General features: G+C 40.8%; 6 protein-coding genes and 3 long non-coding RNA genes across 16 annotated transcripts; 3 read left to right on the top strand and 6 right to left on the bottom strand.

Annotated features, from left to right (window-relative positions):
* Positions 1-473: 473 nt before the first annotated feature.
* Positions 474-63,371, bottom strand: USP53 (ubiquitin specific peptidase 53). Its single transcript, XM_074950795.1, has 16 exons — positions 63,086-63,371; positions 42,649-43,397; positions 40,714-40,806; positions 37,611-37,745; positions 33,899-34,012; positions 33,732-33,814; positions 30,126-30,231; positions 29,111-29,257; positions 28,179-28,328; positions 27,475-27,646; positions 25,956-26,105; positions 23,498-23,644; positions 22,443-23,163; positions 18,827-18,903; positions 5,199-5,298; positions 474-4,216 (listed from the first exon to the last, which is right to left on the bottom strand). Exons 2-16 carry the CDS (start codon positions 42,790-42,792, stop codon positions 3,217-3,219), a joined length of 3,339 nt encoding a protein of 1,112 aa, XP_074806896.1. The 5' UTR covers positions 42,793-43,397; positions 63,086-63,371; the 3' UTR covers positions 474-3,216.
* Positions 63,103-83,471, top strand: LOC141986370 (uncharacterized). Its single transcript, XR_012639262.1, has 3 exons — positions 63,103-63,506; positions 81,704-81,782; positions 83,427-83,471. It is a non-coding gene; the product is annotated as an uncharacterized LOC141986370 (long non-coding RNA).
* Positions 75,264-106,545, bottom strand: MYOZ2 (myozenin 2). Of its 3 annotated transcripts, none has more exons than XM_074950799.1 (6): positions 106,366-106,545; positions 105,684-105,786; positions 94,412-94,581; positions 89,531-89,660; positions 87,343-87,526; positions 75,264-78,634 (listed from the first exon to the last, which is right to left on the bottom strand). In XM_074950799.1, exons 2-6 carry the CDS (start codon positions 105,757-105,759, stop codon positions 78,403-78,405), a joined length of 792 nt encoding a protein of 263 aa, XP_074806900.1. In that variant the 5' UTR covers positions 105,760-105,786; positions 106,366-106,545; the 3' UTR covers positions 75,264-78,402. The 3 variants fall into 3 exon arrangements, with proteins under 3 accessions (XP_074806900.1, XP_074806901.1, XP_074806902.1); XM_074950800.1 differs by lacking the exon at positions 75,264-78,634 and adding an exon at positions 86,218-86,242 and having other exon boundaries at positions 106,366-106,544; XM_074950801.1 differs by lacking the exon at positions 75,264-78,634 and adding an exon at positions 86,665-86,686 and having other exon boundaries at positions 106,366-106,544.
* LOC141986369 (uncharacterized) lies at positions 90,854-209,636 on the top strand. 2 transcript variants are annotated; one of them, XR_012639260.1, is made up of 4 exons: positions 90,854-90,948; positions 122,020-122,120; positions 122,789-122,829; positions 209,426-209,636. It is a non-coding gene; the product is annotated as an uncharacterized LOC141986369 (long non-coding RNA). The 2 variants fall into 2 exon arrangements; XR_012639261.1 differs by lacking the exon at positions 90,854-90,948 and adding an exon at positions 93,113-93,156.
* Positions 152,152-273,622, bottom strand: SYNPO2 (synaptopodin 2). The gene is made up of 5 exons (XM_074950794.1): positions 273,363-273,622; positions 186,265-186,416; positions 181,326-182,137; positions 175,686-177,880; positions 152,152-154,265 (listed from the first exon to the last, which is right to left on the bottom strand). Exons 1-5 carry the CDS (start codon positions 273,465-273,467, stop codon positions 153,693-153,695), a joined length of 3,837 nt encoding a protein of 1,278 aa, XP_074806895.1. The 5' UTR covers positions 273,468-273,622; the 3' UTR covers positions 152,152-153,692.
* LOC141986052 (uncharacterized) lies at positions 242,857-244,739 on the bottom strand. The gene is made up of 2 exons (XM_074950218.1): positions 243,978-244,739; positions 242,857-243,398 (listed from the first exon to the last, which is right to left on the bottom strand). Exons 1-2 carry the CDS (start codon positions 244,558-244,560, stop codon positions 242,857-242,859), a joined length of 1,125 nt encoding a protein of 374 aa, XP_074806319.1. The 5' UTR covers positions 244,561-244,739.
* A 26,285-nt stretch (positions 273,623-299,907) lies between the features above and the next one.
* Positions 299,908-393,749, top strand: SEC24D (SEC24 homolog D, COPII coat complex component). 2 transcript variants are annotated; one of them, XM_074950797.1, is made up of 23 exons: positions 299,908-300,055; positions 305,022-305,215; positions 308,194-308,320; positions 316,607-316,755; positions 320,699-320,974; positions 321,619-321,740; positions 327,350-327,461; positions 331,138-331,265; positions 359,234-359,372; positions 362,083-362,198; positions 368,838-368,962; positions 373,376-373,567; positions 374,268-374,361; positions 379,377-379,493; positions 381,083-381,253; positions 382,239-382,335; positions 383,116-383,261; positions 386,258-386,396; positions 386,772-386,890; positions 389,009-389,188; positions 390,606-390,797; positions 392,638-392,727; positions 393,581-393,749. In XM_074950797.1, the coding sequence occupies exons 2-23, from the start codon at positions 305,065-305,067 to the stop codon at positions 393,719-393,721; spliced, it is 3,123 nt and encodes a 1,040-aa protein (XP_074806898.1). In that variant the 5' UTR covers positions 299,908-300,055; positions 305,022-305,064; the 3' UTR covers positions 393,722-393,749. The 2 variants fall into 2 exon arrangements, with proteins under 2 accessions (XP_074806898.1, XP_074806899.1); XM_074950798.1 differs by lacking the exon at positions 299,908-300,055 and having other exon boundaries at positions 305,122-305,215; positions 308,179-308,320.
* A 13,146-nt stretch (positions 393,750-406,895) lies between these two features.
* Positions 406,896-445,357, bottom strand: METTL14 (methyltransferase 14, N6-adenosine-methyltransferase non-catalytic subunit). Of its 4 annotated transcripts, XR_012639259.1 has the most exons (12): positions 445,237-445,357; positions 444,636-444,724; positions 443,496-443,583; positions 440,500-440,691; positions 439,728-439,815; positions 430,553-430,643; positions 427,647-427,788; positions 420,304-420,396; positions 418,619-418,735; positions 415,317-415,527; positions 414,583-414,666; positions 411,748-411,871 (listed from the first exon to the last, which is right to left on the bottom strand). XR_012639259.1 is itself a non-coding variant. In XM_074950791.1 (11 exons), the coding sequence occupies exons 1-11, from the start codon at positions 445,306-445,308 to the stop codon at positions 411,558-411,560; spliced, it is 1,497 nt and encodes a 498-aa protein (XP_074806892.1). In that variant the 5' UTR covers positions 445,309-445,357; the 3' UTR covers positions 406,896-411,557. The 4 variants fall into 4 exon arrangements, 3 of the variants coding, with proteins under 3 accessions (XP_074806892.1, XP_074806893.1, XP_074806894.1); XM_074950791.1 differs by lacking the exon at positions 414,583-414,666 and having other exon boundaries at positions 406,896-411,871; XM_074950792.1 differs by lacking the exon at positions 414,583-414,666 and having other exon boundaries at positions 406,896-411,871; positions 440,500-440,580.
* A 15,488-nt stretch (positions 445,358-460,845) lies between these two features.
* On the bottom strand, positions 460,846-468,836 carry LOC141986361 (uncharacterized). Its single transcript, XR_012639256.1, has 3 exons — positions 468,712-468,836; positions 463,136-463,254; positions 460,846-462,642 (listed from the first exon to the last, which is right to left on the bottom strand). It is a non-coding gene; the product is annotated as an uncharacterized LOC141986361 (long non-coding RNA).
* Between the last annotated feature and the right edge of the window lie 4,545 nt (positions 468,837-473,381).

Genomic DNA, 473,381 nt, shown 5'->3' with positions numbered 1-473,381 from the left:
ATTGTTAAGAGCCAAGGGTTTGGGTCTGTGGTCACCTATGCAAATTGGTGAGGATTTTTACCAAACCTTCCTCAGGAAGTGGGGTGCAAAGGTTGGGAGGATTTTGGGGGGGAAAAACATTTCCAAACAACTCTTTCCCAGTAACCGATTAAACGTTTGGTGGCAGCAGCGAAAGTCCAAGGGCAAAGAGTAAAATAGTTTGTACCTTGGAAGTTTTAACCTAAGCTGGTAAAAGTAAGCTGCGGAAGTTTTTATGCAAGTCGCCCCCAGGTCTAGGTCTGTACCCTAGAGTTCAGAGTGGGGAAGGAACCTTGACACAAGTTCTCTTTTTTTAAACACTGTTTGTGGCTAATATGTTTTAGTGAAGATGTATCATCACTGTTCAAATTAGATAGGTGTTCCAGCATTTTGTTTCACCACTTTTAAATCACCTGTTTAAAATAATACAGAGACTAGAGGTAGCAGCCACCATAGTAGTTAGATTTTTATCTAATAGTCTGAACAAGCAGAAAAATGCAACTTGGCATGAAAATAAAATTCTAAAGACTGAAAAATATTAGTTACAATACCAGTTAAATGCATTAACACATTACAAAATGTCTGTTCTTATACAAATCTATAACCAGGACATTTATAAAAAATAAATAGGCACTCTAGCTAAATCAATGTTAGATCACACATTAGTTAAATATTACATAGGACCTGTAGAGTAAATATAAAAACTGAAGGTGTCAATAAAATAGTGCACATATAACTTATCTGGTAAACAGGTCATATACAAAAGATTTTGCCTGGGAAGACTGCTTCAAGGAAAGACTAATGTTCATCTAAATGACTTCAATGAAGAATGTTGCATTTCAGAATTCCAGAAGAACCTAAGAAGCTATTCTTGAATTAAATCCCCAATTATGCTCACTAGCTTTCCAGAAACCGAATTCACTTGTGTTAGTAATAGGCATTCACTTTGTTCCTTTGTATATAAGTATGAATGTTTGCTATGCACATTTAAGAACATTAAGTTTGCTCTTATATAGTATTCAGTGTTGTTCTGTTCATATGTTAAATTACTGCAATTTCAAATAAAAGATTTCTGGAAAAGCTTGACAAGTTCTAGTACTGTTTTTAAAAGATGACATTTTAATTAAGTAGCTGTGTACATTAAGTAATGCCTATCTGATATGGGTTAAAAATTTGTCAGCTATTTTTAACAAAACAACAACGGTGGGAATCTTCCATGCTTTCACACATCCAAGTGTTCTTAAATCAAGTTCTTTCTCCCCATCCAGAATGTAAGGATTTTCAGTAGGTTCAATTTCACTTGCATTCATATCTATACATGTTGAATGTATTTGCTTTAGATATAACAGTATCAATTCCAGAATTCATTCTTTCAGATGCTACTGGGTGATTGAAAAGTGTAAAGAGGCTGGCTTGAGATATTTAGTCTGCAGCATATCATGGTAGCATATTAAAAATGACATCTTAGATTGAATTCATGGTAGGACATTGGCAAAGTAAGCACAGCTTCTGTTTTATATTTTGGATAACTTAAAATACACGACTGTCACCATTTGGCTGAAGCACTAATTCACATAATGTACAAAAACATTTAAACCTGTCTGACCACAGGACAAGTATAACATACATATGTAGCATTAAACTCAGAACTAAAAGGCATTTTACACTTAACTGTAATCAGTACCACCCAATTTTAAAAATTTAAGCACCTTTGTTTACATTTAAGAAAGCCATGAGCTTCAACTACTCATTTTACACAGTCCTGATTTGATAGTATTCATAACAAGTTACATTAGTTATTTCAGTGGCCAACAAATGGTACAAAGCATGAATGGATTACCGTGAAGCTGAATTATGAACCTCCCTAAAGCTTATCCAAAGGGGATGTAGATTTGTTTAGCCATTCATTGAAAATACAGTCTAGAAGTGTTTTGGAGTGGGAGACTGCTAGCTGGGGACAAAAAGTTCTGTAACAGTAAGTCTGACTGACTGACCCTATAAATTTGCTCAGGTTTATGTGAACCACAGTGATGTATTTTCAATAGGGAAGGGGAAAAGACAGACAGGTAGGTACACAGTAGGGATGAGTTTGCATACAGCTGCTAAATCAATCTGACCTGAAGACTAAGGTCTTGAATGTAAATGTACTGCTTCTTAAATTAATCTGGTGTAGATACATGTGACAACTTTATATCCTAAAATATATTTGTTTCTACAGCACATTGCAGACTATATTAATTTGTAGCTTACATAGCTAAATTAAATTTCAGTAATAAGTTAAGGTATCACAGCTTTGCTTGTGGAACACTGACTAGAATTTAAGTTAAAGGAGCAAACAGTTGGATAAAAATGTACAAATATGGAACTGGAGTTTTAGGATAATTAAAAAATTCTAATTCCCTTGTAAATTCCTGTCTCCAGTCCATGCAGACTAGACCAATTTGTAAAATCACTCATTAAGGCAGCATTTGGAGTACTAAAAATCCAATTCTCTGGGTAAACTTGCATTAAAAAAGACACTTAAGGATAAAGGAAATTAAGTTAGACTTTCACAGAAGTCAGATGATGAAATAGGGAACATTGTTACTCATTAGGAAAAATGGTTCCATAAAGCAGATGTTCTGTATGTACCATGCTATGTATGGTACTGTACTTATTAGCACATCACTAGCTAGTTTAAAGGATTACAGGTTAATTTACACCTTTTCTCACTCTGTGGCACTAAGCCACAAGTGTATTAAGTTCTCCAGTAAAATGAACAATTTATTAAGTTAATCTCGTATGTGACTGATCTATCTTGGTATTAATTAAAAGCACACACTTAAGGGGACCATTTGTAAGAGACTTACAAACTTATTCAGCATCACCACATGGAGGTAAACATAGTTAAGGCAAGAAAGAAAGAGACAAATCCATGAACATAGGGCCAAAACTTTAGCACCTTTTCCCCTGCTCACCCAGATTTGCAGAATCATTTAAACAGTCATATCTCTTAAAAGCATGGCTGACAGGATACTTAAGTATGCAGTGTTGTAGCTGTGTCCATCCTAGGATATTAGAGACACAAAGTGGGTGAGGTAATATCTTTTATTGGACCAACTTCTGTTGGTAAGAGACAAGCTTTTGAGCTCTGGATACCTGTCACCAAACATTGAGAAGTCCACGCAAAATGCATAAGGAGGACATAGATTTGAAAATTTACCTGTTGCAATGTATGCCTTCTATACTAGGTTTGTATCTCTGTTCAGATGTGGGATGACTGGAATCAAGAGTACCATGGTATACAATGCCCAGATCTAGTCCAGTTGGTGGTAGATGCTTATCTTTGTGGAAGCCACCACTGTTGGCAAAATACAGCTTGGGTCTCTGATGGTATTTCATCCTGTATGTATCTGTCATGCAACTATCTACTGAAAAATAGGTTGTTAGACATACACTATCATTTGCATCAGGAGAGCTAGCACTTGGTCCTGTGTGCTGAGATCCTTTATTAAAAATACTGCCAGATACAGTCTGACAGTCATTAACTGATGAGCTAGGTGCGGAATCCAGTTTGTGAATGGTGTGCTCATTCCCTTGAAATGTTTCTTTAAATCTTTCTTCATTTGTAAATGCACCTTCTGATGCAGTTTTTGAAGCAATAGCTGTTTGCCTTCCAAAATTTGAAGAGTTACTCTGCAACGCTTCTGGCAATTTTAAATCAGCTGTGGATTCATTTTTGGATCCCAGCGAAACATTCAGAGTATATTTCTTTGGAGGTAAAGGAGGTGGAAGATTTTGGTAAATTACTTCTGGACTCTGAAGATTATTAGTCCTACCAAATGACTGAACAGCACATTCACCAGATAAGGACACCTCTGTGTGGGACTGTTCTAACAGATTCTGTTGTACTAACGATGCAAGCTCTGACTTTGATCCAAGAGTTCTTGTATGAGGAGACAACAGCTGAGATGATGAGAGAAATTCACTGTTTTTCATTCTCTTTCCACACACAACTAAGAGTTCAGTGTTACAAGGGTGGGCTGAGCTCTCAGCACTGTAAACTGGCATACTGATTGTCTCAAGTTTACCTGGATTAAGCCACTCTGAAGAGCTCTGTTCATTTAACTTGCCGATCTTTGTTTCTCTCTTAACGTGGTCCTTAAAATTTGGCTGTAGAGTCGATGAAGGGAATATTTTCCTGTGTGGCATCTCTACTCTAAAATATAAACGTGCACAGGTATTTTGGAACCAGTCACAAGAGATTTCTTCACAAACATTTACACATGCAGTTTTTTTAAAGCATACCCCACACCCATAAATCCTAAGTACTGTGAATATGTATTTTTTTTATAATGGTGTTCTTGGAGACATTTAAATATCCTTTACCCTGATCTGACTGGAGGATTCAGAGACCTTATTTAACAAATATTCATTTAGCTCCAAGGTATATCAAATCACTGCAGATTTTCTTTCATAAGAAATTTGAAGGATTAACAAAGCTCTGCAAAAGATTCATAGATTCACCTCCAATAAGGAAAGAGGAATCTTGCTAAACGGAATGGAGTCAGGTCTGGATTCTTTTCCTATTCCTACCACACTGACTTTTGGACAAGTCAGGTATGTCAAAAATTTGAAAAAATGTCCACTACTTTTGGTTGCTCAATTTTACACTCCAGGTCCTGATTTTCAGAGATGCTAAGCACCTGCAGCTCCCACTGACTTTAGTTGGAGCTGTCAGTACACATCACTTCAGAAAGGCAGATCTAGGTGGTAGGTAACTGGCTACCCCATTTTTAACTACAGTTTTCAGAAGACAGTTTGACCAATCATTATTTGTTGTATGAATGTACAAAATACATCACTTTAAACTCCTGACCTAGTTAAGATGGTTAAATATCAGATAAAGGGCCAGATTGTTAGATGCCTAAATCCCTTTAAAAATCTGGCCTAAAATTTGGTTCTCTGTTGGCTGATCCTTATAAACATCAGTCAGGTTTCCTTGCGTTTTCAAGAGGCAAATTTGTCAGCCAAGTCATTTTTGACACACTAGGTACAATATTAAAATAATGTCTGAAGACTAGGTTTGAAATGCATTTGGATATATTATAGATTCTCTTTCAGTCAACAAATGGAGCTCCACATGGACATTGTATTTCAGAGGGAAAAGTTTCACAGTAAGAAACACAAAAGTTAATTACCTCTTCAGTGGAGGACTGTGCATCTGCAATTGAGATTCTGAAGGAAAGTTAGTGTGTGGTCTGTAATTAGCTTCCATATTCATTTGGTTTTTCCTCAAGTCTGGAAAAAAATAGCCCAGTTTTACTTTACAATAAGTAAAATGCTTCCTCTTTCTTAAGGGTTCATTACAAGTTACTTACACTAACAAACCTCCACTAAACAGGATACTGTTCGTTATTTTCAACATTACAATGAAAAGAATATGGGTCAACAAAACCACTTCCAGTAAAAAACCTTCTACACTGTTTTTCACAAGTTTGATTTGTTACACTTCAAAAAGGGGCTTTTTAATAAGACCGACCTAATAAAATATCTACATACTGAAGAGCTTAATTACTAAAAATATACCTCTGATTTCTCTGTTAATATCACATGCTTAAACACCTAGCAAGTGATGGACACAGTTCATTTCTAAGATTTCTAAATGCTGTGGGTCCATGCAGGCACAAGGTTAAAGGTTAACTTCAACTCCCAGAAAAGTATATAGAACAGGTACTTAATCGTGTAGTATCTGTGTTCAAGATATATTTACTATATATGCTATTGGTATCCATGTCCCCCATGTGCATAAGGTCAGATTCTTTTCACCAGCAATGTCCACTGGGACCATGCCTGTGCCCTAGATGTTCTCATGTCCCCACCATCCAAGTGCATAAAAGGGGCAGAACAGGCCCAATTACCCTTAGTTACTTCACCAATATAGAATCACAGAAAGGTGGACACCATAGTAGCAGAGAACGAAGAGTCGTTGAATCCACATGGACAACACATTTTGAAGAATCACAATTACTTTAAGTAAGTAACCATTCTTCTGAGCAATTGTTTACATGGATTCCACTCTTGGTAACTAACCAGCAGTTGCCTGTTTGCTTGGAGGTAGATACTAGAGTTCTTACTTAAACAATGACTGCAGGACAGCCCTACCAAAATGGGCATCCCATCTGGAAGTCTCTACACCAAGGCGCAGTGTCTTCTAAAGGGTAGGCCAAACTCCACACACCTGCACCCCAGATTGCAGGGAGAGGGACATTCTTCAAAAAGACAACAGAGGATGCATGATTTCCAGTAGAATGAGGTCTAATGTAGCAAGGTGAATTTAACTTGGTTAACTTGTAACATGTTCTTATATAGCTGGAGACCCACTTACATAACCTCTGTGATGGTATACATTGCCCCTTAACTATCAGCAAAGGCCATGACTAGATTGAGCATGTTCTTGAATGATTTTGCCTTGTTGATGTAGGAAGACAGTTATCCTTACTACACTAATTGTGTGTGAAGTTTAGCTTCTCCCAGGGTTGAATGAGGTTTGAGACAGAAAACTAGGAAGCAAACAGATTGGGTCATATGGAACTCAAACCACCTTGAAACTTCAGTGATGCCTAAGAGAGACCTTGTATTTATGAAATCCTGTATAAGGGGAACCTGACATGAAAGCATAAGTTTCCCCTACCCTTCTAGTTAATGTACCAGCCACTAAAAAAGCAACTGAAAAACAGCAACCTATTCCCTGTACCAAAGGTTAGGGTGCGAAAAATCAATCCTGCTAATACCATATTGAGGCCTTTAAGGAATCTTGGCACAGTAGTGAGAGAAAATGTAGTATGGCCCTGCATAGGAGGGTAATGCACAGATATTGCTCCTAAATGGACCCGGACCCTGACCCTTATGGACCTGATAAAGTTCAGATTGTTTCACAGCTAACAGTCTAATACTGCTGAAACTGGGGATGTCAAGAGAGGCAGCTGGTGCTGAGATGCCCTAATGGAAACCCTCTTCCATTTTGCTTGTAATAATTTTGCTGTGTAGTCTGGTTGAAGGTTTCCTTCTTTGGAACAGACTGTTCTGAACTTCAGTTGAACAGCTTTTTTCGGTAGATGTCAGCCAGCCAGTATCCAGGCTGTCAGATGTAATGAAGCTGTGTTCAGGTATAGGATTAAGCATTGTTCTGAACACCACCACTGAGCAGGGCCAGTAGACCAATGGGGGGAATGGGGGAGGACAGGCTGTGTTGAAAGGTTCATCAGTTGTGAATACAGGAACTGCCTATCCTATGCTAGGGCTATCATAAATGCTCTGTCCTATGTCTTGATTCGCCCTCCTCAGAACCCTTGGTATCACAATGAATCAGCAGAAAGGCATACATCAGTCCTGGCATCCAGGAGATGAGAAGGGCATCTGTCAAGGGGCCTGGGCTCGAAACGCCCCCTGGAACAAAATATCTGACACTTGTTGGCCTCATCTGTGGCATACATATGTTTCTAGGAATCCTCACTTGCAAAAGTTATTCTGTAATACTGAATATTTAAACAGACCACTCCTGGTTGTCTGAGAGCTTCCAGCTGAGTTGATCAGCTAAGGTGTTCTAAAGGCTGGGAAGGTGCTGATTCACTAGGTGTATTCTGAATAAGATCCTACAATTCCAAAGCTGCATAGCCTCCAAACAGAATGGGGATGATCTTGTTCTTCCCTGCCCGTTGACATGCACAGGTGTGAAGTTGTCTGTTGGCACTTGTACTGTCGAATCCTGAAGAGGCAGGAATATTTGCATGCCAGGCAGATGGCTCTGAGCTCTAGGACATTTATATGGAGACAGGCTTCTTGAGGAGACCATAAGGCCCTAAATCCAAAGGTGATCGAGAAGATGAGGAAGAGGTTACTGAACAGAGGAATCAGAGAAGCAGCCGTGTTAGTCTGTATTCGCAAAAAGAAAAGGAGTACTTGTGGCACCCTAGAGATTAACAAATTTATTTGAGCATAAACTTTCGTGAGCTACAGCTCACTTTATCGGAATGCATCCAATGAAGTGAGCTGTAGCTCAAGAAAGCTTATGCTCAAATAAATTTGTTAGTGAATAGAGGAATGTCACCCAAGTCTTGGTAAGCAGAGGGTAGAGAAAAGTACTTTCTTGCAGACCTGAAGAGGATCAGTCTTTCCACCAGTTTAATGAGATTACTTCTTGTGGGACCATGATCATCACATGCACATGGTGTCTACTGTAGATATACTGATTTGAACACTTGAATAGAGCATAGGTGAAGTCTGGCAAACTGTGTCATACAGGAGCTTGAAGCCATGTGTCCAAGAAGTCAAGCATGTTTTCACTGATTTTCTTGGGTGATCTTGAAGTTGGTTGGTAAGATCTATTATTATTTGGAATCTTTCCTGTGGAAGGTAAACTGTTGACCTAGAGTCCACTGCTCCTGCTCCAATGAAAGCTATGCTCTCGCTGTAGTGGATTTCTGTTGACTGAGATCCAGGAAGGCAAAAAGCTTTAGGGTTACCTGAATTCAGTTGTTCACCTGGTTGGGGTCATCTTCCTTGAATTAGTTAAAGTATGGATGGACCTGGATTCCTGCCTTTTTCAGATGAGCTGCCACAATTGCCAAGTGCTTGATGAACACCCTTGGTGGTGTGGAAAGACTAAAAGGCAGGACCCTGTATTGGTAGTGTAGCGAGGCAGAGTGGTTCCCTGCCGCCCCAGAGTGGGATGAGCCCTTCTCCACACCAGAGTGAGCACAGCCAGCGAGTCCCACGCCCGCCCCCCAGAGGTCAAGGCACAGGACAGGAAGTATAAAAGCCCAACCCCAGAGCTCACTCAGGAAGCAGCTGCTGGAGAGGCCAGACACCACCGGCCTAGCTCCCAGTTGGGAGACCCCGGCGACCTACGGCGGACCCGAGGACTGGCCTGACCTGCCAATGCCTGACACCGACCAGAGCCTGGAGGAGCTGCCCAGCCTGCTCCTTGCCAGTTACCCAGAGGACCCCATGGTGCTTGACCTCACAGAGGACATGCACCGGACCCAGGTATCTCCAGAGGGGGAGTTCAGAAGTAGCCCGGGGGCAGCCAACCCTACTCTGGCTGCAGCACTGCCAGAGTTTATGTCAGTGTGTTGCGGCCAGGATCTCCACTGACTCCGCAGCAAGCCTTCTGCCAAGATTTCTTAAAATAAGAGGTGGTTGCCATCAGGAGGCCAAGACATTAAAAATATTTCTCAGGCTTTTGACAGTGGCATCAAATTTGTTGTCTGGTGAAAGCCCCAGACTGAAGAGCAAAAGAGGAAACAGAATAGGATTGTCTATAGTGGAATCTCTCTCTCCTTCAGCTGATCTGAGGTCCTCTTTTGTCTGATAGTAATACTTGGCAGAGGAGTGCTGTCTGAAAGATGGCTACTGGCATTTGCACTTTCTTCTTGAAGCACGAACCATAGGTCCAAAGAGCAGAAGTCAGGAAAAAAGGTTGCTTTATCTTAAGAACCTCATACTCAAAGCCGTTCTGCGAAAAATGTCTTAAAATGTTGTTCAATAGAAAAAAAGTAGACATTTTGTCTTGAATTCCTTAAGATTTTCTCCCCCGCCCCCCTTATTATATTTTCAGGTCAATACATTAAGTTTAGATCCAAAATTAGGATGTGGGCATGGAGGAAGTTTAACTTTTTAAAATAAAAAAAATAAGCTAACAAATACATTTTAGCCTAACAGTTGCTACTATGTTTTCTGTAATTATACGTAAGCTTTTAACATGCAAACTCTAAATTTATATCTTACATATAAATCATTTGGTTCTTATTTTTATCTAGTTATGTTTTACACACAATTGCTCCTTACTCCCCATAAAATGACAAATGTGAACGGCGGTTCCTAGCTAATCAATTCAGTTAATGATTTTACTGAATTTTGTTTCAAGAGCTGTGAAGTCCCTCGGTTGGACACAAGGAGGCAGCAGCGATTTGCAAGCAATCAATAGAATGTCACTGGGGCAGGCGTTCAATCGCAGCCGCTCTCAGACACTGGGAGGTTTGTGCATTTGGAATTCCAGCTAATTTAAAAATAGCTGTGCTATTTTTCTCTTCTGCTGACATGGAGATCCATGCATGGTTAAAAGGCTGGGGGGGGGGGGGGGGAAGAGAAGAGGAGAGAAAATCTATAGGGAATTTTGGCTCCAGGTTCTTTGCAAACCTAAATACAGTATGGCAGATGTTACCATACTGCACAGCAGAAGCCTCAACACCATCATAAAAAACTCAAACAATAAATTAAAGATAATTTTGGCATTTCTCAAATACAAGCCAGTCAGATTTTTGGGATTCACCTTCTCACTTAAATATCTGAATAGATAGCCTTGTTTTTAAAAGATAACAGCCATTCTTCTATCCACCGAGTAATCTAACTTCACCACCACCACACCGCCCCAAAAAGGTGAAGATTGTATTTCCACATGCTTTAGAAAATAAATATTTTCTATTGTATTGTCAAAATATTGCAAATAAAAAATACCCAATTTTAGTAAACAAAAGGAACTTCACTTCTTTATGAATGAATGTGTCCAGCAGTTCAGATTTGATTATATATATATTAGAGTAGATGTAGAACTATTAGTAAGAAGTCAAAGTATAATGACTGACAGTATTTTCTGTGTGACAAATTTTTTTTTTTTTAAGGTTATATTTGAAGAATTTACAGAGGGATTTAAATTTGGGACTGAACCTTGGAAAAACTAGACTATAGTATTACTGTCATGGATGTTTTAATAATAGAAATGAAATGAAGGACCTTTGTAATTAACAGACATCCACTCTTGTTATATACCCTCCCTTCACTTGGACATGCACATCGCACTTGCTTATGTACTTTCAGAAGTCATTGTTTAAAAAAAGATCTGATAAGGCTTAATTTGGTTGTCAGAATTAGTTTCATCTTGATCCATGTTAGGTTTCACAGTGCTTTCACTCTACTCAACCCCCAATTAAAAAGCTCAAAGTATTCTTAATTTTACAAGTAATCCATCCGCACACATTTCATGACTTCTCAGAAACCTGCAAATTAAACATTTCCTTACCTCCACTGCATATACACATTGATTGAATAACTAGAATTGCCAGCAATGATTTCTACCCTCCCGCACCACTTTCTCCAGTGGGCACCAACTAGTGGGCAGCTTCTCCCCCCATGCTACAAAATTAAGCACAAATTTTATTTGGGTATTTATTAATTGTTCCTTCCAAGTTAAAAAGAATAAAAAAAGATCTTTAAAAAATGGAGGGCCTGAGTTTTAAACTGGCTATTGAGAGTGCGATTTTAAAAGCCCCCTAAATAATTACAATCCAGAACTTTCCCATATTAGATTAAAATAGTTCCTCTTCATTTGGGGGAGGGCAGGGGAAGGGATGGAGGAGAGGTAGGCTCTATCACTTCTCTCTCCTGGGGCAAGCACCATGTTCCACTTTTCTCCGCCTCCCATAGGAGAAGGAAGAAAGGGGAGCACTGGGCCTCATTCCATCCAGCTTTTCCTCCCTACAGAGGAAGACTACATTGCTTCTTTACACCCCGATTTACATACTCCTGAATGGTTTAATCTCCTCCTTTTCAAGGAAAGTCCAGTATGTGGCAGCGGGCCCTAGGTTTTGTCCCTAGGGTTCATGCAAACTTTGTGTGTGGGTTTCAAATAGCAGCCGGGCTGAAAGAAGGGTCAGGACCAAAATAAGAAATTAAAGCACACATGTAGACAGAACAATGGATCAGATGTGTGTGGAGGGGTGTCTTGCAATAACTTTAAAAACTGGATTTAAATTGGTGTTTCTTGTAAATATTACCAGATTTTTTTTTGTGTGGGGCATGGGGAGAAAGATTAAAGTCTTGTGCTCTTGTTATTTAAAATTAGAGATTGGGATGTCATTTCACACTTACTTGCACTGATGTAATTGTTATAAAAACAGGCTTTTAAAAGAATCACATTTGTCATCACAAGACATATTTTATCCTCTAACTATATTTGACTAGAAGGAAGACTTTAGACAATTAAATATGGAGTAAGTCACAACTAAAGCCACTCTAAACAAATATCCTTGTTATAGTTCATGTTTCACATTATGCAAATTAAATAGCTGTACACTTCAGTACACAGATCTGTGAATATAAAACAAGAGAGACTGTCATACGTTTACTGTGCCTTTAAAGGCAGTGACTGGATTTTGTTAAAGAAGCAAAGATTAATATGTGAAGTTCATTTGGACAAAATTTAAAAGACATATTCCTATTTTTTCCTTTGTAAATTTATGCTTTGAATTTTCAGTAGGGGAATGAGACATCACATCTCTCCTGAGTAAAAAGTATCCTTACACTACATCTCTTTCTTCCCCCGTTTTTACTCAGGTAGAGATGTGACGTGACACCTATCCTCAAATGAACTGAAACAATTTGAGCCTTGTGTTTGAATTCATTGGTTTTTTCCCCAGTTATTAATTCAAAAAGATTTCAAACGAACAGTTGGTTGTCTGATGCTGTTAAAACAATTGTGTTTACAACAGATGAGACACTGTATTAGCAGGATGATAGAGCTAACATTTTATTTAAAAAGCACTGCAGGCTTTAGTAATGCAAGGAATTAGTTGTTAATTTCTAAAGAGAAGAGAATTTGGAGCCGAGGACTAAAGATCTGTATTATCAGTTTTACCCTTAACTCACTTCACTCATTTGTAGAATGTGCAGCATTTCCCTTCAAGATCCTTGAATAAGAAGGTGCTATGTAGATGCGGAAGTAGCCATGGGGAGCAGAGGAAGCTCAGATGCCCAGAGGTGCCAAAGAATAGGAGAAGGAAGTAGGACAGAGCCCAGGAAAATAGCAATCAGGTCTTGGAGTAAGTAGACCATAGCTGCAGAGCACAGGGTCCCTGTGTGGGAACACGGAGTACAGGGTGGGCCTGGATTCTCCTACCAGCTACTGGGGAAGCTGCACCGTCTTAGACATAGAATGGAGGACTGCCAGGAAGGGCAGGGGGACAGTTAGTCTGGAGGGATTTTGACAGACCTCAGAAGAGAAGGTATTGTGATCCAGCTAGAGGGCCAAATCATGAAGATGGAGCAGCCAGAGTCCCAAAGACGACGGCTACCCTGAGTCCTGGAGGGTAAGACTGCGACAACAGCTGAGTGACCACAGGAAGGGGAGCTACTGGTGACCAGTGGTGAGCTATTCCCCAGGTGAACCATGAGGAGGCACGCCAGCAGAGAGTAATGAACCCTGTTACAGCCACAAAACCCCATTCTAAGGAGAGCAGCCTGAAGGGTGACAGGGTAATTCCACTCTCCTTCAGTCCCTAGCATCTGCAGTTGTTTTGTGAACACTTAGCCACCAGGATTCAGGTGAAGACTCAACTCCTTCTACATGTCACTAAAAACTTTATGATGAGAAAGGCTTTAGTTATTATGGAGCTTCACTAGCTACAAACATCCACAATACTCTCAAAATATTCCATAACCCTTTATCAATTCTCTAAAGTCCTAAAATCCCTACATATTGATGACTAACAGAGGCCAAAGAGAAGTGTCTGAATATTTCCACATCACTGCATTTAAATGGATAGTTAACTTTCTATATAGAGACTGATTTCCAGTTCACCTTTTCCATCCCATTCATCAGGCTGAAAAGATATAACAAGAGTTGTTTTAATGAGTCATTCGTACATGACCATGGCAAAATAAATTTGACTGAAATACTGTAATTGATATTTATAAATTTTGCTTATAATCCTCTTGCTTAGTAGATAAGTATGGAGTTTGAGACACATTTATAGAAATTTTACTGCCTCTGTCAGAAGATATAGAATGGATCTAAGGTCAATGGAGAATAACCATATTCAGTTTGGAAATAAATAATTATGATAACATATGATTCAACAAAAATGTGATAAAGCAGGCAGAGAAAAATCCCAATACAATATGTAGACCTACCGCATTATGTCAGAGAGGGAGTCATCATGAGTCAATTAATAAGTGCTCTCTGCATTAATTAGCATGGACAGGCATCCACATTGCAAGAAATTCCATTAAATAGGCTTAAGTAACAGGCTGTCCGTAAGCAAAAGATGGGAGATGAAAGTAAACTTTCCTCTCACCCACGAAGGAGGTCCCTTCAGCTTAGAAGTTTGAGAAACACTGGCAGGGACAGCTGGAAAGCTTGCATTGCCACTGCTTATGCCATCTCTCCCTTCTAAAATAAAAGGAGTTCAGTCTCTTGGGCAGTCAAGCTGGCAGCTTTCATGAACACTAAATTCACTAATAAATATGAATGACTATGCAAGTGTTGTATCAAAACTGATCAGAGTGAACAGCTGAGTCCAGGGTGGGATTTTCAAAAGTACTCAGCACTTTCTAACTGTACAGTAATTGATAGCAGAATTAAAACAAAGTTAATTCCATGATAAAGATGGAGGGGAGGGGGAAGGGGAAACAAGACAAAACCTGATTTGCCCAAAATCAAATAAGTAGCCAGTGAGAGCTGGAATCTGAACTAGACTGAATTCCGTTTTTCTGTTCAGGATATGTGTAACTTTCTAAAGTAATATTTCTTGTACACCCCATCCCTAAGAGGTTAGTATAATAGCTGGTTGGGGACTTTGGTTGGTTTAGTTTGACTACTTATTTCCTTAACTTAATTCAAAGGCACATGAAGTGCCAGACAGACATCTTTTTTGTATATTTTAGACGAATCAAAATAGAATCTTTGGCCCAATGCAAACTTAAAATTTACAAGTTTCTTTAAAAAGACAAAAGCATCTCTATTTCCCTCTGCCTCCAATAAGGTTTGTGGTTACACCTATGTATCTGAGCATATGTCAACCTGATTTGTTCCTTTAACTGCCCTTTATCCCAACGTTACTCCCCCAAGTGAACTGTTAGAATGCACTATACCCATTACTTACAATTTACACTAATTACACTTGCTTTAAAAAGGAAAAAAATTGTTGCAACTTGTAAATACCCATTTTGATCTGGAAGACTACATAGATTCTGAATAGTTTAACAGTAAATATTGAGTTACTGAAGTGGAATATTTAGGATTCTGTATACAAAACATCAGCATCATTTGGAACTTATGCATTTTTGAGGAAATATTTGCCATACAAATAATATTTTTAAATGTAGTATTTGAACACAGTTTATTCAGTAACCTCTGAATACCTCAGCAACTGAAAATTTCAAATACTGTTTGGTTACATCTAATTTGCATTAGGTACTGAAGGTATCCTTTGATACATTGTCACTAACTTATTCCTACTGCCAGTGAAGACCAGTGTCCATTCTCCCACTGATACACAGAGACAATACAACAATTTGTAGTAGCATAAATGTAAAGGGCAAATATATTCTAGGTAATCCACACAATATCTGGCAATTTAAGTTATTCACTTCATGTGACAAGGAAATCAGATTGAAAAAGAAGTCCTGTATATCCAATAAAGAATTAGAATAATGGCAGAGAAAATATACTGTAGATTTGGATTTAAGGTTAAAAAACCCCCAAAAAACCAAACTACACGAGTCGAACAGAGGAGTAAAAAAAACAGCTAGGTAATTATAAAATCAAGTGTCTCCTTAGCAAGTGGCCTAATGTTCATTGCCAACAGCTGACAGATTGCTTTGTACAATTACAGAAAATGTAATTGTTTCACAGACATGAGGTCATGATTTTGGCTGACCTCATACTATTTCCTGTAATATTTATATGCTGAGGCACTTACCAACCTTATAAAAATCCAGACATTTTAATATGTAAAGGAAGTTGATTTCCTTATTGTAAGTATTTCCTCCTAATATTGCTACATATAGGATGAAAACGAAAAGCTTCTGACTGACGTGTACAGCTATTTAAGATCTGACTTAGTACTGAGTTTATACCCAGCAGAAGATCTATAGTTCTGGAGAAGAAAATTCCTGAAGGGCACCCAAGGAATTTAAAAAGGCTTAACAAAAAAAAGTTATACATTCTCATCCTCATAATAGAAAGATACTTATAATGGCTGTCGATTGTTGGCAAGCAGTAAAAATGGAGATTTCAATTTAACAAGTGTTAGAGAAAAAGTTTTGAAAGGCGGACAGAGGAGATGGAACTCTGGGACTATTTCGAATAAGGGTATATAGGCTAGGTTTGGAAGGACTAGATTTTTATTGGTAAATGTTGATTTCACCTTTGTGACCCAGAGACCTCTTGGTGCCAACTGGCAGGGACAACAGGAGTGCATAAGGGCTACAGGGATCCCTTGGTTCTGGCATTTACTTTGCTAGTTCACCAAAGTATATTATGTAAAGTTTCTAATGAAAGCTAGTGTCATACGAGTCCTCAATGATTGTGAAATGATGGATAGCATGCAAGGAGTTATGCATATATGATACTGAAGATTATGGTCTTACGTTCTCTGATTTGGGACTGGTCACCAGTAAAGGGGTGAGAGAGGTTTATGTTTATCCATCTGTCTACACATAAATTGCGTAACGTAAGGTTCACAATGGACAACCCACTTACAATCTGAGCAGAATGCTAATCAAGTGATTGCGAAGGTTCCAGAGGAGAAAAAAAAGTACATGCAATGAAGGTTATCCTGTCTGCAAGTGCAGACAATGAACTATAACTTTAGGGACAGGAAAAAAAAACCCTCTGAATTTTTCCACTGAGAAGGCACAACAGCATGCTTGTTTGGTAAAGGAAGATCACAGCCAAGCCTGGCTGTAATACCATGGAAGGATTTTAGGTGAGCTTTTGTTTTGTCTTATGAACATATCTTTTTAGTTAAGTTTAGCCTCTACTATGCATGTTATGATTTTACTTTATATGTAATCCTTGACTTCCAGTATTTCTGCATGCTATCATTTGACTCAGTTCTATGTTACATAAACTTGCTTTCTTTACAAACAAAGCAAAGTGCTGTGTGTTAAGTGGAGCCGTCTTCTATGATATAACTGGTAAACTGTGATGTACTGTTCCTTTGGATCTGGGAATTCTGTGAGTGTCCAGTGGATCAGGGGCTAGGCACTCCAGGCAGATACTTGGAAGACTTGTGGGTTGGACTGTGCCTATCATTAACCTGTAAAGAAAGAGTAAGGCCTGGAAGGCAGTTCTTGTATTGCCAGAGGCTGGTGGTGTTGGGAAACTGATCCACAGCAGGCACAGACAAGGCGTCGTCTTGCTAAGGGCAGGCAGTAGCAAGGTTCCTCACAACCCTGGGTAACCCCAGGAAACATGCCCCCCCCCCCCAAATATTTCCATCAATAACAACTGAAATTTACAGATAGGCAAAGAAAGAAAGACGCTGTTTGAGAATGTAAGAGTTTGATTTAAGGATATTTCGTTTGAATATTTTGATATGTGATGTTGACAATTTGTTTTAACAGCTATGAAGCTTTAACTTTTTGAATCTCTATGTCTAATGTCATTGGATAATCACTGTTCAACCTCCACATTGTCTCCCCTCCCTCCCACCGCATGATTTCCCACAATTATGAACATTTAAATCTATAAAAAGTGAAAAGCTCAAAATTATTAAAAAAAGTTGAATTCTGCCATGCCTATGTATAGCATACATAAGGAAGGATAAGTTGTTTGTGTGACCTACTGATTAGAGCACTGCACTGAGACTCAGGAGACCTGGGATCTATTTCCAGCTCTGCCACTGGTCTGCAAGGTGACCTTCTACAAGTCACTTCCACTCTCTGTACCTCAGTTTCCCCATCTATAAAAAAAGTGCTTGGAGATCTACCAATGGAAAGCACTGTATGAGAGCTAAGTAAACTGTAGAAACAAAGGCAGTCTAAGTCAGCGTGCTGAAAGACAGGGGTAACCAAAAAATTGCACTAGCACACTGCAATCTGAATTACGTAACAGTCAACTCAGCTTTACAATGAAACATGATTTAAATGATAATTCAAGGATTCAACAAATATCAGTTAACTAACAGAGAGGATCTTCTAATACATGGGTACGTGACAGTCTGATGAGCCTCATGACCAGATTGGGGTCATAGGGTCTCCCAAGCTTTTCTCTGTTGCAGCCAAGGGTAACAGTATGGAGAAGACAAGAACTACTGTTCCAACATACTTGAGTGGTTGGTTGGTTGTTTTTAAAATCACTTGGTGTGGTTTCTTAACAAATGAGGCTGCCTAATAAAGGAGCTCTCTCATACAGATTTATTAAAAGTTATAAGTGTTCCTAGAACATGTAACGTGGTTACCGAAATACCAAACAGCATCAGTTTAGCCTGGGTTACCAAGCTGTGATGTGAAAAACTCAAATTATTAAGATTAGTCAGAACACTGAGTAATGGAACAGTATTTGAAGAATAAATCAAAATATCAGTATTCATTGTGGAGAAAGAGAGCCAGCTTGCCACCAGGAAGACAGGAGAAGGCTATAAACACATAGGACATGTACAGAATGGAAGCAATGCATCTCTCCATGGGAAAGTGGTGGCCCAGTGGGACATATTCCCAGTACTATATAGATTCTGTTCAGATTCACCCCAATACAAATTAACTTCACATGTGAACTTGCCCATTTTGCCAATGCAAATCTAAGACTTGGTCATCTAGTACTAAGCAGCAACAGTTGGCATAGTAAGAGAAGGAGAAGTTCACTTTTATTGGGTTGTCAACTCTGCAAATTTGAACTACCAGTAACTATGCTAAGTCTATCTGGAACCTTTCAACTTTTTACACAGTATTAAAATTTAGTAATTGTTAAAATAGCAATTTTGGACAACAGCACATCTAGAGTTTCTTTAGAAAACTTTGTAGTAAATATGCAAGTTAAAATTCTCACCATCAAAATAATTTCTGTTCTGCTGGGAGGTAGACTGCAACACACTTTCAGCATATTTGATCGACAGATTCTGGTCACTGAAAAATAAAACAGACCTTGTAGTTTAAAATTTAAATATTAGTGCACAATTACAGTTGCCCGTATATGTAAGTGTACACACAAAGAATTGCATGTTTTATAGTATAAAACATTAATTTGGCTGTACAAACATTAATTTAGGACCTAATCCTCTCCTTACAAAATTTACAAGTCTTATGGTTTAAGCAGTATACTCTGCAGGTGAGCAGAATATATATAGTTGGTTCTCAAAGTTATCAGTGATTGAAAAATGATGTGCCGGATGTGAAAGGTGACTGACAACTTACATTAGTTGGGAACAAAAATTACTTGAAAACTTGTCCTTAATAAAGGCCTGGGAAAAGGCAGGATATAGTTTTGAAAATTTCCCCTTAAATGATAAATATTCCAAAGCATAAATGGGAGTTAGGTGCCCAATTCCCATTTTGCCTTTAAAAATCTTCCTCTCAGTTACCAGAGTGAGAAAAAGCACACCTTTTAAAGAAAGGACAAGCTCTCAACTCCAAATATTGATGAAATTTCCAAATGGGCACATGCAAAAAAATGTGGTCTTAAATATTTAACTTTTCAATTCCTCCTCTCCAGAAAGTTGTTTTTATATTATATACAAACATACATACCCAAGCACACAGACACACAAAATTTTTATAGAGTGGTAGCTGTGTTAGTCTGTATCAGCAAAAACGAGGAGTCCGGTGGGTTTTAGCCCACGAAAGCTTATGCCCAAATAAATGTGTTGGTCTCTAAGGTGCCACAAGGACAACTCACTGTACTTACACAATTTCATGTTGTTGCCATTTTCTTCAAAGTTTTTTTAATTTTACCATGCAGTTAGAACTTTCCTTATGCACTAAAACTTAGTTTAATACCTTCAAGGCAGAAAAACATTACCATGTCAAAGTTAGATTGTCTGAAACAAGCAAATTGGTCAAATACAATCAAATGTGGTGTTACAGAGCCAGAATCACATTCCCACCCCCTGCCCCTGTGTAAGCCTTAATGGAAAAATAGCACTTCATTTTGATTTGAGCATCCTGAAAAAGATTTCAGTAATACATACTATTGATTCAGCTTCAAAGATGAATCTTGTAAAAGTACATGAACATCCAGCTACAAAGAGTAGAAGAGTTACTCTTCCTCCCTCTCTCCCACAATTGTCAATTGCTCAACAGACTAATAATCTAAAACTCTTTTCAGCGCTGTACAAGCTATAGAAGGAGAAAACAGCTCTGCCCCAAAGGACTTTTAACCAATACATGGGAAAATAATGGATCAGACAGAATCTGTGGACCAGATAACATCAAAACTCAAAGCAATTAAACTGGAAGTTTGCTTAATTTTTGTTTAAATATTACCACCTACTGTAATGTTCTTCTTTGGAAATCTTTAAAGAAAAAGTCTGTTTTGAAGAGAGATCTCAGTGAAGAGAAGAATGGTCTTATGTTGGGCTATAGACTGTTTTATTATGCACTTTTCAGATTTACATTATTAGATCTGTGCTTATGCTATGGTAAACAATGGATAGATTTACCAAGGCAGTTGCCACACAAAAACTTTGGTTAAACTCATCCTCAAAATACTACTTCTGGCAGAGATTTTCAACAAGGGTACTTGGCTTTGGAATTTGCTTCCTTCCTTATTTCAGAATATGGAAATTTTCAGGTCATGCTGTAAGACCCATCTGTTTACCTCTTGGGGAAGAAGGGGGTTGATTGTGCAGAGTGAACAATTAATGGGACCATAATCTGGGGAAATATTGCATATCATTTTCCTTGAATGAAATATGGGCCCAAGTGAATGTTCCATGTCACTTTTACATAAAACTATTCCAGAAAAACCATTAAAATAAGTATGGCTTAATTTTTGTCATTCTTGGCACAGGAGAAATGGATTTTATGATTTTTCATTCCAAAAGAGTTATATTTTGACAGATATTTACCATCACATCCACCTAGATACAAACAACTGAAAATATATCAAAGTGTTACAAGTTTAAACCCTAAAATGTTTGGGGGTTAACACAGCAGAGCCTTGCGCTGACCACTAACCACTGACCAGCTAAAATATTTTTTAAAAGCATAAAACCTGTTTACACTAGGCATAACACATTTTAACACAACCTATTTTCCTAGTCTAGACATGCATTTACTCATTAACATCTTGTTTGTATCAATATTAAAACTGAACGAGGAGTACTTGTGGCACCTTAGAGACTAACATTTATTTGAGCATAAGCTTTTGTGGGCTAAAACCCACTTCATCAGATGCATGCAGTGGAAAATACAGTAGGAAGATATATATACACACCTACACACACACCCCATGAAAAAATGGGTGTTGCCATACCCACTATAACACGAGTGATCAGTTAAGGTGAGTTATCAGCAGGAGAGAAAAAAACATTTTGTAGTGATAATCAGGATGGCCCATTTCCAACAGTTGACAAGAAGGTGTGAGTAACAGTAGGGGGAAAAATAAGCATGGGGAAACAGTTTTCCTTTGTGTAATGGGTCATAAAAGTAAAACTTTTGTCTGTCAGGGGTGTGAAAAAACACTTCCGACTGACAAAAGTTTTACCAATAAAAAGCACCGTTGTGGGCAGTGCTTTGTCAGCGGGAGACTCTTTCCCACCGACAAAGTTACCGCCCCTCATTGGGGGTGGTTTTATTTTGTTGGCAGGAGAGCTCTATATACATATAAAAAATAGTATAAGCAACTTGCCACTGAAATTCAGTTATTTATCTGCAGTATTTCTACTACCAAAAATAGTCATTGGCTAGGAAAGTAAGGACCATTTTAAGTGGCAGAGCTTGGTGCTTTAAAAAACAAACAAAAAAAAAAACAAAAAAAACACCCCACCATGGTTCAGAGGAAGAGAAAATTTAGATTCCCAGCAGGTAGAACCCACTACTCAAGGTCTTCAGTATTAGAGAGCCATGAAAATAAGCTGTTGAAGGTTTATATCATCTAATGTTAATTGTTTCAGTATATTACAGTTTGCAAAAAGTTTAACAGTGCTTAGGATTTGTTGAACTGGTGTGTTATAAGCTCTTTGAGGCACAGATTTATTTGGCACACTTTACCCACTGAACTGCAAGATGTACATCTAAAGTTCTATATAAATTAAATGTTTCATTCTAGATTACATGCAACAGTGCTTTCACACCATTCTCACCGATTTGTCCGTCAGCCTTCTCATAAATTCTACTCGCTACGGTACATATAAGGGCTGCAGAATTGGTCCAAGTCTCATATAAGAGTTAATGAGAGTTTTGAATGGTGAAAATGTTGGGCCATGGTGATTATACAGAATTCATAACTAGTCTAAGAGTTTGACTTTGCACTGGTTTCCTACACAACCTCCCCCACTCTCTAGGGCCCAATTTCAGCCTTTCCTAGTTTTCCACAACTGTTTCCTACAATAAAAGATGGAACGTTTCAGACAGTTAACTTTACCCACAATCCAGAAAACACCATATGGCACTAAAACAATTCACACTTGGTTAAGACTCTTATTTAGAGTATTTGTTAGCATTACCTGCAGGAAAGAGTTTCTTTAATACCCTTGATGTCCAGTGGGCTAGTTCCTTCAACAATAGGCGAATCCAGATTGGCAGATTCATTGCTGATATGATCACTACTTTCATATCCAGACTCAGTCCTTTGCATCTGCCAACTGTCAGCATGGATTTTTCTCTCTGTAAATCCTTTAATTTTCTCAGTATTTCCTTTTCCTTCTGAATCCAAGGAACTCCGACTTCCTGTCTCCTGTTTTGTTTCGTCTTCATAAATAGTCATTAACCCTTTCTGGGTTTGGTTCTCTTTTGGCCAATTGTTAAAGCTCTGCTCCTTTTCGTGTTTAGGTTTACTGCTTGGATTTGCCTTATGCTGTGGGCTATGCTGCTTCTTCTCAGTCTCACGGAAAATGCTGTCCACATTTAGTGTCTCTCGCATAGGTTTCCAACCTCTGTTTCTGCTTCTGCTGATACTTCCTTTGTCCCTAGAGTCTTGGCTGCTGTCTGTATCATAGCCAGTGGCACTGTCAGCTCTAGCCCTGCTCATCATCATTTTCTCCCCAGCAGGAAAAATGTCTCTTTTATTTGACCCTAAGACCTGGGCAGCAGGCCTGGGTTGGTTTGGTACTCTTTCATGGTTGTAAGGTCTTCTTCCCTGGCTACCATATAGGCGCTGATCAGTGTAGTGTGTAAATCCATTTCCAGCAGGAGGTGATCCGGACTTAAAATGAGAGCGGTCTTCCCCTATTAGATTTTGTAAAATGAAAGAAAGAGAGAAAGAGAGAGAGAAAAAGCTCTATTGAAGTTCTCCTTCAAGTACATTCTTTTCATAAAAATCTTCCCTGTCTGACGTTGTGCATCAGACAGCTATTTATTCCTGCTATGCCATCACAATTTAAAGAAAAAAAACAAACCACCTCAAATGGCACAAATTTTAAAAACATCTGTAAGAGCGGAGACTTTAATCTTGGGATTTTTTTTCCTTTAACTCAAGTAGCAAATTTAGCATATATCAATTTGTCTAGATTAAAAATGTTATTTTAGCCATTTGTTTCTAAAGTTTGATTTTTAAATGTACCTCTTTGTCTCCCAGAGTCTCTTCTTGGTCCTCTATCTGCAGCTTTTCTTAGGTAGGATGAAAAGTTTCTCATATCAACTGCCTTCTGGGCACACTCTTTGGAGATGTCCTTTAATTTGTCCTTCTGATCACTGTGCCCTAACTTAACTGCAAAAATATTCATTATTGCATCTTATCTAAATAGCCATGGCAAAAAGCATGTACAATTATGCTTACTATACCTTCACTTTCAAGTTAATGTTAATAGAATTACTTAAAAAAAAAAAAAAGACCACATAACCACCTTTTATCTACCTCAAATTTTAAAAATCCCAAACAGTCTGCACATAGCAAAATCCATTAAGGTTAATATAATAATATATAATACTTACCTTAAAGGGATCCTTACAAATATAAAAAGTTATAAATTTGACAAAATATGTACACTAACTGTGCTTCATGTAATCAAGATTTAATTTTAGCTATTGAACATACAGTAACTCCTCACTTAAAGTCGTCCTGATTAACGTCGTTTCGTTGTTACTTTGGTGATCAGAGAACATGCTTGTTTAAAGTTGTGCAACGCTCCCTTATACTGTCGTTTGGCAGCCACTTGCTTTGTCCACTGCTTGCAGGAAGAGAAGCCCGTTGGAGCTAGCTGGTGGGGGCTTGGAACCAGGGTGGACCAGCAGCCCCCTATCAGCTCCCTTAAGTTCCCTGTGCGGCAGCCACCCAGCAGGCTATCAATTGCCAGCGGTTCAGCTGTCCCTCCCCCGACTGCCATGTGCTGCTCCTGCCCTCTGCCTTGGAGCTGCTCCCCGGAGCCGCCTCCTTGCTGTGCAGGGGGGGAAGGTGGGGGCTAATGTCAGGGTGTCCCTGTCCCCCCTGCGCCACGTTTACCCCATTTCCATAGAGCGGGGTGGGGGGGGTGAGAAGATACGACAGGGCTCAGGACGGTGGTAGCTTCCCGGCAACAGCGTCTGTCTCAACTTGCTGATCTATTTAGCGTGGGGTCAGTATACTTAAAGGGGCAATGCACATCCATCTCGCTCTCTCACACACACACACACACACACACACAGAGTGTGTGTGTCTCTGTCTTTGTCTACCATGCTGCCTCCCCTCCCTCCATTCATGCTGCCTTGTAGAGTGTGAGGCTTCCTTAACAACGAGTTAACCCTTGAGGGCTCAGCTGATTGCTAGTTCATCATTTAGCAGTAAGGCATTCCCTGGGAAATATCCCACCCTCTCTGACTTCACCACCTCAACCAAGCTCCAGAATCATCATTGCTGTGTACCAGTATTAAATATAGTTTGTTTAAAACTTTATATACATATACACATACACACAGAGTATAATATAGCCTTTGTCTGGTGAAAAAAATTTCCCTGGAACCTAACCCCGTCTATTTACATTAATTCTTATGGGGAAATTGGATTTGCTTAACATCGTTTTGCTTTAAGTTGCATTTTTCAGGAATATAACTACAACGTTAAGCGAGAAGTTACTGTATTTGATCTGAATGAAAATCAACCTTTAGGGCTCATACTAAAACAAAGCAGAGAGTTAATACTTATTACTGCATCAAAAGCAAAGCTTTGTTTTTGAGAATATAGTAGAGTTTCAAGTAAATAATCTGTAATCTGTTTTATTTAAATTGATATTTCCTAGTCAGTGAGCAGTGTCCAATTTTGGGTCACCCTGGGTTCCAAGTGAGTTAATAGCAAGTTGAACGTCTTAAAAATTTACAATGAAAGAAAAAAGTACTTTAGCCATCAAGTCTGGTTTCAAATTGTAAGAAAAAAGTAATTTTAGCTAACATCTAGACACTGGGAGACAGGTGGGGTAATTAACAGAGAAAAGAAATAAATCTCTTAATTAAGCAGAACCAGTTTCTTTTGGTTAGGTCCTTCATTCCTTCTCTCTTACTGGTCTTTAAGGTGTAAAGCACATTGGCAACCCAACGAAGGGGGGCGGGGGTGTGGAAGTGAGGGCAAGCTGTGCCTTTCCTGCATCAGCATCACTCAACTGTGATATCCTGATAGGAGTATTTTGTAGTTTGTCAACTTGAAAATCTGATTTACACAAAAATGGACTGATGTTTCAACAAATATAGTAGAAACCCACCATAAAAAGGAAGTGATTACTGCCACTTATGCTTTCCAAACATATGACAAGGAAAGATCAAATAAAAAGCAAAGAATTACATTAAATGACTACAGCCCAATATTATTACAATAGTGGATTTTTATTGGGGCAGGAGGGCAGTGGAGACTTATGTGTCTGTATAGTCATATAGTGGCTAAGTTCAAATATAGTTTTTCACGCCATTTAATCATTCTCCATGGTAGGTGGACTGAAAGTTCAGTATCAATGATGTAACTATTTCAGAACAAGCTTTGCAGCTTAAGAAAATGGATCTAAAGTAACAGTGCTGTGAAAAAAGTTAGGAAACTACATATTTAAGAAGGTACTTACCTGGCCCCCTACCACCACTTGCTTGAATAGGGCTTCTACTGAATGCTGAATTGTCTGTCTGAAATTTTTTAATGCCCTTCTGACTAGCACATTCTCCAAATCCATTCTCTTTTGTGAGATCTGACTTTGGAATGGATGACTTCTCAAATCCTATAACATTAAACATCATTAATCTTCAGAAATGAAATTCTTGCTCATTTAGATCTTCACCACATTTATTTTTAATTCCAAGAATTAGGAAGTATAGTTTTGGATTACTTTAAGTTTTACTTAATAGTTTACTTAATAGTTTGTGGCATACAAGAAGATTTTTGTAATATTTTACATATTATGCAATTTGCCAAAATAAATATGGGGATGGCATTCAATTCTGATTTTCTTCCTTGAGATGGTCACCATCAGGCAACAGTGCACAAAGTGAATGGGAACAGGCCAAATCCAATTTTCCTTTCGTCATCACTTTCAAATTTTATAACACAGATAGGACCACTAGAAAACAACAGCCAAACACTACAGAGTCGAAGGGCTAGATTCTGACCAGGCACAGAGACTACGCTGCCCTTCCATAATGAATCCCTAAATAAGATGTTTCCTGCAACCTCAAGGCTTCAAGGTTCTGAACTGTTATCACTTGCTCACAGTTTTTCCTCAAAACATTTTTTTCAGTTTTATATTATTTTGGGGGTATCAAAAAAAAACCAATACAAATATACTGTCACCTATCTACTCTCATGCAGACAAAACATGCCATGACTACATATTAAATACTATTTACCAAATAAATACAATTAGTTATACTATTTAGTCACAAACAAAACAACCCCACACAATAGAAAAATCAAAGTTCTCTCTTTCTTGGTTAAGTGAGATCACTTGGTCAACATAAGACCATAACAGCAGCCATACTGGGTCAGACCAATGGCCATCTAGACCAGTATCCTGTCTTCCGACAGTGGCCAATGCCAGGTGCTTCAGAAGGAATGAACAGAACAGGTAATCATCAAGTGATCCATCCCCTGTCGCCCATTCCCAGCTTCTGCCATACAAAGGCTAGGGACACTTCAGAGCGTGGTTTTACATCCCTGCCCATCCTGGCTAATAGCCATTGATGGACCTATCCTCCATGAGGTTATCTAGTTCTTTTTTAAACCCCATTATAATCTTGGCCTTCACAACATCCTCCAGCAAAGAGTTCTGCAGGTTGACTGTACCAACTTAGAGAAGTAAGATTTACTATATTCTTCCACTGTGTAACTTTAGTTTTTTAGCCATGTGAATTTTTACAGTTAAAGAACGTTTCTAGTTAGGAATCCTTTAACTGTGTCTCAATCCACATTTTTACATTTGCAACAAAACATTATTTTTGATAGTTCTAATGTTAAGTATACACACACCAAATGCTATCAGGACATTTAGATAATTATTGATAAAGGCACTTAAGATCAGGACAGCTAATCAATTACCCCCCAGATATTGGTCATATTCTATTAAAAATGGTATTAGTCAAAACTTTTATTACCCAAGTCATCTCCATGTCCTGCAGCTGCTTTGTAATGAGACCAGTGAATGATATGCTTAGGAGCATCTTCCGTCGATACAGCTGTACCATCTGGGTTAGCATAAAATAGCAGCAATGGCTGAAAGTGACATCGAATGCACTTGGAGACCACATCTTTCCATTTTGTTCCAACCTAATAAGAAAATGCCCATATTTTTGCAAATATAAAACTAACTGGTACTTAAACCCAAATTTCAGCATACCTTTATAAACCAAAGACATTTTACATGAATTGAATGTCTGATCCTGAAAACACAGAACAACTGCAGCTGTACTATTCATTTTAAATTTATGCAAGTTAGGGCAGAAAAGCAAACATTTGCATATGAGTCAGCATAACATCAACACATTACAGATACCAGCCAGAGTTTATCATATTCATTACTTATTAAACCTATATTTTTAAGAAAAATCGCACTAACATCTACTATCCAATTATTGCACATTTTAAGAACAGTGAAGTTGTGCATTTTTTTTTTTTTTTTAAAAATACTTAAAACTGACTTGTCAAACTACTTTTCATGAAAATGAGGACATTTGTTTGAATTTTAAGTCTGGTGTCAAAAGAATAAGTTATGTTTTAATGCAGAAAAAATATTTGGGGCACAACGTACCATTAAAAAAATAAAGGTCATTAAATCTAGCAGCAATAATACAAAGCCTACCTCTTTCACATTTGCATCATCGAACAGCACCCACTTGCAACTCTTGGTATGAAAGGCAAAGGCACAGTAATGTCGACTCGTGTAGCAAATCATACCCACAAGAAAAAGTTCACTATTTTTGGCCTGTTCATCTGTAACCCTATAGAACAGCTGTAAAAATGATTATGTATAGATTAAAGAAAAAGCATGTCTGAGATTGTAAAGTTAGATTAAGTCAAGGCTGCATGCATGTCTTCTTGTGTGTCTATAAGCATTATGACAGGAGTTACATGAGCATGTAATTTCTAAAGTATCCCTGCCTCATTCTGTGTACAAGATGACTGATGCTCAGAGAACTAATCCATTGTGTGATGAAGGACATGTATGTTTTTAGGACTTTTGCTTCATTTACTGCAGAAATGTGAAGGTATACAGTGAATGAGGTGAGGACTGCAGGAAAAGAAAGGATGGTCTCATGGTTAAGGCAGTTGAATGTCACCATAGAGAACTGATACTTTGGAATCACTTAAACCAAGTTTTCCACAAGTGGCCACTCACTAGGTGTTCATTTTCTGGGTACTCAATGTCTATTAGACCTGTGCCTTGAACATGTAAAACACTATAAAAATGCCATGAAGTCTGAAAATCAGGCCCTAGCCATCTCAAGTTAGCAGACACTTGACAATTTTGCCATTACTCTCGATGCTTCAGTTCCCCAACCGTAAAATGGTGTTATCATCACTTTACCACAGATGTGTTGTGAAGATTAATATTAGTTCACACAAAATATACTCCCTGATCTATTTTTTAAATGTTAATTGTAATTCCAAAGTTAGGTATATATCAACTTATTTTAAGAGGAAAAAAAGATATGAGGAAAGGCATGAGCATGATGCATCAGCTGTTAGGACTGAAATTTTAAAAATAAGATAGATTAGTTTTAATTCAGATACCCCAGGAAGATAAAGTTGTGTTGCCAGATTCCGCATGACATCTTCTGTCAGGTCAGAATGTTCCGAATCCCAGACTAAACCGATTGTCACAATCTCAGGGCAGTTCATGAGAACACGACGGATTTTTATTTTTTGACCGCAGTTACTCTAGAAGAAAAAAAAGTGACACACAAAAGAGTGAACATGCCAACAACTTAGAAAATGAGAACGTTATTGGATGACCAGAGTAAAAATAAAGAAGTTCCACACTTCCTTCCTAGCCTCAAGTTTAAATTTATTACCTCTAAATTGTCAGTAGTAACCATGAAGACATGTAATCTCATACTGTTATAAAATATTGGACACACATCCTGATCATGTCATCTTCAACGTTAGCTAGGTTTCATTCCCCCCAACCGCTTATGGCAAACTTATGAGATGGAGGACACTGACTTTATTATTATTTTCTTCTCTTTGATCACTGTTTAGTATTTTTCTGGAATATTTCTCTATGGCCCTGAAACAAAACAGTACTAGAACACAGCGGCAGACAATTATATGAGAGACAGAGACAGAGTGAGAGGAAGGCAGGCACAAGCAAGAAAGAGGAGACTTGAGATGAACCAAATGGAAGACAGTCTGTTTTATCAAGCCATATCACTACCAAAAAAACAGCCTAAAGGAAACTGCATTTAGTCAGCATTTATCATTCAGGTTCATCAAGTACAGCCACGTAAGTGGTCTGTTAGTAAGTGAAGAGTTTCAACTAACAAAACATGGACTTAAGTACCTCATTTTCACAATGGCCATTTGTGTGTCAACAACTTTCTATGTGCAAACCCTCATACACAGATGATAGCTGCATGCATAGGTAAGTACTGAAACTGTCGCTCAAAGAGTAGATGCAAGCGTTTGCATGTTTAAAGTTGAGCTGCACTCAAATGCAGTCCAAAATATTACTGAATCTGAATCCTAGGAAATTATTTCCTGTGTCTAAACCACAGAAATGTAAGAATTGTTTATTCTGTCTACTTACAGGGCACTTCCTGAAGTCATCAGTAGTATTTGCTGCCTGTAGCAATTCTGCAAACATTTCTGGCTTGAGACGCTCATGCCTTTCCATCATTCTGTCAACTTCATTGCTGTAAACATGAAATAAAAACATATTTCATTAGAAATCATTCACCTTAATAGTAAACAGATTTAAACTACCTCAGTAATGCTTCAAAAATTTAGTGTGGCAATGTATACCTAAGAATTAATGCAAGATTGACCTTTTCTTAATGATATTTGCCAATATTTTTTCTTTAGTGAATTTATTTCTCCTGAAATTGTAGATTAATCAGCCCCGAAGTCCTCTGTCAAGATAGGAGGATTATAATGTGGACTGCAGACAAGCACGTTTCCCTACAATTGCACTGCAGTGTGTCTTAAACCTGACCTGATTATGTTTCAAGTGAGAGGGTAGTCCACTAGGAACTATGCCATAAAATTAGTTGATCTTAGTAAAGAGTCTGCTGAACAGCAGAATTTTTGTATGGAATAAGTTAACTTTAATCTCTTACTGAAATAATCAGCTTGAAAAAGTTTACAATTGATGGAAGCAAAAGGTGACGCATTAGAGGTTAACTCTAATGTATAGTAATTGTTTTCAACCATAGGAACAGAAACACTTGGTCAGACCAAATGTCATCTGACAGTGGCCAATGCCAGGTGCTTCAGAGGGAATAAACAGAACAGGTACTCATCAAGTGATCCATACCCTGTCGCCCATTCCCAGCTTCTGGCAAACAGAGGCTAGGGACACCATCCCTGCCCATCCTGGCTAATAAATTCATGGAGGATAGGTCCACCAATGGCTTATCTAGTTCTTTTTTGAACCCTGTTATAATCTTGGCCTTCACAACATCCTCTGGCAAGGAGTTCCACAGATTGACTGTGTTGTGTGAAAAAATACTTCCTTTTGTTTGTTTTAAACTGCTGCCTATTAATTTCATTTGGTGACCCCTAGTTTGTTTTATGGAGGAGTAAATAACACTTCCTTATTTACTTTTTCCACACTGGTCATGATTTTATAGACCTCTATCATATCTATCCAAGCTGAAATGTCCCAGTCTTATTAATCTCTCCTCATATGGCAGCCATTCCATACCCCTAATAATTTTTGTTGCCCTTTTCCTAACCTTTTCCAATTCCAACATATCTGAGATGGGGCGACCATATCTGCAATCAATATTAAAGATGAATTTATATAGAATTTATATAGAGGCAATATATTTTCTGTCTTATTATCTATCCCTTTCTTAATGACTCCCAACATTCTGTGTTAGCTTTTTTGATTGCCACTGTGGGGACACCACTATTTACCTCTCTCCATTCTGAAAACTGACCATTTATTTCTAACCCTTTGTTTCCTATCTTTTAACCAGTGACCAATCCATAAGAGGACCTTCCCTCTTATCCCATGACTGCTTACTTTGCTTAAGAGCCTTTGGTCAGGGACCTTGTCAAAGGCTTTCTGAAAATCTAAATACACTATATCCACTGGGTCCCCCTTGTCCACATGCTTGTTGGCCCCCCCTCAAAGAATTCTAGTAGATTGGCGAGGCATGAGTTCCCTTTACAAAAACCATGTTGACTCTTCCCCCAACAAATTATGTTCATCTATGTGTCTGACAATTTTGTTCTTTATTATAGTTTCAATCATTTGCCTGGTACTTAAGTCAGGCTTACTGGCCTGTAATTGCTGGGGTCACCTCTGGAGCCCATTATAAAAATTGGTGTCACGTAAGCTATCCTCCAGTCATTTGGTACAGAAGCTGATTTAAATGATAGGCTACAAACTACAGTTAGTAGTCCTGCAATTTCACATTTGAGTTCCTTCAGATCTCTTGAGTGCATACCATCTGGTCCTTGTGACTCATTACTGTTTAGTTTATCAATTTGTTCCAAAATCTCATCTAATGACACCTCAATCTGGGACAGTTCCTCAGATGTGTCACCTAAAAAGAATGGCTCAGGTTTGTGACTCTCCCTCACATCCTCAACCGTGAAGACCGATGGAAAGAATTCATTTACTTTCTCTGCAACGCCCCTATCGTCCTTGAGTACTCTTTTGATCATCCAGTGGCCCCACTGGTTGTTTAGCAGGCTTCCTGCTTCTGATGTACTCAAAAAAATGTTTTGTTATTACTTTGAGTCTTTGGCTACCTGTTCTTCAAATTCTTTTTTGGCCTTCCTAGTTATAGTTTTACTCTTCATTTGTCAGAGAGAGTTTATGCTTCTTTCTATTTTCCTCACTAGGATTTAAACTTCCACTTTTTGAAGGATGCCTTCAAAACCCATGAAAGGAAGATAATATCCATCAGGCAGGGAGTTTGCCCATCAGTTTTCATCTCACTTCCATACAAGAGTTCCCAGTACACCAAGAGAACATTTTAAAAAAATATTATGTGCCCTTCTCTATGCTGTTTTATGGATATATAAAGAAGGCCTGAAGAGTTTATTTCCAGTGTTTGTGGAGGGATTTCTTATATTATAAAAACCTCCACACGACCCTCTCTATTTAAAAATCAAACAGCTCCACTTTTAGGTAACGCACAAAGTTCACAAAACACACAGACACACTGGAGACACTCCTGCAAAACCAGAGGAGACCGGACATGATGACATTAGATTAAAAAAGATTTAAAAAAGCTCTCATACCTCAAGGAAAAGCAACAACAAAAATTAAGAATCCTTTGCATGTCACCGTTAACTATTTTAGGAATATTCAAAGAGTTTTTCTAATAAGAGAAAATTTAAGACAAGCATTTGAATTGGCATGCAAACCATAAAAAAAAAAATCACAATTTAATTTAAGATTCCACCATCTTTCTTGTCACCTGGGCTCATGACCTTGTCATTTTTCACTCTTTTCTTTCACACTACTAAATCCTGTTATTTTTCCAATCTATAACTTCTCAAAAATCCATCATTTCCTCTCCATTATCACAACTTAAACCTTGTCTGGTCACTGCTCATCTCACTCTTCAACTACTGAAACATATTTCTCTCATGCCACCTTCCTGCCTTTTACCCCAGCGTATATCCATATTACTGCCAGTAGTAGACCAGCTTGTCTGTTGTTCCAAGAAATATACAGAAGTGTTTCTACAAATATAAATAAGGAATCTGAAAAAGATACAGTAGTGGGCAGTAGGGGAGAGGGATTTTTTGCATTACTACTCGTATTTTAGTGACCATAAATTTTCCATCCTTCTCAGAATGCTAGCTCCAGTAGGTGTTTGATCCTCCTGCAGCAGTCAATGACACAGGTGAAATAAGCACTGCATGAAGTATTTTTTTATTACTTCAAATTAAAGAGCAGTCAATTTAGAGCACTTCCTTGTTCAGTGACAGGTTAAACAGAAGGGAAAGCTAGTTTTGTACCATATCCTTGATTCTGAATACCTCAATCAAGTCCTCTCCACCCTCTTATTTACTATCTAAATTTTATTTTTTGGATCATTTATCATATGTCAATTTCAGCAAAGAAAAAACATACAAAATATTAACATTTATAGGACTAATTTGCATGGGATTTTGCATTTTGCGGGGGAGGGAGGAGTTGGACAGGGGAATGTGGAGAAAAGGAACTTACCACAGGGCTGTTGTAGAAATGTAGCGCACAAATTCTGTAAAAGGCAAGGGATCTGATGATGCCCCACAACTTCGGCATACACACTACAAGTAAACAGGATGTTTTTACTTTCACAAATTCATAAAATTGGAAATAAAACAGATAAAGTTGTAACACAAAGATCTTACCTGTTCATATAGTGTCATAGCAAACTTCTGATGAGTGATGCAGGATTTAGAAGTGCACATGTCTGTTTCACAGCTTGGCACGATGTGGAAATGAATTCTCTCAAGTATATTTTCCTAAATGAAATGATGACATTGTAAATAGCTGGATTTTTATCTCTTATCAATTCACTTTCTGTGAACATTACCAGTAGTGTGTTATTCCGGCCACCGCTCCTGTTAGCTCCAGCAAATTTACCTCCTAACCGTTGGCAGGCAATTTGCATTGATCACTATCCTGGTTCATGACAGCCTATACCCAGTCAAAGTTTCTAGCATTAAGAAAACAGAACTGCAAAATAAAATTAGTGTTACCTGAGTGGCCTTCCAAACTTCGGTCTCCTTTGTAAAAAGTCAATTTATAGGCTGGGACCAAAGTTCTCCTTTCTGCAAGAAGTACCTTAAGGGTATGCCTACACTGCAACATAAGCCCGGGCTCAGACTCAGGCTTTAGCCCAAACCTCCATTCCATCTACACACAAATTGCTCAGACTCAGCTCAAGAGTCCTAGGGCCCTGCAGAGGTGGTAGGTCTGAGCCAGAGTCAAGCCAGGATCCAGGATTCGAACTCTATTGCTATGCAGTGTAGATGAAGCCCACCAAAAGTATCCCACAACCATAGAAATGTAGGACTGGAAGGGACCTTGAGAAATCATCAAGTCAGCTGTGACAAGGACGAAGTAAACCTAGACCACCCTGACTGGTGTTTGTCCAACTTGTTTTTAAAAGCCTCGAACAATGGGGACTCCATCTCCATCCCTGGAAGCCTATTCCAGAGCTTAATTACCCTTATACTGTAGTTAGAAAACTTTTCCTAACAGCTAATCTAAATCTCCCTTGCTGCAGATTAAGCCTATGACTTCTTGTCCTACCTTCAGTGGACATGGAAAACAACTGATCACCATCCTCTTTCTAATCCCTTGGGCCAACTGCCTTTGTCTTCTCTATCCCAAGAATTTCCAATTGACTCCAGAGAAATGAAAGCAACCCCCCACTAGTGTAGTTCACCAGTTTGGTGAGTCTGCGTTTAAACCATTGTCACCTACACCTGTGAGCAGAGTAAAAGAGGGAAAAAATATGATGTGAGGCCACTCTGACCCCACTACACACTTCTCCAGGTCTCTGCCTCAGTTCCAGCTCCTCCTATGCTGGACGAGGCCATGCATTCAAAGGGACGGGGTCATGTTTCTTGGGGTTTCCCTGGCTTCTCACGGCAGGGTGAAGGTCCCACACAGCAGGTAACAAATACCTCAACCACAGATGTTTTTAATACCAGGTATGCCTTGATGAAAAGTGTTGTTGCTTCATAGTGATGCTCTCTTCCAGTAAGGAGCAGCAGCTAATCAGCTGTAAAGTATCTAGAACAGAGATGGGCAAACAACGGTCCAAGGGCCACATCCGGCCCATGGGACTGTCCTGCCTGGCCCTTGAGCTCCCGGCCAGGGAGGCTAGCCGCCGGTTCCTCCCCTGCTGTCCCCCTCCCCCACAGCCACGCCGCCGTGCGATCAGCGCAGCTTGCGCCCTCCCACCCACCTCCCAGGCCTTCCAATAAGCCAGTACTGCTGCTGTGAGCAGCATGGTAAAGTGGCGGGGAGCGGGGGGTAAATAAGGGGCAGGAGGTCCCAGGGGGAGTCAGGGGACGGGGAGCAGGGGGCAGTTGGATGGGTGGTCGGGGGGGGGGGGTTAGGATGGGGCAGGACAGTCGGGACAGGGAGCAGGGGGGTTGGATTGGTCAGGGGCGGTCAGGGTATGGGGAACGGGGGGGTTGGATAGGCGTGGGAGTCCCGGGGGGCCTGTCAGGGGGTGGAGGTGTGGACAGGGGTCGGGGTAGTCAGGGGACGGGGGGAGGGGTTGGATGGGTCGCGGGTTCTGAGGGGGCGCAGTCAGCGGGCGGGAAGTGGGAGACGGCGGACAGGGGTGGGGGCCAGGCTGCAGAGGCCCTCCATACAGTTTCACAGTTTGGCCCTTGGGCCAAAAAGTTTGCCCACCCCGATCTAGAAACTGAGGATACACCACAAACTGCAGCAAGAAGGGTCAGTGCTAGGTCAGCACAAGTTGTCGAACAGCTAGGGGGTGGAGCTAATCAAGCTAGAAGAACCAAGAGGAACAGTGACCCAGTTGCAGACTGGGAGTGCTCCTTGCAGAAAATTAATCTAATTATAGTAGGCTATAACATGAATCAAAATGAAATACTATTAAGCTTGATATCAATCTTGTTAATCGATACAAACAGCACCTCAGTAACCAATTACTGTAATTAGTTACTAGATCACTTCCATGCAATCAGGTATCAAATCAGTGCATTACAAACAAGAAAGTTTTTCTATGCAATCTTTTCGTTGCTTTTCAGAGTACGAGAAACAGGGCCAAGTCCTCAGAATTCAATGGAGATGTGCCAATTTACACCAGTAAAGAACTTGGCTCACGTTGTTTCAAAATGTCTTGTACCATCAGTTTCATTATGAAATATGAAGGAGAGTAGTAATAAATGAAGCAAGCAGTAATTTTTTTATAAAGCTGCTCTGAAAATCTTAAGTAAACATTCCGTCTGTCCCAATATGGTTAACAGTCATGTAGCACTACATGGACACAAGGTGATTTATTTTCACTAAGGAGCTTACAATCTAGATCAATTTACAAAAAAAGGAGAGAAAGTGTGTCAGCCATCCCAAATTTGTGCATGGAAAACAAGAGTTGAAATACAATAAAGATACAAGTCATTCATTGAGTCTACAAGCCATTAGAAACAATTTGAAGCTACTGGTACAATAGTGTGCCCCATCAGGGATGACAGGATCTGTATGAAAACTTAAGACTATCTCTACATCAACATTTTTTCAGGGATCTCCCACCAATGCAATGAGCAACTTTAGATGACAGCATGGTAAAAAAAGTTTATCTTTGTCTACATTAGCATTCCCACCACTGGTTCTAGTACCACTCTGGTGCTAAACAATAGGAGGATTTCAGATAAATGCTCATGTAGGCAAATCTTAAGACAGATATATAACCTCATACCTCAAATCTATGATCAGCAAGCACCATTTCATGTTATGTAATATTTGAAGTAATTACCTTTTGTGGACAACCCTCACATTAAATGAGCTAAACACCAGGCAACTGACTAGTCTACATGGCCAGTGAAATATTTCTTAGATGTGTGAGCTATGTTTTAGTACATGAAATACAAACAGAAATGGCTATGTCACACTTATTTAATCTAATGAAAATGTGAGTTTCTTTCACTGTGTTAAGCACATCTCATTGATCAAGAGTATACTGTATTTCATTACATTAAAATGGCAACTCAGTTGGGTAATCTGAAGAGCAGAGTTCAAGTCTTAGAACTGCTGACTGGGTTCAATGCTCTTTCTGTACTGAACAGCTTATTTTGAAAATTTTTGTACAAGATGGTACTTTCAACTGGAGAGGAGAAAAATCACTGGTAAATGCATAATATCCACTTGGTAAAAAATAATCAAACACTGTGTTGTACAAGGGCCTTAATAAACAAATACAATAAATCCTTCAGGACCTATTCCACTACTCTGCAAGAGTAAACTGTCAGAGTTTAATGCAAGGAGCCAATTTGGCAACGTACCAAAACAACACACAAAAAAACCCCAAGAAAAAAAACTCTTAACAAGAAACAAATTAACACCATTGTAAATACTCACAAAGCATTCCGCTGCATCATCCATTAAGCCAAGCTGAAAACGCTGTTCATCTTTAAAGCTTTCAGCCAAGGCATGCCTCATATTATCTGATGGTAGTGCCTTTTCTCGACTGTGTTGAAACTGTGCAAATATTGTCTGGAAGTAAGTGAAATGATTGATAACTTCACTGACATTTCTTTTTCATATTATATCAGAACAGGCCAACAATTCATAAATAAATGTTACTGCTGAAAGGAAATTATGCCACTGCATTTAATACAAAATTCTGTTTAAGTAAAAAAATCCCATTAGCTTTCTTTACCTATCCAATATTAAATGGATATAAAAACATACAATGTAGTAACTGTACGTTTTGAAATTGATCGATCGTTTCCTTCCGAATCAATCTCATTTCTGTGTTTTTGCTGAGATGTGATCTATTATACACTTTAAGCTGAGCCATATCATTATAGAGCAGGCAAGCAGATTTTACACTTGGCCTATTAAAATCATAAAAATGTATAGAACTGTGATTAATACTTATTCACAGCTTTTATACTGTCCATATTTATAAGCTTACTTTATATCTTAGTCACTAAAATAGTTAGCAAGCCATGTGTTATCTATCAGTTTAGCTTTACAGCTGGTGTGCATTCCACATGGATGAAATGTTAGAGTAACCTGAGCATTATTTAAAGAATGACTGATTTTGTAAAAATAATGTAAATAGGTAGATTATAAAGATACACCTCTCTCTAAAATGGTAAAGAAATATGCAAAATACTTGTTTAGAAATTACACACTTCCCCCGTTAGGGATGGCTACGATCAGCACCCCATTTGTTTTGTTTTTTTAACGAGAAGTGTGTATAGGGATACTGAAAAATACTATAACTATGTCAGTTAACTGCAGAACCAGTGAAGGTTATAAGAAGCTGGGTCAGCTGACGCTAGAGTTAAGTATATTGTGGGTGCGTGCTTGAAATAACTATGGAACAGACTTACTGAAGGTTACATAAAGACTAAATAACTTTAGCCCAGCAGAGGTATTTGTATGCACTGATCTAGTTATTCAAAGCTAAAAAATTGAGGGGACATGAAGTTAAGCAGTTAAAATAATTTGAGACATTAAACAACAGGCAAAAACTAAGGTGGTAGGTGAAGTCCATTCCCAGGAATTAGTTTTAGGTTTCAAATTCTTAGTCTTATAAGGAAAGTCATATCAACTCTAAATTCTCCACTTCTTTGGAGTCCACAAGTGACTATGGGTGCTCTGTCCAACAGATCTTCAGATACAACAGTTAAGCTAGTCTCGGATGTTCATGAAACAAGGTGATGCTACAAACCATATTCCAGTTAATATCAAAATGGCAGTACAATATCTAACTTCTCCCCTGCCCCCCCAAAACACCAGTTACGATGTTATTACTTTGATAAAAATTACAAGCAAGGCCTCCAGAAAATGGAGGTTAACATTTATAAAATCAAACATTCAGTTCACTTTGATTTGTAAATATTTATCATGTGCCACCTCTCTGCTCTGCCCGCTGGTTCAGTTTTTGGATCCATCAGAGTATTAAACTTAAGAATCTTGAGATCCTGTATGAGAACAGGATTTTTTAATAATTTAAATGCCTTGCCACCTCCAAGAAACACAAGTAGTAGGCAGGGCTGTATAGATAGTCACACTCATGAACCAAAACAAAGATTTTTAGGTCCACCTTCAAGCCTACAAGCCTTTACAAAAGAACCGTTGAATAAATTCTGAACAGAAGAAATACAGAAAACCTTTGGGGATTTCTCCCCAAACCCCAACATGTAGGACAAAGTGTGTTCTTCCTATTCTCTTATTTTTACCCCTCCCATTTTGTTTTATTTTAATCACCCTCTATACCTCGAAATCCAAATCTTCTCGTCTGATTTCCTTTCAACTCCCTTTCATTCAGTCTTCACTTGCACCATTCTAGTCCAGTTGTGCTGCACAGCATGTAATACTACTTGTTCAGAGGCACTTTGAAACCCACACAGCCCAAAGGAAATGCAGCTGACAACCAAGCTGTTCTGCTCCTTATCTGTGTGCTGTACACACACCTCGGACCACAAATTTCAGGCAGTACAACAGATAGATGTACTCCCAAAAAGCAGGGCTGTACTTACATACAAAGTAAATGTACCACAGGCAGAAAAGTATCTCTTCATTGAACGTATTTTTCCCCATATTCCATGTTGTATCAGCTACTCTTAAGTTCTGCATATCACTACCCATTCCACATGATCATATTAGAATCTCAAAGATGTGTTTACTGTGGAATTTCAGTTAGCCAAGAACACACAAAGGAACAAAAATCCACGCAAAGCGTGTGAGGTTTCCCCTTACCCCCTTAATCTTACTTATTTGACTATTTCACATTTACAGATATTTCCCCCAATGTTAAACATAGGCAATCAAATACTACAATAAAGAAGGCAGCATAAAAACATGGACTAGAACAGAACATTTGTTTATGAACTTCAAGGAAATTCTGATGCAGTTTTAGATGTAAATGCGTCAGACAACAGTTGAAATATGCAGATTTGATGCCGATATACAAACATGTAGCACTTACGAGCTTTATTTTAATTATCCAGTAACTATAACAACTGCTCACTGCTTTCAAATGGGAAAAAATAACCCAAATACACTTAAAGTCGATTATTCAGTTACAAACGTCTTAGAACTTATAAAACAGGGTTACCTTTTGATAAGATATGGTCAACACACTTAAAACACAAGATTTCAAGACAGCAAACTGTATCATGCTAATTATTAACTTTCGAACAGTTTAAGTCATCTATACAAGGGACAACAGTTGGAATTCACATTTTGTTTAAAATATAAATGTGCCTCTGCTACATAGATGTGAACAAAATTTTTGAAACATTGGCTGCAATTTACATACATCTAGAGATCAACTCCTCATTAGTAAGGTCTCTCTCCACAGCAGACTGAACACGTGTACCAATGGTTAGTGTCTGAAAAGTACTACTTTATTCTGATGAAAATTAGTCTCCTCATTTCATGAAATAGATAGAAAAACTGGAAGTACAATTTGATTTAACTTCCATTTGAAATATTCAGTATTTACCTTTAAAGCACAAAATATGCAAGCATCTCCCTGACAGATATGTCCAGTTAGACCTCTTAAACTCCGTCGGAATATGTCAAGCTGCCATAAAACCTACAGGAAAAATAAAGTGGAACAGAAAATAAGGATTCTAGTCCAAGGACTTCTTACCTAAAAATGTAAGATTCATTTAACCACATTTATTAGACTTTTTTTTAATTTTATGTGGCATGTACAATATTAGCATAATAATTACTACAAGAAATAAAGATAGATGCTAAAATGAATAAAGTACATTTGAAAAAGTCAGAGTACAAAATACTTTTAAAGGTGGGAGGAAGGGGAAAGGGACAGAAAAAACAACACACTCCTCCTTATAAAAGGACATTGTTGCCAATTATCTCTCCTCCGAATCCTCTGTTAACATCTGTGGATTGGTGGGTGGTAGGACTGTCTAAAACTATAACTAAAAAATGGACTTTGGGTTTAATTTTAGGGCACCCTAAGGGAAAAGCAAAACTAAACTGAACATAGGTCAGGTTGTTCCCGTTAAAATGAATGTAAAGCAGCATATTCATTCTGCTGTATCCATATCATTCCATGTTGGTTTGAATAAAAATACAGCCAGACAATTTAAAAATAGTAACATTTTGACAGCTGGCATAGATCCATTGATGCTGCAAACTCTTTGTCAAAGGACAAAACTGCCACCATAATCTAAAAAGAGTACTGTAACGTAGTTACACTGGTATGATCTAAAAGGCTACACATTGTTCGTATGTTTTAGCTTTTTACATGAAACTGTTTTACAATAGATTTCACTAAAGTGTAGTACAACAAGAGACCGATGTTCCCCTTCATCCTTTTTAAAGATAGTGTAAATATCAAGAATAGAAAAGATGCCCTACAGCAGGATAACGAAGGATAAACAGAAAACACAGCAATATGCATGTTAAAAATTGAATTTCACTAAAGATTTTGTTTGACATCAAAACCTTTTGAGATCCAACACTACTCAGACTGATTTTTGTTGGTATTCTGCCCACTGGCAACATGGGAAAGGTTATCATATATTGTGGAACTAGGTTTTCTCCCATGCTAACAAGGGGTTTTTATTGGGCTGGCATCACAGTTAGGAGAATAATATGCATTTGTGGGACTAACCTACAGAACATAAAAAATAGCTCTATATTTAGGCACAAAATAGCTGCCCTCTGAAAGGAAGTTTATCACCACATAGCATCCCAGGAGAATGCCTTTAAGCTTTATTTATGGTAAATTTTGAAACCTACGATGGTATTTAGAACATGTTGATAGATGAACTACAGTTCTAACAAACCATGCAGTATGTAGCAAGACATACACATGTAAGAAGTAGCTTTTTAAAATATATGCTTTTATACAGCAAAAGCAAATCTATGTTTTATTTCCTTGATAAGAAGGGAACATGGAACAAGTTTCTGATCATAGATACTATATAGATTTGTTGCTATATATACACATGCCTGAGATTAGAATCAGGTCTTTGACCAAAAAAAGGATAAAATAGAATTCATTCCAAGGTACCAACAAAAACAATTTGGATTAAGCAGCATAGATTTATACACTAAATTCTCAAGTGATAGTAGTTTAGGTAAAAAAGAAAAACCCTAGTCCAATTAAGAAAGTTGTCTGGTACACTTTGTGAATTAATATGATTACAAGCATATCCTGCCCAACATAAATTCAGTATGGATCGTTATCAACAGATTAAGAAAAGCATGATCACAGTCAAAACCATAAATGAAACTTACTGTACTTCTACAGTGCAAGAAACATATACATTACACAAAAGCTTTAAGAGCCTTTCAAAAAGAACAGATATGTATTCATAACACAATTTTCTGTAAACATCAACTTGTTTACCAAAAAAAAAAAAAAAAAACACGTGTAAAAGTGGTGACAATCTTTTCTTACCTGTACAGCACTGTTAAGAAAGCAACTGTTTTGTCCTGGCTCATTTAACAAGCCTTTGGTAGGGGCCAAGGACAACATACTTCCAGGCTGATACACTTTTCCAAGGTTACCCGCAGGTTTCCGCAAGAACTTCGCCCACGCCATTCTTTTTTAAAAATGTATATAAAATCAAGCTAGTTGCACTTTTAATATTTTTAAGGATATGACGAGTGCAAGGCAAAGAAGGACGACTTATGAGAAGTGCCTTAAAGTCATGGCATTCTGTTCAGATAGCACAATGGCATCCACGTAAAGAATTTGTCTTCTGCAACTGTTGGCTATTTATCAGGAACAGTCTGTCAACTGAACTTGTAATCCCACAAAAAGTTTTGGAGCTTTGGAGACTAAAAAAGAATGAAAAACCCATAAAACTGATGATGTCCTGTTAAGATTAAAATATTTTGAACGTCCACCTTTGTTAGAATGAAAGTTCTTGCTGAGCATGCCACGCAGTATCTGACCTTTCCTTCTAGGGATGTCTTTGTTTCAAAGTATTACTGCAAAACACGAGTTGGAAGAGAATTCTTAAACACTATGGCCTTAATATATTACAAAAATAGAAAATTCTTGTCTGGTTTTATATTGCTGTTCTCTCATTTCCTTAAATCTTCCTTTTCCTTCTAACAGCATACGGTCTCTCCCCACTGGTCCATGAAATATATTCCAGTAGAGAAAACTCCGTATTTTATTTCATTATTTTCCCAGTAAATCTGTAACAGAGAAAAAAAAAAAGTTTTAAAGTACGTCCTTTAGAACAGTATGTTAAGAGAATAAAACCAGGTAACAATTAAAGGTAAATGGAGTTTCATAGAGAGAGGAGTTAAAGACTATTAAATGGAAAAAGTGTTAAGATGGAAAAGGTCAATTTGATGTGGTTCGGTATTCATCATAGTCCAGATATTGTTTATTCTATTAAGACCATAATCAGATTAGTTTGGGTGTTGACTTCTGAAACCATACAGCACAGTTGCATGAAATCTGTTTTTTCTCACTTAGGACCTCAAAGTTGAATTAATATTGGGTTGCCTTTGATAAGCTGTACATCATCATGTCAGGGTTCCCTCCCCACTCTGAACTCTAGGGTACAGACATGGGGACCCTGACATGGTGGCAGCACAGTGGGATCATTTTGAACGAGAAGCACAGACCTTAGGATTTTAAAAAGAAAATATTTTTTCTTTTGGATGCTTGAAGTCAGGGAGGTGTTTTTTTGTTTTGTTTTTAACTGAGAGCAGCTGGAGGGTTTTTTTTTTTTTCTTCTTCTTCTCTACCTCAGGGCTGAGTAGTTAAGCTACAGCAAGGTAATTCACAAGCTGGGTTTTGTTTTGGTTTTTTTTTTTTTTCTCTCTTTTTCTTTCCAGCTCTCAGATTAGGCTAGATTAAGCGCAGGGAGGCTAGGATGACAGAAAGTGATGTCCAAAAGAAACTAGATTTAGCCAAATTGGAAGCTGAAGGAAGAACGAACGAACGAACATGAAAGACAACTAGAATTAGAACAGATGGTGATCGATGCACAAGTGGCCAGAGAAAAGCTGCTAGGGAGGAGAGGGAAAGAGAGAGGCAGCATGCTGAGAAGGAGAGAGAAAAAAAGAGGAAACATGAACTGGAGGTGATAGCGTGGAAATGACAGAACCCTTCAGCCGCTGGCTCCACCTCCCCAAAAATCCACAAATGGGAGTGACTATGTCCACAGTATGATGAATCCAGTGATACTGCTGAATATTTCATCACCTTTGAGAGACTGTGCACCCTCCATGCAATTCCTGAAGATCACAAGATGACCACACTGGTAGCAAAATTGACTGGAAGAGCTCTGGACATATTCAACAAGATGCCTATTGAGGATGCTTCTGACTATGGTAAATTTAAGGATTTGGTTTTGAAGCAATTTCAAATTACACCTGAAACTTACAGAGTAAAATTTAGAGCCCTTAAGAGAGGGGCTGGACTAAGTAATATGGCTTATGTAAACCAGATGAAGGATTTGTTAGATAAATGGGTCAAAGGAAGGGGTGTAACTAGCTTTAAAGGAATGTGTGATTTGGTTGTCCATGAGCAGTTCCTGACTATGACCAATGATGATGTAAAACAGTGTTTATGGGATAAGAAAATGGACTCAGCAGAAAGTCTTGCTTCTTATGCTGATCAATACGAGCAGTCCCAGACTGCCAGAGAGGCAGGGCAAATGGGAACAAAACGGGTGGAGGTAGCAGAGAGGAACAACCCTGGTCGCAGTTTGGGGGGATACCAGAAGGGGCACCCCAAGACCACCCCATACTACCGGGGGCAGCCCCAGGCCCCAGCTACACCCCAAGGAAAACCCCAGATACCTTATCCCACCACACCATTCTCCAGCAACCCACCTCGCCCCAGTGACCAGTCAGCTGGGCGATGTTTTAAATGTAACGAGCTGGGGCATGTAAAGGCCAACTGCCCCAAGAACCCCAACAGATTGTAGTTCATTGCACTGGGGTCACACCAAAAGTCCTCAGGCCCAGATGCCTCCCAGATATCCTCAGAGCGAAGGGAAACTGAGTGTGGGCGGGAAGGTGGTTATCGCGTGGAGGGACACTGGAGCACAGGTGTCAGCTATCCACCAATCCCTAGTGGACCCCAAATTAATCAACCCAGAGGCCCAAGTGACGATTCAACCCTTCAAGTCAACCTCTTTTGACTTGCCTATAGCCAAGTTGCCTGTCCAGTACAAGGGCAGGTCAGGAATGTGGACTTTTGCAGTCTATCATGATTATCCCATTCCCATGCTGCTGGGGGAAGAGTTGGCCAACCATGTGAAGCTAGCCAAGAGGGTGGGAATGGTCACTCTCAGCCAGGCTAAGCAAGTCTTCACACTTAGCTCTGTTCCTGAGCCTTCTACAAGAGCCCAGTCTGTGTTACCAGAAACCCAGACTGAGGTGTTGGAACCGGACCCCATGCCAACGTCTGCAACAGCAGTAGTGGATCCAGTTGCAGAGACCCAGCCCCAGAACTGGAACTGGCAGAGCAACCAGCAGCAGAATCATTGCCAGCACTGAATCCAGCGCTTGCAGCCTCATCGGCAACTCCAACACAGAGGGCACCACCAAGCCCGCACTGGCAGCAGCAGCTAAACCTGCGCAAGAGGCTCAACCGGAGCCTGAAACACAACATAGTGCACCAGCGGACAGTGGTTCACAGTCAACAGAAACAGTCCCATCACCTACATCGCTTTCAGAGGGACCAAGCCCAAGTCCACAAATCAGTGAGGAAGCCGAGCAGGAAGCAGATGAAAGCCTCCAGGGAGCTTGGATGGCAGCATGGAACAACCCACTGCCTCTCAGCTCGTCTAATCAATCGCAGTTTGTTGTAGAAAGAGGACTTTTATACAAGGAAACTCTTTCTGGTGGGCACCAGGAAGACTAGCATCCTCAAAGACAGTTGGTAGTTCCAACTAAGTACTAAGTAAAGCTCTTGAGCTTAGCCCACGATCATCCTAGTGGCCATGCTGGGGTGAACAGGACCAAAGACTGTTTTGGGAAGTCCTTTCACTGGGAGGGAATGGGCAAGGACGTTTCTACCTATGTCCGGTCTGGTGAGGTGTGCCAAAATGTGGGAAAACCGAGACCAGGTCAAAGCCCCTCTCCAGACACTCCCCATAATTGAGGTTCCATTTCAGCAAGTAGCTGTGGATAATCTGGGTCCTTTTCTAAAAAAAGACACCCAGAGGAAAGCAGCACATACTGACTTTCATGGATTTTGCCACTCGATGGCTGGAAGCAGTAGCTCTAAGCAACACCAGGACTAAAAGTGTGTGCCAGGCAACAACAGACATTTTTGCCAGGGTACGTTGGCCCTCCAACATCCTTACGGATTTGGGAACTAATTTCCTGGCAGAAACCATGAAAAGCCTTTGGGAAGCTCATGGGGTGAACCACTTGTTGTTACTCCTTACCACCATCAAACAAATGGCCTGGTGGTGAAGTTTAATGGATCATTGGGGGGTCATAACACGTAAATGAGCACTCCAGTGATTGGGACCTAGTGTTGCAGCAGTTGCTCTTTGCCTACAGAGCTGTACCACATCCCAGTTTAGGGTTTGCACCATTTGAACTTGTGTATGGCCGCGAGGTTAAGGGGCCATTACAGTTGGTGAAGCAGCAATGGGAGGGGTTTACGCCTTCTTCAGGAACTAACATTCTGAACTTTGTAAACAACCTACAAAGCACCCTCCGAACCTCTTTAGCCCTTGCTAGAGAAAAGCCTAAATCATGCCCAGGAAGAGCAAAAAGCCTGGTATGATAAACATGCCAGAGAACATTCCTTCAAAGTAGGGACCAGGTCATGGTCTTGAAGGCACTCCAGGCCAATAAGATGGAAGCGTTGTGGGAAGGGCCATTCACAGTCCAAGAGCGCCTGCGTGCTGTTAACTATCTCATAGCATCCCCCACCTCAAACCTAAAGCCTGAAGTGTACCATGTTAATTCTCTAAAGCCCTCTTATTCCAGAGAATTAGAAGTTTGTCAGTTTACAGCCCAGGGAGGTGAGGACGCTGAGTGATCTGAAGGTGTCTACTACATAGGAAAAAGTGACGGTGGCATGGAAGAGTTGAACCTCTCAATGACGCTCTGACATATGGAGCGACAGCAGATCAAGGAGCTGTGCACTAGCTTCATGCCAGTGTTCTCAGCCATCCTAGGACAGACCAAACGGGCATACCACTCCATTGACACAGGTAATACTCGCCCAATTAGAGCCCAACCTTACCGGGTGTCTCCTCAAGCCAAAGCTGCTGTAGAACGGGAGATCCAGGACATGCTACAGATGGGTGTAATCCGCCCCTCTGACAGTGCATGGGCATCTCTAGTGGTTCTAGTTCCCAAACCAGATGGGGAGATACGCTTTTGCGTGGACTACCGTAAGCTAAATGTTGTAACTCGCCCAGACAATTATCCAATGCCACGCACAAATAAGCTATTGGAGAAACTGGGATGTGCCCAGTTCATCTCTACCTTAGACTTAACCAAGAGGTACTGGAAAGTACTGCTGGATGAATCCTCCAAGGAAAGGTCAGCCTTCATCACCCATGTAGGGCTGTATGAATTTAATGTGCTCCCTTTCGGGCTACGAAATGCACCCGCCACCTTCCAAAAATTTGTAGATGGTCTCCTAGCAGGATTGGGAGAATCTGCAGTCGCCTACCTTGATGTGGCCATCTATTTTGATTCATGTGCAGAACACCTGGAGCATCTACAAAAAGTCTTTGAGCGCATAAGAGAGGCAGGACTAACTGTTAAGGCTAAGAAGTGTCAAATAGGCTTAAACAGAGTGACTTACCTTGAACACCAGGTGGGTCAAGGAACTATCAACCCCCTACAGGTTAAAGTGAATGCTATCCAAAAGTGGCCTGTCCCAAAGTCAAAGAAACAGGTCCAATCCTTCTTAGGCTTGGCTGGTTATTATAGGCGATTTGTACCGCAATACAGCCAAATCGCTGCCCCACTGACAGACCTAACCAAAAAGAAACAGCCAAATGCAGTTCAGTGGACCGAAGAGTGTCAGAAGGCCTTGAACCCGCTTAAAGCGACACTCATGTCTGACCCTGTGCTAAGGGCCCCAGACTTTGACAAACCTTTCCTAGTAACCACAGATGTGTCCAAGCGTGGTGTGGGAGCAGTTTTAATGCAGGAAGGACCGGATCAAGAATTCCATCCTGTCATGTTTCTCAGCAAAAAACTGTCCGAGAAGGAAAGCCACTGGCCAATCAGTGAAAAGGAATGTTACGCCATTGTGTACACGCTGGAAAAGCTACGCCCATACGTTTGGGGACAGTGTTTCCACCTGCAAACCAACCATGCTGCGCTGAAGTGGCTTCATACCATCAAGGACAGTAACAAAAAACTTCTTTGGTGGAGTTTAACTCTCCAAAATCAAAATTTTGAAATACAACACATTTCAGGAGCTTCTAACAAAGTGGCTGATGCCCTCTCCTGTGACAGTTTCCCAGAATCAACTGGTTAAAATCATCCTTGAAATGTGAAAAATATTGTTAGTTTTTACATAATCAGTAGTATATCTAGAGGTGCATGTGTCTTACTAATTCTGTTTTCTCCTAGAGCTCCAGGAAGAAGTCACAGCCAGTGTGGAGCAGGGTGTCCAACACCATCTGTGATTTGGGGGGGGGGAGGGGGGGAGGGTGTCGTAAGCATACAGCTAAGGGTAGCATAAAATCCCTCCTTTACCTGTAAAGCGTTAATCAGTTCCATTAACCTAGTTGGCACCTGACCAGAAGGACCAATGGGGAAAGAAGATACTTTCAAATCGGGGAAGGGGAAATTTTTTGTTTGTGCTCTTTGTTGTTCTCTCCAAGACAAAGAGAGAGACCAAGCAAGTAATCCAGCTCCTACTGAATGATACTATTTCTTTAAGTAATAGCAAGGAAATGCATTAGAGTATCTTTTGTTTTAGCTTGTGAATTTCCCCTATGCTAAGAGGGGAATCCTCTGTGTTTTAAATCTTATTACCCTGTAAAATTACCTTCCACCCTAATTTTACAGAGGTGATTCTTTTACTTTTTTTCTTTATTATAAAGTTCTGTTTTTAAGAATCTGATTGGGGTTTTAGTGTCCTAAAAACCCAAGGGTCTGGTCTGTGCTCACCTTGTTTACTCTCAAGCCTCCCCAGGAAAGGGAGTGAAGGGGTTTGGGGGGATATTTTTGGGAAACAGGAACTCCAAGTGGTCCTTGTCCTAAATCTTTGTGGTGGCAGCGATACCGTCCAAGGACAAGGAAGAATTTGTGCCTTGGGGGAAGTTTTTAACCTAAGCTGATAGAAATAAGCTGAGGGGGTCTTTCATGTGGGTCCCCACATCTGTACCCTAGAGTTCAGAGTGGGGAGGGAACCCTGACATCACTACTCAGTAAAGGTTTTGATTTGATAATCCTAACGTTTCTTTGTGTGAAATATCTACTGAAATATTTCTCTTTTTTTTAAAAAAAAAAACAAACTAAACAGATGATAGGGATGGATTTACTTGATACCAGGTTATAATGTATTCTCATTATTTCATATTATTGTCTATGAATGTTTTGAAAAACATTTCTTTAATAATATGGCAATTGGGTTAGCTGAATTCTCCTACATTTTGTACCAATATCAATTGAACTGGCCACCTGAGTACTCTGTTGTCACACCTCGTGAATCTTTGCATCAGTTCTGGCTTCTCAACATACAGCCACAAAAGTTGTTACTCTTGTATATGCATTATATGACAGCAAGAAGGTTATCATCGTTACATATTCAAAGCCAACATTTTAAACTCAAAATACTGGATTATCCATTTAGGTCTGCATCACAAAAGTCACTGGCATACCATAACTTACTTATTTCAGAGAGTAGCCCAAAACAAACCCAAGGATTAGCTGCTAGGCAAGAAGAATTAAAAGTCATGTGTACAGAAAAGAGAAAAGGAACCAGGGATAAAAGTTCTTGATGGCAGCGAGGCCAGGAAGCCAGAATTTCACCCCAGATCTTAAAGTGCACATAAATAGCTACTAAAAATAATATATTAACGGTTTTGAAAGCGCAACTTCATCCCTATAATCATCTTTTCCCCCATACTGTGGCAACCTTAAACGTCATTTAAGTGCCAATTAAGGATTACAGTTTTTGTTTAGAATGCTGTACAGAACAGATAATTGTTTCATCCAACTATGTAGTCCCAACAAACATTTTTATGGCTAAACAATTCAACATCTTTTAAACTGTAAAGAAAACGAGACTGCATATAGAACCAAAAATATTTGCCTTTCAAAAACATCCCTAATGAGAAAAAACTTTGCACCCCTAAAATTATCTCCCTTTTTATTCCTAGATTTCCTCCCATCTGGATGTCTCATCTTTAAAGGGCATATTGGAACTCCGTGTTAGTAAGAATCAATAACTGGAACTTCACCAAAAGTCTGTGTTGACTAGTGCATAACCCCATGATTTTGGTTTACTGTTTTACTGTATCTCAACCATAAGTAATTTGATCTTAAAAATGCAGGAAACAAGAAGCACGATCTACAACTGCATTGAGCAAAGAATTTAAGAGATTTCAATATAAAATTTAAATCTCTATTTAAAACCGACCTCAAAGTCCATGGTAATAGGTTATTACCAAAATGTGATGATTTCATTTTCCTTAAGATTATTTAAATATACCCAGAAGAAAAAAAGCTACAATTTAATAAAAATTGTGAATGCAAACCAGTTTAAGAAAACATCTTAAATAACCTTAAAATTATTAAAAACAAAACACTTGAAAGTGAGAAAATTCTAAGGGGAGAGTCTTATAGTGAAAGTGTCCTTCGTTACGTAACTGCCATTCTTCCAAAAAGGAGCAAATGCAATTTAAGCAAAGGAAGACAGAGGTGAAGGTAACTGCATAGTACTGATCAACATGAAAAAGGACTTCTGAAGTCAAGGCAAGCAGAAGTGAAAACAGATATGCAAAGTATTGTTGTTACAGTTGGAAGCTTTACTGTGAAATATAAATAGATAATAATGGAACACTGCACTAAGGAGGAGTTCAGAGAGGACGTAAGGAGAGCGGTGCTGCAGAGGCCAGTGTCACTACTCAAGGAATCAGCACTTCAAGGGCTTTCCTAGCATACTGAAGCAGCAGTGCTACTGAAGACCCGTGGTGCACCAATACCTCAGCCCAGAGAGAGAGATACAAACTGACACACTATTCCCACAATTTTCAGAGTAACAGCCGTGTTAGTCTGTATTCACAAAAAGAAAAGGAGGACTTGTGGCACCTTAGAGACTAGCCAATTTATTTGAGCATGAGCTTTCGTGAGCTACAGCTCACTTCATCGGATGCATACTGTGGAAATTGCAGAAGACATTATATACACAGACACCATGAAACAATACCTCCTCCCATCCCACTCTCCTGCTGGTAATAGCTTATCTAAAGTGATCATCAAGTTGGGCCATTTCCAGTGCTATTCCCATAGCACTGCTGCCTCTGTATGGTAGAGAGCTGATGCAACAGTGCCAGGGAATTCAGATCAGAATCCAGAACTACTTTTATTGAAGGAAAAGCTGAAATAAAACTACAGTCTTTTCAGTTAGTGTAAATCTAAACAACATTCTTCCTTTTCCCCCTCACAGCTATCAAAAGTCTTTGTATATTTCTGGGTATAAGATTTGTGTGCGCATACTGGAAAAATATACCTAGCTTGTGATTGGACTGGAAAGAAATAAGTACATACATTGTTTCTAAAACAAAGTTATGCCAAAGAATTTTCAAAATAAAGGAGTGTTTAATTCCAAAAACCTTATAGATTTGTGTATAGCGTTTTACAGATAGCCTAGAAACAAAAATCTTCCAAGATGTATGTATTCCTTTTCCCTAAATTTGATCCAACAACTACAAAGACTCACTGCAAGAGCTTCATCAAAACAAATTCTACACTCACTGTCATGGCAATTCACAATTCTCACTCTAAGACTCCACAGAAATTAAATAAAATGAATTTGATCAAAATAATCACATCAATGACATGCATGTTACATTTCACAATGCTCTAATGAAATTCCAAAGTAAATTTACTGTCCTGTTTCAATAATTTTTTCTGCAAAGTCAGGGATTGACCCATGAGACATAGTGATACTATGTTCACATCTAAATTACTACTACTACTACCTCCAAGGGGGAATCTAAATAAGATTCCTAGGTCACATAAAATCTATAAACCTGTCATCGTAACACTGCAATGATAAATCTGGAGAACTGTCTCTTAAACCACCACATTTATATAACAATATGCTCAAATTACTGTTTCTCCGAATACAAATGAGCAAATTGGCATCTGTTATATTAATTCTTTAAGTTGTTTGTGTCAACCTAAGAAAGAAGCCAAACAAGTTGATATTTAACTGCATATCAAACATTTTAAAGGTCCAAGAACAGAATGCCATAAGACTTAACTGACTGTGCAATCCTCACGATCACGCACCTTAAAAGATGCTCCCACAATTCTTCCCCAGGCAAAAAAGTCTGTTCACTTGGAGCTGCACCTCCCTCCAATTGAGCATACAAGCCCATCACCAGCTAGATAGAGGTCTAGTAGAATTTTGAATCTATTACCCTACCTCTCCCACCTTCGCTAGCATGCTAGAGTCACCGAGAACCAGCTCAACACAAGGGGTAGGAAGAACCTGAATGCCCTGAGAAGGAAGCCTTAGTTCTATCCCTATTTAACAATCTGACCAATGAAACCAGTCATCAGTGGTGTGGAGTGCCTAGAGTCACCTCTTTCCTGTCCACAATAACACCCCATTGTTATTATTCTATATTATATAAATTCTGGTTACACAGGACTTGGTTTAGAGGGAAGTAAAGGCAGCTGTAAAAAACAAACAAATGGAAGAAAGGGGAAATTTATATTAGTGAATATAAATCAGAAGTTAGGAACTGAAGAAAACTGGTAAGCGAAGCAAAGGGACAGAAAAATCTATGGCTAGCAGAGATAAAGGACACTAAAAAGCAATTTTAAAAATATATTAGGAACAAAAAAGATCCGGACAACGATAATTGTTCATTACCAGATGGAAAATGGTACAATTAATAATAAATAAAATATTTTCATTCTGTATTTGAGGGAAGCCAGATGACAGTCTCATCATATGGTGATATTCTTTGCATTCCACTGGTATCTCTGGATTATGTTAAACAGAACAGAAACCACTAAAGTCAGGCATTTTTAAATCAGCAGGTCCAAATAACTTGCATCCAAGAGTTTTTAAAGAGCTGGCTCAGAAGCTCCCTGGACCATTAATGTTGATTTTCAATAACTCTTGGAGCCCTGGTAAAATTCCAAGATGGGAAGAAAGCTATTGTTATGCCAATTTTTTAAAAGAATAAAAAAGGACGACCACACCAGCTTGACCATTGATTGAGCGAGTTAACGGAGCAGCTGATATGGACTCTATTAATAAAGAATTAAAGAAGGGGCAAATAATTAATGGCAATCAACATGGGGTTTAGGAAAATAGATGTCAAACTAACTTGATATTGTCTGTTGATGAGATTACAAATTTGGTTGATAAAGGTAACAGTGCTAACTTACAGACTTCTGTAAGGCATTCGACTTGGTACTACACAACATTTTGATTCAAAAACTAGAATATAAAATTAACATGGCACACACTAATAGATTAAAAACTGGCTATCGGATAGGCCTCAAAATGTAACTAAATAGGGACAGTCATTGAACAGGTGCGTTTCCAATGGGGTCCCACATGGATCCGTTCTTGGCCCTATGCTGTTTCACATTTTTATCAATGACCTAGAAGAAAACAAAATCATCACTAATAAGGTCTGCATATGATAACCATTAAGGGAAAGGTAAATAAGAGAGGGAACAAGCAGATCGTTCTGAATCAGTGACATCACTTGGTAAACTGGTCACAAGCAAACAATATGCATTTTAATACGGCTAAATGGATATATCTATGAACAAAGAATGTAGGCCATAACTTATAGAATGGGAGGCTCGATCCCAGAAAGCAGTGACTGACAAAAATTTGGGGGTCATGGTGGATAATCAGCTGAACATGAGCTCCCAATGTTATTCTGTGGACAAAAGAGCTAATGTGATCCTAGTATGCATAAACAGGGGAATCTCGAATTGGAGTAGAGAGATTATTTACCTCTGTATTTGGCACTGGTGTGCCCACTGCTAGAATACCATGTCCAGTTCTGGCATACACAATTCAAGAAGGATGTTGATGAGGTTCAGAAAACATGCCTCAAAGGGTATGTCTACTCTGCAATGAAACACCTGTGGTTCGTCATGTCATCTGACTCAGACTTGCGGGGCTATAACATTTCAGTTTAGACATTCAGGTGTGGGCTAGAGCCCAGACATCTACAATGCAATTTTTATAGCCCCACAAGTCTAAGTCAGTGGACATGGGTCAGGTACACGTGTTTTATTGCAATGTACACATAAGCTGAACAGACTGTGCTCTTTGGGTATCCAAGAGGTTAAGGGTGACTTGATGATAGTCTAAGTATCTATACGGGAACAGATATTTAATAATGTGCTCTTCCTGTCTCTGCTAGACTGAACACCACACTCCAACAACTGGAAGTTAAAGTCAGACAAATTCAGACTGGAAATATGGTATACACTTTTGACAGAGAAGGTAATTAGTTGCTGGAACAATCTACCTAGGGACATGGTGAATTCTCCATCACTGAATTTTTAAATCAAGATTATGTGTTTTCCTGAAAGATACCCTTTAGGAATTATTTTGGGGAAGCTCTATGACTTCTGTTATACAAGGGGTCAGACTAGATGATCACAGCAGTTCTTTCTGCTCTTAGAATCTATAAATCTTACACTGTGTGCAACCACTATCGTGAGGACGACATTAAGCAATATGACTACCATCTGTCACGTTTGTTCTCTCATCCTTTCCACAGCATACACACAGTGAAGTAGGGGATGGGGGGATTTTTTATTTTATTTATATATAGAGAGAGACAGAGAGAAAGACATGTTACTATGTTTGTTAGAGAAGGCAAGGTCAAGGAAAAGAGCCTTGCACTTCAGAAGGTGGTGCAGTCTGTGATGGTTCTTAATTCCTGTGGGCATTGATTCCAGAGTCATTGGCCAGCCTCTGAGAAAGCTCTGTCTCCTGCAGAGATGAGTTCACTCTTACTGTAGAAAGTTGCACTGTGCCAGAGGAGCAAAGTTGTCAACCACAGTCTTCATTCCAGAGCTTTTGGCAGTCTTTCGGATACCCTGAGCCCAGGTAATTGAGCACCTTAAAGAAAAGGACCAAAACCTTGTACTTGACCTGATATTCTACAGTAAGCCAGTGTTTGGATTGGAGAACTGGACTGATGTGTTTGCAGTAAGCCAGTAATACTGAGGAGACAATGCTGCAGCATTCTATACCAGCTGAGTTTCCTAAGCACTGAAAGGTCCATGCAAAGATATGCTACATTGCTGTAGTACAGTCAAGATGATGAAGGCATGAACAACTGAGGCCAGGTCATCGTTCTCCAGGAAGGGATGGAATCTCCTAGCCAACCAAAGGTGGTAGGATGTTGCTAGGCGACAGCTTTGCATCAGTGAAGAATCCAGGAGTACTCCTGAACTACAAACTAATTTGACAAATTGTGAGCAAGTACCTTCAACCAATGGAGACTGCATTGCGGCTGCAAACTCTTCAGAATGCTTTTCTTATCCCATTAGAATAGAATAGCAGCAATGTAGCACTCAGGGACCTGGGCTTCAGCCTCATGCGGTGGGGCTTCAGCTTTCTGCCCTGGGCCCCAGCGAGTCTAATGCTGGCCCTGCTTGGAGGCCTCCCTGAAACTTCCTTGAGGCCCCCTAGGGGGCCCCAGATCCCTGGTTGGGAACTACTGATCTAATCCATCTCCCCTTGAGCAGGCAGAGTTAAGTATACCTAGACAATTCCTGACAGGTATTAGTTTAACCTGTTCTTAAAAACCGTCTCCATCTGAAGCCTCAGCAATGCTCAGTAGAAAACAGCAATGTATCTCCCTGTGTCTTACATGCAACATTCCTGTGAATATAGAATAACACTGGTCCTTTCTTTCTCTCTCTCTTTTTCTCGGCACAACAGAACATTCAATTTGTGATCCACTACAACCTCCCGATTTTTTTCAGCCATACTACTGTCCAGCCAGGTATTTCTCATTTTGTAATTGTGCATTTGATTTTTCCTTCTTAAGTGTAGTACTTTGCACTTGTCTATTGAATTTAATCTTATTTATTTCAGGCCAATTCTCCAATTTATCAAGATCATTTTGAATTCTAATCCTGTCCTCCAAAGAGCATTCAACCCCTCCCACATCGGTGTCCCCTGCAAATTTTATATGCATACTCTCCACTCCATCACCCAAATAGTACCAGACCCAAGGCAGGCCCCTCTGGGACCTCAGTTGACATGCCCTCACAGTTTGAAAGAGAAATATTAATAACTACTCTTTGTGTACAGTCTTTCAATCAGTTGTGTACCCACTTTATAGTAATGGTCTAAATGAAGAATTTCCCTAGTCTGCTTATGGGACTGTGTCAAAAGCTTTACTAAAGTCCAGATATGTCATGTTTACTGCTCCGCCCCCACCTGCAAATGCACTATAGGACGCTTTGGCAGGATTTGTTCCCGATCAAATCAATGCTGGCTAATACCTATGACCTTATCATCATCATCATCCAGGTTTGAACAAACTTTTATAATTTTGTTCCAGTATTTCTCCGGGAATCAAAGTTAGCCTAACTGGTCTATAATTGCCTAGTTCCTTCTTAGTCCCCTTCTTGAAGAGGACTAAGAGCTATGCTTTCTGCTCACTCCAGTCCTCTGGGACCTCACCTATCCTCCATGAGTTCTTGAAGATAAACACTAATGGTTGCTTTGGCTAGTTCCTTAAATACTGTAGGGTCAATTTAATCTAATTTACATATTCTTTAACCTGTTCCCCTATTCTGGCCCAAGAGCCTTCACCCTTGTTAATATTGCGTTAAGCATTAATTGAGTTAAACATTAATCACCTTTTTAGTGAATACCCTGTATGTTGCTTGGGTTCAGCTTCAATTAACTATTCTTCATCCACAAGCTAATCTTTTCCCAGCACTGGACCATCCTAGTGGTAGTGGTACGGTCACACATAGCAAAGAGTAAGTCATCTGATTAGTGCTAGCACTTTCCTTTGCAGTGTCCAGAATTTTGTGATGCATGAATGCACTGCACTCCAGAAATGCAGGTGAGCATAGGTGGAGGAAGCTTGTGATGAGGTCACAATGAAGCCTCTTGTCTATAACAGAAAAGTTGTGCCACTAACTAAATTAATTTAGAAACAGATTTAATTAATTCAATACACCCACTTGTGTACTCATTTCAGTTTAACAGTGACTAGTATCAATTTAGCTTTTATCAACTTAAGCTAAATTGAAAAGACAGAAAAAAAAATGAGTGTCAACACAAGAGGGTGCACTATATCAGCTGCTAAACTGATTCAGTTCAATAAGTCCATGTTTGAAGATCTAAAATGAGAAGAAATAAGAAGCGGCAATAACCAAATGCATTGTTAGGGAAAGAGTAGAAGAGGAAAGAAATTAAATGGGTTTAATTTGGAGTGGGGAAATCAGACTGGAATTTTGGCTAGTGATTTAACAAGATCATTACAGATATGGTCACTTTTTCTGCTAGAAGCAAATGACAAATCCTGCAATCAAGACAGGCTAAATTTCAGTGTTCTCTGCAGCATTTAAACGGATATTTAAAAATAAATAAATAAATAAATTCTAGTCCTGGTTATTTGGTCTTCCTAGTGTAGTGTAGTGTAGTGTCTCAAGGCCCCAATCTAATCTCTTTCCAAATGTGAAACAATTGAGTGATGCCTCCTCTTGAAACTACAGAATGAGACACCATTTACTCTGGAGGTGTGAACCTCATTCATCTCAATAGGATCGTAACTCAAAAGTCAATTGAGAACAGTGACCAAAAGATTTAAGTTTCATTTCAAGTGCAGATCCAGTCTGCTTTGAACTGCATTAAGTTTGTCATAACAACTGGTCTATTTTGTAACAGTAATAATATCCAAATATTCTACTTTAGTGCAGTCACCTGCCGGATCTGCGGGTAGTGATTGATTTATCGTGTCTCGTTTAGACGTGATAAATCCATCCCCGAATCGACGCCTGTACTCCACCTCGGCAGGAGGTGTAAGTGGAGTCGACAGGGGACCGCCGCGGTCGACTTGCCGCTGTGAGGATGGCCAGGTAAGTCGAACTAATATACTTTGACTTCAGCTACGCGAATAGTGTAGCTGAATTTGTGTATCTTATTTCAAAACCCACCCCCAGTGTAGCCCAGGCCTAAAGGTATGTCTACAGCAGGGAGATAGGTTTTCCAGCTCAAGTAGACATACACTTACTAGTTCGGCTCAAACTAGCACCTAAGAATAGCAGTGTGGCTGAGGCAGCATGGATGGTAGCTTGGCTAGCCACCTGAGTGCATACCCTGGGGGTCAGGTGGGATGATTGATTGTATACTGGCGGCTAATCCAAGCTCCCGCCCTTGCTGCTGCCACCACACAACTATTCTTAAGCACTAGCTCAAACAGTTAGTGCATGTATGTGTACCTGAATTGCGAATCCCATCTCCCAGCTGCTGTGTAGACACACCCTACAAAAGTTGTCACTCTTATGTTAGCTTTGAATAGGAAACCACACACTTTTAAGCTTTTGAGCAAAATATTGGCTTAGAATACCAATTCCGTTCCCCAAGTCCCTACCTATGCAAAACAAAACTACCATTGAAACAGGAAATCAATAGCATATTTAATCTATTTAAAGTACAGTTATTCTCACATAGAAGTTCCAATGTTCTACCCTAAACTGATAATGTAATGCCAATTTTCCATTTGTTTACTTTGAACAGAAATGAAGAATGCAGTTATATGGTTTACAAAGTAGCCTAACACATTTCATTAGGACTCCACTTTAGAAATACCCATCATTGCAATGCTGAGCAAAATTTCCCCAAAGCAACAGGTCATCTTTGGATTTTGTCATAAAGAGACAAATTTCCACTTAAATAAAAGTATCAGCATACAGTTTAGTACAACAGCTTTCACCAAAGTCTCTTAACAACCTCTTTCTGTTCAAGTCTCAGAACTGGTATTCTTTGCCTGCCTTGTGTATTCAACACAGTTAATCATGCTCTCATTTGAAATTTTCTCCTGCCTGGGCTCTTATTCTATCTTCCTGCCTCTCTAATCATTCAGCATTTTGGTTTGAGGATCCTTCTCATCCCCATTCCAGCTTTCAGTGCAGGTTTAACAGGCTCAGTTCTTGGCCCCCTCCTCTTTTCATACCACAACCTCTTTTGCAGATCTCATTCGAAGACATGCCTTTATAACTACAATCTTTACACTAATGATTCACAAGCTTATCTAAAATATTGGCTGGGCATCCACAAGGGTAGTCACAGGCCATCAGATTACACTCAACACAACCAAAACGGAGCTCTTTATCTTCCCCCTACAAGCACTCCCCACTTACACCATCATTATCCCTCAAGTCTGTAATCTGGGAATCCATCTTTGACTCGGACCATTTTCTCAACACGTGGAAGGTATCTAAGTCTTGCCACTTCTTCCTGCACAACATATTTAAGATGCAGCCTTTCCTCTGTCCATACAGCTAGAACTCTGGTCCAGATTCTCATTTTACAGCTTCAGTACTATAACATCCCCCTTTTGATCCTCACAAAAGCTACCTTACTCCCCATCCATTCAAACACAGCTGCAAAAAACTGCACCCACCCCACACACACTTCATGTATTTCCACTGAATCCCCATCTCTACTACATCAAGTACAAACTACTTGTCTTCACTGTATAACCATACATCGCTTTTCCCCGCTGTACATATTATTTATATTGTACAAAGCCACCAAAACCACCCTCTGTTCCACAATACCAGCCTTTGTTCTCCTTTAGTGAAGTTTTCCAACAAGCACCTTCTGCATTCTCCCATGCCACCCCATATACACAGGCAGTTCCCTGTAGTAATCCTCAAAGCCACTGCCGTAGCCTCCTTAAAACTCACTTATACTCACAAACATTTGGCATGACTAACCAGTTTGCTGCTTATTACACTAATCAGGATAGCGTCACTGCTATTTTGTGGTACCCCTGGCTGTTTGTGATATCCACCTGTTGTCTGTTATCATATTCTTTGGAGCAGGGAATCCTCTTTTCATTACATGTTTGTACAATGCCTTGCTCAATGAAATCCCTATCTAGGACCCTCTAGGCACTACCACAAGTAATAAAATAACCCTGAAATGAGTACATCAAGAGTTTCTTAGACTGAGATGGCTTCATTGGAACAATGTTGCACTATCAACACAATCTAATTTAAAGTGACATTATTGATCTCATATCTATAAATGAAGTTTGCTCTAATATATTTTGGATGGAAATCACTGACCTCTACTGTACATGCACAGATGCATGATCCATTTCCTCTCTGAAGAGAAATTTTTAAAACATTACTTTTATGTAAAAGTAGCTAAATATTTAATCAAATGAAGCTGTTTAATCATGTTTAGTAGGAGGACTCTTGAGAAATGTGTTATCTGCTCATGGTGCCATACAACCTTTAGAAGGCAGGTGCTACTTAGCTATACCTTAACAATTTCTGTTAAAGCATCATTAGTTAATACATTTACTATACATAAAAAAATAGAGGGCACATTGACAAATATCTGTAAGAACAGGCTTCAGTGTCTAAGGCTAAAAGTTCCACTCCCCACACTATTATGCACTAGTTACTCAGCTACCATTCTCCAAGTCACAGAGATTTGTACATATCACAGTGAAATATACTTTGTAATGTATTTTGAGATTTTAAGGGGAAAAAGAGATATTTTTGCAAGATTAGTTGAACTATGTTTCCTCAATCAGACATTAGTACAAACAATTTATCATTTCCATAAGTAACATTGCAAAAGATTCTTCTGCACCAGGTATCATCAGTTGTTGTGAAGCTTGAGATGCTTCATATGAATACTAATGCAGTCTTTGCATTTATTAATACTGACTATATACACACACACTTCTGAGGAGGCTTTCTACAGAATTCTGTTAAAAATGTTAATATATTTCATACATGTTGAAAAACTGTGTATGACTCTGATTCAGTGAAGTATATCCTTAGAAGGATTTTTATTCTCTACAATACACATTTATAAACAAAAAATAGTTGATACAAATGTTGTGACTTTAATAATAATATTGCTTACTTTTGTTATAAAAAACTTTATTGGTAACAAACAGCACCACTTTGGTTAATCAAGCTGCAAAACTTTACTTTTCAAAATATAGTATGAACTCTCACCCTTTTAATACCTCAAATTATGCCTTCATTCCATAAGAACAGGATAGTAAAACAGAAATGAGTCAACCATGTTTAGATTCACAAATGTACAGTAATTTCAATACATAATCCAAAGTAGCCTCTGGGGACCTAATCATGGAAAAGATTTATGCTTAATTTTTGGCACTCTGAATGGTCCCATTGACTTCAAAGTTAAGTAAGTGCGTAAGTCTTTATATGATTAGGATGCAAGTAAATATATTTAGCAGATGCTGCATGTTTTCTTTTATGAAGCACACCAGGAAAAAAATGGTTTACAGAGAGAATGGACAATACAACTACATTTCTCCATGTTTGTTCTTAAAGGTCTGAAAAGCTTGTCAGACAATGAAAGTGCACAGAAAACCAAATATGTAAATTTATTCCTTAATTGGACATAACTTCCACATTTCAGGCCCTGAGCGTGCAGTTCACACATAGTTTCTGAAACATTCTTCATATAAAATATCTATCTATCTATCTAGGAGCTGTACATTATGCTACAAGTGATCAAATTTCAAGCAGTGGAAATCCACTCCATTATACCTGTACTTGCATTTCCTGTTTTCAAAGAATGTTGACAACAGGTCCATAAGATACTACTTAATGTTTAACCTAGCTGTCACATGCCTCAATAAAACCTTTGCATTATACATAAATATGAGCTTGCATTGATTTAATATTACAGTCCCATTAGGAGGGGACTAAATCAATAAGTTTGTTTATAGGAGTTGTAGTAACATGTAAAGTATTAATATCTTTTTTGAAATACGTTTTAATGTAAACACACCACTGTTCTCAATTTAGAGGGCAGAGTAGCATTTAATCCCTCGTTGCAACACCAATTTAACCACACTATCCCCCCCCCCCCTCTTCCGCCATATATGCCGTTTAACAAAACGGCCACTTGAAAACCAACGAATAACCAGAAGCATCGTCTGGAGGAGAGAGGCAAAATAGTTAGCCCGAGACGTTCGCATCTATTTAGAGCCGGGGCGGCACTAGCGACTTAAAGACATTTTAACGACTGATCACGCCGCGGTGGGAGAAGGGGATGGGTGGGAGGAAGCCTGAAGCCAAAGGGGGTTAGGGAACAGGTGGGGAGGTGCGCTCAGGCTCCGCGAGGCTGGTGAGCACCAAGACAGCCAGGGCCATGTCACTGTAAAGTCCCCCCACCCCGACACAGCCCCCGCCGCAGGGCAGAGCGGGGGCAGCGGCTGCGCTCGGGAGGTCCCCTCTCCCCGCGGGCGGGCGCGCACAGCGACAGGGCGAGTCCCCGGGGCAGGCGGACCGACCCCCCGCGCCAGGGCTGATCCCTGCCGACGCCGCCGCCCTGCCCTTCCGCCGCGCTGCCCCACCCCGCAGCTCCGGCCGCCGCAGCCTGGCCCCGGGACCCCCCGCCTGGAGCGGCGAAGTTGCCGCTCGCCCACGCTCCGGCTGCAGACCCGCGGCTCCAGCGGTCTCACCTCCAGCCCCGGACAGCCCCGCACGCAGCACCCGTTTCTCCCGGCCCGGCCGCGACTCCGCTCCGGCTCCGCCCTTAGCTGGTAACTTTCTTCCAATGCTCCCCGGCTGGCGCGTGACCTCTTAGGTGGTTTGGCGGCGCGCGCCCGAGAGCCGGCGGCGCAAGGGGAGGCGGGGGGATGGTGGAGCGCGTCTCAATAGCCCGGATCGTCAACAACCACAGCGACCTCCGGCGCGCACCGCACGTGAGGAAGACGCGGTCTTCACAACCAGGGCGAGGAGGGGAGTTGAAAGCACCCTGACGGCGATTGGAAGAGCAGGGGAGTGACGTATACTGCGCCAAACCAATTAAAAAGTCGTGTCCCGCCTTAACCAGAGAGCGCCTGACGCGGGTGTCGATCAGCGGGGAGCAGCGCATGCGTGGTTAGTACTTGTGACTAAAAATGTACTAAATACTGTAGTGTGAAAATGGCAAGATTTGGCCACATTCCCTCTCCTGCCCCCTATATGTTTAGGCAGGTGGGGTCCAGAGGGTGGACTCTGCCCCCACCATCCGGGCAAAGGACTCTGTTTGGCTTGGAGAGGGCTTTGTTACTTATTAATACCACGGTAAAAGAGTCACTCACGATGGAGTGGCAGCGAAGGCAGACGTCCCTGCGGCCCCCCCCCCCCCCGCAGTCTGTCTAGACCAGAGCTGGTGATCCAGCCTTAAATCATTGATTGTCAATTAATTTGAGTTAACTAACACACTTGTAAATTCAAGCCTGGGCAAACCCTGTCTGTGTTCAAACGGGATCACAACTCTCCTCTACGTATAGCCACAAAGGCCTTCGTTGAGAAAGTTTTAATGGGTTTTACAGGTAATAACTCAGGTGATTGGAAGCACTTTACACCTCTCGGCTGTTGTTTCAAGGTATCTGCATACTTGATCTTCTCTTTAAAAGAAAAGGAGTTCTTGTGGCACCTTAGAGACTAACCAATTTATTTGAGCATAAGCTTTCGTGAGCTACAGCATCCGATGAAGTGAGCTGTAGCTCACGAAAGCTCACGCTCAAATAAATTGGTTAGTCTCTAAGGTGCCACAAGTCCTCCTCTTCTTTTTGCGAATACAGACTAACACGGCTGCCACTCTGAAACCTCTCTGAAAGCATGTATTCTTCTCAATTAGGGGTTGATACAAAATCCCATTGAAATGAAGGGGGATCTTTCCATTGACTGCAATGGAATTTAGTTCAAACGTTTAGTCACTAACTATCCTATACCTGTGGGATACCCAGAAATAATCACAATATCCCACGTGCAGTCAAATGAACAGCTTTTACTCTGATCCATAATGGATTGTTCAAAATACATGGGACAAAATAGCACTAGACTTGATTGCCTCCATATTGCAGAGTTAGCTCCTTTCTAATTTGCTGTCCAACAGGGTTCCTAGCTCTCTCTTAGCATTACTGCTTTCCCATTTTGTTCCCTTCCATTGGATATCTATGGTTTGGATTATTTCCCCACAGATAATTTTGTTATCTGTTCATATTTCTAGTTGCTATATTTTTCTGTCCTTGCTAGTATTTGGAACATCTCCTAGTTTAAGTATCATATGCATATTTAATTAGCATACCTTTTACTCCATCTTCTAGATCATTAATGAATATTTTAAATATTACCACACCCAACATCAATCCCTTAGAGTATACTATTAGACACTAAGTTGGTACATTATTCATTTTTCCATTATAAACTTTCATTCTGTATAACATTGTTCTCTTCCACACTAATCTGAATTAATTTTATGAGCAGTGTTAAAGAGGTACTGTCTCAAATACTTCACTATAATCCATAAATATTGCATCTACTATGTCTTATTTATCCATTTTGTTTATTTTATATAAAATAAAATCATTAAGCTTGTTTGCAAAATTCATTATTTATAAACCCACTCTACCTGTTGCTTTCCTTGGCGGTGATTATTTTATCTTAATATTTGTTCTGTTATTTTACTAGCGACAGAAGTAGAGCTGCTGGAAGTTTTCCAAATTTTAAGCTTTTTTACAATTTTTTAAATCCATTTTTGAACCAAATAATTTTTTGATGAAAACTTTCACCAACATTTTTCAGGTTTTTTGACTTCATCATAATTTCAAAATTTGGACGTGTTTAAAAACAGTAAAAAAAAAAAAAATCCACAACATTTTTACTAAATAGATAGAATTAGACACTATGATTAGAGCACCTTTAGATAGAAATTAGAATTACACCCAGTAACTACCAGCTTCACTATTCTTTCTTTTTATGATTAGTGCTACATTTGCTTTTCTTTAGTCTTCCAGTGTTTTCCCAGCTTTCTATGACTTTTCAAAATAATTGGAAAATTCAACAGCTAATTCCCTTAATATCTTAATATGCATATCATATTGGCAAGATTACTTATCTGTGTATTCCTTTACCAGCTGTTTCCTAATAGCTGCTTTTAGTTCCTATTTATCCAAGCTTATTTTCTTTATTTTTCTTGTTGAAGACAGATTTTAAAACAGAGTTCAACATCTCACCTTTTTTAAAACTCATTGTTAATTACATCTCTGCCATTACTTATTAATGTATCTAATATTGCTTTAGCACTTCTTTTTTCCTTTGATATATTTGTAAAAACCCTTCTTATTCCAGCTACCCCTTTGGCTAGCATCAATTTAGTGCTCAATTCCGCATTACTTCACTAGGATGCCACAAAGATTTGTGGATCCTAAAGCAGGATTAGGGAGGTTATTCTGAGTTTTTGCTTATCTTTTCCCTTTTCTCTGTGTATTCTTATTTTGTTGCTTCTTACTTTTTCCAGTACAAATTTGTTTTTAACTTCTGATCTTTGAGCTGTCCCTCATGAAGCCATATTGGCTTATACCCATTTCTTCTAGTCTTTCTTCACAGAGGAAATCTAGTCTGTTGCGTATTAATTATGGTATATTTTAAGATTCCCTGCCATTTTTCAGTCTGGAGAATTTTAATACAACTGTTGCACTATTCAGACTGAGAATGACACAAGTGGCATAGGAACCCTGAAAGGAACTAAAAAGAGAGGTTTTTTTAAAACTAGAATAAGTGGTAAAAACTCATAACAGTACTATAGGGATTAAAAGATTTTCTGCTGTAGTCGTTGTCAAGACATGAGCTGTAGCATATGTAATCAAGGGCTGTGGAAGAATGTGATCATGTTATTAGAATTGATGTTCATTTCTATAGAGTATAGGGATATTCACATCCTAGCAGAATGTTTAAAACAGTCGCAAAGTGATTGTTTTGTTCAAAGGGAAAGTTAAAATAGGAGGTATAGTTCCAAACTGGATGACTATGGGGAGCAATTAATTATGGCCCCAGTCTGGCAGGACATCCACACCATGTTTTCTTGGGAATTACGAGAGTAGATGGGATCTTAGAAATTAACAGCGGGGGGGGGGGGGGAAGAAGTAAGACACAGGGCCCAATACAAGTGTGGGGAGACCCTTAACATGTCGGAGGGTCTTTTCCCATATATTGGATGTTCAGAGAAGACCTGTTCAATCAAGGGCCATTCAAGTTTGGAAAAGATGTGTACCAAAAAGAGACCCCTGCCCTGGAAAGTTAGGGAGATACCAGGAGTCATTGCTATGTCTATTTCAATAGTGCCGATATCTTATTGCAAAAAAGTTTTTTGTTCAACTATTCAAATGGGTGTTTCTGTGCCTTTATATTCCCTCCAACATTATGCAGCTTACACAGTGGATGCACAAAACATTTTTCCATGATGAAGACATATTGGCCAGGTTTTAACAGGAACTGGGCTAGATCTTCTAAAATTCAATAAGCCAAGCATGCCTTTCAATTACTACTTGTTTTTATTTAACCTCCAATAGGCAATTTTTTAAACATCCTTTTTTCTTATGAAAATAGATACAAATAAACAATAACCAAAGTAGCTACAAATCTTTCCCCCTTTTCTATTGTGTAGAAGCCCTCTTGTGACAGAATTAATGCATTTCTTCTGAGGTGGGAGGGGATAAAGGAAAGAGCAGGATTTAAGGGGGCTGTGCAGTGCGGGAGAAATACCTACATGGCACAGAGACCAAGTCCCAGTGATCTTCCTGTGTGCTGCCACACCACATCTACTGTGTATATTCCAAATTGCATAGTGGAGATTACAGTGGCTGTGGAGTAGCTGGGGAGACTCTTCTCCATTTCCCACTGCATATTTCCCCAGTACAGTTAATGTACCATCACACTCAAAATTGCTGGTAAACCACTATGAAAGATAGTTTCAAATGAGTAGCCACAATGTGTTAGCCATAAACAATGTTTGAAGTATGTCAGGGTCTTCCGAAGCTGGGCCACTGTAAGCCATGAAGGATCACAGGCGTTATCTCATTAGGGGAGCTTTCACAGAGCATAAACACTCACCCCTTTTTTTCTTCTTCCTCACTTCACTCTAGACATAACAGCAAACACAAGGTAAACTTTGCTTTTCCTTTATTTGTTTCATCTACACTAAACATTGTTAATGTTTCTCCAGTTTATTTATCAACAGTGCTATAACTTCTCTGAAAATGCTAAGTGTAGTGCCAGGAGCAGTTTCCCTGAAGTCATCTAAAGTTTATTTATTTCCTATTTTCAAAGATGGATCCCTAAAGTTGGAGTCCTAAATCCATATTTGGGCCCCTAAATAAATGACTTGATTTTCATAAGTTCTGAGCAACCAGCTGTACCCATTGACTGCTGAGTGCACATCAGCCCCTTGTTTAGAAACTGAAATATAGAGTTGACAATCAAACCCTAGGGACCCATTCTTGAAAATCTTGGCCATGGGGTTTTCTGCAGGAAAATTTCACTGTTCAGTTTTGTTTCAATAACCTGTGGTGAAATGCATGCACCCACTTATGGACACCAAATATACACTCACAGACCTAATCTCAAACTGATGTCAGATCTAGGAACGGTTGATAGATACTGTATACTGTGCTATAAGAAGAGGATATGAGTGCTGTTGCCTTGTAGTACGCAAAGGTTGCCAAACTTACAGCAAGTTCTGGATGATTTGTGTTCCCTCCTATCAGAGAAACACACTGGTATCTGGCCTGGGGCAATTTCCTCCTGCTTATGTTTTCATTCTCAAACCAAAACTATGCTCCTTTTTCTATCCTGCTGCTTTCCACCTTCCTTCCCATGCTGTTTCTGCCCTCACCATTGTTATTGTTCACAAAAGACTATCTGGCAGAATGATAGACTGAAGTACCATGAAACATGATGAGCCTGTGATTTTTTCCTCAGACTCTTTGTGTTTTCCCTCACATTCTGGCTTCAGCATTGCTTTCTCCCCAGCCATCCCCCAATCAGTCAAATATATTTCAAACATTGCAGAGCTATAGCACAGAATAAGCACGTTCCAGTTTAGTTCAGAAATGAACACCTGCTGTAAGTGGTCAGCTTGCCCACCTTCTGCCTATTTGAACTAAATATTCTTGTTTATGTTTCCCTGAAAATATCTAAAGTGTTCTGATTAAGAACTCAAGGAATGACTCAGTGCTGGAATTTAGCTGTTAGAGTTACTGAAGGGGAAAAACACTTTCATTTAGTCTGACCTCCCGTAATGAGATAACACCTGTGATCCTTCATGGCTTACAGTGGCCCAACTTCAGAAGACCCTGACATACTTCAAACATTGTTTAGATGGCTTACACATTATTTCTGCTCATTTGAAACTGTCTTTCATAGTGGTTTACCAGTAATCTTGAGTGTGATGGTACTTGAACTGTATTGGGGAAATTGGCAGTGGGAAATGGAGAAGAGCCTCCCCAGCTACTCCACAGGCACTGGAATCTGCACTATGGGATTTGGAAGGGATGAATATAAACAGATGTGGTGTGGTAGCACACAGGGAGATCTCTGGGACCTGGTCTCTGTGCCATGTAGGGATTTCTCACTCCCTTCACAACCCCCTTAAAACCTGCTCATTCTTTTTCCCTCTCCCACCTCAAAGGAAATGCACTAATTCTGTTGCAAGAAGGCCTCTACACCCATAGAAAAGGGGGAAAGATTTGTAGCTACTTTGGTTATTGTTTATTTGTATCTATTTTCATAAGAAAAAAGAATGTTTAAAATATTGACTGTTGGAGGCTAAATAAAAACAAGTAACTTTTAGAAAATGCATTAAATTCTGTCTTTCAGAGACAGCAGTGTGAAAAAATTCCTGCATTAATAAGTCTGCTGGTACAATCATCTCCCAACTTGGCAGAGTTCAGAATGTTCTTTTTGCAACCCTTATTGAACATTTTGATCTCTACTTATTTTTGCAAGAATAACTGGCTCACTTCATTCTCTGCTACTTATACACTTACCGTGATTTAGGGATCTCAGAGCCTTTCACAAATATTATTGAATTTAGTCTCACAATATCCTTATGAGTTAGGGAAATATTATTATCCCAATATTACTAATGGGGGAATTGAGGCACAAACAGATTAAATGTCTTGCCCAAAATCAGCCTGTGACAGAGCCTGGGTTTCCTGACTCCAAACCTTATCCTTTAGTAACACAAGAACAGCCTTTCTCCTGTTATCCATTTTCTGTAAACTTTGTGTAGTAAGTGTAACTTTCATTTCAGGAAATAATGCCTGTGACTCATATGAGCTGATTTCTAACTTGATTTCTGTAGTATATAGTCATTAGGTATGGACATTGAGAGTGAAATCCTATCCCATTTTAGTCAATGGGGGTGCTATTCACAAAGATACTTAGGTGCCTAAGTCCCATTTTTAGGCAACACTGCAGTCCAAAAAACTGCTCAGATGCCACCTAATCCTGTAGGTGCCTTAACTCATTTGGTGCCCAAGTTTTTGCAGTAAAAGTTCCCTAGGCACTTATGTGAATGCCTCTGAGAATGCACTCTGGTGCCTCACTCTAGATGTCTGGACACGTATGTCCTGCCTAAACCCCAGAGCAATTCACAAACCAGGGAAGATAGGCATTCAGCCAGTAGTATGCAGGGGCCCAGTCAAGTTGGTGTGCTCAGAGAGACTACCTACCACATTTTACCCCGCTGGTAAGGTCATACAAAACAGATAGGAGTGGGGAGGGAAGGAGAACCTCCTTTATCACATTTGACCTAGAGCACAGATTACTCACTCAGAATGTGGAAACCTTCCAATTCAAGTTATCCTCCCCTCCACCTGATGAGAAGTGATTTGATGAGGGATCTTCACCTCACAGGTGAGTGCTGTAGCCATTAGGCAATGGAATAGTCTGATGTGGGTCTCCCTCAATCTCTCCTATTAAAGTTGTTCCACTTTAATTAAACAATTAAATATCAATTTGGCCAAAGAAAGTGTTAGAATGACTCTATAGCCTCGTGGTTAGGGCACTCATCTGAGAGGTTGCTGCTCCCTGTTCAAGTACTTTCTCCCCTCAAAAAAGAAAAAAGAAAAGGAGTACTTGTGGCACCTTAGAGACTAACCAGTTTATTTGAGCATGAGCTTTCGTGAGCTACAGCTCACTTCATCGGATGCATAGCATATCGTGGAAACTGCAGAAGACATTATATACACACATATATGTGTATAATATATGTATAATATGTATTATATATGTATACATATACATATACATTATATATGTATATTATGTATATGTATATGTATATTATGTACATGTATATTATGTACATGTATATGTATATTATACATATGTATATTACATATACATGTATACATATACATGTATATGTAATACATACATATACATGTGTATATATATATACATACATATATATGTATGTATATATATATGTATGTATTATATATGTATACATATATATGTATGTATATATGTATTATATATGTATAATATACATTATTATCTAATAAACGATGGTCACATCAACACCACCCTATACCAGAAACCTACTGACCGCTATTCCTACCTACATGCCTCCAGCTTTCACCCTGACCACACCACACGATCCATCGTCTACAGCCAAGCTCTGCGATACAACCGCATTTGCTCCAACCCCTCAGACAGAGACAAACACCTACAAGATCTCTATCAAGCATTCTTACAACTACAGTACCCACCTGCGGAAGTGAAGAAACAGATTGATAGAGCCAGAAGAGTTCCCAGAAGTCACCTACTACAGGACAGGCCTAACAAAGAAAATAACAGAACGCCACTAGCCGTCACCTTCAGCCCCCAACTAAAACCCCTCCAACGCGTTATTAAGGATCTACAACCTATCCTGAAGGATGACCCAACACTCTCACAAATCTTGGGAGAAAGGCCAGTCCTTGCCTACAGACAGCCCCCCAACCTGAAGCGAATACTCACCAACAACCACATACCACACAACAGAACCACTAACCCAGGAACCTATCCTTGCAACAAAGCCCGTTGCCAACTGTGCCCACATATCTATTCAAGGAACACCATCACAGGGCCTAACAACATCAGCCACACTATCAGAGGCTCGTTCACCTGCACATCCACCAATGTGATATATGCCATCATGTGCCAGCAATGCCCCTCTGCCATGTACATTGGTCAAACTGGACAGTCTCTACGTAAAAGAATAAATGGACACAAATCAGATGTTAAGAATTATAACATTCATAAACCAGTCGGAGAACACTTCAATCTCTCTGGTCACGCAATCACAGACATGAGGGTCGCTATCTTAAAGCAAAAAAACTTCAAATCCAGACTCCAGCGAGAAACTGCTGAATTGGAATTCATTTGCAAATTGGATACTATTAATTTGGGCTTGAATAGAGACTGGGAGTGGCTAAGTCATTATGCAAGGTAGCCTATCTCCCCTTGGTTTTTTCCTACAAACCCCCGCCCCCCCAAGACGTTCTGGTTAAACTTGGATTATTGCTGTGCACATTGTAAGATGAGCTATTGCCAGCAGGAGAGTGAGTTTGTGTGTGTGGTTTTTGGAGGGGGGTGTGTGTGTGTGGGGGGGTGGTGGTGAGAAAACCTGGATTAGTGCTGGAAATGACCCACCTTGATTATCATGCGCATTATAAAGAGAGGTTTCAAAGAGGGATGGGCTATTACCAGCAGGAGAGTGAGTTTGTATGTGTGTGTGTGGGGGGGGGGGAAGGGTGAGAACCTGGATTTGTGCTGGAAATGGCCCTCCTTGATGATCACTTTAGATAAGCTGTTACCAGCAGGACAGTGGGGTGGGAGGAAGTTTTGTTTCATGGTCTCTGTGTGTATATAATGTCTTCTGCAGTTTCCACGATATGCTATGCATCCGATGAAGTGAGCTGTAGCTCACGAAAGCTCATGCTCAAATAAACTGGTTAGTCTCTAAGGTGCCACAAGTACTCCTTTTCTTTTTTCTTTTTACGAATACAGACTAACACGGCTGTTACTCTGAAACCTTTCTCCCCTCAGGAGAAGGAGGGACTTGAACAGAGGGTTGCCCACATCCTGGGTTAGTACCCTACCCACTAGGCTAAAGTTCACCCTCCTTTTTCTCTGGCTGTTTTGTTTCAGCCCCACAAATGACTGAAATGCCTGTCATCCGTTGGTTCATGGATCAAAAACAGAAATAGGCACCTCCCTGCAGCCCAGACTTAGGTAGTTATCTTTGTGAGAGCTATGGGACTTAGCACACATCCTTCTGGTCAGCATCTTCCATTGGCTAGTTTTGGCAGCCCCTGCCTAGTATGCTGGCTTTGTGGATTGCATTCTAATGTGCCTATCTCTCCCCATTCATGGTATAGGAGTCTAGGCACCTTACTCAGGCTTTGTGGATTGCAGTATTGTTTCTGTGATTTTTTTCTAGATGCCTAAAAGGTAGGTGCTGCAATGCTCAGGGTTGCAATGCCTACATCCCTTTGTGGATCCTACCCTGGGAGTTTTGCTGCTGACATTTTATGTGGGTTAGAATCCCATCCATAATGTAGAAGGGTCCTTAATACTATGTCCAAATTTCACATCTGGATGCTCATAGTCACACTTAGCTGTATAAGTTTATAATGTACATTCCTAAGTACCCTCATCCAAATGAGGGATGTGGCTGTCTTATGGAGGAGTCCCCAATTGAAAATTGGACTTCTGATGTGTATTTCTTATGTGAGTTTGGTATAACAGCGTCTCTGATGTTAACAGCATTTAATTGACTGACCCATAACATTTTAACACCATGTTTCTCAAACTTTATCAGTGTTGCGTACATTTTAATACAGAAATTATCTTCTGGAGCATCTTCTGTCTCCCTCACAATATAATATCTCTGTGCCAACTACAACAACTACAGACATGGAAAATAATATTAGGAAATAATTTAACGTATAATGCCTTTCAACAAAATGTAGCCTCTGGAAATAATGAGGAGGAGCCAGCACCATGTGACCAGCCAACTTTCTGGGAACCACCAATAAGTGCTTCACAGGACTGCTTGTGATCTCTGGACCACAATTTGAGTAGCTCTGCCTTAACTTATATAGTATTTCATTTTCCATATACGTCTTTTATTATCCCTTTTCAAGGATAGTTTATCTTCATGTCCTAGGTATGTCTCAGAACACTTTGTGCAGGTTACTATGATGTGTCAGGAACGGCAGCAGCTGGTCATTAGGTTTTAGGCCGTACAAGAGCTGAGCTGGAAAAAAGTTCTTAGGTACCAAGAAATTTCCATACTGGTTCAGACCCATTGTCCATCTAATCCATAGTTCTGTCTCTGACAGTGGCTAGTACTGGCTGCTTTGGAGGAAGATGCAAAAAACACAAAAGTGAACAGTTATGGAATAACCTGCCTATTAAGAGAATTTCTTCCTCACCTCTGTTGGTGAATTTGTCCTTGTCATAACATATTCCTCTTTTTGTTGAATAATTCTGTTTTTTATTGTAGTTTCAATCAATCTACCTGAATTTTGGAGGAAGAATCAGGACAGTTTCCATCTTTACCAATGTACTCAGTCCAACTTCCTATATGGTTAGCCCTATTCCTTTATTCTCACAACATTAATTCTGCTCTTGGGCACATATTGGATTAAATAGTGGCATAAACTTCACTTACAAATATTGTTTGACATACTTGGTGATCTGATAGAAATAAACTACATGTAGAGTGAAATCCTGGCTCCACTGAAATCCATGGCAAAATTCCACTTGCCTTTAGTGGGGCCAGGAGTTCAATCCTTCATGTTTTGTTCTATCTTCAGATTAACCAGGTAATTTCTGCCTCTGAGATTTGCTCAAAATAAAATCCTATTAAATAAATTAAAGCACACATTATTGGGGTTAATATAATCTGGATTTATTTCCAAAAGAGTGAGATATTTGGATTATGAAGAAGAAGAACAATCAGACAGATTGACACAATCAGGACCTCTGAGAAGTGTATATGTAATTAGGGAACTTTACATCAAAGTACAGGATAAACATGAGAACTTCTTCAGTATAACATTTCTTTCTAAAGGCAGATACTTGGTAACCTAAGACTGTAATATGGGAGGCACATTCTCATTTCCTGGAACCAGCTATCAAAGACACTCTTTATGCAGCAACTAGAAGAACAAATTGGCTAAAGATCTTGTTGAAACAGGGAGGAAGACCACATGGATTTAAGGCTAGCTTTCTTTCCAACACATAGATGCTGCCATCTCCAACTCCACCTCTGTACAAACAACATCATAGTTACAGCTGATACCTGCATATCCTCAGCCTTATATAGCTATTGGAGGCCATGAACCGTGACTTTTCTTGACATTTGTTCTGGATAAATAGGAGTACATTGCATTTATCTTTTGAGGACTTTTACTCTATGGAGTTTCTCATCCATGTACTCCCCTTCCACTTGATTTTGCTTACTCTAGTAGGAGGAGAATATCACACAAAATATATTGCATAATTTGAAAAATTGAGGACCTAGTTTTCATTTATACTAAGGCTCCTTTACACATTCTGGCAATGGAAATGTTTACCGGAGCAGTGTAAAGGTGCCCTTCGTAAATGAGAACAAAGCACAGAAAATTTTAGGGACAAGAAATGACCTTCTAGCTCAATATACATATAAAGGACTTCTGGCCTTTTCAAAATGTGCCCTGACTTTCTCTACCTTCGTGCATTTTTATCATACCCTACTATCCTCTTCTTTACTGGAAACAAATATAAGTGTCTCATGGACTCATTTGTACTCTGCTTCAGTCACCTTTGCTGGTAAATTATTCCTTAAGGTTGTTTACCTATGCATAAAACAGCTGTACCTCAGTTTCCCATTTAATCCATTTTCTCAGTCATGTTTCTTAGTTTTAGAAGAACCAATGTTTTAAAAAAAAAAAGTTTCTCTTGACTTTGCCAGTCCCTGGAAACTTTTATTCTGTCACGTCAAGGCCATCTTTTTATCAGCAAGGATAAACCCAAATCCTTACTCTTGAATCATGAATTAGACTGTTCAGCATTGCCCTTCTCTACATATCCAAAGACAATAATATATTTCCAGTGGTATTGTAACTGCATGGAGTATCCCAATGGCATCTTGCAAGTGCCTCACAAAGTAAATGCCCAATCCAAAACCCATTGAGGTCAATGGAAAGGCCCTAAATTTCCAATCCTGCAAATTGAAGCTCCCTGAGTGGACCTTTACACAGGTACAGAGTTTTGTGTACTTTAGTGGAACTCTGCATAGTAAAGGTGGATCAAGCAGATCATCTTGCACATTTGAGACCTAGCATAGTATGATTTGGAGTGGGAGGGGTCTGCTGCCTCACTGTAGTGCTTAATGAAGACTCTACCTATGCCAATGGGAGAGCTTCTTCCATCAGCGTAGGTACTCCAACTCTATGGGAGGTGGTAGCTATGTCAACAGGAGAAGCCACTGGCAGTTAGGTCAGTATACATCACTCAGGGCTGTGGATAGTTATACCAACATAAATTTGTAGTGTAGTCTAATCTGCAAATCCTTTTCTTGATTAAAATGCTGGATTATTCTGTTATTTATCTCATATTCCCCTGACTTGATCCATGCTCACAGAGTAGTTTTTTGCAATTTGATGCATTGAAATGTTTGTCATCTGCTGGCTCAATCATGAAACAATTCTGATCCCTTTGAATCTGGCTGTAAAGCTCCTCATTATTTACTTTACCTCTAGTCTTTTTGTGACACCTGCAGAATTGGGGAGCTCCTATTTAGTATCATTACCCATATCATTTTATATGTTAACAACAATAAATATCCTAAAACTGACTCCTGTGCTGGATGGGGTTAAATTTTGAAAAGCGCTAAGGCCCAACCTCTGTTTCGTAGGTGCAATTGACACCTGTACAATTTATGTTCAATCTTGTGCTCCAAAATCAATTGCAGGTGAGAAATCAGAGAATTTGTGCCACTAACTACCTGACTTGAACCACAATTCAATTGCCTGTGCAATTTTTGCAGGTACAAATTACAACCACAAAAGTGGAGGGTAGGCTTCAACTCATTTGGAAATGTACCTCCATGACCTCCTTCCAGTGTTAAAACTATTCACCTATGATTACTGTTTAACTCTCTTAAGCCTTTCGATCTCCCCATTTTACTTCTTATTCTATGACTCTTTACCTCAGTCACATCTGATCCTTGCTGAATCACTCACTTTTCTAGCTGAACCCATTATGGATCAATACCATCAGTTAGAGAAATGCCTTTGAAAAAGTAGTGTCTTGATGCATTTCATTTGTCTAGCCATTGTTACGTCATATAGGCTATGGCTACACTACAGCTTATGTCAACAAAACTTATGTTGCTCAGGGGTGTGTATTAGCCACCCCCTTGAGAGGCATAACTGACTTAAGCGCTGGTGTGGACAGTGCTATGTTGGCGGAAGAGCTTCTCTGCTTGCGGGGACTAGGGTAATTAAGCTGATGGGAGAGCTCTCTCCTGTTGGCTTAGAGTGGCTACACTGGAGAGGTTACAGCAGAGTAGCAGCATAGGAGCAGCTGTAAACTCTCTATTTTAGCCATAGCTGTAGGGTGGGGTTTAATTGTGATCTAAAGTTTGGGATTGCATTTAGTTGTGGATCTTGTAAAACTTTATACACCTCCGCTCGTTTCACAAGAAAAACAGGCATATGAATGTGTATATTTGTGATCAGAAAGTTAACGTGAGTCACATGCATCATGAGCCCCTTAAGAATGGATTCAGTACACATTAAAAGAGAGCTTTCACAGCCTATTCCCCCAAACTAACATTCTTCATTCAAAATGTAATGTTACCATATTGTGTATTTAAAAATATAACATGCAAATGTTGTATCCTTCCCAAACAAACGATAAAATTAATGAAAAATCAGTTATTACTTTGATGTCTTGCCTCTTATTAAAAATGTGGTTGTAATCTGAAAGACACTGTAAAAATGGCACCTTCTTATTTAGTTTATCAGCTTCTGTTCAGCCTAATCCTTCACTTTCCTAATACAGCGGGGCTTACTACTGTACAACATGCAAGAAAATTCTGTAGTAAGCCCCAATTCTAGTCTGTAATCTGGACAGAAGAAAAACCACTTATGCAAATATACGTTATGGCTATTGAAGGGCTAGGGAAGCATTGCTCAAGCAGGGTACTCATTTGATATAATGACCTATCTCATTTTATTAGTACTTGTTTGGCATAAGTACTTCACTCATTCAGGTCTTTGCAGTTGTGAATAACAGAGCCACCTCAAACTCATGTAGATATAACCTTTGTACCTCACCATACCATTCTATAGTCTCTCTTTCTTATAACTATATCTACTGTATACTTTCTACACGCGTCTAGCTAAACTTACTATTGGTGGTGATACAAGAGTCAGCAAAAACATAAGTGATAAGCCTGCTCTCATTGAAGAGCTTTAACCTCATAGGGAACAAGATTGGAACCCAATCTTCATTTCCAAATCCCAGGATAAGCAGGCAGTACTGACAGTATATTGAACAAATCTGACATGGTATCGAGAGGATCTGCTAGGACCAGAATAGAAATGGAATGCCATGATGTCAGTCATTTTTTCCTCATCACAACTGCTCTTAATGTGGCAATGCAAAGGTTTGAAACAACATTAAGGTTTCATTAAAGAATAAAAGTGAAAAAAGTAAAATGTATAGACAGACAAAAGTCAAAAGTGTGTCAGTGAATAGTTGCCAAATTATTTTATTTATATTAGGTCTGTAGATGAAATTAAACTCATGAAAAGGGATACTGTATCAGAAGTTATTAGTTAAACTCCAGCTACCAAGGGAGGTTGTTGCAAGGAGCATCTATTAAAAGTCAAAATAATTACACGTTGATTTTTATGGTCAACTTTCAGCATTTTGTATCAAATATAAAACAGCTTCCTTTTCACAGGTCATCCGTTTCTGGAACAGTGTTGGAATCCGAAGGCTGGATGAACACTATGGGAATATTCTCAGACGTCCATCCCTTAGGAGTCCTGTTGAAGGACCTCCTGGTAGAAAGAGGGTTAGCGAGGATCATGAACCTGGGATCATTTAGCAGCAGTAGATTAAAATCTGGTACCTTGAATTTAACCAGCTTTGATGCTCTCTCAAAACCACCAAATGGAGTGGCAACTCTGTAAAGATGGGGGGGGGGGGCGGAAGAAATAAAAGTGAAATGTGATTTTAACAATACCCATTTTTCTTTTGCCCCAAGAGCTGAAAAAGAATAATCATCTGTTTTTTGTTTTGATTTGGTTTGATTTGTTATGACATTTTTTCAGTACAGTAATATGATTCCTAGCTTTCTGAGATCTCTTGAAAAACTTTTGGAAAAGCCATATGTTGATTATTTTTCTGGCAAATTCTCTTCAATGCCCTTCTTTTGTTCCCTTTTACATACATGTTTTTATTCTCGGCCTCTCTCATAGTCATAGTTACCCAATATTTGGATGGAAAAATGATTGAACAATTGGTTGTAACAAAGTGAGTGCCTGATGATTGCTGATTTAGTCACTGAAGGTATTTTGTGAATGATAGGCCTGGTATATGCTCCAGCCTCTTTCCCTCCTATTTTGAGAGTCAGAACATATTGTCTTCTAGACATATTAAGGACCAGGTTCTACTGTCTTGTGCACTACAGACCTCAAGAAGGTGAATTAAAGAAGTAAGGGCCTGATTCTGATCTAACACCACTATAAATCAGAGGTAATGAAGTTGAAGTCAGTGGATTGACAACGTACGACCATATCTGCTCACAAGTGTTGTATTGATTTAACTAAATTGGTTTAGAAACTGGCTTAGTTAAATTGGTGAAAAAAAATGTTGTAATTGAAACCTACTCTCTGAAGAAGACTTTATGCCTCAAGGGCCCCACCTGGGTTATTTTTTTTGTAGAGGCTTGCAGAAACCCAGGCCGAATCTAGCCCATTATCTGCTGCCAGTATTTTTAATATTATTTAAAGGTACCGGTAAATGTTCCTGAGGTGATTAGCTTAACAAATCAAAAGATAAGAAACACTTAGCAAGCATATACAGTTAAATGAATTTGCAAATTCATTTAAAACAATATTTCCACATACAATTTGTGATTCTTTTTACTTGCAGACTCTTGGGCTGAGAGTTTTCTCTTAGCTGTTCCAGAACCCCATGTGTAAACAAACCTGACCAAACAGAAATAAATTGTACCAAATGTGGCCATACCTGTTGGTCAATCAAATAGTTTTCCTGGGATATATCTAGATTATGGCTAGTAAAGAAGCAATTTGTTAGCTGGACCTTGATTCTTGGTTGCCAGAAAACCATATAAGTAGTGGCACAGCCAAGTGAATTCCAGCTGAAAACAGAGACCTTTCAGTTGGCCCACTTGGTTTTCTGGGTTTGATACAGAGTAATAGATCCGTTGGTCTAGAGTTCCTGGGGCTACTGGTCCTCCAGTGCAGACCAAAACAAATAATTGAACACCAGCAGAAACCAAAAGAGAACAATTGAAGATTTTACTGGAATGTTAGCAGGCTATACATGGTAAAACAATACCCACTGCGAGATGAGCAAACTCCAAGATTCAACAAAAAAAAACCATAGGGAAGTATCTACTATAGACCAGACTGCTCTATGTGGTGCATAGAGATTGCTCACTAAAATTTTGCAGTTCAGTACATAGAATCCTTGAACTGGAAGGGACCTTGAGAGGTCATCTAGTCCAGTCCCCTGCACTCGTGGCAGGACTTAGTATTATCTAGACCAGTCCTGACAGGTGTTTGTCTAACCTGCTCTTAAATATCTCCAAAGATTCCTAGGCAATTTATTCCAGTGCTTAACCACCCTGACAGTTAGGAAATTTTTCCTAATGTCCAACCTAAACCTCCCTTGCTGCAATTTAAGCCCATTCCATATCCTCAGAAGTTAAGAAGAACAATTTTTCTCCCTCCTCCTTGTAACAACCTTTTATGTACTTGAAAACTGGTATCATGTCCCCTCAGTCTTCTCTTTTTCCAGACTAAACAAACCCAGTTATTTCAATCTTTCCTTAGAGGTCATGTTTTCTAGACCTTTAATCATTTTTGTTGCTCTTCTCTGGACTTTTTCCAATTTGTCCACATCCTTCCTGAAATATGGCACCCAGAATGGGACACAATACTCCAGTTGAGGCCTAATCAGCGTGGAGTAGAGCAGAAGAATTACTTTTCGTGTTCTTGCTTACAATGCTCCTGCTAATAAAGCCCAGAAGGATGTTCACTTTTTTTGCAACAGCTTTACACTGTTGACTCATATTTAGCTTGTGGTCCACTTTGACCCCTAGATCCCTTTCCACAGTACTCCTTCCTAGGCAGTCATTTCCCCATTTTATATGTGTACAACTGATTGTTCCTTCCTAAATGGAGTACTTTGCATTTGTCCTTTTTTACTTCAGACCATTTCTCCAGTTTGTCCAGATCATTTTGAATTTTAATCTTATCCTCCAAAGCACTTGCAACCCCTTCCAGCTTGGTATCATCCGCAAACTTTAAGTGTACTCTGTGGGCCATTATCTAAATCATTGATGAAGATATTGAACATAACTAGACTGAGAACTGATCCCTGCAGGACCCCACTCATTATGCCCTTCCAGCATGACTGTAAACCCTGATAACTAGTTTCTGGAGATGGTTTTCCAACTGGTTTTTGCACCCATCTTATAGTAGCTCCATCTACATTGCATTTCTCTAGTTTGTTTATGAGAAGGTCATGCAAGACCATATCAGAAGCTTTACTAAAGTCAAGATATACCATGTTTACCACTTTCCCCCCATCCACAATGCTTGTTACCCTGTCAAAGAAAGCTATCGGGTTGGTTTGACACGATTTGTTTTTGACAAATCCATGCTGACTGTTATTTATCACCTTATTATCTTCTAGATGTTTGCAAATTGATTGCTTAATTATTTGCTCCATTATCTTTCCGGGTACAGAAGTTAAGCTGACTGGTCTGTAATTCCCTGGGTTGTCCTTATTCCCCTTTTTATCAATTGGCACTATATTTGCCCTTTTCTAGTCTGCTGGAATCTCTCCCGTCTTCCATGACTTTACAAAGATAATCAATAATGGCTTAAATATCTCCTCAGTCAGCTCCTTGAGTATTCTAGGATGCATTTAATCAGGCCGTGGTGACTTGAAGACATCTAATTTGTCCAAGTAATTTTTAACTTGTTGTTTTCCTATTTTAGCCTTTTCTGATTCTACCTCATTTTCACATCATTCCAAGAAGAGCCAACTCTGGTTCCAAAAATTGATCCTGGCAAGGTGGTAAGTGCCTCATAAAAGGTTCTGATCACCCACACTCCATGGGAATGGAGGGTGGTTTTTGGATCAGGCTCCAAAGCTACATCTTCTGACACATAAAGGACCAGATTTTGTAGCAGCAGCCGCTTAACGCACCAGATTCTCTTTGAAATCAATGGGAGTTCTTCACACAGTGACTGTCTAAGTGAGCCTGGAAATTTTTCTTCCAGGTTACACATGACAAATTCTATACTGTACCTTACTGATTAAAAATAATTACTTTATAATCAGCACAGAGTGAGTGCAGTGACCTACATGTTATTGGAAAATAACGATCATTTTAATTGCTGCTCTAATTAAGATGTCTATTCTCGTGGTAGTGTTCATGTAATCTTTAATGTTTATGGATTTGTAAGTTAACAAAAGGATAATCAACGTTAATTTTTGTGTTTGTGTTTCAATATTATTATTATAGTATTTTATATCATGAAATAATTGTTTCCCTGTATAATTCTGTCTATATGTAGACCACATAGGAATAGATAACACATTCAAATTTAAAGGAGTACTTGTGGCACCTTAGAGGCTAACCAATTTATTTGAGCATAAGCTTTCGTGAGCAACAGCTCACTTCATCGGATGCATACTGTGGAAAGTACAGAAGATCTTTTTATACACACAGAGCATGAAAAAATGGGTGTTTACCACTACAAAAGGTTTTCTCTCCCCCCACCCCACTCTCCTGCTGGTAATAGCTTATCTAAAGTGATCACTCTCCTTACAATGTGTATGATAATCAAGTTGGGCCATTTCCAGCACAAATCCAGGTTTTTCCCCCCCTCCTCCCCACAAACCCACTCTCCTGACATTCAAATTTGTATGTTTTATGAAAATCCACTAAATATCTTTTGAACTTACAAAAAAAGAATAACTGCTATACAAAAGCTGGCCTCGCTGGCTTATGCATTAACACATACCTGTGTGCTATGCAGAAATACACGATGCACTGCATGAAAGAGAGTGCAGTAATCAGCTAATAAATGTTAATTCATCCTTCATGGCATCAGTACATTTTCCTGTGAGAAATAACTTGGATGACGACAAGGTGCTGTAATACCCTGCACTGTTTGGAAACTAAGCAAATAATCTGAGCTCTGATTCATGGTCTGTAACCCAAAACCAGTGCCTAAAAAATTCCGAATAGTCATTGCACAATATAGGAGAAAGAATGATGGTTCCAGGTACTGGCAGCAGGAAGTCTAGGGGGTGGTTTAATATTCACTTTGCATATTCCTAAAAAGTTGATGCATGATTTAAAAACATCATGGCACATACGCGTATTTTTTAGCCCCGGCTCTATATGTGCACACTATTTTTTTCCTCATTTTTAAAATCATTATTAAATTGTCCCTATAAAGGAGAGAATTTTTATCTGAAATTTTTGGAGGTTAACAGATTGAGAGAGAAAGTTTTTAACTATACTGGTTTAGCTGCTATAGTTATATAATTAAAGTAGTAAAAAAAAAAATCTTCATTTGCCAAGAGTTCTTTAAAAATGTGAATAACATTTCCTAAACATTCTGCTAAGAGCTGTGCAGAGACCTGCCCCTGACACACCCACACACTCTGGAGAAAGTAGGACTCAAGTGATATCGCCTCACCCACCAGGATGCCTTGGGGAAAAACTGAAGAGGATTGGAACCATGCGGAGACACCATTGGGTAGGACCATCTGAAGAAGCGGCCAAAGCAGGAACCTTTGGACATTTCTAGAGACCTTTCTACAGTTTCCACTGGACTTTCTCTTGCATGTGCTGATTGGCTGTTTCTTCCAACCCTCTCCTTCCCCTCCCTCACAGTCTCTTCACCTCAGCTTCATTCCCTCTTACCTTCTTCTCCCAGTCCCTATGCTCTCCCCCTCGCCTCCTTCTCTTCAATGTCCCCACTCCCTTTACTTTCCTTTTAATTTAACCGTTTCCCTCCTAACTAAACCCAGTCATAAAAAATATATAAATCATGGCACTAACAAAATGTTTGCTGCTGTCTGCTTGTGTGTTATACACTTTCCCCTGTCCTATGTCTATCTTGTCTATTTAGATTGTAAGCAATTTTGGGACACAGACTGCCTGCTAGACTGCGCTAAGACAGTGCCTGCCTCTTGCAAGTTGAGGGCACTCGACACTTGGCAGGAGACACTTAGCATTTTGTAGGATCGGATCCAGGGTTTGTAAATCAATAAAGCAAAGCACTAGCCAGCTAGACTGGATTCCTTAGTGTTTTGGAAGCAATAGATTGGGACGGGAGAGGCCTGAGCAAGGACTGATCTAGTTGGAGAGGAAGAACCAGTCAAACCTGCTTGTTGTCAGATGCAGGCATGCTGCAGTGCTTTATTTGTCACCTATAATTCTATTTTTGACATTTTTCTCCACTGGAAAGAGAGTGGAAGGAAGGGATTACATTAATTTCCTATTATAAACTAATTAGCAAAAAGAATTCACACTGGCTTTTCCATACTGATTCTTGGATAGATTCTTCCAGGCTGACATTCTTACTTTTGTGCCAGTTAATTTTCCTTGTGCCCCCTGGGACACATCTCTAAAGGAAAGCAAGTGGTTTTGCCATTTCCTATAATGTGTCCATTAGAGTAGGGTACCTCTAATTTTCACCAGGAGCTCCCCAGGTTCCTTACCAGCAGAGTCTGCTCAAGGTATTCTCTGAGCCAGTGTATTCTGGTCACCCTGACCATGCAGTCTACTCCATACCACAAATATTTTAGATTGCACTGACGATCTGTAAGCCCTTTGCAGGGAGGCAGGCGACTTCAGCTGCTTTTTGCTGCCACAACCTCCTCCTTGGTGGATTTACCAGTGCTGCCAGGCTCCTGTTGTGTAAACCCAACCCCAAATCAGACCATTAGCTGTATTAATTCCTGAGATCTGATCCTGCTCCCATTAGAGTCAATGGTTAAACTCCCATTGATGTGTGGTCAAGATTGAGCCCTCTATTGCTGGAAGGGGCAAATGACACATTTCCGCACAAAAAAGTTCTGAATCCTTTTCTAGCTTCAGTACACCTCTAAAATAATCCTGATTTAAAGTCATCTATGTCTGAGTCTTATTCAACAAACCTAACTCACTTCTTAGTCAGGAAAAACTTCTGGTGAAGTCACATTGATTTCATTAGTAGTGGTGCTTGAACAAGCAGATCTGAAAGGATCCTAAATTTGGTCTCTAAAATCAAAGAATGTCATTTTAACAAATATAGCTGAATGTACTAAGAACAATTTGAACACTATGTTTGGAGTTCCATGCCAGGCATGCCATCAATCCTATTCCTTCTGCTGATTAATGGTGAATGTACCTATGCGTTGCACTGTACATGGGTTGCACTGTACATTACCAAATCCTGAAAGTGGTTCTTCCTGGTGTGACACAGTGGGATTGGAAACCCTGACTGATACTAGCTAACACAGTGATGTCACTATGACATCACAATTCATCTATTAAATATTTTATCAACTGCATGTTCCCAGGATTGTAATTAAAGAAACCAATTAGCTAGACACTTTCTGCACTAATAGTGACTAGAGGTCATAAATATAAAGGTATCATACACATCAAACAGCCACTCTAGGCCTGGCATAGTTTGGTGCTTTTTTCCAGATAAGACAAGGTATGTTTTTATTTAAAATATGAAGGATTACATCATTCTGCCTTGCATTTTGAATTTACCATTTCCACTGTTTAAAACTTTCTGGATCAAATATAAGACCAAAACCTGAATTTCAGTGGCAGGTTTCAATTTGTTATAACAGTTAGCAGGGATGGTATTGACCCTTCCCATGTACAAATGCACAAAAGAGGAATATGTATCCCAAAAGATGCAGTTACACCACATCATCCTTGTGGAAAAATAAGACTGGTAGCGATGAGAAATGTGCAGTGGACAAAATCTTATCTCCCTGAGAAGCTGAAAATCTACAGAAGACAGCATTGGATATCAGCCAGACCTCAGATCACATGTTTATAGCAATTCTGCTTCAGTGCAGCCCCCTAGTTCTTCCCTTTTCCAGCAACGGCAGCATGTATCTGACTCAGTTGCTATCTATAAGTGACTGTCAGGTTTTCTGTAGTGCTAGTAATCATAATAGCTAAACTGTGCTGCTGTTGTTCCCATGGTGGCAGTTGTGGTCACATGAGCTCTCCAGTCAGTATCTGTCATATCATTTTCTGAGGGGAACATGGCAGATTTAGGGGAGGCTATGCAGTGCCATGATGTGATAGCTGTATTTCCCCTCCTCACCCCCATACTTTAGGTCCACCTGCTTACCTCCATGCTCCTGAATGTAGATGTTGGTCTTGACAATTTCCTACAGATCTACATTCCCACTGTCTCTCGTTTTCTATGGAAGCAGATTGCCACACAGCTGGGTTGGTTTGTTTGTTTTTATTTTTTGGCTGGTTTTTTGGTTTGGCTTAGTGGGAGCTAAACAGAAGCCATTTAAGAAAAAAAAGTTTGTGATTTTAATAAAAGAAGATATTGTGCACAATATGAATAAAAGTGGGAGGCACAGTCTAGATGTTTTTTAAAGCTCCCAAAAATAGTTCCAAGTTCCCAACCAATGTCAACATAACACGAGGTTCTAATGAAAACCACAGTACACCAGCTACCGTGTAAATAACTTCTCTTTCAGCTCTCTGCTGGCTCCACACTCAGTACCTTGTTTTGGGTGCCTAGTTTTTGTGACCATATTTTGCAGATTTAAAATTGAAATCTCTTCGTTTAAGATGTCGACAGAGATTGCAATGGCCTGTTAAACATGATGGAGGGTCTGATACTTCAGGTGATTGAACAGCTCCTGTGAGGGCTGAATGCTCTCAGCTTCTCCAGGCTTTTAAGGGCAGCAGGTGAGAGTTGAGGGATCAGACCCTAAAACACAAATCTGTTGACTATGGATTGTAACATAAAGAAACAAAAATTGATATTTCCTGTTATAGTGCTTACGAACCAAACTCTAACCAGAACTCTCCTATGCACAGTGCTCACTTAGCACCTGATCCAGTGCCCACTGAAGTCATTGGAAAGATCAAATAAGCTTTGGATCATGCCCTTGCTGTGTCGTATTTATTCCATCAAGTCAGGCATGCTAGAACAATTTGTATAGTAGGGGTGTTGAAAGCCATTGAACCAAACTGTAAACCCTGTATAGGACGGAAACCACTTCAAGCTAGGGGGTGTGGTAACACCCCCCAGCATCCCTAGTTCTAGCACCTATGCATCAAATTCCTCATTTCATTGGATATTGTGTTCTTCTCTTACTTTTCCTTCTTTATTTAATTATTTCTTAGTCTTTTACTATGACCTTCCTCTTGTGTTGTTTATGCTAGAGCTTATTTTAGAATCCATTCTTTAGATTTAGACTAATTGTGCTTTCCCCTCTAAAGTCTTTGGTGTATGTGCATGCACGCATGTGTGTGTGCGTGCGTATGAACCAGTTTCTTTCCCTATAGTTTGGTTAAAAAAAAATTCCACTTCACATAACTGTTTCTACTGTCCTGTAAAATTCGTCTTCCTTCCTAAATTACCTGTTGAAGCTCCTGTAGTCAGGCAGATCTGGCTTTGCTTCAGGCTTAAACAGTCTAGGGTATAAAGCCTCCAACAGCTCTGGGTCATTGCTGATGGCTTCTATCCAGGGCGACTGATAATATTTTGGCACGGAAGTAGTGTTGAACCTCTCAGGAGGAATTTCCTTTAGTGGTCCAGAATATCCTTCATGGAAATAAATCAAGGATAAATAATTATAATCATACATTGCATTTTGTAGCACTTTTCACCCAAGTATCTCAACGGCCAATTACACATATTTATTACCCTTAATTCTCACTACAGTCCTATGTAGTAGTTAAGAATTATTATATACGCATTTAACAGAAGGGTAAGCTGAATAACAGAGTGTGTTAAGTTACTTGTCCAAGACTACAAAGAAGTAGGAAGCAAACATAGGGGATTTGTATCACTTTAGTTAAACCAGTGCAAAAGGCTTTGTAGATGCTCTTATTTAGGTTTAAGCGTGGTTTATTTTGGTTTAGCCTGTTTCTTGTTGATTTAAGCTGGTTTAAACCAAAGTACCAGTGTCCACATAGCCTCTTGCACTGGGTTAGCTAAATGAGGTTAAAATTAAACCTTTAGTTAAAATAATTCAATTCTGCCTGTAGACTAATTTTTGGGTGGGCTTTTTAAAAGCACTAAAAGGAGTTAGGAGCACAAGTCCAATTGCCTTTCAGTGGGACCTGTGCTTCTAATCCCTTAGGCACTTTTGAAAATCCATCCTGTATGCCTGGTTCTCCATTGTCTTCCACCATGCAAGCAAGTGAAGAATCAGACCCATTCTCTCCCTCATCAGTGAGGGACAGATTCTGACGTCCTTACTCCTGTTGATCAGTACCTTACTACACAAGTAGTTCAATTTACTTTAGTGGGATTACTTCCATAATTAGGTGCTACACAACAGGAGTAAGGGTGGCAGAACCTAGCCCTTAGTATATAGTTGAGAGTATTAAAAACAGCAAGGGGTTGTCCTAAGATCTGAGCCAAAATTATTTGTTGGAAGAAGAGGGAAAATTATTCCTAATTTTTTACCTCACTAGGTTTCTAATTCTCTACATTAACACTATTGCTCCATTTCAGCATAAAAAACACTGTTTTGTTTCCAAATCAGAAAAAAATCAGAGTTCAGACAAATATTTCTGCAGACAAAGAGCTCAAGGATCACACCTCAACTTTGGAAACAGAAATTGCACCCATTCACATTGTATTGGGCTTATGGATACACAGTGTACTAAAGCTCTTAGTACTTTTAGCAATCACTGATAGAGTGGCATTGATCCAGTTCACATTGGCTGGAAAATGTCTGCACAAAACATGCATGCACTGAATAATGTTGAACAAAGAATGACTTTGTAAAAACCTCTGCCTGCTTATGGATAATTCACAACCAGAAGAAAGAGCTACATTCACTGAATAAATTATTTGTCACAAATTATTTGGCCAGCTCTAGTCTTTAGACTTCCATGTAGCTCAGGGCTTTAAATAAAGAAAACAGGATCCTTGCAACCAAGGTCTTTAAAACAGAAAAATATCTCTGCAACCAGAGAGACAAATTCTCCTCTCGGCTATTCCCACATAAAGGGCTGAATCAGAACCTGCAGTGACTTTAGATTCACATTTAGAAGCTGTAATACAATTAGTGATGCTGAAGCTCAGATGGCTGAAAATTTTGGAGCAGATAGACAATTAAGATTGGTAGGATCAGATCAATGGGGTTATGCAGATTTAGGGTGTGATGATGTGGCCCCAGATGTTTATTCAAACTTATCAAATATACTTTGGCCTGGAAATCAGGCTGAAAATTTAATTAGACTAAATGTCTCCTGGGATTTCTAGTGTTTCATGGCATTAATTAGCTCATAGATATCATGAGAATAGCCTTTCCCAACTTATCTATGTATTTCCACTTGTGTGTGAAACTAGACAATAGAAGTATATGAAGATTTTTATAAACCACACTGAAGCAAGTTAACTACTCTGGTTTGCATTTAAAATGAAGATTCATATAAATTCTTTAAAGTACTTTTAACCTCATTTGAATCAATTTGCTGATCCCTTATAAATATCCCATTAATGATCATGTAAACAAAATGCTCTACTGTTTTCTGTGCTCTGAAATAGCTGAGTACTCAGTACATGCACAAATTACAATAGTTTGTACTTTACCTGGTGCAATGTTTTCGGGATTTGGTGGGCTCCGTGGGTCAGGTGTATTAGGAGGTGTCATTGGTGCGTGCTGTTGGCCAGCTTCAGCACTGCTAGTTTCCATTTTAACGTTCTGCATAGGTTCACTACGCTGCATTAGAATAGAAACAAATACCATTGATAGCACGTGCATATCAAGAGATGTTATTGACTCTCTGAAGTATGGAAGCCTTATCTTCATATTACAGATGGAAAACCGAGTTGGGGATACAGTAAGTGACTTGCCCAGGGTCACACAGGAAGTCTGTGTTGAGCTGAGAACTTAACTCATCTCCTAGTCCAGGACCCTATCTACTAGATCAGTGTATCTCAGCATTTTCACGTTGGTGACCCCTTATTCAAAGACAAAGGTGTTTGTGAAATCTGCCACGTGTACTATAAAAGTAAGAGCAAAAAATGTATTAATGATAACAATGATAAGCCTAGATAATTTCGGTTTGTCTGTGTTTCAAGAGACTGATAGAGAATACTAGACCTTGAAGGGTAAGTGTGTATGGGAAGTGGGGGAGCAAGATTTTCTTTGGTTTAGATTGCAATAAAAATTTCAATGCCTTAGGACTCCCGCCCCCCGATTGTCTTTCATGACACCTCCCCTTCCCCACAGGTCACGAACCCACTGGATGAGAAATACTGCCCTAGATCATCGTTCCTATTCTAGGATTCAAGCAATCTGGTGGGTTAATATAAAAGCCATTGAGTCTCTATAGATGCTTTTTGTATACCAATTGAAAACACATCAGCCACACAAAAAGTCTATACACCTTTGTGGGAATGTTTTTTCTTGTTTTACAGTAGTCACAACAACCTTAGTGCAGGCCACCTCTTGGAGATTTTTGATAGGCTGGAGTTATCCCGACCTCCCATTCGGTCATTAGTTCTAAGGAAACATCCAAAGCCTTAATCATTGTTTCTTTAAATACAGAATCGGAGGCTTGTAAAAAAAAAACAAAAACAAAAACAAAACAGTCAGTAACTTATTTTTAGCAATGAGAGACAGTCTAAAAGGAACTTAAATATAGAGTGTGTTGGAGTAGGATTTCCTTAAGATAGAAAAAAACAAATACTTTTTTTTTTAACTTGAAACAAAGGAAATGTTTTTGATCAGGTCAGTACATTTTAGAATGCTCCTAAGGTATATTGCAAAGATCATTTTAATCATAGCAGGCAAAATCATCCACTCCAGTTTAAGGCACAGAGTAGATCAAGGCCACACAAGTGCTGGCCAAACTGGCACTTAAGGGAGGTCAGTAGAAACTAAAAAGGCATCATTCTCTCCTTTCCCCAGGGTCTGTTTGAATACTGAATGGCTGCAGCTCAGCTTGCATTGTGGAGAATACCAAAGAGGGAGCAGAACAAGGAACTGACAGCAGAAATCCTATGTGAGTTATGGTGCTAGTATCAGACTTAACTTTGGCTGCATAGCTCCTATTGCCTGTTGCATAAGGAGTTAACATGCAGCTGCCGGGGAAGGAGCTGTCAGCAGCATATTTCCTCAGGAACTGGCCAATTAAATCTGTTTTATGGCTGCTTTGCATTATCAGAGCAGTGCAAATCAGCCAGAGTGTATTGGTGAATCTGGTCCACAGGCTTTCAAAATGTCACGCCCACATCCTCAGGTAGTGTAAATCATTCATTTCAATGGAGCCATGCTATCTTACTCCAGCCTTCAGATTTTTCAGCTTAAATAAATATTAAACCATAAGGTCAAAATGTTCAAACTTGGGTGCCTAAAGTTGGACACTTTAGGGTGGGATTTCTAAAAGTGCTCAGCTTTCAGATAACTTTGCTCTTATGGCGTTAGTGGAAGCAGCTAGGCCAATGCTGAGTGCCCTTGAAAATCCAACTCTATATCTACATTTAGGACCTAAATAAATGGCCTGATTTTCAGGGGTACTAAGCACTCAATATCTTTGAAAATCAGCACTTCTAAACATCAAAACTTGGTCCTAGTCCTCTTTTTAATTTCGACTGAGTGAATGAAAATCTGGAAGCTCCAGTCAGTCACCAGCTGTTTTCCTTCTACTCATTACAAAAAACTGGATATAAAATCTATCTTTTTGTCTATGACAGGATATTGGGACAGATTCTCAACTCTGGGCAAAGTCCATTTATTGAGCTGAAAAGGCAGGGGCTTCTGAACGATAACAGATCCCAGAGCTAAGATTTCTTCCTTAAATAGGTAACAAGGCAAGATATTGGAGAGTTCAGGCATGATATTGAGGATTTCAACCCCTTTTATGAATATAACCTTATACTCTCTGATTGCCATGGACTTCCTCAGCATTCTGATTAGTATGGGCAGCGGGGAATAGGGAAGGCTCTTCTACTGGTCTGCTACCCAAAGTGCCACATCATGAACTGGGCCAAAAGCTTCCAGGAATCCAGCAGATGATACTGTTATTTAATGGCATTATTTTCTGATGAATTATTAGTACTAATAATTCTGTTTTTCTGAGACTAGTTCATAGTAACTTAGTCAACCTGGCTTCAGTATAGTACCCACCCTCCCCCATGTTTACAATTGTAAAAGAGTTGCTAAAATAGCTTCTCAGAGCAAAATACCCGATGCTGTGGTGCAATATATAGTTTTCCTTGACACTTGGTGCTTTGCCACTCCTGAGTAATGTGCTACTCATCCCATACTCATACCAATAAAAATGTTATACTACGTCACATCAATACTTTATTATATATATATATATATATATATATATATATATATATATATATATACACACACACACACACACTTTTTCTTGCCCCAAATGAAGAATCTGATCCAACTCCAATTGAAGTCAATGGAATTCTTGATTCACTAGCAGTTGGACTGGATCCAAAAGCATTAGCACCACCATCTAAAATCTCTTTGTAAGTTTTAAAAACTGTTGGGGGATGGGAATTGCTATTTAGCAATAAAAGTTTTCTAGGTTAATTAATAATAATTATACTTATATATACCGATACAGCTCTCTTCATCTTCAAAGCAGTTTAAAGATGCTGGGACAAATTGTGCTCCTCAGTCACATGCTTTCCTGTCTGAAATCAGTGGGGAAGTATGCATGGAATTGAGATGCAGACTTTAGTTCATTAAGGTCCTGAACCAGCACTGAAGTCAGTGGGGCTACTCACTCACTTACAGATAAGCATGTGTTTTATTGTTTTGCTAGACTGGGACTGAAATGCTCAGAACCTTGTAGATTAATTAGCCCTAACTAATTCACCTAGCTCTCATGTGTGTTGTGAAGTTTAATCTGTAAATGTAATTATCACTATTTCTACAAATGTAGAAAACAAGGTGGAGAGGTTACGTGTATTACCTCTGTCATAAATAGAAAGGGAAGGGTAACAACCTTCCTGTATACAGTACTATAAAATCCTTCTTGGCCAGAGGCACAAAATCCTTTTCCCTATAAAGGGTTAAGAAGCTCAGGTAACCTGGCTGGCACCTGACCAAAGGGACCAATAAGGGGACAAGATACTTTCAAATGGGGAGGGGGATGGGGGGAGGGAAAGGTTTTGGTCTGTCTGTTCTGTGTGCTTGCCGGACACAGATCAAGGAAGCAAGCAATCCAGCTCCATTAGAATCAGTAAGTACTAGCAAGAGAATAAGTTAGCCTATTTTTGTTTTGGCTTATGATTTTCTCTGTTCTGGGAGGAAGGTGTATTCCTGGTTTTCTTTTTGTAACTTTAAAGTTTGTCCTTGAAGGAAATCCTCTGGGGTTTTGAATCTGATTGTCCTGTAAAATTACCTTCCATCCTGATTTTACAGAGGTGCTTCTTTTACTTTTTTTTCCTTTATAATAAAGTTCTGTTTTTTAAGAATCTGATTGGGGTTTTTAGTGTCCTACAAACCCAAGGGTCTGGTTTGTGCTCACCTTGTTTATTTTTCAAGCCTCCCCAGGAAAAGGGGTGTAGGCTTGGGAGGATATTTTGTGGGACTAGGAACTCCAAGTGGTCCTTTCCCTGATTCTTTGTCTAAATCACTTGGTGGTGGCAGCATACCTCAGTCCAAGGACAAATAGAGATTTGTGCCTTGGGGAAGTTTTTAACCTAAGCTGGTAGAAATAAGCTTAAGGGGTCTTTCATGTGGGTCCCCACATCTGTACCCTAGAGTTCAGAGTGGGGAGGGAACCCTGACAACCCCAGACCCCAGAAGGAATGAATGTCAAAGCTAGTATTAGAATATAGAAGCATCTGATTCCCAGTCAGCAATTCCTACTACCCTGCCAATGTGCCTCAACCCTATTCCTTAGCGGCCAGCTCAAGGGGCAGTTTTGTCCCCATGGCCCATTTAATTTCTTACTCCTTTGCTAAGAGTGCCAGCAAGGAAAACTATTAGTGCCAATTGCACAGGTGATGTTACTGACTAGGAACTGGAATAAGACCAGCAACATATTTTTCATAGTAATATAACAATAATAATATTAATACTTGCTGTTTATATAGAACTTTGCATCTTCAAAGCCTTCAGCTGTTATTAACAAGTAATCCTTACACCATTCCTAAATCAGCTGTCACATGGTAATGACTTTTGGTCACTACTGACCTGAGACAGATTTTGATGTGAATACTTTCAACTTGAGGCCCTTGAATCTTGTTGTCCCATTCTGTGGGACCTAAAAGCAGCACCCAGATCTGAGCCTTTTTTGATTTGTCTAGAAGACCACAAAATGATACAGCTCACTTTGTGCTTCACACTGGCCTTGTTCCAGGTCATGGTTCAGTTCACATCTTTTCCTAAAGCTATAGATAATTCTTGCAATCAGTACCATGCAAATCATAGGTAACCCCACACCAGTCTCACTGTATTGTATTTAGAAACTTGTAATACAAAATACTCACATTCCTTTGCTTATTTGCTAAATAATGATAGTTTTCATAGGTGTACTTGTCAGATCTCCTTTGACGCATCTTAAATAGCCTTGCACCTCTGTTGCTGGGTATTGATAGTTCCTCCACCATGATGTCTCTGGGGATGCTGATTTTCTTTCCAAGGTCTAGGCCATCTGACTCTGTAACACAACAGACAAGCATATGCCTTATGAAATATTCTTCTCTGCTTTTCTTAAATGCTGCTTTTTGCTAAATAATGCTTATTATTATATTCCCTATATCTGTAGTCCAACAAGAAATGCACCCCAGTTCCCCAGTAACATCCTCCTGCTCCATGCTGTATTAGTGAAATCAGTCATTTTTTCGGGGAGTTATGAAGTACACCGTAGCCTGGAATGAGCTTCTCAACCACTGCACTGAGAGCCAGATTTACAAAGGTGATGAGCGCCCACAGCTCCTGTTGATTTCAGTTAGAAGTGTAGGTGCTGAGCTCTTCTGAAAATCAGGCCCTCGGTATCTTACAATATAATTTCTTAGTGATCAGTAAAATCCTACTTTCACTGAAGTCAGTGCCAAAACTCCCCTTGACCTCAGTCCTGGACCCTTCATAAATCAATATATATCCTGGACTGGACAGAGAAAGAACTCCTCAGCCTATTTTACACATATCTTCCTATTTCTGATTGCTTGCAATAGTTTGTGTCTCAATGATTCACTCACATTCAGATTTTTTAGAAATTTAAGGCTAGCTACCTCCTGTAACAGAGGTTTGAATTAGCTGGGAGCCACTACTTAATAGTTTTATTTAGAGAATTTCAGAATAAAAGGTCCAGTTTATGAAAATGAAAGTAGTAACAATGAATTAAAAATATACTTCTAACAACTTTTACATGATTCCTTCAGAATAATTATCTGTTTTTTTCCACACTGCAATTGTTTAACAGTTCTCATCAATAGGAGAATTACAAGCAACTCTTTTCAAAAGATTAACAAGTGCTGGAAATCTAATTACTGCTGTCAGTGTTACTTAAGTCCCTGCTTGGGGAAAAGATCACTTCCTTGGCTTTACATTGTAACCCTGGGGCACTTTGATAATGAATATGCATGCATGGGTGGTGGTGGAGGGGGAAGAGTAATAACCAGGGTTTTCCCCAGGAATTGACATTAGGGGGGGGTGTTCGAATTTACAGAGGGGTGGAGGAGGGTCAGGACCGATGAGGGGTGAGACCCTGAGTGTGAAGGTGGCTCTATGGCACCATAGTAAAAACTGAAAAATATTTCATGACCATTCAATTAGCTTTAACTCATGTTTTAAAAATCATCACAAAAATTAAAGTTGGCTACTAAAGCCTTCTATGAAGCACTACATCTACATCCTTATTGGTTTCTTGTTATAATTTTACACAACTCTGTTAATGAACAAGATGAATGCAGTGCGTTCATCTTTGGTGGCTTCCCGTATGTCCGGTACTTCCATTCCTTTAATTGATATTCTCATTAGATCATTCACATGATCAGGCAGAAGGCAACTTTTCAGAACACAAAATTCTATTTAATGAGGCAAAAGAATGCTCAACTGTAGCTGTTTTGACTGGGAGTAACGAGATGAATTCCTACTTCTTTCATCCCAGGAAACATAACACAAAGATTGGGTCAAGCCACTAGTGATGATAAAAAAAGAAGTTGAAGTCAAATCTTCATTCATTCATCGTATGATATTCCACTCTGTGTTCAAATTCTCTATTCTGCCCTGAGCACATGGCAGCCCCATTGCTGGTAGTGCCTCACTCCACTCAACTGTCCGTGTTTTATAGGACCTCTATGTAAAAGCTACGTAGAGGTTGAGTAGAATCTATCAGTCACTGTTGTAGATTTTTAAGAATCAAGTCTGTGTACTTTTTCAGTTGTCTTAACAAACACTTCTTGTCCTCTTCACTTAAGGATTCAATATAAATGCCTTCATTACTCAACTTCTGGACTGAAGTCTTTGCTTCTTCCAGTACTTTTTCAATGGGTAGCTCTCTGATTGATCCAAATGTAGCTTCTATTGCTGGACAAAGATCTACTACTGTTGTAGCAGATGCCTGGATGACATTGTTTAATGACACAAGTGGTTTCAAAAGTAGACTTACAAGGGAGAGAATGGCAATAGTCTTCTCTGAACGTAGTAGCAAAAGTAATCCACCAGCCTCACTACTTAGATCCATCCCATCTTGGTAGATACTTTCCAAAGCAGTAATAATGGCTGGAATAATTTTAAGACAACAGCCAAGGATCGCTCATGAGAAAGCCAGAGGGTTTTCCCAGGTTGGACTAATTTGAACTTCAGTCCCAGTGTATCTTCTATATTTTCCAAGATATTCAGTCTTTTTGGACTCTTGCTGAAAAAAAAATATAATGAAGACATTAAATTTATAGCTTTTGTAATGTCTTTTGAAGAGTCTGCAGCTCGTACTAGCGCTAGTTGGAGTAGATGGCCTCTGCAGTGTGTATAGGAGAGATTAGGGTTACACTTTTCTCTGAGCAAAGCTTGTACTTCACCATGTCTTCTAGAGAAGTTTGCAGCTCCATCAAATGCACAAGCAGCCATCTGTTTGGGGTCCAATTGACCAGCATTTAACTCCTCTAAGATGTGGGTTGTCACAGCTGCAGCCAATGTGTCTTCTATAACTTGAACATCTGGAAATGCATCTATTGCCCTACCACTGACATGAAGATAACATACACAATGACTTAATACTTGATGCCCATTTGCATTGGTGCATTCATCAGCCATGTATGCAAATTTTTTTAATGTGGATGAGAGAGTTCTTCACTTTTTCAACTGTTGAGTCTTTCACTGTTGCACCACATACCTCTAGCCAGTCAGTTGAGTTTCTTGCAGAAAGATAGTGAGCATTTGCTGGTCTTGTCCAGAACCAGTGTTCAACTTCAGGATGAACAAGTGACAATGCACTTAACATTGGCCTCCAGTTTGTAGTGTGTGGTATCTCGTGCTTAGATAGCAAGTATGATGCCACAGCCATGTTTGTTCTCCTGAACTGTGTTGTGTCTCCAGCATTCTTAACAGCCTCATTAACACTCACCGGTGTTGTCTTTGGTCAGTGGAGACTCAGAGTTCAGAGGTGCTTTCACATGAGTTCACCTCCCAGGTGGGGGGAAAGAAGGCACCTTGCTCATTCCTCCAGCTGCTCACTGTTCGCTCTGGCCACTGGTGTTCATTGTGCCACCATTCACTCCATCGCTCTGTTGCCAATGGCCCTGCGCTGTCACCTGCTGCCACCTGCCACTGTGACCTCTGCGAGTTGGTCTCTTGAGGTTCCACCCAGCTCTCAGTGATTTCAGCTGAGCTTTCAGTGGGGGAACCTTGCTGCTAGTGCAGACTGGGCCGTCTCTTCCACAGAAACACTGTCCCACAGCAGGTCTAAGCACTTAGACCTGATTTCACCTGTAGTGGTCACTTAACAAAACAAAAGACTATCTACGGAGCCTAATCAGCTCTGTCTTTAAACAATGGAGAGGGGCAGGTCAAATAGTACTTGTGACTCAGGCAGACCATCAAGAAAAACACCTGTCCCCACCCTCTCTCTTGATGCCCTCAATCAGCCCAGGCTAAGTACAGTTCTACTGCCCTTTACTCGTACAATAAGAATAACAACATTTCATTCCCCCCTCCCCCACGCATTCAAGTGATTTGTAACCCAACCCCAGCCAAAATCTATCACTTGGGCAACGCAGCTCTGTTTGCTGAATAGCTAGGTAGATTAGGTGTGAATGTAAATAAAATCTGGTCCTGAGGCCTTTCCCCACAGCCCCTAGGTCATCACTAGCAGTCAGGGAGAGCTCATTTACAAATCATAATTTGAAACTATTAGGTTGGCCAACATCACCGAAATGAATGCACTGACATTGTCATAAAAAACAGCTGTATAAGGAAGATAGTCTATGTTTATACTTTTCAAATCTATTATACTTTTTCAGATACACATATTTTATCATACACTGTATATGCTTTTAAAGTGTGTATTAATGTTTCAATTTCAGTTCAGATTTCCAAATAATCACTAAACAGACAACACTGCACGTAACTAGTTCACAAAACTGGGGTGGGCAGGGTATTGGGGTGGGGGGAGGAAATCCCTGAGTAAGACTGGGGGCAGAGAATGCTGTATGGCATAACCTTCATTGTCAGTCTTATGGAGAAGTTCTGGAAGTTGGGATACTAGTGGCACTGAGTATGCTGACACTGATTTGAAGAACTCTTGTCATTTGGTGTCCTCAATTTTAAAGCCCTCGCTTACTCTTTGCACCATGATAACTTCAATGCTTAGCAAACTATTTTGTTATTAATTTCTTACTGCCAGGGTTTGGAAAGTAGCCTTTTTCACATGTGGCCATAATTAGAGCATCCAGTAAAAATAATATGGTTAAGCATCTTGTCCGACTTTGTCTTTACAGTTACTCATGCTCATCATTTTAATAATTGAACTAGGGTATGTCTACACTGGCAGAGTTACATCACCAGTAATTACATCACCGCTCAGAGAGCGGTGAAGGGAAACCACTGTTGTGTGTTCATACCCTCTGCTGCTTGCGCAATAGTGTGTTCACACTTGCAGTACTTGCATGGGTATTCGGAGCGGTGCACTCTGGGCAGCTATCCCACAGAGCATCTCTTCCTCTTTTGCCGCTAAGAGTTGTGGGAAGGCAGAGGGGATCGCAGGGCATCTTGGGTCCTGTCCCAGTGCCCCATGATGCATTGCTTCACATCCGAGCAATCCCTGTGCTTCCGTCCACATTTGGCCCCATCTTTCAATAGTTTGTGTACTGCGTGCTCTGCCTCTTCGGTCTGCAGGAATGGATCCCGCAGTGTTGACAAATATGCTGCTTGCTCTCACTAACACATGACGAGTGGCAGTGGAGTTATTCCTTAAACTACAAAGGCAAGAGCAGTTTGACATTGATCTTGCCATGTGTAGTAGCTACGACATGAGATTGCTTGTGGCATTCACGGAGGTGTTGACCACCGTGGAACGCCATTTTTGGGCTTGGGAAACAAGCACTGAGTGGTGAGATCACATCATCATGCACATCTGGGATGACGAGCAGTGGCTGGAGAACATTCAGATGAGGAAAGCCACGTTCATGGGACTGTGTGGTGAGCTCGCCCCAGCCCTGTGGCGCAAGGACACGAGAATGAGAGCTGCCCTGTCATTGAAGAAGCACGTGGCGAGTGCACTGTGGAAGCTGGCTACTCCAGACTGCTACCAATCGGTCGCTAACCAGTTTGGAGTGGGAAAGTCGACCATTGGACTCATGTTGACGGAAGTGTGCAGGGCCATTAATCGCATTCTGCTCCAAAAGACATGAGTGACATTGTGGATGGCTTTGCACAAAAGGGCTTCCCTAAATGCGGAGGGGCAATAGATGGCACTCATATTCCAATTCTGGCACCAGATCACCTAGCCACCGAGTACGTTAATTGGAAGGGGTATTTCTCTAGGCGCTTGTGGATCACCGTGAGCGTTGCACAGACATTAACACAGGCTGGTCCGGAAAGGTGCATGTCACACACATCTTTTGGAATACTGGCCTGTTCGGGAAGCTGCAAGCTGGGGCTTTCTTCCCAGACCAGAAGATCACTGTAGGGGAAGTCGAAATGCCCATTCTGATCCTGGGAGACCCTGTCTATCCCTTAATGTCATGGCTTATGAAGCCATACACAGGGAACCTTGACAGCAGCAAGGAGCGGTTCAACAGGCTGAGCAAGTGCAGAAAGACTGTTGAGTGTGCTTTTGGCCCTTTAAAGGCCTGCTGGCATTGCCTATATGGGAGGCTGGACCTGGCCGATGACAATATTCCTATACTCATAGCCATGTGCTGTACGCTCTGTAATATTTGTGAAGAGAAGGATGAAAGCTTCACTTAGGGCTGGACTGCTGAGGCTCAGCACCTGGAGGCTGAATTTGAACAACCAGAGACCAGGGCTATTAGAGGGGTGCAGTGCAGGGCCATAAGGATCAGGGATGCCTTGAGGCAGCAATTTGAAGCTGAAAGCCACTAATATTTGTTGCTATGCTCAGGAGTGCAGTGCTTGTAATGCTAGGAGGTGATTGTGGGTGGTGCAGACGATGCACTGTGAAGGTTTAAGAAAATTGCCTGTTGCTTTGCAGGGCTCTGTTTGCTTTCAATTAATGGAATACAGATTGCTTTCAAACCAAAACAATTATTTTATTAAATAACAACAACTTGAGGAGAGTGACAAACAAAAAAAACACATCAGCACTGTAGGGTATGGGGGAAGAGAGGGTCCCAGGAGGAGGGTGGATTCCTGGGACAGTTAAAGATTTGTGTATGTCCAGATATCATATGCAACCTTGTTCTTTGGAGTAGAGTGCAGTGGGTACTGTTCTTCAGCAGGGCTAAATTGCAGAGGGACGGGTGTTGCCCTCAGGGGCAGGGGAAGTCAGTGTTTCAGGACTGTACTGTACACTGAGCTCGTGGCTCTTGTGGAGAGCCAGCACTGTAGGGGAGGCCTGATAATCATTTCTATTCCCACACTTTCCACAGGCTGTGTTCATTATGGAAGATCTCACTGCTGAGGGTGAGCAGGGAATCAAGGGAGGGTCTTCTCCAAGACTTCGGCTTCCACCCTGGTCCTTATGCAGCTCGCCTGTGTGCAGCAATGGTCCCCCACCCCTCCCAGTGAAGGCAGAATGGTGCAGGAAAGTTACCCTTAATGGGGCAAGAAACAAAGCAGCTCTGCCAAAGAACCTGCAGCAGTTGATTGCCCAGTATCTCCATGAGAGTTTCGTGGAGATCTCTGAGGCACATTCCATGAAGTGAGGGAGTCAATCAACACCCTGTTCCACCGCTCAGACTAGGCATGTGGTGGTACGCTCATCATACAGACACAAGCCTGCTTTCTGCAACCCTCTTGCCCCCAACAACTCACTTCAGCAATTCCCAAAATCAAAGCCACTTACCAGGGGCCTCCTCTCCTGTTTGCGCTTCACCAAGCTCCGACCCCTGTGGCTGGCTAGCCTCCCCCAGGGTTGAGAAGAGCTCCTGGCTGCATGTATCTCTGACCTCTGAGTCGTCCTCTGCCTCTGGGTCCCCCTCCCACTTTACATCCTCGGTCCATTCTTGACTGGCATGCGAGCCACCGAAGTATCCACAGTGGCCTTCGCAGTGGAGGTGGGGTCACCACCAAGTATCATGTCCAGTTCTTTGTAGAACTGGCAGCTCGTGGGGGCAGCACTGGAGCAGCGGTTTGCCTCCCGCGCCTTGTGGTAGGCGTTCCGCAGCTCCTTCACTTTGACCCTACACTGCAGTGTGTCCCGGTCATGGCCCCTTTCTGCCATTCATCATGATATCTGTCCATAGGTATAATTCCAACGGCTGGAGCTCAGCTGGGACTGGACAGCCTCCTCTCCCCAAATGCTGATGAGGTCCAGCAGCTCGGCATTGCTCCAAGCAGGGGATTGCCTGGAGTGTGGAGCAGGCATGGCCACCTAGAAAGATGCGCTGAGACCACTGCACGCGTCCCTGAGCAAACAGGAAGGGGACTTTCAAAATTCCCAAGGAATTTAAGGGGTGGGGCTCACAGTTGGTCATCTGAGGGCAAGGCAGTAGAGTTCAAACCAATGACCAAAGAGGTGAGAACAGGTATTTTGGGACACCGCTCGGAGGCCAGTCACAGCACTGTAATCTACTAGGGTGTCTACACTGGCATCACGGCGCTGTAGCTCTGGCACAGAAAGCTGTACGCCTCTCATTGGGGTGTTTTTTTTACAGTGCTCCTACTGTGCAGTTTCTGCGCACTAAGTGGCTTGGCAGTGTGTACACCTCGGGAGTTACAGCGCAGAAAGCTGCTTTACTGCACAGAACCTTGCCAGTGTGGACAGGCTCCTCTCTCTGTGGGTGTTTATAAGCTTCAGGACAAGATATGAAGTAACATGATGCTATGCAAAACCGCATTGAGGCTCCAATATGAATTTGTTTTTCTCCCACTCCTAAATCCTTGATCTTCCACTTTCACTTGCACTTGCAATCAGGTAATCAGCAGCACCAGTCAGCTGTGTTTTGAGCTGCACTGCTGCCTGCTACTTTGTCTCTGTCCCATTCAGGCCTTCTCCTGTCATGGGTCCTACTTCCCAGTTCCAACAACATTGTTTTAATTCAGATATGGAATCAATTCAGTCCAGTATCAGGTGAAGACTTGGGTTGTTTCTCATACCAGTTCCCTGTGCCTAATCTAGAGTCAATTTTTTAAAAGAGAGGTCTAATTGTGTGTGTGAAAATGTGAGCAATTGTAAATTGAATAAAAAGAAAAGGAGTACTTGTGGCACCTTAGAGACTAACCAATTTATTTGAGCATAAGCTTTCGTGAGCTACAGCTCACTTCATCGGATGCATACTGTGGAAAGTGTAGAAGATCTTTTTATACACACAAAGCATGAAAAAATACCTCCCCCCACCCCACTCTCCTGCTGGTAATAGCTTATCTAAAGTGATCACTCTCCTTACAATGTGTATGATAATCAAGGTGGGCCATTTCCAGCACAAATCCAGGGTTTAACAAGAACGTCTTGGGGGGGGGGGGGGGAGGAAAAAACAAGGGGAAATAGGTTACCTTGCATAATGACTTAGCCACTCCCAGTCTCTATTCAAGCCTAAGTTAATTGTATCCAATTTGCAAATGAATTCCAATTCAACAGTTTCTCGCTGGAGTCTGGATTTGAAGTTTTTTTGTTGTAATATCGCAACTTTCATGTCTGTAATTGCGTGACCAGAGAGATTGAAGTGTTCTCCGACTGGTTTACAACCTATCCTGAAGGATGACCCAACACTCTCTCAAATCTTGGGAGACAGGCCAGTCCTTGCCTACAGACAGCCTCCCAACCTGAAGCAAATACTCACCAGCAACCACATACCACACAACAGAACCACTAACCCAGGAACCTATCCTTGCAACAAAGCCCATTGCCAACTGTGCCCACATATCTATTCAGGGGACACCATCACAGGGCCTAATAACATCAGCCACACTATCAGAGGCTCGTTCACCTGCACATCCACCAATGTGATATATGCCATCATGTGCCAGCAATGCCCCTCTGCCATGTACATTGGTCAAACTGGACAGTCTCTACGTAAAAGAATAAATGGACACAAATCAGATGTCAAGAATTATAACATTCATAAACCAGTCGGAGAACACTTCAATCTCTCTGGTCACACGATTACAGACATGAAAGTTGCGATATTACAACAAAAAAACTTCAAATCCAGACTCCAGCGAGAAACTGTTGAATTGGAATTCATTTGCAAATTGGATACAATTAACTTAGGCTTGAATAGAGACTGGGAGTGGCTAAGTCATTATGCAAGGTAGCCTATTTCCCCTTGTTTTTTCCTACCCGCCCCCCCCCAGACGTTCTTGTTAAACCCTGGATTTGTGCTGGAAATGGCTCACCTTGATTATCATACACATTGTAAAGAGAGTGGTCACTTTAGATAAGCTAGATAAGCTATTACCAGCAGGAGAGTGGGGTGGGGGGAGGTATTTTTTCATGCTTTGTGTGTATAAAAAGATCTTCTACACTTTCCACAGTATGCATCCGATGAAGTGAGCTGTAGCTCACGAAAGCTTATGCTCAAATAAATTGGTTAGTCTCTAAGGTGCCACAAGTACTCCTTTTCTTTTTGCGAATACAGACTAACACGGCTGTTACTCTGAAACCTGTAAATTGAGTGTTGCAGTTACCTTGACTACAGTTGCAAAGTGGATATTTACACATGCCTTTGCATGCATAAAGTTCTGATCTGTACTCATAATTGCAAGAACTGTACATGTAAACTGTACGTGTACATGTATTTTTGAGCATGGATCTTAAGCCTCTACATTTAAAAATTTGACCCATTAACTAATTTTGAATTAAAACTGGAAGTGGCCCTCAGTAAATGCCTAAATGATCCATTGGATGATTTAACTGATCACTGCAATCAGCTTTAACAAATGAGTTACCTAATAATAAGATACTTCAGAGACAATTATATCATATGTGGAACATCTAAATAATCCTTAGTTGGCTTCAGTACGGCTTGTTTTACATAGTCTTTAAATACAAAGATATGGGATCCAGACATGGCATCTACAAAAATATTGCAAATGTCACTCAGATATTAAACGGTTTAATATAACTGCATTTAAAAAATCTAACAGGTATATTTACAACAAAATGTGAAAGGAATGGGCAGGCACTTACACGGGCAGATTCTTTTTTATACATATACAAAGGGCCTGATCCTACTTTCCTTGGAATCAAATTTGTCAGTTATCTAAGTGGGTTATTTGTCAGTAAGTTATCTAAATTATCACAATACATGTGAGCAGGAGAATAAATCCAAGAGTTTCATAAGTAGATTTAAAGTTAAGTCCTTAATTTATAGTTAGGCACTTAAACCAATGGCCTGATTTTCAAAAGTGCTGAGTTTTAACTTCCACAGACTTCAAGGGGGACTGCTAGATGCTCAGCACTTTTGAAAATTAGGCAACTTATTTAAGCACCTAAATAAGGTTCTATGGGTGGGATTTTCAAAAACATCAGAGTTAGGATTACAGTCCCAGTGAAAGTCAAGGGGACATGTGCTCCTAAATCACAAAGCACTTTTGAAAGTCTCACGTTAAGCACCCGCTTTTGAAAATCAAGCTAAGATTTTCATAGCTGTTTCCATTTCCCTCAGAATGGCAACAGAAAAGTTGAATTGCTGCTTAAAAGATCAGCCAGTGACTATGTATTGGAGAGAAACGACAAGAGCTAATAAGGTTTATTAATCCCAATAGCTAGCTTTGAGGGGAAGGAGAATATTGATACAAATATTTTTGATCATGCATATTAAAAGAAATGGAAAACAGGAAAAAAGATATATAGACAGATAATCATGTTTTGTATATGAATAGTCTTGTAAAATGGAATCCAGTCATGATATTAGCCCCAAATAATATTCTGAAAGGCTATCCAAGCAGAATGTACATCAGCTGTTAGATTACTTCATTCCTTCACAACAGTTGTTCATCTGAAAATAGCTTTCAAATGAAAAGAGACAACTACAAAAGGATTAGTTACCATAGGCAGCATGATACCCCCACTAGATTATTTATGGCAGAATACGCAGAGAAAGAGCTGTAAGAGAGTTAAACTGTAAGATTAAAAAGAAATGTTAGGAAGGGGCGAAAGGAACATAGGACATACAGTAACCGGTTTTAGCTCTATACCATTTCCGTAGATTTCCTTCATAATGGCTGATGCTTGTTGTTTCCTCTCTTTGACCATGGCAGAATGTGATAACATTGTGATTGTCTGGTGGGGTTTTCCTCACTGAAAAAAAAAAAATCCACATTTTTACATTGTTGAGCCAGTGTGTAGAATCCAGTTGACTTTTATTTCAAGCATTGTCTTCAGAATAATTAGTGACTATACTTATTTCTCATTTGGCTAAAATGTCTTTTTAACAATGCCAAAGACACTGGCAATCACTCCTTGCAAACATCTGATCAGAGACACATTCTCCAACTCAAAGATAAGAAGTCCTGAGTGACATACTGTCCTACATAAATTCTGTAGCAAGATCTGTGGCAGTGTTCTGGGCCTTCTCATTTCCACACACTATGTTTAAAAAAAATGCAAATCTGTGATTTATTTCAAATGCTGTCTTTTGTTAACCCTTGATCTACAGTCTCAAAAATAGGAAAAATTCTGGCAAACTGCTTAAAGTGACAGCAAAAAGGTTGATGAGCTTGTTAAAGCATCTTTAAATAAGCAAAGAAAGTTGATTCCCCACTAAATAAAAATACACATCATATTTTATTCCTGAGATAAGATGTTACTTAAGTGTCTTCTATGCAACAGATTGTAGGACAAACAATGTCAAAATATTTCAGGAAAAAATACACTTACCCTATTGTTAGGCTTTGTTGTGCAGAAAAAAAGCAATCCCAACCCCTTTTGGTGAAGTTTCTGGAGTTTGTTATGAATGAGGATGACCTGACTGGTCCTGGATGGTTTCTATCCTTCTGGTTGGGTCTGCATGGTACCTAGTACGAAGACAAACTGGGGGCTGATCCTCTCCAAAGAGACTGGCATCCAGCTGACATCGGCCAGCTATATATAGAACCAAACACTTCAGCTAGTCATATCTTCCTGGCGAAAGAAAAGAACAGAAAGGATTCAGCTGTACCCACCACAAAGAGAGTGTATCTCTTCCAGAGCTTATTGGGAGATTTCATGGAATGCTCTCTTCATACTTGTTCAGATCATCCCATCATTCTTGAAGAAGAATAATCTCCATGTTATAACCAGGGGAAAGACATTTAAAAATAAGGTGATAAATATATGATGAGAAAGACTATATTTGATGGGAATGGAATGGGCTAATCCTTCAGTGAAAGATAAAACCATGCCTTTATAGTAGCTGATGACTAAAGTTAGTGGCAGACGGTTGATGTACAAAGCCTACTCTTAAAAAGAAATCAGAAACCTGCAGTGTTATTTGTGTTAAGACAATACTTTCACAATAGGCTACAGTTTGTCTCAAGAAATAGTACAAGAATTTGTCTCATAATGATTTTTTAAAATTGATTTCTGAAAACTGCAATAATTTAGAATCCATTAATACCCAATATACTGTATCACTTTATGCTAGAAACTTGTTTTATGTAGGATCACAGGTATCCCAGGACAGTAGCTACCTTGTCCACCTGCCAAAGAAAACATTCAGGTTGTGCCCCCCTCCTTTTTATGTATAAAAGGTACCTCAGTGGTAGGGGAGAAGGAGATGAGGAGGCTGTTTTTCTGGTTTTGTTTCTGTTCGGTTTTTGTTCTAAAGAAGTTCTGTTTTTTGCTCTCTTTTTTTCACATCAGAAATTGAGTTCTTGCCTCCCTGGAAGACTCAGTAGAGGACTGGTAGGAGAAAGGCTGAGGACAGGTATTAATATCTGGTGGTATGGGCCCCCTGGTGAGGGCCTTACATGCTAATTGCACTTCCTCCTTTCTCCACTGTGGAATATCAGAGCTAATTTTGATTCCATTAGGAGTCTAGTTACAGGCTGCTGAGCTGAATTCACTTTCGGCCAATGGTGCACCAGCACTGAGGCTCCCCTACTACAAGCTGAAATCACAAAAGAGCTAAAAACTGACTAAGAGCTGAAATCACTGAGTGTTGTGTTAAGTAGTGGGGGAGCCTGAAGATACATTTTGCGGAGCAGTTTGTCGGACGGCTGGCAGAGCAGAGCGGCTCTTGGAGCACAGCGGTTTGCGGGATGGCTGGAGCAGCTCATGGGGGCGGCTGGCAAAGCGGAGCAATTCGTGGGACGGCTGGTGGAGTGGAGCGGAGCCCCATGGAGAGGTTGGGGAAATCGGCTTTGGACCACGTAAGGTGCCCCTTAACTCCCACAGTATTCTTGCCAGTAAGTTAAAGAAGTGTGGGCTGGATGCATGGACGATAAGGTGGATAGAAAGCTGGCTAGATTGTCATGCTCAACAACATGGCTCCATGTCTAGTTGGCAGCCAGTATCAAGCAGAGTGCCCCAAGGGTCGGTCCTCAGGCCGGTTTTGTTCAATAGCTTCATTAATGATCTGAAGGATGGTGTGGATTGCACCCTCAACAAGTTTGCAGATGACACTAAACTGGGAGGAGAGGTAGATAAGCTGGAGGGTAGGGACAGGATACAGAGGGCCCTAGACAAATTAGAGGATTGGGCCAAAAGAAATCTGATGAGGTTCAACAAGGACAAGTGCAGAGTCCTGCACTTAGGACGGAAGAATCCCATGCACCTCTACAGACTAGGGACCGAATGGCTAGGCAGCAGTTCTGCAGAAAAGGACCTAGGGGTGACAATGGATGAGAAGCTGGATATGAGTCAACAGTGTGCCCTTGTTGCCAAGAAGGCCAATGGCATTTTGGGCTGTATAAGTAGGGCATTGCCAGCAGATGGAGGGACGTGATCATTCCTCTCTATTCGACATTGGTGAGGCCTCATCTGGAGTACCGTGTCCAGTTTTGGGCCCCACACTACAAGAAGGATGTGGAAAAATTGGAAAACATCCAGCGGAGGGCAACAAAAATGATTAGGGGACTGGAACACATGACTTATGAGGAGAGGCTGAGGGAACTGGGATTGTTTAGTCTGCGGAAGAGAAGAATGAGGGGGGATCTGATAGCTGCTTTCAACTACCTGAAAGGGGGTTCCAAAGAGGATGGATCTAGACTGTTCTCAGTGGTAGCAGATGACAGAACGAGGAGTAATGGTCTCAAGTTGCAGTGGGGGAGGTTTAGGTTGGATATTAGGAAAAACTTTTTCACTAGGAGTGTGGTGAAGCACTGGAATGCGTTACCTAGGGAGGTGGTGGAATCTCCTTCCTTAGAAGTTTTTTAAGGTCAGGCTTGACAAAGCCCTGGCTGGGATGATTTAGTTGGGGATTGGTCCTGCTTTGAGCAGGGGGTTGGACTAGATGACCTCCTGAGGTCCCTTCCAACCCTGATATTCTATGATTCTATGATTGTGACATCACAGTACAAAGGAAGTGAAATCTGGATAATTGAGTTTGGATGTGATTTTTATTCAGATTCTTTAAAACAGATATATACTTGTTAATACCTTGTAAGCAAGAGGCCCCCTCCTCCTAAAAAAATATATACACACTGTATAAAATTCAAACAAACATACTCCTAAACATGAACCTCAGCCTAAGCTTTCTCCTCAGGTTGGGCTTTTCCTAAACTCAACCTTGTAGAACCTCTCTGTTGCAGACCATAGTTCTCTCTGCCCATGAGCAAGGCTCATTTTTAATCCTTGTTAAGAGTCAACAGAAACCGCATACTTGTATACTTGACAGTAATTCCACTGCTCTTTCATGCAGAGTTCAAGCATCTGATAAAAAGGGTGCCTTGACAAACACTTGATAAAAAAACTGTTTCTTAAAGATTCAATACTTTTCACCCATTCAGTAAAAGACCCAGAGAGCTCCCTGTTTCTATGAGACCTTTAGCAAGTCCTCCAGCAAAAGCCACGAAGACCAGACTTGATAAACCTGAGATTTCCAAGGTAAAAAACAAAACAAACAAAAAAGCATATACACTTAAAAAACCCTTTGAAACCATCTTTATACACCATAAAATAAGAAGGCGGGGAAGCAGAGGAGCTAGGAAAGCATGTAGAATGAGAGTAAAGTGGAGAGACTGTGAAGGAGGTGAGACAGTGTGTGTGGAGCATAGCTTGGGTCATCACATACCTCCTTTAACTCTGACTACAGCACTTGTTTTTTTCTCATTTCCTGACTACACATAATGCATATGGAGCAGACAGTCATTTTGCCAAGACAGCCAGAATTTGGACAGATGTCTCAGTGCTAAATCCAGAGTTATGCCTCCACAGCAGGTAATTTACAGATTTTGCTCTGTGTATAGACACAGGGAACATGAGAATTTCCCCCTTACAATTGTTTTGTCTTCTTGCTTCAAAAGTAGAAAAACAGTTGTAAGGAAAGAAGATACAAAACAACAGCAACAAAAAACAAACAAAAATTCAAAAGAGTAATTGTTTCTAACAATCCTAAAGTTATTTTGATCACTTAGATCAGTGTTTTGTTCTTATGGGGGTTGGGTATTGGGTCTGGTATTTATTTTTGTATTTGTGTTTTCAGTATTTTGTATTTGTGTTTTCAGTGCAAATCCTGAAGTCCTGCTCAGTTTTTGTTCAGCCCATGTACAGGTAGAAGTCCCACTGATTTCAACTGGAGTTGTGTGTTTTGTTTATATTTATGTTCGTCTGAGGCTTTTGCTTTAAAAATACACCCAGGAGCCATTTCTGGGGCTGATACTCATGACATTTCAGTACCTGATTAGTGGAAATACCATGAGAAGATCAGGTCTCACAATCTTTCAGCACTATAAATTGCCTCTAAAGCAAAAGTAAGTAACACAAATATGGAGATATTTCATTTTATTTAAATTTACCCCCAGCTATATTTGTCTTAAAACAGGTAGCTATGGATTTTGTACACAAATCCAAATTTTTATGGCTCCAGTTCAGGTAAGCAGGTGGCTGGAAAGTAGCTAATGGAAAGCCAATTTTTAAAAAGGGCATCAGAGGAGGTCATGGCAATTACAGGCCAGTAAGCCTAATTTCAGAACCAGGCAAATTTGTAGAAATTATAGTAAAGAAAAGAATTATCAGATAAACGTGATTGGTTGGTGAAGAATCAACAGAATTTTTATAAAGGGAAATCATGCCTCACCAATCTATTAGAATTCTCTGAGGGAATCAACAAGCATGTGGATAAGGCTGAACTAGTTGATATAGTGTACTTGAATTTTCCATCACCAACATCCATCACCAAAGGCTCTTAAAGAAACTATGTAGCCATGGGATGAGACAAAAGTTCCCATCATGGGTCAGTAACAGGTTGAAAGATGGTCACGTCTCACAGTGAAGAGAGGGGAAAAGCAGGGTCTCCCAAGGATCTGTACTGGGAGCTGTGCTGTTCAACATATTCCTCAATAATCTTGAAAAGGATGTGAACTGTGAAGTGGCAAGTTTGTAGATGATACAAAATTATTCAAGGTTGTTGTGTCCAAAGCAGACTGAGGAGTTACAGGGGGATGTCACAATACTGGGTGACTGGGTAACAAAATGGCAGATGAAATTCAACATTGATAAATGCAAGGTAATGCCCATTGGAAAAAATAATCCCAACTATACATATACAATGATGGGGTCTAAATTAACTCTTACCACCTAAGGAAGAGATCTTGGAGTCACTGTGGATAGTCCTCTGAAAACTTCTGCTTAATGCACAGCAGTGGTCAAAGAAGGCTAACAGTATGTTAGGAACTATTAGGAAAGAGATAGAAAATAAGATGGAAAATATCATAGTGCCACTATACAAATCCATGGTGCCTTGTTTACTGTGTCCAGTTCTGGTTTTTCCATCTCAAAAAGGTTCAGAGGAGGACAACAAAGATGATCAAGGGTATAGAACAGCTTCCATATGAGGAGAGACTAAAAAGATTAGAACTGTTTCAGTTCAGAAAAGAGATGACTAAGCGGGTTTATGCTAGAGGTATAAAAAAAATCATGAGTGGTGTGGAAAAAGTGAATAGGGAAGTGTTGTTTACCCTTTCACACAATCCAAAAACCAAGGGTCAGCTGATGAAATTAATATGCGACAGGTTTAATAAAAACAAAATGAAATACTTTTTCCACACAGTGGACAAGTAACTTGTGGAACTCATTGCCATGGGATATTGTGATGACCAAAAGTATAACTGGGTTCAAAAAAGAGCTGGATAAGTTAATGCAGAATGCGTCCATCATGGCTGTTAGCCAAGATTGTCAGTGATGCAACCCCAGGTTCAGGGCTACCCTAAACCTCTGACTACCTGAAGGCAGTGGTGGATCACTCCATAATTGTCCTGTTCTGTATGCTTCCCCTGAAGCTCTGGTAATGGCCAGTGTTGGAGACAGGATACTGGGCAAGATGGACCCTGGTCTGACACAATATGGCAGGTCTTATGTTCTTAAAGCACTTAAGAACATGGCTAATTTTAATCACATACTTTAGTACTTTGTTGAACTGGGGGCTACATTCTGTTTGCTTCTTTCCCATTTGTTTATCTCTTTGGCTTCAGTGTCATATCTTACTCCGAGAAGAAAAGGATGGCACCAAATCACAACAGAAAATTTAACTGTGCAGAACATTTAACTGTGAACTTTATGATTTAAAAGTTGAACATTAAACAGCCTCTTTGTGAAGATTATTCAAGGGCCCAATCCAACTCCCATTGAAGCCAATGGGAGTTTTCCCGTTAATTTAAATAGGAACAGGATTGGCCATATAATGAGTTTCATCTGGGGTATCGATGGGACCAGTAAACTTTAACATTTGCAAACAGAGAATCTGATCCTGCAGTTTACTGTGGGTATCTCTACATTGCAATAAAAGACCTGCAGCAGGGCCCTGTCTGGCCAGGTCAGGTGACTCAGGCTCACAGGGCTATAAAAATGCAGTGTAGACATTTGGTCTTAGACTGGAACCCAGGCTCTGAGAACCTGTGCGGGGGGTGTGTGTGTGTGTGTGTGTGTGTGTGTGTGTCTCAGAGCCTGGGCTTCAGTCGGAGCCCAAAGATATGCACTGCTATTTTTAGCCCCACAGTCCAAGCCCCAAGTTAGCTGATCTGAGCTCTGAGACTTGGTACCAGTTTTTTTCGCAGTGTAGACGTACCGTGAGTGCCCCCAATTCCCACAGTAGTTAGTAGAGTTCAGGGTGTTCAGTATCTGAAAATATCAGGCCATGAGTTACTAAACCCACTGTGTGTATATGTGACTCTCATAATGTCCATAATAAGGAATTAAAAGTTAAAGAAGGTTAAAGACTTATAGCACTGTGATACAGCATACCAAAACCAAAGCAAATCATGCATTTCCATGAGAGGAAATATTATTAAGCTAGTGGTGAACTTGAATGCTTTAGCCAGCCTATGAAAAAGGACAACAATTACCTGTCTTTTTCCTCTAGTGCATTTTTATTTAAACTCAGTAAGACCTTTCCTTTTAGTATTGTCCTTCGTAGTTCTTTGTGGGATTTTTCTTACCATGTTGCTTTCTCCAGATTGCATAATTTACCGACTTAAAAGTGGTGGTGGTAGGGGGGGAACAGACTACCTACAACCATTTCTTTTCTGTATTTTGTTTTTCATTCTTATACACACCAGGGAATCAGTTCAGGCAAAACTCAAACTGAGGTCAATGGGAGTTTTGCCTGAGGCTCCTATTCACTTCCGCAAAGCACTTAAGTATGTGCTTAATTTTACACATGTGCTTATATTCAACTCTAGGTCCTGATTCTTCAAAGATTTATGCACAGGCTTACCTTTACTACCATTAGTAGTCCCATTAAATTGAACTCATAGCAACAGCATAAACTTAGGCACGTGTGTAAGTGTCTCCAGGATCAGGATTCTGTTCAGTGCCTGAATGAGATTTGCAGGGTCAAGTCCCTGGTATACTTTCAGGCTTTTATTTATTTATTTATTTTCATTTTTTCCCTGTGAGGAATGTCTCCCTCTATCTCTTTCTTTCTTTTTTTGTAGTATTCACTTTCCAATAAACAGAACAGTTCTTACAGAAGGAGAAAAAGAGGGGGATTGTATACCAGATTGCCAAGAATATAGTCAATGGTAAATTCAATACTCAACTTCAGGTTTGTTTTTGTATAAACTCCTTAAATTCAGATATTTATTGAAGGTTATGGTGGTGACTGTGGACCACTTGGCAGAACCCAGAGGGTAAATTAAGTAAATTACGCTCTCATGCAACTTGAAAGGTGAACTGCAAATCATAGATAGACATACTCAAACTTACTTGTTTTATATTTTGACTGTTCCTTGATTTTGCAGTTCAGCTGTCAGTTCTGAGTTAATTTTTTAAAGCTCTCTCAGTCTTATAGTCTAAGGTAAGTCGTATTGTCCAAAAAATAAAAATAAAAGATAAGATAAAAAGGAAAGTAAGAAGTGAGAGATCAGAAAGGCATCATACGCATAAGGGATGAGTGGACTTTCCTCCACAACAAAATGTCCACCCCGTCTTCTTTTTCAATGCTTTCTCCCACCTGTGCCAGCAATGAAATTGTTAAATTTTTAACCACAAATGGAAAACTCAAATGTTTGGTGCCCAGACTCACCCCTCCACTGACAATTCACCCCCAACACACAGGATATTGTTGTGCCAAAGTCACGTGACGTGTCCATAATGAGTGGAACCAAAGTAAATAGAGGTGGATACCTGGAAAGAGCTACTGTTCCATATGTCAAGAAACAAATTGCCAAAGCAAGCCTACTTTTTTTTCCTATTTGATTATATAATTCCAGTGTCTTATCCAGAGACTATCACATTTTCCTTCACGGATCTTGCCAATGTTTATTTTTCCTTTAATACAGTGAAGCATTTTCTGTGACAGTTCTCACTTGCAAGAAAATCTGCACGCTTGTCTCACACAAATTTAGCATGACCTAATTTTAAAAAGGGAAAAGAGTTTGTTTTTTCTTTCAATTGAAACCTTCTCCAACAGTGAATGCAACCCAAATACAACAGCACTAGAACCCCCAGTGAACCGAAGGCTCTGATCCTCCCGTCATATCCATGTAGCCCACGAAAGCTTATGTTCTAATAAATTGGTTAGTCTCTAAGGTGCCACAAGTCCTCCTGTTCTTTTTGCGGATACAGACTAACACGGCTGCTACTCTGAAACCATCCATATGGGAGGATTCCTGAACACATGCAAAGTCCCAGTGAAGTCTAAAGGGTTCTGCTTGAGTGCAGGGTTCCACCTGCATTGATCTAATGACAGGACCGGTACAATAAAGAGAAAGCAAGACTGACCTGTCTATTTCAGTGTCCAAGTTGAGTGGAATAAAAGAAAACTTAAATGTAGAGCTGGTTGGGAAGATACTTTTTTTTTCTTCACAAAAAATGTCAACAAAAACAACAATTTTCCATTTCCATCAGTATTTCTCCTCAAAATGTTTCAGGTTTTTCAGGCTAAACCCCAAACAATTTCCAGTTTTGCTTACTGAAAACCAAAAAGATTTCCGTTTTAACATGGAATAATTTCATTTTTTGATTGCTGAAAACTGAAAATATTTTGGTTATGGGGTGTTCACAAAAACTCCAACATTTTGGATGAAAATCTGAATTTTGTTTTTTATAGAAACAGATTTTAATGAAAAGTTCTGTTTAGTCAAAAAGCCAGTTTTATTCAAAAATAAAAAGTTTCAATGATTTTTCTTCAACCAGCTCCACTTAAAAGTTGAAAAATTAGTTATTCAAAAAATTATTTCAGTTTTAATAACTAAGGTGTTATTAAGGCATAAGGGTGGAAATTAGCACTTAGATGATGTGATGTGGTACTGTACTGTACCATGCATGCTCTGTAACTATGATGGACTTGGACAAGTAGATAGATAAAGAAATTTGTATCCCCTTTAACTTTCCCTTTTTGTATGTATGCTTCTCTTTTTTTTAAAGGTACAGCTGCACTTGTGGAGGCATTTAGAGTACAGACACTGCACGCCCAGTTAGCATGAGTATAAATAGCCGTGTAGACGGTGAGGCACAGTTTAGGTGAGTAGAGAAGAGTGCCCTACACATCTGCATTCCCAGGGTATATACTCTACATAGTTCTCTATATGCCCAAGCAGTGCCCCCCATGTCTACATTGCTATTTTTGCTGCCTCCCTGCTGCTGGAGCTTTTCAATACAGCATGTAGATACACGTGTAGTACTTGTGCTGTACACCCCAGCATAAGTATAGACAGAGCCTAAGTGCCACTAGCACTTTCTTCAGAACTTTCTTTTCAACACACATATTTTTGCGATTCTTTTCTGGGATTGGTTCCAATGCCTTCTGTGAGTTAGTGTCCTCGTGTGATACCTTTGTTTCTTTGGGGAGAAGGGTTATTTTTGTAGGCCTTATACCTCTGTCCTGCCAATTCCACTAACATTTTAGATAGCACTAAGAAAACAACACCTCATCTCTTAAGGTGTCCTATGTATAAAATCTTGCAGAAACGGAAGGTGACAGTTACTCCTTACAGTCTATGTTAGCATGTGGCTGGATTAAAGCAATCTTGGGCACTAGGCAAGCCCATGGCTCTGCTCCCGCAGCCTCACCCCCATGCCATGGGACTTTCCCCTATGCAGAGTACTGAGAGGGGAGAGGCCCCTGCCACCAGAGAGGCTGGGGTAGTGCCATGGGGCCTCCTTCTCCCAGGAGTGTCAGCAGGACTTCCCACTCCTTGAGGCTGAGGTGGCAGCAGGAGGCTTGCTAGTACTTACCCCAACAGCCAGGCTGTATCTGCCTCAGTGGGTGGGCTGGGCATACTGCACTTTTCTGCCTAACGCACAGAGTCCTCTGCTTGGGGTGGTTTTCGTGGGGCCCCTCAGAGCTGTGGGTTTTGGAGAAATGTAGGGCTGGAAGGGACCTCAAGAGGTCATCTATTCCATCCCCCTGCACTGAGGCTGGTCCTGGGGCTGATTACCCTTTAAGTGGAGACAGGCTCATCCTTGCTTGCGACTTAGCAGCTATACCTTAGCTGTCCTGACCTGGCAACTTAATTATAAGTAGTTACCCCAGCTGTCAAAGGATCTAGAAAAACTTGCGAACAAGGAAAGCTCAGTTAGAAAGGCCCCATGAGAGAGGAGGCGGGGAGTTCCCACTCTCTGAAAGGGAGACTGAAGAAAGTTACAGGGATGGAATTAATCCCTGTGGTGGATCCTGGAAAGGGGGTAAGGCCCAGAAAAGCAGTTGTGAGGAGTTGGTGTTCCAGCAGAGAAAGAAGGAGGAGAAGGAGAAAGATGGAGAAGCCAGAGGCCTGAGAGGCTGTGTTAAGCACAGGCTTCAGGGAAGCAGCACAAGGGGCTTAGAGGTAGTACGTTGCCTAGGGAAGTAGCTGTGAGTCTGAAGGAGCAGACTTAGCTGTGTAAACCAGGGTCCATGGGCTGGAACCCAGAACAGAGGGTGGACCTGGGGTCCCCAACCAGCCCTGAGGGAAGGGTGTACAAGCCCCATGTATGGACTATTGAGCCCAGGGGCTGAAGACTAAGCCTAAAGGATGAGCCAAGGATAAGCCCAAGAGGGGCCAGAGGGATGAGTTGTGTATACAATCTGACCACTGTAGAGTCAAAATGAAAGTCAGCAGGGGCAATAGAGACAAAGGCTCCTGCAGCACCACACCCAGATGCAAGAGGGTGCTATGGTGATGAGTGCAATTGCTTACAACCCTTTTCAGAGCTATTGTTTCAGATTCTCTGCAGATTCAGATAGACATCATTGCATCACTTCCTCTCATGTCATACTTTTAAGATTTTCTTCACATCCAGGAGGGTTATACATTTACCACTTAAAAAAAATGAAAGCTGAGATTCTGATGTAATTACATGACTTCAGGAGCTGAGGCCCTAGGCACAGGTCTATGGTGCCTATGACTTAATCTGGCCCTTATTCTACTGCTTGCCAGGAAACTTGAGTTTCATACACGTAACTGCTGTTTGAGATGATCATGAGTTGAAAAGTCAGACATTGCTGCTGGTGGTCATAAGGGTGGTGAAAGGGTTTTTTTTTTTTTTTTTTTTTACCTTATTTGCTTTTGAACATTAGTCAAAAATGTGGCAAGCCACCAAGCTGTTTATGACGCTGTTACGTGTCAGTGTCATAAACAGCTTGCGTGTGCCTGAAGGATAAGCACCTGAAGAGCAAAGTCACAGGTCTTAAACTTTTCATGAAAAGTAAAATGTTCTCCGTGTATTCCTGGCACTGCTGCATCTGCTTGGAAATGGGTACTTTTAGTATCATATTGAACTCTCATTTCCTTTCCCTTTACCCAGTGAACAGGTCAGCTAGAGGCCTGCAAAAAAAGATCAGCTTTCAAGGAGTCAGTTGCCTGACACTGTTTAAGTTTAGTTAGTTTTTGATGTAAGTGCGCTGTGGTTTTTTTTAAAAACAACAATTTCAGCTGCATGTTAGTGGTATTGTATTACCCCCTTCCTCTCCCCAAGGAAAAATAAGTTCAGAGAAAAGTTCTTAGAGTTCTGCCAAGGCTTTAAACTTCTTCACTTTGGTGAGAACAGTCAGATTACTAAACTTGGCAAAACCACCCGGGATGGGAGGGAATGTTAGTCTGAAATATCGCCAGGGTAAAAGGTCACAGGACGTGGTTGTGAGAGACATACTTCAAAGGCAGAATGTGGTGCATTCTTAAATTGTTTTCTGATATTCAGGAGATTAAGGGAAAATGGCACGACTGAATAAGCTGGAATAGAGAGTTGTCAGTTTATTTCTTCAGCACATACAAAGTAATGCTTAATGCTGATTTTATTTAATCTCTAACCTCTTTCAGATGTCTGTAATTCTGCAATATTTAATGAAAACACTGCCTCCTCACTAGACCCTGATCAGTAAAGCATTTAAGCACGTGCCACTTTCCACATCTGATTAGTTCCACTGATTGCACACAGCCCCCGTACTGTCAGACCCAAGCACTGAACAGTCATGAGTCACGTCCCCAAAAATCATGAGACTGGCTTACAAATCATGATTGAATTAAAATAAATTTTTAAAAAATGTACTCAGGTGAGTGCTTTTTTCTGGTTTTTTATTTTTAAGGTGCACTTGGGTCATGTTCTCAAGCTTTTCTCAGCAACCATGAGGGCTAGAAACTTACTATTTATTTATTGAAAGCTGAGATTCTCTTGAGTCCAGGAGCTTGGACTTAAAGAAAAAAATAAAAATCATGAGACTCAAGATAAAATCATGAGAATTGGCAACACTGCTGCCTTGCCAGCATGGCTCAACCCCAAGCCTCCCCCAAACACACATAGATGTGCAGAGGCATAGACATAGCTGGAAGCAGCAGCCCCTCAGCATATCCAAGTCTAGCAGTGCACAGGGAGTGGGCTTGGCCACTGGGGTATGGGGCAGGGGGTCTACCCCAGGGCCCTGAGTCCAGCTGCAGCTGCTGTGAGGCCCATCATCCACTGTCTTAGGCAGCCAGAGCCCAAGCCACCCAGCTCCAGGAATCAGGCAGGGGATCTTCCTCAGGCGCTCTTGAGAGCCCTCTGGGGGTCCCCTCTCAGCCTCCCTCAGGGGAGAGGAAGCCCCAGAGCTGTGATTCCTGAAGCTAGGTGGCTTAGGCCCTGGCTGCACAGGTGGGGGCTGGCATATCCCACAGTGGCTATAGCTGGGTTTGGGGCCCTGGGGAAGATCCCCTGCCTCACATCCCAGTGGGTGGGTCCTCTCCCTTCTCTAAACCAGGTTCAGACCTGCTGAGGGGACACTCTTCCAGGGGCAGTGGAACTGGGTTGAGGGCGAGAGCTATTGCCCCACAATAGAAATATTGTGGGGGGATGAGCTATATTTGTGCCCTCACGCATCATTCCCTCTAAACTTCAGGCACGCATGGAGGGAAGAAGCAGGAGTGGAACCCAGAGGGACTGAAGTGGCTTCTGTGAACCCATAGAAACACTCAACCTGAGTTCCCTCCATAGTAAAATTTGGGTTGCACCCCTGCTCAAGCCTAATCTGTAGTTAAGAGGATAGTGTAGTTGCCATAAGAATGGCCATACTGGGTCAGACCAGTCTTCGATCTAGCCCAGTACCCTGGTCTTCTGACAGTGACTGGTGCCAGATGCTCCAGAAGGAATGAACATAACAGAACAATTTATTGAGTGATCCATCCATTGTTATCTAGTCCCAGCTTCTGGCAGTCAGAGATTTAGAGACACCCAGAGCATGCAGTTGCATTCCTGACCATCTTGGCTAATAGTCATTGATGGATCTATCTTCCATGAACTTAGCTCATTCTTTTTTTGAATCCAGTTTTATAATTTTGGCCTTCATAACATCCCCTGGCAGCAAGTTCCACAGCTTGACTGTGTGTTGTGGGAAGAAGTACTTCCTTATGTTTGTTTTAAATCTGCAGCCTATTAATTTCTTGAAGGGGTAAATGATACTTCCTTATTCACTTTCTTCCAACCATTCATGATTTTATAGACCTCTATCATATCTTACCTTAGTGATCTCTTTTCTAAGCAGTCTTTTTAATGATTCGTGATATGGAAGCTGTTCTATATCCCTAATAATTTTTGTTGCTCTTCCTGGCATTTTTTCTAATTCCAATATATCTTTTTTGAGATGGGGCGATCAGAACTACATGCAGTATTTAAGGTTTGGGCATACCATGGATTTATATAGTGGCATTATGATATTTTCTGTCTCATTATCTATCCCTTTCCTAATGGTTCCTAACATTCTGTTAACTTTTTTATCTGCTGCTGTCTCCTGAGCAGATTTTTTCAAAGAACTATTCATAATGACACTACAATCTCTTTACCAAGTGGTAACAGCCAATTTAGACCCCATTATTTTGTATGTATAGTTAGGATTATGTTTTCCAATGTGCATTACTTTGCAGTTATCAACATTGAATTTCATTTGCCACTTTGTTGCCCAGTCATCCAGTATTGTGAGATCCCTTTGTAACTCTTTGCAATCACCTTTGGACTTAACTATCTTGAGTAACTTTTCATCATCTGCAAACTTTGCCACCTTACTGTTTTTTCCAGATCATTTATGAATATGTTGAACAACACGGTTCCTCTACAGATCCTTGGTGGACCCCTCTATTTCCTTCTCTCCATTCTGAAAACAAACCATTATTCCTAACTTTTGTTTCCTATCTTTTATCCAGTTACTGATCCATGAAAGGTCCTTCCTGCTTATCCCATGACTGTCTTCTTTGCTTAAGAGCCTTTGATGAGGGAACTTGTCAAAGACTTTCTAAAAGTCCAAGTACACTATACCAACTGGATCACCCTAGTCCACTGTTGTTGACCTCCTCAAAGAATTTTAATAGAATGGGGAGACATGATTTCCCTTTACAAAAGCTATGTTGACTCTTCCCCAACATATCGTGTTCATCTACGTGTCTGATAATTCTGTTCTTTACTATAGTTTCAACCTATTTTCCTGCTTCAGAAGTTAAGCTTACCAGCCTGTAATTGCCAGGATCACCTCTGGAGCCTTTTTTAAAAATCAGCCTCTGGTACAGAGACTGATTTAAGTGATAGGTCAAATACTACAGTTAGTAGTTCTCCAATACCCTAGAGTTCCTGGTGACTTATTACTGTCTAATTTATCAATATGTTCCAAAACCTCCTTTACTGACACCTCAATCTGGGACAGTTCCTCAGATTTGTCACTTAAAAAAGACATGTCACATTCATTGCAGTAAAGACCAATGCAAAGATTTCATTTAGCTTCTCCGCAACAGCCTTGTCTTCCTTGATTGCTCCTTTAGCACCTTGATCATCTAGTGGAACTACTGATTGTTTGGCAGTCTTTCTGCTTCCGATGTACTTAAAAAAAAATTGCTATTAGTTTTTGTGTCTTTTTGTAGTGGCTCTTGAAGTTCTTTTTTGGCCTGCCTAACTATACATTTATACTTGACTTCCAGAGTTTATGTTCCTTTCTCTTTTCCTCAGTAGGGGTTGCCTTCCAATTTTTAAAATATGTCTTTTTGTCTCTAATCACCTCTTTTACTGTTTCAGAGTAGCAGCCGTGTTAGTCTGTATTCGCAAAAAGAAAAGGAGTACTTGTGGCACCTTAGAGACTAACCAATTTATTTGAGCATAAGCTTTCGTGAGCTACAGCTCACTTCATGTGTTGTTTAGCCATGGTGAGATTTTTTTCATCTTCTGACTGCTATTTTGGATTTTTTATTTGGGAGTATATAAATAATTTGAGCCTTTATTATGGTGCCTTTAAAAAGTTTCCATGCAGCTTGCAGGCATTTCACTCTTGTGACTGTTCCTTTTAATTTCTATTTAACTAGCTTCGTCATTTTTGTGTAGTTCCCATTTTTGAAGGTAAATGCTATTGTGGTGGGTTTCTTTGGTATTTCCCCTGCCCTGACAAGAATGTTCAATTTAATTACATTGTTGTCTCTATTACCAAGCAGTTCAGAAAGTCTCATCTACTTGCCTCTCTGTCTCCCTTAGCTCCTACAGATCAGTCATTCTGGTCACAAGAACCCGTATTCTGTCTCTGAAGGCCATGAGCTGCTTGCACCAAACACACATGCCACCTGGCCACAAAACAGGTAATCATACATGCTGCATTCAGTGCAATAAACTGGATAGCCCCCACTCTGCTCCTGGACTTCTGCCCACATTATTTTTACTCTTGGAAGAGTGTTTTGTGTTTGTTTCCCATATCCATTTAACTCTTGATCTCTCTAGTGAGACTGCTAAGAAGGTTGATAATTAATGTTAATGGTGATGGCAATATTTTTTTTATGTGGATACCTGTTCAACAGTGACTGGGATGAAAACTTTGGATCTGATTCTCCACTCATTTACATAGGTGTAAATGGGGAGTATCACACATAAGGTCAGCTCGTGTACATGTGAGGAGAACTGGGCTTTTTGCCCTGTGCTCACTGGAGCCAAATGTTGACTTGCAACACCAGAACCTCAGTGAGTGACACTGGCTCAGACTCCCATAGAGGAGATTCTGGGCCTAATTGTGCCTTCAGTTATACCAGTCTAATTGCAGAGTAACTCCATCTATTTCAACAGCTCTGCAACTAATGAGGTTCAGTCTGGACTTGAGAAAACTGAGATGCAAAGAACTTTAAAAACTGCTCTCAGCCATTAACACTTGACTCTGTCACCACATGTAAACTGTCTGTATAAAACACATTGACCTAGTGCGACTGTCCCTTTTCCTTAAATTTTGGGACCAATCCTTTTTGTCTTTTTTTTTTAGGGTAGTCCAGTGAAGTCAGTGGGACTGTTCATGTGAATAAGGTAAGTGGGATTTGTTTCTTTAGCTGTTTTATAATTCCTGTTGTTATTTTTTCCTTTCAGAATAAGAAAGTCCAAATCTCAAAAGCAACTCTACAGTAATAAGCCACTGTGAATGTAAAATGGAGAGAGAAAAATCAGTAGTGAAAATAGATTTCTGATTAAAAAACAAAGATGAAGCCTGATCCTACAAACATACACCTGCTCAATTTTACTCATGACATCAATGTGATAACTTCTGTGAGTAAAATTAAGTACCTCACTGTTTGCCAGATCAGGACTTTAGTAATCAAAGAATGAATTTTCAAATACTCAACAGAGTTCTCTTAGTTCACAGAATTAGTTGACTAGAATTGGAAATGAATTTGAACAGAAAATATGGGCATTTGAGTTTTCTGTCACTCATGACCAGGCATGAGAGAACCTCAAGTATGTGCAACAAATATGGTTGAAATAGTTGTTCAATCTAAAGGAATTTAAAGCTAAACATAAAATCTGTCCCTCTGAAAATCCCACCTGAATTCAGCATGCATAGAAATTAAATTGGAACGCTGGGTGACTGGGAAGTGTCAGGGCATATGCTCACAAGGATTAGGGTGGTCAGAAATAGGCGGGAATCAGGTGGTCAACTGTTTTCCTAAAGAAAATGTTTGGAAGGAAAATATCCTTATGTAAGAGTTCTGAACAAATAAACTGACCAGCTTTTTTTTTTTTTTTTTTTGCTTACTTTTCTTTCCTTAAGAAAGAAAACAGTCATCAGCATTTTCACTTGCTTCAAAAACTAGGCAGCCTGGCTGGCAGCCATAGGCAGCCCTGCTGTGAAAACATTTCTTTTTGGTTGATACTAATATTTTATGGTGACCACAGTCAAACAGGCAAGAAACACAGTACAGAAAGTTAACACAGCAACTGTTGTAGTGATGAACTGAATCAGTGATTCCAACCACTTTTTCCTCTCACTAACATGTAAAGCAATAACTTTTTCATTCCCTATAAAATGACACAAACAAAAGCAAGCAGTTTTCTAAAACTGTCTCATCCAATCTACTGCTGAAGGAAGCTCAAATATTATTTCATTATTTGAGCAGAATTGAATTAATAGCAGAGAGCAGTTGCCAAACGTCTTTAATCCTACACTCCTTTATTAATTATTATTTACTGTTTTACAGCAACCAAATGTGTTGGGCCTTGTTACAGTATCTTCCCTTTGTACTTGTTCAGTGGCTAGTCTAATAAGGCCCTGATTTTGACTGGGGACCTCAATATAATTAATCAATCATCTTAATTCCAATTTGTTTGTTTTTTATAGTAAACTTACCACTAGGATCTTAGTTTCAGTTAGCATTTGCCCTTTGATTCTTTCTCCTAACTGGTAAGCTTATTGGATGTATCTCATTTTCTCATAGAATTTTAAGGATCAGTTTAATCCTTCGTGGAAGCAGAAAATATAATTCTGATTTCATAGCTATGATCTTTTCCACAGAGGTCCATTTTCTACCTAGAATTTTCCTTTTCTAGTTTTTTCATTTTCTAGACAGATTTCTTTATCTGTATGAGGAATATGATCTAACATGACTTCTAATTACTGCTTTTACAGCGTCCCACAATGTGCCAACACCCACTTTATTATTACCATTAACTGAAAAACATTTGGCTGGTTTCCCTTAAGGGAAGTAACGAGTTCTTTTCTGCAACAAAGAAAAACATCTCTTTTCTCTGCTTTATGATAAATGTCCAACAGAGTTCCTTCCAGTGGTAGGAATACTGAGACGTGATCAAAGATCAAAGATTACAGTCTCCCAACCTCATGACTCGATATACCCCACATCACTAATAATTTGTTTAAATATAATCATGTCTCTAGTGTGACTTATGTTGTGAAGTTTTTTTCAGGAGGATATAAAATGTCTTATGTAGCAGCTAATTTAAAATTATTCATATGTTTAGCTATTTTTTCATCAAATTTTGGTTATTTTTCACTGTTAGGCTATGATCAGCTGTAGTAGGACCAACTGATTAAGTGAAGTACTGTATCAATTTTATATTTCATACATTCTTTAGTGTCGTTTCATGTTTAGGATCAATGTAATATCAGTTTAACATCAGTTACATCTACTGTCAGGAGATCATATCCTGCCTTTTCTGGTGGTTATACTGAGTGATCTAACAGATCTCTTCCATCTCTAATCACTATAAGCATATCGTTTGTTTTGATGAGAGTATATAACTTAAGGAAAATTATTTATTAAGAGTTTCTGGAGCTACTTCAGTCTGTGACCTATAACTTGGACCCACTTTTCCTTGGTTGGTGAAATTCTGCCGGGGTAACTGATCTATTGGTGATCTATTGGTGGAGCTTATCAATACATGTCTCCAGGAGGGCAAAGGGCCAGCATCTCCTAAATCAGGATGAGTTTGTCATTTTTCCAAAAGCCCTGAGTAAGGGGCAGAGTGTAGTTGTGCTACTCCAGGAAGAGATCAAATCTCTATCTTTCCCTCATTCCCCTTGTTCCGGTAGGGAAGTAACCTGCTACTGGATATAGCTGGCACAGATTACCTTCCCCCCTGCACGAGCTCATCTGCACTGGCCAGCTCACATGCACTGGGGGTGTGGAGTCATTGTTCTACCCACTTCCTGACCACCCACTCATCAGCACAGGAGAGGGAGTAGCAGTCCAGCAGAGACTGCTATTCCTCCTAATTACAACCTCCAATATAAGTAGCCGATGTAGCAGGGTAGTAAGGGTAGGTCTACATTGTAATAGAAGGTGTGATTGCAGCACAGGTAGGTGTAGCCATGCTAGCTTTAATCTAGCTATTACAGCTAAAAACAGCAGTGAAGAGGCAGCAGCACAGGTTAACACCACAAGTAGTTACAGAGTCCCAGGCAGGCTTGTACATCTACACTGCTATTTGTAGCCATGCTAAATAGATTAACGATAACATGGGTATATCTACATACGCTGCAGTCACACCTCAGATTGCAATGCAGATACATCCTGAGTCCATGCAAGGGCATGTAACACAGGTTGTAAATGTGCACTGAGTGATTATTAGGCCCGTACTCAGAACACCATCTCTTGATGCAAGCAATCTCAGCAATAGCTGCTCTTCACCTAATCTTTCCAGAGCAATGTTACTGAAAAGGTTTGAGCAAGGCAGCTCTGGGGAGGCTCAAAGGTCCTTAGATTTCCTTGATTCCTTTCAGTCTGGTTTTAAGCCTAGGTACAGCATGCTAATTGCACTATTCTCTATATGGTGAGGGTTGTGGGAGGGAGTTCTTCTAGTGTTCTGGACATTGCGTCAAGTTAATTGTGGTCCTGTATGGTCTTTTAATGGTTTTTCCTGTGGATATATTGATAGACCCACTTTACCATAAATTGGAACATATATATATTCTGAAGTACATAGTAATAAAAATGGAGATAGGTCTATCATTGGAAGCATCTATACAGCAGAGTTCTGCTCCCTTTAAACTTATTGGCAGAGCTCCTGTTCACTTCAATGGGAGTGAGGCCAGGTACACTTTCAGCAACATACAGGGTGTTCTATTAAACACGCTTCATACCAGCATGCAGCAAATTTCTTTCTTTTAGAATTGTTATGTTTTTCTAAATTACGTTCCCATTAATCATAATAGCTGCTCCCCATTTTCTATGTAGTTAGCCTGCCCTATGTAGCCCTTCCCAGGTGTGAAAACATTTTAAAGAAAACAAATAAATACTATGATTGGTTCAGGGAGGGGACAGTCAGCAAATGGGAATGGGGGTTATGCTGCTGCAGAAGAATGAAGCCATGATGTATCTCTGCACTCACTGGCTTGCAATGCTGTGTGGTAGTATCAACTGCCAAAGAACATTTTAGGTGACCCATTCCCCCTTTGGCATGTGCTCCACGCCCCTTAATGTCAGTGGGAACTGCATGTGTACACTGAAGGGAGACCAGATCCACAACCGAGAAAAGGTAATGTCAAGTCCTGCATGCTTATCCTTTTATTTTTACTTCTGAAAAAAAGTTTGACTGGATAAGTAGTAGTTTCTAGCAGGCAAGGATATGACTGGCAAAGAGACTCAATCCCTGTGCTTGTTACTAGTGCCACTTGTTTTATTTTGGACTATTTTAAGAAAGCACTCAGGCCAAAATTTTCAAACTTGTAAGTTTTACCATTAGGCATCTAACCCCATTTGTAGGCACCTAAATAGAAGTGGCCTGATTCTAAGAAGTGCTCCTGCAGCACCTTTTAATTTCAGGGATTTAGCACTTCTGAAAAGAAGGTCATTTTTATTTAGATGCCTAAATATGGATTTAGGTAACTAACTCTAGGCACCCAAGTTTGAAAATTTGGGGCAATGTGGCTCTTGTACTTTATAATTTGATGCTGGGCAAATGGACTTTTGGAGCAGCAGTTTCTGATCATGAAACCACAAGGTTAGGCCTGAATTATCTGAGTGACTGCCTGTCTCCCTGTGATACACCACAGCAAGTGAGACCACTTGGGAAATGTGATACGGTGCATTGACTCCCCACTGGGACATCCAGGAAAGGGTGAATAGATGGACTCTGTACCCCTCCAGCTGTGACTAAGAAGCCAATTAGCAACAGCTGTCATAGAATGCTGCAGAGAGTAGCCTTGAGGAAACACCTCAGTAGCTGGCTGGGAAGAAGCCATATGAGGAGACAGAACTCCAAGGCAGGAGGAGTGAAGTTCATGGTCCTGTGCAAGATGTGGACAAACATGGAAAAGTAGGAGCAGTCCAGGGAAGCAGTGAGGGATTGTAAGGAGTCCCACTTGACTGCCTAACACAGGGGCCCTGAGTTAGAACCAGTGGCGGATTAATGATTTTGCCGCCCGCAGGCCCAGAAATAATTGTCGCCCCCTCCCAGCAGCTCCCCGGCCGCCCCCCACCTCCACTCCGCCTCCTCCCATGAGCACGCCACCGGGTATTGCTTCTCCCCGTTCCCTGCCAGTGCTTGTGCGCAAAACAGCTTCGTGAAGGAGGGGGGAAGGGGGAGAACACGGCGTGCTCAGGAGAGGAGGCAGGGCTGGGGTGGGGATTTGGGGAAGGGGACCAATAGGGGCAGGGAGGGGGCGGGGAAGGGGTGGAGTTGGGGCAGGGCTGGGGGCGGAGGGCGCGAACCGGCCCCGGGGGAAGCAGCTTCTGGCTGCTATTATAAATTTGCCGCCCCAGGCCTAGGTCTTGTCGGCCTAGGTGTTAATACGCCACTGGTTGGAACCCAGAGGAGAGGGTGGACCTGGGGTCCCCTTTCCCAGCAAGAGGGGAAATAGAAGCCTCAGAGGCAAAGACTGAGTCCCAGATGGGGGCTGAAGTCCTGGCATGAAAGCCATTGGACTTTTTTTTTTTCCTGTTTGTTAGTCCAGTAGGGGACTGAACTGAAAGCTGACTTGGCTGGAGGGCAGGTCATGGAAGCTACAGACTGCCACAGCAGAGCAGAAGAACCCCTGAAGTTCCATGTGTTGGCATGAGGAGGTTCTTTGGCAGTGAGTTTGCTCTGTGATGCAGAGACTGAGATAAAAGCCTCTAGATATAAGGATGAAAGGGCTAGTGATAAGTGGTTCTCAGGAGGTGGGTCCCTGGAATTCACTTCCCCAGTCCTTCCAACAGAGCCCATGTTTGTCAGCTTTCAGAGCATAGTGCAGCTTTCCCCAGGAGATGTTGGCTGGGCTGGGGATGTGAACTCCCGAGGTGCGACCCATCCACTGAGAACTACCTTAGGTCTACATGGGCTAGCACGGTACTAAGATGTTGCACTGTCATACAATTTAAACCCTTTGCAGTGCAAAGACACTGTACAGTAGTTGTTCTTAGTGTTACTGGATGGTGTCCCTCTGGATAGTGTCTAAGTGTTATGAATAATCCTTGTGATTAAATTTCCATTTTTGTAGTTGTTGTTGGAATGGTTTTGCTGGGGTGTGTAGATCATTGTAAATTACTATTTCAGAGTATTTCTTTTTTTTGAGGGTGGACAGTGGTGTTATGTATTACTTGTTGAGCGTTGACACTGTTCTTTCAGTGACACTTGCATTCCTCTGGCCAGTATACCTGATTTACAGCTTTACTGTCACCAACATAACATTCAATAAAATGTATCTAAATAAGCCTGACGTGCTGAGTATATAACTCTAAAGGATGAAGAATGAAAGATCCAAATATTAAATCTTCACTATTGTCACTTCTATTTTTGAGCAAGGAAAAACCTATGCAATGAGCAGTTATTTGTCATCTCCACTCCTTTACTTTGAATGGATATTTTTCCCCTTTAAGGAATGAACAGTTTATTCCCTGCCCCTTCCTGACTGCTCACTTGTTTTGCAAGGTTGATGTCATAAGAAGCTGTTTTGCTTTTTCTTGGTCTGATAGCTTTTGGAACATGTTAGGGTTTTATTTGTAGGGAAGGGGGGTTCCTTTCATTTTGTTGTGTTCCATTTGTTTCTTTTAGCTTTACAGACCTTCTTAGTTTAGAAACACTTAATTATTAATGGGTACTTTTTCACTGGATGATTAACAGAAAACAAAACTCCTACTAGCAAATACTTTCCATTGTATAGCAATCCAACCATACCAAAGATACTTTCCATTCTCAGCCCTGACTTCCTACAAATACAGAATGTACACCCCAGGAATTATGCTGGAATCATGCATATACAGTTGTATTTGACTTAGTATTCCTACATCACCTGGCCACTCTAATTATGGGCAGTATGCCCAGTTGAATAACACTCAGTTTACAGACACTGTTACACACCTTAATACATATAAAGCTTATCTGTAAAATCAAATAGAAGCTGCTAGCTCTTGCAGATTATTTACTTTACTGAAATCCCCTGTTGCTTAGGATATTGAATACAACTAAATAAAACAAGGAACTATTAAGTACAAAAGCAGTGAAGCTTGTCACCTAAAACTCTAGCGTTTCAACCAGCCTCTACCAGATCCAGTTGTCAGGGACAGTGCACTGCACGGGTAAACCTCCTGCACGCAGGAGATGGGGATTTCTTTGGGGCCATCCATGAGCATTGCACTCACTCCCTTAGAACATAAGAACCACCTCTCATCTTGCCACTGCCCAGTCCAAGGGCAATGCACCTTTCTTCAAAGTTGCTATTATGAGTAAAAGCAAAGTGCACATTTAAAACAAAACAAACAAAAAAACTCCATTTTTTTTTTCTGGGGAGAGGAATGGAGAAGAAACATCACCCAATGGTTTTTAGTCACATTGCTTTCAGTGCTGCATGCCTCAAATACGAATTAGCAAGGGTGTACATTCTCAAGATCTTTCAGAAACCGTGCCCATTCCTTGTGTCTAGGGCAACTATACATCACTGGGATATACTCTGGAAATGGTATTCAATTTTGTGCTACCCTTGGATGCCCAATTGGTAGCAGTAGTGAGAAGTGTCCCTTGTTCTACCTTCTGTTGATAAGACAGCCATGTCTACTCTGAAACATGGAAGCCTGAATACAGGAATTCAACTGGTTTTTGCCCTTTTTACCTGGGTATCATGCAGTTACTGCAGCTGGTCCAGGATGCAGCAACCCATCTTCAACACAAGAGAATATTACACTGCTCCCAGTAAGTATTGGTTCTAATTCAAGGTCCTAGGCCTTCCATGTCTCAATAAGCTAAAGCCTGATTAGGTGAAGGACTGCCTCTCCTGCATCAGCTCTAAAATACTGTAATTACCAGGTAGGCATGAGCAGCTGTTGGTACCCAGAACAAAGTTCATCAGAGCAGTCAGGAGGCCTCCTTGATGAAGGACACCCAGTTGTGGAACTTTGCCATAGAAGAACTTTCAGAGAGCAGAGTGCAAGATTCATCCATTCACCCTCAGCTTAATTTAGGAGAGGAGGCAATATGCTCACACTCACTAAAAACAATGAATCCCAATCTCCAAGGTGGAGCAGATACCATCACCAAACCAGGACTATGCAGATGCTTGATACTGACATGCATACACGAACCTACCTTTATGTTGGTGCCTAGATGCTATGATGATTGATTCATTTTAGATAGAGAGAGGTCTTTGGTAATGGAGAAGAAAAAGATAATGTATTAGTGATATATATTCAGGGCTGTATATACCTTATCTTGGGGTTTTTTTTTCTTGATGTAATCCTTGAAATTGGAAGCTAAATGTAAACAAGTAGTTCTTATCATAACTGGATTTGGAAGGTAAGGAAGCTGACTTATATGCATGGAACCAAACAGGCACACCTAAGTCTGCCATGACTTACGGTGCTCCATGTAGCCCCTTGTAATCATGCCAACTTCCTTTTCATTATCCCCTTCACTGACCTACCTTTTCTTTCTCACATGGTCTTAATATCAGTAGAGAAAGTGGCTGACCTGTTCGTTTTTGTGTCTGCAAAATGGGAGCTGTATGCATGTACTTACTATAGCTCTGGCTGTAGAATTCTGTGTTAATTTTAAGAAATACTCATGATTAATGGGTGTGTTTGTCTTCCCACTCCTTTTGCCTCTTCTTGCTAAAAGCATTTATATTTAATAGGAGTTGGCAGTACTAGTAGGCCAGCACTGATCTACCTTTAAGTTTTTGTTTATAAAAATATTCTGTTGAGAGATAGACTCTCTTTATTATTCCACCTATCTAGGAACAGAGGTAGCAAGCCCCTTTGATAAAGTGGAAAGTTATCGCTGTAATTAGAAGTTAGGGTTATTTTCAGCAGTATTCAGGGAATTGCGGTAGAGATCCTTACACCTTCTATAGCAACTGCATATTAGGTCTATTATTCCCCTCCATGTTAATGGAAGAAACGACTGAATTAAACTTTTGCATTGGTGGCCAATTGCCTTCTTTTGGTACCTGGTGTGACAAAGCTCTGTCCTTGCCTCTGTGGGTCCCGCGTTTCCTGGCGGATTTCGCTAGCCTCAGAGGCTCACTGTGACCCTCCACATAACCCTTTTTCTCTAGTGACAAGGGTCACAGTCTACTGAGCTATTTTCATCATAAGCCAGGGAGGTAGGTGAGGAGAAGTTATCCTTCCTTGCACAGTCTCTGTTGTCTCCCAGTCTCAGTGATTAATCAGGGGGCAAAGGTGTGGGGGGGGGGAGCCCAGGCCCACCCTCTACTCTGGGCTCCAGCCCAGGGACCCTAATAGTATCAGCTATGGTAGCTGACCTTTTAGAAACATGACATGTACAATTCCCTGGGCTACTTCCCCCCACAGCAGCCCTCATTTCCTCAAGCTCCTCTTCACCCTTACCTCAGGGCCTCCTTCCTTGTGTCCGATATGGTGTGTACAACTCAGCCTCTCCACAGCACAACTTCCGCCCATGGCTCCTGACATGCACACCCACCTGACTAACTGGGAGGCTTTTAACTAGTTTCAGCCAGCCCCTGATTGGCTTCAGGTGTCCCAATCAACCTAGCATTCTCCCTGCCTTCTGGAAAGTTCTTAATTGGCCCCAGGTGACTTAATTGACCTGGAGCAGCTGCCATTTCACTTATCCTGGTACCAGGGATTTGTTTAGCCTGGAGCTAATATATCTATCTCCCACTACTTTTTTTATAGCCATCTGGCCTTGCCCCTTCACATATTCCCCCCCCCTCCCAGCTCCCCGCTCAACAGCATAGAGTTGGGCATCTTGGGACGCCAGGCAGTATGCTCGTGACAGACCATCAGCGTTGCCATTGTGGCATCCAGCCCTGTGTTGTATGCGGAACTGGAATGGTTGGAGGGATAAGAACCACCTGGTGACTCTTGCATTCTTATCCTTATTCTGCTGCATCCACTGGAGGGGTGCATGGTCCGTCACAAGAGTAAATCGCCGGCCTAAGAGGTAATAACGCAGTGTCTCCATAGCCCATTTGACAGCAAGGCATTCTCTCTCGACTACTGCTACTACTCGACTACTCAATTTCTGATCTCTTGGGAGAAGCTTTCTGCTTAGTAGAGGATCGGGTGTTCCTCTTCTCCCACCATTTGTGACAGAACTGCCCCCAATCCCACCTCGGAAGCGTCTGTCTGTAAAATAAATTCCCTGTTAAAGTCCGGGGCTATGAGTACGGGGTCATTACAGAGGACAGTCCGAAGGTCTGTAAATGCCCCCTCTGCTGCGTCGGTCCACTTTACCATGTCTGGACCTCAGGCCTTCACCAGGTCCGTTAGGGGACTTGCCCTAGTGGCGAAGTGGTGAATAAACCGTCGGTAGTAGCCTACCACAAGTGACAAGGGTCACAGTCTACATGGACCTGCTTCTTTCGGGTCGGCCGGGGCCAGTTTTGAATTGCCTCTAGCTTATTCATTTGGGGCTTCACTATGCCCCTTCCCACAATATATCCCAGGTACCTAGCCTCTGCTAGCCCTATGGCGCATTTAGCGGGATTAGCAGTGAGGCCAGCCCGCTTTAAGGTGCACAGTACTGCCTCAACTTTCTCCAAGTGGGTTCCCCAGTCTGTCATATGGATGACGACATCATCTAGATATGCAGCTGCATAACTGGTATGGGGGCGCAGCAGCTTATCCATGAGGCACTGGAATGTGGCTGGGGCCCCATGTAGCCCAAAAGGGAGGACGGTGTACTGTAATAGCCCATCCGGGGTGGAGAATGCTGTCTTTTCTTTAGCTTCTTTGGTCAGAGGAATCTGCCAGTACCCTTTTGTCAGATCCAGTGTAGTCAAAAAATCGGGCACTACCCAGTCAGTCAACCAGTTCGTCGATGCATGGTATGGGGTATGCATCAAACTGGGATATTTCATTCAGTCGGCGAAAGTCATTACAGAATCTCATGGTACCGTCAGGTTTAGGCACTAGAACAATTGGACTGGACCACTGACTGCAAGATTCTTCAATAACTCTAATTCTAACATTTTCTTTACTTCGGTCTTGATTTCTTCTCTTTTGGCTGCTAGGATTCGGTAGGGTCTCAATGTTACCTTGGCTCCGGGGATCGTGCGAATATGGTGATAGGTCTCCGTCGTCCACCCTGGTTTTGTAGAGAACACATCTCGGTTGCGATTAATCATGTCGGCTGCCTCGATCTTTTGGATCGTCGTCAAGTCGGATGATATCCTCACTTGCTCGTGTAAGTTATCCTCCTGGGGAAGGGTCTCCTGCATGACTAAGCACGCCTCTCGATCATGCCAAGGTTTTAGAAGATTGATGTGGTAAATTTGCTCCGATTTCCGGCGGCCTGGCTGCCGCACCTTATAGTTCACCTCTCCCACGGCTTCGATTATTTCGTAGGGTCCCTGCCACTGGGCCAACAGTTTACTTTCTGCTGTGGGCACCAGTACCATCACCTGATCCCCTGGTTGGAACCGTTGAAGCTTCGCTTGGTGGTTATAATGCGTTCGTTGGGTCTCCTGTGCTCTCTCCAAGTGTTCCCGTACAATGGGCATAACTCAGGCTATCCAATCTCTCATCTGCAGTACATGCTCAACTATGTTCCTTCCAGGATTTGGCTCCTCTTCCCAGGCTTCTCTGGCTATATCCAATATGCCCTGAGGGTGGCGCCCATATAGTAGTTCGAATGGAGAGAAACCTGTGGAGGCTTGCGGAACCTCCCGGATGGCGAACATGAGGTAAGGCAATAGGGTATCCCAATCTTTCCCATCCTGGCTCATCACTTTCCTGGTCATGGCCTTGAGGGTCCTATTGAACCTTTCCACAAGGCCATCTGTTTGCGGGTGGTATACAGAGGTCCGTAGGGCTTGTACATGGAGCAATGAACAGAGATCTTTCATCAACTTGGACATGAAAGGTGTTCCTTGATCAGTCAGTATCAACTTGGGTAGCCCAACCCGGGCAAAGATCTGTACTAGCGCCTTAGCTATTGTCTTGGAAGCTGTGCTGCGCAGGGGAACAGCTTCTGGGTACCGGGTTGCATAGTCCAGTACAACAAGCACATGTTGGTGGCCCCGAGCTGTTTTCTCTAGGGGCCCTACCAGATCCATGGTTATCCGTTCGAAAGGAACCTCTATTATTGGAAGAGGTATCAAAGGAGCCTGCAAGTGCGGGCGAGGGCTATGTAACTGACACTCCGGACAAGAGGTGCAGTATCGCCGGACATCTTCATGTACTCCTGGCCAGAAGAAACTCTGCAGGATCCGTGCCTGGGTTTTCTCTACCCTTAGGTGTCCTCCAAACAGGTGACTGTGGGCGAGACTCAATATAGCTTTTTGATGTTTTTGTGGCACCAGAAGTTGTATCTCTTGCATTTGCACCACGCGGTACAGGAGATCTTTCTTCACTATAAAGTAAGGTCCGGGACCCCGGACCTTCCCATCCACGGGTATCCCATCGATCTCGGCCACCTCTTTCCTGGCATTATCATATCTGGGGTCCTCCGCCTGGTCCTGCCCAAAAGTCTCTCTCCCGGGACTAACCTGCCCAAGCTCCCAGGGGCCGGCTTCTGCTTCTTCCAACGGCTCGCCGCCATCATGGCTGGGGGCAGCTTCTGGCTCACCTTCTGTGGTGGAAGTTTCTCTGTTGGCTGCTCGCGTCCATCTGCCTACTAGGGAGGTCTTCTGGCCCTGGGTCAGGATCCGGGTTCCCAAGGCCTTCGCGGCCTCCCTCTCTTTTTTTTGTCTTCTGGGTCTTTCGGGGGGCTGAGAACAGATCCTGAGAAATCTCAGCGAACATTGGGGGTTGACATTCCCCCGGTGATGAGTTGCTGTCCTCAGGGTCCCCACCTCCCTCCAGCCTCTCCGGGGGGGGAGGGGGTAAATTATCAAACCCTGGATAGTCCCTCCCAATGCCTACAGGATATGGGAGTTTAGGAACTACGCCCACGGTCACCTCAATGGGGTTTCCCTGAACCTCTATCTCCACTGGGATGGTGGGGTAATGGCTCACTGCCCCATGCACGCACGTCACTGCTACTACGCATTTGGCTTGTAGCAGCTGACTACTTTTTACCAGCTTACCCGATATGAGGGTGATAGCACTCCCAGTGTCCACAAGAGCTGTGGTCTCTGCTCCATTTATCCTCACTGGCCTGGTGTAATTATGCGGGGCTAATGCGACCCCCGCGAGGTGAATAAGGGAGCATGGGACCTCCCAGTCCCCCAAGTTACATTGCATAGGCTCCTCGGTGCTGGGACACTGTGCTGCTATGTGTCCCCACATGCATAACATCTATAATTGCTTTTAATCACTCCCCTATCCCAGGGGTTAGGGGGTTTAGTCCTGGGGTTCCCCCCACTCAGGCCAATCCCTTCCTTCTGGGGTCCCTGCTGGTTTTCAGCCCCCCCCGCCTTCTTCCACCTAGGACTCCCTGGGGGTTTGGCTGCCCAACTTTCCAGGGTTGGGGTCGGGTGCTTGCTTCGAAAGGGGCCTTCCTTGGGTAGTCAGGTCAGTTCCCTGGCTGTCATCCATCTTTCTACCAGTGTGATCATCTCATCGTACGTGGACGGATTGTTTTGGCCTACCCATTTGCGGAGATCTGGCGGCAGTCCCCGCATGTAATGGTCTATGACCAGGGTCTCCAAAATCTCCTCTGGCCTGCACACCTCCGGGCTGTAACCACTTCCGTGCGAGGTGTATGAGGTCGAATAGCTGGGAGCTCGGGGATTTGTTCTCCTGGTATTTCCACTCATGGAACCCCTGGGCCCTTACCGCTGCCGTTATCCCTGATCGTGCTAGGATCTCTGCCTTCAGACGGGTATAGTCAGTGGCATCCATGGCAGGCAAATCAAAGTAGGTCTTCTGGGCCTCTTCACACAAAAAAGGGGCGAGAATGCTGGCCCACTGCTCCTAGGGCCACGCCTCACGCTGAGCAGTCCTTTAGAATGAGAGGAGATATGCCTCTATGTCATCTCCTGACATCATCTTTGGCAGACAACCAGTGGCCCTCAGGGTTCGCATCCCATTAGACCCCTGGGCCTGGGTGGTGAGGATCTTCAGCTGGTCCACCACCTCTCTCAAGAGGGCATGATCTTGGGTCGCCTGGCTCATCAATAATTGATTGGTTTCCTGCTGTAGCTGTATAGACTCCTCTTGTGCCATTGCCTGAACCTGGGTGGCCTCCTGCTGGGTTGCCGTGGCTTGTACCAGAGCTCTTACCACCTCCTCCATTGTGGTACAAAGCAAACAAACAAAACAAACCAAACAAACAAACATCCAAAACCCCTGTGCACTTCTTTTTTTTAAACCTTTCTTCCGCCGTGCTGTGACAAAATCCCACTGCTAACACCAGTTGTGACAAAGCTCTGTCCTTCCCTCCGTGGGTCCCGCGTTTCCTGGCGGATTTCGCTAGCCTCAGAGGCTCACTGTGACCCTCCACGTAACCCTTCTTTCTCTAGAGACAAGGGTCACAGTCTACTGAGCCATTTTCATCATAAACCAGCAGGGAAGGTGAGGAGAAGTTATCCTTCCTTGCACAGTCTCTGTTGTCTCCCAGTCTCAGTGATTAATCAGGGGGCAAAGGTGTGTGGGGGGGGAGCCCAGGCCCACCCTCTACTCTGGGCTCCAGCCCAGGGACCCTAATAGTATCAGCTATGGTAGCTGACCTTTTAGAAACATGACATGTACAATTCCCTGGGCTACTTCCCCCCACAGCAGCCCTCATTTCCTCAAGCTCCTCTTCACCCTTACCCTTCACCCTTACTTCCTTGTGCCTGATATGGTGTGTACAACTCAGCCTCTCCAACAGCACAACTTCCACCCATGGCTCCTGACATGCACACCCACCTGACTAACTGGGAGGCTTTTAACTAGTTTCAGCCAGCCCCTGATTGGCTTCAGGTGTCCCAATCAACCTAGCATTCTCCCTGTCTTCTGGAAAGTTCTTAATTGGCCCCAGGTGTCTTAATTGACCTGGAGCAGCTGCCATTTCACTTATCCTGGTACCAGGGATTTGTTTAGCCTGGAGCTAATATATCTATCTCCCACTACTTTTTTTATAGCCATCTGGCCTTGCCCCATCACGCTGGGTAAATGGCTGTAACTTTAACAATACTGTTTATCTTCTTGGCAGCAGGAGCTATACATTTTAAATTATTATTAAATTAGATTTGACTAAGACACTTAAAAATACCGATTACAATTGTCCTTCCTTGTAAGAAGTGACTGCTCCTGTGCAGTCAAGATACATTGGTCCAAACAATCAAGGACTCATATTTGTGTATGGCTGAGGAGATTGTGGCTAGTAAACACTTTGTACATGAACTCAAGGAGAAACTCTTAGACTTTGATTATTTGGGTAGAATTTCTTTGCTTTATTATAGATTCTATGGAAGTTTGCAAAGTGGGATTGTAATTGTGAAAATCCACATGATATGAGGATGGGTCATGTTTCCATGGGAGAAGGGCAGATTTTACATAAATAAATACATCTTGCATTTTACTGTCTTTTGAGTTGAATCACTTCTCAAGCTTTTTTTAAATATGACCCTTCTCATAACCTGATCTAAGCTCTTATGCTCTCCATAGATGAGGTAGAAGGATTTTGCTTGATGTACAGGATCATGGCTTAGATTGTGACTTCAAAGACTTGTGGCTCCAGTGTGGTTTTCTTAGATCAGTGGGAGTGTGATGCCCTGGTTGTTGTGCAAAACTCTACCACTACTAGCAGCTAATTGATTGATTGTGCATAGATGTGTGTGCCAAGAATGCCTGAATTCTAATTGCAGCTCTGCCACTGACTCACTGTGTATGGCCTTGAGCAAGTCATTTGATCTTTCTGTGTCATAGCTTCTACATCATTTTAATGGGATAATTATACCTACCTACTTCATAGAATTGAGGTCAGGAATAATGTTTGTACAGTGCTTTGAAAATATAAAGAGCTCTGTGTAAATGCCTACTATTTATTCTACTTTAGCTCAAGCTGTAAAGCTGTAGTTTTTTTGGAAACAGAAGGCCTTGAGTTCTGTTCCCACTGCAGCATCTATGTGGTTTAGCTGGTAATTGTGCAGTCTGTACAAGTATGCAGACACTGATCATTACAGATTGGCATCTGGCTGCTGGGTAGCACTGCTATGACCTCCATATGCTCTCTAGCTTTATCTGGGAAGAATATGTAACATATTGGCTTGTGTGCATTGCATACTACTGCCCTCTACTGGATAGAATCAGATTTAAGAATTTATGTTTGTCTTGCTGTTTTGTGCTTTGGACCTTTCAAAGAATAGAGCAAACCTTTTTTTCTTTTTTCACAAAAAGTAATTTGACTTTTTTAAAAATACATTTGCTTTGTCTGTGCTCGTGCTTTTTCATCTTCTCTTTCCACAGATATTAGAGTAATGTGAAGTTTGTTGGCATGAGTATGACTGTTCATGAAAACTGAATATTGCAAATACACCAGCTTGATTAACTGTGCTGGAAGCATTTGTGCACTCATCCAATCAGTGAACAAAAACACCCTGTGATTTCTCTGGCCAATCACTGCTAAGCAACAATTCAAAGTTTGAATAGTCCAAAAAATTCTATAAATAAGTTTTTTTAAATGAATACATATGGCAAAGTGACAAAAGGCTGATGGAGAATCTGAGGAGAGATTAAATTCATCGACTAATTTATTTGTTTGCAAATTATGTGCACAGTTCTGGTCCTGCACACCCCTTCCAGTGCCCTCAACTCCTTGCAAAATCAAGCTCTTATTGAAGATGAATCTGTTCTCTGAAAAAGCTATTCTATTGAATTAACAGTTGTGTGTGTTGCATAGATGTGGGAAGAAAGTAACTTATTTTCCTCTGATTTTTATCTTCCAATTTTTCTGATTGGGTTAGTGTCACCAGTGACCAATGACCTACAAGAGGTCAGGGAAAAGATATGTTATATTTGTAACCAGCAGAAAAGGAGATGGACGCAGACACAGGTAGCTGATAGAAAAATTTGTCTGCTGTGGTACCCTTTATTGTTCTTGCAGCAAAACTGAAACTAACACAAAAGTGAAGCTTTGAATTAGGGATGTGGGGGAGTTCTCAAACATTTAAAGGGAGAGGATGTCACAAATCCAGCCTTCCAAGGGGAGCAGTAGGGGCAAAATAACCTAACTGGCTTCAAGACTGAGCTTGATAAGTTTATGGAGGGGATGTATGATGGTACTGCCTACAGTGGCATGTGGCCCATTGGCAACTGCCAGTAGCAAAAATCCCCAACTGCTGGAGATGGGACACTAGAGGAGGAGGGCTCTGAGTTACTACAGAGAATTGTTTGCCAGGTATTGCTTGCATGCTCTGGGTGTAACTGATCACCAAATCTGGGGGGAAATTCCTTCCTGACCCCAAGTCAGATTGGCAGAGACCCTGGGAGTTTTTCACCTTCCTCTGCAACATGAGGCATGGGTCACTTTCAGGTTTAAACTAGTGTAAATGGTAGATTCTCTGTAACTTGAAGTCTTTAAACCACGATTTGAGGATTTCAGTAACTCAGCCAGAGGTCAGGATTGGGTGAAGTTCTGTGCTTGGCAATGTGCAAGAGGTCAGACTAGATGATCACAGTGGTCCCTTCTGACCTTAAAGTCTATGAATCTGAATCTGTTAGCCAGCTGGCCTGCTGATATTACTGCCCATCATGCTGACTAGTATCTCAGCTTCCTTGTGTTCTGTATCTGTCTGTGTCCACCTAAGCTCCTTGGGTCAGGGAGAGAGAGAGAGAGAGAGAGAGTGTGTGTGTGTGTGCGTGCGCGCATGTGTGCCTTGCACAGTGGGGATCAACTGACCAGCCAGAAGAGCTATAGGCCTGTGCTCACATACTCATACAGTCCCTCTAGCCCTTACCAAGTCTTGGAAATGGACACTTACAGTCTAAACTGGGCAGGAAATGATGATTCAATTTCAAGACTTTGTAATTTATTTTCATGCTGACATGGACTGTCAGAACATCACTGAAATCAAACTCTCTCTGCAAAATGTTTCAATCGCAATAAACTGGCAAATTCAGACAAACTTTATTGGAATTTTTCTGACCAGCTCACTTATGCTTATGGTCCAGTGTCCTTATACACAGGTTCACCTCCACTGCCTTACAGTGCATGCTTTCTTATAATCTACCTACTGTGATGGGGTCAGGCCAGATGGCTATAGGAGAGTGATCCTATTGGGTGCTGGGAAATGGGCGGGTGTAAGCCCGGCCACAGCTAAAAGCCTCTCCCCCAGCCTGTGGAGGAACTGCTGAGCCCAGAACTCAACTAAATTTGGGGGACAACAAAGGAAAAAACTAGGAACAGGCATGAGGGTCAAAGGGCCAAAACTAGGGAACCTGAAGGGGACACCAAGCAGAGAACCCCGGATAGCGCTCACTGCTCCTCAGAGGTATCCAAGGAGCCAGCAGACGTGACCCAGAGGAATTCAGTCGGGAGATGTGAATGGATAAAAGAATGAAAACAGGCCCCACAGTCATAGAGCACCCCTTTAGCCAACCTCCTCTCCCGGGTATTATAAATGGCCACCAAGCCATAGCTAGGAGGAGGCTGACGAGGAGGCCACTCGACTTCATGGAGCCATGGATGGAGTGTGCATAAGTAAACAGGTGTGGGGAAAAGTGCAGCCAGAACCTCAATAAGAGGTTCTGGAGGAGCTGGAAGAGGGGCTGCAACCTGGCACACTGAAAATACAGGTGTGCCAGGGTCTCCCTCACACCACAGAAAGGGCAGGCTTCGGGGATAGGGGTGAACCGCGCCAGGTACACCCATGCTCACAGCTCCATGTAGTAGCTGGCAGCTAATATCCCTGGTGGGCCGCGGAACTAGGGTAGAATACAAGCTGGCCTACCAGGGTTCCCCACCTTCCACAGCTGGTAATAGGTCCTGCCACTTGGTGTCTGGGCGGGACGCGAGGGTGTGGAAAGGAAGCATGTGAAGCACGAGTGTGTACAGTTGTTCTCTCAGCACGGTTCAGAGATGAACTGGCAGCAGAGCATGCAGCCGGCTTGAGGTATGAGGAGGAGGGGACCAGGAGGGCTTGCAGGGCAGGGGTCTGATGGAAAGGTCCGAAGGGCCTGGGGTGAGGAGTTGGCAGGGAGCGCCCTCTTGCAGGACCTGCTTGAGGTAGACCCGAGAAGCGGGCAGTAATGCAGCCTCTACCTCCTGAAGTACACTCTGGGGAGTCCGAAGGATGGAGAGCCCCATACGCCAACCTAGCACCAGGGGATCCACCCAGTTGCTCCGGTCATAGTCCAGGAGGTCTCTGATCCTGGTGGCTTCTGCCAGGACCAACCTTTGGCGCACTGAGGGGGACTCCACTACCTGCACACGAAACTGAAGATTGTGCAGCAGGGGCTCCATGAGGAGATTTACCCCATCGGTGACCGCCATGGACCTGGTCTCTGAAACCAGCCCCCAGGTTTTGAGGAGGTCCTAGTAGAAGACCGGCAGCTCAGAGAGCTTTCGCGGAAGACCTCTCAGATGGAGATAAAAGAGCTGCTGGTCACATTGGTGGCAGTGGAGGAAGGCATGCGCCAGCATACCTGCACTATAAAGGTGTCTCTGCTGGACCTGGAGGTGGAAGACATGGACCTGAGTGCACAAGCACTACAGACCCTGTCCCGCCTCCTCCAGGGGGAGTTGTAGAGCCCCCAGAGAGACCCAGTGCAGTTCTTGCCAACCCTCCCCCTCCCTTCCCCAGAACCAACTTCTGGAGATCAGCAGGAAACCTGGGGCTGGGCACAATGTGTTGAGCTGGTGCCAGAGCATGGACAGGACCAGTTTGGTGAAGCACCAGTGCCTTCCCCCGTAGGGAGAAGCACCAGAGCAGTCCTGACCACCTCTGCAGCCACTCAGCCACCGAGTAGATGGCTTGACAGGCCTCCGCCCGCACCAGGTCACCCAGGTCCTGGACCATGAGGAACATGTCATCGGCATATGCCGACAGGACCAGCCACATCTCCGGTTCACAGAGCACCATCCCAGTCAATCTCGTATGGAGGAGACTGAGGAAGGGTTCAATGGCCAGAGTATACAGCTGGCCTGACAGTGGGTAGCCCTGACTTACCCCTTGCCTGACGCTGACAGGTGCAGTCAGGGTCCAGTTGAGTCTGAGCAAGCACTCTATGGAGGCGTACAGCACCTGGAGAAAACCCACAAACTGGGGCCCAAAAGTGAACACCTGCAGAGTGTCCAGGAGGTATGCGTGGTCTATCCAGTTGAACGCCTTCTCCTGATCTAGAGACAGGAGGGCGAATGACAGACCATCCCTACATCCTAGCTGAAGGAGATCCCGGACCAATTAAAGGTTATTAAAGATGGCATGGCCCGGGACGGTGTATGTCTGGTCTGGTCTGGATGGACCATGTCAGCCAGCACAGACTCCAGCTGCAGCGAGATGGCCTTTGCAAAGACCTTATAGTCCATGCTGAGGAGTGAGACGGGACGCCAGTTCCGAAGATTGCAGCTGTCCCCTTTCTTTGGTAACAAGGTGAACACTGCCCGCCAGCACGACAAAAGGAGGACCCCACTCCCTAGGATTCGGCCCAGATGATGGCAAGGTCTGGGCCGAGGATGTCCCAGAACAGGTGGTAGAACTCCGTGGTCAGCCCGTCCGTGCCTGGGGACTTATTGATAGGCATGAGATGGAGGGCTTCTGATAACTTGGCCAGAGTGAGAGGCAACTGCAGCCGGTCCCGGTCGCCCACGCTGACTGTTGGGAGGTCATCCCAAAGTACTCCGCAGGCAGCAACGTCGGTCAGATCCAGGGAGAAAAGACCAGCATAGAAGGCCCTGGCCCTCTCATGCATCTCCACCGGATCCATGAGGAGGGCACCATCCTCTGAAAAAAGGCAGGTGATGTGCTTTTTAGCCCCCCTCCTTTTGTCTAGAGCATAGAAGAAGCGGGAGTCACGATCCATCTCCCGCAGGAGACAGATGCGGGATCGAACAAAGACACGCTGGGCCCGAAGGTCATCAAGGGCCCAGAGCTCCTCCCACTTCTCACGGCATGCTCCGCAGAGGGACGGATCCCCAGGGCTGGCAGCCAGACGCCTCTCTAGCTCTAAGATCTCCCACTCCAACTGCTCTATCATAACATCCTTCTGCTGGCTGCCCTTCGGGTGTAGCTATGTCAGAAGAGCCGGGTGCAAACCTTCCCCAGGTCCCTGCTCTGAGGGAAAGGCATGCCTCTGCCCTCGCCAGGCCAGCCAACGCTCCCGGAAGGACACCACGAAGCCCAGCAGGCTATTGTTAAAATGCCAGTAGGCCGGCCCTGGCCTCTCTGGAGTAAGAGGGGCCGTCACGGCCATCAAATGGTGGTCCAAGAATGCGGCCGGCCGAACGCTGGAGGTTTAGGAGAGTGATATAGATAGATTTTTTTTTTTAAGTAGATTCTTTAATGATAGTTACAGCCCCAGGATAAGCAGGTCCGTTTTCCCCTGGTAATTGAACAGGGGTTACTCCAGGTTAATTAAGACGCCTGGGGCCAATCAAGGGCCTGCCAGAACCTGTTAAAAGCCTCCCCTCCAGGCAGATAGGCACATGCAATAGGAGCTGTGGGGAGTAGGTGTGCTACTAGTGAGTCAGACCGTGCAGCTACTGACAAACGCCAGGAGGGAGACCTCACAGATACAGAGGTGAAGAGCAGGAGAAATCCTGCCCAACAGGCATACAGCCCTTCTAGGCCCCAGAGGTTTGGGGGAAGAGACTCCGCCAGAGGGGAAGAGACTGATCTGGGTGTCTGGCCTCCACTACACCCAGAGGAGCTACCAGAGACTACGAGGCTTTCCTCCCCCTCCACTGTCGGGGAGGCCAGAAGGAACTTTGTCTGAGCAGGGATGGGGACACTAAGCCCAGGGATGTGGGGAGATTCCCAGGTAGAGATGAATTCCCCCATCCCACTGCTAAGAGGAAGTGCGGAACCCACTGAGGTGGAGAAGGAGCTCTGCCACGCTACCTACCTACCGTTTGTTCTTATATGGCCCCTGAATGCCTTAGATGAGTCTGTCTAGCCATCACAATGCATTGAATATTTTGTTTAAAAGGCTTGATCAATAAATTATAATACACAATGTCTGAAAAAAAGAATGAAGAATAGCAAAAAGGAAAAACAAGATATAACCAATCAGAGTAAGACATCAACAGTGAAGTTCACCTCTGGCACAAGCTGTCACAGCTCCATTGCCTTTGGTGGAGAAGCCCCCATTTGCTCCAGTGTTGAATTTAGCACTGACATTTTCATTCTCCATGATATCTGTAATACAGTTGATAGCAGAGGTGCGGTGAGTAGAAAAGATGATGAAGGTGTGAAGGAAAAACAAAGCCACTGTTGCTGCTGTCTAGAAGTTATTTACCCAAATTTCTACCAACTGTTATCCCAAACTGGTATTTAAGCTGCCATTCAGTTTAAGTTAAACACAGAGGAGTCACTAGAAATAATGAATATCCAAAACTAAACAGTCTGTATGTAAACCTGCCAGGGTGAAAAACAGTTTTTTTGACTAAAAAGAGAATCCAGCAGGAGCTCATCTTAAAACTCAGGAGGAGATGAGTTTTTAGTGATCCTTTCCTCTGAGAAGTCAGCTTCTTGCTTTTGAGCTTGAGAAACTTAACAATTTAGAGTTCAGAACCATCTTGGCCTCACCAAAATAAAAGTCTAACAGTGTGCTCACCCCAACACAACCCTTGTTGAAATTTGTCTGACCTGTTAATTTCCCCCCTTCCCTCCCAGGGTGAAATTGACCCCTGTGAAGAGGGCCAGGGCCAGAACAAAACCTAATTATCACTTAGGACCTATATTGCTGACTATATGTACTCACACAGAGACTCTTGCTAGGTATCAAAAAGAGGGTAACATTCTTTTAGGAAACCTATTATTTATTTCACTTACATTTTTATTGTTGTTGCAATGGGCCTGACAATATTATAGGGTTGCTGACTGTGGCTAATCCAATGCCCTGGGTTTACCACCTACTGTATTTTGTGGTACTGCGTATTCCCTCTTTGGGTAAAATCCTTTGGCTTCACTTGGGCCAGAATTTCGCCCCATTTGTCTAAAGGATTCTCTTTTCACGATTATCCTTCTATTCACATTTTTGGGCCGGGTTTAATTCTCAGACACCCATAGCTCAGTATATGGGTTGGTTCACTTCACCGATCTTTTACTTTGGTGCCATTGGCAATGCTGTGGAGTTTAAAACAGTCTGAAGGGGAATAAGAGAAGTCAATGGAACATCATGGCGGGGGAAAGGAGAGAGTATATGGAAGCAGAGGAGTTTCTCAGAATTTAGAGGTTTCCCTGTTTTTGTTAGTATATTAAGGTGACTTAAAGATGGGGTTGTTTTGTTTTTTTTTCCAAGTGGTTCATTGGACCATAGCAGCAAAGCTTTGTGCTTCTCCATGTATCATGGTATGCTAACTATTTAATGAGCTAATTCGCATGTTTGCATATAACTTGTAATTCCCCTTAAATTTGAGCTAGGTGGAGCAGTGCTAAAGGTAGGACACAGAGCTTCACAAAGCTTGGTAGCTGTGGCACATGAGTGCTCAAGGATGTCTTTGGACGTAGCTGCATGGGGAAGTGGGGGGTAACTGGGATGCTGGCTGCTGGGGGCTCCTGGGTTGCTTGACCAGGAAGCTGATGGGGGACTGACATTGCTCATGAGGGGTAGAGGCTACTGCGGGCAGGTGGGTGCTAAAGCAACAGAGTGCTTAGCCTGCTGAAGGACAAGGAGCTCTGAGGGGTGTGTGTGAAGGGGTTGTAGGTGAGGCCCAGGATAGAGAGTCCTTGGGAGATTGTGTGGGCTGGGGCTCTTTCAGGAGGGGAGAGGTAAGTGTTGGGCACCAGGGGCTCTTTGGGTAGCTGGGATTGGGGAGAGACACGTGCAGTTAGCTGCGGGGAGAGGGGAGCCTAAGGCAGCATCTAGGCCCCTCACCTTGTGCTGTTACTGCAGCCTCCCTGTTCTCCTGCAGGAGAAGCAGCTAGAGGGGAAGGGCATGGCTGTCAGATAAACTGTGCCACCATCACTACCTTGGCCACAAGGGAGAACTGTAACCTAATGCTTTCAGCTTTCCCACAGCTCAGCCAGATGCATGAGATTCAGATTCTAATGCAGATCAGGATGCCATATCCATGAATGTCATGTGAGATGCATAGCCCAGGCAGCCTTATGGGCCTGATTCCCCATTTCTCTGCTTCTGTGTAGGCATTTGTATTTGCACAAAGGGCAAAAGGCCACCAGATCAGAATGGTAGCATTCTACACCCTCACAGTGTGTACTTAGTACAGACATATATGACTGCTTGAGTGCCGAAATAGAAATGGAAGTAAGCGCCTCAGTTTAGGGTGAGGTAAATTATATTTTTCTGCTCTGTGAAGTCCTCTTGATGGCTCGTGGTTCACCACAATAGTCCAGAATACATCATTCTGCAGCAAATTTCAGAAATCCCCACCCTCCCAACTCATGTTGTCCACGGCATTTGCAATGCCACATAATGACGAACCTTATGGTACAAGAGGATTTCAGACAGAAACTTCAGTTAGAATTTCATTCTCTGCTGAATGTGCCAATCATCACCTTGTTCACTTATTTCCATGTAACTTCCCTATTCCCAGCTCTGTCTAGATTTGTGTCTCTAGGGTACATCTACACTGCATCATAAAACCTTGCGGCCAGGTTTCAAACCCCAGGCTCCAGACACGATGGTGTATCTACACTGTTATTTTTAAGCCTGTAGTTGTGTAGTGTGAGCCCGAGTCAGTTGACCCAGTCTGTAAGACTTACTACTATAGAGTTTGTTTACAATGTAGTTGTACCCCTAGACTACAAGTCTCTGCTCCAGAGACCTATTTATAGCTGTGTTTGTACTATGCCCAGCACAGGATCTTTGGGATCTCCCTAAATGCTTGTTAATTACTGTTGTTTGAATTTCTTAACCACGTCCATTTTGAAGACATGGAGTTTAAAAGTCAAATACCAGACTTGAATTAACATAATGGTCTCCCTTTTTTTCCCCCTGCAAAAACTAAATATGTGTATGTGCACACATCCTTCAAAACAAATAGGTTGAAAGAAGTGGCTGAGTCAGCTGCAACAGAGCTGTTACTTTGAGTTACTCATAAACTCTTAAAAAGAAAAGGAGTACCTTAGAGACTAACAAATTTATTAGAGCATAAGCTTTCGTGAGCTTATGCTCTAATAAATTTGTTAGTCTCTAAGGTGCCACAAGTACTCCTTTTCTTTTTATGGATATATATGTAAGCAGTGTCAGGATGAGCTCCACCCTGCCATCTGGTGGTGAGGTTTGGCAAGTTGTGGAAAAGAACTTCAGGGGCCGATCTCATTTGCATAGGCACACCCACCCCGCCTAGAATGAGTCCATAGCTGCCCAAATGGTCACTTTGGCTGCTGGGGATCCCCAGTGTCTCTGTTATTGGGGCAGGAAGAATAAATTATTATTACCCTGATTATGGGAACTGTGCTTGGAACTGTACTGGGCCTTTTGTTATGATGGAGGGACTCACCATCAACTAAGTAGCACTCGCTAGGCAAGGGTCATGGGTTGCAAAACTCTGTGAATTGAGAGAGGCTGGGGACAAATATTAATACTTTGTGGCATGGGAAATTACATCCCCTTACATGCTAATTGCACTTCCTCGTCTCTCCACTGTGGAATATCAGATTTCATTAGAAGTCTAGTTACAGGCTGCTGAGCTCACTTTGGGCTAACAGTACACCAGTACTGAGGCTCCCCTACTACAAGCTGAATTCACCTAAGAGCTGAAGTCACTGTGCATTGTGTTAAGTAGGGGGGGAGCCTGAAGATATATTGTGGAGCAGTTTGCGGGACGGCTGGAGTGCCTTGTGGACAGGCTGGTGGAGCAGTTCGTGGGACGGCGGGAGCTGCTTGTGGGCCGCGGAGCGGAGCTAAGTGAAGGAGTTTGTGGGGCGGCTGGCTGAGCGGAGCGAAGCTATGGAGCGGTCAGCTTCAGATCATGTAAGGTGCTTCTTACCCCCGTCCCATCTCCACCCAGGTTGGGAGGTAAAGCTCCGCAGATAAACTTTCGAACTCTGGGGCTGCCCTGACCAGGGACAGAGACTTTTGGGTCATTGGACTTTTGGGACTTTGGGTGATTTGGGGTTGCTGGACTTAAGAACCAAAGGGAAAGGGGCATGCCCCAATTTGCTTGGGGTGGGTTTTTTTTGCTCATGGGTTTTGTTATGAATCCTGTTGGTGGTGTTTCCCCAACATAATGCCACATTGTTTCTCTCTGTTATTAAAAGGCTTTTTGCTACACTCAGACTATGTGCTTGCGAGAGGGGAAGTATTGCCTCTTGGAGGTGCCCAGCGGGGGTGGTATATATTTGTCCCAGGTCACTGGGTGGGGGCTCGAGCTGGTTTGCATTGTGTTATTGGAATGGATCCCCTAGATATTGAACCCGGCCCTTGTTGCTGCCAACTCTGACGGGCAGAAGGGTTACACATACTAACACAGCTGCTACTCTGAAACCTGTCATAAACTCTTGCATGTGGATTTTTCAGTCTTTGTAATAATACTTGTTTGGTTTTGTTTTATTTCAATGTACCTGGTCGCATTGATGTTTTGGCCATTAAGCATTTAAAAAAAAAAAGCAGGGGGGAGAAAGTCTGACCTCTTCCTCATTCCTTCTCTCAGAGATTATACAGCTTTCACATTGGAAATTACATCCACAGCCTGATTCTGAACATGCCCAATCTTTGGGGAAATGTGGATCTGGATCCTGATCTGAATTCAGTGGCTTCAAACTGTATATTGGGATCAACCAAGTTTTGACCCAAACATTTCTGAATTTAGGTGAAGTTTGAGACCAAATCTAGATCTGGACTTTGCAGTTTAAGTGCATCTCTACATGGGGTTAAGGTGTTCTAAATGAGTTTATCATGAAATAACAAACAGCTGATAACTTTCATCTTGATTAAAACAACAGCTTTGATAATAGCTAAACTCATGCAATTTTTCTCTTTACTAGTATTGTTTGTTACACTGAGCATTCATTGCACTCAAATAGTTTCTTTATACCATACTTAAGCACCCTAGAATTAAAAAAAAACCCAAATATATCTCTGAAGAGCATAAATATAGCTTCCCCTTCATATATAAATGCTTAATTATACCAAAGACTTACAAAGTGCCATTGTCAAGTTTTACTGGTTTCCAAATTTTAGCTACATGCTCACTTTTCTTATCTTTATATTTCAGCCAAATCCTACCTGCCTTACTAATGTAAAAGGTGCTATTGACTTCATTGGGACTAGTCACATAAATGGAGGAAGCAGGATTTGGCTTTTTATGGGCCAGACTGTAAACACTTTCTTCAGATTGGTGAGCAGCTACTGACCTGGGATGTGTGACAGAGTTAGCAGTGAGTTCAAAAGAAATAGCTACAGAGGGACAGGTTGTGAAAACAGCAACTTCTTGTTTAAAAAAATAAAACCCCAATAATCCAGCTCTTCTGAAGAATCCCATAGTAACTAACAAGGTGTTTACATGCAACGGTGATAGACAAATAATTCTGGAGGGAGGCAGATCAGTGTCAAGCTTCAAAGGGGAACCATGCTGAGAGGGAAAGAATTAAAATGTTGCAAACTGCCCTGAGAAAAACACATGTAAAATGACAATTTCCTCCGCTTACTCAGTGTGAAGATGAAATTCTACTTACTTTGACATACTGTCATTTGATCTGATAAAGACTTAAGCTTCTAGAAGCTCAGACCAGCTGTGGGGTTGCAGACTGGTAAATTCAGTGAATCTAAAAATGATGCAGAATGAGCATTAAACTTTGTTTGGGTTCAGATTATTTCAAAACTAACATGAATAGGGAGAAAGCAACATTGCCTTTCATCTGATTGGTGAAATCACTTTATTAAATGATACAATTTACATCTCTGGCATGCTCTCTTCAAATAAAGTGTCCTTTGTAGTGAACAAACAGTATGTAGAAGTGAAAATCTATTTATAAGGATAGCATAGACTTTTCCTACAATGCAAAAATGTCATATGACTAGATATTTAATTGTAATACAGCTAACTAAAATTAATTATGAACAAGAAATGTGAACATCTATATTCTAGTATAACTACAGAAACTAAACTCTTGGTTACATTTGCATATTCAAATTCTTTGCATATTAACAAAGACAACTCTGAAGTTTAGAAGTCAGTTCTAATGTAAATAGTAGGCATCTAAGATATCGGGGGAGGGGGGATTTTTTCCTCACGTTAAGTGAGTAGATCTGTGCATTCACAAACAATAAAATCTAAGAAACACTTTAAATGAATATTCAGAGCTGACACACAACACAATCACACGATTCTGGGTGAAAAATATTTTTGCCAGAGATGGGATGAGGGAGAGAAAGAAGAATGAAAGGTGCAGAGTGATGCTTCAGAAAGCTCTGTATGCACTGTAATATTAGTATCTGAGGCCTGATATTGTGCCGATTGAAGTTAATGACAAAAATTCCATTGAAATGAATAAGAGCAGTGTGTGAACCTCAGTTATCCTCTGGAAAAGAGCATTCCTATTTGTCAGTATAACAGAGTGATAGATTTACGTTCTCTTTAGACTTGGTGTATTTACAAAACGGTTTCTTCCTCCCCACCCCCTTCAAAATCCTAACGCTTATGGCTACCTTCTAGGTTTCATTTAGGTGGAATTGACTTACCCTAGTTTAAAGCAGCCAAAGAGACAGCTACGGTAACACACAGCTACCTGTCTATACAGGGTGATGTGTGGAGGGGCAGTACTGCAGCTCATCCTGCAGCCTTTACTCAGGCTCATTACATTTGACATTGATTCCATGGACATTTTCCTGAGTAATGGCCACAGAATTGGTGCTACTAAATACCTGATCCAGCTCCTGCTGGAGTCAATGGGAGTCTTTCTACTGACTTTAGTGGGAGATGAATCAGTTTAAGTGTAAAAGCCCCTGCCCTGAATAGGATAGTGATGAAAAGTTGTGTATAAAAATTGTAGGTATTCTTCTAACCATCCATCTGGAAGTATTCTGGGCCTTATTATATATAATAGGGATTGTTCCATTTTTAGGGTTCGATCCTGCAAACACTTAGGCACATGAGTAAGTTTACAGCAAGTGAGTTTACAGTAAATGTTTGCAGCACTGGGCCCTCATTTAGTATAATTTTTGTTTCATAACATTTGTAATATTTTAAAATATGGGCATTTTTGGAAATGTGGTGTAGGTGTTTTATTTCTAACCATGCATTTCCATACTTCATTAGGATGCATGATATTATTTTCAAAGGAAATACAAAGCTATTTTCCAGATTCTGAGAAGTGAAATGCTTTTTTCCCCTAAAGTTGCATTTGGCCAAATTATTATTTTTCTGAACATTGCTTAATTCTGTTCCCAGTATAACAACATAAAGGATACAACTCAAAACAGAAACCAGATAAGAAGTCAGCCTCTTGCAGAAAAAAAATTACATTGGTTTATAACCTGGTTTCTGTGTACACTTTCTTATTATGCATGTGCATTTTAATTTTCTTTTCAAATTGCTCTGCTTACACTTATTATATGGTTTAAGTACAGCTATTCAACTATATTTCAGCAATATTTTCAAGTGGCCATGCTTGATAGATATTTGAAGAATGTCCAACAACTGAGGATGGTGCAGTGTGCTCTGTAAAACTGGGCATTCATTTAACACCGAACACTATCTAAACTACCCAGTGAGCTTGTAGTATATAGCTTAGCCACATATGTTGCTATTAACTAAATGAACTGTAAATGTAAGATATGTACGAGCAGTAACAAAATTATTTACCATCTCTCCAACTCCATCAAGACCTATCTAACACTCTAAGAACGCTCCAAATATGTGTTGCCTTAACTAGACTCAGACCATGTAACACTTATCATAAACCATATTCCACATACCTCCTGCACATAACATGAATTGTCCTTGCTGTATAACCTATTTTGGTCTTCCAAAATGAGACTACAAATCTAAAGCCTTTCAAGTATTCAACTACTAGTAGCAGAATCTGCTGCACTAAATGTTCAGAAAGTTAAACATTTCACAAAGAAATAAACATAGTTGTCATCCAACACCCCCACATGACTGACATGTATTTGTTTGATTGTTTATTACAACGGTCACTTGCAACCCAATTTAAATGTAACCTGACTATATTAAATACTTCTCTGATTCATTTTGTTATCCAACTATCATATCAGTAGTTCATCATAACGTCACTCTCTTTCCTGCTGTTTTCAAACTAGGCTGGGCAATTACAACAGCCAAAGCTTAAAATGGAGAGTTACACCCCTAACTTCCTTGAAATCCCTCTGAACTGCATGGTTACATATTAACATATGTTAATGTGTACCAGAGCTTTAGGTAAAATGACTATAGAAGTATTGTATGTTTATTATAGTAAAACTAAGATTTACTTTGCTAGAATCCCTTTTTTAAAAAAAATGCTACAGAGAAATTATATGATCAATATGCTGAGTAAACCTTTCCAAAGTTTGGAATTCCATTGGAAAAATAACCTTCTGAAGTCTGGCTATGTCTGTGTCCTAAAATTCAGATATCAAATATACCCAGAAATACTACAGATCCCACCAGAAAATTTCATTTTAAAAAGCTTTTTCATTCTTTGGAAATTTCATTAACTCATCTGTAAATGTTTGTTTTTGTATTCTGTCCAACTAAAGCTTCTACATGTGCTTTGTAATAAGCACATTGATTATTCCACCTACACAAATTTGACCTTTTTAAAAACAAACAAAAAACCTGTCGCCTGGGAATAAAATGGAATCTAATCTAGAACTGAAACCCCTGAAATATCATGAAAACTGCACCATTCTACAAAACTTCCTCATTCTTTCAGTTCAGAAACTGTCAGCCAGCAAGAAGCTATTCAGACAGGTCACTTTACTGCTCCAACTGTGATCTAAGGCTGGTGAAGCTGGCAGGAAGGAAATATGCCAGGTTCTTCTGTCTTTCATGTTTGTCGCCTCCATCCCCTTGGATGTGGATTGTAGTTTGAGTTGGCCATTGACAGGCAGTAGTCGGACCTGGAATCCATGGACATCATGCCAGGATCTGTTCGGGATCGCTGACCATAATATGCATGTTGAAGCCGAGAGCCACACTGAAAAGTGGAGTTGGGGGCAGACATGCTGCTCTTTGGTGGGGATGTGATACCAGACTGCCTCGTTCCAAATGATGCAAAGCTAGCATGAACACCTGGGCCTGGAGGCACACAGGAAACCCTTTGTTTCCAATCATCCGGTGGCTCAGGGAGTGTTTTCCTGCGAGCAGCTGATACTACATTAGCAACAATGGATTCTTGAATGTTTTGGGGGCCAAAAGCATCATCCACTAGGCCAAGAGGGGACTTGGCTGCTGCTTCCCAGGGAGTCAATCTCTTGCCAGGCTTGTCGGCTGCTGCTGCTGGTTTGCTGAAGAAACCAGGGCCAGGTTGGAACATCACAGGTGAAGCGAGGGACATGGCTCGAGAGGTGAGTGAAGAAGGCCTCTCAGGAAGTGATAATGAGCAGACACTGCCTCTTTCCTAAGAACAACAAAACCTCAAATATAACCACAATAATTGAATATCAATGACAGAAGCCCCTTTCCTTCATTTCCAAACTGAAGCAAATTATTGTTGGGCTACTGGCATACTGTTTAGCATGTTAGTATATGAGAGAGTACAAGAACTTGCCGGCAGCATAAGGAACAGCTCTCTAAAAACATGTCACCCTTCATGTAGCTGTGTGTGTGTGAGAGAGACAGAGAGAGAGAATTCAAGTGTTTGGGAAAGACACCAGATTGACAGACCTGAAGAAGTCTTCTATTAATGAACAGGTACAGTATGGATAGCAACACTGCAAGCTTCCCTCCACCTCCTCTACCCTGCTAATATGCCCTGTCCTCCCTAATAGGTGAAAAGGGAGATGGGTGGGAAACTGCTCTTACCAATCTGATTATATCTACAGGATGCAGGCATAAACTTACTTATTTGGTAATTGGCTCTGTCCAATAGATCTAGCCAAGAGTGTATTTTATCCATCCTATATTAAGGAGCTCTTTTCCACTGAAATTATTAAATTTATCATGGGCGGCAAGGGGACAAAAATGAATGAAAAAACTAAAAATGCCAATGCAATAATTTGCCTAATACCATTATAGGACATTACTTAACCTTGCTCCTTTTAAATGACAGTGCCCTAAAAATTTCAGAACACTCTGACCCATTTTTAGGAGAAATCCATTCATATTCCACAAATCCTAATCTTCTTAGTAATGCAGCACTTTCAAACAAAAAATCTGTTCACGAGAAAGGTTTTGTCCTCAGCAGTCTTCATTCAGCAATATACAGTACAAGTACCCCATTTTTGCACGCATGCCAAATGTGCACTCTGATTCAGACAAATCACATGGTTCCTAAATTAGGAAGAATAATATGGACAGAGACTACTTAACTGGCTACATCCTCTGATTCATACCCTGAAGTCTGGGAACAGCCTTTAATTCCCATACTTTGTTTGAAATCAGGCATTAAGGTCCAGATCCTCAAAGGTATTTAGGAGCAGTACTCCATTGATTTCAATGGGAATTAGGATCCTAAATACCTTTGAGGATCTGGCTATAAGTGGCCAAGGGCTTTGCTAAGTGTCTATCCTGAAAACAGTGGCCTGAATTACCTTTCCTATATAACTTTCAAAGACCAGGGGCTCAATGTAAACTAAGCCTACTGAAGTCAACAGGAGCCTGAATCATGCACAGTGAAGATTTATCCATTAATGATTTTGTTTAGTATTCAATATTGTTAATGCCATACTTCACTTTTTTTCTAGGCCCTTCCATCAGAGGATCTATATGCACTCAGCAAAATTTAATGACCTGTATCTCATATTATTAGATCCATTTCAGAGATGTGGAAACTGAGACAGGAATGGCTCAATTTTCAAAGTTCCTGAGCATCTGCAACTTTTATTGATTACAATATGTTTGTTCAGTCACTAACTATTAAAACCTAGGCCATCAGTGACATAGCAAAGGTTTCATAGTGAGTTTTTGGCAGACTCCACCTCTGTTTTACAAGAAGACAATCCTCCTCCTTGCCCATTTGAGCTAATCACCAGCTATCCCCAACATCAGAAAGAAATGCCACACACTTATTAACGCCCTCCCATAACAAATGGCAATTTTCCGTCTTGAGAAAAGGACTGTACTTTGTACACTTGAGTTCAATTAATTTTTAACCTATAAGGGTGCACATTGATGTATGAGTCATCAAACAAACTAACTTTTACCTGGATAGGGCTCAGCTTGGCACTCGAAATGTACACTTTAAATAGAAAAGGAAAAATTATTCTTTCTTGCCCTACAGAAACACAGGGGAATATAGTTATTTTGCCTATGGATTAAATGATCATACCATTAACAGTGGGTTGGAGTTCTTCCAGATCTTCATATCATGAAAGGGCAGTACCTGTAAATGGCTTTCTGTTCAGTAGCGATCACAATGCAGATAGATGGGTGTTCTCTGTGGCCAGATTGGCCCATATGTGTCCTCCAATCAGAATTAAGGATTCCCCCCCACCCACCTTCTAGCTACTACAAATGCTCTCCTCAGTTGGTAGCACAGTCAATTGCTTTCTTGGCAAGTAAAATTCATATGCTTCATTTAACCAGTTGGCAAGAAAAGAAATTTTAAAAGGTTGTGAACTTATAAAGAATTCTGTGCAATCTGAGACACAATTTCTATTAAATAAATTACTCTGACAACCTGAACAGTGACACTGTTTACAAGATAAGATTGTAAAGGTGGCAGGGGGGAGTTCCCATCTGAATTAGCAGGTCATCAGAGAGTTCCAGATTGTTGTCTCTGCTGAACAGAAAACCATTTTACAGTTAAGGAAAATTTCCCTTTCTGTTCAATGGAGCTTCCAGTTTAGACAGAAGAGTTCTAAGTCCATCAGACCATGTAGGATCCCAGAGATAAGTAGGGGATGGGAAGTATACTATTCAGAGAACTGCTGTCATAAGGATCTGACATCCAAAGGCAGTATTAGCTGAAGATGCTATGCTTGTCTGTCATGTTTGGAGAAGGTCTCTAGAGACTTCCAAGTTGCTGCTGTCATGGTTTTGACTGCAGAGGTACCTTCTTGTTCTGCCCAGCCCTGGTAGAGTGGACTTAATCTGAAAAAAAAAAAAAAAAAAATCCTATCCAATAGAAATTGATAGGCCAATGAAATACCTTTCATAATCCATCTAACAAGTGTCCCCATTCCATGACATGAAGATGAGGCCTTCAGAGATGCAAAGTAGATAAAATTTAATGGCCTAGAGCATGTTGGATTAGGGTAAATTTTCTTTTTTTAAGAGGGGGAGTATCAGAATAGGAAGTAAAAATTGTTGGAAAATCAAACATTACCTCAGTTAGGATACTGGAAACCCTTCTGAGGACAGCTTTATCATGGTATAGGGTGAGAAGGGGAACTGATAGAAGACAGCTGAAAGTAACCTTGTAGAAGAGAATTTCTAGGGATATTGTAGATAGGAACTCAAAAGGAGAATAGCACATGGCTTTGACAACCAGATTTAGGTCCCAGAAAAACAATGCTTTACCAACTCAAGGGCTTAATTTGTTCGTAACTAAGAAGAACCTCATGATCAAGGGGTGGTAACCAAAATTCTTTCCAATCACAGGGCCCTTTAATGGCTCCCAAAGCATACATTTATCTTTTTAAGAGTTGTTGCAGAAAAGGGAGAATCTATGCTACTGAGAACTGGGATGGAATGACATTCTTTGGCTTGCACTATTTGAAAAAATATTCCAAGTAATTTAATATGCCTTAGACATGAAGGATTTTGCTCACAAATGAGCATATTATTCATATTGTCTTGCAGTTCTGCCCTTCAGATGACAAACCTTTTGGAAGAGTGTCTCTGGATTTGGGAGTAATATTAGACATTGGGGGAAGAGGTCCAGATTGGTAAATGGGAAGAAAGGATGGGTTTATCCATTGTGCCTCAAGAATGATACATCTGATCCTCCTTTGCAAAGTTAGTGATACTAAGATTGCTTGAACTTAGTTCTTCCCCCCCCCCCCCGCCTTTTGTGAGACTTTGGGGGATAAAATGACTGGGTAGGAATGCAGGTAATGTCATCCTTAACCCTGAGAGGGAGAACATATCAACTACTTAAGCTTTTCTGTCCTTGTATCTACTGGAGTAAGGGATTGCCCAGTGAATCCCCTGTGAGATGAAAAGGTCCATGATTGGTTCTCACTGGGGAATCCATCATCTGGAATATTTAGGAATACAATTTCCATGCTCCCAGGTACAATGGAGTGACTGAGCCACTATTGGTGCTGGAAAGCATTGGACAAATGAATCACCTTTAAGGTGGATAGGTGAGATTCTTTTCTACCTCTGAACCAGTACAGCTTCCCAAAACAGATGCTGATATTTATCTTTTATTTTCATTTCTTGTCCATTTACCCAAAATAGTATTTGCATCTTTCATGGTTTTCTATTTGTTAGACTAACATATATGGGTTTGTCATTAGCCAATTGGATTCATGCTGCATTCTACATACTGTATGAGTAGCCACCACTTGAGAGATACCCTGGAGGTGCTGGAAAGAAGGATCGGGTAATCTATAGAATGGTGTCTCTTGTCCCAATGCAATACCAGAAATCTCCTGTTGAGAGTTTTATCCTGGATCAGGTACATGATCTGCATTACTGAGACTATTCAATGATTAATTCTCTCATGATGGTGAGGGACAAATCACTTTGCCTCATAGAGAAGGAAATTCCCAGTCCAAGATCAAACCCAGAATAATTGTCACGTGACTAAACACAACACAATGAGTTTGCCAACTCTAGCTGATTCACACACAAAAAATGGAGGTCTAGTGGCATATTCAGGCCTGTTTTGGCTTTCTTGGACTGCTTGAATTCTTAATACTTTCCCTGAGCTAACATTAGGAATTACTTAAGTTTAGACAACTTCCTGATGAAGTCATTTGGCTCCTCAAGATTAAAATGTATGTGAGAATGGCATTCCTCTTCATCTACTCAGGAGACGGATGAAGTAACCTCTCCTTCCTTGGAGGAGGAGCCAAGGTTCCCCCCCCCCCCCCGGGTCATTTCCATGTAAGTTTAAATCTCTTTAACGGAAGTATGCTTTTCTGGATCCTGAGGGGAAGGATTTTTCCAGGACGTATTCTTTGGAAAGAGGCTGAAGTAAGCAAGAACAAATTTGCCCTTCTTGGGGAGAGGCTTACAGAATTCCACTATTTTGGGACATAGCTAGGAGGTTGGAAATGATCCTGCCACTGTCTAGATGGGTACTTACCTCAGAACGCACTCCACCACACTCCTGAACCTTGGATTTGTCTGTCTGGTTCTCCAGTGTGGAGAAAGGCATTACCATCATTACCTTGTGTCTTGGACTAACTGCAATCCTAAAGTAATGTGCCTATAGTTGTTGCGGAGAGAGGCTCTGACAGAAGTTGCTGACTGAATTCTCTGTGGTGTTCAGCGAGAGACTGTTGGTGATTCTGTTGAAGTTAGGTAGAGCAGAAATTTGAGAGCCAAGCTCATGTTCCCAGAAGAGGAAAATATCTTTGACTACAGGGTACCTCAGTTATTCTGGACCAGAAATTTTTCTGAACAGAAATAGCAGCCACCTTCTAGTAAAAACAGAAAATAATTCTGTTTCATTCCCTCTGTTCCTGCTACTATTTTTTTTTTAATTTCTTCGGCTTTTTAAAATTAATGGGCCTGATTGTGTGCTTTCTTATACTGGTGCAAATCAGTAATAGCTCTATTGAAGTCAGTTTGTATAAAATAGGTGCAACTGTGTGAGAGAAATCAGGCCCAAAATAGATCAGTTAGGCTGGACTCATAAATTAAAAAAATAAATACTGGCGGTCAAAGCATGAAGTCAGTACATGGTTTTTACTCTCCTTATCCAAACAAAGCCTAGTTTCAGTGAGATTAGAACTGAACTGAATAAGGATTAAGTAAAACCTGAGAAAGGATCTCAAGAATTGACCCTAAGAGGAAAATTGTCAACTCCAATGTAATTCATCATAATTCAAAATGTACAGACATTTAAATAGGAAGTTAATTTGTGTTCCTGGCCACAATTTACAATATGTGGCAAAACCTGTTTTACTTCTTTACTGTACATTGTTATCTGAACTAAATGTATGATGCAGTGATTAGTTTAGCTATTCATAAAGGTGTAATGAATAACTACCCAGAAATTCCATTTTAGGCAGTTACTCCTAGTACCTCCAATGATTTCAGTGGAGATACTGTACCTTTTCACTGATGTAGCAGAACACAACTTGGCTCTAGGGTCCTGACCATAAAAAGACTTGTACACATGCTTAATTTCATGCACAGTGAGTAGTCCCATTGAATTCAATGGGACTACTCGCATTCTGTAAAGTTAAACATGTGCATAGGTCTTTGCAGGGTAAGGGTCTAAAGTTGTATTGGCTATACTGTACTAAGTCGATATTATGCAATATGGTATTTTATCTTTATGCCTCCTATGTCTGATAAGAAATGTAACTTCATGGACTGGATTTGCAATAGTATTTGTGCAAGTTTTTGCAGTTTTACAGAGAAAACCGTAAAACAAAATGAAATAGTTATTTTCTTCTTGGGGCCAAGTCAGAAACCCATTTAAATCAATGAGGGTTTTTCCATTTGTTTTTGGGGGATGGTGGTGTTTGACGCTACTGTCACTACTGTACTAGGGAAGGAAAGAAGTCTCTTTTTAACAATTTTTCAACTTTGTTTCACTGTGGAGTTTTAAATGAATATATTGTTTGCTGAGCTGATACGGTTCTGAGGGCCTGATTCTGTCATGTGAACTTTATATCAGTGTAACCCCATTGATTCAATTTGCACTGGTGTAACACTAGAATCAGGCCCTGAATTCCTCTCTATATCCATAGAAGTAATACAGCACAGGCAGTAACAGTACAAGATTATCCATTGTGCCCTGCCAATATGCCTCCATCCTTACCTCAAGTTCACCTACCCACTAAGTCCTTGGCCTCCCAGCTGAGACTTCCAACAAGTCTTCCAATTGGTTCCAATTATGGTGGTGGCTGTTGTAATGAAGACCATTATCCACTAGCAATCTGCACACCTCTGGGTGTGTGTGTGTATAATTACATAAAATCAGGTAATAATTTTGCAGTCACTTTCTCAGTTTCTGAGTAAGAATACTTCTATTTTGTCTGCTTCCATGCTGTTCTGGAATTGCATACTCCCTAGGCTTCATTGCCAAAAGGTGCTCCATCTGCTTACACACTTCAAAAAACAGACCTTTAAGGATTTTCAGGAATGTGTAATTTATGCTAAAAACACAAGCATATCTCCTATTTTTTCACAGGTAAAGACTGGGAGATGATACGTTAATTTTATATTGTTGTCATTAGAATTACTACTTTGTCACTAGAAGAGATGGGCCTGAACCAAAACACTGGACCTAAACATTCCTGAAATTGGATCAAAATCCAGATTTTAAATGCATGACTGAGTCCTATCAATAATGGGCTATTCAGAACTCTGGACTTAACCACACAAACTCATGGCTCATGCCAATCTTTAGTCACTAGAATTCACTCACAATTCATTTACCAGACAGTGTTAACTGAGCACAGTAATACTCAACCTCTTGTTCTCAATCCATATTCTGTTCTTCAAGATCCATCAAGCAGTTTTTATTATGTCATGGCTTGGAATGTAGCTGGCCTTGCGTAGAATATACAAAACACAGATCACACATGAAGCAATAGGGAAAGTAACAGGCAAACAGAGAGGAATTAGCAATCTTTTCCTTTCCCTGAAGCATTAAATAAATACATTTAGAAGAAGGGAGATAGAGAAAAAACTCCCTTTTAGCCTTCCCTTCCACCAGCCAGAAAGGGAGCATGGAAAGAGAAGAGATATGGCATCAAATGAAGCAGCAGAAATAATCACAATACCTTGGGGATATCCTGTTGCAATGTTTTCATCTTCGTGTGATGAAAGAACATCATGATGTTGTGTGTGATGTTGCAACATCATGACAAGTCAGAATGCCACTCTGTGATTTAGTCTGTGCTTTTCCATTAGTCTGCTTGAAGCTCTTCAGGAAAGAATACCACTGCCCTACAATAGTTACTGAATGGAGGCAATGGTTTTTAGATAAGAGGAGGATGAAAGACAAATAAGTTGTCTGCCAGAATCATAGGGAATCCCTAGAGCTGCAATTGGCTTCTCCAACATACACGAGAACAGTTGAAAGGCTTGTTACATTAACATTTAAAAAAGAAAAGTATTTATAAATGTGTTCAATAAAGCAAACATTTATTTTACCATATACATATCTTTAATATATTTGAAGTGTTTATGTCTATACACTAAAGCAAAGGTAGCATTATTCCCAAAAGTAATTTACTGAATTAGGTATATAGAGGTGAATCAATGCACACACAATTATTATTTGTGTGTGTGTGTGTGTGTGTGTGTATATACATAGAAAATGTGTGTCTATGTCTATATGATTTGTGAAATAGACACAAGTAATTAGGAAACACCATAATATGGAGCTAAGCATTATTTATTAGGTATGAATTAGGCATCCGAGCTCCCATTTTAGTGTAGGGGGAGAACAAGGTGCCTAAGTAAGGAATTCTCAGAAGCCAGCAAGCCAGGCAGGGAGGAGTCCATCTCCACTTGGGATTCTCACCCATAAACCCTCTCCTGGAATCAGAGAGATGGAGATTCCCCACCCACTATAGCTAATAGTTCAGTGCTTAGCACTGTCCTGAGATGTGGGAGACTTGTTTCCAAATCCCTGCTCTGCCTGATTTGGAGTTGAAATTCAGAGACATGAATCCAGATTTTCCCACATGTCAGAAAAGTGCTTTTATGCCCCCAGTTATGTCCCCTGTTGAAGTTGTTCCATGTTGTATAAATAATTAAATATTCATTGGGCCAGAGACAGAGAGAGAGGAAAAAGCAAGAGATTGACCCAATAGACCAGTAGTTAGGGCATTCAGCTGAGATGAGGGAGAGTCAGGGTCAAATCCCTGCTTTGGTGGAGAGTTAATTATTTATACAAAGTGGAACCACTTCAACAGGAGAGACTGAGAGTGCCCTATCCCAGAATACCCCATATCCTGGGTGTTTAAGAAACTGTCCTGGGAGACCTGTGTTCAAGGCCATCCTCCAAATAAGGGAGAGTGTCCTGAACAACTGGGCTGTTGGCTATAATGTGGGGTGCACATGCTCGCCCCTGGCTGTCCTTTGTTTTGTTTGAGTTAGGTGTACTCAGAGCATGCCTACTGGATTGGGCCCTGCAGGCAAGATAGGCATGCGATTGTCTGGTTTGAGAATCCCACTGGCGGTGAGGCGTGACCTAGGATGCCAAGCAGCTCAGTGGCATCAGGATTTAGGCAGCTTGTTCAAGCTCACCAGTGGAAACTGATGTGCTTATAGGGTTAGGTGGTAGCTTTGTGGTTTTGTCAGTGTTAATGGTGCCTTATTGCTGGATTCAGACACCTAAAGAGGCAGTTAGGTGTCTAAGTCCTTTTGTGAATCTAGTCCTTAAAAGCCTACATCGTTCTCAGAGAAAGTCAATGGGACTTGGGCTCCTAACTGCTCAAGTCACTTTTGAAAAAGGGAGTTTTAGGCTTCTATGTCACTTTGGGATTTTGAAAATTTTGCCCCATAAGTCCATAATTCCATGTCAAAGGCATGTTCAATCCTGAACTAACATTGGCCTCCAGATGGAATATATGCAGAGTACCAGTATTGCAGAAGAAGGAGAAAAGGAGGAGGGAGGAAAGGGGGGAGGTTGTGCCACTGCAAAGGATGTGCCGCTTTTCCAGCTTTTAAAGGCCCAAAGTGGCATCACCCATTTCAGGGGCATTTTACATTGCACAATAATAAAAATTTCAAGCTATAAATGCAACCATTGGGAAGGTGGGGGGAGAGGGGCTTGATTTGACTGCCCCTGAACCAAGGTTTCCAGGCTCCATGGTTCTAGGGAAGCTCACCACACAGGCTGCACTGGAGCTCAGGGCATTCCCATTTATAGAGAATTCCAAAATTTTTGGTTTTCATTCCAAATCCAAAGGAACCCAAGTTTCAAAATATCTAAATCCTCTGCAAAATGGAATTCCCTTTCTCTGCACAGCTCTACTGCTAACTACAGACAAGTCAGATATTGACTTAGCTCAGTATTCTTTAAGCAAAGGAAAATGGTTGCTTTAGTTTATCACATAACTTTCACATCAGATCTGATTGTAAAAACACAATAAAGTTTTATCTGTAATATGTAAGGGACTGGAGATTCTTTTGGCTCACAGAAATCCCTATTTTCAATTAAACAGAGGAGTGGACATGGCATATTTCCCAGAGGAAAGAGCATTTGCTGCCACCTTCTGGAGTTTAACAGTAGCATGTTCAGTGTGCATGTATAAGTTCTGGTTAAGTAGGATAAGAAACCAAAGAGCATTTCAAAATAGGTGCAGTTTATGAGTCTGGGTGGTTTATGTTCTGGCTAGAGAACTATTAATGATTTAAGCTGTGTGAGCTCCACTTAAAGGCCAAATCCTGTACTGACCAAAAATAAAGAGCTGTGTCTGGCAGAAGGCTAACCACCAGCTGTCCCAGGTACTTATCACTGGTTACTCTGGTGACTGAAGAAGAGTCATTATTTTTGCTCCAAATGGCTGTTGTGGCTGGATTCTGGGGGTAAAGAGGTTTCCCCAGTGCCATCCTTGCACTCAGTTCATACCACATCCACATATTGTCCTTACACTCCATGGTACAAAGTTGGTGTGCACAGGGGAAAAGTCAGGAGTGTGCATACACCATAGAAATTTGTGTAGGCTGCAGATGCATACAGCTGTGATCCTTCTCTGATCACCTGCTATGAACCACTGTCTCCCCACACATACACACACATTCTCTATCCTGCCATGGAAAGTGAAATAGGATTGCCCCTGCCCCCCATAGTGCCTATGTATTTTTAAAACAAACATGGATCTAAAATAGTAGTTTCTGTCTCCCCTATGCTCTATGGACAATGAAGCAATCTTAAATGAATACAGAAATAAAGGTGCTGAGTAAATGACTCTGTCCCAAATTGCAAAACATAAATACAAAACACACAGTATATTCTAGGCAGGGCTGGTAGTTCCATCTACTGTAATGTTGTCCAGCACTTTCCACTATAAAGACCTTGTTTTCAGTTGCTTATAACTTTGCCAATATGTAACCATTTTAGCTGAACATTTTCATGTGTGGTGTCTGCCTCAGACTGATTTCTTTTGGAAGGTTTTAGTCAAAATAGTTCAGTTGTTTTAGAGAATGAGCTTTGGTGAAAAGACATTGTTTTGCTCATTATAACATTTTCTGATGATCTGTTATTTAAAAAGCTCTAGTGCCCCCATGCTTTGGAGCAGGAATTTGAAATGTGGCAGGAAGTGGCCTTTGTGTCATGGATGTGCATTTGCCATACCCTGGAAAATATGCTAAAATTTGGCCAAGATATAAGCCTTTGAAAAATTGTAGAGCGCACATTTTCAGTACAGACTTCAGGAAATTTAGCTGCTAAAATCCAGGAAGAGTCTATCTGGGCAGAGCAGAGTTTTCCCTGCAACTGGGCTGCTGAGTGTCATGCTAGGTCCAGCTCTAGGCACCTAAACTAAGAACAAGGAGATTCTCTCCCTGTGCTCTCAATGACCTGGACCAAGGCAGTGGGGAGGTGGAAGCTGCCTGATTCAAATGAAGACGAGACAAGAGCTGGACCAACAGGGGTTGGGGAAAGAAGTTGAGACAAGGTGCCTTGGGGAAGAGGGACACTGGGACTGGGAGAAGGAGGTGGGGAAAGACTGGGACTGGCTGGGTAAGGAGATTGCGAGCCATGGAGGGAAATGGGAATGGGGGCAGAGCCAGTAGGGTGGAAGGAGACTGAGCTCAGAAGGGGGGGAACTGGGACTAGCTGGGTGAGGATATTATTAATCTTTCTATCTACACAGCAGTCTGTAATAATAATCTTATTAATAATAATAATTCTCTTCCACAGCTTGCTCATTTACATCTGCACTGTAATTACCTAGTAGCCCTGTAATTTATTTACCTTGTATACCCAGCAATGTGAAGGATCTCTTCCCTTTTAAAATTCCTTATCTCAAGCCATATAACAGGAATCAAGAACTCAAGCTTTAAAATAGTTACTGCTACTATATTAATTTGATTGCCTTAAACAATCAGCCTTGTGCCAGAAAATAAATCCCCAAACACAGGTTAAGAGAAGTATTTTCTCCCCTGAGTAGAGCCTCCTCAGCCTAGGGCAATGCATAATTATTACTAATGCGTTATAAGGCTGTGAAGATCAGTATGAGTATCCCTAGGTTCTGCCCACACTGAATTTCAAACTGAATTATGAACATTGGTGTGGGCAGAGAAGGGATTTTTTTCCCCAGGAACAGTGAAGACATACACAAGGCTTGACTGATATGGGGCTTGTCCTCGCTGCTCAGGGAATCTGCCTAGAATCATGATAGCACCACCGTTTGGTAATTACTAGCATTGCTCCAGTGAAGTAGGTAAGGGCCTGGGGGTTTGCTGCTAGAAAAGTTCCCTCCAACATAACATTTCACTGAACTTTGGGGGGCTTGTGTGAGTTTTAATTATTTTGCTGGGGAAAAAAACAAAAAGCTTCCTGCAATAAGTGCTCAGCTGGATATCACTTGTCAAACATACCTCTTGAGTGGCTCGAACTCTTTCCTTTGACTTTGTCAAGGGAGTAGGTGGTGGTTGTGGGCTATGAAGTTGGAACAGTCATATATCTTCCCAAGAAAACTGCTGGCAATGAATATATTCATAGCTTTTGAATCCACTGTTTTTGATGATCTTATTGTCAGTTTGCTTCTTTGTATAAAAATTCCAATTTTGAGCTGAATAGAGTCATTATAAGATAACATGCTGCCAGGCTGTAATAGTGAAGTCTTACACTTGCCAGGTTTAACTATAAAAGTGATCAGTAGAATCTTGGGTGTGTGACTGTAAGCGAAGCCAGTTGCATCATGTCCAGTTATAGGGCAATGTTGGAGCAATCTGTTTTTCCATAATGAATCAATTTAAAAAAATTAAATACCATGCAAAGTCACGTAATATCAATAAAAGTCATGAAACAGTATAGGGGAAAATCTTCCAAAGTTCTTATGGGAATCAGTGCCATTGCTTCACTGGTATTTTCCCCATCTCAGAATGTGCAATGAACTCTCCTAAGAGAGGCTGGAGCAACTGAGCATCCCTGTAAGGCTGATGGCTTGTTGAGACAAGGTCCTGGATACTCTGTACACTGTGCTTCTACATGGTCAGGCTCTCTATTATAAGGTTCCCCTTATCCTTTGCTTCCCAGTGATCCTGAACCCCCTTGTACACTCCCTTTTGTAATGGCTCACCTTTGTACCTTTAAGAAGAATTTTGTGCAGGGGCTGTACCTCACAACACATTTATATATATGCATTTCCAGGCAGAGTATCACCCTACTGCGGGAGTCTGTCTTTTTTAAAAAAAAAAAACCTCACATCTTCTCCACTGATTCATGCTAGGAAAGAACACTGAGATTCCCATACATTTGAAGGCTATATGTACGGTACATGAGAAAAATCATGGCTGGTGATGGACGTAACTAAGAATAAAAAAAATTGCCAGGCATAGCAAATCTAAAGGCTGGAGATCGATCAACTACTGAAGGGCTTTAAAATGAAATTATAAACCTCCTGAATAACTTCCTAGGGCTCCTTCTTCTCGAAAGCAACCTAACGACAAAGATTGGTGAAGCCTTTTTGGGTGGTGGTTCTCCTCTTCTCCTGTTTTCACTGCCCACCCTTTCCTTGTAGCTCACTCTCCTCCACGGCTCTGGCTTACCCTAGTTGTGGCAGTTCTTCCCTCACACAACCAGTGCTCTCCCACTTGTCACTAACACTCCCTTCTGCCTCACACTACTGCCCCTTACTTCCTATTTGTTGTCTGCTTGCTGATACCCTGGCACATTGGTAATGCCTTACTTCAGACACAACCTAATTCTTCTGAACGTTCATTACAAAACCCAATGGTACCAGTTCGGCAGAAAGGAAATGTGGAAATTGGCCAGAAAAGATGGAGGAAAGTATTGTTGCCTGGACGGTTGGTGGTAGCAGCACTGTGTGATGTGGCAATTTCAATATGAACCTTGTGTCTCTGGTTCCTTAATGTCTCAGGCCAAAGAAGATCAGAAGCTGCATGGAGGGTAATACGATTAGGCTACAGGGACAGAGTGAGTTGAAGGTCCCTTGTTATTCAAGTGCCTACTGCTAGCTGATCTGAGTGGCATTGGCCTCACACGAGTCTACTCATTTTCCCTGCTAGCTGTAGGAAAGGCACTGAGCCTGTGGCTACTTCAAGGTAAAGAGAATGTCAGGAGGTTAAATAGTAGGTCACCCAAGAACCATTATATGTGCATGGCCTTGATTAGACAAAGGATAGATGTAAATATATTCCACTGCAAAAACTACCGTTCATACTAGTGTATTGTGAAGCCCAAAGAACTTCAGGACCCAAGGAACATGTATATCCTACTGCCACGGGACATCCTAGGGCATATTATTACTCTTACAAAATGGTTCCCTATGTCTAAGGGGCAGAAAAAGGAGGAACTAGTCTTACTTCTAACATAGTTATGTTTTTACTCTTTTTAATGTTGCACCAGAAAAAGCATTTTTCCTTGCAATATTTTTTCCATTTATTTCCTACTCAGTTAATTTTCACTGTCTAGGAATACAGCAAGACTCTGGGCTCCTACAGTACCAGCATATTGACAGTGGCTTTCAGGATATCTTTCTCTTTTTTAACCCAAGCTACAGCCTTGCAACCTGACCCCAACCTGACCCAAACCAACTACAAGTATCGGGGTCAGGTCAGGTCGGGTCTGAAAACAGCCTGACCATCTCGGGCTTGGAGTGGGAAGGCTCTGATCACCTCCGCTTGCCCATGTGGTTGGCATGGCAGTGGCTGCATGCCCCACACCTGCCAGCCGCCACCACCTCGCTGCACTGCACATGCTGCGTTGATGCTAGGGTCAGCAGGCAGCCAAAGACGGATTGTGAGCATGGGTCATAAGGAGCAGGAAAAGCCAAGCCCCCAGCCCGAGGTGGCAGCACTAATACAGGTTTGGGGGGAAGTGTCATGTCCAGGTCAGGTTGGGTTGGGTCTGAAAAGGATTCAACACACTCAGGTCAGGTTCAAGTCAGCTGTCCCTGGGTCATGTTCAGGTCCCAGTCAGGCTTTAAAATTAGGCCCAAGCAGACTTCTAATGCGCGCTGCACAAATTTATTCTGGAGGCAGAACATTTGAAGTCGGTGCTGTTTGGGAAAACAGCAGCATTTGGGGGAGGAGGGGTGGAAACCCATTTAATCCAATTGCTTCCATGTTCTAAAACCTTCAAAAATTGCTTCTCATGGAGAAATGCCCACAGCACAAAACCCAGCTATTCAAATGGTGTCCTTTAGTTGTCTCAGAAGAAAGCCGAAGATTGAATAGCCATGGAGCCTCAGACCTAGAACTGGTCCCTCTAGAACTGGTCAGAATTTTTTTTTTCCCATGGGAAATTTTGATTTTTTTTTTTTTTAACAAAACACTGAAAGTCCCAAACCCAAACAGTTTTCAATTTAGTTTTTTCAGCAGGAAGTCAAAAATTTCCATGGAAAGCAGATATTTTCCATGAAAACGTTCATTTAGTCAAAAATTGAATTTTCTGTCAACCTCCCTCCCCCCATCACCACCACCACCAGTTTTCATGGGAAAAGTTTGACCAGCCCTATTCCCTTCCGCTCAGGGTTGAAGCATAATGACAGGGAAGGGTGGAGTAGCTTATACTGCTGCTGCCTGTGCTGTGGCTGGAAGGATAAACAGCCTGCAACATTGGGTTTGTCTATCACATTCCATGAGCACTTCATTTGTTATTAAAAAAGTGTCGAAAAAGTTTTAAAGTATACTCCAAGTATACAACATTTCTGAAGGGATACAATTTCCTCCTTAGCCGCTGTCAAACAGCCAGGAGTTTGAACAGACAGTAATGGGAGGAGCCTGGATCCCTGTGTCCTTTTGAACCTTGGCACCACTAAGAGAGACCCCTTTATTCTCACATGCCCCCACACCAGCTAGAGAAGACCACCAGAAGTTAAAAGGATATCTGCCAACCTCAAAAATAAAGGGACTCACAAGACTGAGATAATTTTCTTGGTAAATTTATGAGTCCTGGATTGAAGTAGCTGATTTAATGGAAACCTCTACAGAATTTAAGCTCCTCTAGCACCCTGAAGTATGCAGCATAATTTTATGTGGTAATAATTAAATACACTGAAAACAATATGAAGATCTTAAAGAATTTTTGAACCAGATCATGAACATATTGGAAGTATGTCTGCTATGGTATGACTTTGCCTTTCATAGTCAAATGTACTCATTCATTGTGCCCAAGCCAGTGTGTCCTCATCAGAATATATTAAAAATAATTCAGTAAATCAAATGGCTCCTTTACATATAAACTATTGGTTTTCTTCAGCTCTGTGTGATATCATCCTTGGCCTCTAATTTAAACCTGAATTACAATACTCAGCTGTCCTCTAACGTCTGTTTCTCAGGAGATGACATTATAGGTAAAATAGGTAATTTAAATAGCTCAGTCTTATGCTGAAATGCTATTAACAGCTGTTGTCTTACCGTACTATTAGAGATGGGCTTGAAGCAAACCAGAGATCCAAACACTCACAAAATGCATGTGCCGTGTGTGTGTGTGTGTGTGTATGAAAGTATGTGGTAAGGGGAAGGTAGTGTTTCAGAATCTGAAACTCGATTCAGACCTAGATGGGGTTTTCAAAAAAGCGTAAGTTCATTAGGTGCATTAGTCCCACTGAAAATCATTAGGGCTTGTATTTCTGACTTAGTTGGATGCTTTTGAAAACCCAATTCTTAAGGTCCAGCTCCTCCTATATCACTGCAACGTGTCAAACCAAAAGTCTGGAATTGAACACCACTGGAAATTCAAAATCCAGACACAAATCCAAATTTGCAACTTGAACTCATCTCTCTCTTTTGGATGAAGTACCAATATGCTTAGCTAAAAGTTATATTCTAAGATTGCAGCTACAGAAACTTGCATTTTACTCATTTCTGTATATACGTGCAGGGTTTTAACTGATTGCCTGAATGCATTTTCAGCTTGTCTGTGTGACTGCATGCAATGCATTTTTCTGTTCAAATTTTTCAAGCGAATTTAGTGCTAGTGGAAGGTGCTGGCTTGATGGCCCAGGAAACTGAAGACCTCTCTTTATACCCACAACATTTTCACGTTGCCCTGCCAATGTGGCTCATTCCTCCTTGGGAGGTGAGCACCTCTGGGGATGAGAGTGTAGGCCAGTCTTCACATCCATTCAGTCTTTGTCCTCTCTGCAGATACTTCCAACAAGAGTGCCAGTTCCAGTTCTGAGTGGATGGGTGGGGTGGTTTGGTGATGCAGACCTCCATATGCTAGAAGCTGGACGGAGATCATCCATTCATTTCACACAGGCCACTCAGCAGCTGGTCATGACTTCCAGTAATTAGTAACCTAGGCCACAGTTGAACTGGGGTTCAAGAGGTGAAAGGCACTGTATCTTTTTACTAGAGTCCCCAGGCACTCTCCATACCCACTTGAGTTAAAAATTAGAGCTGTCAAGCAATTTAAAAAATGAATCGCGATTAATCGCACTGTTAAACAATAATAGAATACCATTTATTTAAATATGTTTGATGTTTTCTACATTTTCAAATATATTGATTTTAATTACAACACAAAATATGTGTACAGAGCTCACTTTTTATTTATTTTTGATTACAAGTATTTGCACTGTAAAAAAAACACATAAGAAATAGTATTTTTCAATTCACCTCATACAAGTACTATAGAGCAATCTCTTTATCATGAAAGGTGAACTTACAAATGTAGAATTATGTACAAAAAATAACTGCATAAAAAAATAAAACAATGTAAAACTTTAGAACCTACAAGTCCATTCAGTCCTACTTCAGCCAATTGCTCAGACAAACATGTTTGGTTACAATTTGCAAGAGATAATGCTGCACACGTCTTGTTTACAATGTCACCTGAAAGTGAGAACAGGTGTTCGCATGGCACTGTTGTAGCCAGCATCGCAAGATATTTACGTGCCAGATGCGCTAAAGATTCATATGTCCCTTCATGCTTCGACCACCATTCCAGAGTACGTGCATCCATGCTGATGATGGATTCTGCTCAATAACAGTCCCAGGCAGAGTGGACCAACATATGTTCATTTTCATCATCTGAGTCAGATGCCACCAGCAGAAGATTGATTTTCTTTTTTGGTGGTTTGGGTTCTGTAGTTTCTGCATTGGAGTGTTGCTCTTTTAAGACTTCTGAAAGCATGCTCCACACCTTGTCCCTCTCAGATTTTGGAATGCACTTCAGATTCTTAAACCTTGGGTCGAGTGCTGTGGCTATCCTTAGAAATCTCATATTGGTACCTTCTTTGCGTTTTGTCAAATCTGCTGTGAAAGTGTTCTTAAAACGAACATGTGCTGGGTCATCATCCAAGACGGCTATAACATATATGCAGAAATATATGCAGAATGTGGGCAAAACAAAACAGGAGACATACAATTCTCCTCCCAAGGAGTTCAGTTAAATTTAATTAACGCATTATTTTTTTAACGAGCATCATCAGCATGGAAGCATGTCCTCTGGAATGGTGGCCGAAGCATGAAGGGGCATATGAATCTTTTAGCACATCTGGCACGTAAATATCTTGCGATGCCAGCTACAACAGTGCCATGCGAACACCTGTTCTCACTTTCAGGTGACATTGTAAACAAGACATGTGCAGCATTATCTCTTGCAAATTGTAACCAAACATGTTTGTCTGAGCAATTGGCTGAAGTAGGACTGAATGGACTTGTAGGTTCTAAAGTTCTACATTGTTGTTGGGTTTTTTTTAGTGCAGTTATGTAACAACAAAAAAAGCTACATCTGTAGGTTACACTTTCATGGTGAAGAGACTGCACTACAGTACTCGTATGAGGTGAATTGAAAAATATTATTTCTTTTATCATTTTTACAGTGCAAATATTTGTAATCAAAAATAATAATATAAAGTGAGCACTGTACACTTTGTATTCTGTGTTGTAATAGAAATCAATATATTTGAAAATATAGAAAAACATCCAAAAATGTTTAATAAATTTCATTTGGTATTCTATTGTTTAACAGTGTTATTTAATCGTGATTAATGTTCTTAATCGCAGTTAATTTTTTTAGTTAATCGCATGAGTTAACTGCGATTAATCAAGAGCCCTATTAAAAATATAAGTAGTTAAAAGTCTTCTCACCAGAGGAAGTTCGTTTTTTAGCGTGATTACAGTATACAGGTGTCATACTGTTCAGAGAATGGCTTTTATTGGGGAATACTATAATGTCCTAGTCTTAAAGTTACTAGATTTATTCGACAATTTTTATCTGTCTAGATAGCTAGCTATCTGTTCCTGAAAAAAGTGTGATACCTCACTACCCTTATCTCTGGCAACAGTAGATTAAGTTCTCCTGTGTAGATATTATCTTTTTTGATTTGTAACTTTAGCTAATTTAAGGTATTTAATACCATTATGACATTATATGAGAAGGAAAGAAAAGAGGATCAGTCTAGATAGTAAATGAAATGCATGGAAAATAGAAACAGCAGGAAAATACATAGTCAATGTATCCATATAAATGAAAAAAAAAGCAAACAGGTAAAGAAGAATGGACAAGTTTAATGGTAGAGGAAAATACAGCAGATTGACAGTGGAAAATGGATGGAAATAAGGAGATCACAAGAGGATTAAAATATTGATACCATATGCTCTTGGGCAAGTTATGTTTGCAATATAGTTCTCTCTTTACTTTTTCATGCAGAACTGATTGGTTTTCCTGCAGTTTCCAGCAGTTATCCTTGATTCCTAGTGTGAGTTGATTCACCCAGGCTGTGGTCCCTGATTGTTCCCCATCACGGTCATAATTCAAAACCCACTGAAGCCAGTGGAAATTTTTCCAATGACTTCAGTGGTCTTTGAATCCAACCCCTGGTGAACGGCATTGTCAGGGAACACTTGACTTTCACATGTACAATAAAGTTTATTGTTTTCAAACTTAATAGCAGTTAATTTAATATTATGGGGATAAATTGGGGAGGTTTCACTCACTGATGAGCACTCGCTCAGGCAGGTAGTTCCACACTGAAACCAATCGGATTACCTGAGTTAGTAAATACTTAACACTCTGTCACTGCTCCATAATCTGGCCCATAGCCAGTTGGATGGTGGCTCGAACAAATATATCTAAACTAGACTCTGCCACCTTTACCCACACTGAGTAGTATGAGTATTCCCTTGGGTAAGATTCTGACACCCTTACTCATGGTGAATAGCACTTTGCTTCAGAAGTGATCCCACTGATTTCAATGGAACCACTTAAGGAGTAAAGTGCTACTCAGCATGACTAAGGGTGTCAGAATCTGTCCCTTTGATTTCAACTGGCCTATCTGACCTGGAGTAGGGTATAACTCAGCATGAAATTTAATGGCAGAATCTGGCCCTCTCTGAGTAGGGGTTTGCGTGGTAGCAGTGCCTTGATCCTCCTGGTCCACAATACATGAAGTAAAGGGTGAAAGTGCAAGAACAGAGTAAAAAGAATAACAGCTGAAAAAGCACCATAAAGCCCAAAATGCAAACAGGAAAATGTCTGTGAGATACCAGTAGTAAGGTGAGGTAATAATAATGACATATCATTATACGCTGATTTATATGGCATGTTCTAGTCTGGTTGCAAAAATCAGTACTCTTATTATGTATCCCTTCAATTCTTAGTCGCTGTGCTTTCATGAGAAAGTATTGCATCACATCACAACTGCATAACCCAGCTCACCCATTTTAACTGTTCAACAATCCTAATATACTAGCTTCTATAATGAGTCATTTGTTGGAGTCAAGGCAAATGGTTATTAAAAATATGCCTGCACTGGGGGTGCAAACTTCAGTTTAAAATTTCCTAAAAATGGAAAAACCTTAACACCTTTTCCAGCCACTTTCCTATTTCCTCTAAGTCAGTCTTTTTCAAAACATTCCAACATTCCTTATGGCACATTCTCTGTGAAATCAGAGAAGCAATTCATGATTTTGGATCAGAGCTGATCCACATAACTTACACACTAAGGCCCTGATCCTGCAATCAGAAACCTGTGGGAGAATCCTTGTGCCAATGCACCATCTTCCACTGAAGCCATCGGGGCTCCGTGTGGGCACAAGGGTCTGTCCGTAAAGATCCAACTGGAGATCAGGGCCTAAAACTGTATTTTGTATGCTACATTAGTAATACATATTATTATAAGGCACTTTTAAAAATAAATCTAAAATCAATACGTGTTGTTTAATTTTACTCAAACCCTTGGGCCACCAGAGCACAGTTCAGAAAACCAGTATGAAGGCTATTTCTAATTGTTTGAAATACAGGGGACACTGCTCACTGTCATATTTGTTTTCATCTTAAAGCATAAAACCTAGCATCCGGCTTACTTAATACAATAGTATGTGTCCATTTCAGGATGTTATATGTATAAAGTGTGTGATAATATTCATAAGTGTTATCATCTAATTTTATAACCATTTTGATTCATTTTAAAATTTTAAATAGTTTGGACTCAGATTTGACGGGATACATCTGAAGTTGTTAAGTAAGCTAAGGACTGCTATATGCACTCTTGGTGTGCCAGATCACCACTGCAAACAATTCATTGCAAGCAAAGTGGACACTGAGTTGCAACTACAAGATTTACTCTTCAATGATTGATGGCTTCCACACCTGGGCTGTGACACCAACTTTCTTTGCTGAAAACTTTGGCCTTGGAGCAGTAAACAAAGAGGATGTGATTGATTCTTGCTTAGAAAATGAGGGGTAACCACTAGGCTCGTAGGACTCATTTATTGGAGTGGATGAATTCGACTGGAACCACGGTTGTGAACTGTAGGCTGGTACGGAGTACACTGAGGATGCTTGGACATTAGCAGAAGAACCAGCACTGAGTGGTCTTGAAGGCAGAGCATGTTTTGAGGCAGACACTGAGTCGAACTTTGTAGACTGCTTAGTAGGTAGGCCTTCCTTAGTAGCAGAAGGAGGTTGAAAAGTAAATAAAGATGCATTAAGTTGATATGGCTGATGCTTCATAACATCCAAAGCACTGAGAACTTTCTTAGGTTTTCTTTTGGTACTTTTGGTAACAGCAGGTGATTTAGATTGGGGTTTAGTAGCAGCAAGAGGGTAAGAGGGGGACTGGATGGGATTGTAAGCAACGGGTGGAGGTGCTCGAACATTAGATGAATACTTCCAAGAAGCTGGTAAAGATGGAGTTGGAGATGAGGCCCGTGCCATGTGTGCCTGCACAGTTTCTGAGTCTACCACATACTTCTCCATTCGAGATTGCCTTTTGGCAAATAACTCTGCTCCTTTTCCACTAAAAGCTGGTGGCATTTCAAAGGCTGGCCCCATTCCTCCAGCGAATGCAACATTTCCTATTGGTGTGGTAGGTGTTTTGGGTGTATAATTTTGATTTGATACTGCTGCTTGAGGCCCTTTAAAAGGACCAGCTATGTTAAGAGTACTTGGAGGTTGGGGAGGATGAGGAGCCGGCTGTGTTACTTTGATTGGTGCAGGAACTGAAGCTTGTGGTGAGATTGGAGTTGGGAAGGCAGGAGGCTGGGCAGAAGCCACAGCTGGAGGTGACCAGACTGGTGAAATGGGAGTGACAGCAGTAGGCGAGACTTTGACTGAGGGCTTTGGAGCAACAGGAGGAGGGGTCTTTTGTTTTGATGCTTGGATCTGCATGAAATTACAAGCCTCTGCTCCCAAACTAAGGTAGTCTTCTTCAGGTCCCGATTCAAAGCCAGTTCCAGTACCTCGTTTGCCTTCTGTATTCTGTACAAGGGACAATAGGGCAGGGTTAGGACTCACTTTTGGAGGTTCTTTGAAAGTAAACATAGGCTTTGCAGTGCTTCTTTTCTTTGCTTCTTGTAGTATCCCAGTTCTTTTGGCTGGCACTGCAATCCTTTCATCTCTGGATGCTATCTGCTCTGTTGGTGACCAAATAGCTGACTGAGCTCTGCTGGCCACTGGACTCGATACTGCTCTATAGAAGCCTTGAGGCGGTGGGCTAATTGAGGAATAGGAAGGTGGTGCTGGTAAGTCTGATAGAGGGCTAGTCACATTTCTTGTTGGTGAAAATGGTGGTGCTGCTCGATTCTGTATACCAGGAAAAGGTTTAGCTGTTCTGTTTAAAGGTATTGATTTATGGGCACCAGAAGACTGAAAGGAGATGTTTGTCTCTGATGCTCCCCCAATGCCATTTTGTTGTACCATTTTGCCATGACTGTGGCTCACCTCTATGTAGCTTTTGCTCACACAGCTCTGCATTCTTGATGTTTCTTCCTCTTTTGCCTGATAGGATGAGGAGCTCACTTGTTTGAAGCTCTCTTTTGGAGTGGCTTCTCTTTGTTCCTCTGCATGCATTCCATGCGACTTCACCTCTTCTTGCTCAGCTGTGATCTCATCCATTCTCTGTCGTCTCTTGGCAAACATGAGGGCCCCCTTGCCCTTGCTCTCTGGCAGCATCTGCATCTCGTCTGCACCTTTTAGTTTCTTTTCAATCTCAAGCAGACCAGTGTCCCAATCAAATGTCACAATCTGGCCTTCGTGGTCAATGTCAGAGAAGAAATCTTCATCTATTTCTGACTCACTTGTTCCAAATAAGGTTACCTCAAAAGTGTTTTCTTTGTCACCTTCTTCACCTTCCCTTTCTTCACCCTCGTCGTCTTCACGTTCTAGTTCCCCGGTGCCGTAGCTGACTAAAGTGTATTTTCTGGCTCTTTGGCGACGCTTCTTGAACATCAACACCCCCTTGGAATTGGGATTGGGAGCTGCTGTCAGCAGCAGGGCAATGCTTTTACATTTAGATTTGGCTTCTTTCACCTGCTTCTCTGACAGACTCTCGCTCCGCCGGAGCCCTGTGGGAAGGATCAAAAGATATAATTAAAGAAATACACGCCACAGAAATATGGGAAGGTGTCTGACTAAAAGCAATGCAACATCTGTCTGGAATGCCACTTCCTAAATGTGCTCCTCTCCTCTCTTCTTTCTTTTCATTAGTACTGGAATCCTACCTGGCAGCAGGACTGACTTCATATCCATAGTTTACATGTATTTCTATGTGTGTTTTGTAATATAATATATATATATAAATCTATAAGGAAGGTAGTAAAATTAATCTTTTCCCACAGTAACTACTATGGCACAAATTCCATAGCAATAATTCTTCTTTGTGAGACATGCCTCAAAGTTTAAAGACAACACAGTTTTCTATAGGACTTTGCTAGTTCAACTTACAAGAACTTTTTTGTGTCACATATCTATTTCTATCATTACATACATATTATATTCTATTATTATACATATAAAATCTCTCCTATATGCACTATACATATATATATATATATATATATATATATATATATATATATATATATATATATATATATACATTTCTATGTATAATATTATAAACTCACATAAAAATACATATAAACTATGGATATGAATTCAGTCCTGCTGCCATTGAAGTCACTGGTAGTTTGGCCTTTGTGTTCAATGCAAAGGTTTTAAAGGTTTAAGCCCTTTAAAAGGAAGAAGTGCTTTCCTAAAAAGTAATTCATAATAATAAATAATAGAAAATGGACTGAAAAAATAATAGATTGTTTATCATAAAAATGTATTTAAAATACATTAACAGGGTTAATTGTGTAGGATATAACATTTCCAGAATATTTCTTTAAAACATGTAGCAAGGATAGCAACTTCCTACAATAAATGCTGTTCCGGAACTAGTTCAGGAAGGCATAACTAACTCCTAAAGAGTATTCAATAGTATATTATAGTTCCATGTATCTGTTAATGCATAAATTAATGGTCTTAATAATTTATATGGACTGCAGTTGGCCTCACTACATTCTCTCCTTATTTTTTAAACTAGTGTGCATCCTGCTCCTTTTAAAATTAATGCTCAAATTCCAATTAACTTCAAAGGGAACAAAATGGATTGCTTGTGTATTATTCATGGTAGGGCAGTAGAGCAGTAAAAAAATTTTTACATCTAAAGTGTTTTTAAAGTACACGTAATAACCTCATTAAAGAAATGTATGTAAAGCATTTTATAATTGATCCTTTCAGTCATGTCAGGAAAAAAAAAGATGGAACGCTGGAAGCTGATCCTTCTCTTGTTGGAGAAAAATGTAGTTTTGCCATTATATTAGGTGAGAGCATGACCAGACCCATGGTTTTCACAAAAAATGATAAAAGATGATAGAACATGGGTCCAATCCAGCAAAACTTCCACAGAGCCAAATCCTGAAATCCTCTGCTCAATTCTTAGTCAGGCAAAAGTTTTAGTGAAGTTACCAGGGGAATTTGTCAGAGGAGGGGCTGTAGAACCAGAACCATTTTTTGAAGATTAGGGTAGTTACTATAGTATCTAAACTGTATGGACCCGATTCTGCAAATCTAACTCATGAGTAATCCTTACTCATGCAAGAAGTTCCATTGGCTTCAAATGAGGCTACTCTCATCAGCTCAAACTACACTTGTGGGAAAGGATTTGCACCTATGATTTTGTAGCAAGGAATAATTTAAAATATTCTCTTAACAAATATTTTTACAGCTTGTTTATGTCTGGTTTAACCAATAGATTCAAAAGAAAGTTTAAATGAAGAAAAAATGCCTGCTCGATTAAATTTAATCAGATTGCTATTTGCAGGGAAATACCTCTGTTAAAGAGATCAAAACATCACAGTGCTTTATCTGTTCTAGTTTAGAGTCTTAAACACCACATAACAGCTTTTTGCTTCACAAAACAAACATGTTTTATATGCACCATACTTGCTGCTTCAAGCAAATATCTTATGTATCTATGTATGTCAACGGTACCTAAAGTCTTAGATAAGCTCTTTAAAATGTTTTTATCATTCAATCAATATCTCTGTATGTATAACTAGTGTTTATTCTTCAGATACAGTTGATTTAAAATTTAAAGTCCTGCCAATTGATTCAAAATAATTCAGATATTATATGGGAAAGGGAAAAAAGGCAAAATATTTGTCCTAAGCAGAACAAATTTAATGTAAGTACATCTTGTTCCACATGATAGTTCATCTTGTATTAAATAGGATTTGCCTCACACTTACCCCTATCTTATTAGACAGCCAGTGCATAACAGAACTGACAGACACTGTTCTACAATTGCTGCTAGCTTCACTGCCAAATATAATGCATGTGCACTCTTCTTTTATACTCCATTTAATATGCCATAAATATGTGGATTACATACAGATACTTAAAGCGTAAGTAACGGCTTAACCCACATGCCAATAAGGATGGAAATGGTTATCATTCTAAAAATATGCTTACAGAGGAATTAGCAATGGGTTAGGAGACTTATTCCAACACTGCATATAAAATAACTCGTTGCTACAGTATATCATTGCTCACATTCAAGCACCTTTGCCATACTGCGATTAAATCCCTGAACAGGATGCTTGACATTGTCGGAAAAGAACAAACAAGCAGTAGAAATGACCTAAAAAATAAATATGTGTGTGTGTGTGTGTGTGTGTATATATATATATATTTTAAAGCAGCATTGGATTCAATCACGTTTTCAGTTTGTTTTCAGTTAAATTCCTTAGATACATTTTGAGGCTGACCTCTGGGTATGGAAGGCAGAAGAAATAGTAAGTTCACTTTACAGTCCAGAGAAGACTTACAAAACCCAAAGGATCATATAACTAGCCAGTAATACATATGCTGGTGTCTGTCAAACTGACTTCTGCAGGCATCATCAAGCTTTCCTACTAGCCTTCTTTATTCATATCTACTTTTAACAGCAGTGGCATAGCTTTGATTTTTAAAGATGCAGTTGAAGAGACACAGTTTTTGCTATAAATGGAGAAATCCAGAACACCCAACTACGTTCAAGAGATGACCTTGCTTATTTGGTTAACATTCTACAAATCATCCTTGTAATGTACTTTAGAAGCCTAGCACAATTTACCTCTCTTTGTGCAACTAAAAGTACTTGAATTTCCAAAGTGAGGTGTCACATTTTAAAATAAGTAGTCTTTAAAATAAAGTAAAGTAGTCTACTACAGCAATGTTGTACAGTACTGTGAAAGCATGGCTAAATATCTGGCCTGTCACTTTTGCAATTTTGTTGTTTTAAAAAGACACATGAATCTTGAATAGAAATATCAATTTAAAAACAAAGAGAGAGAGAGAGAGGAGTTAGAACACTTGAGAAGAATCTCTTTAAAATATTTACAAATGCAGGCACTGTTCTGAAAAGCTGTTTCAAGTTACAAAATTTACCCTCAAGTCAATGCAAATGATTTAGATGCAACATACTTGCGTGTCTTGCCCTGTGCTTGTGAGGTCTGCTGTGATCTCTTTCTGAGTGCTGGTCGTCTTCTCCCTGCTCTGTGCCTTCTGATGAGATTCCAAAGGAGACTACAGAAGGAGGTGCTTCTGACTGCCCTCCTTCCTCTTGAGAATCAACACACCCCTTTTCAGCTAGAGACCTGGACACTTCCTTCTGTCTGTCAGAGCAATCTAGGATCACTTCCACTATGGGGAGAGATGGATCGCTTGCCTCTGCTCCTTGGATCACCTTGACCTCTTTGCCACTAGGAATCTGGAATGTTTTGCTTGACCACTGGACAGTGGCCTCTTTTTCACCCAGGGGGACTGCAGTTATCGGGCTAGTCCCATCTTCGTGCACAGTGGGTCCAGTTTCTGAAGGGGTACATTTTTCAGCTCCCAGGAGACTAACAGCAGGAACACTGGTGCCCTTGTCCCTGTCATGTGAGAGGGACAACTGCAGCTCAACCACAGTGCCTGGCCTTCTTTCTTTTGTCTTCTCTTTGAAAGCAGCCTCATCTGTCAAGACTACTCTTGAGGTTTCTATCACTTTAGGAGCAATTTTGTGGCATTGTATTGTCTCCTTTTCTTGTTTTGTCCCAGAAAAGTCAAAGTCACTTTCCTCTGCTCCAGGGGGAGCTTCATTGTGTATCTCTGTGATGTAGAATTCCCTCTGGGGCATTTCCGTGGCTGTTCTGATTTGCAGTGTGGTACTCTCCCTATACTCCTCATTTTTTACGTTATCATGTTTTCTGTTTTCTGTTTCTGGACTCAAGCTTTCATTTAGTCCATTGGATGATCTGCACATATATACATATACACACACAAAAATAATAATTCAAGAACATAAGCTGTTGTAAGTACAATTACAAAAGAGATTTTCTTGTTTAAATGGAGGTACATATTGTGTTTTCCCAGGTCCCTGCCCCAAAGAATTTACTATCCAAGAAGGCAAGTCGCATATAAAGGGCAGGGAGAGAGCGATAAATACTTAAAATACTTGTTTTAAAGGAAATTCCATGTTTAAAAGTATCATCATCCCTCTGTGTCATTAAATGATTAAACTTTAAAGGCCCAATCCCATGACATATGCCTCTCCCTGTGAAGTGCTCAGTGCCTTTAACTCCCACTGAAATCAATGCAAGTTGAGGGTGCTCAGTACATCACTGGATCAGTCTATATATTTTAAAATGGGAGTTTTCTGATTGGTGAATCTTGCTTTAACCCTACATGTCAGACTATATCTTCATTTTTCTATTTATTCCTCTCTTCCCTCTCCCCCATTATAGGTTCCCTTAAAAGTATTATAAACTTTACTGTAACCTCCAGTTCCCCCTTTTGGTGCTGTATGCCTCAGGGGTATACTATTAATTTCAGTAGAAACTATTTCAGTGCAGTCTGACACAGTGACATATTATTCATTTTTACATTTGGCTGTAATGTAGCAAAACTTTTTGGTATTTAATAGACGCATTGGGTGCCCTCAATAAACTACAAAGCATCAAGTACTATAAGAGGAGTTTGAAATCAAAAGCAGGCTCCTGGTATTCTAAAACTATTGGATCACACTGCAAATAAAGGCCAGAAATAGCAACAGAAAATGACTAGGTAAATCTGTCACTGAAATGACTTTAACTCAATATAACTCACATTTATAGCTTCTCAGCATACTGATTGCATCAAACTGGATTTGCCTCAATTAGGAAACAATGTATAACATCTATTAAACCACATATGGGGCTACATAAGGGTCAGACAGACTTTCATTTAGGAAACCCTGTGTTTCTATCTGGATTCTATCATGTTGTGCTATTTGGACAATCAGTTGTGCAGCTGCTGACTGCAGACAAAATTGTATGAATCCATAAACATTTCCTTGTAGGATGTAAGACTGGGTGTGGGCCAGTTAACTTTTAGCCTTTATTGGTAGTTGAACGAGTGCGTGTGTGTGAGTGAGAGAGAGAGAGAGATTTCCACCTTAAAAGGCCCTCACTACTTACAGATATACTGTTTATAGACACTGATGTGTGTCCAGTGGTACAGTACTGTATCTGGTCTTTTTTGTTTTATTTTTCATTGTATTTTGTCAGATTCATTTTTTTAGGTCTGCTCAGTTCACTGGAAGATTTGCAAAATCTCTGAGTACCCAGAAACTTGTGGTATAATTGCAGGAAGGAAGTAGAGCTGCGTGGAGGGAACGCAACAGGATTTGGTCCAAAATGGTGTTTACAGACTGAATGTTACACTTCAGTTTGCTATGCACTGAGCATGAGCCAATCTTTTTATTTTCATGGAAATATTTCATGCTTTCCTCCCGCAGGAACCCTCTGCCTAGTCCCCAGGTCCTCACATTCTTAACATCCACGGGGAGCTTTCTACTCATCCTTGAGTGCTTCAGGAGAGGCTAGTGGCTCTCTTCCCACTCCCACTGCTTCTTTGATACCTCCCTCTAGAGGCTTTCTGGAAAGTCAGTAAGACATTCCCTCCATATGCTCTCTTTAGGGTAGCTGCCAAGCAGGGCCTTTCCCTCTCCACTTGCAACCAATCCCAATCCCAAGGATTTTGCGGGGGAGCACCAGGAGGTAGCCTGACTCCAGTGCAGAGAGCAGCAAGAAACCTTCCTCTAACCAATAAAGAGCCAGAAGCATTTAAAGACTTAAGGTGGGATTTTTAAAAGCTGTAAGTGTTGGACTAACTCTGCTCCCATTAAAGTCAATGGAAAAACCTCCACTACATAGTAGAAGCTGAATTAGGCTAACACTGAATGCTATGGAAATCCCACTCTGATTGTAGCAGCCAGGAAATAGTCAAAGGCTTCCTAGCAAGCGCACAATAAGAAGTGAGGCTTCCCTACTCATACCTGCAAAAGTAAAAGGTTAATGGTGCTGGGAGGCAAAGATCATCCAAGGAATATATCACGGCCCTTCACAGCCTAACCCTACCGTACCTATCATCTCTCATTCACAATTGAAATTTCGACTCCTGCCTCCACTTGGCCCATGATGCCAGCCTCTATTATCCATTTGTTAAATTTTCAAACAAGCACCATTATGCTTTCTCCCATGCTGCCCATCCCATTTGTGATGTTGACAATTAGTATTTTAACGGTTATAAAGCTTTTTGAATCTCAGGGTCTACTATCATTAAATAATTATCTGACCCTCCCCATACTGCAACTGCAAAATTTCCCATAACTGAAAAATTTAAAAGTTTAAAAAATGCTTAAAACCCATAATTTATGGAAAAAAACCATAAATGTGAAAACTGAAAGCTATACAAATAAAAAAGCTTAAAAATAAACATCTATATTATCTACTGACATTTAAAATAATAAAAATCAAATTCTGCATTGCCTAGATATATTTATTTATCTTAGTTAGGAATAAGAGCTACACTACAGTAGGTAAGCTGGAATCCTCAGCTATTCCAGTGACTTCATCAAGCTGAGTAAATTAGTCAGCCCACAGAAACAAGCAAACATAAAGCATTCAAACCCATCTCCTGTTATATATTAGATTAATTCCACTCAGTGACTCTCTCCCTCTCAGGGCAGATCACGCTTTTACCCTACCAGACACATTGGAACTGTCCTACTGTACAGCTGTGGAAGTCCCCAGAGGAACTCTGTCTTACTCATTCAGAAGTCTCCTGAAAGCTACAGGGGTGCACATGCTGAATCAGGAACACTCCAGCCTTTCACAGGATATTGCTCTGTTAGCATTCAGGGAGCCTGGACATAACCCTCCTCGCCCTTCTGGTCTCCTTTAGGAGAGCTAATTTTGGAGGGGGCACTAGTTGAGAGCACTGGCAGAGTTCCCTGCCCCTTCAGTCTTTAAGGTGCCACCAGACTCCTTGTTGTCCCTGCCCCTATTGTGGCTGGCCTCTGCATAGGAGGAAAGGTCCTTGGGTCGTCTCCTTTTCTTACCCATGTAGAATTTATACTATATATTAGAGGGGTAGCAAGACTGAACGCAAGACTCAGAGAGTTTTATAAAGGAGAAAAAATACCTCTATCACCAATCTATAGATGGAGAAACTGAGTCGTAGAGAGGTTAAGCAACTTGCCAAGGAGCACATAGTGAGTAAGAAACAAAAATGGAAGTCATGTCTCCTGGTTTCTGGTCCCTGTTCTGACCACTATCTCTCAGGAAACTCTTTGTCATGTCATCTATGCACTGAGCCCTTGTCATGTATACAATCTTTGTTCTGCTTAGGCCTCATTTAAAATGCCTCTCTTGTATCACTCCTGCACACTCATATTCCTTCCTTTCCACTCCCTATGCTTAAAATTCCCTCTCACCCTTAAGTGCCAGATCATCCTTGTGACATCCCTCCTGAAAACACATTACTTTTGGTAAGGCTGTCACTGGTAAGCCATAATGCACGAAAACAGAGAGCTGTGGTCTTTAACTGGAGAGGAAGGTTGTTCCAGTGGTTAGGGCACCTGCCTGGGAGATGGGACAGATGAGTGTAATTCCCTGTTCTGCAACACATCTTAGGCAAGTCACTTAGTCACTCTGTGCCTCAATACCCTGTCTGCGAAATGGAAGTAATAGTAATTCCATACCTCACAGAGGTCAACACTCCTGTGAAAATAAGTCCATTAAAGATTCTGAGGCACTCAGATGCTATGGTTACGGGGGGGCATATAAGTAGCATAGATAGTACCCTGAATCGATGCATCATATGTACCTGGACTGTGCTGTCTGAACTATCAAGTGAGCGCTTTGTGGCCAGGAATTGTGTCTTCCTTTACATTTGTACAGTGGCAAGAAAACTGTTGGTGATAAATACATAAATAATAATATTACTGTATATTGGAAATTCACAGTACGTGTCTATAAAATGGACATGCATGCACCACCATGTTTTGCCAGTAAGTTTAGGGAGCAGAATGTATGCCAAAGCATTCTGAACATTTCTTTACCTCTTGATAAGCAGCTGGAGGGCATCAGTCAGACCTTCCATAAGAGTGATAACTTCAGAATAGGTTAAGTCTGCACAGGACTTGCCATTGATAGACACCACCTCATCCCCCTCACACAGCCCAGCCTTGGATGCTTTGCTCTTGCTGCGAACCTGAGATGAGTTAAAAGTAAATTAAATTCAGAATTGTATAATTAGAGTTAATTACAGCAACTCCATCCCCACATTCTCAGTAGAAAAAAAATGGGTTCATGTATATACTTATTTATAGTACAGTAATACTGAGGAATCCAAATCAAGGATCAAGCCCTGTTGAGCTAGGTATTTTACTGGAACATAACAAAAGATAATCTGTCCCAGCGAGTTTACAATCTAGGTATCAAACAGAATGCAAAAGGCAGATGAAACAGACCAACGGGGTGGCAATGGCATGAAAGGATGAGGTAATAGTACAAAGAACAGAGTTCAGCAGAAAAGCAAAAGATTTAACTCACCACTCAGCTGGCTACTGAGAGACTACCAGGGGTTTATGTAGATAGCCCAGTAAAATGAGGACCTGACATCCTCTTAGAAACTTAGGCCAAGTTTTCAAAAATGAGTCCCTAACGTAAGGCTCCTCAAGGCCAAGATTTTCATACTTGCGTGCCATTTGACTTCAATGGGAGCTATGGGTGCTCAGCACCTCAGACAATGGCACAAACACTTTTATTTAGGTGACTAACTATAGGCACATCACTCTGGAAAAAATGTTCCTCAATTCAGATTTAGTCAACTTAATTAAGAGCCCTGATTTTCAAAAAGTGCTGAAGTGAATGGGTGCCACTGGAGGCTCAACACCTTTGATAATCAGGGCAGCTCTTGTATGGACTTAGCAGCCTAACTTTAGGTACCCTTGTTTTTTGCCCTAATTTTTGTACACAAATACATACACCTGCCACAACATTTTCTTGCTCTTGAACAACAGTTCAGCTCTACAGATGAGTTAATATAATGTGCATATTTATATACGGTACAGAGAGAAGGAGAAAACAAATGGGCTAAACTGTAACTGGGCAATTAAAAGCGTATACAACCTGTTGTAATGAATCACTGTTAGGAAGGAAACAAGTCATCATGATAAATCAGGTAAGTATCATGAGAAGAAATCCTATCTAAGTAATCACTGCTGTAAGGGGGAATAGCATATTAAAAGATCAACGAAGGATTTTCAGATGTATTTGTTCTGGCTTCTAAACTATGCACACTCTCTTGATGCCATTATGAACATCACATGATCAAATAACCATTCACAGAAAGTCCAAAAAAAAAAAAAATAAATAAACTCTCTAAATCCCAGTAGTTAACCCTCAAACTCTTTCTCTGTCACAACCTCCCCTCCCCAGAACTTTTGCCTCTAGTCATGCTAGAAAAAGTCAGGAAGAATAAATGGGGTCAACAGGTCCAGGTTCTTCCAAACAAAGGCAGAAAACAAACCCTATTGTTTGGGATTCCTCTCCAACAATTCCTCATCTCCAACGCCTTTGTGATTAAATTGAAAGATGTCATCTCCAGATGTCATGACCTGGACTATCTCAGCTGTTGTAGTATCACATGGGGAGAGCAATGATCTCTAAGGCATCTAGCCCCCAACCCATTTAATTCATTATGAGTCCAAAACAATGTCTTAAATTATTGGAACTGGAAACTACTTGTTGAAGACACTCCTCATTCATTCCTTTTAATAAATAGAGTGTACCTCTTCTTAGTGTTAACAGAAGCTGTAAAGCCACATGGAGGAATACTCTAAAATGATTGTCACCAACCGTTTAGGTGCCTAAGATTCCCTCATGCATCTATGTATTCCTCCCAGAGACCTTAAAGCACTATATATTCATTAGCCAAGCCTCACAACACTGCTGGGGAGTACAGTTGGTGAGGAACAGATAGGGATCACTTTGCTAAATAATAAAGGGCATCTAGCTTTGTGGTGAAAGGCGACAGCTGTTCAAGAGTGCACAGCAACACATCAAAACAGTTTAGGACAAGAAGCGAAGAGAGATGTTGTATATCCTGCTGCAAATGAAGGGAGAAGTTCAGCAGACAGAAGAATGTAATTACCCAGCATGGAATGTGGCTATAACTGCAGGGTTAACAATTCTACTTTTGCAAAAAGTGCAGTGGGAATATTAATAACCAAAAGTGGCTAGGATTTACATCACATCCATGGAAGAACACCTCCTGCCTTCCACTGCCCCATAACCGATGCTGGGGTATTAAACTAGTACTGGTGCAGAGGAAAGAATGTTACCTGTTGGCATTATCCAATACAGCATCTAGGTTTCCCATCCAAGTGCTAACCCAATCTAACATTTGCTAACTTGTGCTGTGCTCTTGCTAGATCTTTTAGGTTGGTACACACACAAAGAAAGCTTCTTTAATTCTTCTTTGTTGTCCCAAAGGGTTTTATTCTCTTTTCTCAGCTCCTTAAGCTTAGGAGTATACTGATGGGAGAGCCCCATTATTGTTTTAAGCTCCTCTGTTCAAGAGCATAACCAGATCTGTCAATTAGCACAGCCTGCCAAGATTCTCATTAAAGAATCTATCTGATTTTTTTTACTGCTCCAGTCCTCTTTCCATTTCCAGTACAACATTGTGACCCATCATAGTCACTTTATAAGAAACCACAGACATCTTCAACACCACTCAAGGAATGCCATCCAATTAACTGCTATTTATAAAATACATATTTGGCAAATGTTGTTATATTAACCAGGAAGCGTGCAAACGTGTATTATAAAACAACATATATACACAAAGGGGCTGTCATGGAATCTGAACTCTGAACTTTCTATCTTTTGGACACGTATGAATACTTCAGCCTTAATATTGTGTTCATAGGTTATGCCATAGACTTAAAAACACACATACACATAATCAAGAATAATCTTATTAGCTATTTTATTTAATGTTATCACAGGCCTGGGTACAGTAATGTAAATATGTATAGTCCTCAAAACAATTATTTGCTAACCGTGCATCCGTCGGCCCATTGTTTCCAATAGGATTACTCCCAGTTTGCACTGGGGCCATTAGTATCTGAGCTTCTGTATAGGATCCCATTTCTGGAGGCAATTCTGTGAGGCAACCCATTTCTGGAGGCAATTCCTGGACTCATAATGCTATTTGAAAATAACAGTGGGACTATAATCCTTTTTTACTGCTGCTGGCCATTCATTTTGGCTGTTAAAATTTATAAACACCGGTGTGTCACAATATGGCCTTCTGGACATTAGAGAAACAATAATCCAGTGCATACAGGAGCCAGTCGCCACCTTGCAGAGCAGCTAACATTTACAAATATGGAGTGGTATGCTGTGTTTATCCTTTTCTAGCAGGACTATAAACATCCTTGCACTTTGGGAAGCAATGATGGCTTAGATAGTCTTTAGTATGTTTCTCTGCATAAATGAGGTTGGATTTATTTTGTTTTTTAAACGTGGATGACATTTCCCTTAAAATGTTTATAATACAATATAACCCTTAAAGTAAATATTTAGTAGTCATGTTAGAAACAAATTAAATTTACACCAGTTTTTAAAATGCAGAAACATTAACAATAAAAATATATGAACGTTGAAACAGTGTAAATAGAAAATAAATAATTGCTGTGATTTTCACTACAGAAATAAGGAATTCCTACGATGTTAAGGGAAATCGCCTGTTTCTGTCCTTTCACTTCTACTGTAGGTTGCCAATTTGAATCTGGCTCAGGTCAGCAATTGTTACCCAGTTCATAGCTGTTTGGTGATCTATGTGAAATAAATCAGGGGTCTCCATTCGTTGTCCAGTGGCAAGATGTCTACATGACTAGGCTGACCAGTAATATGTATCATCAATTTTTAATTAGTCTTACTGGCAGCATCAGAACGAAATGGGGAGCAATTTTCACTCTCCTATTCTGAGACCATGATCCTTTCAGATTAGGGCTCAGGCACATTCCACTGCCCTTCCTACTACCTGAACTTTTCAGTGAGGTCCAAAACCTGTGAGGGGGTGAGCACTTTCCTGAGCTTCTTGAGAAGTGCTGAAAACCTACAGCTCTGGGAGTTGAGGGATGCTTAGATCCTTAAAGGTGATCATCTTGTGGGACTGGGCATAAATAAAAAAATATTCATCTTCATGGCCAGGCTAAACATACACAGCTCTTCTGTCAGCACTTCAGTTATTATGTTGTCAGCTACCAGGAAGTGTTACTCTGAATTTCCTGATTTACCAGTATAAGTCAAACCCTTAACATGATTTTGCTGTCACACTGTTGTACTATATTTCCTTTTATTTTTTATTAAATATTTGTAAAATTCTCCATTAACAAATAGTCTTTTATTTTTAATAATTCCCCTTCTCCTTCTACAGCTCTCCATTCACACCTCTGCTCCTGTGGCTTCCCTCCTTCTCTCCTTTCTCTCCACCCCAAAACTGACCTCTTCTTTTTACCCACATGGTAAGCAAGCTCTTCTCCTGACTGTTCAGAAGCCCCTTTCCCAGCATAGGCCAGCCAGCCAGCACGTAGCTACACTCTGCACCCTCTGTGCTCATTGAGAGGTTCCTGCTGAAGTCAAGGGGCAGAGAGCACTGAAGAAGGAACTAGAAGCCAGCTAACTGGTAGTAGCCATTGGACAAGGAGGTGCTGCTGTGCTCTGAGTGCAGAAAAACCACGTTGGCTTGCTACTGGCCTAATCTCAAGATATTATCAGGGATTGTAGTTTACCCATAACAGAGTGGGTAAACTAGTGGTGGTCAGAAAATGGGGTGGGGGTGGTGGTTAACCCCACTGAATATTTCCACAAACTGGGAGGGAAATGGTTTTCATCAAAATTTTCAATGGAAATCTTTGACATTTAATTGAAAAAAAAATGAAATTTTTCTGTTTTCAGGTTTCTGGTTTTCTGACAAAAGATCAAAAATGTTCAAGGAAAGCAGACCCTTTCTGCATTTATTTACTGCATATTATTTACTCAAAAACCCTATTTTCCATTACAAAGTCTCAACAGAAAACACTTTACCAGTCCTAGAGAAAACTGAGAGCTGTTTTTTCTGCTGACAGCCATGTAATTTGATTACACAGTGGAAACTGAGGAACCTTTCTTCAGTTGTGGGGAATTCAGCGGCAAGACTCTCATCCATGTAAATCACAAGAGACTCCACCAAAAACAGAAGAGTGTCACTAGTATAAAATCAGTGAAGCCTCATGGCTCAACCTGAGCTTTTTTGACACTATCTGCTCCCACCTTCTTTGGGCTAGTGTTTCTAAAGGAATCAAAAATTTCCTTTCTCTAAAACTACTAAGTAGGTTGTCATTACTAGGGAAACTTCTGTAAAATTCCAATAGCTTCTCGGTGTTTATAATTAATTTTGTCATATAATCATCACTGCTGCAGCCTTCCACCACTTGTGCTGAACCTGTCTAGACACCAGCTGCTCTGCTGGAATGTTCTAGTGCTTCACTTCCTTCCCCCTGATGCAGAATGTGTTACTAGTGATTAAAGCTCCGTCCCTGAATGTGGGACTCCTTTTTTTGATCATTCCAGTTATATACCACCTGCTGTTTAGAACTGCAGACTACTCCATTATTTCTTCACAATACAAAATTAACATTACCAAACAGTGAAATGTCAACATAAATGGGAACTCTTATGTTTGTCACATTGGCAGGACAGCAACACCATGTTGTAACTGCCCATACTATGCATGTTCGTTAGGTTCTTCTGCATTTTTGTATCATTGCCAGTTCATTGTCCTTGTGTATTCTGAAATAGTTGAACAGTGGAAAAAAATGCAGTTTTTGGAAAATAAAACTATCCTTATTACATTATTGAATATAGGCAAAACCAATAATCTATTGAAGTTTATTCAGCACTATGTAAATATCTCCTGATAGTAAACTGGATATTATGCTGATTTATTTTAAGTTGGTACAGCATGTCTAACTATTACTTGTTATAATGTTCAAATTTTCAGATCATCTCCTTCTGGACAGTTTGATTACAGGACTTGAAGAATGGCTCTGGATTATTTTGACAATTTGGCAAATTTCTATAGGACTTGGGTGCCTAACTCACACAGACTATTTTGAAAATCCCAGCCAAACTATTGTTCATGCTACAGAACTGCTTAAGGATCCAATCCTGCTCCTACTGAAGCCAATTGACTTGACTAGAAGCAGGACTCAGCACTAAGAAACCATAGGAGACTATAAGAGCTCTACTGGTATTTTTTTAACTATTTCAAAATCAACCAAAGCATTTTAAGATCAGATGATGCTTGCTGAAAATCTTTTTATTTAGGTGGCAAACTTACCAAATCCATATTTATAATGACAGTACTGATAATCGTAGGATTACTGCTAGTTGCTGCAGTAATCAAATAAAAATGTTAATTAGATATATTCAAATATGCTTCAGAGACTGCTCAGTTTAAAGATAGCTTAATATAATCATACATTTAATTTAATATAGTTAGACATTAAATTTACTTGTAAGAAGTGTTTCATTTTTTCTGGTAATCAATATTTTCATTAATTTATTTTCCCTTGGTCACAAAGTTTATGATCTCTTTTCCTGAGAGTCTTTCTTTTATATTTATGCTAAAAAAATTATGAAATTTCATTTCCTCTGTTTATAAACCCTACAGCAAATACACAGAATTGCAAACCCATTTAAATGTATTAACAAATTATCTGTCAGTTTAATAGAATTAGCAGTGTACAGTACAGTATGTGAGATTATCGGCAGGAAATGGAAGTATCGAATGGTGCAAACTGTTAAAGGATATTAATGCTTTTTATTTATTATTAAGTCAGAGAATTAAAAATATTGTGACTGAAAATGAACTTAACCTGAATTTAGCTAATGAACTTAACCTGAATTTAGCTTATTATAAAATACAGACCCTAAGTCCTAATTTTGCAGTCCCTTACACAGGACTCCTTCCCTGATCACACAAATAGTCTAATTGATGCCAAAATCATGAGAGAGATGTTAACTCTGGCTTAGTCCACATCAACATACGTTAATCTTCCTCAGTTTTCAACACTGCTACAATTCCTTTTCTGAGTCTTCCCATGCAGATATTGTCAGGTACACTGAATTCCATACTGGTTTTGTGCACCTATGGCCACTGAGACCACCAAATTCACTGCCCTCATCATGTAAACACATTGAGCTCAGGGCTCCAGTAGCGCTCAGTGATTACTCAGCACTTAAACTGCTTGCAAGAGCTCTGCTTTATTCTGTGTCAGGTTGTAACTGACTGTGTGTAATAATAAGAGCTTCAGAGTGCCCCACCCTGACTCTCTGTCTGGGAAGCACAGCCTTTAAAGCTAGGGTTGCCTTGCCTTCTGGCCAGTTTTTAACCAGCCTGGCTGATTTTTGTACCGCTTTGTCTTAAAAAGATTTAATGTGCCATTTTTTCTTCATTTGGGACGTTAGCATGCTCTACAATTCACACTCCCCTAGTCCAGACTGTGGCGCCATGTTAGGTTAAGGTTAAAAAAAAAAGTGATAAAAAAACATACACATATTGTGTTAGGGGTATTTTGTTTGTTTGTTCTGTAAATGGTTATCTAAAACATTTTAGTAATAATTTGCTATAGTTGGCTCTGGGACAGGCGGCCATTGACTGTTTTTTCTGCCTCTCAGAGGCGGTGGCAACCCTATTTAAGGCACAGCTTCTAATACCACAGCATTCATATTTCCTGTTGTGTCATTTACTTCCCTCATCTCCAAGTTTTATATCTTCAAGCAGAAATACATTTACCATTAAATGATCTAGACTGCCATACGTTACACATTTATAACATCATGGTCTGGGTATAAATGAAGGTACAGAAATATAAAACAATGCTTGTCCCCTCTGAGCAAAATGGGCTTGATTCTCCGTTGCTTTCGCTTTATGTAGTTATTTATATCAGCTCAAAGTGAGTACAAACATGCTACCAAATCAGAATTCTCTGCTCATTTGTAGTAACAGTGGCACTTTACACTCATTTTGCACAGGTGAAACTTTCTAAAGAAAATGTAAGGCAGTGGAGAACCAGGCCCTGTGCTTGGTGCTTTTGGTGATTTTCATTGTCAATGAATATATACAACTTCCTATTTTGAACGCAGCCCTTTCCCTCACCCCTTGTATGTTGTTTGTTTTGAACTTGCAAACACATATGCGTGCATAAATTTCCTCACGTGAGTAAAGTTACACAAAGTGTTTGCTGGATTGAAACCAGAGAATTGTTTGCTCTTCAGGACCACAGATTGTAACTTCCCATAGGCATATGGGCACTTTCTAACACTTGGGTGCTACTAGAACACACAGTGTAATAAAGTGCTGCGTGCTCTGTCTCCTGCATTGAGCCAGAGTCTTGCTCCTCCTGTGGGTTCTAGAGCAGGCAGCTGCATTCTACTTGTAATGTCTTCGTGCTCCCGGAGCCCTAAACTTGCATGTTACATTTGTGAGCCTATGCTGTAACTGTTCGTACATTACAGAATGTCCTTTTATAATGTTAGTTACACATAGATATTCAGGGGTATTTTGAAAACAAAAATATGCTTATTCCAGACATAACTACGTGGGTGGGGGAGAGTCCAGCCAGTCACATGGCCAAATCAATGACCTTTCCAATCCTTTGTCCTTCTTTTATCCCTTTTGGTCTCCTCCTCCCCTTCATCCGTAATCCTGTCACTATTTAAAATAGTATTCATAGACGTAAATGCCTATGTTTGGTCTGTCCTCCCTCTGTTGCCAGTAGCCATCAAACTACTAGACTTCTGTTGTACTACAAATCAACACCTCTGGAAGCAGTGACACCCTGTGTCAATCTCTCCCTATGCCCTGATTCATTGCACAGAGCAGGTCAAATCCTGTGCTGGCGTAAACTCCATGGAAGTCAATGGAATTAGACCAGTAGAGATTTGGACCTAGGGTGTGGAGGGGAGCTAACAGTGACTTGCTAAAAGAAAAGGAGTACTTGTGGCACCTTAGAGACTAACCAATTTATTTGAGCATAAGCTTTCGTGAGCTACAGCTCACTCTGTAGCTCACGAAAGCTTATGCTCAAATAAATTGGTTAGTCTCTAAGATGCCACAAGTACTCCTTTTCTTTTTGCGAATACAGACTAACACGGCTGTTACTCTGAAACCTGTGACTTGCTAGTCACTTGCACAGGCGGGCCTTATATTTAAAAAATAGTGAGACAGACTGAAGAGAGAAGGCCAAGAAAACGTCTGATGATACCATAGGCCATAATAGAATCAAGTTAGTTTTTTAACTGATTTAGTATCTAGACTTAACAATAGCTGGGTGCATGGTTACATACAGTAATTGGTAAGCAGAAGAATGGAAAACCTAGGGCATAGCCATATACTGTCTATAGAGTGCTGATTTACCTGAAAAGCACTGTTATGCCCAAAACAGAACTCTTCAAATCTGTAGGGAGCCTAAGAAGTTCCAGTTTCCAGGGGACCTCAAATGCTGTCACTGGAGGGTCATGTTCGCAGCTCGTATAAATTTGCATGGCTCCATTGAAATCAGTGGAACTGTACCAATTTACACCAGCTGGAGATCTGACCCAGAGTGTTTAATCAGCTCCAGAACTTGTATTGTTTAGCTCCCCAGCCCACTCCCTCTGACATTCCCCTAGGAATATTTTTGATTTATATAGCGTAATCCCAGCAAGAGCCCTTGTCTTTGATCTCTTTCCAAATCCAACATATTTGCATTACAAGTCTGGAAATATAGGCTAGAAACAGAAAAGTGCAGGCTGAAGAGGGAGAACTCCATGATTCACCCATGAATGTAAAGTTGGTTTTTCATATCAGATAACTTTAAATGTAAAGTGTTTCTCTCTACTGTAGGGTAATCTCTTTATTGGGGCGTAAATAATAACATGAGAGTACAGCACGAGGGAGATGTAGGGAGAAAAGAAGTTGTGTGTTTACACGCTCACACATTTTTCTGTTGCCCACATCTATATTCAGTTTCAGATGTAATCCTTTTGCACTTGCTAGATCCAAGCTAAACCATGGCTTTTCCCTTCAGGTGACAGAAGGCCTCATCCTACACCCATCTGAGTCAATGGGAGTGTTGCCATTGAGTATAACAAGGGCAGGATTAGACCCTAAATTACCTGACATTGGTGTAAGGGCAGAACAGTGGTGTATCGGCCACACATTGTACTAGGCTGTGGGAAATAGATGTCAGCTGAGGATTTGGGTTTACTTGTAAAAAACACTAATACATTTACAAAACTTAAATCTCAGTGAATCATGTGATTGTACTACTTCAACAAAGGTTCAGTGCTCATCCCCTGGCTAGAGAATGCAGTATTTTTACTGTGTACATTCTAATCAGATTTATTGGTTTAACTACTTAATGTTACACCGCATTGTTTAACACTCTGGTTTTCTTCCTATTGCTCTATATATGAGGAATTCCATTTTGCATTGTCTCAACTCAGAGATGTCTATGTGCAGTACCTGCTCCCTCCCCTCATGAAAAGAACTGGACCCTAACTATCAGACATAATGCAGAAGTTCCAATTTTTGTAGTGCAAATCAATCAAGTGATGGTTGTAATAAAAAATTACACACATGCTGCTACAGTGGAATAAAGAAGAAGGTCCCACTGGGTATGAACTGTGGAGTATTTGTGTTACCAAGAGCCAGAGAGCAGACTTACCTCAGTAGATGGAAAAGCTTGCCCGAGTTTCCAAAAGCTATTCCTAAATGTACTAACAGTATAATCTTGCTAATGGTTGCCTTTTGCACTGGCAGAAATCCAAGGCTAGCAACTGAAGAAGGGATGAGGTAATGACCTCCAAAATATTGATCTGGTATGCTGACGACACAGCAAATTTCCCAACAGTGAGCCCTGGGCCTTACTTTAAGGCTCTGCATTATACTGACAGACATTGTGCTGGATGAGTGATGGTTTTCTCCAGTTATTATTTTTATTAATACAATATGCTGCTTGGTGTTACATTGCACACTTTTAGTTGGCATTTTGAAGTGTCCTGTTTTATATAGCAAAGGATCAGACCAACTTCCTCTACTAATGCTCCCTTTGACTTCAAGTGTGTATGACTAGGGGCACGGCTACACTAGAAAGTTTTCAGCAGCGCAGCTGCACCGGTACAGCTGCGCCACTGTAAACTGTCTAATGTAGCTGCTCTAAGCCGATGGGACCAGCCCCTGCAAACAGCAGAAGCTATGCTGGTGGGAGAAGCTCTCCCGCTGCCATAGTGCTGCCCACACTGACGCTTATATCAGTGTACCTTATGTTGCTCAGGGGGTGATTTATTCACACCCATGAACTACATAAATTATGCCAACATAAACTGTAGGGTAGACAGCATAGAAGAAAAAAAAGGGAAATACTGCCACTCAACAGGATGCCAGTCCCTGACCTATTCCATTCCCAGTCTCACTTTTCTTCCTATCACCCTTCCCTACTGGTGGCCTGCTGCATGCTGCCTGACTTATTTTTCAACCCTAATGAACTTTTATTTTTTCTTATACATAGCATCTATATCCTCCTTTTTTCTACTGATTTTTCTTTTTCCTAGGCAGAGAGAATAATTGAATTGCCACTGCCCTTTTGAAATAAAGCGAGAACAATGCTACTTCAGTGAGCGTGTTTTGTTATTCAGATAGCATCACAATGATAGGGTACTTCCTCTCCTTTTCAGCACTGGTTGTGAGATCAAAGATCCTAGAAATGGGAGAACATTGTGGCCTAAAAATGCATTGCCTGTATTATAGCAACTGCACCAAGGTAGCCATGGTGGAAGTACTAGCTTACAGCGAGCTCACATCTAACTTTGAGCAATAATACAAATGCCTATACCAGAAGGTTAGCACCAGTGCAGTTGCAACATTATTATCATGTATTACTTATTGCTGAGAGTGCCATCAATGTGCTAGACACTTTCTAAACAGAAAAGGCAGCACTGTCTCTCTGCTAAGGAGCTAATAATCAAAAGACGTGTAAACAAAGAGTAAGGGGCATGCATACAACAAAATATGATAGCCTGCTTCATGGTAATACAAGGTCATGTAAATACAATTTTGAAATACTAGAGGTTATATAGAAAAGGAGTACTTGTGGCACCTTAGAGACTAACCAATTTATTTGAGCATAAGCTTTCGTGAGCTACAGCTCACTTCATCGGATGCATCCGATGAAGTGAGCTGTAGCTCACGAAAGCTTATGCTCAAATAAATTGGTTAGTCTCTAAGGTGCCACAAGTACTCCTTTTCTTTTTGCGAATACAGACTAACATGGCTGTTACTCTGAAACCTGAAATATAAAGGTCATCAATAACGTCTCTGGGATCTGAGATAGGATTGGATTACTCACTTTGCTGCACTGCAAGCATGCATCACTTCAAACCAAGTGTCATTTTATAGAGAGTTAAGTTTTGTACTTATATCTGGGATTATGTATTGGTTTCTGTAAGTATAACAACGAAAATATTAATTCCATAGAATGTATTACTGGCAGGATTATTCTTTGTTCCACAGTGTTCTGAAAAGAATGGTGCCTAGAAAAGTGCGAGAAATCTGGTTGTTGGGGGTTTTTTTTGCTTTTGTTTTTTGGAGGGATAGAGGAGGTGGGTGTTTGCTGGAAATCTTTCTTCTCCACTTAGCTTCACCTCAAGAATATGTTTGTGAATCCAATGGTTCCTCCTGCCATCTTCATCTGATCCCCCTGCGCTGATTTTCCTGACTAGCTCATTCCTAATTCATGATGTGCGCACCATAAATTCAACCTACTAGCAGGCAAAGGAGCCACTTGCTACCAATATGCACTTACATACATATGCTCCTATCTCCATATCCTGTATCAATTACTCACTCCTATGTGCCTATCCAATCTCATTTTCATTCTATCAGTCATCTGCCCTAATTCTGTTGACCTGGGAGGTTTCTCATTACAAACTCAGATAAGAGATAACACGCTTGATCCTTAATGCAAAACTAGTCCAACAGGAGCTACAGTTAAATCTTTATTCTATCTTCCTGAAATGGTCTAGTTTATGATAATCCCCTAACATTATATCATGAGTTTTCAAATATACAAGCAAGGCATGTGTCCATCTGCTTGAAAAGAATAGCAAAGGAAGCATAATGAGAAACAAGTATATTTTTATAGGTTTCTTTTTCACTAAGTACCACAGCTATCCCCGTCAATGATGTCACTGTGTTATGTTGAAATGTGTACCCAGTGATGTATTTTTTGCCACTTGTCTCACTGCTGGTGCAGCAATTCAGTCAACACCAAAAGGGCCATGAGATGAAAAGGAATGGTTCTGTCTCACTTCTGCTGAGAAAGCAATGGCTTTACGTTATTAAACGCAGGGACTGCCTTTTAATATGTGTTTGTATGATGCTTAGCATAGTTGGGCCTGGATCTCAGCAAGGGCCTCTAGGTACTACTGTAATAAAAATAAATAATACTCAAATCATGGAATAATACAATGGAATAAAAAAAGTGAGTAGCTGTTAAAGGAATAAAACCATTAAAAGAATAATCTTCCTGTACTAACATACACAATAGGGTTCTTTTGAGAATAATACCAGTCCCAGTATAGATGGCCCTTAAAAACAAAACCACAGACCTGAAAGTCCCCTGGATCCAAACCTGCTCAGCTGAGAGCACAAAGTTGAGAGTTGGTTCCAAACCCAATGATTTGGGCCCATTTCTAAGTGGAATATCCAGTCAATCAAATGATCTGATTATCAAACACATTTAAAGGTCCCTACCTGTTTCTGTTTGAGTGATTCTGCAGCTCCTTCCATTTGGTTTCACTTATCAAGGTGAAATTCTGCCAATACATGCCCACAATGGGAAGCCAATAAACCCAGTGTTCCGAATTAGTTTTATTTGTGTTTCCAAGCTGAAGAAATGAGGTTTTAAGGCTCAGCAAGCCTCAGGCAGCAGTGCTGGAACTAGGGGTGCTGGGGGCACAGCATTAATAACAACCAAATACCTGGTTTCTGCTTTCAGCACTCCCACTATAAAAATTGTTCCAGCACCTCTGCCCTCATGTTGAAGGGACCGATAATAAAATAAACGATTGGTGGAGATTTTGAAACAAAAAAATCTCATTTTTCAACGGGATATGTCCCTTCAAGAACTCATTGGGGAAGCAGTTTGTCCAGTGATTTAAACCGAGACAGAATTTCTGGATTCTAGTCCTACTTCTGCCACTGACTCTACCACTGGTTTGATATATTGCCTTGGGCAAGTCCCTTTGGCCAAAATTTTTAATACTGGCCTCAAACTTTGGTTGCCCAAATTGAGACAGCTAGTGCCTCAAAATGGTCACCAAAAAATTAAGGCATCCAAACTGAAGGGGGTATTCCTGAATATTGGGCCCTTAGCCTCTTTCAGGTCTTGTCTAAACTCAGAGGTTCCACAGGTTCAGTTTAAATTAGGTTTTAACCTGATTTAGCTAGGTTGATGGTAACCCTTCGGTGGACACTCTTTTCAGTTTGAGTGGCTTATTTAGATTTAGTTAAAACATGTTCCTAATTGATTTTAACCTAAACTGAAATAAACCTGGTTTAAACTGAAATTAGAATGTCCATGCAGCTTTTGGTGCTGGTTTAAAAATCAGACTGTAAGTGAAATTGTGGCAACTTTCTCATGTTGACCAGCCCCTGTACAATAATACACCCTTCACGGAGCTGTTGTGAGGATTAGTAAGTGCTCAGGAATTGCTTTTTGGTCCTTAAATAAAAGGTGCTACAGAAAGTTTTTCTATAGAATTCCAATCAAAGGCTTAGCTCTGTATATCCCAGATATAAAGAGTTCAGATATGAAATCTGCATTGGAATCAATGGGTCCAAATCATGGCCATCTCCTCGTATAAGGGCTTAAGGCACCAGGGTCCATTTGCATTTGACTTGTTGTTTAGAAATAATATCATTCTTAGAATAGCATGAAATGCATTAAATTACATGAGCAGCGATGAAAGAGAATAATCAAGCAGCACGATGTTTTAACGAACATTACTTGGTTGTGGGAAATGGTATCTTCCTTTCCTGACTTTTAGCCCTCAGCTATGAACTGTCTACTTGTGGGCAGCACCCAAAGCACACACATGCCTGAACAGGGCTGATCCAGAGAGGTACTGATACCACAGCTCCCATGAATTTCAAGGCTCGGTGTGCTGCAGGATTAGGCCTACCCTTAGGTTTCTTTTCAAAGCAGCTGCCATTGACTTCAGGCTTTGTCATTTGTTGTTGACAATTGTCTTGTCATTAACAGGTTTCAGAGTAACAGCCATGTTAGTCTGTATTCGCAAAAAGAATAGCTTATGTAAAGTATGATAATCAAGGTGGGCCATTTCCAGCACAAATCCAGGTTTTCTCCCCCCACACGCACCCCCCCCAAACAAACCCACCTTGATTATCATACACATTGTAAGGAGAGTGATTACTTTACATAAGCTATTACCAGCAGGAGAGTGGGGTGGGGGGAGAGAAACACCCATTTTTTCATGATTTGTGTGTATAAAAACAAACATCTTCTGTATTTTCCACAGTATGCATCAGATGAAGTGAGCTATAGCTCATGAAAGCTTATGCTCAGATAAACTGGTTAGTCTCTAAGGTGCCACAAGTACTCCTTTTCTTTTTGTCACTAACAATAAGCTATCACTGACTTCAGTAGGAGCTGTGGGCACTCAGTGTCTCTGAAAATCAGGCCATAAAGGCCTGTGTTCCCTTTTCCCTTTGCTCCTGTTCAATGGCACAATCCCTTTTCCAGTACATGTATTTTTCTGTTCCTTAGCAAAGCTGGTCCACGTTTTTCAAATTTCAAAATTAAAAAGAGCAAACAAGTTTGAAAAAGCTTTGGTGGAAACAATTTCCTTTTTCTTCCACCAACTTTGTTTTCCAATGATACACTCCTCCAAATAAGCACACTGAGAAGGTCAAACAAAAGATGCCATTTTAGCTAACATAAGGAAATTAGATGATTTCTCCCAAGTGCTCTCTTCCTGCACATGCTCGCCTTTTCAGCTCCTCACCCCTAACAGTGTGAAAATTACAGCTACTGGCAAGTTCAGGCCCGTTGGCTACTTCCCACACCACTGACTAGTTTCCAGTGACCACACCATACAGCTTTATGTACTGTTGGACAGGCAGGGACTTTACAGAAATCATCCAACCATTGCTTCATCATTCAGAGCTCTCTTATTCCTATAGGGCACTTATATGTCTGTGGCTGAGCCAGGGAATACAGTTCCAGTATAACATGACAGAAATTCTGTTTGCTTATTATATATTTTCTCATCCCTGTCCTCTCAAACCAAGTAGTGGTTCCTCCAGTTCAGGGATATTTCACAGTGGCAAGGCCATCTAGAGAAACCGGCACTAATGCTGGCAGTGCTGTACCTGCTCTGTGGAAAAGGGAGAACTATAGTCTCCAGGGCTGTAAATCCAGCACCTCTTGCCAAAGCATTCATTCTTTTTTATTATTCATTTTTTAATATTGGATGCTTGTTGGATGCTAATGAAATCTTCTGTCATCAGAGTACAAAACAGGCCAGATCATGCATTTTTGACATTTGTGGGACACTTACAAAGGAAGTACAGGGCACACCTTCCAAAACTCCAGCTTGAAATATAACAGTTTCCATATTGCCTGGCACCTGTGTCAAAGAGAATTCTATTTTTAGAGTGGTGCTCCACTGAAGCAGCTATATAAGGTTGTGCTGAGGAGATCATTGCTTTTGTATAACATATCAGAATGCCCATTATTCACTGGGGGAGGAAAAGGGCCTGATTCTGCTCTCATTTACACTGGTGTGTAAATCAGGAGGAATTCCAGTGAAGTCAGTGGTTTAAAAAAAGAAGTATGAGATCAGAACCAAGGCCAGTATTTTGGTTTTGAATAGTAAAAATACATATTCTCCTTTTCCCCCAGAGCATAACATCTTAAAGATAATGTTCTAATCTTTAAAAATATGAGAGCGGGTTCATGATTAAACCAAATGATGCAGGGGAACATGGATGTTCCAAGTACATGGAAATGAGATCTGTTTGCATAGTAAGCTAACAATAGCCTCGTACACTAGTAATAGACTAACAGGGGAATCCCACTAAAGTTTCTACTCTTGTTCCATGAAGAAATTACTGGATAGGATACTTGATACCTACTATAGTGGTATTTAGATTTGACAGTAATTTGTTTTCAGCTATAATTCTATTAGTTGCACTGGATTTGCAACAGTGAGGACTAAATGAGATATCAGGGCTAAATTACCACTGGGTCCATTTCTGCTATAGAATTTAAGCATCAGGATAAATAAAGGCAGCACTGGATTGATTCTAGTCTTCTTTACATTGGCTTTACGCAGTTGTATGTAACTTCTCTGACTTCAGTCCTGATCTAACCTGTTTTGCTTCAAGTAATTAAAAGTATAAAGAGTCAGGCTGTCTCAGGCTGGACTAAGTAACAGCAACACACAAATTATAGGAGACTCTGAGGATGAGACACAGCAACTGGAATCAGTGTTCACATTCCAATAGCATAAGGCAAGGCGGCAGTCAGTGGCATGCTGCAGAACAGGATAAGGCAGGCCTGGCCTGGTGGCAGAGCAGAAGTCTGGGCAATAATTGCTGAATAGTCATGATCAGGACATTCTCCTACCCACCAAACATGCTGAGCCAGGAACAGCAACACAAGGGCATTCTCTGCTTCTTTGTGACATTCGAAACTCACAAGGAAAAGCCCTGCACAGTCTGGATCATTTCATTGCAGAACTATTAAATCAAATGATTTTCAGCAGAAATAAAGTGCCAGTCTTTATGGCAAGCAGTTCATGCATGGCAAGGTGCTCCCGCTCCAGTTTACAAAACTCTATCCTTTTTCAAGCTATATAACTCATCTTTTAAAATAGCTGCATCACTTTTGAATATAATAGAAGAGATTTAAACAGAACAGCTGGACAACCTTATGGTGACACAGGACATTTTCCATGTAATTGTAGGGACTGTTCAACATGACCTAAGAAAGGCTAGAAAGAAGTTAGCAGGCTAAACAGACAGAGTTAAACTTTTCAAGGCTTTTAAAATAAAGCAATACTACCCTCTACTGGCAAAGTTCTAGGCCATGCCAATATCCAATCAAAGGAGTTTCAGAGTAACAGAGTATAACCAGCACTTTTTTGTTAATTAGTTATAATCCAAAACACTATCATAATTGGCAGGTAATTACAGTAATTAATATGTTGAATTTCAGAGAACAAGTCATACAGCAATTCTACCGTAAGAAATTTAGTAGGAGTTCCAGGGCAATACAGCATTCACTCTAGCGTACTAAGAAAATATCAGCTGCTCATCCCTCCCATTCTACCCTTAAAGCTTCTAATTCTCCTCTGAACTGCTCATCCCTCTCTCTCCATCCATTCTACAAGGCATTTTACACTCTCCCGGGTCTCTTCTCGTATTCGTCTAGTACACCCAGAAAGCACCCAAAAAACCTTCCTCCTCACTGCAATTCTCTTCTTCTTCTTGAATGTCCCCTCTCACCACTGGCTTCTTCATGACACATACAAAAGACATGAATACCCCATTTGATCCACTTCCCAGATGTCAATCTCAGACCGGATTCCTAATATGCCTCTCCCCAATCCCTGAACCACTTCCTCTGTGGGACTGGCCTTCTACACCCCTTAATCGCAGCTCCCTACTCTCACCCACCAAGGAACTGTAAGGGTTAATTCATATCTTTGTGGACTGCGCATTTGCATGCTTTTATAATGGAAAGGAAAATATACAGAACTGTATTCACTGTGGTACTGGGGGCTGTGCCTTTAAGGGCTGAGTTTCTAGACCGAGTCTGGGTGGGGCTCTCTGCAGCTCTTGTTATGCACCTGAGCTGGACTTAGACCCAGGGTAAAGCAGAGTTCTTATAAGCACCAAGGCCCAGATCAACAAAGGGACTTAAGTGTCAAGTGAGCTTAGGCAACTACAGGATTAGGTGGCAGCTGTGCAGGGGTTTTATGGATTTTAGTGGCACCTAAAACAGGAATTTCGGCATCTAAATCTGAGGTTTAGGCACTTAAGTTTCCAAAGTAAAATTCTCTAGGCACCTAAATTTCTGCCTCTGGACATGCTCACTGATGCCTTGTTCTGGGCATTCAGCCACCTAAGCCCCAGTGCGATCCACAAGCCAAGAGATAATGGATGTTCCTTCGCTTAACGGAACTCATTGTAAGTCCTCATCCAGTAGGAAGCTCAGAGCATTTCTACCAGATTAGGCCCCATGCAAAACCTGGCCAGAGGAGGTTGTGGTGCCTAAATTGTAACTTGTAGCCAAATGGTTAGAGCACTCACCTGGGAAATAGGAGACCATGATTTAACTACCCCGCTGCCTGAGGATTTGAACAGGAATCTCCTGCCTCTCAGGAGAAGTGCAAATGTGGTGCCACTAAGAGAACTATTAGCACTGAAAGAAAAGTCACAGGCAGTAAAAGGTAAATGGGGGAAATTCAGGACTTACAGTGGTGATGTTATCCCCACTAAGGGAGTAGGTGACCTAAATGTATATGTAAATATCAAACTGGAAAACAAACCATTTGTAATAGTACCAGGGAAAAGAGAAGGAAACTTTGGCTGTAGTCCATGAGTGTAAAAAGTTTCATGTCTTTATTTATAGAAGCCCTATCTTAAGCTGAAACTGACCATAACCCACTTACTGCCATTGCCAAAAGGGGCCTGATAACTCCCTTTCTTAATGATATAGAGATTATTCTTTCAGTTACAAATGTAAGCTCTGCAAATTGAATATAAACCTGGGAGGGATTTGGTGACTGCAGGTTGATATATACACAATCTTGCTCTTGAATTTCCTCCACTGCCCTCTCAAGAGCATTTGACAAAAGTGCAGTGGAGGAAATTCAAGAGTTAGATTGTGTATATATCAACCTGATTTTAAAAAATCTGTCCTCTACAAAAAGTAATTAAGGCTATTAGCACAAGATGGTGGGGGCAGCATATTCCCAGCCCCTGTTGCCAATTTAATGGGGAGCTCTCAGTGTTAGACGTGATTTTGTTTAAATACACCGGACTAGTGATTCCTAAGATATTATAGAAAAATATGTTGAAAGGATACATGAAGGTCAATTAGGGATTGAAAAATCTAAAGGAAGGGCCAGAGACATTTTATATAGGCCTGAAATGAACAGTGACATGAGGAAGCTGTTAAGACTTGTTGCATATACCAAAAATATAGGCCAAGTCAAGCAAAAGAGCCCATGTAGATGGCATAGGAAAAATTGGCCTGTTGGAGCAAAATAGGGATAGTATTTTCCAGCCAACATTAAACAAATCTATGCACTTGTCATAAACTACTATGCTCACATCCCTGAGATAGCCTTACTAGAAGATGCTGTACTATAAATAGGAGATTAGCTAAAATAAATTTCATATGCACAGATGTGGTATACTTGGCACAGTAATGTCTGACAATGGACCACAGTTTAGTTCAAGCAGTTTGCAGTGAAGTTTGAGGGTTGGTGGAAAATGGTGCCAAAATAATAAAGCACCTACTGAAAAAGGTTGAGGAGTCAGTCTCTGATCTGTATTCAGAACTCTTCAATAACAGAATGGCACCAGTGAGGTATGGGTTGTCACCTGTTGACATCTTATTAACCAGAAACCCCAAAAAAAAGAATGCCTGCCCTGTTAGAAGCTGATGGCAGAGTCACTGGGGGGCTTGCAGATGTATAAGGAGATAGATAAGTCAAAACAAGAAACTCAGTATTGTTTGGGGTCCCAGAAGCTGCTGTCACCACTACTTCATGAAAATTATGCTGTGAGTATCTGCAATGGGAAACAATGGTCACAAACAGCAGTGCTGTCACAAGAGGTTGCCCTGTGGTCATAAGAGTCCAATGCCCCCAGACGGACACACACTATGGAGGAATAAGCGACATCGTCCCCAAATCCCTGTGAGTTAACAGGTGCTGAGTCTACTGTTTTGCCAGAGAGGGTCTCCAACAGGCAACAGCCATAGCAGATTGAGACAGTGGATCCCCAGGATATACCACCAGAACAAGTGGCCTTGTCAGCTTTTGAGAGCAGCACTGTTGATTCAGGGCAGGGCACTCAAAGACCAATTGAACATTGTTAGTAAATTTACTTATTAGGTTGGTTATAAATATTGATAATTGTGTGTTATTGTTAGTTACAGCTTGGAAAGGATGTGCCTGTAAGGGCTGAGCTTCCCAGAAAGCGTCTGGCCAGGGTACTGTGAAGCTCTTGTTATGATCAGAGGCTGCCTACTGAATTAGGCTTCTGAGGCAAGTTCGCAGAAAATGGAGTATGACCTCCCTTAGTACCTTTAGCCTAGTGTATAGGTTACTCACCCAGAATGTAGGAGACCCTCTGGGTCAAGTCCCCCTCCTCTTGAAGGAGAAGAGATGGGAACTGAGATCAGCTACTGCTCTGGTGAACGCCCTAACCACTAGGCTATCTTTATGTGGGCACCCTCAATCTCTCCTATTGAATTTGTTCCACTTACCCCTAAGTAATTGAAAAATTAAATATTAATTGAGCCAGAGAAAGAGTTTGAATGACTCTATAGCCTCATGGTTAAAGCATTCACCTAACAGTGATCTGCCACCTCTTCAAATCCCTTCTCCTGCACAGGAGGAGGGGGGACTTTACAGGAGAAGAGGCTTTTGTTTCCACTGCACACTATTGTTGACATCTCTGTTAGATAATTCATTTAATGATATTAAACAATATATATGACTGAAGGATATGATTGGAGGGAAATACCTAAGCCTTTCTTCTCTTTGTTCAAGACATTCTGAAAAATACAACAACTTGTACTGAAATCCTGCTCAGGCATCTAGAATAGACAGATAAGATTAACTAATAGCACTACATTATAAACAAAGAACACCATTTTGTAAGTCATCTGGTTAAACAATGATTTCATCAGACCTTTTCTGATTGAATAGACAGAGGTTAAATCAGCAAAGCAAAAAGCACACAAAGTTACTGAAAACAGCTGCATCTTTTTATACAAAAACCTGCATTTAATTAAAGACCACGATTAGAAATATGTTTATAAATGCTTTGGTCATTACTTTATTGTTTTTGTTTTCAATTTAAATGGAGTCATTTGATGTAACTGCTTCAGAATATATGCTATGGCAAGTATATTCATAATATCCCAGATCAACAAGTGAAATAAACTGGGTTACAGGGAATCTTATACTAAACCAAAGCAAACTGGTAAAACGTTTTTTAAAGTTACTTTAATACTCGTGGAAAATGGAATTTGATCCAGCACAGGCAGTAGCAATATACAAGTGTGAGGAACTGTTGTCACATCAGATGTATGCAGACAGCACAGGCTACGGAGAGAACTGAATCTTTAATATTAAAAATGTGTGCCCCTGCCACTCCAGCTGAAACAATAACTCCGTTAGCTTTAAGTAAATAGCAGGCTGTTATTTGTTGTTGTAACCAGCCGCTATATGGAGGCTTGGTCACAGATTAAAGGGTCTTCATTGCCAAAAAAACAAATGTGTCCTGAACTTGGGTTAGCTAGCTCTGGTTAAAATAGCTATGAGGACACGACAACTTGGCTTTTAACTTGGGTAAACAGCTCAAGTTTAACTCCAGTTCTCCTATAGGGTATAACTTGAGCTGCTAAACAGAGTTAAAACCAAGTTGCCAAGTCTTCACTGCTATTGTAACAAAAGCTAAGAACACACCTTCGTTTCCGTGAGTGAAGTTTTACTTGCTTGTCTGTTCCACCTCACAATATGACACAACCTGACCCAGAGAGGGGCTATCTTTTGGGGAGTTCAGTCTGAGTCCTTTGATTCATTCCTGAAAAGGTTTCCAACTTCTGTCCATTTTGATGGTTATAGGAACATAACCAGTTCCACAAGGAACTGGACTGAATACTAACAGTAGCCACTAACAGAGGCCGTAAGACAGCCTGCAGCTGGTGGCAACATATTTTATTTTTAAATTAAGCACTTTGCAAAAACCCTGAGAGATAATTGCAGCCATTTGATATTCTGAATAGAATTCTTTCAGGTTATCTTTACAGAAAGACTAGTCAAGCACTTTAATCCCCAGTTTTTTTCTTTTAGGGTGCGCCTTGATCCTGCAAGAAGCAGTAATGAGCAAAGCTTATCGAAGGGATACAGTCTTCATGTCAGCACACAGCCTCACCAGCCAGCACACAAGGAATGTTCACAGATGAAAAACATGTTCTAAGAGCCTACTGCCCGCTCTTACCCTATCCCCGCCAAAACAACCTGAAAGAGAAGGGGAAGCAAGACAAACACAAGCAAGGAATGAAAAAGCAGAAGGAGCCCTGCTCCACAGAGAGTGCACTTAAGAAAAGGTAGGATTTTTAATAGGGATGAAACCAGTAAAGTAATACAGAAATTACTCTAAAAACCTATGAAATCTAAATAAGCTTTATATCCTATGTGTGTGTGAAGATAGGTAGATAGAATTTATATCCCTGCTCTGGAATCCTATGGGTGAAATCCTGGCCCTAGTAAAGTCAATGGGAATTCTGCCATTGACTTCAGCAAGGCCAAGATTTCTCTCTGTATATTTAAAAAATCATAGAAAGCTGCTGGTTCTCTACTGAATTCTATTGCATTTGTTTAAGGAATGGTCCAAGGGACAAACAAGAATGGTGGTTGTCTGTGGAGAACCCTTGCCCAGGGTTCCTTCATGGCACCAGAGTTGTGCATCTGGGAGCAGCAGCAATCCAGTAAATGTTTTGGTTTTAAGTAAGAGATGAGAGTAGTGGGAGCAGCATGTGGAAAGAGGTGACTATAGTGACGAGGGGGACGGTGGTTTGAAGAAACTGGCACACCTCCTTTCCCCCACAAAGCAATTTGTGCACATCTTCTAAATTGTGTAAGACTGGCACTGGTGTCATGGAAAAGAGAAGAGTTCAGAGAACTCTCCACCATCTCTCTGCTAAATTAGCTGGGCCCACAGCCAGATTCAACCCCAAATCCTGGACCACTGCAGACCTACCAAGTCTATGGTTTTCCTCTATAAACGACAAGTTTGTTGCCCTTTTTCTAGTCTAGAGGGACACTCAAGCAATTCTTCTCTTTTTTCTGATGCCAGGCTCAGTGCAGGGTTGGGGGAGGGTGGGCTTCATACGATTCATGCGTTTTAATGAGAAATAGTCCTGGCACTAAAATGTTTCATAGTCCTCTCTGTTTCCCTAATATCTCTTATAATTTAGGTTGTCCAGATCTAAATTCCCCAGACCCTTTCACAAGACAGAATTCTAAGCAACATTTCTCTCAAACTTGATCAAATGTCAAATTTCTTGTATCATGCTATCCAAGTCTGAACTTTTCAATGAGAACTTCTTGCATGTCCCTTGGAATTTTCAGGTTATTTCCTGGGTTCAGAGAGCAGGAGGAAAAAAATAGGAATTCATTTTTTTTTATCCCTGACTTTCCAGTGTCTGTAAAGTACAGAATGGTTCTCTTCTGTATTTTAATGTCTTCCTGTTCTGTATTCCTTGAACTATATGCCCACACAATATTCAGAGAAGGGGGAAGGTAAGTAAGTGTAATGTGTTTGATGTTCATGTAAACATCAAACACGTTCTATAATGTTAAAAATGGGAACAGCTGCAAAAGTGTATCCAGGAAATTTAGATTAAGAATTGTGATCCTATAAAAAACTTTAACATCATGATTCATAATGCACTCTATTGTGTATCTGTGTTCTGTTCTCTGTGTGTAACTCTCCTTTACCATTTGATGTATGACAGTTATATTCCTTCTAAGGAAAATTTATATTTCCAGTGTAGCATGGTGTTGAGATTTCTGCTTAACAATCCATATTAGAGCAGATCCATGCTAGGAACAAATGTGTTTGAAAAGGACATCACACTTCTTCTTACCAGTGTGGAGTGGAACTTTTCTTATTGAGAACCATGTTATAAACCCATGCAACAGAGTACAGACTATGGTGATAGGCCGTTGTGTAATTTGACTGGCAACGTTTTCTGAAAAAAGTCTCTCTCCATATCAGTTAGGGAACAGCATATTAGCAACCGCTGTGTTTAAGCATGGTCATTGCTAAAATGGTGTCAGCCACAGTGTGGATAGTGCCTAAATTGTCTTCTATCGGTAATTAAATGTCAATCAGTATGTAAATTAATACTGCCAGGACTGTGCAAGCCCTGTACACTGTACAAAGATCTTAGTTTGGAGACCAGGCATGTACACTGTTAGCTCTCTGAGATAGGGACTGTCTCTTCAACTTCGTTCATACAGTACCCAACACAACAGAACCCTGATCCTGACTGGTGCCTTTGAGTGCTACCAGGGCTGATGAGAGTGTGGGGAAATGGAGACAATTGTACTGGGGCCCCAAGCTCAGGAAGGGCCCCAAAACATCTGTAACTGGGATGAAATGAGGAGTAGGGGGCAATGAACATGATGTACCTGAGCCCCAAATTTCTCTCAACAGATCAGGGTGCTACTTTTATATATATATATATATATATGAAAAAAGATGATGAGGTATGGGGAGTAGCAGGAAGCTAATGACTACCTCACTCACCAGTACTCTATACCACTGATGCACAGTGATAGTTTGCCGTGTGTTCTGCCAAGATAATGAAAGTGGTACGTGGGGAGTGAGGGAAGCGCATTAACCACTTAAAGGTAGCGTTCTTGCACTTTGGATTGAGAGAGGTTTTCAGTTCAGATCCAAATTTTGCAGCTTAAGGCCAAGCTCTACACAAAACAGACATTTCTGAAATATACCATATGATATTAATTTTCAGTGAATGTACAATTCATGTATACAAAAACCTCAGCACAAGGCATTTCCTGGGGATTATTAATTGGCTCGTTTTAGTGGTTTCTTGGCCATCTATTCATCTTGGTTAGTCATTCTGAATCTCAATGATCATTGCTCAAATAATTATTTCAGCATTGTTTGAATGCACACTGAGAAGAAGTGCTCAGCAGATTTATGAATTAGGATCTAAATACCTATAATATGGCATTCTCGTAGTGAATCTGTAGAAGTGGCTATGGAGGTCCTGTCATACTAAACATGACAGGCTATGGTGGCCCTGTCATACTAAACTAGCATGGCATTATACCAGTCACAAATTCCCACCCTTTTTTACTCTAATGCCCAGCTCTACAGGACTCATGTTTTTGATTTTCTTTTCTGTCATTGTAGGTAACATTTTCAAAAGACCCACATTTTCAAAGATATTTAGACATTGCTCCACTTAGTGTTGCAAGGTCTAAGTGACTTAGGAGCCTATGTTCAATTTTCAAAAGAGACTGAGGCACTTATCAACTGACTTTCAGTGAGACTTAGACCCCCAAGTGTCTGTCACTTTTGAAAATGAGAGTTAGAAGCCGCTCTCATTTGGATATTTATGAAAATTTTACCCTAAGTCTTTCTGTGATACAGAGTAATCTAGTACAAATATCTCACTTTCATAAAACAATTCCGAATTTCACCTTTGGTGAAACCCTTTGTTGTTTTAAAGGAAAGCTCTGCTACTAGTCGAAGGTCTTGCTCTTCACAAGAAATAGTTCAGATTTTTAGCTATTTAATTGTTCCAATGTTTCCAAGGCAGGTAAAGTTTCATCAGGCATGTCAGCAAAACAAAATGTTCCCTTAAGTTGGTAATAATGGTTTTGCCTGAAATAAACAGATTCTGTATCATTGTTCTCATCTAGGGCAGTAGAGGGCAGTGAAGCCACTGCTGAGGGGGAGAAAAATTCACGACCAACTGGGGAGAAATATCGTATTTCTTTACAACCACATTTTTTGGTCATTCCCCATCAGAAATCTATGCCACAGTTCATATGTGTGAAGGACATTTTTAATTCTGTGATGTACTAAATTAAACAAAATTGTTTTAGTTTGGGGGCCCAATCCTGCTCTTATTGAAATAAATACAGCTTCTTCAATAACTTCACTGGGAATTAAATCAGGCCCAGTGGGTACCAGAATTGTCAGATTATACTATGTGATGCACAAAAATAAATTATGCTGCAGAGTTTATTTCCTTGATGTGCTGCAGAGGGAAAGAGAGTAGGTAACTTAGGAGTGAGTGAGAAGGAAACAGAGAAGGACTGAGGTGGAGAGAGAGAGACAGTCAGACGGACCACAGGCAGAAGCAAAAATCACAAAAATGGAGATAGACAATAGTGAAGACAAAGACAAAATTCCATGCAATTGGATGTAGAGTTCAGAAAATGGGGTTTTCCCCCCATGGAAAGATAATAGTAACTTTTCAGTGAAAACCTGAAAACATTTAGGCTAAAATAAAGTATCAGGGTTGGAAGGGACCTCAGAAAGTCATCTAGTCCAACCCCTTACTCAAAGCAGGATCAATCCCCCAATTTTTGCACCAGAACCCTAAATGGCCCCCCTCAAGGATTGACCTCACAACCCTGGGTTTAGCAGACCAATGCTTAAACCACTGAGCTATCCCTCCTCTCAGACATAGGTGAGAGCTTTTTCACAGGAGTGGGTGGGTGAAATTCTGTGGCCTGACTTGTGCGGGAGGTCAGACTAGATGATCATCATAATGGTCCCTTCTGACCTTAGTATCTATGAATCTATGAATACATTTTCAGCCCAAATTTTCCAGTTTTTGGTTTTCTGACAAAAAAAACTAAAAGTTTTCAAAGAAAGCAGATACTGTCTGCAGAAATTTTTGTTCTGTTGAAAATCCAGTTTTCTGAAGAAAAGCAATTTGATAGGAAATTTTCAAACAGCCCTGTTTGGAGCATAATTGAAATAATTATTAATAATAACAAAAATAAATCAGAATTCTAAAACACCTGGAGTATTAAAAATTGAAGATCTTGCTACTAAGGCAAGCAATGATAGTTGTTAAAACATGATCTTTAAATTTACAGCATCCCTTTAAACTCGGTAAGCATAAAAATTACAAGGTTGAATAATCCTTATCCACCAGGGCATAAACGGATCCAGCTGAGATTAGAGAGAAATGCATCCCACTTGTTTAGTATTGGCCAACTAGTTCATTCTGGTATAGCCATTTCTGTGCCCCTACATCTTACTTCTCACACGTTGTTTGATGTTGTACCATAAGTCGGGCTCTACCAAATTCATGGTCCATTTTGGTCAATTTCACGGTCATAGGATTTAAAAAATAGTAAATTTCATTATTTCAGCTATTTAAATCTGAAATTTCATGGTGTTGTAATTGTAGGGGTCCTGACCCAAAAAGGAGTTGTGGGTGAGAGGGTCACAATGTTATTGTAGGGGGAATGTGATACTGCTACCCTTACTTCTGCGCTGCAGGCGGCGGCACTGCCTTCAGAGCTAGGCAGCTGGAGAGCGGTGGCTGCTGGCCAGGAGCCCAGTTCTGAAGGCAGAACCACTGCCAAGAGCAGCACAGAAGGAAGGATGGCATGGTATGGTATTGCCCCCCCCTTACTTCTGTGCTGCTGCCTGCAGAGCTGGGCCATCAGTCAGCAGCCGTCACTCTCCGGCCTCCCAGCTCTGAAGGCAGCGGCGCAGAAGTAAGGGTGGCATGGGATGGTATTGCCACCCTTCTGCGCTGCTGCTGGCGGGGCGCTGCCTTCAGAGCATGGCACCTGACCAACAGCCACCGCTCTCCGGTCGCCCAGCTCTGAAGGCAGTTCAGAAGTAAGCGTGGCAATACCACAATCACCCCTAAAATAACCTTGTGACCCCCTTGCAATTCTTTTCTGGGTCAGGACCCCCAATTTGAGAAACTCTGGTCTCCCCATGAAATCAGTATAGTATAGGGTAAAAGCACACAAAAGACCAGATTTCATGGTCTGTGACCTGTTTTTCATAGCTGTGAATTTGGTAGGGCCCTAATCAGAAGATGTGTTCCAAACCTCACTGTGAAGAAGAAACAAAAGAAAAAGATCTGCTACGTGCTGAAAAAGTGACTGAGTTATAATTAATTGAATCTTCTATAAGTGCCTGTTTTCTCTTGGAGGAAAGACACCACTGTTTAGTAAGGGTGGAGGAACTGAAAGATTCTGTCTTTAGTCAAAAGACTGTTAAAAATGATGGGCTTGTAGAAAACAGCTAATGATTATTACCTATCCATACAAGCATTTATGAGTCACCCATTCCTGCCATATCTGGATACATTTTACAAGGTTTAGATGTACTAGCAAACTGTATATTCCAAAAAAAGGAGCATATACTCTTTGATCAGCTGCAGCACTAAACTGTGTAACTTTATAGGGGGAAAACCCAGCCAGTAGGCTTAGTGAGAGGGAATTACAGAGAGCTGTAGTGCAAGATATTAGGATGGCCTGCTATTAAAAATAAAACAAAAAAACCCTCTTGGATTGTAGTCTAAATATGGCCAGGTTTGGTCTCAGACATATTCTTGAGGGAATGAGTGTGTATAAAATGCACCCTTGAGAAAGGCAGTCAAAACACCCCTGCTACACATAAATGATTGGAAATAGAGGGATGATGGTGGCCTAGACGGACAGAGTGTGAGATAACCGAAGTGTGGACTGTTAGGAGCTTTATAATGCCAGAGCCTTGCTTTTCAGCTAGAAGTTCATTGGCAGCCAGTGCAGAGGGCAGAGCACACATATAACATGATCTCACCATTCTGCTCTACTCAAAGGCAGGAAGCTATATTCTGCACTAGAGGAAGGTTCTTGAAACATTAACACCAGATAGAGTGCACTGTGGTCATCTAAACATGGATGATTATGGCAAGGTCTGCATCTGCCTCAGTTCCAGATTCTCAGTTAGTTCAAATCAAGATTGGTCTGTGAATCTGGCCCTTAGTCTCTTGGTCAGCCATTGATTACCAAAATTCTCACCATTTCTGGAATATAAATGCTTTTCAAAGTATGTTCTAAGAGGAGTTAATTGGTAGGCTGATTTAATGCACAAGTTCTTCACCCCTTTTTGACCCAAGTTCATATCTAACACAGGGATTGCGATATGAGTTTGATCTCAATCTAGCGAATGCTTGCTCCCCTCACAATTAGGGCACATTTCAACACTATGAGTCACCTCTGCTGAGGAGAGGCCCAGCATTATAAGAGCAGGTCAAGACTGAGCATAAACAGCTACACAGGAAGATTCCACCAGTACATATCTCTCAGGCTTGGTGTACACTGAATTTCTGGAGAATTCTCCTATTGTTACTGTAACGACAGGTAGACATGCTGGCAAGAAATAGAAATTTTAGTTCCTGGACCCAGTCACATGACCTAACATGGGGTGCCAAAAGTTAATATTCCTGTCATATGATACTGGACCATATCTTCTGATTCCAGGGGCTACTGCTACAGTTACCACCATGTTGTGTAGACCTGCTTTGAGCAGCATTAAATTACACTGTGATAACAACATCAATCCCCGTCTATACTGGTTGATAACGAAACAGAGGAAGATCCCAGAAAGACTAATATAGGCACAGGCTTAGCCAGCGCTGTTACCTTGACATTTACATGTGGATTTAATACACCTCTTTCTTTGTGATGTATCTATGAACAGAAACATTAACTTTTGAGATCAATTTGAAGAAAAAGTGCTAGTATGTCACCTCTCTCCTCCCATTAATACACACATACACACCTGGACTATGAAGAGTGTGAAAAAAATCTTCCCCCACAGTTGGCTGTAACTAGCTCAGATATTTATTCCCTTACTCCCTACCCCCGCTCCCTTCTCCACCCCTCACTCAGGCTTTAATTAGACTCCTGTTAGGGAAATAAAATAAAATATATTGTAGATAAAATCAGCATAGTGCACAATAGCAGAGGGAAGGGAAATATTTTCCAAGGGCAAGCTCTTAAAAATACCACCACAGAAGCTTTAGCCTACATTGACAGCAGATAGGATATTGATTAGTAAGGTGTCATCTGAAAATCCTATGTAGTAAAGTAAATGGAACTCACCTTGTCTATCTTAGAAGGTTAAAGGACTGAGTTAACTCTGCCAGATAGTTGTTTGAAACATGATGTGTAGCCACCTCTCTGCCTTTTGAGGCCACACTTCTCCCCTCCACTGGGCATGGTAACAGCCTAAGTATTTCAGATGTCCTTCACAGGACCCTAATTACCTATAGCGAACATTGCTGACTGATGGTTTCTCAGCAACCATCTTTGATCTTTGATCTTCCTGAAATCTACCTTCTCCTTAAAGTTTAAAGCTACAACCGGTAAAATTTGGAAACATGCTATGTTATAGTTTAGATTATCCTGCCTCCTTGAAACAGCTGCTCCCACCATTCACTGAACCCATTGCTGAAGTAACATCAGATCTGAGGTAGGTGAATGAATCATTTACTAAGAAGGACCTAAATGTGGTACTGTAGTTAAGCAGCTAAATAGTTGGGGAGAGAGGAGAGCTAATTCCGACTGGCACTAGTTAAAGTTTCCCATTAAGTTCAAGTTTCTTGGCCTCACTTTCAAGGGCCTTTAGATCTCTTCCCTCCCTAATTATCATTTATTGTTTCCCACATCCCCTCCAACTCTGCAATGACAGCCTTGACCTCACCACCCATGTGTTTGTTTCTCCTACAAAAGTTTCCATGCTTTCTGCCATGCTGTCCCATATATACAGAATGAAAGGCCACTACTCTCTCCTTCAGATCCCTCTTCAAGACCCATTTCTACCAAGGTGGGCGGGGGGGGGAAGTGCATGTTAATATACTACTACCCCAAATTCAGGGTCAGATCACTCCCTCTTTTGATAAAAGTCCTCAAGTTTTTTCCTCTAAGAGTTTCTCCCATATTGTTTATCATGCACATTGTAGGGAGAGTGGTCACTTTGGATGAACTATTACCAGCAGGAGAGTGAGTTTGTGTGTGTATGGGGGTCGGGGGGTGAGAAAACCTGGATTTGTGCTGGAAATGGCCCACCTTGATTTTCATGCACGTTGTAAGGAGAGTGGTCTCTTTGGATAGGCTATTACCAGCAGGAGAGTGAGTTTGTGTGTGTGGTTTTTGGAGGGGGGTGAGCGGGTGAGACAACCTGGATTTGTGCAGGAAATGGCCCACCTTGATTATCATACACATTGTGAAGAGAGTGGTCACTTTGGATGGGCTATTACCAGCAGGAGAGTGAGTTTGTGTGTGTGGGGGGGGGGCGGAGGGTGAGAAAACCTGGATTTGTGCTGGAAATGGCCCAACCTGATGATCACTTTAGATAAGCTATTACCAGCAGGAGAGTGGGGTGGGAGGAGGTATTGTTTCATGGTCTCTGTGTATATAATGTCTTCTGCAGTTTCCACAGTATGCATCCGATGAAGTGAGCTGTAGCGCATGAAAGCTCATGCTCAAATAAATTGGTTAGTCTCTAAGGTGCCACAAGTACTCCTTTTCTTTTTGCGAATACAGACTAACACGGCTGTTACTCTGAAACATCCCATATTGTTCAGTCAGGAGTGTAGGCTTGGGCCCGCTGCAGTATGAGACCTAAGTCCAGTCCCCAGACACATCGGATGAGAGCCTGGTCAGGTCACTCTAATGTCAATGGGAGTTTTGCCATTGACTTCAGTGGGGCCAGGATTCCACACATGGATCACAGGAAGCAAATGCTATTTACATAGAGAGTGCTTGTGTCTGTGTCCCAACACTTCAGTGCCTAGCACAGCTGCCCCTGGCACTCCCCTGAGAGGAGATTCTCCACTGTAGGGGGGACCATGGGGAAGTTAACAGAAGTCATATTAGCTTTGCTCCCTAATTTCTGCAGGGAAGAGTTGGGGGTGAACAATGCACATCTCACAGCTTGCTCCCACTCACCATTGGCCTGCCCCTCCCTTTGTATGAGTCCTGTCTCTGTAGAGAGCACTCCAAAGGTGTCAGGGAGTGGTAATGGTGCCATGAAGGTAGCTGATCAACCCACTCCTTCCACACAGGAGGGGCAAAATCTGTAGACTGAGCATCCCCTCCATTCATATGTACATAATGACTCCTGAGAATGTCCAAAGAGCATGCAGAAATGTCAGGCCAGTTTCAGCTGTTCTGTACTGTTGTTCCTATAAGAGCTGGGAATGAGTTCTTCAGGTTACCAAATTGGAAAATCAGAAAGGCATTCCCATTATTTTCTTTCTGCAAAAGAGAGTTTGCTCTCTGACCCCAGTTCTCACACTGTAGCAAATAGCAAACTCAAATGGGACTTGCAAGAAATATGAGAAACACAGACATTTAAAAAATGTTTTCTTAGAATTAATCACTCAGAATAGGAAGCATCTGGATCTGGATAATCTAAATTGAGGGAGAAATCAGGGAACCAGCAGATAACATTTTAGTGCAGAACTATATCTTAACATAAACAAATCACTCTCTGATTTCTTTTGAAAACCCCTGTTCTGAGCCCGGTACCAGAATATGTAATTCAGCGGTTGGATTTTCCAGAAAGAAAGTCCTCAAAGCCGTAGTCTACTTGGGGAAGCAGATCTGAACAATCATTGGCCTGGCCTCAATTCTAGCTGTTGCGTTTGTGATGAATTAGAAAAGGACATTTTTCCGATTTTAGTGGAGTTTTAAATGGAACTGTGGAGCTGAAGAAGAAGAAGGGAGAGGGTATTGTAATTTCAGAGGGAAACAGACCAACTTTTTGCCCTGAAAAACTGTTTCCTCAGAGGAAACTTGGATTTGATTAATATTGAATGGAACATGGGAGTAAACCCTACAGTCCTGCATGCAAGCCTCAAAGTGGGGGCAAAGATGGAAAAATGTGTAGACAGGAATTGTGTAATTCTATGTGTTTGTACCACACCCAGCACTGTGGGGTCAAACTGTGATTAGAGCCTTGGGTACTGTAGTTAGATGTTCAGATGCATGCGTGTGTTCTTTTTGTGTGCTGCATTGGCTCTGGCCAGATAGCCCATACAGTAGGCTCCTATCAAACTGTCCAATAAGACCACAAGACTTGGTTTACTAGTGAAGGCGCCCAGCCAGGTTTATTGTCAATGTAGCACGGTAATAGCACTTGGCAGACTCTACGAGGATACTAAAGACACGTATGCTCGTGACAATGGACGCAGCTCAGTTAGTGGCAGGACTTTCCACGGCTTTCTAGGCTAGCCAAAGACACTCCCTCTGAGATACATCTTTATACACAGATACAAACAAATGACATATTGCCCCTGACGTATCAGGGTGCCATGCTCTGATGTATTAGGGTACCACCCATTGCCTTGTACATGTTGGTTTGATTAAAACATTTTTATTTATTATGCTGGTGGTAATACTAATAAATAAGTGCAGTTTCCATGCACTGACTTTCCTGTATCTTCCCCACACAGCAGAAATATAAGGTGAAATCCAGGCCCCATAGAAATCAGTGGCAAAACTCCCATTTACTTTAGTGAGGGCAGGATTCCACCCATTATACAGTGGATCTCAAGTCTCATCTAGTCCTCCTAACATCGTACAGGAGCAGCCATAGTCCAGCTACAGGCAAAGCCCTTTTTACTCAGGCTTCGCTTGCAAGACCAGACCCTTTCCCCTTATTGTCCAGTTTAAATATTGTTGGCAATATTTTGCTGAATCAGCAGCATTCCCTTTGCTGAGAACTAATGAACCAACCATCTCTTGCTGTTTTTGCTTTTTCTGTTTAGCTGGAACGTGCAGGCTTGTTCTACAGACACAGTGTACAGCATTTCCAAGAGCCAAAGGTCACCCTGAAATCTCACAGCACACTGTACAAAAGCCAAGCAAGGAAATGCTCAACAAGCTTTTGGAGAGCAGTATCCCAAAATATCAGTTTATTTTACTTGACAGTCATGCTAACCCCATATGCCTCATGCCTTGAATTTTCCACCTGGCTTGACATTATAGAATAGCTAACTATCTTCAATACAATGTGGTCTCCAGTTATAGGATAGTGAAATGTCATGAGAGAGGCACATCCCTCCATCCCTTCACACAAAAAACCCCAAAAAGGAACAGTGTCTCATTTAAATAGCCTACGCAATCTATGCTGTTTGCAATAAAAGGGTTAGATTTTGCTCTTTGTTAATCTGAATCTACACCAGTGCAGTTCAAGTCAGAATCTGTCCCCAGATATCTTTCTTCCACTATAGCATTCTTCTGTAAAAAGACTCTATAAAACATTGCAGCATTCTACTATAATATCGTACTAGCTAGTGGCATTATGTAATATTAATATTGTTTGCTGTAGTGGGGCCAATACTATAACATTTCTCTCTTTTTTTTAAATAAAGATATATAAATGTTTCATCATATACATTCTGAGAACAAGAATGTGTTCTAAACAAATACTCCTACATTTGGACCTGATTCACCACTGATTCTTCCCTGACACGATATAAACCACACCTATTGACTTCAGCAATAAGTACTCATATTCTGCAGTGGGAGAATATGACTCTTTGTTTATCAGTTTTTAAATGGGCCAGAGAATAAGGTAAAACATTACAGTTCAAACCTGTAAAAGGAACATAGCTTTTCAGTTGGTACATTCGACTGCACTGCATGCATCTCACTAGTACTTAGGCACTGTTTACTGATATGGGAAATTGAACCAGGGAAAAAAAGAAATCAGGAAGTTACTGTCTAAATATGTCCCAAATAAATGGGATGCAGCCTATTTGGAAACATTGTCCCTCTGGGTACAATAAAAATAACAACAGGATATAAATGAATAAAATCATGTCAAGGTCTAAGGAGTGGAATAAGTTGGGGAACTTCTGCATCTTATGTGTATAAAAGTCCCTCATGTTTTCCATCGACTTTGATAGTTTTCAGTTAAATGAGATATAAATGCACAGTCTGATCCTACTTCCTCACAGTCAAGGGCAAATCTTCCACTAACTACAGTGAGAGCAGAATCAGGCACAACAATTTCAAAAAGGGCCACACTCAATGGCAAGCAAGTGTGGATAAAATGAGAACTCCCCTCTTCCAAATCTTTGCCCAAACTCTGATCACATCATTTTTGAGGATCAAATAAATGTAGCTAAAATAAGTATGGAAGTTAAAGCAACAACTAAAGAGCTTCTGCCCTTCTTAGTTTTCACTGGAGCCAGAAGTGGAAGTGCCAAATGAATACAAGTTTTCATGAAATGTTAATTCCAGCTTAAAGCTAGATAGTTGGATAAGCATATGGACTTCAAAGCCCGCAGTTGAAATACCAGATTTTCAGAGGTTCCATCACTGCTATTTATAATATGTACAAACATGTCATCTGTGAAGCAAAATGTGTAGCACATTATAACGTTGTAGGTGTAGCTCTATTGTGTATTCACAGTATCTAAGAATCTGCTAGACTTTATGCTGCTGGATATATGTACTGATCCTAGTCCTCACTGAGGCAAAACCATTCACTGAAGTCTACAGAAATTTCACCTGGAAAAGACCTGTAAGATCAGGACCATTATTTTTAATCTTCTATTACTATATTTCAATTCCAAATATTTAAAATGATCCAATTTCTGTGACTCTCATTCTGGAACAGGGACATCATTGTGACAAGTTTAGAATTACAATTGTAATTATTTTCTTTATTTCCTATCCTGTTATTTACTAAAGTCTAAATTCTGCTGCTGGGGAAATCCTTCACTAATTCCTATTTTCCTCCTTTCCTTCTTTGTCCATTTGCATTTTTTGTGTGGTATGTGTGTGTAAGGAATTTACCCCCTACTCAACAGTAGGATACTTTAAGTGATCTCATTCCCCTTAAACAATAATCCATCTCTCCTCAAAACAAAAATAAAACAATCTTGTGCTGTTTTAACACAATCTAAGAGATAGAGAAGAGGGCAGCTCAGGGGACAAATATCAGAATATAGCTACTCTAGATCACTGGTTCATTCTAGCCAAGGTAAATGACTGAAAGTTGTTACTGTCTAATGGCTGTTCTGTAGTCTTCGTGAAGAGTTTGTCCACTGAGTTCTCAGTGCAGAGTTATCTACATCAGAACTGCACCCTAGCTGACTGGCTCACTATGAAGGTTACCAGCCCTTCTCACCCCTAAAGGAGATCCCTCCAAAACTGGGTGAGGCAGGCTGTCTGGGAGGTGTAAGGAAGCTTGTATTTATGCTCCTTGTGCTGTACCCATTCTGGATAGAGAAGATTTTAGTCTTCAGGGCTGACATTACATCACTTTTAACCAGCAGTACTGTAAGTTATCACACACAACGTGTAAGTAATGACACAACAGAATGTAATAAAAACTACATATTTTACTTGCTGAGTAAGATTAAGCACTAGACGCAGTCTTACACATAGAGCAGTAGTAAGTCTTAAATCCCCTGGTCAACCAGCTTCTTCACTCATGAGTGCATAAGGAAGAAAACAGGGGCAAGGATTGGGCAAAGAATAGGTGATTGTGGACATCTGGACTTACGAGCTATCACCATCATTCATTACCTTAATTCTGCTACTAGAGAACAGCAAACTGGCAGTTGCACAATGGCACACATCAAAGCAGGACTCAGTAATTTTTTACTCTGTGCTTACATGTGCAGAATGCCAGTGCTGTGAGGGAACAAGTTCTCCGTGTACATATACATCAGTTTGAACGACAAGCTGAATAACATATTGTTTGTGACATGAAAAAATAACATCTCTGCCTTGTCAAAAGTGACAGATTAAGACTTGGGATCAGGGGCAGGAGAAAAGGCTGAGTACATTTTTGGCAGAAAACACGAATGATATTGTTATATTAGACGTTAAATTCACTTTGTGGGCTGGAGAAGAAAGTCCACATGACACACCGAGGTTTACTCTAACAATTGCATAAGCTCTCCAGAGTTTGCTGTTAGGAGAGGAGGTTTTCAGGAAACATGGCTCTTTGAATGAGATCATTGGAAGGTTTATGACAGCTCTCAAAGTAGTTGTACATTGACAGTATTATGAGGGAGAAGCTGTTCACTGAAGTTATTTTAACTTGCAGAGTGTGTCTGGTTAAAGGGACATATTTTCATCTAGATGCATGGGGATTTGTACCTATAATTAAACTCTGGTGAGAGTTCATAGGCCCTTCCCGCTATCAAGAGAATACAACATAAAACAGTCAGCATGATCAAATCTAGACTGTTGAATCTTCGCACTACAGTAAAATGTTAGGGGGGAAAATGCAGTAAGAGAGAATATTGTTTCACTTTGCCATTTGGGGCTTATTATACACTACATTGGTTCTCTCCACATCTATCAATAAACTCTTGGGGTGAAATCCTGGCCTCACTGAAGTCAATGGCAAAACTTCCATTGACTTTAACAGGTCCACAATTTTACTCTAGAATTCTAGTTATACAGTTAGTTGGTGTCTTTGGAATTCATCCTTCCCCCAAAAGGTTGCACATGAGAAGGGCTGCTCTCTTCTTTCCCATGCTACAAGGTGGAAAAGTTGCTTTCCAAAACCTAAGGAGAGGTTTGCAATGGCTACATTTGGTTACTATTTTCTTCTGCTTGGTTATTGTTTTCTTATTTTCGTTTGCCTTAAGTTTTTTCATTCCAAAAAATGATTTTTGTTGCTGCAGACCCATCCACAAAGAGAGCACAATTTAACATACCTTATCCCCTGAGCTGTGCTATAGCCATCACAGATTATGTTGGCGCATGAACAGGAAGCAAACAAAGCTGAGTAATGTTGTCTTATGTTCCATAAGAAACAAGGGGGCAAAGGGAACACTGTCAGATAGATAAGGGCATAATGGATAAGAAAATTATTTTCAAGCTTCTAAGAGAATATTACCTGCAATAATAGATAAAATACCTGTTTAAGTAAAAGGTATATGAAAGTAACTCTTTAAGGGAAACTCAAGCTCCACCTACGATATAGGTAGATGATTTCTGCATCTATGCTTAACCAAGTAGTAATCAGGTTGAGTTGTAACTGTGGTTTTGATGTAAGGATAAATGGAAATTCTTGGGATTAGCCGCCCACAAATCAGACCGAGGATGGAGGGAAAGACTTGTATTTCGTGCGAATACAAAACAGTAACACTATTCTTCTTTTTTATTCTCTATTGTCCTTTTAATGTCCACAAAAGTCTACACATGAAACCTATTTAGCAAATTCCTTGGAAAGTGCAACAAACTTCCAAGTTAAATTTGGAAGCTGTGATTGGCTCTTTAAATAAAAGAGGCTGAGCCTTATGTTTTAAATACTGAGTTGATGTGCTGGCTGATATAATAAATTCCACCAACTCTGATACCCTCATATGGTTATGTGAAATTCCTCAGTTGGTGGCAACAGATCCCTTGGAAAGAGATCTTGGCTTTTGTTGACTTTTTTCATTTTTATTTTTTTACAGAAACTAAATTATATAGCTGCTGACAGTTTTATAGGCCGCAGTTCAGCCTTGTACTTAAGCATGTGTCTAACTTTAAGCATGTATTTCCATTGAAGTCAATGGAGGTAATCACATGCTTAAAATTAAGCATATGCTTACGTTCCTTGGCGAATCACAGTATTTCAGACACTAGTTACAGCTGAGGAAGTAGATGGTGGCTACAGTGTAAGAGTTGCAGAATCAGACCCAAAATGTGGAAATAACTGCAACTGTTTTTGAGAAAAATGCTCTATGCTTTTTTTCTTATACGCACCCACATCCCCCCAGGCAGTCACTGGTCTGTTGAATGCTTAGTGTATACTGTGGTTCTCATAGAATCTGCATGCACATTTTTTCAGTTGTACCTTTCCTCTGATTTTAGTTGCACATTCCATAAATGGTGATGATTAGCCTGTATAAATGTTCTTTTGTATTATAGATTCAACTCTGCGCAAATGTGGGTTCAGATATCATACTATCATACCTATTACAAAAATATTAGTGCACATATTCAGAAAAGGAAAGGCAGGTATTTTAGAAGTATTTATTTCTAAAAAATATAGAAACATTAAACACTCAGTTTTGACATCTTAAAATTGAATAAACATTGTTACCAGTAGAGCTATGAAATCTCAATGGTTTTGCTTCAGGAGTGTGTGTGTGCGTGTGTATACACACTGTATTTGGTGTCAATGCACAGACATTCACACACTTTGACAGTCACATTTAGTTTTGAGTTTGAACTGAAAAAAATCTCACTGCAAAACACGGTTAAGATTGCCACACTTCACCTATTTTCACATAAAAACTAAAGCAACGACAACAAACATTGCATGATTTTGATGCAAGCCCACATTCATATGAAACTGAGCTCAGGTTTGCTTAAGGGTATGTCTACACTACAAAATTAGGTCGAATTTATAGAAGTCGGTTTTGTAGAAAGCGTTTTTATACAGTCGATTGTGTGTGTCCCCACACAAATGCTCTAAGTGCATTTAGTGGGCGGAGTGCGTCCACAGTACCGAGGCAACCATCAACTTCCGGAGTGTTGCACTGTGGGTAGCTATCCCACAGTTCCTGCAGTCCCCGCCAACCATTGGAATTCTGGGTTGAAATCCCAATGCCTGCTGGGGCAAAAACATTGTCGCGGGTGGTTCTGGGTACATATCATCAGGCCCCCCTTCCCTCCCTCCCTCCATGAAAGCAAGGGCAGACAATCGTTTTGCGCCTTTTTTCCTGGGTTACCCGGGCAGACGCCATACCACGGCAAGCATGGAGCCCGCTCAGCTCACCGTCACCATATGTCTCCTGGGTGCTGGCAGACGTGGTACTGCATTGCTACACAGCAGCTGCTCATTGCCTTTTGGCAGCAGACAGTGCAGTATGACTGGTAGACATCGTCGTCGTACTCCTGGGTGCTCTTTTAGCCGACCTCGGTGAGGTTGGTCAGGGGTGCCTGGGCAGACATGGGAGTGACTCAGCCAGGTCATTTCCCTTTTTAAGTTTCATCTCATGGAGATTCAGTCCTGCCGGCAGTCGTACTGCACCGTCTTCTGCCGAGCACCCAGAGATGACGATGGCTAGCGCACTGTCTGCTGCCAGCCTAAGATGTAAAAAGATAGATGAAGTGGATCAAAACAAGAAATAGACCAGATTTTGTTTTGTATTCATTTGTATTCATTTTCTCTCCCCTCCCTCCCTCCGTGAAATCAACGGCCTGCTAAACCCAGGATTTTGAGTTCTATCCTTCAGGGGGCCATTCTGTTTCTCGTTGATGCAAAGCCACCCCCTTTGTTGATTTTTAATTCCCTGTAAGCCAACCCTGTAAGCCATGTTGTCAGTCACCCCTCCCTCCATCAGAGCAACGGCACACAATCGTTTTGCGCCTTTTTTCAGTGCAGACGCCATAGCACTGGGAACATGGAGCCCGCTCAGATCACCATGGCAATTATGAGCACTATGAACACCGCACATATTATCCAGCAGGATATGCAGAACCATAACCTGCAAGAAAAGCGAAACCAGGTGTGGGGGAGGCGACTGCAGCACGGTGACGAGAGTGATGAGGACATGGACATAGACTTCTCACAAAGTACGGGCCCCTGCAATGTGCACATCATGATGTCAGTTGGGCAGGTTCATGGTGTGGAACGCCGATTCTGGGCCCGGGAAACAAGCACAGACTGGTGGGACCGCATAGTGTTGCAGGTCTGGGACGATTCCCAGTGGCTGCAAAACTTTCTCATGCGTAAGGGCACTTTCATGGAACTTTGTGACTTGCTTTCCCCTGTCCTGAAGCGCAAGAATACCAAGATGAGAGCAGCCCTCACAGCTAAGAAGCAAGTGGCGATAGCACTGTGGAAGCTTGCAATGCCAGATGGCTACCGGTCAGTCAGGAATCAATTTGGAGTGAGCAAATCTACTGTGGGGGCTGCTGTGATGCAAGTAGCCAACGGAATCACTAAGCTGCTGATATCAAGGGTAGTGACCCTGGGAAATGTGCAGGTCACAGTGGATGGCTTTGCTGCAATGGGATTCCCTAACTGTGGTGGGGCGCTAGATGGAACGCATATCCCTATCTTGGGTCTGGAGCACCAAGGCAGCGAGTTCATAAACCAAAAGGGGTACATTTCAATAGTGCTGCAAGCACTGGTGGATCACAAGGGACGTTTCACCAACATCAGCGTGGGATGGCCGGGAAAGGTACGGGAAAGACGCTCGCATCTTCAGGAATTCTGGTCAGTGTTAACAGCTGCAGCAAGGGACTTACTTTCCAGACCAGAAAATAACCGTTGGGGATGTTGAAATGCCTATAGTTATCCTTGGGGACGCAGCCTACCCCTTAATGCCATGGCTCATGAAGCCATACACAGGCCCCCTGGACAGTAGTCAGGAGCTGTTCAACTATAGGCTGAGCAAGTGCAGAATGGTGGTAGAATGTACATTTGGGCATTTAAAAGCATGCTGGTGCAGTTTACTGACTCGGTTAGACCTCAGCAAAACCAATATTCCCACTGTTATTACTGCTTGCTGTGCACTCCACAATATCTATGAGAGTAAGGGGGAGACGTTTATGGTGGGGTGGGAGGTTGAGGCAAATCGCCTGGCCACTGATTACACGCAGCCAGACACGAGGGCGGTTAGAAGAGTACAGGAGGGTGTGGTGCGCATCAGAGAAGCTTTCAAAACCAGTTTCAGGACTGGCCAGGCTACGGTGTGAAAGTTCTGTTTGTTTCTCCTTGATGGAACCCCCCCACTCCGGGTTCACTCTACTTTCCTGTAAGCTAAGCACCCTCTTCTCCCCCCTTCGATCACCACTTGCAGAGGCATAAAGTCATTGTTGCTTCACATTCATGCATTCTTTATTTATTCATCACACAAATAGGGGGATAACTGCCAAGGTAGCCCGGGAGGGGTGGTGGAGGAGGGAAGGACAAGGCCACACAGCACTTTAAAACTTATTGAATGCCAGCCTTCTGTTGCTTGGGCAATCCTCTGGGGTGGAGTGGCTGGGTGGCCGGAGGCCCTCCCACCGCGTTCTTGGGCATCTGGGTGAGGAGGCTTCAGCCCGCCACCTCTCCTTGTGGTCATATTGTGTTTTCCTGCACTCTGAGATTGTCTGCCTCCACGTATTTTGCTGTGCTCTGTCAATGTGGGAGGACAGCATGAGGTCAGAGAACATTTCATCGCGAGTGCATTTTTTTTGCCTTCTGATCTTCGCTAGCCTCTGGGAAGGAGAAACATATGCAGCTGGTGGAGGGGAAAAAAGGAGCGTGGTAGTTAAAAAGACACATTTTATAGAACAATGGGTACACTCTTTCATGGTAAACCTTGCTGTTAACATTACATGGCACATGTGCTTTCATTACAAGGTCGCATTTTGCCTCTTATTGAGGGTATGCCGGTTTGGTGTGAGAGATCACTCACGCAGGGCCAGGCAACAGAATTCGGCTTGCAGGCAGCCATGGTAAGCCACAGTCTTTTGGCTTCTTTAACCTTCATAACATGTGAGAATGGTTTCAAACAGCAGCGTCCTCATTTCCCATACAAAGTAGCCGTTGGGTTGGTCATTTAAAATGGGTTGGCAATTTAAAAGGAGGTGCTGCAGTTTCCGGGTTAACGTGCAGCAGAAACCCAACTAACCCCTTCCTCCCCCCCCCCCCACACCCAATTCTCTGGGATGATGGCTTCACCCCTCCCACCACCGCGTGGCTAGTAGCGGGGAAGATTTCTATTCAGCCACAGGCAAACAGCCCAGCAGGAATGGGCACCTCTGAATGTCTGCTTACTAAAACCACCCTATTTCAACCAAGTGACCATGAATGATATCACTCTCCTGAGGGTAACAGAGAGATAAAGAACAGATGTTGTTTGAATGCCAGCAAACACTGGGACCATACGCTGCAATGCTTTGTTCTTCAATGATTCCCGACTACGTGCTACTGACCTGGTGTGGTAAAGTGTCCTACCATGGAGGACGGAATAAGGCTGCCCTCCCCAGAAACCTTTTGCAAAGGCTTTGGGAGTACATCCAGGAGAGCTTTATGGAGATATTCCTGGAGGATTTTGCTCCATCCCCAGACATGTTAATAGGCTTTTCTGGTAGCTGTACTGACCACGAATGCCAGGGCAAATTAATCATTAAACACGCTTGCTTTTAAACCAGGTATAATATTTACAAAGGTACACTCACCAGAGGTCCCTTCTCCACCTTCAGGGTCCGGGAGCCCGCCTTGGGTGGGTTCGGGGGGTACTGGCTCCAGGTCCAGGGTGATAAACAAATCCTGGCTGTTGGGGAAACCGGTTTCTCCGCTTCCTTGCTGTGAGCTATCTACAACCTCCTCCTCCTCCTCCTCCTCATCTTCCTCGCCCCCAAACCCTCTTCTGTGTTGCCTCCCACTCCTTGGACGGAGTCAAAGCACAGGGTTGGGGTAGTGGTGGCTGCACCCCCTAGAATGGCATCCAGCTCATCATAGAAGCAGCATGTCTGGGGCTCTGAACCGGAGCAGCCATTTGCCTCTCTGTTTTTTTGGTAGGCTTGCCTGAGCTCCTTAATTTTCATGTGGCACTGCTGCAGGTCCCTGTTATAGCCTCTGTCCTTCATGCCATTGGAGATTTTTTCAAATATTTTGGCATTTCATCTTTTCAAACGGAGTTCTGCCAGCACGGATTCGTCTCCCCATACAGCGATCAGATCCCATACCTCCCGTTCAGTCCATGCTGGAGCTCTTTGGCGATTCTGGGACTGCATGGTTTCCTGTGCTGATGGGCTCTGCATGGTGACCTGTGCAGGTGAGCTCGCCACGCTGGCCAAACAGGAAATGAGATTCAAAAGTTCGCGATCCTTTTCCTGTCTACCTGGCCAGTGCATCTGAGTTGAGAGCGCTGTCCAGAGCGGTCACAATTGAGCACTCTGGGATAGCTCCTGGAGGCCAATACCGTCGAATTGCGTCCACACTACCCCAAATTTGACCCAGCAAGGCCAATTTCAGCGCTAATCCCCTTGTCGGGGGTGGAGTAAAGAAATTGATTTTAAGAGCCCTTTAAGTCGAAAAAAAGGGCTTCGTCGTGTGGACGGGTGCAGGGTTAAATCGAGGTAACGCTGCTAGAATCGACCTAAACTCGTAGTGTAGACCAGGCCTAAGACTTGTCTAAATGGGGAAACTAAACAGCAGAAGTATATGCTGGTGTAACTCCTCATGTAGACACTTTATTCTGGAGAAAAAAGTGACTTTATTCCAATATAATTACTCTGTTCTGCTACTCAGTTTCCCCATATAGACAAGACTTCAAGAGTGGGTCAGGTTTGAATTTCAAGTCTGTAATTAATACTTGAAAATCAGGCTACTATTGCTTTGATTCCCTTGTAAAGATATTGCTCTGCTCCAGTTGATTCTACATCCAGATTATGATGTTCTGAACCACGTTAGAATTAAATTAAAATGCTTTTCTGTTTTTAAATTGTTTCTCCATTTTGAGATGGAGCACAAAAATATGCAGAAAAATAGATGAAAATAAGCAAGATCACATTGCCTTTTGAAGCTTATAATGGGTATCTGCACCCTAATTCAATCCAAAGAAGTGATTTAGCAGCATTAAGATGAACTATTAGAGGCTTTTCTGATTTAATGTATACATTATATAATAATAACAATGGTTATATTATCCTTCAAGGGCCTAATCCTTCAAGGTGCTGATTTTAGGAGTTGAGGGTGCTCAGCACCTCACAGAATTGTGACCTAACAACACACACACACATACCTGAACCAGTAAATCAAACATTTCAAATCTGGTGAGTGATTCAACTGTGTAGAAAGAATCTACTGCCTGTAGCTTCTTGTTTAACAATTACCCTTCATGGAAGTTGGAAGTTACTCATGTGGCTGTTGTTAGTAGGCCAGGACCAAGAGATTTTACTCTACCTAGTTTAGTAAATCTAGAGCTTATTAGACACAGGTTATATATGCACCTGAGCCTGATCATCCACTGAAGTCTACATTTAAAGTCAATAATGTACTTAATGGTGCTATCTGGGGATATGAAGTAAGAAAATAGCATTCAGCATTATTCACTTACCTAAAATGCCAGAAACAACAACTGCAATAGATTAGACTTCATGAGCCTGTTGGAGAATCACTTGTGCATTATTTCAGGCATTTTGTATTAGCTTTGCTTGCTTGTTAAAAATAACACACATTCTATTCTGAAAATTCTGTACTGGAACTGGGTATTTTCTGAACACTTTTTAACTTTAAAACACTTTAAAACACTAAAGACTTTTTAAATGCTTAATTTTTTTATCTGCTAAAAACAAAAGTGCTAACAATGCGATTTTGAGAGGGGGTAGATAATAAACTAAATATGGACATTAAAAATTAAACCAACATTATTAATCAACTTGATTAAGTTTCCCCTTTGACTGATTCATCATCAGTGGGAGCGCAGAACATGTAATTAATGCAATGCCTGTATTCAGTCAGAACAGCTGCTTTAGGGAAAAAAGGGAAGGGATTTGAGATTTATACCAGAATCATGAAACTATGACCATTAAAGGTCTTAGTGGCTTTTTTAAAACTGCAAGAGAGAGCCTGAGGGTTCGGGGTGGGAATCAAAGATGCAGACTCATCCTCTATTATCCAATTTCTGAGACAAAAAAGAAAACAAGACAAAAGTAGTGCCTGGGGATGGAAAAAGAGGATATAAGGATCATTCTGCATGATTGGAACCAATTATGTAGCTTTTTATTGCACAACAACACAGGATCAGTGTTGCAAGGGTTGTTACTTGCCTTGTGTTATGCAGTTCCATATTTTGTTCTTTGTCCCTGTCTAAAAATGAGTAAGAAATCCAGAATGTCCCTTCTTAATGAGTGTGTTACTGTTGCTGGTAATGGCAGAGTTGTACACTGGGAGATTTTTATAATACCAGTTCTCCAACTTCCCCCAAAGAGCCTGGCAGCTTTTCTTTTACATTCTCTTGGTCTCGCTCTCTCTAGCCAGCTGCTTTGGGAGGGGCTGGTATAATGTACTGGTTTTGCATGTGTGTGATTTCATCTTTTTATGGCCACAGAGAAGATAAAGGACCATCAGCTTCTGATAATAAAAGGGAGCCGAGAATGGGATGCCTTTGTTTTCAGACTTAAAGGGAAAGGGCTATGGTCTCGGTTCAGTAGGAATGTGTGTGATTCTAACAATTGCGCCTGTCATCAGCAGCATATAAATTTGCTACACTTGGAGAGAAGAGAGGGAGACCTCTATTTTTACAGATGCAACAACAGTAAAGGGGCCTATTAGCCCAATCCACAAGTCCTTACTCAGGCAGAACTCCTAATATTTTCCTTGTCATCTCCTGTGCTCTGTGTTCTGGTTTATGAACTTAAACGAATAAAACCAGAAAAGATGTAAGAGCAAAACTGACCTTGTTCACCTATTTCTGACACTCCTCAGACTCTCAGTGTGCATTTGAGAGTCTGAGAATGTTCTTATGTTAAAAAGTGGAAAGTTAATCACAAGCTTAACTACAGAGAGACCAAAAGCTCTCCAATAGTGTATTCTTCTGTAACTATACAAATATGACACCATCATCTCTTACTTGACCTTGACACTGATATATTTTCATATATTTCTATTTTCAGTATATGTTTCACAAATTCATGGTTTGATGTTTTTATGGTAATAGGCTGTAATTATATAAATGTGACAAGTACTGTACAAAGCTGAGCCAGTTATTAGTGTCTTTGCCTGTAAATAAAGATTTGGCGGGGGGAGGGGAGGAAAGTGGAGACTAATGCAGTGTTTATAATCATGAACTTGTTTCATGTGGTTTTAATCAAACCTGGGATATCTGGAATTAAGGGTCACCACCCTGCTAGGCACCTTGAGAGGAATTTCTGTTTCAAATAAGACTAGGGCTGCTGCTGACATGAATGTGTCTGTGAAGTTATGTTCTGCTGGAAACCACGCATAACAGCAAAAAAAAAAAAGCTAGTATAATGCTTTGAAGAAGGGAGATTGTGGCGTTTCATAGCATGTCTTATTACTAGCCCCACCAACAAAATTTTTTTTTACCTGACCCAAGCTCATTTTCCAAACACGTATATCGTATACTGTAAATTATTTTTCCAATTTGGATGTATAACAGATTGTAGCTGACTGATAGGTTATGGAGAACTTGTTTTTGTTCAGTTTAAACTAGTCTAACCTAGAATTTGTAGGTTAGATTCCAAGACCAGAGAGGACCACTGAGATCATTTAGTCTGACCTGTATAGCACAGGCCATGAGATACAAGGATGGAGAATGAGATAAAAGGAATTAAAATAGAATATTCATTTGATAGGTAATAAAACCACTTTAAATAAAAGGGAGGTATATCAATGAGACAAAGTTGGAATGTAAATTTCAGCTTTCCAGAACTTTGTGGTAGTGATGGTGGTGCTGCTTATATTGAGATTTTGGTTTGGCAAATTATGGAAATAAGAGATAGGGAACAGATTTTGTGTCTAAGAATCATGGTGTTTGGATCCAGAACTTTGCTTTTGGTTTCCTCTTAAAAAAATCACTTGAGAAAGCCAAAGCACAATGCAGTTATGACAGAGCAGAGATAACTGTTACCTATTGGGCTCATCAGCACCAAAACACAGCCGTTTAACAACATTTATTTTATTTTGATTTTATTCCTTATAAATACTTATTTACATCAATTCATGTCTATATAATTATTATAGGAGATGGTTTGTAGTTTGAGAGGGAAAGCAACACAAATCATACATTCATCTTGAAGATGTCAACATGACTTTGGACATTTAACTGGAATTTTATGCTGTTTTTCCAGCACTACTGTGCCATCTCATCTGATTGTGTAGAGTACCTGATTTGTTTTTTCAGGGGGTTGTACCACTAAGGCCTTGTAAAATGGGAGATTAAGAGAATTTTAAACACAGAGGCCGCAGTTCTATAAACACTTAGGCATGTGCTTAACTTTAAGCATGGGAGTAGTCCCATTGAAATCAATGTTTACAGGATCAAGGCCAGAAAGTGATCCATGCCTCATTGTTCTCAGCATTTCCATGGCATCACTTTGTTATTAAATAGATCTTATATAGCTGCTACTGAAAGTAGCACTGAAGTTTCTAAAATGTTGTAAGTCTCGGTCCCCTATGCGAGTGACAAGTGTTATTATTTAGCTGGTCCTACTGCTGAATCTCAGTGGTGCACATCAGCATGGAAAAATATGTAAAATTAAAAGAAAAAATATTGGACCCAATCCTCCCTCTATTGAAATCAATGGCAACATTCCCAAAGATTTAAATGGAAGCAGGATCAGAACTAGAAACATGCTCAACCCATCTCCTTTTGTATTCTCACCTTTTCCATCTTCTTGCTGTTTAAAGAGAACAATTTTTTTTTCTGCTGCCAATATCCCAGTACTTCAGCGATCAAAAAAATGCCTCGTGTGACTGCACTGCTGGTGCTTGTTTAGGACAATCTTTAATCAGATCTGTCACAGTCACATGGAAATGAACTGCCTGATGTGTTTTGCAGTATAAGCAGAGGACTGCAAGGAAAGTACAGGCTTTGGCTATATTTGCTGCCAAAATCTGTACTGTTTTAAGATGAAAATCCCAAATCCATAATATTTAGTTTGGGGTGGAAAGGAAATGGAAGGAAGATGGAAAAAAGTCTTTCCAGTATATCTATTTATCATACTCGTTTCATGTAGTGGTGGAAGAATTTTACTGTCTGGTTTAAGTGATGATGTGGATGACATTGGTTAGTGCACAACAGGACATCCCCAAGGCTGACCAGCCCAGCCAATCAGAACTTGATTTTGACTTCATTCCAATTTGTGTATATGCAGTATCTTTGAAAATCGGGCCATGTGCATCCCTACCCGAACCATATTCTGATCTGGAAGACAATGCTGCTATGTTTTGAAAATAAGCATGGCACACATCTAGCAGTGTTAAGGACATCAAGGGGGGGTACACTGCACTTCAACCTTAACAACAAACAGGACCATTTCAGCCTTTTCTCCCAGCATTATAAAATGCAGCACAATTTTTCCAAGCTGTTACTACTGTTTTCACATGTAGAACATGCATATTTTGCATAAACATTTTTAAATGGCAGGTGTGTGGCTGGTGGGTGAGTGGGAGGATGGCTAATACACACACGCTAATGCCATCCCATTATCTAAAGTAGTATACAGCATTATTCAATGATAAAACTGTTAACACAATGTACTGGGCCATAAAAATGACTACATGATAGTTATTTCAGAAGCCCTTCTTTTTTAGAAAAATATGATAAATACATTTTAGAAAAGCCGAACGTTTACAAACACAAAAGTCAGCATTTCTTCAAAGCTATCTCAAATATACAGACATGCCCTTGTCATGGAATCAAAACAGTTCTCCCCACACATCCACCCCCTGGCTTGAGTAAACTTATTCAGCTGCATAAATGAAAAGAATGTCATGCTGAGTAGCTGTCCAGTTCTATGAAACAGGTAGATCGACTGTCGTTATTGTTTATATCATCTTGTGCACACAGAATCTATAGGAAAGTGATTGTTACACTTAAGTTAGTGTTCTTACCAATTTGATAAGCCTCAGACTCTCACATAGAAATTTAGTGCCATATCATGTAATATGAGTACAGATTAGCTTTATTTGGCATTGTTTCTTTAATGTAACAGTCTCTCAAACACTTTAAGCAGCTAATGGCTGAGGGAGAGAGAAATTAGAAAGGCAAGAGAAAAAAAGACATGTATTACAATACATTTGAAATGAGATGGAGAGTCTGTGAAATGCAGGAAGGCTGTTCCAGATGGCAGGAGGAGCAAAGGGGAAGGCTCTCACATCAAAGTAACAGGAATTTATGGGAGGACATAGAAGAGGCTAGGGCCAGATAAGCAGGGGGGAAGTGTAGAAACGCAAAGAAAGACCAAGAGTGGGAGGTAGACTGGGGCAAGTAGATGCAGGGCGCTTGAACTGAGTCCTGATATTATTGTGGAATCCAGCGGAATTGCTTGAGGACAAGGATGATGTGTTCTTGTTCCTTTTTATATGTGAGAAGGTAGGAGCAGCATTTTCCATGTGTTGGAGTCTGCAGAGGTGGTATTTGGAGAGGAGGGAGTTAAACATAAGAAAAGGTGCAGGAATAGATGAGGATCTGAACAGAGGTAGAGTTCAGGAAGTGATATACTCAGGCACTATTTTAGAGGTGATGAAAGACAGGTCAGCAGACACAGAAGGTAGAGGAGCAGGTGGATAGTCTAGTATCATAAATATTTACCAAAAGGCTGTGTCTGACTATTAAGTTTAGATTTTAGGTTAAAATATTGCAGTTATTCTAGTATGAGGCTACTTCACATGGGGTCTTAACTCCATTAAAACTCTCTTCAGCCTCTTCAATCTGCCATGACAAGCATACATTTGGGGCCAATTTCTTCGCTGGTGGTATCAATCAGCATAGCTCTGTTGAAGTCAATCAGCCATTCTGATTTACACCAGCAGAAAATCTGCCCATAGGTTCCTAAGAAGAGTCTGACTGAATATAGACAGCCAGAGCTGCAAAATTTGGATCTGGATTTCAAATCTTCCAAAATCCAGGAGTGTTTATAACCAGAGATTTGACTTGGGCATTGCAGAGAGAGGAGCCAGATTCAGCATCCTGAACTGGATCAGGATTGGGATTCTGAATCCCTCATTCTAGCATTTTGGTTTGGGCCCCATCTTTAATTCTGAGGGAGCACACAGCTGACCAGGCAAACTGCTTGCTAGGCCCTGTTGTCACACATGCTCTGTGTACCATGCTGTTTTGTATCAGAAGTCATTATTGCAGTAACCCAACTTGTCTGAAACTACCCATGCTGTGTCTCTTGAATATTTGGATTTCGGTTGTCTTTTTAAGGAATGTATTAAAAGTGATATTTTGCAGACTTGGCCGTATCGTGGGTTACTTTTATCAGAGATGGACTAAACTGCCACTTGGTATTTTTGCTGTTGGCAAGAATGGCTAATTGCCAGCTGCACTGGTCTGCTTTCCAAAAAAGGCATTTAAAAAAATCTTGTAAGCACTTTTGTTTTTTATTTCTCTATTTAAAAACCATTTTAAATAGTGGGAATAATTCTTTTACACAATTAGTTTTCAAGTTATCCCACTGATCACTATTTTTAAGCGCTGAGTTCAGGGGCTTGTTATTTAGAAATGAACGCAGACACATATGAGGATGGAAGCTGTCCAGGAACATATTGCTTTGAGTTAGCAGATGTATCCTCAAATAGTTGGGTCTTCTAACCTTGTAAGAAGGAGCACTAAGCGGGGAAGGGAGTAGGAATGGGAGAGACTGAACTCCTCGATTTTAAACTTGACCTCTCACAGACATTTGTTCTGCTCATGGAAAAAAATTAGAAAGAATATTGGTCCTCGCTATGAAAAAGCTTGAGAACTCTGTTCTACAGACATTTGCCTTTTGGAAATTTTGTGAAAGGAAGGGAAATATATGTACACATTCCAAAACATTTTTTCTGAGGAAACATTTCTATGTAAACTTCCATTAGCATATTTTCTATTGCACTTCCACTGGCATATTTTTCCCTGGAAATAATTTTGTACTCCCTCCATATACCTTTTTATGAAAATGATTTGTTTGGTCTTATGTTTATAAGTGACAAAGTGGTTATTTTAGAACCTGAAGGTATTTCCTCAACACTCATTTGAGGGAACCACAGTACCAGCATATCAGGATACTTTTCAAGAAACAGTAATGGATGCTAGGATTTTCTCTGTGTAACATTATATTGGGTCCTCGATTAGTCAAAATGAGCTGTGAATCATTTCAGTATATGCCACTTTCTCCTGTTTTCATTATCAAAATATTTTATGTCTCTCAAATGATACTTTGTGACAGAGTGCTGAGGCCTAACAGATGGGTCAGCACTCTGATCACTGTGGCCTCAATTAGTTTCCCTAACAATGGCTGATTGAGTAAATTGGGGGGAATTAGCAAATCAGATGGGGAAGCTAGAAGTGTTAAGTAGCTGATTGGCTCATCAGCTGACTAAGGGTATGTCTACACTACGGAATAAGGTAGAATTTATAGAAGTCGGTTTTTTAGAAATCGGTTTTATATATTCGAGTGTGTGTGTCCCCACAGAAGTGCATTAAGTGCATTAACTCGGCGGAGTGCTTCCACAGTACCGAGGCTAGAGTCGACTTCTGGAGCGTTGCACTGTGGGTAGCTATCCCACAGTTCCCGCAGTCTCCGCTGCCCATTGGAATTCTGGGTTGAGATCCCAATGCCTGATGGGGCTGAAACATTGTCGCGGGTGGTTCTGGGTACATATCGTCAGTCCCCCCCTTCCCTCCCTCCCTCCGTGAAAGCAAGGGCAGACAATTGTTTCGCGCCTTTTTTCCTGAGTTACCTGTGCGGACGCCATACCACCGCAAGCATGGAGCCCGCTCAGGTAACCGTCACCGTATGTCTCCTGGGTGCTGGCAGACGCGGTACAGCATTGCTACACAGTAGCAGCAACCCATTGCCTTCTGGCAGCAGACGGTACAGTACGACTGGTAGCCGTCCTCGTCATGTCCGAGGTGTTCCTGGTCGCCTGTGTGAGGTCGATCAGGAGCGCCTGGGCAGACATGGGCGCAGGGACTAAATTTTTAGTGACTTGACCAGGTCATTTTTTTTAGTCCGGCAGTCAGTCCTATTGAACCGTCTTATGGTGAGCAGGCAGGCAATATGGATTGCTAGCAGTCCTATTGCACCGTCTTCTGCCGAGCAGCCATGAGATGTGGATGGCATGCAGTCCTTCTGCACCGTCTGCTGCTAGCCAAAGATGTAAAAGATAGATGGAGTGGATCAAAACAAGAAATAGACCAGATTTGTTTTGTACTCATTTGCCTTCTCCCCTGTCTAGGGGACTCATTCCTCTAGGTCACACTGCAGTCACGCACAGAGAAGATGCAGCGAGGTAGATCTAGCCATGTATCAATCAGAGGCCAGGCTAACCTCCTTGTTCCAATAAGAACAATAACTTAGGTGCACCATTTCTTATTGGAACCCTCCGTGAACTCTACCCTTGTAAGCTGTGTCCTCAGTCGCCCCTCCCTGCCTCAGAGCAACGGCAAACAATCGTGCATCTGAGTTGAGAGTGCTGTCCAGAGCAGCCCAATGGAGCACTCTGATTGGGCTAAAACATTGTCGCGGGTGGTTCTGGGTACATATTGTCCGGCCCCCGTTCCCTCCCTCCCTCCGTGAAGGCAAGGGCAGACAATTGTTTCGCGCCTTTTTTCCTGAGTTACCTGTGCGGACGCCATACCACCGCAAGCATGGAGCCCGCTCAGGTAACCGTCACCGTATGTCTCCTGGGTGCTGGCAGACGCGGTACGGCATTGCTACACAGTAGCAGCAACCCATTGCCTTCTGGCAGCAGACGGTGCAGTATGACTGGTACCCGTCCTCGTCATGTCCGAGGTGCTCCTGGCCACGTCGGCTGGGAGCGCCTGGGCAGACATGGGCGCAGGGACTAAATTTTTGGTGACTTGACCAGGTCATTCTCTTTAGTCCTGCAGTCAGTCGTATTGAACCGTCTAATGGTGAGCAGGCAGGCAATACGGATTGCTAGCAGTCGTATTGTACCATCTTCTGCCGGGCAGGCAAGAGATGACGATGGCTAGCAATCGTACTGTGCCATCTTCTGCCAGGCAGGCAAGAGATGAGGATGGCTAGCGGTCGTACTGTGCCATCTTCTGCTGAGCAGCCATGAGATGTGGATGGCTTGCAGTCCTTCTGCACCGTCTGCTGCCAGCCAAAGATGTAAAAGATAGATGGAGTGGATCAAAACAAGAAATAGACCAGATTTGTTTTGTACTCATTTGCCTCCTCCCCTGTCTAGGGGACTCATTCCTCTAGGTCACACTGCAGTCACTCACAGAGAAGGTGCTGCGAGGTAGATCTAGCCATGTATCAATCAGAGGCCAGGCTAACCTCCTTGTTCCAATAAGAACAATAACTTAGGTGCACCATTTCTTATTGGAACCCTCTGTGAAGTCCTGCCTGAACTACTCCTTGATGTAAAGCCACCCCCTTTGTGGATTTTAGCCTCCTGAAGCCAACCCTGTAAGCCGTGTCGTCAGTCGCCCCTCCCTCCGTCAGAGCAACGGCAGACAATCATTCCGCGCCTTTTTTCTGTGCGGACGCCATACCAAGGCAAGCATGGAGTCCGCTCAGCTCACTTTGGCAATTAGGAGCACATTAAACACCACACGCATTATCCAGCAGTATATGCAGCACCAGAACCTGGCAAAGCGCTACCGGGCGAGGAGGCGACGTCAGCGCGGTCACGTGAGTGATCAGGACATGGACACAGATTTCTCTGAAAGCATGGGCCCTGCCAATGCATGCATAATGGTGCTAATGGGGCAGGTTCATGCTGTGGAACGCCGATTCTGGGCTCGGGAAACAAGCACAGACTGGTGGGACCGCATAGTGTTGCAGGTCTGGGACGATTCCCAGTGGCTGCGAAACTTTCGCATGCGTAAGGGCACTTTCATGGAACTTTGTGACTTGCTTTCCCCTGCCCTGAAGCACATGAATACCAAGATGAGAGCAGCCCTCACAGTTGAGAAGCGAGTGGCGATAGCCCTGTGGAAGCTTGCAACGCCAGACAGCTACCGGTCAGTTGGGAATCAATTTGGAGTGGGCAAATCTACTGTGGGGGCTGCTGTGATGCAAGTAGCCCACGCAATCAAAGATCTGCTGATATCAAGGGTAGTGACCTTGGGAAATGTGCAGGTCATAGTGGATGGCTTTGCTGCAATGGGATTCCCTAACTGTGGTGGGGCCATAGACGGAACCCATATCCCTATCTTGGCACCGGAGCACCAAGCCGGCGAGTACATAAACCGCAAGGGGTACTTTTCAATAGTGCTGCAAGCTCTGGTGGATCACAAGGGACGTTTCACCAACATCAACGTGGGATGGCCGGGAAAGGTACATGACGCTCGCATCTTCAGGAACTCTGGTCTGTTTCAAAAGCTTCAAGAAGGGACTTTATTCCCAGACCAGAAAATAACTGTTGGTGATGTTGAAATGCCTATATGTATCCTTGGGGACCCAGCCTACCCCTTAATGCCATGGCTCATGAAGCCGTACACAGGCAGCCTGGACAGCAGTCAGGAGCTGTTCAACTACAGGCTGAGCAAGTGCAGAATGGTGGTAGAATGTGCATTTGGACGTTTAAAGGCGCGCTGGCGCAGTTTACTGACTCGGTTAGACCTCAGCAAAACCAATATTCCCACTGTTATTACTGCTTGCTGTGTGCTCCACAATATCTGTGAGAGTAAGGGGGAGACGTTTATGGCGGGGTGGGAGGTTGAGGCAAATCGCCTGGCTGCTGGTTATGCGCAGCCAGACACCAGGGCGGTTAGAAGAGCACAGGAGGGTGCGGTACGCATCAGAGAGGCTTTGAAAACCAGTTTCATGACTGGCCAGGCTACGGTGTGAAAGTTCTGTTTGTTTCTCCTTGATGAAACCCCCCGCCCCTTGGTTCACTCTACTTCCTTGTAAGCTAACCACCCTCCCCTCCTCCCTTTGATCACCTCTTGCAGAGGCAATAAAGTCATTGTTGCTTCACATTCATGCATTCTTTATTCATTCATCACACAAATAGGGGGATGACTACCAAGGTAGCCCAGGAGGGGTGGTGGAGGAGGGAAGGAAAATGCCACACAGCACTTTAAAAGTTTACAACTTTAAAATTTATTGAATGACAGCCTTCTTTTTTTGGGGCAATCCTCTGTGGTGGAGTGGCTGGTTGGCCGGTGGCCACCCCACCGCGTTCTTGGGCGTCTGGGTGTGGAGGCTATGGAACTTGGGGAGGAGGGCGGTTGGTTACACAGGGGCTGTAGTGGCAGTCTGTGCTCCAGCTGCCTTTGCTGCAGCTCAACCATACACTGGAGCATACTGGTTTGGTCCTCCAGCAGCCTCAGCATTGAATCCTGCCTCCTCTCATCACGCTGTCGCCACATTCGAGCTTCAGCCCTCTCTTCAGCCCGCCACTTACTCTCTTCAGCCCGCCACTTACTCTCTTCAGCCCGCCACCTCTCCTCCTGGTCATTTTGTGCTTTCCTGCAGTCTGACATTATTTGCCTCCACGCATTCGTCTGTGCTCTGTCAGTGTGGGAGGACAGCATGAGCTCGGAGAACATTTCATCTCGAGTGCGTTTTTTTTTCTTTCTAATCTTCACTAGCCTCTGGGAAGGAGAAGATCCTGTGATCATTGAAACACATGCAGCTGGTGGAGAAAAGAAAAGGGACAGCGGTATTTAAAAAGACACATTTTATAAAACACTGGCTACACTCTTTCAGGGTAAACCTTGCTGTTAACATTACATACATAGCACATGTGCTTTCGTTACAAGGTCGCATTTTGCCTCCCCCCACCGCGTGGCTACCCCCTCAACCCTCCCCCCTCCCTGTGGCTAACAGCGGGGAACATTTCTGTTCAGCCGCAGGCAAACAGCCCAGCAGGAATGGGCTCCTCTGAGTGTCCCCTGAAGAAAAGCACCCTATTTCAACCAGGTGACCATGGATTATATCTCACTCTCCTGAGGATAACACATGAACGGATGTTGCTTGAACGCCAGCAAACATACACTGCAATGCTTTGTTGTACAATGATTCCCGAGTACGTGTTACTGGCCTGGAGTGGTATAGTGTCCTACCATGAAGGACGCAATAAGTCTGCCCTCCCCAGAAACCTTTTGCAAAGGCTTTGGGAGTATATCCAGGAGAGCCGCGAATGCCAGGGCAGAGTAATCCTTTCACATGCTTGCTTTTAAACCATGTATAGTATTTTAAAAGGTACACTCACCGGAGGTCCCTTCTCCGCCTGCTGGGTCCAGGAGGCAGCCTTGGGTGGGTTCAGGGGGTACTGGCTCCAGGTCCAGGGTGAGAAACAGTTCCTGGCTGTCGGGAAAACCGGTTTCTCCGCTTGCTTGCTGTGAGCTATCTACAACCTCCTCCTCATCATCATCTTCTTCGTCCCCAAAACCTGCTTCCGTATTGCCTCCATCTCCATTGAAGGAGTCAAACAACACGGCTGGGGTAGTGGTGGCTGAACCCCCTAAAATGGCATGCAGCTCATCATAGAAGCGGCATGTTTGGGGCTCTGACCCGGAGCGGCCGTTCGCCTCTCTGGTTTTCTGGTAGGCTTGCCTCAGCTCCTTCAGTTTCATGCGGCACTGCTTCGGGTCCCTGTTATGGCCTCTGTCCTTCATGCCCTGGGAGATCTTGACAAAGGTTTTGGCATTTCGAAAACTGGAACGGAGTTCTGATAGCACGGATTCCTCTCCCCATACAGCGATCAGATCCCGTACCTCCCGTTCGGTCCATGCTGGAGCTCTTTTGCGATTCTGAGACTCCATCATGGTCACCTCTGCTGATGAGCTCTGCATGGTCACCTGCAGCTTGCCACGCTGGCCAAACAGGAAATGAGATTCAAAAGTTCGCGGTTCTTTTCCTGTCTACCTGGCCAGTGCATCTGAGTTGAGAGTGCTGTCCAGAGCGGTCAAAATGGAGCACTCTGGGATAGCTCCCGGAGGCCAATACCGTCGAATTGTGTCCACAGTACCCCAAATTCGACCCGGCAAGGCCGATTTAAGCACTAATCCGCTTGTCGGGTGGAGTAAGGAAATCGATTTTAAGAGCCCTTTAAGTCGAAATAAAGGGCTTCATCGTGTGGACGGGTGCAGGTTTACATCGATTTAATGCTGCTAAATTCGACCTAAAGTCCTAGTGTAGACCAGGGCCAAATTGACAAAAGGTAGGAAGGAAATGTTAGAAGAGGGAGGATAGGACTAGCAGTGCCTAGACTGAAAGTGATTGTAAGGAAGGAAGTAAGGACCGGCCAGCCAGCCAGGATGAATGTGGACTGAAAGCAACAGGGTCATAGGTATTAGAATTGTTGTATTGCAAATTGTTGCTGGAGGGGACTTGAATAACATGGGGTGGACACTAAAAGAAGGGAGTCTGAGTGGTTTCTGGTGTGACTCAGGGTTGGGGACAATATGGTCTGTTACATACCTGCTTACAAGTTCCACTGTGATACAAGAGAGGTATGGATAGTATGTATGTATGTTGTGCTTTATATATACCACAGCCACTAATCCGAAATGCAATACTGTACCTCTTGGACTGCACTCGATTGTATAGATATCTATTTATTAAATGGGATAAATTGAAATGCATAACCACCATTGCAATCAAGTATTTGTTGACTGAGGAATGCATAAACTATTCCTTTGCAGATTAAACCCTATAAGTGCCAGGACAACTAATCATTTCAAGATGCTTCCATTTAAATGGGGAAAGATCTCTAAATAAATAAAACAAATACTTCAAAAATCACCTTCACACACTTGCAACTCAGCCAGCATTGATTTTTGAATGTGGGACAGTTGGGGTAGGTTCGTGGGGCCAAATTCAGCTCTAGTGAAACTAGCTATCTAAGAGGAATTTTAGACCATGAATTTTGTTAAATCATCAAACTGTCTTCTAGAACTATAGTTCTTACCATTGGGTGCATCCCAAAAGCAAGCTGTGAGGTCTCACCCCTCTGGAAGAGAGCAGCAAACCTTGTAGCTACTAGGAGCCAGCACGAGTCCACGGCAGAGGAGGGAAGGAATAGCTGGCTCCATCTTCTTCCTTCTCCTGCTACTCCTTCCTCAATCTCTCTTGGCAGAGATGACTCTGTGCTATGTGGCAGTCTGCCACTGGATGAGGAATGGACAGTAATGACAAATGGACACAGGGGATCAGACCCAAACACAGAGTGTAGCCCTATCCTGGGTGGGTGCTACCCACCTCTGACAGACCTGAGAATTTGTCTTTTTCTTACACTTTGGCAACCCATGTCTAGCTTGTTATATCAATGAAGTCTCACTGAATTGAAATTAACTACCTCCTCTCTTCTCCCAACTCCTCAGCTGTCAGCTCTGGCACAGGCCTTCCAGGGACTGCAGATCCACCTTTACAACCCACTGCTATGGAGGTGGACACTGAGCACGCAAGGTAGGAGAAAGGAGAAGCTCCTCATACCTCACAACCCTCCTGTCCCCAACAGCACCACTCCATCCCAACCCCCAGACACCAGTCCCCCAACCACTTAAGCTCTTCCTTCAGCAGCAGCACCAGTCTCCTCTCTCTTAAAACTATTCCCCACCCGCCACATATTTTTGAACTGCAACCCACAAAATGGACAAAAAAAATTATCCCAGGGCTCAAATCCCTCAATTCTATGCATCCATAAAAGACTGTGGGATGTCATAGGTCATGGATGGAACTCTTGGGGCATTTTGTGGATCCTGGACTCAGAAATTATCAAGAGTTCATGCTCTAGACCTGTGTCAGATATACTGTGAAAGTACAATCTTGACTTTGTTTGATCCCTGGGTTCCCAAAAATTAGAATATTTCTGAGCTTGATTCAAACATACATGAGATTTGTTTGGTTAGAACATTCTGAGTATATCAAACCTGGTATATGAAGGAATTTTGTTATTCCAATTTAGCCTTAAAGACAAATACAACTGCATCATATTGCAATTGCCCTCAAAATGATTCTAGTGCGTTAAAATAATGAAATTTCAAAATGTCCAACATTTTCCTGTAATCTTTGAAAGAGTGGGAAACTGGGCACAGGATGATTTTAACAGAATATTGTTCATTCCAGCTTTCTAAATGTGCACAAAGCAGGCTTGATCCAACTCCCATTGAAATCTGTTGTGTCCTTTCTACTGACTTCAGGGTAAATTGGATCAAGCCCAGAGGGAACACTGGAGGGAAAAATTCCTTAATGCTAAATCAAAGAAAAACTATTTTTTTTGTAAATCATCCCACTGATGCTTTAGGAGACATTAATTGATCCACATGGCCAATATTAGATACACATGTTCACAACAAAATTAAGACATTGCAGCTGCTGAATATTTAATGATATAAATAGGTATGTCTTTAGATGTGATAAATATAGTAAACTTCTCCACAATATATACGCACTGTGAAAAAGCAATTAAAAAACTTACAGATATACCTATCTTTGTGTGTGGGACTGAGAAGGAACATTTAAAATTATGAACTTGATTTAAAATGAAGTAATTGCAAAATGTTTACAGAGTAGAGATTTTTTTTGATTGTACAATGAGAAACTGACCAGTTATGACCCAACAGACTTATGCCATCAGTTCTTACTTCCTTGGGAGGTTCTTTAACTTTAATACAAAATGTTTTTTTTCAGTGTATTGTACTTCTTTCCAGATGGTTTCTACAGAGTCTTGGCAAACACACTCCAAGATTAGGATTGTTGCCCCTCTGATCTCTCACTTTAAATAGATATTTTTATCCAAGAGCTTTTACAAACCATTTAGCAGATCTATAACTGGGCTCATTATCACAACATCCTGGCCTATTGCATGCATGTATTATCTGAACATTCAGGTATTTTAAGAGAGGAATATGACCATTGCTGTTCAGATTCAATGTACTTTACACAAACGCCTCTTGGTTGAATGGAAATAAGCAAACAGCTAATGTCAAAGTTAGATAAATTCCACTTCTCAGCTGGCTGGCATGATGTACTTCAGATACAAGTCAGCATGCTCCCTCCCAATTCTGGGTATTGCACCTTGAAAAAGAGAGAGAAGGGGGGTGATGTAATATATTTTATTGGACCAACTTCTGTTGATGAAAGAAACAAACTTGAAAGCTTGTATCTTGTTCAACAGAGGTTTGTCCAAAAAAATATTACCTCACTCATCTTATAATTATATATATAATATATATAAATTATAATATAGAACACACACACTTCCCATATGCATTCCTAATAGGGATAAACATGAGTCCTATTAGGACTCAATCTCATGATCCTTAGGGCCTAATTCTCCCTTTTCCCACTGAAGAATTGGAGTATTACTGGGGTTGCGCTAATGTAAATTAGAATTTGTCTCTGACTTTAAGTGTTCTGACCTGAGTTCAGACACAAAATTCTGTCCCAGTAAAATCTAATATAGTGTCTGTAAAAGCCAAGGAACTCTGTTCCCTTTTCATCACCTGTCCTCTTTCTGATCAGACTCTCATCTTGGATGACACACTGAAGTAAGCTGAAATATATGTTAATGTCTCTTTAGGGTCACACCATGCTAAGCCAGCAGTTTCTGTAGTATAATACTGAGCTGTATTGAAGAGTTAAGAAGTTCTGCCCTGTGCCACTGTCCCAGCTCACCCTGATAGGTTGCCAATGGCCAGACAACAAAAATGTGGAAGCAATGTGATGCCATTTGGGAGACTTGGTCATATAGGCTTTGTTTACATTAGAGAATTTTAGGGAAAAAATCTTACCAAAGCTTCTACCACTACACCACTCTACACCACTGCTGGGTGTAGAGTGGTGTAGATTGCTCTACACCACTGCTGGGGAGCCAGCCACAGCACTAGCTGACAATTACTGGATGGTTATGTATTGTAGGAAGTACTGCCTGAAGGGGCCAGAATGACAGAATGCTCCAGCTGCCTGATTGGTCCACACCAACTATTTATACCAGAAAGTGGGTCCTATGAGCCCTCAGAGCAACAATGCAGACTCTGGTTTGTTACTGATATAGACCTTGTCTTTTGATCTGCCTTTGACCCTGGTGCAGCTTGAGGTTGGTAATAGTTTCCTGACTCAGCTTGGTAACTAATCTCGACTCTTCCCTTTGACCCCAGCCCAGCGGACACTACTGGCTTGACTGCCTATGCCCTGGCCATTACAGCAGGCGAGAAATCAGCTGGGGAGAAAATGACAAATGCATTTTAATGTAGCACTCGTTTGATACAGCATGCTGGTTTGTATGGTTTATGTAATTTAGAATGAAATTACTTTGTTTCTATAGAAAAAGAAAAGATTGGAATTTGACCCATCCTATTTAGGTTTTGTAAGGGTTCCAAGGAAGCTAAAGTGTATGAAGTACAGAAAAAGTGTTGCAATATCTAGGCAGAGCTGAGTGAGCTATTTTGTTCCTGAATATATTGTATTTGTATTTTTTTCTTCTCTTTTGGAACTTAATGCTTTGTACTGCCAGCTATAGAATCCCAACACTAACTCTGACAGAGCAGAGCAATGCAATGAGAATTTGCCTGTGAGCATAGGCGCTGGAACTAGGAGTCCTGGGTGTGCAGCAGCACCCCCTGACTTGACATGGTTTCCATCATATGCAGGGTTTACAGTTTGGTTCACTGATTCTCAGCACCCCCACAATACAAATTGTTCCAGCTGCCCTGCCTGTGAGAATAGAATTTTGGTAAGTAAAACTAAGACGAGTTAAAATTAGATCAATTTTGTCTTAGAGAAAAATGATAATCTATAAAATATTTTTCTTTAAAATTTACCACCGTCATGCTCAATACAGAATCTAATCTGGCTCTCTCTTATTAAAATCCTATCTGAACTCTCTATTCTCTAGCTGTGCTCTGCAAATGAGTCATACCATAACAATTCCCACTTTGTAGCCAGTTCTCCAGAGAAGCAGAAGAAAAAAGAAACAACTTCCTTTTATGGGAATCAGACCTGTTTGTAGTGATAAAACTCTTTCCATTTCTATTTGAAGACATTCTCCATAACCCAAGACTTGATAGTTATAAAAACACTATCTACTTTATTTGGATTACAAAAACATGCATAACTATAGTTCTTTGTTTAATATGTTGCTTTAAAGTGTATGTACGTACATGCATAGATACTGTACAAGTTACACATGTGAAATTTCAAGAGAACACCTTGTTTAGTGCATTTATCAACATCACAGCTTGGAAGTTTTGTTTAATTTTATTTTATTCAGTGTTTTAAACAAGCAATCTGTATGGTGTAGTGAAAATTGTTTAATAATATGTGGCCACCAATTAAAGCACCGCAGCAGTGGCTATTGAAGAATTAACTTCTGGCAAAAGTTATCACACCATAGTATCTCAGATACCACAGCAGTTTCCTGGCCTTGGCATAGAGGGAAGTTACTGTGTTATTTCATATCACTGTGTGGTAACTTTCTGACAGTTATCATTGTGATGGAGACCACAGTGTATCACAATAGATGCAATTTTAACTTCTCACCATATAAGTGTAGTATGTATTTAATTGGGTTAATGTGCCTCTATGTTCATTGCTAACTGTGATTATTTCAAACTGTTACAGTAGAACCTCAGAGTTACGAACACCGCAGGAATGGAGGTTGTTCGTAACTCTGAAATGTTTGTAACTCTGAACAAAACATTATGGTTGTTCTTTCAAAAGTTTACAACTGAACATTGACTTAATACAGCTTTGAAACTACTATGCAGAAGAAAAATGCTGCTTTCGCCTTTTTTTAGTAGTTTACATTTAACACAGTACTGTACTTTATTTGCATTTTTTTTTTTGTTGGGGTGGGTTGTGTCTCTGCTGCTGCCTGGTTTTGTACTTGTGGTTCCAAATGAGGTGGTGGTTGACTGATCAGTTCATAACTCTGGTGTTTGTAACTCTGAGGTTCTACTATGCTTATAACTTTGCTACTAGTAAATAATATTCTGCTTTCCTAACTTTGCCTAAGCAATACCATATAGGGGTGGACTTAGCCATTAAAAATATGTGGCTTTCCTTATAGGAAATCCATTGCAGGAGCTGAGTGCTTTGCAACATTAATGAATCTGAGAAGTAGGAAACTATTTTCCCCATTTTCAGATGGGGGAATTGAGGGGCAGAAGGTTAAAATGACTTATTGTGCAATAGTACTCCTGATAGCACAGGACTAGGTTTAACAACAACATTATCTTTTCCCTCGTGCAATTATTTTTAATGGAATTGTATTCCAGTAATGCCTAGAGGCTCCAGCTGAGATCAGGACACTCTGGTACCACACCCTCTGGGTGCAAATGGGAATTGAAGGGCATCCTGGCTCCTCTTCCCCTAAAGAGAAGAGCAGGTGTTGCAAAGCTCATTGGCTCCTCTCCTGCATGGAGTAAGGTTGTATGTGCTGTATCCCTCTACGCCACAGCCCCTTAACCCTCATTGATCTTACCCACTTTCGTATTATAAAATGGGGTAGAAAATGGCCATGGGGTGTGGAAACATAGTGGGAGTCTGGACAAGGAGAGGAATGGATTTGGAGGACAGTGGAGTTTAGGTAAGCGATTAAGGCAGTGAGGGGCAAGAAGAAGAGACTGCTTTGTACATCTTTTCATCCTTCCCCCACTCTTGCATCCTTCCTTGCCCCAAAACAATGTTTCCTCTCACAAATTTAGAAAAAATAATCCTATTCTCAACACCATGCACTAGAGCTGGTTGAAAAATTTCTGTCAAATGTTTCCAGGAAAAATTGGGTTTTTAACTAAACATTTTTTTTCACAAAATGTGTCTGCTTTCCATGAAGAGTTTCAACTTCTTTGCCAAAAAAGAAAACCCTGAAACATTTCTGGTTTTTCGCCAAAAACTTTTTATATTAAAAAGTCTTTTTTTTTTTCAGAGAAAATGAACTTTGAGTTTGTCTAAACACTTAGTTCATGGCAAGCTGGGATTTGCATCTACCCTTCACTCTCCTGCCATGGACCAACTATCCATGTGGACCCTGCTCATATGCATTAACAGTTCATTAATGTGCTTTGATCCAGTCCAGTTTCAAAAATAGATCAAAGCACATTAGCAAACTGTTAATGTGCATCAACAGGGTTCACATAGTCTGTGGCTTGTGGAAGATATTCAGACCGCAGTGTGCTGTGAACGACCTATATGTGGAGACAAGACTCTTGTTTCATTTTTATTGTAAATTTTTGCAGAGGGCAAAAAACATCTTGTGATGAGCTGTACTGTTCAGTGACCAAAAAATGCTGCTCCCCACCACACACTGACCAATTAGTATCCTGCCTACTACGCTTATCTATTAGTACTGCCTCACCACATACAAGCCAATTAATTCTGCCCTCCCACACTACATACCAGCCACTTCATTTTATACCCCTCCCCCCCCCATTACTTTTTGGCCCCATCACACACAGACCAGTTAATTTGGCTTTGCTCTCACCTGTTAATTCAGTTTCTCCCCCTCCCATGCACACATTTCTCATCAGAGCCCCTCAGCTAATTTTAATTCCCCTACCCTCCTCTTCTCCTAAAAGCCTCCTCACATACTTTCCCAGGCCAGGAATGGAAAAGGCTGGTGGCATCAATATTGCCCTATCCCAGCCTTGGGGGTTTCTTGACCCTCCCTCCCTCCCACTGGACCAGTGTTGTTGTGGGGTTAGCTCCGAAACCTTAGAAGCCAGGGGATGGGACCCCCTCCACAAAGCCTGCTAGAGCATCCCAGGCAGGATCTTCCTCAAGGGCCCGGCACGTTGTTGACTATGGGTTTTCCTTAGAGAGGGAGGGAACAGTTGGGATGACAGGCTTTTCACAGGAGTGGAGTGGGTAGAATGGAGGGGAGAATCAGCTATGAGTTGTTGGGTTCTTTCTACTCCCTCTATTCCTGTGAAAAATATTTCTGCTTAGCTCTGCTCCACTCCTGCCTTCCCTGCTCCTCTAAGAAGCTAACTATCATTTCAGGGTAGGAGGAAGAGACAGTAAGATGAGCCAATACCCCTTTCCTAGGAGCAGAGGTTGGAGATAAGGGAGCAGAAAGTGCTAGCAACTCAGGGTTGGATCTACTTTCCCTTCCTCCTTCCTCCTGTGGAAAAAAACATGTGTTGGCCCAGATACCAGGCTCTCCCTCCTCCCAGTCTTCCTCTCATCTATATGTTTGGCTGTCCTGTCCAAGGAGGTGAGAAAATGTGGACAGGCAGTGTGGCACTGGTGTTAGGGCTTGTGCCTTTAAGGACAGTGAATCTGAGCAGAGTGCTGTGAAGCTTTTATTGTGCACAGCCAGCTGAAGTCAGACACACAATAAAGCAGAGCTCTTGCTCTCTTGCAGCACCTTAAGAACTGAGTAGGGATTTTCCCCACAGACCTATAAAGTCAGAAAACTAGTCTGTGGAAAACTGATAGTATGGGAAATTTTGTTCTCTTGTCTGCCCATAGTGATGGTGAAGAGTGAAACAACAGTATTGCCAACCCTAAGCATTCGAAAACGGTGGACCGGGCCCCGAAAAGTCATGAAACTGGCTTTAAAAAGATATTTAAAAACTAATAAATTTGGGGGTTCTTTTTCTTTGCTGCCTCATATAGCATCACAGTTTCAAGTTTTTCTCGGCTACTAGGAGGACTAGAAACTTACTGTTTTTTTAAAACAAGAGCTGCAATTTGCAGATAACCTGATTCCAGTAGCTGTGGCTTTAAAGAAAACTGCAAATATCACAATATTCACAATAAAACCACAAGAGTTGGCAATACTTACAGTGCTACATTCAAGCTTTCTTAACACCTGATTCTTGAAGTGAAAAACAGGATTTTATCTTGATATTAATTTTAATCCTATAATGGGGGCATTTATGCATATATAGTTCAATATTTTATTGTACATTCTATTTAAAGATGATCTGTAATAAGGATTGATATAAGAAACACTGTTACAAACTTACTAAAAATTTAATTAAACATGAACTGGTGGCTCTTTAATACCACAGAACTAGAGATGGATTTTTCAAGTAATATTCCCACCAGTCTAGCAACAAACCACTGGCACTATTGGTTAATTGAGAGGTTGAGACAACACAATTCTTTGTAACATGGATTTATATTACCAAAGGAGCTACAGTAGAGTTCTATATCATTAAAGTAAATTAATCAAAACATCAGGGGGAATCTTGTAGAATTACAAAGGTTACACTAGTCACAAAGTTTAAAAGTTGAATTTATAAGCAAATCCAGGGAGCTATGTCATTTTGGGAAAGGGCCAAAAAAAAATTTAGTTTAGCCATTTTTAACAACTCTTACATTAGTTCCAGAATGTGAAAATCTGAAGTATTTTTTTCAATTAGTAACTTGACAGGGTTTTATTTAGTTACCTTCCGCCAGTAATAATTTCCATACAGTTATATGGTTCCATTACTCCTGAATGATTCCAAAGTGCTTTACTGACTGGGCCAGATTCGGTCCTGGATTTCATAGTGCTGTGCTAGAGGTGTATCTACAGCCCCTGTATGTAGGCACCACTTCACACACTACTGAAATGCAGTCACTCTAACTGCAACACTGTAAAAGATGGTTTGTAGGAGATAAACTTAAACTATAGGGAGGATTTAATGTAGTTGCAAAGTTGGAATTTGGCTGGGACACTAAGATTAATAGCCCAACCATTGCAAAAATAAATAAATAAAAGCAAATGACCAAGAACAGTCAGGACGCCAGTTTTATATTTCACCTGAAATATAGCACCTCTAGCAGCGCAGTTCTTCCTGGCACCATGGCGGGACACTGGGTCAGTACTAACTCAGCAGAAACAGTGCCACCTACTGATTGAATAACATTAATTTCTGCAGCACTTCAGCTTTCTCATGGCAGAGAGACCTTGCAATGCTTAGGAGATCATAAAGTGATATGGTTTAAGGTAGTTGTACAGTTGCCAGTTTTAGGAGTATAACACAACGCATCTTTATGAAAACATAGTACTAAATGAAATGAGGTTTTACTCCTCATTGCATCCCATGGTGGACAATAGCCCGTCCCTATAGATACTACAACAATGGGATGGATGGGACAAACACTACAGCATGGCAGGCAACCACGGGCCTTCATTTGGGCTGATTGTTGCTTAGAATCAAAACCTGTGTCTACTTTCATTTTGCTTGGCACTACTCACAGGGGATGCCACGAGAAAGCGGTCATCCCTACTGTGTCTATTGTCACATCCTCTCAGAGTCACAGCAGCTCTGAGGTGCAGAGACAAGCACACTGATGAAGTTCAGAAGCCCTAATTTACATCCACCTGTTTGCAACCTGGGAGGCAGTTTCTGGACTAGGCGTAACAGGCTGCTGTCAGGAACGACCAGAGTGCTGCCACAATACAGAAATTTGTCTTAGTCCAATCCTCAGAGTGTAACTGTGGAGCAGCAAAGCAGATGGTCAAACATGGTGTAGGAATGCACAATGAAAAGACTGGGGAGAGTGGACTGCAACACCTTGCTGCCCTTGTTGTTCAGCGATCTAACTGCTGCATCAATCTAGATATCAACTTGTGATGGATACAAAAGATGTCTCCACCATTTACCAACAGTATTGTCACAGCTAACAAATGCCCAGCCTTAGCCACTCCCCTAATCTCTCCTTCTCAGAGAAGAGGTGGTTTACCAGAGTACTTTGGAGGTAGTGTGAAAGTTACTTTCCCACACCTGCTGTAACGGTACTTGAGCATGTACAAACGACGTCATTTTAAAAAACAAAAAGATAATACTACTCCATGTCATGTGGGGTTTGTTTGTTTTTTTACAACACTTAGGAAAACATGGAAGACAAAGAAGCAGTCAGTCACTCTTAAAAGTCAGACTCCACAGGGCCTTTCCAAAGTTATGACTAAATCATGCCTTCCTTACAGGATTAGGCTCTTGGGTGGGTAATTGGATAATTCAGGCTACTAGTGGGACAAAGTTTTGTGAGCCATTTAGGCCCAGATCCTCCAAGGTAGTTAGATGCCTGACTTCCTTAAACACGCCTCTGAATTTTTGCTGTTATGGAATCATCACTGACTTTTATATATTTATGGATGTCAAATATTTGACATCTGCTATAAGATAATTACATCTCTGAAGGGTAATATGCTATTCATAGTTGGCTCAGGTTTCATTGTTGCATCATAACCATAACATCCAGCAACCTTCCTTTGTTCCTATCATACATATATTTTTCTAACTGGAGAAAATATGCCAAAAAACTCTTCTGGTGAAGTTCCATTGACTTCAGGGGCGTTACACAGGGGAGAGAGATGCCCCATTGCATCTAGTCTTACTGTACTAAACAAACACTGGAATTGTAAATGTTCAGCTTGGGTTCATGATTTTGGTGTGAAAGAAAAGGGAGCAATAGAAATAGAAGGAAGGAAGAACATGTAGAAATGCCACAGGGAATAAATTTGTATATTGTTCAAATCATACTCCAGCTGCTGAAGTGATAACTAGTCTAAAGCATTTTCTAAAATTAACAAAAGCAAAATATTGAACATGATGATGACAAACATCTGGAATATATAAGATGACATGAAATAACCGTCATTTTACAGATTTAATTTAATAACTCACACGGTTCAAACAGATTAGCCTGTCCCCCTAAAATACCTACTTGCCATTCAAAATACTTCACCCTGTAGCAAGCTTTTGACATATATAGCAGGGGTGGAGAAACTTACTGACTCTCTGAGCTACATGTGACAATCTTCAGACGTTTGAGAGCTGGGGCATACTTGCCGCGGCTTGGGACTTCAGCACGGTGGGAGGCGCTGGCTGGGGTTTGGGGTTCAGCCTGCTCCTGCTGAAGCCCCAAGCCCCAGCAGGAATGCCTTACAGAGCTGAAGCCCCGAGAACCCCCTTCCCGCTTGGCAGAAACCCCTACCCCACCACCCCACTGTGAGGCAGAGGTCCCAAGCTCCCCCCAGTCTGGTAGGTGGAGAATGGGGGAGGTCTGGGGGGATCCATGAGCCGCACTTTAAAGTGTAAAAGAGCTGCATTTGCCTCGCGAGCCACGGTTTGGCCACCCCTGATATTTAGTTATATTAATATAAGAGATGGACTTTCCTTTTCATTTGGTGTTTCTATTATTGCTTTGATTATTTTGTAGACTCTTCAGCTATTGTTGCAGCCATTGAGTTAAAGAAACTTCACTATGGACAGTTTCCAAAATAGTGCTAGATCCTCACGGTTTATTTTAGGAGCAAGCATAGCTTGCCTACATAAGAAAACAGAACATTTTAGTTTCTACAGAGTTAAAAGGAGCAATTTACAAATACTTGTGCTCATGGAGATTAAGGAAGTGGCAGCTATAAAAACAAAAATCCTCAGTGTAATATTTCCCGCTAGATCTGCACCCACTCCCAGAGTAAGGTCAAATACAAGCTCAAAGAGATGAGATACAAAGAGAACAGGAAATGGAATTCACTCCATCTATTCCTTCACTCACATACACTGTGCCTTTTTCAGAAGCCCTTAGTGAAAAGAAAAATAATCCAGAGGAAGTGTCTGACATTGACAGCACATTAGTCATGGAGGATAGTATCAGAATGCGTGTCTGCTGTGATCTGTGACATAGTGGGTCCCAGCACTAGGCATCTTTTGAAGGGATTGAGCTAAGATTAAGAACAGGAAATCACCCACAAGAACAAAACCAACAAATACAAAAATACTCACGTGGACAGGTATTGAATTAGTTCATGAAAATATTGGTCAAATTCTGCCCCAGGATGCATGTGATCCATACCACTTCAAGTCAATGGTTATTGCATATGCTTTTTTGGCTCTACTTCAGGTTATCTTTTTAAAGACACAGCTATTTGTCCTACACAGCTCAAAATTCCATTATGGTAAGTTATCATTTAAAGAATTGGTGACACTGATGATAATAATAAAGAAGTCATTTTGTGACTGAGAGCACTGTGAGCAACAGAACAGGAATGTAATCTAATGTGCTGCTTTTCTTCCCCTAAAAAAAAGACAATCTGACTCATGTTGTCTAAGATAATGGCTATGACTTTGCTGGCCGCACTTTAACTGATCTAATTCTGGGAGGAAGGGCCATTTTGACATTTTGTGTTGTAGCAACTGTGAGTAGCCTCTCAAGTTTCCCTAGGAATCACTCATGTTAAGAACTGGATAGCCTTTAAACAAGTCACAAGTCATTGCCTTTATACACAAAAATAAATTAAAATGAAAAGTCAGAGCTCAGTTTCCCTTTCTCCATTATTTTGCCCTGAAACTTATCTTTCTACTAAAAACCTGGACATGTTCATTAATAAAGTAGCTATGTGTAACTAGAGAATTCTTCTCTACAGCTTGTGTCTCCCACTTATACTCAACCCTCTTTGACCTCCGTTCTCTAATCCTTACTGAACAGTCTGCTTATAGTTGCGCTGAAGAATTAACGTGACTCATAATATTTCAGGGTGAGTATGACTTAAGGCACAAACCCATACAAAAAACATCCCTTCAAGCACACATGGGAAGTCAGGAGCAGCCCTAGCCATTTTGTCGGCCGGGTGGAAAATGTTTTCGGCTTCCCTCCCTTCCCCACTTTAGCAGTGGATCAACCTCTCCCACGCCCCAAAATGGCTGGCCAATCAGCAGAGCAGTATAACAGTCTGGTGCTCCCTGGAAGCTGGCACCTGGGGGTCTACCCTAGGACCAGTCATTTGGGAAGTACATCTGTGTCACTGAATCAAAGGGAAATTATGTTGCTTTTCAAATCTATTTTTTTTGTTCCATTTTTCCATTCAGGAACCCAGGAATCTGTATAGGGAATAATTCCTACTTCTGACCCCTCTGAAGGCGTGAAAGATTCTGAACCCAGTGGGACCAGCATGGTTCTGCTAAACAGGCAGTTGGCTGCAGGAAGTCACTACAGGGAGTCTGCACCTGCATTATACTACTGATCTTCCAAGACCTGTTGCAAAAGCATTTTAAGGTATGGGGGCATGGATCTGTGATAATGCTGCCACAGGGGTAAAAGAGGACACAGTAGTGGAGTGACCTGGATGGGAGAAGGGAGAGTCCATCCTCTCTCACACACACAGCTCATTTACACAGGCTGTATAGTGGCAAGTGGATTTCACCTTGGACATTCCCTAGAGTGGTCTAACCCTTCTGACCAGTGATGCTCCTAAAGGCTTTTACAGCAGGATCTTTACTATGAACTGGTTCTGAGGGCTGGTCTGCACACCATTTATGTACTGCTTTAACTGTTTCCACAGTATGCATCCGATGAAGTGAGCTGTAGCTCACGAAAGCTCATGCTCAAATAAATTGGTTAGTCTCTAAGGTGCCACAAGTACTCCTTTTCTTTTTGCGAATACAGACTAACACGGCAGTTACTCTGAAACCTGCTTTAACTATGTCAATCTGAAACCACTTTAGTTAGAGCAGAACAGTCTGCCAGTGTGGACACAGTTATACCATATATAGACCCCTTTCTTCCACAGCCATTAAGGGGTTAATAGGTATGCTTGCTATCTCCTCAGCTGCAGCTAATTGCTGGGCCAGCAACAGCTGGGAGATAAGAAGGCTGCAGCTCAAAGGAGAGGATGGTTCCTAGAAAGACTACTGAGAGGAGAAGTTGAGTCTGGAAAAAGCCTATAAGAGAGGGGAAGTAGGCAGCAGCAAGGGACTGGGAGGAACTGGTCCTAGCTGCTTAATTCAGGGTTCCTGGGCTGGAACCCAGAGGGGTGTGTGGATGGGAGGATCTGAGTTCTCCACCCATCCCCAGCAAAGAGGTCAGGACTCTCCTGGGGGCTGGGATTATTGACCCATTCCTAGGGACATAGGACTTCTGGTCTATTGGACTGATTGTTTATTGCCCTGGAAGGGGTGAGACTATCAACAAACCAGCTACAGTCATAAGGAGAATCCATCTGGCACAGAGCTAGATGAGTTGTGGGGTAGGAAAACTGAGGCAAAGTCACCGTGCTACCTTGCAAAGCCATGGAAGGGGTGGGTGCTGGCTGGCAAAGTCACACTGGGCATACTATCGTAAAGATGCTTGTGAAAAAACATCTATACCAGTATAAAGCACCTTTGTACTGGTATGATTGTGTCCACACTAGGCTTTCAATTTTACCTACCCTTTTTCAGATATCATCAGTTTCCACTCCTCCTGGCTGAAGACCATACTTAGTTCTTGGATACACATTGTACAACTCTGGTAGGAGTCAATGGAAATTCCTTGGACATATCCAAAGACAGAATTTGGCCTTTAGTGACTAATGCTTTTTAGTGGATCTACATGTATTTACCCGGTGACACGCTTCTTGTATCTTGGCTTCTTTTTTTCCCCCCATCTCTTCTCACCCTCTGCCCTTCCGACTGGGTGCAGAGCAACCTGAAGTGAGGCTATAAAGCTACTTCATATCAAATAGCAGAGGGGGCTAATTGTGTAGCAAAGTATTCCCCTCTCTTACCCAGGCAGCAGCATTGCACAAAAGCATTTCAGAAGCTAATAGGACCAGAAATCTCAGAGAAGTCTGTTCATGTGAGATTTCCACCACATTTTGTAGCTTCAAGAACTTTGCTATACTTATCGAAACCCATCCTAATTTTTAGACTCCGTGCTGCATCCAGTGGGGTTGCTGAACTCCCATTGAAGACTGGGGAGGCTACTGTTACCTTGCAGGATCAGCCTCATTTTGGAGGTTCACTTTACACTTGTTAGAAACCTATTAGCAGAAGCTTTAACATTCTTTAGCAAGTGAATGAGCAGCAGCAAGCTACATGGGGCAGTGTCAATAGGTGACCTGTTCTGAGCAAGTTGCAGGAATGTAGCCATGACTCTGACGTAGGGAAAGGATGTACACCAGAGATGGTTCCTCCTGGTTTGAAAAATGTACAATATTGTAGCAGTTTCCTTTCCAGCTTTGGTTGGCGCACACAAGTGCATGAAAATGAAGTGAAGGGGGGAAGCTACATTGATCATTTTCAACCCTCAAATGCTTCAGTTCAAGGTTTGGGAGAAATTTCAGGTTGGTTCCTATCTTATGTAAATTGGTTTACTCACCCTTGGTCTGGAATGCCTGGAAAGAAAGTATTTGTCACTTGGACCTGTAACTTCTTCCCCACCCTTTTCAATTTCAACTAAGATTTTCCCAAAATGTGGCTCAACTGCTGTTCCTTCATTTTCATTGCATGGCCCAGAAGTATGATGAACCATGTTTGCTCTTAATTGTTCTTCAAAGCTGATTAAGGAGGAATCCAAAGGGCCCAAGTCTGATGTGAACAGTTCGCTGTGGCTCTAATTTTAATTTCAATCAATAACACCAAGTGTGAGTCTGTTAATTCTGATCTATGCAACTTTTTCCAGGACAGCTATGCTAATCATCAGTTGAAGAAAACAACTGAGTGACACACAAGAGTTGTACCATTATGCCACCATTATTTCAGTGAATGCATTTGAATGCTTCATTTAGTCATGTAATGACATTTAAAAAAAAAAAAAAAAAAAGACAGGCCACAAGGATGATCTTCCCAGACCTAATTATTAACTCCTTTGCCTTGTTCTCTCCAGTGTAGTATAAAAACACCCAGGATCCTCTCATATTAGTTGAATTTAGATTCACTAGGTTGCTTTTCACAGTTGCTGTACAGTTTACTAGAGGAAACCCCTAACTGTGACAGTTTGAAACTCCCCCCGCTAAATAATGTAAGTTTGTAAATCACATCATTGTCTGAGTCACAAATGATCCCATGAACTCAGAAAGCTTCTGGTAAAGTTAGTCTGATGACCCTGAAAAATAGAAGACTGATAACTTTGTCACAATCTAGGGCCTGATGCTATCTTCACTGAAGTCAATGGAAAGATTTAAGATGTTCCAAGCAGAAACAGGCCCAAACTGTAAAATTCAGATGATTTAAAAAAAAAAAATTGGGGGGCATTAATTCCAGGATTTTTGTTTCTATTCTGATCTGGGTCTAGTTTAGAAACGGTAGTGACAGGCACTATCTAAAACAGGGGTGGGCAAACTTTTTGGCCCAAGGGCCACATCGGGGTTATCGAACTGTATGGAAGGCCGGGTAGGGAAGGCTGTGCCTCCCCAAAAAGCCTGGCCCCTGCCCCCATCCGCCCCCTGACTGCCCCCCTCAGAACCCCCGACCAATCTAACCCCACCTGCTCCCTGTCCCCTGATCGCCCCCTCCCGGGACTTCCTGTGACCCCACCCCCTATTCAACCCCCCCTGCTCCCTCTCCCCTGACTGCCCCAATCGCTATCCATACCCCCACCCCCTGACAGGACCCCAGGGACCCCACCCCTATCCAACCGCCCCTGCTCCCCGTCCTCTGACCGCTCCCCCCCCCGAACCTCTGCCCCATCCAACTGCCCCCTGCTCCCTGCCCCCTTACCATGCCGCTCAAAGCAGCAGGAGCTTGCAGCCACACCGCCTGGTCAGAGCCAGCCACGCCGCCGTGCTGCCCGGCAGGAGTGACGGGCCAGAGCACTGGCGGCGCAGTGAGCTGAGACTGCGGGGGAGAGGGGACAGCAGGGGAGGGACCGGGGGTTCAAGGGCTGGGCAGGATGGTCGTGTGGGCCAGATGTGGCCCGCGGGCTGTAGTTTGCCCACCTCTGATCTAAAACCTAAATAGACTGAGTTACTTGCCCAACTTTCAGAGGTATATCTAGGCAGATTTTGGGGTTGGGTCCATCTCTAGTTCAGACTGTAGATTTGGTTCAGATCAGCACCAAAAGTCTTTCTTTCAAACCTGGCTGGAGATTTCACAGTGGCAGCCTTCCCCCACCCCTGCAGTTTATTACAGCTATCCCCCACTGTGAAGCACTCTTGGAACCCTTAATGTACAAAGTTTCCCACTGATGGCAGAATTCCTAGGAAGGTTAATTTAGGCAAGAAGAAGTATTTTAAGTGTATCCTACTTCATAATTAATTATTTTAGGGCATCCACAATCTGCTAGGTACTTTACAGATATATAGACACACATGGTGGCTGCCCTGAAGAGATTACAGTCTAAATTCAGACATGATATAAGGAGTGGAAGTAACAGATAGCAAGATTTGGAATTGGAGGGGAGGGGGGCAGACAGTTGTAATGTTTTTGATACTATATACTTCTTGTTCTGATTTACATGTATAGATATCCTGTAGGCAGTAAGTAGTTCTGTAAGAAATGATTGCATCAGAAAGACTAAAGCAGTATCAAACTTTGCTGCATGACATGCAACAGCTTCCACTAAGAAAAAGCACCATAACTAACACGTATTTCTCAACAATGTAACTACCTCCACATTCAGTTAAGCAGAACTTGTAAGACTGTATGAAATAGCAACATCTGGCAATTCTCAATCATGTGACTGCATGATGATCAGATGTTTACTCAGCTCAGGCATATATACATGGTGGTGGTGGGATTTTTGGATTATTATAATTGTGATCACTTAAATTACCAGAAGCACCCCATATAATCTCTGACAGGTAGCACACATCTGGGAGCTAAAGTCAGCCCAGATCACGTTATCTAATTAGTTTGTCCACTAAAATAATACATAAAGTAAACGTTGCTTACGGTACCATATGTTTAATAATCAATTACATGAAAACCTGTTGTGCACGTTCTGTAACTCAACCCTATACTTCAAGTTGAAGAACAGTTCCTTTGTCCTGGTCAATAACCTATATAGACCTGAATCACTGAGAATGTGAATGAAACCATGCTGGTTGTCTAGGCACCAGGCCGCCCTGCAAGCCTAGCATTTTGCACATTTTGTTTTTTATTTTAGTATTGCAATGAATAATATCAAACAAGTACCTCCCTGCACAAAACGTACCTTCCAACACATTAAGTAGTTTTATGTGTTCCCAGCTTCCTTAAAATAGACAACCTTATATAGTAATAGTTCCTTCTAATTGGAAGAATCATGTGTATAAGTCTTCCGCAGCTATTCTGGAATATTATTTTGATGACTGTTCAGGGAAATGGCTATGCAATGTTAACTTATTTAGCAAAAACTTTTTGCTATTCCCTCACAATGTAGGAAATTATTCCTCCCTCTTAGATAGTTACAAAAAAGGATATTGAAATTAACTCAATTAAATTTGTCAACAGGTGTTTGACATGAACTCTACAAAATATAACTTGTAGAACAACCTACTGAATGGTACGCAGCAGTTATATTAGCTGTTCCCTGCTAGCTTCTGCACTTCTATGGCAAGCGATAGTTTGTTCTAGGCAGAAAGTTTTCAGAACCTTTTAGAGATTCCAAAAGAATTCTGTTTCTTATTGGTGGCAATCAGTCAAATAGCAAGTAAGAATAATAGTTGATAGAGTAAGGGGAGGGAAGTGTGGGCAAAAAATATAGTTCATTAGGCAGCTTTCAGCAGAAGCGGGGCAGGGAGCGGGGAATGGTGTGCTTAGAATCCAGTTAAATAAAAGGGTTCTATTCACTACCTCAGGGTGGAAAAAGCAAAACACCAAATTAGCAGAAAAGTGCAGCAAACAAAAATATCCAAACAAGATAAACAGTTATGGTCACTTCTGGCAAGAGGCATCAAAACCCCAGCAGATTTTTGCTGATCCCAGACAAGGCAGAAATACCTACCTGTCTTTTCCTCCCTCGCCAAATGGAAAAAGCAGGTCACTTGTGTGTAAAGGGCCCCACTCTGCAAAACTCAGCAAAAGCTGACCAGGCTAGCTCCCTACTGGGATCTGGATTCAGCAGTCCATCCATATTCAGCAAAACATTTAAGCATGTGCTTAAGTCCACCTACATTCAGCAAATGCAACTTAATCACATGCTCATAGTTAAGCACATGCTTATATTCTCTGCTGAATTGGGAACAATTTTCAAAGTTATTTGGGTACCTAAGATGCAGATAGGAGCCTACTGGGATTTTCAAACCTAACTTGTCACCCTTGGTGGCAGAGAGAAGCCAAGGATTTGAATGGGCATGGAGGACTAACTAGATGTGGTTCCTTGACGTGATAGTTGAAGAACATTTGTGGGGTATCATGAGGGAGTTTGTACAGCTCCAGTATGTGCCCCCTTTATTGTATGAGAGTTTGTCTATGAGGGAAAGCTTCACCAAGTATATTTGTCTGTGTACTTAAGCCACTGTAATTATGTAGGTATAACTCCCCGTGTAGATACTCTTATTCCAGAATGAGTGGCTTTTGGGGGGGCTTTCTTTTATTCAGCTTCCAAAGCAACATAAGCTTAACCAGAAAAAGGCACCTTATACCAGTATAACAATAACCACACAGGTAGTCATACAAGTGTTACTATAGTGACTTAAATTCTCACCTTACCCAATGCACATCTAACTTTGCTGTGTAGACAACACATCAGTAAGCCGAAGTCCTCTAGTTTCTAGTGCTGTCATATAGCACACTTCATGAGCACCATTTTTTTTAAAAAAGTACAGATTGAAATGTTTTCAACTCGAGACTGTATAGCTTATCCTCTGTATAGACTTCCAAGAAATGCATGGAAATGAAACATACATTCAATAGTAAACACGTTTTTAGCATTATATCATTGTCATTACAGTGCCTAAAAGGTATGCTAGGTGCTCTTCAGGACAAAAAAAGGAGATGTGATCTCTATTCAGAAGAGCTTACAATTTAATGTTAAACATGATGCAAGCAGTGAGGGTGCAAAATAGTTTACTCCACCTCTGTCCCCCAAATAGTTCATTCTGTCATTTCATTTAAAGCTTTACAGGATTCACACACTTTTGCAACAAGCATCTATTCTAACTGTTCAGGGCAGTAACCAATCTCTACAGCAGTCAGGAAAGATTTCCCACATGCTTATGACACTTAACACATACAGAGCTTTCAGTGTGGCCATTATACTCCGATATACTCTCAAAGAGCCAACGGGATGACTTAAGCAAGCCTTGCCCCCAAGAAGATCAAGCCAATATCCTTATCTGGTTCAAACTGGCATAATTCCATGGAAGCTGAAGAACTGGCTTCCTGTGTATGATACCCCTGTCCTGATCAGGAAGAATGGGAGAAGGACCCAGCAAAGGCAATAGGTAGTGGATCTAGAACTGAAATGTATAGCTGTGGAGACAATCAGAGAAATAGGGGTTGGAGATTGTGTATTAATCAGGAGGAAAGGATCCTCTCATGTGCCCCAGTCAGAACTGCAATAGATGGCATATTACCCAGGGGGCTCAAGTTTGAAGCTCAAAGTTCCAGTCAACATGAGAGAGCTCAGAGCTAGATTTTTTGTAATTTAATTTAATTTTTTTTCAGAAAAGCTCAACTCCCATGTAGGTGTTTAGGCACCCAAATGAAGTGGCCAAATTTCAGATGTGCTCAGCATACCTCCATCTCCCATTGTTCTCAACGGAAGTTGGGTACTCAGCTCTTTTAAAGATTTTGGCCCTCATACTCAACATTATACTACACTGGAGTGTGAGCAGCAAATAAAACGCTATGGCATAGCCGGTGTAGGTACAACCTATGCTGATGAGAGGGGTTCTCCCATGAGTGGCAGTCATCCACCTCCCCAAGAGGATGTCTACACCGGGGGTTAGGTTAGCATAGAAACATCTCTTAGGGATGTGGATTTTTCACACACCTAAGAGATGTAGCTATGATGATATAATTTCCCAGTGTAGACTAGCACTGGTGTGTGCTCAAGTCTTGCTGCTTTGTCCATCCTCAACTTGGAGCCTGATCCTGCAGCCCTTCCATTATCGTCCAGTGTGACTGGTGCACTCACAAGGGCTGCAGGGTCTGATGAGAAAAGTGAACTACCTGAAGAAAGTGGGAATAAAACCATGTTATATAAGGAATGATGACTCGTTCCTTATATAACATGGTTTTATTGGTCCCAATTTTTAAGCCCCTCAACCTGCCCTCCAATTTTGTGCTGTCATTTTTGTTCCTGCCAGCGATAGTTGTAGAAATAAATTCTGGGTTCAATCAGGTAGCTCACTCTCTAAATGCACTCATTGTTGCCCACAATTAATTGCAGGGACAAAATTGTTCCTCCAAAACTAGAAGCAATTTCTTAAAATAAAAGCCATTTTATAGTGTGATAGGCTCTGAGCATTAATCCCCTGAATAATGGGCCCCTTCAATAGTTTCTGGTTGAGAAGATACGTGTAAAGCAACCCACGTTCCACACTGAATGCGAGAGCCCCCTTCCATGATACGCACAAGTACTGGAGTTATCCGTTCTAATGACCTGACACAATCCTAAAGGATATTATAAACATCATCTTCTGTTGTGCTGTTTTGCTGCAAATTTAGCTAAGAAACCTTACTATTAAGTTAATGGCAGGAAATACAAAACAATAAAATATAATGTCATACAATACACTTTAAATGTTTCCAGCAAAGGGTTCAAACGATGAAGCAAAGCACTAACAAAGGAGCTAATGTAATTTTAGTATTTAGATACAGACTTTACTTTCTTAAGTTATTTATATTGAACCAATATGTACTCTCTCCAACTGAAAACTCTCTTGGCATAAAGTTTTGAAGTTTATCTATTAGAAACAAACACAAATGAATATTTGCCATATATCCAGACCATATTGTATTTGCATAAATGCTTTTGGAAAGCATGCCAAAAACAGTTTGGTATGGAGGCTGCATATCCAAAACAGGGTATACAGTCGTGTCAGTTCTGCTGTGCAGTACTACACTAGTGCCTTAGTACTAAACTCTTCCATTGGCACTACTGCTGGAGTACGAAGCTTTCCTTCCTTCCCTCTGCAATGAAATTATTTAAAAACTCACAACCCTACACTTTGGAAGCCTCCTCTGGTAAAGGTATATTAGAAAGGATTTCTTTTTCATTATTTAGTCAGTGCCAGAAAGACAAACATAGTATTTCAGCCTCAGAGTTCAAAACTAGGCACTTTCCACTTGATTTTGGCAAACTAAATTTATTGTTTCAATTTTCAAAATGATTTTTAATCAGATCTCTGTAATGGCCTCCTGCTGCCCCACTGAAGTGAATGGAAGTTTGCCATTGACATAAATAGGAGCTGGATCAAGTCCTATGTGCACAGGCAAAATTTTATTGGTTATTAAATTGGGTCAGTATCAGTTAAAGGACTTAATAAAACCTTCTTCAGAAAAGAAACACAGCCCCTCAAAACAACTCCTCAGGCAAAAGACTGTGTGTAAATATGCCTTACTTGCCAGTCCACCCTAATGAGACTTTCCACTGCTGGGGGCTTCATTTTATGGACAGAAATCTTTAGCCTTTAGCGCTGTCAGCCTCATACCCTTCACGAGCACTAAAATCAATAATGCTTTAAAAAATAAAATCGGGAGGATTCCCCCCTAAACTTTCAAGGTATATATTTTTGATTACTCAGCTAATGCATGTGCATATATTTTCCTATAAGGCTCAAAGAGCCAACAATGTTAAAAAAAGTAAGGGCCAGATCCTCAACTGGTGACAGAATAGCTCGATTGAAGTCAGTAGGTCACCAGCTGAGGATCTGGTCCTAAATGTTTATTTCTGGCTTCCTGAGCCAGCAGGAGCTGGAGAAGCTGCACAGATTTTGCTCTTATTGGTGCCTGGTGCAGTACGAGTATTGTGCAGAACTGATGTGCTCTGGAGGGAAACTCAGCCAGGCCTCTACAGCCAGCGAATAGTAGCTCTGAAGTGATGCAGCACACAGGATGAGGAGGTGTGGAACAGAGAGGGAAATAAGATAATCCATGGAGCACTCTCAAAGACAAGACAACAACAACACAAAAAGTCCCACACAACCCCCCTGAAATCAATTAATTTTTCTGTGTTCAGCAGATGGCTTTATCATTCTAAGAGCAGATGGAAAAGTAGAGGTTTTCCCCCCAAGAAGTTTAAATATTTTCTCTGAATTATTTTTGCTAGGAATAATCAAACAGAAAACCTCATTCTGTAGGTATGACTCCAAACTTAGCATTAATACTTATGGCTAATAATTCTGTAAATATTTAACAGAGTTTTACTTAATTAAAAAAAAAAGAGTTTGAGCATTCTATGGATGTGGTAAACTAGAGCTATTCTTTTCAGTGACAAAATATTTATATACATATTATTGCTCCAAGAGAATGAGGTGGCTTTACTGAGTCTCATCTATTAGAATGCATGTTTTCTTTAAAAAAAAAAGTACTTAGCTATTCAGAGTAATAGAGAGTACACAATGGTTGAGACCAGTGTATAATACATGTACTAAGGCCCTGATTCACATATGCATCCCCGTATCAGGGGAATGGTTCTGAAATAACAATGAAACTGTCTAAAAAGCCAGGCTGCATGAAATTAAGATGGCATTTTTTATCTTTATGTTCATGTGCCTTCTGTGTCCACCTTGACATAAGTGAAGGACCTGGATTTTTTTTAAGTTTTTAATTTTATAAAATATAAAAACTAAATTAAAGAAAAAATAATATCCAGAAAATCACTTCAAAGAAAAACATGACTTTCCCACCTAGTTATGTGAGTTTTCATAGTAAACACTTAACATCCATTATATATATAATGGGCTAGATTAATTCCTCCTATAGCTCTGTTGAAATCAGGTGAGTTAATGGAGTTATACCATGGATTAATTTGATCCATTACATGTAACAAATATGTAAGCAAATGAGTTCACATGTAGCTATGTCAAAGTCTTGTTAACTTAAGATAGGAGACTTATTTACAGAGTAGAATTATTCAAGCATCATAAGTTCCAATACTCAAACCGCATGACGCTTCAAAGGATATTCAAGCCTTTCTCCCCCTAAAAGAAAAAAGATTTACCACTAAAGGTAAAGAAGAACAGTCTCTAATTCCCTGTGAGGTTGTGGGAAAATTAACACTATTGAGAAGTGTGCCTCACTGCTTATTGATTTCTGATCAGCTCTGAGAATACACTGGTAAAAAAAGATTATGCCAATAAAAAGATTCCTCTCTGAAGGTGTCACACTACCATGTTTTATCTCTGTGGGCACAAACTTTGGGTCTGATCCTTCTCTCATTGATATCAGTGGCAGAACAACCTATAACTCAATTGGTAGAAGGACTGGGCCTTTTTTGAAAAAACAATATTAGAGACTTTACATGCTTTTTTAGTACAACTGAATTTGTTGAAGGCTTCAGAACAGTCTTTATAAAATGGAATAAAATCCACTGCAAATTTCCCTTCCTTTGTTTTAAACCATACCAAGCTACAAGTGCAACTAAAATCCTATTGCACTGAAATGTCAGAAGCTGTGTATTTGGGGGTGGGGATGGGGGGAAAGAGGAACCATTTTGCAATTCTTTATCCAGTGACCTTGCACCCAAGAAATTTGCTTTCACACAAAATGCATTTTTTTTCTTTCCTCAAAACATGAAACAAAGTGAAAACCTTTACTTTTTAGGTTTTCATGTTCTGTTGTAACTATTATTCACAGACCTACCTGAAGCCATGAGATATTTGGCTAGTTTAGAGTTCAAATCAAACAAAACCAACTAGGTTCTCTCCAAACATTTTTAGTGCTCAAAAACGTTTTGCCATAACTCTCAACAAAATGTTTTGCTGTCTCTGGATAATTTTTTTTAGACTGTTTTACCTCAGATTTAGTAATGAACCATATGGCAGTTGGTTACATAATTATGTTAGACTCAAGAACTTCTGCAACAAAACTCTCTGGTTTCAATATGGGTTTAATTTCACCATATTTTGTTCAAAAGGAACCTGAAACCGAAAGTGAAATGCAAAGGGTTTGAAACAACCTGAAACAATACTGAGAAAAGTTCACGCTCGGGTACAATTCATTAGTGTTTTATAAGCCATATAGGGGTTGAGTCCTAGCCATGTTAGAGATTGACTCTCTCCCTGTATTGTGACCCCAAAATTAAAAGCAGCTGAAGGGCCTGGTATCTGAAGACTGACAGCAGGATATGTTCAGCAAGGGGACTTTTAGGACTTGTCTAGACAGCAAAAATAAGTCATGTTAGAAAATGAGTTATAAAAAAATTAATGTAGCTGAAGAAAAGCTCTGTGTAAGCTCAAAACTTGTCTCTCTCTCACCAAAAGAAGTTGATCCAATAAAAGATACTATCTCATCCACCTTGTCTCTTTCCATTTTAACTAAGAGTTTTAAATACTATTTTGGGCAAGTCATGTTGAGTTAGTTGGTCATGGTCAACCATAGGGGGCAGACTAGAGTTATCCTCAAACAGCTGTTGTTTTTTAAACACAACATGGCTGGCCTAGACTAGGTGCACATTAATTGAAGTGTGTTAGCTAATACATTCCCAAACATAACTTGTTTTCTCAGTCTAGACAAACCCTTACTCTGAAATTCACTTCTCTTGCTGGTCTGACAGAGCTCATGCTTGTTGATATGCAGGGCACCAAGTAAACCCTAATCTGCCTGGGCACTCAGAATCTGTCAGTGCAGCCCATCAAGTAGACAGGGCTGGCTGACCGGAGATCTGCCAATTCAGAACATCTCTCGGGGAGTCACACAGCAGGCCCCTGTTGAGCCCTGGCTAGATTTTACCAGTACTCTCCCTAGTTGGTCATGATAGGAAAAGGCATGTTGTGGGAAAGGTATTGACAAGTTGGGGTACCAAAAAAGTTCTTGGTCTTGTGAAGGAGCAGCGTTGGGCCAGTCAAAAGTGACAGCTTTCAGTCCCTAGTGATCGGCGCCATATCATAACCAGTAGCTGAGGAATTAAAACTCTGGTACCCATAACCAACTTCATGAGACATTAGTCTACAAAGAGTCACTGACAAATATGTATAATATAATTTTATTTTTATAAAGCTTGTTCTAAAGTTTTTGCATTACTTGGCCATTTGATTGGTTTTAATTACAAGTAAAACACATACTTTCCTTAATGATCCTTTCTAAAAACGATTGGTTCCTGCTTTCAGAGATTAGTCACAACTGTAACCACTTGGCTAGTTCTCCCAACCTCAGGGTTCAAATAGTTTAGTGGTTCTGGTGAGTTAGTTTTAGGACACATCCAAACTATCCCTGGTTCTGGGTTTGGGGTTTTGTTTTTTGTAAAACCCCTGACTTTACCCATCTTTGTCTGTAACAGAGATGGGTCATACCTGAACCTTGTGTCAAAACTACCATGGTTTTGCTTTGCTTTGACAAAACAAAAGCTACCCCAGTTCTATCCATCTCCTTTGACTTTTGCATTCCTTGATGTTTCCACTAGGTGGCAGGATTCCACCATCACCTACTATTGATGAAGTTACTTGCAAAGAAACATTTGTGTGCAAACACGTTTTGATTCTTTTAAACAAAAAACACTGTTAGAGTATTGCAAAATATTAAAAAATAAACATTAAGAGACAATAATACTTACAAATGATAAGTGAAAAATATGTTCAATAAACTGCAGCTTGATTATTGAATAAGGTTAATTTTATGGCTGAAAATAATTCAGAGAAAACGGAATGAAAGATGTTATTTTCCTAGCAAAAGAATGGACACAAGCCCCTGGTTTTAAACAAGTAAAATCCTTTTCTCCCATATCTAATATTTCTGCTATATTGGAAAAAGTAACTAACCCAATTAGTTTAATGCAACTCTAATTAGTACGTATATTGCCAGCTAAAAGAAGTACAAGATTAAAGAACTAGCTTAATAATGCCCCAAAATCAAATTCCTAAAAATGTAGCAACCTACCTAGTACTGAGTACTATGTGATAATGAATATACCCCTTTTTTTTCTTGTTTCCTTTTTTATTTTATTGGTATAAAATACATCTTAATCTCTGGACTTCAGGTTAATCTGCCAGGATTTATTATATTCACTAGTCCAAAATCTGCTCTCACAGTATTGAATTTGTGCCGATACCATAGCTGTGGACAGAACGGCCCCTTGTCTAAAATGACAGGATGCGGCAACCCAGCTATCATTCTACAATTCCTAATCACCATAAAAAAACACAGTCTGTAATAAAATGAATATTTGTTTTAAACCAAACTAATTTTTTAAAAAAAATATTCTAAAATTTTATGGTTTGAGACCATTTTCTTTCAAGTTGTTTTAGACTTCTTGTTGTGTACTTTCACTTCATATATAAATATAAACTGTGATACGCTCAACAATTTTCAGGGTATAATCCATGAAATACATACCAGGGCATGTTTGGCAACGATTAAAGCTGTTTCCAGAGAGTGTACTTTTCATTAATATGAAGTGATAACTCCCTGGGTAATGCTTTCCAGGAGTCCCAAAATAGTAGGAACACTTTCTCGTGCTAAATCATTTATTTATTCCATGCCAAGACTAGAGAAAGTGTCACAAATCAATAGTCAAAACTGGGATTGCTAACTGGGGACCCCATCCTGTATAGTGCTGAGTGACTTCCACCACACCCAATGAATTCAGTGGGCACTGAAGGCACTCATCACCTCATAAGCTTGTGCCCTTCCCATTCAAGAAAACAGCTGTGGTACTTATAGGTAATCAAAAGAATTGCCTATCATTTAAAAAATCACAATCTGCACCTGTGGAAGCAGCTCCCCAAATACATTTCCAACAAACATAGCAAGCCCCACAATAAAACTTGCCTCAAGGTTTCTGACTGGAAGCTATATAGATCACAACAAGCTTCTTTCTTTCTTTCCCTCCTTGTCATAACACACTGATAACATCTCTCTCATTGTCCTACCTTAGCGATTTGCAAAGGCTGCTTTTGCTCCTTGCCACCTTGCAATCTAAAGCCCCAAGGTGCCCCTCCACTCATGGAAATGCAGATATAATCCCCTGTGCCCATTTTCCTGGTGCGGTTAGGCAGAATTCATCTGCAGAGGAAGATGAAAAGTTCTCTAGCTTTTGTAGATGTTCACTGAACTTGAGGCTTGCCTGCCAGGCAGAGCTGGAGAAGCAGAGCACCACTCTGTTGCTGCTGCTGCTGCGTACTGCTCTCTATAATGTAGTAATTCACAAGAATGCAACAGCTCTCACAGATCAAGGGCCCAGCCCACTGTTTCGTCAGACTCTCCTACGCTCAGCCCACCTTCAGAGTAAAGTAAAATAATGCTGAGAAACCACACACAAAAGAGACTGAGCCATGAGGCTAAAAAAGCTATATTTAACCACAAGAGCCTCTGCCTGTGACAGCTACATCAAAACACCAGAGCAAGTAGTGTAAATTTCCCAGTGATGATTTAAGACCACGTTTATATTTTGTACATGGAACCAGGCTTGTTAAACTTTAATCTCTGTATTTCTTGATCTCACACCCCAAAAAAAGAAGGGAATAGAGGCTATCAAGGGAAACTCCATTAAGATCAGCTGAATAAATTATATTCTTAGATTCCTACTACTACCCACTATGCACTGGCTGCAGCTTTGGGGGGGGGGGTAGGTAAAAGAGGCAGTTGTGACTTCCTCATTCTGGAGCTGGTTCTATGCTGGCCCAGTCCTTATGCAGCCTTTAGGTTCTTCTAAATTGTGCCAGCCAGTTATGGTCCCAAGCAGTGTTCCCTCTAATTTTTCCCACCCATATTGGTGCACATAGCAAAATTCATGTGGCGGGGTAGGGTCGAGGGGTTTGGCGTGTGGGAAGGGGCTCGGGGTTGGGGCAGAGGGTTGGGGTATGGGGGGGTGAAGGCTCCGGGCCGGGGGTTCAGGCTCTGGGGTGGGGCCAGGGATGAGGGGCTCAGGGCTGGGGCAGAGGGTTGGGGTGCAGAGGGGTGAGGGCTCTGGCTGAGGGTGCAGCCTGGGTTGGGGCCAGGGGAAGGGCATCTATCCCCCAGCCATAGCAGGTTCGGGGCCGGATGAGGGGTGCCTGTCTCCCCAGCCGCGGCAGGTTTGGGACTGGAGAAGAGGCGCCTGTCCCCTGGCGCAGCAGGTCCAGGGCCGGGCTGGGTCGTGGCTGGGGGAAGGGCGCCGCAGCAGGTCCGGGACTTGGGGAGAGGCATCTCTCCCACCCTGCAGCCCTGAGCACCTGCGCAGCACGTAATAGGCAGCTGCACGGCTGTGCAGCTTAGAGGGAAATTAGGTCTCAAGGCACCAGTATGCCCCCAGAGCATCACTGAAGCACTTCAGCCACGTCTCCTTCCTCTCAGGCACCCAGCATGCCCACCACTTGAGAAGGAGGGACTAGACATGAGGTGTAGCAACTGGCTTTACTGATACTATCCACAAATGGATGGAATTCATCCACCAGAGCAGGCCATATTATAGAATAGGAGTGAGCTAGACTTGGACTTAACAGTTAGTTAATGCGCTTTGATCTAGCACTCAAACAACACTAGCTCAAAGGGCTCTAATAAACTGTTAACATGCCTTAGCAGGCCCCCACACAGTCAGCTAGACTGAAGCAGGCTTGTGTGATCTAGATTCACTCCCTAGCTTGCCACAGTCTTGGTTCTGTAGACAACCTCGTAGACTCTCTGTGCCTTAGATCACCATCTTTAAAAAGAGCATAATAGCACATCATTACCTCTCAGGGGAGAGGATAAATACATTAAAGATTGTAAAGTGTTCAGTGATGGGAGGTTATATAAGTACCTTACATGAAAAGTAGGAAAAATTGGCCCCTAAATTGTAACGCCTTCTTGGATGGACTGTATTTTCTTATGACTGCAAAGTGTTATGCAGATCTATGACACTGGAGAAGAAACACTATCATACTTTGGTATATTCAAAGATTACTTTTGGGAAAATCCTGGCAAATGATCACAATGAATTGAGAACTACTCTCTGAAAGAGGATACCAATCAAATACCTCAGACTGAAGAAGCTGTGCCTGCTATTAGGGCTGTCAATTAATTGCAGTTAACTAAAAAAAAATTAATCACAATTAAAAAAATTAATTGTGATTGATCGCAGTTTTAATCGCACTGTTAAACAATAGAATACCAATTGCAATTTATTAAATATATTTGGATGTTTTTCTACATTTTCAAATATATTGATTTCTATAACACAGAATACAAAGTATACAGTGCTCACTTCATATTATTTTTATTACAAATATTTGCACTGTAAAAATGATAAACAAAAGAAATAGTATTCTTCAATTCACCTCATACAAGCACCATAATGCAATCTCTTTATCGTGAAAGTGCACCTTACAAATGTAGATTTTTTTTGTTGCACTCAAAACAAAACAATGTAAAACTTTAGAGCCTACAAGTCCACTCAGTCCTACTTATTATTCAGCCAGTCGCTAGGACAAACAAGTTTGTTTACATTTACAGGAGATAATGCTGCCCACTTCTTATTTACAATGTCACCTCAAATTGAAAACAGGCGTTTGCATGATAGGCGCTGACTCCCTGGGTGCTCTGGGGCTGGAGCACCCACGGGGAAAAATTAGTGCACCCACCGGCAGCCAAGCTCCCTTCCCCTCCACCCCACCTCCTCCCCCCCACCGAGCACGCCACATCCGCGCTCCTCCGCCTATCTCCCAGCGTGTCCCACCCGGCCACTCCGGGAGGCGGGGGAGGAGTGAGAACATGGTGTGCTCAGGGGACAAGGCGGGGAAGAGGCGGGGATTTGGGGAAGGAGTCAGAATAGGGGCAGGGAGGGGGTTGGGGTGGGGACTTTAGGGAAGGGGTTAGAATGGGGGTGGGGCCGCGTGGAAGGGGTGGAGTCAGGGCAGGGCAGGGACAGAGGAGGGTCGAGCACCCACGGCGGGAGCAGAAGTCAGTGCCTATGGTTCGCATGGCACTTTTGTTGCCGGCATTGCAAGGTATTTATGTGCCAGATGTGCTAAACATTCGTATGCCCTTTCGTGCTTTGGCCACCCTTCCAGGGGACATGCTTTCATGCTGATGATGCTCATTAAAAAAAAAGTGTTAATTAAATTTTGACTGAACTCCTTGGGGGAGAATAGTATGTCTCCTTGTAGCGGTGCAGTCACCCCACTCTGGCCCTGAAGGAGTTAAAAACAGCCCTGGGAAAGGGCTGCCCCAGGGAGCCAATAGGAAAAGGCTGGGAGGCAGCCAATCGGTGCCAGGCTGGGCCCTATAAAAGAGCTGCAGGGCCAGAAGGAAAAGGAGTCTCACTCTAGCCCTGTAGTGGGAAGGGCTAGCTGCCTGGGAGCAAGGTACCTGAAGCAGAGCAGTGCTGGGGAAAAAGGCAAGAGGAGCTGAGAAGCTCCAGCCTGGCAACTCTCTAGCTAAGGCCTTATGCAAGGCCTAAAAGGGTACCAAGGCTGCAGAGGGGTAGCCCGGGTTAGGCAGAGGCAGCTGGTCTGACACCTTGCCAATGATGAGTGGCCATTACAGACTACAGTTTGCCCCAGTGAGAGGGTGCTAGATGATGACTGGCAATAGCCACTGAGGCAAGGTGGGCCTAGAGGGAGGGGGCTCCCCTGGGAGGGGAGACCCAAAGTGTGGGAGTACTGCTGGGGCACAACCCTGAGGTAAAGGGGCACTGGGGTCCGGGAGGGACACGGGGGCCTGAGGCAGGCAAGACACCAGCCAGCAGAGGGTGCTCCAAGGCTGGGAAAGAGCTAATTCCCAGATGACCAGCAGGAGGCGTTGGGCCGGTGAGTCTGTGACCTTGCTACACTCCTGCTCTGTTTTAATCTCATTCTGCCCTATATTTCAAGTTATAGCAGTCTCCGATGAATTTGTTAGTCTCTAAGGTGCCACAAGTACTCCTTTTCTTTTTGCGAATACAGACTAACACGGCCGCTACTCTGAAACCAGCACATGTTGTTTGTTTTAAGAACACTTTCACTGCAGATCTGACAAAACGCAAAGAAGGTACCAATGTGAGATTTCTAAAGATAGCTACAGCACTCCACCCAAGGTTTAAAAATCTGAAGTGAATTCCAAAATCTGAGAGGGATGAGGTGTGGCGCATGCTTTCAGAAGTCTTAATAGAGCAACACTCTGATGCAGAAACTACAGAACCCGAGCCACCAAAAAAAAAAATCAGACTTCTGCTGGTGGCATCTGACTCAGATGATGAAAATGAACATGCGTTGGTCTGCACCGCTTTAAGCAGAAACCATCATCAGCATGGACATGTCCTCTGGAATGGTGGTTGAAGCATGAAGGGATATGTGAATCTTTAGCGCATCTGGCACAGTGCCATGCAAACACCTGTTCTCTCTTTCAGGTGACATTATAAACAATAAGTGGGCAGCATTATCTCCTGCAAATGTAAACAAACTTGTTTGTGTGAGCGACTGGCTGAACAAGAAGTAGGACTGAGTGAACTTGAAGGCGCTAAAGTTTTACATTGTTTTATTTTTAATGCCGTTATTTTTTGTACATAATTCTACATTTGTAAGTTCAACTTTCATGATAAAGAGATTGCACTATAGTACTTGTATGAGGTGAATTGAAAAATACTATTTCTTTTGTTTTTTCCAGCACAAATATTTGTAATCAAAAATAAATATAAAGTGAGCACTGTATACTTTGTATTCTGTGTTGTAATTGAAACCAATATATTTGAAAATGTAGAAATCATCCAAAATATTTAAATGGTATCCTATTATTGTTTAACAGTGCAATTAATCAAGATTAATTTTTTTAATCGCTTGACAGCCCTACTTGCTATATGATTCCGGACAAGCTAGTCATCTCTTTCCTGCTACCACTGTGCTCTCTCTTCCTCAATTTACAAAGGGCAATGATGACTTGATACAGTAGATAGAAAAATATGTTTCTCAACCTTCAACTTTTTACTACCTCCAGGGCAAAATATTTTTACAGCTCGATACAAAGGACAAGAGACAGCAACCCCCCCCCCCCAGCTAAAATGACACAGCATTTTCATATAGCTGACCTGTGGTGCTGCTGTAGTAGAAAGTGAATCTCATAATCCATCCGACCTTCAACTTTAAGAGCTTCTATGATCAAGTAGTGGAATTGTTTGTACACTATTATCAGGACCCCTGAAGCTTGTTTTTAGGCTTTTTTAAATCATTAAGTCAAAAGGAAAAGATAACATTTATCTTCCCATATTTGATCTTCTGCACAGCAGTATGATTGCAGTGTTATATGACAGAGAACCATAATTACATGCACCTGTGTTTGGATGGTCACATATCTGTTTGTGGAATGTGTACATGGACAGAGATTTCTACCTTTTTTGACCACGTAAGAGAACTGTGTAAAAAAACTGTGACTGGAAACAAACAAAACACAAACAAAGGTTAGGTCATCACTCATCAACAGAGAGACTCTAGCACTGAGTAAAAGCCAGGAACTGGTTGACTCTAGCGCATACCATATGAGAACTGCCTCCCTACAGCCTACCTAAATCCTTGGCATCTGGGCTGCCCTTTCAGACATGCCTAAAAGCGGTTTCCTCCACATCTATTTGTGTTCTTTTAGGCAATATGGCAAGGAGGAACGCTCTGAATCTGAACATATAAAGACAAAGGGGGGCACAACAATGGGAATAAGCTGAATCTGCATACCTGTACAGTGTTACTGACGTTTCTTGGCGTTTAAAAAAAACTGGTTTTCTACAGTAGTGCAATAATGCTGTAGTAGCGATAGTTTGGGGGCTATTACTGTAGAATGCTTTAGTAGGTAGTCATAGAGTATAAAGCCAGATGGGACCACCAGATTATCTAGCTTGACATCCTGTATATCATAGGCCACCAACACCACCCAGCACCTGCACACTAAATCCAGCAACCAAAATTAGACCATAGTATTACAGCCCTACTATGTGTGCTATTGGATTATCCACCTTTTGAAATCAAAGTGGTGTTATAACATATTATTCCCTTGATATGATAGAAGCAGAGGCAACAGTTTCCAGGGGAAGAAGGGAGCTGGTTTGACGGATGGAAGGGAAAACTCTAAAGTGGTGACAGCAGCTGTTGGCTCACTTCTAACCTGGAGCATACACTATTCTGTGATGCTAGGACTGAAAGCCAAGATCACGGTCCTGCCAGGATCCCAAAAGCAATGTATAATTCTTTTCACTTTTTTTTTTTGCGTGTTAGTACAATTGTATTCAGTTCAAGTGACTTCTGTTTTCTTAAGACCGTGCTTGTTACATGTACCCAGTGACAAAAACAACTGAAGTTTGTGACTCCCACATTCCCATAATGGAGAGGTCAAAAGCTTCCTAATCCCTAGGAAATACTCTTCAATGAGCACTAAAGGAAAAACCCATTTGCCCTATGATTTTCTTAAATGTTTATGCATCAGAGTATCTTGCTTTTTAATGCTGTTCTTATCTTTTTTTCCACATTCTCTGCATCCTTTGGGATTTCTGCTCCACTGGTCAGAAATCGGACAAGAGTCCTTATAAAGGCGGAGTAATCCATGTTTGTGACATTTGTGCAAGATAAAATGGAGGCTGATGTAAGCCGGACTGAAAGGAATAAAACAAAAGTTTATCCTGCAACAATTTTCTCAACTGCCTCTTCCTGGACCTCCCCCCTAAAATAACAAAAACACTTACTGATAAGATTTTTATTTGGCCAAAGCTTCTTGATTGGCTCCAGCACCAAAGTGAATTATATCTGGCAAAACTTAAACAGAAAAAATGTTGATTGTCCCTGCTGACTCAGATCTATTTCCCCACCCTCCCACCCCGCAGTTGGTAAAACTTGGCCTGGATCTGATCTGAGACAAAAATAAATTCCCTGTATGAAAAATAGCAAAATGGAGATGCTGTATCAAGCTCTGCCTGACTGCTTTTGAAGTTTTTGATACCTAAGATGTGGATTGGTCTTGACATGTCATCACAGTTTCAACTAGCAGCTCTTTATATAGGTTATTTGATCATTACAATACTACCCAAGTGATACTGAACACCTTCACTATCAGTAGATTTGAATAAAATCAGCTTTCAGTTGGGTAGCTCTTAATAGGAGCCAGACCAAGAACATGGACCTCATTGCCAGAAGAAATAAGAATGTCCACCACCCTTACCTCAGTCAGAGCTATCTGAAAACCGTTCTCTTCACACAGGCTTTCCTCCAGTAATACCCTTGCTGTCATGGATTCATTTAAAAAAATAAATAAACCCAAAACTCTTGAGCTTGCTTCTTGGTAGCAGGGAGAGAGAGTGAATGAGCAAGAGAGGAGAGAGATTATCATCATCAAACTTACAGGAGGCGTTCAGAGACTATGGTGATGAGGGCCATATATAAGTATATAGATAGGTAAATAAATAAAAGTAATGTCCTCTTTAATATGTATGTCAGTTTCCTTCTGTAGCGGATATACATAGATGTTTTGTTTGAATTCATAGATGTTAGGTTTATAAGGTTTTCATTACAGATAGGAAGTCTGGGTAAAACAGTTATATATGCCTATCTTAGCTTTACAACAACATATCAACCACTGCTACAATAGATTCTAATTATATCTGCTATAAAATAATTTTAAAAACAGACCTTCTTGTGATCAGCAGTAGAATGTGACTTTTTTAGGATCTGAACAGGAAAATCAGCATCAAAAAGACGAGTATTTTTGCCAATGCCTTTCATTTTTTAAAGTTACAAGGAAAATGCCTTTAAACAGCCAGTTAAATGGGAAAGAAGGATAATTATTCAGGAAAGCATAAAGTACAATCTCATCTACATAAAACAAAAGTGACCTCTTAAAATATTCTCTTCCTGATAAAATATCTTGCTCATGCAAATCTAACTGCAGAAGGCCCAGCCTTGTGTAGGTTCTCAAGCTAAATCATGTTGAACAAAATCTATTCTAACAACTACCGCAAATGCAAGCAAATGATAAAATCATAGATTAATGCAATTTATCCCAAGCCTAATGTAAGTACACAGATATGTCTCTGCTTAATTCCTGCCCTACAATATTAATAAGTTTTCTGTCATCCTGTATTTTTGAAAAAAAATTCTAACATTTTTCCAGCAATAAGAAGTAAAAAAGGAACAGAGCCACAGTTAAATAATTCAATTTTCACAAATGGTACAAAATAAGAGGCAACTGAAAACATGCTGAGGAAAACTTCAAGTCCACAGCTCAAGTCAGATAACACTCATTAAAGTTGATTGCACTTCATCTTTTCTCCTCAAATTCCTCTCATCCTGCACCAGAAAAGAATAGAATCCAGATGTTGTGATTACATGAAAGACTTAGCAAAGTATTGGAAACAAAAGAAGGCCTGCCAACTGAAGGCAAATACTGGCAGAGAGACACTATTATTAAAAGAGTAATACCAAGCGCTTTGTACAAAAAAAAAAGATAACGACAGTATGTTATATGGTCAGACAATGTCAAAGAAACCTACCCCCATACCTACAAAAATACACCTACAAAAAGATAGATTATGAAATCATTACTCACTTGAGTAGTATGACAAACTGCTTACCAAGTCTTCAGAATCTGGTATATAATGTGGATGATCATTTGTGTTATGTGGTACAAGTCATGGATTTCAGGATTGTTCCTGCCCCAAATTTCAAATATATACTAGGAAAACCAGAGAAAGGATCTGGATCTACTGATCTACAGCTCTTAGAGATTCTCTTCCTCAGATATCATGGTGATAGAATTTATGAGAATCTGAGTTCCTAAAGCAATGTTGATAATGTATTCAAAAAGTAAATAGTTTTCTCTGAACTAAAATACACAGGGCTGTGCTACCAAGTTTTAAAGAGATTAACTTTACAGCCTGCCCTGGGCAATGAGCTGTGCCTAGCTCTGGGACCCCATGCATGGGATGGGTCCCCGAGCCCAGACTCCAGCCCGAGCCCAAATATCTACATCGCAACTAAACAGACCCATAGCCTGAGCCCCATGAACCTGAGTTAGCTGACAAGGGCCAGCCATGGGTGTTTAATTGCAGTGTGGACTTAACCTAAATGGCCTCCTCAGTGTGGGAGCAAAACAACACAAGTCAACTGAGTTCAACTGGAAACCAAAAATTTTTCACGCCAGGCCCAAGAAGGCCCTTCCCTTTTCAGTGATTGGACTCATCCCAGGTAGCCTTAATGGGTTTACTATGTGTGAAGAGCTACACAAAGGAAGCCATTTGCAGCGCACAACAGCAAGGAGTTCTATTGGGCCTACAAAACCCAGGAACTATGCTATATATTCTTCAATATCACCTACTGGCACATTATCAACGGGGAAATGACCATCTGGTCACACAGAAAAAGAGACTGAAATTTCCAGAGACAGCAGGCCATAGGGCCTGCACCATTTAGGGGAAAGCTGCAGCCTATTGAGAAGGGGGGACTGAGTGGTTGCTGGAAGGGAAAGGCTCCATGATACATTAGGGGATGGGAGCTACTGGGAAATTGGAGATAGAGTGTTTGAACTGCAGGAGGAGAGAGGAAAGTACGGGTAATTCAGATAAATATCCACAAGTTTGGATGACTATGTGAACAGAACCTATGTTTAGTTCCTTGTCTGTTTGCCCATCACTAGCTAGAACAAGCTTCATTCACCAGGAGATATTCTCCTTCGCTCCTGGGTGAATGAAGAAGTAGAGGGCCTACTTACCAGCTCTCCAGAGGCTGCAGGAAGGGCTTCCCTCAGAGGCACTGGAGCTGGGATGTGGGGGAGAATAATGTGTAGAACACCCACAAAAGGTTATGTTAAAGGAGAAGGTCTCAGGGACTGTTTGTGGGAGAGAGAGTAAAACTCACATAAAATGAACTCACCAAAAAGTTTGTGAACCTGGGCAAATTTCATGAATCTGGACCTCAATCTGCCTGGTGTCAAGTATCATTATGCTGGTAGTTTTGTCCAACCCTGGTGCTTGGCTTTAGCAACTCAAGATTAATTTCATTTTGACTCTCTGCAGAAGAATATGCAGAAATGGTTAAATTTCATTTCCATTAGTTGGGTGAATTTCTGCTGAAACTATCCAAAAATCAGGGCTCCATTTTGTGTGTGTGTGTGATGTTTTCCTTTCGTTTTACACGGAAGAGTCACCTAAGATTCCATTTTAATAAAGACCACAACTACAGCTTCTTTACAAAAGCTTTTGGATCTTGAACTAAACAAGGTCTATAAACACTGTTCTGCATTTACATAATACTCTGCACTGACCTTTCAGTTACCATAAAAGGTGAAGCTTAGCACAAGACCCCTTCATCTATCTATTCAGTTTAGGCAACCTGCTTTTATAATCTATCTTCTTCTTACTGAAAGAACTCCATGCAACATTTGATGACTAGTTAATCTACTAAACTAAACTCTGCCCCCAGTGACACTTGTGTAAACCCAGAATAACCCTGTCACCATTAGCAGAACAACCCTAAACTGTAAATGGCATATGTTAATGCAGAATTTGGCCCAGAATGGTCTATTAAACTGTAGCTGACCCTGTTGAACTGAAGGTTTAATACTAGCCTGACATTTATATACTAGATCTAAATTTCCTCTCTAGTTTTCATTTACGCAACTGTATTTTTTGTTTTTGTAGAACAGAGTATTTCAGGACATTTACATATAATACCAGTTAGTACCAATGTGATCCATTCACTGAATATAACTCTAATAAATCAGAGTGAGTGATTACACAAAGGGTTACTATCAAGTATAAAAGTTGGCATCGGCAATTTTTTCTTGCTTTTTTTTTTAACAATCTTTTTTACATGAAAGTCTCATAAGATTAAATTAATCACTGGTCAAACCTAGGTGCAATTCTCACTGAAGAAATTAGAAATGGAAGGACTGGGCCTCAGGAAACCTGGGTTCAACTCCTGGCACTGCAAGAAATTTACTGTGTGACGTTGGATAAGCACCACAGTTCACTGTCTATAAAATGGGGACAGTAACCTCTCCCTGAATTTTTTCCTACCTTGCCTATTTATAAATGTATTTATAAATTCAGGACAGGGAACTATCTGTTGCTATGTATATGTACAGCACCTAGCACAGTGGACTTTGATCTCTATTGGAAGTGCTAGATGCTATTGTTACTGTAATACAATAAAAATAAGTTGTAGTTTGCTTATGCAGGACTGCATTTGGCCCATGAACTCCAGTTTCTTCTTCATACGTTGACCACTCTTTAGCTGCATATGGCTATCATTTCTGTAACTCTCAAGGTATGTGCGGCGTGCTTGGGATTGTATTTAGTGGGTAGCTCTCCTCTTAGACTTCTCCCTCCCACAGAGAACCTGTCTTGATGATGGTTGGTATTCTTTTATTTGCATTACTGCAGCACTTAGGAGCATAGTCATGGACCAGAACCCCATTGTACTAGGTGCTATAAAAACACAGAACAAAAAAGACTATGACACAAAATAACTCATTAGACTGTATCCATTTTTCCTTTTGTCTTTTCCTTTCTGTCATTGTCTTTACTTATTAAATACCTCAGGATACAATCCACTGACACGTTGCTTATCTCAGACTAAATTCCTACCAACTCACCTATATAAAATGTTGGGACATTTATTTTTAGGGGAAAAAAATCAAATTTGGATGACCAAAGCTAGATGCCTAACTTCAGTCATCTGTGACATAAAGGCCCTGGATTAGGACTCAGGAGACCAGAGTTTAATTTGTGACTCTGCTGCAAACTCTGTGTGATCTTGGTCAACTGCTTAATCTCGCTTTGCCTCAGTTCTCAGTTTTCTACTTGTAAGTTGTATCCTTTCCTCTCATCTCTTTTTCTGTCTTATCAGTTGAAACTGTAAGCTCTTCAGGGCAAGGGCCGTCTCTTACTTAGGGTGACCAGACAGCAAATGTGCAAAATTGGAAAAGAGGGTGGGGGGTAATAGGAGCCTATGTAAGAAAAAGACCCAAAAATCGGGACTGTCCCTATAAAATCAGGACATCTGGTCACCCTACTCTTACTGCATAATTGCCTAGCACAATAGGGACCTGATACTGGTTGGAGCTTCAATGCCTATCATAATAATTGTAAGAGGGGAAGAAAGGATAAAGAGAGCAATTAAATTGGATCACTGGAGTTCAGTCCCAGGTTTCCTGAGACTCTCCCATTTTGACCCACCAAAGCCCCTGTCCTTGTTGATGTGGCTGTTCAGTTTTGGCCCAGCACCACTGACAGGGGGAGGAGGGCATAACTGAGCTAAAAATGAGTGACTGGCATGCACCAGGTTGTCATAAATATAAAGGGAAGGGTAAACCCCTTTAAAATCCCTCCTGGCCAGAGGAAAACTCCTTCACCTGTAAAGGGTTAAGAAGCTAAAGGTAACCTCACTGGCACCTGACCAAAATGACCAATGAGGAGACAAGATACTTTCAAAAGCTGGGAGGAGGGAGAGAAACAAAGGGTCTCTGTCTGTCTATATGCTGCTTTTGTCGGGGATAGAACAGGAATGGAGTCTTAGAACTTTTAGTAAGTAATCTAGCTAGGTATGCATTAGATTATGATTTCTTTAAATGGCTGAGAAAAGAATTGTGCTGAATAGAATAACTATTTCTGTCTGTGTCTCTTTTTTGTAACTTAAGGTTTTGCATAGAGGGATTCTCTATGTTTTGAATCTAATTACCCTGTAAGGTATCTACCATCTTGATTTTACAAAGGGAATTTCTTTACTTCTATTTACTCCTATTTCTATTAAAAGTCTTCTTGTAAGAAAACTGAATGCTTTTTCATTGTTCTCAGATCCAAGGGTTTGGGTCTGTGGTCACCTACGCAAATTGGTGAGGCTTTTTACCAAACCTTGTCCAGGAAGTGGGGTGCAAGGTTTTGGGAAGTATTTGGGGGGAAAGACGTTTCCAAACAGCTCTTCCCCAGTAACCAGTATTTGTTTGGTGGTGGTAGCGGCCAATCCAAGGACAAAGGGTGGAATATTTTGTACCTTGGGGAAGTTTTGACCTAAGCTGGTAAAGATAAGCTTAGGAGGTTTTCATGCAGGTCCCTACATCTGTACCCTAGCGTTCAGAGTGGGGGAGGAACCTTGACACAGGTCACAACGCCACTCACTCAAATTTGGTCTGCTCCTGTCAAGGGGCCCCGACCAAACCTGAGCAGCTATGTGACCCCATGCGCCAGGTTGCAAAACCCAGAGTGTGGAACTGAGCCCAGCCAGTCCCACAGAGCAGAAGACACTGCTGCAGGGTGCGTACAGGTTGGGTTTGCTTTGCAACTCTTTTTCCTTCTCATCAAGAAGAACAATTTTTCTCCCTCTTCCTTGTAACAACCTTTTATGTACTTGAAAACTGTTCTCATGTCCCCTCTGAGTCTTCTCTTTTCCATACTAAACAAACACAATCTTTTCAATCTTCCTTTATAGGTCATGTTTTCTAGACCTTTAATCATTTTTGTTGCTCTTCTCTGGACTTTCTCCAATTTGTCCACATCTTTCCTGAAATGTGGCGCCCAGAACTGGACACAATACTCCAGTTGAGGCCTAATCAGCGCAGAGTAGAGTGGAAGAATTACTTCCCATGTCAAGTTTACAACACTCCTGCTAATACATCCCAGAATGATGTTCGCTTTTTTTTTGCAATAGTGTTACACTGTTGACTCATATTCAGCTTGTGCTCCACTATGACCCCCAGATCCCTTCTGCAGTACTCCTTCCTAGGCAGTCATTTCCCATTTTATATGCGTGCAAATAATTGTTCCTTCCAAAGTGGAGTACTTTGCATTTGTCCTTATTGAATTTCATACTATTTACTTCAGACCATTTCTCCAGTTTGTCCAGATCATTTTGAATTTTAATCCTATCCTCCAAAGCACTTGCAAACCCTCCCAGGTTGGTATCGTCCACAAACTTTATAAGTGTACTCTGTGTGCCATTATCTAAATAATCGATGAAGATATTGAACAGAACCAGACCCAGAACTGATCCCTGCAGGACCCCACTCATTATGCTCTTCCAGCATGACTGTGAACTACTAATAACTACTCTCTGGGAACAGTTTTCCAACCAGTTTTGCACCCACCTTATAGTAGCTCCATCTAGATTGTATTTCCCTAGTTTTTTTATGAGACGGTCAAGTGAGACAGTATCAAAAGCTTTACTAAAGTCAAGATATACCACATCTATCACTCCCCCCCCATCCACAAGGCTTGTTACCCTGTCACAGAAAGCTATCAGGTTGGTTTGACACTATTTGTTCTTGACAAATCCATGCTGACTGTTATATCCTTGTTTGCTGGCTTGTTTCTGTAGCCTTTCGCTCCCTTCCTCACTGGAGCTGCAGGTTATATACTTTCTGCTGGGAAACTGGCAGGTTAAAAAGGGCCACTGCCCAAGAATACTTAACTGCTTAGCCCCTGCTGCTCCTAGATGCTTCACTGCAGTGCTGAGTTTTCTCTCCCAGGATTGGCTTGGGAGTGTTGTCTCAACCTGGAGGACCAGTTCACTCCATTACAACTTCCCTTCCCTCACTCCTCTTATTCTCACTGTCCTACAGCCTGCATTCACAACTATTCATTAGATCTGTCATATATAATGTGATTGTTTGTTTTTAGCTCCATTTAAAAAAAAAAAACTTTATTGGTGGAGATGGGGAGGATGTTTAGTTGAAATTTGAGTTGGGTAAACACAGAAAAACAGTATTCTTGAAAATAAATATTCTGGCAATTAAAATAAATATTCTGGCCAATAACACCCATCAACTTACTTTGCTGGTATTTGCAACCTCTTTTATTTGTAAATATTCAGGAAGAGGATTTGTTTCCCACAAGAATGTTTATGGAAAGCGAAAACCTGGTAAACACTAGTGTGAATAAATATTCACACTAAAGTAGTCACAGCTGACGAGCTCTCTCCCATTTCCCATTTTGACCATTTCAAAAAGCTCTTTTTATCATGCAATAGTTTCATCCACTGTTATGAATGTTCATGGATAATAGGAAAAGAGCTCATCCTGCTTATAAAGTTTGGTCATCCAATCAGGGAGTAGAAACAATACCATGTGACTTACAGTGACTTACTCATAATGAGCATTTTACAAACTATCAGTTGGCTGAAATTTGGTACTCAAACTATTCACTGGATAACTGGAAATAACAGGTGTGACAACAGAAAAAAGAGTAAAATTAACTGAATAATTAGTTTGCTGTCAATAGTTTGCCTATCTCTTGTTGAGATATGCAATCTCTGAATTTACCTATGACAATACACTTATCTGAGCTCTTTATGCGTGGCAAGAGTTTAAAATATTCAGCAAAGATTTATGAAATGCTAAATGAAAACCAACAAAAGTGAAGCTACTTTAAATGCCTCTGGATGAAAGGGTGAAAAATATCAAAGCATTTGAGAAATGCCAGCACACAGTTCACCAAGCAAACATCAAAAGTGTTGCATAACTCTCTGTACTGTCCTTGATTTGGAGGTCACTGATGGTTTCATGTCTATTTAAATGCATCACACTTCAAGCACGATTCTTTAGGAGTTTGTGAGTGATGCTCATATTTATAGTCTGCATGGCATAGTTTTATTTCACATAAATATATAACACGGTAGTGAAGTTATTTTATTTTTTAAGAAAATACTAATGCTCCTGTCTACAGCTCTTGAATAGCTAGAGAATCACTGTTAATTAAAAAAAGGATTAAAATTCCTTAGCTGAAACATCACAGCAATATTCTCAGAACACTGGATCCAAATGATGAAAATGTTCCAGATCAGCTTGCCAGAATGCTCATTTCATTAGTACGGCAGAGTAGCGGTAGCCAGTGTGAGTAGTCAGAGCCTTGCAACTTTCTGATATTTAGCTGTCTGGATCCATTCTTTGATTTACCAGGAGATCCATCTGAACCTTTTAAAATAAAATAGGCATATGTTTTGTAAAACACATTCCATTCATAATGACACATCTCTTGTATTTCACTTTTCACCTATAGACCTCAAAGTACTTTGCCACGGAAAATGCAGAATCTTAGATTTAGAGAGGTGAAGCAACTTTCCCAAGGTCAGACGTCAGACCTGAAATAGAAACCAAGACTCCTGATTTCCAGTCTAAGGCCCTAACCATGGGCCCACGTGGCCTCATAGGAAATAATAATATTTTGCGCTTCTATAGCATCTTTTCTTCAGCTATCCTCCATGGAACTGCATTATACCATGGACAAAACATTAACAACATTTTCTGGAAATGGCATTCCCAGCAAGACAAGCTGTCATGTACCTTCTTTTGGTAAACATCTCTTAGAGACCCCTTTAATGTCATGTGAAGCTTATCTCTACATGACATAACTTTGTTTACTGTACTAGTAAAAGGAATCAAGCTGAAATCCAGGAGATTTGCTAATAACAGAAAAGTGTGCAGTTTGTTTTCTTTTCTAAATTTAGAAACTATTGGAGTTTTATTAACTACTCCATATGATAAAGCAGCCTTTTAGAAAAAATCACATGCATAGTGTTACCTTCATCTTCCTCACCAGCGTGGTTTGAATTTCAAGCTGTTTTACGGTATAATTTGATACAAACATGGAATACTGAACTTATTGCAGGTATTGTCCTCTTACAGATATAATGCTCCATATCATGCTAGCATGCACATCATAAACGTTAATAGACTGAAGGGCTGTTAAAAACACAGTGAATGTACTAGTAATCCCTAAATTCAATTCTGCACTCCGTACTCAGAGAAAACTGTTATTCAGTTCAATAAGAGTTTTCCCAATACCAGGCCAAAAAAAAAAAAAAATTAGTGACGCTCAAGTTAAGATTGAAAATACATATTTAAAAGTAAAATATTCTTACCTACTTTTTGATAACTACAAAGTTCTTGTATCTCAAATCCAAGAAATTCAAAGTTAAAGTTAAACTTACAAGAACCTCAAACATATAAAAGTATGAAAGATAACACTAGCCACCTTACCTCAGTCTCTGAGAATTATGATGTCAGTAAATCCAATGTATGTAGCCCGTGTAAGCGGGAGGACCCTCAGGCCCATATCAGCATTTTTCTCTTCCCCTCCATACTCTCCCCCCCAACCTCTCTTAATTTGGTTTTCACTCTGCTCCATTTGCCCCTGCCCCTATTTCCCCCTCTCCAGAAGTCCCTTTTCTCAGTCTCTAAATGGAATATGAACCCAATAATGTTCAACTTTGAATTGAAATTTCAGACCCTGTTGTCAGATGATGTTACATAGTATTGTGATGACCATGGCATAAATATATAGGGGGGTAAAGTATAAAATTAGTCAAGAGGGTCAAAGACATCCACATTTCCTTAGACTGTAATCTCTTTGGGGACAAGGGCCATCTTTTCTGCATTTGTTCTGTACAGCAACTAGCACAATGGGGCCCTGGTCCATGACTGAGGCTCCTGTGTGCTACCACCAGACAAATAATAAATGATAGTGATGAATTTGTTTACCTGGAACCCGTAGAAATATAAAATAATGAGGAAAAATTGTTGGCCATCATCATATACAAACAAATCACATGACAGCAAATATTTACAAGGCAGCACACTTAGGCCTGGATGACACATCAATAAGTATAACAAAAACAGTGATGTAAGCATTAACTACTGTATCCATGTTGTTGTTTAAAGAAAAGCAAATGCAAAAACACCTCAAAACAACTGCTGTGCCAAACTGATGTGTTTAATTCTAAACAAAACTCCTGGTACTTCTGTGAGTTCAACTAACTGTGCTGAGTACCTGTGGAATTCACACATCTTGTGCATTAAACAATTATGCAATTTATTTGCATTCCCGTTTTAATTTGCTACCAGAAAATAGCAATGTAGAACTGACAGTATCATGAGAATTAGATTTCACTAGCTTTCAGGTTATCACTAATGGAGCAACAGGTTGGCCTGACACGTATTAGAACCCTATGCAAAGGGCTATTTGAAGGACACCATTGATGAAAATTATAGAGGGAATATTTCTCTTAAATCTCACATTTTCTTAAGGCAATCCATTTTGATATGCAAGTCCTCAGTCCTGTATTGTTACTCACACATGGCGTCGCTACAATGACTTCAATGGATCAGGGCCTAAATGATCAAAAATGAGCAGGAAAAATCCTCAATGTCTTCCTCTGTGACCCAAGATTGGATCTGAAATCTTGTACAGAACTAGAGAAATATCAAAGGAAAGAGGACTGTTGTTTTTCTCATTTACAGATCTACCTGAAAATATCCTAAAGACAATGTCAACAAACCCTCTCTTTTACTCCTAGTTTTCAGTTCCTTACTAGATGCAATAGTATACAAATTTAGAATCAAAGCCCAAATTCTCCTTTCAATTACAGGCAACCACACTGTCTCCAAATTATGTTGTAAATTAAATTTGTGTAATATCATTAGCCTTCAGTAGTATTGCACATGTATAATTTAGCATATAATCTGGTTAGACAAGTGCCAATCAGAACATAATTTAGCTTGCAGGATCTCCAGTACTGATGATGGTGCATAAGAAAGAAAGAACCCACTTTGACTCTCAGACCCTAGAATAAGATTGCAGAACTGGCTGTTACATAAACATATTTGTATTCACAATGTGGGCAAATTTAATCTGGAGTTATTGAAGGACAATAATCAGGAAACCTCGCAATGTCATTTTTACCACGTTGCTTTCCAGAGCAGAATTACACTTCACTCTTTAATGATGTTCCCATATGTCTTACATTGAGGACACATATGTTTGAATACCTAGGAGTTATAGCATCAGATAAATACTAATCCTGGCATAGTTCTTAGAAACTTGGTCAAATCCTGCAGAGTGCTGAATGTTTCTTCTGAAGATTCTCAGTGCCCTCAAATTCTGTGAAATCAATGGAAAATGAGCCTACCCAAAACTTCAAAAGAGGCCATAGTCCACTGAAAGATGGGCCCAAAATGAAAGGAAGTAAAAATTACCCAGGGATTTTTTTAGCTATTTTTTTTTTCTTTTTCATCTCATCCTGCCAATTTCAGTGGAGCTAACTTCAGGAGGAAGAAATGTGATAGTCAGTATTCAATGGCAAAACTCAGTGCAGGGTTCATATGTGCTGAATTATCCACAGCTGCATAATGTTTAATAGCCAAACTCGAGGCACTGGCAAACAGGAGGACCAAAGGGGCTGAGTCCATTATCTTTGTACAAAATACCCAACTTCAAAACTTATATAGGTCACTTAAACAATAGTTATACTCCCCTTAGTAGTGCTGTGTTTCAGAAAGAATTTATATTACTTCAGATAAGCACACTTTTTTATAATCATGAGTATTTTTTATAAGAAGAGAACAGGCACATCTCAAACAACAGCAGTCACACTGAGGAAAGACAACTGTTTCTGTACCTTGCTCATTATGCAGCCACTGGGAATGCTCTAGCGAAAAGCATGATTACCTAAATATTCCATCCTCTATCCCCAATTCTCCATCCTAATTATAGCGATGTGAGTTATCTGAAAACTTTGATTCATTTTTTCCAATATATATCATATGTCTCCAGTAACACATTTAGAAACTGCTAACCTTGTAGCTGTTCAATGAGACATTTCTATCTTTTAATTTTAATGGGCATTGTGAATTTTTTCTGATTTCTGATTGTATTAGTAATTTTTATGTAGTAATGTTTTTGGACAATTTTTCTTATGTATCCATTACTTTTTAACTCTATTTGACAAAGCATGCGTATATGCAGATACAAATTACATTAAAAACCCTACATTAAAATAACTCTAAGGTTGCAAAATCAAGCACTCAAAAGATAGAAAATGTTATGCAACTTTAATTTTGGCCCCTTGTGCATATGCCTGATGATACTAGTTTTTAACTTAAATGATATGCTATGTTTTTAGGCAAGTTCCCTGCTTCATTCAGTACATGGATTGCTTTTTCCTAGCTTTAGCTTCAGGTTAAGTTTAGGGAGGGAGGGGCTTTTTTGCCTGGGAATAACCACTACATTCATTTTAATAGTACTTTCTTTTCTTGTATTGCTCCACATGATTCTACTGAATTAATTAGAAAAATATGGAAGCCCTTCAGTGACCAAAATAATCCTGTAAACTCCCATGCATGATCACTAAAGATAGAGTAGCCTAGTGGATAAAATAGCTGCATCATGTTTCACACTTAATGAGTTCAGTCTTGACAATAATGTTGCACCTCCCACATGTGTAATGGAGAGATGCTGCACTTGGCTTTTGAAGGATTTTCTTTATACAAACTGACACCACTTCTTAGTTTTTGTTATGATTTTTCAGGGAAGAATGGAGTTCATAAACCATCTGCCAAATTAGGCTATTTATGCCTTTGTTTATTAGCAACATCTCACGTACAAACTAATGAATAGAAAGGTTATCTTGATACATACTAAGGTCTCGATCGTTCAAAGACTTACACATGTGCTTAATTTTATGCACATGAGAGGTCCCAGTGACTTCAGAAGGATTATCTGTGTACATAAAGCTAAGCACGTGTCTTTGCAAAATCAGGACTAAGGGGTCATATTCAGCGTTCTCTACTCAAGCAAAACTCCCATTGAAGTCAATGGGAGTTATGTATGCTCAGCAAACTCTGAGGTGCCTCAGATTGGGAACTCAAAAATTAAGGTGTTCAAAATTAGTGGAAACTCTTTAAAATGTTAGTCTTCACCTCTCCATGCCGCAGTTTACCCACCTGTAAAATAAGAGCAATGTTTTTTTCCCTGTCTCCTGGGTGTTGTGATATTCAATTACAGTTAAGATCAAATGTTTGCAAATTCTGCAGCATTTATATGTTGAACCACAATTCTCTATTGTCTTCAGATTTTTCTGAACCTGGAGGTTTTCCAGGTACGACAGAAATCAATAGAATTGAGGAATAAAATGTTTCTTTTTTATTTACTTATTTGGAAAAATATTTCTATCACAAAATGAATCATTTCCATATTGACCTAGGGGAAGGTCTCCAAATTAGTCATTGGGTACAGGTATAAACAAAGTGACCTGCAGTACCACTTTATGCTGGGTTCCCATCTGCTCTCATAAACTAAATAGCATCAGGCCAGCTCTGTGCTAAGGATGAGAGATGAACAAGGAACACCCAGATATTGCAGAAAGTGATTTAGTGAGTAGCACTTCTCCCTCTGATTCAGCAAGGACTCAATACCTCAGCGTGGTCTATGTTACAGAGAGTGGTGACTTTTTAAATAAGGTGAATAAACAAGATCCTAAACCACCAGTAGTTATTAAAAAGTCTAAGGCATGTTCCCAATGTAGGGTATTAAACTCTCTGTGCTGGCAAAATTCCATCTTGGGTAAATTACTTTCTGCTTATCTGAGTTCACCTTGCATTTTCAAATGGATATGGCATGTTTCTCCTCCTGCCTTTTAAACTATTGTTTAGTGTTGCTATTCATTGTTAAAAAGGTGCCACCTCTCACTTCAGAAGTGGCTCCATTATAGTGATGAAGTGATTGCCTTATATAACTTCTATAACACCTTGTAAAGTGTTTTGTGATCCTTTGAGTTATATAGGTGCTATATAAATATAAAATCATTATCAATTAAGTCTGCTTAGTGGGGGCTGCTGTCACAGCCTTACTCAGCTATTTGTGGGTGAAGCAAGTCAATTAGGTCTACTGCAAATGACAAAAGGAGTGGCCTGAAACTGTATGATCCTCAGCCTACAAATCTCTCCAAGAACAGTGGGTTAATCCATCAAGGTGTTCTGAGATTGTGAGCATGTAGTCAGAGAGGAGTTTGACCAAGTCCGAGGCTCCAACAGCTGGAACCATAAAAAAAGAGGGCGGTAGTAATTTTAAAGTGTCTCTGATGGAGTAGCAGAAGAGGCACTTCAACAGAACAGGGCACTGAAGCAGAGTCACCAAACTGGGAAAAGGGAGGAGATAATATAAATAAAAGCACCCCAATATCCTGAGAGCACCCAGCCTCCTGTAAAGAACTGGTACGAGTTATTTGGGTTGGGGCATTAATCAGGCCTCAGGTCTAGTTCTTTCTTAAAGCCCCTTGAATATGACCTGGACCTAGCACTCAGCGACCTCCACAATTTATATTTATTACTAGCAGCCTAGTCATATATGATGATTCTGTGCCGGGTCCCATAACTGTGGCAATCAAAACAACCAGTCCCATCTAGCTAGTTACCCTGGAGTTCTAGCTCTTTGGACTGGTTATTCAAGTGACAAGTGATCAGGGGAGAGACTGCCCATCCCATTGGTTTATTCTGAGGGGCAGAAGGGAAGATACATAAAGGTCTAAAAGTTGCACATTAAGTTAAATAGCATACTATGATGTAATTTGCAAATAAAAAATGAAAATATAAGATCATTTATAATAATAGGGAAAATAATGTCCCAGCCAGAGGACTCAGTGAACATTTGGAGCCAGGGATCAAAGAGCTTGGAAGGGAAAGCTCCCCTTACAAACAAATCATTGACCTATGTAGAGGTCCTTCCCCCTCCCCCGTGCCCCCCCCCCCCCACACACTTTAAGGCTGTGTACTATATGCTGTGAGATATGGAATCAGTCTGCCTTATAGGAAACATTCCTTAAATAAAATTACGAACTTTACTATAGACATGAACAGGCAGGCTTCTGCACAGCTTCAATGCCAGCTTTGTCTCTCTTTTTTTTATCATGGACCACCCCTGCCTGGAACTCTATACAATTCATACAGACATCTACTAGCCATCTTCCTGAAAACACCATCTTCCTGAAAACACCATCCTGGCCACTATGGATGTAGAAGCCCTCTACACCAACATTCCACACAAAGATGGACTACAAGACGTCAGGAACAGTATCCCCGATAATGTCACGGCTAACCTGGTGGCTGAAATTTGTGACTTTGTCCTCACCCATAACTATTTCACGTTTGGGGACAATGTATACCTTCAAATCAGCAGCACTGCTATGGGTACCCGCATGGCCCCACAGTATGCCAACATTTTTATGGCTGACTTAGAACAATGCTTCCTCAGCTGTCGTTCCCTAATGCCCCTACTCTACTTGCGCTCTATTACTTGCGCTCTATTGATGACATCTTCATCATCTGGACCCATGGAAAAGAAGCCCTTGAGGAATTCCACCATGATTTCAACAATTTCCATCCCACCATTAACCTCAGCCTGGACCAGTCCACACAAGAGATCCACTTCCTGGACACTACGGTGCTAATAAGCGATGGTCACATAAACACCACCCTATACCAGAAACCTACTGACCGCTATTCCTACCTACATGCCTCCAGCTTTCATCCAGAACACACCACACGATCCATTGTCTACAGCCAAGCTCTACAATACAACCGCATTTGCTCCAACCCCTCAGACAGAGACAAACACCTACAAGATCTCTATCAAGCATTCTTACACCACACAACAGAACCACTAACCCAGGAACCTATCCTTGCAACAAAGCCAATTGCCAACTGTGTCCACATATCTATTCAGGGGACACCATCATAGGGCCTAATCACATCAGCCACACCATCAGAGGCTCATTCACCTGCACATCTACCAATGTGATATATGCCATCATGTGCCAGCAATGCCCCTCTGCCATGTACATTGGTCAAACTGGACAGTCTCTACGTAAAAGAATAAATGGACACAAATCAGACGTCAAGAATTATAACATTCAAAAACCAGTTGGAGAATACTTCAATCTCTTTGGTCACTCGATTACAGACCTAAAAGTGGAAATACTTCAACAAAAAAACTTCAAAAACAGACTCCAACGAGAGACTGCTGAATTGGAATTAATTTGCAAACTGGATACAATTAATTTAGGCTTGAATAGAGACTGGGAATGGATGGGTCATTACACAAAGTAAAACTATTTCCCCATGTTTATCCCCCCCGCCCCCCACCGGCACTGTTCCTCAGACGTTCTTGTCAACTGCTGGAAATGGCCCACCTTGATTATCACTACAAAAGTCCCCCCACCGCCCCCCCGCTCTCCTGCTGGTAATAGCTCACCTTAAGTGATCACTCCTGTTACAGTGTGTATGGTAACACCCATTGTTTCATGTTCTCTATGTATATAAATCTCCCCATTGTATTTTCCACTGAATGCATCGGATGAAGTGAGCTGTAGCTCATGAAAGCTTATGCTCAAATAAATTTGTTAGTCTCTAAGGTGCCACAAGTACCCCTTTTCTTTTTGCAAATACAGACTAACATGGCTGCTACTCTGAAACCTGGCCAAATAATGTACTGCAAGTAAGTATATCACATTGTGGCAAAGAGTCCTATGGCACCTTATAGACTAACAGACATATTGGAGCATAAGCTTTCGTGGGTGAATACCCACTTCGTCAGATGCATCCAACAAAGTGGGTATTCACCCACAAAAGCTTATGCTCCAATACGTCTGTTAGTCTATAATGTGCCATAGGACTCTTTGCCGCCTTTACAGATCCAGACTAACACGGCTACCCCTCTGATACTTATCACATTGTGGAAACTCTGCAATGTATGTCTTGCAAAAGATTAAAGGAAACAGACCTCTCCCTGTACCAAACTATGAGGGTACCACTTGCAGCAGTGAAACATCTGTTAGTCTTCAAATGGTAATCCTTTCTGCAAGGTGCAGCCTGATTTATGATTCCCTCAGTCTCCAGAGGCCTTTTTGATCAATTTAAATGGTTTCACTGGGTCTGTTTGGACTTTTTAATCTGGGTTCTCTTTAATATTGTCCTAAAATTACAGTTTTTCATTGAACCAAGGTCTGTTTGCTGCTGGTAAGGGTGGTATCAGATTCGCAAGTGGCCCATGAGATCACCCTATACTAAGGGTCTCTGTTCATGATATGTAGGGCCCTACCAAATTCACTGTCCATTTTGATCAATTTCACAGCCAGAGGGTTTAAAAATTTCTCAGTTTCACGTTTTCAGTTGTTTACAGCTGAAATTTCATGATGTTGTAAACATGGGCTCCCAAGCCCAAAGGTACCCAGAGGTGCGTCCTATCCTTCCCCAGCCCAACAGGGACTAGCAGCTAGGAGCCCCCTGGCTGGGGTGCTCCTGGCAGCAGAGGAGATCGGACCCACCTTCACAAGCCTCCTCCAGCTGAAGGAACTTCCAGGGCTACTGCCCAGCTGGAGCTTCCTCCAGCAGGGGGAGGCACTCCGAGGTGGCTCTGATCTCCCTCCCCCTCCCCCACTCCCACCTCGGACTCCCGGACAGTGGCCGTGCAGGGGATGGACAAGCCTGTCCCTCCCACGGCCAGCTGGGACTTGCAGAGAGGAGCCCCCCAGCTGGGGCACTCCCAGCAGCAAGGAAGAGATCAGATTTCATGGGGAAGGGCTTATTTTACAGTCTGTGACACATTTTTCATGGCCATGAAATTGGTAGGGCCCTAACAATATGAAAACGTGCATATAGCTCAGGGACTCCAAATTAAGCCTTGTTTTTTTCCCTCGGTGGTTATGGCTTCTGTCACTTTAAAAATATATTTGAGTATTTTAAGTATTTTTATGAGCTGGGTTAAACCTTGTTATGGGTTGAGTTAAAACCATATTGAACCTGGTGTTTGAACATGCCCTTTGCTTAAAATAGCTGGCAGAGACAGTTAAGGGGCCACATCTAAAACAAGGCCTAATAGTCTGCTCGGAAACTAGGTGGAGATTTCCTCAGGGTATTATTCTGACCAAGTGGACGTGTGTGAAAAAGACATGCTGGGTTGCAGGCAAGAAACAGGGAGAGACTGAGACCAGAATAAGGCCAGATCTACATAAAAAGTTAAATTGACACAGCTATGTCACTTAGGGGTGTGAAAAATCCACATCCCTGAGAAATTTAAGCCATGTCTACACTCAAGCCCTGCACCATCAGAAATCTTTTCCCCATCTAGGGTCTTAGACAGTGATCAAGTCACCATGTAATCTTCTCTTTGATAAGCTAAATAGGTTGAGCTGCTTCAGTCTCCCACTTGAATCATTCTTGTAGCTATTTTCTGAACCCTTTCTTCTTTTTCAACCTCTTTTGTGGATACCAGCACTGGATACAGTATTTCACTAATGGTTTTGAGCCAGCAGGGGGTCATGTTTTCCAGCTCCCCTCCACCACCACCAGCCAGACTCAGTGACATCCTCTTTAAGCATAAGCGGAGAGTCTCAGGACTCCAGGAGCTGGGGCTTTAAGGAAACACCAAATAGCGAGACCCTGTCGCGTTTTCCTCCCTCTCTGCATTAATTTTCATCCCTTTCCCCTTCCTGACAGCTGCACAGGCCCCCTGCTGCTGCACCACTCCCCCCACCCCAGCCCCACTGCGGCTCCTCTACCCTTCCTTCTCCAGTCCTCGCCCCGCTCTGCTTAGGGAGCCGATTCGGCAGGCAGGTGAGGGCGGCGGCTTCAGGGTTGTCACTGCGCTTGCTCGGCCTCCTCTCTCGGGCATGCGCCTGAGTGAGGGAGCGTGGTTCGAGCCGGGCTGTGTGCGCCGGCGCGTGCCCGCGGCGGCTCCCGGCGCTCGCTCCCGGCGCTCGCTGTTAGACGTGGCAGTTCACTGGGCGGCCGCGAGCGGAGAGGAGCCGGGAGCCCCGCGCCGGAGACAGCTGCTGTGTGACCGGCCCCGAGCGCGCGAGCCACAGAGGCACGGGGGAGGGGGGCTGCACACAGTGCACAGGTAATGGAAACCTGGGGCAGTGGTGGGGAGCAGGCTGCGTTATGTGCGCACAGCAAGGGGGTGCATCCGATATATACTACCTGTTAAAGTGCTGTAGGGGCTGCGACCTATATACACGGCACTGGCGGGGGCAGCAGGGTGGTGCACATCCTATGTGTACAGCTTGGGGGGTGCGGCATGAGGGTGCACCCTGAATACACACCAATTGGGACTTGGTGGTGCAGCCTATATACACATAATTGGAGTACAATTTGGGATGCGTCTTATATGAGCAGCACTGGAAACTTGGGGAAGGAGTGGATACTGTCTATGTACACAGCATTGGGAGGACATGGGGAGGGGGGTGCATAAGGTATACACAGAACTGGAGACCTGGGGGAAGAGTGCATCCTATATATGCAGCGTTGGAGTATGTTCTCAACACGGAGTTGGAGTATTGTGAGGGACTTGTATCCTGTATGCACGGTATTGGGGAGCAGCAGACTGGAGTGCATCTTATACACACATCCCAGGGTGAGGGACATGCATCCAGCACATGAGAGCAGTGGGAAGGGGTGTACCCCATATACTAGGTAACAGTGAGATCAGGGGAGCATGCACCCTACATGCACGGAACTAGGGGGGAGCCCAGGTGAAAATGTATTTCCTGCATGAGTAACCCAGGTTGGGGAGCAGTGGAGGAATGTCTCTCATACACAGTATTATTAAGGGGAAGATGCATTCTATACACAGTACAGTAATGGGATGAAGAAGGAGAGGGCATTGCTGTTGCGTTACACTGTGTTGTAATTGTGCCTATTATATTGAAGTAAACAATAACTGCAGTCTTAATAATAAATTGTGGGGGGAATTAAATTTACTCTTCCACAACTCCTTGCAAGATGAATTAACTCCAATTAAATATACTTTTATATAAAATATACACACAGTCTTCACTGCTTTCAGCTTGGACTGTTGTCTGGCTTTCTAGTATATAATATGCCAAAATTGTACTAATTATCTAAGTGTAAGGTGCTAGGGGCAGGGACCCTGTCTCCTTCTATGTATTGTACAACACCAAAAACACAGTAGCACTTAAATCATAAAAATAACAACCAACTCCCTTCCATTGGGGTGAGAGTGTTTTTATATTATAGTTAAAGTCCCTGATCTTATAGTGGCATCTGTGTGGATGGGCCTATGTGATTTTCGAGAGCCGCATTGATTTCAGTGGAACTTTGCATGGGCACTGCAATTATCCTGAATAGACACAGCTGAAGGATTACAACCTAGCTGACTTCTGATATCATTTGAGTTAGTGAAGTGTCAGGGAGGGCTTTGTTGTTTGGGGTTGGGAAAGACATAATAGTAAGAGAAGGGAGAAAATAAAACTTTTTTCTATTTATATTTATATGTAGGTATATCAATAGAGAAACTTGTGAAAAGGACAGCACATACAATAGAAGACCCCTGGTTTAAGAGGCGATCTTAAAATTTCCTGTGTAGTTTCCTATACAGTTCTGTACATCTCTAATTAAAGTCCACCATTGACTAGTGGATCATTTTATGCTGGTCTCTTGGGTAGTATTTTGGAGCAGGTTTCACTGTGTGTTCTGTATATATGTATATCTGTGTATGAGGAGGGTTATTTATGATAGATATGAAATACAGTATGAGATGAGTCAGAACAGTAAGTTGGCATTATGTTTGTGTTTGAGAGTCCCTCTCCTTCTTACACATTATCTCTTTGGTTTTTTTTAATGTGTGGGAAGTTTGACGTGGCAAGTTTTTTTTGGGTTTTGGTTTTTTTTTTTTGGGTGACTGAGTAGTGGAGGAAGTCATTTCCCTTGGATACTGTCAGGGCTAAGAAAGGTGTTGGCTGCTGAAACCTTCTTAGAGTGAGTATTTCTCTCTTCCTACATACTGTGCGTTAGAGCTGACTGTTAGGTAAATCTGTTCTAGAGTGACCAAAGCTCATGTTGCCACGTCTCGCTCTGCTGGGGGAAAAAAAAAGTACTACTGGCAACAAAGCACCCTCTGGGCTTTCTCTCTTTTTCAAGCTTTGCCTTAGTAGCTAAGGAACAAATGACAGCTCTGTCATCTTAGCTGTTTGGAACTGCTGAACATTCAACAAAAATTTCTTAAACAATTGGGGAATCTTGTGTATAGGAGAATTGTGAGCTATCACCACGGGACTGGGTGTAAGGAGATCTGGGACTTGTTCCCGGCTTAGCCGCTAATTTCCTGTCTGACCTGGGAAGGACGCTTAGGCAGCATTTTCCAGGAATGCCCATTAATTTGGGATGTCTCATTTATTGTGTGTTTATGTGTGTGTGCGCGCAACTTAAGGCCCCTTGGGTGCTGAGTACTCACAGCTCTCCTTGACTTCATTTGTGGTTTTGGATGCTCTGTATCTCTGAACAATCAGTCTCACGTTGGTTACCAAAAATCAGTTGATTTTATTTTTTCAAGTTTTGAACTTAACCTCTCTGGTTACATAAGAATGGCCATACTGGGTCAGACCAAAGGTCCATCCAACCCGGTATCCTGTCTACCAACAGGGGCCAATGCCAGGTGCAACAGAGGGAGTGAACCTAACAGGTAATGATCAAGTGATTTCTCTCCTGCCATCCATCTCCACCATCTGACAAACAGAGGCTAGGGACACCATTCCTTGCCCATCTTGGCTAATAGCCATTAATGGACTTAACCTCCATGAATGTATCCAGTTCTCTTTTAAACCCTGTTATAGTCCTAGCCTTCACAACCTCCTCAGGCAAGGAGTTCCACAGGTTGACTGTGCACTTAGTGAAGAAGAACGTCCTTTTATTTGTTTTAAACCTGTTACCCATTAATTTCATTTGGTGGCCCCTGGTTCTTATATTATGGGAACAAGTAAATAACTTTTCCTTATTCACTTTCTCCACACCACTCATGATTTTATATACCTCTATCATATCCCCCCTTAGTCTCCTCTTTTCCAAGCTGAAAAGTCCTAGCCTCTTTAATCTCTCCTTATAGAGAGTTTGGTTTGGTTTGGTTTCTTCACTATGTAAAAAGGGGGTAATGATAATTACCTAACAGGGCTGGGTAAGTAAATAACTTTAATATCAGTAAAACATTTTCACATCCACTGATGAAAGGTGCTATGTAAATGCAAAGTAGTGTTATGAAATGTGTTAGTCTAGCTCAGGCATAGGCAACCTACGGCACGCGTGCCAAAGGCGGCATGCGAGCTGATTTTCAGTGACACTCACACTGCCCGGGTCCTGGCCACCGCTCGGGGGCGCTCTGCATTTTAATTTAATTTTAAATGAAGCTTCTTAAACATTTAAAAAACCTTATTTACTTACATACAATAATAGTTTAGTTATATATTATAGACTTATAGAAAGAGACCTTCGAAAAGCATTAAAATGTATTAGTGGCACGTGAAACCTTAAATTAGAGTGACTAAATGAAGACTTGCCACAACACTTCTGAAAGGCTGCTGACCCCTGGTCTAGCTCAACACTGCACTATACTTCAGAGTTTATAATATTCATCTTAATTTTTAGCCCCACTCAGGGAAAAGCACTGGTAAGTATGCTTGTAAACAAGACCTTCCTGTAACAAGCAGATGCCCAAAGTGTTATTACAGGTGAGATCCAGCTTTCAAACTCAATGAAACGAAATTCCTGGCGTCAGAAGGTCTAAAGTCACATGTGGGAGTTGTTTTTGTTTCACTTTAAATCAAATGCTAATAAAACAGTGGGGGCAGAAGAAGGGGGAGAGTGGTGGCTGAAGTTGTCCTGTGGCTAGGTGTTGGCAGCACCCTGGGAATGGGGTGGCAACTTATGCATTTGCTAGAAGGATCCATGTTCTGGTGACATTGAGCAGGTTTGTCTGGGCGATCAATGGAAAACAAGATTGGATCTGTCAGAGTATAAAGCAGAAAGATAAAGGAAAGCAGGGGTTAGGTAGCTAGCTGGTTGGTTGGCTGGGGTCTGAAAGGCTAACTGGAGGGAGCCTGTCCAGCCAGCCATCAGCTGTGAATATGAACCCGGGCTTGGTTAGGAAGCAGGTCTCCTGTACCCTGTGTTGTGATTACTGAGCCTCCCATGCTCCATTGTCCAGCCTGCTTCCCTGTGACCAGAGGTTGGCTGGGGAGGTCTGTAAGGAGCACAGCTGGGTAGCAGGGAGTCAGGCTGAGCAATAGGGTTAGGGAGGCACTGTCAGATAACTGAAGTAGCTGATGTTTGACATATGTGCCGGCTTCTCTTGGAGTAATAAAAATGGCTATGACAAAGCGAATAACTTTTTGTTGTGTTTAAATCTGAAGGGGGGCCAAGGCCTGAGGTGTGGTGCTAATGCAGATGGGTGAGATATTCTGGATTTGCAGTTATAGAGATGAATTCATCCGTGCACTGTAGGCCCTTTGCTCCAGCTAAACCAGCATGAAAGGACCTTGAATCCTCCCTCACTACTGGAAATTATGTCTGGTTCAGGAGGCTCACTGCACAGCTTGCTTCTGCAAGACAGCCTGGTGCAAGGGGGAGTATTGGGGTAGGACTGTGTTTGCTGGAGTGGTCCTGCCCCACCCTCATTCTGCTTTTTTTGCACTTCCTCTGTATCCTGTGGGATCTGTGGTGTTTGGGAAGCGGACCCACATTCTGTTCTTTGGGGGCAAATGCAGCCCATTCTCACCCCTCCTAATAGAACAGTTCAAAGAGTTTTCTTCCACAAAGAGCACCAGCCCCCCCAAAGAAACCAAACCCCCTACTCTGTAGTCTTTTCCCCTGGGATAGAATGACTATGTCCAGATAAATTAAGTGATTTGTTCAAGTTCACACAGTAAGGCTGGGGAAGAGATGGGAACAAAAAATTGTTCTATTCTTGACTCTGTTTGTGTTGCTTTAAGGTTTTCATTGTATCCCTTTTAGTAACAAAAATGTGAGTCTCGTAGGATGCTATGGAGTAAGAGTTGATAGAAATCTTTCCTTTACAGACTCGTAAGGAAGACTCCCATTTGGAATGAGAATAGTATCGGAATGAGCCAACAAGGTTATGTTGCAACACCTCCATATTCCCAATCCCAACCGGGTATTGGAGGTTTTTCTACAGGCTTTGGACCACCTACTTCTTCACCTCTTTATGGGCATTATGGCGACCCAAACCCATCGTACTCTGCATCTCAGTCAGGTAAGGCAGTACTAGTGTACTATATACTCGGGGCCTGATTCTTAATTGTCTTGCATCTCATGTAATCATTTACACCAGTGAAAAATTCTCTGTTCTGATTTAGTGGTGTCTTATACCAACTTTGCAAATGATAAGACAATATGCAGAGCAAGAAAGAATCAGGCCTTTCATGTATACTTACACTGCATGTGAATTTTGCTTTGCAGGGAACAGTAAGTAGTATTTGTGTTTGGATACCACAGTGATAAGAAATGCCTAATATATGCAGAGAGAAGGAAAGAGTTAAAAATCTTTTCTGAAAACAAAGAGAGGTGTTTTCTAAGCTAACCTCTTTGATGGGAGGTGTCCACTTCAGAAATGAGCTGCTTTCTGCTGTAGGACCAATAATTGATTTAAAAGATTAATGAGATCCTAACCGGGATCTAGACTGTGAACATCCAGTTGGTACTGTACTCAGTATTGTACTCATTGAGATTGTTTTTTCAGTGGTGGGGTCGGTTAAAAAGAGGAAAACATAGGCCAGCTATCTGATCATATAGGAACCAATTGGCTTCTAATAGGGAAAATAACCTGGCTAATTTTTATAGGCTGGGTGGAAAGTTGTTCATTATATCTCAGTATGATGTGTCTACTGATTAATACATTGTAATTGACAGACATCAGATAAAGCAAAGTAGGACAAACACGTAGCTGCAGTGAATATTTGTACTTACACCTACGTCAGGATACAAAACTCAAAAAAAGATTGCCAAACTGGGGCTCCAGATTTTTTTAAAAAGTAGAGAATGTGATTGAACTTATATAGGATTGATGCAAGAAAATGACCAAAGATTTATACTGGCAACCTATATAAGACCAGATTCTCTACTCGCTGACCTGTGTAAATCAGGTGTCATTTCAATGAAGTTAAAGGAGTATATACTGGAGAGAAAAATCAGGGCAGTAGCCTTTAATCAAAGAGTAAGCTTAAAAAGGGGGGGAGGAAAACTTAACAACATTGGTGGGCAGGATACTGAGTCTGCAAAGGGAAATGACATACAAGTTTTGGCCAACATCAGAGAGGCAGGTAGAGCACATATTAAAATAGTTAAGGTGTTTGAGCTGTCCTTCAAGGCTTTTATAGAAGGTAGATAAAAGAGGACTATAAGAAGATGAAAACTTAGATTAGGATTTACATTTTTCAGATATTAAGCAGGATCAACAGCTAATTAGAAGGCTGATTTCTTCATAATGCACAAGATTGTGTATGTAGTTTGTTGAATAGCCTGTCTACTTTTCTTGTTCTCATGAAATGAGTGACAGGAACAAATTCAGCCTAGAGTGAGGAGCCAGGACTCTTTATCAAATGCAGTGCAACCTTCATACCAAGACTGAGTTTGGACAAATGAAATCGAAGAACCTCTAGAAATTAGAAGTTTTTTTTATATGGAATATTCAGAAAGGAGAGTACCAAAGTTGGTAGCCATCCAAACTTTAACTTTAAGGAAAGTTAACCTAAAAGAAAAATAATCCAAGAAACACTGATTGGAACATTAATTGCGTTACATTATTCTTTATAAATTGTAATCTCCGTACAGTTGGTCAGCAATGTGGATTTCTCAATGTTTAAGCAACACTCCTACTGTAGGGATACTGGTTACAGGTGAGCTGCATTCTTATGGTAAGCCTGTATTGTCAAGCTCTTTCAGTTTTCTGAAAAGCACTGTCTTACTGAGGAAAACTTAACTGTCGGTGTTTCTTCTTACTAAAAAGCTTAATGAGGAGGCTAGGAATTCCCAAATAAGCTTTCCGAATAAAAGTGCACAGGTCCTTTCCTGCACTAGTTCGGAGACTCTTTCCTAGCTCTTAATTTTTCTCATCTTTCCCTTCCGTATCTTTCTCACTTCAGAATCCTTTTCACCTTCCTACTCTGATTTTTTTCTTTCCTTTCCTACACAATCTCTTTCCTTCTGTTTCTCCTTCTCTTCCCCCTTTGTTCCATTGTAGTAACCTGGGAACAAGCACCTGCTGCCAACCAAGAAGAGTAATAGAGGGCCTGCAGCTGAGATGCAGCAACACAGAGTGCTGTCCTGGGGAGAGATGGCCAATGAGAGGGCAGTTTGAGTGATGGGGCTTGGGATCTACTGGAGAGGAGGTATTTAGAAGGTGGTTAGAGAAGAAGGAGGCGAAAAGAGGCGTCACTAATGTAAAAAGGGGATTTGCTGAGCAAGCTGTATTAGAGGAAGCTGGACCTCGAAGGGCAGCATGCTAGGAGCCTGGCTGCAAAGGATATAGATCGTATGCCCAGTGAGGTTGACCATTGGGACACTGATGGAGGTACAATCTGGGAAGTGGGCGTGACCCTCCGGCTTGAGGAGCTGTCGTTTGTGGGTGAACCTGTTGGAAAGAGTTGTGGTCATCACAGTGCCAAAGCAAAGGAGTATCACAAGCCGGAGAGAGATGAAGCTGGACTTTGAAGCCAGGGTGAGAAGTTACTGATTCCCTCTTGGGGTGACACAAGGTGTTGTTGAAAAAACTTTCTATTGTGATGGTAACTTAGTTTATTTTCCTAAGCAAGTATTTGATGTTACCTTATATAATATTATTATTTTATTATTTATATTGTTCCTGTCAAATTTCTGGATTTACCCCTTTATAAAGTTTAAGGTTGTCGCCATAGCCTAGCTGAGGCCTGGATTGCTGTTTATAATCTGTGCTTGTTAGTGTACAAAAACTAGCATCCTTGAAAGCAATAAAGGAATGGGAAATGCTGAAAAAGAGAGGAAGGTGAGAAGGAAGTCATAAATGGTGAGCCTTGTTGATGGATTTTTTTAAAATTAATTTCTGTGCCTGGCTCTGAATTCATCCAGTCTTGGCTATTGGTATTCAAACCGTAATTCTTATATCTCCCAATTGTTCTGTTCCAGTAAGTCCTCATTTAATGGATTTAATGCATTTTTATATCTATTATAAATGTATTTAAGTGTGACTTATTTTAGGTATGTTGAAATCTACTGTGCCTTTTGGGTCCTCTGCTCCTGTTGGATCTCCACCTCCTGGCACCCATCAGTATAGCCAGACCAACCTCCAGAATGGCCCCCGTTCAACTGGACATCAGCCACACAGGTGATTTTCAAGAAATAGCATGGATCAGATCTAACTTTTTCTTTATATATTTTTTTCATAGCTGATCCATAGGTATTCAGCCATTTCTGACCCATCTAACTTGAGGACAGTTCAGTTTCCAGGTTTAGCTTTTAAGTGGGTTGAAAGTAAATTTTGGGTCACAAGTTGCTTTGAAATGGTCAGCCAGTCTTCTGGGGATAGGAAAAAGGAGAAAGCGTCCAAGAAGGAGTAGGTAAATTTTAGGGCTGTCGATTAATCACAGTTAACTCATGATTAACCAGGGAGCATTTGATTTAAATCACTAGTCAGGAAGACTCTATTTAATCATGGATTTCTACATAGAAGTGCATTCTTGTTGGTTGTTATAACCTTAATACATATTCTTCATCAACTCAGAGATAGGTGTAGGTTTCATTTTTAGAAGGTACGCACTATGTATTTTAAAAGTGATTTATTTTGAAAACTTTTCAGATTAGTTTTACAGCTATATCAGAAAATGAATGATTGTTTGGTTATTTCATTTACCAAAGGTAATTGAAGCAGATATTTATGAAGTCACTGGGAGGTGAACTATCTCCAATTCAACAGGTTAATCATTAATATTTGGAGGATTTTCTTTCCATGCTGTATTAGGAGGAGAACATCACCAGACAGACACATAAATTATTTTATTTAAGTAAAACAACAATGTTATGTATTCTGGATTATTTTCTTCAACAGCAAACATATAATATTTTAACAAAACAAGCATATGAATTTTTGAATTTAGTTAAACATTCAAGTTATTTAAAATCAGGTTTGTTTTTGTTAAAATTGTTTTTAACTAAAATAGTTATGAAATATTTAAAACAACAAAAATTAAATCGACTGTCAGCCAGGTCAACATGAGAAACTTAAAATATTGGCTTCTGCAGCTAACTCTGTCGTCTTCATCTTCATTTTCCTGTTTGTTCATAGTCTGGAAAAGAAAAACAAACTTTCCTGCTTTTTCAGGTCCCAAACGATTTCTCAATTTGGAATGAATTAGCCCAAAGGAAGAAAATATATTCTTTTTACACTGGCAGAAGAAGCTACTGCTTTTAAAAGAGAGATTGTCACTTCAACAGATCTGAATCCAAGTGTTTAAATGACTTCCACCAGTTCACTGGTGTGACTTTCTTTAAAACATCAGCAAACATATATTTCTTGAATGGTTCACCCTGAGCTCTGAAGTTTATTATAGTTGGCATTATGGAGGGATGATTGCTGGGTGTCCATGTCAGAGCCATCTCCTCCTCTTCAGCGGTTAAGGTTTGACCCTGGTACCGAGTATTGAGAATATTTGCAAGAAAATGAGCTGGAGATCGTGCTTGTCCCATTCGTTTTTTTAATGCTTGTAATTTAACTCTGTCATTGCATATTTCTCTTTTTAAGATCTATCTCAGTTCCTTCCAGATTCAACAGCATCAGCAACAAAAAAGCTATTTCCCTGCATTTTGTTCAAGGCTACAGAAATATGCTTCAGGGTACTCAGCATGTGTTCGACACATCTCTTAAGCCCAATGTTGAGAACTTTGGCTGTGACAGTGCCGTCTATTTTTTCACGATTTTGTTCACAGATTGTCATCAGATTAGGCCAGTTCTTGGTACAGTGCTCAAAACAGTCCACTACTGAGTTCCATTGTAAGTCTTGTGGGAGAGTTCGCTTGCTTCCTCCCACTTTTTTTCAGAGCAGCTGCTGCAAAGTGGTTGTTTCGGAAGTATTTTGCAATTTCCACATTAGCCTTTATTTCTGGAGCACTGACGTCTTTGGCTAGGAGATGCATCAAATGAGCACAGCAACCATATGTTGTTAGCTTGGGACTCTCTTCTAAATTTCTTCTCATCTTGGATACATTTGCAGCATAGTCTGTTACCACGCTGTGTACTAGACATTTGAATTTTTTCCCCACAGTTTGTTATAGCTTTTACTGCTGCTACTTGTAAGTATTCTGCTGTGTGTGCATTTGTTTCTGTAAGGAAGACATTCCATTCTTCTGCTGTCACACAAGCACATACAACAGGATCATTGTGGACATTGCTCCAGCCATCATGGCTCAGGTTAACAATTTCACCCTCTAGATCTTTTGCACACTGCTCAATTTCTCTTTCATACGCTTTATCCAGCAATTTGCCTGTGATGTCTGCTCTGTTGGGTGGACTGTATCCTGGTCTTAATGACTGAACCATGTTAATGAACCATGTGGGTTCTCAATCATACGGAAAGTAGAGTTTGCGGCATAAACAAACTGGGCAATTTTTTTTTATCAATTACCTCTTTTTGTAATCTGCTGTTTCTTATCACAAAGTTATCTACGGTTGTTTCTGGATGATGGAGATTTTTTTTTTCTTTTTGCTATAGGTGATATACTGTGGCTATGTGACATACATGATGTGACTGAAACGCTATCATTAGCAGATAACTCTGAAACTATAGAAAATGATGGTGATCTTGAAGGTGGATAGTCTTCAGAATCCTGTATGTTGAGGATGGATTCTCCCAAACAAAATAAGTTATTTAATTATTATTACCATACTGCTCATTTAGTATTTCTCATTGCATTCACTGACACTCAGTACTACTTCAAAGGTGAAATTGTAAAAGGAAGATCTGTCTATTTCAGCTATTTATTTTTTATCACAGCTGCATCTAAAATGATAGTACAATAGAGTAACAACTATATTTTTTGCTCAAACATGAGAATTCAAGAACAGTCCAGAAGAAAGAAGTATGGAATTAAAAAAGTTTACCAACCTGAAGATCCCGCATGTTCAGACATGTTCCTTTCATCATCGTCAATGCAGCTTCCTCCTGAGAAGGAACACTTCTCATGATGTTGTTAATTTGGGCAACCAGGCCTTGCATTTCTTTGTTGCACTGTTTGCATTTTGCACACATGCCTCTCTTACACACAGGTGTAGAGGAACTTCATTAAAATATTCCCAAACTGGGTCTCTTTTACGGCCATTATAGGTTTTCCCTTCTAGTGAGAGAATGGTATGGTAGATCTCAAATCAATGAAGGCTGCACTCAGAAAGACCTCAAGATTTCTGGAATATGTTGCTCAAACAGTTTCATTTTTGTTCTTACTGCCTGGTCCCTCCCTTCTCACATTTATCGCCAGACTTCTTCTCCTTGTCCAGATCTATTCTGTCCCCAATAATCTTCTATTCATTGAACTTTTTGAAACGTTGCACTTTTAGAGAGAGGTAGGGGATTGACTTTGTGTGCACAAATTTGCAGAGGGACAATAGGGTTGAGGTCTGTTATTTCTCACCTCTATATATTATTTAAAACATTTTTGCTGTTAACCAGCATGTTATCCAGGGGTGAAAGTAAAACTGAGCTCTTACCAGTACAGGGCCAGCTCTGGCCCCCCTGGAAGGGACAGGGCCTCGGGCGGAAGGGGCGGGGCTGGTGTGTCAGCATCCCCCAGCCAGCCCATCTGCGCTGCCTGACCCGCATCGTGCGGGGCTCCAGTGGCGATTTAAAGGGCCCGGGGCTCCAGCAGTGCCTTTTAAATTGCGGTCCCGGGGCAGCTACTTCTTTTGCCCCACCCCGCCCCACCCTGTCGGCAGCCCGGGGGCGGGGAAGGGGCAATGACATTAAAGCGCTGCTGTACGGACCGGTACTGGCGGCCACTTTATACCGGTACACTGTACCGGCCCATACCACTTTACTTTAAGCCCTGATGTTATCTCTGGAGACGCAAATCCACAGTTTGAGAACTGCAAAACGAAGCATCTCTGACAGTATCGTCTAGACTGAGCACTGAGTCCCATTGGGTAGATAGAAAGATGAACCTAAATAATCAATACAGAAGCCTGTGGAACCCCATAAAATTGGGTCCATAATCCATGAACTATTGGAACTCATTTACAAAACTTTTTTCTTAAACATTACATGAATATATTGTCTCATACTATAGAATTAGAATTTATAATCCCTATTCCATGATGAGATCTCTTTGAGCTATAATGTATCTTAATTAAAACTATCTTTAGATAGATAGGTTTTTTCCTCAAAAAGCATTTTATCAAAAAAAATCCAATTTAAATTTTAAAAAATCTGATTTTTTTAAAAAAAATTTTTAAAAAATCATTGATTTTTATCCACCCTGTGATTAACTCAAAAAAATTAATCACGATTAATCGCACTGTTAAACAATAGAATACCAATTGAAATTTATTAAATATTTTTGGATGTTTTTCTACATTTTCAAATATATTGATTTCTACTAGAACACAGAATACAAAGTGTACAGTGCTCACTATTGATTACAAATATTTGCACTGTAAAAATGATAAAAGAAAGTATTTTTCAGTTCACCTCATACAAGTACTGTAGTGTAATCTCTTTATCGTGAAGGTGTAATTTACAAATGTAGGTTTTTTTTGTTAGGTAACTGCACTCAAAAACAAAACAATGTAAAACTTTAGAGCCTACAGGTCCACTCATTCCTATTCTTGTTCAGCCAATCACTAAGAGAAAAAAGCTTGTTTATCTTTACGGGAGATAATGCTGCCCGCTTCTTATTTACAATGTCACCTGAAAGTGAGAACAGGCATTTTTGTACCTTTTGTGCAAGGTATTCATGTGCCGGATATGCTAAACATTTGTATACCCTTTCATGCTTCGGCCACCATTCCAGAGGACATGCTTCCATGTTGCTGATGTGCGTTTTAAAAAAAAAACGCGTTAATTAAATTTGTGACTGAACTCCTTGGGAGGAGAATTGTATCTCTCCTGTTTTACCCGCATTCTGCCCTATATTTCATGTTATAGCAGTCTCGGATGGTGAGCCAGCACATGTTCGTTTTAAGAAGACTTTCACAGCAGATTTGACAAAACGCAAAGAAGGTACCAATATGAGATTTCTAAGGATAGCCACAGCACTCGACCCAAGGTTTAAGAATCTGAAGTGCATTCCAAAATCTGAGAGGGACGAGGTGTGGAGCATGCTTTCAGAAGTCTTAAAAGAGCAACACTCTGATGCAGAAACTACAGAACCCAAACCACCAAAGAAGAAAATCAACCTTCTGCTGGTGGCATCTGATTCAGACGATGAAAATGAACATACATTGGTCCACTCTGCCTGGGACTGTATCGAGCAGGATCCATCATCAGCATGGACGCATGTTCTCTGGAATGGTGGTTAAAGCATGAAGGGACACATGAATCTTTAGCACATAAATATCTTGTGACACCAGCTACTACAGTGCCATGCGAACCTCTGTTCTCACTTTCAGGTGATATTGTAAACAAGAAGCGGGCAGCATTATTTAAGTAGGACTGAGTGGACTTGTAGGCTCTAAAGTTTCACATTGTTTTATTTTTGAATGCAGTTATTTTGTGTACATAATTCTACATTTGTAAGTTCAACTTTCATGATAAAGACATTGCATTACAGTACTTGTATTAGGTGAATTGAAAAATACTATTGCTTTTGTTTTTTACAGTGCAAGTATTTGTAATCAAAAATAAATATAATTAAATACCAAGGCATGCTGATTTAACATACAGTATTATGGAAAATATCTAACACAAAGAATGCTTGATAAACAGTAAAGTGGAATTTTTAAAATTGTACACTTTATATTCTGTGTTGTAATTGAAATCAACATCTTTGAAAATGTAGAAAACATCCAAAAATATTTAATCGCAGTTAAGCAATAATAGAATACCATTTATTTAATTTTTTTAATTGCTTGACAGCCCTAATAAATTTACAAATAAATTGGGAACTATTCTTCTATTCCCAACTTCTGTTTGGACTTATTTTTAAGGTGGAAGCATAGATTGCATAAACAACCCAAGATTGTAGTTTAAAAATATTTGTATTATTAAAAAATTTACAATTAAAAGCTTTATTGTAATAGCGATATGTATTCACTGTGCACATTAATATGCTACTGGTGCTGGGCTACTGGTATATTTAGGTGATTGAAGGCAAATGGCTTTTGTCCTTTTTCTTTTAATACATCCATGCTAGACACCAATAGACTTCTCATGCTCATTCTTGTATATTAGTAGATTCTGCTTTTCGGAGGAACAAGTCAGACCAGCTGTTTCAAATGAATGTTGTGCTCTGGAATGGCTATTGGGGTTAGAAGTGTAAATCTGATTCACTGGGGGAAAACACTGATCTTTGGATTCGTGGATCAAGTAACTATCTAATGCAGACTGAGGAATAATTTGGACCATGTGTTTCATACAACCTTTATGTAGGATATATTCCCTGAGTAGAGAATCACCTTTGACCTTCTTTTCTATGTTTGATTAGAAATATAAAAATAGAAAGTGAACCAGCACTGAGAAAAGCTTTAGTATTGATTACACTTTTTTGTCTCCTCTACTTGGAGGAGACAAAGGCAACAAACAGGTGTTAGAAATACCATCTGTAATAGAAGTTACATTAATTTTCTGTATCTTTCTGTATCAAGTTTTCTTCTTATGACTAGAACCTCTTGATTTGTCTTGTAATGATGATTGCATTACATTAGTTGCCAGCTAATAGAGAGTAGAAGCTTGTGCGTGTCTGTGCATTAATATTCAGTTTGCCTGCTTAGCAGTTTCTTTAAGTCAGCTTCCAACATCACAGACAAAACTCAACAGGATGCCCTAAAGATATGAGGCTTTGTCAAATTCTTGGAGGCTGGTGACTGCCTTCTCTTGATATAAGTTCTGTGATTTACTTTGGAGAAGAAGGTTGATGTTTGGTGAGCTTTGGTAGATGTTTGGGGAAAGTAGAACGAGGAGAAAGGGTTACAGGAAGGGGTAGAACAAGAAGAGTGTGAAATGAAATAGAGAAAGGATAAAATGAAGATGGCAGGAGGGATAAGAAGGAGAATGTGGAGGAAGATAATGAAGAGGGAGAAAGTTGACCACAGAGTGGTTCAGTAGCAATATTCGTAGTTTGTATAGTTATAAATAAAAATATGTATGTAGCTGCCTTAGAAAAAAATGAAAATAGCTTAAATAAAATGGCTTCCAAGGAGTAACAAAAAGAATTGTATGGTAAGTTTCTAAATCCTTAGCTGTAACTATTTTTGGTTGCATGTTCTTTATTAATTTGGTGCTGTCTAGCAGCAATGTCTTAGACGTCAGTGAGTCAAACTACTGTCTTCACATTTCTATTTTAGTTGTCGTCCAGATATATTTATGAATAGTTTATTTTAAATAAAAATGTATTTGTGTGTGTTTTAATTAGATGTCAAAATTAGGAAGTTTTAGTTATTGCTAGTATTGTGGTAGAATCTAGAGGTGCCAGCTCATGTTGGAGCCCCATTGTGTTATGCCCAAACACTTTTAGTGAGAGTCAGTTCCTACTCTGGGTAGCTTGCAGCGTAAATAGACAAGATAGACGAAGGATGGGAGGGGAATCAGGGACATGGAGTAGCGAGGTGACTGACCTAATGTCAGGTCAGTGGTGATGCCAGGACTAGAATTACACCTCCTGACTCCCAGTCCTTTACTTCATCCGCTGTATGTTGTGTACTATATCCTTATCCTATCCCTGTGTACTGCACGTATTCTTACATTAGAAAGAACTGGTATTGTAATTCAGGACAAAATAGAACAAGATAGAAAATATAGTTATATTTTTATAAAACATATTTATATTTTATTTTTAATAAAACAAAATTATATTTTTCTTAAAGGAAAGAGCGGTTCCTTCATGTTCAGAGGTGGATTATGCTCAGAACAGTGTAGAGACCAGAACACCACCCACTGCTTCCCACACACAGGCTGTTCCTCTTTCCTCCGCATACAGAGATTCTTCAACTCTCTCCCCATTATTCCTCTCCCCCGCACCACGATACATACACACACTCTCCCCTTGTTAATACAGTAGGAATCTTCCTCATCCAAAACTAAGGCTGTCCCCTTGTACCCCACAGGTGGAAAAGGGGACAGATTATTTGACATTTGGGTTCAGAATTTCAAAAGAACTTTTTAAACTGCACCAGCAAAATCTTACATACAGGTTTAATTGCTTCTAATAAGTAATTATGTGTGCAAATGAATACTTGTTCTCTGTATAGGCACACCGTTTCCTCTGTGTGCGCACTTCATTTCTATTGTCATAAAAATATACTTTGTGTGGGGACAATCTGAGGAGACTCCTTTGTAATTTTGGCCCTTATAGTCAGTGGTATCAGTGTCATTTGTGAGGAGATACTAGACTTTCTGGGTTGTGATTGGCTGAGATGTTTTTTTTCATATATATATATATATATTTAACATAGATTAATTTCTCTTCTCAGGTTTCAAGGCCCTTCACCTCGCAACAATGCAGCACCTTCCTATCCCCCATACTGCCCTCAATCACAGCCATCCTATCCAAATACTGCATCCTCTTCATCCACAACACAACTGGCTAATCAGCTCAGCACCCTGCAGATAAATAACTATGGTAATGGTTGCGTTATCATTTATCCATTTTCATCAGCTAAAGCTATTAGTAAAATATGATGAAAGAGCCAACAATTTATCTATTTTGATGTTTTAATAATGTTAAATAAGTCAAAAGTAAACTGTACATTGCTCTTTGAGACCACTGTGTTGAGCAATGTTACTTACTCAGGTTCCTAAATGTCAGTCTCATCCTGCTCCTTCAAGTGTGTCTACCTTTAAATGTTCTTGTAAGAACCATATAGGGCAGTAGTTTTCAACCTGTGGTCCACAGACTAAGATTTCCAAAGGGGGCTGCACCTCCATTTGAAAATTTTTAGGTGTCTGCAAATGAAAAAAATTTGAAAACCAATGATATAGCCTGAAGATTTCAAAAGTGCTGAGTGCTAGTTTAACTGTGCTGTCATTAAAGGTAATAGTAAAATTCCCATTGACTTCTGTCGAAAGAGAGTTAGGGCAACACTATGAACTTTTAAAAATTCCACTTTACTGTTTATCAAGCATTCTTTGTGTTAGATATTTTCCATAATACTGCGTGTTAAATCAGCATGCCTTGGTATTTAATTGCTATTCCCACTAATGGATATTGAGACTAATTTTAGAAACTTGTCTTTTTTTTAAAGTTTGGTTGGTCTTTGAAAGTGACTTAAAAAAAAAAAGGTAACTCAACAGATATGCTTTCGAGTGTACTGAAAGTCATATCTGCTCACTTTAGAGTGTATTATGTCTTTACTCTGATTAACGCTGTAGAATGAACACAGCTATGAGAGGAGTGAACTGGACTCTATTCTTGCTTGCATAACATCATCAGAATTGTTAACAAAGTTCTACTTAAGGGCTTTATTGTGCCCTCATTTACAACTGTGCACCCATGCTGAAGACAATGGTGTTGCATAGATGTAACAGATGGCATAATTTGAAGACCGTTACATTGCACAGTTGTAATGAAATCAGAATTTGGCCTGTAGAATCTTTTACCAGTAATGGTGTTTGAGAGTGAAAGAGCCCAGCTTGACTTTCAGATCCCAGGGTGAATTTGCTGTGGTGCCAATTAGAAAAAACTAATTTTTATTTGTAAATCAAGAAAACTGTGAAGTGAAGTTACTGGGACACAATAATCATGGGACTCCTTTTGTCATTTTTTACAGTTACTTTTCAGAGTTGACCCGCACTTTAGTTTGATGTATAAGTAATTAATAATGGGGTTGCATAATTCACTAGCATAGCATTAAACAGACTTAGCTTCCAGTGATGAAGTTCAGCTATATCCTGCTTTTAAAAGACCTGTTTCTGAAAGCAGATAACATAGGCATGAATTTTATGATGTTAGAAAGGTAATCTGGAGCTAAACACTTTGTGCTTTTTACAGTAGTAGCACCATTTTATAGGGAACCTCTTTGAGTCATTGTGCCAACCTCTGTGCTGACTGCCAAGTTCCCATATGCATTCATTTTACTTGTGCTGGAAGAGAGCGAGTGCTGTCTTTCTAGGCATATCTTTAAAAGTTTGATACTTTGATTTCTACAATAGCAACCAAAACTTGAATGCAAATTAGAACGAAATCTATGAAAGCAAATCAATTGCTAAGGTCCACCTTTTCACATCCACGCGCCTATTCTCTTTTCACAAAACATCTGTGTGAAGCATTTGGGTCTGCAAATTTTGGGTTTGTGCAAGAAGACAACTAGAAGACACGAAGATGTGTAGTTTTCTAATATGGCATGCAAATGAAAGACTTTCATTTGCAAGCAAGCTGTGTGAGTGCCCAGAATATGTGTGTCACCCCTTCCGTGTTGGGGACTGAACTCTGGGGGTTTGGGAAATATCTGTTGTAAAATCATTTTCTGGATGAAGTAGGGATCCAAGAAGTTACAAAATAAGGTTTCTAACTATGCTATGATATGGTCATGAGCCAAATTCTGTGGCCTTTCATCAGGTAAAACTTGGGTCATTGGGTATTTTGCTCTATTCAGGAGTGGAGAATCTGGCTCTCTGACAATAAGAAAGTGCATGTATTTTCTTACCTACTCAAGCTGATGAAGTTCCCTTGGAATGAGGATTATATTGGGATCATATAAGAAATACTGTGCTAATACAATTAGGGATCACATAATTATGAGAGTTATTTTATATTATGTTACTAAACCTGTTTTCAGCTGTGCTGGAGCTACCGCTGGGTTCTTGTTGAAATATCAACTCTCTCATTAGTTTTTGTGCTTTTTGTTGACTCTGTTGCGATAGTACTTTGTTCTATTTCCAGCAAAGATTTGTTGGTTTTTGTGTTTATTTTATTTTTTAATAGTAGAGTTTAAATTTAGTGTGTATGCAAACCTCCCATTGACTTCAATTGGTTGGTTCTATAGACCTACTGAAAGTTACAGAGTGCAAACTTAGGGCTGGATCTCATTCATATCAGTTTGGAATTTACCATTGACTTGAATAAAAGCAGGACTGGGCTCCCATCTCTGTTTGTGTGTCTTATTTTGGGGTTTTTTTGACTCACCTGTGTTGTTTAGAAGGATTAATGAGGACAACTACAAAGTGGTATGATACCAGATAAAACCTTCCAAATTCAGGACTAGATCCCTAGCTAGCATAAGTTCAGTATCACTCCATTGTCTTTACTAGTTGCTGACTCCAATGAAATGAAACCAATTTATTCTAGCTAGGATCTTGCCCTCAGTTTGTGCAATTAATTGCAAAGATGGGGATGGGGGGAGCTTTTAAAATATTCCTTAGCCTAACGGATTAAATGCACTGAGAGTACAAATGCACAGTGACATTATGCCTGCTTTACACAGGGCTAGATTTGGTCCAGCATTTTTATTATACTTCTGTGAGATGTTTCAGACTAGGCAAAAATAATTGATTTGTGTTACTGTTAATAGTTTGCCTTTAGAAAATATTTTTTTGCCGTTCCCTTGTCATTTAAGTGTAGACCTTAAATAGTCTTTAGTCTACTGAAGGTATACGTTTTACACTGCTCTGTTTCTCCTACTTACACTGATATTTTGGTTGACTCCAAAGCGAAGCAAGAAAAGAAAATGTAAGATTTAGGGACCAGATCCTCAGCTAATCTAAATTGGCATAGCTCCACTGAAGTCAGCAGCTACTAGGCTATGTCAGTTCATACCATCTGAGGATATGGTGGGCTTATATTTTGTAGGTGAGGGTTTTGTTTACTAATTAAAATGTCTAACTAAATATCTTTTAGTGTTTGTAGAATAACTTCTTGCTCAAAAAGCTTAAGAGTTTTCGTTGACGTACTTTTAGCTCTCCTGAAAATTCTTTCTTACAAGGTCTGTCAGGTGAAATTTGACTCAAAATGTAGGTTTTGTAAAAACAAACATTTACAATATGTAAGCCCCAAAGCAATATTTCTATAAGCATGATAATTTCATTTGGAAATAGGTTGTTTTTCTTATAAGCAGATAAGTATTCCTGTGCGGTGTGTGTAAAACATACATTGCAGCATTTAGTACCTGAGAAACTGAAGATGATTGTAAACAACATGAAATGAGTGGCATGTTTTTTCTCCAATGGACCAATCCTAGTAAATTGGAGAAAGTAAACACATCATAAAAAGAAAATTGGATATTTCAGTATTCTTTGCTTTTAATAACCTAAGCCTAAACTTTTAAAAGTAACTAGTCCCCAGATCAAGACACCTTAAGGGCATGACTTTTCAGAGGGTTTGTACTTAACATTTTGTGAAAATCAGACCTCATGGTGACAAGTTGGGCACCCAAAATTACTAGGCACTTTAGAAAACTTAAGCTGTGACATGTTATTAATAAGGTTTATTACAAATATGACTTTAGAGGCACTGTCAGTTTAAATTACAGTATTCTTACATAGGCTGAATATATATTAGCAACTAAATGATTGTTAGTATGTTAACATTTTCAGATAATTTGATATATAACAGGAATGTTCTTGCACAGGTCCTGGTGCTTCTCAGAGTTCTCTCATGCCTTCTGGGATTCCAACATCTTTTCAAGGTCCATGTCCACCACCACCACCAACACAGCAGCAAATGGCCTTGCCACCTGGATCTCAGATTCCTCCGGCACCAGCAAATAACCTGAATGGCGTTTGTACTCCACCCTCACTGCCTCCAATGGCCATGCAGGATGGGATCCCAGGATCTGTACCCCCAAATGCCAACTTGCAGCAACTTCCAGGACAACCTCCAGTGCCTGGGTATCATCCACAGCATGGTAAATATGGATGTTTGGTTTCTTATTTAAAAACATGCATTAAATATTGTGCGATAGAACTGCTGTCATCTCATGAGTAAAGCTGAAACTAAAGGGGCAGTTTCACTTTTGACACGTAGGACTTAATCAGTCCTTGGAGGCACTGCTGACTACACCACAGCAGCCACATGCAGGAGGAACTTTGGTACCTGGGCATGTCATGCCTAATTTTAGGCTTATCCTTCAAACAATGAATCATGGGTATAAAAGTGCAGGAGCTTTTACTTGCACTTGTAAAACTGTGTCTACAAAAATAGAAGTCAGACTAAGGCCTGTTGTAAAATGTGGCTATATCATATTATAAAACTACTCTCTCTCCCTTTTTTGGGGAGGGGAGAAACTGAGCTGAAAAGTGTTTTTCTTGTTTTGTTTTTGTTTTAAATTATTCATAAATACTACTTCAGGGAGATTTTCTCTTTCCCCCTCTCCATCCCCTCCCACAAAGAAAGCATATTTTGCAGGAAGTGGGAAATACACTGTGTTTTATTTCATTAGCATTTGTATGGCAAGATAAAATGCCCAGACATTGGATGGAACAATGTAAGAGCTTCATGACGGAGTTTAAATGCTTTAAATTTGATGAACGGGCTTTTGTAATTCTGCAGCCAACTATGGCCCTCAGATGGCAGGCTCTCAGCTCTCTTATCCTGGTGCCTTTCCTGGGGGTCCAGGACAGCTTGCTGGTCCACAGCAGAGGAAGCTTGATCCTGACTCCATCCCAAGCCCCGTAAGTAATATAGTATTTAGTTAAAAGTGAATGCTTTCATATTAGAACGTTACAAAGAAATATCAAAGCTAACTTTGTGTTTTTATGTTGTTGGGTTTTTTAGAGTTCTAAAATGTGCTGTGCCACATGGCTCATAGAATATGTTCATAATATAACATAATTCTTTAATTATGTGGTATGCTGTACTTAGAGGGGTTATGTTGTCACTTTTACATGAATTGGCAGCAGCATGTAGCTTTAGTGCCATTTCTGGAAAATGTCCATGAATCTTGTTAGAAAATTAGTGTAGACTTTCTACCCTGCTAATTCATTGCTTTTTTTAATGTGAATTCTCCTCTGTAGTATTACAGTATGGTTCCCTTCAGCAACACCTGATCTGTTCCCAGGGATCCATACACACAATTACTACTCACAAATGCTTCAAATAAACCACCATCTCCTGTTACTACAGGAAGATCTAAAACTTTAACTGTATCTGAAATATTATCATTTGAACTAAATGACCAGAGGGTTGAAAAAATCACCCAAAGCATCGCTGGGGATCTGTAAATGATGGACAGTGAAGCAGTAGGATGTACAGGCCTAGTCTACTGATGAATTAAAATGGCTTTTGGGAAAACTTTTCTACTGTGTGCCTGATTTTTCCCCCCCTCGCTTTCTTTTACGCTGCTGAAGGCAGTGGAGTTACTCTTCGTTTACACGGGTTGGAGTGAGATCAGAATCAGGCCTTACACGTTATGGCAAACGTACAAAATGTTTTGAACTGTATTTAATCTCTTGGCTGGTCATCTCCCCTGTTACAATAAATTATTTACTCAGCCACTAATTGCTAATAAGATTTCACACTCTTCTAGAAATGCTTTATGTTCAAAGACCTCCTTAACTATCCACTGTTACTGACAACAGCCCTGTGGAGTCTAACCTTGCACAGCTAATTGGACTATAAGTTTCCCAATTTTAGGTATTACGTACTTACAGTTTTTACTGTCCTTCCATAAAAAAGGAGGATCTATTCTTTGCTACGTCTTAATAATACAGTCATGCAAATGAACTACTTCAGGAGCTCCCCTCTGCCTTATCATTAACGTAACTCATAAGCCAGCAACTGAATGCATTTCTCATCTTTTATATTCTACTGCCAGAGTTGTCCTAGTCTCTCTTTGCTTGGGCAAGCCAACAAACTGAGGACAATATTGGACCAGAGGAGGGGGAATTGCAGGGTGGGAAAACAAGTTCCAAAGCTGAGGAGCCTTTGCCGAGGATGCCCTGTTAGGTGATAGAGTGTACCCTTGTGTTTAATTGGGGCTCCAGCTCACTGAAATATTTGTAATATTTTGTCTTGGACTTAAATGCATATATCTGTTAGCTCAAAAATGTTAAAGGGTGTGATTTCAAAAACACCTAAGTCAGTTAGGAACACAAGTCCTGCTTGACGATCAATGGGACTTGTGCTCAGAAGTTACTCTTACCCAGATTCTCAAGGATTTAGATGCTTAGCTCTAGTTAGGAAGTTAGGAGCCTAAATACCTTTGAAGATCTGGGCTTTAGGTACATGTGAAAACCCGACCCAAAACCACAAGTGGATAGACAGCTGCACCATAGGCGCCGACTCCGTGGGTGCTTCAGGGCTGCAGCAAGTTCCCCCAGCCCTTTACCCCCTCCTCGCCTGCTTCTCCCCCGAGCGCACCACGTCCCCGCTCCTCCCCATCCCAGCACTTTCCGCCCGCCGTCTAACAGCTGTTTGGCAGCGCTTAGGACTTTCCAGGGGGGAGAGGGAGGAGTGGGGACACAGCACACTCAGGGGAGGAGGTCGTAAAGAGGGGGGTAGGGGTGGGAACTTAGAATCATAGAATCATAGAATATCAGGGTTGGAAGGGACCCCAGAAGGTCATCTAGTCCAACCCCCTGCTCGAAGCAGGACCAATTCCCAGTTAAATCATCCCAGCCAGGGCTTTGTCAAGCCTGACCTTAAAAACCTCTAAGGAAGGAGATTCTACCACCTCCCTAGGTAACGCATTCCAGTGTTTCACCACCCTCTTAGTGAAAAAGTTTTTCCTAATATCCAATCTAAACCTCCCCCATTGCAACTTGAGACCATTACTCCTCGTTCTGTCATCTGCTACCATTGAGAACAGTCTAGAGCCATCCTCTTTGGAACCCCCTTTCAGGTAGTTGAAAGCAGCTATCAAATCCCCCCTCATTCTTCTCTTCTGCAGACTAAACAATCCCAGCTCCCTCAGCCTCTCCTCATAAGTCATGTGCTCTAGACCCCTAATCATTTTTGTTGCCCTTCGCTGGACTCTCTCCAATTTATCCACATCCTTCTTGTAGTGTGGGGCCCAAAACTGGACACAGTACTCCAGATGAGGCCTCACCAGTGTCGAATAGAGGGGAACGATCACGTCCCTCGATCTGCTCGCTATGCCCCTACTTATACATCCCAAAATGCCATTGGCCTTCTTGGCAACAAGGGCACACTGTTGACTCATATCCAGCTTCTCGTCCACTGTCACCCCTAGGTCCTTTTCCGCAGAACTGCTGCCTAGCCATTCGGTCCCTAGTCTGTAGCGGTGCATTGGATTCTTCCATCCTAAGTGCAGGACCCTGCACTTATCCTTATTGAACCTCATCAGATTTCTTTTGGCCCAATCCTCCAATTTGTCTAGGTCCTTCTGTATCCTATCCCTCCCCTCCAGCGTATCTACCACTCCTCCCAGTTTAGTATCATCTGCAAATTTGCTGAGAGTGCAATCCACACCATCCTCCAGATCATTTATGAAGATATTGAACAAAACCGGCCCCAGGACCGACCCCTGGGGCACTCCACTTGACACCGGCTGCCAACTAGACATGGAGCCATTTATCACTACCCGTTGAGCCCGACAATCTAGCCAGCTTTCTACCCACCTTATAGTGCATTCATCTAGCCCATACTTCCTTAACTTGCTGACAAGAATACTGTGAAAAACAGTGTCAAAAGCTTTGCTAAAGTCAAGAAACAATACATCCACTGCTTTCCCTTCATCCACAGAACCAGTAATCTCATCATAAAAGGCGATTAGATTAGTCAGGCATGACCTTCCCTTGGTGAATCCATGCTGACTGTTCCTGATCACTTTCCTCTCATGTAAGTGCTTCAGGATTGATTCTTTGAGGACCTGCTCCATGATTTTTCCAGGGACTGAGGTGAGGCTGACTGGCCTGTAGTTCCCAGGATCCTCCTTCTTCCCTTTTTTAAAGATTGGCACTACATTAGCCTTTTTCCAGTCATCCGGGACTTCCCCCGTTCGCCACGAGTTTTCAAAGATAATGGCCAAGGGCTCTGCAATCACAGCCGCCAATTCCTTCAGCACTCTCGGATGTAACTCGTCCGGCCCCATGGACTTGTGCACGTCCAGCTTTTCTAAATAGTCCCTAACCACCTCTATCTCCACAGAGGGCTGGCCATCTCTTCCCCATTCTGTGATGCCCAGCGCAGCAGTCTGGGAGCTGACCTTGTTAGTGAAAACAGAGGCAAAAAAAGCATTGAGTACATTAACTTGGGGGAAGGGGGTGCAATTGGGGCTGGGCGAGGGTCGTGCGGGCAGGGGGGACGAGCACCCATGGGGCAGAGGGGAAGTCCGTGCCTATGAGCCGCTCTATTGACTATGCATTTGTGGAATCTCGTGTGTTTTCCACCATGTGTAAGGAAGAATTTACATTAAAGAAATATATTGTTAATACTCCATGAAGCAGTGTATAGCTGCTGGGGCAGGAGGCTAAGACCACTTCCTTGATCAGTTCAGACTCCATTTGCGTGGTCTTTAGGCATGGATGAAAATGGTATATAACAGTTGACACTGGAGAGAAGGAACCTTGAGGGAAAAGGCTCTCAGTTGCTCACTTCAGATGTAACTAAGTGTGGCAAACTATTATTTAAAAAATGTGTTTTTATGACTTGCAAATGTAGACATTGCCTTTAATAGGTAAGTCATAGAATCATAGAATATCAGGGTTGGAAGGGACCTCAGGAGGTCATCTAGTCCAACCCCCTGCTCAAAGCAGGACCAATCCCCAGCTAAGTCATCTCACCATTTCCCATAAGGCAGTATAACGTGTTGAATTCTATCTAAAAAATATCCCTGGGATAATCTGATGTCTTGTTTCAGTTAGGAGAATAAACAAACTTGACAGTGACAGCAGTGTTAAAAAAAGGTTGTTAAATGGTTTGTTTTAGCAGCACAGTAAGGATCAGAACAACATGTTTAAAAGAAAAGGGATCTGGGTCAGTGACTGTAAAGGGCAAAGAGCTAATTGACAATCAGGAATAAATATCTCCATGTGTGTGTTAGTTATGTTTATATGATAAAATTACAATAGTGTTGCCAGCTAAATGCTTTTTTATGTATAGCCAATGTTGATTAGATTTTTCTACAAATGTTAAAGATTCATCTGAGCTCTAACAACATCTATGAAATGCAGCATCTGTACTTTGTCAACAGCTAGTTCCAAGAATGATGATATATTTCTGTCAGTTAACTCTTCAGATTACCGTTTACATGCGTTTTCTACAGAGCTTAGTCTGAAAAAGGTTCACTTCCTTCAGCCAATGGACTTTTTTGGAGTAAATAATTGGTTTTGCCTTTGTGCAAGCAGCTAGCAATCGGTACACAATATGAAGAGTAGAGAGGAAGTCAAGCAAGCTAAAATGCAATACAGAAATGTTGTAGCCATTTAAAGGGACAGTGTCAGTTATGTTGGGAAAAGTTCAAAATGGTACTTGCCCCCAAGATTTTTCCCAGTGTATTGGGAATATCTTTTGAACAACAGTCAGTGGGCTCTATCCTGATGTATTGGGCTCTATCTCTGCTGTCTGACAGAGACTTCATGAGTCTCCCAACCGCAGTTAAATTTCAGGTGCAAGCTAAACTGCTATAAAACAGGCTTAAACAAATGTAAAACTGTCCACAAACAGCTCACCAGTTTAGCTAAATCTGTTCAACAGAACCCCTTTAGTTAAATCATTTCCACTTCTGTATTTTAGGTGGGGCTGAAGAAGCAACTTGTCATGCTAATTTTGGCCTCAGGTGGCTATTCATTTCTGTGTCTACCCCAGGGGCAGATTAAAATTTCACCCAGCTTGACAATTTGCCTCCTGGAGGCAGCTGCTGGCTTTAGAAGACCTGCCAGCTTGGCTCTTCTAACGTTTGTTACTCAGGGAGAAGTCTCTCCTTTCAATGGAGAACTTTGCTGAGATTGCTTCCCCATTAGTCCATTCTTGTGAGTTTTCTTGCAGAAGAGGGAATCGAGCATTGAGACAGATTGACTGTCTGACCTTCTTGGTTTGCCCATTATCCAGGTGTACTATGACAAAGTTCAACCCTAGGCAAATAGGAACTAAGAAGGGGCATGAAACAGTTATGGGCATAGATATATGTATATTATTGTTTTGATCCTCTTTGGACAATACATGCTACAATATACTCCTTTTCTACTATGCACATCTATAGAGATAATGAATGCTAATAGGGTTGCCTGGGGTGGGCGTTTACCTGTAAACTCTCTATGAAATTGAGGAAATCCATAGTCTCCCCTATTTCATGTTTTTCTCTTTATTTCTGATTCATCAGATTCAAGTAATTGAAAATGATAAGGCTTCCAGAGGAGGTCAAATCTATGCTACAAACATCAGAGGCCAAGTTCCTCCTCTAGTCACCACAGATTGTGTGATCCAAGATCAAGGTAACTATTTGTGTGATCACTTTGGGTTTTTTCCTAGTTGAAATGAAGTTAAACAATTATTGACTGAAATTTTCAAATTTGGTTACTTCAAATTATGCTCCCAAATCCATGTGGGGAGGGATAGTTCAGTGGTTTGAGCATTGGCCTGCTAAACCCAGGATTGTGAGTTCAGTCCTTGAGGGGGCCATTTAGGGATCTGGGGCAAAAATTTGGGATTGGTCCTGCTTTGAGCAGGGGGTTGGACTAGATGACCTCCTGAAGTCCCTTCCAACCCTGATGTTCTATGATAATTAGGCACCTAGACAGAGGTGGTGGAATGACTTTCAAAAATGCCAAAAGCTCCTGAACCTCTCATTAATTTCAATGGGATATGTGATTGCTCAGCACTTTTGAAAAGATATTTACTAATTAGATGCTTGTGCCATAAATAAAAGGCAAAACCCATTCATGTATCCTTAATTCTCCTTCATTTCCATTGTCTCAGTTGTGTCTGTAAAACATTGCTAATTGTTCTTTTTCACCCTATTCGTTAAGGTAGCATGGAAGAGAAATGACCATACGAAATGTTAATAGTTCAGAGCAATGCAGTCACCATTACTGTATTTCCATAGCAGTATTGCGTAGAACAAAACAGAGAGAGAGAGAGAGAGACAAATGCAAACTTGTAGCACGGAAATATTCTGTGTACCAGAATTGACTGAGATCTTTAGACCTCAACCTTGTATACACCATAAGCACATGCCTAGTTTAAAATTCTGAATGCTCCCATTGGCTTTGTTAATATTTGGCTTCACTGAGATTATACATATGCCGAAGCATTTCCAGAATCAGGGCGTTGCTGTGCTGTTTGAGGGCTGTCTGCTCTAGAAGAGGCTGCGCGACTGGCAGCTCCTCCAGTAGAGGCAGTGAGAATAGGGGAGTGTTCCGCTCCTCTCAGGATCCGGCCCTTAGTACTGCCAGCTCCTTCAAAGCAAAACAACGTAGCATCTAGCGTGGCTTCCAAGTAGAACCTTTAATCTGACAGGAGTCACCTGAGCACAGCCCTTTTTCCTAATAACATAATCAAAAAAGCCTGAGAAGAATAGCAACCTTGTGCCCTACAATCCACACGTAAACTCGTGTCACAGTTCAGAATTACTTCACTTCGTAGCAAGAGTTGCACGCCCTAAAACAGTCGTTCTCAAACTTTTGTACTGGTGACCCCTTTCACATAGGAACCTCTGAGTGCGACCTCCCTTTTAAATTAAAACCACTTTTTTATGTATTTAATATCATTATAAATGCGGGAGGCAAAGTGGGGCTTGGGGTGGAAACTGGCAGCTCGTGACCCCGCATGTAATACCCTCACGATCCCCTGAGGGGTCCCGTCCCCCAGTTTGAGAACCCCTGCCCTAAAAGCACTGCATATGAGGGGTAACCTGGCTGGCTTTCCATGTGCTGAAGGACGTTGTCAAGGAATATACGCTGTATCCTTTTCCAGAACTGTTGGGATTTATAATAAGCGTATTTCAGTTACAAGAATAAGCCTCAACTATGAAATATGAATGACATTTTAGTCAATCTTCTTCTCATTTGAAATAAAATATTTGAGTAGTTTAATTGTATAAAATAGTGGAAATAGCTATGAAGATTTTTTCTAATTAATGAAGGAATCCTCTTCACCTTCCCCTGTGCGCATGCTGCCGTTTTAAAAATTTTTGGCCTTTGAGATGGGCAGGAAAAGTAATGATTGACGGAATCATGCAGACGCACTGTTGAGTCCATGCTGGAATATAAGGTTAAAAATTGACACTTGCCAAGTTTAACTTGTAGTATACTGGTCATTTCTATTCCTGAGATTCAAACTATATGGTCAGAGTACAAGCTCAGTCACTGGGTTCAGTTTTTCCTCTTGTTTGTGTAGCTCCATCCATTTCCTTCTTGGCAATCTGCCGGTCCCCCAGCTAGAGTGCTTGCCGATCTCAACTTCCACACGCATTTCGTGATGGCAGAATTTGTGCATGTTATAACTCAATACAAGACTCTCCCTCATGTAAATTAAATTTGTGATGCCATTAGCTCCGCCTTCATTTAACTGTGTTTGGATAAAGTCTAGTTGGGAAAAATGTATAACTACATATTCTTCTGGTTTTTGGAGGGCAGGGAGGGAAGGGAAGGGAGAGAATGTCTTTTAAGCAAAGAAGTCTCTTCCAAATAACTGAGTAGTACAGTTTCAGGCTGAACTTTTAGAAGGAGTCTGAGAGTGAGATGCCCAGCTCCCATTGACTTTCACTGGCAGTTGGGAGCCCAGCTCCATGGGGTTCCTTTTGAGATCCCAGCCATGATTTCCACACTAAAGGGTTTTCTACTAGAGTATCAATAGCATATTCATGCCAGGAATAATTATTAATGATACAGCAACATATGTGTGGAAGACACTGACAAGTACTGAAAGAAAACAAAGTTCCTGCCCCAATGAACTTTAAATAGCTTTAGTACGCTGAAACATTGAGGAAAACCTATCAAGAAGAGGTGTAGTGGGATGATAGCCCATGCGAGGAAAGGGTGCAGAAGCTCACATGGGAAGAGGAGGAAACTTTTGCTAGTGTATTTATTTTATGTTCAGTGTTTATATTTGAATTGTCACTTTGCGTTACTGTTTTGGCTTTGCTGTCCTTTTTTTTTTCTCTTACAATCCCAGTGTGGATAAGAATCTGTGACTTTTTTAAATAAAAAAAATTGGATTTTTAAAAATTTTTATTTAAATACAGGTTTATTTTTTTTTAAATTAGTCTATTTAAAATTAAATTTGAAATTGAAACCTATGTTAAGATCAAAACTTCTTATCTGTTAAAATCATTTAAATTTAAGTTAAAAATAATTCAAGAAACACGTTTGCCAAGTTTTAAAGAAAGGCAAACCCTTGCTGGAAGTCACTGGCTGAGCACCTGGAACTAGAGTTTGTTGAAGTGCTAACCCAGCAGTAGCCTCTTTTTCCAGGTGCAGGGAGAATATTTTCTTTATTTCAGTGTATTCCACTAGTTCAGTTCCATGATTAGTTTATTCAGAGTTAAGAAATCAATTGGAAGTTGGAAAAAAGCAGGAAAACTTGTTTTCTGCTTCTGACCTATGAATAAAAGGTAAGTGTCAGAGGGGGATACCTACTAGTTCTAAAATCTTGAAGGACATGGTAACTAGGAACAGTTCCATTCACTAACTACAGTGAACACTTCCTTTGTTTAATAAATTATTTTTAAATGCAAAACATGTTTTGATAAAAAAAATTTCATACATATGCAGCACATTGAAGGTAGCTTTACTGAATAAAAAATGCTATTTTGACACTAATAGCAAGTAAAATATTAATCAACATCTAGTAAAATGTTAAGCTGTGTAATTTCTTAAATAAATGTGTATAGATAGTTTATCCTCCTGGCTAGCAAAAAGAAGCACCAAAATTATGTAAAGATTATATTTAGGTGAAAATAAAAGTTCTAATTGTTACCAAGCAATGAAAATCAACTTTTCTTTAAGAAAATAACTGAAAAGTGCAAATGCAGAACACAATTAAAATTCATTATTTAAATCAAGGTTTCCTGCTTGTTGATTTAAATCATGATTTAAAATAGTGATTTAAATTGCTTTGATTTAAATCAATCCACCCTACATAACCCTATTTCATAATATGTTCTTTTAGGCAATGCCAGCCCTCGTTATATTCGATGTACTGCCTACTGCTTCCCATCCTCTTCAGATATGGCCAAACAAGCTCAGATTCCACTGGCTGCTATCATCAAGCCTTTTGCTGCTGTTCCACCAAACGAGGTAAGGGATCAATAAATACCTATCCAAAAGACCTACTTCATGGTTTCTCATATTATGATTTTATGTGACAGACTAGTTCTTTCGTGGTCAAGTATTTGTATTTACCCCAGCATTTCAGGGAGAAAATCTACATTTCTTGCAGTGGTGCAACTCCAGTGGTGTTAGCAAGAGTGCAAATGCTAATGTAGACAGGGTTTGGTGTCATCAGGACTACAAGGTTAGGCGTCATAGGTTACCACGTACCCATACCCAGCTCCACAGCAGATCTGTTGCTCCTGACTCCTTAGTTCTTTTCCTCATTCTTGGAAACAGTTCAACTGTTTTGGCTGAAATTTTCCAGAAGGATTTAGCATGAGGTAGGCACCCAGCATGAAACATTCTAGCCTGGCTGGTAAAGTTTGACAAACAGAGTCTTATCATTAGAAGTGTTGCGCAATCTTAGTAGGCGGTGCTGAGTCCCCTCCGATAATTCCTCACCTTTTCTGCTTCTGCTAAAATATGTAGCTCTGTTTTTAAGTCAAGATCACAGTGAATAAAAAGGCTCTTTCATATGGAGAAAACCTTACAAATATTAAACAATATCAATATCAATTTTTTGTTTTAGAATTGCTGATGTTTTCTAATACTGAAGCCATATATTTCTTTAAAAAAGGGATTCCTCCTTGTGAACTATGGTTTTAAATCTTTTGCTTCTTTGTAGCCTTTTGACTTGACAAAGGTAGACTATAAAGAGTTAAAATATCTGTGAGAGTGTGTGTGCACTAATATTTCAAGTCTCTCACCCAGTACTTTCTGACTAGAATTAATGATGGCAGGTACAAAATACCCATGCCTTCGGAATACTGAGTACTTCACAGGAGCTCCCATAAATGCAGTCGAGCAGCATTCTGCAGATGGGGCTCACGAGAATTAGGTGCAAAGTGAGAATCCATCTTTGAATAAGTTGCAGCTCACTTTGACATTTGATGGCTTTTTGATAAGGGAAGGGAAACTCTGGTTTTTACTGGTCATAGTGTCTCATTTGATTAGCTGTAATGTCTCCTCTCTTCTGCAGTTGCTAAAACGCTCAATGCTAGCAACCAACAAATTTAATTTTGTTTTTTTTTAAAAAAAAACACACAAAATAGCACAGAATGTCTTACTAGGACTCGGTGAACCATGGCTACAATATGCCCGCCTGTACGCTATTTTTGCAGACTCTTTGGTGTGACTTGGATCAGTTAAAGGAGCTGCAAATGACAGTTGAACTATAAAATTGATTTTGTTTACCAAGTCAATGGCGCAGTTGGCATTTGGTTTCCTTTAATACTGGAGATCTAGATAGATAAATTTTCATTATGATGGCAAGAACTTTATAAAATACCTACATCATCTGCACTGAGTCCATCATGATGAATGTATATTGTGTATACCAAGTCTCACCGATATAAATAACATTTTAAAGGCTATGAGCGAGGGATAGGTTCACTCAATTGCCTAATAGTCCTCTGGGTGCAGCTTAAATAGTAAATACATAAATTGTTATTAATTGGCCTGTGTGGTTCTTTGGGAACCATTTACACTTCAGGATGAATTCAGAATAGGATATAAAATTCACCTGTTACAAATTGCGTTCTTAATGGTCATTGTTGACAAAGGAGTTTGTGGATTGTTTTTTGTTTATAGGAATAAAACTGCTGGAAATGTAGGAAAAACCTTGTCTTGTGTCAATATCTGAGTGAGTTGATGTGCCCGTACAGACTGTGGTGATAGCATCCAGTGGTGCTTGCTCTTCCCTTCTGGAGTCTGTTATCTGGAGCAGGGATTCTGATTTCATTATTGGAGTTATTGCTTGCATTGTGGAGTAAGCCATGTTACTAGGCAATCCAGCTGAACGGAAGTTGTATATAAAGTACTCCTTCACCTTTGCTTTTCTGGCACCATTTCAGTTACTCTAAACTGTACCTAAGCATTGGGGAATAAATGAAAACATGGATAAATTCATCCTGTAAACAAATTCAAGTCTGAGGTTGATAGAATTGTGTATGCTTGCTTCAGGGCTGAATTTTGTCCGGGGGTCATAGGTGTGGAGCCTGTAGCTGGCTGGAGAAAGATCCCCTACTTTTGAGGTACATGTTGGTACCAACTAGAGAGTTGCACACTTCGCTTCTTCAGTAGACCAGTTGGTACGCCCTATGAGAGAAAGCAGCAGCTTCATACTGTATGCTGCCTGTGAGGTATAGACAGACACAGGGGGCACCAGAGAGATTCCTCTCGACGCAGCATTTTGGTGGTGGTTGTGGGGAGTGGACATGGAGATGATGTGGGGAGGAGTTACAGACACTCCTCAGCCCCTGAACTCAGAGCTGCTTTGTCCTTTACCCTCCAGGTACTTGTTAACCTGTCCAGCCACACACCCGTGGACCCTTCTTTTTCCAGAGTCAGTATTTGCAGAGCTTGAGATGATCAACCCAGAGTTCTTTATAAACAGGCTCTGCTCCTCACCCTGCTCATCTTCCTCCCTCATGGTCCCTGCTTTCTCCTGCGGCTCTCCAGTCCCTCTCCTTCGGGTCTCTGCTTCCCTCATCACCATTGCCTCACCTTCTCTCCACTCCCACTCTTTCCCTGCTCCCTCCAGGTCCCCACTTTCTCCCCCCCGCACACACAATTCCCCCCCTCCCCCCCGGCCATCAGTGGTCCCTGCTTCTTTCTCCCCATGCTGTAAGGCTTTTTTATGTCTGTTAGATCCCTGGCTACACAGTCTCCCCATGCAGCAAATTAAGCTGTTGCTCAGATAGGTATAGGCAGCAGCAAGGGGTGTCAGAGAGATTTCTCTGTCTGCAGCACCCAGCAATCGGTAGCTTGATTTTCCTCTAAACTAAACTAAGCTTTTCGGATTTCCCTTCAATTGACTGGAATACTCCCTGAAATTTTGTAATTGATTGACAGTGGTGTTCAAAAATTATCATGTTCCATACAGACAAACAGAAATGCCCTCAGGTGTAGGGCTCACTTTACTTGGCCAATGGCATATGGAGATGTAGGGGAGAGATCTTGGAAGCTAAATGTAGACTATGAGGTAGAAGCGTTGGGTCCAGGGTCTCAGTGATAGCTTTCTCTGAAATGCTTCTGGTCCCACATGCAGGTCCAGCTTAGCAGAAGGAACTGCAGAGTCTCAGTGCATGGTTGAGAAGAGGAATTTAAGTTTATTAGGCACTGGAGGGTATTTTTGGGAAAGAAAAGCATATACAGAGGTTTTTGGGATATTCCTTAATCAAAACAGAAGCTAACTGCTGGCATTGTAAAATAAATAAGATATTGAGGGAGTATTTAAACTAAGAGCTGAGGGAATGCTGGCACAAGCTGAGGAGCACTAAATTTGGACAAAGACATCTGTTAAAGGCATCTGTAATACAATGGTGTCTGAGTAGCCAGCAAAGAGTAGGATACAAATTACAACTGAACTAGTGCAGAGACAGGATCAGAACAGAGGTAAATTCTGTAAAATCATCAAGGTGTCAGATTAAGGAGTTAAATAAAAACAGGCCCCTAGTCAAGAATAAAAACAGCAAATGCCTGAATGCAAATGCAAGTTTTAAAAGCAAAAATAAACAAACTAGAATGCCTTGCAGTAGACAAGGACCTTGACAGAACAGTCATTACAGAATCTTAGTGGAATGACAAAAGCCAATGAAACACTGTTATACTTGGTTATAAACTACATAGGAAAAACAGACCAGGCCAAAGAAGCAGGGAAGTAGGGCTGTATCTAAAGGATTGCACAGAACCTATCAAGATGACAATTCTGAGTGGAGAGGAGTATACAGCTGAATCTATGTGGATACAAATCCCAACCTGTACTAATGTAAATATTAGTAGGGCAATACTACCAGCCTCCAGACTAAAAAAAAAAAAAAAAAAAATTCAAAGAGGAAGTAAAATCTAACGCATTGATGATAATGGGGACTTCAACTACCAACATATAAAATACTGAAGACACAGTTTAGGGAAATAATTTCTCAGCACTTCAGTTATAGTTTCTTAAAGGCTAGTTGTGGAGCACACAAGAGGAGAGGCTAATTCTTGACTAGTTTTAAGTAAAACGCAGGAGCTATTTCAAGTGACAGTAGCTGAGCCACTAATAGTGACCACAGTGTATTTAGGTTCAACATTCTAGGGGCAGGTAGGGCACCAAAAAGTGACACGGAGACATTAATTTGAAGTAAAATTCTTAAAGGTGGCATGGATACTACTTAAACAAATCCCAGTAACAACCTCAGAGAGTATATATATATTGCCGCAGAAGAAGGGAATCAGAAAGACTCAGCCTATATGGCTAAATGACAGGGTTTGAGAGGCTATTTGAGCCAAACAGAAATCCTTCAAAATTTGGACTTCTGATCCTAGTGAAGCCAATAAATAGGAGTATAAATTATAGCTGGCAATAAGTAATAGGGAAAATGGATTCCTAAGAACAAGTAGCTAACAGTGTAAAATGAATAAGAAGTTCTTGAAGTACATCAGAAGCAGGAGGCCTCCTAAAGAATTGGTGGGGGTCATCAGGGCTTTAAGGGAGTAATTAAGGAAAATAAGGACATTGCTGAGACTCTAAATGGTTGCTTTGCCTCAGTCTTCACTGACGAGGATTAGGAAGATACTTACCCTGGACCTGCTCTTTTCTGGTAATAAAGATGATCTACTCTGAGATTGAGGTGACAGAAGTAGTAGTGCTGGAGTAAACTGATCATTTAAAATGCAATAAATTACCAAACCCAGGAGTTGTAAAGGAGCTCAAGTATGAACTAGTCGAGCTGCTAACAGAAAATGTTAAGCTGTCATTGAAAAGAGCCACTGGTCCAGAGGATTGGAAAGCAGGAAATGTTGTACATATATTTAAAAGAGGTTCTAGAGGTGAGCTGGGAATTATAGATCAGTAAGTCTTAAATCTTAAATCTGGAAACTGGTTGAAAGGAAAATTAAAAACAGAATAACAACTGGACTTTTTTTCTCCCTTGCCAAAAGGCTAATTACTGTAGACATTACAGTATCTTATTTATACTAACTCCTTATTTATTATTTCACAGACAAATCAGTTCTTTATCTTCAATATCTTGATTTGGATGATCTGTGAAAAGTATTTGTTTGTGATAGTTTTTTGAGAATACGCTGTCATTGTTTGACAGGACTTATTTTTAGCTGGCACTGTTTTAGCAACAGACTGTAAAAATAAACGTAACTCTCTGAGTTATCATCATAGACCAGACCCTACACAAGTTTGTTCTGGAGATGTATGAATGTTTCCAAAGCCTGGATAAAGCATGTGATCTTTGTTTAACATTTAATGCTGCTTGCTATTAATATTATTTTAGAGGAGTATTTTACATTTTTAAAAAGCAAACGTTCAACAATTCAAAAAAATTAAATATAAAGTTTTCAGTGTTTATAAATATGGGTGATTTAGTTTGTGTTTAGAATTATTCTCTAATAACTAATGTGTCTTGCCCTGTTTTACAACACTACCTAATTTTAATTTGACTTCATTTACAGAAATATTTGCTGGTGAAAAAATTATTTAAAAATAATGTGCAATTTTCTTCCTTTCAAAACAGTAAATCTGCTGGTATTTGACAAGATTAGCATGACATAACCATACAGAACTATAGTACATTAAACAGATACTTGAACTTTAACCAGGAGTCCAGGAGTGGCATTGTCCAAGGAAAACCCTGAAATCAGGAATGGAGTTATCTCCCATAAATGAAAAAACAGTCTCTGAGCTGGAAGCTGGTCAGTTTTTTCAGTTAGAGAAATTTGGAAGAAATTATTGGCCTCAGTCTAGTTGGGCTGGAAGGAAAAGCCATGTTTGTGGCGATGGAAAGGATTAATAAACTAACTTTGAGAGAGACCATCCCCAGTAGCTTTAATTAGAAAGGTCCAGTGCTTCAGTGCTGTTAAGCTAGAAGAAGGTAGGTATCCAGTAAGGTGAGTGGTAGTAACCGGCTGTAAGGAAGGTAAGTGGTAGACATATGTTGTAAACATCATCATTTTGTCAAGAGCAAACTTGTAATGGCTGTAGCTGATTTTAAACAGCAAAGTAAATCTACAGTGCCTTTTGCTCTTCCTGTTTTTTCTAAATCTTTGCAAAGAGCACAGAAAGCAGCCCAGCTCCAGAGTTGTTACTATTCAGCCTCAGTGGGTAGAGTCATATCAGTTGCCTTTGGTAAAGCTAGCCGGCTTGTCACAGATCACTCCACTGCCAGGTGTGTCAATACTGCATCCATTCATTCACTGCTCATTCCCATCTTTCATCCTGGAGACTTAGGAGAATCCCCACAAAATCACACCTCTTTGGGTGCAGTCTCCCTGGCTTGTCTTAAAATAAGCAGCAGACTTAATACAAGAGCTCTGCTGTGCTCCGGGGAGTGGAAGGAACAGAGTTGTTCTGAGAGTCAAATGTTCTATTGTCTTCCCAGGTAATGAGGTCGGAACAACTCTGTCCGAAAGGGACTGGCTATCTTATGGGTAATGTTCCTCCAAACAGATATGATGCAGACAGAGAATTAGAGCTGAAGGATTTATTAACACTATATAGAAGGCTAAAATAATAAAACATAAGATGGATGGAATAAACAGAATTCACATGACTAAGTTGTCCATGCTACTTGAAAGCTTTGTCATAGCAGAAGATAATAAGCTTAAGAAAACTTTCTGAAGGACTGGAAGGAAAGTTGCCTATCTAGCTATCTGTCAGTTTATTTTAAAATGTCATGCCCTTTTTCATATTGGTTTATATGGCAGTTGACTAGTGACTCCAGCATGTGTTTGAGGCATTACATCATTAAGAGGCCTCTCCTCACCCTCACTGTTACTCAAGAGTCTAATGCTAAAGCTTATGTGTGTTCTCAGTTAGGGGAATCTGACCTTTTCCTATATGCAGGAAATTAATTTGTCTGCAGTAGAGTTTGTCTCTGGGTTATTCAAGATCTCTTCACATCACTTGAATTCAAATGAAGGTATCGATCATGCAGAAACTTCCCTCCCTCCAGTCTCTTGACTAAAGATTCCTTCTTTCACACTCAGATTCTAGAACAAAGGCAACAGCAGTGGAACCAGGGACCATGTAACCTATGAGGACGTGTCTATTCAGTTCCATTTTCCCTTGTCACAATCAGGATCTGAGACTCTTGTTAAATTGTGAACATTTCCAACGTTCCATTCTCCTCTTCAGGTTGATGGCTGACTCCTCAAGCCTTCACAAAGGTGTTGTTAGTGGGGGGTAGCTTCTCAAAGCAAAGTCTAGGTCCTCCCTGTCCTCCGGGATTGGCACATCAAGATCCTTATCACAGAGCTTCTCTCTAGTGCTGAAGAAAATAAGGGTGATCCAGTGGATATAATGTACTTGGATTTTCAAAAAGCCTTTGATAAGGTCCCTCACTGAAGGCTCTTAAGGAAACTAAATGATCATGGGATAAAAGGGAATGTCTTCTCATGGACCAGTAGCTGGTTTAAATGATAGGAAAGAAAGGGTAGGAGTAAATGATCAGTTTTCATAATGGAGAGAGGTAAACAGCAGAGTTTTTCAAGGATTTGTGCTGTTCAATGTATTCATTAATGACCTGGAAAAGTGACAAAATTTGCAGATAAGAAATTTTCAAGATAGTTAAGTCTGTGATATTAGACTGTGCAGAGTGACAGAGGGATCTCACAAACCTGGGCAACTGGGAAACAAAATGGCAGATGAAATTCAGTGTTGACAAATGCAAAGTAATGCACATTGGAGAAAAAAATCCTAACTGCATGACTAATTATGATGGGTTCTAAATTAGCCAGTACCACTCAAGAAAGATCTTGGAGCCATTATGGATGGTTCTCTGAAAACTTCAGCTCAGTTTCAGTGCAGCAGCAGTCAAAAAGGCAAACAGAATGTTAGGAACTTTTAGGAAGGGATAGGAAAAAAAGATGGAAAGTATAATGTCACTATCTAAATCCATTGTACGCCCGTGCCTTGAATATTTGGTGCGGTTCTGGTTGCCCTATCTCAAAAAGAATGCAGTGGAACTGGAAAAGAGAACAGCAACAAAGATGATCAAGCATATGGAACAGCAGCCACATGGGAGAAACTAAAAATCTTAGGGCTGTTTAGCTTAGAAAAAAGATGTTTAAGGGGGGGTAGGAGAGAGGTCTATAAAATCATGAATGGTGTGGAACAAGTGAATAGAGAAATGTAATTTACCCTTTCCCACTATCCAAAAACCAGGGGATGAAATTAATAGGCAGCAGATTTAATACAAACAAAAGGAAGCACTTTTTCATACAATGCACAATTAATCTATGAAACCCATAGCCATGGGATGTTGTGATGGCCAAAAGCATAACCAGGTTTAAAAAAGAAAAGGAGTACTTGTGGCACCTTAGAGACTAACAAATTTATTTGAGCATACGCTTTCGTGAGCTAGAGCTCACTTCATCGTACTCCTTTTCTTTTTGCGAATACAGACTAACATGGCTGCTACTCTGAAACCAGGTTTAAAAAGTAATTGGATAAGTTCACAGAGAATAGGTCCATCAATGGCTACTAGTCAAGATGGCCAGGGAAGCCCCCGTGTTTGGGGCAACCCTAAACTTCTGACTGCCGGAAGCCAGTAGGGGAAGACACAGTTGGATCTTTCCAAAATTGCCTTGTTCTGTATTTTCCTCCTGAAGTTTTGGTACTGGCTACTATTGGAGACAGGATTCTGAGCTAGATGGACCATTGGTCTCACCCAGTATGGCAGTTCTGATGAGAGTTGCCATTTATACACCTTATCTTCCCAGCATACTTTGCTGCTGAGCAGAAACCTGGAACAGAGTAGTGCTGATCTCAGGGATTTCCTTTACAGCATACACTCTCCCAAGTCCCAGTTTGGAAGGTGGTCCAGAAGCAGTGAGAACTGTGGTCCTCACTAGAGTCTGGGTTTCCTAATCGGTCAGGAGAAACACTTTCTGGAGCGTACTGTCTATTGGGCCACAAAAGTGCCCTCTATCAGCTACAAACTTGCAGAGTCAAAGTGAGCAAAGGATGTGGCCCTTAGAGTTGTTGAACCATGGATGAAGATAGATGAATACAGTCTAAAGCATAAAAAGGAAAGCTTTTTTCTGCAAACTGGATCATTCTAGAGTTTTATCTGCTGTTGTGGTGACTGATGACGAATATTTTATTTTAACAGTCAATAGAGATTATGAAAAATCTTGTTAAATTTACTCATTTATTGGTTGGGGGGCTGATGAGGGTGCAGAGGAGAACTCCCCTTTGAAGAAATTGTTATCTTTAAGAATATTTTTGGAGCCACACTTGCCGGTTTTTGTTAAAGTATAAAACAGGTATTAGTATCCCTCCTAAGCCATAGAGAGGCTTCTGCTTTGGCTGGAATAGGTAAACAGGGGAGTCCCATATAATAATCATAAGCGTTCTCATCATATAAAATACCAGTTTCATTTCTTGACAGATTAAAGGCCCTATTTATCAATCAGAATGTCTTTCCTATCATGACAAATCTAAGCAAATTTAACTGTGCAAAAGAAAGAATAGGGAAATGAGAGAGTAATAGTCACCTGAGTAGCAACGTGTTAGTTTGTTTATATAATTTAGGTTACTAAGAATAAAATTATTTGAAGTTTTTAGATAAGATCTGTAACTTAAAATAGCTATTGGAATAGCCTCTTTCCCTGTGCATGTGAATTTCTCTATGCAGACGTCACCATCCGGAAAAGGGATAAGATTCTCCTCTTCTTCACTTGCCAAAGTTGATCATAGCAACAGCAATAAATTAAACAATGTAACGTTGTGCAAACTCTGACATTAAGCCTTAAGGGACATGACTCAGTTTCTAAGGTAACATTATACACTATGAGCAGAGTGTTTGACACGCAGTTTTTAGTAGGATCAAGATGGAAAGTTTACAGCATGTGCTTTTAAAACTGAAACGATACTTGACCTCTTTTTGTACATTTTATTTATTGCTGCACACTTCTTGCACCATAAGTTTGATTATAATTGCCCTCTAGGATGAGTTTCCGTAAAAGGGATTGACTTCTTTTGAAGCTGATGAATAAGCAGCTGACCTGGATTTTATGGTCTGGTGTTTTCATTTTATTGGATTTTTCCTTTCGGTCACACATGCTTCAGAAGAGTTTAATATGTCATTTGTTACTCTAGGAAAAGGTGTCTTTAGTGGTTATACTTGACTGTCAGATACATATTACATCAGACTGCATTTAGGGCCAGATCATGGCTGGCACTACCTCAGCTCTGCAGGAAAGTAAGCCCCCAGTCCGTTAGGGTTTTAGCTGCATCTTGGCTCCAGTTGCAGTGGGGAAGCAGGTCCTGTGGCTGCTATTCTCCTTGGAGAAGGACTGGGAATGGTTGGCCAACAAAGCCAACAGGGCATGCTAAGTAATCCACACAGGTACAGGGTGGTGCAAATTACTCCCCTGGCCCTAGAGTAAAGGGGCATCAGGGAAGACTGTGACTGTGTAACAATTCCTTCACAGGGCTCCTGAGATGGTGGTTTAGCTCCACGCTGCCCCTTACCTCATTCAAGCTCTTAGTAAAGTGTAGCAGAAAGGAAAGCAGGTGAAACATTTCAAATGTCTGTAAAGTGCATGGCATGATGGGGCCTTGATCCTGTTTGGGGCCTCTGAGTATCACTTCTGAACAAGTACTAATAAAAAGAGAACTCAGTTATAAATCACTAATCTTACTAGATATGGTGCTTTTTAAACTGACAACCAATTTTGATATCAAAGCCACAAAGATTAAGCTGCTACTTTCCAGGGGAAGGACTCTTGAATTAATGTCTCTTTAACAACATTTGCTCAAACATTTTGATACTGGAAACAAATACATTCTTCTGTATTTTCTTAATCATTTTATTCTTCTTATTCTTGCCAAATACTTAAGTGGCAGATGTAAATGATCACCATTGGCCATGTTACTGTAACTGGCCTTATGCAGGTGGAGCCTTCTTTCACTTCATTCTCAGTTCCACTACCCCCCAACAGTTTCTTCCACTAGGAATGGGAATCCAATAGCATTGGCCTTCAGGTCACATTTTCAAATCATCCACCGCTGTTTAAATCACTGCCATGAAACCTGTCTCTAGTCTTTTAAGTACAATTTACTATAAAGAAATATCCTACTGCTATTATAAAACATTCTCTGGCATGGCACTATGTACAGTCAGTCAGTAAAATATAGTTTCCCTAACCAAAATCTTAGTACTAGTCCCTCGTAATGAGAAGACCAAATCCAAAAGAGAAACAATTCAGTGTCTGCAACAGGAAACAAGGAGCGAAAAAATCTTCCATTTATCAGTCCTCTGATGCCATAATCCTTAAATCAGGGATGACTGCTGTCTCAAAAAATCCTGGATATCCACGGAAGAAGGAAAAACATACACCTGACATCTGTAGCATGCCCTTATACTAACAGGCTACTGCATAATGAGATCCAACTTCATTTTTCATTCTTTCTGGAAAGGCATTAATGACTGTTATGTACAACCCTCTTCTTATGTAGCATCCAGTCCACGTGAAGAGGTACTCTTAAACTCACAAAGCTACACTTAGATTTATTTGCAAGCATAAATTTGTGTTCCTCCAGCCTAAAAGCATAAAGAGCATATTCCACAACCACCGCGTGGAGTGTTGCTTGATTGGCTATCTTAGGGGTATTCCACAACCCATTAGAAATGGTAACAGCTGTGTTTTGTGTTTAATGGTCTTTGACCTTCATAATAGAATTAATCTGTTGGTGTATCCATTATGTTTGCACATGTATTGGGTTGAACCAGTATTTCACATTGTGTGTGTTCCCTTTTTCCAAGATTGCCAAGTATCTGATAACTCTGAGGGAAACTGACACAGATACTTGCATAGAGCAGACAAAAGAGACTTCATCTTTGTCGTGAGGAGCCAGCAATGTTGTTACTTGCAGCTCAAACTCTGAACTGTTCGTTCTTCTTAGAAGCGCTTAGGGTCCACATGTAATGCTGGAAGGGCATAATGAATGGGGTCCTGCAGGGATCAGTTCTGTGTCCAGTTCTGTTCAATATTTTCATCAATCAGTTAGATAATGGTATAGAGAATACACTTATAAAGTTTGCAGATGATACCAACCTAGGAGGGGTTGCAAGTGCTTTGGCGGATAAGATTAAAATTCAAAATGATCTAGACAAACTGGAGAAATGGTCCGAAGTAAATAGGATGAAATTCAATAAGGACAAATGCAAAGTACTCCACTTAAGAAGGAATAGTCAGTTGTACACATACAAAATGGGAAATGACTGCCTAGGAAGGAGTACTGTGGAAAGGGGTCTGGGGGTCATAGTGGATCACAAGCTAAATATGAGTCAACAGTGTAACGCTGTTGTAAAAAAAATAAAAGCAAACATCATTCTGGGATATATTAGCAGGAGTATTTTAAGCAAGACACGGGAAGTAATTCTTCCCGTCTACTCCGCTCTGATTAGGCCTCAGCTGGAGTATTGTGTCCAGTTCTGGGCACCACATTTCAGGAAAGATGTGGACAAATTGGAAAAAGTCCAGAGAAGAGCAACAAAATTGATTAAAGGTCTAGAAAACATGATCTCTGAGGGAAGATTGAAAAAATTGGGTTTGTTTAGTCTGGAAAAGAGAGGACTGAGAGGGGACATAACAGTTTTCAAGTACATAAAAGGTTACAAGGAAGAGGGAGAAAAATTTGTTCTTAACCTCTGAGGCTGGGACAAGAAGCAAGGGGCTTAAATTTCAACAAGGGCGGTTTAGGTTGGACATTAAGAAAAACTTCCTAACTGTCAGAGTTGTTAAGTACTGGAGTAAATTGCCTAGGGAGGTTGTGGAATCTCCATCATTGGGGATTTTTAAGAGCAGGTTGGACAAACGCCTGTCAGGGATGGTCTAGACTCTAGATAATACTTAGTCCTGCCTTGAATGCAGGGGACTGGACTAGATGACTTCTCGAGGTCCCTTCCAGTGATTCTATAATTCTATGTAATGGTCTGCATAAAATAAAATAAATACAATTTTGAAGAGAGGAGCACCTCCTCTCACTACATTTACTGCTGTAAATGGCACTAAAGCAAATATTTGTCAATTTTTGTGCTGTTTATGAATGGCTGTCTGTATGTGAAACAAATCAAAATTCCCTCTCTCTCTAACTCAGATTTCTGTTTTATTGTGAAATTTCTGTAGCCATTAGAGCTAGACTACATCTAGCTGTTACTTATTACTCATCACTCCTGTATACAAGCTTCCTGGAATCTGCCTCTTTGTCTTATTATTTACTGTTCTATATTGTGGTAGCTCCTAGGAGCCCCAGTCATGAACCAGGACCCCGTAGTGCTATGCTCTGTACAAATACAAAAGAAAAAGGCAGTCCCTGCTTGACTTTTGATTGTTTAGAAGTGCTGACATTTTGAAGGTCTTGTCCCCCATAGTTTCTTGATTATCATCTCACATTCCAATTTCATGCTCTTACTTATATCATCAGTTAATCCTGACTGCTGACCTTCACTTGAGATGCAGCATGTTACTACATTCAAATAAGAATCAGCACTTCAAAGCTGAGAAGTAGCTGGAGAGCTCTTTCTTATTAATGCTTAACGTACCCTGTTTGGAATCCATAATCATAAAAATATGTAGTGCTCTTCCTTAGTGTCAATACTGAGCATTTTAGATTTGCTCTGTCCAGTTGGTACAATATTATTGTATTAAATAAATTAGCTGATCTAAGTAGGAAAATTGTCTCTGTTTTCTACTGGAAACGGTGGCTCAGTCATTATACGAATAGCATATTAATGTTTATAACAGTATACAATTTACAGGGAGAAGTTACTTTTTAATACTCCTTTGTACATTTTGAGATTTGATCTTGCATTTCCTGGTTACTCAGTGTATTATGCATCTGCACTATACTGCCTGTCCAGTTTAAGGCCATGTTTGCAGCCCCCATCAGGAAGGTGAGAGTTATATCTCAGTAAAGACCTTACAGGGCTGGATCAGGCCCCAAATTGCTTCAGATTAAATCTTTGTAGGAATGGCACCAAGAACACTGATAGCGTTCGACATATAACAAACAACAATAATAGGCCAAATCAGTTCTGGCTTCAGAAGGAATTTTGTCTGGAAAAAAAGCTGCAAGATAAAGCACAAAGGGAAATACTTGTCTTTTACACTTTAATGTGAACCATTAAAGCCAACTCCAAACCCAAGGATTGTTTGTAAACTAGTTAATCTTTCCCAAAAATAAATTACAATTAATCTGTCAAAAACTGTTGTGAGATATATACTCCAAAAACATGTATTTAATTGAAGCAACAAAACACAGAATTATGTATTTTAAAGTTCTGACTAATTATATTGAAATAAAGTTTCACTTCTGCTTAATTTAAGAACATGATGATGGTCAGACTGGGTCAGACTAATGATCCATCTAGCCAGTATCTTGTCTCTGACAGTGACCAATGCCAGTTGCTTCAGAGAGAATGAACAGAACAGGACACTTTTGAGTTACCTGTGCCTGGTCATCCAGTCCCACCTTCTGGCAGTCAGAGGTTTAGGGACACCAAGAGCGTGGGGTTGTGTCACTGCCCATCTTGGCTAATAGGCATTGATGGAGCTGATCTCCATTAATTTATCTCATTCGTTTTTAAACCAGTTATACTTTTGGCCTTCATAACATCTCATGGCAATGAGTTCCACGGGTTAACTGTGTATTGTGTGAAGTTATTCTTTTGTCTGTTTTAAAACTTCTTATTGTACTAATCTATGGATTTTGATTTGAGAACCTACATTTTTTTCTGTAAACTTTGTTCACAGATGTCCTTTTTTTTGAAACTTTATAAACTTAAAAGTATAAAAGTAGTAAAGTTTATAAACTTTATAAGCATATCCATTTATACATCAGTCTTACAATGTTCTTGTAATGGGTTGGATCACAGAAACTCCCTCGGGGACTGCCACCTGATGTGTTGAGACTACTTCTGCCCCGCTTTCCCTGCCAGCTTGGGACTTCAGTGCCCTGCCTGGTTTGAGCCAGACCCACTAGCCTGCTGCAAACCCAGACCCAGGTCTGAACCATGTCTCTTGAAAGCTGCAGGCTTAACTGAAAACAGCTTAAGAAGTGTTCCTGTCTCTAACACTCAGATGCCCAGCTCTTAATGGGGTCCAACCCCCAAATAAATACATTTTACCCCATATAAAGCTTGTACAGGGTAAACTCATAAATTGTTCGCTCTCTATAACACTGATAGAGATGCACAGCTGTTTGCCCACCCCCCTCGCCGAGGTATTAATACAGACCCTGGGTTAATTAATAAGTAAAAAGTGATTTTATTAAATACAAAAAGTAGGATTTAAGTGGTTCCAAGTAGTAACAGACAGAACAAAGTGAATTACCAAGCAAAATAAAATAAAACACGCAAGTCTAAGCCTAATACAGTAAGAAAGCTGAATATACATAAAATCTCATCCTCAGAGATGTTTCAGTAAGCTTCTATCACAGACTGGACACCTTCCTAGTCTGGGCACAATTCTTTTCCCTGGTACAGCCCTTGTTCCAGCTCAGGTGGTAGCTAAGGGATTTCTCATGATTGCAGCCCCCTTTGTTCTGTTCCACCTCTTTATATATAATTTGCATAAGGTGGGAATCCTTTGTCCCTCTCTGGGTTCCCACCCCTCCTTCTAAATGGAAAAGCACCACGTTAAAGATGGATTCCAGTTCAGGTGACATGATCACATGTCACTGTAAGACTTCAATCCCTCATTCCTCCCAGCCTGACTCACAGGAAGGCCTGCAAGTAAACAGAGCCATCCACAGTCAATTGTCCTGGTTGAGGGAAGCGATCAAGATTCCAAACCACCATTAATGGCCCACACTTTGCATAACTACAATAGGACCTCAGAGTTATATTTCATATTTCTAGTTTCAGCTACAAGAGTGATACATTTATAAAAATAGGATGACCACACTCAGTAGATTATAAGCTTTGTAATGATACCTTACAAGAGACCTTTTGCATGAAGCGTATTCCAGTTACATTATATTCACACTCATTAGCATATTTTCATAAAATCATATAGAGTGCAACGTCACAGTTCTGTCTGCTGTCTGTAGCTCTCTTGAACATGGAATATTTAAACTGAAGTGACAATAATGTATGACCTCAAAAGAGCTGCACATTAGTATGGTTCCCCAAAAAACACTCCTGGGGCTAGCTGCATTCTGCTCAGTAAGGAGGTACCTGTTCGGAGATGTTCTCATACTTTGGAAACAGTTATCTAACATGTCTGTGTGCCAGTATCCTAGAAAAGCAGATTCCCCCAAAACAGGTGATTTCAGAATGGCATGTTACCCTATATGTTTGTCCACTGAGCGATTTTTTCCTGGTGAAAAGGCAGCTTGTAATATATAGCGTGACTTGATACGTTGATAATGGATCTAGTAGTGTTGAGTAATTTGTGATTGACACGCTTGCAAGGAGGGTTTTGAGAAATACGTGGCAATTCTTGTTCACGTGTGTTGCCAAAGATTTTGTGTTTCTGTCAAATACAGTCAGGCTTCCAAAGTGAGGGCCAAGCAACTGCACAAGCTTAGAAACTCATACCTAGTAATCTATGTGCATGAATGTTAGGTGCACCCAAATGTATGTATGGAATTGAACTAATTTTGAAAGTCTGGCTCCTAATGCTAATTTTTCACTATAGTTATAGGGTTGAGATTATTATGTCTGATAAAGGAACATCTTCCCTGGAAGCCTTCCCTGAACCTGAAGGGCAGAACAAGGTGGATGGCAGAGACCTATATATTTATGTAGGTTGAACTCTTATTCACATTTGGCTGAAGTATGGATATAGAACTCTTCCCTGCAGCCAGATCTGTGCACACAAATCTACCAAGGAAAACAGGGTAGCATGCTCTGTACGTTTTGCTGATTGGATAGTGCGAAGAGGCAGTTTCCTTCAACATTCAGATTCTGCATCCTTTTCTCTTTTCCCCTATGCATGTCTCATCTTCTTCATGGAGTCCCACTCCACTGAGGGGCAGTGAAGGTGCAAGTGCTATTCTTCTAATGGATCAATCTAAGGCTCTGATCCTGCAACGTGATTTCAGTGACCGCCCTCATGGGCACAAGGAGTCCTGGACAGTGGATCAGAGCCTAATTTAGTAGTGAACAGCCTAACCATAGTGAGAGCAGTAATTCAACCTGCATTATGTCAGGAGTGACGCTTTCTTTTTGTTAGAACGTGAGAGAGAATCTGATTTTGGAGTGATGCCACCAGTATCTCTAGGGCTGGTTTAATATTTCATTGAGCCCTAAGAGACGGTCTGAACAGGAATATTTTCAAAATAAAACTCACTCACTCTGAGACTAGTGGTGGATTAAGTTAAGATTTAATGGCTCAGCTGATCCAGGACTTGCACTCCAAAGGAGCCCTTACGTTCCTGGGAATGATAGGCCTCACTGTACCTATCCCTTATGGCTATCCCCCTTCGCTTTAACATAAACAGGACCACAAGTTTCTCCATGTTGCTCTCAGCAGACTCTCGCTCTCTGGTCAATCCAAGCCAAATGTAGGCTATAGAGCACTAGCTTTACTCATTGTTATTGATATTTATTTATATTATGGAGATATCCAGAGGCCCAGAATCAACAGATAGGCATTCCATTGTGTTCAGACATCTATGATACAGTCTCCATCTCGCAGAGAGCTATAGCTGACTACTAAATACATATGTTTAATACAAAGAATAGTTATATAAAATTAGTTTTATTATTTTTATAATGGTAGCGCCTAGGGACACCAAACAAGGTAGGGCCCTGTTGCGTGAGGCGCTATACAAACAAAATAAAAGATACAGTAGAACCTCAGAGTTACAAACTGACCAGTCATCCGCACACTTTGTTTGGAATTAGAAGTACTCAATCAGGCAGCAGCTTAGACCAAAAAAAGGAACTATAGTATGGTACTATGTTAAATGTAAACTACTGAAATAAATAAAGGGAAAGTTTAAAAAAAATTTGACAAAGGAAGGAAACTGTTTCTGTGCTTTTCATTTAAATTAAGATGGTTAAAAGCAGCATTTTTCTTCTGCATAGTAAAGCCTCAAAGCTGTATTAAGTCAATGTTCAACTGTAAACTTTTGAAAGAACAACCGTAATGTTTTGTTCTGAGTTACAAACATTTCAGAGTTACGGTCAACTTCCGTTCCCGAGGTGTTCGTAACTCTAAGGTTCCACTGTACAATCTAAACAGACCAGATAGACCAAGGGTTGGGAGGGAAGGGGTGTAACTCACAAGCAGAGTGATGGTTTGGAAACATCATAGCAATTCAGTGATTATTTTTTGTTCTTGGGGTTTTTTTGGTTTTTTTTTTTTTTGTATTTCTTTAAATAATTGGGGTTTTGTTAGGAGAGGGTAGCTAAGGAGAGAGATAAAGGGAAGGAGAAGAGACACTGAAGGAAGAGGGATATAAGAGAGGGGAATGATATAAGATAGGTAGAATGAGGCTGAAGCAAAAAGACTTTGAGGAAGAAGACAGGAGGGAGTTGAGCAAACAGACTGTCATCAGAAGGGAAAAAATGTCCAGTGTAAAATTGTAAAAAGCCATTGGGCACTGATGGCTTGTTTTAAAACAAAGGATCAGATGCTTAATCTTCATTAATTTTAGCCATTTCAGTCCAGCTAGAAAATCTCCAAAGCTTTAAGAAAGAACTGAAATGTTTTGAAAAATTTGTTAATCTTATGTTCTGTTTTAGAATCTGAATGATCAAAAATACATTTCCCCCCCCCGAGATTATGATCCAGATTCTGTAAACCCATAGTAACTCCAGTGACTCCAGCACAGCTACTCTGAAATTAGGGTTGTTACCAAGTTTACGATCTGGTTTAGCTTTATTCAGTAATAAATTTTGTTTGTTTCCTTTAACTTTGTTCTGCTTTTAGCGAATAAACATGTAAATATTGGGGGGAACGGAGGGCAAGGGGAACACAAGCAAATCCTCCAACTAAAACAATGCTAGTTAACTTTCATACCTGCTGTCTGTATACTTTTTGGCCAAGCAACTCAACGTACTCTCTCTCTCTACCTCTTAAACTAAAGTGATAATGGAGACAATAGAATAAATGGGCAGATAAATGAAGTTGAGTCAGAAGTGATTCTCAATTCTTGGGACTTGAGATGCACTTCTAATGGTAGCGAATTCTAGAGCTGCAGTAATCTATTTTTTAAATAGTCACTCTCAACCTTAACTATTGCAAAGCTGCTGCTTAATGTTTGGAAAATGACGCCCATGATGATTATTATGGAAGAGGCTGGTCTGTTCAGTTTCTTGTTTTCCACCAGTACTAAATATGGAGCCTATTTATACACAAATTCAAGAGCCAGTGGCCACTTTACCCATGAGGGGGAGGAAATCTCTGAGGATTCTCTTTGCTGGGCTTTCTCCCCTACTGTTCTACTGAGGAAGATGGTGTATGATGGGGCTGGCAGCCACAATCTGATTAAGAAAACTGCAGGCTGTTTGAATTAACAAACAATAGGTCTGACTCTCCACTAACTTACACCAATGTAAACTGAAAGTAACTCCATTGATTTCAATGACATTACAGTCGTGTAAAATTATTGAGGGGAGAATTAGGCCCTATATATGTAGTGGGTGGTATTCTTTTATTACACTACAAATAATGCTGTACTATGCCAAATCAAGGGGAAATGATGTTGGCTGGTATTTCTAAATCCTGCTATTGTAATTCTGGACATTATCCCTCTCCACTGATTTTGATGACAGTTTTGCAGTTGATTTCATGGAAACATGAGCGTGTTCTCTTCATATGATTTTCTGGTGCACAGTGACACCTATAGAAAGTAAGTTATAGCTTGAAAAAATATGGTTTTCATATCCAACATTACTTTTTGGCTTTAGGTAGTTACAGTTCTTTTGGAGTATGCTTTTGTGGTTTTTTTCCTTCAGTGAATATTTGTAATTGCATTTAATATAAAGCCTTGCAAAATTATCATGAACATATTCCAACCCAGATAAAAAAACAACTATCACACCCTGATAGAGAACAGTAACAATTCTTTTAAAATGTATAGTTTTTTACTCCCCATCCAAAGAAAATTGCCCATCCTGAGTGGGTGGCTGGGTGGGTAAACAGAAATTTGCAAGGCTTCAATGTTGGGTGGGTATCTATATGTAGCTATTAGCTGAGGCTTTCTTTTTGATTTAACAGTACTGTTTATGCTGGCCTTGCCCTTCAGATCACTTTAAGTATTATCATATGTCTTTCATTAGTAACATAGTCGTTTAAAATAAAATGGAGATGCATAAAATGTATTGTAATGAAATGCAAACTTTAGTAACTTTAAGGAATGATATAAATATATGCATCCAGTACTGCTTTCAGGGATATTTACTGTCATGATATTAGGTAAGAACTTTATAATACTGTGGGTGTCCTGCATGATGGTGGTGTTTTGTTGTTTTGTTTTTGTTGTTTTAAAGAGTATTTTTTTCTAAATAGCCTGATCCTATAATGTGATTTCTCTGGAATTGAGCTTGATTTACTCTAATGTATGTTAGGCCCAGGGGAGGTTAAGAGAAATAAGTATTCTTAGGCTGTATCCTACAAAGGCATATGTTTAACTGGATGCATTGTGCATAGTCCCATTGACTTTACGGGAACTGCTTGTTGTGTAAAGTTAAATATGTGTCTTTGCAGGATTAGAGCCTTGGGCTGCTGTGTCTCCTAACTTGTGTTAATGAAACAGCCTCCTTTGGTGACTACTTTTTTTTAAAGTGGGTTTAGGAGGAAAGAAGTAAAAATTCCACTCCAAATGTGAGAACAGGAGAAAGATCATGTTTGGGTTTTTTTGTTTATGAAATCTGTCTCCAAGAAAGTAATTTATTAAATATGGAGAAGGCAGTAGGCCCATGTGCAGGCTCTGAACTTAAAAAGAAAGTGCACTTTTCTGGCATTAATTTTAGTGAGGACTCTTCTTCATGTTTTGTGCTTAAAGATCTAGTTTTCTTTGGGGCGTTTTTTTTAAAAATGCAGTTGAGACAGTTTTCCATTTTCTTAAGATATTCGTGTTTTTTTCTATGTTGTGTTGTGAAGTAATCGCCCGGTACTAAATGTATTATAATTGAGGTTAGAAAAATTATTCGATTAATGTGCATAAATACAAATCCAATGTCTGATTTTTATCAGGGCCTGTCTACACAGTCAATTTGGTGGTAATAACAGTCAATTTGGTGTTCAATAGATCTGAGGTTGTACAGTGTGAGTGATGCAACCTGACATGCCGTGGTAGAATAGCACAACAGAATGACACCTGGAAAATTGCAAACTAATTAGCAATCACAGAAGTGTTTAAATTTTATTTTTAAAGCACATGCAAGTGGTGCTCTTTGGCACCCATGTCTGAAAATTTTCCTCGACATTTTTGGCAAAAATGTTGCTAGCTGACATTATTGTTACTTTGTATTTGACTCTGCCTTTGAGTGGGAAAGAAAATAAACTCATGATACTTCATTGGAGCAGAAGGACATATCTATGCCACATGCAGTAAAATTTTGATAATATATGTAAAATCTTTGCCAAAATGTTTAAAACTCTTAGGAGGAATAAATGAGTGAAACAACTGCCTCCATAAAAACATAAACAAACAATAAAAGATGTTGTAAACAGTGGGTACTAACAGGAAAAATAAGGATTGCTATTTACCAGTATCTTATTCACGTCTGTTAAACTGCAATAAAAGACAAAAGTACATTATAGTGCTGTTTTGGAACATGCACATTCTTTGTGAAGAGACAGCATAACTTAGATGCAAAGCTCCAGTGGATTTACTAGTAGAAATCTTAAAGCTTTTAACATTCTTCCCCTTTTGGAGAGTTACCTCATATTATCCTCTGGATTTACTTTTTTATTGTTTAGGTTCACTAAATTGGGGCTGAAGGTTAGAAAAAAATGTAAAATGAAGTTTGTGCATAAGAAACCATCACTGATAATTGAAGAGAACGCTGTTTCATTTATTTACTGGCTTCCAATATGCCTTTGCAAACCCATGAAATATAATTGCAGGAATCCTTCAATTACTGCACAACTGTTACTGAGGGAGACATCTGGAAAGTGTCTCTCATTAATTCTGATTTTGACAGAGGCAGTAATCAAGTCTGCTCAATGTAATGAAACTGACCAGAGTCTGAGATACTACATTTGTTTGTAGCTTGTATTTTCCTTCACTGAATATTAACATTGTTTCTAAATCTTGCACTCTAGCAAGTGACCCTGACATTCTGTAAGTTTTGACATGCTCTGTACAAAAGAGCGAGATACTACATCAACAGAGACAGGTGTAGGAGAAAATATCCTTGGGCTGAAAGCCATGTATGTTAGATGTGAAGCAGATTGATTCCAGAAGAGCAGAATGTCTTTGCAGCTCCCTGGGAGTTGTGGAACTGCTTCGGTTGGGGAAGGAAAGCCTGGAGCACTAATGTAAATAAACTTCCCCCATCCTTATAATTATCTATACTCTACCTGTACCCCTCTACCCATGCGTAACCTGCAGCACTTTCTACAACCTCAGGATTGGATTAATTCCCATCATGGGCCCTTTGTCTCCCAAGATCCAATCATCCAAAGCATTTTAATTTAATTATAATGACTTTAATTAAATCAGAAGGACGAGTAACATGGAAATGACGTACCAGCAAAATAATCAAGTTAGCACAGTCCTTGTTTAAAAGCTACATCCTGCCCCACTGGAAGAGGAAGAATTGAGTTATCAGAGAAAGCACTATTCTCTCACCCCTAGGGTGAGCACAACTCAGGGTTGAAGCACACTGGCAGAGAATGGTGAGGAAGCTTGCACTGATGCAACTCGTGCTGTACCTGCTCTGTGGGCAAATGGAGGACATGTATATCATCAGAGCTGGCAATTCAGTAAACCTCACAAATACTAAATTAACTTATTTTGAAAAATATGTTGGATCCTTGTACTCGGAGTTCTCTTATAACTTCTGGAAATCCTGCTGTCTCTTTTAAGCAGGTTATTAAAGATAGTGGTTTGAACAAACAAATTTGAGAATGAAATCCATCCTGCCAACTGAAACAAACACAAGGAACGTGACACATGGAGAACGCAAGAATGGTCCATCTAGCTCAGTATCCTGACTTCCGACTGGGGTCAAAGCGAGATGCTTCAGAGGGAATGAACAGAACAGGGCAGTTATCTAGTGATCCGTCCCCCTGTCGTCCAGTCCCAGCATCTGGCAGTCAGAGACTGAGGAACATCCAGAACATGGGGTTGCATCCCTGACCATCTTGGTTAATAGCCACTGTTGGACCTCTCCTCCATGAACTCATCTAATTCTTTTTTGAACCGGGTATGCTGTTGGCCTTCACAACATCCCTTGTCACGAGTTCCACAGGTTGACTGTATGAAGTACTTCCTTAGGTTTGTTTTAACCCTGCTGCCTAGTACTTTCATCTAGTGACCCCTAGATCTTGTGTTATGTGAAGGGGGGTAAATAACGCTTCCTTTATTCACTGTCTCCACACCCCTCATGACTTTATAGACCGCTGTCGTATTCTCCCCTCCCCCCAACCCCCATTGTCTCTTTCTCAGGCTGAGCAGGCTCAGCCTTTTCACTCTCCTCAGAGGGAAACTGTTTCATCCCCCTAATCATTTTTGTTGCCCTTTTCTGTACCTTTTCCAAGTCTCTCATATCCTTTTTTTTTTTTGAGAGGGAGCGACCAGAACTGTGCACAGTATTCACGGTATGGGTGTAATATGGATTTATATAGTGACATATTATCAGTCTTCTTATCTATCCCTTTCCTCATGGTGCCTAAGGGTATGTCTACACTGGAAACTTCAAAGCGCTGCTGCGGGAGCGCTCCCGTGGCAGTGCTTTGAAGCGTGAGTGTGGTCGCACGTGAGCACTGGGAGAGAGCTCTCCCGGTACTCCACCTCCACCAGGGGATTAGCTCCGAGCCCTGGGAGCGCGGCTCCCAGCACTTGAAGCCTGTCTACACTAGTGCTTTATAGTGCTCAGACTTGCAGCGCTCAGGGGGGTGATTTTTCACACCCCTGAGCCAGCAAGTTAGAGCGCTATAAAATGTAAGTGTAGACAAGCCCTAACATTCTGTTAGCTATTTTGATTGCCAGTGCACATTGAGGGGATGTTTTCAGAGAACTAGCCACAATGACTCCAAGCTCTTTCTTGACTGGTAACAGTTAATTTAGACCTCATCATTTTGTATGTATAGCTGAGATTGTTTTTCCAGTGTGCATTACTTTACATTTATCAACACTGAATTTCATCTGCCATTTTGTTGTTGCTGAACGATTGTAAATTAAGGGTATGATTCAGGAGAAGCACTTAAGCACATGCGATCATAAGGGGCGATCAGCAGGTTCTCTCAAGTGCTTATATATGAATGCACAAAGCCTTGGAAACAAGCAGGGAGAACTGGAGGTCCTGGTGATGTCAGGGAATTATGACGTGATTGGAATAACAGAGACTTGGTGGGATAACTCACATGACTGGAGTACTGTCATGGATGGTTATAAACTGTTCAGGAAGGACAGGCAGGGCAGAAAAGGTGGGGGAGTAGCACTGTATGTAAGGGAGCAGTATTGACTGCTCAGAGCTCCGGTACGAAACTGCAGAAAAACCTGAGTGTCTCTGGATTAAGTTTAGAAGTGTGAGTAATAAGAGTGATGTAGTGGTGGGAGTCTGCTATAGACCACCGGACCAGGGGGATGAGGTGGATGAGGCTTTCTTCCAGCAACTCGCAGAAGCTACTAGATCGCACGCCCTGGTTCTCATGGGTGACTTTAATTTTCCTGATATTTGCTGGGAGAGCAATACAGCGGTGCATAGACAATCCAGGAAGCTTTTGGAAAGCGTAGGGGACAATTTCCTGGTGCAAGTGCTAGACGAGCCAACTAGGGGGGGAGCTTTTCTTGACCTGCTGCTCACAAACAGGGAAGAATTAGTGGGGGAAGCAAAAGTGGATGGGAATCTGGGAGGCAGTGACCATGAGATGGTCGAGTTCAGGATCCTGACACAGGGAAGAAAGGTAAGCAGCAGGATACGGACCCTGGACTTCAGGAAAGCAGACTTCGACTCCCTCAGGGAGCGGATGGGTAGGATCCCCTGGGGGACTAACATGAAGGGGAAAGGAGTCCAGGAGAGCTGGCTGTATTTCAAGGAATCCCTGTTGAGGTTACAGGGACAAACCATCCTGATGAGTCGAAAGAATAGTAAATATGGCAGGTGACCAGCTTGGCTTAATGGTGAAATCCTAGCAGATCTTAAACATAAAAAAGAAGCTCACAAGAAGTGGAAGGTTGGACATATGACCAGGGAAGAGTATAAAAATATTGCTCGGGCATGTAGGAATGAAATCAGGAGGGCCAAATTGCACCTGGAGCTGCAGCTAGCAAGAGATGTCAAGAGTAACAAGAAGGGTTTCTTCAGGTATGTTGGCAACAAGAAGAAAGCCAAGGAAAGTGTGGGCCCCTTACTGAATGAGGGAGGCAACCTAGTGACAGAGGATGCGGATGTGGAAGAGGATGTGGAAAAAGCTAATGTGCTCAATGCTTTTTTTGCCTCTGTCTTCACTAACAAGGACAGCTCCCAGACTGCTGCGCTGGGCATCGCAACATGGGGAGTAGATGGCCAGCCCTCTGTGGAGAAAGAGGTGGTTAGGGACTATTTAGAAAAGCTGGACGTGCACAAGTCCATGGGGCCGGACGAGTTGCATCCGAGAGTGCTAAAGGAATTGGCGGATGTGATTGCAGAGCCATTGGCCATTATCTTTGAAAACTCATGGCGAACGGGGGAAGTCCCAGATGACTGGAAAAAGGCTAATATAGTGCCAATCTTTAAAAAAGGGAAGAAGGAGGATCCTGGGAACTACAGGCCAGTCAGCCTCACCTCAGTCCCCGGAAAAATCATGGAGCAGGTCCTCAAGGAATCAATCCTGAAGCACTTACACGAGAGTAAAGTGATCAGGAACAGTCAGCATGGATTCACCAAGGGAAGGTCATGCCTGACTAATCTAATCACCTTCTATGATGAGATTACTGATTCTGTGGATGAAGGGAAAGCAGTGGATGTATTGTTTCTTGACTTTAGCAAAGCTTTTGACACGGTCTCCCACAGTATTCTTGTCAGCAAGTTAAAGAAGTATGGGCTGGATGAATGTACTATAAGGTGGGTAGAAAGTTGGCTAGATTGTCGGGCTCAACGGGTAGTGATCAATGGCTCCATGTCTAGTTGGCAGCCGGTGTCAAGTGGAGTGCCCTAGGGGTCGGTCCTGGGGCCGGTTTTGTTCAATATCTTCATAAATGATCTGGAGGATGGTGTGGATTGCACTCTCAGCAAATTTGCGGATGATACTAAACTGGGAGGAGTGGTAGATACGTTGGAGGGCAGAGATAGGATACAGAGGGACCTAGACAAATTAGAGGATTGGGCCAAAAGAAACCTGATGAGGTTCAATAAGGATAAGTGCAGGGTCCTGCACTTAGGACGGAAGAACCCAATGCACAGCTACAGACTAGGGACCGAATGGCTAGGCAGCAGTTCTGCAGAAAAGGACCTAGGGGTTACAGTGGACGAGAAGCTGGATATGAGTCAGCAGTGTGCCCTTGTTGCCAAGAAGGCCAATGGCATTTTGGGATGTATAAGTAGGGGCATAGCGAGCAGATCGAGGGACGTGATCGTTCCCCTCTATTCAACATTGGTGAGGCCTCATCTGGAGTACTGTGTCCAGTTTTGGGCCCCACACTACAAGAAGGATGTGGATAAATTGGAGAGAGTCCAGCGAAGGGCAACAAAAATTATTAGGGGTCTGGAACACATGACTTATGAGGAGAGGCTGAGGGAACTGGGATTGTTTAGTCTGCAGAAGAAAAGAATGAGGGGGGATTTGATAGCTGCTTTCAACTACCTGAGAGGTGGTTCCAAAGAGGATGGTTCTAGACTATTCTCAGTGGTAGAAGATGACAGGACAAGGAGTAATGGTCTCAAGTTGCAGTGGGAGAGGTTTAGGTTGGATATTAGGAAAAACTTTTTCACTAGGAGGGTGGTGAAACACTGGAATGTGTTACCTAGGGAGGTGGTAGAATCTCCTTCCTTAGAAGTTTTTAAGGTCAGGCTTGACAAAGCCCTGGCTGGGATGATTTAATTGGGGATTGGTCCTGCTTTGAGCAGGGGGTTGGACTAGATGACCTCCTGAGGTCCCTTCCAACCCTGATATTCTATGATTCTAAGTCCCATTGACGTTCAAAAGGACATCGGTATGCGTAAGAGATGCTTGAATAGAGATGCTTTTCTTATTCAGGATCTGTATGAATCTTATTTTTAAAAGTCTCATTTGTGCATGTAATTGTGGCTGCTGTTTGCAGAGAATAACTGTGATAGTGCATGAAAATGCTGATACAGGTTTCTAAGAGCCAAATTTTGCCTTCCTTATTCATACTGAATAATCCCTTATTATGCAATTAGTCACACTGATTATGCTTAGTAAGACACTATTTGTTGTGAATAAGGATGGCAAAATTGGGCCCTAAATGGGGGTAACTGTAGTGCAGGCCAGTTCTCTCCCCTTTTAACTGAATTTGGAAGGGTTCATGCAGCTCTAATGAGAAGACACTTACCACAACTATTGTAATGGAACATTTCAGCAAGAAGAAAACTAGCCTCTTCTGTAGCTTGCCCTGAATGCCCAGCCCTCTGAGGAGTGCATGAGGCCCTGCTCTTATCAAAATTTAATGTTTCAGAATTTGGGTGAATCCTGGATAGAGATTAGCTGATCAAGAAGCAATAATTAACAAGAGAGTTCAGATGCATCAGTATATTTCCAGACTGTTTTTAGGTTTAGTATTTTAGTGATGCTTTCATGACTCTATTTTCCATTCTGTGTAGACCCCTCTTTATGTTGTTAACCATGGGGAGACTGGGCCAATTCGATGCAACAGATGCAAAGCCTATATGTGTCCCTTCATGCAGTTCATTGAAGGGGGAAGAAAGTATCAATGTGGATTTTGCAACTGCATAAATGACGGTAAGTGACATTTGTCTACTATTTGTGTATATTCATTCATTAATGCTAACCGGAAACTGCATCTGTAGTATTATTTTCTTGATTTACTTACTTGGAGTCAAATCCTGGCCCCATCAAAGTGAATGGGAGTTTTTACCATGCATCTCTGTAGGGCAGTCAGTACTTCATCTATGGAGTCTTTTTGGCATGTTATTCTCTATGATCCAAATTCTCCATTCCTAGTCAGCCTGAATAACTTATTTAACTTTTGAAAACATTTATCGGTCAGATTCTCAGCTTTTGCAAATCAGCTTGGTTCTGTTGAAATCAGGGAAGCTGCTCTGATTTTCATGGAGGATCGAGCCTTTGCATCTCGTATCAATAGAAAAGGTTTCAGGAAATATAATTGAACAAGTTTGAAGAAATAGCAGTACTTGGATATGCGACATTACAAAAAATAAAGTTCAGTCGAGTTCTTCTGATGACACCTTCACTCTTCTGTTTCCTTTTATGGAGGTAAAAATATGGAATTGGATTTCTTCACTATCACTTTAAACTGAGAATAACAGCTCTTTAACTGGTGCTGGGGAGACAGAACATTGCAACAGTTAAACCGCACTTTCTTTGATGATGTGGCCATGAATGGATAGAAATACTAGACCCAGTTATTCTTTCTGTTATGGCCCTTTTGCTCCACTCCACAAAGGCAGTGTAAACTTAGTAAAGCCAGCAGTTATGGAATTCATCCAGTTTAGGCTGAATCTCAAAACGACTTAGGCAGAGTAATGGGGGGCATTTCCAGTGAAAAGTGCTCCTTAGTGGTTCTCCTGCTGCAGAGCAACTGGGCAAAAATTTGTCCCCTGTGGCTGCTCTAAACAGCCCTCAGACAGTCCCAGAATAAGGACAGCATAATCATGGTGTAAAGCCACTTTTGCTTTCAGCACCGCTCTGTTATTTTCTATATATTCCTTTACCATGCAGCCGGAACAGAGAATTGGGCCCAACATTTGATGTGCAATGCAACCACAACTGGAAGATGATTTCTTGACAACATCCTGTCATATGATGGGCCTTCAGCTAGTTGTTCGGCGTATGAAAATTATTAGTCAGATGTGCCCAGTAAGATTCCATATGAATTATTTTTTAAATAGTTTACTAAGAAAATATGCAGAAACTCTTTGGTCAAATCCACTTTTAAAAAGAAATGTTCTGTAACAAAATATAGCCATGCAAAACAATGAAATCCTGTCTGTAGCTTCATCAAAAGTTTTCTTTTTTAAATGCTTTGTCAACACAGGATATGTTTTTGCTCTATTCCAAACTGCCAGCTAGTATTTCAAATGAAAATAAATGTATTTAAAAATGCTTAAGTGCCTGGCAAAGAACAAATATTTAGAACAACATAAGAGTAATCATGTCTGTGACCATGCATTTAATGGTTAAATCACCTATTAATCTTACTGTGACAAGGCTTGGTTTTCACAGAAGATACCATGCCATATTTGTTCAAGTGTGCTGCATGTGACTCATAAGTAAGCGTTCTTTTGCTTTTGGCTGGATCCCAAATCTTTGCCAGAACTAGTCTTTCTAGACGTTTGTATCAAGTTGGATTTCCTCAGCAGGATCACAGTGGTATAGTGCTTTCCCTAATACAGTAATCTTTTCAGCTCTGAAACATGAACCTTGAAAGATTCATGCCAACTCCTTTTTGGCTTGAAGCTCAATCTTTTGGGCAAAGTATAGCAGATAGCAAGTTGTATTGTTTGTTCAATTTAAATTCTCATAAACACATACTGCGTGCATTATAAACAGTGTAAATATCGTCATGTATTCATTAGAATATCAGTTTAAAGCATACTTTGTACTTCTATGGTGCCTTTCATCCAAGAGTCTTAAAGCACTTTACAACCTTTAATTGAGCCTCAAAACTCCCCTGCAAGATAGGTAAGCATTATCCCCATTTTACAGGTGGGGAAAACTGAGATGTAAAAAGCTTAAGTGAAGGTATCCGAGAAGTAACTGGCGAAGGGTTGCTGCCTTCTCTTGCTCTAAAAATTAGAGAAGAAATGTTATTGCCATCCTCCAGTTCAGATGCAACTATTTAATTTTCTTAGGACTCATTTCCTAAGGTTGTCAAGAATCCTGCAGTGTAATCTGTGATTCACTTTTAGTTGTGAAGTCCTGCACCTCTCCTCTATGTTTGCGGAATGCTCCTGACACAGTGGAACAGAACAGAAGGCCAGGATTTGTAAACCCTGTTAGAGCAAACTTCTGTGCAGCAGGACTTGTGGGTGGAGTGGGGCTGGCTGGTGGAGAGGTGGGGCTGATGACTCTAACTCTGCAGATCCATCGGCATCTCTCACTGGAACTATGACAGCTTCAGTTTTGCAGTAGCAAGCCTGGAGTAGTCCTTCTGTCCCTGCATCCTTGGAAAGGCAGATTCTTCTCCCCAGCCTGTACCATCCACAGCTACTCAAGCTTGTGCAGGATGAGTGTGGAATATTCAAGTGTTCACAAGGGAAAACACCCAGTCCTTCAAACACAGTAGGAGCACACATGTGACAATAAGCACAAAATAACTTTTTTCTTTTTAAAACTGTGCAGTTTCTGCATAAAATTAGTTTCCCAGCTAAGCATTTGCATTCCTTCCTCAAGCGGTGAAATGGGAGACTGCATTGTTTCTGTTGTGTTTATTAAAAGAAGAAAAATTAGTTTTACTGTTTTTCTTTAGTCCCTCCATTCTTCTTTCAACATCTGGATCACATTGGCAGAAGAACAGACCACTACGAGAGGCCAGAGTTATCTCTAGGATCATATGAATATGTCGCTACATTGGATTATTGCAGAGTAAGTATTTCCAGCATGGAAAACTGTTTACAAATGTAGGTAAAACAAACTGAATCTTTTAAATACCTAAAGCAGAATAAAGCCTTTTCTACTTCACACCAGAAGTTCAGAAGTCTATGAACATTTTTAAAATTTGAAGCATGGAATAATATACCAAAACTAACCTCCTCCTCCCCATCCACCCCCACATAAACACTGTTGCTCGTGGTTTCTGTTATAACAGTTGTTGAATTATATCATTGTCAAATAAGAATTACAAGGCATTGCAGCAAAGGTGGTGGATCCACTAAGTTTCAGCTGGGGCCTTGATTTGGTCCTAACTATATGGCATTGTTCTAGAGGCTACAGTTGAGATTTTCAAAGCAGTGTCACGTGTTAGTCACATGTCTTCTATTAATTTTAAAGGCAGATGTGTGGCTAAATCTCATTCTCTGCTTTGAAAATCTCAGCCTAAGAATTTGACCTGAAACTTTTCATTTCTGGTGTGTTTGACCACTATGTTAGCTGTGGAAGTATGATTTGGTCTTCATATTATGAACTCACTGAGGGCCTCATCCAAAGCCCATTGAAGTGAATGAAACCCTTGATTTCCCTTGATTCCGGTGTACTTTGGGTAAGGCCCTTAAACTAGTTGGGGAGTGGAGGAATTAAGAGAATTCTCAATAGAGCTTGAACAGTTCAGCATGGTTAATTGTTAAAATAAATCATAATGGTTGTGGGGGGGCTGAGAGATCTGAGCTTTGGGTTTGAAACAGACTACTTGGAGCCCCAATTTCATAACCCAGCAGGGTCACATAAACCCTTTACATTTCTGTGGTTGATAAACTGAGTTTTCTCTGTTCTTTGTAGATGTGAATGATCCCCTGGTACTTTTGGTAGAAGTAACGGTTTGCCTAATGTTCTTGGCTAAACATACACTTCTCATCCCCACTTGTGTGCACACAGGTTGCTGTGTGCAGCATATCTGCTTGTCTGCCTTCCCATTCCAGAAGTGGCTTCAAATTGTGAACCTGTCCTTAACAGGAGTTCATTTTTTAAAATAATTGCAGACACGTCTTGTGCTTATCTTCAGAAACAGTTTAACTCAGTCAGAGGTCTAAGCACGTTGTTCTTAGAGCTCAGACATCTAAACACCTTAAATGGAGGAAAAGATTTTAAAATCCAGCCCTTTGTTAATTTACACCATGTACAGCATTTGTGTGCAACCGTTTAGATTTTTCTGTCTTCTTCTGTGGGGAGGTCAGTAATAGCTGATCAAACTCCTTATCCATGTTAGAAATGTGTCCAAAAACTAATGTAAGCTTAATCCAGAAAAGTGTTGATAAAAATAAAGTGTAGGTACATGTTAAGTCTCTTGTAAAATCAAGACACATTAAAAATGCCCCCCCGCCCCCAGTGAGACTGATAAAGTAAATAGCTTTCTCAAATTAACATTAAGTAGCAGACCACATCTCTGAAGATAGATTGGGCTAGTATTTGATCATGGTTCCTGTTAATAGTAAACTGGTGACAATTAGTGACTGAGCAGTGATGGAGTGTTTCCACTCACAGAAAACATGTGTGGTTATTTATATTAGCTTACGTAAAGAATTATTTTTCTACGGGCCCTAATCCTGCAAGGAGAAGCATGTGGTTGGATCCCTATGTCCGCATGGAGCCGTATGGGATTCAGGAGGGCTCAGTGCAGGTGGAGGGATCTGTCTTGGTGGTTCTAGGGCACAATCAAGGCCTGAAAGGACAAAAAATGGTTTATCGTTTTGGTTATGTCCTAGATTTGTTCGAACACACGTGCCACGCACATAAAATAATTTGAGAGAACTTGCTGGTATTTTCCCAAGTATGAAGTATTTAAATTCTTGTTTGAACATGCCTTTGCTAGCTTTTAGCTTAATTCACAGTATGTCAAGTGTGATGTTCTCTGTCCATGGTGGAGCTCTAAGACATCCACATTCAGTTCTCATCGTAGACCAACAAAACTCCTATTAGCTTCAATGGAGGGAGGATCAAAGTAATGATAAGCTTAAGAATTCAGTCGGAGCCTGCATAGTCTTGAATGCCCTTAACGTCCGTTGAAGTCAGGGATTTGGCTTCAGAACATCAACTTATTGCTAAGATTTTAGTCAGCATGTGTTTTTGTTGTTAGTAAACTTGAGGAACTCAGCAAGCTGATTAGCTGACCTCATAGTTCGCTGGAGGCCTGATCCAAAGATCACTGAAATGATTGGGAACCGTTTCATTGACTTCACTGGGATCTGGATCAGGACTCCGATCTGAAATGAGCTCAGGTAGGAATGAATATATATATATTCATTCCATTTACTGAAGCTGAGGTTCCTGCACGATATAGGAAGGGGGAGGAATAGGAATATAATGCAGGAACCTTAGCTACAGTAAATGGATGTCTCTCCATCAGAGTCAGTAGAGCTGTGCTGATTTATGGCAGCTGAAGAGCTGCCCCATAACTTTTGAAAATTAATTTGTCTATTGGGTGTGTCCACTAAAATATCTTCAAGATACTTTTTATTTGTTCTAGAACAGTGTTTCCCAAACTTGGGATGCCGCTTGTTCAGGGAAAGCCCCTGGCGGGCCCGGCCGGTTTGTTTACCTGCCGCGTCCGCAGGTTTGGCCGATCGCAGCTCCCACTGGCCGCAGTTCACTGTGCCCGGCCAACGGGGGCTGCGGGAAGCGGCATGGGCCGAGGGACGTACCAGCCACCGCTTCCCGCAGCCCTCATTGGTCTGGAGCGACGAACCGTGGCCAGTGGGAGCCGCGATCAGCTGAACCTGCGGATGCGGCAGGTAAACAAACTGGCCCGGCCCGCCCGGGGCTTTCCCTGCACAAGTGGCATCCCAAGTTTGGGAAACACTGTTCTAGAATATGATTCTTTTTGATGCTTGCATCTTCAGGTAATAGTTTTATATCCAAAGCTCTTGTCACAAAGCTTAATTCATTCAGGAGTTCTGAGAAGTAGCTTTTTGTCAAGGAGCATGCTATTATAATCTTCTTGTCACAAAAGTGCACGTTGGTGTGGATTTGTTTCAAGATTTTTTTTTTTTTAAATAAATCCATTAGAAATATAAAGCCTCTTTGGAAGTGTTAAGCTATTGCCTGTTGGGAATCTGACAGAGTTATTTGATATTTTTTTTCCTTTGGTCTGAGTCAGTAAAGTTTGTTTCTTTTCTAAATCTCAGACCAAAACTGAAGGATCACTTCCTTTGTGCTTATCAAACAATGAGGATGAACAGCTACAGAAAATGTTAACAAATAACAGCTGTTTTGTATTATTGCTCTTCTGTTAGGCGGATTTGGCAAACGCAATCTCATTTCTGTCCTATATCTGTCAGAAATTAGCCAAGATCTTTTTATAAACTGCTGTGGGATTTACAAAAGTATATTTGATTTTTTTTAAATAGGGTCCAAATACTGAAATCAAAACAGCTTGTAAAAACATGGCCTGATTTTCCTCCCAGATCAGTAGAACTCCTGCCTTACAATGGTGTAACTGAATGGAGAATGAGGGCCATAATTTTAAGTTGAGGGTAAATGTATGGGGGATGGGAACGTTATAATTGAGGGGATAGGTAATGAGAAAGTGGAGTTTATCATTTATAGGGTTGTGTTTCAAATATGACTCAATAAGTGACTGGAACTATTTATCTGATGGCTGTGGAACAGCATACATGATTGGCTTTGGACCATTTCCTAGTGGATGGGTGTCCACCTCATGCAAGCAAGCAAGCAAGCAAAAACACCATTGCACGAGACCTTAAATAACAATCATTGCTAGTTTTAGTAGGGAAGCTAAAGACTGAACAGTCATGGAAACTGAACTACTGTCACCCCTAGCAGTGCCTTTAGAACAAAGCCAAGGAACATTTTGTGAAACATTTTAGGCCAGGTCTGTACTACAAAGGTTTGTTGCTTTGTTTGTAGCTATCTTAGTGGCGTGAAAAAACCATGCCCCCAGCCAACATAGTTATGCTGGCAAAGCCCCTGTGTAGACACAATTATTCTGGCAGAAGAGTGCTTCTATCAGCTTAGCTAATTTGTTTGGGGAAGTGGTTTAGCTACTCTGATAAGAAAAACTTCTCCTGTTGGCATACGCTGTGTCTACATTAGGGAGCTCTGCTAGTACAGCTGAACCAGCAATAGCATTTCTAGTGTAGGTAAAGGGTTAGAGAAGATTGCATCGCTGCTGCCCATGCTGTATTTGATTTGTGTTGTGAATAAAGGACTTCAGTGTCTGTGTTGCATTAAACACACTTAAAACCAACTTCACCAAAAAAGGACATTCCACATTCCAGAGAAGTAGGTTGCATCATGGAATGGGCCACCCAAATACCCCAAGAACCTGCTTCAATCTGGCAATAAAACTCCCTCTGGCTGTGCACCCTTAGTCGTTACTTACCCTGTATTTGTAGTGTGGAGTGGTATCATTAAACAGTGACAACCCATACTCAATGGCGGCGACCACATTCTTAAAGAAATCTTTCTTGAACTCCTTCTTCTGGCCTTCAAACAGCCCCCAAGCCTCTCCAAGCTCATCATCAGAAGCAAGCTCCTCACAGACCAGGACACACCTGCACTCAAAGCTGCAGCAGACCCTGCCAGAACAACAGATACGAAACCTGCAGACATTTCTCCACTGTTACAATGATCAACAACCCACCTGTCTGCAAAGACACACCTTTCATGGTTCCTAAGCATGCTTAGCGCAATATGTGGTATCCCCACCAAAGGCCCTAGTACAACTAAATGGGTGAAACCAGTCAATCACTATGCTCTTGAATGAACTCTTTCCCAGAAAAATAAGACAAACACTTTTCACAAAACAGTCACTCCATACCTGACCTCACAGACTTCATCCTCAAAAGGAAACCTGCACAACACCTTCAGAAGATGAGCCTGGGAGCTTAAATTCATAACTTTGCTAGACATTAAAAATCATGGACTGAATAGAGACACTGGATTTACAGCTTATGAGAACAGTCTATGACCCACTAACAAACCTGCACCCCTCCCTGGGTGCCATTTTATTTTTCCCTTCTTTTCCCTGTGACTGAAGCGGTGTTAATGGGCCACTTCACTTTACATGGTTCTTGAAATACATGTTAACTACTTATGCTAAACAGTCTGTTCCACTCTGAGGGCTAGTCTACACTGGCGGTGCTAAAGCGCTGCCATGGCAGCGCTTTAACATGCCTTGTGTGGTCGCGGTGCAAAAAAATACCTCCACGGGGGGTGAAGCTCCCAGCAGTGGGGCACTTTACAGCACTGAAACTTGCAGCGCTCAGGGGAGTGTTTTTTCACACCCCGAGCGAGAAAGTTGCAGCGCTGTAAATTGCCAGTGTAGACAAGCCCTGAGTCTGAGTATGTTTCCCAGACCTGAAGAAAAGCTCTGTGTAAGCTTGAAAGCTTGTCTCTCTCACCATCAGAAGTTGGCTCAATAAAAGAGATTACCTCACCCACTTTTTAACAACTTTATAAATAAATGTTATACATAGAAACTTGGTGTAGCTTAGTACAGTATGTTCATCATTTTTACGTTACCTGCAGTACGAACAAGAAATAACATGTAAGAAGTTTTACCCAGAAGAATCAATACCAACCCAATGTTGCTGGGTGCCTAGCTCTTTTTTACATATAAATGATATGAGCTCATGCTTTATTTATCTTGTATAAAATCAGCTTTTTCTCAAAGTACAGGGGGCCTTTCAGTGGTTCTAAATTCAGCTGCTGTCAAGATTTGCTGGAGCACAAAACATGCTTATTCACAGCCAGTCAAAGTGCAGGAGTTGCACTTCTGAGGAGAAAAACGTCTCCCAGGCTGCAAAAAGAAAAAGATTTTATATGTTGTTAAAAAGAATATTGTAGACAGAAAAGTTTGGTATCATTTGTAATGCTTCTGGTGAAAGCTTTTTATCAGGCATGGTCTTGGCTCTGAAAATGTTGAAGAGCATGCATGTCAGAATAAAAAGCACTTAGCACAGCAGGGATCCTGAGGAGACTTGAATAAAGACAGTTAAGAAAGATGATCTATCATGAAAACATTAATATAAAGTACATGTAGAGTACAAAGAAAACACACACAATTCCTATCGACGACAGGACTCTGAATAGGCATAAAGGCCAGTCCTAGCTAATCTCAGCGCAGGATCAGATCCTAAAGTGACTGAGTTGTTTTGTTTAATTCTGATTGGTCTCCTATAGCTTATCAGTGTTAATGCTGATGGAAATTGAATTGAAGAATTTATGCTAGTGAAATGCTATTATACAAATATACATGGAATGGAAAAATAAAAGATGTGCAAAGAGCCAAAGACCTGTTGTTTAAACATTTGAAAGTTTACAGAAAACTTCCTGTAATATTTGTCCACTTCCAATAAACACCTTCACCTTGATGTTTTAGACTAGTAGGAAACTATTATCCTGTAATAATGTTTTATTCCAGAGATGGTGCTTTTCAAAGATTAGATCATCATTTTAATTATTATTTATTTATTTAGTATAGGTGTCAACCATCAAATAATTATTTGGATTGCCTGATTGAGCTGTATGTAGATTTTGTTGGACTTAATGTGTCACTCTTTCTAGTTTTGCTTTGTGGATGTGGATGATGATTATTTGTCTTTTCTGTAGAACAACAAGCCTCCAAACTCACCAGCCTATATCTTCATGATCGACGTGTCCTATAGTAACATCAAGAGTGGCCTTGTTAAACTCATATGTAATGAGCTGAAGACTGTGCTGGATAAACTTCCAAGGTAAAGAGATCACGGTGTGTTTTGTACAATTTTCCTCATCTCAGCAGCTCACTTGCTGAACAGAGAAAACAAAAAAAGCTTCAGAAAATATCAAAATTATAAGTTTTAGGACAATAATTGACAGATCACACTAGACTACATATTTAACATTGTTGACAGTTCTAAAATAGTTTGACTGGCATCGAGGCTTGCTTAACTCATGAAGGGTAAAGAGCAGTTATGCAAGTTAAAGATTTGGTTGGTTTTTATGGTTTTAGAAACTTGAATAAAGACAGTTAAGAAAAATGATCTATCATGAAAACATTAATATAAAGTACATGTAGAGTACAAAAAAAACCACACACAATTCCTGTCGCCACCAGGACTCTGAACAGGTATAAAGGCCTGTCCTAGCTAATATCAGTACATGATCAGATCCTAAATACTGTAATTAGATTTTTTTTAAAACACATTTTTGTCAAGAATTTTTTTTGTTGCTTTCATAAAGTTTTTAATTCCTTTAAGGGAATTATTATTAACATTATCCATATAAGGCAGTCTAACAAAATTTGCTGATTTTTTCCCCCCACATTTCAATGTATCTTTGCACTCAGCAGCTGTAGATAAAAGCTTTTGCAAGAAGATGAGATGAAATTATAATAGATATCACCCCCCTCATTAAAATTATTGTTGTTGTTGTTATCTATTATTATATGCATTTCTGAGATGCTAAAGGAATTGCTCTTTGCCTTTATTGTAAGGAGAAGGGATTGCTGTTATCCTGTGATGGCATGTGGATGGCCTAAGCTGGGTCCAGCAGACAGGCAATTAGCTCCGTGCCCATGCCTCTGGCAACCGTATCCCATGGGGGCAAGGTTTATGGTAATAAGGAAGTATATCTGCTGAGGGCAATTGGAGCTCAGGGCTTATGCCAGGCAGTCCTAATGAAATGGCTCACTGATAGGCAGGAGAAAGGGCAAGTGAAGCAGGTAAGGAGTAAGCCCAGATCCTCAAAAGTATTTAAGCACCTAAATGCCTGGAAGGATCTGGGGCTAGGTTACCCCAGGAGTCTCAGGAAAGGCAACTCCCATACCAAGTTAAAAGGGATTAGAGTTTTCTATAGCCTTATCAGGACCTCTGTTTTTCCCCTACTTGCTTAAAACTGTTCAACTAAAACTAAAATGTTCCAATTTGGGTGCTTAAAACCAGTCCCTCAAATGTATATTTAGGCACTGAAGTCTCTGGAACTTGTGGGTGCTCATCACTCTAAAAATCAGGCTCTGAATATTAGGAGTTAAACCCCTACCAGGCAGGCTCTAAAGAGAACTGTGATGTGTTTGAGCCATGTTAGTTAACGCTGTCTGCTTCCACATCCATGACTAATCTTTAGAATTGTGAGAGAGGAAACTGCAAAATTCACTATTGAGGTGATATGTGAAGAGTATCCTCGTATAGAATTGCCTAGATGCATGTGGCTTAAGGGTGTTTTGGTTAACTAGCTAATGTGTGCATCTCTTTTCCACACAGTAAAGGAATATATAAGTGGAGACTATTATTAATCCCTTGGCCTTGTCAAGATACTAAATGTTGGAATAGCCTTCTTGGTGGTTACCTCAGTAACTGTGTCTGAGTGGCAGGGTAGAATTAGAACCTTCCCTTCGGAAATGATTCATCTATCTAGGTGCAGTTTGCGAAGTTATTTCAAATAAGTCATAATGTAGCCCAGGAAGTAAAGACCATTGATTCATTTTTGATCAAAATAATCCTTTTATGATCCAGCTGTGTTTCCATGAGCCAAGAATGGCAGATTAACATTCTACACCGACATGAGAATCACAGATTGGAGAAAGGAAAAATGAGTATTTTTACATTTTAAATTAACTTCGTGAATCGCCATAGGCAATTCATTTTTAAGATATCTTGAAAACAGCGAGATCTGATAGGAAATACCATGTCAGGATTCTTTTATGTAGCTAATTTCTCTTTATTGCTTGACCCTCAACAAAGTAGGAATTGTAATAAAACACTGTTTTTATTTCACCTTTTCCCCCTGCTTGTGGGTACTGGATGTCCAGAGCGTAAGCATGGGCTCATCCAAAGGTCAGATCATGGGCTAGAGTCTCTGTTGGGATGACTCCACTGAAATCAGTGGGGTTATGCAAGCAGAAAAGTTGGCCTCAAAAATGATACACTTTGACTAGCGGCTGATTTGTAGAGAAAATATTTCTGTAGTAAGATAAGAGGGCTTTTTATTTAAACATTTATCTTTACAGTTGTTGTTCCACTTACTGTTAGGTAACACTGTTGTTATTTAATGACTGTATATACAGCAGGGACCAAGAGAACAAAACATACAGGGCCAATTAGTGGGAGCATGTACGTGTCCATGGGCAGGATTGTGTCCACAACCAAATGTTGACCGTGCAACGGTAGAAATAAAATAAGAATCTGTTTTTTTTTTTTAAAACAATGGACGAGTTTTTAAAAATATTCAACTGCAAACAATCAGGACCAAATCCTGACTCCTCTGAAGTCAAGGGGAGTTTTGCCATTGACTTCAAGTGGGAACAGGATTTTACTGTCACTGAAGGACAAATATTTTTCAGAGTATGGGTTCTCTATCTGGACATTGTGAACAGGTTTCGAGTTCTCATTTGCCAAAACCTTTTTTCTGTTGTAACATTTGGGTGGAGGAAGCTGAGACCTGATTTTCTGAAGAGTGGCATATTGGTTGTTTGTGATTTGCAGTAGGTCACAAAGAGTACATTTTACCCTGGTGTAGAGGAGCAGCCAGTGCCTTACTCAGGTCCTCATGATGGTGGTTTCCATCCTATCAATGTGCTTTTGAGGGGCCTCAGTACATCACAGATCAACTCGTAGACTATTGCAGACTGCCACAGAGAGAATCTGGCCAGTCTTTTCTGGACAGAGATGGTATCCAGCGAACAACTCATATTTGAAGGGTAAACCCGGGGCAATCTTCATTTATCTTGACAAATGAATTTTAATTTTATGACTAGCTGACAGAGTTCTTCTCTGAGATAAGTAGTTTATTTCCGTGGGTGAATAAAATACCTGTGGTTTTTATCATCATTCTTATCATAGGAAAGGGTAGGTAATGATGCTGTTCCTAGGCTGGTAGATTTTTTTTTTTAAAACAATTTTGCAAAACTGTTACATAGTATGATAACTTTTTAGCATACTGATATATGTACTGTAGTATATTTTATATACTTAAATTCCTAGTAACATGAGACTTTGCACAGCATTGGGCTATTAAATTTTTGCGGGGCATATGAGTGAAACCTCTGGGAGTTTGTTTGAGAATTACAGTATCTGGTTTGTGGATTAGTGACTTTCTATCATGTTAATTTGTTCCATGCACAAACAGCAATCATACACTTTCACACTGAATGACTTCTGTTGTAGATTGATTTTCCTGTTTCCCTTAATCTAAATAATCCGAGTCCTTTCACTGCAGCTTCTGAGTGTCTTGTGACTGTTAAAGAATATGTAGACATACAGCCCTGAGAGGTAGGGAAATGCTGTTATCCCCAGTTTACAGATGGGAAACTGAGGCACAGAGAGATTAAATGATTTGTCCAAGGTCACACAGGAAGTAGATAACTGAATTGAACCTGGATATCCCACATTTTGTTTTGTTTCTTTTTATTTTTTTAAGCAATGTTGTTGTGTTTTAATGGGGGAAAAGAATCAGACAAACGTTCTGACCGGCACTAGTAGTAATGTTGCTGCCCAGAGAGCTGTAGAGGTGCTATCTTCATAAGAATAAGGGCTGAATCTGCTGTTTACAAAATTCCCAGAAGAGGGACAGCTGTGAGATATGCAGTATGGCAACCCCATACCCGTTGTTGACCTGATAGGAGCAAACAACAAGCAGTATTGAACAGTTTACACGGTACATAACACAGCTATGGAGGGAATGAAAGTGGCTGTTAAACAGAAAGAAGAAACATGAGATTGACTCTCACAAGTCCCAAAGTACCATTAGATCACCAGAAGATGTTCCCAATAAGTGGAATTACTGTTCCATCAGTCATTAGCAGTAAGTATCATTGAACTTTAATCTGTTTCCAATAAAGCAGATTTTTCAACTAACTGGGTCTCCTTTTTAGATTATATGTGACTATTGCTCAGTTGATTCCATATTCGGGACTTGCCCTTTGGATGGGAGGCACATTTGATAAGATAGATTTAAAGAAACCAAACAAACAAACAAAAAGTTTATATCAATTAATTTAATTAGATTATATTAACTAGCACTAACACTAAGATTGGGACATTTCATCTTGATGTTGTTTGTTCTACCACACAGATGTTATCTACCAGCACCCTGGCATTTCAAACAACTCTTCTTATTGCAAAATAAATGTTACAAAATTATTTCCAGTTCTGTTTTATTTTTTCTCTCAGAGAAGAGCAAGAAGAGACCTCAGCTATTCGAGTTGGCTTTGTCACCTATAACAAAGTTCTCCATTTCTTTAACGTAAAGAGCAACCTAGCTCAGCCTCAGATGATGGTAGTATCGGATGTTGGAGAAGTCTTTGTTCCTTTGCTGGATGGTTTCCTTGTCAACTTTCAGGAATCACGATCTGTTGTGAACAAGTAAAGAACTAATTTTTCATTTTTGAATATGAATTGAATATTCTTCATTATTGCTTACAGCAAATAATGATCCTTCCAAAAAGTCAGCCAGAAATCTTGGAAGCAGAGAGATCACTACCTTGAAATAAACTGGATTATTTGTTTTTATCTGAAAGTCTTAGAGGCGAGCAAGCATTTAGAAAGCTTGTACCCTAGTTTTCCAGTTCTGAAACTCAGAAAAGAGCTATCAGCTGGCCTTTTCAAAGCTGAGATAGAAGGCAAAATTTACCCCATGTGTGAGAAAGAACACAATGTACCGGACATTGCTTACAGAACATTGGAAAAGGGATTGGAGGATTGTGTAGTACACTGCATGTATTTCACTCCACTGACATGTACGCTACAAGCTAACCATGATCTTATGTTCCTAGTACAGTTACTCCTCAAATTTAAGCTACTCTGCTTTTTTTATTTCAGTATCATGTGTGACTTGACATTATTTTATAATTAAATTTAAAAGTGTAAATTTTGTAAAATTTAAAATCCAGACAGTTTTATAGTGGCTGGAAACCTACAAATTTGCATTACTAAAATTCCTTTGAATTTTATTTTAATGGAAAGCAAGTTATTGTGTAAAAAGGCTTGATGTGTTACAGATTTTTAGGTATTAACACAAGTATTCTAACCAGCTGAAACACTTGATCCTTCTTGCCTTTCATAGCTTGTTGGACCAGATTCCAGAGATGTTTGCAGACACTAATGAGAGTGAGACTGTCTTTGCTCCTGTTATCCAGGCTGGCATGGAAGCACTAAAGGTTAGAACGTTCCTGTGTGTGTGAGAACAAAGTCTTTACTAGGATAAGCTACGAAAATTCACTTTGCTAATGACTTTGCCAAGTTCTCCCACAAATTGCAGTGGGAAACCAAAAGAAACCACTGATAGTTTCCAGAACTTAGATTCCATTATTGACCAGGACGAACGGGTGAATGATTGACAGACACCTGGGATGGGTTTCAGCAACAGGCCAGAGCTTTATTAATTATACCTTGGGGAGGGGCACTACATTGCCCGCCCCTGGTTCTCATGTACCAGGCATTTAATTGGGTCCAGTAAGAATTACTGGGCTTTTACCACAAACCAAACAACTCAGGTAGACCCTCCCCAGTCTATCTCAGGAACTCAGCTCAGTTGTGAAACTCTTCCGTCCATCACATCCTCCACAGAAGGGTGGTGGAGTAACCCACAGGGCTGGGTAGGGGAACCTCTGTCCACAAAATCTTCAGACGACTCCTCCACTCTGAGCACTAGGACCAATTGCGCATTCTCGAGGCTCATTTACCTCTGGGCGCTGGCCCTGTTAGCCTTTACCCGCACTGGACAACGGCTGAAGGTTGTGATGAGTCAATAGTCATAACAGTGTGATATGAACCTTGTATCCCACTATTTCTAACCCAGATGTACCTCCAGGTGGCTGCCAGAAAGGTGAACAAAAACAACCCACTGGACTACAAGCCAGTTTGGTCCAATGGAAAAAATTACTTCCTGACCCCCTAAAAACAAGGGGTCAGTGAGACCCCCACAGCATCATAAGCAGCACAACTATAAGTAGAAGGAGGGCAGGGCAGCTAACTGGACAGTTTTGAACAAGAGGCTTTTGAAAAGGTGGTTGCAGGGAACATAGCAGCCAGTCAGCTGGCCTTGCCTCTTTTGCCCAGCCAGTGACTAAGCAGAGAACCAAAGTGGGGGTTGAGGGAGGCAGTAGCCCCTGCCTCCTTCCCTACCACACATGTGTGTTGGACTTCTCTCATTCCCTGCTGGCCAGTCTGAAGACCTCCCCCCACTAAAGGCGGTAAGGGGGTATTCTAGCAGCACCTTCGAGCCACTATACTGAAATTTGGGTCGGTGTTTCCATTTTAATATCTATTTTCCGATTTTTGCTCACTGAGAGGCAAATGCAGACCCTAGTGCCCAGTCTGCATAGACTGGACACTTGAGAGAAGAAGGGGATCAGGCTGTGAAGCAGCTATGGAGGTTACTTCAGTCTGGAATCTTAAGTAATGTACTCTGGGCACTTACACAGCCCCCTTACCCTTATGTATACAGGGAGAATGAGAAGAGTCAATGCAGTGGTGGGACCCTCAGTCCTGCCCAGGCCCCAGCCCCAAGCGTACTCTTCTTTGTGTACAGAACCGCATTAGTTCCACTGAACAGGACACTACCATGGCTTTGCAGGAGAGGGCTGGATTTTCCTCTTAATCAACAAGTTTTAGTAGCTTGAATACATCTGAAGGTGAAATACCCTGGACACAGTGCATCTCCAGTGTTTTCCCCTGTGCCTGGTAAGTGCTAACACTGGCAATTAAAAGAATGCCACCAGGCTGCACTGTAGCTTTTACAGGGACAGAAAGCAACAGCTAGTGGTTTAAAATACAATCACTTTGATTATCTGTGAACTGTCTACAAATAAAGCACAAACCCACAAGATGATAATCTTCTTGCACTAAAAAAGGAGACTATTTCCTAGGCCTTTTTGAGCTATTAATTTAATAGCTCTTCTCATGAACTATTTTACAGTATCACAATGTATGTGTGCAAAGAAGATGTATTCATTTAATCTGTTCTTCTGTCAGGTCCTTTTTCTAATGGTATTTACTTTTAGTTTTAAAAAAGTAAAATTGCCATTCAGAACTATACAAGTTGTAATTCCCTCCGATGTTTGCAAAAAAAAAAAAGGGGAATGGCCCTGATATTAACCTGTAAAGAATAGTTACGAATAGTAACTGCTATTCGTAAGGCTTTTAATGCAAAGAGCACACATTCTATGTGCATATTAACAAGAGAACCATTCCAGTCTAAAAGGGAAAAAATAGGTTAAATTCATACTGGTGGAGATAAATTTTGGCCCAGTACATATATATAATTAAAACTTTCTAGCATATTTTCAATTCAGAGCAGCTTTAACCAAGAGCAATGCTAAAGTAAAAGGACTTTCTGATTTTTAATAATGTGATAAATAAGATGTTGCCATTAAGCTTCAATAAAAGATGTTTGTTCTAAAATAAATTGAGGAAATTGACATACACACATTTTCTTTTAAAAAAAGCCATATGTCTGAGTGAAATCCCAGCCCCACTGAAGTCATTAGGAGTTTTGCCATTGACTTCAGTGGCGCCAGGTTTTCACCCCAAGAATTTAAAAGTTTACATTGAAACTATCCACTCAGAATGCAGTTCTCTCATGTCAGTGGGACTGTCAAGGTTCAATTTTGAATTTCCCAGCTTTTCTCAAGGTGCCAACACCTTAATTTACTGAAACCTTGGTTTGTTTTTGTAAAGTGCATACACCCTTGGCTGTATGTAGTACATAGTCACTGGAATTGCAAGTATAATTTAGGTGTGCAGTCACACACATTCGTGTGTCTTTTTTTTTTTTTTTTTTAAATCAGGAACTTTAATATTTAAACAAATCACAAAAAGGGCCATTATAATTTTGGTTTCCACTCCAGTGGGCAGTCTCAGTAGAAAGATGAAGGATTTATCACTTCTGAATAGAAATGTCAATTAAAGTAGAACAGGGTTGGGATACTTGTACTGTTGCTGCATCTGCTGTTCTGGGAACTGAGCACATGAGTCGGCAGGGTGGCAATCTGAAGCTGTTGACAAATACCAAATTTTGTTAAAATTTTAAGTGTAAAAAAAAAACTTTGAATATAATTGCATTTACCGCATCCCTTAATTACAGGAAGAAACTTTTTTTACATGTGTAGATACTGGTAGTTTTGACTTTTCCATCTAGAAGTGTAATTTTTGATGCCAGGCATTTCCCTCAAGAATTCATTCATTCATTCTTAAATTTAAAAAAAAACCTGAATAGTGGCTCATGTGCATTGAATTAAATATTTTTAGGACTTTTACCAAAAAAATCTTTTAAAAATATTACGCATTTATATATAAAAAATTATAAAAATGCCAAATGGAATAGACATCTCTCACAAGGGAAAGAAATAAACAAATATACAGTAAGTACAGGCACAAGAAAATTATAAACCTAGTAATGAATTCACTTGATAACAGGTCAGTCTGGACCTGTCTAGAAACTTCTTGTGTACATTTATTCTGCAAGTCATCCGATTAGCCAAGTAGACTGGTTTTCTTTGTGTTCCGATATCTGTAACATCCCACACTTTTGCCAGTCGTTCTGTTCACTTCAGTGCAGAACATTCCTATTAGAATCTTAACAACTGCTGTCCTGCCAGCTGTTAGTAATTATTAAAATGATCACACTGACTGTCTTCATAAGTAGGTGAAATGGAAGCTTAGGTAAAATTTTGGCAGAAGACTTGTGGTGGTGGTGAGTTAGTTGAAGAATATAGAGAACTCCTAAATTCCTGAATACCATATGAGGTCATTTTCTTAAAATTTACCACCTATGCTAGATGCTGGACTTAGCAAAAGAGGGCCAGATCCTCAGCTGGTGTAAATCAGTATAGCTCCACTGAAGTCAGCATAGCTTTGCTAACTTTCACCAGCCAAGGGTCTGGCCCAATGTCTTCTGTGTACACAGACAGCCCATATTGACTTCCCTACAACCTATGTGCATCTGGCCTGAGTTGGAAGGACCACCTGAGAAGGTTTTTTCAATTTCAGCATCCATTCAGTCTTTGGATTCCCTGCTGAGACTTCCGTCAGGGTGGTAGCTTTGTGTGATGTGGACACTTGTTCAATAGATACTGGACTAAGAATACAAACTTACTTCATGCAGGTGGCCAAACAGTTGCTAGCACCAAGCCACATGATATTTGCAACCTCGAGCAGAAAGGCTGTGGGTCCCTTTACCAATCTCTTCAGCCATCCTCTAACCCCATAATTTTTCTTTTTGGGCTTGTCCCATATTATGTGGGGTCTGATCCAAAGCCCATTGAAGTCAGTGAAAAGACTTCCTCAATTAGATTTGGTTCAGGGCCATAAAGATATCATGCCTGGACAGCACAAGGTTTTTTTCTGGCTAGCAAGATATATAAACGTACAGGATGAATACAAAGAATCTTAAAAAATCTGGAACACCATAGCAACCCTTCTTTTAGCCTAACTGTTAAGCTTTGCTCAAATATTAAGGGATCCCATGAGCAAAGTTAGGCTGTTGTCTTCAGACCCTTTAAAGATTCCTTGACTTCAACCTGGGTGTTCATATACCCCTAGTGATCCAAGAAGAAAAAAACTCTCTCATTCCCTGCAACATATGATTTAAATTGGAAATTGTTTTTTTTTAAAAAGAACTTCTCCAGATATATATGTATAACTTTTGTTGACATTATTTAAGTGGAGAAAAAAGAATTGAGAGAGGGCCAGATTCTTCTGTCCTTGTTCACACACCACTCTGACTGCAGTGGGACTCACTCATGCATAAGAACTACAGAATTGCACTGTCTGTTTATTCTTTATTGCATCTTGTTGTTTAACATTTATATTGCAGTAGTACCTTCTATTTAACTCATGGGCGTTAAAAAAAAAAATTAAATTGACAGCAGTCTAGGATACGTATTGTTAACTTTGTCCATCGAGACTAGATTCCTATGTGGAAATCACTGAAACACCACATATGACCAGACATATCTATGTTAGATTAAGCTATTTATGGATATTAAATTCCCAGTGATTTTCTTTTGGGATTTTGGTGCCATGAAGAGTTCAGTCTCTAAACAAATGGACAATTTAGCTTACGAGGATTTAGGGAAAGTTTACACTTTTGTTTATGCAAATGCATGAAAATCAGGTTAATCTGTTTATACCACCAGCAGAATAAAAGGTTGTTACTGTGTATTTGTAACAGGTAGCAGAATGCTCTGGAAAGTTGTTTATTTTTCATTCTTCATTGCCGACTGCTGAAGCACCAGGGAAGCTAAAAAATAGAGATGACAAAAAACTGATCAATACGGATAAAGAGAAGGTATTTCCTATTTAGAGCTTACAAAGGATTGAGAAGAAAATTGTGGTGATTTTTGTTGTTAGGTTTCTTCAAAGAATGGGGTAAATTTCGATAACTGCATATTAATTACTTTTATAAAGTTTATTATGTTCCCATCATCCTGGGGCATGAGTACTATTTATCTAATTAACACACATTAATGTCAATCCTAAATCAACAACAAAGTAATACTGCCCTAAATCATAGAATCACAGAATATCAGGGTTGGAAGGGACCTCAGGAGGTCATCTAGTCCAACCCCCTGCTCAAAGCAGGACCAGTCCCCAACTAAATTATCCCAGCCAGGGCTTTGTCAAGCCTGACCTTAAAAACCTCTAAGGAAGGAGATTCCACCACCTCCCTAGGTAACCCATTCCAGTGCTTCACCACCCTCCCAGTGAAAAAGTTTTTCCTAATATACGACCTAAACCTCCCCCACTGCAACTTGAGACCATTACTCCTTGTTCTGTCATCTGCTACCACTGAGAACAGTCTAGCTCCATCCTCTTTGGAGTCACCTTTCAGGTAGTTGAAAGCAGTTATCAAATCCCCTCTACACCATAAATGAAGCCTGCACAAGAAAAAAGAAAAGCCATTCCCTTAACAAGAAATTTTGCTTACTGTTAACTCAGTGCTTTTTTTCCTCCAAAAACTTATGTTAAATCTCAGCATTTTGATGCAGTTTCCTAGAGCAAAGATGACCAGATAGTGGCTGGCATAGGTTTTAGGATCCCTGGCCTAGTTCTCTACCTTAAAAGTTGAACTTCAGTGCCATCTGTACCTGGCCTGGGCTGCTGCGTGACACCTCCTTTCTAAATGGCTGCGTGCGCACTGGGGTCTGAGGCATCACAAGTCCTAGCTTCCACAATTTGGTAGGCTCTGGGATTCAAAGGGTTCCATGCTCCATTGTGAGCCAGGCTTCCCAGCAACACAAAAGGAATGTGCTTAGTATTAGGCTCCAGGTTCATTTTTTCATTTATGAGACAGGCAAGGAAGGGGCATCGTTTCAGTCGTCTTGGCCCAAAAAAAGGGCATCAAGAAGCAGAGGAATGAAGACACCTTGCCTGAGACACCTTGCCTGCTTCTTGTACCCTCCTATAACCAGACCACAGTCATGCTCCCCTTTCACAGTGATATATGCATCTCCATCCAACTGCGTATCCTTTCCATTCCCAACCCATCCAACTCTCTCACAGTTCCCCACTTTCCAACAAACCCTAGTCTCTACACGAGTTTTTGTTGTGGCACCAGATACTGTTGCAAAACTGCCCCTGTGCTGGTTAGTATGGATCATCTCTCTCCATTTGTGAGCAGGACCTACATTTAGCTAAAAATCGACAGCCGAATTCTGCTCTGCTACATGCATGCAGCTGCCACTGACTTCAGTGGGAGATGGGTGTCTGAGGGCTAAATTGGGCTCTCAAGCAGTTAGTTTAATTGCATTAGCTGTGTCATTTTTAATTTTTCGAGTAGATGGTTGAATTTTGACATATTATCAACAATATCTTAGGTGATGTCCAAAGAGGAAATTACCATGACTTTTTTTTTTTTTTTTTTTTAATTCTCTGCAGATACTTTTCCAGCCACAGGTGAATTTTTATGAGTCCCTGGCCAGAGATTGTGTGGCTAATGGCTGCTGTGTGAATCTGTTCCTCTTCCCAAACCAGTATGTGGATGTAGCCTCCATGGGTCTTGTCACAATGTACACTGGAGGAACTCTTTACAAATACAACAATTTTCAGGTAAGTGCTAACAAATTCCCTATCTGTCAGATTAGTTGCTAGGAATTTACTGTTTTCTTTCCATTATAAAGGAATATTTAGTCTAGTCTAGCATAAAAAATGAGTGAAGCTGAGGAGAGCTTGTGTGTGTCCACTAGTGGGCAGAATGCAAAACTTGGAAATGACCAGTCAAGCTCAAGTTAGACTTTCAAAAACATGTTCAGTCTCTGAAATGAGCTGGTTAGTATCTTAAAATGAACCCTGCTTACTTAAATACATTGACATTTGAATGCATTGACTTCTGAGAAGGTACAGCAATTATTGTTGAACATCACAAATGGAAATGCTTATGTCCAAAAGGAAATGAACATTCTTTGGAGAAAAATGAGAATCTAATCATTTACTCAAAAAGTTGTGGGTGTTTCCCAGCCATGACAAGACCAACATGCTCAGGATTCATATCTTTCCAGTAAAGCAGTTTATAGGGTGAAATTCATCCCAATGTAGAGGGGTCCCATATTTGAGAATTTCTGTAGGCAAAAGGGGATTTTCTCTGTGCTCAAAACTGATCTGCACGTGCATTTTCTTGCTGACCAAGCAAGAAACGCACACAATGCACACAGTCCTGGCTGGGGCCTTAAAATCCATCCTCCAGGCACCCATCTGCCAGGAAGGTAATGTCAGTGCAGCAGCTCAGTAGTAGTCAATGGAATGCACCCTGACTCACAGGGTGATCCCTTTTGGGAGTAGAGGAATTCTAAACATCCAGGATTGTAGGAATGTTTACTGTTGAATTGGATTATTCTTGCACATCCTCATATCTGTTCAAAGGGACATGCAGAATACTGCAGCTGGCTCATGTTTAAAGACTACAAGTAAAGAGGAGGATGTTTTACATACACATCCATTTAAAAACATAAACTGTTTTAAAGACTATGTGGCATTTTTTGCTGTTTGCTGCCATCCAGTGGTGGATGTCAGCTTTGGTTTTGATTTGTGTTTTTAGGTACATTCTGATGGTCCCCAATTCCTGAGTGACCTCAGGAAGGACATAGAAAAAAGAACAGGATTTGATGCAATCATGAGGGTTCGCACAAGTACAGGTAACAGTACCCTTTGGAATGAGAATTAACTTGAGTGAACGTTTCAGTTTTATGCCACCACATTCATAGTTTCCTGGAGAAGAGAATTGTTGAGCACTAACAAATCATATTATTTTAAATAATAGCATGTTGGAAATTTTGTACATGTTGTTGTTTCTACGATGCCTCGTATTATTTTACACCTTCAGGGCACTTTGCTAGAAATAGAGGTTGAGGGTCTACCTGCAAAAAATGTACATGCCTTTACATTTGAATATGCAGAGTTCTGCTTGTGCATGAAATTAATCCGCACATACAAATACAGATTCTGCTCACATTACACACACCTCAGGAGCTTGGTTTTTATGTAAACCACTTCTGTCAACCGTTGTGCACCCACTTGTTCCCAGGTTTTGTAAAATCCTCTGTTGTAGTGAAAACCTGTTTTTCCAAACTACTATTCTTCCTACAAATGGAGGTATTCCAGGACCAGCTTTAAATAGAGCAGGTGTCCAGAGGGGCACAAACTCTTCTGTGGATGTTGCAGCCCAGCACCAACTCTGCAACAGTCCTTCCTTTGCTCTGGCTCAGCTGCCAGATGGGGAGAGAGTCTTCTGAAACCAGACATGGCGGCCTACCAGAGTACCTGGGGCCTCCCAGATATTGAGGTCGCTCTGTAGTTCCACTCTCATCCTGCAAAGCATATTGAACATCAATGAATAATGGGTCACAAAGCCACATTGCTTTAAAAAAAATTACAAATACAAAAATAATTTTCTTTGATTTGTTATCTGACTCCAGGTTTCAGGGCCACTGACTTCTTTGGTGCCATTTACATGAACAACACCACAGATGTAGAGATGGCAGCAGTAGACTGTGACAAAGCGATAACAGTGGAGTTCAAGCATGATGACAAACTGAATGAAGACAGTGGAGCCTTAATTCAGGTGACAAACGTTATATCTGTGTCATTCCGTTAGATAATGTGCCAGATTTATTTTTCAGTAATAATAAAATACCTCCCACTCATGGGGTGGATGTAGAGTATTGACTTGAGTCAGGCATAATTTAGACAAACTCAGTGCAGTCTTGCCAGTGCCGTTCTGCCAGTTAAGGTTCAGAAGCATGTTTTAATGGACAACAAAGTAGCAGTAATGCTATTCCTATACACCTTAAGTAGAAAAGGTCGAATCTGGCCATAAGTGATTGGCCTAAGGTCATTCAAGTAGTCTATGGCAAACCCACATCTGAGTCCTAGACCTCTGCTGTAGCCACCATCTGCATGTAAGTATGACTCCCATTAGGAGACTACGGTCTTTCAGTCAGAATCACAGCCACCTGGCATGTTGTTGCAGAACACCATAATTGGTTGGCCCATAAAGCTCAAAGTTCTTGTAGCCATCTGTCAAGTCATTTCCTCAACATGAGGCCAGGGAATTAAGTTCCCCATAAACTTCTGCCAGTGCACCATCCATGGACTCTTAGCAAACACTTCCCAACATGTCAGCTTGCCTAGTAGTTGTGGTGGGCACGAATGAGGACTCAGTTGAAACTTCTAAAATACATTTCATGTTTGACTCCAAAGGGGTGAATCTCAGGGTATGAACTCATTGCTGTGCCAACACTCTGCTCAGTTCTACATTTGTTTCTCATTTTAATATTAAGAGGTAAATGTTTCCATAGGTTCAGATTTCTTTGTTTAAAAGCTTGGTTTTTAATTATAAAAACAATTATGAACATTATTTTAAAATTGTTTTTTAATTATAAAATAACTTCAGGATTTTTTTAAATATTTGTCATCCTTTAAAGAAATCCTTACAGAAATAAACTACACCTGGACTAGGAGAGTATCATCTCCCAAACTTGATTTAAAATAAATTATGTGGAAACATTATTATAAATCAGCAACTATTTGTAAACACATACAAACATTGGGTCAACTTCACTCAAGAAATGGAGTTTCTTTGTTATTTCTCCATTGGCAAGGGCAGGGCTTGGTCCTACTTTTTCCCTAGAGAAGAAGCTCAGAGCGCCTCTCCAGTGCCTGGGATCCCCCGGTAGCCATAAGCATTGGGCATCCACATGGAAACCTTCTGCCCAAGCTTCCAACTGCCTGCATCGCAACTCCCTATGTTGGAACCATGTTTACCAGGGACTCTGCCCACTAGGAAATTGCATATAATGCCCCCTCTCTTGCTAGAGTGGTTCTACAGCACAGAGGTGGAAGTTGTACAAGGTTGTACTGCAAGTTGGGTTGGGGGTTTTTTGTCATGTGTCTGTGTGTGTAGTCTACGCCTCCTGTTCAACCCCATCACTTTGCAAGACCGTGCCTGACCTAGTCTCAGAGGAGCCCTGTGGAGCCTCCCATGACAGAAGGCCCGTCAGATTGGGGGTAATTGGGAAGCATGTTCTGGAGATGTAGGACTTCCTGCCTGCCTGGAACCGCAGGCATTCATGGAAGTGGAAGGGGAGGATGGGGATCCTTGTCAGGAGCCAATGGATGCACATCTAACGCATATGAAATTGAATAGTTGTGAGCGCTCTGCTAGCCAAGGCTGATGCCATTGCTGCTTATGCTTTAGCACTAAAGTTAATATCTGTTCCCAATAATCTATCAATGGGGGTATTCTTGGAAGTTTAGATTTAAAAGCTGATTAGGGTTCAGAATTTTCTGCCTTTAAATTTATTGGCGATGCTTGTGATACATCCATCTAAGGAATGTAACTATCCCTCGGTGTTATCAATGAGAAATTGTCATCAATTATTATAGCTGCTTTTTCGTGACTTCTCTTTTTAACCCCCCAGAAAATGTGATCGCTTATGATCTTCAAAGCTAAACCACAAAATTACCTAAACTGTTATTTTTGCGGTTTTCCTTTTGTCATGCTCCTAGAAACATAATGTATGACTCAGTAGTTAATCCTTGGGTAAATACAGTTCTATAAAACATAACAGGCCTTGTGTGAAGTAATTTCCTAGGGCCATGGTACAATATTGACACTGGATGTACATTCCTTGTAGACTTTAATTTTACATCTCCATTTCAAATGGGAGCTGTTCATAAAGGGTCTGGTCCAAGCACACTGAAGTCAATGCAGTCTTTCCATTTACTTTAGTGAGCTTTGGATTAGGCCCATAAAGAACAAAACAATGAGAGTTTCATTCATATTGGTGCATTGTGAAAAGCATTACAAGGTACAATATCCTGATTAATACGATGCAGGAAACGTGTTTGCCAAAAAAAGAAATCCTGTTCTCAGTTCCTTTCTTATTCCATACCAGTTCCCCTAAATACTAGCACCATATTTAAACAAAATAGAATCAGATTCCAATGCAGTAAATCAGAATGATAAAAAGCACTCAAGTGTTAGAGAACAGCTTAACTTTTTGAGATTGTCTTATTAATCTTTTCCTCATATTCTTTTCCTTCCTCCCCTTTTTTTTATCATGTGGTGACAGCAATAATGTGATGTGTCGAATAGTTGTCAGATAGCTTCTGCCTATTTTGTGGCATGTATTCATTTACAGTTACTTGCTGAAATGTTTTCTTCAATAAAGTTTTTCAAAAATTAAACAGTTAAAACCTTGTGACTTTCTAAAACAAAGTTGCTGCCAGTTCTTGCTGTTTTCCAGTGATGTCATCTGTCCGTGGCGCCATGAGAGCAGCAAGCTTTTTAATCACTCCTGTTGTTGTGTAAATTTTAAGATTAGTTGCTTCTCTGATGGGTTTACACATCAGTGTATTTACATTATGAATGTTGAGGAAATTGCTCCTAAAGCTCATTAACATCTGATGAATGTTGCTAGTCCCGCCTCGCATAAAGCATCTATTATTGCTGTCTTATGTTGAAAGTGCAGAAGACCAGTCGATGGTGGGTTTTTTTGTTTTATACTAAAATAAAGTTAACTGTGGTGAAAACTAGAACTTCTCTTATCATTGCAGTGTGCTGTACTTTACACTTCGATAAGTGGGCAAAGACGACTCCGCGTACACAATATTGGCTTAAACTGTAGTTCCCAGTTAACAGATCTCTACAAGAGTTGTGAAACTGATGCACTTATAAACTTCTTTGCTAAATCAGGTACATTTATGAACTGCCACTTATTTTTGTTTTAGAAAAAAATATATACATATGGAGCATGATTCTCCTTTAATTTAGACTAGTGCAAATCTGGAGTTACACCAGTGTACAACAGAGAAGAGGTTCAGGACCATATATTTTCTAAGCAGCAGACACAGCTTTTTGTATCTGGAATATACTTAGACAAAGTTCTTAAATATTGCTGAGTTATTTGTAAGTTAGGCAGCTGAAACAGATAGTGACTTAAAATAGCTGCAGAAATAATTTTACTTACTTTCTTTAATATTATATGCAGGTTAAATATGGGCCTCTGAAACAAAGTTTTTTATATATAATTAACTTTAGGATGATCTTTTCTTTATTCTGTAATGGTAGCTTTCAAAGCCATTCTAAGCCAGCCCTTGAAGACAATCAGAGAGATCCTGGTGAGTCAGACTGCTCGTATGTTGGCATGTTACAGAAAGAATTGTGCCAGCCCATCTGCAGTAAGCCAGGTAAGATGCAGTCCAAGGAAAATGCTCTGTATCGGAGCTTGAACCTGAGATAAATACCTTTGCAACATTGCAAAAGCAGTGATGCCACAAATTAAAATTTCAGAGTAAGGTTTAACTTCCTTTCATTCTCCATAGGGAGTTTTTTCTCTTTATTCCCCCCCCCTTTTTTTTTTTTTTTTAAAGAAAAGCAGTGATTGGTTACATTTGAAGTGATGGGCTTTAAGTAAGAGTTCTGAAAGTGCATGGTATTTCTCATTATCAGATATTTGACTTATTACAACAATCTGTAACCCACTAACCCCTCTTTTTGTCCTATGACTACAAGGGTGTTAACAGGCCACTTCACCTTGAATGCTCCCTTAGAATATGTGCAAACTGCTTATGCTAAACTAACTGTTTGACCTTGTATTTAGCTGTGACACATGAAGTACCTTTCCCAGACCTGAAGAACAGCTCTGTGTAGCTCAAAAGCCTGTATTTAGCAAATGGTGTAATGCTAACCACAGAGCAATATGTAGGTGAGGAGGGCAGTTTGAATTCCCTAGCTTGGAAGTTCTTTAATGTTGCCAGCCAAGGAGCAGCTAGTCTAAAAAGGGCTTTCCCCGGCTTTCCCCAAAACCTTATACTGATAAAACACTGATGACACACTGCTTGTTTGTAGTTGCCAGCAGGGTTTTAGTACCAGTGCAGTAATCAACCACACTCTGGAGTTGAATCCAGGTTGAATGAAAAGCTACTTTAACTTGTAAAGAGAAGGGTCATACTTTTCACAATACTGTGTGGTGATCTACTCTGAAGGTAAAGTAGAATCATAGGACTGGAAGGGGCCTCGAGAGGTCTAGTCCAGTCCCCTGCACTCATGGCAGGACTAAGTATTATCTAGAACATCCCTGACAGGTGTTTATCTAACTTGCTCTTAAAAATCTACAATGATGTCGATTCCACAATCTCCCTAGGCAATTTATTCCAGTGCTTAACCACCCTGACAGGAAATTTTTCCTAATGTCCCACCTAAACCTCCCATGCTGCAATTTAAGCCCCTTGCTTCTTGTCCTATCCTAGAGGTTAAGAAGAACAATTCTTCTCCCTCCTCCTCCTAACAACCTTTTATGTACTTGAAAACTGTTATGTCCCCTCTCAGTCCTCTCTTTTCCATACTAAACAAACCCATTTTTTTCAATCTTCCCTCAGAGGTCATGTTTGCTAGACCTTTAATCATTTTTGTTGCTCTTCTCTGGACTTTCTCCAGTTTGTCCACATTTTTCCTGAAATGTGGTGCCCAGAACTGGACACAATACTCCAGTTGAGGCCTAATCAGTAGTGATTAGACAGGACATGTGAGGCAGTTTGTCTGCTTTAAATGCTTTTTCTGTATATAGTAGATTCAGGATATCTATGCCTCTACAGCGTGGTCCAGTGGAGAAGGCTCAGAACTGGGGATTTGAGACCTGGGCTCTGTTCCTGGTTCCCCCATTGGCCTGCTGGGTGACCTTAGGCAAGTCACTTAATAGTTCTGTGCCTCAGTTTTCCCATCTAAAACTGGGTGTTATATTATATTTCATTGCAGAGTTACATAATTAACATATCTTTGTTTTCTTCCTTGAGGTGGAACCTATCAATTTAACTGACTGCTGATTACACTCAGTAATAAGATTATAACTGTTGCTTTATTTAAAGCATTTATTCAGGTTAAGTCACTCCGTGCCCATTTATACATTAAGAATGTTTGTAACCACAGTGGCATTTTAAATGTTTTAAACTGATTTACAAGAGGCTGATGTTTTATTCCGAGCATCACATTTTCATACAAGTACACCAAATACTGCATTCTGTGACCAAGTGTACATTAGAATAACATCCTGCTCTCGTTACCCACTCACCTTCCAACTTGTTTATGATTAATGTAATATTGGTCTACATCCTTCACTTAGAAAATTGGGTTGGGGCGGGGAGCTGAAGTAACTTCTCCTGCATTTTATTAGTGCTTAATTAACGATTCCAAATATATTTCATAATTGACTTATCTTAAAAATAAATGGTAAGATAGTATATTTAGAAGCAGCTTATAAATCCAATAGTAGACTGAGTATATTAAATAACAAGAACTTTGTCTTTCAGCTTATCCTTCCTGATGCGATGAAGGTGCTACCGGTTTATATTAATTGTTTATTAAAAAGTTGCGTGCTAGTTGGCAGACCAGAAATTCCAACTGATGAAAGAGCTTATCATAGGCAGTTGGTCATGTCTATGGATGTTGCTGACACCCAGTTGTTTTTCTATCCACAGCTTCTGCCAATTGTAAGTATACATTAGCAGTGAATCTTTTCTAGTGGGGAAACGCTATTTTTACAGGTTTTTCAGTAGAAGTGATAAGTGGCTCAGACATGTAGAAGGTTCTTTACATATTGAGTGATTCCATGTTGTAGAGGTACTTTCTTGCTTTTGTGTAGTCTTCCGCTGATCAAGCAGATTGTCTGAAATTTCAATCAGACGAAAATGACTTGAGAAAGTTACTGACCAGAAGAAATAACTACATGGCATTGAGGACAGTGAGACAGCAGTTTATAGCTGTCTGTATATGCACGGATACAGTCACTTTGACCCAAATGTTTAGATAGTTTGCTAAAGAGTAGATGCTCTTACTCTGCTCAATAGTGTGTTAATAAGCTCAATAGATAGTTTCCTTCATGCTGTTTTTGTTCTAAATGTCAGTATTAAAGGATGCTAACATTGTTGATTAACAGCTTTATTGGAATTTTAAAAAAATCCTGAATTAGGGGTAGTGAAAGATGACTATCGTTCCACTTATGCTCAGGACAGGTAGTTCTGTCTTTCAGAAAGAATTATTATGAAGGGTAGCTCAGTGGCTTAATAGAAAATAACTACAGTAACAATTTAAAGAAGTTTTTTCTCTTTTCACTTTGTTCACTTCGTGAATCTGAAAGCACTTTGTATAGTCAGTTTCACTGTGTCACCTCAATAGAAAGTCAGTCACTGTTCCCCTTTTGTGTCCTTCAAACAGCACGAGGAGAGAATCTCTTTTTAAAGATGCATTTCAAAACCATAAGAATAGGCAGGAGATTCAGGGGTAGATAGTACAGCTTCTAAACTGAAATTGACTAGATTATGTTTATGTAAAGGGTAGCTCTACTCTGAAAAGTGGCTGTATTAAAAAAGGTAACTTCTTACCCAGCAGATTCACTCCCTGTGTGTATTCAAAGTAGTGCCTGCTTGCGTCAGTGATAACAGTAAGTTTTCACCACTGTTAGCCCTGCAGAGGCAGTACAGCTATGAGAGAGTGAGCTGGGTACTTTCCTTGCTTTCAGATCATTCACAGGATTGTTAACTAAATTCCAGTCAGAACTGTGCAACCCAATTGTCTGTGTTTAGACAGTCAGTTACACTAAGGTGCATCAGTGTAGTACAGGTATAATTTAGCAAACCCTTTGGCCTGCAGAATCTCATGGGAGGTGATGTGTGAGCTAGAAAGAACACAGCCTGACTTCAAAAACTTACAAATTGAGCAAATTTGGAAAGGAGTAATTGAGATGTAATAAATGTGTTATGACCCTAAAATGCCATTTTTACATAGTTACTTTTTCAGAGTGTAACTCCCCATTAGCAATAGAACTTGACGCTTCTTTATATGACATTTAGCTACACTAAAGAAAAAAAGACTAACTGAATTCACTACTTTTTTGCCCTTGTCCTGCAGCACACTATGGATATAAAGAGTGATGCTTTCCCCACTGCTGTCCGTTGCTCAGAGGAACGTCTGTCTGAAGGAGGGGTATTCTTCTTGGCAAATGGGCTAAATATGTTCTTGTGGCTGGGAGTCAGCGCCCCACCAGAGCTTATTCAAGGGATCTTTAACGTGCCATCCTTTGCACATATCGGCACAGAGGCTGTGAGTATATTGTGGGGGAGTTGGGACTGGGCTGCAGAAAATGTGATTTCTATATAAATGGGAAGCCAATCTGTTTGGAAATTTAATTTCCAAATAAATAAGTGGTCCAATAGTTACACCACTAAGGCCATAACTTTGGATTGAAAGAAGAGCGTAGGTAGTTTAAGAGTCTCTCTTTCTGTGCTGGTCACCCATTGAGGGTACAGAGACAATACTATGTGATTTAGGTGACCAGCAATCCAACAGGAATAGCAGCCACTGGACAGTTCACAAAGGGCTGAAAATGAGCAAATACTTCTGAATAATTAATACATTTGATGAAATGGTCTTAATTGATTTCTAACCAAATCAGTGATTAAGGCTCTAATTCAGGTGCTTTGGATTGCATTGTCTTATGGGCACCCAGTGGCCCTAAACTAGGCAGATCTATTCCCCAGAGGATCCCCTTATATAACGAAGCCTTGGATGATGTAGTCCAGCCAGAGTAGCTCCTACATTACTACCCCCTCCCCCCAGGGGTACTAGCATGGGGGTGCGGCTGGGCAAAGGGCTCCCTTGTGCCTCACTGATCCCTGACAGCTGTAATAGCCCCTCGTGACTAGCCCTTGGCAGCCAATGCAGGTTAGAGCACCGTTTAGGCTTCTCTAACCTGCTGGATGACCGTGACCAACTCAACACACCGCGATCAAAGGAGCACAGAAGACCACTTTCTTTCACTACCCTCTCAACTCAGCTGAGGATCTGCCCCCAAATTCATAATCGTATTAGTAATGAGTAGTTAAGCCAGCTTAGCCTTTAAGTTGCCTTATAAGGACACCATAACACAGAATGCTAGATTTGCAAGGGTCAACACAAATCTGCAACTTCAAGTACTAGTTCACAGTCCAACTGCTTTGCACAGTGTTACTGGAGAAAAGGTACCACAAATCAGCTTCAGAATTTTCCACAAAGCCCAATTATTTGTCTGTCTAGCATGGAGTCGTTTTTTCCCTTTTGAGGAGATTGTGATGGTGGGGCAGGAGCATGGATTTTAGCAAGTGGGCTACTGCCTGGGGAGTGACTGCCATTCCACCACACTGCTGCTGCATAAATTCAGATCTAGTTGGCCCTCTTCCAGGCATCCCCCCAAAACCTCTTTTGCAGAAACTACTTCAGAGCTGGTGCAGGTCCTTCCAGTAGCCACAGGGCAAAGTGGTCATTGCATTACTACCGCACCTGCTGTGCTTGTGCAGTTTTACTACTGGTGTTTAGTGGTAGAAAGCTCTGCTCAGAACCTCAACTTTTGCATGACTTTACCCTGAGAAAAAATGCTATATGTTTGTTCATGGTGATAATGGAGAGTACATTTCCCTTTCATTCTAATGGATGGTAATAGATCCATACAGTGGATGGAATTATTTTTGAAATTGCCTGCACCAAAACCCTATCATATTGATTAAGCATAGTGAGGCAAAGTTAAGGCAACAGTGGAAAAACCTTAGCTCTGAACTTCTTCCCTCTTGTGACAACGCTATGTTCAACTTTGAAGTCATTCTTTTTCATGTAACTGCTATGGGTTGGGTATTAACCAACCTCCTGTTGGTTTTCCCATTGGAAAACTGATATTTCATTGAAGGCATACAGTTATTCATCTGTTTATATCCGGCCATTGGTACATCTTCCTGTTTGAAATGGGAACTGGTTACACCTTTCACAATCTGCCAGTATAATTTTGTGGGGTCTTGGACAGCCTCTTCTACACAGCCCTCAGTGTTTAGTCACTAATGTTAGCATTGACTCTACTAATGGTAGGTGTGTATAGCCATGTAACCATTTCATCACCTCTTCCTTCTGTTATTAGACACTACTCCCTGAAGTGGACAACCCCTATTCTAAGAAGCTCAGATCAATAATGGATTACATCCAGAGCACCAGACCTTACTCCATGAAGGTAGGAGAGAAAATGAGAATGACTTGATTTTACTTGAAAAAACTAATTCCTCTTCTCCTAAAGAATATTTGTGCAATGCTGGCTTTGACTGGAAATTTGTAGCAAAGGGACCCCTGTTCAGAAACCCTTATTGCTGCATGGGGTTTTGACGTCAGCAGGTTCTGTATCAGTGGAAAGGCCTACCCCTATTCAGCTTTTTTTTTTCTTGCTGGATGAGAAATTGTAGCTATCTCCCAAAGGGCTGGGTTAACTCTGCTCCTATTTAAATCAATAGTAAAACTGCCAGGGACTTCAGGGGAAGCAAAGTAAGGCAAATACTGCACGCTTCTGAAAATGTAGTAAAAGCTTTAAGGCACATAGCACAGTTCACATGCAGTAATTAAATCAGGGTGGTGGTTTATCATGGGCTTGCTTTTGAATTGAACACATGCTGATTATTTAGGGCAAGATTTTCAAAGACAGGTGCTTAAGCTGTTCCAAAATAATCACACATGCACCCAGAGTATCTGCAGTACTGTCATACCCAGACAACTAGTCACCATGAGGGTTCTGCTTTGTTAGCATGGGTATGTCTACATGAGCTTCAGCATAGACACAGTACAGATGTAACCAACTGATCTAGCTAGCTCCCAATTAGCAGGGAAGATGTAGCAGTATGGGCTCCCTTCTGTGCTTGTGCTGCTGTGTCCTCACTGCTATTTTTAGCTAGCTCGATCAGTTACCATGTGTACATCTCCATGAGTTACACACCCTGTGGAAGTGAAGTAGTATACTTGGCAGTGCTCAGCTAATTTGTGTGTAAAGCAAAGCAAACCCTTGCTGTATCCTGAATAATCAGTATTTCTCATTCCAGCTGCTAATAGCAAAGCAACGAGAACAGGCAGAAATGCTTTTCCGACAATACCTGGTGGAAGACAAAAGTCTTTACGGAGGAGCTTCTTATGTTGATTTCCTATGCTGTGTCCATAAAGAGATCTGTCAGTTGCTCAACTAAAGGAAGCTTGACATACCAATGCAAGGAATATCTGCTGAAGTATGAGAGACCTTCCATTTGGTGACTAACTCCAAATGGTGCTTAACTAAGCTTTTCCTATGCTATTTTTGTACAGTTTCTAACTTCACATATTAGCGCTTATTTTCAGAATATCTAGTTTACCTATTAATATGTAGGAAATTCTGCACTCAGGTATAAATCTTTTGGGAGGGGCTTTAAAGAGTGGCTGTTTCTAATTGACAGATGAAAGCATATTTCCTGAATATAATTCACAGAACATGCCATTGTCCTCAGTTACCTACTCTGTTCTTTTTTTTGCTATTCATATAAAGTGTACTATAATTGAGGAAAAAACTAGTTTTACATTTTGATGTTTAATCAGGTCTCTTAAACATGGAAAAATTTGCAAGTGATGGCAAACAGTTAAATATCCAGTTTGCAATAACATTGTTCAAGTGGGCTTTTCTGGTTGTCACCATATATTGTGCTCATCTATATGGTCCTTAATGAAGCATACAGCAAAGTAATTCTCTCCCTGACAAATGCAAATATTTACTTCTACAGAGGCAAACTATCTAGGGCTAATTTTGGCTCACTTTCTACATGTACCACAATGAAGCATGTTCAGGCAGCTGGTTCATCTCAAGAAAAGCACCCATCTCAATCTCACAAATCATGGTGCTATTAAAGAAAAGTGTTACACACTGAACTACTTCTGTTTAACCAGTTGCAGAGCTATAAGCATGTTTACCATGGGAGTGCAATAGTAATGGGGAGCTAGGCTAACTTTGCACATGACATCCTTGCTGTTGAACAGGAAAGGCTTTAGAAATTACACAGAGTCATGACTGAAGTCTTGTGGAGATGAACTGGCTCTGTATGTAACTGAGGCAGGGTGCAATGGTCTATATCCATGTGTGGATAATCAAGGATACAGAAGCAAGAAGTCTATCTACAGCTGGTCTCTTTGGCTTCTCAGGAGATACAGAACTTGGCCCATAGAAACTACAGTGAAAGAAGGGAAGGGTAGTAATAAGTGTACCCACCAAATCCAGGGTAACTTCTGTTGCACTTATCTGCTACTGTCAGTCTTTTCTGTAGTCAATATAAAGCAAGTCATTTATTAGTGTGTCTTCAACCCACTAAAGTTGGTCTATAAAAAAAGTTTCTAGGTCTGAAACCTTAACTGTTAATCTAATTCAGCATAGTTAGATTACAATCTTTATTTACCAACTGGAATATTCATAGCTTTTAACTTTGCAACACAACTCTGGTCTGAATATTTGTCTTTCTGAAACTCCAGGGACTGTTAGCACTTGTTTCTTCCATCATATGTGACCTTTGGTTAAAACATTATTTATTTACATATAAGTTGTGTATTTCTGTGACCATCTAACTCAAATATATTAAGACAGTTATTGCTTTAAAAAAAGCTAGATCACTGACTGATATATTGATATTAAAGGCAGCATTTGGAAGATTAAAAGGCAATTTGCTTTAAGAGTTCTGGTGATTAGATAGTTTCCTCATATCAAACTGTTAATGCATTCACACAAGATGAGAACATGATAAATCTGACCTTCAGAGCTTGTCTTGACAACGTAGGAGAATTTTGGAACTCTCTTTCCAAACACTGTGAAAGGAAAGCAAATAGCCTTCAAAGTGTAGAGGAGAAACTTCAGAAGCCTGCAAAAAATTATGTGCCTTTTAAGAAATGTTTTAGCACATCAAGCGAATTAGAAGATCACGTAAAGTGGTTGCAAAGAGTTCAAAGCTCTCTTGATCAAGTGGGGGTACTACAAAAGGACACTAAACTAAATTCAACTGGGAACTAGAGCTGATATTTCTTCACCAAGATAGATGGGAATTTGGAGGAGAAAGATTTGTTGCCATTCCAATTTAGCATATATTATGAATTACACCAGCAACTTTTTTAAAAATGTAAACATGTTTATTAAATATCATTACTGTGTGTGAATGTTCATTCGTTGTCATATGCTCAGTTGAGGATTTGGTACATCACCGTGTAAGAGGCTAGTGTCTTCAGCATGTGGACTGAAAACACAATTAAGGGGCTTTGTTCCACTGGCAGTGTGCAAACTGTCTCGTACAATCACCACTGTAACAACTAATACAGCTATTGACAGTACAAGGGACTGGAGCTGTAGAAGTTTTTGTTTGCCAGTACCTGAACTGGACTTTAGGTGTGATGGGAGAGGGAACTAAACTGGGCTCACTGCTACTGGTTATTAGTTTCAAGTATCTAAGAGTTTTGTAAAGACATGTCTGGGAATTTGGTTGCGATGAGTCATCTCTGGTACCAGTTCTAGGGAAGCAGTGACTGAAAATTACTGTCAGCTGCTGGCAGCCTTCATTCATGGTGCTGTATAGCACTTTATACTGCACTGCAGAAATTGCAAAGGCACTCAAGCTGTGGTCTAATATTGCTCCCATTGAAGTCAGTAGAAACAGACTTAAGTGGGTATCAGGAAAACTAGGCAAATCACTAACATTTGGAACTATAAACTTATTTCACTTTAGGATTTTATTGCCTTCTCACATATCCTGGCAACAGTAGTTTCCGGACTTTGCAAATGCTTACACTAGGCAGAATTATTTATAGGGCAGCATTTGAACTTTATTTCTAGCAGCACCAAGGTATAGCAGATCCTGGTTGTCATGTATGGATGAATTTGCCACTGTAAAGGATGTAGGGGGCAGTTTAGTGCTATGGGATTGGAGAAGGAGTCAGAAGACCTTGGTTCAATTCCTGGCTCAGCCAGAGACTTCTTTGTGACCTGTCACTTACACTTCAGGTTTCTCCCATTTCAGCAGATGTGTCAAGAGACCCATAGATATTACAGTAACAAGAGCCATATACTTACATAGACAGATGATGCTGGTTCACTCCTCAGGTCCATGATTTCAGGCTGTCTGCAGACAGAGGAAGAAAAAACTGTCACAAGGACTAAGATGTTCATATAATATCATTAGGGATGGCCTGCCTCTGCTAAAAGGCCTTGAACAAGAGAGGCAGCTTTGAGATGAAAGAGCACTTTATAAATGGAGAAAGTTATTTATGGTCTCTACTAGTCTGAGGTAGTAAATCCAGATGCTGTACATATACGATATCAGTAATACATTTGGAAGAGATCAGTCACCCTGTATTAGAAGTAGTATCTTCAAATACCACCTGGCTTTTAAAAAGTTCATTTTACTGAAGTCACCATCACAGAATGGTGAACAAGGCCCTCAGCTCTGCCATGAATTCACCGTATACTATATTAACATAGGCAGTTGCAGACCAGTTGATGGTGGACTGCAGAGTCTCCTTGTTCTTAGCTGCTAAACTGCATGAAGGCAGCTAAAAATGTATTTTCCTAATAAAAAATTGCTGTGGGTAGCTCAGGGAGATTAGGGGAGCTGGGCTACACAGTTCTCTCTCTATCAAAGAGGACCCACAAGGATTTTTTGAAGTGTTAGTGTTGTAGACTTTTTAAAAAACTCCTTTGTGTAAAGGCGGCCTGAAGGTATTTTATCTCAAGCAAGAGGGGGAGAACCCACACACTTACCTTGGACATATCAAGTCTAGTCTTTCCAGGCTTTGCTGCAGGACAGCTTTGGTGTATTGAGAGATCTCACTTTAACTGAAGATGCTGGGATACTGAATGAGTCTTTTAGCCCAAGTGGTCATTAGATGCTGTGTACAGAGAGAGAGCATCTATTTAATTCAAAAACTGGAACTAACAAATGTAAACATTGATTACCCTCTTCCCATCTCATTTGCTTAGCTTTCATCCTCTTGTGATATCATTTCATTAGTTCTGGGGTCCCGAAAGAGTATTTCAGACTGAACAAGACCTGAGTTTAAAGACGACCAGCAAATTTGTTTAGTTTTTTATATAAAAGAGTACAAGCCCAATTCCTATCTTTTAGGATGGTTCACCATATGAAAACAAGTTTGAGAATCCTTCTGTCCTATGTTAAGATTGAAACCCCCACATCTCCAAAAAGTGTTATTTCTAGTAGTGTCTGTGGCTAAGAATAGTGTCAAATTCTGTGTGTTCTGGTTTTAGCTATAAACTAGTCAACCAACTGAACTGAGACAGAGCAATGGCTAATGGGGCAGGACCCTAGAATAAATCCACTACACGTACTGTTAAATGGGCTCAGATCTTCATATAGTATCATTAAGGATGATTTGTCTCTGCCAAAAGGCCTTGAGAGAGAGAGGCAGCTGTGAAATGTAACCTTCATTTATAAAGTGCTCTCGTTTATAGTCTCTGTAACTAGACTAAGGTAGTAAATCCTCATGCTGTGCATATACAATATAAGTATCACACATGTGGAACAGAACAGTAACATTGTTCTAATACTCGCTTTGCTATGTGACACTGGGAAAGTCGCTATACCTTTGCCTCAGCCCTTACTACCCTTTTTTTTTTTTTTGTCTATGCAGATTGAATAAACTTTGACACGGGAGCTGTTTGCAGCATCTAGCATAATATGCTCCCAATCTTATTTTGACAATTTGGTGCCACTTAATGCACCAAAGTAATCTGTAAAGGTGAGGACAACTCAAAAGTAATATAGAAGTTTCAGAGTAGCAGCCGTGTTGGTCTGTATTCGCAAAAAGAAAAGGAGTACTTGTGGCACCTTAGAGAATTGGTCAGTCTCGAAGGTGCCACAAGTACTCCTTTTTCTTTTGTTAATATAGAAGTGTAACTGAAGTTTCATTTCTATTCCAGTAGGTGGTGTTACTGACTAATTTACTGTGCAAAGCTCACAATATAAGCCAACGTTAAACTAGTTATAAAAAAGAGAAACAGTTTCCTTAGCTGCCTTACAATTTCAAGAATCACTTTTCAAGTATAGGTTTTATTACTTTATACAGAATTGCTCTCTAGACAAGACATTTTGTTTGTTTTACCTTAATGAAAGCTACTAAAAGGCTGTACACAGGGCTGTTTCATTCAAACACTTCTCTATTTATGAAACAAAAAGGCACATAACCTAGTCTATCCTAATCTAACACATTGACAAGTTCCATGCAACTGCTTTTAGTACACTAACTACTCACTTAGACAAAGCTTCACATTTTCTCCAAGTCAAATCTTGATTTAAAAAAAAAAAAATTAAGTATTGGGAACTCATTTGCCCCAGGGATATTTCAGATGGCTAATACATAAATTGTTTAGGTTTTATATAGATAAAGCCACCAGCTCCTGTGAATTAGTCTGAAATGGCAGTTCAGTGAAACCTGGGTATCTCTGTCTGGTCTGCCACCATCACCACCACAACAGCAGCTACAAAGCTATAATTCAGTGCATGAAGGAGCCGCAATTATTGTCTAATAAAAGCAAATTCTAGAGAGCTTTTTACTTGACATTAGGGGCTATATCTTGTTTGCACTTGTGCAACAATCGTTCGAAAAATAAAATATTTGCATAGGCAAATGTAGCCATAGCCTGCTTCTCTTATTGAAAGGCAGTGGGAGGTTTGCAAGTGAGTTCAAGAGAAGCAGGACTGGATCCACTTTTTTGCCCATGAGAGTATCATTTCTGTGTGGGACTTCAAGAGCTGGGTTCTGGCTCCTTTGGTAAGTAAAGAGAGAACAGACAAATCTTCAACTTAAAATGACTTAAGATTTGACAGAGCAAAATAGAAAAGAAGAAGAAATACATTTTAAATAAGAAGAGTAATTGCTGCAGTGGTGCATGTCCACACACTGTCCTTGGATCAGTGGTGTGCATCCTCACTAGGAGCACTTCCACTGACCTAATAGGGACAGTGTGGGGAGCTGAGAGCCCGATGTCTCAGGTCCACTGGCAGTTACCTGCCAGGAGCCTGGCTCTCCACAGCCTCCCAGCCAGCTGCCCCTGCCTGATCCCTGCCAGGAGCCATGCAGCCTTGTCAGTTTCACAGCTTCAGGCCAGAGCCATGAAATTGACAAGACAGCCAAGGTTCCCAGCTGGGAGCAAGAGAGTGAGGGGGAGGGAAGCTGCCTGGGCTTCTCCTCACTGCTCCCAGCCAGGAGCAGGGTCCAGCTGCCTGGCTTTCCAGGGAAGGGGAGGCAGCTGGGCTCTAACTGCTAGGCTTTCTTGTCAATCTCACAGCTCCTGCTGTGAAATTGACAGGACAGCCGACAGCCAACAGCCCAAGTAGCACAGTGTCTACACAGACACTATCATCTTAACTACACTGACATAAGACCTACACCTCTTTTGGAGGTCTAGTAGTAAGGCACTTACATCAGCAGGAGCAAGGCTGTACTGTAGACACTGACAATTAGGTTGATGTAAGCTGCCTTACGTCGACCTAACTGTGCAGTGGAGATCAGGCCTCAGTCACCTCTCAGCCCTTGTCTACAGACAGAAGTTGTACTGCTTTAACTGCACCAGTATAGGTAAAGTAGTACAATACCCCCAAGTGTGGGCACAGTTGTATTGATTTAAACGTGCTTATATCGGTATAGCTTTTTTTTTTTTTTTTTTTTTTTTTAAACAGGGGAAGGGGAATAAGGGGATATACCAATGTACCTTTTTACCAGTACAACCTCTATGGTGGATACATAACTATATCAGAAAAAAAAAAGCCCCAGACCCAACAGTTAATACTGGTACAAAAACTGTACAGACCAGGCCTAAGTTTAAAATAATTTACATAGCACTAAGACTACATATCCTTTTACAAATAGAGTAAGACATGTTCTGATCCCCAAATAGGTTTAGAATCTAAACAAAACAAGACTGGTTAACAGCTCATAGAAGGAAAGGTGTGGGATTATTTATAAGTAGAAGAGGGAGGTGAGATTGCTTGAAGAGAAGCTGCGAAGGAGGAGAAAGAGTATGTTTGGGGGATGAGGACAGGAAGCAATGTTTCACAATAGGTTTCAAAATAAGGCGGGGCTCTCATTAGACCAGTAATACACCTTTCATCACTATCTTGCACAGTAAAAGACAAGGATGTGATGCTGATACAGGACTTGATCTGGCAAGATATTCAACGCTCTGGCCCTGATCCAGTAAAGCACTTAATCACATACACAATTTCTTTGGAGTCAATGGGACTGTTCATGTACTTCAGGTTAAGCAGGTGGCTGATTGCTCAGCATCCTGCAGGTTCAAGCCCAAAGGAAGACACACAGATGCTGCAGCTAAACTTGTCTGTGCCACAATTTGGTGTTCATAAAAGCAGCCAGTGTACTGGTTACAATACTTCTCAGGAAATGAAGCTTGAGTATGCTAACCACTGCCAAAAACATTCTGAATACCTTGTTTTCTGTGCCTGCAGTATCAATTCAATTAATATTTGTAAAGTGTTTTAATTAATGCAAAGCATTATTCAGAATTGAAGTGGAATTCTTCTATCAGAAGCAACAGCATTATATGGGTATTTGAGGCTTTCATTAAAGAATGTATAAGAAAAAACATTTCATGATTCATCACAGAGCATACATGTCTATACTTGTCTCCCGCCCTCCACACCCATCGTGGGAAAGACTTGTTGACAATGGAAGGAATGATGGAGAATAAACTCTTCCTATTAAAAACTGTATCTCATCTTATTACGTATGCTGTGCTAGCCAGAGACTTTCCATCAGCCACATTTTTATGGACCTTCTCACCAGCGGAAACGTTTTCAGAGCAAACATTTATGCACATCGTAACTAATGAAAGTGGACAAAAAGGTAGAATGAAAAAGACAGCTGTGGAGCAACTGAATTACTGGGAAGAAGTTTTCCTTTGTATATAACACACTTCCCCATCCTAATAAATACAAAATAATTACAAAATTATAATGTTGACATAGTTGCAGATAAGTATAAGATTTACTTACCTTTAAACTTGATGGTCAAAACATTCTTCTGCCAAGCAAGCATACGACCACTAAAGACAAATGAAGTTTTTAATGTGAAACAAAACATGGAAGAAACCTTTGACAGAAGGTTTATTTTGCTAAGCTGTGTATTTTTCTCCTGCGTAAGAAAAAAAATGAAACCCCATAAGTTGTGAACAAAAGATGCTATGGACTAACCCCCCTATAACCAATGTTAATCTACTATAGCATGGCTTTATCAGCAAGTCAAAAGTGGTTTTCAAAGCACTAGAACCGTCCAAGTCACACCTATGCTTTTAACTCACCTGTATCTTGCACAGTACCGCTTCCACTGTAGAAAGAACCTGAGTCCTGTCAAGTAGCACACTAGTTTTCTCAGGCAAAATGGATGAAGAAAGCAAAGCAGTGCTGAGCTGGGATAGACTGCTGGGGTAAACAAAACCCCACCCCTAAAGAGACTGTAGTTAATGGTCAGATCAGCAACCCAAGACAGCTGAAGTCAAAAATAAGATTAAGAGGCCTCTGCATACCCACTGTATGAATTAAGGACAGATGCCCATTTAGGAAGGTCCCCGGTGATTGAAGTGGCATAAATCTGAATGCTAAGGAGCTCTTGTTTTTACCTCCTAATGAACTTTCCAGAGCTGGAGAAAAAAGTCTAGGATATAGCATAGAACAGGCCTTGGCCACACAGTCCCTTACATACATAAGAATGGCCAAACTGGGTCAGACCAAAGGTCCATCTAGCCTAGTATTTTGGCTTCCAAGAGGGGATAATGCCAGGTGCCCAGAAGGAATGAACAGAACAGGTAATTATCAAGTGATCCATCCTTTGTCACCCATTCCCAGCTTCTGGCAAACAGAGGTTACCTTGCTCCAGAAGGGAACCAAAAAGGCATCCAGCCCCTGGCAACGTAGGCCCAGAACCGGGGTATTGGGTTATGGTAAACTTTACAGTTGTTCACCAATTGATGGAACAAAGCCATATATGCTCATATATCCAGGTGAAAACTGTGGATACTGTTCTTTAATATAGCATTGAACACCCACAAGCGCTACATTAACAGAAGTTTAAGGCTGCAAAGTCAAGCACTCAGAAGTTAGGCAGTGCCAGAATTAAGGTTGCCTGTGAGATCTAAACTTGGCCCCTTGTGTGTGTGTGCGCGCATTATGACTGTCTATAATTACCGGATCGCACTCTTCCCCTGGCCCCCCAGGATTCCTGCCTCATTCAAGTGCACAGCATGAACACTGTTCAATTAATGGGTTATTATCCAGGGATTCTTTTTATCCTCAACATTCATGGTGTGTGTGGCCCCAGGTCTTATGTATTACACACCATCCAAGCCCTGCACTGAATACAAAGTTATTAATTTCCTCATAGGCTGTTCTATGGTATCTAAATTCTTAATGACCCATTAATGAATTTATCTTCACCTCACAGACTCCTATGAGATGAGGTGTGTTGTGGTAAATAATACTTAAAAGTATTTTTAAGAAAAAGCAAAAGTTGTAAAAATAGTGTTTTAAATTGTTGAAAGTCAAGTCATTAAAGCAAACTTTTCCTAAAACAACGTCTTCGGTAACCCCCCTTGTTAACAAAATACCAACTTAATATAAGGCTGCTATCACATTGATGGTAAAACAAAAATCTCAAACCACCAAAACAGAGGGCTCTTTGAACACCAAACTTGGTGATTTTTTTTTTTTTTTTTTTACACGTTTTGTTTTTGACAACTTTGGGTGTTGCAAATAACGCATGAATGCAAAAGTGGTTCTGAAAGAACAATTTTTTGCTTCTTTTTAAAGGAGGCAACAACACACTTGAGGAAAAAATGCCATCAGGGCTACAAGTGAGCAAGTTTAACCACTAATGCATAAAATGTTCATGGTTTGTATAAATGTACAGCTTTAACTGTGTAAGCAGCAAAAAAGGGGGAGTTCTTTCCATCTTTGCCCATTCTGGGCATACAGCCAAAGACGTGATAAAAGCTGGTTTGTTCTAAAACATTCTACAGACATATAACAGCTGCAATTTTAAGTTTTGTTTAAGCTACAAATAAAGTGAGTTGTAAGTTCTTCGCTTTAACAATATCTGGAAAGTTTAATATGTAATCAACTAAGATTTGTAAATGCCAGTTTTGAGATAAGGAATTTGCAAACCTTGAAATATAACCAAGTACTCCCCCCTCCCATTTTCCTTTATAAAGTTAAGGTTTTTCTTTATAAATGATTTTATGAACAAATATCCAATCCTAGGAAAAATTAGTTCATAAAAAAGAGGGATAGCGTTCTGGTTACTGGGCCAACACATTTTCATTAATTGTTAGCTCAACTGTAAAAAGTATATCAAAGTTCATAAGGTGTTACAATAACTATAATACCAAATGGTAATGGAAAGTAAGTTAAGTTGCTTTCAATAATGTTATAAACAGGCACAGGAGAACCAGACAGACAAAATTAGCCCAAACAAAAAAGGTCATATTGATGATAATTATGCTTAAAATTATGCTTACTAAAACCAGGAGATGTGGAACCAGAAATTAACCAAAATTGGTGTGGCAGATATTAGGCCTAATTGGTAGACATAATATTGAGGAGGTGAGCTATTCCATCTGCCATTTGCTTTGTGGGTCCTTAAAGAAAGAGACTTCGGGAGGGTAAGGACAGACAGTGGCTACTGGAGTGAGCTTCACCATCATGGCTATCACCCCCACCGTCTCCCTTCTTCATCCTAATACTAAAGAATGCCTTGACCAGATCAAGCACAGGGATCCAGATGACATGTAGCCATCCCTATCAGCTCAAGCTGAGTCCCCAGTCATCATCTGAAATGAAATGGGATCAGTCTAACAGCAGCAACAGTACCTGTCCATCTCAATCAACTTCTCTTTTCCCCAAAAGGAAAATTATGACCTTTAATACTATCTAAGAGACAGCCAGACAAGGTTTTTTCCCCCTTATAGTTCTCTCCAGCTAAAGGGAAAAGGGACAAGAAAGATTGTTAAAATGAAAGCCTTACCTAACACTTCACGTCAGATGCTTTAACTGTTTTTCCTCCTCCTCTGTATCTGTAATAAAAAGTTAAAAGGATTTGTAATGGTTGGTTTGCCTTGGTAGGCTGAGGTCTCTGTATACCAAACCCTAGACCTTGGTTAATGCTGGACAGAGACAAAGGTATGTTAACACTTTTGACCTATTTCAGAGTAGCAGTCGTGTTAGTCTGTATCCGCAAAAAGAAAAGGAATACTTGTGGCACCTTAGAGACTAAAATATTTATTTAAGCATAAGCTTTCGTGAGCTACTGCTCACTTCATCAGATGCATGTAGTGGAAAATACAGCGGGGAAGATTTTATATACACAGAGAACACGAAACAATGGGGGTTACCATACAGACTAACTAGAGAGTTATCAGGTAAGGTGAGCTACTAGCAGCAGGAGAGGGGGAACCTTTTGTAGTGATAATCAAGGTGGGCCATTTCCTTCAGTTGACAAGAACATGTGAGGAACAGTGGAGGGTGGGGGGGAAGCAATAAACATGGGGAAATAGTTTTACTTTGTGGAATGACACATCCACTCCCAGTCTTTATTCAAGCCTAAGTTAATTGTATCCAGTTTGCAAATTAATTCCAATTTAGCAGTCTCTCGTTGGAATCTGTTTCTGAAGATTTTTTGTTGAAGAATTGCCACTTTTAGGTCTGTAATCGAGTGACTAAAGAGATTGACGTGTTCTCCGACTGGTTTTTGAATGTTATAATTCTTGATCTCTGATTTGTGTCCATTTACTCTTTTACGTAGAGACTGTCCAGTTTGGCCAATGTACATGGCAGAGGGGCATTGCTGGCACATGATGGCATATATCACATTGGTAGATGTGCAGGTGAACGAGCCTCTGATAGTGTGGCTGATGTGATTAGGCCCTATGATGGTGTCCCCTGAATAGATATGTGGACACAGTTGGCAACGGGCTTTGTTGCAAGGATAGGTTCCTGGGTTAGTGGTTCTGTTGTGTGGTGTGTGGTTGCTGGTGAGTATTTGCTTCAGGTTGGGGGGCTGTTTGTAAGCAAGGACTGGCCTGTCTCCCAAGATCTGTGAGAGTGATGGGTCGTCCTTCAGGATAGGTTGTAGATCCTTGATGATGCGTTGGAGAGGTTTTAGTTGGGAGCTGTAGGTGATGGCTAGTGGCGTTCTCTTACTTTCTTTGTTGGGCCTGTCGTGTAGTACAGAAGTTACCTACTACCATGGGTACCTGCCATTAGAGTGGGATGGAAACGTACTTCAATAGTGGGTTTCACACCTGTTTGCTAGACAGCCAAAGAATGTTGAGACTCAGGGAAAATGGATTCCTTTCCAGGTCCTGTAGGGGAGCGTGCTTTAGTGGTTACAGACCCTTCCACCCCATCCCTTTCCTTCCACCTCCTTCTCCCTTTCTGCTGCTACCCACCCCACTCCCCAATTTTCCCCTGTGACTATCCCTCCCGGCTTCTACTCATCACCCCCATGCCTGACTCCTGCTCTGCTACAGTCCCTGCCACTCCTATTCTCCCCCCAGCTCAGTTTTCTCCCCTTTGTTTCTATCCCCCTCTGTTCCTGTCACTCTTCCCTTTCCAGCACCTGTTCCTCAGCTCTACCCCTTGCCAGCTTCTACCCCTGCCTGCCCTCCACCCCTCACCTTTCTACAGTCAATCAGGCCAACTCCTCCTCCTCCTCACTAACCACACCCCCAGAAGGGAAGGCATTAAGCGCACAGGGAAAAAAGCTTCTGTTCTCCCTCCAGCAGGACAATTGCAAAGAGAGTCCTATTCAGCTGCTGCAGCCCTGCGATGGAGCATGTTCAATAACTCTATGGGGAAGGCACATGCCCACTCCAATTGGCATGTAGAAGCTGTGAGGGGCTGGAGCATGATCAGAGAATTTAGCTGTCAAACTCTAACAAGTCTCTATTGAACATATACAGATTTTTCAAAGGCCTATAACTTGGCCACATGCAAACATTTCTGTAACAGAAGGGCAAACGGACATCCCACCCTGACACCAGGGCGACCAACCGGACACATTTCAAGTCCTTGTTGAAGAACGAAGTTGTGAGAGGTTCTCAACAAAGCAGATGGGAATTTTCAGCCATAACAGTTTAACTCTTGCAAAGTTACATGTAACTGCAAACAAGATCGTACAATAGAAAACGCTGGCCAACCTTAACTATAGGTGTCACTAAAATACCACCTACCACCAAAAATAATCAGACTAATAAAAGCCCACTTATATTTCAGAGACACCAGGTAACTTTCTGGACATTTTAAACAATCTTTAATAGGCTCTTCTACATCTTTTTGATTATAACTAAAACTCCAGATCCTTACTAGAATAGCCTACCTGGCTAAAATTTGGTGCAGTTTCTCAGCATACAAACAAACCTTTTTTCTTTTCTTTTTTTTGTGAACAGTTGTTACTGTATACAAAAATAGGAGGGGTCATTTATTAAGTGCTTTTATTTACTCTAATTATCCCTACGAGAATACATCATAATGGGTCAAAAAAGAACAAAACTGACAGACAGATGCTTGTACCATAACAAACTTTCAGAGTGTTCTTGATACAATCATGAATGGACATTTCCTATCCCCTAGCCACAGTTTTCCTAACATTGTATTTAATCCTTTCAAATTAAAGGTCACTAAAGCCAATGGAAGAATCTTGATGAATTAAATTTCTTCATTGGGATCCAATGTGGTTGCTAGTGAAAAAAAAATATTCACTGCAGTTGGACTGAATGCCATTTAACCCTCTCAGGTGGAGGGGAGGGATAGCTCAGTGGTTTGAGCATTGGCCTGCTAAACCCAGGGTTGTGAGTTCAATCCTTGAGGGGGCCATTTGGGATCTGGGGCAAAAATTGGGGGTTGGACTAGATGACCTCCTGAGGTCCCTTCCAACCCTAATATTCTATGATTCTAAGTGTATTCAAAGTTACCTTAAAGATAGGATCAGACTCCAATCCCTTGCAAGGAATATGAATACATTAACAGTGTTTGGATCTTAAAGAACCAAAATGCTTCTAAACTTTAGAGATTTTTTGAAAGCTGGAAAGTAATAAATAAACCCCAAAAGGTCAAGACTGGAGATGAGGTGTTCCTAGTTTAAGGTAGTACCCTGCACATAAAAGGTTCCAGGTGCGTAATGGATTGGAATAAGTATTAGGGGCAGAGTATACAATCTCTCTTTAAATATGCTATTGTCTGTTTCACAAACTTAAATCTTATTTCAGCAGTTTTAGATTTTTAAGTTTTCACTTGACTGTGTACATGAGGTTCCTGTTATTCTTGTTTATAATAATGATATAACTATGGAGAGAGAGACAAGAACCCCATTGTCACAGAATACGCCTTCCAACTCCTACATAAGGGCTGAGAAAAACCAACCAATCCTAGTCAAAGTTCAAAGAGCTGGCATGCCTACAGAGCTCTCTGCACTGTGGCTGGTCCATGGAACTCTCTCACCACCTGCACTATGACTGGCCAAAACCGTTCTTTCATTGGTGCATTTCCTTCACTTCCATCAACATAAACTGACAAAATTTACAATATTCACAAAATGATGACTAAGGCCTTCCTACAAACATCTTGGTTCTTTATGTGAAGGTACTGGTGGATGGAAGAAGACATATCCTAAGTTTCCACAAGTACTAGAACCTTTGGAAGATCACTAGCAATCACTGTAGAAATACATGAATTGCGTTAGATACGTGGCCTACAAGGGATGCTAAGTTATACATAACCAGGCGGTGCTAATGGTATACTATTTCATGGAAAGACATTCTGAAAACATTTTCCATTTTTTCAAACAATTTAACAGTACATTTAACATTTCAACAAATTTATTACAAGTGACAGTATATGTGAGCAAAAGACTCAAGATGGCTAGTTTTACACAGAAAATTACAGTCGACTGAGTTTTAAAATTCTTTTGAAGCAGTATGTTTAGCTGTCCCAATAGGCTAGCCCATGTCATTGTCAAATTCTTTACTTGCTGCACAAATAGAACTTTGAAGATCACACTTTATAAGTAACCTCCTGAACAGACAGGACAAGAACTAAGCAGCTATACTAGAATAGGCTGCAGAAATAAGAAAGGTGGCATTAAGCATGTGACAAAATTTGAAATGGAGAACGTTCTGTTTGGTTCCGTCTTCAAGAATGGGAAGTGCTCGAATTAGCTAAATATGTTAGATAAAAGACTCACTTGAGTCCATAATTGGCTAAGTGTAATCATCACCCCTCTCCTGTGAAAATGCTCCTATCAAGAGACAGGATGGCCATTAGTAATGGGATACAAAGCCTTTCCTTTCAGAATACAAGTGCAAGTGTGGCCCAGGTCAATAGTGATCAGAAGTTACCAAATGGTGGCATTTTTATAGCCTATCTGGAAAGGTTATAGCTTCACTTCAGTTTCTCATGAACGGAGGTCATCACCACAAAGCACTAATGTTGTCAGTCAAGGATAGATCAAATATGGATAATGTACTACCTTGTCACATGGAGACGCAGTCTCTCTGCATCAGTGCTGACACAACAGGGCACACAGCCCTAGTGTACCTCTGAAGCACAGAAAACTGCCAGGATGACATTCAAGAATCCATATTTTCCTGAGAGTCAACATCATCAGTTGACAAGGAGCAAGTTTGTTTGTCAATGTGTATATGGGACTTTCATTGGCATCAATGGGAGCAGTGTGCATCCAAAGGCAGTTGAAGCCTTAGGAGCGATTAGCAGACATTTATTGCTTTCCCATCTTAAGCAGTTTTCCCAACTCTGCCATTCTGACCTAAAGCAAGACATCTCAGTTCTCCTTTAAGAGTTATTTTTAGGTTAGAGTGCAGTATCGAGGATTCATTGCTCCTTTCATATTTTATGCCAGAATATTTGTTCTTCAACTGTAGAGAAGGCATGTATGAGGAAGAAGAATCAGAGGAAGAAAGCACTGGGTTAATATCACTTTCCTCCTCACCTTACAGAAGTTGTTTTCAGTGGCATGAGGGTGCCATCTGTAATGTTGAGCATGTACAACAGTCAAAGGTTGTGGCCCACAACTGTTAAGCATTCTGGGCTTGTTCCAGATGCAATCTGCTGCAAGCATCACTGATGTTCAAATGAGCTACTGATATTCTAGAAAATCAAGGATTCAAGGACCCCCAACTCAACCAACTTCTACTTCGAGTCACTCCTCAGCTTTGCAGATGTGACACAGGTAGAAGTACAATGTATATAGTGGAGAGATTTATTCACCTATTACCAATTGTCATTTACAGTTACTAAAATCAGAGTCCAGTAAACTGTCCAAATTATAAAGCGTGGGGGGCAAGGAGGAGGAGGTGTGTGTTAAAAAAAACCATTAAGCAAAAAAATGATGGGAGATTTCATCCATTAAACACAATAGGAACCTCTGTTCCTTTATAAAGAAAAGCTGAATTGTCTAAGCAGAAAACCAACAAAATAAAAACTTTAAAGGCAAATTGAAGAATGAATAAAATCTACATTTAAATAAAACCAAAAAATTCTAGAAAATATTAGGAAAGATGTTTATCAAAAACAATACTGAAATAAATTTCATTATTCACCACTTTACAGGACATTCATTTAAAAGTTCAGTAGATAAGTAGTACAAGAGTCCTAGGGACAAATTCTAGTCCCGATGAAATCCATAGCAAAATCCCTTGGACTTCAGTGGGGCCAGGATTTGTTCATATGCATCAAGTACTGTACAACTGATTTACAGAGCTGGCTTATCTAAAAACAAATACCACACAGTTACAATAAAGGTGAATCACTTTCTCTTTCAAAGTTGTATTCTGAAGCTGATTTTCTATAAGACATTCTCATCCACACATCACTTACTATTTAAAGATCCACTGGCAAAGCAAAGCTTGAACACAATTTTTCGATCTCTGAGCATTGTGTTTGCAGGTGGAGTTTATCCAGATTTCTCTGGAAGCACTTTCCCTCTTTATGGCTTTCTCCCCTTTCCCCAAATACTACCTCCACTGGGGCGGTTTCATTATTCATACTGCATTTATTTTGTAATAAAAACTTGGCTTTCCCTAGTCACGAATAAGACAGTAAACAGGCAAAGGGCAAGATTCTCTACGTTAAATCAATGCATGTCTACGTAAACAAAAGTCCTAGGACAAATATGGATGACTGCCACTTTTTGCTTTCCATGAAGCATTACAAGTGACAACATAGAATTGTTTCTGGTTTTTCAGTCCAAATATCAAAGATAAAAAATGTTCTAAATATATTTGACAAGTGAAAAATAAAAATACTACAAAACTACTCCCAGGAATGACTGGGGAAATTTAAAACAAATAGAAAAAAATAGAGCTCTATTTATTCAATATTACTCCTCTGTTTAGTTATGAATATAGGGGAGGAAGAAATAAATGCTATTATAGACACACCATTTTTCCTTCCATAAATACAATGCAAGTCTGTATCATCATCATGCAAATTCAAATTGCATCTCTGAGTCCTGACCCATCATATTGATAATGGAAAGAAACTGATACCTACACAAAAGGTAAGGGGGGGGATCTGTTCAGCGTTTATAGGGAAGCATTAAAGAAAAAAGCTGAAAGATTTTTTTTTTTTTAAAGTTGGAAAAGATCAGAGCAAATGACTCCTCTTCAAATCCTATTCACAGCTTGGGGAGATAACCCCTTCTGATGTTCCCAGGCTGCTCTGACCTCCTTCCTGGTGAATGAAAGCTGCCAGGAGGCTTCTCAGCTCATTGCCATCAGGTGCTGGATCCCAACTGCCAAGTAAGGTGATGTGCCAGATGTGGGCAGGCAAAGTATCTGGAACTGCTTGCAGAAAGCACACTCAATTAAAAAAAAGTCATCTGGATTGAGTCCCCGGAATGACTCATCTTGGTGGAAACAGCACTAAAAAGATATGAAGAAGAAGAGGCATAGGACCAGAGGGAGAACTAATGACTCAAATGTAATCAGCGTGGGGGGAAGCCTCCCCTGTGGGTACCTCCGCGGCCCCCTCTGAATCCACCCCTTTCACCCCGGAAATTAGTTCTATTCCTCTCTCTGCCTCTCTCTCCGCGGCCAGCTGAAGTCCCGCCTCTTCCTCCTCCCCTAGGAGCTCCACCTCCTCGGTCCGACTTGGATTTTGGAGGTGGTGATTTAGGTCGAAGTCGCTCAATCTCTTCTGTACAACCAGTCAGATCGGAATTTGGAGCCGTGAAGTAGGAGGCATAGGTTTCTGCATTAAAGTTACTGTTTGTGAGGGTGGGTCCCACAGTCAGCCAGCCTTAAGAAAAAACAGAAGATAAAAAGTTAGCAAGAGCAGCAAACTGAATTTTATGCTTTAAGGACAGACTCGTTTTTTCTTAACATCTTCATGTGGATGTTGGATAAAGCTCTTGAGTTGATAGTAATGTTTTCTGAAAAACAGTTCTCTTAGGTCTATAAGAAGCAGCCAACAGTGAACCCTTCAAAAAAAAGAAGTCTGCACGGGAAAAGGTCCCAACTTATGGAAATGTGAATATTTCAGTTTGAAATTTACACTGGGTTGAGTGACAAGGCAGGTGAGGTAATATCTTTTATTAGACCATGTTCTACTGGTGAGAGAGACAAGCTTTCAAGATCCACAGAGCTTTTCTCTTTCATCAACAGAAACTGATCCAAAAAAAGATATGACCTCACCCAAGTTGTCTCTCTCCTATCCTGGGACAAATACAGCTACAGCAACACTACAAACAACTTGGTTGAGCAGGCATGTATGTGAATGCATAGTCCTTAAATTGACTAATTTACTTAAGAATCAAAATACCACTCAGGGAAAATGAAGTTACCAGAAAGATATTCAGGTTTAAGTCTGTACTGTACCTCATGACACTATGAGCTATATAAGTGGTCCAGTACTTCACCCACTGAAGAGAATTCCTGGAAACGAACTTCCAGTTATATATCACTTACTAATGAGAAAGACAGGGTTTAGTGGACTGAGTGCTAGCAACAAGGAACAAATTAAAATCCAGGCTCTAATACTAACTTCCTGACCTTTGCCAGGGTCAACTAAAACTTTGCATCACTCCCCCCAGGTCCCAATTTTAAAATAGGGAATAAAAATACTGGGTTAGGTTTACATCCATCAATGCTGTGAGGATTTGTTAGAGTTGTTTGCAAAGCAGTCTGAAGATGAAAAACGCTACTTAAGTGCTAATCATCACTGGCGAGCAAAAGTGTGCTCTGCCAATTTTTGCCATTGCCTGAACTAACAAAAGAGAGGGGCCACTGTTAGTCTACTGAGCTAAATATATTGTAATTAAGCATACAATACAGTTCCAAAGAACATGAGGGCCCATCACTAGCTTAAAATACAGAAGCAGCCCAGTAGGTGACTAGAACATGAGATTAACAAAGTTATGTGAATCTCTGCAGTACAGTCAAAAGAAGCCTCAAGGATGCAATGTTCTCTCTCCCTCAGAGACATGTAAAACTAAATTAAGACCGAGAACACCATCTAGAGAACAGTGGAAGGCTGACTAGATATAACAGAAGCTGGTTAGTAATAGATGTAACTTGCTACTGAAGAAGCCAGGCTACACGTTTGGGAGTGTACTGTTTGCAGTTGTTGTACCATTCTCCTTCCCATCCCAGATGGACTAATTTTGTTTTTATAATAAAAGTAAGCCTTAGCTCTTACAAATCACAAGGCATAACATGTCTGCATAGTGTAATGCACTTCCCTAGTTTAGTGAAAATTAGTTACTCCCATTTACTGCAACACATTGTTTTAATAAGAAAGCTACTTAGAGTCCATAGAAATTGAAACCGCAGCTTTGGAAGTTCCCTCGCAAATATGCATTTTCTTTTTAATAAATGTGTTACTATGCTGAACAAGTTGTTTGTGTATCCCATTAGTCTGAGCTTTGGATATTAATCTTAGCAGTCAGTCATTAACCAGGGGATAACATTCAGTGAGAGTAACAGCCGGAGTCAGCTGATTTTAACTATCTTAAGAATGGTAACCATTCCTCTGGCAACTAAAATGCTTTTTTAAAACCAAATCCAGTTAGACTGCCAAAATCCACTTTGTGTAACGTTAAAATAGCATCTACTAGTGTTGCAAAACTTGGTAACAAGTGGGCATGAGAACGAAGTCAACACATTTTTCCTAGTGAAACTGCATTTCATTCAGGAAAGCAATGAAGGGAAGGGCCCACGACAGAGGAAATGTGCAACATTTTAGACTGAAAGTAACCTCAAAAGGCCTGATGCATGCACTGGTAACTTCTAGACTAGGCACGCAGTGGCTGTTGTAGTTTTAGACTTGGAGCCAATACAGGGACGTGTCAAATTGCTGGCAATGCCATTCAAGCTCACATGGCTAACCAAGGTAAAATAGTTTTCAGGAAAGAAGCCACACATAGGTCATGATTCTGACAAGGTGTAAAAAGCCATCATAGCAATCGAAGTATTTTATCTGACATTAGCTCAGCAATAATGAGGAAGAATACTTATAGCTGGCGAGGACGTTGAAGAAAGGCATCCCTCTCCCTCTAAAAGCAACAGCTGCCACAGACTTTCCAGATTCAGCTGCTTTTTAAGTGATTGCTTGGTTGGTGATGTGGGAGGAAATCTGTTCTTAATTTACTTGAAATCTATCACCTGGCCTGGGACACATCTGTCTAAAAAGCTCTTTAGGATATTCACACAGATGAGAATTTACAACCAGCAGTGAGTGTTATTTTCTACTTTGCACATGATAAAGACATTCACTTTCCAAAGCTGCTATGGAGTTTGGTCTTCTATTTCTTTTTTAAAATGAAGTCTGACAACAGAGGAACGAGATATCAAAATGGCTTTAAAAGGTATAATGTGTTTTGGAACAGTTTAAGCACAGACACATTATACTAATAAGTTTGTACAAAAAAGCTTGTAAACCTGGAGTTATGGCATTTTGTTCATTTTTAAAAGTAGACACAAATATCTGTACATTTTTAAAAGACAACTTACTAGTAAGCAGTGCTAAGCTGGATTCTTGGTCTGTCGCTGTACCCCTCACCGGTAGCCACATAAGCAGCAGCAGAAGTTATAACCCTAGAAACAGAATAACCTCCATACACCACTCCAGCAAGAGAGGGGAAGGTACATCCCTTTCGTTGTGTGTATACTGTTCCATCTATAGATACACACCCTAATCTGCACTTGCAAGTGCCTCTCCTATTCTGATCAGTAGTGGGGGGGGGGGGGCGGCAATAGCCCACGACTAATACTAGGGTACAATTCCTATGCTTCTTCACTGCTGGCAGAGTTCCCCAAATATGGCAAGTGGTGGAATGATTCCCCACTTTCCCCGCCACCTCCCCGCAGCCTGCACTCTCCACAATCACCAGAGTGGAAATCTTGTTTGCAAGGTGGAAGTCTTCTGCCCAATAGATCCTATGTCCTCCTGCTGGATGAGCTCCATGTTGGAATCACCACCACAAAATTTACTGTTGGCCACATGGCTTCTTTCAGTCCGATAAGGATTACTGAAATCCCTTTTATTGGACTCTTTAAGGTTAACATGACGTCTGTGACTAGTACAAACCTCAGCAATATAAATGTACATTAGACTAAATTCTATTTTGTATCAATGTTTTCTTTCTGACCTCATGAAATTCCATCTTATATGGAAGTTATCAAGGGAAGGGACAATCAGATTAAGTGAACTTTCACTTATTTCATAAAATAAATAGAACATCTACCTGGTCGGATTGTACTATCCCTTCCAAAAAGATGAAGGCGTCTTCTTCCAAGGCAGAAGTGTTCAATGATGTGAAAAATCTCTACAGGTTTTTCTATGTTGCCAATCTCAGGCTCTTCAGTGATAATTAAGTCAATATCAACATTAGCATGGATGAAGTCACCATCTGTACTACGGCGGACTGTTCCTTTAATACCCATAAGGCAGTGTTCCTAGACAGAACAAAAAAAAATTATGGAGGGTGTCTCATCCTGAAAGATTCTAAAGCCCATTACAAACCATATATGTACAATGCAATCAACTCTGGATTTTGAGAACTGAATAGTGCACAGCACAATAAAGTGTAGAAAATGTTCTAGCAAAGCCACATGGCAAATTCCTATCTTTATGATAATCATATAGGACTGACCCAATATGAACTGTTTTTAAGGTCTTATCCAAAAGAATGGAACAAACAGAAAAGGTACCAAAAACCCTTCTAAAACAATGAGAAAAGAGATCCTAATTTAAAGAGTTTCTGATTGTGGTCCCTTTTCTCAAAGTCACACAGTGCTGCAAATCAAATTATTCATGGTCTGAAACAGGAATTTATTATGAACTCTAAAACTGTTTCAGATTATCATGAAGAGGTCTAAGGTGGAAAGGAGTCCTTAAGCAGATTTCCTGAATCCAGTACAGTGCAAGCTGGTGCTACAAACAGTACAGAGTCAGACAGCTCAATGCTGTTTCTCCTTCATTTTATTATGCATTGGCACAAACATTAAATTAAATCATGATGTTAAGGTAACCTGTGAAAAGAAGATTCCATAATTTTTCTCCTTTATGGCCATGAAAGGATCAAACAATAGAAATGAGAGTAACAGCCAGTCCTTTACAGATTTCTTTTCATAGTATGCCTTTTACAAAGCTGGTCTCCATCCACCAATTCCTTCCTATAGCCACCATAGTAATCAAAAAAATAAAACCAGTGTAAAGTGATTAGTACAGTTTGAATCAAAGAACAGTATAATGCTTGAATTAAATGAAACAAGCACTGTGTTTCTTTTCCTTCTATAACATAGTAGGAAGTGACCAACAGAGGATCTACAAATGGGGAACCTCCTTACTGGATATGAGAGGAAATGAGGGCTGTGCATATTGATGTCAGAGTTCTGTTTCTGTGAGTACTACATTCCAATGAGAAATTTTCCTCAGATCATAAAACACTGATTTACTAAGCATCACCAGATGGTTCTCAAAATTGCAGACAGTGTATAATCATTTCCAGATTTTTGGCAGAAGGGCTAGGGGTTAGAGAGCGACTGCAAAGAAGCAAAGAAAAAGTGATCTATCCAACATACTGAGCTTACTGACAGCACTTACGTTTTAGGTTTTACCATTTCTCTGACAAATATTCAAGTTGAATAGGATGGAGCACAGAAAATCCCTAGGCAAATCACCCATCATGCCAAGATTGATAAACCTGGTGGTTACCAGCATATCAGTGAAAAACAATCTTTCTAACATAGGGAATAGGGTTTATAAATGCCTCAGGTATACATTACATTTAAGTAATATCTCTCAATGGAGGTTGTATCAACTTCTTGTCTTAAGTTTTGACACTTGATACTGTATAGAAATACTATCAGTGAATATTACCTTCTTCACATTTGACAGAGAATATGAACTTGGCCATCTGACAGATCAGAATAAAATTGGCTCTAATTTCCCCACATATTCTTGTTATATAACCAATTCTGACACCAACCTTGATACCAAATTCATGTATACACAACACTACACAGGCAAATTCTCAGTTACCAGCATCAACAACCTAACTCCTTTGACAAAAGGACATGAACCTTATCTATCTCCAATGTACATAAAACCCTTATTTTTATTCATGAAAAAGTTGTAAAACATCTGGCCTTTAACCACCATACACAATAAATATACACCCACACCTACCCATATTTACGTTAGAAAAGCATATAAAGGACTGGTCCAAATCCCATTTAAGTCAAAGAAGTAAAAGTTGGATCACAACTAAAATAGTAACAGCCATTGAGATTCTGCTTAATGATTTAAGCATATCAATTGGTGATCAAGGTTAGTGAAATTTTAAATTGTTATAAGCCAGGCATTGAGAGACAGCTCCCTGTACTCACTAAAACAAATGTGTTCCGATTACTATGTTAAATGAAATATCCTAAAACAGTTCCTAACAACTGTGGCCTATTTATGATTACCACTACGACTCTCACATAATACGTTGTTAAGCTTTCTAACCTACAACCTACTCTTACTACACTACTCATTCAAATACGCATCTAATTTAGTCTACATCATCAAGTAAATATTTAATTTGAACCAAAGGTTATCGTGCATCCATATGCAGCGAAAAGCCTCTTCCTTGTAGGACACTGGGAGATGGCTGTTATACAGCTGTAGTCCTTAAGGTCATGTTCTTTAAAAAAGTAGAAGAGCATGCCTGTATATGTTTTTCAACAGCATTTTTACTGTTAAAGTTAGATTAATAATGTGCCTTTACAGTGCCCATGTCAATTTATAACTGCAAGCTTTAAATGTTTAAATAAACATCTTTAAATAAATAAATACTCAAGTTCTATAGTCAAACTAAGTAATTTAATCAAAAGCTGCTGTTCCCAAAAAACCTCTTGCCATTCTGATTTGGAAGGAGGTTTGTTTCTAAGCAACTGGTGTGCTCCAGAATTAAATAAATCAATCAGTTTCTATACAGGACTAATCTAAATCCCAGCCCAATTTCCATCTGTCATTTGAGCAAGTAATGAGGGGAAACATTTGTGAAGCCAGCATTTGTTCATGTAACGTGTATCATTTACATTTCAATAGTGGTTTTTAAAATCTGACAACCTAAAAGTCAAAAACAATCAACTCTACCAACAGGTAGGCACAATGAAAACAATAGAAAATTGTATACAGCTTTCATCTTCCTGCAGGTTGATAAACGGGAAAGCATTTCTATGATTCCCTTTCCTGTCTATCAACATTTCAACGAGACTTGAATGAATAAGAACATTCAGAAAAATCATAAAAGAACTTCCTAAAGCAACATTAGATGTGGATGATGACTGTATATTTAATCAAATTGAGTAAAGAATCTAGAATTGATGAAAAATTAATTACCCATTCTGTGAAAACCAATCTATGCAAGAAAGTAAAAAATCTAAAATCCTAGCACCTATTTTTCTGAAACTACAGAGACCACCAATTGCCATAGAGCACCTGGTGTTTTTTTAGATCAGCTGAGGAGGGAGGAGAAAAATTCAGCCAGAGCTGTACCTTTGTTCTTTGGAAAACAGCTTTAGGGTCCAGAGTCTTGGTCTTTCCAGGATTGTTTTTATTGGTTTTAATCCAACAAATATCTTCACATCGTCTGTAACCCCACTTGCGTAGACACTAAAATATTTCAACAAGAATAGTCACAAAGATAAAAGATGCTTGTATCATATCAAATACTGGAACAATGTATTTAAGAATTAAGATTGACTTCGTAAGAGGTCATAGGTTTGTCTTCTGTGCTTGTTTGAAGGAGGGGTCAATCATCAATATATGAAACACTTATCTCCACACTTTAATTTTAACCATGTTCTGAAATCAAGTTTCCTAACATTGTTTGCATTCATACTCTCTCATGTGTGTATATCACCCTTTTCTGGAAGTCTCACACCATCTCACTCTGTTTGGTGCAGCTCCTATGGAGCACTTGGGTAGCTGGATACTGGCGTTTTTACCTCTGTGACAATGACTTTGCTCAGAGCAGGTCTAAACAACGCAGTGGTGAAAATGTGGGCAGCTGTTTTAGTTCCATCTAAAATAATGCTCCCATTGTTGCTACCACTGGTACAGCTGCATTGGTAGTTCAACAGTGGGAGACTGCACAAAAACAAATGTGAACAAGGACACAATGTTTACAAGTGCTATAATAGCTCTCTTTAAAAACTGTTACAAACCTGCTTTGGAGGGAGGAATTGGTGGAGTCTAATGCCCAGTGTCTGCTAGCACAGACTGAAAAAAACCCTCTACTCTGAAACTGTGCTGGCTATTTATCACGTTTGAAAACTAGTCAACTTACATACTTTTGCTTCAATGTGACCAGAATCAAGTTTGCAGCAAAAGTTATTCAGTGAGCCTGTATCAAAAGAACTTAAATAAAATGTACTATATAGAAAGAAATTAATGGCTATATACTGCCCTTCATTTGAATACAGAACATTTCATTGGCCTGAACCTCTCCCCCTTCAGTACAATAAACAAACACAGCTACTCTGTTCAGCTAAATAAGCTACACTGTAAGAGAGATGAAAGAGATTTTAAAGCTCAAAAACATTTCTACAGGGAACAAGATAAAAAATCTGATACAATAAATAAGAGTACACCTGAATTTAGGGTAACTACATATATATATATATATATATATATAGATATATATAGATATAAAAATTACTGCATAACAATAAAATAGTTATGCTCTAACTTTATACAGCTCACTAAAAACATCATTAAGAGCCTAAACTCAACCTGTTTAAAAAAATAAGAAGTCTAACACGTAAGAGTTTCTCGAAGTTGTGATATGACAACTCTGGTGCCATCCTGAAAACATTCACTGAAAAGCACACATTCTGCTAGGATTTGTTTGGATTTCTGTACAGACAGTGATGTAATCACCTAGAATAAGGCATCCTATTCCCACAGTAGCTACGAACAAATGAGAGATAAAACAGTAAGGTAACTCTTTGGAGACCACAGATGTATTCATTCTCAGATATCTACAGCTACCCATAAGGAAAATAAGTGTCTAAAGGATTAATGCTGGATTAATTTCCCCTCTGCATCTCTCACAGTAACAAAAAGCCCGTCAACATCTAAAACTGAGGAGTCTATGCACAGAGGAGAGACCATCATACCGTTCTTGAGTAAATATTTATTTTGTCTCAGCCTAGGTTTAGTTTAAAATATGTTCTTACCACTCTGCCAAGATCCAGACCTTCCCCTGAGCCACACCACAGAAAGACAAAAGACCTTAGGGATGCAATCTCTTCAATTTCCAGTTTCATAATCTACAAAAACGGAAAGGAACAAAATGTTAAATGCTTTCTGAATTAAGATTTTGTTTAATATATGTAGTATGGTCAGATTATATCAGGAACAATATTTATATGCCTAACATTGCCACCGCAACCTTAAGAATACATATTACTGGTGTTAATCTAGACCCCCATTCTCTTCACTGGTGCTCTTTCAATACATTTGCTGGAGAATGGATTTTAAATTATTTTACTAGTACCCAATCAGTGCCATCCATTCCCACATGTTCTGTTACTCTTCACGCTGACCTGGGCCATATATAGCAATCAGAACACTTTAGAACAGTGGTCCCCAAAGTGTGGGGTGCACCCCCCCCCTAGGGAGGCCACAAAGAAACATTCGGGGGGAGGGGATAGAGGAGGGGGGTGTGTGCAGCAAAGCCCAGGCCAGCCCCCATGGGGGCACCCAGCCCCACTCCAACCCCATCTCTGCCATGCCCCAGCTTCACTCCTGCACCCAACCCCAGTTCTGCCCCCAGCCTCAGCGCCCGGCCTCAGCTCCATTCCTGGCCCCAGACCCAACCCCAGCCTTGACCGCCTTACTCCTGTCCATGCCCTCCCCCCTCTTCACCTAGAGCCACAGCCCCATGGGGAGTGGGGCAGTGCGACCGTGAAGTTTTGGAACCACTGTTTTAGCCCTGATCTACACTAGGACTTTAGGTCGAATTTAGCAGCATTAAATCGATGTAAACCTGCACCCGTCCACACGATGAAGCCCTTTATTTCGACTTAAAGGGCTCTTAAAATCGATTTCCTTACTCCACCCCTGACAAGTGGATTAGCGCTTAAATCGGCCTTGCCAGGTCGAATTTGGGGTACTGTGGACACAATTCGACGGTATTGGCCTCCGGGAGCTATCCCAGAGTGCTCCATTTTGACCGCTCTGGACAGCACTCTCAACTCAGATGCACTGGCCAGGTAGACAGGAAAAGAACCATGAACTTTTGAATCTCATTTCCTGTTTGGCCAGCGTGGCAAGCTGCAGGTGACCATGCAGAGCTCAATCAGCAGAGGTGACCATGATGGAGTCCCAGAATCGCAAAAGAGCTCCAGCATGGACCGAACGGGTGGTACGGGATCTGATCGCTGTATGGGGAGAGGAATCCATGCTATCAGAACTCCGTTCCAGTTTTCGAAATGCCAAAACCTTTGTCAAAATCTCCCAGGGCATGAAGGACAGAGGCCATAACAGGGACCCGAAGCAGTGCCGCGTGAAACTGAAGGAGCTGAGGCAAGCCTACCAGAAAACCAAAGAGGTGAACGGCCGCTCCGGGTCAGAGCCCCAAACATGCCGCTTCTATGATTAGCTGCATGCCATTTTAGGGGGTTCAGCCACCACTACCCCAGCCGTATTGTTTGACTCCTTCAATGGAGATGGAGGCAATACGGAAGCAGGTTTTGGGGACGAAGAAGATGATGATGATGATGAGGTTGTAGATAGCTCACAGCAAGCAAGCGGAGAAACCGGTTTTCCCGACAGCCAGGAACTGTTTCTCACCCTGGACCTGGAGCCAGTACCCCCCGAACCCACCCAAGGCTGCCTCCTGGACCCAGCAGGCAGAGAAGGGACCTCCGGTGAGTGTACCTTTTAAAATACTATACACGGTTTAAAAGCAAGCATGTGAAAGGATTAATTTGCCCTGGCATTCGCAGCTCTCCTGGATATACTCCCAAAGCCTTTGCAATAGGTTTCTGGGGAGGGCAGACTTATTGCGTCCTCCATGGTAGGACACTTTACCACTCCAGGCCAGTAACACGTACTCGGGAATCATTGTACAACAAAGCATTGCAGTGTATGTTTGCTGGCGTTCAAACAACATCCGTTCTTTATCTCTCTGTGTTATCCTCAGGAGAGTGAGATATAATCCATGGTCACCTGGTTGAAATAGGGTGCTTTTCTTCAGGGGACACTTAGAGGAGCCCATTCCTGCTGGGCTGTTTGCCTGCGGCTGAACAGAAATGTTCCCCGCTGTTAGCCACAGGGAGGGGGGAGGGTTGAGGGGGTAGCCACGCAGTGGGGGGAGGCAAAATGCGACCTTGTAACGAAAGCACATGTGCTATGTATGTAATGTTAACAGCAAGGTTTACCCTGAAAGAGTGTAGCCAGTGTTTTATAAAATGTGTCTTTTTAAATACCGCTGTCCCTTTTCTTTTCTCCACCAGCTGCATGTGTTTCAATGATCACAGGATCTTCTCCTTCCCAGAGGCTAGTGAAGATTAGAAAGAAAAAAAAACGCACTCGAGATGAAATTTCTCCGAGCTCATGCTGTCCTCCCACACTGACAGAGCACAGACGAATGCGTGGAGGCAAATAATGTCAGACTGCAGGAAAGCACAAAATGACCAGGAGGAGAGGTGGCGGGCTGAAGAGAGTAAGTGGTGGGCTGAAGAGAGGGCTGAAGCTCGAATGTGGCGACAGCGTGATGAGAGGAGGCAGGATTCAATGCTGAGGCTGCTGGAGGACCAAACCAGTATGCTCCAGCGTATGGTTGAGCTGCAGCAAAAGGCAGCTGGAGCACAGACTGCCACTACAGCCCCTGTGTAACCAACCGCCCTCCTCCCCAAGTTCCATAGCCTCCACACCCAGACGCCCAAGAACGTGGTGGGGTGGCCACCGGCCAACCAGCCACTCCACCACAGAGGATTGCCCCAAAAAAAGAAGGCTGTCATTCAATAAATTTTAAAGTTGTAAACTTTTAAAGTGCTGTGTGGCATTTTCCTTCCCTCCTCCACCACCCCTCCTGGGCTACCTTGGTAGTCATCCCCCTATTTGTGTGATGAATGAATAAAGAATGCATGAATGTGAAGCAACAATGACTTTATTGCCTCTGCAAGAGGTGATCAAAGGGAGGAGGGGAGGGTGGTTAGCTTACAAGGAAGTAGAGTGAACCAAGGGGCGGGGGGTTTCATCAAGGAGAAACAAAACAGAACTTTCACACCGTAGCCTGGCCAGTCATGAAACTGGTTTTCAAAGCCTCTCTGATGCGTACCACACCCTCCTGTGCTCTTCTAACCGCCCTGGTGTCTGGCTGCGCGTAACCAGCAGCCAGGCGATTTGCCTCAACCTCCCACCCCGCCATAAACGTCTCCCCCTTACTCTCACAGATATTGTGGAGCACACAGCAAGCAGTAATAACAGTGGGAATATTGGTTTCGCTGAGGTCTAACCGAGTCAGTAAACTGCGCCAGCGCGCCTTTAAACGTCCAAATGCACATTCTACCACCATTCTGCACTTGCTCAGCCTGTAGTTGAACAGCTCCTGACTGCTGTCCAGGCTGCCTGTGTACGGCTTCATGAGCCATGGCATTAAGGGGTAGGCTGGGTCCCCAAGGATACATATAGGCATTTCAACATCACCAACAGTTATTTTCTGGTCTGGGAATAAAGTCCCTTCTTGAAGCTTTTGAAACAGACCAGAGTTCCTGAAGATGCGAGCGTCATGTACCTTTCCTGGCCATCCCACGTTGATGTTGGTGAAACGTCCCTTGTGATCCACCAGAGCTTGCAGCACTATTGAAAAGTACCCCTTGCGGTTTATGTACTCGCCGGCTTGGTGCTCCGGTGCCAAGATAGGGATATGGGTTCCGTCTATGGCCCCACCACAGTTAGGGAATCCCATTGCAGCAAAGCCATCCACTATGACCTGCACATTTCCCAAGGTCACTACCCTTGATATCAGCAGATCTTTGATTGCGTGGGCTACTTGCATCACAGCAGCCCCCACAGTAGATTTGCCCACTCCAAATTGATTCCCAACTGACCGGTAGCTGTCTGGCGTTGCAAGCTTCCACAGGGCTATCGCCACTCGCTTCTCAACTGTGAGGGCTGCTCTCATCTTGGTATTCATGTGCTTCAGGGCAGGGGAAAGCAAGTCACAAAGTTCCATGAAAGTGCCCTTACGCATGCGAAAGTTTCGCAGCCACTGGGAATCGTCCCAGACCTGCAACACTATGCGGTCCCACCAGTCTGTGCTTGTTTCCCGAGCCCAGAATCGGCGTTCCACAGCATGAACCTGCCCCATTAGCACCATTATGCATGCATTGGCAGGGCCCATGCTTTCAGAGAAATCTGTGTCCATGTCCTGATCACTCACGTGACCGCGCTGACGTCGCCTCCTCGCCCGGTAGCGCTTTGCCAGGTTCTGGTGCTGCATATACTGCTGGATAATGCGTGTGGTGTTTAATGTGCTCCTAATTGCCAAAGTGAGCTGAGCGGACTCCATGCTTGCCTTGGTATGGCGTCCGCACAGAAAAAAGGCGCGGAATGATTGTCTGCCGTTGCTCTGACGGAGGGAGGGGCGACTGACGACACGGCTTACAGGGTTGGCTTCAGGAGGCTAAAATCCACAAAGGGGGTGGCTTTACATCAAGGAGTAGTTCAGGCAGGACTTCACAGAGGGTTCCAATAAGAAATGGTGCACCTAAGTTATTGTTCTTATTGGAACAAGGAGGTTAGCCTGGCCTCTGATTGATACATGGCTAGATCTACCTCGCAGCACCTTCTCTGTGAGTGACTGCAGTGTGACCTAGAGGAATGATTCCCCTAGACAGGGGAGGAGGCAAATGAGTACAAACAAATCTGGTCTATTTCTTGTTTTGATCCACTCCATCTATCTTTTACATCTTTGGCTGGCAGCAGACGGTGCAGAAGGACATATTGCCTGCCTGCTCACCATAAGACGGTTCAATAGGACTGACTGCCGGACTAAAGAGAATGACCTGGTCAAGTCACTAAAAATTTAGTCCCTGCGCCCATGTCTGCCCAGGCGCTCCTGATCGACCTCACACAGGCGACCAGGAGTACCTCGGACATGACGAGGACGGCTACCAGTCGTATCGTACCGTCTGCTGCCACAAGGCAATGGGTTGCTGCTACTGTGTAGCAATGCCGTGCCGCGTCTGCCAGCACCCAGGAGACATACGGTGACGGTTACCTGAGCGGGCTCCATGCTTGCGGTGGTATGGCGTCCGCACAGGTAACTCAGGAAAAAAGGCACGAAACAATTGTCTGCCCTTGCTTTCACGGGAGGGAGGGAGCGAAGGGGGGGGACTGACGATATGTACCCAGAACCACCCGCGACAATGTTTCAGCCCCATCAGGCATTGGGATCTCAACCCAGAATTCCAATGGGCACCGGAGACTGCGGGAACTGTGGGATAGCTACCCACAGTGCAACGCTCCGGAAGTCGACTCTAGCCTCGGTACTGTGGAAGCACTCCGCCGAGTTAATGCACTTAATGCACTTCTGTGGGGACACACACACTCGAATATATAAAACAGATTTCTAAAAAACCGACTTCTATAAATTCGACCTTATTCCGTAGTGTAGACATACCCTTAGAATGGAAGTAGGAGAATGGTCAGCACTACTCCATTAAAATGAATGCACTACCACTGCTTCAGCCACTTTTAGAAACATTAATACTTGTTGGCCATAGTGGTAAGTATGCAACTTTAAATAAATCAAATCTACACAGAAGAGAATATTATGGATTTAAAGTCCAGAAAGTATCTATAGCCAATATACAGTTTTCTTGAAAACAAGAGATTATCTTAGTCTCATCTCATTAGCAGTTTAAACCCAGAAATACTCAGCTAAGTCTTGTGACCCAGTTTTAGGTAAGTGAAGCAAATACATAGTCATTTATATGAGAGGCATTCCTTTCATTTCCAGGTTTAAATAGAAAAAAATATCAAGATCGAGGCTCAAAAACAAGAGTAACATTTAGAGTGAAACAACTTCAGGTGTAACGACTAACAGATGAATGCAGGTTGAAGGGATTATCTGTAACTTGCTAATACATCAAACCAAGTCTCATTTACTGCAATGGCAAAAAAAAAAATGCAACAGGAACTACTGCAAGATAAAATAGTGAAACTTATAACAAGTTGCTCTCCTTGTACACTGTTTTTTCTTCTAGATTATTTGATAAGTTATGTTTCTCAACTGCTTCAATGTTTTTCTTGATGAATCCTAATATTGAAGTCTATGATCATAGGTATGGTATGACTGTTTCAAACTCATTCATTACAGTTGGATGCAAGTTTGCTTCTCCATTACCAGTTGCTTCTCCGTTATTTTTGCCTTTCATGTGTGCCCATTGAACATCTCCACGTGTAGACTGGTCTGTGGCTCTTTGTCTGAACGGAAGCCATAGCTGTGGTCTTAAGTCATGACAAACAACTGAGATGGCCACGGGTGTGTAAAATTAAATGACAACACACTGGGGTAACAGAACTAAGTCCCAAGACCCCATCCGTTTTCCTCGGGAGGTTAACATATGGGATAACTGAGGGAAAATTATATAGTTCAGAGCTAATTGAGATTAGAACAAAGTGATTTTCTTCTTCATTATGTTGGAGTGGAGGTCATTTTAAAAGTGTATTTTATGTCTGATTTTCCTAGTGCTAACATAGGCAGAGTACATACATTTAAATAAAATAAATACTACAGTAAACATGACCTGACAAGGGGAAAAAAAACTGGATTTATATAATTTTTTGCTTCTTTATGATATATAAAGTCTGGAAAGTTTTATCAAGGAGCTTCCCTCTGTTTTTTACATTAGACAAGAACAGAGTTTCTATCTTGGAAAAGTCTATGGTGACTTGACATTTAGTAAAAATGACATAAGAGAAACAACAATTAAGGGGAAGAATTTTTAATCAAACTTTTCAGAATTATAATGGGCTTTGGTTGTCTTCTGTTAATACCTGTTTAACTCCAATACATAATGAACACTTGGGAGAAAGGATGTCTGTTAAAGATTCAATTATTGCACCTGTTCAATTAAGGAGCACGTGATCCTCATACACATCTGAGACCTCCTCAAGAAGTTATCCAGCAAAGCCAGGAAAGACAAGACTGGCTATTCCTAAGATTTCTAAGGTTAAAAACAAGCAGCAAAAATGAAGGGTTTTTTGGATGTGGGGATTGTTTTAAAAATCCTTTCAGGCCTTCTTTATACATCATGATGGGCCAAAGAAGGGCATAAGCCTAGTTTTGAAGAAATCCTTTGAGAGTCACCTTTAACCATTTAAGTGTGTAAATACAAATACACACACACACACACACACACCCCCACCCACCCCTTAGTTTTTGCAAGACCTCATTTTTCTCACACAAATCCTATGTAAAAATGCTGTACACCGAAATCTACACTTCAATCTATTTTATAAGGCATTTACAAAGACTTTTTGCACAGTAAGAAAAAAAGCTTACATCATCCCAAGTCCAGCATTTTTCATTGGCTGTGATGCCAGTCTCTCTGTAGTATTCTTCTAATGGAGGTTCCAAAAGAATCACATCAAATTTGGACTTTAGTTCTCTAATGTCAAAGGCTTCCAAGTCTGCTTGTAAATACCTATTTAAAGAGATAATAAACTATGACAAATTGCTTGGACAAAGTAGAACTGCAGTTCCCAAATTCCCACAGAGCGCTTGCTGGGGATCAGTGGAAAGATTTGTCTCCTCTTGGTTTCTAGGGGCTACAATGCATTAAATACATGTAAAAATATATTAAAGTTACCTTGAACATAAGTAAGTGCTGTAGTGACTATACAAAAAGAAAAGGAGTACTTGTGGCACCTTAGAGACTAACCAATTTATCTGAGCATAAGCTTTCGTGAGCTACAGCTCACTTCATCGGATGCATACTGTGGAAAGTATAGGAGATCTTTTATACACACAAAGCATGAAAAAAATGGGTATTTACCACTACAAAAGGTTTTCTCTCCCTCCACCCCACTCTCCTGCTGGTAATAGCTTATCTAAAGTGATCACTCTCCTTACAATGTGTATGATAATCAAGGTGGGCCATTTCCCACACAAATCCAGGGTTTAACAAGAACGTCTGGGGTTGGGGGGGTAGGAAAAAACAAGGGGAAATAGGTTACCTTGCATAATGACTTAGCCACTCCCAGTCTCTATTCAAGCCTAAGTTAATTGTATCCAATTTGCAAATGAATTCCAATTCAATTAACTTAGGCTTGAATAGAGACTGGGAGTGGCTAAGTCATTATGCAAGGTAACCTATTTCCCCTTGTTTTTTCCTACCCCCCCACCCCCAGACGTTCTTGTTAAACCCTGGATTTGTGCTGGAAATGGCCCACCTTGATTATCATACACATTCTAAGGAGAGTGATCACTTTAGATAAGCTATTACCAACAGGAGAGTGGGTTTGTGGGGGGGGGGGGGGGGCGACACACCTGGATTTGTGCTGGAAATGGCCCAACTTGATTATCATACACTTTGTAAGGAGAGTGATCACTTTAGATAAGCTATTACCAGCAGGAGAGTGGGGTGGAGGGAGAGAAAACCTTTTGTAGTGGTAAACACCCATTTTTTCATGCTTTGTGTGTATAAAAGATCTTCTATACTTTCCACAGTATGCATCCGATGAAGTGAGCTGTAGCTCACGAAAGCTTATGCTCAAATAAATTGGTTAGTCTAAGGTGCCACAAGTACTCCTTTTCTTTTTGCGAATACAGACTAACACGGCTGTTATTTTGAAACCAGTGACTACACAGATGTTGTGGAATAACGAACAGGAAAGTAGAAGGTCCCAAAATGTGGTCTACACCATTACACTATGAAAGTCCAATATAACTAAACTAATGATACTTTCAAAGAGGAGTCCTTTTAATACACAGCAATAAGGATTCAGGGATAGCGAGTAGGGAAAAGGGCTAGACAACCATCCACACATGATCTGGTACAGCATCAAGGTACAATCATTTACAATGGAATGTTTTTGACATATATCTCCATTTAGGAAAGAAACCAGTTGCTACTCAGCAATGATCGATTTTTTGGGGGGGAATAGTATATACAAAGTGACAAATCGCAATGTTAAAATATATAGTTTCTATCTGCACTATATGAATCCTATATATATGGAGGGCAATTTGCATTCCCAATATGTAGAATGTGTTTTAAAACACTATTAGAAATTTTGCTTTTAGCAAGCTATTTCTGGGACTCAAATGTGCAGATTTAATACTTGTCCCATTTCCTGCTCATGTATAGCCTATCCTCCTCACCAGTTGCTAATTACTGTTCTATCTCTGTGAAAAATTAATTCTACAATATTATGAGAGACTTGCTAGGTTTGATTTATGGAATAATATTCCTCCTGGCCAGATCTAGGAAGTTTTGGTTGATCTATTTAGGGAATGCCAGTTGGATTTTACCCATTTTTGTATTAGTGAGATAAAGAGTGATGACAAGCAAAATGCTACCATAATCTTAGAACACTATGATTATTTTATTCTTTATTAGCCAACAATTAAGGTTAACATGTGTACCATCTTCACTCAGGGTCAACACCCACTGAGATGAAAGGTGGTACTTCATACTTCTCGGTTCTTATTTTGGAACCAACTGATTTCAATCAAGCTAATTGGATAAATAAGGAGTACAGAAAATTACTCTTTCTGGATACAGATTAAAGCCAGTACTATACTGTATCGGTCCACATGCATGAGGTTCAAGCATATGGGTAGAAAAATAGCATATTTTAAAATACAGCTGAAATTCTGTAGGAACAGGGAGAAAACAAAGAAATTTAACAAGGCAAGCCACCTCAAGCCAGTCTCTTGCTTCTCTTATTGTAAAGTAGAGCTAGATACCAATGTGGTAGCTACTATGCACGTGTGGAAGAGATACTTATGGTGAGAACAGCATTTTCAAAATATTTAGGCCACTGAACATTAAATAAAATGTCAAATTTTCTTAAAACAAGGTTTTCTTGTGGTTTGAAACTACATTGTTCTAGGTCAAGCTTTTTCATATATATTTCTCCTTTTTGGCTGCCGGATGTATGTTTACATCCGAATGAGGCTCAAAGCACAGTCTACAAAAGATATTTTACAGGCTTCATGACCCATCATGCTCTGGTAAGAAAATCTAATTTATATACAGACATCAATTAAACGCTAAATTAAATTATCCAAAATAAAATGGTTGCATTCTATTGAGGATTCAGTGATTTAATTTAGATTCACAAACCAGAAATAGAAAGTGTAAATCTTAAACAGGTGCTGAAAGATAAAAAGATTTGTGGCGCAGACAGCCAACATTAAGAGAGTCTGGAGAGCAGAAACCAGTTTCTAACAAAAACACTTACATGGGGGGAGTGTTAGATTTAGATATTAGTTCGTCCTTTAGTCTGATGAGCTCTCTAAGTTTGGGATATTCTTCAAACCTGTCTGCTAAACCTGAGGAAAATAAGAAAATTTGTTAATTTTCAATCTGTTCTGTGAGAATGAAATCTATACAGACAGCCAGTAGACAATCCCAACAAGTATTCTGAAGTAGAGCCAGATATTTTAGTGACCATATATATATATATATATATTTTTTAAATAAAAAAGACCCTGTTCAACACAATCAACAACCTGTTCAGGTTACCCCAGTACTTTATAAAAGCCTGCTATCCTCAGTCATCCATGCCCAAAGTTACTGAACATTCCAGTGCACTGAACTTCTCTACAATAATAAAGTATAGAAATATTAGAAAAGATTATGAACGATACCTTGTCCAAAAGTCTCCAAATTTTTCTAGAAGCCCATGATTCACTTTTGCTCAAATTAATTTGGGCAAAAGACATACAGTGGAGTTGTTTTATGTTTTTTTCTGCAATTTTAGTTTAAGTTTATTAAGTATACTAAAGCAGGGTTGATACAAACATTTTTTGGTAACAAATATATATTACTGTTTCCAGACCAACTGTTTGACCTTTAAAGACCACTTTTAATAGGCAACTGACTGCGGCTGGTCCCTTAGGCAGTCACTTAAGCCAGGTTTTATTGTAACTGTAACACTACCAGACACGCACACACAAAAGTTTCATAGAAGTTTTCATTTCTTAATTACGTAGACTTAATTTTAAAAACCTGTATCAGAAAGGCATAATTTTGGCTCTGGTATGTGTAAGACAGAGACCTTGTTATACTCTTAGCATTTAAACACTGGCTGTGAGCACTGCTCCCTATAAACCCCTCACAACCAAAAAAAAAAAGTTAAATGGAAGTATTTTTGAAATTCCTAGTAGTACCCTAAATAGGAGAAAACAAAAAGATCGTCATGTAGTTCCCTCCCCCAAAGGAATATTAGCTCAACTTCATGAGTGACCTGCAAAGCTTTTCTTTTTTAAATTTGTCCACTTTGTCAGCTTATGAGACTTGGAAACCATAAAGATTCACTTCTACTTTATTTTTTTTTTAATCAAAATTCTTGTCCTGATTATTTTAATTAAGAATAGTGGCTATGGCCCCTGCCTCCAATTTCATGGAAAAACTGGTGTCAGAGGTTCTTAAGCTCCACCACAGCTGACATTACAGCTATTTGTATCCAATGAAATGCAAATAGTATCTTTTTTCCCCCCCCTCACATACATACTTTATTTACACATTGCATTAAAACAGTTATGTTTTTAGTTACAGCTGCTACTTTGTTGCCTCCCAGCACATTGTGTGTGGGAAGTGGAAAAGCCAAAAATCTCAGACAGTAGGAACTCAAACCAGCGGAAGGCAAAGGGGTATTTCCAAAAGATGATCTTCAAGGATGAATAAGAGTATTTAAAAATTTAAAAAGTGATGGATACTAAAATAAAAATAAAAAAGCAGGTTCTATCGCATCAGGAGATAAATTGATCTTGCAAGAGAAGGAATCAATGAAAATGAACTGGTGCTGATAAGGCACCCTGTAACTTTCAACAGAGATATATCAAAAAGCTATTGTCAGAGTTGCATCTAAAATACAGTTTGGGTCTACATACATGTTTAATATTCAGTTAGTAACTAGGATCAGCTAACAATGCATCACACCTACCAGCTGCCTCGTATGGCACACAACTGTCTTCCTGTAACTGGTTTAACATATTTGTTTAGAAACAACAGGACACCACAGTCATGTCCATGTAATCAGTTTGGCCAGTCCGCCTTACTCCCAGCTCTGCAGGCAGAAGAACACCCCAAAGTGTATTGCCTCAAATGCTATTGTGTGCATATCCTCTGGGCCCTCAATTCCCAGCTAGCACTATGAGTACCTGCCTAGAGTTGATTAGAAGGATTGTCCAATGATTAGGGCAGTAGCCAAGGAACTGGGAGAACCAGGGTCAAAATATAATCCTTTTCCAAATAAATCTGTGTAAAGTGAAATCTGAATTTAATACAAAATATCAGATTTATTACAGTCTCTTAAAACATTAAAATAAAAAAATAAATATGATGAATCCATGAGCCTCTATCGAAAGCTTTGAGTCAAAGGCTGCTTCTCTATATAAAAAAACAGGGAAAACATTTAATTTTTGAGGTCAAGCTTTATAACTATGACTCAATCGGTCATGTATTGTATTAAGGGCTTGATCCCATGGTGGGAATCAGGGGCTATGCTACTGGATGCAAGAGACTGGCAAAGTCATCACAGGCATTCAGACCCAGCCACTGACTCCTGGAGACATCATGTACCTCACCAGGATCATCCACTGAGCTCACCTGTGTTGTCTCATTGTCCTATTTTATAGCTTCTCCCGACCTGAGCTCTGACTGGTTCAGTTCTTAAATTATGAATATTTATGACTCCACCCATCATGGAAACTCACTCTCCTGCTCATGAAAAAACACTGATCTTCCCAGTAACTACCAGACCTTGCTTCTGGATGGTTCTGGGCACTTCCAGTAAATAGTCTTGTTCTGTCTCCTTGCATGTGTACACAGACAAAGATACAAATAAACAGAAATCCATTAATTTCTCAACTAACTCCTTCTCTGTTGCTAAACAAATAAAATACTGCAATTCAAAAGGCACGATGGTTACAGCAGCAGAAATTTTGGGTTGCTGTTCGTTCTTTTATTTTTCTGGGGGAAAAGGGTAAAGTAGTTAAGTACCACAGGAGAAGGAGCAGAGTGCAACCAGAAAAGAGAAACAGTCGGGTCAACACAGAACACTATGGGAGAAAAAGGGACAATATTCCTTCAGAGAGTACAGTCTCATGTTGTTTTCAACGCCTGGAAACTGGAGGGGGAAAAAACTGCTATGGCTGCAGGTCAGATTTGGGAATATTTTCAAGAAATTCCCTGTACCTCTGGGTAAAAAAAGGAGCATGTGCCAAATGCAACAGTGGAACAAAGAGATGCAAACCCTGGTTGTCAGAATGAAATGTTACGAAAAATCCTCCTCAGAAGGCAATGCCTTTGAAGATGATGATGTGGACATGTCTGAACAATCTGGATCAACTGGTTAGTAAACTTATTTTTGCACCATTCTTATGGACAGCCCATGTCTTACCACACGAGAAAATAATTGAGACTGTCATAAATTTGTGTTTAGAGAGTAGATTACCTATTTATGAATCAAAATATAACTGGCATGTTAGTTTATTGTGGAAGCGTTTATCAAATACATTTTTATTGTTGCTGCTGGACTTCTCAAACAATTTTTTATTGGTCAGTATAATCAAACATCCTAGATGAAGATTTTCTGTTTAAAAGTAAAATTTTATAAGGCACTTATGAATTTTAAAACTTAAAAAAATGTTTTTTAAATGTTTTTTTAAATGTTTTTTTACAGCTGTTTGGTATGTTCCTAGAGATAAGGGTTTGAGTAGATTTAGATAATACTTATAATTTATTATATTCCCTATAAAACTCTGTTTAAAATAAATCATATGATTTAAACACTAGTACAAACAGCTGCAGTAGGAAGGATCTTTCATTTACAATTTCTTTTAAAGCAATGCACTGAGTAAAGCTCTGAGCGAGTGACTTGATTTTACCATTTTGTTTCAGGGTCCAGCTTAGACATAGGATTTATGAATGTCCATCATCTCCAATACCATTAACTGCAGAGCCATCTGGCTGATACCAGCAGCAATGCTGCAACTGAACATACGTCAGGCAGAACCATACCTTCATCAAAAAAGACTTTCTTCATCATCCAGTAAAATCACGGATGAGTTCATAATCAGGACTGACAGATTCCAGAAAGTTTCCATACATGAAAAGACTGCTTTGTTAATTTCTGCATCGAATTTTCCTTTTCATCTTGCTCAGAACAAACATTTCATTGACATGGTTCAATCATTACAATCAGGCTACGCGCCACTCTACAAAGTAGATGTTGCTGTAAGGTTTCTGCATACACTGTATGAGAAAAACTGACAGGAAATTCATTAATCTGAGTCTTGATGGGTGGACCAATTTACAAAGTGATCCAGTAATACGTGTGAGTGAGACAACAGAAGATGGGGTTGTCTATCTTACAAAAATAACTAATACATCAGGAAATACCCATACAGAATAATACATAGAAGAAGAAGCAGTAAAAGCTATAACAAACTGTGAACAAAAATGCAAGCGTCAAGTACATAGCTTTGTCACAGACAATGCTGCAAATGTAGCAAATCAAGAAGAAATCTAGAAGATAATGAACGGAACCTGAAACTTTCACCATATGGAGGTAGTGCTCATTTGGTGCATCTTTTAGCCAAAGACTTATGCCCAACTCTAGGAATAAAGGAAAGTATTGCTGAAATTGCAAATTATTCCCTAACAACCACTTTGCTTCAACTTCACTGATGAGAGCAGGAGGATCCAAACCAACTGTCCCCCAAGATGTACAATGATATTCAGTGGTTGACTGTTTTGAGCTATTTATTTAGAACTGGCCTATTCTGATGACAATTTGTGAAGAAAGTCGTGACAAAACAGATGGCACTATCAGTCAAAATAGCCAACATCAGACTAAAGAGAAATGTGGAAGATATGCTGAAAATACTGAAAGCTTGGACAAACTGCAGAAAGATTGTTTCTGTATTGCTGATGCTGTTGAAATTTAGAAAGAACTTCCAGAGTCTTTGAAAACAGACATACCCAAAAATAACCACCAAGCAGTAAAAAAGAGGATGGATCAAGCACTCACTCCACCTCATTTTCTTGCCAATTTCTCAACCCAAAGTATGAGGATAGATGCCTAGCTGCTGAAGATGCAGCTGCTATGACATGGGCATCACCGCCAATCATAATAAATTCCAGGGCTAGAGGTGAATCATTCAAGCAGTACATGTTTGCTGATGGTGTTTTAAAGAAAGTCACACTACTGAACTGATGGATGTCACTAGCTAGCACCTGGAAGCAGAGTTTGTTGAAATAAGTGCTAAACCAACTTTGACAGCAATGACCTCTTCTGCAGGCACAGAAAGAATATTTTCTTCCTTCGAAGCTGAGAAATCAACTGGGAATTGAAAAAGCAAGAAAATTTCTCTTTCTTCCAGTCTATGAATAAAAACAAAGAGGGAGTGGAGGAGATCTACTGGTTTTAAAAGTTTGAAGGACAGCCTAAGTAACTTAGGAGGCTATTGTCTCATTTTCAAGAGACTTAAGCAAGTAGGAACTTTCACTTAGCATATTTGAAAAATGTCCCAGGATGATCTAAATAATCAGTTTAATTCATTGACTACAGGTAATCCCGCTGTTCCTTTATAAATCATTTAGTTGTAAATGTGAAACATATTTTAATAAGTGTATATATCCAAAATATCAAAGGTTGTTTTGTTAATATAAAATAAATTTTATATGCTGCTTTGTGTGTTTGTTTAAATTCCAGTTACCATCCTAACGCAGCTTGACACAAATCATGAGCAAAAAGTTAAATTACCAACGACCAATATATCATTCATGATTTTCTAACACACTAAAAATGTACCATTAATAAGAATCTAAAAATATTAAGCTATATATATATATATTGCTTAAATAAATGTTCATAGTCATAGTGTACCCTCCTAGGTAACTAAAAGATACATCAAATCTTGAGTAAAGGCTCTGTTTAGCTCTAAATTAACATGTTTTAATGTAGCAACCAGTGAGAATAGATTTTCTTTAGAAAATAACTCAAGTGCAAATGGAAAAGTTGATTAAAATCAAAGTAGTAAAGCAAGACTTTTCATTTGGTGATTTAAATCACCTTGATTTCAAATCAATCCACCCTGAACCAGAGACTGTGAGACAGTCAGATATTCCAACTATGATGTGGGCCCAAGTCTCAAAGAGAGATTTCCCACAGTATACATATATAAACAGAGCTAAGCTACAAGGTAGGTGCAAAAGCACAAATATTTTGCTGATGCCTGAAGAGCTGCCACATGGAGACAAACTGGGACCATGCCCAGGACCCTAAGTAGTTACCAAATTTTTAATTAAAAGTTATAAAATTTATTAAATTAAATATTGATATTGAAAGTTTAAAAAGCCCCAAAGTGGCAGTTTGGTGCCTATAACAAGAGAGAACAAGGAGGCTACCAATTATCTCTCCAGTCTTATGTCTGCAAAGTGTGAGGGTCTAGAGAAACAGTTGTCCAGAGACTCCTTTTACTTGATCCTCAAATTGGTTTCTTTGCTACAGAAGAGCCCGACTGCACACGACAGTGGTTCTCAACCAGGTTTATGCAGAGGTCTTCTGGGGGTGCATCACCTCATTTAGATATTTGCCTAGTTTTACAACAGGCTACATAAAAAGCACTAGTCAAGTCAGTCTAAACTAAAATTTCACACAGACAATGACTTGTTTATACTGCTTGACATGCTATACATTGAAATGTAAGTACAATTCTATTCCAAACAATTTATTTCATAATTATACAGTAAAGATGAGAAAGTAAGCAATCTTTCAGTAATAGTGTACTGTGACACTTTTGCATTTTTATGTCTTATTTTGTAAGCCGGTAGTTTTTAAGTGAGGTGAAACTTGGGGGTGTGCAAGACAAATCAGACTCCTGAAAGAGGTACAATAGTCTGGAAAGGTTGAGAGCCACTGGCATATGACACCTCACGGAAATACCAATTTCAATTACATTTATTCTGTATTCCTTTTATGGCTACACAACACGTCAGAACAAATATTAACAAGGCAAGCTCTCATTCACTTATCTTCAGACATATAGATTATTCATTATTCTCTCTAATTGGTAAAAATAGTGAAATAAGTCTTTCAAGCATATGAACATCTCATTCACTCTGAATATAAAAAGAAAAGGAGTACTTGTGGCACCTTAGAGACTGGGGGGAAGGAGGACAGGGGATGACCTTTTGAAGTGATAATCAAGGTGGGCCATTTCCAGCAGCTGACAAGAACATCTGAGGAAGGGGGGCAGGGGCAGGGAAGGATAGTTTTACTTTGTGTAATGACCCATCCACTCCCAGTCTTTATTCAAGCCTAAGTTAATTGTTTCCAGTTTGCAAATTAATTCCAATTCAGCAATCTCTCGTTGGAGTCTGTTTTTGAAGTTTTTTTTGTTGAAGAATTGCCACTTTTGGGTCTGTAATTGAGTGACCAAAGAGACTGAAGTGGTCTCTGACTGGTTTTTGAATGTTATAATTCTTGACATCTAATTTGTGTCCATTTATTCTTTTAAGTAGAGACTGTCCAGTTTGACCAATGTACATGGCAGAGGGGCATTGCTGGCACATGATGGCATATATCACATTGGCAGACGTGCAGGTGAACGAGCCTCTGATAGGGCCTAATCACATCAGCCCCCCCCCCAACCCCCCGTTCCTCAGATGTTCTTGTCAACTGCTGGAAATGGCCCACCTTGATTATCACTACAAAAGGTCATCTCCCATCCCGTTCCATTTCCTCCACACCACCGCACCCCCCCCCCAACCTTACCTGATCTCTCTCGTTACAGCGTGTATGGTAACACCCATTGTTCCATTGTTTCATGTTCTCTATGTATATAAATCTCCCCACTGTATTTTCCACTGAATGCATCCAATGAAGTGAGCTGTAGCTCACGAAAGCTTATGCTCAAATAAATTTGTTAGTCTCTAAGGTGCCACATGTAATTCTTTTCTTTTTGCGGATACATACTAACACGGCTGCTACTCTGAATATAGATATACCTGACTCAGAATATGCAGATTTTCTTAGGAGTGATAATCAGAGCTGTCAAGATGAATATCCTGTTTATCCTGGAAAGCAGTTTGTTATCTAAAACCTCTTATTTCAATACCTTATGCCAAAAGATTTTTTTGAAGTGTTCAAAAGACTGTGATAGTATGTTTATATTGAGGTGGCACCCAGATGACATGACGAAGATGTGCTAAGAGCTGTACAAACACACGATCCCTTCTCTGAAAATCTTACAGTCTTATAATTGGTTCACAGTGAGATAAAATATTTCAGAGATTTTTTTTTAAACTACGTTGCCATGAGACATCCATGTTGGAGGACAGGACCAAAGGATGTTATTTTAATTTTACAAACTCAAGACACAGAGCCAGTTAGCACTTACATAGCACTTTTCAAACAGTTGAGTAAATTCAGCATTGGCCTGAACATGTGAAACTACATTGACTTAAATAGTTATGTTCTTCTAAATTAGTAGGCTAAATTCATTAGCAATGAATTCTCAGAACTAACTTACTTTGCAAAGTATTATTCCCATTTTATATGGAATGCACAGATGTAAAATGAGTTCTCTGGGGCAGCACAGTGAAACCAATTGCTAAACCAAGATTAAAAAAACTGTCCATGGGACCTAGGGACAGTTGATCAGTCCACTAGACCAGAGATTCTCTACCTTTTTTTCCTGCTATAAAACTCCAGTGCCCAGTTGTGGGGGCAGAGAGGCCCTCAGACATAGACTTTGACTTCCATTGGGGAGCAAGAGTTAGCGGGGCTCAGGCCAGCTCCGCACAGTGGAGTCCAGGGAGGGAACACCACCTTCAACCCGACTCAGCTCAGCAGGCCACCCAGATTGTCTGGGTTGGGGGGCAACCAAAAATTACAACTCAAAGCGGGGACTTAGTCCCACGGGGGCGGCGCCGAGGCTTTGGGATTCAATCCCGTGATTCCTGGTTTCAGCCCCGCATGGGCTCCAGGACGTGGAGATCCAGGTTTCAGCCATGGGGCCCTGCGGCCCCCCTGAAACAGCTCACAGACCCCTGGTTGAAAGCCACTGCACTACACCACACTGGAACATGAAATTCACCAGTTAAAAAGCTTTTAAAACTAAATAGTTTAAAATAAAGTGGGCAATAGCATTTTCCTACTTCTATAACACTGATAATGACAAAAACCAAGTCCCAGGTAATTTTATAGTTAGAAGAACAGAGAGACACTCTTCCATTCCCTTTCTTATTTTCAATACCAAAAAAAGACAGCATGCCCAAATACAAACAATTACAGTTTGGGGTGGGAGAAGGAGGGGTTCGGGAGGAAGAGCAAGAGGTGAAGCTATATTACAGCAAACAGTGAGGAACTTTCTTAGTTAATTGTTTGGGCTATTCTGACATACCCACATCTCTGATAAAGTTCTGCGGCCTGTGTCCTGTATCCACAAAGTGTTGACAATAATCATTGTGAGGATTTAAGCTCTGGGTTCCCTATAGAAAAAAGGAACAAAAAGGGGGAGAGATGATTCAGGTCATGCACATTTCCAACTGATTTTACATACCACACGGCAAAAACTTTCTAGCTTACAAAATACTGTTCTGCCCCTTCCTCAACATATCATTCTACATCAGTGTTTCTCAAACTTTTGTACTGGTGACTGCTTTCACATAGCAAGCCTCTGAGTGCGACCCCCCCTTATAAATTAAAAACACTTTTTTATATATTTAACACCATTATAAACGCTAGACACAAAGTGGGGTTTGGGGTGGAGGCTGACAGTTCACGACTCCCCATGTAAGAACCTAGCAACCCCCAGTTTGAAAGCCACTGTTCTACACTGTAAAGATTCCGCAATACACAAGCTACACATTCTTATAAATTTTAGCCACTAGCACGGGTTCACTGATACCATGGCTCGTTGCAAGCCCGAAACAGGCGAAAAACAGAACAGGCTGATAATATGCACTTGTGTGTCAGACACTGGCCAAGTGATTCATGAATAATTTAAAGGCCAAGTGTTAATTTCATGTCATCCATAAAGACCCTTCATTAACCTCACACTCAGAGGCATAAGTTCATCCCATAAAATATCTCAGACCGCTTCAGTTGCCAAGACAGCTTAATGCAACCACATGATGGGAGAGCAATGATTGCAAGGCGCAAAAGGGGCTTACCTTCAGAAAGGTACTGGAATCTTTGTAAATCTCTTCTTCGTAGGGCAAGTTCTCTTCATCCTGATGCAGCTCTACTTCATCCTTTGGAATAAAGCAGATTTTATATGCATGTAGGCACATGCTGTTTCTCTCCTCATTATGACTCCGCTTCTTAATGAAGGAAGAAGTGGGCTGTCTATGAATATAAGCCTCCTGCAACAGTAGATCATGAATGTTTCCAATGCCAGTTTTGGAAAAGAAATATAACTGACGTGTTGCCAAAAAGGGCACTCTTTCTCTCATTACTATGCAGCTTGGGTTACCAACAAGGCCTTGAAAATAAGTAAGCATGTATAAAGCACCATAAATATATGTGGTGCTTTACACAACACAAAATCAGATATGCACTATCCTGAAGAGTTTACACTCCCTTTTTATATATACCTACTAAAGTATTTTTTTGTGTAGGGGAAACCAGAAAGCCTTAGTAATTAAGACTCCCTCTTGTGAGTTACTGCCAATGTTTTAATGAGTCACCACAGCCCATCATACAAGCCAACACTTAACTCCTTCTCCCCAACCATATCTTCAAAAAATACCTAACTAACAAACAACTCAAAGCTTTTACAAAAAGGGTGACTGGTTAACTGCTACCTTTAAAGAACTACAAGAAATTTCCTTTCCCTGTAAAGGTAATCATCATGTATGTATGCTCCCACTCAAGACTACAAAACTAGAAGGATGCCAATCTGGTACATTCACAATCTAAAGTATAACAGTGTCCCGAGCAAGTGTCAATTCTGCTCAGTGTATCACTCTCAGTGTATTACTTGTGAACACAAGCTCCTGTCACCTGCCCTGTATAAACCAAATGGGTTTATCATGCATCTTCAGAGTAACTACACTGGGAGAAAATACAGGACAGTCAACCTTCTCTTTAGTTTCATATTACAATTGAAAACATACAGTAAGGGAAAATGGTTAATTTTTTGGTCTTAAAAACAAAAATGGGCCTATTACAGAAGTTCACTGGGACAGTGGTTAAATCTTTGAACTTTGGTATCCCTCACCAATTTTCCCCCAGAAGTTATGCCTCTCTTCCCTGCCCCCAATCTCTTGGTTTTCTGTAGTTAAGTCCTATGTCAATGGTGGTCTGCTCACCTGAAGTTGATTGTGGGGTCTAGGCCTTAGACTGCAAGCTCCCCTTGGAGCAAGGAATGTTTAATTTTTTGTTCATACAGTTTGCTGAGGCAATGAGACCCCAAAACTGATTGGTTTCTACAGCAATACAAATCGTAAAATAGGCTACAGCAGCTAGTAGCAAGTAGAACTAGCATGTGATCTATCAACAGTTCACAGAACACAATTTGAGAAATGCCAGTATAAAAATACCTCTATTCCTTAAGACTAGCAGTTAAATAATTCTTTTTAAATGGCACAGAGGAGAGAAAATATCAGTGCTACATACAGGATTTCACGACAACTCCTGAGAAACAAAAAAAAACTGACTTTGTACTCAAAAAAGAACAAGTTGCTCTTTATTTACTTTTACTTCAGTAATGTTAACATGGCAACTAGACATTAATGAATTATCTACATTACTAGCTAAGGCTCTTCTATCTTAAGCAACAGGATTTCAGTATCAGAAATTCCCAAGTGTCTGGGTGGGGCAATGATTTAGTGCACTACTTCTCATGTCTGAAAACCTGGGCTCAACCTTGCTTTAGATAACACAATGAGCTTTTTAGTCTCTATTATTCACTTGACAGATTTTTGTCTGTATAACAAAACCATAACATAATTAGGCATTATTAGCCACCTATGCTCACTATAGCTCTGGAATTAGAAGAATACTAAGAGTGTTGCAGGTCCAGACTGCAGTGAGAGATAACCAGGAAAACCTGAATCAGTACTTTGTCTCGTTTTCATAAACCTGACAAATCAATCTATAACTGTTTATTAGTGTTATCCCAAGGGGCACATTCAGTCTAGTGCAGGCGTTCCCAAACTTGGTTCACAGTTTGGTCCTGGTGGACCATGAGACACTTTGTTTACCTGAGTGTCTGCAGGGACAGCCTCTCACAGCTCCCAATGGCTGCAGTTCGCCGTTCCCAGCCAATGGGAGCTGTGGGAAGCGGTGGCCCGCAAAATATACTGTACGTGTACTGCAAAATATTTATTCTTGGCCAGCAACTCATTTCCCATTTTGCATTGGTAATGCAACCTCTTTCTCTTTGGCCTCTCAACACATACATATCACAATTTCTTTTCATACAACATTACTAGTAACATGTTCCTAGCCAACTCCTATGACGACATCACACCTTTCTTTGAATCTGTCCACTGGTTTGCTCACCCTTTACCACCATACTCGTCTGTGCTGTCAAGACCCTCTCTAACTCTGCCCTTCCACATCTATTCAAACTTGTCTCTTCCAATACCGCCCATATTCTCACAGTAATCATCCCCATATTCCAACGACCTACATGAGAAAAATAATTAAGCTTTCAGATGTTACTATGTACCAAGACTAGAACAATGCACCACAACTGCATCCAAGGGGTTCTCCTCATCACCTAAACTTCCTCGCTAGCTCAAAGACGACCCATGGAAGACACTTAATCATTAAATATATATGTTAAATAGCCCTACATGACAGGTTTCAGAGTAGCAGCCGTGTTAATCTGTATCCGCAAAAAGAAAAGGAGGACTTGTGGCACCTTAGAGACTAACAAATTTATTTGAGCATAAGCTTTGAATGCATCCAATGAAGTGAGCTGTAGCTCACGAAAGTTTATGCTCAAATAAGTTTGTTAGTCTCTAAGGTACCACAAGTCCTCCTTTTCTTTTAGCCCTACATGAGGCATATCAATACCATGAAATTGAATCTAACAGTTTTAGTGACTGACTTCCTGAAATAAATTTCCCACAAACTAATCTTTTATCATTCAGCACAGAAAGTTCACCACTTTAAAAAAATTCTGTTTCTTGGACTGTTATTTCACGGTCTTTTTAACCTTATATTCTTCAATTTCTTCTTCATCAGCCTCTCCCTCATCTGGATATTTCCGTTTTGCATTTGGTGCTGAAGTATCATAAGAAGCCCTAAAAACATATAGAAAAGTCATAGATATAAAGCAATTTCTCTCTCTTTACTACATTAGAACATATTTCATAATCTGGGATTATCTGCAATGGGTGCGTATTAGTTTCTGAATTGAATTTAAGAGGCTGGTTTTAATCTATAAAGCCTAAAATGGCTTGGGACCGCCTCGCTCATAATACCATACTGCCACAGCTTCGTGACAAAAGAACTCTTTTAAAGAGTTCTAACTTATTTTCTTAGTTGTTTATATTGCTAGAACCTTAAAATAACACATTTACTTTGCAGTGTTTCAAACTGACCAGACCCTAATGGTCAGATTATCAGTTCAGTTGAAGCAGTGTAAATCCAGTAATCATTCTTATTGAAGTTAGAATTTCATTAGTGTAAATCTGGAGTAAATGAAATTAGTTTCTGTCTCCAAGGATTAGTTTGAAGATGGGGGCTAAATCCTGCTTGCCTTACTCAAACAAGCAGTCAATCACTTCAAAGGGATTTTTTCTGTGATTACGGTAAGCATGTTTTGGCTCTAATATTGTTAGAGCTTGGTTGGCTAGGGTATTTCTTTTAATATTTCTGTGTTTGTGTGTGTTGTACAGTTTTACCTTTTGTTTTTATAGTCCTCCAGGACTGGCTAACAACCACCTCAGTTCAACATCCAGCGTTGTACCAAATGCTAGTTAAACAGATCTAACAAAGGCCTCTCTCCTAGTCAATTAAGAGCTGTTTTAAGGTTTCCCTTTGCAATCACAAGTGGAAAGAATGGAGTTCTGTAAACACAGGAAAAGTAGGGACACTATGGCAAGGCTATTTTTAGAACAATATCTCAGTAAGACAATAAGATTTATGAGCAGAGGCCTTTGATTGTGAAATATTTTTTAATTCTTCTTTTCTGATGTGGACTAACGTTTCTTTACTTTTGTTAACCTGGATGAAAATAAAAAAATGTTTGTCTTATGAAACTGATCCTGGTCTTTTCTCCCCCTCTTTCAAAAAACGATAGGTTACATTGAGCAAAAACTGATTTTTAACAGAGAACTGCTTCAATACAGACCTGCAGGTTTCTCTCGTTTCAGCGATTTCCCTCTGATCATCTTTGCTGTTCAATACGGCACCAATACTATCCGCACTTTCAGCTCCCAACTGAAGGAAGGGCAATACATACACACACACATATTACAGCCCAGCAAAAAGTAACGGCCACAACCACCTCAAACCCAGCCTAAGCCGGCTAGTTTCTGCACCGGGGATGCTCTAATCACTGACCCCTCGCTATGCAACAGTCACTCAGACACTGGCTCCTACCGCTACGTTCAGCACACGCTGTATTGGAGACCAGCAGCGCAGCAGCGTCGGGACGGGGCTGGGGGGGCACACGCGGGCACGGCCCGTGGCACGCTGCCTCCCCCGCGCCACTAGCGCTCTGGGCCCGCCGCCGCCCTCGGGACCTAACCACCAGGAGCCAAAAGGGGGGGGAGGCCCACGGGGCAAACCCGCACCTGCCAGCACTAGGCCCAGCGCGCCTGCCGCAGCTGTGTGGGCGGGGTCAGAGCAGCTGAGACACACAGCCCTCCGCGGCGGGCGCTGCTCTCTGGGAGTGCTCCGGCCCGGCCCCTACGTTCCCTCGTGTCGAACCCGCTCCCCACCCCCGCTACCTGCTGGGCCAGGAGCTGCCGGCGCAGTTTCTGTCGCTCCCTGATCTCCTGAAGCCGGCTGTTCATCGCCATGCAATCGAGGCGGGCTCGCCCCTGGCGCTTCTTTAAAACGTCATTTCCGTTTCCTGCCCTAACTCCCCCAGAGACTCCGCCAGGCCGAGTCCCAAGCCCGCTAACCACGTGACGCAGGCCGTTGCTCTCTGCCCCCACCCCGGCGGCCATCTTTGCTCAGGGCAAGAACCCTGGGACGCCCGTTCTTCGCACGGGCAGCTGTGGTGGATGTGGCTAGACCGTGTTACGTGTCTGTTAGTAAACGGGCACCAGGGAGGGAGGGGCCAAGTGCCCCAGGATCACATGGCCTCATCCCAGCCACTACCACGGTCTGTCGCTGCCTCACCCATCCCTCCAGTGTCGGGTGACCAGATGTCCCGATGTTACAGGGACAGTCCCGATTTTGGGGGCTTTTTCTTATATATGCTCCTATTACCCCCCCACTGTCCCGATTTTTCACCCTTGCTGTCTGGTCAGCCTGCTGCAGTGACACCTCCCAGCCGGTGTCCCATGCGCGCCCGCCCTGTAGGCTGTCCTGCAACAACAGCCAACCGGAAGGCACTGTTTGTCTGATTTATACTGTGCCTGACTCTGTACCACACGAGCTAGCGCGCGCTTTGAAAGTGAACTCTGTTCCTTAGTTTTCACACTCGTGTCCTGTATTTCCTTGGCTCCCCGCTGGGCCCTGTACGTGTGGGGCAGACATGCCATGATTAAGGCCCTACCAAATTCACCGTCCATTTTAGCCAATTTCATGGTCATGGAATTTTAAAAATAGTAAATTTTATGATTTCGGATATTTAAATCTGAAATGTTACAGTGTTGTAACTGTGGGGGTCCTGACCCAAAAGGGGACCATAGCGGGGGGTCGCAAGGCTATTGTGGGGGAGGGTTACAGTATAACCAGCGTGGAGGTTACTGCAGTCTGGGGAGGTTCCTGGCGGTGAGTCTGACCCAGCCCCAAGACTCAGGCGAAGAGGAAGTCCCATCCCTCTGCAGCCTGTCCAGACTAGCATCTGGAGACCAGCACATGGTAAGAGCCCCCAGCTCTGTCCCTCCCCTACACTAGCCAGATTTCATGGGGGATATCAGATTTCATGGTCCGTGATGCATTTTTCACAGCCATTAATTTGGTAGGACCCTAGCAATGATATGTCTTACAGTCTCACAAGTCAGCACTAATCCCAAGATGCAACAGCACAAAAATGCCACAATACGATATCACCGCATTGCAATAAAATTTCGTAACAAAACACAACTCCTTCACTTCAGAGTGCAACTCAAATGTGGAACAATGCAATATTCTCATATTGCAACACAACATCCACATTAAAAATGCAACATTCTATTGCCAAAATTACTGGAAAATAAATGGACTACCGTGTTCTGCTTTTAGCAACAAAGCCATGAACCAGAATCCAATTGTACATGAATCCAGATAATATGTTAGATGTATATTTCTATAAAAGTTAGTATTTTTTAAAATTAGATTTTAGGATACATGATATGATTACCACCATATGGCTTTTACCATTTGCAATGTGGTACAGTTCCTAACTGTGCTAAGTCTGCCTTCTGCTATCCTCTTTATCAGTTGCTCTATTTTCTCACATCCTAACCTTAACCCCATCCTATCACACCTAATAGCTGAGATTTTTATTCCATATCTGTCTACAAATCTAGGTTCTTATATGGCCCCTATGGCCATAGATTTTAAATGGCTGTAACTGAGCAGCATCTGTTGGAGAGTAAATCACATCAGTATTAAAATATTGTTAGATACTATTAGATACTATTTGTTCGATAGCGAATCACACCAGTATTTTTCAGCCTATTGGGCAAGACTCCAACTAGGTCACAGCCTATGATTTGAAGGGGAAAAAATCAAAATCCTGAAGATACTAGGGCCTACCAGAAGCAAATAAAGGGGAAGCAAGAAATACTTACTGCTGTCAGCACCTTTGTACTCCTCATCTTAACTCTGTTGCAGTGAATCCCTCCCTCCTCTAATCTCAACACAGCTCTATGCTCCCAGGGAAAGTATCTCTTCAAAATGCTGCAAAGTCAGCTTTATTCAGTTATTCCACATTTTCCAATCCCTGGTTGATCAGAAAAGTGGATTTGGAGAGACAAAAGTCAGGGGCAGGAGGGGGAAACAGACAGGTATCTATACTCAAGCATCTGTAGAAGCTTTGTAGCCTGAGAAATCTTGAGATGAAAGCCATCACCAATAACAGATGGAGCTATTTAAGCATATTTTAGATAAAGAAAACAAAATTGATCAAAGAAAATCATTCATGGAAGGTAAAAGAGACCAGACTGTTGACTGTTTTGTAGTTAGACAAAGGAGAAACAATAGGAGAGTAGTGTATGAACTGGATCCTAGTTACCAAATGTTTGATTGGCTGAAACTGCTTAATGACCCTTAAGTATATCATTTTGGGATCGAATTAATGCCATAAAATGAGTGCTTTTCAAGACAACCATGTAAATCTTAATGAAGAAAAAGGCTACTCATCCATCATCTTTTACTGTATGTGTCCCTGGAGTATTTAAACATATGGCTTTTTCTTGGGTTCATTCCTGGTTTTAAATTTAAAAGAGAGAGAGAGAGAGAAAGAGAGAGAAATTTAGGTGAAATCCCTTTTAAAACACTCAGTTATAATCTCCCATTCACAGCTGCTGCCAATACTGACCTTTCAACTGTGTCATTTATATGAAGTGTTTTGTGTAAGGGATAAACATCAGTTCTACAGAAATGCCCAGTTAGCAAGAATTAGGATGATATTTAATGAGGATTTGATTACCATGAAACTGTGAAGTATGTGTGTGCATGTGTGTGCAAGGAACAGCTTTCCCATGAATAAGTGCAATTTGCAGTATTTTGCTGGAGAGATAATATGCAGGCTAAAATGTCAAGAAAATATTGGGGAAATTCTAAATAATAAACCTAACTTAAAATGTGTAAGCATCATCATATCATGGAGTAATTACACATATTACTTTGCAGGTCTATGGTGGCTTTTCTTCAAAAGGATGCTGTGACAGATATGGCAAGTTCCTGCAACATCCTGGCAAACCTTATTGAATTAAGTTTAAGTATTTTAGGAGTTCATTGCATTAAAAAATCCAAATATTACTGTGGACCGTATGTAACTTCTCTAAGAGCCATGACGAATGTAAATCTTAGGAAATGTTACGAGCTTCAAAGAAGTCTTTGAAACAATGTGCTAGCTAGATAAACAAAGGTAAGTGGGATTCCCAGGAAACACTTGGGAGGAGGAGAAAGCCACTTCTCACTTCCAGACCCATCCTTTTGATGCTGCTGCCTGAGGAGAAACTCATTGTCTGCTGATATCTGTTTCTTTAGGACCAGACCAGAGACCCAAAGTGGATAAAAGAGTGACTCATAAATTCATGGGTGTGTTTGTTCTGAGCTAATGGCTGTTATGAACTTGTGACTGCAGAAAAATCCCTTGGTGATGGATTTTAATGTTCACTGGCCAGAGCCCTGTTGGAGTCAGTGGGTGAGCTCTAGGAAGCTTATTCATATGCATGTTGATTCTTTCATTGCTTTTAATATTTTTCTGTAATGATTTTGCCTTGAGAATAAATATGCTTGCTTTGAAAGAGCTGTGTGGTAACTTAACTGTATCAATTACACTGTTCATTGTCTCTGAGAAGACAAAGCAGGCCTGCTTAAGCAATCTGTATTGCTGGGGGATTCACAATGTAGTCAGGTTTCAGAGTAGCAGCTGTGTTAGTCTGTATTCGGAAAAAGAAAAGGAGTACTTGTGGCACCTTAGAGACTAACAAATTTATTTGAGCAAAGCTTTCGTGAGCTACAAATAAATGTATGCTCAGATAAATTTGTTAGTCTCTAAGGTGCCACAAGTACTCCTTTTCTTTTTCCGAATAACCTGTCACAATGTAGTCAGGGAACTGTGCAGCGTGGAAATTCCCTGTCAGAAGGAAGAGAGACACACATGTCCTTCTTTGCCCTAAGAGAGGAGACAGCAACAGGAAGCCTGAGATTGGATGTCTTTCCTGGATCACAAGGGTGATACTTAAGTATCAGGGGATAGCCACGTTATTCTGTATCCACAAAAACAACAAGGAGTCCGGTGGCACCTTAAAGACTAACAGATTTATTTGAGCATAAGCTTTTGTGGGTAAAAACCCCACTTCTTCAGATGCATGGAGTGAAAATTACATATGCAGACATAAATATACTGACACATGAAGAGAAGGGAGTTACCTCACAAGTGGAGAACCAGTGCTGACAGAGCCAATTCGATCAGGGTGGATGTAGTCCACTCCCAATAATAGATGAAGAGGTGTCAATTCCAGGAGAGGCAAAACTGCTTTTGTAATGAGCCAGCCACTCCCAGTCCCTATTCAAGCCCAAATTAATGGTGTTAAATTTGCAAATGAATTTTAGTTCTGATGTTTCTCTTTGAAGTCTATTTCTGAAGTTTTTTTGTTCAAGAATAACTACTTTCAAATCAGTTATAGAATGTCCAGGAAGATTGACATGTTCTCCTACTGGCTGTTGTATGTTACCATTCCTGATGTCTGATTTGAATCCATTTATTCTTTTACATAGGGACTGTCTGGTTTGGCCAATGTACATGGCAGAGGGACATTGCTGGCACACGATGGCATATATAACATTAGTAGACGTGCAGGTGAATGGGCCTCTGATGGTGTGGCAGATGTGGCTGGGTCCTCTGATGGTGTCACTAGAGTAGATATGGGGACAGAGTAGGCAACGAGGTTTGCTACACGGATTGGTTCCTGGGTTAATGTTTCTGTGGTGTGGTGTGTAGTTGCTGGTGAGTATTTGCTTCAGGTTGGGGGGCTGTCTGTAAGCGAGGACTGGCCTGCCTCCCAACGTCTGGGAGAGTGAGGGATCGTTTTCCAGGATAGGTTGTAGATCGTTGATAATGTGCTGTAGAGGTTTTAGCTGGGGGCTGTACGTGATGGCCAGTGGTGTTCTGTTATTTTCCTTGTTGGGCCTGTCCTGAAGTCAGTGATTTCTGGGTACCTGTCTCGCTCTGTCAATCTGTTTCCTCACTTCCCCAGGTGGGTATTGTAGTTTTAAGAATGCTTGATAAAGATCTTGTAGGTGTTTGTCTCTGTCTGAGGGATTGGAGCAAATTTGGTTGTATCTTAGGGCTTGGCTGTAGACAATGGATCGTGTGATGTGTCCTGGATGGAAGCTGGAGGCATGTATAGCGGTCAGTAGGTTTCTGGTATAAGATGGTGTTTATGTGACCATCACTTATTTGCACTGTAGTGTCCAGGAAGTGGATCTCTTGTGTGGACTGGTCCAGGCTGCGGTTGATGGTGGGGTGGAAATTGTTGAAATCCAGGTGAAATTCTTCAAGAGCCACCTTCCCGTGGGTCCATATGATGAAGATGTCATCAATGTAGCACAAGTAGAGGAGGGGCATTAGGGAACGAGAGCTGAGGAAGCGTTGTTCTAAGTCAGTCATAAAAATGTTGGCATATTGTGGGGCCATGCGGATACCCATAGCAGTGCCACTGACTTGAAGGGATAAGTTGTCTCCAAATCTGAAATGGTTGTGGGTGAGGACAAAGTCACAAAGCTCAGCCACCAGGTGAGCCGTGGCCTCATCAGGGATACTGTTCTTGACAGCTTGTAGTCCATCCATCCTCATGTGGAATATTGGTGTAAAGAGCTTCTACATCCATAGTGGCTAGGATGGTGTTTTCAGGAAGATCACCAATGCATTGTAGTTTCCTCAGAAAGTCGGTGGTGTCTCAAAGATAGCTAGGAGTGCTGGTAGCGTAGGGTCTGAGGAGAGAGTCCAAGTAGCCAGATAATCCTGCTGTAAGAGTGCCGATGCCTGAGATGATGGGGCTTCCAGGGTTTCCAGGTTTATGGATCTTGGGTAGCAGATAGAATACCCCTGGTCGGAGCTCTGGGGGTATGTCCGTGTAGATTTGTTCCCGTGCTGTAGCAGGGAGTTTCTTGAGCAGACGGTGTAGTTTCTTTTGGTACTCAGAGGACAGTGGTCTGTAAAATGTAGTGTTGGAGAGTTGCCTGGCAACCTCCTGCTCATAATCCGACCTGTTTATTATGACTACAGCACCTCCTTTGTCAGCCCCTTTGATTATAAAGTCAGAGTTGTTTCTGAGGCTGTGGATGGCATTGTGTTCTGTACGGCTGAGGTTATGGGGCAAGTGATGCTGTTTGTTCACAATTTCAGCCTGTGCACATCTGTGGAAGCACTCTGTGTAGAAGTCCAGTCTATCATTTTGACCGTCAGGAAGAGTCCACGCAGAATTCTTCTTCTTGTAGTGTTGGTAGGAGGGTTCCTGTGGGTCAGTGCACTGTTCAGTGGTGTGTTGAAAATATTCCTTAAGTAGGAGACAACGAAAGTAGGCTTCCAGATCACCGCAGAACTGTATCATGTTCATGGGGGTGGTGGGGCAAAAAGAGAGTCCCCGAGACAGGACAGACTCTTCCGCCGGGCTAAGTGTGTGGTTGGATAGATTAACAATATTGTTAGGCGAGTTGAGGGTACCACTGTTGTAGCCCCCTGTGGCATGTAGGAGTTTAGATAGTTTACTGTCCTTTTTCCTCTGTAGAGAAGTGAAGTGTGCATTGTAAATGGCTTGTCTTGTTTTTGTAAAGTCCAGCTACATGGAAGTTTGTGTGGAAAGTTGGTTTTGTATGAGAGTCTCCAGTTTTGAGAGCTTATTCTTGATCTTCTCCTGTCTGCTGTACAGGATGCTGAACAGGTGGTTCCACAGTTTCTTTGAGAGTGTGTGGCACAGTCTCTCACCATAGTCAGTGTAGTATGTCAACTACAATGGATTTTTTACCTTCAGTCCATTTGGTATAATGCATGATATTCAGGTACAATTGCCTTGTGGTATGATAGGTGTGTTACTTGATCCTTGTAAAAGTCCCATGCTCAGAAAGTTCCCACTGTGTGACTGTAAACTTCCCCCTAGATTTTACCTGTTTCAGTGCTGCCTAATTTTATAACCTTTTTACATATGTATGGCATACTATTGATTGTTAGAAAAAGGATGGGACAAAATACTTTTCCAGTGGTACGTCAGATACCAGATACAGTACATTAAGTTCCAATGAAGCACTTGTTCTCTCAGTGGAATGTCAACAATTCAAACAACATTACCATGCTATACTACCACATGGAGCTTGCAAGTGAGTACAGCCGCAAAAATATTTTAGAAAAAAAGAAATGCAAACACTTTGATTTTTAAAAATATTTTATGTTACAGTTTGAGAATAGGATTGTGACTTAGGCAAATCTCCAGACTGTGACACAGATGTGGCAGTAATCCTCCTGCAGAGTCCCAGTACTCTTCACTTTGTGAGAAAACAAAGAAGAAGCTTTTTGATGCATTACATATGAATTAAACCCAAATCACTTTTAAACATGAGTGGCCCAATGGGCTTCAGGCCTGCATATCTAAAGGGAAATTTGATTCCTGGTTATTTTGGAAATAATACATCTTATTCTCAGTTATTTCGTTCTTGCACTTGTGGTAAGGAGGGAGGAGTGTAGGGGGGAAGATGGCTTTAAACCACGTTTATGCTTCCTGTATTCTGGGGTATGCAGGAGCCTGCCTTGCTTGCTATGTAAATTAGGGCAACTCTAAATTATGCTCTGTCTCCTATGGCCTCCAATGAACCCTGGGTGCATCTTTGCAACATTCCAAGATACATCTTGCTGAAGACTGGGAGCTCTCTCTCTCTCTCTCTCTCTCTCTCAATGCTGGTGTTAAAATGACATTTATGGCTACTTAGTTTCCTGACTTTTCCTTATCTAGTTTCATTGCTTCTAAAGCATTGATCTTTTACACTTTGCTCGCATTTTTGTGATGGTTCAAAGGGTGTTTCTTGCTGAATTTTTATAGTGTTTTTCCTCTGATTTTTGGGATTTTAACCTTTTATTCATCCTTATTGAATTTATTCCAAATGGTTATACCACAAAAACCTATTTTTGGCCAATTAGCAATTGAAACAAATGGAACAATGAAACAAGGATCACCAGGCTTGATTCAAATGCCTCTGAATAGGCTTTGGTTCCCGTGCCTTCCTGAGGGAAACTGATGAAACAGTAAGGAAATATCAAAAATTGTCACAGTATTCTAACACATATTAATCTTTGTTCTTCCCAAATAGATAAATTGTTCCTACACTTGTCAGACCAGAAAATATGAACAGCAAGAGCTGGAAAATAGGAGTATTTAGTTTTATATTATAACCAAAGACAGTGTTCTTTCACCATGCAGTAGTCTAATGTGGTGCCAGATGTTACTCTGTGTTTCTATTGTACCAGCTGGGTATTGGATGTCAACAATTTGATGCATAGCAAATCTAAAACTGATACAAGGAAATTACAGCAGTATGGATTAATGCAGAAAAATAATATTTTCACTCATTAACTTTTCTCAAGGAGATGGAAATTTCATACTACTATACCTCTGAATTCTATAAGACGATTTAATACCTCCCTTAGTGACTAGTTACTACTTATACCATCCCATCTATAGAAACTCCATGGAAAAATAAATGCTATTTCAAACTACTGTACACTTTGCTAATACTGTTGGCTGTAATGAATACAGGAGAAGTCCCTGCACAGTAACAAAATCACTTCCTCTTGGATATATGGACTTCCACAAATATATATAGATATGATGAAGGAGAAGTTTGTATGAGTGTGCATGCTATTTTTAGAGCTGGTTGGTAAGACAAGCTAGTTTTAATTCTATTCTAAAGGCTGTGGAAAATAGAAGGTCATGTTATATATCTGTACTGCTTTAAAATAAAAAGCTAATATTATTGCAAAATGCTGTTTGCCCTTTCCTCTTCTTTTGTATGTGGTGCCATTTGGCTTTCTGAGGTGTCTACATTATATGCACGTTGTAGTCAGTTATTTTCTATTAATAAATATTGGGCCAAAATAGGCCAGTCTGAAGCCAAAGGGAGCTGCATTTATGCAAACCTCACACCACAATTTAGCCTATGGCTTTGGTTTTGACAACTGACCTTGGAGAATACTGTTTATAGTGCCAGATGCAGAGAATAAGGGCATGACTCCCTGTTGCTCTGCACCTTTTACTACTGAAGGCATTCTGTGCCAAAACATTAAAAATTATGCCCCCCAAAAATAAAAATTCTGCACACAATATTTTAAAATTCTACACAATTCTGCAAATTTTATTTGTCAAATAAATGTGGAGGCTCCAGAAGGGCATGGAGAGGACAGGCCACTGCTGCACAGAGGTGGGAGATCACTGTGCAGCTCCCCCTGGGACACGGATTCAGCTGTGAGGCAGCAACCAACCCTGACACGGCACAAGGACCGGGCCTGCCCCAAAAACACCCTAGGGCTTTGCCCCTCTGATCCAGGTGCACCAGGTGTGAGCAGGCAGGCTCAGCAAGGCAGGATCCAAGTGTGGAGGGGCTTAGTCGGGGGTGGGGGGTGGATCCAGGTGTGGGTTGAGAGGGTTCTGTGTGGGGCAGTCTAGGTGTGGGTGGCTCAGTGGGGGATCCGGTGAGGCGGGGAATCTGGATGCACTGGGGCTTGTTGGGGGGTTCTGGGTGCAATGGTAATGGGACTCTGCGGGGGGGGGGGCATGTGAAGCATCAAGTAAATAGTTGGGGCTCAGTTGGGGGGGGTCTGGGTGTGGGGGAGATAGAGCTCAACAGGCAGATACAGGTGTGGGGGGCTCTGTGGGGGGCTCAGTGGGGGGTCCAGATGCAGTTGATTGGGGCTTGGTGGGGTGGGGATCCCGGTGTGGGTGGCTCATCAGGGTGGTCCAGGTGCAGGGGAAGTGAGGCTCATCGGGGGGAGCGTTCTGAGTGTGTGGGAGGGTGAGGTTCGGTGGGAGGGTCTTGGTATGAGGGTGTCTGGATGCACAGGGGCTGGGCGGATGGGGGAGCAGCTCCCTGTTCAGGGATCCCTCCCCCTGCAGCTGAGGAACAATGGGTGCAGGAAGCGGGGGCGGGGGTGGAGTTTGCAGAGCTTCTTTCAGCTGGGGGAGAAATCTGGGGGTGGGTCTGACCCAGCCCCAGATGCCGTGCAAAGGAAGAGGAAGTACCTCCTCCCAGCCCAGCTGGGACTAGCAGCTGAGCCTGCCACAGGGTAGGAGCCACCAGCCGGGTCTTTCCCAGTCCTGCCTCCTGCCCCACAATGATTTACAGCAGTAGTGTAAGAGTAGAATTTGCTCTCTAGTTCCAGGCAATTTAGGCATTCCAATTTTGGTTAGACCACAAGATTGTAATACCCTGACTCACATAAAAGATCTTACTCCATGTGAAGACAATGGGACTATTCACAGAGATACTAACAAATGTGAGTAAGGGTATTACAATCTGACACTGGCCTTATCATCACTGTAGTATATTGCACACACATTATACAACAGTCACATCCAGCTAGCTTGTAAAAAGTCCATCAATGATATGTTGCAAATATTTTAATAAGCAGTTCCCACAAAAATGTTCCCTCATCTGATAAACCCAAAGTATCATGCGAATTAAGTCACAATCCTCCCTCCAAAATAATTGTCAAATTTTAACCAAAAATGTCCTACAAGTCCTCAAGAGTCCACTTCAGCGCATCACTTGGGACATGAACGTTAATGGCTCCATGCTATGCACTGTGAGGATGAGTTCAAAAAATGCATCTAGTTTTCTAACTGAAATGGCTGCACATGTTTCAAAAACTAGCATGCTGGAGTGCTTTGTGTTGAAGCCAGATGGATGTTGTATTGAATCTAGCCCTGCATTTATTTCTTTCACACTTTAAATACATTGGGTCAAATTCAGCTCTCAGTAATGCAGATGCAAATCTGGACTAACTGCAATGACTTTAATGGAGTTACTCCACAGTTTGATGTAACTGAAAGCAGAATTTGGTCCATTTATTTTGGTCCAGAATTTTGGTCCATAATAGAAACTGAAACCATTGTAACTGAAAGCAGAATTTGCTCCATTTTCCTCAAAGGCAGTATAAACATAATTGCATAACATCTGCTGGCTTTATTATTTTAATTTTAGAAGCTCCAATAAAGTGTAAATTCATTATGCTCCAAATACCAAAGAGGCATATTTTCATTTGCCTCAGTGTGCACTGACTTATAGACGTAAATCCATGAGCAGTGAGATGAGAAAACATTTCACGTATAATTTTTTTCTCTAGCTCTGTTTCACACAAAATATATTTATTTTATAGTGCCAATTATATCGAACAGAAATGGTGTCCTGTCATGCTTATGATTTGATGTGATAACATTTTTATTCTTTAACATACTTTACTTGTGCCATTTCATGGGGCCATACTAGCACTACTTTACTTCTCCTTATTGCTTTTATTAAATAATAATAAAGTTAGATATACAAAGCTGCACTACCTACTTTAATATTCTAAAGCCTTTATATACCAGAAAACTCAACTTTTTAGAGGACCCTCATATACTCAATACGTTTCCTTTGTTTAAATTTGCAATCAATATTATTCCAATATTTTCCAGCACACTTCACCAATAGCGATTACATGTTTTTCATTATTTATTATTATTGTTGTTATCATTCTTATTGTTAATAATTATGACCATAGCATCTGGGAGCCCCAGTCATGCACCAGGACCCCATTGTGCCAGGTATTCTACAAACACAGAACAAAAAGACGGTCCCTGTCCCAGACCAATTACACTCTGTCACTTGTTCACATTTTAAAATTTGTCATGGAATTTATGGTTTACCTTCTGTCCCTAATGTTTTGTTGTGAACATGTTTCCCAGTAATGTCAACTAACTTCACTTTACTTCTTGACTCTTTCCCCAATTTACGTGGGGTTAGAGGTACTCACAATTGTCCGCCTCTCCTTCCAGTCCATGGCACTGGCCTGTAGGTCTTGAGGTTCCATTTCTTTTCTTTTCAAACTTCACAAGACAGAGTCTTTCCATCATATCCTTGATCTTTCACATGCTTTTTTTGATGTCCTCTTCCTCCCATGATTTCTTTGCTGGTTGTTCTTCTCTCATTCTTATTACATATCCAGCCCAACTCAAATGTTCATTCTCCAGCCTGTCTATCACTAATAATCCTAAATTCATCTTCCCCCTAATTTCTTCCATGCACACTCTGTCTACCCTTCAGGTGCCTGCCATTCTCCTCAGTATATTATTTTGTATTACCTGTATCTTCTTTTCTTCTATCTTCGAAAAACACATCAGTTCCAAACCATAGAACAGGCAGAGACAAAATACAAGCAGCATACACTTATCCTTTCAGATGGTTACTTAACGGCCAATCCCACAGTACTCCTGCCACCAACTAGTAACATTGCTAGTAACTAATAATGTTATCCACGAAATGTGGCTTTTTAAAATACTATCATTTTGTAATATCTAAGTCCTAATGTTTTCTAATTTTTATTATTCCATAAAGTGCTTTTTAGACATTCACACAGTTCTTTCATTTTAACATTCATAGAATCTCAGGGTTGGAAGGGACCTCAGGAGGTCATCTAGTCCAACCCCCTGCTCAAAGCAGCACCAATCCCTGATTTTTGCCCCAGATCCCTAAATGGCCCCCTCAAGAATTGAACTCACAACCCTGGGTTTAGCAGGCCAATGCTCAAACCACTGAGCTATCCCTCCCTCCCCCCTATTAATGGTGGATGTGAATTAAAATTTTGACTCGGCACTCATGAGGAAAAATTCCTTTTGAAGTCAACAGGAACGTGTAAGTGGTGTATTTTTGGGTTCCATATTAGGTAGGTTTCAATTACATATAAGTATATAATTAGCATATGCTCATGACAGAATGAGGGCCATGTATGCTGATAAACATATAATAAAGGGAGCTTGTGTTGTTGTGGTTATGCTCGGGGATGGGGAAAATCATATTGAAGTTGAGGTGTGTAATAGGTGCCCTTCATTCAAGATAAATTTTAAAAAAAATTAAGCACCTGTATGGAATAGCTGACATGAGAGGAACCACTGCCTAGAACACAGGCCACATGCAAGTCTGGAGTAGGAGCTGAGCCATGAGGGGTTTCTCCTGGAGTGTGAATGCAAACACACAGGGCTGTGTGTTGTTTGAGGGAACTGGGTATGAGAAGAAGGATCATGAACATCACAGAAACACACAGCGAAAGCAGCAAAGCCCCAGAGATTACCAGAGAAGCACTTGTGGCATGACCCTGAGAAAAGAGCGTGAGCTTTTAGGTAGAGTGCTGGCTGGAAGGGGGCTTGGAACTGTGAACAAAGAAACCATCTCCTTCTGTATACTTCCCACTGTATTCAGGGAAACAGGATTTTGTATATATTCTTTGTACATAAAGAGGATTGCATCAAAGAAATACCTGATTCCATCATCAATTTCTCCTAACAGAAACAACCTCTTACCCTGAATATTGGGTAACCACTTGGGCCAAAAGGGATACCATTATTACAAATATTTTGTCTTTCTGAAGCGTTTATAGTAAGATTGTTCCCAGTCCAGTTTTTTATAATATACTATTTCTGTAGGAGATTGATTCAAGATTTTAAAATGTAGTCCAAAAATGTTTCAGGTTCAGCCCAAAAATCAGTCTAGTTTTGTCAAAATGTTTGCTGAGGATCACTAACCTTCAGGTGAAATTTGGTTAGTTCTGAGAAAGCAGTGATGGAATCCTTAACCAGATACAATGTGATCGTTTCAGCTGAGTTTCACTTTGAATTTGGGGGTTACTTCTGAATCTGAAATTCAAAGCTAAACTCCAGGAGGAAGAACCCATATAAACTTAAAAAAAGTGCAAACATGAAACCCCTGCAAACAGAAACACCAGTCTCACACAGCTCCAGAAGTCAGAGATGAGAGAAACAAATTTAACTGTTATTCTTTAAAATCTTCATTTAGGTCCAAGTCCTAGTCCAATATGGCAAAACTCACAAAACTTTCCCCAAAGTGAAGGAAAATCAAAAACAGAGAGGTTTTGTGATGTTTAGGGCCATTAAATTTAACAGTACATTTTAGCTAACATAATATTTGGCCTTATCTACATTAGGATTTAATGGTATATTGTTAGAACATGTTAACTGACATGTTCTAATTAACATGGTTTAAAAGTCTAATAAAGACAAAGTAGTATATCCTCTATCATAACATTTTATTTTATTTAAATATAAATAACCTGCTAAGTTGATCAAGTTAAAGCTAAGGATCCCCACCAGATATTAACTCAATTAGTTTTCCATGTGTTGTAGGCAGTGTGACTTGTCTACATTAACCTTTTGAAGGTTTTATCCTCATCTATTCAAAGGGTAAAATTTTCAAAAGTGCCAAGTGACTTACAAGCCTAAGACCCATTGACTTTCAATTAAATGTAGGCTCCTAAGTAACTATTGAGATTTTTAGTTAAGGCTTGTGTGCCAAGGTATTGGTAATACTCATCCCCTTTCTTTATCTCTGAATGACAGACTATCATCTCAGCCAAGATGAATAGAAATGTAAAGATGAATTAAACTGGAATGGCAAAGGATTTAGCTTTCTACATTGCCATTAGGTTATTGACACTGTTATCAGAAACATATGGCTTACAAAGAGGAATTAGAGAATAGATAAGGAAGGGCAGTCAGTCAGGAGTCAGGAGAGATTTAGGAACAATTAAGTCAATAGTGAAGATTACAAGTAAGCAATGTGTCATGGTAGTGAGTCTTCCCCCCTTCTGCACCCTCCACTTCCCTGCATATCTCATAGTTTCTGATTAACATTCTCAACATTCTATGACAATGAGGGGGTTCTAAGTGCAAACATCCACTATAGGGCTGCAACAATGCCAGAATTGTTCCAGCTACAAGGGGCTGGTTCAATAGTGCAAGGTCACTTCAGATCCCACCCTGTATATACCTTCTTCCCTCTACCCCAGACAATAATCTAGCTTCATTTATTTTAATGCTTATCGAATTGCATTTGAGAATTTCAACCAAAATATAAAAAGGAGGCACCAGCATAGAGGACTGTAACAAAGTGCATCTTTGTGCTTGTGTGGTTCTAATACTTTAGTCGACATGAAATGTTTTAACAATTTGTTCAACTCTGTGCATTTGTAGAATCAAATTAAGGGAAGCACCAGGGTTATTTATATTTAATGTCAAGTTTTAAAAATACATTATTTTGTGCAGTTTGTGTTAGTTTTTCACACAAAAGATTCAAATAATAAGACAATCAAAAGTAATACATATGGACAAATGGGGTAATTCCCCTTTTTACGGTGGCCAATATACACACATGAGAAGCCCCTCTGATTTTAATGAGAGTACTTATGAGTAAGGCAAGGATGATTTGGCTCAGCAACACAGCCAACAATATACTCCATTTTTAAACAGTAACACTTTTTGGCTAACTAAAACCACAAATAAAACAACACAAAACATAATCCTAACATTTTTTCCCAATAACAGAGACTTGTATATAGCATCATTTATATTGAGCCTGTCCTCAGTTCTTGGGGGAAAGGAGTATTTGAAAATGCAGCAGCCTTGGAAGAAAGGACGAAAAAAAAATATATTACTTTTTTTTAAAAAAAAGATTGAACAGCATTGAATAGTCTCCCAGTGCCTCCTGGGATGAGAATTACCATTGCTAATACTTTTTGGTAACACAGTGTTTAAATCCTTCAACTAATGATGAAAACAAAGTCAGACACCCTGAAGGCAAGTAGAATCAAACTGTTTGTGTCTCCCCCGACACTTTAAGTCAAAGAAATTGTGTTCCTTAAAAACAATAATAAATTCTGGAAGGGGTGGGTATGCTATTCTTATCCAGTACCGTTACTAATGATTATAGAATGCAGCTGCTATGACTTTTTGCTCAAACCTATAAATATGCTTTCCATTTACTATATATTTTGATTGCATTCCATTTCAAATTCAAATTGCCACATGTTTTTAAAAATATAATTGTGTATGAGGGATTTGTGGTGTGAATATTTAGGATTTAATCTTGAGAAGTGCTGAGCACCCATCAATTTCAATGGGAGTTGAGAGTGCAGATGCAGAGCACCTTGCAGAAATGGGCCGTTACGCATTAAGAACAATCCATAGTAGTTCAATTTTCTTCTTTTAGCCTTGGCTAGAAAATGAATGATGGTGGAAAGAAGAACTGGCAACAGACTGATTTACTTTCAGTTCTAGCGTGGTCAGACTTTTTATTTTCACAGATTCATATATTACAAGGCCAGAAGGGAAAATCTCATGTATAACACAGGCCTCAGGTATAACATGGGACATAGAACTTCCCTGAAACAATTCTGAGAGCATTTCTTTTACAAAAACATGCAATCTTGATTTAAAAATTGCCAGTAATGGAGAATCCACCATGACCTTTGGCAAATTGTTCCAAGGGTTAATTGCCCTCACTGTTAACAATGTATGCCTTATTTCCAGTTTGAATTTGTCTAGCTTCAATTTCCAGCCATACTCTCATGTTATACCCATCTCTGCTAGATTTAAGAGACCACTGTCAAGTATTTGTTCCCCATATAGTTTCTTACAGATTGTAATCAAATCACCCCTTAAACTTCTCTTTGTTAAGCTAAATAGATAGATCTCCTTGAGTCTATCACTATAAGGAATGTATTCTAATCCTTAAATCATTTATCAACATCCTCCTTGACTTGTGGACACCAGAACTGGACAGAGTATTCCAGCAGAAGCTGCACCAGTGCCAAATACAGTGGTAAAATGACCTCTCTACTCCTACTTGAGATTCCCCCCATTTATGTGTCTGTAGTAGAGTAGTTGGAGGGCTAGGTGGCCTAGGGTTAGCATACCTGGTTTTCAGTTTCTCGCCTCCCAGCAGGAAGGACCTTCATTCTAGTTCCTAACACTTATATGTGGCTTATCCTCACCTCAGCATTTTCAGTGTCCTTACCCTCTCCTTACTAGAGGGGGCGGTGGAGCGAAAATGAGGTTTATGCCCTTCTTGCAACAAGGACAGTAGTAGGGGAGCCTGGGCCATCCCACTCCACTGGGCTCTGAACTAGGGCCCTCCGAGGGTCAATAATATTAGGCACTCTAGAGTGCTTCAGAGCTGCCTCTGTGGATCAGTTCTTACCATCTGTCTCCCGCAAAGTCTTTAAGTCCAATATAAGATAGCATAAGAAAAGAGAAGACAACTAAACCTTCAGCCCCAACTATGATCAGCAGATAGTCTTCTTCCTCACAGTGAGGCTTCTTTGGCATCCTTGTTCAAGGATCCTCAGGGTAGGTTTGCCTTTCTGCCCAGCCTTGCCCCTTATGAGCCCTTTTGGCCACAGCATCACACCGATAGCTCTTGTTCAGCTGATTATCCTAAAAAAAAATTCAAAGTTACTTCTACCCAGGATAAAGTCCCCCATCCTGTAAGTGTGGCCTACATTCTTTATTCCTAGATATATACATTGACATTTATCTGTATTAAACCACATATTGTTTGCTTGCACCCAGATTATCCGGACGATCCAGATTGCTCTGTATCAGTGACCTGTCCTCTTCATTATTTACCATTCCCCCAATTTTGTGTCATCTGCAAACTTTATCAGTAATGATTTTATATGCCATTGATAAAAATGTTAAATAGCATAGGGACAAGAATTGTTGCCTGCAGCACCCCACTAGAAACATATCCATTTGATGATGATTCCCCATTTACAATTAAATTTTGAGACCTATCAGTTAGCTAGCTTTTAATCCATTTAATGTGTGCCATGCTAATTTTATATTGTTCTACTTTGGTAATCAAAAATATCATGTGGTAACAAGTCAAACATTTTACAGAAGTTTATTACATCCACTACAACATTACCTTTCTTCCAGTTTTCTGGAACTTCCCCAGTCTTCTAAAACTTATTGAAAACCAACATTAATGGTACATCAAATCCTCAGGCAGCTCTTTTAAAACTCTTGGATGCAAGTTATCTGGACCTGCTGATTTAAAAAAGTCTAACTTTAGCAGCTGCTGTTTAACATCTTTCTGAGACATGAGTGGAATGGAAAGAGTGTTATCATATGATAAGACTACATCATCAGTTTTTCCCCCCCAAATATAGAACAGAAACATTTATTGAACACTTCTACCTTTTCTGCATTACCACTGATAATTCTACCAGTTCCATCCAGTAATTAATCAATACCATTATTAGGATTCTTTTGTTCGTAATATACTTAAAAACTCCTTCTTATTGTCTTTAACTCTGCTGGTCAGAAAAATTCTTCTTGTGTCCCTTTGCTACCCTTATCAATTTTCTACAGTTCTTAGCTTCTGATTTATATTCATTACTATCAACTTCCCCTTTCTTCCATTTGTTAAATGTATATATATTTTTATATAGCTGTCTTCACTTCCCCACTGAACCAAGTCATTTTTTTTTTAGCCAATATGGCCTTCTTCCTTGATTGTGATATTGTAGCTTTTGGGGCATCTAGCAAAGTGTTCTTAAACAATTCCAAACTATCATCTACATTTTCCTCATTACATTCTTGCTCCCAGCTGATTTGGCTCATCATTGTTTTCAGCTGTGGGAAATCAGCCCTTTTAAAGGACCAAGTGTGTCTATATATTACTGGTCTGAACTTTGTTCTGTTTGCACATTATAAATGTAATCAATTCATGATCACTTGTACCTGAGCTACCATTAATTTTTAGTTCTGTGATCTGTTCCTCTGTATCTGTCAAGATGAGGTCTAATATAGAATTCCCCCGTGTTCGATGTAACATTTTTTGTTAGGAAACCATCATCTATAATATTTAGATGTTAACATTCCAAGGATGGTTTAGTACTGGCAGCATGAGACCTCCAGCATATATCACTCAAATTGGAGTCACCCATGATCGTGTAGGTTTTCTTCCTACACATTATAGATAGGTGAATAAGAAGTCCGTCATCCCGCTCCCTAGTGTGATGTGGTGGTCTGTAGCAGTCACCAACTAATACCCCTTCTTGTTCTTTATAGGTTAAAGCCATGGGCGGCACGTGAACCGCTGGCTGTGGGAGGAAAGCCCTAGCCCTGCCCCTGCCGCCTAAGGCCCCGCCCCTTCCATGCCCCCCATCCCTGCTGGAGCCCAGAACTACCCCCTCATAGCCGCCAGCCCCCACCCCAGGCTAGTGACCCCAGCCTCCCTTCCCCCAGCTCCGGAGCGGGCAGCACGGCCACAGCCCTGGAGCACCAGGAGGGCAGGCAGTGCAGCAGCAGTTCCACCCCCAGCCCCGGAGCGATGGGAGAGCAGGCGATGCGACCCCAGCCTCCCCAGCCCTGGGAGGGCGGGTGGCGCAGCCCGAGGCAGGGCCACCCCACAGGGAGATTGGAGCCGCTGTGCCGAGCAAAAGCAGGGTGGCGGGGGGGCTGGGGGTGGAGTGTTAGCAGGGCCACACCTGGCTGTTTGGGGGAGCACAGCCTCACCAGCCTATGGTACCCGCTGTCCATGGTTAAGGCACTGATCCATAAGCATTCAAGATCATTTTCTTCAGAGTTATCAGTGACTTGGAAACAGGCACCATTTTTTACATAGAGTGCAATATCCCTCGCCTTTTCCCCACTCAATCATTCCTAATAGGTTATAACCATTAATTTAAACACCTCAGTTTTCTGATTTATGTACAGTGGTGCCGTTTCCTCAAATCTTTTAAAAAGATTTTCAGCGATCTGATTTAAAAAAATAGAAGTAAAACTGACTTTTGGCAGGACATGGAAGTTTTTACACTGTCAGTGTCTCTAGCACTTAGAGACAGACAGAATACTACATTTAAATATCAAAAAGCACCGGGAGAACTAGATATGATTCTTTCCTGCCCCTAAAGTGAGCGATGCATTGAGAAGTGCTTTGGAAAATAAGGCAACATTTTCCACATTAATCAGGACATTTTACATGGTCTCAATAAATTAAATCTACTTTAATATACTTTAAACAGAGAAGTGCAGAGGGATGTGCCCATAGCTATTGGAAAATTGCAGAAACATAAGCCCACTTTGTGGGGATTTCAACAGATATTTCACAGAAAAGACCTGGGATTTTGTTTCTTTATTTTGTTCAATAAATAAAACATATAGGGCATAACAATGCATAAGAATGTAGAAAGGGCAAAAGGAGCCTTCCTTCTTTTGCATTCCTACATGTGGGCCAGCTATAGTCACAGGAAGGTGTTCAAGCACGGTGCTAATCTAGAACTGCTGTCAATTCTTAAGGCTAACAAAATTATCCTAGTTCCAACTAGTATTCAACCTTTTTACATATTTGTGTATGGGTCTATTCTGCATGTTTCAAATATTTTTAATTTTATTGTACATCATGTTGATACTTTTTCATATATAAATATACATGATTTCTCATAGAGACAGATTCAAATGCATATATGAGTCAGGGTATACTTGTTCATGTTCCATTAATATAGTAACTTGATGAAATGAAGATGAATAGAATACTTGAGAAGTTATTGCATTTATTTAGCTGCAGGTTAGTGCTAAAGTAATTCCTCTATCCCTCAGAGATTTTGTAGTTCCTTGGGGAATTTCTCTTATTTACATTTTATATATAAATTGGGTTCAGGTTTCCTAGAGGACATCTGAGAAAGTCCATGCCGGAAATAGAAATATTAGTAGCCCTAGTATCACTGTTGCTAATCAGAGGCTGACACTTGGACTGGGTGGAAGAAGGAACAAAGAGTGCTCTACTCATCTGTCTGTGCCATGATGTCATTACTGCATATTAATTTACATCTCACAAGAATGAGGTGCCATATTCTGAGTTAGACACTGTTAAGGTACATAGGAAAGGATTCATATCCAAAGGCAGACTGAGTGGGGACACTCACCTCCTAGAGGTTCAGAAAGAAAGAGATCGGTGTGATGTGACTACCTGGACTACTAATAGGTGACTAACTTGTCAAAGCAACTATATTTATAACCCACTGTTTAACTGATAGGGCCTTCTACAGCATTAATGTCAGAAAAATTGTGAAAAATCATCTGTCTTACCTCTATGAACCAGCTGTCCATATCCAGGCACAGTCAGGAGTGCTGGATTAGAGGCGCTGGGGGAGGCAGCATTGGTTCCCATCATATAAAGGGGTTACAGTTTTGTTCAATGGCTTTCAGCACCCCCACTATAAAAGTTGTTCCAATGCCACTGTGCACAGCTCCCACTGATTTTAGTGGAAGGTTTGAATGAATAAGGACTCTGACCCTGTAGCAGGCTATGCTAATCAGGAGAAATGTTGCTGGCTTCTGGAAGCCATTTTCTACATGAAAGAGCATAGACACTTCACACAAAGGAGCTTCTCTCACACTGCTGATCTTTGTGTCTGAATCAAGAAATGATTTAACAGAATATCTATGGCCAGTGCACTGATTTTTTTTTTAGTCTGGACAGGGTTGTCTCTCCAATATAAGATTCGAATAAATCACTTGTGGAACCTCTTATGAGGGGTGGGCTCAATATATAGCTACCCCCAAAAATCCACACATTCCAGTCATCCCTGTTGAGAAAGAAAAGTCCATGTTTTTTAACCAAACTATTTAATAGATATTATTTGCCATTCTGCCTCTCCAAAATATCCTCCTTGCCTTGTGTATTTCAATTGAATTAAAAGGTGTTTGTGTCTTTAAACGTCCTTTTCTATACAGTAATCACCACTTTTAAGTTTCACCTTTTACCAACAGCTAACACACACCACAGTATATGTAATATTATACCTATTTTGTAGTATAAGGAAATAATACATAACTCAGAAACCATCATGTGGTAATTATTGCTACCAGTATAGTCAGTTGTATGTGCAGTTACCATGAGTGTATGTGCAACTGTGGCAATTGCATGTACAAATTACAGCTCCAATCCTCCAAGACTTATTCATGTACATTTATGCACATACTTTATGCACTGAGAGTCATCCCACTGAAGTCAATGGGCTATTCAATGTACATAAAGTTAAGCATATGCGTATGTATCTGCAGAATTGGGAACTTAAAGAGTATGTATTTTTGATTGTGAAAATGCTTGCACACACTTCTGGAAATTTGGCTTTACTTTCCAGTAATGTGCAAAATACAGCCAATGAAAGAAAAACTTGTATTTGAAACTGAGGTTTTAACATGCTGTTACAGATATAAAATGGTCTTACTTTTGTGAAAATTTTCTAACTGAAAGTTTTTCTCTGTAGGGCCATTTATCAAGCAGAAATTGCTCCACATTTCGTATAATAATTCAAATGTTTACTTTTTTTTTCTATGCAAAAATGATAGTTCCTTTGAAATTCATATACAAATACTTTTGAGGGGTCAAAATGATCTGAATCAAAATGGCAAAAGTTTTCACTCACCATTTCACACAACAAGCATTCACTGATTTCACATAGCTCAATATTCTATTTAATTTTCAACGAAATTATTTCAGATATGCCTATATAAGCCAGCTTTTATTACACCCATGTCACTAAAGAATTACAGTAAATCAAGTCTTTTATGTTTAAATACGAATCTTGCTTGCCTTGTACAAGATAGTATTTAATAGTTTAAAAAAGTTTCTCCTATGATCTCATTATGACATAGACTGTGTCATGCAGTAATGGAAATCCCATCAATTACCGCCTGCTCAACTATAGCCTGTGTAATGCAGGGTCACCCTGTTGAGTTTATTTATTATCACAGACAAAAGGCCTATTCTCTTCCATACAAGTGTAAAACTAAATACATCTATAACTCAGACTTGGCAGGACTCCAAATTTCTACTGTCTATGATAGTTTGTTAGAGATAATGGAATTAAAGAGGATAATTTATTTTGCAGAAGCACTGACTTACAGCCTAAATATTTTGAATCATATATGGGAGTGGTTCTCAAACTGTTTCATATTGTGGACCATTTCTTAAGGTAGAGATCGTCTTGTACACGATCCCTCCACTGATCCTCCCAATCCTGATTCCAAACCTTCCCTACCGCTATTATAAGGCCTGTGCCAATGCCCATTAAGGTCAATGGGAGTTTTTGCATTGACTTAGTTAGGTGTTCAGTTGGGCCCACCATGCTTGGTTACATTAAAAAGCAATAATGCAGGGAAGTATTAGGAAGTTATAAACTCACTTCAATGTGATGTATGTGCCTGTTTGGTTGCATTCCCCCTCCCCACCACATTAGTTCCCCGGAAATTTTACATATGATAGAATCATAGAAATTGCAGGGCTGGACATGTTAGTATCAAACTTTCCCATGCAGCCTGATCTAATCTAATTTCCATGACCCCTTGTTCTAATCTTTCATATTTAGGCTGCTTGTTTGAATCTAGACCTGGTCAGTAGGGACCAAAAATTATTTGGCTAACATTAAATGAGTTAGAAGTCTCAATATGGTTCCTACTAAACAAACTGTCCAGATCACAAAATTCACCCACCACTCCAGCTTCTTATCCCTAGAGCTGGTCAGGTCACAGTCAGGGTTGAAACTCAAAGATGGCGGTTGCTACATTCCTGATTCCAGTGCTATACTTGTTCAGTTGATAAATAGAGGACTTCAGTCTTCATGTCTGCCAATCTGACTTTTTCATAACCATTTGCTAAAATAAATAAATAAATAAGATGTGTTATATGTGCTGACTCCCATTTAAGAAGACTGAAAATCTGAAGAACAAATGACGATGAAGTAACCCTGTACATATGAAATGGGTGTGGTACAATCATTTTCCATATCCAGCCTAAGAGGAGTAAATTTGTCTGAGCTCTGTCACCCCCTCTCTACTGCCCACAGGGCCCTTTTGCTGCTTTGTGCAGGGTGGAAAAGGAGTAAGAAGGTCTTGTAGAACTGAGTAACATGAGGAGTAACTATAGTTACACTCTATAGTTTGAGCACAGGTGGCCAGTTATGTAACATGCACAAGCAGAAATCCTGTCGCTTGCCTTAGAGATTTGAACACCTAAAAGTTTTTTTTTTTTTTAAATCATTTTTTGGGCAGGATTTGGGCAAATCCTACTCTTCAGTCCACAGCGTGGAGTTCTTCTGTGTTCTTCTGGATCTGCGTTGCATATTCTGCCCTTGTTCCTCCCATAGGCAACACTGGACATTCTACACACAGAACAAATACAGGATATGCAAGAGAGAAAGCTATAGTGCAGATATAAGACCACTGCAGTGGAGACCAGAAAGAATAATGTTGCCCTTTGATTGTTTTAATAAATACTGGGTGTGGAACAAATGGTTTAATACACAACACTTGTATTTATTTAGCAAACTATGTTGGTCACTTTGTGTTTGGATTTTACTTTTCAGTGTGGGGTGAGAAGAGATTTGAGATGTATATATTTTAAAGGTTATGATTTTATTAACATACATTTGGTCTGATAAACGATTTTAAAAAAATCAAAACTATAAAAGCTGCTATTTTAAGTAAGCTCCGCTGTATGACTCATTAAACAAAACCAAAATAATCACTTCTTGTGACATCATTCAGGGATCAATTAAATAAAATTCACACTTTTTTTGCTTTGGAGTAGGCCAAATGAATCCAAGGAATAAATCAGTAGATGTTTTCCATTTTTCTAATTTTGACAATAATTAAGATTCCTGCTTTTTAATATTCACAATTCATGATTCTATTGACTGCCAGTAACATCAGTGAGAGCAAGATTGGGCTACAAAATGTTTTCTTTACCTATGGCCCAAGCCTGCTCCCTTTTGTGTCAGGGCAAATAAATCAGAACAGGATCAGGTCCCTACTTCTGAACATTAACTCTTGAATGTTGACATCAATGGGAGCTGCTGGTGCTCAGCACATTTGACAGTCATGCACAAGATATCTCAGTAATGGAGGCAGTCAAATTTAGTGACTACTTATGAAAATTTTGACCTGGGAATTGTGCTATTGATTTCAATGGGAGAAGCACAGGGCCCTTACTCCCCAGTCACATTTTAAATTCTTGCTACTGAACACTCTTTAAATGAATGTGGACGAACTGATTCTTTCGAGCTGGTCAGATCACACAAGCTAATCATTCTCTTGGTTTTTTGCCTTGTAAATAATTTGATGTTTGGACCATGAAATGCTTAGGCATGGACAAAGCCCAGCCAATCCTGTTGGCATTTCATACATACTAAGGCCCTAGTCCTGCAACTGACTCCACGTAGGTAGACCTGTGCACCCACATAGAGCCCCACGGGCTGTATGCAGGTAATTATATCTATCGTTACAATCATTTGCAGGATCAGGGCTTAAGAGCAAAACCTGCCTTACTCATGCAAGTAGTTCCACTGACTTCAATGGGACTGCTAGTAATAGCACTCCTCCTGTAATAGGACCACTTGCTCACAGTGAGCAAGATTTGGTCCTTAAGTTTATGTTAATTTATCTGGTGATATGCGTTTTGCAGAAGAAAGAATGGCTTTTGACTTCAGTGGGAGCTGAATCATTTATTTCAATGTCACTTTAATGGATATTTTTGATAGTTAAAATTGCTTTGTCTCCCAATTTAAAAAGACAAAGAAAGTCCATTGTCTACGTACATAATTACAGCCCTTGTTAAACACAGATTTATTTATTTTAAAAGGTTATTATTTTCTCACCATTCTGTGATAGCACACACCTTTTCAGAAACGGTTATCATTCAGGGATTAGAAATGTATTTTAACACACAAATGTATGATACCATTGGAAGTTTACGAAGTTATCTGATTTGCTTTTCTTATTTTCATAATTTGGTGATGTTATTGAACAAAACTTTTTCTTTCATCTGTGTACAAGATTGTACCAATTTTCACATAAAACAGCAAAATCATTTTAGGGGAAACCAGATTCACTCAGAACTTTTAATATTTGGTACCTTCATTCAGGAATCCTTGCCATACAAGTCTAATATGAGAAGCCTGAAAGACTAGTTGATTTCTTGTTTACAATTATGATTTTTTTAAAAAGAATCCTTTAGAGTTCTTGAAGCATATAATGTAATTTCATTTTAAACACAATATAACTGTCATAATTATTTTTCATTTTCATTTTTTAGAATGCTCCTGGTAGGGCCATCCAAGCTGCTAGAGAAAAAGCAGTTTAAGTTGGGGCTTGAGCAGTAGGCCAACAACCTATGTAAATGAGCCAAGTTTTAGAAACAAGGTAGCCATTCCACAAACAGTATGGTAGACATGAATGGCAGAATCTTTTTCACCCCCCAAGTGACATTTGATAGCACAGATTCAGATTCAAAAATATTCAACAGATAGGGCCTTCTCCTACTTATTCTGAAATCAATGTAATTGTCTTAAATGGGAGCAAGATTGGGCCCCTAGTTGGTAAATCTCAATATATGGAACATCAAGAGATCTTTCATCTTACTGCGAGCTAATTTATAAGCATTGTTTTAAAACTGAAGCCTTTTTTACTAGTAGGATTACAAAGATTATAGCCAACCATGGTAAACATAATAAAAATAGTTTAGGACCAAACCTACACATGTGAGTAATCCCAAACTGAGCCACCTTGTGTTTTGAGGAGGGGATCGTTGAGGAGGCAGGGAAAGGAGATGCATTTACTTTTCTGAGGCTTGCCTTCTTGTTTCTTTGGGGAGAAGGGGAGTATTATGTGGGATGCACCACTGCTGAAGCCCCAATTACATCCCAAACCCACCCTCTGTGGAGATATTTCCACTAGGAGCCACAGGGTAATACCAGGGAGGGAGCTTGGATGCCTCAGATGGAACACTCTTTATTGTACACAGGAAGATCATATAATGCAAGATACCCTGCAGGCTCACACATCTTGGAGAGACAAACTGAACTACAATGCTAAAGTAACCAGGAGACTAAAAGCATTGCCTCAAGTCTGGCAGCATAGGTCCTGCTGGCAAGCTTCACCACACAATTCTACCAATTCCCTTCAGTCTTGACCTGCAGAACCCCTGCTTTCCGGTCATGGGCAAAGAAAAAAAGCCTTCAGGTTAGGGAAAACTGTACATTGGTTTTATTATTATGTCCAAAAATGTTCTCTAGGAAATAGGATGACACTGCCCAAGTTGGGTGAGTATGATTTGACGCATAGGGTAAAATCAAGCATATTAATGCACTAGGCTAACTAGCCACCATTATAAAGTGGTATACTTACACACAATTTACAAGTGATCATAGTGATTTTGCTCCTAGGCTGAAGTCTTGTATGTCAGATTTCAGAATAGAATTTTTTAAAGTCATCTTATAACCCTTTTCAGTTCTGATAGACTCATAACTACACCAATGCAAATATATATGCTCTAAAAGAGAGAACAATATATGCATTCAAATTCATATTATAGTTCAATGATTACGTGCAAGGGGGTAAAAATAAGGTTGCTGTGGAAAACTTAAATGGGAATTTCTTGATCTTTAATATACCAAACACAGAGCTGCAAAAATGATTTAATCAGAGAGGAGCAAAACTAAAACCCTGGATCCAGATACCACAAGCATTGTCATTCATGTCTGACACCAGGATCCTGATCCAGACTGAAATTTTGTGCCTTGAGCCCCTCTCTATTTATGAATAAAAGCTTAAACCCATAACTGTTTTGCCCCTTGCACTCAGTCAGGGACAACTGTCACAGACGTACTGTTATGGGATGTGATGATATGTGGTGGGGACTTTGTGGAGAACTGGAAAGTGCAATTGAAGAAGAAAACTAATCTCTCTCTCTCTCTCTCTCACTCTCTGTGGACATCTAATACAAGAGCAACCTGAGTGTGGACAGGTTCAACCCAGAATGACACTGCCTACCAGCAACAAACATTGGGGAGTGAGGGAGGAGGAGAACTACAGAGAGGAGAATCCAGAGATTCATACTACAGACAGAGCTGCCAAGTAAAGCACACTTCTTTAACCAAAGAGCCTCAGACTTTGTAAAATATGAATAGTATAGATTTAACAAAACAATGGCAATGGGTTTGTGCGTGCCTGTTTTAAAAGAACAGTCTGTGACAAAAAGGCAAACTGATGGCCAACCTGATAAAAGGAGCAAATCAAGGATTACTAGATCATGTGGAACCCCAATGCCTGAGGATGGGAGGATTACTATTATGCAAAACACATGGTTCTGGGGGAGGCAGGAAGCA

Source organism: Natator depressus, chromosome 4 (genome assembly GCF_965152275.1).
Source record: "Natator depressus isolate rNatDep1 chromosome 4, rNatDep2.hap1, whole genome shotgun sequence".
NCBI lineage: Eukaryota > Metazoa > Chordata > Testudines > Cheloniidae > Natator > Natator depressus.
This window is presented reverse-complemented; position numbering and strand designations above follow the sequence as displayed.

Excerpts from the sequence above, each read along its gene's own strand:
- USP53 (XM_074950795.1), bottom strand. The coding sequence starts at position 42,792 with ATGGCGTGGGCGAAGTTCTTGCGGAAACCTGCGGGTAACCTTGGAAAA. Across the intron at positions 23,164-23,497 it reads AGACTCTGGGAGACAAAGAG|GGGAAGACCGCTCTCATTTT; the intron begins GTACATTTAAAA and ends AAAATCTAATAG. Across the intron at positions 4,217-5,198 it reads CACAGTCCTCCACTGAAGAG|AGTAGAGATGCCACACAGGA; the intron begins GTAATTAACTTT and ends TTTATATTTTAG.
- LOC141986052 (XM_074950218.1), bottom strand. The coding sequence starts at position 244,560 with ATGCAGAGCTCATCAGCAGAGGTGACCATGATGGAGTCTCAGAATCGC. Across the intron at positions 243,399-243,977 it reads AGGCGGAGAAGGGACCTCCG|CTGCATGTGTTTCAATGATC; the intron begins GTGAGTGTACCT and ends TTTCTCCACCAG.
- SYNPO2 (XM_074950794.1), bottom strand. The coding sequence starts at position 273,467 with ATGGGCACAGGGGATTATATCTGCATTTCCATGAGTGGAGGGGCACCT. Across the intron at positions 182,138-186,264 it reads CTCCAGCTGCTTATCAAGAG|ATCATCCAATGGACTAAATG; the intron begins GTAAAGAAATGT and ends ATATATGTGCAG. Across the intron at positions 154,266-175,685 it reads AAGTTGGTGTCACAGCCCAG|GAAAGAGGCAGTGTCTGCTC; the intron begins GTGTGGAAGCCA and ends TGTTGTTCTTAG.
- SEC24D (XM_074950797.1), top strand. The coding sequence starts at position 305,065 with ATGAGCCAACAAGGTTATGTTGCAACACCTCCATATTCCCAATCCCAA. Across the intron at positions 308,321-316,606 it reads ACTGGACATCAGCCACACAG|GTTTCAAGGCCCTTCACCTC; the intron begins GTGATTTTCAAG and ends TTCTCTTCTCAG. Across the intron at positions 383,262-386,257 it reads ACAGTGGAGCCTTAATTCAG|TGTGCTGTACTTTACACTTC; the intron begins GTGACAAACGTT and ends TTATCATTGCAG.
- MYOZ2 (XM_074950799.1), bottom strand. The coding sequence starts at position 105,759 with ATGTTATCACATTCTGCCATGGTCAAAGAGAGGAAACAACAAGCATCA. Across the intron at positions 94,582-105,683 it reads GAAGGAAATCTACGGAAATG|AGTCAGATGGCCTAGACCTT; the intron begins GTATAGAGCTAA and ends GTTGTGTTACAG. Across the intron at positions 78,635-87,342 it reads GACTACAGGAGCTTCAACAG|AGTTGCCACTCCATTTGGTG; the intron begins GTAATTTAGGAA and ends CCATCTTTACAG.
- METTL14 (XM_074950791.1), bottom strand. The coding sequence starts at position 445,308 with ATGGCGATGAACAGCCGGCTTCAGGAGATCAGGGAGCGACAGAAACTG. Across the intron at positions 444,725-445,236 it reads GGCAGCTCCTGGCCCAGCAG|TTGGGAGCTGAAAGTGCGGA; the intron begins GTAGCGGGGGTG and ends CCCTTCCTTCAG. Across the intron at positions 430,644-439,727 it reads GAACTTTATCAGAGATGTGG|GTTTAGCAGACAGGTTTGAA; the intron begins GTATGTCAGAAT and ends TATTTTCCTCAG.